Raw genomic sequence first — 576716 nt, 5'->3', positions numbered from 1 at the left:
GAGATGATAGAACTCAATTGAGCACATCTCACTGGGTCTCTCTAACATAGTTCCAGTCAGATGTCTGTTGTCTGGCCTGGAATCTCCGAAGACTTGAATGATTTGGATGTCCAAAATGAGTTCTTTGCTCACATGCCTGGAACCTCAGCTGGGATGGCTGGAACAGCTAGAGACTGACCAGGTGCTACTCTCTTCACACTGACTCTCCATATGGCTGGTTTGGCCCATCATAGCTTGGCAGTCTCGGAGAAACCGAAACTCTTCCAGGGAGGTTGGCTTCTTCTAAAGCAAGCATTCCAAGAGATCCAGGTGGAAGCTACAAAGAGTCTATGTCATAGAGTTGGAAGCTATGTACCATCACTTCTGCCACATTGTATTTTGGTCAGAAGACACTCACAAGGCCAGCACAGATTTAAGATGAGTGGAGCACACAAAAACGTGACCACCAGGAGATGTGGGTTCATTATGGGGCAGGGCCATTTTTGGAAACTCATTACTGCAAGGAAACACCAGGTACAGATGAGGACTGAAGAATTTATCTTTATTTTTTTTCAAGTGAAAGTAAGTTTATTAAGAAAGTAGACAGAACAGCTCCAAGGATTGCTGGTTGCCCATTTATATGGTTATTTCTTGGTTATATGCTAAGCAAGGGATGGATTATTCATGCCTCCCCTTTTTAGACCATATAGGGTAACTTCCTGACATCACCATGACATTTGTAAACTGTCATGGGGCTGGTAGGAGTGTAGAAGTGAGGACGACAAGAGGTCACTCTCATCGTGATTTTGGTTTGGGTGGGTTTTGGCTGGCTCCTTTACTGCAAACTGTTTTATCAGCAAGGTCTTTATGACCTGTATTATGTGCTGACTTCCTATCTCATCCTGTGATTTAGAGTGCCTTAACCGTCTGGGACTAAAGGATTTAAAACAGAGAAAATAAGTAAAATATTAAACCTTTTCTTCCTTTCTTCATTGGATGCCCAGAATTCAGGCCTCTAGGCCTTTGCCTTCAACATAGGAAATCTGAAGAATTTGCTGCAGAGCATAAATACACAGTCCTTGGAGGTTCATGGGAAAAAATGGTCCCACTGCACCCATCCAAACCATCCAAGATTAAAGTGCACTAATCGGCAAGCCCTAAATGCACACAAAGTGCGTCAGTTCAGCTAGTTATGCTCCACTTCTCAGTTACAAAAACAGATACCCAAACAGACACAAAACAAAAAGGAAGTGAGTAAACAATGGCAGGTGAAGAAAAAATCAAATAATATCACTAATGCCATTAGACGGAAAAGGCAATATAATATGATCTCGAAACAAAAGCACAATGGTATAAAAAGTAACATAGTAAGAGAATATAGAAGAGTCCTTAGATATACACATAGACCTAGATAGTGCATGAGTGGGGTATTGTGGGTTTGTAGACAATAGGAAATATAAAACATTAAATTAAAATATTGAAAGGTAAATGTTTTAAGAGAAAGAGATGAAAAGGAAGAAATAAGTTAATACACTTAAAAGTTTGTTTCACAAGTTCTATGATCAAAATAGCAAATGTTCCAGAGAGAACACAATAAACAAAAAACAGGAAAATTTTCAGAGTCAATTCAAAGAAATTCTCAGTATTAAATAATTAAATTTCTAATTCAAAGGTGCTATTATGTGTAAAAGTGCATTGAAGTCCTAACTCCCAGTAATTCAAAATATAATCTTGTTTGGAACTATCATCTTTCCAGATATAATCAAAATATGAAGTCATTAATCCTCACCAGTCCAATATGACTGGTGGTGTCATTTCAAAAAGGAGAAATCTGAACACAGCCCTAGAGGCACACAGTGAGAAGGCCATATGGAGATGCAGGCAGAGATGGGGTGAAGCATCGACATGCCAAGGAATGACCAACATTGCCAGCAAACATCCAGAAGTTAGGTGAGAGGCATGGAATAGATTCTTCCTCACAGTTCTCAGAAGCAACTGTCAAATGCAATCTCAGTCTTACAGCCTCTAGGGCTCGAAGACAATAAATTTCTGTTCTTTAAGCCACTCAGTTTGTGGTACTTTTTTGCAGCAGACCTAGGTAAATAATACTGGGTCCACCAAGTGTCCAATAATACAGATGAAAATAGATCCACAGGAAAGCACATGACAGTGCAATTGCAGGATCTGAGCGAGTGTAAAGAGAAGATTCTAAAAACGGGGGAAGAGAGTAGAAGAGAGCTGGTTTTATATGAAGGATCAATAATAAAAATCTATCAGATTTCTCAATAATAATGGAAGTAAGAAGGCAGTAGGGAAATGTCTTCAAATTTTGAGGGAAAAATAATAATTTCTAACCTAAAATTCTTAATCAGCTAAAACACCAATAAAACGTTAGGGTAAAACAAGGACATGAGATTGCAAACATTCATTTCTCAAGCATCTATAGAATGGCATGGTCCACCAAAAGGATGGCATAAGCAGAGAGAAGGAAGACATGGGATTGAAGGAACAAATCCAATGTAAGAGAGAATGGTAGAGTGGCCCAAGGCAATTGTTGAGGATTCTTCAGGATGGGAGCTGTGGAAGAGGCCCAGGGAGCACCCAGCTCCTTTTGGAACACGTCAGATGACAAACAAGAGGAGGAGGACAGGGAAGAAAAAAGGGAGGAGGAGGAGGACAGGGAAGAAAAAAGGTACAAGGGGGAGGAGAAGTTGTTAATGATACCTGATTTGTTTGAGAAATTTATACTTATGACAGGGGATAGTAGATGAATTAATAATCACTCATCAAGAAAGAAAATTTAAGAGGTTTAAAAAGTAAAGTAAAAGAAAAAAATGAAATCTCTAACTACAGTTGTAAATAGGATTTTTCATAGTCATATCAATGTAAACACTGAATATGGATTTAAACAAAAATTATAAATCAAATTAGGACAGCTAAGGGAAAATTTTGATTATATGGGGTGGGAAGTAGAGGGCAAAGAGTGCTAAATACTCATCTTTTATAGTGAAAACTTAGTAGAAATATGCTCAATATTAAAAACAGTAATGACAGAAATATAAAAATACTATCTATGAGTACAAAATAAGTACCCCACCAAAGATTGCCTTTGCAGAGCCAGAATGGAGGAACAGGTGGGATACTGTCATTTTTAATCACAAGCCTGTAAAGCTACTCTACCACTTACATATCATTTATATATAACTTTGAAGAAACTAAAAGTTACGAAGAGATAACTTCTTCTGAATAATTCTATATTTGACGTGTAGAGGTAAACCTTTGGTCATTTAATCTAGGCCAGTATAATGTAGCCAGGGATCACCTGGTATTTGGTTAAAATGCAGGGCTAGAGTAGGACCTGATATTGTACATTTATCTTAAGCTCCCAGGGAGTGTGAATCCTGCTGGTCCCTGAACTACAATTTGATAGCAAGGCTCTAGAACAGCATTTTTCAACTGATTTTCAACTATTGAAGTCACATGAGGACCTTTGTAAAAAGTGTAGATGGCTGGGAACTATTACATTCTTAACGGCTCCTATATTGCTTGTGGCCTGGAGTTCAAACTCTCAGAATGGCACACAAGGCTCCTCCACACAGAATCCTGTCCTGCTCTGCCGCAACTACCCCATTTCTTCTAGTAGCTCCAACTGGTCATCTCCCCCAAGCCCACCATTCTTCCTGTAGAGATGACTCAAAGATGACCTTGGTGTATTGGTCTCTAAATTGTTTACTTCTTCACAGCAGGTGGAGTTCTGTTAGCTCAAAGCCCAGTCCATACCAAACTCAAATTTTTGTACAGTCATTTCCTTCTTATCTGCCATTTTGCTTTCAGTGGCTTCAGTTACCCTTAGTCAACAAAAGTCTGAAAATATTGAATGAAAAACTCCAGAAATAAATAACTCACAAGTGTTAAATTACTGACTCTTCTGAGTAGCATGATGAAATCTAGCTCCATGCTCTGTCTCGCCCAGGACATGAGCCATCCCTGCGTCCATCAGATCCACACTGTGTATGTTCCCTGCCCGTGAATCACTTAGTAGCCGTCTGGGTTATCAGATTGACCCTGGTGGTATCACAGTGCTTGTGTTCAAGTAGCTCTTATTTTATTTAATAATGTCCCCAGAGAGAAGCAGTAGTGATGCTGGTAAATCAGATATGCCAAAGAGAAAGCATAAAGTGTTTCCTTTAAGTGAAAAGGTGAAAGTTCACAACTTACTAAGGAAAGGAAAAAAAAATTGTATACTGAGACTGCTAAGACCTACAGTAAGAACAAATCTGTCTGTGAAATTGTGAAGATGGAAAAAGAAATTCATATTCATTTTGCTGTCACACTTCAAACTGAAAAGTTATGACCACAGTGTGTGATAAGTCCTCTGTTAAACATTGTAGGTATGTACACACAGTGAAACCATAGTATATATGAGGTTTGGCCCTAACCAGTTTCAGGCATCCACTGGAGGTCTTGAACTGTTCCTCCCAGGTTAAAGGGGAACTATTCCATAGGAAGGCACTCAGAGGAGATTGTATATCCAATTATTTTTTTACATAGCCTAAACAAGCACATCTTTTAGCTGCTGTGAGCCTGCCTGACCCTTACCCACCCCAAACCTCACCTCACATCTGCTGGAGATAAACAAGAGAAGGCCTGGGGCATGAAGATCCCTACCTGCTGCTGACCTTCAGAGATCTCTGACCCAAAAATTCCTCACTGCGCTGCTGAGCTGACGTCACCAAACACGTTAATCTCCTTTCACACTCTCTCCTCTGACGGTCTCCTGGGAGTTTCTCTGCCCTTCTCTTCTGAGTAGCAACCTCTATGCCTTTGCCTGAGAACACACGCCTGCTGGAAGGGACTTCCCCTGCATCCAAACCTGTCCAAGTGTCACCAATAAAGCTTGTGTGTGCTACTGCCACATCATGGTCATATTTTTTCCATGATCGGCCTCCACATCTCAATCTCCCTATAAGGCTTTAAACACCCTGAAATTCACTCCACTTTAATTGGCTAACTTCTTCTCATCTTTTAAGACTATTTTTAGGTGGCAAGTGCCACAGGAAGTTTCCTTGGCCTATAACACAGAGAATTAATTAGTGTCCTGCCTTGTAGCATCTCTGCATGGAACATAATCACAAATCAGAAGTTTCAAGGCCTATTTTGACCTTTGCTGATCTAAAAATACCTTGGGGAAAACCGTTCTTTTCTTATAAATGGTTTTCTTTCAATCAAATGAATAAAATGTTTATTGAGCAGTATCTATGCAAATATATATACACAAATAAAGCCTTTGAATTGGATTTTCAATGATAAGAAATAAAATATTGGAGATTCTACTCCCGTGGAGTTTATAGTTTACTGAAGTAGGCAGGCATTAGTCATACAAATAAGTATAAGTGCAATTGAGATAACTTCTCTGGAGGAAGTCACTCAGAGGAGACTGTGGACCAAAAATTATTCCAGCAGTGCAGAGTACAACATAGACAAACATTTTTAATTTCATCCTGTCTTGAAGCTAGTAGTCTTCAGACTGTTCTCTTTCTGGACTATGCCTTTGGATGATCAAGCTAAAATCACTATGCCTGTGCATTACAATGAAGAACCCTGGGCCTTTGAGTTTATTTATTAATTGGGCTGAACCCAGATGGACTTTCAAAGAGAACTCCTGGCACAGCTGCAGGTGCTCTCTTGGCCAAACCCAGCATCAAAATGGGGTTGCCGTATATCAGGCACATATTCCAAGGAAGATGTTCTTTATTTCAACTATCTTCTGATTATATATGTCATACATCATAGAATACTTTGAAAATACAATTCAGTTTTAAGAAGGAAATAAAAATCACCTATAATCACAACCTAAATGAGCACGGTTGACATGTTGCTGTATTTCCTCTCCTTTGTTGCTATGCCCCTGTAACAGAAGAGGTATATTAGTTGCTGTATCTACCCAAATTCTCCTGCACATCATCTCCTCACTGGACATCTGATTTCCCTACCCATTTCCAGAACCATCAGTTAGTGAATCGCCTGTCGGAACCAGTTGGATGGAGGCAGATGATCTGGGGCACTAAGCTGGTAGTTGATAAAACTCTCTGACCAGCAACAACAGGACTCTTCGCATTGTGTCACTGTCTACACTTCCCTGGTACTTGCAAAGGAAGGTTCTGTTTTCTTCCCCAAGGATTGAGGTATCTCAGTTCCTTCCTCCCATCTGCTTGTTCTCTCAGCCTTCTTCTCTCTCTTCCACAGTTACACATCTTTCAGGGAGTAGAAAAAGCTGCTCCTCAAGCAAGCCTGTGAGTATTTTTATGCAGCACATCAGTAGCTTGCAACTTCTGTCTTTGAGATTTACAGTTGTTAGAGCTGTTTCTGAAGTGGGTGATCCATGCCTACAGTGTGAAATAGGCTTGGAAAAAGGCTCCTTGGAGTAGGAATGAGAGAATTCTATGATCTAGATAGAAAAGAAAGACTGAAAAGAATTACAGTCTAATAAAGATTAATAAACCCACCACACACGTATGTACCTTTATTTTACAAAATCATGAGCATACATAGCCACTTTTATGTCTTGATATATTTTTATTCATTATTGTCTTATAAACATTGTGTCAAAGTCTTACAATTTTGTTTGAGAATTGAATTTCAATGTTTGTAGAATATTCCATCCTCTGATCTGCAGCTGCTCACCTGGTTGCCAGTCAGCAATTTCATGTAGTGGTCAAGAACACAGGATCTGGATTCATGTGACCTAGACTGGAATCACAAGACTCTCACTCGCCACTTTCCTGTGACCTTGGAAAAGGTGCTTAACCCCTCAGTTGCCCTCTCTGTTAGATAGAAATATTAATATTATCTGTCTCATAAAAATGTTAGGAAATTTAAAAGTTAATATATGCATAAATAGCTAGATTGACAGTGAATAGTCAATATGTGTAGTTGTTGCTGTTGAATCTTAGTTTTGAGTTGTTTCTAATTATTATTTTTTATAAATAACTTGATTATGTATTTAAAATTTTATCTTCTTCTTTTTTACCTTTCTAGATAGAATTGTAGAACAGACCAAGGGCTATGAATTTTTAAAGGTTCTGGATATATTTTGCCAAATCGTTTATCAGAATGATTACATAATTTTACACCCACACAGCAGTTAAATGTTCTCCCTTCAATGAATTTTCCATCAGTAAGAAGATTAATCTTTGGGGAAAAAAAAAAAAAAAAAAAAAACCCAGACCAGATGGAGTCCCTCCTTAAATCTTTGGTATGGCTTTGTGGGACCTGAGTATGCTGTCCCACTCATCTCGCCCTCTCTTCTTGCACTTCTTTCCTATTGGCTCACTGTCCTCCAGCCATGCAGGTGTCCTTTCCATTCCTAAACAAGACCACTTTCATCCAGCCTTTGGACTACAGAGTCTGTAATCATCCTATTCCGTCTACCTGGGATATCTCCCCTTCCACATGTCACCTCCACTCCCCAACTTTGTTTAGTTCTTAGTCACACACACACACACGTGCATCAGAACTCGTTATTCTCCCTTTTTGTATCCTCTCATAGCACTGTCTTTTACTCCAAAGCACTTAGTGCAAGTGTAATTCATTAACTGATTATGTAATGATTTCTTTAATGTTCTTTGCTTAGTTTGTTTCTAAGCACATGACAATAGGAACTGTGACTAGTTTCTTGATGACCATAGTATTTGTGTTGTCTATTGCAGATGCAAAGTAAATACTAAATAAATACTTGTTGGGTGAATAAAAGAGGAAACGAAACAAGATACACATGACTTGATCTTGCTTTTCTGTAGGTTAAATTTGTCTTTCAAATGTCCATTCACCAACTGAGGTATACCTTTTATACCTTTCTCCTGTACGTATATACCCCATTAGAAAAATCAGGACTGTACCCGTAACTTCAAGCAATATATTACCCCACCCCACTCCCAACCCAGAATTTAGGCTACAGACAGAGCCCTCCTTTTTTGACAGGAAAGGCTGCACTGAGAGATTCTGGACATAGACCCAGAGGCAGGGCTGGAGTGAGGCAAGGTGCGATCATGAAACAGAGAGTTTAATCGAGCTCTCTCCCCAGCTCCTTTCCCCATTCAGCTCATTGATCACTGATATGGGCTTATAACCCAACAGAGTTCGAAGGATTTCTGTCTTAGCAAATTGGCTCACTCAGGATCCTGACCTTTGAGGGTCCCCACAGAAGGGCTACATTCACACCTAGTGATCCATCTAAGTATGGAGCTGCCAGTTAACAAATCCTATCAAAGTGTACAGAGCTTCCAATCAAATTCAAAGTACCTCACTCTTAAACCTGAATAGAGAACCAAGGACCACCAGATATTTGAAGGAGGTATCTAATGTGAAAAAAGCAAAACAAACAAACATAAAATGGAACTTGGAAGAAACAGGAACAATACAGATAAAAAAAATAAAACGTCTATGAAAATAAATTTGCCATGGTACAAGAGATAAGACAATTTAAAAAGAATAAAATCTTTTGAAGAATATTTGAAAAACAGGAAAGAACTACTGGAAATTAAACATGGAATACCAGAAATTAAAGATTCAATTGAAGGTTTGAAAGATATATTTGAGAAAATCATTATGAAAAGAAAAAATAAAGACAAAGAAAAAATATGGAAAGAAAGATAAGAAAAAAAGAGAATCAACATAAGATGGGCAATATCTAAATGACAAATGTTTCTGAAAAAATAAATAAAAATTTATTACATGGAGAATACAGATGAGGAAATTATCAAAACAATAATATCGATTATGAAGCTAGAGTAAAACATTTTTCAGAAATTCAAGATCTCAATGATGAGCTTTTCCAAATGAGAAAATAAAAGAAGAAGAAGACATGAGATCCTGGAGATAAGAGAATTCAAGACAGGAGAGAGAAGGTAGTTCCAGGAATAATGGCGGATAGAAGTTTTCTAACAGCTGAGCAGCAGATGTGGGGAATAGCCAGGTCAAACTGCAACCGGGTCATAGAAATGCCTTGATAGGATATGACATGCCTGGAAATACTGAAATGACTTCTACAGTCTTTCAGAGACTTTTAAAATAAATAAATGACAGGGTATTTTATCAAATCTAAGTGATTAGATTCTAAAATGTACCCTCATTTTATGTACTACTAAGAAAAAAGATGGTTTACCAATTAAACATGACTGATGTTTTATTTTATAATTATTGAAATTCAGACTTTTATAGACATAGATTTATATCACACTGGCTGTATATAAAGAGGATATAGAAACAAAATAAACTGATCAAGGCATTTCTAAACTCTTGTTTATGGAGTTAGGATTTCAGGTATGTTAACATGAAGAAAATGACGGAGAGAGCATGGCTGAGAATCCATAAATTGTAGTAGGAGAAAAAAAACAGAGCAAATAAAAAACAATGAAATATAAGATGTTTAAGACAGGAAATGTAATAATGGAAGAACATCATGTGGCTGCTCTGGTGGAGTAATATTTAGTCATGACAATGACATGTACAATGGCATTGTGACATGAGAAGTATACAAAATAAAATTGAATGCTATTCATATCTGTAGCTGTCTGGATCCTATCAAACTTAAAAAATATTAAAAGAATTCAGAATTTGATCAATGAAATAATCCAATCAAAGATGAAATAACTTGACCTTTGGATTACAGAGCTGGAGGGATTCAGACTCAAATCAAACTTGAACATTAAGTAATGAGTAATAACTTTTTTTAAGGCTTTACCTATAAAAAATATAATTCTACACTTTGGCCTGGGCCAGCACCATCTACTGAGGTGAGAATCCCAATTGTTTCAGAAAGAGGTAATTATTTCCTTAGTGTAACGGTCTTTAAAGTATGAAATAATAGATAAAATATAAAATAATACATTAAATATACCCCATAATGAATTCTTGAATATCTTTGTTATAATTAAATATTTAAGAATTTGGCATGCTACCTGATTAGTGAATTCAACAGATTAGTCCTAACATTCTGGAGTATTTGGTTTTGTCTTGTTGGAAATTATGAGAGAATTTTTGAAACTATATCAATCATGTTGGGATGTTTAAGGTAAAAGGAGAATCACCATAGTTACAAGTTTACTTTGCTGAATTTATTATGAATGCTTAAGTTCTTGGCTTGATTAGTCAGCAAAATAAAATACTTTTAAAATATTAAGTAGAAAACAAAGTTTAAAGTTATTTACAGAATTTTAATAAATTAAGTTTGTAAATGAGACCAAACATTAATATAAGGTCCCTTTACACGTGACTGTCAATACTAATAGATTACGGATAGAAAAATAAAATTTGTAAGCTGAAGTTAAAAACTTACAGTAACACATTTAAAAATCGTTAACACTAAGAAATTGAATCATGTTTGAAATCCAAAGTAAACACAAATATTGTTGTAAGTGTATGCAAATGACTATCTTGAACACACACATAAAATGCCTTCTCAGAGTCTCAATAATGTAAATAACTGTGATAACTGCAACAAATATTGTTGTAAGTGTATACAAATGACTACCTTGAACACAGACATAAAAGGTCCTCTCAGAGTTCCAATAATGTAAATAACTGCAATATTGACTTAACCCCAAATTGCAGAACAACTATATTTGGGAAATGGAAAAGAACGTAGCTGTATGGAAACGGAGGGTGTGGTGATAAGTGGATTAATTACTCCTCTTTCAGAGTAAGAGTCAATAAAATATGTCTGAGATTAAAAAATAGAGACAACAATATAAGTATATTATTTAGAAATATGGAAGGAAATAAAAGAAACAGTTTAAAGAGTTGACAGTGATTGCCTCCAGAGAGCCAGAATAGGGAGGGAGGAGGATCAAGGCAAATTGCGGTTTTTCTAAAATGCGCTTATTGAAACTAAAAAGCAAAACAAAACAAACATGAGTATGTATTATTTGATTAAAAATAAACATTAAATTTAAAAAAGAAATATTGCGAAAATTACTCAGTTTTGAATTATCCATACATTGAAATTTTAGTATATTTTTATTATCCTCTAAAACTTCAAATTATTATTTTCTTGATGTTTTCATCCCCTTTTTCTATTCTCTTGCCCAGGATTTTTTCTACCTTCTCTCCTTCTGCCAACTCTAACCATACCACTAAAGCACATGCAAGCATTTATCATCAGGGGTTAAATACAAAAAAAGTTCTTTGTTAAGAAAGAGTTAAACATTTGATGCATCTGGAAGTGGATATTTCCACCCATGGGTTTTCAGGATGAGATGTGCAGCCATTTGTGCAGTGGAGCCTTAAAACAATCAGAACTACATCCTCCTAGCTAAAGTTAGATTTTGATAAATTAATAGCAAATTGATTCTCATTTGTACTCAAATCAATACACCCTCAGAGATCAGCAGGCTTTATACCTTCTGCTTGGGCTACTTTCTCAAAAACCTATCCACCTGTTAATTCAAATAGAAGTTTTTGATTTTTTTTAAACGAGTATTATTTATATCCCCATATGAACATTTTTCTAATATAATTCCTAACCCATTCATTACAGTTAGTCTTTTTCCTTATCATCCTTTAAAAATATTTTATACTCTGACAAACCAAAGAGATTTAATTCATTATAGTCTATTATTTTTAAAGTCACTGTTAGCAAAATGAGCAGAATCATGATGTATTTACTCTCACTTATACTTGTGCCTAGAATTTTCTTCTGCTGTCTGCCTACCTGGTAAATCTGTCATTAATTTTCACAGTGCAACATAAAGGTAACCTGTAAGTTTTTCTTGATTCCACCAGGGAGAATTGGCACCTCTTTTCCATGTGTTTCTACTGCTTCACCTATTCTTCTCCCATTCAGACTTTCATCTTAGCACCTGAGTGTCTGGTGAGCTTTATCAGACTCTGGGTCCCTTGAAGGTAAAGACTACACCTTAGTCATCTCTATATCCCAAACACATAGCACAGTGCGTGATACAGAGCAAATACTCAATAAAAAATTGGCGACTGAGTGAATGACAGCAACTACAATAAATTACGGGGCAGAAGACAGAGAGTCTAATGCTAGTTTTGCAGCATATTAGCTATGGAACTCTCTAAAATTCAGTTACTACTTTTATAATGTGGAATACTAATACCATTTATTTTACAGTTACAGAGTGATCACGATCAAATGAAGGAATGAATATAAAAATACCTTACAAATTGTAAAGGAGTACACAAAGTATTGTTTCCTCACTGTAGTCATTCATTCAACAAGCACTTACTGAACACTTGTTTTGTGCTAGGCATTATTTTAGGCACTGCAATAGATCAGTGAATAAAATATAAAAAAATCCCTGTCCTTGAGAAACTCAATTTTGGGATGGTTGGGGAAGGGGGAACAAACAATAATCAAATCAGTAAAATATATAGTCTATTAGATGGCGATAACTGCTATCAATAAAAATAAAGTAGAAAGGGGTAACGGAAAGTATAGGTGAAAAAATTGAAGCTGCAGGAGAGAAGGAAGAATTGTTGAAAGACTGAGCTTGAAGAATCATGACAGAGCGGGATCTAGTAGAGGAGTAAGGACAGCTCATCCTTGGCAGCAGGAGAGAAGGTTGACCGTGTAAGTCTAAACATAAGAAGGTGGTTGGGGTGGTAGTATGGCCCTGTGTAAGTTTTCTTCTCAGTAAAATCAGAACAAGAATCTCAGTTGAAAGTGAGGGGAAGGGCAGCAGTGTTTGATGTTCAAATAAAAAGGAAAAATAGTCTTAGAAGAGTATGGGCAAATGGAGGAGACAACTATGGGTTTTTTCCAGCTGAGATGTTTATTTTACAAAATTTTTAATGATTTGATTATTATATGATATATTCATGTATCAAAACATCACATTGTACCCCATACATGTGTACAATTATTATGTATCAATAAAGAAACAAGCAAACAATAAAAAGAATTATGGTTTAATTGCCAGGCAGTACTAAGGAACCACTTAGAGATTACGGATTTAAGGTATTACCAGTTACCATGGTTGTGTTTTTCTTCACCATTGATTGACTCTGCAGGTGAAAGTACGGTAGAGGCAAAAGTTTGGATTTAACTGGATTTTGACTTAGATAAGGGAGTAGAATTCAGTGGGAAGCAAGAGGTTTGAGGCCATCTGCAAGGGACAGTGGCTTATCGTAGGCTAGACATCACTTTTCATCTTGGATCTATGTAAATAATATGTTTAGCACAATGTAATAAATACAGAATTTCAGAAAGAATAAAATATTTTCAAATCATTTTTGCAATCAAATTCCTTAGTCCTGTTCTATCATTTGAGATATAAAATTGCTTCTAATAAAAAAAAAGAAATGAAAGACAAATACAGTAAGACTAAGACTGCATTCATTAATTCCACAAAGGCTTATGAATTATCTATTGCTATGTGACAGGCACCATGGTAAGTCTACTGGTACAATGGGGAGCAAATAGTTGGCACAGTTTTTCTTTTTCATGAATGTTACAACCAGTGAAGACATACAACTTAACCAAATAATTATACAAATTAATTTCAAACTGAAATAAGGGCTACCAAGGAAAAGAGTACCATTTTATTACCTCAGTTAAAACAAAAAATGTAATTTAAAACTGAGGACAGGAAAGGACACAAAAGTCTCCTAAAGAAGTGATTCTTGTTCCAAGATCTACATTAGAAGGAGTTAATCAATAAAGAGATGGGACGAGAAAGGAGGAGAACATTTCAGGCAGTTTTCTAGAGGAATGTAACATCTCCTTCAATGGTCTTATAAGATGTCATTCTACCCCACTCTTCCACATTGCTAGCAATGTCTCATAGGCTGCATTATCCAAAGCAGTGTCACTAAAAGCCTGGCACATTGTCTGCTTTATGAGAATGGTGGGATTTTTTTTTTTTTTTAAGTTCTTAAAAGCAACATTATTTTGTGGTTAAGAGCGTAGCCAAAGCTAGACTACCTGGATTCAAATCTCAGATTGGTATTTATTTGTAATAAAGGGATCTTATCAATATATCATTGCTAATGGCTTAATAGAAATGTGGGATCTTGGGAACACCAATTAGCCTTATGTGACTTAATTTGTAAAATGATTATAAACATAGAACCCATTTCATTGGGCAGATTAAGTCAGTTAAAGTACACAAAGGCACTTAAAATAGTGCTAGGTGTATCAGAGATACAGTACGCACAACAGGAGTATTAGCTATTTTAGGAATAGTTCTCCTTCTGCTAAGAATTTAATCTGGTTTTACTTTATATATGCTATGAATTATGAATTATGTTACAGATCAGATGTAAACTAATGTATGTATCTTTCTTTGGATTTGATGATAGAGAGCTTGGAACCAGTTTGTTTTGACCCATTGGTATAACTGTGTGCACCCATATTTTGACTAATATTTAAATTTTGTTTGTTTGTTTCAGTTGAGTATACCTACTGTCACAGAAATGTTTACCAACTGGAATGTTATACTGAGCAAATTGTTCAACAGAGTATAAAGTGGGGTTAATCTTGCTGCAACAAGGTAAGAGAGTCCTAAAGAAAAATTAAGCTGGTACTAAAAGGAAGGTGTTTAAAGAGCATGCAAGACCTTTGTCCCATTATTTATAGAATGAGGCCTAAGCAATAAACATTTCTATTTAAGCAATGGCTGTGCTTGAGGACAATCAAGTGTTCTAACCATGATTGCTTTAATAAAAATGGAAGATAGAGTTACAATGGGGCAGTGATTGTTATATAATTATCGGTTACATAATTAGTCTTCTTTTGATTCTTTTAATCCCCTCAGAAATGCCACCAAAAATTATAGCATTTGAAAGTAAGATTTAGACCCAGAGTTTCAGAACTACTGATGTGGAAGTCAAAGGAGGTGTACAGGACCTCATTCATGTGCATTCTCGAGTTGATTAAATGTCCACATCCATTTTATATCTCTATCAGCTTATTTCTTTGTCATATCCTTTTCACTTAGTTTCAGTTTGTGTCGTTTTGCTATTTTTTTCTTTTTAAATAAATTATCTTGTAGTAGGCGTAATAATGATCCCCAAAGATGTTTACCTCCTAAACCCTGTAAACTGTGAATATGTTATGTTCTATGGAAAGGAGGCATTGAAGTTGTAGACAAAATTAAGATTGCTAATTAGCTGGCCTTGAGCTGGAGAGAATATCCTGCATTACCCAGGTGGACCCAGTGCAATTACAAGGGACCTTGTAACTGAAAGATGGAGGCAGGAGAGTCAGAGTCAGACTGATGGATCGATTGATGTGAAAACCCAACTCATCATTGCTGGCTTTGAAGATGGAGGAAGGGGACTGTGAATTAAAGGAATCTTGGCAACCCTCAGAAACTAGAAAAGGAAATGGATTCACCTCTATAGCCTCCAGAGGAACATAATCCTGCTGACACTTTGATTTTAGTCCAGTGAAATTCATTTTGAACTTCTAAACTCCAGAGCTATAAAATAATAAATTTATGTTTTTTAAGCCATGAAATTTTTGGTAATTTGTTACAGGAACAATAGGAGACTAATGAAACCTTAGAACTTTTTTGAAACATAGTGATTCTAAAATTTAAAAAGTTTTATTAAAATATGGTCACCAACTTAAAAAAATACTAATGAAATATGCCCACGTTCAAACACTAACTCAGAGTAGGCGATTTTTTTAAAAAAATATACAACACTTTTAAAATTCTTAGTTGCTATAAAGCTGAAGTTTTAGCCATTTGTTTACTTACTTTGGGGACAACTGACTATCCTGCAGATATGCCTATTGCCCCATCCAGCTATTCAGATTTTCACTTTCCACTATCCAAAATAGCAATGATCTCTGACTTGGAACACACAAAAAAGCATATTTTGCTTTCATCGCTTTGGCAAACTACCCTGTTTCTGAGTGTCTGAAGAACTCACTGTTGTTTCCTTCACTATTAACAGACACTTGCTCACTGCCTTTAACACATTCTGTCATCTGCACACTTGTCATTCATTATTTTAAGAAAAAAAGAGGAGGGAAAAATAATTATGAAAATAATCAGCCTAAGAAAGTTTTTCTTAGGTTTTCTTCCAGAATTTTTACGGTTTCAGTTAAGTCTTTATTCCATCTTGAGTTAATTTTTGTACTTGGTGAGAGACAGAAATCCAGTTTCATTCTTCTGCATGTGGCTATTTAACTTTCCCAGCACCATTTATTGTATAGGGTGTCATTTCCCCATTTGATGTCTTTGTTTACTTTGTTGAAGATCAGTTGGCTGTAAATTTTTGGCTTAATGTCTGGGTTGTCTATTCCTTTCCATTGGTCTATGTTTCTACTTTTATACCAGTACTATGCTGTTTTGGTTACTATAGCCTTGTAGTATAATGTGCAGTTGGGTAATGTGATGCCTCCAAATTTGTTTTCTTTGCTTAGAACTGCTTTGGCTGTTCAGGCTCTTTTATGGTTCCACATGAAATTTAGAATTGTTTCTTTCCTAATCCAGTGAAAAATGACATTGGTATGTTGATAAGAATTTTACTAAATCTGTAAATTGCCTTGGGCAATATAGTCATTTTCTCAATATTTATGAGGAAGACATCAAAAGCAAATGCAACAAAAAGCAAAAGTACATAAATGGGACCTAATTAAACTGTTACTAAAAAGCTTCTGCACAGAAAAAGAAATAAGCATCCATGTAACCAAAAAGTGCTTGTACCCATAATGCTATTGAAATAAACAAATAAATAAAATAAAAAAGGAAATAAGCAGTAAAAGATAAATCAGGAGATTTGGCCTTCAAATTGATACACTTTCAAAAATGTTTTTATTCAGGGAAGGTAAAGGCTGTGCATAGACATTTGCTCGGAGCCTATGTTCTGGCACAGTTCTCAAATGTGGGTGGTGTTGGCGCTTGTGTGCCAAACTTATTCTCTAGGAAACAGAGATCCTCTGATTTGAGAAGCCCTGAGCTGGCATATTCCATTGGCTTTAAATTCAGCATAAAAACTCAGAAAATTGTTAAAAGGACACCTCTATGGAAAACACTGGGACCAAACTCATGGGGTAGAACAATGTGTTTGAGCTGAGTCACTGGTAAGACACATATCCCCCTAGATCTCTCAAAAACTTTCAGGCATCAGGTAAGAGAGACAAGGTTTGCCATCAAGTGTAAGGTCTGCTTAATATTATTTGCCATATTGAAGACAGATACTGGAGACATTTCTCTCTAATTTCAAGGATATTTTAAAAAGGAAAGAAAAGAAAAACACAGTAAGGCATTGTTTTTGCATACTCTCACACGCACAAATTAATGCTGATCACATGCCTACATCTACAAAGCAATTGGGCCAAAAATAAAATTGGACAGATTGCAAAAATACAGAGAAAATCACAACCTCTTCAATCAGGATTTCAGAAACCAGTAATATGATTAACATTTTTCACAAAACTCCTTTCATGAGCCATCATGTTTAGATAAACATGTAACCTTTCTTCAGAGTTTGTTCATGTGTGGTGTACTGGCAGATATTTACAGGCACCCAATACATACAGTCTCCATGATGAACACTGAGACTTCAAAGTCACAGGTATGTGGTACTGGATCTTGTGGGCCTAACCAAGGGACAAGTTAGACAAATATTGTATCATGAAGAGATGTCTTTTTAAAGAAATATGCACGGAAATCTGCTATTAAAGCAGAGAAACAGATACTTATATCATGAGGAGGGGCAGACATGTGTTTTTTTTTTTCAGCTGCTCAGCATCTGTCTATTTGAGTTGCCCCAAAAGCTGACACTGAGAAAAATATTCCAATGCAAGGTAATTATTTGAGAAGTAAAAGAAACATTGCCAGGAGAGGGGAATTGGCTTAGGGAAGGGATGACAGCCAATTAAGCGTGTTATCAAGCCAGCTGACACAGTGAGAGATTAGAATTTAACCTCACTTGAGAATTCTGGGAAATGGTCTAAAACACATATCTCATAGTTATCCCACCCAAAGAGAGAGGGGAGAGGGAGCTCCCATCAGTCATTGGCTGGAGACTTCTTCTAGGGTGCTTAGTTCTCCCAGTGCATCTGGCCAGCCCTGTGACCGAGCAGAGTTTCTTCACTGACTTTCAAAATAGCCTTCAAGCAAAGACTCTGGAAGTTGGATGTTACAGTCATCCAGAGCCTGACAAAGTGGTAAGGTTAAAATAAGAGCAAGCCACCAACAGTTTCACCTTCAGCCTGTGAACTACTTCTTAGGCTTAGACAATTTCTAATTGTATAACCCTTAGTAGAAAAAAGAGATACCTAACACTATAGAAACAAAATGTGAGATGTATGCTTTCTCAGCCTCCCTTGCAGCTAGGGCACAGGCATATGAACTAGGTTCCACCAGTCAGACACATCTGATTGATTTAAGCAGGAGGCTCAGCAAAACTCTCTTCTTCCATCAGAGGTGATAGCTAATTTATCTATTAAATATTTATTTATCTTTAGCTATCAAAATTCAGTATATCAACAGATGGCTTTTTCCAGCTTTCTTCTGTCTCTAGCTTTTGTCTTTCTGCTGCTTTCTGAAACCATGTAAAATGTGCTTCACTCTTTCCCATAAATGTACACACACATGGCTGGCTACAAAACTTGCAGAGCCTAGTGAAAATTAAAATGCAGTGCTTTTGTTTAAAAAAAAATAGGAAGTGGCCTTAAAAGTACATGGACAGCATTTTTCCTGTCTTCCATGATCTCCCTCTCTCCACTTGTTACGCTGTTTTTTTTCTATTTAACGTAATTCTAAGTACTGCATAGTAAAGTTAAAATGTTAAATTTCTAGCGTAAGTTTTGCCATTCATGTTTACACTGTGCAATGCCAGTCATAAATGCAAATATCAGCACATTTAATTTTTATGTGTCGTCACCAAAATCATAAAAGTCATGTTTTGTAGTTCATCCCCAGAGAGTGCCTTAAGCTATTCAAGATAGACAAATACAACCCAGAAAAGTTGAAAAGAAGAGCAGATCCCTCCAGTCACATCCTGACAGCCTGTGAGTAAAGACACTGACAGGTACCCGGGGAGCTCCTGCATCACGTGGGGCATTTGCGCTGGCTACTGCCTTATGACAGCCAGGATCCCCTTTGCACCAGCCCCACCGATGCACCACAGGGGTGGGAGCTGGAAAAGGTAGTCAGGCATCGTCTCCCTTTTTCATAGGCTTGTGACTCCAAGTCACAGTAGATGGGTGAAATCTAAGAATCTTTAAACCTCCATGCCAGGAAGAAGTAAATACCTGCACAGTGGTGGGTCAAAGATGAGCTATCATATGGCCTCTGTCTAGCCACTCACCAAACACTCTGTGATACTGCCAGCTAGCAAGGGGACAGCTGTCACCACTCCCAGCCCTAAGATGCAGCAGGACTTCTACACCCAACCCTGACCCTTCTCATGCCTCATCCAGGTTCCTTCCATGGGCGAAGGCTATAGCAGCTGCAGATGGGGAGAAGGGAGGTGAAGGCCAGGTGGACCCGAAAGGCCAGAGGATTGGGAAGAGGACAGCAGAAAGCTTCTCCCATGGAAGCAGGAGGTAGCAGGGTGAGGGATAGCTCCAGTACATGTTTCATTATCTGATCAGACCTCACAAAACATAAATTAAATATGGAGTTGTTAAGAATCTCAAGATAGCATTGGAAGGGCATTAAACCCCAAGTGTGGGGCCCTTCCTAGCATAAACCACCATGTGACTGTACTGGACACACAACCCTACAGTGGGCTTAGTATATACATACACAACCCCCTTGACCACAGGCAAAGTTCCTTTACAAAATTGATACATAATAGTTGTACATACGTGTGGGGTACATGCGCTATTTTGGTACATGCACACAATGTGATATGGGCAAATCAGGGCAATTAGGAAATGCATCATCTCAAGCATTCATCATTTCTTTGTGCTAGGAATATTCAAAAAGAGACTACGCTGACCAGCTGTCGTCTCCTAGGCCATTCACATCTCAACTCCTATTGGGCTTCCATCACCAAAATCAGGAGTGACTTAGGTTTCATGGGACCTAAAGCTTACAGTTTTGAGGCCTGCTCAAAGAAATGAGTTACAAATTAGGAATCTGAAAGGGAATGTGCATTCGAGTGATCCTGATGCTTAAACTCCATTACCTACACAGTAAATCCTCCTCTGCCCGCAATTTGTCTCCAACTGCTCCCCTACTTTCCCTCCATTTTTGTGACAGATACGCAGAATTGGTTATTCTAACAGACGAATTTCAGTCTGAATCTGACTTGATTTCTCTCCTGTAATTGGTATGGATAATATTGATCATTCCCTCCTTGAAATCATCTATGTTGCCTTCTAAGACATCATCTATTTTGATTCATTCACGTCAGCATCTTTCATTTGCTTTCTCTTTTCTATCCCTTCTACCCTGGATAACTTTTAGTACACAGATTTAATTTAAGGGAAGATATTGGTTAAAGCCATGATGATATAATATGTAAGGAAGTACTTCATAAATTGTAGAACGTCATATAAATATGAAATATTATTATTACTAGATGATTGATTCTATAATTTGTTCAGCAAAGACTTTATCTTGATTTTCCAAATGATCTTTTCATGTCCTAAAAGAAATATGTATGTAAGGGATTCATGTAAGCTGTATAAATGACTTTATGATTTATACAGTCTTTTTATGTGTTTTACATATTTTGTATTACCCATTACAAAATAAATAATACTGAAAAATTAAGGGATTGACATTTATTGTGTGTATATCTCTGTTTCTCCAGTTATAAGAGAGAAATTTTTATTTTTATGGAAATTAGTTGCATGAAACTCAAGCAAATGTGCCTAAATGTGACAGATGTATTTCCTCAACCAAAAGTTAATCTGTCCAAAAGAAAAACAAACCAAAAGACAAGATTTCTTCCTCCTTGAGTTTGTTCATTTATGTCCCTCAAAATAATGATTTCATTTGGCTATAAATAATTTTTCTGCTGAATTTCTTGGAGTAGTTTTGTCTCTGCACTGATCAGGATCAATTTCTCTGAAAGCAGAGATAACTTACAAATTGTTATTATCTCCTTGCCTCAAAGTTAGCCACAGTTTCAAAGGGTGCCTTCACCATAAAAAATAAAATCTATTTTGGTTTATGAATTACTTCATATGGGGCAATAATACTAATAAAATAATGAATCTATGCCTTACAGCTAAAATATTAATTACCAAAAGAAAAATAATAGATTCCGATTTATAATGGTGATTTACTTTTTCTCTGAAGAGTAGAAACAGCATTCATGATCTTACTATTTGGGAATACAATTATTTTAATTGAGAAAGCCGGTTTTTGTGGCAAAACATTCTTTTTAAAATTATTGTTAACCTTCTGAAGAGTGGAAAAGAAAGTTTTTGTGGCAGAATATTTGTTTAATTGCCATTAAACCCATTGCTGTCTTCATTACAAGTTTTGTTCAGATTTTGGTGGTTTTTTTTTTTTTAACCTCAAAGGGAAAAATATCGATTGTCGTCCTATAACAATGTTTTACAGATATATATGGCTTCAATGCTGATCTTGTTCATCGTTTTCCCACAAAGTAATAAATCATCTTTCCTATGGTTACTTCCTTAATAAATTAAATGGGTTTGGAAGGTATCACAGAATTACAACAACTAGAATTTAACAACATTGGTAGCTATTGATTTTTTGTCTTAGTCAGTTTGGGATGCTATAATGCCATAGAATGGCTGGCTTATAAACAACAGAAATGTATTTCTCAGTTTTGAAGGCTGGAAATATGAGATCAGGGTGCCATCATGTCCAATTCTGCTGAGGGACCTTTTCTAAGTTTCCAACTGCCATTGTCAAATTGTCTCCTCACGTGGTGGAAACCGCCCCCAGAGAGCTCTCTGAACTCCCTTTCATAAAGGCACTAATCCCATCCATAAGCGCTCCACTCTTATGACCTAATTACATCTTGAAGGCTCCATTTCTAATGCCATCACAATGTGGGGTAGGAGTTCAACATACTCGTTTTGGGAGGACCCAAACATTCAGTCTATAACAGATTTTATAATTTGTTCCTGGACTTCTTTGACAAGCTTATTTTGGGTAAAGGCACCATGACAATAATATTGTACTGGATTCTGACAAAATTCAGATTTTCAGGCACTATTAATTCAACAAGTGTAAATCTGGTACTGTTTGATGGGCATAGACATCTTAAAAAACCTGCCTAGACATTACTTTTTTTCCCATAAGGCAGAGATAATCTACAGATTCTGACCAGAATAATTATGCACATTTATGGATCTTCCACTGTAAAGCTAACAGCAGAAATGAGATCAGACATACCTGTAGCTGTTATTAAGAGTCATAGCTCAAGGGGACTGTATGCAGTCCCTATCTTTCACGAGTTACAGAATACTATCTGACATCCACTTTTAAAATTAATTTTTATTTCTATTTCTGGGGTACAAGTGCAGGATGATGCACACATATTTTTACAAATAAGCTTTTATGTGACAATCTTCCTGACAGGCTACAAAATTCCACACATAATTACATATATTATACTCCAAATTACATGTTGAGAAACAAACATCTTCATTAAAAAGTTACACAGAGGCTAGGTGTGGTGGTTTATGCCTACAATCCCAGCTACTAGGGAGGCTGGCGCAGGAGGATCACTTAAGTACAGGAGTTCGAGATCGGCCTGGGCAACACAGTGAAACCCCATCTCTAAAAATATTTAAAAAGTAGCTGGGTGCAGTGTTGCATGCCTGTAGTCCCAGTTACTCAGGAGGCTGAGACTGGAAGATTGCTTGAGCCCAGGAGTTTGAGATTACAGTAGGCTATGATCATGCCACTGCACTGCACCCTACGTGACAGAGTAAGACCTTATCTCTAAAAATAAATAAATAAAAGTTACACAAAAAGTCTCTGGACCTTTGTCTCCCCTATCAACTTTACTTTGTAATTAACTCAATGTATTATATAGGAAATGACTTTTCCAACTTGGCGCTATGAAAATTTAACTCTAGACCCAAGCAATTGAATTTATTGTTTTATTTCTGTTACCTATTTAAGTTTCAAAAACTGTAAGTTTGTGTTGTTGTTGTTTGTTTTGCTTGCATTTTTCTGCACTTTAATGTTACTGCAATAATGACCAATCTCCCATCTCTAGTCTTCACATTAATCTTCACATGTTAAAATTTTTGTTGCATTTGGAATGGTGGATATGATTTCTTTCTTTCTTGTTTCAACTTCCCAATCCATCATTAGTAAGCCTTCGCATAAAAGAGAAGCCCTACTTCCTGTAAAATGTATATTAAATATAGGCAACTTTGCCCCTGGTATTGTAGATAGACAGACAGACAGACAGACAGACAGACAGACAGACAGACAGACAGATAGATAGATAGATAGATAGATAGATAGATAGATAGATAGATAGATAGATAGAGATACACAGACAATATATATATTTATATGCTCCTGACTTACATTCAAGTGATGTCTAAAATGAGGTGGTCCTAATCTTTTCTGTGGTTTATCTGTGCTTCTAACTCTTACTATCCAAAATTAGGGGATGGTAGTAAATTTGTTACAGATCCTTTGCTATTTTCTCTGTTTCTATACCCCTTAATTAAAAATAAAATTTGTGATCTTGCTTTTTGTGTAAAACTATTTCTCTCTACACTATATGTAAAGGAGGTTTCTCAGAATCTCTAAGGTTTAGAAGGCATCATGCTCTGGGTTAAGTGCTGATATAACTTTTCATGCTTTATATTTTTATTCCTTAATTTACTATAATTAGTTTTAGGATAACATAATTGATAGAAATCCTTCTATAATATTTTAATATTATGTTTACAAAAGAGAAGATGGAATATTACTCACAATTTAAGTTTTTCATGAAATATAAATTGCAAGAAAAGGTAAGACATAAGAGCTACACATTCTTTAATTTGTAGAAGTGAACTTTTGCGTTTAACTTCCAAATAAATTTTTTCTTGTAGTTTAAAAGAAATGTGTATTTTAATGTACATTGTAGTACATTTTATTTTAGATACCAATCATCCAGTCACTAATTTTATTTCTCATTTGGATTCTTTTTTACTACTATCCAAAATGCCTCTTTTATACTCACAAATAAGATATAATAAATGAGAAATTGCATGATTCTGTCCAGCTCTGTAATGTTAATGGAGCAAAAATATTTTAGTTTAGATATTTTAAAATATAACTTTTGTTAATAATTGGATTAATCCATAAAAACTGTATGATTCTTCAATGAGATATACAGTAAACAGTGCTACACAAATATTAGTTACATTACACTTTTTGCATTCGTTTTCTATATTAATAATAAAATAGACTCATTCTATCATCTTTTCCAATAATTTAACTATATTAGGCATTATATATTTTTATTTTGGAAATAGCAATAATAATTAATAGAAATAAATGTTGATTAAAGTCCTACCAAGTAATTCTATACTATTCTGTACTTGTAGTCAGCTTTGAAACTGATTTGTTATATTGGTTATTGGCAAAAAGCACTAGTGATATATTTAAGAATTGTTTAACTCAATGCCAGATTCTAAGTGAATTAGTTCTTCTTCTAATTTTCCCATTACTGTAATAATCAAATAGACTAGTTTTACAAAATCTGATCTTTCAAAGAGGCAAATAAGAGCCCAGTGATGGTCCATCTTCTCATACTTTGTTCTCCTCTATCATGGCCTACCCGCTCAAGGCTTTTCACGTTGCTGTGGTGGGTAGAGGGTCTTTCTGCCTTGGACAGACTAAACAGACTCTGCTGACAGTCTTACTATTAAATACAGGCCACTTCTTAGGCCCAGATTCAATCTTTATACTTGTTTACTCTCCCTGTTAAAAGGTCCCAGATACTCATTTAGTTTAATTTCTCTTCACAGTTGGTTCAGACACACAATATTGCCCAACTCCAGTGGGCACCATTCGCAGTTTTAGTTCGCAGCTCAGAAACCCATAAAGTTGCCACCACCCACTCTACATATTGAAATTTTTTTTCTCATGAGATGACTATCTACAAAGTAGAACTTAGTCTTCCCAGCTGTCCTTTTCCTTGGGGACTCTGTAAACCAAAAATGTTTGGTGGTTTTAGGTATCAAGGAGCCAGAAATTCAAAAATAGATCAGACATAATCCATACCCCGAATGAATGGTGGAGACACACAAATAAATAAATAGTGGCAAGATAGCATGAAAATTATTATGGCAGAAGTATCTACAAGAAAATTTGAAAACATACAAGAAGATGTGATAAATATCTCCTCAGTTTGAGTGAAATAATCAGAGAACACCCCTGGAGATGACACTAATGCTCAACTTCTCTTTAAGCCCCACTTAGGGAGGAGCTCTCTAGTCTAAACAACAGGGTCATATCAGACAAAGGAAACATGTGCCTGAAACCTCATGTCATGTTCAGAGGTCTTAGAATGGTTCAGAGCAAAGGTCAACAAAGTACAGCCCACAAGGCAAATCTAGCTCTCCACTGTCCTTACACAGCTTATGAACTAAGAATGCTTTTTGTATTTTTTAATGGTTGAAGGAAAAATGAAAAGAAGAAGAATATTTCATGGCACATGAACATTTTATGAAATTCAAATTTTAATGTTCATAAAGATTTATGGGAATACACCAATGCCCATTTTTTTCTGTATTGTCCACAGCTGCTTTTTTGCTACAACAGCAAACGTCTTTGTGGCAAAGACTTTGTGGCCACAAAACTTAAAATATTTATTATCTGGTCCTTTACAAAAAATGTTCCAAGTCTTGGTTTAGCAGGACCAGAAGAGAGAGCCTTGGGCTGGGGGGATGATGTGACATAAAGCAAACAAAGAAGAAATAACAAGGGACCTCCTTTCTTAATGCCAGATACGTAGACTGTAGGTGAGGGAGCTATTGAAATAGGAAAGTTCTAAATAGTGTAGCAATATACTGGGTTTAAAGTTTTGGTAGCTTGAAGGAGCAAAGCTAGAAAGAAAGAGAATTGTTTAATGATCAGTGCTATGCTTCTAGTAAATAATGGTGAAAGTCTGAACTGGAACAGTAACAGTAGGACTGAAGGGGGAACGGTTGGAAGACAGAATTACTAAAACATGATGAAAAAAAGGGAAGATAGTAGATTCTGATTTGATGTCAGGATTACTGGTGGTGTCATTAGCCAAGACAAGTGATAATGCTATCATTTAGAATGGATGGAGACAGAGAGAGAGAGACAGATGGAGAAAGAGAGACAGAGACAGAGACACAGAGAGAGAGAGACAGAGAGAGAGAAGATATATCCCAGACTTCATCCCAGGGCAGGAATAAATTATATATAAAAAAAATACCACCCTGGGTGTTCTTCATTAAATTATAAGATCCTTCTTGGATCTTATAGTTTCTATTCCTCTACAAGATCCCAGAGGGGTTCTTACAAGAACTACAAGATTCTCAAACAATACAGACAAACTGAGAATTGCAATTAATTGATAAAAACTAAAATGAAGGCATATAGAATGCCCAAAAAAGATGTATGGGAGATATCAAATGAGGCTGGAGGTGGAAGAATGCAGAGGTTCTTTCTAAGTGTGGGAAAGGTATCGCCAGGGGAATACTTCAGGTAATTTAAATAGCATGTGCAGAAAGCCAAGGTATTCTACAAATAAAAGATATTCAATATACTTGGAGCTTATAGTATGAGATGATAAATAGTGAGGTAAAGATGGAAAGTCCATTGGAATCCTATCACATAGACTTGTTTATCAAGCTAAAGAATTCTTTATGAGGAAAGGACCTCATGAAGGAGACAAAGGCACCACCAGCGGACTGAAGGGAAGTGTGGTGCCACAGTGTGGCATGGTAGTCTCTCTAGGGACTTTTTGCTATCACCTTCCCACTGGAATTTTAACAAGCTCAGAATCTCACATTAAGCACAATCTCCCTCCACAATAACAGCTGACACGAATAGAGTGTGAACCTGGGGTCAACTCACGTAATCCTCACAACTCCATGAGATAGGTTGTATTACTACACACACACACACACACATACACACACACACATACACACACACAAACACACTCCCTTTTGGTTTTTTAAATTTTTTATTGATACATAATAATTTCACATATTTATAAAATACCCTTTTTAAATAAGCAGAAACTGAGCCATAGAAAGGCTGAGAAACATGCTTTAGACCAAACATGCAGCTAGTAAGATTCAGAACCCAGGCTGTCTTACTCCAGAGTTTGTACTTTCTGACAACTACACTGACCTGCCTCAGCTTCATGGCCCTCTCTGGCTTGTTCCCTGTTTTTCTCTCCCACTTCATAGTCAAAGGTGGTATTACTACTAAATCCAGTGGGAAATTTCCATTTGTGTCTTCATTATTCTTTCCTCTGCTTCAGAAATGATTTTTTTTTTTTTTTTTTTTTTTGCTCTGCATCCTTTTCCTTCCTACCTTTTATTTTTTCTGCCACATTCCAGACAACACATACACACAGTCTCAGTGGGTGATCACAACCACTGACAAGGTTTTCATCATCATTTACAGACATAATTACAAAGTTCTATTTCTATTCCAGAATACTCACTTTGGCTCCTATAAAGGTTTCTCTTTATACACACCACAAGGACCTCAAAAAGCAATATTTCAAAATCCAATCTCATCAGAGTCTCTTCTGTTTCCTGGGTTCCAATGAAAGGTGTAATTATCAAGCAGTTGCCCAAGCATGACACCAGAGATACACCTTTGAAAATATGTCAGGAGAGGTATGAAGTATCACTGAACCCTCTTGATTCCCGATTTACACTCTGAAATTCTCTTGCCTGCCTCTGTCAATCTCTTCTGATTAAGCAATATTCTCCTGTGATAGCAGGGTTTTCTAGTGTCAACTCTCCCCAATATATTCTCCATACTACATTTAAACTGATCATGCCTTTAAAATAAACCTTATTATCATACATTTCTGCCTAAATCTATCAAAATTCCTCACTAAACAACTACTAAACTCTTTAACATGGTATAAATGTCTTCCCCAGTTGACGTTTCCACATCTGACCATTCCCTCCATCTATCTGTACTTCAATTTGCTTCCCTCACCAAACTCTCAAACTCTTTGCTTCATTGTCACAGAACAAGTTGCAGTTCTGTGAACAAACCTTCCTTGGAATTATGTCCATGGTGCTTATATTTGCAGGTGTAAGGTTTCTAATCACATGCTTGGAAAAATGTGTAAACTAAAAGTAAAATCCTAAGCCCTCCACCAAGTGAATGGACTTGCTCTTGGCAAATGAGACCCCGGAAAAAACTTAAAAACGGAGTTCCCATCCATAACAAGACAGGAGTTCACACACACTTCATTATACCCCTTTCTTTTTGCAATTTAGACACAACACTTGACCAGCATTAATGTTAAAATAGAGATCTCAAGACTGACAGAATGAACTCTTTGTGGCAATAAGATACCAAATTATAAACAAGGCCTAAGATCATGCCAGACAAGGATTAACTCATGCACTCCCACACTTAAGAGAATAAATGATGTTCTTCTCTGTAGACTTTACAGAGAATTTTACTGTAGACTTTACAAACACTGTCATAAAGTTTTTCTTTTTCTCTCTTAGCTAAACAAGCACTGGTCATAAAATAAGCAATATAAAAACAATTGCAACTCATCCAGCTCACAGATGCCAAGTAACCAAACACCTGTTTCACCAGCCTTAACTACAGCTTTTATTGAACAAGAGACTGATTTCAGTAACTTTTTACTGTTAAGAAAACCACCAACCATGGATTGGTTCTAGCCAGTTTACATAATCTGAGCCCTTGAATGTCTTTGTATCCTGAAAAGACATTTTGACATGTAGGACCTAATTGTAATACATGTAAATGTTAAGTCTCCACCCCAAGGTGAATGTGGGTCATATATCACATGCATGTTTGTTAACATGTATGTGTCAGCACAATCTTTATGAATATGCATAGCTCCTTCTGTAACCTGCTGAAAATGTATATTTAGCCGTTACATTCAACATAAAGCCCTTATCTCTTCTTCAAAATGCCTATCTCTGGTCTTTGCTGGAGCTTTCCAGCCTACAGCATGGCCACTGTGCAGGCTGCAGCCTTTTCTAAGAAATCAAGTTTCCTTTTCCAAATTCATAGATCTTGTGATTTTTAAGGTAACAAATGCAATGTTTGTAATTTCTCTCCAACTGAAATTAAGTTGGTTCATGAGTTCTGACACATCTCTATTAGCAGAAAACATAATCTTGCCAATTCAAAAAACATGTTTAAGAACAAGTCCTATAATTTCAACTATGGCCTTCCTCTTTCTCTTGCCACTAGAGAGATAATACGTCTTCCTCACATTTGGAAAGGGGTGTCCAGCCCCAATGCGGTCCTCTATTGGTGGGCTCTGCTGATAGATTTGTCTCTCCTTGTCATGGTGTTGCCCTTGGCTTTCTCTGCTGAGGACTGTTATAAGTACTTCTCTATTTTCTCTGCATGGACGAAGTAAGGTGGTCACTGGGGCAAGGCCAGCATGAGTGGCCCATTCTGCTAATTCATCCCCTATCTCATCTCTCATTAACAACCCTCTGAATGGAGAAGGGAATCCCCCAAGAAGCACGCTGGTTCTTCCCAGATCTCTTCTGCACCCTGCTTTTGCACACTGGAACTTTTTGGTCTATATTACGTCACACAGAGGCTGAAAGACTTGGGATGCCACATCATCTCTTACCTTCTCTACATTGCCCCACTACTCTGCTGGCATTCAGGCAGGCTGCAATACTGTCTCTCCTCAGAGTTCAGATCTCCAAACCCATACAGGACTTTCATTGCCCCTCCTTTTTCAAGGTCCTCACTCTGAAGAAGAGGCCAGAGGACAACGGCAGAACTCTACACTGACCTAAATGTTCTTTTTGCCCTTACCAATATTCTTCATGCTCCACCTCAGTTAAGAAGGATCTTAAGTCTTCTCACTGTATAACAGAAAAACTATTTTTTGCCATTATACATCTTTCTGTTCTCTGTGGTTTAAGAGGTGGAATTCAATGCCCTGATTCAACAAGACTTTACACTTGACATGTAAAGAAAAGTCCTTAGCATTCCAAAGCATTTTTCTCTCTCTCAAGTGTCTGCCTCTTGCAATTCAGAATTACTTTCAAGATACTGCCTGCTATGAACTTAGCAAAAAGTACATAATGAAACTCAAAATGAAGAAAAGAATTGACTCCATTCTCCTTGGGTTATTTTCTTCCCTTTCCTAAGCAATAAATCCAGTCTTCAAAAAAAAAAAAAATACATTTATTTACATTAATTCAAAATGTCTAAAGCACAATATATTAGAGTCCATTAACATATAATTTTAGGATTGACATATACACAAGCATATGAACAAATGCTACTTTGCTGGAACATAGGTTTTATAAATTATTCAGACACGTTGGCTTTCACAGCCAATACTTATGGCAACAAAACATTATGATTTTAGACTTTCAATAAGGACTTTAGTACAATGCCAGGAAATGTACAGAACGAAAAGAAAACCATAAAACAAATGTAACTTTCTTACATGGTAACACCATGAAAGGTATGGTACTACAGAGTAAATTTTATCAATATAGTCTGTTCAGTCTGGCCTGAAATGATGAAGTTAGCTGAATAAATCCTAAGCATTACTTCACTTTGTGCTTTATAAATAAAAATTGCTTTATTCTTTTTTCTACATTTCTAAGAAATAAAATAGAACACTGATTCTTTTCTTTAAAATAATTCAACTTTGGTTTTAATAAGTCAGCAAAGTCCATTTTTAAGAACATTAATACATGAAGATTTCTTCCTATTTTATTTTTATTTTTTGAAGTCTGATTTTAATGTTGGAAAGGTTTCAGGGAAAAAGGAGTCACAGAGAAAGAAACACACATTTTTCAAAGTAATAATATTAATATTTCAATTTATCAATCTTCTATACTCTTTCATATTGAAAATATTATTTCTCTCACACCTAACCTGGTTTATTTGAACTATTCCTTCAGCACTCAATCAAGAAAAAACTTTCTGAGGATACATACTTGTACCTTTCCACAGCTGTACTGATGGCAACAAGAGGCAGCCAAATTCCTACGCAGATAAGAGCAGGTCCCTGGTGAAACCCACCTCCAAGCCAAAGGCAATTTAAAGCCTGAAAGCCAAGCTGCAAGTTAAATCCTCCCACAGGATTGAGAACTTGGCTTCCTGTCTGGCACACTTACCTCTGATTGGTTCCTATCCTTCACCTGTTTTACATATACCGACCCTTTCCTAATTGGTTTTCTACACTGTCATGCCCACCTTTGAGTGGTGCCTTTAACCTTTTTTGCATACTCACAAACCAATCAGCATGCACTCCCCATTCTGAGCCCATGAAAGGACATGGACCCAGTCATAAGGGGAAACTTTCTAACCTTTGGGCACCAACCCCATGTACCCTGTCTGCCTAAAGCTGTTTTCATCATTCAATAAAATTATTCTCCACCCTCCTCACTGTTCAATGTCCAGTATATCCTCATTCTTCTTGGGCATGGTACAAGAGCTTGGGAATTGCCGATCGTGGGTACAAGCTATAACACAGGTGAGCTGGGGCATGCCAGCATGTTCGAGCCAGGCCCAGGCAGGGCACTGCTGGCTGGGGGTCCCCAGCTTGCAAAGTGAACAAGAAGAAAAATCCTACATCAGTACTATGTGCTTTTGTCATGCCTACTTGTACTTATGGCACCCAGCACCTACCCTCGTATGGCATGTATCATCCTACATTGTAATTGCTTGTTTAGCATTCTTTGTCTTCCCATCTAGAGTGCAATCTCCTTGAGATAGGAAGGATCTTATTTGTTGTTCTCTCTCCCATACCGGCGTATTTACCAGCATAGTAGAAACTGAATAAATAGTTGCTAAATAAGTAAAAGAGTGGATGTTGGTACCACCTTATAGACAAAGGAACTGATAGCAAAGAGATAAATTGTCTTACATGACATGCCAGCTATAAATCCAAAATCAGAACAATAACTATAGGCTATCTGCACAATTTTACAGAAATATTGAAACACTACAGTGGAAGCAAAAATTCACTTTTTCTTTACTTAAACATTCAACAATAACTATACCCCAAATCAGAAGCTCGTTTATTGACTATAAATTAGATAGTTAATTTAGACTTACAACAAATTTATTTAGTCATATAATTAAAAATTGTACTTTGGCAGAAATATACATTCAAATTCTAGCTGTTTGACTTACATGATTTAGTAGAATTCTCTGAGCCACAATTTCTTTACCTGTGAAATTTAAAAGAAGAAAATTGTGGGGATTAAATTGGCCCTTATAAAATAAAATTAAAATGTAAAGCAATCTTTACAAATAGAAAATAAAATGAAATAAATGAAACTAAATCTGTATCTAACTGGTGGTATAACCACATATAAAAGAACCACTCTAAGTGACCTTAAAGCAGAGTAATTTCACTGCCTGTTGGGGTATAATTTAAGGACAAAAATAACTGTAAAAACAAAAACAAAATCTTACTCTTTTTTCACTTATTATATTATTGGCAGTGGTGCTGGTAGTTGGCATGTTGGTATTGTTATTATGAAACAGTTATTTGTGAGTTGTGGAATAAAGTAATTGAGTAATTATGTGATATTCTAGTTCTATAATTCCCAGTGTGGTATTAAATCCTGATTCTTGATTTTTGGTGTAGGAGGATAAAGAAGTTTACACAAAAGATGTTAGGTTAAAAAACAACAACAACAAACTCATCAAAATTAACCCTGTAGTCCTGAATTCAAATTTGAAATAGATGTATCAATAGAATTCATATTGATATATACATATATTTATATTAATATTTATTTATACAGATTTTTTGTATTTTGGGCTATATATATTTTTTACTTTATCCTCTGAAAATAATTTGAAAACAATGATAAAACCGATAGAAAGGAGCCCCTTATTATGACCCAGGTTGTGGTCTCTAAATGCTACTTTCCACTAAAAGGAAACAAAGATCCTTAGAGAAATGGCTGATTCCAGATCTAGGGTTCACAATGTATAACTCTGAAACATCTTGTTATACCAGATAGCAAGGAAGTTCTCAATGACTGCTAACGTGATATCAATAGGACTTAGGGCTTAGTTAAACTGGTACACAGTGGCCACAAATGGGTTACTTTTAACTTTGGTAATAATTACCATAGATTGAAAAGTCAACTATGATTAAGTCCATAAGTTCATAATAGTAGTAAAAAAAATCTAATTAGTCACCTTCTAGACTATTTTGTAATAACACTTAGCTTAAAACACATTATACATCTATACAAAAATAGTTTCTACCTTTATGTCCTTATTCTATAAGCTTTTTCTGTTTTTAATTTTAAATTAAAAAAAATAAACTATTTTTGTTAAAAGCTAAGACATAACACACACATTAGCCCAGGCCTACACAGGATCATCAATATCACTGTCTTCCACCTCCACATTTTGGTCCCTGTAGAAGTTCTTAAGGGGCAATATCACACATGGAGCTTCATCTCCTATGATAGCAATGCCTTCTTCCGGAATACCTTCTGAAGGGCCTGCTTCAGGCTATTTTACAGTTAATTTTTTAATTTTATAAGTAGAAGGAGTACACTATAAATAGTGATAAAAGGTACATTATAGTAAATACATAAGCCAGTAACATAGTCATTTATTATCATTATCAAGTATCATGTAGTGTACATAATTGTATGTGCTAGGCTTTTATATGGCTGGCAGTGAGGTTAGTTTGTTTACACCAGCATCACTACAAACACATGAGCAATGCATTGCACTAGGACATTAAGACAGGTATGGTACCACTGAGATATAGAAATTTTTCAGCTCCATTATACTCTTACAAGACCCCCACTGTATAGGCAATCCATTCTTAACTGATACATTATTATGCCGCACAAGAATGTAATAGGTAAAGAGAACAAAAGAAACTTAATAAAAGTATCCCAAATAATAAATGACCAAAAAAAAATGGTAGTTAAGAATACCATTTTTATATAATCCCCAAGAACTACTGGATTTAGACAATGAGTAACTACCAATGGTTGCGGACATCACCAAATGAGAAACAGCCAGACCTTGAACACCTCCTGATGGAAGAATTTACTGTCTTGCCAAGGCAATCATACCTGAATCTGATCAAACCTCTGTAGCTAATTTTGATTGACAGAAAATACGTAACACAGAGCAACATGATGAACAATTTCACAAGGATATAATCTGCACAATCCAAACTGTGGAAAAGTCCAGAGAAGCATTACCAATCAATCAGAAAATATGACTTACTAAATCCTGACTCAAACAATTGGAGAAAAAATATATAAACTGTTATGATGGCTTAAAAAAAGAAAAAAAATACATAAACTATTATGATGGCTATGAATAATTAATGGGTTAAGTCAAAGAGTCAAAAATGTTGAAAATTTTGTTTTCTTCTGTTATAAAGTATATGCCTAAGGAAAACATAATTTTGATGAGATTAATAATTAGCATGGTCAGTATGAAACATGTGACCACAGCAATAGCTTTTTTCTCTTATATGGCCTATGGAAGCTTTTATTAGTTATGATAATTTGTGTTTTTAATCTCTTCAGTTAATATATCCAGAGGCAGCAGAATCTGAGCAGCCAAGAAGGCGTAAATAAATACAACATCCTGCATGAATTCAAAAACATTAAACAGCAACTCTATTCTTTGAATTTTGAAATTAAATAGGTCAAAGTGCTTAAAGAAAACTACAAAACTTTTATTTTCCTTTTTGATCACTAACCTTTCTTATCACACATACAAATTACAAATTTTAGTGAGTAAATCTAATGTCTGTAAAAATAGGAATATTAAACTCAGATTTACAGCATTCATTTCGAATGAAAACACTATTCCAGAGTGCTGATTGTCTTCTTGGAAGTACTGCTCTATTTGCTTATGTTTCTGGGAAATCATTTTCCTTATTATGGCACCCTCCCAAATCTCAGTGCTTTGAAATTTAAGAGTAGTTACACTTTTGTAATAATGTATTTCATTGTAAAAACTGTATTATTATGAATCACAGTCACCATGCTGTGTGCAATAGATCCACCAGAACCTCTCTCTCCTATCTAAATGAAATTTGTACCCTTTGACCAACATTTTCCTTTCCTGGCCCACACCTTCCGCAAGACCCTGGTAATCACCATTTTACTGCCTACATCTACAAGTTCTACTTTTTAAGATTCCATATGAAAGTGAGATCATGCAGTATTTATCTTTCCATGTCTGGTTTATTACACTTAGCATAATGTCTTCTAGATTCATCCATGTGTCACAAATGACAGAATTTTCTTCTGGTTTAAGAAAATTGGGTTGATGGGATTTTAAATGTTCTCACCACAAGCAAATGGTATGTGAGGTGATGCATATGTTAATTAGCCTGATTTGATCATTCCACAATATATACATGTATGTAAACATCACATTATACTCCATAAATATATACAAATGTCAACTTAAAACTATTTTTTAGATTAAAAAAATTAAATAAATATTGCACACAATGCGTGAGTTACTATGTTTTCTTTGTCTGTAATAGGGAATGCCATTAGATATCTCCCTTAGTTTTAAGCTCGGATGCCTCCAGCTTTACCAGAGTAGTTTCTCCTCTAATGCTTGCATTAGATATTTGAAGCTTCCAATTCTGAGTTCTGAATATTTCAGGTAAAGGCAGTTCTCTTTGATTCTGAGTTATCAAGCTAATTTTCACTTGTTTACTCTAAAGTTGCCTTTTCTCACTAGGAGAAAAAAAATAACCATTATTTTCCTACCAGGACACGCTTAATGGAAGAAATAAGTATACTCATCAAAAAGATACTAGTCTTCTTTTTATTTTTTTCTACAAGAAAATAATAGTTCATAGTCATACTCAGGCACCATCTTCTCCTTCTGATTTGAAGCCATCTTTAAGTCTTTTTGTATCACCTCAAATACTTTCACACTAAGGACATGGTAAACTATAATATTTAATGGTAAGTTCAGTAATATAAACATTTCTCCAAACACTAAGCTAACTAACTCTTCTGAAGTCCATTGCAATAATACATGTAGATCATTATTTTTCACATTTCAAAGAATATACTTAAAAACAAAATAATTTCTTTTTCTCTGACTCTTAGACAATACTATTGTCCCCATTTAGAAAGTAGAATTGAATAATTGCTCAAGGAGACCATTTTCTCCCTTATAGAGAAATAAGGAGATATTTTATCCTTATAAGGAGATAAAATTTATATTAATGAAGGATATCATGCATCTTTTAAACTCACTATTACTTATTTACTAAGACTTCATTTCAGTGAATTCTAAATTATTTTTGAAGCCATTCATAAAAAGAATGAAGAGGTTTAACAGAAGAGTAACAAATATTTAAAAACCATACAACTTCTAAGCACAGAAGTCATAATTCATTAATATTATGTGCCCACAACAGTTTATGGCTCATAGTATAGCCTCAAACAATATATTCTGAATGAATATGTGAATAAATGTTATAGCAATTTCAGCACAATAAAATATAATGACTTTTTAAAATATATGTACATTTAGCCAACCACATTGTGAACTCTTGGAGGACAAGAAAAGTGCTTCATTGCTTGAACAAATTCTAGAACATAAGAGATGAAAAGTAAAGACTAAAGGAACAAAAGACATGATGAAGCCTAACTTGAGAAAATTATATGTTAATGTTAGACACAATGTTATAGTCATTGCTATCTCTGACTGTGAAATTAGCTTTTACGTGATAAAGTGCAATTACTACTTTGCACAAACCATTAAATTCTTTATCACAAATATACTGTAGCTGTTATATTACCTTGGCTGTTTTTAAACTTAGTGCTAATATTTACTACCATTAGATTGAGATATAAGGAAAATCATATAATTTTACAGAGAACTCCCTTTTCAGATGATACATTATTAGTGTATACAAATGCAATAAATTTTTATGTTGATCTTTTTTATCCTGAAACTTTACCGAATCTGATTATTCATTCTAATACTTTTTTATAAAGTCTCCAGGGATTTCTACATAGAGGATCACGTCATCTGCAAACAGATATAAATTTACTTCTTCTTTTTCTGATTTGGATTCTTTGTATTTCTTTTTTCTTGCCTAATTGCTCTGGATGGAACTTCCAGTACTACATTAGATAGAAGTAGTGAGAGTGAACAAACTTGTCTTGTTCCTGATCATACAAAACAAGCCTTCAGTAGTCTCTGTATTCTCCAGGAGGATGTAGTCATAGATTTATTTGAGATTTCAGTAATGCCATCTAAACGACCAGATTCCTTAAGGCCATGATAACTGGAGCTATCCCGGGTCTGACAGAGCCTATCCTTCAGAAAACAGCGAGGCAGAATGCCATTTCAAGTGAGCCTTTATCACAGGCCTGTTAATAGGCAACGAATGCATACATTTTCAGTTAACTAAATGAATAATATGATAGCATAGAAAGTTATCTGTGATGAGCAAAGCAAAAGACAAGATATTCTAAAAGCATAGAATTAGTGGTTTGAAAACGTGTGTATGCATCCACAAAGCAAAGACAGAAGTTATGCTACAGGAATACAAGTATAAAACCTCACACTTCGAGGAGCTACTTGAATATGAGACGGAAAAAGACACATTGGAGGTGATGACATTAGAGAGGCAGGAAGTCAGTTCACATAACTCAACGTTCAACACATGTGACAAAATGTCAGGAACTGGGAACACAGGACCAATAAATAGTGGTCCAAATGATCAACTGCTTTGTGGTCCAGAAGCCAAATTTTGAAACATATAAATAAAAAAAATCTCCATATGTTACAGGTGCTATGATAAGATTTATAACTGGGGCAGAGGATAGGACAGAAAGTAGGGAGTGTGAATTATTTCCAGGTTGGGGGAAGATTGAGAGGAAAGCCTTGCTACCAAAAACTCAGTGGAATAAACAAATAAGTAAACAACTAAGACACAATGTACCTGGCAAGATTAGGTTATAAATCATGATGTTCGGATGCAACTGCTAAAGGCCATGAATATTTCATAGCCTAAACATTTTAAAATTAAATTTCAACTTTTCAAAATTATCAAACAGTATATAAAACAGGCTCCTTTACCATGTCTTTGAACTTCATTCCTTGTCTAAATGTTGTCCCATTCCTGAGCCCGGATCGGAGCTATGGAAATATGAGAATGGATTCAGTACAGCGACTGAGTGACTGATACAGATGAGATATAATGCTTTGGCTTTTAGGGTCACAAATAGCTGGAATGCTAAAATATCTACAAAATCCAAATGTCAGGTACTGCACAGAAAAGACTTTCAGTAGACATCAGCTGGGTTCTGAAGGATGACAGAGAGCTGCCCAGGTGAAGAGATCAGGGAAAGTAGAAGAAAGCTGTGACAGGCAGAAGGACCGGGTAGGTGGTGATGGAGAAATGTTAGAGAATGTGGCTCCTCTCACTTTGGATGGCTGGAGGTTGGGAAGCTAGGGCGGGAACCTACGAGAGATGAACCAAAATAATAATCAGGGTTAGAGCAGGGTTAGAGATGAGACCAAAATAATAATCAGGGCTTTGCGTTGTGTTCTCAGTAAAGCATGATTATCATTTTGAACACTCCTGGGAGATTGTAAGCAGGGGAGTGGAATGACTACATTTTTGTTTTATAAATATTAATACAAGATCAAAAATCCCTCCTTTCTTTGTCAAATCTATATTGCACACAATTATTTTACATCATTAGCTACTGTTGTCATAGGTTTCTCAAAGTTTGTGATACAGTTACTTAGGGGTCCCTAAAACCCTTTAAGAGAGCCCTCAAAGACAAAACTATTTTCAAAATATTACTAAAATCACATGTTTCCAAAATTTTGCAGAGGAAGCACTTCAAATGGAAACCCTCAGTTGTCATTTGAGGTCCCTGAAATATTTTGCAGATATCTCTAAGAAAACCAACATTTCTAACCTTGCCAGTATCAGAAATTTGCTGGTCTCTCTTATAGCAGATGCTGTGCTCTCTCCATATAGAACTTGGTTCACAAGTAAAAGGATGGATATACCCTTCTCTTGTTTTGGCTTTGGCCCCAGGAAAGCAAATCTGTATCAGACCCTCTTCTGGTTCAGAGATCTTGCTAAATATACTTGAATATGCCTAGCTTTTGCAGTTGATGTTTTGGAATGCATACATACTTAACTTAGTCTGACAAACAACCAGATATTCAAGATGGAAAGATCCCTGAGATTCTGAGTTACCAAATCCTTACAACCCTTATGAGCTTCTGTACTATCATCCTGCTAAGTTACCACAAGGCAGGATATTTACGAAGAGAATACCTTTACACAGCAGTTCTCTAAGTATGATGCATAGATAATTGAGTGTCCCTGAAACCCTTTCAGAGGGCCCTCAAGGTCAAAACCATTTTTACAATAACACTAAAATGTTGTTTGCCTTTTGCACTGTGTTGACATTAGCACCAATGATACAGAAGCAATGTTTTGTAAAACTACTGGTGAGTTAGAACAAATCAAGGCAGTGGCAAGAAAATTGTACCAGTAGTTGTAACTTTACCACCATTCATTTTTTCATTTCCAATGCAAAAGAAAAAAAAAGACCAAGTTCAATTAAGGATATCTTTGATTTCATAGTAAAAAAAAATTACAACATTATTAAACTCAACCTGTGAGTGCATGACTTTTGAATATTCTGTATGACTAAATGGGAAATACACATAAACAACTTTTGCTACATTCCGAAGTATGAGAGTTGTTCCAAGCAAAAGCTCCAGAGCTCAGCTGAGCTGAGAGTTGAGCCTTCATGTGACAAAGTAGCTAATTTAAGCAATAAGCCAAAAATGGACAAGTAAGGGTTGTAATCAGTTACTGTGATGATATAAGCAAGAAGCTAAAATAAGGAAAAAGCCAATTCCCCTTTTCCATTTCCCCCCACCAGAAAGGCACACCAGTGGAGGGTCGGGTAGATTAGCAGGGACATGGACGTTGGCTCACCATTGAGGGAGCCCCAAGCAGAAAGTTCTGACAATTTTATGGACCCTGAGTTGAGGTAGGAGAGGGTGAAGGAAAGGACTGGGAGTGGAAAAGTACTGGGTACTGAGTCAGATTGAGGAAAAGTATCTTCAAGTTTTCTATCACCTCCCTGCAGAAAGTGGCTCGTGAAGAAGACCACTACCAAAGTCTTAGATAAAGGGACCTAGAAATGAAAGTCCTGGAGCTAGTACTGTGAATATAGGAAGAGCAAGACAAACCAGGCAGCTGAGTCCATGACCACAATTGCTTTCAGAGACTGCAATATGCTGACCACGCACCAACCATGGTGTGGAAAGGGCAGCGCTCCCATTGAGGGGTGCCAGGTAAAGTTTTTATAGCTGCCTATGGTCAGGCTTGAAAAGTCACACATATGTTTTTAAACAAGAGACTGACTCCTCATTCACAATGTCACAGGGAAAAGTCACTGAGTTGCAAGCTGAACTAGCTCCTTTTTCATGAAGCACCATTTTTATTTGAAAGACCTACTGACAGACAAACTGGCTACTGAAACTTAAGTATTTGGCAGGTATTTTCTTAAAAATAAAGTGAGCCTGTTGCTTCAAGGAAAAAAACTAAATAAATAATAGTATTTATTGTCAAAGATAAATTGCAAACTGTCAAGCAAAAATTAGAATTTTGTAAAACTTGTAGCCATCACTGTGATCTTGATCTCTTCATAATAATTAAAGACTTCTTTGAATGAATTCAGTGGTGATATTAATGATTACAATTCCCATGGGTTGAATTTTGCTCCTTCCAAAAAGATACGTTGACGTTCCAATGCCTGTTCCTCAGAATGTGACCTTATTTGGAAATAGGGTCTTTACAGAAATAATCATGTTGAAATGAGATCGTTTAGATCATTAGGGTTGAATGATTTAGGCTCTAATACAATACAGCTGATGTTCTTTTAAAAAGGGAAAATTTGGACACAGAACAGATATAAATATAGGGAAGATTAAGTGAAGACACACAGCAAGGACACCATGTAAACACTAAGAATCAGAGTGATGCATCTCCAAGACAAAGAACATTAAAAATTGCCAGCAAACCACCAGAAGATAGGAAGAGGCAAGGAAGGATTCCTCTACAGGTTTCAAAGGGGAACATGGCCCACTGACATCTTGATTTCGACTTTCTAGCCTCCAGACCTGTAAGACAGTAAGTTCACTCAGTTTGTGATATTTTATGGCAGCCATAAGAAACTAATACAGCATTTATTTTTCATACTGTTAAACTGGGTCAACTTTTGGAAGATCTCTATGTTAAAGTGAACCAGTATTTTCCAAATAATGATGTGTGAAGTTATAAAATTATACGTGGATAACAGATCCATTCAAGGTTGTAATGGGTTTTAATGTAACAGTGCAAAAAGTTCATTAAAATGGTTTGTCACAATATATTACAATGAAGTTTTTAAAAACTAACACTTGTTAGCTTTTGGTACAGCATCAGAGAAGAAAATCTACAACTATCTGAAAAATCTATTAAAATATTTTTTTTTTTAACTACATGTCCATATGAGGCTACACTTTTTATGTGCTTCAAATAAAATAACACTTTTCAACAGATCAACTGCAAAAGAATATGTAAGAATTGTCTTACATTAAGCCAGACATTAAATGTATTTATAAAACCATAAAATATTTCTTCTCATAATTTATTTTATTTGGATAAATGTATTTTTTCAAATAAAAATATGCTAATTATGTTAATTTATAAATTTTTAAATCAATTAATCTTTTAAACTTCCGCAATTTTAATTTCTAATATGGTAAAAACCGATAAATTGAACATAAACAAAAGATACTCAGTAATTTTTAACAGTGTAAAGGAAGACTGAGATTTTAAACAAATTTGAAAATCATTGCTGTAGCAAACGTCCATTTTTATCACTAGCTGAAGTTTGGGTTCCTAAACTCTGTTCTATCTGCCACCCCTATGAACTGAGCTAGACCAGGTATGAGCCCTTCCTTTCTCTTTCTTAGGCTTAGTTGTGTTTTCTGATTCCTCTGCTAAAGAGTGAAGATGGAGACATCTGAATTCATTTACTGCATGTGTCACATGGGACATGCCTCTAAAGATGGAAAGCCAAGCCTACATGGAAACAGCATGGTGCTTGTCCTACAAAAATCCTACTCCCAGCACCGTGACACAGTAGGCTCCCAGTTGGTTTCTGAGTTCCTCTTGGCAGAAGAGGGAGGGAAGGATTCTAGGAGCCTTTCCATCATCATCACTAGCAATAGTGGATCTTATAAAGGTTCCCGGGACCCAACCCCAAAGAGTCTGCAGATCTGGAATAAACTCCAGCATCAATATTGTAACGAGCAGCCTAAATGATTCTGAAGCAGATAGTGCCTGGACCATTTGTGGAATACACTGTTATGGGTGAGAGTGCACCTCTGACCATGGTAAAATATGAGATAAAGGTTTTGTAGCTCAGAGCTAAACATTGAGTGATTATCAGGATTAACTGCTCAATTACATCCAGAAAGAACACCTTGCCTCCTGATTTCACATAGATCAAGGGAGACGTGTGCTGACTGCCAGCAGGACAGGAAGACTGATCTGGTTAAATCTGAGAGGAGTTAAAAATGGATTTGCCAGTCTGGGATCCTAGCTGGAAGAGTGAGCCCTTGAAATAGATTAACTCTGAAAATAAAACGTATGCAAAATAAATGTCAATTACCATGTTCCAGTGGGCCTGTCCATCTTTGCTTAGTTTTTGAAGTGTCATTTGCTGTGTTTCACTTCCGTAAACCATCCATGAGGGTAATATCTGAGTGCCCTTTAGACTCTTGAGAAATGCACAATTCATTTAACTATTGAGTGAAACACAACCTTTGCTTCTCTTCACACAGAGGCGTAATGACAGTGCAATAGTAGGTAGAGTTGGAAAATCATTAATACTATATTGTATCCCCATATATTTTGTGTGAATAATGATTTTTAGAAAGGGTAGAGGATATCAGTATCACATACGGTAGATGTCCATATTGTAGAGACCTTATCACAAGTCAGTAAATTAACATTTTGCCTTGGGAATCAGCCTTTTGCACTATGTTATTGTCCCAGACTTTCAGAGTTCAGTTTTGGGATTTACACCGAGCCCCCCAGCTCTCACTCTACTCTGTTTATCAAACATCTAAAATTAAAGTCTATGTCAGTTTACTCTGCTGACTGTTCATTTTGTCAGGCAAAAGCTCTTTAGTTTAATTAACTCCCACCTATTTATCTTTGTTTTTATTGCATTTGCTTTTAAGTTTTTGGTCACGAAATCCTTGCCTAAGCCAATACATAGAAGGAATATTCTGATGTTATCTTATAGAATTTTTATAGTTTTGGGTCTTAGATTTAAGTTCTTGATCCATCCCATCTTGAATTGATTTTTGTAAAGGTGAGTGATGAGGATCCAGTTTCATTCTCCTACATGAAGCTTGCAAATTATCCCAGCATCATGTATGTAATAGGATGTCCTTTCCCCGCTTTACATTTTTGTTTGCTTTGTCGAAGATCAGTTGGCTGTAAATATTTCGGTTTATTTCTGGGTTCCCTATTCTGTTCTATTGGTCTGCGTGCCTGTTTTTATGCCAGTATCATGCTGTTTTGGTGACTATGGCCTTATAGTATAGTTTGAAATCAAGTAGTGTGATGCCTCCAGATTTGTTCTTTTTGCTTAGTCTTCCTCTGGCTACGCAGGTCTTTTTTGGTTTCATATGAATTTTAGGATTTTTTTTCTAGTTCTGCAAAGAATGATGGTGGTCTATCAATGGGAATTGCATTGAATTTGTAGATTGCTTTTGGCAGTAGGGCCATTTTCACAATATTAATTCTACCCATCCATGGGCATGGGACGTGTTTCCATTTGTTTGTGTCGTCTATGATTTCTTTCAGCAGTGTTTTGTAGTTTTCCCTGTAGAGGTAACCAGACTACCTACAGAGTGGCAGAAAATCTTCACAACCTATACAGCTGACAAAGGACTAATATTTAGAATCTACAATGAACTCAAACAAATTAGCAAGAAAAGAAAAACAATCCCATCAAAGAGTGAGCTAAGGACATGAATAGACAATTCTCAAAAGAAAATATACAAATGGCCAATAAACATATGAAAAAATGCTCGACATCACTAATGATCAGGGAAATGCAAATCAAAACTACAGAGCAATAGCACCTAATTCCTGCAAGAATGGCCATAATCAAAAAATCAAAAAATAATAGATGTTGGCACTGATGCAGTGGAAAGGGAACACTTCTACAATGCTGGTGGGAAATGTAAACTAGTACAACCACTCTGGAAAACAGTGTGGAGATCCCTTAAAGAACTAAAAGTAGAACTCCCATTTGATTTAGCAATCCCACAACTGGGTATCTACCCAGAGGAAAAGTCATTATGTGAAAAAGATACTTGCACACACGTTTATAGCGGCACAATTTCCAATTGCCATAATGTGGAACCAACCCAAATGCCCATCAACCAACAAGTGGATAAGGAAACTGTGGGGGGGGGGGGTGTATGGAGAGAGAGAAATATATATGTGTGTGTGTGTGTATATATATATACACACACACTACTCATCCATAAAAAGGAAATAATTAATGGCATTCACAGCAACCTGGATGGAATCAGAGACTATTATTCTAAGTGAAGTAACTCAGGAACGGAAAACCAAACATCGTATGTTCTCTTGTAAGTGGGAACTAAGCTATGAGGATGCAAAGGCCTAAGAATGACACAATGGACTCTGGGGACTCAGGGGGAAAGGGTGGGAAAGGAGCGAGGGATAAAAGACTACAAATTTGGGTTCAGTGTATACTGCTCGAGTGATGGGTACACAAATTTCACAAATCACCAATAAAGCACTTATAATCAAATACCACCTGTTCCCCAAAAACCTACAGAAATAAACAAAATTTAAAAATATAAATAAAAAGTCAAAATAGGGTTTTAAAAAAGTCAATGTCAGGTCTTTTTATATTATGCCAATGCCACCACACTGCTCTCCTTTTCTGATTACCTTCTGTGTGTTAGCAGTTCAGTCAGGCGGTTCGCACCTACGATTACTTTTCATCACCACAGATCCATAGGGTTAGTCTTATTCTCCCCATTTTGCACTTGTAGAAGATGAGGCTCAAAGAGTAAAAGCAAATTCATCTAGACCAATAAGGCATTTGCTACCTGAGCGAGAAACTGCCCAGTTGGAAGCATCCGGTTTCTAAGCCCATATGTTATCACTTCCATTAGCCTGAATGTGCTTAGGTAAACTGACACTATGAGATTGCTAAGGAAAAAAAGAAAACAAAAAAATAAAACCTGAGATCAGTTTCCTTGACTTGTAACTCCTGAAGCCCGCAGTTGGCTTCACCTATTTTCCATAGTAGGAAAATGGAATTCCAGTGGAAAACAAAGTACATAGCAGGATTAGTTAATTTGGCTTCACTAAAGTCCCATCAAACCACTGAGTAGAGTCAGAACTCTTCCTGCATTGCCAAGGATAGTTTTGTGGCAAGCTATTCAATCACACAGCAGCACAATAAAAATAAGAATGACTAATACTTTCTGGCCTCTGTCACGTACTCTGCCAATTAGCAAAAAATAGAAAGATGTTCCCCAAATGTCACATTAGGAAGAGTTCAGGAATAGTTCCCACACTGTATGTGTAAATATTACTGCAGCCTGGGGACCACTGCTGATACATCGATGTGATGCGTAATCCTGCTGTTTTTTTAGTATTTCAGGTTCTAGACCTTTTTCAGTAATCTAATGTGCTATCTTTTTTAAATGAGCCCGAGCATCAAGCTTGAGAAATTAAAATTACTTAAGGAAAAGAAAATAGTTTTTCAATGTTACGGTTTCTAATGCTGTATTATGTTTTAAAAAATAAATTGGAAATGCCGGTACTTGCTATTGTACTTGTTTCTATTTTTGAAGAATGTCTGTGGTAAAAAGCAAACAACAAAATAGAACATACGTATCCTTTAAGTAACTCAAATCCCTCTGAAGTTTTCTTGTGGTATCATTTTTCAAGTCAGGACACTCAAGACTAATTAGTCTCTTTGTATCTATTACCTAATCAATAAGAAATAAAACCTCTCATTCTAACAAACTGCCATTTCAGCAAAAAAAAGATTTATTTTTCTTGGCCTGTACTTTCTCATTAATAACGTAAATGCAAGAAAGTCTGATTTATCTGGATTTTTTCCCCACTGAACAAAAGGTAATTTGGCCGACCTAGAGTTTTATTTTTCATTGTATTGTATTTGTATTGTAATTTTTTAATTAAAACTGGCCAATGGAACCTCTCTATCCTCAAATCACTGCATGTATTAAATTTCAAGGAATCTTTAAACAACCCAAGAGACTTTTATTTTTTGCAAACTGCAAGGCACTAAGATCAATAAATGATCTGAAGATGCAATTAATATGCTAGAAGCCTTTAATGGAAAAACAGAAGATTTAGTGTTAACAGCCATTACTTCTCTCAGTTTAAGAAATTTCTAAGCCTTTGCTTTACTAAGTGGACTATGTAATCAGGATCATTGAATAAGTAGTTGTATTTTCATGATAGTTAATATTAATTAGCATGTTTATTCTCAGTATGATTACTATTAATTTACAGATTTGGATGCCGTTCCCTGTACAGTTTCTGTATATAATTCTTAAGCAAGAATACACCCACTGTCAAGGTGAGGAACTCCAGGAAAGCATTTAATTCATGATATTATTCAGTAGCTGACACAGTATATTTAACCAGGATCTCTCTGGATCAGATTCCCCTGCAGTCATCTCCATTAACTCCTACATTGCTTTTCTGTAAAGATGATAAAAATAGTGACATTTAAACATGTTTTGACATTCATTTCGTCTTTTAAAGGTATCATATTATTTTAGTAATTACAAATCAAAATATAACAGGCTTAAGGCAACACATGAGACTGCAAAGCTGGTAATGGGTGCTGAGAAGACTTTAATTTGAACTCCGGCATGAGGAGTTTACAGACTAGTAGAGGTGATACATTTTCTACCTACATGCTGAGATCTCACAGTTATTCATAGATGAAACTCTATATCCTTTGGAATGGAGCAGGCCGGAATTGATGTCCCAAGTTGGAAACTCCCACTTACAGGAACTGAGGCAAATCACTCTGACTCTCTATTTTCCAGTTCACAGTCTATGAAATAAAAATACTGTCTAACATGCAACATTATTTTGACAATTATTTGGGATGATGTACATCAAATCTAGATGTAGTGCCTTATATATAAAACAGGTGTTGGGAGTGAACCTACTTTCCCCCTCCTTCATACTACTTTCACCTCATTCCAAACTTCAAGCATGTGCTATTAGAGAACACATTTTCAGGTCAGTTCCTTCATCCTCAAAGGAGGTCCGTGAACTTGGACAGCAATGAAAATACAATGCATTTTCATTAACTTCATCTGGAGAACTGAAATTTTGCATGTCTTTTAATGGTCACTGTAGGCAACAGACAACAAATATAGGTATTTGCAGTACCTATAACTTTGTTACTAATATAAATAATGCATATTTTTATACCATATTACCCTGTTTGCCAAGATATAAAAATATCATTTATATGTTGGGCTCAATGTTAGATCTTTTTATTTAATGCATTGATTAAAAAAACACATACATAACCATAACACAAATTTTAAAGATTGTTTGATAACTGTTTTTAGTATTATTGGTTCCCTTTATTCTAATCAGGCTACACCAGACTTCACAAAAGGGTGATGGAAAAACAGTTAAGAACTCCCAATCCCACTGCCACCATAGAGACAGCCTATATCTAGATGCTGCTAAGAACTGTTCTGGTAGAATCCCTGATAGAGAAGCCACAGTGTAAGTAATTGGGAAGCAACTCTTCAAATATAGGAACAGACATATCAAGTGACTATAAAATCTCTGGGCAGATCTGAAGGATAAGACCAGGGAGACAGGACTTTAAATACTTAACAGCATTCTTGGGTGAGTTTTAGGTGATACTCCAATTTGTAGGTGGCAACTCCATTCTTCCAGTAGCTCAGGTTAACAAAAATACATAAACGAGAATCTTTGTTACCACTCCCTTTCTCTCCACAACACCCAACCAATCTAAAATCAAATCCTGGCTGTTCAGTCTTCAAAATGCACCCAGGTTCTGATCATTTCACCCTCTCCCAACACTGCTACCTGGATCCAAGTTACCATTTTCTGACACTTGGATAATTAATTGACTCCTAACTGCTCTTGCTATTCCAGGCAAGGCCTGAAACATTCATACAGTTTGGGGATCACATGTTGGAGGCAAAGGATTAACAACGCCTCTTGCAAAAGTGTAGAGAGGAGGTTCTCTCATAATATATCCCTGGGGTTCAGAGGAGAAATGGAAATTAAAGGGATCCGAATGTGATGGATTAAAAATACAACTGAAAATAAAAAGTAAATTTCTGCCTGTGGCTGCTGCCAGCATTGCACCTTTTAAAAATTGCAAGAAGTCAGTCAAATCTCACCATGAGAGAAGGTAATAGGCATAGGTGAATGTTTGTTCCCCAGATACGATAATGAATTTCTCATGCAGGGAGAGTTCTCCCGACTGTTTATTTGCAGGTCATGCACTAAAGACAACTGGCTTAGATTGACTGGGATTCTGGAGAAGCAGATATCAAGGTTTTCCCTGTCTGGTCCTTCTTCCCTCAGGATTCACTATATCTCTATTATGCCAACATTAAGTAATGGGTTCTGGCAACATATATTTTCCTTAGAATACTTCATTAGGCATTGGCAATGTGTGCTTCATTTTTAAACATCGTGAGTGAAAGGGTGTGGACTTGTAAGTGCTATCACAGTGAAGCATGTCAGAGCCTAAAAGGAATTGTACCCACTCCAGTGAATTTTAACCCCAGATGTGGAACTGAAGAGTCTAACTCTACAGGAGGCAAAATGCCTGGACATAATCTGGGGTGGTAATAGAATAGGGAGTGAAGTTTTAGTCTTGAATACAGAATACAGAGTGGCCCTGGAATCTTTTAAAATAGCTCTCCATGCATATTCCCAAGTCTTCTGCTACAAAATAGTGACCCCGATAGGAAATCCACACAGGTGTGAGGTTTGAGAAGCAGGACCAGGAAGGTAGAAGCAGGACTTTCCAATAGTGTGCTGATCACCTCCCCAGAGGAAAATAGATACACCTGTGCACACCTCTGAGCGACCAGGGCTCAATGATTAAGTCCAATCAATTAAGAGACAAAAAAAAAAAAAGCTAAGTAGTGTTGTTGGGGAATGTTTGGGTTTTCATAAGGAAGGACTATCACTAAATACTATTGCCTTCTTCTCAAGTCTTTCCCACAAATGTGAAATACATTACCTGACAGTGAATTTGAGAGAGGAACTGGATATTCCAAGTCAAGTTCCTTTCTTCCTTTTCCACTTGGGAGTCAGTTGTATACAAAGTGCCGAATGGAGTCTCTTCTTGTACACCACAAATTGTACAAAGCCAGCATTGCTGATGACAAGGTGAGTAGTGTTAGAAATCACGTTTTTGCTTTATTAGTAATTAAAGGGCTATTTGATTCATCTGTTAGACTCTTATTTGTTACTTGGTTCAAAACGCAGGGAGAAAAGAGATAGCTGTGTGCACTGGGCCACTTTGAATCTGATGTATTAGCTGTTTGATACACAGTTCCTTAAAATAGTCAAAGACTAGAAGTAATGAGTGTCATAAGAAAAATCCACATGGGTACAGGGCTGTGACAGCTGAGAGAGAAATAGATTTTCCTGGTTGACTGGTGAAAGGAAAGTTTCATTGTGAGAGTAAACCATGAGGTGGGCCTAGAAAAGGGGAAGAATTTACACATGAGAAATCAAGAAAAAAATCCTAAGCAGTTTGACACAAGCATATGAACAAAAGCGTGAATGCACGAGAACATGGAGCAAACCATAAATATGGACCAGAGAACAGGCCAGTTTTGTTAACACAGAGCAGGGCCTTGAAAATCAGTTCTACTCAAGGACATTGAGTTGTATGCAGTGAAAAATAAGGAACCTCTGAGGTCACACAAAGACCCTAAATGTTGCAATCAAAATTAATCTTTAGATGTCTGTGAAACATTAAAGAAAATCCTTATGAGAGTACATTTATGGGACATACATTGTAAAACTGGAACAATATGAAGAAAAGTAATATGGCTCCTTTATAAAAATTTATGAAAATCTCTATTGGTTTAATGTAATATAATCCATTTTATACACTTCAATATTGTGCAGTCATTAAAATGATGTTTTTGAAAAGTACTTGCCAGGCTCAGTGGCTCACGCCTGTAATTCCAGCATTTTGGGAAGCCAACACAGGCGGATCACCTGAGGTCTGGAGTTCGAGACCAGCCTGACCAACATGGAAAAACCCCATCTCTACTAAAAATACAAAATTAGCCGGGCGTGGTGACACGTGCCTGTCATCCCAGCTACTCAGGAGGCTGAGGCAGGAGAATCTCTTGAACCCGGGAGGCACGGTTTGCAGTGAGCCAAACCATTGCACTCTAGCCTGGGCAACAAGAGCGAAACTCCGTCTCAAAAAAAAAAAGATCCTAATGACATAAGAAAATGCTAAAGATATGTAAAATATTTAAAAGGCAACTCAAAGCATTATAGTAGAATTCCAATTTTCTGAAAGAAAGAAAGAAAGAAAGAAAAATGTGTTTGGGTATGTAAAATACAAAAATTGAATATATCAAAATACAAAATGCAGTATGTGGAGTGTTAACATTAAGTTTGTTTTATTTTTCAGAAATTCCTTATGTTTGTAACTCTATAAAACTCTGTGTAATATCCTTCAAAGTACAGAGACCTCTGCCTTATGAACCATTCACATACATCTAATGTTGGATGCCAATTAATATAATACTTACTACTATATATTTCCAGAAACTTCTTCAGTGACAGTAGTAGAAAAATAATGTAGTACATTTATTTATGTAGTGCTTTATAATTAACATACCTTTTCAGATGGCTCCTGGGCCACTATGTACAGTTGGCACCATACTAATAAGCAGTAAGTAACTATGTGCTTGAAGAAAGTGTATTCCAGAGAAAAATCTGTTTCATATTCATACAGAATCCTCCTCCTAAATAACTGTGAAACTTAGACTTTCACAGATATCATGGCCAATTATTTAACTAGTATCAATATAAGTTAAGAATCTCATTAAAATTAGATTATCTCAGAGTTCTAGAATGTAATCTATCTGCTGGTATTGAGGAATATAGTAGGAAGAGAAAGGATTTGATACAGTATATGGTTTGAATACTTGTCCTCTCTAAAATTCATGTTGAAATTTAATCCCCAATGTGGCAGTTTTGAGGGGCGGAGTCTTTAGGACATGATTGAGTCATGAAGGTCCTGCCCTTGTGAATGGATTAACCCATTCATGGATTAATGGATTACTGGGTTAATGAATTAACATGTTATTGAGGAATGAGAATGGTAGATTTATAAGAAAGAGAGACCTGAGCCAGTACGTTATCCCTCTTGCCATGTGATCCAGTGTGCTGCCTTGGGACTCTGCAGAGTCCCCACCAGCACGAATGCTCTCAGCATATGCCACCCCTGGACCTTGGGCTTCTTAGCCTCCATAACTGTAGGAAGTAAATTCATTTTCTTTATTACCCAGTTTCAGCTATTGTGATAAACAACAGAAAAGGAATTAAGACATAGTGACATAATGGTTAAATATGAATCTACATATTTCTAAATTTTGAAGTCTATGACTTTGAACAGTTATTCTAAGCTTTATTTATCTCATCTATAAAATATGGAGAATAATTCCTACTTTATAGGATTTATGTGAAGACTGAATTAACTAATGTTAGCCAATAATTAGCACAATTTGCAAGGAGCTCAAAAAAAGCCACTTTTATTCCTTTGTTCTGCTGGATAGGTTAATGCCCTAATGTTTTCAAATGTTCTCGCCCATAGCCCCACTATTTCCCTATCTTATAGGCTAGGCATTTAGACTGTACCTGTTTCAATGAGTCCTATAAATAGCCATATTCTGTTCCAGAAGAACATCTTTTCTTGGCCATTGCAAATGGAAATGAAATTATTACTTTACCCAAGAAAGAATAATCTACAGATTCTACAATGGCTTGTAAGGTGGCTTGTATGAGAACTTTTCCCACCAATGGTTATGCTGATTACATCAATAACAATAATGTACAAAATTCTATCTTAGAAATTTGACAATGGAATAGATATTGAGAACACATTATGAGAAAGAGTGCACATATACTATACATCTGTAAAAAGCAACAGTAAGTAAAAGCCATGCAACTAAGAAGACAGTATTAGAAAAATTAGTTGATAATGGCTGAAGCAACAGAAAAAAAATTAGTCCCCTCCGTGATTTTTCTGTCATGTAGAATGTAATACTCCTCAAATTACAGATGAGATAAACAGTATTCTCCAATTACAGTCTTTTGACAAAAAAAAAAAAGACTGACTTTGTTATATGTTTCATGAGACGATTTTTGTTGTTGCTATTGTTGCTGCTGTTTTCTGTTGTTGTTTTGTTTTTTTTGTTTGTTTGTTTTTTTGTTTGTTTGTTTTTTGAGATGGAGTCTGGCTCTGTCGCCCGGGCTGGAGTGCAGTGGCGCGATCTCGGCTCACTGCGACCTCCACCTCCCAGGTTCAAGTAATTGTCCTGCCTCAGCCTCCCAAGTAGCTGGGACTACAGGCATGTGCCACTACGCCCAGCTTATTTTTGTATTTTTAGTAGAGATGGGGTTTCACCATGTTGGTTGGCCAGGATGGTCTTGATCTCTTGACCTTGTGATCCTCCCGCCTCGGCCTCCCAACATGCTGGGATTACAGGTATGAGCCACCGTGCCCGGCTGTTGTTTTTATTGTACTTTAAGTTCTGGGATACATATGCAGAACGTGCAGGTTTGTTACATAGGTATACACGTGCCATGGTGGTTTGCTGCACCCATCAACTCGTCATCTACATAAGGTATTTCCCTTAATGCTATCCCTTCCCTAGTCCCCAACCCCCAACAGGCCCCAGTGTGTGATGTTTCCCTCCCTGTGTCCACATGTTCTCATTGTTCAACTCCCACTTATGAGTGAGAACATGAGGTGTTTGGTTTTCTGTTCCTCTGTTAGTTTGCTGAGAATGATGATTTGCAGCTTCATCCATGTCCCTGCAAAGGACAGGAACTCCTCCTTTTTGATGGCTGCATAGTATTCCATGGTGTATATGTGCCACATTTTCTTTATCCAGTCTATCATTGATGAGCATTTGGGTTGGTTCCAAGTCTTTGCTATTGTGAATAATAAACATATATCTGCACTTGTCTTTATAGTAGAATGATTTATAGTCCTTTGGGTTATTGTTTGTTTTTTATTTTTAACTTTCCTACAAAACTGAAAAACATTATTTAGTGCTTAGAGTTAGGTGTTCTTTTCTCCCCTCATGGGGAAAGTTTAAATAAACTTTGTATAGAAGCATATTCCTCGATATTATTAAGGATGGTTACTAGTGGAGCTTTTCCTGCATTATCAGTTTTAAAAGCAAAAGGAAATTTACAACAAAGTAGATAAGAGTTGTCTTCCAGTGTTATATGTGTCTCCCCTCTGGTTAATTCAATGCAAAAGTCATTGTTCGATGTGTTTCTTTGTTTGTGGTTTGTAATAATCTAAACCAGTGATTCTCAGGTTTTTGTACTTTCATAGGCCAGAAAATATTTTCAAGAAAAATTGAGAACAAAATAAAGCTACTAAAAACAAAACAAACCTACCAAAAATTATCATTGTAATTTACTAAAGAAATTTATTTTAAAAGTACAATTTAGAATAAATAACTGAGTTAATTTTGTTTTAATTAGAAAAAATTTCTAAAATGCCCTTATTTATTTTATGCCATTATACACCAATAAAAATATTTGCAACTGCTTTTACTGGTCTGTTATAATATTTCAAATCAATAATGGTGGTCTTTATTTGGTGGGTGGGGTCCAGAGAGTAATTTTCAAAAAAAAAAATAACTTACAAGATTCAGCAACAACTCACCTATAATAAATAAATTATTTTTTAAAAATATTCAGAAATTTGGTAGATGACGTTTTGGTAAAACTTGTAAATGACTATTAGCCCAAACATGTATATCCTCTACTTAGTGGTTAAAAAGAAAAAAATCTAAATCTCTAACTCAAGCATTAAAACAACATGATTGAAAGAGCCAAATTAGTGATAACCTTTGGAATTCCCATATACATATTTTAAACAAATGTCACTGATGATGTATAATCATACAAAAAATATTGTGTGTGATGTTTCTCTAATTAGACTTTCTATCTCTGAGAAAAAGATTGTATTTTTTCCAAGCACCCTAATCTTTAGGGGTGATTACATCATGCCAAACACTGAACAAAAATTTTAAAATTCAGATATACTGATATTTGCAAATATTCATAGTTGTGTTATTTAAACATCTGAATGTGTGATTGAATTTTTTTTTTTTTTTTTCTGTTTTGTCTGAACTTTTGGTCCACATAGGACTATTACCAATAAAATTGAGTTAGGATTTGTTTTCATAGAGCTCTAACATGTTAAATTTTGTAGCTTAGAAAAAAAGAAAAAGTCTTCAATCAGGGCTTCAGGCTTAAATATTTAAATAAGATAATAGCTCACTAAAATCCAAGTGCTAATTAAAAATCAGAAGAGAGTTTTCAGTTTTATTTGTTGTCCTGTTGCAATAAAGCTTACCTTAAGAGTGTGTGATATGATTTAGAATGTAATAGTATATTAAAACAGTGCCTTATGGTTCAAAAGAGGCATTTTTTTAAATTTTACTTTAAGTTTTGGGGTACATCTGCAGAATGTGCAGTTTTGTTACACAGCTATATGCGTGCCATGGTGATCTGCTGCACCCATCAACCTGTCACCTGCATTAGGTATTTCACCTAATGCTTTATAATATAATTTCATTGTGTGAACTTCCTTACTTTCCCTAAGAAGGCAATGTCCTTCCATTTTACTTCCAAAGTAAACATTGGGAGCCTAAGAGTAACCAAATTTGTCTAAACCAAATGTGTTACATTAATATATTTCCTATAAGAGATTTTGGTGTTTCTTTAAAAATTATGGTATCTACTGGCCATTTTGTTTTCATTTGAGAAAAATAGTAATTAAAAATATAAAAATAGAATTAGTTTATTAATAAGTAGTAAAAATAAAAATATTAATGCATTCAGAAGATGTGACCATGAATACAACTTAAATTTAAATTGAAAATGTCTAAACCTAAATATTATTTTTTCCTTCTCCCTCACCCTCAACATCTTGTCACAGTCCCAATAGTTCCATTTTCAAATTCTTCCATTCCTTTCTCTGGCCCCAACATTTTCTGAGGAATAAGGAATGAGTATGGGAGAGTCAATATGGCGGTGAAAGTTTCAGGGTTACACCATGGACTCTTAGCTGACCGCCTGGATTCATGTTCTGTCTCCACTAAGCCACTGTGTGACCTATTCCTGTTCCTCATCCACTCTCTGTATCAGTGTCCATACCTGTAAGATGTGAGTAACAACAGAAGTCCGTTTTCAGTCAGATGTTGCTACTTTACAGGTGATGTTGTTTTTTAGCCCTATTTTAAAATTTTCCCTTTATTGGTTATCTTCTCTAGTTTTTACTATTCCATGCTGAGGTATAGATTTCTTTTCATTTATTTCTTTTTATATTTACTGGGCTTTCTTCTTTAGTTGGTGATATTTCTGTCTTTCTAGAAATGTTCCCATTTCATGCAAGTTATCTAATACTTTGGCATACAACTGTTCATAATATTTGTTGTAATCCTTTTTATTATTATAAATTTGGTAGCAATGTCCCATCTGTCATTCCTTATGTTAATAATTTGAGTCTTCTTTTTTTTTTTCGTAATAATTCAAGAAAAAGACTTGTCAATTTTGTTGGTATTCTCACAGAGCCAATTTCTGATTTTACTGATTTTCTCCATTTTTTTTCTAGTCTTTCATTTTTATCTGCTCTAATACTTCTTCTTTCTTTCTTCTTGCTTTAGATTAGCTTTTAGATTTCGTTTTCTCTTCTTTCTCGAGTTTCTTGAGGTGAAAACTTAAGTTGTTGACTTGAAATTTTTTTTGTTTTCCGCAAATATGAATTTCCCTCTAAATATTACTTTAACTGAATCTCCAAGTTTTCACATATGATGTTTTCTTTTTTATTCACTTCCAGATGCTTCTTCTCTTGTGATTTCAACATTTTAGTTATGAGTTTATTGTTTAATTTTCACATCTTTTTGAAGTTCTCAAATTTCCATCTGTCATTTGCTAGTAATTTCATTCTATTGTGATCAGAGAACATGCTTCATATATTTTATATTATTCAATTATTAAAATTTTATTAAGGCTTATTATGGCCCAGCATATAGTCTATTTTGGAGAATGTCTCATTTGTGCTTGAGAAGAATATGTATTCTGCTTCTATTGAGCAGCCTGTTCCAGAGATGTTTCTTAGGTTTAACTATAGATATGGTTATACATACACATGTATAGTGTTAATAATGTCTTCCATTTCCCCATCAATCTTTATTCTAGTTATTTTATTATTCATTATTGAAAGTGGATTATTAAAGTCTTCAACTATTTTTGAATTTTCTATTTCTTCCTTCGATTTTGTCAGTTTTTGCTTCATGTATCTTGGGATTCTGTAACTGAGTACATATATGTTTATAATTGTTGTATCTTTAATCACTAGGAAATGTTGCTATTTTTCTCTAGTAACATTTTTATTTGTTTATTTTAAATTACATTTTGAATAATAATATAGACATCCCACTTCTCTGGTGTTTGCTATTTATATCATAGGTCTTTCGTAGTACTTTCAAAATACTTGTATTTTTGAATGTAGAGAGTCCTACAGACAACATACAGATAAATCTTTTTAAAATTCAGTTTTATAATCTCTGCCTTTTGATTGTATTATTTAATCCATTCACATTTAATGTTATTATTGATATGGTTAGAATAAGTTTGTCGTTTTGCTTTTTGTTTTGAACATATCTCAATCTCTTTTCCTTTCTCTATTTCTCATTTTACTATATTTTAAAATTGAGTACATGTTTTCTAGTGTAACATTTTAATTTAATACATTTTAAATTGTATTTTAAAATTATTTTATTAGTGGTTGGTTTTGTCTTATACCTTTTAACTTATCAAATATCTAGTTCAAATGTTAACTAATTCCAGGAAAATATAGAAACATAATTCCTGTATAGTTCCATTCCTTTTTTCTCCTTCTGCTGCTGTTATTATATATACTGCATTTGTATATGTAACAAAATCAATAATGCATTGTTATAATTATAACCATACAATTTTATGTTTTTTAAAAGAAATTGAAAGATGAAAGGAGAGCATAGGTTTGTCATATTAACCTTTATGTTTACCATTTCTGATTCTCTTCATTTCTTTCTATAGAATTGTGTTACTATATGGTGTTATTTTCTTACTTGAATACAGCTTTGTTTCTACCTGTCTCCTCTATGCTGGTATTGTTTAATGAATTTCACTTGTATATGTTATTAACCCAACTATACAATCACACACACACAGTTATATACCTATATACACACATATATGTACACACATACACACCTATATAACTGTATAGTTGGGCTAATAACATATGCAACGTGTTTGTGTGTGTGTGTGCATACGTATAAAGAGTCTTACAGACAACATACAGATGAGTCTTTTTAAAATTCAGTTTCATTTTCTCTGCCTTTTGATTGTATATAGATAATTGATTTTTAAATAAGTCAGAAGAACAAATGAGAGTAAGTACAAAATTACATTATTGTTAATAGTAGTCTACAAATTACCTCTATCAATGCTTTTTGCGTTTCTGTGTAGATTCAAATTACTGTCTGGTGTCACTTGCTTTCAGCCTAAAAATTTTTCTTTATTTTTCCTTGTAAGGAAAGTTTACTAATAATTAATTTTATCCCCTTTTGTTTATCAGGAAAGATCTTTATTTTGTCCTCCTTTTTGCCTTAATTATTATGCATACTAGATTCTTGGTTCACATATGTAGTTTGACTTTCAATACTTTGACTATAGAATCCAATTTTCTTCTGGCTTTTATTGCTACTGAAGAGAAATCAGCTCTTGATGTTATCACATAGTGTGCAGCCTCTGAGGTTTCTCCTTACATTTTTTTTTTCTTTGCTTTTATCTTTTAGCTTGTCTACTTCTACATCACCCTGGGTCAGTATAGGTCACTTACTGGTTAAAGGCTGTATCTAAGCCCTCTTGGTTAGTTAGACTTCAATGTTTTGATTTGTATGTGATTTGGAGGCTGCAATCACAGTTTAAGGAGTTTATGTTTGTTTTTAGTTTCTGAGATGCTAGAGATAATGTTAATTAGCAGCATCAATGAGTAAAATACTATGGTGCTGTCACTTTTTGTTATTTTCCTTTTTTATGAGTTATAATGCACATGACATAATCCACTCATTCAGTAGTCTGTGGTACCCTCTCAAGATTGTACAACCAACCCCACTATTTAATTCCAGAACATTTCTTATCACCCCATAGTCGTGAGCAGGAACAGTCTACTCTGTCTTCCCCCCAGCTCCTGGCAACCACTAATAAGATTTTTTTTCTCTATGGCTTTGCCTACTTTGCACATTTCATATAAATGAAATTACGTAATATGCTGTTTTATTAATGTCTAGAATCCTGTTTCTACTACACAGGGCTGGGCTGTGGTGATGATAAATAGCTGTGGCCTGCCCCTCCCATAGCCCTAGATTTAGAGCTGGTGGGAGAGAGAGCACTATCTTCTTGTCTTCACTCTCCCACAGTAGTGGCCCAGAGAAAAGATTACATAGATGGGGACGGGGCAGAAGAGTAAGTTGTGGCTCAAGTGCTACAGATTCTTGCTGTTCTTTCAGTGACTTAATTGATTTTCCTAGATGATTGTTTCGCTATTTTCTTGATGCTCTTATGACGATGGCCGTTTCCAGCAACTTTAAATAATTGGTTTCTTTTTAATCATTTTATCCAGTTAGATGATTACTTTCTGGGTTGGTGGGGAGTCTGCCACACTCATCACTCTGTCATTCTGAAAGTCCTGACTTTCATGATATGGTCTTTTACTTGCAAAGCAAAACAAACACAGAAACAAAAAAAACGATAAACTATAACACATCATGCACTTAATTTTGCATGAATTTTTTTTTCATATTATGATGTATAATCTCATTAGGCTTTGGTTGATTTTAGGCCATGTTAATAACTCCCATTCTTGGCATTTTTTCTTTCAAGGTATATCCAAAATCTATCATTCTACTGTATAACTTTTCTTTTTCTTTCATCATCTCTATGCCTCCTGAGATGCCTACTGATAACCTGTTTCTAATAGATGTATTAGTTAAGCCTTCCTCAAAGAGTTTTAGAGCAGGGCTTAGTTACACTTCTGGTCTCCAAAACCCAACTTCACTGCATAAAAACGGTGTGGACTTTGCAAGTCACTTAGCTTCTCTAAAATAAATTTTTAAAAAATCACTTCTGAAAAATGTGGATATTAGTAACTATCTGCAAGAATTATTGTCAGGATTAAATGAGGTAAAATGTTTAGACCAATCAATATCTTGCACGCAGTAACTACCAATAAGTGTAAGCCCTCAGTAGGTCAGGCTTAAATAACCTAGATGGGCAAGAATATAATACACTATTCATTCTTTGAGGTTTTATTTTCTATAAAAATGAAGGATTTATTTGCAAAAGCACATATGCTTAAGTTATACCAATTTCTACTCATAATTATATATGATGAAAAAATATAAAACTAAAAAAACTGATTTAAAGAGTCATAATGGTAAAATGAGTAAGTGGTTTTTAGACTCATATACATAAAATGTTGCTATTTTTTCAAATTCACTCACCTTGAAATACTACATTAGTTTGTTCCCATCTGTTATCAGCCTATTCTCAGCTGGTGTTAATTAAGCAATCTTATCTGTTCTTCTCAACATATATCAGAAGAAGAAACTACTTCTGATTTCTTCAAGCATATATATATGAAGGAGGAAGAACAAAACAATGAATGATTCTCAGAGCCCACCAAATAAACACAGACAATTGTCCTCCCATGCATAAGAAGGTTAGCCCCAAATTAGTTTTCCTAAACAGACTTCTGACTCTTTATTCCATTCCCCAAACTTTCCCTAATAGAATACTGATGACTATAAGAAGGTACACAGAACCCAAGCAAGCATCATTCCTCCTCTTCCCTAATAAATGGTAACAGTTTTGACCGCCTAGAAAATACTTTCATTTCTTCCACAATAACTGAGTTAGAATATCCCTCCTACACACACAGACCTCCAGCCCCTGATTCATGGTTGCTGTCCCTGTGATCAAGGCTGCAGGAGCACAAACACACTGAGAACTTGAGGGTTTCAGCACAGAGCCTGATTCTCCAACATTGCTGGGTGTTACGTGGTCTTTATTCAGAAAACTTCTGAGGAGATCATGTGCTGCATCTGTGGCAGTCAATTTTAATCCACGCCCTCAGATTAAACTGGGTAGGATCCTAAACAGAAAAGCACACTCTAGGAGTGGTTACGTGGCACAGAAAAGCTGCTGTCCAGAACCCACCCTCCAGGAAGGAGTCACAGATACATCAACTCTTCATCCCCAATTAACACCATTTCCTCCTTCCTCCTTCATATATGCTTGAAGAAATCAGAAGTGTGTGTGTGTGTGTGTGTGTGTGTGTATATGTTGGGGTCCACGTGTTTCCTAAACAAAGGAATGAACACACAAGACAACACAAGACAAGACAAACATGGCGGCCACCTCAAATGGTGCACTCTGCTTTATTTTATACAGCCGTTTGTGGAATGTTGCCAAGTCACAAGACGCATTGTTGTTTTTCTGACCTTTCCCTGACTTTCTGGATTTTCAAGATGTTTACACATAAATAAGCCCCCAGGGTCTGCTGTTTGCAGCTGGCTCCTTTGTCCTCCCTGTTTACAGGGAAGGAACGCCCAGCTTCTTTTGCAAGAGCAGGACTTATCAGGAACGCCCTGCTTTGTTTGCAAGAGCAGGACTTATCGGGAACACCCTGCTTCGTTTGCAAGAGCAGGACTTATCAGAACGTCTCGTTTGCGAGCACATAGTCCTCTACATATATACACACACACACATACTTCTATATACATATATATATATATATATATATATATAACTTTACTGCCATCTTTTCAATGTCATTCTACAATATAATCATTGGCTCTATAATGCACGTGAAGTACTCATACATTTGCCTAATGAACGTTTTTACTCAATCTGAGTAGATAATGATTTCAAATAAATGTCAGGTTCCCATTTCCATCTATATGCTTAAGTTCCAGTTCTTATAATTAATGACATCTAATTCTCCCTTAGATGTCCATTAAAATTTGTAAATTGTGACTTTTGTCTGTTATTCTTAAGTACAGTAAAATCTTGAAGTCCATCTCCAGCAATTAGTTGGAAAACATATATATATATATTTGAAATATTATTGTGAAAAACCTCTGTCTAGAAATTACACTTCTTTTTTGATGTTTTTTGCAAAAAAATACACAAGAGTATGACTTAAGATCCCAGAAATTTTATCCTTCCACTTTTCCTCCCAAATTCTGAACCAATTATGCAAGAAGAAAAGTTAAAAAGCAGGTGGGAAAATAAAAGTATGACTTTTAGTTTTGGTAGAACGGTATTGAGAATGTGACATACTTCTGAACAAGGCAGATACGACACATGTGGGTCTTCAAATATCAAATCTGAGTATCGGACTGACAAAGTCAGTGTAGCACTGAAAACAAAAAGCTTCCTCACAGAGGAAACTACTCAGTAAAACTCATGGAGGAGCTGATCAGAAACAAGTCCTGTTGTACAAAACGGTGTTATGCTCGATTGTCTCTGAGTTCCTCAAACAAGCTCAGGTTCCTGTGGGTGAGACATCTATATCCACATTAGCTGAAATGACCCTGGTGACCAATGCAGAGTCAGTGACATTAGTAGCCCACTGGGTCACAGCCACCTGTTTCCCTTACAATCAAAGATCCTTTACTTCATTAATCTTTGAAGTAAAGATCAAAAAAGTGGTAACTTCTTTTTTTGTCACTCTCTGTATCCTTTTTTTTTTTTTTTTTTTGGAGACAAAGTCTCACTCTCTCACCCTGGCTGGAGTGCAGTGATGTGACCTCAGCTCACTGCACCCTCCGCCTCCCAGGTTCATGTAATTCTACTGCCTCAGCCTCCCAAGTAGCTGGGACTACAGGCAATGCCACACTACACCTGGCTACCTGGCTAATTTTTGTATTTTTAGTATAGATGGGGTTTTGCTATGTTGGCCAGGCTGGTCTCAAACTCCTGACCTCAAGTTATCCACCCACCTTGGCCTCTCAACATTCTGGGATTACAGGTGTGAGCCACTGCACCCGGAATGTATCCTTCTTGAAGATATTAGTGTTTTTTTTTTTTTTTCAGTGAATATTGTAGACCATATTTAAACAAATAATCATAGCAAAAACTTTTACATTGTTTACTATGTGCCAAGCACTTTTCTAAGCATGTTACATATATTAATATATTTTATCCCCAGAAAAAGAAATATTAGCCCATAGGTACTAATATTATTTCCATTCTACAGATGAGGAAAAAGGCTTAGATGAATAAGTAACTTCTACCAGGTTATACAGGTTGTGTGTGTCTCAGATTCAAATCACATGCTCCAAAGTTTATATTCTGAACCATCATCCAGTATCACCTCTCAAGGGGAAAAACTGATAGGCAGAAATAAATAGCTAATAGATGCCAGATGAAAAAATACCAACTTCTCCATAGCAACAAATCACAATACATATGTTTTTGTCATTTTAATTATTATGAGTATATCACTGCATTTGTAAAAGTTTCAAAATAAATTGTGAAATACAGAGACAGAGATGATTAAAATGGTAGGGAAGAGGACACATTACTTGATTGTTGTAAGAGTGAAATTTTCCAGGATAAGGTACTCATCTTTTCTGTGATTTTATTTTCTGACCTTGTAGACTGTTTCTGATTTTTACCTTACTACAAAATAAAACCAGGATTTATGTTTTATAATTTACATAGCTGCTTTATATAGTTTTGATAGTTGCCTTTTTGTTGTTGTTGTTGTTGTTAGCCTATGGTTTGTTGTTGTTGTTGTTGTTAGCCTATGGGAAGGAAGAGTTTGGAGGGCCTGGAGGAATTCTTGTGGGTGGTGAGTGACTCTTCTGTTTATATATGTTCTCATTCTGATTTTGCTTGTAAACCTAATGTCTTGGAACTTACATATAAATTTTAATAACATAGTTAGACAAGAGCTTAATAGTATTTACACAGTAGTCTTTGCTTCACTTTTTAAATCTAAAATGATAATGCAATTCAGCAGAAAAAAGATGTCTATTTGAAGTCAGGAATAAATTCCTTGACTACTCAGTGTAACAAATGTTAAAAAAAAAGTTGCATTTGTCCTTAAGTCCTTCAACTTTATCCTGTGAGATTTTTATTTAAATCATCAGTGATCTTCATTACATTTACTTTTCCAACTTTTATAATGTTAAAGAGGTTAGGTAGGCTTTTATCCCTTTGTTTTAAATGAATCTTGATAAATGCAACCATAAACAGCTTTGTAAAGTTCATATAGTTTTAGAACACCTATTAGAAACGAATAATAAACATATTTATTAGATGTTTTCAAAGTTACTATGGCTAATTACTCTAAATTGAGTCTTAAAAGTTTCTGGTGTATTATAGGACTTGATGAACTTAATTGACTCTAAAAACCTCCCACAGGCAATCCATGACTTTTCTGAAGAATAAATAAAATACAGAGAAATAATAATTTATCAGCTCTCTGTTTAGAAAAATAAGATCATGAAAAGTCTTTTCTAATACCTGAGAAGTAACAAGAATATTCTGTTAATAGGAAGCAGTTAAGTTTTTTTTATCAGCTCATATCCAATTCAGTTCTTCAGAGTTTCCCCACATATTGATCATTCCACTTAGATCTTTCTTTACCAATGTAGTGATAGCACACTTGTAACTAAATGAAGTTAGCCCTTAGAAATGATTATACCTTTTCAGTCAGCAAATATGGAATTTCATACTTATCTGCTTTAAAGTCAAAAAAGAAATAAAAATTCTAGATCCATACAAACTTTGGATAAATGAAGACAGATAAAATATGGCAAGTTGCCCTAGCCATTTGTGAAAAAGGTGTTCCTACCTGATTTGTAAACAAATAGAAATTCATTACTAGATAGCTTGAAAAAGACAAATTACCCAGAATTTATGGGAGAGTAATTTATTTCCTTTAAGTCATGATAATGACTCTCCATTATCCACCATTTTTACTTTACCCTCAGACCTCAGAAATTGGAACAATGATTATAGGCTTTAGTGAAAAATGTTTCCCATTTTCTTTCTTTGATTCTCTTAAATATTAGGAAATGGGATTCTCTTTGAGCTTATCTTTGCTGAGTAGAGGATTTTAGAGATGAATGTGCCATATGTTAACATTATTTCTAAAAGTTATTGTTATTATATTATTACTAAATTCTGGAGGAATAAATAAAAAAGGTTACCAATTCTCAATTTAAAAGCACATTATATTTCATTACATTGTCTTTTGATTTCATTTTCTTTAATATTTGAAATATATTTTCTTGTAGAAGGGATATTACAAATAGTTTATTATAGTAACTTGCTTCCCAGTTAAAACCAGAAAGGCTTGCTCCATAATGTAGCCAACCTATAAATATATAGATTTATATTATCAGTAACAGAGTAAATTCATCCTCTTATCCTTCCTTCCTCCCTCCCTCCCTTCCTTTCTTTTCTTTCTCTTTCTTTCTTTCTCTCTCTTTCTCTCTTTCTTTCTTTTATTCTTTTCCTCTTTTTTTTTTTTCCGAGACAGAGTCACCCAGGCTGGAGTGCAGTGGCACAATCTTGGCTCACTGCAAGCTCTACCTCCCAGGTTCACACCATTCTCCTGCATCAGCCTCCCATGTAGCTGGGACTACAGGTGCAGCCACCATGCCCGGCTAATTTTTTGTATTTTTAGTAGAGACGGGGTTTCATTGTGTTAGCCAGGATGGTCTCCGTCTCCTGACCTCGTGATCTGCCCGCCTCGGCCTCCCAAAGTGCTGGGATTACAGGCGTGAGCCAACGCGCCTGGCCTCTTTCTTTTTTTTTAACCAACCAGCATAGCCCAGTACCTCTTCTACATAAATACATATAAAGAAACTCTCATATCTATACATGTTGAGATATGTCTATGGGTGTTAAAACCAGCAGTGTTTGTGGTGCCAAAATCTTGGAAACTACCCAAGGGTCTATTCTATTGATAGGTGAAAAGAACTAGATCAATGTTACATATGTATTTATTTATACATAAAAAGTTGAATATTTATATAATGGAATGTTGTACAGCCTTTAAAATAAGTAAAGTTTATCTACATGTACCAACATGTATATTAGGGCATACTGGAGAGAGGAATAAAATGGTTTGCATAAAAAGATGTTTAACGTAATAAAATATATAAATATAATGTAGGTAATGTTTGAAACCACCTAAAGTGGTACATATTGTGGATCAATATGTACATATGCTGAAAAAGTTTACACGCACTATGGTAAGAATGCACACTCACTTAGGATAGTGTTCCTCTCTAGAAAGGAAGAGGGACAAGTAAGTTTTAGGTTGGAGGAGATAGGGTTTTAAATATATCTGCATTCTTCACTTTTTAAAAATCTCACCCTTTGAGGTAGTTTATGAGGTCAAAATTCAAAAATGTTAGTCTTTTTTATTGGGTTGACATTTGCACAGATGGTATAAAAACAAGGTAAGACTGCTGGCACCTTAGCATGATTCAAGGCAGTAACACCCAACTGTGCCAGTAATCACAGATATGCATCCATCTACAGTGAAATATAGATTCACTTCAAAATGCCATTTAAGTAGAATTAAAAAGTTCATTATATTACATTGCAAATCTCGAGTGCATATACTTTTAATATTATGTGCAACAAAATTGGAAGTTTGCATAAAGTATTCTGCTGTACTGTGGAATAGGACAGCTGTCTTGAGAAGCAGCACTTGTATAACTGAGTTGCAAGTCGAACAAACTTTACATTTTATGGAATGCTTTTTTTTACTTGTCAGAACAACTTGCAGACACACTGTGATTATCAGACTAGAGTATTATCGACATCTTTTTTAATATAAAGGTGAGCTTCTCATTTTAAGAAAAGTAAACATATATCAAGATGTTGTTTTTCTAAAATTGTTGTCAAGGACAAAATTTTGCTTTCGAGAGAAAATTTAAATTTTGGAAACCTTGTATCTGCCACAATGACATTTTCAGTTTTTCAATACTTAGCACATTTTGTGATGAATAAGTGATGACAGAAACAAAGGATTTTAAAAATATATTATGATGAAATGTGTCAACATTTAGAGCTCCATGATGTATAGATGTTACAAAACCCTGGTGGAGAAAAACATCCATTCAAAAGGCAAAACTGATCAATGGACTTTAATGTAATCAAGCACGTAACAAATTAAGCAAAGTTATTTGATATTTTTTCAGACAAGACATCACAACTAAACTTTAAGAAATTATTGTCAAGTTTTGGTGTAGTATCAAAGAATATTCACAACTATCTAAAAAGAAAGCTATTAAAATACTGCTGCTCCATTTTCCAAATACTTATCAAACATACCCCAATCAAAACGATAAATTGCAATAAATTGAACACAGATATGAGAATCTATTAAGCTAAATGTTAAAGAGATTTGCAAACATGTAAACCAATGGTGCTCTTCTAAAGCATTATTTTTTCATTTGGATAAACTACAGAAAATAAAGACTATTAAAAATTTTTAAATACGAAAAAAGAATAAGAGAAAAGATAGGAAAAGAAAAGAAAGACTGTCCAGGATCTCTTCCCATTTATAACCACAGGCAACAGCTTGATATATTTCATTTCAGACACTATGTTTCTTAGCTTGGACTTAAAAAATGTTTGTTCTCCATCCTGAAGGTGTCTCCAGTAGCTGCTATCAATTGATTAGGGGAACAGGCAGGGAATGATCCCGTTTTTCAAGCAAGCATGCCCACACATGTTATAACCTCAGGTTAGAATGATAGGTGATAACTATATATAGACCTGAGAAGCATGAATGTTGAGCATGGCAAATTCAATTTAACTAATTTGTGCTTGAGCACATTAGATGAATTTAAAGCTTTACTCTGTAAACTTGATACATAGTTTTGCTACTATTCTCTTGCTATATATACTCTCAACTTGCACAGAGTGTCCAGAGAGTATCCCACACGACTCCCTTCTGTCTTTTCATGCATTTTTCCATCTCTATAGCACATTGACTCTTCTTACTATCTCCTCCCCCGCCCTGCCTCACATATTCCTCACTTACACTTTCCACACACACATATTCTTTGTAGTCAGGGAAATCTTCATAGACTCTTTTCCTTCCATTCCTTCTAGGATTTTAGAGGCTGATTACGGGTGGGGGAAGAGGATTGGTGTTTTCCTTTGTTTCATATGCAAAAGGGGAAGGTAGGTAGAAAAGGAATCCAGGAGGGAGGGAGGCAGGGAAGGCAGGCAAGGCAGGGAAGGAGGGAGGGAGGGAGGGAGGGATGAAGAAGGGAAGGGAGGAAAACAGGAAAGGAAGGAAAGAAAAAAGAAGGCAAATAATTTTTAAAATCACAATTTAAAAAGGACAAAAATTCCTTTATTGATTCCTGAATGTGGAGAAGTAAGAATGGATGTTCAATCCTTTTGCACACTTTAAGTGGGACACTTTGCCACCTAGCAGAGGAGAGTAAAAGTTTTTTCCCCATTATCTCTTAGGTGAAGAGGAATTAGAAATTCCAATTTGATATTGCAGCCTGTGCACCAAGCAGTGTGAACTTAGCAGGAAGGTACCTTTCTCAAACATTTCCAATCTATCATTATTATCTAGATCCTAGTGAAGGGCAGGTTTCTACAGAGGGTTGACCACAGCTATTCTACTTCTGAACTAGTTCTTTCCTCCTCCATGGTCTAATGCATCATACAGCAAGCTTTTTCTTTTCCTCCACTCTACCCATTTTTTTTCCACCTCCATAGTGCCTTGATTTCTTCATTACTGCCCTTGCATTGAAGTCTGCCAAGAAAAGCATGCCAAGTTCCCCACCATTTTCATAGGTTGATGGGTGGCCAGCCTCAGGAAGCTCGTGGCACCCCTCCTCTTCACTGTCATTTTCTTTCTCACTGTGTGTTCCTAGCATAATGGGAGCCTCTTTATAGATCCATTTGAAAGCCTATTTGTTGACATTGTTTGAAGGTTAATATAAGAATTCTTGATGCGATAATTTCATGAAGTAAATCATTTATTTTAACTCTTTCTCCTATGGCATTATGTTGTGTATTCTTTGTCTTGCAATTAAATATTCTTAAAAGCAATAAACCATGTCTTCTTACCCAAAGTCCAAGAGGGTACAGATTCAACTATAGCCTCCTTAGCAATACGTAGTAATTTTCTTTTTAATCTTTCCTTATTTGATATATAAAAATAATATCTAGTTATCTATTTTCATTTTCATATTCTACTTGTAATTGGACTATTTGTTCATGTATTTATTAGTCATTGGATTTCTTTATCTATACATGATCTTTTCTTGGTATTTGTTCATTTTCTTTGAGATCATGAATTCTTCATGTATAAAAAGTATTGTAAACTTTTTGTCATATTTATCATAAATATTTTATCCGCGTCAGTTGTGTCTCAAAAACCATTTTGAAAGACTGAATAAATACCATGTAAATGGGCCAGGTGCGGTGGCTCACGCCTGTAATCCTGGCACTTTGGGAGGCCTAGGCAGGTGGACCACCTGAGGTCAGGAGTTCGAGACCAGCCTGACCAACATAGTGAAACCCCATCTCTACTAAAAATACAAAAATTAGCTGCACGTGGTGGTGGCCACCGGTAATCCCAGCTAGTCAGGAGGCTGAGGGAGGAGAATTGCTTGAACCGGGAAGCAGAGGTTGCAGTGAGCCGAGATTCCACCACTGTGCTGCAGCCTGAGTGACATAGTAAGTCTCCATCTCAAAAAAATATATATCATGTATATGGTTGTTGAGTGTTGAGCATATAAATCGTCCTAAGACTCTGGTATGTCATCCCAAAGCTTTGAGGTTTGCAGCAAGCAGGTCAATTTAAGAATGATTTACTTTCAAGCTACTTTTACTCACTTCCAAGCTAATTACAGTTCATCTACATTATATTGTTCTCTCTCGTTTAGGTTCCAATAAACTTTTCTGATGGAAAGAAAAAGAACTGAGTTAGTAGCCTTGATGGTAATTGAACATAACCTTGACTATTGCCAAACAGGTGGTATCTCACTGGAAATATCATCTATTTGGGGGTCTGTGGCAGAAAAGTAATTGAGAGTTGCTGCTTGAACTAATGGAACTAACTGATAGAAGTTCTATGTGGTACATCATGAGCCCTTATTATTCTTTATGGTAATTGGTTTTATAATTGTCTTTCTTCCCTACTAAATTATAAACTCTATGAGGACAAACTTGGATGTCTCGTTCATCATTATATCCTGGTACATAATCGTTGAATGCATGGATGAATGTACAGCAAAAATAAAACAGTCGTGTAGTATACTTCAAAATGTGCCATTTTAATAGTTAAAATCAGAGCAGTAGAACTGGCATTTCAGTTTTCCTGTAAGTGATTTGGCTGTGTAGCCTTGGCTGTTTCAGTGAATTAAATGTTACAGAAAAAAATCTTCCAAACCCTTAAAAATAATGTATTTATTTATCATATATTTATTTTTCCTTTTTTTTTCCATTTAAGTTGAAATACACATTGAGAAGAAAGTAAAAATATCTGAGAAACCTTACTAAAAATGGTGAGCTGTTTTCCTCCTTGAAATATAAATAAATGTTAATTTCTGAGAAATTAACACAAAACCTTGAGTTTAGACTAAAAATGAATTGCAATATGCAACAGGTACTCGAATAACATTTTGTTGTAACGTTGATGAGAAAAATAATCAATTCCTTCTGAGGTCACTGTCTGTTTGGAGTTTGCACATTCTCCTCATGACTACATGGGTTTTCTTCAGGTCCTCTGGTTTGTTCCCGTATCCTGAAGCCATGCACATTAGGTTAATTGGCATGTGTATATGGTGTCAGTTGGCATGAGGGTGTGTGTGTGTGAGCGTGCCCTGCAATGGAACAACTATGTGTGAGTGTGCCCTGCAATGGAATAACATCATCTTTTCGGGGACTGGATCCTGCGTTGCACCCTGAAGTGACCCTGAACTGGAAAAAGTGGGTTGGAAAATCAATGACTGAATACAGATGATTGTAAAATAATAATGTATAAAGTATAAGATAATCATACAAATGCATTGCAATAAATGATGCAGGAGAAAAGAGCTCAGCGAGCCTACCATTTTTTTAAATTATACTTTAAGTTCTGGGGTACATGTGCAGAATGTGCAGTTTTGTTACATAGGTATACATGTGCTATGGTGGTTTGCTGCACCCATCAACTCGTCACCTACATTAGGTATTTCTCCTAATGCTATCCCTCCCCTAGCCCCCCACCCGCCAACAGGCCCCAGTGTGTGATGTTCCCCTCCCTGTGTCCATGTGTTCTCCTTGTTCAATTCCCACTTATGACTGAGAACATGCAGTGTTTGGTTTTCTGTTCTTGTGATAGTTTGCTGAGAATGATGGTTTCCAGCTTCATCTATGTTCCTGCAAAGGACATGAATTCATCCATTTTTATGGCTGCATAGTATTCCATGGTAAATATGTGCTATATTTTCTTTATCCAGTCTATCGTTGATGGATATTTGGATTAGGTCCAAGTCTTTGCTATTGTGAATAGTGTTGCAATAAACATAAGTGTGCATGTATTTTTATAGTAGAATGGTTTAGAATCCTTTGGGTATATACCCAGCAATGGGATTGCTGGGTCAAATAATAGTTCTAGTTCTAGATCCTTGAGGAATCGCCACACTACCTTCCACAATGGTTGAACTAATTTACACTCCCACTAGCAGTGTAAAAGCATTCCTATTTCTCCACATCCTCTCCAGTATCTGTTGTTTCCTGACTTTTAATGATTGCCATTCTAACTGGCATGTGATAGTATCTCACTGTGGTTTTGATTTGCATTTCGCCAATGACCAGTGATGATGAGCATTTTTTCATGTTTGTTGGCAGAATAAAGGTCTTTTTTTGAGAATTGTCTGTTCATATCCTTTGCCCACTTTTTGATGGGGTTGTTTTTTTTTCTTGTAAACTTGTTTAAGTTCTTTGTAGATTATGGATATTAGCCCTCTGTCAGATCGATAGATTGCTAAAATTCTCTCCTATTATGTAGGGTGCCTGTTTACTCTGCTGATAGTTTCTTTTGCTGTGCAGAAGCTCTTGAGTTTAATTAGATCCCAGTTGTCAATCCTGGCTTTTATTGCCATTGGTTTTGTTTTTTAGATATGAAGTCTTTGCCCATGCCTATGTCCTGAAATGGTATTGCGCAGGTTTTCTTCTAGGATTCTTATGGTTTTAGGTCTTACATTTAAGTCTTTAATCCATCTTGAATTGATTTTTGTGTAAGGTATAGGGAGGGGTACAGTTTCAGTTTTCTGCATATGGCTAACCAGTTTTCCCAATACCATTTATTAAATAAGGAATCTTTCCCCCATTGCTTGTTTGTGTCAGGTTTGTCAAAGATTAGATGGTTGTAGATGTGTGGTGTTATTTCTGAGGCCTCTATTCTGTTCCATTGCTCTATATATCTGTTTTGGTACCAGTAATATGATTTTTTGGTTACTCTAGCCTTGTAGTATAGTTTGAAGTCAGGTAGGGTGATGCCTCCAGCTTTGTTCTTTTTGCTTAGGATTTTCTTGGCTATGTGGGCTCTTTTTTGGTTCCATATGAAGTTTAAAGTAGTTTCTTCCAATTCTGTGAAGAAAGTCAGTGGTAGCTTGGTGGGGATAGCACTGAATTTATAAATTACTTTGGGCAGTATGGCCATTTTCACAATACTGATTCTTCCTATCCATAAGCATGGAATATTTTTCCATGTTTGTGTCCTCTCTTATTTCCTTGACAGTAATTTGTAGTTCTCCTCAAAGAGGTCCTTCACATCCCTTGTAAGTTATATTTCTAGGTATTTTATTCCCTTTGTATAAATTGTGAATGGGAGTTCACTCATGATTTGGCTATTATTGGTTTATAGGAATACTTGTGATTTTTGCACATTCATTTTGTATCCTGAGACTTTGCTGAAGTTGTTTATAAGCTTACGGAGATTTTGGGCTGAGACGACGGGGTTTTCTAAATATACAATCATGTCATCTGCAAACACAGACAATTTGACTGCCTCTCTTCCTATCTGAATACCCTTCATTTCCTTCTCTTGCCTGACTGTCCTGGCCAAGAACTGCCAATACTATGTTGAACAGGAGTGGTGACAGAGGGCATCCTTGTCTTGTGCTGGTTTTCAAAGGGAATGCTTCCAGTTTTTGACCATTCAGTCTGATATTGGCTATGGGGTTGTCATAAATAGCTCTTATTATTTTGAGATATGTTCCATTGATACCTAGTTTATTGAGAGTTCTTAGCATGGAGAAGTGTTTAATTTTGTTGAAGGCCTTTTCTGCATCTATTGAGATAATCATGTGGTTTTTGCCATTGGTTCTGTTTATGTGATGGATTATGTTTATCGAGTTTTGTATTTTGCGTATATCCAGCCTTGCATTCCAGGTATGAAGCTGACTTGATCGTGGTGGATAAGCTTTTTGATGTACTCCTGGACTCGGTTTGAGTTGAAGATTATCACATCAATGTTCATCAGGGATACTGGCCTGAAATTTTCCTTTTTTGTTGTGTCTCTGCCAGGTTTTGGCATCAGGATGATGCTAGCTTCATAGAATGAGTTAGCGAGGATTCTTTCTTTTTCTATCGTTTGGAATACTTTCAGAAGAAATGGTACAAGCTCCTCTTTGTACTTCTGGTAGAATTTGGCTGTGAATCCATCTGGTCCTGCATGTTTTTTAGTTGGTAGGCTATTAATTATTGCCTCAATTTCAGAACTAATTATTGGTCTATTCAGGGATTCGACGACTTCTTTGTTTAGTCTTGGGAGGGTGTATGTGTCCAGGAATTTATCCGTTTCTTCTAGGTTTTCTAGTTTATTTGTGGTGTTTATAGTGCTCTCTGATGGTAGTTTGTATTTCTGTGGGATTATTGGTGATATCCCCTATATCACTTTTTACTGCATCTATTTGATTCTTCTCTCTTTTCTTCTTTATTAGTCTGGCTAGTGGTCTATTTTGTTGATCTTTCCAAAAAACCAGTTCCTGGATTCATTGATTGTTTTGAAGGGTTTTTCATGTCTCTACCTCCTTCTGCTCTGAGCTTACTTATTTCTTGTCTTCTGCTAGCTTTTGAATTTGTTTGCTGTTGCTTCTCTATTTCTTTTAATTGTAATATTAGGGTGTCAATTTTAGATCTTTCCTGCTGTCTCTTATAGGCATTTAGTGCTATAAATTCCCCTGTACACACTATTTTAAATGTATCCCAGAGATTTTGGTACCTGTGTCTTCGTTTTCATTGGTTTCAAAGAACATCTTTATTTCTGCCTTCATTTCTTTATTTACCCAGAAGTCATTCAGGAGAAGGTTGTTCAGTTTCCATGTAGTTGTGTGGTTTTGAGTGAGTTTCTTAGTCCTAAGCTCTAATTTGATTACACTGTGGTCTGAGAGACTGTTTGTTATGATTTTAGTTCTTTTGCATTTGCTGAGGAGTGTTTTTCTTCCAATTACGTGGTGAGTTTCAGAATAAATGCTATGTCGTGCTGAGAAGAATGTATATTCTGTTTATTTGGGGTGGTGAGTTCCGTAGGTGTCTATTAGGTCCACTTGGTGCAGTGCTGAGTTCAAGTGCTGAATATCCTTGTTAATTTTCTGTCTCGTTGATCTGTCTAATACTGACAGTGGGTGTTAAAGTCTCCCATTATTACTGTGTGGGAGTCTATGTCTCTTTGTAGGTTTCTAAGAACTTGCTTTATGAATCTGGGTGTTCCCATATTGGGATTGGGTGCACATATATTTAGGATAGTTTGCTCTTCTTGCTGCATTGATCCCATTACCACCATTATGTAATGCCCTTGTCTCTTTTGATCTTTGTTGGTTTAAAGTCTGTTTTATCAGAGATTAGGATTGGAACCCCTGCTTTTTTTTTTCTTTCCATTTGCTTGGTAGATTTTCCTCCATCCCTTTATTTTGAGCCTATGTGTGTCTTTGCCTGTGAGATGGGTCTCCTGAAATCAGCACACTGATGGGTCTTGACTCTTTATCCAGTTTGCCAGTCTGTGTCTTTTAGTTGGGGCATTTAGTCCATTTACATTTAAGGTTAATATTGTTATGTGTGAATTTGATCCTGTCATTATTATGTTAGCTCGTTGTTTTGTCCTTTAGTTGATGCAGTTTCCTCATAGTGTCAATGTTCTTTACAATTTGATATGTTTTTGCAGTGGCTGTACTGGTTGTTCCTTTCCATGTTTAGTGCTTCCTTCAGGAGCTCTTGTAAGACAGGCCAGGTGGTGACAAAATCTCTCAGCATTTTCTTGTCTGTCAAGGGTTTTATTTTTCTTTCACTTATGAAGCTTAGTTTGGCTGGATATAGAATTCTGGATTGAAAATTCTTTTCTTTAAGAATGTTGAATATTGGCCCCTACTCTCTTCTGGTTTGTAGGGTTTCTGTTGAGAGATCCCCTGTTAGTCTGATGGGCTTTCCTTTATGGGTATTAGTCTGATGGGCTTCCCTTTATGGGTAACTCACCTTTCTCTCTGGCTGCTCTTCTTTCCTTCATTTCAACCTTGGTGAATCTGATAATTATGTGTCTTGGGGTTGCTCTTCTTGAGGAGTATCTTTGTGGTGTTCTCTGTATTTCCTGAATTTGAATGTTGGCCTGTCTTGTTAGATTGCGGAAGTTCTCCTGAATAATACCCGGAAGAGTGTTTTCCAATTTGGTTCCATTCTCCCCATCACTTTCAGGTACACCAGTCAAACCTAGGTTTGGTCTTGTCTCATAGTCCCATATTTGTTGGAGGTTTTGTTCATTCCTTTTTATTCTTTTTTTCTCTATCTTGCCTTTTCTCTTTATATCAAGTTGATCTTCAATCACTGATATCCATTCTTCCACTTGATCAATTCAGCTATTGATACTTGTGTATTCTTCATGAAGTTCTTGTGCTGTGTTTTTCAGCTCCATCAGTTCATTTATGTTCTTCTCTACACTGGTTATTCTAGTTAGCAATTCGTCTAACATTTTTTCAATGTTCTTAGCTTCCTTGCATTGGGTTAGAACATGCTCCTATAGCTCAGAGGAGTCTGTTATTACCCACCTTCTGAAGCCTATATCTGTCAATTCATCAAACCAGTTCTCTGTCCAGTTTTGTTCCCTTCCTGGTGAGGAGAGGAGTTGTGATCCTTTGGAGGAGAAAAGGCATTCTGGTTTTAGAATTTTCAGCCTTTTTGCGCTGGTTTCTCCCCATCTTTGTGGATTTATCTACCTTTGATCTTTGATGTTGGTGACCTTCAGATGGGGTCTTTGAGTGGACGTACTATTTCTTTCTGTTTGTTAGTTTTCCTTCTAACAGTCAGATCCCTCTGCTGAAGGTCTGCTGGAGTTTACTGGAGGTTCACTCCCGACCGTGTTTGGCTGGGTATCACCAGCAGAGGCTGCAGAACAGCAAAGATTGCTGCCTGTTCTTTCCTCTGCAAGCTTCATCCCTGGGGGCACCTGCCAGATGCCAGCCAGAGCTCTCCTGTATGAGGTGTCTGTTGGCCCCTCCTGGGAGGTGTCTCCCTGTCAGGATACACGAGGGTCAGGGACCCATAGCAGAGCTCGAACACTGTGCTAGGAGGTCCACTGCTCTCTTCAGAACTCCAACACTGTGCTGGGAGGTCAGCTGCTCTCTTCAGAGCCATCACACAGGGACGTTTAAGTCTGCTGACGCTGTACCCACAGCCACCCCTTCCCCCAGGTGCTCTGTCCCAGGGATAAGGAGGATTTATCTGTAAGTCCCTGACTGGGAGCCCACCATTTTTATTACTGTTTTTGAACTGCATGGTGGTAAGGGGGTGCTGACAATTTTTGCTTGGCAAACATTTATTCCTTGACTTAACCCATCACCACTACAACTTCCTTCATTCCTGATTCACCAAAAATTAGGTAAATAATTATGTTACTCATTTTGATTAATCTTTCTTAAATGTATATATAGCTCACATTTATTTTAATGTTTAATATAAGTGCTTGGAATCTTTATTTAGAAGTGTAGTGAGGTTTTCTGTGACCAGAAATATGCAGTAGCAACTTAACTCTTTTGTCAATTAGCCTATGGTAAAATTGGTTTCATTAAACATCATTTTGCTTCAAGTTGTGGTTTCCAAGCACCTATGGACAATAGTGAAGATTTACTGTACATGTTTTCAGATAAGACCCATTACAGTTAATTCCCTCATAGATATGCTATAGTTACTCTGCTTTATTTATCTAGCTCTAGTAGAGTTTCTTGACTAGGAACTCTGAACACTTTCTGTTTAAGCTTATTTATAAAGTGTTATGTCCACTCTCATTTTCTTTATAAAATGACAATTATACTTCTTCTGTTACCCTTCCTTGCATTAATTATCCCAATACATGCAACTGAAGAAGGAAGCAAGGGATGATTAGGGGCCACACAGTGAAGCGGCCACCATGGTACCATGTTTTGTTCTATGTGGACTGCTCCAAGAGTTCAGTTTCATCAATTCTCCCTGAACTGATAAGACAAATTTGTCAAGCCCACAAGACACTGTTGAAACCAGAATGCCAGTTTACTAATTTAAATTAGAGTATACATCAACACCTCAGCCCATTGGCCAGGGCAAATCTTTTCCTATAAATCAGACATTCAGGAAGTGAATCAGAAAAATCTATTTAGTGAGCATAAAATAAAAGATCATTGGATGTTCTTGAAAAATATTTCACTCAGATTGTAGGAAACTCTATCAATTCCCCACCATAGAGAAACTCTCTTCAGAGACAGAGTACTTAAGCCTGCTAAATTAATATTCCTTTCTTTCTCCCCCTAAAATGTTGCACATATATATATATATTTTTTATATATATATATATATGTTCTGCCTGTCCACTTTTTAAAAGACATGCAGACAGTGATTCCATATAATAAAACATAAATTGATGAACATTTCTGAGTAGATTGCAACATTCTGTGTATCACTGTCACTCAAGCTGAATTTGTATTTTGTATATATTTATAAGTAGTCACCAAATGTTATCTATTATTATTATTGTTTTGTATATCAGTGCCTATCACGGGCCTAAGATAACTGTCTACTACAATCTTTGTATAAATCAAAATTTTCCCAGGTTCACATCTGGGTCAAATAATCTATTTTACAGACTAACTTTCCTACTAAAGTATTGTTGTTAAGCAATGCATTGTCATGTACATAAAGAAAATGTAGATTATGCTTTACTTCTCAGGTTTATTAACATTTTCTATATCACTTTAATGTCTGTAATATTTGTAAATTTAATTTAAATTATGGAATTATGTTTATGAGTCATTTGAAGAATGTGTACTAAATTTGAGTCTGAATTCTCTTATGACTATAATAACGATTTATCATCTGCTAGTTTCATGATTTTATTCTAAGCAGGCTAAGAGAGGTGAATAAATATTAGCAATAAAAATTACATCATTCTACTCTTAATACATATGTAAAATGTAATAAGAATGACAGTTTAAATTAATTCAGTTGGAATCCTAAAACCACATCTAGAAAACTGACTTGCCATTCGTTCATTGAAATATGGTCATACATTTTAAAACTAATTCATCTAGTTTATTGCACAAGATTCCTCATGAATAAGCCAAATATTTTCAACCTGAGGATATTTTATTGTAACCAATGTAGATATTCATTGGTTGTCACCTCAGGATCCACTCCTATTTCTCACCAACGTTACTCAGATTTTCCATAAGGAGTTTACTCTACTCAAGTCCTCAGCCTGTAGTTGGGTATAAGATGAATCCCATCTCCAGCCTTTGAATTAAGCCCTCTGATTTGTTCACGAATGCAGACTTGTCCAATTTTGGACTAATAAAGAGAAAAAAAGTCTATGATATGCATAGCCATGATCACTGATCTTTGTCCTTTTAGATAAGATGTAAGTGTGTGAGGCTTGGGGATGCCTTAGGAGTAGGGGTAGAACATATGATGTTTTGATATATGTCTACAATGTGAAATGGTTAAATAAAGCTAATTAAAATAGCCACCAGCTCACCTATCTTTTTTTATAGCGATACATTTGAAATTTACTCTTGGCTATTTTGAAATATACAATACAGTGTTATTGACTGTAGTCACCCTATCCCTCCTTCCTATCTGAAACATTGTACCCTTTCATCAGCAACTCTCATTCCCTTTCTTCCCACCACACTCCTCTACCCCAGCCTCCAGTAACCACTAGTCTACTCTATTTCTGTGGTTCAACTTTATTAGATTTCACATGTAAGTGAGATCATGTGGTATTTGTCTTTTTGTGACTGGCTTATTTACCTTAATACAGTGTCCTCCAGATTTACCCATATTTTCACAAATGACAGGATTTCCCCCCTTTTAAAGGCTGAGTAGTATTCCATTGTGTGTGTATGTGTGTATGTGTAGTATAGTATATAGTATATATACAGAATAGTATTCCATGTTTTTGTGTGTGTATATGTGTATATATAGTATATGTGTGTATATATAGTACTGTATATGTGTGTGTATATATAGTATTATATATATCATATTCCTTTGTGTGATATATATATATATATATATATATATATCTCGCATTTTCTTTATCCATTCATCTGTTGATGGGCACTTGCGTTGATTTCATATCTTGGCTATTGTGAATAGTGCTGCAATGAACATGGGAGTGCAGATATCCCCGACATAATTTATTTCAGTTCCTTTGGATAGATACCCAAAAGTGGAATTGCTGGATCATATGGTAGTACTGCTTTTAGTTTTTTCAGGAACCTCTATACCATTTTCCATCATGGCTATATTAATTCACATTCCCACCAACACTGTGCAGGAGTCCCCTTTTCTCCACATCCTCTCTAACACTTATCTCAGTGATATTTAATTGTGGTTTTATTTTGCATTTCCCTAATGATTAGTAATGCTGAACATGTTTTCATGTACTTCTTCACCATTTGTACGCCTTCTTTTGAGGAATACCTGTTTGAGCTTTTCTAATTTTTTAATTGAGTGGTTTTCTTGCTATTGAGTTTTTCAAGCTGTTCCTTTTATATTTTAGATATTAGTCCCTTATCATATGCATGGTTTGCAAGTATTTTCTCCCATGCTGTGGGCTGTTTCTTCATTTTGTTAATTGTTTCCTTCACTGTGCAGAAGATTTTTAGTTTGATGTCATCCAATTCATCTATTTTTGTTTTTGTTACCTGTCCTTTTGGGATCATATCTCAAAAATTATTGTTCAGGTCAATTCTGTGGAGCTTTTCCCCTAAGTTTTCTTCTAATAGTTTTACAACCTGAGGTCTTATACTTGAGTCTTTAACCCATATTGAGTTGATTTTCATATACAAGGGTCTAATTTTTTTTGCATGTCAATATTCAATTTTCCCAACACCATTTATTGAAGAAACTCTCTTTTTCCATTGTATGTTCTTGTGCTATTGTGAAAAATCAATAGACTAAGAATGCAGGGGCTTGTTTTTGGGTTTTCTTCCTGCTGCTTCAGTTGATGTGTCTGTTTGTATACAAATACTATGGTTTTTAAATAACAATTGCGTTAAGTTTTGATATCAGAAAATGTGATACCTCCAGTTTCGGGGTTTTTTGCTCAAGACTATTTTGTCGATTTGAGGTCTTTTGTGGTTCCATGTGAACTTAAGAATTTTTTTCTATTTCTTTGAAAAATAATATTGAAATTTTTATAGGGATTACATTCAATCTGTGAATTGCTTTGAATAGTATGGACATTTTCATATTGTGAATTCTTCCAATTCATGAACAAGGGTTATCTTTCCGTTTATTTGTATTTTCTTCAGTTTCTTTTGCCAGTGTTTTATAGTTTTCAGTGTACAGGTCTTTTACGTTCTTGGTCAAATTTATATCTAAATATTTAAATTTTTGTTATGATTGTAAATGGGATTGTTTTCTTAATATCTTTTTCAGATAGTTAATTATTTAAATATAGAAAAGTTACTGATTTTTGTATGTTGATATTGTATTCTTCAACTTTACTGAATTTGTTTATCAGTTCTAACAGTTTTTTTGGCAAAGACTTAGTTGTTTTTTGACCAGCAGGGGAATCACCATGTAGTTCCTAAGGATAAAGCTGGCATAAGTGAAGGCAGAACAGAGAGAGATAATCCAGATGTTAGTGATATTGTTTAAACAGCTGAGTAAAGTTTCATCCAGAGCTAGTTGTACCACTGGATTTTTAAGATGTAAAGCCAATGTATATTTAGTTCATTTGTTTATTTTAGCTTTTTGATTTTGTTTTCTATTCCATGCAACCAAAAGATTTCTTACTCACATAGGAACTGACAGATTTGATTTCAGTATTACATGGAGTTATTATGTATACGTATTTAAGAAGAAACAGAGTAGAAATTCATTTCCGCACTTAACAGATGTTTATTGAGTACCTATTTATTCCAGGGAATGTAGTAGTACTGAAGATACAGGGAGTAAACAAAACCTGTCTGGTACCTGTTCACAGAATATTCTTACATTCTAGCAAGTAAGAAGATACTTAAAACTAATTACACATTAATACATTCATCTTAATTCTGAAAGGGCTGTAAAGAAGAGGAAAAAAATCTCATGGAGGTTTATAAAAGTAAAATAGATCTAGTCTGGGGTAAATTAGCTTCCTAGGGCTGCCACAACAAACATCCACATACTGAAAACAGCAGAAATTTATTCTCTGACAGTTCTGGAAACTAAAAGTCTGAAATCCAGATGTTGGCAGGACCATACTCTCTGTGAAGGCTCTAAGGAGAGAAGTCCGTCTCTGCCTCTTTCTAGCTTCTGGTGGTTGCCAGCAATCCTTGACATTGCTGGGCTTGTAGCTCCATCACTCTGGTCTCTTCCTGAATTATCATATGGCCTTCCTCCTTGTGTATCATTATGTCTCCAAATATCTTTCAACTATCTTTTTGGGGGGACATAATTTAATCCACAACAGGGGTTTAGGGAAGACTTCTCTGAGGAGATCATCTTGAGCTGGTATCTAAGGATGAACCTGAATTTCTACGGCAGGAACAATGAGAATGTGTATTCCAGCTATATATTGCATTTGTAGCTTTTCCATTATTTCTGCCTTCATCCATCATTACTCCTATATTATCTTTTAGTCTTCCATCTGGAACCCCAACATTTTAAAGAGAAGAAATTGTGGAAGGGCATCTCCTACTAATGGTCATGATAGCATCTCTTGGACAGTTACAGAGTCAAATGATAAATGAAGCCTGTATGTGTTTGTATTCACTAAGAATATTTTTCTAAAGCTTTTGTTTAGAATAAGATAGGATTAGATTATGTTTTTTATGTAACTATGCATTGTAAGTGGTAGAGGAACTTGGAATATCTCTTTTTTCCTTAAGCATAAAACTGTATTTAATTGTTATTTTAATTTTGGAAGAAATACACCTATAATCTATTTTCTACCTTGATTTTCACTGATAATGTTAAAGTATTAGCACATAAAATTTGTTAATTGCAGGAAATAATTTAAAATTTTCTCTACTAAATGGTCTCAAAACAAAATTTCAACGCACTACTATTTTTCCAAAGGAACCCTGAGTTTAGCCACTTAAATCAGTGAGTTCTTTTACTGACTAAGAGCTTTTATTCAGAACAAAATCTTTCCACATAACCTTGTGTCCTTTTCCCTCATACCCTAGGAGCTGAATTCATTTTTTTTCTTCCATAGATTACTTGTACATTGGGTTTATTCAACACTTTACTACTTACTGACCATGAAAAAAATAAATTAACATCAACTTTTAGAAAAAAACTTATGAGTTAGGATTTCTCATTTGTAATAAAGATAACAGAATTTTTTCAATTATTTAAATAAATTTCACTGTGAGTGCAAAAACATTTTTTAGGTCACGAAACAGAAATATGTGTATGGAATCTCACTATTATTTATTAAATCAGGTATTTTATCACACTTATTTTGCTGTCTGATTTTTACAACTTGGCTTCATGGGTGGAAAACTGAGGCCCAAAGTTGCATAGCAAGTAGATACGCTGAAGTAGAGAATAAAAATTTAGGTTTGACTATGAAACCTGCTCAGTTTTCCCACAAAACTGATGTTCATGGTTCCTTTTGAATAAATATAAAAAGTGACCCTCCCAGTCTTCAAACTTGAGAAATTTACAACTGTTTTATCTGAGTTCCTTTCTCTGGAAACTAATCATCAGGCTGCCCAGATAGTATCAAGGAGCTGAAACTTACCAGACCATTGCATCTAAAAAATAAAGAGCCAAACCTCTTACCCATCATGATTGCTAATTCAATCACCTGCTTCCTGTTGACCAATTCCTCTTCCTTACCACTCCTTAATTCCTCTTTTCTGCATCTAGTTACATTTTTGCTACAAAACCCCTTAATTTTAGTCAGACAGGGAGAAGGAGTTGAGACTGATCTCCCATCTCCTTGGCTGTAGCACCCAAATAGGTATTCTTCCCGGGCAATACTGATTGTTTCAGTGATTCGCTTTCTGTGCACTTAATAGCAGGACCTACTCTGAACACCTGGTATTTTGGTAACAACCGTCTTTAATGAAAACTTAATTTTTCATTAATGGCATTTAAATTTTTCCCAGTGCTACATACAGAGAAACTTAACACTTAAATACTTAAACTTTATTTCATTTTTTTTTTTTTTTTTTGTAAGTCAAGGTCTCCCTCTGTTGCCCAGGCTGAACTGAAGTGCACTGCAGCCTCAAACTCCTGGGCTCAGGCAATCCTTCCACCTCAGCCTCTTGAGTAGCTAGGAGTACAGGCATGCACCACCATGCCCCGCTAAGACACATATTTTTTCTCTCACTATATTGCCCAGGCTGATTTCAACCCTCAGGCCTCAAGCAATCCTCCTGCCTCAGCCTCCCCAAGTGTTGGGATTCAAAGTGTAAACTACCACGCCCAGCCTACTTAAATGTTTTTAAAAGTATACATTATCACCTCTTTAACCTGATATTCAGTAGCTCTTAGGGGATTACTTTAAGTTATGTGCTCTCATAAAACTAATGTTCCAGGAACATGTCTTCCTTCTCATTGGTAATGAGCATATTTAGCCCCCTACTATGTATAAAACACTGGACTAAAAGTTTGTATCATTGAAAGCACAGGAAACTGAATTCTGCCACTAAGGGATTTATAATCTATAAAGGAAGTCAGGACACATAAGGTTATTATCTAACTTAAAATTCTTAATTTACTTACTATTGTCCCTAGGATCAGGTCTAAACTCCCTAAAAGACTGCATGATCTAGTCTCACTTCAGCCATTCAGCTTTACTCTTTTCCATGGATGACCCCTTTTCCTTACCCCAAATTCTAATATATAGCCATAATGAAATTCAGGCTCCTACACCCCTATTGCTACCCTCAGCAATGTCTTTGGGACCTCTAGCAATCATTTGATCCGGTTTGCTCCTACCATCCTTGACTAAATTGTGAGCTACATGGGTGTAGGTTCATGTCTTCTTTGTCCACTTTGGTAGTACTTCGAACATTGAATATGTTCAACTGTTTATAGACTGAAAAAGATCTAAAAGATCTGGTTGGTTGCTTGGTTGGCCAGTTTTCAAAATAAATTCATCCTTTGAGAAATATATTTTATATAAGTAAGTATAGTGTTTCTATAATCATGTCTACATTAGGGAAAAATTTGTAATGTCTTTTCATGTCAAAGAAGACTTTTTAACATTGTTATAATTTTTTAAACTAATTCTATGTAATAAAAGAGAGTTACTTTCTATCATTAAAACAGTTTTATGGACTGATCATACAATTTCAGACTCTGAATTAATTAAAGAAAGTCACATTTATCTGTTCTAATTCTTCATCCCATGCAAACATTAATTTATAAACACTAAGGTATTTAATCGATCTGTGAATTTTACTCTCTTATAACTATAAGTATAATAGTTAATAATGATGTGATAGCACAATACAATTCCAGCTTCAGAATTTTTTGGTGAAAGCAAATTGTAAAGTTTTAAATTACTCTTTAATGCTTTCTATATTTTCTAGATGTTAGCATTGTGTTTCTCTTATATAAAGAACTACTATATGCCCGGGCATGAGGCGACCAACTTTCAGTTGCAATATTCAATATTTCTAACAAATGTTTAAATGAAATTACTCTGCCTTATGCTGAGATCTCGAAGTCTAAGAACCATACAATTGACACCAAATACTTTTTAGATCTTAGAGTGAGAGATTACATGCAAAACGTACTACCCAACTGTGAAACTGGCTCTGCCAACTTTAGATCACTTCCCTCTTTGTTTAAGAGGAAAGAAGAGACCACCTTTGGAGAAAATCCTTGAAATGCTAAAATCTTTCCTCTCACTACAGGCTAAGGTAAGAAGAGCCTAGAAAATAAAGAGTCCAAGAGAAAGTGAGTTTGGGGATACTTGTTGGTGGGCTGCATGTATCTTCTACCCTCAACCATTCCCTACAGAGGTATCATAAACATTAACTGCCAGAGAGGCTTCAAGGAGATCACTCAGAGAACCTGATGAGTGTCCCATGGAATTTTGGCCTGAAGTCAGCAAGGAAAACAAAAAAGTAGAAGGAAACAGTACCTTAACAAAAAAAAAAAAATGGGGCAAGGAAGCATGAATTTTCTCTTGGGCCAAGCTAATCTTTGGGAAAGCACAAACCCGAGGGAGGCCGTTGTAAAATAAAAGGAATTCTGCTCAAGAGGGTTACTTTTCTGGAGAACAAAGGAATCCCAATAGAGATCATCTGTGTGGACTGGAAAGCCAGAACAGCAGCAGGTGGAGGGAGAGCAAAAAATGGCCATTATAGCAGAGACATTCCCCTGGACCAGGAACACCATTGAAAGATCTCCAAAAAATAAAAAGTTTTAAAAATGCACTCATGAGAACAAAGAGTCAGCAACTGTGCATCAGCCCCCAAAGAAACAGCCAAGGGCCATGCAATATGGTGCTTTCTCCCCTAATGCTTCTTTCCTTGAGCTTAATCCTAGTGGGATCAAAAATGCTGCCTAGTAGATAGAGGACATCTATGAAACTAGGATCAAAGAAGGAAAAAAAAGAAACAAGAAGAAACTCCTGCTCCCTGCCATCACTACAGGCCCCAAGGCCTGAGCAGGAAAAGAGGTGAAACTTCAAGTTGAGTGACTTTAATGTTTTGCTTATTATACGGGAGCACGCATTTAAACTGCTGAGATGAAATTTGTTCTTGTGACTAAAAATGGTAAGAAAAACTATGGGGCATGTCAGCAATCTTATGTAGGAAATATAAAAATGAATGTATGTAAGCTAGTGTAATAGGCAAGTAGCAAAACAAAAAAAATATATATACTGCCAATAATTACTAAGAAAAGAATTACGTATTTATCAGTCATTTACTATGTATCAAACAGTGCAAGGAAACATAGTTCTATGGATATCTATATCTATAGATATAGATATCTATCTATCTATATATCTATATTTATATATCTGACTATCTTCCCTTCAAACCCCTTGGAAGATGATATTATTATTATTATATGCTTTTACAGATACAGAAATAAAGGAGTTGACTTGTACAAGTTATTCAGATATTACCATGCAGAGGTAAAATTCCCACACATGCTGCCTCTATGAGGCAGAGTTCAGAGTGGTATGAAGTGATGATGTAGATATTTATCATTCCATTTCCAGCTCTGAAATGCCCTCCTGCAGTACATATGATCTAATAATAACTGCACCTACATTAAGCATATGCACTAGGTGTATTATATATTAACTCTAATACCCAAAACTCCACAAAAGGACATTGATTTTATTTTGTAAATTTACTTGACAAGTTTGAGTAACCTGCTTGAGATTTCACAGCTAGTAAGAATTCACAGTTCTTAGAACTGTGCTGTTTCTAATACTCTATCTATATTGTTAAATTTCCTGACATAGGACATAGAAGCTTACAGATGTTGTCAAACTACAAACATTGTCAATCAAGTTTAAATGACAAATTTCCCATTTAATGATATGTTTAAATAAATTAAATAATTTTCACATCCTTAATACCTGAGCAATATGGGCTATCATTATTTACAGTCTACTGATAACTGAGGCCCCCTGCAGACTGAAATATTCACAGACATAAAGTGAGTTAACAACACAGATGAAACTAGAAAATATCTTGATTTTCCTGTCTTGTTTATTTCACAATATTATGCATAATAATGGAGATTATTGGATAAATGTGCATAGGTACCCAGGCAGTGGTTGTCCCAACTAAAATGGTGAGAAAAAGAGAACTTTATTTAAACGTCCTTCCTCAAAATAGTAGGAAAGAACTGTGTAGTTGTAGTTAACTCACTCTCTCAAACATGGGCAGTGAAAGTCTGAATATGAAAATTATAGTAGGCTGGGCGCAGTGGCTCACGCCTGTAAACCCAGCACTTTGGGAGGCCAAGGTGGGTGGATCACTTGAGGTCAGGAGTTTGAGACCAGCCTGGCCAACATGGTAAAACCCTGTCTCTACTAAAAATACAAGAATTAGCCGGGCATGGTGGCATGTGCCTATAATCCCAGCTGCTAGGGAGGCTGAGGCATGAGAATCGCTTGAACCCAAGAGGCGGGGGTTGCAGTGAGCCGAGATCATGCCACTGCACTCCAGCCTGGGGTGACAGAGAGCTAGACTCCATTAAAGGAAAAAAAAGAGAGAGAGAGAGAGAAAAAAAAAATTATAGTAAAAAACTGCAGGCTATTTACTAGTTGTAAGGTAAGGATTAGGACAAAATTTCTTTACAATGCTTAGGATATGAAATATTTTCACAGGAATTTTACTGACCACTTTGTTAAGGCAACATTTTTTCTGGACCTTTCGTAATAAAGTTCCCAGACAGAAAATACTTGGTGTCAAAATACATAATTTTGTATTCAGGATTTTAACAGCTGCCTTATTTCTATTATAATTTTGTAGAACAGAACTTATAAACCGCAGTTATTATAAAGCCAGTCTGATAATTAAAGCTTCACAAGCCAGAATTACCTCTGTGATTTAAAAGTCATTATCTATATTTGCCCAGTATTTCATTGTAGTTTTACACAATCTACATTTAAAAGCTGAATTATGAACCAAACAGTCATGGCTATGTTTATATTTCCTTTCTTTTTTTATTTACAAAAATAAAATTTAAGAAATACACCATCATTCTTAGCAAACTATCACAAGAACAGAAAACCAAACACCGCATGTTCTCACTCATAGGTGGGAACTGAACAATGAGATCACTTGGACTCGGGAAGGGGAACATCACACACCGGGGCCTATCATGGGGAGGGGGGAGGGGGGAGGGATTGCATTGGGAGTTATACCTGATGTAAATGACGAGTTGATGGGTGCAGCACACCAACATGGCACAAGTATACATATGTAACAAACCTGCACGTTATGCACATGTACCCTACAACTTAAAGTATAATAATAATAAATAAATTAAAAAAAAAAAAAAAAGAAAGAAAGAAAGAATTAACTGAAATTCCCTGCCTAGAAGGACTGGCTCTACTTTAAAAATTAATTTGCATAATATATGTGAAATACATTATGTCCAAATCAAAGTTGCCAAAAACAAAAAAAAAAAACAAAAAAAAAAACAAAAAAAAAAGAAATACAGCAGTTACATTCTATTTCCGAGATTTAAAAAAAAAAAAAAAACGAACAAACTTATCTACCAAAACTAATGTTTAAATTATGTGGATAACTCTGAGGGAAGAAAATAGTACCACACTGGTTTATTTCATATTTTTATATGTAATTTCCTCCATGCTTAGTGATCAGGCTATTTTTCAAATTAATTGTAGTATTTTCATGACTGTTTGACTTTGCAGGATAATATGTGTTTTCATTTTCCATAACACTCACCTCCTGTACAAAGGATAATACGTTTTATATGTGCAGATAGCTTGATGTTGTCTGGTTTGAAAAGAACTCACATTTGTATTATTATCTTCAGTGAAATTAGTTCTATCTGCACTGTGGTTTGTCTTTAAAAATAGCCATTTCAAACTACCTGTCGACAGAAAACAAGATAGAGGCAGCAAAAATTTGGCATAGTTCAATTTTACCCACCACCCCCAAATTTTATTGGCATTTTAGGTTATAAAAATTAGAATGTCACTGAAAAAAAAAGTTTTTACTGTCAAAGACAGTTTTTACTTCTTCCTTTGCAATTATTTTCCTCATGTATTTTTCTTGCTTTATTGCACTGGCTAGAACCTCAGTAAAATGCTGAAAATAAGTGATGAGAACAGACAGCCATACTTTCTTCTTAATCTTTAAAAGAGACCAGTTTTTCACCACTAAGAATGTTATTAGATATAGATTTTCCATAGATACCCTTTATCAGTTTGAGTAAGTTCCCTTATATTCCTAGTTTTCTAAGAGTGTTCGTCAGGAACAGATGTTGAATTTTGTCAAATATATTTTATTTACCTATTGAGATGAACATGTGGTCTGTTGATATCATGAATTATGGTTGATTTTTGAATATTAAACCAACCTTACATTCCTGGGAAAAATCTCACTTGGTCATAATGTATTATCCTTGTTATGTATTGCTGGATTCAAGTAGCTAGATACACTTGTGTTAAGGAATTTTGCATCTATTCTCATGAAGGATAATGGTATGGAGTTTTCTCCTTCTACAATGTCTTTTTTTCTAATTTTGTATCAGGGCAATGCTGTCCTCATAAAATTAAGTAAAAATAGTTCACAGGTATTTTATTTCCTGAGGAAATCTGTATCAATTTGTATTACTTCTTCCTAAATGTTTGGTAGAATTCACAAGCAAAGGCATCTGGGCCATAAGGTTTTTTGTAGGAAAATTTTGAGTAAGTAATTAAGTTTCTTTACTAAATATACAGTTATTCAGATTAAAGTTTTTTATGTGTGAGCTTTAGTAGTTTGTGTATTTCAGTAATTGTTCTATCACATCTGATTTATTTTATTACCACGTATTGCTAAGATTATTTCCTTGTTATATTTAAGTGTTTTGTAGCATCTTAAACATCATTTGTATTGATGTTTCTTCTTTCATTCCATATGTTGGTAACTGTATCTTTTTTTTTTTTCCTGACTAGCAGCTTATCAATTTTATTGATTTTTTTTCAAAGCTTTTGGTTTAACTGATTTTCTTATATTGTTTTGTATATTTCCCAATCTATTAATTTTGGAGTTTTTATTATTTCTTTCCTTCTTCTTTGATAAGTCTGCTTTATTCTAGTTTCTTAAGGTAGAAGTTTAAATAACTGATTTTAGACTTTTTTATGACATAGGTGTACAATACTATGAGTTTTCCTCTAAGAATTGCTTTATCTGCATTCCACAATGTTTGATAAGTTGTATTATCTCAGGTTCTCCAAAAGCAGTTTTAAAAATAAGGTTACATGTTCAAGAAATTTATTGAGGGGCAGATATGTTTCGGAGGAAACATAAGGTCTAGCAAAACTTCAGACTAAAATGCCTATGTGGTACCTGTGAAAGGAGAGAAGGAAGGAAGATAAATTGGTTAGAAAGAACATAAAACTGCAATAGAGCTCTGTAGCTGGAATAGAGCTCTGTAGCAATCTCAGCAAGGCCACCGAAGAGCCTCAGTGAAAATACTGCCTATTAGAGGAACTTTCATTAAGCAAGATGGCCTAACTCTATATCCCCACCATGTTTGGTAATAGCCAAGAAACAGCACAAGAAGAGCAAGGCCTTCGAAATTTGTGCTGCCAGAGATTCCAAAGATGTTACCTAATCACACTCCTCAGTAAGTGTTCTCTTGTGGGAGAATCTAACCAGCATACTCCCATGGCTGCCACAGTTCATCTTTTCTGCCACAATGATCCATTTCTTCATTTATTTTCAGCAAGCAACTTCTCCACAATTTCTACGGTTCTTTCCCTCTGAGAGAAAACTTACGAAAGGGAAAGTGAGACAAATTCCAGTCCCCATCACTCCATTTGGTCTCTAGATCACAAGATGTTCACTGTCTTTCTCCACTATCTATTCATTAAAAGTGCCCTCACCCTTAGCTATCACTTCTGAAGATCTTAGTAGCTTATCCACCCCAACTTCTACAGATCTTTATAGCTTACTCACCAGGGCACTCCATCTACCTAACAGTAGCTTACCCTAACCCTCACTCCTGAGGGGTCTGATTTACAAGAAAATCATCAGCTTCTTAGGATGGAGTCACTGTATGTGTTTACTCACATTTACAACTGGACAAGGAATACCAAAAGGGACCTAAATGGATCACCTTGGTTCCACATGTAGCCCTTGTTCCCCACTGTAAAAGCAGCCTTACTCCTCCTGCTAATCAGGGTCAATTACCCCTGTCAACATGCTGACTTCTTGACATTTGGTTTCTGGAAACAAGGAGACAAAAGTGGCAAGGCAATATCTGTGGCTTATAATTCAGACATATCCATGCTATGTTCCCTATCAAGAGGACATCCTCTTTGCAGACCAGGACCTTTAACCAAGCAGATCCTAGAGTTGTGTCAATGTAAGACACAAAGCTTTCCAAATGGGTCATTGGAAGTGGTAAGTGAAGTTAATCTTGCTTCAATTCCTTGGTTTCTAGACCCATAAATTCTTCCTATTAGAAACACAGAGCCATAGGAGTCTCTGATGTAGTGCATGTATTGTGAAGCAAAGGATGACACCCCATCATTGCAGCATATTGCTTTGGAGCTTGTGCCTCATTCATGACTCCACAGACCATTTTAATGTCCATTGGACAAACTTCTTCTGGATAGTGTTGCATGTTATATTTTTAAAATTAATCTGAATCTTACACCTCCTTCACTATGAAATGAGTCATCTATTTACACCTTACAATATGTAGGATTCCTTACCTGTGGATCAGGCATTCCTACAAGCTCCCAGTTAGTGATGCTGGCTGAGGATATTTTCCATGGTCACCACCACTAAATTCTTAAGAATGAAGGCATCATCACCTCTTGTTAGAGATTATTTGTGCACCACATTGCAGCTAGAGAGTGGATGATCCAGTTGCAAAACTCAATCTTATTGCATATTTTCTCAGACCTTTACCAGTATTTGCCATCAGTTTAGATTCCTAAGAAGCAGATGTCAATACAGAATTCAATACCTAATAACTTCCTTGGGAAAAACACCTGTAAGCGATAAAAAGGAGACGCAAACAGGAACAGGTATGGAGAACCTTCAGAATATGATGGAGAAAAGTGAAAAGAGTGAGGGGAAAAATGATTGGATGGAAAAAGCTTCATACTGAACGAAAATTCTGAGAGTATCATAGCAAAGCTGATAGGGAGTCCCAGAGTAAACATTACTCATCAAAGTAATTAGAAGAGTTTCATATTGGGTAAGAATGATCCAGTCTATGTTCAGCAGTTATTGATACAGCAATTATTGATACACTCATGGGGCATGGGAACAAGGGGAACTGATGTAAATATGCTGATTCTCATGCTGTTTGTTAAGCCATGGGTAATAAAGTACTCTGTCTCTAATCTAGCATTTAAGAAACTGTGTTAGGTTTCTTAAATTTAACGCAACTTGTTAAATTAACAACTTATTTAACTTGTTAAGTTGAAAGCAAGGTAAAAACTCAGATTCTTCGCAGTTCTCAATAGTTTTCTTTTAAAAGCTGTCCCAAGAGAAACACTCCCATGGCTACCACAGTTACACTTCCAATCTCAATCACTTCAAAGTATCCTTTCCCCTGTGATTTCTTCTCTGATTTATTGATTCAGAAGTATGTTGTTTAATTTCCCAATACTGGAGGATTTGATGGACATCCTTTACGTTGTTGATTTTTTAATCTAATCCCATTGTCATCAGAGAACATATTTTGTTTTAAATCCTTTTAAATTTGTTCAGATTTGTTTTATGACCCAAACTATGGTCTATCATGTAGACCACATGGTATTCCATATGCATTTGAAATGAATGTATATTCTGCTACTATTGAGTAAACTGTTCCGTAAATATAAATTTGGTCCAGCTGTTTGAGTTGTTTAATAACTGTAGGGATTTTCTGTTTATTTGTGCTATAACTTACTGACAAAGAACTGTTGAAGCCTTTACTTATTACTACAGAATTTTCTATTTCTTGCTCAATTCAATGTATAAGACTTTTCTGTATGAATTTTGAAGATCTGTTAGTGGGTGAATACACACTTAAGCTTTTTATGTCTTATTGGTAAATTGAGGTCTTTATATAATGTCTCTTTTTATCCCTCATTTTGATTCCTTTCTCCAAAGTCTAGTTTGTCTAATATCAATATAAATATTTCAGCTTTCCTTTAATTAATATTGTTGTGGTAAATCTTTTCTATCTTTTTACTATTAACCTATGAATCTTTATATTTAAAATGGTGCTCTTATATATAGTTTAGAGTAAGGACTTGCTTATTTTCAACTCCATCCTCTCTGCCTTTTAATTAGACATTTTATACCTTTACATGTAATGTAATATACTTATGCAATTAAAATCTAATATCTTATGTGTTTTCTATTTCTACTATTTGTGTTTTTTTTCCTTTTTCCTATGTTTTTTGCATTTAGAATTTTTAAATTCCATTTATCTCCATTAATGTCTTATTAGGTATGACTTTTTGTTGTGCTTGTGTAGTTACTGATCTAGTCTTTAAACTATGCTTGAGAGGTAATATGATTTACCTTTGGCTGATTTTTAAAATGTTTACAATTTTTCTCTATCACTTGTTCTCAGCAGTTCAATTATTGTATATCATTGATTGTAGTGTGGTTCTCTCCAGTTTGTTACCTACAATTATCCTGATCTGTCTCTCTGTGCAGCTTCATCTTGGGGTGTTCTGGCACAGCAACCTTTGCCTCCCTAAACACCTATCTTTGTTTCCTCAGTTCAGTAAGTCTGCTGAACTCAGTCCAGGTTCCCCATTTTTAAACTGTCGTGTCAAAACTCTACCAGTAAGCCAGGGACAAGTGGTAGGCATAACCTCATTTGTTTCCCTTTGTTAAATAATCAGTCATTTGCTTTCTCTTTTCCAATGTTTAAAAACCATTGTGTCAGCATTCCATCTACTTCTCTTGTTTCTGGGAGGGCAAATCCTATACCCATTAATTCTCTGTGGCTGGAAGCATAGATTGCGCCTACTCAAATGTATTCAGTAATACAGAAATGCACAAAATAAAAGGTAGAAATATTCATCCTCCTTATTTGTGCTTAGGTGCATATTTAGAATATATTACTTGAAAATTTGTTCCTATGCAAAATAACTTTATGCGTACAGTTACTTTTTGTTTTTATAAAATTGGGACTATACCTGGTTTTCTTTTGAAATTTATCTTTCTTAACAAACATGGATAAAGTTCTGCTTCCATATATATAGCTCTACTGTCAAATTTTAGACTGTTGAGTCATATTTTGTTTTATCTCTCCCTCAATTTACATATCTAATTCTTTAATGAATTGTATTTTGATATTTTTCATTTTTTTCTCCATTACATATTATGATACAGTGTACATTCTTGCCTTACTATTTACTTTAGTCACATTACACCTGAATTTTTATAAGAGAATGTTTTAGATGTGCTGTATCAAAGACTATGTAAATTTATATTTTTAATGAATATCGCCACCCTCACACTTCTTCCAAATACATTGTCATAATACTTCATCTGAATGAAATGGGTTTCCAGAATTTTTAAAGCATTTTTGTTGCTCTTTATGTGCTTAGTTTAATTAAAACCAAATTAATTTAAATATTGTGATATAGCCACTAATTCTCTATCATCATATAATCATAATCCATGTTTCAAAAATACACATGCATAGGTTTAAATGCATCTAGGATCACTGATTCTCAACACGACTTTAGAAAGTCACTCCATTTGTGCTATTCAAAATCACAATTCAAAATAATTGTGAGTAAAAAAAGACTCAAGCATGTGATAGAGAAATTGATTCACATTCTTGAAAGTCTTGTTTCTATAATGGTATGTAACTGCTTTATATTTAGGTATGTGCTTCTTAATATATTTCATTCCTTTTGCAGAATGTATTATTTTACCAGAACAGCATGTCTTAATATATTCCTTTCATTCTAATAGTACCTCGTACTATAAGTTCAGTTTTTATTTTATCCTAGAGCAATATATATAAATTTGATCTTTCACCCTCCATGCATAACTAATTCCTTCATTAGGCCAACTAGACTTCAAGTCTAACCGAGTGAGCTGAATAAATGCCATGTTAAATCACTTCTTACTAGTGTCCTGGTGGTAGGCAGAGAGAGAGAAAGAGAAAGAGAGAGACAGAAAGCATGCCAACTTCTCTTGGATTTTCAAGGTCTAGAAAAATGATCAAAGAAGATAAAACGTGACACCAATATTCTATGAAAGCTACTCTGAATTGTTTCCTTGTCAGCTAGGGTTATCTCTGCTTCATGCTCAAGGTGACAAAAGGGGAGCATAAATAGAAACGACTACCACACAAAGAATTGATTAAGTAAATTAAAGATATAGTAAATTACAAAAATACATGAGTTTAACTCATATCCCCTTAGATATGAGAACTTCATTTCTGCATTTCAAAGATTTCCCAAAATACCTTCAAATTTTATGGCAAAAATTTGTATTTAGCCATCTGAGACATTCACTCATTCAAGAAATATTTATTAAGCATCTATGATAGTTCAGACACCATTTTAAGCACCACTGAAACACATCAGTGAACAAAACACATAAAAATCTCAGGTCTCATTAAGCTTTTATTCTAAAGAAGGGAGACTGACACAAAACAAAAATAAACAAGGGAATTGTATGGTATTTGTGTTAGAAAGAATTCTAAGATGTCACCTAGACCCTTTCCCTTATGTGATCCTCTGCCCTTGAGTTGGGATAGAACCTGTGAATGTGATGAAATATATCACTCCTGCGATTATTTCACCATATCTGGGAAAATATTTTTTTAATGTAATTAAGATCCTAAATGAGTTGAACTTAAGACAGGGAGATTATCTGAGTGAACCTGACCTAATCACATGAACTCTTTAAATCTGGATCTTAGAGTCGGAAACAGAGAAAGATTCAAAGTGTGACAAAGATTCCATGTGAGGAATATTATCTGACTCTGAAGATGGAGGAGGACTACATGGCAAGAATCTGAAGGGTCCTCTAGGAGCAATAAACAGTCCCAGGCTGATGGCCAGAAAGAAAAGGGGGACATCACTTCTGCAACTGCAAGAAACTGAGTTTTCCAACAACTCAATTGAGCCCCAAAACAGATTTTCCTTAGAGCCTCTGGTCGAAAATTCAGCCATGGCAATCCCTTGATTTTAGCTCTGTGAGACACTAAGCAAAACATTCAACCATACTATGCTGAACTTCAGAGCTTCAGAATGTATGCTAATAAATGGGTATTATTTTAACTTGCTAAAAGTGTGATAAATTGCTATGCAGCAACAGAAAATGAATACAGTATTTTAGGGGCTCATCAGTGCTATGTAAGAAAGAGAAGAAAGATGACAGGGCATGCTAGGAATGAGAGTGGAATGGGTAGCAATGCAAGTCTAAAAGTAGGCAAAATGTGAGTAAAATATAGAAAAAGGTGAAGGATATCCTTGGATATATAGCCTTGTGGATATCTGAAAGGAGAACTTTCCAGCATTGAGAACATCTACAAAGGCCTTAAGGCTGGAGTATGCCAGGGGTGTTATAAATCAATTAACAGAGTCTATGAGTGATACTTTGATGAAGTTCCTATGAGGCATATATCCTGCCTGCTGCAAAGGGTTCATAGTTTAGATGAAATGGGTAATCCCTTCTTTCCTACCTACCTTTCCCTTCTTCCACCTTGTTTTCTTTCCTTCCTTCTTTCCTTTCTTCCATCCTTTTTTCAATAAGTGCTTACTATATGTCTATTTTGTGCCTGGAATTGTGCTAGGCAATAGAAATACAATGAGATAGACGTAGCCATTGCTCTCGAGTTTACTCTCCAGAGACAGTAAACAGGCAATCAAGAGCAGTATGGTTGTGTGTCATACAATCATATGTTGCATGACAAAGAAAATACATATAGTATAGAAAAGCAAAGGAAGAATGGCTAGTTCAGAGTTAGTGACCTAGGGAAGGTGTCTATGAATGAGTGATGTCTAGGCTGAGACCAGAGAAAAGAGTGTTATCCAAGACAAGGGAACCAGAAAGGAGACCACATTTCCTGGCAGAGAGAAGACTAACAGACTCAAAGATCCTGGGGAGGAATAGAGCATGCTCACAAGAGGAGCTCCAAGGAGATCAGGTGTCTGAAGCATGCAGTACAAGGGACATGGGATGAAGACAGTGGGGAAATCTTAAAATAAGCCTGGGAACAGAATGTTGTACAGGTCTTGTAAGCCATGTTAATGAGTTTAGATTTTGCCCTAAGAGCGATAAGAAGCCATGGATGGATTTAAATGGGGGGAATTTGCCTTTTAGAAAGATCGCTTAGGTTGTCATATGGGGTATAGACGCATACGAGTCAAGACTTGGGAAAGGGCATCTAGTTAGAAGGGAAATCCAGCTAACAGCAAGAGAAATGTAGACGGCTTTGGTAGAAATAGTGCAAATAGGGAGAAACTGATGGATTCAGTAGAAAGGTGGGGAAAAATTGGAAAAAATTATGTGGAGGGATTGAAGATTCCAGAATTGCTTCCAGGTTTCCGATTTAGCCCACTCCGTGAATGTCAATAACTGAATTGTGTTCAAGATATATATTAATTTTCTACATAATCAAGTACGTTATCAAGGTAAGTGGTACTGCGTAAAAACTGTAAGCGTTGAGGAAAAAAAAGAGGATTTTGGACATGGGCAATGTTAGAGAAGGCTTCTGAAGAATACGAAAACAACTGAACCCAAATGAAAATACAATTTATGGCACAATCACACAGAGAGGCACAATTCCCAGTGGCTTCAAAGTATAATAATTTGACTCAGATATAACCTAATACAAAAAGAAGTGCAATGATAATACTCATAATTCAGCTATTTTAAATAAACATTGCTGGTGGTAGTGCTACTACAGGTATTCTTTTTTTTTTTTTTTTTTTTTTTTTGACAGTCTCGCTCTGTCACCCAGACTGGAGTGCAGTGGCATGATCATGGCTCACCGCAACCTCCACCTCCCAGGTTCAAGCGATTCTCCTGTCTCAGCCTCCCAGGTAGCTGGGATTACAGGCATGGGTCACCATGCCAGACTCATTTTTTTCATTTTTAGTAGAGACAGGGTTTCACCATATTGACCAGGTTGGTCTCGAACTCCTGATCTCAAGTGATTCGCCCGTCTCGGCTTCCCAAAGTGCTGAGATTACAGGCATGAACCACCACACCCAGCCTACTACTAGTATTCTTAAATTGTTACATACAAGTTTACCTTAGCGATATTTTGTGGTCTACTCCAGCACTGCAATAAAGCAGATATGCAATAAAGCTAGTCATGCAAATGTTTTGATTTCCCAGAGCATACAAAAGTTATAATTATACAATATTATATTAAGTGTGTTATAACATTATGTCTTAAAAATGTACATACCTTAATTTTAAAAGACTTCATTGCTAAAAAGATACTGACAATTATTTCAGCATTCAGCAAGTGATAATCTTTTTGCTAGTTTGGAATCTTGCCTCCATGTTGATAGTTGCTTACTGATCAAAGTGGTGGTTGCTGAAGGTTGGGTGGCTGTGGCAATTTCTTTGTCTTTTTAGACATGGTCTTGCTCTGTCTCTCAGGCTGGAGTACAGTGACATGATCATAGCTCACTACAGCGTTGAACTCCTGGGCTCAGGTGATCCTCCTGCCTCAGCCTCCCAGGTAGCTAGGACTACAGGCATGTGCCATGATGACTAGCTAATTTTTTATATTTTTTTTTTGTAGAGACCCAGTCTCATCATGTTGCCCAGGCCAGTCTCAAACTCCTGGCCTTGAGCAATCCTCATGCCTTGGCATATGTGTGTTCACTAGAGTAGCACTTTTATACAGGCATGAGCCACCACACCTGGCTGTGTGGCAATTTCTTAAAATAAGACAACAGTGAAGTCAGCCACATCAATTGACTTTCCTTCTCACAAAAGATTTCTCTGTAGCATGTGATGCTGTTTGATAACATTTTACTCACAGTAGAACTTCTTTCAAAATTCAGTCCTCTAAAACCCTGTTACTGCTTTATCAACCAAATTTATTTAATAATCTTAATCCTTTGCCATCATTTCAATAATGTTCACAGCATTTTCCCTAGGAGTAGATTCCATCTCAAGAAACCACTTTCTTCGTTCATCCATAAGAAGCAATAGCATGAATTAACTTCTCATCAATTAAAGTTTTATCATGAAATTTCAGTAATTCAGTCATATCATTAGGCTCCACATCCAATTCTACTTCTTTTGCTGTGTGTACTACATCTGCAGTTACTTCCTTCTCTGAGGGAGTGCATCAATTTACTTAGCCCAGATTTCTCAAATACATCCTTATATATGGCAGCTAGATACTTACAAAATGTATTTCTTAAATAATAATATTTTAAAGTCAAAATTACTCTTTGATCCAAGAACTACAGGATAGATATCATGTTGTCAGGCATGAAAACAACATTAATCTCTTTGTACATCTCCATCAGAGCTCTTTTGTGACTAACTGCATTGTCAATGAACAGTAATATTTTGAAAGAAATCTTTTGTATTCTGAGCAGGAGATCTCAACAGTGGGCTTTAAATATTCAATAAGCCATGCTATAAAGAAATGTGCTGTCATCCAGGCTTTGTTGTTTCATTTACAGAGCACAGACAGCAATTTAACATAATTCTTAAGAGCCCTAGGACTTTCAGAATGGTAAATGAGTATTGGTTTCAATTTAGAGTCACCTGATGCAGCTTTTGTAGCTTTTAAGCCAGGAACTGACTTCTCCTCTCTAAGATAGTCTTATGTTGCATCTTCTTTAACAGCAAACTGTTTTATCTATATTGAAAATCTGTTATTTAGTGAAGCCATCTTTCTCATTATCTTAGCTAGATCATCTGGATAACTTGCTGCAGCTTATACATTAGCACTTGCTACTTCACCTTTCATGTTCATATTACAGAGACAGCTTCTTTCCTTAAACCTCATGAACTAACCTCCAGTAGCTTCAGACTTTTCTTCTGCAACTTCCTCAACTCTCTTGGCCTTCATAGATTGGAGAAAGTTAGGGTCTTGATCTGGATTAAGCTTTGGATTAAGAGAATGTTGTGGCTGGTTTGATCTATCCAGAACACTAAAACTTTCTTCACATCAGCAATGAGGCTGTTTTACTTTCTTATCATATGTGTGTTCACTGGAGTAGCAGTTTTAATCTCCTTTGACAAATTTTTCTTGCATTAACAACGGGGCTAACTGGTGCAAGAGGCCTACCTTTTGGATTATCTCGGCTTTTGACACACCTTCCCCCTTAGCTTAACCATTTCCAGCTTTTCGTTTGAAGTGAGATATGTGCAATTCTTTCACTTGAAGACTTAGAACTCATTGTAGGGTTATTACTTGGCCTAATTTCAATATTATAGTGTCCTAGTGAATACAGAGGCCTGAAGAGAGGGAGAGAGATGGGGAAATGGCAAGATGGCTGTAATTAAAAAGTAAAAAAATAACAGATGATGGCGAGGATGTAGAGAAAAGGGAAAACTTATACACTGCTGGTGGGAATGTAAATTTGTTCAGCTACTTTGGAGAACAGCTTGGAAATTTCTCCAAGAACTTAAAACAGAACTACCATTTGGCCCAGCAATCCCATTATTGGGAATGTACCCAAAGAAATATAAAGTGTTCTACCATAAAGACATATGAATGCATATGTTCACTGAAGCACTATTCACAACAGCCAAGATATGAAATCAACTCAGATGCTCCATAATGGTAGACTAGATAAAGTAAATGTGATACATATACACCATGGAATACTGTGCAGCTATAAAATAGAATGAGATCATGTGCCTGCTTTTGGTTTTCTGACCTCATGGACTGAGCTACAGGGGATTATCCTAAGCAAACTATGGCAGGAACAGAAAACCAAATATTGCATGTTCTCATTTATAAGTGGGAGATAAACATTGAGTACACATGGACACAAGGAAGGCACAATAGACACTTGAGAGTGGAGAGTGGGAGGAGGTTGAGGATTGAAAAACTACCTATAGGGTACTACAATTTTTACGTGGGTGATGAAACAATAAACACCAAACCCCTGCAACATGTAATTTATTTATAGAACAAACCTCCACTTATTTCACTTAAACTAAAGTTTAAAAAAAAAAAGTTTGCCATGTTATATGAGTGCAGTTCTTTGCATCTCAAAACAATTACAGTAGTAACATCAAAGATCACTGATTACAGATCACCATGACCAATAAAATAATAATGAAAAAGTCTGAATTATAGTGAGAATTATCAAAATGGACACAGAGACACGAAGTGAGAACATGATATTGGGAAAACGGCACTGACAAACTTGGTAGACACAGGGTTGCCATGAATCTTCAATTTGTAAAATACAGTATCAGTGAAGCACAATAAAGCAAAGTGTAATATAATGTTGTATGTCTATACACATTTTTGGACCATAAAACAAATAAAATTACATGATGCTCTAATTTTTATTCCCAGTTAACTTGACACTTGCATTCAGTTCAGGAGAAAAGTAACTCAAAGGTTGACTTTGAGTTTGCATTTGCATTGAAAGTATAAACAAAAACTCATGATGTATTTCAAATCTTATTTTTCCCCTGAATTCTACTCATTGAAAGGCCTAGAAACACTGAGCAAAACAATGGTAATACCCTTAATGCCCAGATTCTGATCCTGAAAAACCATTTTTCAGATAGATAGATAGATAGATAGATAGATAGATAGATAGATAGATAGATAAAATAGGGATCCTTGGAGAAGGAACTGATTTCCAATCTAGGGCCAGGAATGTATAAGATGAGTTTAGAACATCCAATAGTGAGAAAGCTGTCAAAGGCTATTAGAATTATGTCAATCAGACATGTAACCAACTTGAAGAAACTCCCACTAGCCAAAGATATGTAATTTAACTGTCAATAAGAATAACTGAAGAACATCCATAGTTTAATACATGAATTCATAATAATATTAAAATACACTCATTAGTCACTACTGGAGGGTATAAGCCAACTGAATATTCTGAAAATAGTAATTGGGGCCAGGCTCGTGCTTGTAATCCCAGCACATTGGGAGGCTGAGGCAGGTGGATCACAAGGTCAAGAGATCGAGACCATCGTGGCCAACATGTTGAAACCCCGTTGCTACTAAAAATACAAAAATTAGCTAGACATGGTGACGTGTGCCTGTAGTCCCAGCTACATGGGAGGCCGAGGCAGGAAGATCGCTTGAACCCGGGAGGTAGAGGTTGCAGTGAGCCAAGATAACACCACTGCACTCCAGCCTGGTGACAGAGTGAGACTCCGTCTCAAAAAAAAAAAAAAAAAAAAAAGTAATTTAAAAATTCAGCTCTTCCAACATGTACTGTACCCCTGAACAACCAAATAGTAGATGAAAAGTTTTGCTTCTCAGTTTTCATTTTTTAACAGAAGTAGCCTGGTGATAGAGTGAGACTCTATCTTTAAAAAAAAAAAAAAAAGTAATTAAAAAATTCAGCTTTTCCAACATGTACTGTACCCCTGACAACCAAATAGTAGATGAAGAGTTTTGCTTCTGGGTTTGTTTTCATTTTTTAACAGAAGTATTCCAACCAATAAATGAAGTAGAAATAATAGAATACAGGTCTTACCATTTTGCAATAACAAATGGAACCACACTTGGAGAATCAATGGCTACTAACACCACTTAAAGAGAGGCAACTGGAGATTAGGTGTTTCCTGATGAAAGAATAAACCACCACCACCTGTGAAATGGTCCTAAAAAAAAAAAAAAAAGCAAAAACTAGCCTGAATCTGACAAAGTCCTACCACCTTCTAACTACCAGTTTAACAGGAAATACAGTTTAGAGAGACATATTGCATTAACACTATGGAGATGCAAACAGCAAATTTCAAATGGTGAGAAATTTTTCAAACAAATAAGTTGCAAGGGAAAAAAGAGACATGAGAGAGAAAACTATGAATGAAAACAGGATTAAAAGACACGATAATCAATTGAAATATAAGAACCTTATTAAAATCTTGGTTCAAACTATTAAAAATATAAGACAGTTGAAATTTTGAGCACTATACATTTTCATGACATTAAAGAATCATTCCTATTTTTATTTGTAACAATGGTTAGTGCTAGGTATGTTTAAAAGATTCCTGACCTTTTAGAAATACCTGACAAAATATATAAGATTTCTTCAAAATAATATGGAAGGCACAAGTGGATGGAGGTGTATATAAAATGAGATTGGCCATGTGTTGATAATTATTAAAACTGACTTATGGGTATATGTGGGTTCATTATATTTTTCTATGTACTTTTGTATATGTTCAAAATTTTCCAAAATAAAAAATAAATATAATATTTGGGCTATCAGCTTAAACTACACAAAACAATTGGTGAAATTATCTAAACATCAGCTTGAACTTCAAATTTTACTCTCACTAGAAAGAATCACAGCTATGAGATGAGCAAGTGCTCAATACAAAGCTGACTGGCATGAATCTGCTTGATGCAGAATAAATAAGGAGATTATGTACAATCTGATTTTCTAAAGAAGAGAGAGGATTTGGATCAAAATCAGGAAAGGCATTTTCCCAGCTACTCTTAGATTAGGATGTCATTAGTACTCTAATTAGAAGGTAGACCAGGCAGTGTCGAGGCAGGAAACAGATAAGATACCCCAACTCATTTAACTAAGGGTATTTCAATGAAAAGACTACTTGCAGAAGAGAGGGCAGAGTGATGGGACCAATAAGGGTTAGGAAACATTCAGGAGGTGGGACAGCGGGAAGCTGAATCCAGTAAGAGCTGTTGTCCTGCAAGAGATCTGCCCTACAGGAGCTGTGGCTGTGAAGTAGGTAACCACTGCCAGAACCACAGTGAGACAACACTGGAGAAATGACATAAATACCAAGCTTGTCTCTCCCACTGCCCTCTGATCTCCTGCAGTTTTTTCCATTGACAAAGACAACTAGAAGCCAAAGGGCAAAGCAGCCAGTGTGATGCAGTCCTCAGAGGTTGTTCTCTCAAGGCAGGACACAGAAAGATAGACAATGGACTCAGAAGGGACAAGCTGACAATAACCAGAACAAAATGTACTGTTCATCAGCACCAAGTCTGTACTGTACATTTCAAATTATTTTTTTGTATTAAATGTGTGCACATATTAACTGTACGTTTCATGTATTTTGTATATATTAACTTTATGCATATAGAAACACATGTCAGCTTCTGTGTGTGTATGTATATGTGTAGCGAAAGATAGATTCAGAGTATGGATTCAGTTCACCTTTACCTCTAATCTTCCATTTTAAGATATTAAAAATAATTTACAGCAAAAGGAAACACAAATGTCTGATAAACTATAAAACAATGTTCACCATTGCCAGAAATCTGTGAAACTGCAAATTAAAATAAAAAGACACTTTTTTGTTCATTGAATTGGCAAGTATTTAAACATTTTATAATATCAATTGGTATTGATAAAGCTGAGGGGTAATGGGAACTCACATACAGGGATAATGATGCAGGAAAATCTCAAAATTGGGGCTCAGCCAGACAGGGTTCTTGGCTTCAGGTACGAACAAATTCAAGAGTGAGCCAACAGAGTGAAGCGAAAGCAAAGCAAGTTTATTAGAGCAACAGAGTACAGGAAAATGGCTGCCCCAAGAGCAGGGCTATCTCATAGGCAGAGTAGCACTCATGGATTGCTAGCTAGCTATATTTATAACAACTCTTTAACAATATCCTAAATAAGGAGTGGGTTATTCACAAATTTTCTAGAAAAGGGATGAGAAGTTCCTGGAACTGAGGGTTCCTCCCCTTTGAAACCACATAAGGTAACTTCTGGGTATTGTCACGGGATTTGTAAACTGTCATGTCACTGGTGGGAGTGTCTTTTAGCATGCTAATACCTAATAATTAGCATATAATGAGCAGTGAGGGCAACTGGAGCTTGCTTTCACCATCTTGGTTTTAGCTGGCTTTGGTTGGTTTATTCAATGCATCCTATTTTGATCGGTGGAGTTGTGACCAATACTCAGAAAACAAGTCCTGCTGATTGCCTCCCTCACCTGGAAGGGTGCAAATCTGCTTAGGTTCTTGTTCAGTTTGGTAGTATGTATTATAGAGACAGCATAACAACATGGTGAAGCATACAGACATACTTTGGGTTCAAATTCTTGTTCTACTACTTAATCTCCATGTAATCTTCAGCAGGTTCCTTAATCTCTCATGCCTCGGTTTCCATATTTTTATTAAAAATACTTAACCTCCCTATGTCAGACAGTTTCCCTGTCTGTAAAATGGAGAAATAACAGCCTACCTCAATTCAGAAGACAGCTAAGTACATACATAAGTGCTCCATAAACGCAAATACACCAAGAGTTAACAATTTTACTACTACGTACAAAGAAAGTAACACAAGGATATTTATTTTGCTATTATTGTACTGATTCTTATAGCACATGAATGAAAACAAACTTTCATGTTCATTGCTAGCTATGGAAAAATTCTTGACACAGTGTTGAGTGAACAAAATATCAATGAAAAATATGTTTTCCATGGAACTCTATTTGTATATACTAACAGCTATAATATATTTATAGGGTGTATCTGTATAAAAGTTTAGAAAAACTCTGGGGTAGTATATCTAACTTGACAATGGTTATTTCTGTAAAGTGACTGGGATTGGTGGTGGGGAAAGATTTAGATTTCAATTCATCTACTTTATTTGAATTCTTATCACGAAAATGTATTCAGAAGGCACTTGTGTGATTAAAAATTAATACAGTTTTGAAAAACAGTTCAGGTACATCTCACTCCAAAACCAATGCATGCCATCATTAAACATCAGAAAAACATTTTTACTAACCAGGAAAGCTTTTTTTCTATGGTTGTTTCTTCATTCAATCCATAAAAATTGAAGCCATGTTTAAAATTGTTTTCACATGCTGGACTGCTGAAGTTTTGATGTTAATCATTTATTTCCTGCTAAATGTGAGTCCTATCAAGATGTATGAATAGTAGCAATGATCTGTATCACTTCCATTAGTCCATATTACTTCCATCTTTACTTTAAAACATTATTTTTTCTTGAAAAAATAAAAGAATGACAATAATACTAGTATACACTTATAGTTTATCATTACCCAACATTCTCATATAAATAATAGGAATATTAGAAAAGTGACTTAATTTTTTCTCTAAAGAGTCGTAAATAAGATTTAAAATGTGAGCTATGGAATTAAAAATCAGAGATGGAGACTGAATAATTTTGACTAATTCAAAGTTCAGAGTGAGTGAGATGAAATCTGAAATAAAAAGATAGGAAGCAGATGAAGTTTGGTCAGGGAAATACCCAATTATAGTCAGAAGTTTGAATTTGCTTTACAAGTTGCTGAATAATACGATGATTAAGATATGTCTGTAAGCATTAGAAAGTAAACAGGGACAGTTATTCTTTATTTTAATAAAAATATCCTATGTCATTAAAAGCAGAAAATGACTCAATTGTGTGTTTACATCTTTTTCTCTTTGGGATTTTTAATTCAAGGAAAGTGTGCTTTTTGTAAACAATTATAAGCTACTTTTTAAGGTTCATCTGAGAGCAACTACCCTGATACGGTTTGACTGTGTTGCCATCCAAATCTCATCTTGAATTGTAGCTCCCATAATCACATTTCATGGGAGAGACCCAGTGGGAGGTAGAGTCATGAGGGCAGGTTTTTCCCATGCTATTCTCGTGATAGTGAATGTCTCATGAGATCTGATGGTTTTATAAAGGGCAGTTCCCCTGCACATGCTCTCTTGCCTGTTGCCATGTGTAAGACATGACTTTGCTCCTCCTTTGCCTTCCACCATGATTGTGAGACCTCCCCAGCCATGTGGAACTGTGAGTCCATTAAGCCTCTTTTCTTTTATAAATTACCCAGTCTCGAGTATTTCTTATAGCAGTGTGAGAATGGACTAATACATACCTAAAATAGGGTCTTAAGGTTTGCAAGGAAATTGCCTCATACACAATCAAGAAGGCCAAGCGATAAACCCATAAATCAGCTGCCACCAATATTTCAGTCAGTTCAATTACTCTCTGGGATGCTGACATTCTCCTTGACTATTATTAATATAACCATTTGAGAACTATATACTGTATTATTTATTATTTGTTAACTTTGACATCAATTTTACTTTATTCTTAATAATACAGTAACACCTTTGTATTACAGAATTAATGATGTAGAGGAAAAATTTAAACTCTATATATTAAATATTTTATTTCTGTTTTTTTTTTATTCATTATAGTCATTTTACATTTGTTAACAACAATACCATAAAAATTAGAGTTCTCCTTTAGGTTGTCCCCAACCTCCAGATAATCTTTCCCTGTTTTAAAAAGTACTAATTTAAGGACTGAATAATTCAAATTGACTTTACTCTTAAAATATGGTGGCATTATTTAATGTTTTCAAAATGTAATTAATGAATTTCAGCAGTTCATTATCACCATATTGTGCAACAACTGGTTATATTGGGGTGAAATATATTAAAAATAGATATTTTATCTATTTTTACATGTTTAATCTGTTGAAAGACATGGAACAAATTCCAAAGAGCTGATTTAAGCAAATTTCAAAACACTTGATTTCACTTTGCTTTAAAACTTAAAAATCCAGTAAGTAGATTATGTGGTACTTTACTTGATAGACGCCAATGAGTACCGCTTTAGGCTAACTGATCATCTTCTCGTCTTTCTTTCTTCTACTCTCACCACTGGGATACAGCATTTTTTCCTTGCTGCTGCAACCTCAGGTACTCTCAAATTCCTCATATGTTAGGCAATGTTAATAAAGAGAAATTTTTAAGGAAGGAAAGGCAGCCTTCGCTTGGAACCTAATTATAACGTTTAAATATTTCTGGGAAGGTTCTTTTTTCCTAAATTCACTCTCATTTTCTGTGTCTCTTGCCAGCCATTCTTCCTCCCTGTAAGCCCCAGATACTGTTTAATATCATTGAATATTAGCAGCAGACGGTATTAAAATCACACGGCAAATTATTGAGAATACCCAGACTGTTTCATTTTGTTTTTTAAAATTTGATTTAGATTTATTTCATTTTTAAATATGCAACTTTTTAAAAAAGATACCAAGTTTAAAAATCCCCTTTGCCTCACTGCCTACAGGCATTTACAATTAACATTTTGTCTAGATCTTTCCAGAGAGTTTCCTATATATATGGCTATCTACATATTTACTTCTTCTAATAAACACAGAAGCCTTTTTTGTATAAACTACTTAATAACAACATATCGCAATTTTCTTTGCATATGAATATTGATTTACAAAAATTATTTTAATAGCATTATAGTATTTAGATTATTGTATTAGTCCATTCTCACACTGCTGGGAACAAATGCCTGAGACTGGGTAATATATAAAGAACAGAGATTTAATTGACTCACAGTTTCATTGGTTGGGGAGGGCTCAGGAAGTTTACAATCACAGTAGAAGGTAAAGGAGAAGCAGGCACCTTCTTCACAGGGTGGCAAGACAGAGTAGTGCAAGGAAGAGAAATGCCAGATGTTTACAAAACCCATCAGATCTCATGAGATTCACTCACTTTAAGAAGAATAGCATGTGAGAAACCACCGCCATGATTCCATTATCTCCACCTGTTCTGCCTTCAACACGTGGGGATTATAAGAGCTACAATTCAAGAGGAGATTTGGGTCGGGATATAAAGCCTAACAATATCATTCTTCCCCAGCCCTTCCCAAATCTCATCTTTTCATATTTCAAAACACAATCATGCATTCCTGACAGTCCCCCAAAGTCTTAACTCATTTCGGCATTAAATCAAAAGTCCACAGTCCAAAGTCTCACCTGAGACAGGCAAGTCCCATGAGTCTGTAAAATCAAAAGCAAGTTAGTTACTTCTAGATACAGAGGAGATACAGGCATTGTGTAGATACATCCTTTTCAAATGGGAGAAACTGGCCAAAACAAAAGGCTACAGGTGCCATGCAAGTTCAGAATCCAACAGGGTAGTCATTATACCTTAAGGTTCCAAAATGATCTCCTTTGACTCCATGTCTCACAGCCAGGTCATGCTGATGCAAGGGGTGAACTCTCTCAGCCTTGGGCAGCTCTGCTCCTATGGCTTTGCAGGGAACAGCCCCACTCCTGGCTGCTTTCATGGGCTGGCAATGAGTGCCTGTGGCTTTTCCAGGTGCATAGTGCAAGCCAATGATGGAACTATCATTTGGGGTCCAGAGGACAGTGGACCTCTCCTCACAACTCCATTAGGCAGTTCCCCAGTGAGGACATTGTGTGGGCCTCTGATCCCACATTTTCCTTCTGTTCTGCCCTAGTAGAAGTTCTCCATGAAGGCTCTGCCTTGCAGTGAACCTCTGCCTAGACATCCAGACATTTCCATACAGCCTCTGAAATCTAGGCAGGGATTCCCAAACCTCAGTTCTTGTTTGTTTTTTGCATATCTGCAGGACAAACATCACATGGAGGCTGCCAATGCTCGGGGCTTATACCCTCTGAAGCAATGGCCTAAGCTGTATCTTTGCTCCTTTTAGCCATGGCTGGAGTGGCTGGGATGCAAGGCACCAAGCCCTAAGGCTGCACACAGAGTGGGGGCCCTGGACCTAGCCCACAAAAGCATTTTTCTCTCCTAGGCCTCCAGGCTTGTGGTGGGAGGAGCTACCGTGAAGGCCTCTGACATGCCCTGGAGACATTTTCCCCACTGTGTTGACAATTAACATTTGCCTCCTCATTACTTATGGAAATTTATGCAGTGGGCTTGAATGTATCCCCCCAAAAATTAGTTTATCTTTTCTACTGCCATTGTGAGGCTGCAAATTTTCCAAACTTTTGTGCTCTGTCACCTCTCAAACACTTTGCTGCTTAGAAATTTCTTCCACCAGATACCTTAAAATATCTCTCTCAAGTTCAAAGTTCCACAGATCTCTAGGGCAAGGCAAAATGTTACCAGTCTCTTTGTGAAAGCATGCAAGATTCACCTTTATTCCTGTTCCAATAAGTTCCTCATATCCATCAAGGACCATCTCAGTCTGGACTTCATTGTCCATATCACTATCAGAATTTTGGTCAAAGCCATTCAACAATTCTCTAGGAAGTTCCAAACCTTCCCACATCTTTCTGTCTTCTTCTGAGCCCTCCAAGTCTCTAGGAAGTTCAAAACTTTCACATATCTTCTTGTCTTCTGAGCCCTCCAAAATGTTCCAATTTCTGCCTGTTACCCAGGTCCAAAGTTGCTTCCACATTTTGGGGTATCCTTATAGCAGCACCCCACTCCTGGTACCAATTTACTGAATTAGTTCATTGTCCCACTACTACGAAGAAATACCTAAGACTGGGAAATTTATTTTTTTTTAAAAAAATGGTTTAATTGACTCCATTTTGCATGGCCAGGGAAACTTACTCTCATGGCAGAAGGCACCTCTTCACAGAGTGGCAGGAGAGAGAATGAGTGCCAGCAGAGGAAATGCAAGAAGCTTATAAAACCATCAGATCTCAAGAGAACTCACTATCCCGAGAACAGCATGGGGGAAACTGCTCCCATGGTCCAAAGACCTTCTACTAGGTCCCTTCCAGGACACATGGGGATCATAGGATTACAATTTAAGATGAGATTTGGGTGAGGACCCAAAGCCAAACCATGTCAATTGTATAATATCTAACATGTTAAATAATATATAATATGCAATTTGTAATCTATAAATATAAAATTTTGATAAAAGTAAATAAATTTTAAACCCTATAAATAAAACTGTAATTTAAAAAAAATGTTTCCCAACTTAAATATTAACTATTAGAGGACTGTTTAAATTTTACTTGGTTTCTCAGTTACTCAGATCTGCAAATCAAGTCTTCAGATAATTATGCAATCTCTGGAAATAGTACCTTCTCTTTCTGCTTCATCTGTTGTTGGGGAACATTACTCACTTTGGACTCTGTACTTACCCATTTATCCTCATCATTAAGAATATTTAGTGTTTTCCCCTTTGTTCCTTCATTTAGCAAATATTTATTTATCCCCTAAAGTACTATAACATTGCCATTACATTTCTTTTTGAAAACTGATGAGGCTTAATTTGCAAATTACACTGGGGAATCTTCTGTTTCCCCCTCCTCTTGGCATTATATTTTACCTTCCTTCTCCAGTTACCCTGGAAATACCCTAGTAAGTAAAGAAGCATGTAAATGATGATGGTTTAGACAGAGGGTTAAAAAGGAACAGTGATAATGGCAGGCTAAACAGGGTGAAAATAAAAATCAAGTAACTGCAAAAGATTAACTAAAAGGAGGTAAAGCAATGCCCATTTACATGAATAGTCATTTTTTCACCCAATGATCTTCTTTGATTATCTGATATGTGCTGCACTGTGTGATGCATCAGAAAAAGAAACATCAAAAAAGAGATTTAAATTATCAAAAAGAATCAAGTGTAAATTACAGAGTTGAAAAGTCCAGTAACTGAAATAATAAATTCACTAATGGGGCCCAACAGTGGATTTAACTGGGCAGAAGAATTAATGAAGTTGAACCAACAAGACCTAACAGGCAATATAGAACACTCCACTCATAGCAACAGAATCTACATTCTTCTCAAGAGCACATAAAATATTCTCCAGGATAGACCACACGCTAGGTCATAAAAGAAACCTCAATACATTTCAAAGGAAAAACACAATACAAAGTATTTTCTCTAAATACAATGTAATAAAATTATAAATCAATAGCATAAAAAACTGAGAAATCACAAATGTGTATAAATTAAACAACACACACCCACATAATCAACGCATCAAAGGAGAAATGAAAAGCAAAATCAGAAAATCCTTTGAGATGAATGAAAACCAAGATAAAACATACAAAAATTTATGGAATGCACTAACACAGTGTTTAGAGGAAAATTTATAGCTGCAAATGTCTATGTTATGTTAAGAAAGAAGATCTCAAAAAATAAAAAGTCATCCAGATTGGAAAGAAAAACTATTCTATTTGCATATGACGTGTGCCACATAAAGAAAATCCTAAAAAATTCACTGAAAAATTATTAGAACAAATTAGCAAGTCCACCAAGTTAGCAAGGTGTAAGATCAGTATATGAATATTAATTGTATTTCTATACCCTTGCAAAGAACATTCTGAAAATGAAATTTGAAAGACAATCCCACTTCCAACAGCATCAAAAAGCACAAAATATTTAGGAATAAATTTAACAAGAGAAATGTAAAATGAATACTCAAAAAACTACGTAACATTGTTGAAAGAAATTAAGGAACATCTGAATAATTGGGAAAATGTCCTGTATTCATGGATTAGAAGACTATTTTAAGATTAGCAATACTCCCTGAACTGATCTACAGATTCAGTATAATCACCATCAGAATACCAGATGACTTCTTTGTAGAAATTGACAAACCGATTCTAAAACTTACATGGAATTGCAAAGGACTGAGAATAGCTGACAGAATTTTGAAACAAAAAACAGTAGAATGATTCACAATTTTTTTATATTTCAAAACTTACTAGAAAGCCACAGTAATCAACACTGTGGTAGCTGCATGAGGATAGACATATAGTTCAATGGAATAAAATTGAAGTCCAGAAATAAACCCAAACATCTATGGTCAACTGATTTTTGGCAAGATGCTAAGACCATCCAATGGTCTCTTTTCAACAAATGGTGCTGGGACAACTGGATAGCCACATACAAATAAATTAATTGGCACCCTTAACTCAAACCATATACAAAAATTAACTCAAAATGGATCAAGGAACTAGATGTAAGAACTAAACTGTAAAATTCTTAGAAGAAACCATAGTAGTAAATCTTGATGACTATGTACTCAGCAAAGGATTTCTGGATAGAACACAAAAACCAAAAGCAACAACAACAAAAAATAACTTGGACTTTATCAAAATTAAAAATTTTTGTGCTTCAAAGGACACAATTTAAAAACTACAAAGACAGCCCACAAAATGGGAGAAAATATTTGCAGATCATGTACCTGAAAAGGGACTAGTATCCAAAATTTATCATGAAATCTTCTATCTCAATAACAAAAAGACAAATAACTCAATTTCAAAATGGTCAAAAGACATGGTAGACATTTCTTCCAAAAAAGATATACAAGTGGCCCACAAGCACATGAAAAGATGGTTCATATCATTAGTCATCAGCAAAATGCAAATCAAAACCAGTGAGATATTACTCACACCTACTAGGATGGCTAGACTCCAAAAGTCGCATAACAACAAATGGTGGTAATGATGTAGAGAAATCAATACCTTTTTCGCTGCTGGTGGTAATATAAATGGTACAGCCACTTTGGAAAGCAGTCTGGTAGTTCCTCAGATGATTTAACATATAATCCAGCAATTCCACTCCTAGGTATATACCCTAGAAAAATAAAAAGATATGTCCATGCAAAAAACTTGTACACAAATGTTTATAGTAGCATTCTTCTTAATAGCCAAAAGGTTGAAACAATCCAAATGTCCATCAACAAACAAAATGTGATATAGATTTTAAATACAATATTGTTTGGCCATAAAAATGAAAGAAGTATTATACATGCTACAACATGGATGGACCTTGAAAATATTATGCTGTGTTAAAGAAGTCAGTCGCAAAAGACCACATATTATATGATTCCATTCATATAAAATGTCCAGAACAGAGAAATCTACAAAGACAGAAATTAATTTAGTGGTTACTTAGGGCTGGAGAGTGGAGGATAATTGGGTAATTAGAGGGATAACAGTTAAAGGCCAGGAGGTTTCTTTTTGAGGTTATGAAAATGTTCTAAGATCGACTGTGGGAATGATCACACATCATTGAATACTTAATGAGTGAATTATAAGGTATTTAAGTTAGATTTCAATAGAGCCTTTAAAAATATATATATACACATCATCTGAGTTATGGAAAATAGTTCTTTTCAGAACAAGCGAAGTTTTTTAATTCTGTGATTTATTTCTATTTTTAATATTTTTACTGAGGGAAAAATCAACTGCATTAGTGTATAGTTTGATACATGCTTATTAATGTAATATTCATGTATCTGCCACCCAGATAAGAAACAGATCAGTTCCATTACCCTACCATGCACATTTTTCCTTCTTCCCAGATATACTCCCTTCCAAAGGTAACCCCTATTTTGACTGTTATTCGAGATTAGTTGTGCCACCTTTTAAGTTTCACATAGATGTCCTCTCTTTTATCTGGCTTCTTTTGCTCAACATTAGTTCCCTAAGACTTGTTCATGTGTAACAGTCATTTATTCTTCTTTGTTTTTATTACCTGAAGCCCACACTTTACTCAGATTTTCTTAGTTTTTACCTAATGTCCTTTTTCAGTTCTAGGATCCCATCAAGGACACCACACTATGCTCGTTAGACCTCTTTAGGCTTGTTGTGGCTGTGTCAGCTTTCTAAACTTACCTTGTTTTTAATGACCTTAACAGTTTTAAGGAGTACTGGTCAGGCATTTTGTAGGATGCCTCTCTACTGAAATTTATCTGATGTTTGTCTCATAATTAGATAGCAATTATGAGGTTTCAGAAGGAAGGCCACAATGGTCAGGTGCAATTTTCATCTGATCTTATCAAGAATAAATATAATCACCTAATTTGTCACTCTTGATACTAACCTTGAGCACCTAGCTGAAGTAGTCTTTGTCAAATTTCTCCATTGTAAAGTTACTTTCCCCCATGTCCATACTATACTTTTTGTCAGGGAATGACTATATGTGCCCATACTAAAAGAATGGGAATTTATGCTCTGCCTCCTTGAGGGTGGGCTAGCTATATAAATTACTCGGAATTCTCCTCTACAGGAGCTGTTTCCCCTAATTAATCTATTTACTTATTTAATCATTTATATCAGCATGGAGTCTGTATATTTACTTTATACTCTGGACTTCAATCCAGTATTTTATTTATTTATTTATTTTTTGCTCAAACTGTTTCAACTCCTGTGTCTCTTTGACATTCTCCCATGAATTTTTATTTTGCTTTTTTCTTTTCTTTTTGAGCATTTTTTTTTTTAAATTTCAACTTTTATTTTAGGTATGGGGGTAAATGCGCAGGTTTGTTACGTTGCACCCAGGTAGTGAGCATTGTGCCCAATAGGTAGTCTTTCAATCCATGTCCCCTTTTCTCCATCCCCCCATAGTAATGTCCCCAGTGTCTACTGTTCTCATGTTAATGTCCATGTATGCTCAATGTTTAGCTCCCACTTGTAAGTGAGAACATTTATTATTTGGTTTTCTGTTCCTGAGTTAATTTGCCTAGGATTATTGGCCTCCAGCTCCATCCATTATGCTGCAGAGGACATGATTTCATTTGTTTATGACTAGGTAGTATTTCATGGTATACATGTACCACATTTTCTTTATCCAATCCATCATTGATAGATACCTAGGTTGATTCCATGTTGTGATGGTTGTCAACTTGATTGGACTGAAGGATGCAGAGTATTGTTCCTGTATGTATCTGTGAGGGTGTTACGAAAGGAGATTAACATTTGAGTTAGTGGACTGGGAGAGGCAGACCCACCCTCAGTCTGGGTAGCCAGCATCTAATGAGCTGCCAGTGTGGCTAGAATAAAGCAGGCAGAAGAAAGTGGAATCAGAAGACTTGCTGAGTCTTCCGGCCTTCATCTTTCTCCCTTGCTGGATGCTTCCTGCCCTCAAACATCAGACTCCAAGTTCTTCAGCTTTTGAACTCTTGGACTTGCACTAGCGATTTGCCAGGGGCTGTCAGGCCTTCGGCCAGACTGAAGGCTACACTGTCAGCTTCCCTGCTCTTGAGGTTTGGGGACTTGGACTGCTACCTTGCTCCTCAGCTTGCAGACGGCCTATTGTGGGACTTCACCATGTGATAGTGTGAGTCAATTCTCCTAATTTGTGTTGTCTCTGATTTCTTTCCTAATAAACTCCCCTTCATACATACATACATCCTAATAGTTCTGTCCCTTTAGAGAACCTTGACTAACACACGTGTTCGCTATTTGAATAGCATGGCAATGGCACATGAGTGCATGTGTCTTTTTGGTATAATTACCTACTTTCCTTTGGGTATATACCCAGTAATGGGATTGCTGGGTCAAGTTGTAGCTCTGTTTTAAGTTCTTTGAGAAATGTCCAACCTGCTTTCCACAGTAGCTGAACTAATTTACATTCCCACCTTTTCTATGCAGCCTAATCAGCATCTGTTGTTTTTTGACTTTTTAATAATAGTCATTCCAACTGGTGTGAGATGGTATCTCACTGTGGTTTTTATTTGCATTTCTGTAATGATTCGTGATGATGAGCATTTTTTCATGTTTGTTGGCCACTTTTTTATTTTCTTTTGAAAAGTGCCTGTTCATGTCTTTTGCCCACTTTTTAATTGGTTATTTGGTTTTTGCTGTTTTGGTTACTGTAGCCTGTAGTATAGTTTGAAGTAGGATAGTGTGATGTCTTTGGCTTTATTCTTTTTGCTTGGGATTGCTTTGGCTACTTAGGCTATTTTTTGGTTTGATATTAATTTTAAAATAGTTTTTCTTTCTAATTCTGTCAAGAATGACATTGGTAGTTTAAAAGGAATAGCATTAAATCTGTAAAGTGCTTTAAGTAGTATGACCATTTTAATTATATTGATTCTTCTGAACCATGAGCATGGAATATTTTCTCCATTTATTTCTGTTGTCTCCGATTTCTTTCAGCAATATTTTGTAGTTCTCCTTTTAGAGATATTTTACCAACTCGGTTAGCTGTATTCCTGGATATTTCATTTTCTTTGTGGCTATTGTAAATGGGTTGTGTTCTTGATTTGACTCTCAGCCTAGATGTTATTGGTGTATAGAAATGTTACTGATTTTTTACATTGATTTTGTATCCTTAAAAATTGCTAAATCATTAATCAGTTCTAGTAGCCGTTTGGTAGAGTCTTTAGCATTTTGTAAATATAGAATCATAACATCAGTGAAGAGACATAGTTTGACTTCTTTCCCTTACTTTTTGGCACAATAAGTTGTTCCAGGCTCATTTCATATATTTCCACCTCCAGTCCTAGAATCAGCCATTTCTCCAAGAATTTCTGGATCCTTTTATTGGAGAATGGTATTAAAAATGAAGATGTGAGTGCTACATATGTTCATTGTAACTCGGGTGCCATTAATTCTAGTCCCTGTTAGCTGACAAAGCAAGGAAATATATGATTGTATACTAATCCATGTGTACATACATATCTATAAATATTTCTGTATGTAAGCATCTGTATTAGTTTCTTGTTGCTTCTGTAACACACTGCCAAAAATCTAAATGCCAAACGTGTATTATCTTTTTAGTTCTGGAGGCTAGAATTCTAAAATGAGTTAGCTTGGCTGTCATCCTTCCAGATGCTCTAGGGCAGAATTGTTTTCTTGACATTTTATGTTATAGAGGCCGTAATTTCCTTGGCACATGTTTTTGGCTCATGGCTCCACATTGCACTTACCTCTGATTCCACTGTCACACCTCTTTCTCTGACTCTGACTCTCCTGTCTCCCTCTTATAAGAACTCATGTGATTACATTGGGTTTGCCTGAATAATCTGGGATAATGTTCTCAACTCAAAATTCTTAATCACATTTGCAAAATCCCTTTTTCATATAAAATAATGTATTTACAATCTGTGGGCATTAGGATGTAGATTTCTTTGAAATACCATTATTAAGCCTACAGTGGGCTAAATTATGCGCCTCCAAAATTCACATGCCTACGTCCTAACCCCCGATATCTCAGCATTTGACTATATTTGGATATACGGCCTTAAATGAGGTCATTAGGGTGGGCCCTAATACAATCTGACTAGTGTTCTTATAAGAGGAGGAGATACCAAAGGTTCACGCACACAGGGAGAAAGACCATGTGAGGACATAGCAAGAAGGCAGCCATCTGCAAGCCAAGGGATGGGGCCTCAGAAGACACCAAACGGGCAGAAACTGTGATCTTGAACTCTAGCCTCCAGAACCATTAGAAAATTAATTTCTAATATTTAAGCCACTCAGTCTGTGGCATCTTGTTATGGTAGCCCTAGCAAATGAATACACCTACAATACCATATGTATCTATATTAAGCTAAGTATCAGTTCATACTGATTTCTCACACTCTGATCTGTTATCCCTGTCTCATTCTAGCCTCCTCTGCTTACTCATCTACAATCTCACATTCCAAAAGTGGGAAATGTGGCTCCCAACATCCACCATCCATTTATATAATTGTTTAATTCCAATATATATGTGTGGTGGTATCAGAATTATTAACCCATACCCCTGTGGGAACAATTTTATCCATTAGAATACAATGCTTAGTACAGTTGTGCCATTAGTTTTACAGACTCCACACATTTTCAAAGCTACTTATCTCAGCACATTTTGCCCTTACCTCCATAATTAGATTGAGATTGTTTTGTCACGTTCTGTATTCCATCTCTTAACTTTTTAAATTACTTTTTAATGTGCATAGATTAAGTATTACTTTATAACTTAAGGCCCTATAGATTTTGACAAATGCAGTGTCATATATTTATTATTACAATATTATACAGAATAGATTCAGCACCCTGAAAAATTTCCTGTGCTTGAAGCACATTCCCTTGCTACCTCAAAAAAAATTCTAGCAAATACTGATCTTCCATTGTTTTGCTTTATTTCATAATGTCACATAATAAAATCATATATTATGTAGACTTTTTATGCTGATCTTTTTCACTTAGTAATATGCATTTAAGATTTATTCATGTCTTTTCATGGCTTCATAGCTCATTTCTTATTACTAAATAATATTACATTGTATGGATGTACATTGTTTATCCATTGGCTTATTGATGACATCTTGGCTTTTTCCAATTTGGGGTAATTATGTTTCTATAAGCATTCAAATGCAGGTTTTTACATGGACATAAATTTCAACTAGTTTTAGTATCGTTGTAATGCTAGCTTCACAGAATAAATTAGGAAGTGTTCCCTCTAGTTCTATTTTCTGAAAGATACTGTAAAGAATTGGTATTATTCTTTAAATGTTCAGTACAACTCACCCGTAACACCATCTGAGCCTGGTGCTTTCTTTTTCTGAAAAGTTACTAATTACTGATTTAATTTCTTTAGGAAATATAGGCCTATTTAGATTATCTAATTTTCTTTGCATGAGTTCTCATAGTTTGTATCTGTCGATGAATTGGTCCATTTTATTTTAGTTATTAAAGTTTTAGGTATATGTCTCTGTGCTGTGACCTTCATAAGTGCATCTCTAATATCGTAACATTTTTTCACCCTTAGGTAAGACGATAAGGCTCAAGAGAGCTGAAGTAACAGCAGTGTGCTTACCCCAGCTGAGATAATACTCTGTTAAAAGATATAGTCTTCCTTGGAGAGTAGAACTTTGTTATGGAGAATGCTCTGGGCTTTTTGCACAATTATTACCCTACTCCTTCTCTTTCTAGAGCCATAAGGAGATGTTTCTTAGCTCTTTATCATGAAAATTTGGAGGAGTTCCTGAAAGTAATACCCATAAAAGTGTGGGGCCCCCAAAATGCACCCCCAAGAATTTCTTACCCTCATACTAGTCCACATTCAGCTTCCAACAATTCATCAAAATTATCATTTAAATCTTCCCATAACCGCAGTTTTTTTCAAATTTTGTTTTATTTTTAATTGACAAATAATCATATATACTCATGGGTACAGTGTGATGTTTTGATGTATGTTTACATTGTGGAATGATTAAGTAAAGCTAATTAACATATTCATCACCTCACATGCTTGTCAATTTTTTGTGGGAATATTTAAAATCTAGTCTTTAAGCAATTTGGAAATCTAAAGTACATTATTATTAACTATAGTCACCATTCTATGCAATAAATCACTAAAGCTTATTCCTCCTGTCTAGCTAAAACTTTGTACCCTTTTACCATTGTCTCCCTTTTCCCTACCCATTTGCCTCCCACAGCACTATTCTACTTTCTACTTCTCTGAGTTCTACCTTTTAGATTCCGCATATCAGTGAGATCACATGTTATTTATCTGTCTGTGTCTGGCTTATTTCGCCTAGCATAATATCCTTGTTGTTCACAAATGACATAATTTCCTTCTTTTTAAAAAGTGATAATATTCCACTGTCTATGTCCCACATTTTCTTTATCCATCCGTTAATGGACACTTAGCTCCAACCTCAGTTTTTTGATGGATCCAAAGAGAGTCATTAATTTTCTATGTATTCAGCAAGAATAAATAGGAATAATGAGTTCCAAGCTCTTTACATGTTGGTGCTAAAACAAGAACAACAAGCAAGAAGTTTATTCTTTTTATTGCTGAGTAGCATTCCATTATATAAATATGGCAATTTTTTTATTCACTATCCTGCTGATGGATTTTTTTATCGTTTCAAGTTTTTGGCCATTATGTATAAAGCTGCTGTGAACCTTCTTTTAACTGGCTTATGATGGACATAAGTAATCATTAATTTTATAATTCCAGACTCAGACTAAACCACAGATCACAACAAGGCACCTGTATATAGTAAAATCTCTTTACAGAAAATGAATCACACACAACATAACAAGCTTTGTAACTCACTAGGCACTGGGGGACTGGACATTCTCTGCAGAAAACAGATTTGAATAGAACATCTAACTTACTGTTAATAGACTTCTTTCTGAGAATCATTAACTTTATGGCACAGGCCATGTACTCAGGTATGCATAGAAGTAACTTTATTTTCCTAAAACATATGTTTTTGTTGAGCCACCAATTGACCTGGTGACAGCATATGCAAGCTTAATCTTTTCTAAGTAAACCAATTGATTCAGGATTTCACTCAGCCAATAAAAATTTCGTATTCTTACTTGTTCTCTTCCCCTTCCTCTTCCCTCTCCCTGTCATTTCTCTCCCTGAATCTAAGCTCTGGAGTATAGAGAGTGCCATTATATTGGAGAAGAGGTGACACCTTGATCTTCCCTGTCTGGAACTTGCTGAAAAGAAATTATCTAGAGGACTCTTTATCTCATTGGTGTTCACTCTTTTTTGAGAATTTATATACTATTTCATTATATTAATACTTTGTCAACTGAAAATATTATTTTCATAAGTTATAATAAATTATCAAATATCTGCAATTATTTTGTGTGTAAAACTTAAATCGCAGTACAAACGTTGTCTGGAAATCATATCCCTTTTAACCTTAGGTTATATCAAATCATTCAGGTGTATCTGCAGCTGATTCACTTTATGGTAGTGCCAGCTGGCTAAGAAAATATTCTATAACCAATACAATCATCTGTAGTAGGTTATTTCAAAGTCAACATAGAATATATTTTAATTCTTACTTTTAAGAATGTTAATCTATAATGCGTGCAAAAATACACTTAGAAGGAATAAGTTCTAGTGTTCAATAGCACAGTAGGGTGACTGTAGATAGCAATAATTACTTTTTAAAATAGCTGGAAGAATTGTAATGTCCCCAACACAAAGAAAAGATAAATGTCTGAGATGATAAATAACCCGATTACCCTGATGTATCATTACACATTGTATGCATGTATCAAAATATGACATGTACCCCATAAAGATATACAATTATTATTATCTATAAAAACATACATTCTTCAATAATAAATGTTTAATGGGTACCCAGAATGAAAAAGAATGTTAAGTTGTATGTGGCAGGTTCTATTTATCCTTAGTATAAAGGAGAATAATTCTCCTCTATCACTATCATTTCTTATAAAAGGCTATTTTTAACCAAGTTTTAGTTGACCTACTTTTTAGTCATCTAATTTGTCCGCAAACCCCTAAACACACACACACACACACACACACACACTCTCTCTCTCTCTCTCTCTCTAATAAGGCTTGAGAGATTTTAACATGCTACTTAAAGCCCAGCTTCTGAACTCTTACTAGAACTGATCACGATATCCGCAAGATAAACTGAGCATTTCTTTATTGGAACCAGGAAAATTACTTAGAGTCAATGAAGTCAGTTCAGAACTTGCTGCTAGCCAGTCCACAGAACATCTAGGAAACTGAGCTTCATTTGGATTTTCTTGAGATAGTTTATGATAGCCAAATTGGGCAGATTTTTGGTCTTTAGAAAATTTTAACTTGACCTAAACTTATATAATATGGTAGATGTGAAATGAATCACCTAATTTTTAAATAACCATTAGTATAATTCTCATTAGATATTAGTAAATATAAACCTAAATTTTTCTGATTCTTAGTTTCTTCAATGTTAAAATGGTACAAGAGGTAAGAAGTTGAACTAAATTAACTCTAAAGATTCTTTCCAGTTAAAAATGTTGTACTTTTCACTTTCCACTTAAATTTACTTCTACCAGAAGAGAGGAGAAGGGAATGCCTATAAAACTAAGAAAATGGCAAAAGATATAAGGGACAGAGAGTACACGACATGTTTGGGAGATAGAATCAAGCAACTGGATTACAGTAGAGGGTTTATGTTGAGATTAGTACAAAGTATAGCTTGAACGGTAGTTTGGAGCAGAATTATAAATAGCCTTGAACAGTGGGCTAAAACATTTGTGTATCATTCTACAGATAATGGAAAGCTATTTCAGGAGTTCGAGTTAAAGTGAGCATAATAATGGTTTAAAAGGAATGATCTAGTGTTAACAATTACAAATGAATTAAAAGTGAGATAGGCTGGGAGAAGAAAAATCAATAGAGGGGATGTTTGTAAAAATAGGTGTGAGCTAATTATAGTTTCAGCAAGGTGATGTCATAGAATAGCAAAAATTCATAGATTAACAAAATCTTCTGGAAAAAGGAATCAGTGAAACTGGCTGATATACCAAGCTAATGAGAAGAAATTCAAAGACAATTCCAATTTTATGTTGGGAGAAATATATTTTTACTTTGTTCAATATGGAAAGCTCTTAGAGAAAACAGAAAATACGAGTTCGGTTTTAGAGGCTTTTAATTTGAAGCATAAATAGACAGAAAGGAAATATGCTGTTTGCAGTGAAAAATGCAAGCCTGGGTGAGAGGTCAGAGTTGTATCCATTTTAATTTTAAATAAAACTTCACTTAAAAAAACAGATAAAATAGTAAGGTTTCAATTTGAACATCGTATTGAAAAACTGAAGAGATTCAGTCATTTATATTACTTACCACGTTTTTAATTTATACTCAGACATATTATTTATCTTCTCAACTCAATCATGTCTCTTTTATACATGTGCTTTGCTGGAACATTGTAAGCAATATCTTCTGATTTGGCAGAGCTTAGCTCTGTAAACTGCATGTTTATTATCAAAGAATAATTTTTACCATTTAATTAAGTGTTCCCAATTAATACTTTGAACAGAAACGAGAAGTGCTAGTTTTCTTAGCAAAAGAGGTCTCTGAATATATTGTGCCTACTAGGGCCAAAGTAACTGGTTCAAAGCAGTGGGAAAATAATTCTGTTTTATGGAACTGATTGCTTAAGTCCCAATCAAAGCAGTTAATTTAATATATTTGGGGTAGCACCACACTACGATCTTCTTCCAAATCAATATAATTTCTTTTTGCATGTTAAAGAGCCTCAGAACACGTAAGTGGTCAAGTCCTGTAATTAAACTAGCCCCAGTCTCCTTATTTGTGAAATGAGAAATTGGAATGACAGCTAAGTTCCCTTTCAGTGAGTATATTTTATTACATATAAACACTACATCATTGAAAAAAAAGGGCTTATTATTGAATATTTCAGGCATACTAAAAATGTGTCCAAATTTAAAATTCCAAGAAATTCTAAAGTCATGGAGTCTCCTCACTAATATCGCCTGGAATTTATTTTATTAAGTTGGTACAAAAGTAATTGCAGTTTTTGCCATTGAAAGTAACAGTAAAAACCACAAAAACTTTTGCACCAACCTAATACGCAACGTATTCTATCTAGCAAATGTAAAGATTTCCAGGGTTGCATTAACTACCTTTTTAAAAGGGAGGAAATAACAGCAAATATCCTAAGCCCCATCTCAGTTGACATAGCAAGCAAGTCTGTAGTATAATCTAGCAACTGAAGTGTGGTCTTCAGATCAGCAGTACAGGCATCACCTGGGATCTTGTTAGAAATGCAGACCCAGATTCTATTCCAAACTTACTGAATCAGAATCTGCATTTTAACCAGATTTCCAGGTGATTCTTATCAGTACATTAAAGTTTGAGAGACAGTGATATATAATCCCACTAAATCTACACCCCAAAAATAGGGAAATTCATACCATGTATCTGTAGCGATCCCGTCTTATTTGTCTTCAGTTAATTAAATTTTACGATACCACCCACTCTAATGTCACACACTTAGTAAATGAAAATATATAAACCTGAGAGGTCCTTCATCAAGGAAATAGCTTGAAATAGACTTCTCTTAAGAATGATGCAGAACATTTATGAAGACCTCCTCCACTCTAGCCAAGAAATTAGCGCCTGGAGAAATTCAGCTTAAAATCTTATTCGAGGTCCTTTATTATTTGTACCTTCATTCACCAGGACAAAAGCAAAGTGAATCCAGAAAGCTACACAGAAGATCCATATGTTCTTATTCATTTTACAATAAATGTTCCACTCTTATCTACTCTACAGATTGCTTTAAGTAACAAACAAATGACAATTTCCATTTAAGCTTCATTAAGCTTTATTAACATAGAGGGTTGCATCTATACTTGAAAACTAGCAAACTGAGCTGTCTGAAAAGGGTACTTGTTTGATTTGTTATGAATACCAGCAGGATGAGGGAATAAAGAAATAAACTAATATTTCGTGAGTATGCTAAGTGCTACAGTAGCTGTCTTATATAAAGAGAGTCTCTAAACTGTTAAATTTGAGATCTGCTCTCTAATCATATAAATGTGGCAGTATTGTGATCTGTTAAAACTATACAAATACTGATTCCTAATCATTTGATGACACAAAAATCTATGTGTTTAAAACTATGCTTTATTATTGAATAGTAACATGTCAAGCCTTTCCCATCTCCCCAGTTAGGCATTATTCAGAAATATCTAAAAGTAGGACTGAAGTAGTCTTGTTATTATAATTTCCAAATAAAATGTCTATTTTAGCTCTTAAACAAGCATAGAGATCTGATGTGGACCCCTGTGATTATATTGTTTACCTGATTGCAGTCCCTGGAAGTATCTTTTGAGACTATAATTAAAACCATTTTGCTACCTAAGTTTTATCATCATGAAAGACATCATTTTAGTCATGCAATGTTTCACCCTTTCATTCCAGGCATATCTATTGATTGCTTCCAATTTGTCACAAAATTTTAACAAAACAGTCTGAAAATAAATAAGTACACAGACATAGCTATAACTATAAATAGTTACAAATTGTGAAAAGGGCTATGAAGTAAAAAAGCATGAGACCATTATAGAAAATGATCAGGAGAAAGAGTTCCTCTTCTGATGTGGACAAAAAAGATCCAACAAGAATAATCCTTCTGAAGACAATTATAGACTCTGGACAAAAATATAGGCAGCCCGCGTGTTACCTAAAACTATGTTAAAAGTCATGCGTATCAGAACCAAGTCATTGCTTTATATAGTTCTATAGTATCAGTTAATGTGCAAAGAGAAGACGCAGTTACAAAATTCACAGGTTTCCACTGACACAGTACTGTGCATAGCAAGGACTGTGCATAGCAAAGACTGCCTTTATAACAAAACAATAATCTGAAAGCACCATAGAGTGAACAAAAGCAAATGGATATCGGGGGTGGTCAACACTTTAAAATGGAATAACACAGAATATTTTACCTTTTTTACAGCTCTTAGGCTAAAAGAATGCTGCAGCAGGCACCATGCAGAGTGGATACAATTCCTATAGAAAATCTGCAAATTTCCTGACTCAAAGAAACAAAGGATAGAGTTCAAAGACACCACAACTTGTGAAAAGTAAAGGAATAATCCCTGGAAAGGAGAGACAGAGAAAAGAAACCCCAAGTTTTCTTAACAAGTTCTGCAGAACCCTAAAACATGCATGCATGAGGCAGACCACAGAAGCTAACTAAGAATGAAATAACTATACTGAGATTTAAGCTGCTGCAAAACACATTGTTTGCAGCTTGACTGCAACCAAGTTTATTACCTGCTAATACAATCAAATGAAAAAAATCAACACTCTTTGGAAGAATTTAAAATAGGTTATTTCCAACATTATATACACAGTGTTCAGATAAAATCCCAAATTACTCAAAAAGCAAAAACAAAACAAAAAAAAATGTGACCCATTCTCAAGGAAGAAAAACGTAGAAACCAACTCCAAGACATTCAAGGCACTGGCATGAGCAGACAAAAATTCTGAAGCAGCTATTGTAATTATGCTCAATGACATTTGGAGGCAGAGGCAGGAGAATCGCTTGAGCCTGGGAGGTGGAGGTCGAGGTTGCAATGAGCCGAGATCATGCCACTGCACTACAGCCTTTGCGACAGAGTGAGACTCCATCTCAAAAAAAAAAAAAAAAAAAAAAATGCTCAATGACATAAAAGAAAATATTCTGAGTAAAAAATGGAAATCTCAACAAGGAAGTAAAAAATATCAAAAATAACAAATTAAATACTAGTATTTAAAAATAAAATATATGAAATAAAAAGTCACAGCATAGGCTCAAAAGTAGAATGGAGATGACAATAAAATGAGACAGTAAACTTGGAAGATATATAACTATAAAGAATGCAGTCTGCACCTGGCATGGTGGCTCAAACCTGTAATCCCAGCACTTTGGGAAGCCAAGAGGGGTGGATGACTTGAGTCGATCAGCCTGTGAAAAATGGTGAAATCCATTTCTAAAAAAAAAATACAGAAATTAAATGGACATAGTGGTGCATGCCTGTATTTGCAGCTACTCTGGAGGCTAAGGTGGGAGAATCACTTAAGCCCAGGAGGTCAAGGCTGCAGTGAGCTGTGACCATGTCACTGCACTCCAGCCTCTACAACAGAGTAAAACCCTGTCTCAGGAAAAAAATAATAATAATAATAATCTAAGAATAGATTGAAAAAATTAACAGGGCCTCGGGTTCCTATGGAATAATGCCAAATGGTTTAATATATATGTAATTAAAGTTTTTTAGGACAAGAGTAAGAAAATGGGGCAGAAATAATATTCTAATATGTAGTGGTTGACCATATCCAAAATTTGGTAAAACATGTATTTACCAATTGCAGGTTATAGAATTACATCAGGATAAAAGGAAATGATACTAGAGAGAAACTCAGGTATTTAAAAAGAGATAAGAACATTAGAAACAGCACATATCTGGGTAAATATAAAACACTATTGATCCCTCTTTATTTTTTTAAAATGCATATTACTGTTTCAAAAAATTACAAATTCTGGGATGCTATTGTTTGGATGTGGTTTGTCCATGCCAAAACTCATGTTGAAATTTGATCCCCAATATGGCAGTGTTGGCAGGTGGTGACTAGTGGGAGGTGTTTGGGACATGGGGTGGATTCTTCATGAATAGCTTGGTGCTTTTTTCCAGGTAGCAAGTGTGTTCTCATTCTTGAGAGACTGGATTAATTCTCACAGGAATGGATTAGTTCCCCTGAGAATGGATTTGTATAAAGGGAGGTTCCTACTAATGTTTGGTCCCTCTTTATAGGTGTCTGCTTTTATATGACCTGCCATGTTTTTACCCAGTATAAAAGCCCTCACTAGAAGCTAAGTAGAAGCCAGTGCCATGTCCTTGAATTTCCTAGCCTGCAAAATCATGAGCTAAAGAAACCACTTTTCTTTATAAATTACCCAGCCTCAGGTATTCTGTTATAACAACAAAAATTGGATTAAGGCATGGGGCCTATACCATAAATAGAAAAAATATACACAAAAGTTTTATCATCAAAGTTAAGGTGGGGGAATACATTGACCTATATGTTTGAAAGATTTATATACTTTACACAAAGTGGTACAATAGAAACTCTAAGTAGATTGTAAAAAGGTAAGAATGTGTGTTGTAATTCCTATAGCAACCATTAAACAATAATTCAAAGAGCTATGCTAAAAGCCAATATATTTAAGATTCTAAAAATATTCTATGACTCACAACAAAGACAGAAAAGGAGGACAAAGGAGACAAGTTAAAATTAAATAACAATATAGGAAACCTAAATCCAACCATATTAGGAATTACGTTAACTGTTAATTAACATCCCATTCAAAATACAGTGATTTTCAGAAGACATTAAAAAGCAAGACCCAAATGTATGCTAAAAGTTGTTTCTTCGAGAGTATCAACAAAATGGATTAACCTAAAGCAAAACTGTTCAAGAAAAATAAGACAGAGAAAATCAGGAGAGAATACAAATGAGAGAGTGAAGAAAAAATTAAGGTCATTTGATAGTGAAAAGGGAGTCCGTTCTACAAGAGAGTGTAAGAATCCTACATGTTTATGCACCTAATAAACAGCTTCAAAATGCATTAACTAAAAACTGATAGAAATAAAAAGAGAATGCCACAAATCCACTATTGTAATAGGCAGCTTCTGATATGGCTCCCAATTATCCCATCTCCTAGTGTTCATGCCCCTGTGTTTGTGCTGAAACTCATGACTTGCTTCTAATCAATGGAATATCGTAAAAGTGATAGGATGTGACATTTGTGATTAGGATACAAGGTCTTGCTAGAACTCCCTATCTCCCTGGCACTCTCACTTCTTCTTTCAATTCCTCACTTTTTTGAAACCACTGCCAGGTTGTAAGATGCTCATGTGGAAAGGAACCAACTGGGCAACAGCTCTTAAAAATCTGAGGTCTCGGCCCAACAACCCAAGAGAAACTGAGTCCTGCCATGCAGCACATGTGTGAACCAGGAAGTGAGTCCTTCCCATCAAGCCTTGAGAAGACTGAAGACTTGTGAGAGATCCAGAGCCAGAGAACCCAGCTAAGCACATTCAGAGTCCTGACCCACAGAAATTCTGAAATAATAAATAGGTGCTTTATGTCACTACATTTTGTAGTAATCTGCTATGGGGCAATAGATAACTACCATAGCCATTACGGGTTAAAGGTTTCAACACCCCTTTTTCAATAATTGATAAAATAAATAGAAAACTCAGGATGTATTACAGAAGACTAAAAATACTACCAACCAACTTACCCTAAATGTAATTTATACACTTCATTCAATAAGAAAAGAAAATATTTTCTTTTCAAGTGAACACAGATTATTCATCAGAATAGATCATATTCTGGCCCATAAAATAGTCCTCAATAAATTAAACAGGAGTGAAATCATTCAGAGTAGGTTCTTTGTCCACAGTGGAAAGGGAAATCAATAGCAGAATAATGTCTAAAAACAACCACCCAATATACTGAAATTTAAATTACATTTCTAAATAAAATTGATCAAACAAAAGCCACTGGAAAAATCAGGAAAAAATAAAGTAAACATAAATGAGAAACAGCAAATCAAAATATGAGGGATGCAGCTGAAGCAGTGCTTAGAGAGAAAATTATCACATTAAACTCTAATATTAGAAAAGAAGCACTCAAATCAATTATCTACATTTCCACCATAAGAAACAACTAAAAGAAAAGTAAATTAAACCTCAAGTAAGCAGAAGGTAGGCATAAGGAGTGAAACCAATAAAAAAAAAAAAAGATAAAAAAGTCAAGTAAAACCAAAAGCTGAGTTTTTGAATAGGTAAATGAAATTAATAACCTCTGTAACACTCACCAAGTATTTATCAAAGAAAAGTGAAAACGAGAGGTGGCAACGTGCTAGCAGACCTCGCTCTCGGCCCCTCCTGGGCCTCGGCACCCACTCTGACCGTGCTTGAGGAGCCCTGCAGCCCGCCATGGCACTGTGGGAGCCCCTCTTTGGGCTGGCCGAGGCCGGAGCCGCCTCCCTCTGCTCGCAGGGAGGTGTGGAGGGAGAAGCGCGGGCGGGAACCGAGGCCAGAGTTCTGGCGGGCGCCAGCGCAGGCTCGGCGGGCCCCGCACACTGAGAGGCTGTCCGGCGCCCCGGCCAAGGGCAGTGAGGGGCTTAGGATCCAGGGCAGCAGCTGCAGAGGGTGCCGGCCGGTGAGCACTACGATCTAGTTCTCACCAGGCATCAGCTGCCTCCCCGTGGGGCAGGGCTCAGGACCTGCAGCCCGCCATGCCCAAGCCCCGCCTCCGCCGTGGGCTCCAGTGCGGCCCGAGCCTCCCCGACGAGCACCGCCCCCTGCTCCGTGGCTGTCAGTCTCTATCAACCGCCCAGGAGCTGAGCTGAGCAGTGCGGGTGCAGAGTGGAGGACTAGCAGGCAGCTCAGCCTGTGGCCACGGTGAGGAATCCACTCGCTGAAGCCAGCTGGACGCCTGAGTCTGGTGGGGACTTGGGGAACTTTTATGTCTAGCTAAGGGATCACAAACCCACCAATCAGCACTCTGTGTCTAGCTCAGGGTTTGTAAATACACCAATTGGTACTCTGTATCTAGCTAACCTAGTGGGGACTTGGAGAACTTCTCTGTCTAGCACTCTGTGTCTAGCTCAGGGTTTGTAAATACACCAATCAGTACTCTGTGTCTAGCTCAAGGTTTGTAAATACACCAATCAGCACCCTGTCAAAATGGCCCAATCAGCTCTCTGTAAAGTGGACCAATCAGTGCTCTGTAAAATGGACCAATCAGCAGGATGTGGGTGGGGCAAGATAAGGGAATAAAAGCAGGCTGCCCAAGCTAGCCGGTAACAACCTGCTCGACTCAGTTGTGGTGCTGGAAGGTTTGTGGTTTCTGTCTGCAATAAATCTTGCGGCTGCTCACTCATTGGGTCCACACTGCTTTTATGGGCAGTAACACTCACCGTGAATGTCTAGAGCTTCACTCCTGAAGCCAACGAGATCAGGAACCGACTGAGAAGAACGAACAACTGCAGATGTGCTGCCTTTAAGAGCTGTAACGCTCACCACGAAGGTCTGCAGTTTCACTCCTGACAGCGAGACCACGAACCCACCAGAAGAAAAAAGCTCCAGACACATGTGAAAGTCTGAAAGAACAAACTCTGAATACACCATTTTTAAGAACTGTTAACACTCACTGCAAGGGTCTGCAGCTTCATTCTGGAAGTCAGTGAGACCAAGAACCCACCAATTCTGGACACAAAAATATAGATCCAAAAAGATAAAACTGATCATCTGTTTACCCAAGAGTTAAAAATAGAAACTCTCAAAAATACTTATACAAAAATATTTGTAGCAGTTTTACTCATAAGTGTCAAATCTTGTAAACAAATGTCAATCTACATGGGAATGGATGATCCAATTGTGATATATTTACACAATGGATTAGAACTGAGGAAAGAAAAATAAAATCAACTATTGATACACGCAATGACACTGATGAATGTCACAGACATGATGCTGTGCTGAGACGCAAAAGCATGCAATACTGTATAATTCCTTTTACACAAAATTCTAGAACAGTCAAATCGAATCTCTAATGGCAGATATAAAACAGACATTACCTCTGGGTGGAGGAGGTAGGCAAGGATTTACCAGGAAAGGGCACAGGGAATTTTCTTGGTGATATCAGTGTCTGCATCTTGATCGGTTATTGGTTACATTTCTCAAAAAGTCAGATTGCACTGAAGATCAGAAAGAGCTAGAGAGGAAGGGAAAAGGAGGCAGAAAGTGGGGAAAGTGGGAGAGAAACAGGAGACAGAGAGAGAGACTATAAAGGGACAAAAAAAAAAAAAAAAAAGAAAAAGAAAAAACTGGCAGGTATTAGGGGAAAAATTTAACCTGGATCAGGGATAAAAGCATAGAATAGAAAAACATCAACTTTGAGAAAAATTCAAAAATAAACACTAAGATAAAAAGAAACAGCCTTTAGACAATGGATAGAAGCTTCCAGGAATGAGCAATCTAAGTTATTTACTGTATTTCTAAGCATATGTAATTGTGTTTGTGTAATGTCCACTTTAAGTATCACATTGGCTTTAAGCATGTACGTGTGCTGCAGTAGAAGACAAGATTTTTAGAACCTCTATGCACAGAAAATACAGTGTTCTGACTTACCTACTCACATAATGTAATTTTAAATTAAAATTGTAATAATGATATACTATAATATGGATGGATCTTCTTTCTAGTCTATGCTTCAAAATAATATGGATAGAGGGATGAACGGGTGTGTGGAAAGTTCGGCCATGCGTTAGTAATTGCTGCACCTGGATAATGGGTACTGTTATATATGTTTGAATTCTCTGTAAAGGAAAGCTAAAAAAAAAAAAAAAAAAGGCCAGACTTGGTGGCTCACGCCTGTAATCCCAGCACTTTGGAAAGCTGAGGTGGGTGGATCACCTGAGGTCAGGAGTTCAGGACCAACCTGGCCAATGTGGTGAAACTCTGTCTCTACTAAAACGACAAAAATTAGCCAGGCGTGGTGGGGCATGCCTGTAATCCCAGCTACTCAGGAGGCTGAGGCAGGAGAATAGCTTGCATTCCGGAGGCGGAGGTTGCGGTGGGTCGATATTGCGCCATTGCACTCCAGCCTGGGCGACAAGCATGAAACTCCATCTCAAAAAAAAAAAAAAAGCAAGCTTAAAAAAAATGTTGTGACCATAAGATCAGTGTGCTAATTCCAGAGAAGTTTTCATTTAAAAGAATCTTTTAAGTATTTTAGTACCCCTGTTGCTAATGTTAAAAGCCCATGCATAGTGCACCTACTGGATTATCCTGTTCCTGTTAGACTGAGGATTGCTGGTTTTGCTTGTTTTAAATCAGGAAAGTTTCACAGGTTAAAGGTGCCCCAGGTGGGCAGTAAAAATAAAAGTGAAGGGAATGAGTCAAATTCATCATCACTGCCCAGTAAGGATCATCCCAACTAACAGGAAAGTGACTGGAAATGTGTTCATGTCAGATGGGGTGAAGGTAGCGGTGGAGCAGGTCCTAGTGTATTTTTTTTTCTATCCAGGATGTGAAAAATACTACAATTTGGATTTTTATTTTAGAAAAGAAAACTCAGGTTGAATTTCCTGAAGACTAGATATTGTAGATAGCAACTCTTTGATATGACCTATTGTTAAACAAATGTGCTTATTATATATTGGGCATTCAATAAATATTTTTGATTGTTGAAATATTTGTTCATTTTTTGAACGAATATAAACCATTTTGTAATATGATTGACAAATAATTGAAAAAGTAAATCAGCTTAAAATTTTAAATTATCAAAAATTTGTAAGAATAAAGAAAAAATGGCAGAGAGAAAATTGTATTTAAGTCCAGATGCATTTTTAGAAGTTTCTTAATATAAGAAATAAAATTACATTACTCAACATGAATGGTAACTACAGTAATCCTGTCTGGTTAAGGTAGGAACTTAAAAGAACACATGTACAAATAAACAAATTTATTTTGGTTTAATTTTTATTTATTATGTATAAATACAGATACAAAACTTGTTATCAGTTTTATGACATTATTATAAACAACTTTAATGCTGTACTAGGAATATATTTAAATATTTGGAAACTCATAGAGATTAATAATAAACAGAAAGAGAAAAAATTACTCTTTCCTATTTGGGGCACTGTCATGTCAAAATAGCAGTCTGTTTTCAGTTAATCAACAAAGCTATCAGCAAGTATTTCTAGAATAACTGCAAGATGCTGTGAAATGTACAATTGGTATATTGGATTAGAAGTTTACAATCTTGATGTCTAATACACATGAAATGGTTAGATAACAATATAGCACATTATATGAATAGGTTTTAAGATAGCGTTTCCATGAGTAACTCTTTGATATGAGCTCAAAGAAAATAAATAACACTGGGCTGAAGGATGCACTTTGAATGATGGTAAGAAAATGAGAGAGAATATTTATTATGGAATACTTTCTGTACCATAATCCTTAAAGTATTCACTCCACTTCTACTATAAAACAAGTAAATTGTTTTATTTTCTTTGAAATAAAGAACAAAAGATCTTAAACTATCCACTATTTCTTTTATATATATCTTAGTGTAGAGTCTTGCTCTGTCACCCAGACTGGGTACAGTGGTGTAATCATAGCTCACTGTAACTTTGAACACCTAGGCTCAAGTGATTCCCCCGCCTCAGCTTCCCAGGCAGCCAGTACTACAGGTATGCACCACCATGCCTGGCTATATAAAATATTTTTTAAATGCTTACAGTCTTTTACTGTAATCATTTAAGACATAGATATAAATAAGGGAAGTTACAATTATTTTTCTTCATTAAACTAAAGAAGTGTCATTACAGTAAGAAGTAGACTGCTATGGTATTGATCACACAATTTAAATGAAAACCTTTCCATATACATAATTCTGCCATCCAAAATTTTTTTGATTTGTTTTAAACATACAAACCAAAAGGTACTCCAATGGCAAAAGCAAACCAAACAAGGTATCCAGTTCATCTTGTTCATATAAAACATAAAAACATGATCTGTCAAAGGAATTCACAAGCTCAAAAAATTATTTCCATATGCTGTGTAATGCCAGAGGTAATTTTTAAAAATATTCCCATCATCCTAATCTTAAACATTTTCCAAGCACCTTTTACATGATATAAACATGCTTGATTCTCTAGGGAAGAGAAAAGTAATAGAATGTTTTTCATTGTAGACACTGTCCTTGAGAATCTTAAAACGCTTTTTGAGATATGTGCAAATGAAAATAGCAACAATTTCAATATCAGGAAATTTTCAGATATGTCTACTGAGCAGCAAAGACAATGCTGACTGCAGACTAAGAATTGGGTACAAATTAAAGCTTTTGGTTTTTGGTTATGATAAAACACGTAAAATCCCTGCTAGCCCTGTTTCTTTCAGACTAGCTGACTGACATAAAAAAGGGGGAAGTTAAAGCAATATGTAAATGAAAAAGCACTGAAACAAGGTGGAATGTTCAGGCGATCTGGTGATGCAGGCCAGGGACAAAAAAAAGGAAAGATCAAGATAATCTTGTGTGATATTTGTGGCACATATAAAATACAAGCATCCTGATTAACAAAGAAAATTTGCATATTATTAGAAAAATCATTACACATATAAATACACTTTGAACTATCTCAGAATGTATCCCCTAAAGGCTAAAATATTCTATTTCCCAACAATAAGTTTTAATTATGGATCTACCCACATATTTACTACACAGTTTTAAAGATGACAAATTGTTTAGTTTAGCTTCATCCTCCCTCCTTTATTTTTCATTTAGTTTTTCATAACACATAAGGCTTCTCAGTATCAAATAAATTATATGGTATTTGCTGTAGGAATTATCTTTCAAATTAAAATGTGTGCTTGTTAACATAGTTCCTGATGGTCTACAAGATATTTGGGCTGTATCTACTTGATATGTAAAGAATCATTTCAGTGGGAAAAAATTAAATCAGGCAAACTGATTTTTCATAAATAAAATTGTTTTGACTAAGCTTTTCATTTGTAACAGCTTCTTCGGTATTTTTTAAAAACATGAGGTTTTCTTTAGAAATCATCAAAGAAAAATTTGACATTTTCCTGAAATAAGTAGATAGCAATTCAGATAATTAATGTACAATAAGTAGTAGGGGTTTTCTGGTCTTTAATTATTTGGGTGAGTCATCTACATTGATCACATTTATTTGCCAGTATTTGCCATTGATAGCTCTGATTTATTCAATATAATCCATGGTTACATGTATCAAGATATTCTGTATTCTTGGGCACACACACACCCACACACACACACACACACACACACACATTCAGCCAAAAAGCAATTTAAAGTAGAGTTAAAAACAGTTTTAGCAGTAAAGTGAGTAGATTATAAGCACCTTCTGAAAAGCTATTCTCCAGGTGACTTTTCCCTGCTGTGGCTTCACTGTGACAGTGCATTAAAGTTTCATCTAAAACATTTGTATTTTGTTTACGGTTCATTGAGAAAATAAATTCTCCCAGGAGTAAAGGACATGCTGGTGTGATGCCATTGAGAGATGTGAACACCATAATATGTATTTAATGAATTGCCATTATAAGGTGGACTTACAGCCATTTAGAATGTCAACAGATTTGTTCATTCTAATACTAGGAAACAAAATATACTTGACCGCTTATACCAGTTCTGAAGCTAGGTTCTCTCCTTCAGTTCGAGAAGACCGTGGAGAATGGAAACAACATTTCTCCTGAGGTTGTCAGCCAGACAGGAAGATCAACAGAGGAGACATCACAACAGAGCACCATAATAAGCACTGCTAGGGACTGCTGAGCTCGGAGGCCCTGCCCATGTGCAGGGGGCTTCAGTCTAGCTAAGGAAACAGAGCATAGGTGGGATGAAAGGAAGACCACCTCTGCTCTCTTAGACTTAGCAATTACCCCCTAACAGCTGACAGGGCCATGTCTTAATGCTGAGTTTCACAGGCGAATACATATTAAGCTTATATAAATATACACCTTGAAGTGATGCAGAAGGAGAGTGAATGGACAGACACCTTTGGTGTTTTTTTTTTTTTTTTTTTGAGATGGAGTCTCGCTCTGTCGCCCAGGCTAGAGTGCAGTAGCCGGATCTCAGCTCACTGCAAGCTCCGCCTCCCGGGTTTACGCCATTCTCCTGCCTCAGCCTCCCGAGTAACTGGGACTACAGGCGTCCGCCACCACGCCCAGCTAGTTTTTTGTATTTCTTTTAGTAGAGACGGGGTTTCACCGTGTTAGCCAGGATGGTCTCGATCTCCTGACCTCGTGATCCGCCCGTCTCGGCCTCCCAAAGTGCTGGGATTACAGGCTTGAGCCACCTTTGGTGTTTTTTAATACAAACACGTACTTACATCCCTTCGGGTTTCATGAATACTTAGGACACCATTTACACATTTCAGGGGAGGTCAGAACATGATATCTGTCTTATACTGCTGATGAGTTCCACAATGCGGGTATGCGGAAAAGCGAGAGAACAGCAAGTGGTTGCTGACTATCCCTGGGAGCTCAAGGACAGTCAGGGCTTCTGCAGGAAGAAGGAGACATTGGGGAAAAAAATGGAGAGAGACAAAATTCATCTCCTTCATAATTCTGCCTAGGGCCCACCTTAGCCTCAAAATTTGGTAGTGCTCACAAGGAAAAAAAACTAACCACGAATTAATTCCCCAAGCCACAGCTCAGTTGATCTATTTTCTTGACCTGTGTGGGACTGCTAACATACTTCTCATTCTTGAAAGCTAACCAGTTGGTTAGGGAAGCAAAATTTATGTATATTTTGTGTTTTTCAAGACCCCATTCTTCCCTGAAACAGTCTACTTCCAAGGGGTAAGAGTTTCTAATTGATAAAACATCAGTGTCTTTATTTTTTAACTCTTTTGAATTATTTAAATACTCCAAAATGGTTAATTCCTCATGCCCCCAAACTATTATCAGTTCATAGATAATAGTAAACATCCCCATTTGACCTAAAGCACATGTATACTCTATATGTCATTACATATTAAACCATAGGTACACACACAGAGTTTTACTATTAACATAATATAGTGAATATTCTGATTTTACCCATGGCCATTCTCATATCAATTATAATTTTAAAAAGCAAGAAATTATAAGAGCAAAACAAACATCAGGAATGTATTTTCATTGAATGATAGTTTAAATTAGTATAAACCATAAATGTTTGTGCATAACCACACTAAAAATATTTTTCCCTAAATGAAGGAATTCTGACACAAACTACCAGTAATTGTTGAGCCACTGAAGTTGTAATGCACTTCTGAAACACATGTAATAATCATCAAACCTAAATATATCTGTAATTAAAACAAATCCTGCTATGAGTATGCTGATCAAAAAGAAAGTGCTCTTGATGTATTGCTGTTCAATTTAGCCCTCCATCTCTTTTGCGGAAATCTCCCAGGATGATGCAAAGCCATTAGAGTCTGCTACGTACTAAAGCTTCTAGTTTAACTCCAATGGCATGTGTAAAATCCTGGATTATAAATCAGTGTTACAATCTATGCCCAGAAATCCATCTAGACTTATTGTTTAGGAGAAGTATTGGAAGAAGATACACTAAGCGACAGAGTTGACTTATCAGAAAATATAATAGTTTCAAAACAATGAGTGAAAATTTTCAGTACTTCTCCATTCAATATGTATTATAAAAAATTAGGAAGAATTATCACTCTTCAAAAATGAAGTCCATAAAGGGATCTACTTCTGATTATTATTAGACTCCATAAAAATGTATGAAAAGATCTGGAAAAATCTGAAAGTGCTTTAAAATATATTATTATTAATATTATTTTATTTAAATATTGCAAGCTTATCTCTTCATTGCCTACTTTATTATACCACTGTCTTTGCTTTCCCATCTATCTCCCTGAATTTCAGTGTTAATTTCTTCTTAAAAATGTATATACCATGGCTATTTGATCCCATTGTCACTTTTATTATTACATTATACTAATAAGTCTAGTTATTTCTTTTAGTGGATCCTATACTTTTTTAAAAATTGAGATCTTTCAGTACATCCTCTGCAGAACCGACACCTGGTGTCATTGCCATCAAATTCCTGTAAGTTTGTTTAAGAAAGAAAAAATTCAATAAGAAAGTCCACAATTTCCTGAATTTGTTTTCCATGCACCAAAATTTGGAAAATTTTAGCTTTCACATGAAAGTTGATCCTCTTTTTCTTCTCCTTTTGTTTCCTTCTCTTCTTTACTTTATCTTGTAACTTCATTCCCCCTCCTTTTCCCCCCTCTTGACTGCTTTCTCTTCTGCCTTTTCTCTGACCATTCTCTCTTTCATACTATTTGTTTTCTTTTTGGGTTATTAGAAGGCTAGTTAGCTGCTAGAGTTTCTTATCTACACTGAAAAGAAGCTACCCAAGAGTGTTCTTTCTGAGAACTTTTACAATATAAATCAATCCCCATTTACTGTTTATGTGAGTATGGTGAAAGTGTAAGAGAAGGGCAAGGTTACACATAATTACCTTGGCCATTTAGAAGGTAGGAGGGTTAATGACAGACTGAAATATAGGGCACATAGGCAAATGAGATGATTTTAACATGGAACAGAAATTAAGTAAAAAGAAAATAAGAGTATCTTGTGCTTTCTTTGTGATAACTCACAACACCAAAATAACAAAGATTTTTATCTGCAGTCATTCAGTATATGTATCTTGTCTCAACAACTAGATGTAAACTAAAAGGTACTTGTATTAAACTTCTTTATGTCCTTCAAAATGTAGCATAGCTCTTCATATACACCAGGTGAAAAGGGTTTCAATGACATATACAAATTATGAAATTGGTGACTACTTCAGAAACATTGGCTCAAATTGCTAGAAATTACTATCTAAGCATTTAAACAATGCAACTGGATATAAGTGTACGCATACACACAACACATTCCCCCAAAAAGAAATAAAATTATATGAAAACGTGAAATTGGACATACAATACTAGAGAAAATTATATGAAAACATACATATAGTAAGAAAAAATAATTTTCAATCTCGGTAACTTAAAAATAATCAACAATGTTTTCATTATTTTCAGTAACCTAAGTATCTGAGAATTGATTACAGTGAAAAAGCAACCTGTGAGTAGCTGTGCAATTAATATTTATAGTGAGATATTGACTTATTATGTGTACTTGGGTAGGTCATGTTATCTTACTTATGCTTCTGTGTCTCTGAAGTGACAATACTATTTGCCTTTTCATCCACCTCCTCTGCAAAGATGCTCTGCAAATAAATGAGGTAATGTTTGGGGAATGTTTGCAGCTTGGGAAAGAAACCCACTGCATACATCTAAGAATATTCCATATTCAAGCCTGGTATATTTTGCCTCTGTTTTAAATTGAAATTGTACTGTTTAAGTTCTTGGGTTCTGACCAAAATCTGGGTCAACATAAGAGAATAATTATTTTTAATTTTAATTCTGAGTCTCTGTTCCCATCTCCTGCACGTGTGAGGGAAAACTGTAGGAAATAAACAAAGCACATAAATCAAGCTTTGGAAGAGAAAAATCTCTATCTGGAAGGTTTTCTTTTTTTTCTTTTTCTTTTTCTTTTTTTTTTCAATGATGAGCGTGCCCACTATTTCCCTAGAGGAATATTTCGGTCCAGGAAGGAGGATAGTGCATTCAGTGTGAGAGTGTGTGTGTGTGTGTGCTGTGCGTGCGCGCCCGCGGAGAGAGGGGCGGGGGAGGCGGATGAGGAGGATGAGATCATAGTTTCAGGATCCTCAGGAAACCCTGGTACTGGCAGCAGCCAGCCTCTGCTGTGCCCACATGACCCACAACTCTGGCAGCGGACCCGGCACTTCCAACATTATTAAATAATAAGAAAGCGGCTCCTACTCCAGGCTCAAACCTCCCTGCAGACCAATGGACGCCTTCTAAGAGTTTGGCGAGTCGGTGACTGAAGCGCCCGTCCATTCCAAGGTGTGTGCAAGGCGTTTTCTTCCTTGACAGCTCCAGAGTGGGGGAGGGCGCGGGGGTGGAGGAGGTCCGTGTGCCGGGCGAGGAGTGGGCGCGAGGCCGGGCTGCCGCGCTGCCCACGGCCGCCCGGTGCAGCGGGGCCCGCCGCGGGGCGGGTGGTGCACATGACGCGCAGCCCCGAATGCGCAGGGACCGCAGCCGCCCACGGCGCCGGGGCGCGGGCAAAGGCGGCTCCGCGCTGGAGCAAGGGCAGGCGCCGCACACCGACCAAAGTCAAGAGTGGAAGCGGGCAGAGAGCGCCGGCGGGGGCAGGGATTCGCCTCAACGCCCACTCGCGGGGTTCCCACCTGTGCGCCGGCGCCGGCCGCGGCTAGCGCGAAGCATGTGCCGGGCGCCGCAGCCAGGACTGCGGCGCGGCGCCTCCCCGGGCGGCGGGCGGCGCCTGGGGCCCGCGGGGCGGCGGTAGCGGCTGCTGCAGGATGTCCGGCCTGGGGGCGCGGGGCCACGCAGGTAAATCTCCGCCGCCCTCGAAGGCCCCCGCAGCGCCGCAACCCCCGCTGCTGCCGCGGCGCCGCTCGGGGGGTGGCGATGGCAGCTGGCTCCCTCGCGTCGCGGGTTGAGTTGTTTTTGTTGTGGTCGCTGCCCTCTTGGTCATCCTCGCGTGCTGAGCTGGTGGAAGGTGGCGTGTCTACCTCCATTAGGGATGATACTCACGTCGGGGAACAGTCTGAGGGGTATTGACCGTGACATCCGCGATGGGTTCCTTTGCAGCCAGCGGCGTCCTCTCGTGTTGCAATGCACTGCGGTGCCCGGGCCGATGCCAGAGTGGGAGTGGGCTCTGGGCCCTGGGGACGGGGGGCGGCGGGGACGGGTGGGGACGGGGGTGAGTGTCTTCGGCGTTTATAGCCTTTTGCCCACTTAGAAGTTTTCTGCTGGACAGAGGGCAGGCGGGAGGTTCCTTCTGTTATCCAGAGTGGGAGGTGGAGAGAGGTGTCTGTCAAAAGACCAAAGCCAAAGAGAGAAGAGGGGTGGCGACCCCGGGGCTGGGACTCAGTGATACCACTCCTGGGACTTGATGGTAAAACTTTGCTCTTTGGCAGGCTTAGGGTATGACTTTGGGGAGATAACTGTAGAACTTGGCAGGGAGGGGGCAGAGGGAGGCGCAGATATTGGATGTACCTTGCAGTGAAGCTTACCATGCTTTAGGTTCTTACTCTAAAAATTGTCTTTTAAGTTGATGCTCATGTTTTCCTGTTACATGTCATCACTTGGCATTTAAGGTGCTTGTGTTTCCTTTCGAATCTAAGAGATACTTGTACTGTTGAAGTGTACAGTTACTGACTTCTTTAAAAAAATAATGTTTTTTTTTTCTTTTGCTTATTCCAAAGGTGGAAACTTTAGGAAAAAAGTGTTCCACATGTTCCACGGTTCTATATGGTTTAGATTGATTCACCGTCTTAATTCTTAGACCACCGGGGGGTAGATGATATTAATAAACAACTTTTGCAGGTGAGAAAATCCAGGCACAGAGAGGCAAAGTAACTTACCCAAGGTCATACATTTATTAAGTGTTAGAGTCTAGTTGGACTTTTCATGCGCCCCTAATCAACTCATTATACCTAAAGTCTTCTATATTGATCACATCTTTCTATGAAGATGAGCCTTAATAGGTATGTGCTGCATGTTCAGAATAATTAACTCTTTTTCTACTTTTTCTTCTTATTCTAACTTTCAATACTAAAATTATGGCAAATAATGTTTGAGTAGTTTCCTTTCACCACAATTAACCAAGTGTCCTACAATAATTAAAGTTGCATGTCCTATAGTGACTAAAGTTGCATTTCACAACAAAGTTGAGATTTTCAGCAGGTAAGATGTATCAACAAGGTAAATTATTATAAAGCAGATGGCTAAAGCTATGTGTTTGCAATTAATTTTAAATTTCCTAGGTTATTAATCTGTTCTTTGTTCAGATCATGGCCATCGTTTTCTTCAGAACACCACCATCTTGCAGATTTTTGAGCAAGTTTAGTTGTATTTAATCCACTCACTCTGGCGAGAGTTGGGCAGTTTTAAAAGAATTATGCAATTCTCTTTGGACTGTCAGTGATTAGAAGCAAGCTGTATTTTAAGGGCATTCGAGTTTGTCATGTCATTTAGCCAATTGTATGTACTTTATACAGAATTGTGTAGCAGTGAAGACTGAAATCAAATTTTCTCATTAGTTCTAAGTTGAAATACTTTTAAAATCTCCACTTGTTTTAAATGAACCATGATGTGAAGAAAGTTCTCAATGGGGTGAGCTCCAACTTACATGGAGAATTACTCTCACATATTTAGAGAATTACTCTTCATTTGAGCTTATCATAGAGCTTTCACAATATTCATTTTATTGGGCAGATGTCTCTTAAGTCTTCATCTGTTATTTTTTTTCAAGTAAACTTTAATTGCTTCTTCACATAACGAGTTTCAAAATTATTTTGACATTCATAGATTTCCTTTAATTCTCATGTTTCACTTTAATTAAATTCAATATATATAATTTCAAACTCACACTTACTCAACATTATAAGTAAAAAGAGACTAGAATCCAACTAAACGGCACGGAAACATGATCTGTGGATATGAGAAAAAATATTCAGCTCTTCAGTGGTTAACCATCCCCTCCCCGCAACACACACACACATACACACACACCCCAGAATTATGGCTACATCTTTATTTTGGGATGCCACAGTGCAGTCCTGTGGTCAGAGTGCTTGTATGCCATCAGTCACAAGTGTTTTTGATATTGAAATTGAATTGATTTTTCCAAGTCCATTTATATATAGTGTTGATTGTTATCAAGACAAATCCTGTGATACATACATATATCATTTCTTAACTCAGCGTTCCAATTTTCTAGCTTCTGTTACTTATTTTAGAGACAGCTTGCTACTTTTATCTCACTTGGTAGTTTTGACATGACCTTTTCCTTTCAAGTCCCACACCTCTAGTTTGAAAGAACTGTACTGTCTCTGCTTCTACAGAGCCTCTTTTCTCCAGGTGTGAGGTGCAAGAGTGGGGTTCAATAGTGAGCAGAAAGATCTGTGAGCCCTGACTGCACAGGGGGACAAGCTTTAATAAAATAATTATACCAATAAATTATCACTAATAAGTTGAGGTAGGTTTCCTGAATGAAAGAAGGAGTTCTATGAGAATATCTATTAAAGGATTCTGGACTAGACATGGAGGTCAGGACAAGATGCCTGAAAAGTCACATATTTGTGCCGGAATGACACGTGAGAAGGTGTGTACTAATTCCAGTAATCTTTTACTAAATGCTTGCATGTTAATTTTCTGAATTATGCTCTGAATCAGAGATGTGTGTCACTCTAGTTATCTCTTTACTTCTGTATTCACCAGGAGACATACTGTTTCACCTCATTATCCATCCGTGGACATGGGGGGAGAGTTTACAAAACTATCAGTACTTTTTTCAAAGCACATGGGGCATGTGCTAGCTTTATGTGGTTACTCACCTATTTGCAAAGAGTGATTTAGGTTTAATGTAATATAGTCATTTTCTTTCTTTTCCTTGGCAACTACTTTCAAACTAAAAGAAGTAGTTCTGTGTGGTTTGGGAGGTTTGTTGTTGTTGTTTTTGTTAAAGTGCCAGGATGTCTCAAAATAGAACTTTAATTGATTTATCACACAGTCACTGACATTCTCTCAACTACCCAAAAGAAGAGAGGAGGCTCCATAGTGATGGAGATGATATTGAGTGCTGAAGATGCTGGGGAAATTCATATTAATGTGTTCAAGCAAACATAGGAGTGACTAAATTTATTGAACACTTACTATGTACTGAGCGTCATTCTGTGGTCTCTACATAAATTATGTGATATATTCTTTATAAAAGCCATATGAGGCTTGCATATCATTATCTCAATTTTATAGAAGGGAAAACTGAAGCACAAGGAGGAGAGTAACCCTGACCACTGTCACATAGTTTGAGATGGTCTTTAAAACAAAGCATTCTGATTCTGTATTTCATACTATTAAATATTGATATATAATACCTGGCTCAGAATCTTACTGCTGAATTAAATTTCCATTGCTGTTGAAAATCATAACACTACCTAATCTGATATTTTGATTGTTTTTTTTTTTAAAAAGCAGTGGAAAAATAGAACTTCCTTTATATGAATATTTTTGCCCCATATTTTATAGGTGAAAAATATACAAAACATGAAGATATATAAATGCTAGACAAAAAAGATGACTAATAGATTATGAGAAATGTTTCATTATATTATGTATTTTTAATTCAAAAATGGTAAATTAAGCACCATTTGAAACTATTAAGGTTGTTAAAATGAAAAGTGTAAGAGTATCTATATTAGCATTTCAAATGATCAGGAAAATATCTTTAACAGCTAAAGATTCTGTGATCATTAATTAATGTAAGAATTTTAAGGCTGGGTGTGGTGGCTCAAGCCTGTAATCGCAGCACTTTGGGAGGCGTGGGAGTGGATCACCTGAGGTCAGGAGTTCGAGACCAGCCTGGCCAACATTGTGAAACCCTGTTTCTACGAAAAATTCAAAAATTGACCGGGCGCGGTGGCTCATGCTTGTAATCCCAGCACTTTGGGAGGCCGAGGCAGGCAGATCACGAGGTCAGGAGATCGAGACCATCCTGGCTAACACGGTAAAACCCCATCTCTACTAAAAATATGAAAACAAATTAGCTGGAGTGGTGGTGGGCACTTGTAGTCCTAGCTACTCAGGAGGCTGAGGCAGGAGAATGGTGTGAACCTGGGAGGTGGAGCTTGCAGTGAGCCGAGATCACACCACTGCGCTCCAGCCTGGGCAACAGAGCGAGACTCCATCTCAAAAAATTAAAATAATAATAATAATAATGTAACCATCTAAAAATGATTTATTCCTCAATTTAAAAGTAGATTCATCAATAACTGATGCTCTCATTCTTTTCCAGTGAGAGTTGTATTTAGTCAAGGAGTAATAAAAGCAATGGTTTATTTTTGAGTGAATGCATGTGGTAGCCTATTTGACAGCAAGTGAAAGCCAAGAACAGTGCCAATACCTGCCCACAGCAACCAAATTGGGTTTTCTGAACAGATTTGATAGTATCAACATGGTACAGAAATCAGAACAGCTATGTGTGTATCTTTTCTTGTCACCTACCCCAAAATAGACAAAAGTATAATTTCTGCTATCGCACATTGTTATAAAAAGTATGCAAACATATAAATCATACTATACATTTATTTTGCGTTGCCAAATGTAATCTGCATAATTGGAATATATTCAATCAGTACTTTTAATTAAACACTTTATTTGGAGATAATTCGAGGTCCATATGCAATTGTAAGGAGTAATACAGAGATCCCGTGGTCCCTTTACCCAGGTTTCCCCAATGGTAAATTCTTGCAAAATGATAATACAATATCACAACCAGGATGTTGACATTGACACAGTGGTGAACAAATTCCAGCACCAGAATGATAATTCCTATTGCTCTTCTATGGCCACACCAACTTGGCTCTAACCATCACCCACCTCCAACCCCTTAATCCCTTGCAATCATTAATATGTTCTCTATTTCTATAATTTTGTCATTGCAAGAATATTATATAAGTGGAATTATACATTATGTGAACTTTTGGGATTGGTTTTTCCACTCAGCATAGTTTTCTGGAAATTCATCTAGGTTGTTGCATGTCTCAATAGCTTATTCCTTTCTGTTGCTGAATAGTATTTTGTGGCATACATGAGCTATAGCTTGTTTAACCATTCACCTATTGAAAGACATCTGGTTTTTTTTTTTCCAATTTTTTTAACTACTACAACTAAAATGTTGTGTAGTACTATAGACATTCATGTAAATATTTTTGTATTAATGTATTATAAGTATTAATTTATTTGGGATAAATTCCCAGAAGTTGCATGTTTACTTTTATAAGAGATTACCAAACTTTTCCAGAGTGAATGTGCCGTTTTACATCCCCATCAACAGTATATGAGAAATTAGTTTCTCTGTATCTTCACCAGCATTTGGTGTTGTTGCTGTGTTGTATTTTAGCCATTCTGATAGGTGTGTAGCAATATTTCATTGTGATTTCAATTTGCATTTCCTTAAGACTGATGATGGTGAACATCTTTTAATGTGCCTATTTGTCATTTAAATATCTTCCTTGGTGAGATGTCTTTTCATTTTCTATTTGGATTGTTTGGGAATTTTTATGCTATGTTTTGAGAATTCTTTATATATTCTCAATAATGGTTCTTTGTAAGATATGTGGTTTGCATTGGGAATATTTGTTTGGATTTATTTTGGGGTTTCTTATTCTTTGGAAACCTATTACACAGATTTACATATAAGTAACTATTGAACTCATAATAGATTGATTCCTCCCACTTTTTTTTTTTTCAAAATTGTTTCAGCTATTCTGATTCCTTTGACTTTTCATATAAATTTTAGAATTCTCTTGTCTATATTAACAAAAAATCTTAATGGGATTTTGATAGGAATTATGTTAAAACTGCTTAGCAGTTTAAGGATAATTGATGTTTAATCCATACATGTGGCATGTTTCTCCATTTATGTGAACATCTTTGATACCTTTTATCAGTGATCTGTAGGTTTTGGGATTAAGTCTGGTACATATATTACTGGACTTACATATGAGTAACTTTTAAGCAATTTAAAATAATAATGTATTTTTAATTTCAGTGTTGAGGTATTCAGTGCAAATATGTTGAAATTTAATTGATTTTTATGTTTAGTAACCTGGGAACTTCCTGAACTCGCTTATTAGTTCTGTGTGTTTGTGTGTGTGTGTGTGTGTGTGTGTGTGTGTGTGTATAGTTGTTGTTGCTTGTTTTGATACTGAGTCTTGTTCTGTTGCCCAGGCTGGAGTGCAGTAGCATGATCTATGCCCACTGCAACCTCCGCCTCCCTGATTCAAGCAGTTCTCCTGTCTCAGCCTCCTGAGTAGCTGGGATTACAGGAACCCACCCCACGCCCACCTAATTTTTGTATTTTTCGTAGAGAGAGGGTTTCACCATGTGGGCCAGGCTGGTCACGAACTCCTGACCTCAGGTGATCCACCTGTGTCAGCCTCCCAAAGTTCTGGGATTACAGGCGTGAGCCACCGTGCCCAAGCAGTTCTGTACTTTTTTGGCACATCATAGTTGTACATGTTAATGAGGTACAATGTGATGTTTTTATATGTGTGTTCAATGTGATATGTTGAATCATGCTAATTAACAGATTAATTAGCAGATGGTAGACCACCATCATGTCATCTGAAAACAGAGACAATTGTATTTATTTCTAATCTATATGCCTTTTGTTTCATTTTCTTGTCCTATTGCACTGGCTAGAACTTCTGGCACTATATAGAATAAAAATAGAGAGTGCAAGCATCTTTGCCTTTTGCTAATCTTCAGTGGAAAGAATTCAGTCTTTCTGCATTAAGTATAATGTTATCTGTAAGTTTTATGTAAATGTTATTTATCAAATTGAAGAATTCCACTTTGATTTCCATTTTTTCCTGAGTTTTAAAAAAAATCACAAATAGGTATTGATTTTCGTCAAATGCTTTTCTTCACCACATAATGTGATCATATGATTTTTCTTCTTTAGCTTCTTAATATGTTGGAGTACATTGATCAATTTTTAACTATTGGACCAGCCTTGCATCCTTGCAATAAACTCCATTTATTCATTATGTATGATTAATTCTTTGTATGAATTACCGAATTGATTTGCCAATGTTTTGTTAAAGATTTTTACATCTATATTCAAATGAGGAATATTGACTTGTAGTTTTCTTTTTTTTTGGTACTGTTTTTGGTATTAGTATCAGGATAATACTAGCTTTATAAAATGAATAGGGATGTGTTCGCTGTTCTATTTTCTGAAAGAGATTACATAGGATTCGTGTTATTTTTTTAAAAAACCTTTGGTAGAATTCTCCAGTGAAATCACCTGGGCTGGGAGATTTCTTCTTTAGGGTGTTTTTGGTTTTAGTTATGGGACTTGATTTCCTTAATATCTATATGAGTGTGCTAGGGCTGACATAAAATACCACAGACTCTGTGGCTTAAACAACAGAAATTTATTTCCCCACAGTTCTGGAGGTTAGAAGTCTAAGGTCATGGTGTTGGCATATTTGGTTTCTTCTGAGGCCTCTCTCTTTGGCTTGCAGATAACTAAGTTCTCACTGTGTTTTCACATCATCTTTTCCTCAGTGCTCAAGCATCCCTGGTGTCTCTCCATGTGTTCAAATTTCCTCTTTGTGTAAGGACACCAGTCAGATTGGATTAGGCCCTAAACACACCCTAACAGCTACATTTTAATTTAAACTCTTTTTGATCTTAATCAGTTTCTTTAAAAGTCCTATCTCTAATAGAGTCACGTTTTGAGATCCTGGGGGTTAGGACTTTAACATATGAATTTGTGGGGTGACACAATAATGGTCTGTTTCATATTGTGTGAGTTACTGTGGTTTAAGTTGATTGAGGAATTGTTCATTTCATCTCAGTTGTCAAATTTATTTGTGTAGAATTACTCCTAATATTTCAAATTATTCTTTGGATGTCTGCATGATCTTTAGTGCTATTCCATGTTTCATTCCTGATGTTACTAATTTCTGTTTTCTCTCTTCTATCAGTTTTTCTAGAGGATTTCAATTTTATTCATCTGTTAAAAGAACATATTGTTTCATTAATTTTTCTCTATTATTTTTCTGTTCTCCATTTCATTGATTTCTGCTCTTATAATTGTTATTTTCTCCTATTTTTCTTGAAGAAAGATAATATCTTTTTCTATATTCTTGGCAGGGAGCTAAGATTATTGGTTTGAGATCTTTCCTCCTTTCTATTGTATGTATTTAGTGCTGTAGATTTCCCTCTCAGTTCTGCCGTCATGGTATCCCATACATTTTTGTATATTGTATTTTCATTTTAATTTAGTTGAATGTATTTTTAAATTTCCTTCAGATTTCCTCTTTGACTAATTGGATATTTAGAATTATAGTGTTCAATTTCTAAATGTTTGAAGATTTTTCCTGCTTTCTTTCCATTATTGACTTTTAGTTCGATTCTGTTGTATTCAGAGAACACATGCTGTATGATTTCAATTCTTTTAATTTGTTGAGGTTTATTTTAATGTGTTATACTTTGGTATATGTTCCATGGGCACTAGAAAAGAATGCAAATTTGGCTGTTTGGGGACAGAGTGTTCTATAAATGCTGATTAAATCACGTTGGTTGATGTTGCTGTCAAGTTCTTATGTCTTTGCTGATTTTCTGTCTAGTTTTCCTATTAATGAAAAAGTATATGCCATATCCAGTTATAATTGTGAGTTTGTCTATTTCTCCCTTCATGTCTACCACTTTGGCTTTACATATTTTATAGCTCTGTTATTTGGTGCATACATATTTAGAATTGTTATGTCTTCTTGGTGTATTGGCTTTATTATTAAATAATGCCCTTCTCTCTTTCTGGTAGTTTTATTTGCCCTGAAGTCTACTTTGTCTGATATTAATATAGATATTTTTAATGTCATTTTTCCTTTAATGGATGTTTGCATATCCCTTTTTCCATCCTTGTACTTTCCACTGGCCCATATTTTATATTTTATTTGAGTTCCTTGTAGACAAAATATAGTTGGCTCTTATTTTTAATGCACTCTGCTAATATCTGTCTTTTAATTGGTATATTTAAGCCATTTACATTTACTGTAAATATTAATACCATACTTTAGTGCTTACATCTGCCATTTTTTGTTTGTTATCTCTATTTTGGATTTCACTGGGTTTTTTTTCCTACCATCCTGTTATTGAGCATTTATAGAATTCCACTTTTATGTGTATAGTGTTTTTAAGTGTGTCAGTGTATAAAGATTGTTTGTTTGTTTTTTGAGATAGAGTCTCACTGTGTCGCCCAGGCTGGAGTGCAGTGGTGCAATCTTAGCTCACTGCAAACTCTACCTCCTGCATTTACACCATTCTCCTGCCTCAGCCTTCTGAGTAGCTAGGACTACAGGCACCTGCCACCATGCCTGGCTAATTTTCTTTTTTTCTTTTTTTTTCTTTTTTTTTTTTTTTTTATTTTTAGTAGAGACGGGGTTTCACTGTGTTAGCCAAGATGGTCTCGATCTCTTGACCTTGTGATATGCCTGCCTCGGCCTCCCAAAGTGCTGGGATTACAGGCGTGAGCCACCACACCCAGCCAGGTTTTTTGTTTTCTTTTTTTTTTATCATCACTCTAAGTGTTACATCATATACACATAATTTGTCACTGGCTACTGCTGTTGTCGTTTTATCAATTTGAATGAAGTATAGAAACTTTACCTCCCTTTACAACCTCCATTTATAATATGATTGTCTTAAATATTTCCTCTACATACGTTTGGAACCACATCAGACAGTGTTATCATTTTTGCTTCAGTAAGCAAAGACGGAAGGTCTGTTGCACTTGTTCATATGTTTTGCTTACCATGTTCTTTTTTCCTGAAGTTCTAACCTTTCTTGTTTTATTGTTTCCTTTTTGTTTTAAGAACTTTCTCTAGCCATCCTTTGTGAGCAGGTCAGATCTGCTGGTGACAAAATATTTTTGTTTTCCTTTAGCTGAGAATGTCTTGATTTTTCCTTTCTTCCTGAAAGATTTTCACTGGATATAATATTCTAGATTGACAGGCCTTTTCTTAAAGCAATTGAAAAATGTTGTGTTACTTCCTTTGTACTCCATGTATTCTGATGAAAATCCATTGTTGTTCTAATGGATTTTCTCCTTTGATAAAGTAACATTTATCTCTTGCTGTTTTGTCTTTAATTTTCGTAAATGTGACTATAATGTGTCTTGGCATGGATGTCTTTGGAGAGTTTTTTTTGGCATTCAGATTTACTCGATGTTTAGGTCTGTAAGTCTATGACTTCTGTCAAAATTGGGAAGTTTTCAGCCATTTTTAGCAATTTTTCAGCCTCGTCCAATTTTTCCTTTTCTTCAGGTCTCCAAGACATGAATGTTAGACCTTTTTATTTTATTGTCACACAGTATATTGATTTTTTTTATGGCTACTGTAACAAATTACCATACAGTTCGTGCTTTAGGGAAGTGCACATTTACTTTCTTGTGGTTCTGAAGGCCAGAAGTCAAAAATCAGTTTCATAGGGCTAACATCAAGGTGTTAGCAATGCTGCTTCCTTCTGGAGGTTCTAAGGAATAATCTGTTTCTTTGGTTTCTCTAGCTTCTAGAGGCACCTGTATTCTTTGACTTACAATCCCTTCCTTGATCACTCCAATTTCTTTCCGATGTCATCGTATCTCCTACTTGCTTTTCTGCGGCCAGATTTATCTCTGCTCTCTGCCTCCCTCTTTTAAGGACACTGTGATTACATTTAGGACCCACCTAGATAGTGCAAGTCACTCTCCCTATCTGAAGAGCTGTAGTATAATCACATCTACCAAATCTCTTTTTCCATTCACAGCTTCCAGGGATTGGAGCCATTCTGCTGAATATCTTTGGGAGCCATTATTCAGCTTACCACGCACAGGTTTCTGAGGCTCTCTTTCTCTCTCTTTTTATTCTCTAATCTGTTTTCTCTGTTACTCAAATTGAGTGATTTCTATTTTTCTATCTTGTAGCTCCCATGTTCTCTTCTGTCACTCACATTCTGCTATGGAACCCACCCACTGATTTTTATATTTTGGTTATTTTTTTCAATTCTAAAATTTCTACTTAGTTTTTCCTTATGTGTTCTATTTCTTGGCCAAAGGTTTCTGTTTTTTCCTTTGTTTGAAGCGTGTTTATAATCATTCAATTGAAATGTTTTTCTTATGACTGCTTTAGCAATTTTGTCAAATAATTCTAATATCTCTGGGATCTTGTTTTTGGCATCTGTTGATTGTCATCTTTCATTCAGTTTGAGATCTTCCTGGTTCTTGGTATGATGAATGATTTTCAATGGAAACTTGGCCATTTTCTTATATATTAAGAAACTCTGAATCTTATTTAAAGTTTCTGATTTAGCCAAGTTCCACTAACATCACCTCAGTGAGCATCAGTGCCAGGTGGGGAGTAGAAATCAGGTTCCTCACTCAGTCTCCCTTGACACCTGAAGGTACTTCACATTACTGTAGGGCAAAGTGGGAATCCGGGCTTCTCACCAGCTCTTCACTGATTCTTCAAGCTGTGAAGGGTAGAAGTGCCTCCTTTCTGTTCCCCATGTGGTCTCTCCACTGACACACTAGGGGGACAGAAGAAGTGGCCTAATGACTGCTGGGTCTTAATGACAGTCCTGACTCTCCATTAAGCCACCCGTGACACCATTCCAGCAGAGAAGGAGAAGGGAGACTCAGTACTGCGAGGTAGGTGTAGAACTCCAGGATCCTCCCATAGTTACTATTGACAACATAGTGGTGGGGAAGAATAGGGGAGTCTTTATTACCATTCGTGAAAATGAAAGTCCCAGCTTTTTACTTGGCCTTCTATGGCATCATCACAGTGGGGATGCGAGAAGTTGGGGTGTCTTGTTACAGCTTGGCAAGGGTGGAAGTATAGGTTTCCTACACAGCTTGTGTTGGCATCGGTGTGGTAGAGGCACAATTATTTCTGTCATCTGTGGCTATAATAGAGCAGTTATTGCCTAAATTGGTTTTTTATCTAGCTGTGCTGCTCCTTTCCTTTTCCTTAGGTCAGGGAGAGTATAGTTTTGTTGGCACCCTTTTAAAAGTTGTGCCTGATGGCATTTCTGGGTTTCCAGTTTCTTTAGCTCCAAGTATTAGATATGTGAGGCAACACACAATTTCAGGGAACTCACCATCTTGTCATTTCTTGAGCTCCGAGGTACCCTAGCTGATTTGTCTTCTTTTCTCCAGCTTTCAGTGTCTTTGTATGTTTATTTTATGTATAAAATACAGGGGTTTTAGTTGTGCTTAGTAAGAAGAGTAGGGAAGTGTTTTTCTCCTTCTTCACAGAAGCAAAAGCCCAATCTATATGTTTTATGCAAGCGTAATCTGAGAAAAATCACTCCCATTGATTCTCAGAGGATAAATCTCAGAGGGTTACTGCTTATCTGTTTCTGAATAATCAACACTTGACAGGTAACTGGGATGAGTGAGTCCTCAAGTGGTGATGCAGATAGATGTGTTCACAGTGCAGTCCATCAGTGTAGGATTCATGGACCTTAGGCAGGTACTCTTACTCCCCCAAATCAATTCTCTCTCCCCTCCTGGAAAGCCATTACTGTAGGCTGTGGCATAGTTGGAGATTTCCCCCACTCTCAGAGATGTCTTCTCTGGTGGGATTCTGGAACCACATCATCCCAGCTCTTGCACTACTCTCACTAAATGCTCTTTATTTGCAAGAATACCATCCACCTGAAATGTAGTTTTGAACCAGTAAGTGCATGAGAAAATGTTTGTAAACTAAGAAATAGTGAACACAAAATCCATATTTAAACTCTGAGGAGCACCTCCTAGAAAGCATTCTTATTAATTACTTTTGATGTAAAAATTATGCATTAAAAATAAATGTACTGATTTGTCAAGTTGTTTGATCACTACTTGGTAGGTTAAGTACAAAAGATGGAGCTAAGAATTCCCTGCTTGAAACCAATATGCTGAGGAATTACAGCTGACACAGAGGAGATCTTAAAGAACAACAGTCTAGAGAAATTCATAAAAAAGACAAATGAAGTTATTAACATTGTAGCCAACCTTGAAATTCTCACTCTACTAGAGCAGTGGTTCTCAAAGTGTTGGCCTCAGCAGCATCGGCACAACTTTGGAACTCTTTGTTAATGCAAATTCTAAGTGTCTATCCTGGACCCACTGAATCACAAACTATGGGGATAGATCCCACAATCTGTCTTGTAGCCAGCTCTCCAGGGGATTGTGCTACACACTAAAGTTGAGAACCACTGCACTAGAATAACCCCTCCAACCATTGTAAAATATGCTAAATTTATGCTTTCAGTGATCCTTGACTTATCAGTTTAGGTTTTTGGAAAATGTATTTATTGTGTTTAACATTTTGTGTGCTTGTATTATAAATGTTTTTTTTCAAGTAAATATAGTAAGGAAATTAAAAATGCATTACCTGAAACTATTCCTTGGTTGATACATATTAATGATTATGCAGTTATTTTCTGTCCTTAACGCAGATCTACTCCATGTCTGATTTTTGTGGTTGACATCAAAAAAATGAGCCAGGCCTATACTTCCCTCATGTTGTTTCTCATAGTTGCCGAGTCATACATTAATGGATTTTGTAGCTGTTTTTATGTTCTTTTCTAGAGTTGACACCTGTCATTAAGGTATTTGGAGGTGAGAGTGGGGGTGTCTCTGCATTATTTGAAGAAGATACTTTTTAGGAGATCTTGTCACACAGTATTGTTAGAGACAGATGTGTTATGTGGATGTCCAAATTAATCATTGTCATTACCACATCAGCTCCACCATGGGGATTCACTGTTTACTGTATGCTGGCATTTTTCTCTGGGGTCATGTGAGATTAAAGGAAATCTTGGCTAAAAGGCTGTCCTGAGGAAAGAAAAGCTGCATTTTTATATAGATATTTTATGAGTGAGATATAGTTCCAAACCCCAGGATAGGGTAAGACAAAATCAACAAGAAGTAAAAGGTTAAAAGGTTTTAAAATATTTTGTGATGGTACTGAAATATGGACAGATACAGATTTGAGAAGTAGTCTGTGGTTTCCAGCCCTGAATATGGTTGTTTCATTGTATTTTAAGGACAATATTTTATATAATTTTACACTTTCAGCTAGCAATTTGCTAAACTGAGAGGGCATAATTGGTATTCACATAGTATCCACCTCTTCTGATGAATAGTATTTTAGCTTTTGGATTAGGCATCACATTTTACTGTGTATAAGCTGAATTTTTTAGTTTCTATAAATCATATGTTTCAATTACATACACCATTTATACACTTTTTTGAAAATGTCTTGTTCTGTGTAAACTGAGGAAATCTGCTTTTCATTTAAGATGACATATTCTTGGTTTAGAAAAATATTATTTTCTATCCTTTCACTGTTCCTCACCACCAGTTATCCTAGGCTCTTTTTATTCCTTCTGTTTCATTTGTACATTCAATTTGATACTATTTATCATTTACTCATTTTGCTTGGGAGTTAAAATGGTTGAGCCTCTGCAATGTTTTGGGGATAAGACTTTTCCAAACCTTCATTATACAATGTTTGTTCAATAATACCATTTGGGCAGGTTGGAGGAACCACTCCTTTAAGAACAGATTTTTAAATGGTATAGCAGATGTTTCCTCTTACATAGAGTCATCCTCTCTAAAATAAAGGCCCCTAGCCATGGTAATACTAATCAGATGTCTTCTTTCTTATAATCATTACTTGGTTGACATTTTTTAAATGTGGTAATTAAATCACTACCAAAATGCTTTGATAGGAAGTGCACACTGTGCCTTCTGTGGGTAGTGGTCCAGATTTTCCCCTACTGTGTTCATTGCTATTTATAAACACAAAATGTGTCAGGTGATTTTTTTTCCACATGCAAATAAATTCTGCCTCCTCCTTTTAACCCAAACACTATAAAAATAATGTTTATCATAAAAGTGTGTACAAAATAATAATTTTTGCTCATGATGCTAAATACCCTTTAGGAAGCAATATATGAGTCAGATTGATTTTGAGAATTTTATCAAAATATGAATCATTTTCAAAACAGGAAAACATTTCAAAACATTTAGCTGTTCTTTTTTTTTGTTTGCCTTAGTGTCAACATAGTGCTTAAACCTTTTTTTGTTTCTGCTTTTTGTTTGCTTGTCTTGGGTTTAAGTTTTTGTTTCTGTTTGATGCCTTACTTTGCAAACATATGATGTAATAGCTAAAAACAAAAGTTCTCTAAATACCTTTAATATTTCAGATTGAGCTTAGATATGAGATTGAGAGTTGTCTCATGTTTCTACAATTTGAATCCTTGTATAGACAAGGAGGAAAAACAACTGAAGTGAACCCAAAGGAAATGGTATTCTATTACCAGTCTGCTATGGACTAGTTTTATAGTGGTTATAAAAGCAAAATAATCTAACTTCACTCAGCCAATAGTAGTTTAAGGGATAAAAGTAGTCCTGTGGTTTCATGTGAGTATGTGTAATTTTGTGTGTGTGTGTGTGTGCGCGCGCATGTGTGCATGTGTGTGGTTTTTTGGTTGGTTTTTTTTTTAAAGACTGAGCTTGGTCACAGGTGGGAGAAGGTGACAGATATCAGTGTTTCACTTCTTTCTTAGCTTTGACTGCTCCTGCCATTTATGAAGAGATGCTAATCTATGCCAGTTAGATTTTTTTTCCTACAAATTTATCTGTTCTCTCCATCTATTTTGTTTTTGTGTGTTTTCTGTTTTTCTCTGAGTTTTCATCCCTCAGTACCCCGACTAGCATCTAGCATCTTGGATGGTCATGAAAGGAGACATGCTTCTAGCATAGTGAAATTAAAAACATTTTGGTTCCTTGCTTGCGCTTCTCAAAGCTTTCACCAAGGCCCTGACAAGACTGCATATTTCAGCTTTCCTTCCTCCCTTTTCCATCAGTCAGTCATTCCATATTATTTACTAGGAGTCAGTATTTTATAATCAGTGACAGAACTAGTCTTTGGCATAGTTTATCCTTGCCACGCCTTTTGTTAGCTCCTGTGGCTCAATGTGACTAGGACACTGGCCTTTATTTTTAGGTGCTTCTCAAATATATTTCAAGGACCACCTGCATCAGAATCATCTGGGGGCTTTGCTAAAAGTACAGGTATCTAAAACCCATTCTGGAGCCGCACATTGAATCAGAACATGTCTTTATGAGTTTAGAATTTTAAGGCTAACAGTAATGATAGGGGCTGATCCAGATCTGCGAGTCACAATCCAGGCAACTTTTTAAAAATCGGAATGCATAGATCTCATCCCCAAGTTTCCCAGTTAAATGGCCTTGTGTGTTTTAATCATGTAGCTGATGGTATCAACCAGAAATGTGCTGTAGAAGTTGAAATGTAAGAATGGAGATTGGTATTGACAGAGAACCATTACTTTCAATGAATTCGTGAAAGTCCATGGATCTATCTTCATTTATAAATTCGGAACCCAGATCCTTCTCTGAAATACAAAGCCACATAAAGCTTATAGAGACTGATCTATAAATAAGAATTTGCTTAATCAAAATTAGAATTATCATTGTTACTAGGATCAGCATGAGTAAGGCAGTCTTACCTTACTGGCTGACCCCCATGGAAAGAAAAATTATTGTAAGTTTCCTCTTGAACCTGGAGTCAGACTAAAGAAAGTTATTTGAATAAAAATGGTGAATATATACTTAAGACTTATCTGTCATGAACAATTCTAAACATTTCATCTGTGTTATCTCAATCCTACTCAGTAACCCTTTGTGCTAGTAGTATTAGCTCTAATTTCTAGATGAGAAAAAGATAGGAAAAGGGATCCTATGTAATGTGTTGAATATGACAGAGCCACCAAAAAGGTAGAGCTGAAATTCCTGGGCTGTATGACTTAGTTATTTGTAAAAAAAGAAAGAAGCTACTATATAACTTAAGAGTTCGCTGGGCTTTAGCATCTAAGTAAGCAATCAGGTGGGGCCAGCATAGCTCCTAGTTGGTGAAGAAGAAAGAAATGTGCAAACTGCCATTCACATGGATAGGATGCTTTCAAGTCATGTGTAACTAGAATGAATAGCCCCTGGGTGGATCATGAGTGATATCGTGGTCAGAACCTTGTGGTTTGTCTAAATTACCTCTCCAGAACTGTGATTAAGCGAAAGATGTACAGAATCAGAGTCTGCTCTCAAAGTTGCTTTTGGAAAAATGAATCACAGTTTATAGAAACAGCTAGTATAAATATTAATATATAATAATAGGGGCATATCTAAATATATTAGGTGAGTATGCATATATCAGTTTCTTGCATGTCCCCAAGTCCTTAGGTCACTTTGACTCAGAAAATTTGAGTGAAATTGGCTTAAACTTCCACTAGCTCCAACTCAAGCATATTTTCTGTTATTTGGGGGATTTTTGTGGAGCTTACATTTCTCCTGTGACTCTGTTCTGAGTCTCTGCATCTATTGAATGCCCAATCATTACTCTGAGTTTTATTTCCTAAGCACAGTGCCAACTTAGGTCACCCTGCTGGTTATGCCCTTGATTCTTTTAATCCCAGAAGTCCCACTGGCTCTAGGCTGTGTTTTTAGGAGACTTTGCTGTAGGTTTAGGCAATGGAGTTGTGTTATGGGACAAAAATGTTAGATATCCCTAGTATTGAAACTCCCTCAATCATTTTTTTCTAAAAATATAGTTCTCCTTTTTAACTTAAGCTTCTGTACCTTACTGTATGAGAAATGGGGTTATTTATAAGTGTACAAATTCATCCCCCAACGGCAGGTACACACTAGTAAGTCATATTTCTGGCTTTCTGTTTTCCTCAGTTAGTCGGCTAGGAACTATTAGATTGTTAGCTACTATTGAAATGTAACCCTTACTCTCTCAGAAAGGAAAAGCGAATGGCCCACTCATCTATGAAATAAATGTCTGCCACCAGCAGTCCCTGAAAACCCCTCAGCATAAATAACCCTTACCTCTTTTATGGTGGTGAATCCAGCAGATGGATGGCACAGTGGCAGTGTGTGGTATTGCAGTTGATACTATGGAATTCTTTTAAGTAGGAGTGCAACCGTAACTCCACAATGGTGGTGGTGTTACTGTTCTCTGGAAGGTATATGTGAGAATTACCTAAATTGCTGAGCATGGGAAACTTTAGTCATAAAAACTTTAGCTCTAGTCATAAAAACATGGTATATCCTTGAGTTGATAGCTTTCAGAAAATAACCCTTTCCAATGCTTACATGAGCATTGTTTGCATCTTGCAGGTTATAGTTTACCAGATTTTGCGTATTTGGTCAAAAAATAAAAATAAAAATTTTCCCCTGTGATGAAAAGTAACCACTGCTTTATGGAATACAAATTAGCAAACCAGTATAGAAGAAAACTGGTTTCACATAAGATGTGACCACTGCTATAATCAAGATGACAACAGTGAATGAAGTTTGCTTGCATGAATCTAATAATCCATGGAAAATTTTAATAGTTGCCTAAGATTGATGGTAAACCTAACAGCAGCACTGTTTTAGATTGTCATGTGTTTTTAAAGACACAGCTATTAGAGCTCTTGTTTATTTTCCGAAAGCCTTTTGCCTCATATCCATTAACACTGCCAAGGTGCACATTACTGTGAGCTGGATTTGTTATGCTAATCCAGAAAACACTGGTTGAGATTGATAGAAATCTGTAACACAAGCAGAAAGCTTAATTAACAACACCTATATGCTAATAGTAAATTTGACATAGAATAGTTGCAAAACTAAATAGTTATGGTCATAACATGTACCAGTCTTTACCTAGTGATAGGCTAAGAGGAAAATATGGCAAATTTCAAATACAAAAGTAGTGTTTTATTGGTAACATCATTTTCTTTAGCAATACCTAAAGTGTTACTCTGACTCTGCCAGATACAAAGCTGACAATTGAATGATTTGCTCTGAATTCTCATTAGGTAAGCCATCATCTACTGCAAAGTGACATCTTAGCTATCTAGGTGATCCAGTGTGGGACTGGAGGAAGATGAAGGCATCTGCTCATCAGTGTCTATATATAGTTGGACCACACTGAACACCTGGAGACACCACTCCCTTGTCCTTAGGGAGCTTACATTCTACTTGGGAGATGCAATTAAGAAACAATGAAACAACATGAGATGAATAAAGAAAAAATTGTGTTGTATGAAACATGAGAAAATATCTAAACATTCTGAGAAGCAGGAAGGTTATGAGGAGATACGTGACAACATTTTAGTGGCTTTCTTGAATCAACAACTGCATGAACAAGTAGATTTTACCATTAACTATTACTTGCACCCTACCTCAAATCTCTTCAGTAGAAACCTAAATAGAACTTGAGTCCTACTTGGATACTTCCAAATTCTAAGTTCTTTGCCTGTGCGGGTAATGACTCCTAATAAGATAGATTTCCCCACCTGTAGGAAACTGGGAGAATGGACCAGAAAAAGATAAAATCTGGTTTAAATTGTGTGTAGAGGTTCTAGTGGTCAGAATTCACTCCACAGTGGCTTTTTAAGGACTCTAAAGTTTGCTCTTTGTTATCTGTTATTTTATTAGGCTGAAGGATCAATTTCTATCTTTAAGGAAATCTATGATTTTATTATCTTTGTCCTAATTTCACATCAACTCTGTGTGTGCGTGTGTTTTTTTTTGTGTGTGTGTATAAATGTGTGTATAAAACAGTAGTTCAAACCTTTAGCATGCATAGGAATTACCTGGTTGATGGGGGGAGCTTTTGAAAACAGCTTGCTGGGTCCCACTGCCAGGGTTTCTGATTTAATCGGTCTGGACTGGGAACCAAATATTTGCATTTCTAACAGGTTACCAGACAATGCTGACACTGCTGACCCAGGGACCACACTTTAAGAGTCATCGATATGACACATAAAGCCCATGGTGAATCACAGTGGCTTTATTAAAAAGTAAATCATTTAAATGCAGTATCTAAGGCAGTCTTAAAGAAGAAATGGGGTACTGAAATGTGGCCAAATGAGTGTGTCTTAGTCTGTTCAGACTGCTATAGCAAAATACCATAAGCTGGTTACTAAGAAAGAACAGGAATTTATTTCTCACAGTTCTAGAGGCTGGAAAGTCCAAGGTTAAGGCAGTTTTGGTGCCTGGTGAGGTCCTGTTTACTGGCTCATATATGGCACCCCTTGCCGTGTCCTCACATGGTGGAAAGGGCAAGGAGTCTCTCCTGGGACTTTTTTCATAAGGGAGTTAATACCATTGATGAAGGTTTTGTCCTCATGACCTAATTATGTCCCAAAGGCTTCACTCCTAACGCCATCAACTTGGGTGTTAGGATTTCCACATATGAGTTTCAGGGGGACACATATTGTGACCATAGCAAAATGTGTGTTTTAATAGCCCATGACACTCACCCTGTGCTGGCCTTGAAATTTTGCAGTGTCAGGTTGGGAGGGTAGACTGAGTTTATGGGTTGATAAAGCTTTGGGGGTTTGTTTAGTTCATCTACTAGCATAGACTCCCCATGCTTGATGCCTTTTAAAATTCTTGCTCAAAATATTGCAAAACAGCTGGCTCAACTCATTCCACCTGACTTTCTCTTTCACAAGCTCTGACCCATTCCAAACAGGATTTTTCACTTATCTCAGTAAGCTCACTGGCTTTGTTTGGCTTGTTAGATGGCAAACTCCCTTGAGTTTTCTTCCCTTGAAGAAAAAACTCCCTTAATTTTTGTTTGGACTGTTGGTCAGCTAATCCTTACAGTTTTAATTATTGCTCAGGAAATCTGGGTCCTCGTGCATCTCCAGTTTTAACTTCCTACAGAGACCTTTCCTTGCAAAATACTATTACAATGCAAAAGGATGTTAGTACTTTCATCAATTATTTTAAAAATACTTGCACTCACATGCACACAAACACAACAAAACCATTCTTAAAAACATGTTACTATTCCATAGTCATAGTTGTATTTGTGAAATAAGCCTTGTATTCAATTATATTGTGCAGCATCCTGATCACTATAATAGATGAAATGTGTTACCATTGTTCTCTACTACTTGTGTTTTAATAGGATGGTGCTGTGTTATGTTTCCAGTTTTCCTAAGACAGTGTTCTTAGGCACTGTTCATTGCTTACTGTATCTTGTTTCCAGAGATTAGAATGTCTTGTAACCAACAAATGCTGTCCCAAAACCACCTTGGTGACCTTATCAAAAGGAAAGATTCTGCCATTTTCTTCTAACCAGGTCCCAGTGATTTATTTCATATTCTTCTCTCGAACTCTTATCCTCTTACTTTTGTCTTAGGATCATGATGTGCTTGTGGAACATTAAAATTGAAAGAAGCAGAGGTATCATTTAGCCCCACCCTGTTATTTAAGAGAGAAATTAGACAAACTGCTCAAGGTCACACACTAAATTAGTCACACAGAAAATGACTAAGGGTCAAGACCTTTTAGCCAATCCTTTTCTATAACCAGTGTTAACTAACACAGTGAATCTCAGTCATCCCCATAACTGTTGGATAAGATTAACCAAAGCAGCTGCTGCTGCTCAAAAACTTGTTGGAACTTCTTAAGCTGAAGCTGTCCTAAATTTCTTCAATACTCTTAAATGCCTTCAGTGTTTAAAAATTTTTTATTTTCAGATAATTATAGATTCACATGCAGTTGCAGTAAATAATACAGAGGTCCCATGAACTTGTCATCCAATTTACCCAATGGTAACAGCTTGCAAAACTGTAATAAAATATTGTAATGAGAAAATTGAGATGGGCATAATTCACAGACCTTATTCAGATTTAACAAGTTTTATATACACGTGTGTGTGTGTGTGTGTGTGTGTGTGTGTACTTAGGTGCATGCAATTTTATCTCATATGTAGCTTTGCATAAGTATCACTAAAATCAAGATAGAGAACAGTTCCATAATTCTGCCCTTTTATAGCCATGCTCATTTCTCTTCCCCTCTCCATCCCTCCATCCCTAACCTCTGACAACCTGTAATCTCTTTATCTCTATAATTTTATCATTGCAAAAATGTTATATAAATGGAATTTTACTATATGTAAAACCTTTTGAGATTTTTTAAAAATTCAGGATAATTTCCTTGAGTTCCATCCACCTTGCCCCGTGTCCATAGTTCATTCCTTTTAATTTCTGAGTAGTATTCCAAGGTATGGATATACCACATTTTGTTTAACCATTCACCTGTTAAAGGACATCTCAGTTTGTTCCAGTTTTTGAATATTGTAAGTAAATATGCTATGAACATCTGTGGATAGGTTTGTGTGAAAGTAAACTTTCATTTCTCTGGGATAAATGCCCAACAGTGAGATTGCTGGATGTTTAGTTTTGTAAGAAACTGCAAGCTATATTTCAGAATGGATGTGCCAGTTTACATTCCCATAAACAATGCGTGAGAGATTAAGCTTCTCTGCGTTTGCCAGCGTTTAGCATTAACACTATGTTTTATGTTATAAATTCTGATACATGTGTAGTAGTATCTCCTTGTGGTTTTACTGTTTCCTTAATGACTAATGATGTTGAACATCTTTTCATGTGCTTATTTGCCATCCGTGTAACCCCTTTTTTGAAATGTCTCTTCATATCTTTTGCCCATTTTCTAATTGGATTATTTGTCTTTTTACTGGTAGGTTTTGAGAGTCCATTACATATTCTATATGTTGGATTTGTGGTTTGCAAATAGTTTCTTTCAGTATGTATCTTGTCTTTTATTCTTGTTATCTAAGTCTTTCACAGAGCAAATAGTTTTAATTTTGGTGAGGACCATTTGATAAGAATCCATTTTTATTTTAATGGCTTGTGCTTTTGGTATCAAGTTTAAGAATTCTTTCCCTAAATCTCTATCCTGAAGATTTTCTCTTTTTTTCCCTAAAAGTTTCATTATTTTACATTTAAGTCTATGATCTATTTGGAGTTAATTTTTGTATAAGGTCTGAGGTTTAGGTTGAGGCTTATTGTTTTGCCTATGAATGTCCAGTTGCTCCAACAAAAATGTTTTCAATTTTGACTTACTGTTTTTTTTTTAATTTGGCAAACTTTTTATTGTGTGTGAGAAGTGACTATGTGTGAGACACTGTTAGGTAGTAAAGATAGGAATATTAATACAATGCAGCACTGGAAATATCTCCTGGTATAGTTGGGGAGGTACATATAGAAATATTTTCAAAATTGCAGGTTAAATTATAATATAGAAGAATGCACAGAGGAAAAGGACTTGAATGATACAAGTGGATGCAGGCAGAGTAGGTGTAAGCCATTGCTGTAGCTTCATGAGAGATAATTAAAGCAGGAGCTTACAGACAGAAAGGAGTGAATAGATACGAGGAATATTTATCAGAGCCTTGCAGGGAATGGTTTAGTGAGAAGGAAGAGTCAAAGGTAAACAGAGTGGATGGTGATGTTATCCAAAAGGATAAAACAAGGAACAGGTTTGGATTGAAGATAATGATTTTGTTTTAAACTTCTTCAGTTTGAGAAAGCCATTAAACATCCAGGAGGAAGTGTCCTAGTAATAGTTTTCCAATATGAAGCTAAAGCTTGTGGGAGAATTTCATGGCAGACAATTTTTGAAAATTGCCAGAAATCGCTTAGAGCTAAGGAAAGATGTTACAAATTTAGGCTGTACTGTTTTAAGTCAAAAACAGAAATCATAAAACTCTAGAAGGAAACATTAAGGATTAATGTAAAAGTTGTGAGCTTTGGTGCACTTCAGGTATGAATCTGAAATAGAGTGATTCTGATTACAAACTTCATTAGATAAATAAATAAATAACTCTTCTGAGCCACAATTTCGTCATCTCTGAAGTGGGTGTATTCATGGCCCTAGAGCTTTTGGGATTGCATTGAGGATCAAATGAGATGACAAGCCTAAAATTCTTGGCCTGTAATGAAAGTTTAGCATGTGTTAGTTCCTTTGTTCCTACAAGATACTTTTGAGATTGTTTACTATAATGTTTTTCAAGCTACTTTTTTTAAAGGAAGGGAACTCTTTTTTCAAGTGAAGTCGCATACAGAACTGGAAAACAGTTAAAAGCAAAGCAGTCTCCTCTTTACCCAAGTTTTCAATTGAAGCAACAATGTGGCAACATAGGACTCTCGTAAATCACAAAGATAATAAGATCGTCCATTTAAAGTTAAGAATACTGTGATCTAAGAAGGTAAAGAAAGTTTTCTCAAGTCACATGATTTGCTGGAGGCACACCCGGGTTTAAGTCCTTGGTTATCTCATCCCTTTTTCATATTCTTTCTGAAATACCATAGTACCCATAACTCACATTATAATGTTTACTTGCATAGGTGACTGTAGTTACAGTTCTAGTAGAAGCTGATGTCTTAAATGTTCTTTGAGGTACAGTGGCATTTCTGTGATTTGTGGCCTCCAATGCATCCTTCTGAAAAAGCCTCTTTTTGATAGGTACTTTCTGATATATTTAAGAAATGAGCTTTGTGGGCCCACTTGATATAAAAGACAATCATGATACTTTTTGTGTCCTGCTCTCTTAACAGCCAGTGCTGACAAACATTTCCCATTTTAGTTTAGAAGACTGTGTCCTTGGGTGGCGGTTTCAAACATGCAGTTATCCAAGGAACACTTAAATAATAGATTCTGGGATGGATCCTTGAAGACTGAGTCAGTTGATCCAAAGTGGATCTTTACCATCTCATTTTAAAAATCTTCCCAGGGCCAGACACAGTGACTCATGCCTGTAATCCCAGCGCTTTGAGAGGCAGAAGTGGGTGGATCACCTGAGGTCAGGAGTTCGAGACAAGCCTGGCCAACATGGCGAAACCCTGTCTCTACTAAAAATAAAAAAATAATAAAAAAAATAAAAAGCTGGGCGTGGTAGCATGTACCTGTAATCCCAGCTACTAGGGAGACTGAGGCAGGAGAAGAACCCAGGAGGCAGAGGTTGCAGTGAGCCGAGATCTTGCCACTGCACTCCAGCCTGGGCAACAAGAGCAAAAACCCATCTCAAAAAAAAAAAAAAAAATCTTTCCAGGTGAGGCTGGAACATCTGAGAACTCTTTCTCTATTGTTTATCTCGGGCCTCTTGAAGTTTTCATTGTTGTTCTCCTGCCATTTCCTTCCTTGGTAACTACTGCTTTTGAACACTTCATAGTTTTCCTCAGATTTTCTCTCTAGTTCAGAACTAGAACATGTGCTGATAGGTGTTTTAAACAATTCCTACCCTATCTGAGTCCCGCTGCTCCCATATATCAAATTCCTTCATAAAGCAACATCTTAGAGGCAAAAGATGGTGTCAGTTTGGTAGTAACAATAACAACCACAACATAAAAGCCATCACTTATTGAGCATTCACTAGGTGACAGATGTGTCTTTAGTGTTTGGACTGTATTTTCTGGTGATAGAAGTCTCAACCATAGACTTTTATTTACAGCTGCTTACTCAATATTTCAAACAGATCTCTTGATTATTCCTTTTCCTGATATATGCTCCTCCTCCAGGCTTCCCTCATCTCAGTATGTTTCCAGCAGTCATCCAATGCTGAGTAGGTGTTATTCTTGTCTCCCATTTCCCCTGACACTTCATAACCAATCCATCAGTAAGTTCTGTCAGCTGTGCCCTCAAAATATATCCCAATCTAACCACTTCTTACTGACTCCACCAAGAGCCGTTCAATCCAAGTCACTATTATATTATTTTGGTAGCTGGATGACTGTATTCTTTGCTCCTACTGTGGTTTCCATGGCTAGTCCTTCAGAATGAACCAAGAATAATCATATAAAAGTATAAAGCAGAGATAATATCATTCATTGACCTAAAATCTTCGTCATGTCCCATCACACTTAGGTTAAACATCAGTTCCCTTGCAAAACATGACTTGTAAGTCCTAGATGACCTTGCTTGGACCTCCCTCCCTAGCCTCATCTCATATTACTCTATTCCTTGCCTTGCATCCCTCTGCTTCACTGCTGTTCTCTGAGTAAGCCAACCTTTTGCCTAGCTCAGGACCACTGCACTTGCTCTGACCCCTACCTGGAGCACTTACTGCAGATCTCCGTGGCTTTCTCTCTCACTTCACACAGGTCTCTGTTCACATATCCTCAGTGATGCCTTCTCTACCATTCTGCCTAATACAGCACCTTGTCTCTCTATATCCACTTTTCCTGCTTTGCTTTTCCTTACAGCCTTTTTTACTACCTGACATTGAAGCATACATGTATTGGGGCTGTTCATTGTCTTTCTCCCCCACTACAATGTAAGCTGCACAAGGGAAGGGATTTTTATCTGTTTCTTGTTCTCTTTTGTATCCCTAGCACCTGGCACAGAGCTGAGGCTCATTAAGTATTTGTTGAATGAATGAATTAGTAACTATAGCAGTTGTCACTCTCCTGGGTTCTTCTGCAGCAGTGCCTTTGATGCTTGTGCATGAAATTCCTAAAAATTTAGATGGCATGTCTTGATCTCTGTCAGTCACTTTATTCAGGATCTTGTTTGCCTTTTGTAGCTGCACTTTAATATTTATAAAGAACTGAGCCGTGCCTAGATCAATTTAGTCCTTAAAATATTTCACTGTTATCCCTTTATTATAAAGTCCTGGGCTTTGCATCCTGTCCTTGGCTTTGGGGCTTTCAGATTTAGGTTGAAAGAGGGCTATAAAGAGGGCATGCTATATTGGGTCGACAGTGACCCCAAAGACAGGGGAATACTCTGAGTACATGTATTGTCTCTTCTAGACCTTTATAGAACTGTATGAGAGAGGGAAATGCACTTTTATGTGGGATGATAAAATGCTCACACTGGGACTTTCAAGCTAACATTGCTTCTTACCTCTCACACTAATAATAGATAAATGGATCATTTTCCTCCTCTGTCCGTGGCCTCCTTGTCCACTCTGAGCCATTTCCTACAGGAAGTTTTGCATGTGTTCTATGTTCACTGATGCCTGAAATATTAGTGCAGCTCTTCTCTCTTTTTATTCATGCTAGGAGCATTTGTTTTATGACATATGAGAGCCAACAAGTGTGGTCAAGTGCAAATAGACCCATATGTATGTTGGGTGGAAGGGCTCCTTGCAGAAAGCTAGCTCTCACCACAGTATACCCACACACAGACCCTTAGAAGGCTGGCAGCTCTGCTGAAGTAAGATGGACCAGCTTGCCAATGGGCACTTTGCCATCAGAGCAGATGGGCCCAAGCAGGGGCAGGCAGCAGAGCACGCATGTCTGTTCTGGACACATGCACATATTTATCATTCGTGTCTTTCATTTACAGGAGACAAATTCTTGAACAGAAAGGCTGAGTTATAAACTAAGAGTCAGGAAAGATGAGCTTTCAGCCCCTAATTAAAACATTCAAGCAAAGAAATCAGTGTTTCAGTCCCACTTTAGAAAACTTGTGAAGTAACTTGTTAGAGACCCTCTTAACTCCCAGGTCACTCTTCACTAAAGGAGATGCTGTGTCTTGCTTAAGCAGGTTTTCACTTGTAAATCATGAGGTAACCTAATATTTTCCCCCAAAAAAAGACTAGAGATGTAGGAGAATCACAGTATGCAATGGAATTATTTTTACCAATATACTCCTTTTTATAAAATATTATTACAATTTTTTCCAAAACTATTCTATTTTTAATTTTCTTGTTTTAATAAAATGAGAACTAAATTTAATTTCTTTTCCTGCTAACTGCTGAAGGTGACTATATGGAGACAGGACTCAGCTTGTAGTACAGGCAAAAACATTTACACCTTGAAAATCTACTTTAATATCACCTGTGTAATGTTCCATTTGCCCGAGTGGAAAATCTGAAAAAGATTAGAAGAATAATAATTATTTAAAAATGTGCAGATTACCTTGGATAATTTATAAGCATCATGTCCGTCTAAATTATAAAAGAAAACCTCTCACAAACCCTACATAAGATTCACGGGTATTTTCTAATAATATTTCACATTTACATTTCACCTTGCACTTCCCACAGTTTTCATATATATTAACTCCTTTGAACCTCTCCATAACCTTGTGAGGTAAGTAAGGCAGGCCTGTTGGTCTCTCTGCAGTTGAGGAAACTAAAGATTGTGCAGGTAAAATGACTGGAGCTCAAACTTCAAGATCATTTGTCTTTTATTATATTAATTTTAATTTGAAGGCTATTTTATAATGAGACAATATCTAGTGGTGGCTTTTAATATCAAATGATCATAGTCTTACAATCATGCTTTCTGGTTTTGATTTTGCTAATTAAATCTGGCAATGAAGACTTAAGGGAAACTCTTAAAACGTTTCAAGTGTTTTGGACATTGATGGAAATTCAGCATTTGAGGGCTGCTGGTTGACTTCTCTTTATGTTTTTGACAACGGTAAAGTCCTCTAGGGACTTGAGTAGGTCACTGTGTTGCCTAGTGTGTGTTAAATTATTGAGTAAACATGAAGATGGTTGTCCCTGATCTTTGGTTTGCTGTATTCTCTATGGTTTCTCTTAGAGATCTTAAAACAGTATTACTGCTCTTATGAGTTGGACCATATTACACATAAACACAAATACGGACTTTTGTGTATTAATAAAATAACAGCAATAAATAGAACTCTATAGTAGTAAATTGCTGCGCTCTGTGCACCTTTGTATGAAAATATAATTGTAAAATTATAAAAGTATTTTATAATTTTGTACTACTTTGCATGTGATTTTTTTCCTAACTGGAAATGCTATGTTCTTATTTTGACATGCTACAAACAGTGTGTGATAATTACTATTTATATTTACCATTAAAAATTACAGATTTTTGCCTTTGGACATGAGGCTGATAATGAAATTTTCCAGTCTTAAGAACCAATCAAAAAATCTTTTGGAAGTCAGCTCCCTTAAAGAAACCCAGAAAACCACTCTCCTCATAAAGCTTGGTAGGACATCGTCTGACTTCTATTATAAATAGCCTGTTTGAAGAGATAAGAGTGAGTTAAATTACCAACTGTTTTCCAAGTAATTGATATCCATTACTGGATTTGGACAGAGCAAAATTATTTATTTTCTGGTGGCTAGTGCTGTGGTGTGCAAACACAGTATGTCTTTTCTGTTGTCAGAGACTTGCAGAGAAATTATAATTTTTAAAACTTTGTAGCGACATGAGATGGTTTTTTTAAAGGTTTATATGTTTCTGAATATCTAAAAGAAAAATATTCCTGGAAGCTGTGACAACCCAAACATTTGTGTCCGACTGATAGAGGACTAAATGTAATCACTTGTGCAGAAAACCAAGCACTTAAAAGCAAGTGAGTTTGGGGCATACTGGATCTGTACATAAAAGGTGAATTATTTAGCATGGATTGGACGAAAACTGAATTTCTAAAACCCACTAATTCCTTAATTCTGCTTTGAGATCATAAAAGGGGAACAATATTCAAAACAAATCTGAAAGAAATCAAATTTTTGAAAGAAATCAGAAGTATGTGTGTTCTTTAGAGTACATGTGGAAGTGATCATTCATATGGGGACTGAGATGAAGTTCTTTGTTGTTCAACCTTGGAAAGTCTCCATGACTCCCAAAGAATAATGAGCAAAGAGGGAGTGAATAAGTAGTCCACTCTCTAGGACATCAGGTGCCCCAGAGGTTCAGGGAGATCCACAGTAATTGTTTCTGGCCTGCAAAATCAGGAGAAAATATGCTGAACAACCAGGGCAGAGGTGCCACTCCTCTGCTACCATTCCTTTCTCCACTACCCTTCAGACTCTTCTATCTCTCACTGGACTTTCTCTCACACTGTCTTTCCTCCAGCTTTAATTCTTCCTTTGCCCTCTGCTGCCCTTTCAGCTCCTTCTATCTGAGCCCCACAGTTCATCAGTACCTGTCTTATACTATTGTGATTGTGATTTATCCCTGCTGGAGTATTTAGATCTTTGGTTCATAGGTTTTGAAAATGCATTGTAAGACCAGAGGTTTTAGTTTGTCCCTCAGGTTTTTCTCTTAAAGGAGGGCATATTCCACAATAGATTGTTTTATAGTGGGAAGTTCCACAATTCAAGTAAAACTACTCCTCTGACACTGAGTGGTAGAACTAGAAATAAATAATTCCTCAATTATTTTATTGACCCAGAAAGATTCAATAGGTTTTCCAGGAATCCAAAGAGAATGTGACCTATGTGGACATAATGAAAACACAGAAATTGATTGGCTACTCAGGGTGTCTTCTAGGAATTTTAAATTATCCACAAATCTGTCTTCTCATTCATATGTTTACCCTGGCTTTGAATAGATTGGTATCATTTCCACATCACAAAACCGAAACGGGGCTCAAGTCCCGGGGCACTGTTACCTAGCTCAGTGCTGTCTTGTAGGTTACTCAGTGTCCTAGAATTATAAGGGCAGGGTACATCCCTGAACTCATCAGTCTTTCGGAACACGAAGCTATGGTCTTTAGCAGAATATTTGACAGTAGAAAGGAGTGACTGGTGCTGCATGATAAAACAGCATGGCCACATGTGTTCTGGGTAGAATCAAAGATCCATTATTCACTTGGGCTTTTGCTATTAGGCTGTTGAAAAATTAGCAAAATTTCATAAAATGTTGTTTCACTCAAATGAAGTTGGAGACTTAAAGAGAAATAGTTGTGATTTAATGACTTTTTGTCTTCTGGAGTATGCTGTCCTTACACTTTTCAGGCTAAGATTAATTGATTTAAAAATAAAACACTCTTAGGAGTTCAGTATCATCATTAGGAGTAGGGATTCTAGACCCACATTGACTGATGTCAGATATTAGTCTCAATTGCATGCTTTTGGGCAATTAGCTTCAAACATTATTATTATGTGTGAAAATAGGGATAATGATGGTACCTCCATCAAGGGTTTTGAGAGTATATGTATACTAAATATAAAATAATGATAACAGTTCCTAGCACATATTACACTGTTACCTATTACTGTTATTAGAATTAATCAATAACAGAAAACAGCCTTATCCCTATACTTACATAATCAAATAAATATTAATTATAATAATAGGAATAAGTAAAATTATGATTTGGTGGAACTATATTTCATAGAGGGAGTCAGTTTTATGCAAATAAGATCTGACTATCCCCTGCGTAAGAAGTTGACCCTTCTATTGTTTAAGAATGTGTGATTTGTGTTTTTCGCTCATTCTCGAAATTTTGATGTTTTCTCAATGAGCAAGAGAGATGAGAAGCCATTTTTATGGAGGCTATTACTTTTTTTTAGTCTACGTTTTTATTTAAAGCTGGAACACATTTTGCAAGTGTATTTGGTTTTCATCTGTAAGAGGTGCGGGGAAGAATTTTCAATGCTGTGATTTTTTGGTTCCACTAGTAAGGAACATACACTGAAATCTTAGGCAGATCCTCATGAAAAACTCTCTTTGCTTTCCAGGCTATTTTTCTCAGGTTTGATATTTTTTAAGCATTTGACCATCATTTTCTTCCCACTCTGTTGTCTCTCTACAACTGTCCTTTCTGTAACACCTTAAACCTCCTTTACCTCATGTGCAAACACACAGGTATATGTGTGCATGGAAATGTGCAGTACGTGTGTTTCCATACTTGGATCTAGTAGGTAAGATCTCTCTGCTAAAGGAGTGCAACAGTAAAACACATTAGACTGGAGCTCAAAAGGTCATTTAGTCAAATCCTTTTATCTCAAGTCATACTTCCCACAAACCAAAGAGAATTGCCTGCTCATCAAGAAATAGATTTCCTATCTTCCCTTTGTCCCATACAAAAGCATATTTTAGTGGTTCACCAGATGCTGCCAAAAGTTAATAAAGAATGGCATTTTAATAGTAGACATTCCAGATATAGACAGAAACTTCAGCAAAACGAGACAATGTTTCGTTTTGTTTTTATTCAAGTCCCCGTGCTTCCTGCAGGGAAGGTGAAATTATTTAGGTTGCAAAACAAATCTGTATTTAGAGTTCCAAAATATGTTGAGATATCACTGAAGACATTGTTACTCGTTTAATGTTTCCAGTTTTGTTACTTGTATATTTGATCTATGATTTTTTTAGAGTTATTTGTATTCTACAGAACAAAACTGAAAGCTAGAGAAGCAGTTCTGTGGAGACGAGTGCCTGGTTCAAGGTCAGAGAAAATCATTTGTAAGACCAGTTTTCAGTTATTAAACTGTTACTTAAACCACTAAGCCATGATAAATGAGTCCAGATACTGCAGTTAGGTAAAATCCCAAGCATTGCTTGAACCTGTATCAAGCTCAATAAAGTCACCTATTTGGGGAAATTCTCTATGAATTCCTTCTTAAAGTGAAATTACTTACACCTCTATTGTCCATTGAAAGTGCTTTTATGCCCAGCGTTTAGCAAAGGACTGCAGCATCAGTTTTTTCTCTTTTTGGAGTACACAGGAATGTTAATATACCTGTTACTATGGTTGATTTATTATTTAATTCTATTTTTGTATCTTATTTTAATGAGTTAGAGTCTCCATGCTTCTGTTTTAAAAACTCCATCTGTTTCTAATACATGGCTGCTATGAAGGCGTGCCCTTGAAACCTGGATTTCCTGTACAACTATTATGCATTGTGAAAGACCTTGGAGTTAGACAGTTGACTGGACTCAAGGAACTTCTGCCAAATCTATTAGAATTAATTGTTAAAGTTACTTGGAACTGAAGAAGAGAATAACTTCATGGCTTAGGGCTTGTTCCATTAAAAATTCTAGAATTGTCACCTCAACTGGTAGTGCCTCCTACAGACAATCATGGGTTATTCCTATTAGCTCATGCAAGAGGGTATGGCTACAAAACAAAGCATAGGAATTGCAGTAAAAAGAAGCCAAAGAGGTAGTGACCTATGATTTTCACCTTCAGCAATGCATGTATATATATACAGACACACACACACACACACACACACACACATTTTTTTTCCGACTTAAATAAGGCTAAGCAAATGATGATATACTCTGAATAACTGTGAGTGTGTTAGGTTGAAATGCTTTCTAAAAAGGGGGAAAAAAACTATCCAGAACTAATGCACTAGTGGCATGTTTCACAATTGGCTCAAGCTTCTGGGGCACAGGGCCTGCTAAGTTGTCTAGAAAAAAAAAAAAAAAAAGCCTTTCCTTCATTGGGCTTTTTTTTAACCCCTAAATCAAATCACTAATTGTGTAAATGCTTCTGTTTTTTAAACACAGGCCTACGTTTTCCTAGAAAATTGGAAAATAGATAATTTGGCTTGAACTTAAACTTACAGTCGAAAATTTGCCATATTTACATAGTTGATACCAGTAGCATAATTTATGTTTTCACATCCAATACCTAATTCCAACCCAGCTGACTCACCTGACCCTGCTCTATAGGTTGTAAATGTTACAGATTATTTTTTCTGATCTCCCTTACAAGTATGGGTGACAGTGTGACTCAGGCATAGCCATTGAGATGTAGGTGGCTGTCCACTGGCCCTGCCTCTGCCCCTATTCCTTTCATTTTTTTCTAATAAACAGCAAAATTAGTGGAGCTGCACAGCCATTATGTTAACATGAGGAAAAGAAAGGATATAAGAGACATTAAGTCCAACTTGTTTGAGCAACGGAAACCATTCTAGTGACTGCTTACTTTTAGAATTCTTGTTATATTAGAACTCTATATATTTATATAGGCTGAGATATGCTCTGCCTTTTATCCTAGTACGTATCATGGTATAACTTCTTTATTAGAATAATTGATTAATTCATTCATTACGTTACAGTATATGATTGAAGTCAGCGTATAATATGGCAAGGTAAACTAAAATTTTAATAAAAAGAAATATAAGTTAAAGACAATATAATGGTAGAAGAGTAAAATAAAGCCAAAAGAACACAAAAAATATGTCTAAAAGATTTATATATATTCTTCAAGATCAAACAAAGATTTGCCTGAAGATTTCCAGCATCTAGTGCAAAGGGGAAGACAAAATGAATTAGGCAATTCGCAGTGTCCATAAGAGAATAACAAACAGATCAGTTGCTTAGCAGAAGGCCGACTGCTACTGACTAGGAAATGATAGAGACGTTTTCCCCATGGATGGTCACAAAGTGGTTATTGTGGACTGTAATGAGCAAAATCTGTGTAACCATTGTCAAACAGTTACATTTTTATACTTTTTTTATACTGTCTCTTCATATAAGCTGATATTACAGTGTCAAATTGCACGTTAGTAAAAGCAACTTTATAACTCACCAGTATGATGCAGTACACATTCATGCTTCTCTGAAAGTCTACTTTAATCCAGGGTAGAGCAAAGAGTATTTAGAAAAATGGAATGTGAGAATATGCTTCAGAAGTACCTCAGTTCTCTCAACCAAAGTTTTAGTAGTTATTAAGAAACATTGTCATAAAATATTTTCAATACATGTAACTACCGGGGGCTTTCCTAGCTTCTTGGAGTACATGGGTATGACAGTGTGTGCCTTTCATTCTATGAGATTATATACGAAAGCCAGAGCTGCGTAGTGCACTGTAAGCCACTTTATCCTTCAGAAAACACTTGGTGATGGCGTTTGTACTCCTGCTCACAGCTGATACAGATGAGCTGGTCAGGCAGCACTCTGTCTGCCCGGACAGAGCAACTCCCACAGTGGTCAGTCAAGGCTGATTCCCAAAATGAGGATGTGAACATCTTCATCAAGGCTAATTTATCCTAACTGGGGACTTTAATGAATGGTGACACTTTAATAAAAATGGTAAATCTTTTAAAGGGTCCTTTTACTCAGTCCTCTCTTTTCATAAATGCGCCGTCATTCTAGATCCCCCTGAAATTTACTATAGTTCTTTTTTCTTCTCCTTCAAGGAAAATAAAATCATTCTGAAATCATGAGCTTATGGTGTGTTCATCCCTTGTAAATCAGTCTCCAAATCACTTTTAGTCTCTTCTCACAAGTACTTGTCCTTTTCTTTAGTTATTCATCTCCATCCCCAAACCCCCGTTTCTCCTTTCTATCATATTATCATACATGGAAAAGCAAAATTAATAATTCTATACTACCACTAACAATAATAGCTAAATTAATGGGGAATTATCAAATGCCAAAATCCGTGCTGAGTACTTTCGCATTTATCATTTAACCCCTCTAACAACGCTTTAAAGAAGATAGCTATTTTTATCCCAATTTACTCATAGGGAAGACTGCTTGAAGTCACACTAAATAGTAGAGCCAGAATTCACACCAGTGCTATCTGATCCAGTTCCTACCATTCTTAACCATTCTGCTAATTTCTAGAAGTCCAGCTGATAAGGTGTAAAACAAAAGTTGTTTATTGCTGTCACCAAGAAAATATCAGGGAATGCTTCTACTAATACATCAGCAGCTTCTTTTCTTCTTCCCCTCTCTCCTCCTCTCTCCACCCAGTTACAATCTACAGGTGCTTCAAGCATCAAATTGGACATTTCTGTGCAGTCATAGAATAGTTGGAACTTAAGATATTTATTTTTCTGGAAAACCATTGATGTGAGGTAGAGATGATTACACACTCACTTGGGTCAAGAGATTTGTCTGAATGGAAACACAATATTAAAAGTGAAAATGGACACATGAGAAACATAGTTTTCCTGGAAATCTCTTACTTTAGTGTATACATTCTGTGTTGTAACCCTGAATATAATTCATGATGCTTTGTTGGAGGCATCATGACCTGACACTATTGAGACAGGTGGAGGACTGATGGTCAGGAGATGTGGATTCGAATCTCTCTCTCATTAGCTGGCTGTGTCATTGTTTCCTTATTTCTCTCATAGATACATTCATAACTCTGATAGGGCCTCCTGGTGCATTAATATTTTGAAGACATAATTACATAAGCTGTCTTTTTCCTTTGAAAATTTAAAACTATCTCATAAGTAAATGAAAGCAAAAGTATTTTACTCTTCTTTTATCTTGCATTTGCTCATCCATTACGTAGTTTATAACTTTCTGTTCTGTTTTTGTTTATTAACTATCACTTCATTCATTGGGCTACATTCTATGTAAATTATTTAACTCTGCAAAGTGGGAACACAAAATATTTAATAAGTAAGACTCTGTAGACAGCAAGCACAAGGCAGTGTGAACATCACAGTTAGTTTCTGTCCAGTTTTTTGAAGCCATCTTAAGTTCATTTATTATTCTCTGTCCACTCAGACAGGAATTTTAAACCCTTTCTGACTTTTGGTTTCAAAACAATTTTTAAAGCATCTGAGAAGCCCTGAAACAAAGAATGATAATACTTTATTTCTACCTAATTTTTAAGTGGCCAAACAGAGTTTTTTTTTTGGCTTTTATTTCTGTTAAAAAACCCCTTCCTCTGAGTTGAAAAAAAGAACATGAACATCTTCTGCCAAAAGGTTAAATCCTTTAAATAGAGGGCTTTTCAGGGAAGTGCCCAAAGATCATGAAGAATGAAAATGCCTTCTCAACCATTTTAATTTAATTTAATTCAAACAGCATTCACAGAGTACCTCCTAGGTGCTGCCCATTATTGTAAAAGCCCCTTTGGGAATTACAAAGATGAATGAGACATGGCACCCGCCTCCTTTTAGTGCACAGGGCAATGGGAGAGAAAGATGTATGTGTAGATTAGTTTAAAACGGCACACTGGTCAAGGGAGGAAAAATGACATAAATTAATTCTGATGAAGGCATTTTAGTAGACTTCACTGTAGAGGCAGGAGCATTTAACCTGTTTTTTGAAAAATAATAATGGGGAAGAAGGCTGCTCCAGGCTGAGAGAAGTAAATGTGCAAATAAGTGGGAAAAAAGTGCTGGTGCTTGGGCTCTTTTGTGAAACTGTAAAAAGACAAGTCGGCTAGATTATAGAGTGTGGAAAACTGCTCGAAGGCTCAATTGAGATCATTGTGTGAAGGGTTGGAATGCCAGATTGCAACTGCAGAATTCAGTATCCACCACTTGCAGTAAGAAGCAATTGAAGTTTGTTGTTTTGTTTTGTTTTGTTTTTAGCACTTAACACCTGGAAAGAAGTCTTTGTTCTTATACTCCTGTCCCTAGTTCATGCTACTGCCTCTTCTCTAGTCTCATACAATGTTGTGCATATCAACAAAAATAGCATGTATCACACCATGTTAAAATCACCAGCTCACTTGGCTACCTCCCTAGTGGGCTGTAAGACCTCTGAGAATGAGAACTCTCTCTATATATATAGAACTATATATATATAGAACTATATATAATATATTTTATATATTATATATGTTTTATATATTTATATATAATATATAAAGTAAAAACTATATATATAAAGTAAAACCTATGCATTTACATATATGCATAGAACGAATAGATTTTAAAAATTAGAAGCCATGTGGTCAAGGTTATGTTTTAGGAAGAGAAGCCTGGTGACCATATATAGGATGGAATTGAAGGTGGAGAGGTGAGGAATGGTTGGATACAGGGAAAGTTTTTGTAGCCCTCCCAGGAGAAAGGAAGAAGGACCTGAAGCACAATATTGAGGGTGCCATTTGGACAAGATTTGGTAATTTCTTGGGTTTGGGACCAAAGAAGAAGAGATAGGGAGAATGAAGATTTTTCTTTTTTTTTTTGAGTTTTCTAGTTTATAAAACTGGAACTGACTATGCTATCAGCTAGGTAGAAAATAGAATAAAAGGAGTATGTTTGAGAGAGACATATGGTAGAGGGAAAGGATGAATTCTGTTTTGGATATAGTGAATCTGGGGTAATCATTGTCAATGGCTACTACAGTATTAAGTATTTATCAGTTACAGAAAGTGAAATCAAAGATAAGCAATGGAATTAAACCATCCAAGTAATTGTTGTTTATTTACCTGTAACATTTGCTGGATGCTTTTCCAGATACTTTATACATGTATTGGCTCACTTGATCTTTAAATAATTCAATAAATTGATCATTATGATTATCTCTCTTTTATGATAAGAACATGGAGGCCAGCAGAGATTATATGATTTGCCCAGGTTCATGCAGTTGTCAAGTGCTGAAGCCAGGATTAAAACCCGCACAGACTAACCCAGGGGCTTGGCTCTTTACGATACCATTAGTGCCATAATGCAGGAATGCAGGACACTTATGCTGGCGAAATAATTTAGGAGACTTTGGGAGATATCAAAAGTAGACTCACTATTTCATTGATCAAAATGCACAGAGTGGGGCTGGGTGCAGTGACTCATGCCTGTAATCTCAGCATTTTGGGAGACCGAGGCGGGTGGACAACCTGAGGTCAGAAGTTCAACACCAGACTGACCAACATGGTAAAACCCTGTCTCTACTAAAAATAAAAAAAAATTAGCTGGGCATGCTGGCGGGTGCCTGTAATCCCAGCTACTTGGGAGGCTGAGGCAGGAGAATGGCTTGAAACTGGGAGGCGAGGTTGCAGTGAGCTGAGATCACGCCATTGCACTCCGTCCTGGGAGACAAGAGTGAAACTCCATCTCAAAAAAAAAAAAAATACACAGAGTGGGACATGAAGAAGCTTGCCAAGTGTAATGGCCCCAGTGTCTGGTGTCTTCCACCACGCTGGTTCAGGATCAGCAAGTAACTGCTGCTAAGTCTAGTTGGTAGCTCTCAAATATGTGTAACTGGGATTAGAGGCAACCATATGGCAAAAACTATATTTTAGTATGCCTCTGTAGATAATCAAAGACTTGAGTTGAAGTATTGTAATTGAGTAACTTATTTGCAGCACATGTTTTCTGAAAATGTAGTCTTTTTTCGCAATAAAAATATATATACACAGAAATCATGATAGTAAAGAAGGGAAAAATCTGAAAATGCATATAGTGTGTATATAAACCATACAAGAAACAAAATATATGTTCTGTATGTAAATATCTGATCCTGTTCTGGACATTATTACAAAATATCTTGATTGAAGCACTCTGTGGTACAGATGGAAATCATATGACAATCATTCTAAAAATAAACGACTTCAATTCTTGGATATCCTTGTTAACTTTCTGTCTCGTTGATCTGTCTAATGTTGACAGTGGGGTGTTAAAATCTCCCATTATTAATGTGTGGGAGTCTAAGTCTCTTTGTAAGTATCTAAGGACTTGCTTTCTGAATCTGGGTGCTCCTGTATTGGGGGCATATATATTTACGACAGTTAGCTCTTCTTGTTGAATTGCTCCCTTTACCATTATGTAATGGCCTTCTTTGTCTCTTGATCTTTGTTGGTTTAAAGTCTGTTTTATCAGAGACTAGGATTGCAACCCCTGCCTTTTTTTGTTTTCCATTTGCTTGGTAGATCTTCCTCCATCCCTCTATTTTGAGCCTATGTGTGTCAGTGCACGTGAGATGGGTCTCCTGGATACAGCAAACTTATGGGTCTTGACTCTTTATCCAACTTGCCAGTCTGTGTCTTTTAATTGGAGCATTTAGCCCATTTACATTTAAGGTTAATATTGTTATGTGTGAATTTGATCTTGTCATTATGATGTTAGCTCATTATTTTGCTAGTTAGTTGATGCGGTTTCTTCCTGGAATTGATGGTCTACATTTTGGCATGTTTTTGCAATGGCTGGTACTGGTTGTTCCTTTCCATGTTTAGTCGTTCAGGAGCTCTTGTAGGACAGGCCTGGTGGTGACAAAATCTCTCAGCATTTGCTTGTCTGTAAAGGATTTTATTTCTCCTTCACTTATGAAACTTAGTTTGACTGGATATGAAATTCTGGGTTGAAAATTCTTTAAGAATGTTGAATATTGGCCCCCACTCTCTTCTGGCTTCTAGAGTTTCTGCTGAGAGATCCACTGTTAGTCTGATGGACTTCCCTTTGTGGGTAACCTGACCTTTCTGTCCGGCTGGCCTTAACATTTTTTTCTTCATTTCAACTTTGGTGAATCTGACAGTTATGTGTCTTGGAGTTGCTCTTCTGGAGGAGTATCTTTGTGGCGTTCTGTATATTTCCTGAATTTGAATGTTGGCCTGCCTTGCTAGGTTGGGGAAGTTCTCCTGCATAATATCCTGCAGGGTGTTTTCCAACTTGGTTCCATTTTCCCCGTCACTTTCAGGTACACCCATCAGGCATAGATTTGGTCTTTTCACATAGTCCCATATTTCTTGGAGGCTTTGTTCATTTCTTTTTACTCTTTTTTCTCTAAACTTCTCTTCTCACTTCATTTCATTCATTTGATCTTCAATCACTGATACCCTTTCTTCTAGTTGATCGAATCGGTTACTGAAGCTTATGCATTTGTCATGTAGCTCTCGTGTCATGGTTTTCATCTCTATCAGGTTGTTTAAGTACTCCTCTGCATTGGTTACTCTAGTTAGCCATTCATCAAATCTTTTTTCAAGGTTTTTAGTTTCTTTGCACTGGGTTCGTAATTCCTCCTTTAGCTCGGAGAAGTTTGATTTTCTGAAGTCTTCTTCTCTCAACTCATCAAAGTCAAGGATATCCATGAATTGAACTGAACTCTGCACCATGCAGACCTAATAGATATCTACAGAACTCTCCACCCCAAATCAACAGAATATACATTCTTGTCGGCACCACATCACACTTATTCCAAAATTGACCACATAGTTGGAAGTAAAGCAATCATCAGCAAATGTAAAAGAACAGAAATCATAACAAACTGTCTCTCAGACCACAGTACAATCAAACTAGAACTCAGGATTAAGAAACCCAATCAAAACTGCTCAACTACATGGAAACTGAGCAACCTGCTCCTGAATGACTACTGGGTACATAAAGAAATGAAGGCAGAAATAAAGATGTTCTTTGAAATCAATGAGAACAAAGATACAGCATACCAGAATCTGTGGGACACATTTAAAGCAGTGTATCGAGGGAAATTTATAGCACGAAATGCCCCCAAGAGAAAGCAGGAAAGATCTAAAATTGACACCCTAACATCACAATTAAAAGAACTAGAGAAGCGAGAGCAAACACATTCAAAAGCTAGCAGAAGGCAAGAAATAACTAAGATCAGAGCAGAACTGAAGGCGATAGAGACACAAAAAACCTTCAAAAAATCAATGAATTCAGGAGCTGGTTTTTTGAAAAGATCAACAGAATTGATAGACCACTAACAAGAATAATAAAGAAGAAAAGAGAGAAGCATCAAATAGATGCAGTAAAAAATGATAAAGGGGATTATCACCACCAACCTCACAGAAATACAGACTACCATCAGAGAATACTATAAACACCTCTACACAAATAAACTAAAAAAACTAGAAGAAATGGGTAAATTCCTGGACACATACGCTCTCCCAAGACTAAACCAGGAGGAAGTTGAATCCCTGAATAGACCAATAACAGGCTGTGAAATTGAGACAATAATTAATAGCCTACCAGCCAAAAAAAGTCCAGGACCAGATGAATTCACAGCCGAATTCTACCAGAAGTACAAGGAGGAGCTGGTACCATTCCTTCTGAAATTATTCCAATCAATAGAAAAAGAGGGAATCCTCCCTAACCCATTTTATGAGGCCAACATCATCCTGATACCAAAGCCTGGCAGAGAGACAACAAAAAAAGAGAATTTTGGACCAATATCCCTGAGGAACATTGATGCAAAAATCCTCAATAAAATACTGGCAAACCAAATCCAGCAGCACATCAAAAAGCTTATCCACTATGATCAAGTGGGCTTCATCCCTGGGATGCAAGGCTGGTTCAACATATGCAAATCAATAAACGTAATCCAGCATATAAACAGAACCAAAGACAAAAAACACATGATTATCTCAATAGATACAGAAATGGCCTTTGACAAAATTCAACAGCCCTTCATGCTGAAAAATCTCAATAAATTCGGTATTGATGGAATGTGTCTCAAAATAATAAGAGCTATTTATGACAAACCCACAGCCAATATCATACTGAATGGGCAAAAACTGGAAGCATTCCCCTTGAAAACTGGCACAAGACAGGGATACCCGCTGTCACCACTCCTATTCAACATAGTGTTGGAAGTTGTGGCCAGGGCAATCAGGCAAGAGAAAGAAAGAAAGGGTATTCAATTAGGAAAAGAGGAAGTCAAATTGTCCCTCTTTGCAGATGACATGATTGTATATTTAGAAAACCCCATCGTCTCAGCCCAAAATCTCCTTAAGCTAATAAGCAACTTCAGCAAAATCTCAGGATACAAAATCAATGTGCAAAAGTCACTAGCATGCTTATACACCAATAACAGACAAATAGAGAGCCAAATCATGAATGAACTCCCATTCACAATTGCTTCAAAGAGAATAAAATACCTAGGAATCCAACTTACAAGGGATGTGAAGGACCTCTTCAAAAAGAACTACAAACCACTGCTCAGTGAAATAAAAGAGGACACAAACAAATGGAAGAACATTCCATGCTCATGGATAGGAAGAATCAACGTTGTGAAAATGGTCATACTGCCCAAGGTAATTTATAGATTCAATGCCATCTCCATTAAGCTACCAGTGACTTTCTTCACAGAATTGGAAAAACTACTTTAAAGTTCATATGGAACCAAAAAAAATCCTACATTGCCAAGACGGTACTAAACCAAAAGAACAAAGGTGGAGGCATAACGCTACCTGACTTCAAACTGTACTACAAGGCTACAATAACCAAAACAGCATGGTCCTGGTACCAAAACAGAGATGTAGACCAATGGAACAGAACAGAGCCCTCAGAAATAATACTACACATCTACAACCATATGATCTTTGACAAACCTGACAAAAACAGGAAATGGGGAAATGATTCTCTATTTAATAAATGCTGCTGGGAAAACTGACTAACCATAAGTAGAAAGCTGAAACTGCATCCCTTCCTTACACCTTATACAAAAATTAATTCAAGATGGATTAGAGACTTAAATGTTAGACCTAAAACCATAAAAACCCTAGAAGAAAACCTAGGCAATACCATTCAGGACATAGGCATGGGCAAGGACTTCATGTCTAAAACACCAAAAGCAATGGCAACAAAAGACAAAATTGACAAATGGGATCTAATTAAACTAAAGAGCTACTGCACAGCAAAAGAAACTACCATCAGAGTGAACAGGCAACCTAAAGAATGGGAGAAAATTTTTGCTAATATCCAGAACCTACAAAGAACTCAAACAAATTTACAAGAAAAAAACAACCCCATCAAAAAGTGGGCAAAGGATGTGAACAGACACGTCTCAAAAGAAGACATTTATGCAGCCAACAGACACATGAAAAAATGCTCATCATCACTAGCCATCAGAGAAATGCAAATCAAAACTGCAATGAGATACCATCTCACACCAGTTAGAATGGTGATCATTAAAAAGTCAAGAAACAACAGGTGCTGGAGAGGATGTGGAGAAATAGGAACACTTTTACACTGTTGGTGGGACTATAAACTAGTTCAACCATTGTGGAAGGCAGTGTGGCAATTCCTCAAGGAACTAGAAATACCATTTGACCCAGCCATCCCATTACTGGGTATATACCCAAAGGATTATATATCATGCTGCTATAAAGACACATGCACACGTTTATTGCAGCACTATTTACAACAGCAAAGACTTGGAACCAACCCAAATGTCCATCAATGAAAGACTAGATTAAGAAAATGTGGCACATATACACCATGGAATACTATGCAGCCATAAAAAAGGATGAGTTAATGTCCTTCGTAGGGACATGGATGCAGCTATAAACCATCATTCTCAGCAAACTATCGCCAGAACAGAAAACCAAATACTGTATGTTCTCACTCATAGGTGGGAATTGAACAATGAGAACACTTGGACACAGGAAGGGGAACATCACACACTGGGGCCTGTTGTGGGGTGTGGGGGAGGGAGGAGAGATAGCGTTAGAAGATACACCTAATGTAAATGACGAGTTAATGGGTGCAGCACACCAACATGGCACATGTGTACATATGTAACAAATCTGCACGTTGTGCAAGTGTACCCTAGAACTTAAAGTATAATAAAAAATAAATAAATAGATAAATAAATAAAATAAAATACAAATAAACAAGAGCTTTAGCTTTTCTGTGTTGCTTAAGTTTGGTGAGACATTTTTGTTTGGATTCTGTAGGAGCAATTTGAATGGCTTTGAGAAATGAATTAATTTTTAAGAGAATAAGGATTTGCTGGTTATTAGTCTTCTAAGACCTTAACTATGTTGAACCTCACTTTTTGTAGCTCAGAGTGGGAACAGATGGGACTTCAAAAATGCATTCTTGGCTGGGCATGGTGGTTCGTACCTGTAATCCCAGCACTTCGGGAGTCCGAGGCAGGTGGATAACTGAGGTCAGGAGTTTGAGACCAGCTTGGCTAGCATGGTGAAACCCCATCTCTAATTTAAAAAATATAAAAATTAGCCGGGCACGGTGGTGCACACCTGTAATCGCAGTTGCTTGGGAGGCTGAGGCAGGAGGACCTGTGTTTTCACCTACTGTTCTTATATTATTGAGGCTTATGTGCCACTCACTCAAAGTAGTATTTTTTAATAATGTTTTTACTGATTAAATTCACTCTGCTATTAAAATACTTTGAAAGGTTTAAAATAATATGATTGAGAGCATGAAACATCAGGACAGCCCTTAGTTGTGAGACATTATCCCATGCAGACAGGCAGGACATCAAGCTTCAAGTTTTTTTTTTTTTTTTTACTTTAAATTCTGGGATATATGCACAGAACATGCAGGTTTGTTAGATAGGTATACACGTGCCATGGTGGTTTGCTGCACCTATCAACCCATCATCTAGGTTTTAAGCCCCATATGCATTTGGTATTTGTCCTAATGCTCTCCGTCCTCTTCCCTCCAACTCCCCTACAGGCTCTGGTGTGTGATTTCCCCTCCCTGTGTTTATGTGTTCTCATTGTTCAACTCCCACTTATAAGTGAGACTATGTGTGTTTGGTTTACTGTTCCTGCGCTGGTTTGCTGAGAATGATGGTTTCCAGCTTCATCCATATCCCTGCAAAGGACATGAACTCATTCTTTTTTATGGTTGCATAGTATTCCATGGTATTTATGTGCTACATTTTCTTTATCCAGTCTATCATTGATGGGCATTTGGGTTGGTTCCTTTGCTATTGTAAATAGTGCTGCAGTAAACACATGTGTGCATGTGTCTTTATAGTAGAATGATTTATAATCTTTTGGGTATATACCCAGTAATGGGATTGCTGGGTCAAATGGTATTTCTGGTTCTCTAGATCCTTGAAGAATCTCCACACTGTCTTCCACAATGGTTGAACTAATTCACACTCCCACCAACAGTGTAAAAGCGTTCCTATTTCTCTACAGCCTCACCAGCATCTATTGTTTCCTGACTTTTTAATAATTGTCATTCTAACTGGCGTGAGATGGTATCTCATTGTGGTTTTGATTTGCATTTCTCTAATAACCAGTGATGATGAGGTTTTTTTGACGTTTCTTGACTGCATAAATGTCTTCTTTTGCAAAGTGTCTGTTCATATTGTTTGCCCACTTTTTGATGGGGTTGTTTTTTTCTTGTAAATTTAAGTTTCTTGTAGATTCTGGATTAATATCCAGAATGGATGTCAGATGGATAGACTGCACAAATTTTCTCCCATTCTGTAGGCTGCCTGTATGCTCTGATGATAGTTTATTTTGCTGTGCAGTAGCTCTTTAGTTTAATTAGATCCCATTTGTCAAATTTGGCTTTTGTTGCCATTGCTTTTGGTGTTTTAGTTATGAAGTCTTTGCCCATGTCCTGAGTGGTATTGCCTAGGTTTTCTTCTAGGGTTTGTATGGTTTTAGGATTTACATTTAAGTCTTTAATTCATCTTGAGTTAATTTTTGTATAAGGAAGGGGTTCAGTTTCAGTTTTCTGCATATGGCTAGCCAGTTTTCCCAACACATTTATTAAATAGGGAATCCTTTCCCCATTGCTGGTTTTTGTCATGTTTTTCAAAGATCAGATGGTTGTAGAGACATCAAGCAGTTTTTACATCTGCCCCATAAATACCAGAATTCAGTATTTTAATTTGACAAGTAGCACGTGAATGTGTTCTCATGATAAAGATTTAAACTACAGACATTTAGAGAGGAAAATTATCTTCTTTTATTCTAATAGTTTCTCTCGCTTCCTGAAAAATGAGTTTACCTCTGCTTCTTTCTGTTTTTGAAATTTTATGCTTCTTTTTCTAAGAATTTATAGATACACACACATACATAATTTTCTTTTTTTTTTTTTTTTTTTTTTTTTTTTTTTTTTTTTTTGAGACCGAGTCTGGCTCTGTCACCCAGGCTGGAGTGCAGTGGCGCGATCTCAGCTCACTGCAAGCTCCGCCTCCCGGGTTTATGTCATTCTCCTGCCTCAGTCTCTGGAGTAGCTGGGACTACAGGCGCCCACCACCGCGCCCGGCTAGTTTTTTGGTTTTTTTAGTAGAGACGGGGTTTCACCGTGTTAGCCAGGATGGTCTCGATCTCCTGACCTCGTGATCTGCCCGTCTCGGCACATACATAATTTTCTAACATAAAATAAGGTGTAAAGTACATTTTTCCATTTTTTAATTTAATTTATTGTGACAGTGTTTTTATACTTCAATATAAGGACCTTTCTCATTTTAAGTGGTTACCTGATAAATTATAAATAGATGCTTGTAATTTGTAAAATAATTTCCCTATTGATTGACGTGTCATTTGATTCTAATTAAGCAAACTGAATGTAAATTTGTCTTTTTTGAGGCAAACATCTTCCTGTTCATTGCCAACTTTTTTTTCGTGGATTCCTGGAAGTGGAATTTATCTGATATTACAAGCCTTTCCGCTAAATGGTTTTTCAAATAAACTTTTATTAGGCAATGAGTGTTCTAGGTTCTTATTCCTGGACCATCAAAACATGTTATTGATTCTTTTAAATACTTTCCCAGTCTGATCCGGGAAAAGTGAGAGCTCATTATTTTAAATTGCATTTACTCCTGACATTTAGCATGTTTTTATATTGGCCGTTTGTATTTCCTTTCATAAATTTCCTTTTTGTCCTATTGAGTTATTTTTCTGTCAGTGTGATATTAGTTTTACTATAATATAAACACATCCTCTATTTTCTTGTACCTAGAAAACAATTCACTTTTCTATCATAATAAAGTATGGCTATTATCTAATTTGCATCTAATTTGACTTTCTTTTTAAGTTGCACATGAGAAATATGTACTACCCATGTGTTAAATAAATAAAAACCCATATACCAAATTACTCTCTTTTATGTGCTATAACAATAATATTCCTAGTGCTTATGAAAAAGTGGCCAAATATATCAGAGCAAAAATATTGTCCTTTGTTGAATAGCAAATAATATGGGAGGAGAAGGAAGAAAGAGGATACAGGTATCTTTGTTGAGTTTCGGGCACAGAGATAATGTAAGTCAGCCAGCTGCTTTTATACTACCAGCATGATGTGGAAAAATGAAAATAAAAATTCAGGGACAATAAAAGATATTTTCTCCTTTGCTCTCTTGAAGTCAAACTGTGTTCTGTGAAGTATCAGTACAACTTGCTATTACTAGCTACACCTGTCTAAATCCCCATGACTATTAGGGTAAAGCTGTGTCCTTTTTAATTTTTGAAATGCTGGTTGTTAAACTCCTTCAGCTAATAGACTTAGATGAATTTTTACATCCTACTAAAGTTACTGTTAACTCAAAGCATGAGTACCTAATCTATTCTTAAGGCAACAGAGTCTATTTGTAATTTTCTATTAACTATCTTACTCTTTCTTGCTGACATAGCAAGCATAGCATTCTACAGAGAGAAAATTGCAGTGCTGAAAATAATATGAGTATCATAAGAAAAGTCATAGAAGCATGACTCAATAGCATTTTTAAAAAGGAAAATAATTAAGGAAATGGTATTGTATTAGTGCATTAAAATACAATGCTGATTAAAAACATAAATAACATGTTTTTAAAAGCAAAAAAAAAGCACATTTACAATCCCATATTCTCTACAAAGAAAGTTGTAATTATCAGAAATTCACCTCAATGCATTTAAATTCTGAAATTTTAGGCACCTCAAATGTGATAAATGCAGCAAAATATGAAGGCATGGCAATAGTACAAAACACAGAAGATAGGCCTGCTGTAAAATTAACAATAACCTGGAACTATAATTTCAGATGACTTTAGCACATAGTTGGGATCTAGTAAAGGGGATAAGATGGGGAAATGGAGGAAACGTGTGGTAATGCTTTTATAGGAAGGAGGAGAGAGAGGTAGATTATCTCTAGACTTTGACGAAAGATTATACACTTGAAAAAGTATGTTATAAATGTATGAGTACTTATTAGAAGATTACAAATAAGATGCATAACTTTAAAATCATTAGAGGGAAAAAACAAAGATAGTTTTCAAAATGATAGAAAAAGACAAAATGAAGCAACATGAAAGTATAATATATTTTTAAAATAAATGTAAGAAATAAATTCCAATTGTCAACATTCACGATACGCTTGAACACATCAAATAATCTGAATTTCTCAGTCTGATTAAGTAGCTCTATGCTGTTTAATAAGAGCTATGCTCAACAAAATGGTAAATAAAAGTTGAAAAAGAAGGAAAAATGAATAGACAAAGTTATACCAGGCAAATACTAACAAAAAGAGAGCAGTTTTCCTAATCTAAATATCGAATTGTTGGCACAGATTCTCAGGCCCCAACCCAGACCTACTGAAACAGACACTGTGGGGTTAGGGCCCAGCAATCCAGCTTGGAAACCACAATTTTATATATGTCCTGAGTCCCAAATTCCATTTCTCTTTAAGTTATTGTGGGATTAGAACAAAGACGATGCAATCGCAGATTTCTTAAAAATGGAAATTGATCCTTTATCCTAGTAAAATACTGTGAGAATTAAGAGCAACTTTTACCTAATGAGTCCTTAAATATTAACAATGGAGTGGGTTCTGACCAGTAGAATCTCTACACAGTGAGCTTGCTTGAGTTCAAATCATAGTTTTCTCATGGAGCTTTATGACCTTAAGGAAGTTAATAACCTGTTTGTTTTAATTTCCTCATATGAAGATAGTAAGAAAATAAAAAAGTCTTGTATAAATATTGGGAGGGTTAAATTTGGTAACCCATTAAAAATAAGTATCCCAATGCCTGATGTATGGTAAATACCCCATATATGTTCTTTGGTATTATTTAAACAATATTTACCTCATGCAAAAATGAATTCCACATGGTCTAAAGACCTAAACATAAATCAATTTAAGCATCACAAAATAATATATAATTGTATGTTTACAGTCTTTGGGTAGGAATGATCTTCCTAAGAACAAACAGCCAATGCCGAATCCACACAGGACAATTTTGTCCAATTTGCTTATTTATAAACTAAAATTTTCTCAACACAAGGGACACTAAAGAATAGTAAAACAAATACCACACTCAGAGAAAAATAGTTCAACAGAACAAAAGGGAAATTTTATTAAAAGAATATGCAAATGACCAATAATGAAAATATGTTAAATGTCACAAGTAAACGCAATGTAAAATAATGAATTATCACTGTTCACATATCAGATTGGCAAAATATTTAAAATGATCAAGAATATGCATTGATGATCCAGGAGTAAGACAGCACACTGATGTCTTAATGCAAGTTTTCTTGGGAAAACTGTTTTAGAGGAAAGGTTGGTAGAATCAGTGAAATTTTACTTCTAGGATTCCATTCAAAAAAAAAAAAAAATGTTGGCAATGAATATGAAGATGTTTGTCCAAGGAAGACAGATTTGCATTTTGAATTCAAAATTTGGATTCTAAATTTGATTCTAGTTTCTAGTTTCTTAAAGTTAAACTGAAAACAAAAAAGTACTCTTGGATGTCCACTGGAAATTTTATGAGCTATAAAGATAATGGTGGTTGGCTGACTTGCTAATTTAGAAAATGAGGGGCAATCTAAATTTCCAAGTTTCTTTCAAGTAATCTAATAAAGTGTCAGGAAGCAGAGGTTCCAGGCAGGCTAGTTCAGTGTGATTACTAAGGTCATTATGCTTAGGATTCCATCTCTGTTAACCTAGCTACTGTTCCTTTGGCCTGTGGAGGCAGTTATCTTGTTTCCGGCGTTGATCCTGACTTCTAAGTTACCAGCAGTAGTTGTATCATTGTCTATATGAATGTATCTTTTCCTTTTAGGGTAGGGTGTTTAAAGATATAAACTTTGGACTGAAGTGATTCAGGAATTCTGTTAAAGTCCATGAATTGGAATCTGTTGTCTTTATGTTTTTTTCAGTTGCAATATATAAGCACTAAAAAATGTTGCTTCTATTTTACATATTATTCAAAAAGATTTTTTTCTACTTAAATTTAAGTAGAAATTTTGACTGGTAAAATTAATTTATGCTATATGCTTTTAAGGCCATTTATCAATATAGTCATTATAATTAACAACAAAAAAGTAATTAAACATAATACTAAACCAAGTGACAAATCTGGAAAACATTAATCTGATTTTTGAATAATTCATTTTTATGAACTCTTGGATATTAAAATTAAATCTCTTTGAACTTTTTATTTAATAAATCACCTTCATTGAAAATAATATTACATAAAATTGAGGATGTCCAAAAAATGTGGACTAATACCTATATTTTCACTTACTTAATTTCTCCCTTTATTACAAAAATAATGTGACAGAGATCATATAATAAAAGGGATTTTAAAAAATTCAGGAACCAAAAATATTAAAGTTGAGGAAAGGAAAGAATAGAACACAAACATGCAAGCCGTAAGATTTTATGTAGCTCCTAATAGTGGATATTAACATTTATTTCTGGGCTTCTTCTTGTCCACAATAAAAAAAGAAACATATCATTTATATGATTTTCATTGTATGAAACATAGAAAATATACTGAACCTCCATGCAAAGAAAAGTTTATCTTGGAACATCACCTTACTGGGGACTTTCTGTAACAGACACTTATACAGTGGATGGACAGTGACCTTATTAACATCTCTTCAACATACACGTTATCATAGTCCATAAAACAACATCTAGTGTCATCTTCAACAGTAGTTAAGGTATGACACCAAAGTATACAACTAAATAGAAGAAGATCTGTGGGAAGTGAAGAATGTATGACCCAAGGTTACCCTTTATGACAGTCTACTCTAATCCACAGGGAAAATCTAGATTGTTTAGGCAAAACATAAACTATCCAGAATAAAAAATCAACTTCATATCATTAAAACTGTGCCCTATAAAAACTGCTTCTCTAAACCAGACATGTGCTGGACAAGCAAGAGTTTGAGATTTTATTGTAGTCGTTGCGCATGTTTAACACATTAAACATTTTCAGTATCCAGATTGCTCCTTGAAGGTAGGGTCTCCATCTTGCACAGATTCTCTGATTCTCTTCTGCATTTATAATTGACCCGAGAACCTGTTAAGCCAATTTAGGAATCCTTGCTGGATTCAATGATATTAACATTTTTATGGGTTGTAAAAATTGGGCTATGCAGTAAGACATAATATTCTTCAGCGGTGAGAACGAAATGGGACTTTAAAAGCACTGTAAAATGTTCATCCTTTTTCTCTCTCAAAACACCATAAAATTACCAATATAAAAAGTTTAGTTTTGAAAACAAAATTCTACATATGATAAACGCAACACCGTTTTACAAGTTGGGTAATGATACGAATGATACAAGTTGGATAGTTACAGGAGTCTGGGCCCACAGTTGAGATACATGTTCTTGAACGAGAACAATTTCAACTAGAGCAAGAATGTGATGGGAACTCATATAGTTTGGCTGTGTCCACACCCAGATCTCACCTTTAATTGTGATAATCCCCACGTGCCATGGCAGGGCCAGGTGGAGATAATTAAATGATAGGGGTGAGTTTTTCTCATGCTGTTCTCTGATTGTGAATAAGTCTTACGAGATGTGATGGTTTAATAAAGGGGAGTTCCCCCACAAGCTCTCTTGCCTGCCACCATGTAAGATGCTCCTCAATTGCCTTCAACCCTGATTATGAGGCCTCCCTAGCTGTGTGCAACTGTGAGTCAATTAAACCACTTTCCTTTATAAATTACCCAGTCTCCAGTATGTCTTTATTAGCAGTGTGAGAACAGACTAATACAGGAACATTCAGGAAATAGGTTAGAAAATAAAGGATTTTTTCTGATGATAGACACAGGGAAACGGTCTAGGGCTTATTAAATAGTGGGAGATAAAGTGAGATTAGAAGATATCCAGAGAAATGTGAAGAGAGTTGTCCTTGAGAAAATGTGAAGAGAGTTGTCCTTGAGAAAAAGGATGGTATAGGAGCTGTGGACTTCTGATTGTGACCAGAGTAAAAAAGCTGCAAGGTGTGATGGATCTAGTCCGGGTGACTGATTAGGAGTGAAGGTCAACAACCCTAATTAATGCCTCCTTCTTGGAAATAAGCAAATCATAGAAAGTTTGTGGCAGGGGGAACAGGGAGACTCCAGGGGTAGTGGGGAGGAGGCAGACAAGAGTGGTGTCATGGGAGCACGCAGAAATCTCTGGGCATCCCCTCAGTCTAGCTGTGAACAGTGCCTTCATTGGGCTGGGAGAGGTTGGGAGAGAGAGAGCTCACCAGGAACATGTAGTAAGTTGTTCCATTTTTACTGATGCTGATTTCTATTTATTCTTTTGCCTTATATTTTAGTGTCTACTAAATTTAGATTTAGTAAATAGTCTAAATCTAAAACTCTACAAATTCACTTTTATCATTGTAATTTGCCACTGAGAATCCACAATTCAGAACAACAGTCCAACTTTAAATTGCCTCAGGGATTATATTGTTCATATTTCCTAGCTTCCAGAATTGAATCTCATGAAATTCATGGAAGTTGGATCAATGTGTGTGGGTACTGTGGTGATCCATTCCCTCCTGTGGACTATGTCTCCTTTCTAAACTGAATGCTTCTTTGGTTTTATGTCTACTCATTAATGACTACATAGTAACTCACTTCTCACGAAGGCCAGTCTACACTGCCAAAGTGTTTCACTTAGCATGCCTCCCAGTGGAAGCAGAGGTGGAATTCAAAGTTTTCAGTTCATGTTCTGCTTCATTCAAGTTACTGAAGAAATGTTGTTTCAAGTTACTGAAGGAAGTTGTTTCTGTTCTGTGAAGAAAAAAAAAAGGGGGAAAAAATTAAGAATTAAGAGTGGAGACGTATTGTCGCTGGTGTTGCCAGACTTTGGGGTTTCATATACCTGTATAATTTTAAAAAATGGAAAAATGGGCACAGAATCAACAACCATTTAAACAACCACCACTACAACTAATACCTGCTTACAGCAGCATTTTATTAAAGAATTGCTATTTTCACACTTATAAAGCAACTACATTTCACATTATGAAAAACATGTATGTCCTCATTTTTTGTCTTATTTCTACATCATACTAATGAAAAGTCCAGCATGGATCTCCAACAAGCTGCAGACCTGAGTTAGAGAACCTGAACTAACTGACCTCTGAGCCTTTACAAATATGATATTCTGTAACAATCTTATTTAGTAGTATAATGCATAATTGTGTATTTGGTTCTGTACCAAATTCAGTCTGCTTTATTAATCTCACTTGTAGCTTTAATAAAATTTCCAGAAATGATATTAGAAGTTACATCTGGATGTTTCTCTATGTATTTACTTTGCTGCAGCGTTGTCAGTCATTGCAGAAGACCTGAAACTGCTGTTCAGACTGTTCAAGAAATATATAAAATAATGAAATTATTTATTAAATATAGTAATTATTTTAAACCATCATGTAGGCAATACATAATTTCCCCAAATACATAAACCATCATGTAAGCAATACATGATTTCCCCAAAAAATACTAACAAAAGAGGAATCTCTGAAAAAGCTGTCTTTCAGCACACAATAGATCAAATATGTGTAAAATAGCATGAAGTTCTAAACCCAGCTGAAAGTTCATACAGCAATGTTAACACAACGCATTTGTTCTTTGATAGGAAAGCTGTGCTGATGAAAGTACTCTATTTGCCTTATAGATTAATACACCTGCACCTGTTACAATTCTCATGGATATTGAATAGCATGTCATCCAAAACGAAAACCGAGAATACTGCCTGTTGCCCCATGCTGTAGCTACCTGCTAACCGCAGTAGAATAGAGTATATGAAAGGGCCTTGCACAATTTCTGAAATATAGCAAGCCCAAATAAGCATTTATTAATTCAGTCAGTGTACTGGATTTAAAAAGTGTGGACAATAGGTGACAACAGAAAAATCCCACCAAATGGAAGCATCATACAAATACTGCACACACACAAAGAAACAATTGGAATTTAATATTCGATTCACTGAAAGTGCTTTTCAACTTTGTAGCAGGGCCAGTAGACATCTGGGAACCCATAAAAATGAGAAAAATTAGCCTGAGCTATAGCAATCAGGATAGAAAGGTGTGAAGGAAGGGGGCTGTTTTTGCACATTTTAGAGCCAGCTGTTAACTTCAAGAGGGAGTTGCAAAGAGTGACAGCTGTGAAAGCAATAGATTCTCTTACATAAAAAGCCAGTTAGTAGGTGTGATACAGGAAAATATTGATTATGCAAAGTGGAAATGAGAGTACTTCCTTAGTGAGAAGATTGTGCAGATTAGTATTTTCTAGCCACTGACCTAATGGAAGCCATCATCTGTGGCATCATTAATAAGTACAAGGACTAGCAGAGGTTGGGCAAGCCTGGGGTTTTTCATGTAAATCCCACTACACTCCAGTATGTCTTAATTTAAAAATACCTAATGTATCACACTACAATGTTATATATTTCTTTCTTAAGTCTATGATTAAATAAATACATTTTTAAAAAAATAAGGATAGAAACTCTTGCTGTAGCTGAAGCCTACTGACATATTTACATGTCTTGTTTCAAAGAGCACTATCCCCTGAAAAGGGAAATAATGCAACGCTCAACAAACTCAGGAGAACGATACTTGGGAACTCTCCTTCAATCTTAAAAGGAGAACTAGAAAGGAAAATCAAGGAATTCCATCTCAATGGAATTTTCCATATAATTGTGGACCTTTTATGGAACATTCTAAACTTTAGTTGATAAATCAGAATTTTAAATTAAAGTATATGTATTTATAATTACATCGTATTGAGATTTTGAGAAATTATCTTTTCGAAAAAGCTATTTTTCATAATACCTTTAGAGTCTAGTGCGTAAAGTTTTAGATGTCTGTCTATGCATTCATAAGGAAGCAACTCATAGTGTGTGTTTGGCTATGGTAATTACTCAAGGTCAGGTAATTACTGGGCAGAAAAGAGTGCTGGTTTCTCGGTGTTGAGAAGGAAGCCTGGAGACTTCCAATGGGTAAAACTGACTGGGCAGTAAATGCCCATTACCAAAAGGGGCCCTTAGGATACTCTCAGAAGCAGTTGGTATTGACCGAGTTATCAACATTTGCAGTTGTGGCCTCAAGAAAAGATGATGTTGTTTAATACTGTGATTCCAGCAAGTGGTAGATAAAATTCAAGGGTAGCTATCCTTGTCTAGCAAGATCCCCTACAAAGTGAACGTGGAAAGCACAAGTGCAGAATCCTATCACTAGAGGGGGATTGATGTAAGTCCTTGGCAAGATACCGAATTTCAATTTAGAGCTTGTGGGGGCTAATGGGAAGGGGATATAGGGAAGTATGAGTCCAGGCAGCACTTGGAACAAGGGATCTGATAAGCAGCAGGGGTGATGGTAGTGATATGAGATGCCCTGCAGTCTGGCTAGCCAATGAATACTGGATCTGGAAGTTCCAATTAATCTTGAGTCCCTTTGGAGTAAAAGGGAAGAACCACTGCTGGGTGTTGCAGTCAGTGGAGGACAAAGATATGATGTAAACCCAAGTTTATATTCCTACTAGGATATGTACTCCGTGGAAAATTATTACATTTTTAAAATGTCTCACTTATATTTTTGTTGTATATTTTCTTTTTTTTTTTTTTTTTTTTTTTTTGAGACGGAGTCTCGCTCTGTAGCCCAGGCTGGAGTGCAGTGGCCGGATCTCAGCTCACTGCAAGCTCCGCCTCCCGGGCTTACGCCATTCTCCAGCCTCAGCCTCCCAAGTAGCTGGGACTACAGGCGCCCGCCACCGTGCCCGGCTAGGTTTTTTTTGTATTTTTTAGTAGAGACGGGGTTTCACCATATTATCCAGGATGGTCTCGATCTCTTGACCTCGTGATCCGCCCGTCTCGGCCTCCCAAAGTGCTGGGATTACAGGCTTGAGCCACCGAGCCCGGCCTATTTTTGTTGTATATTTTCTAATGTGTGATGAACTTAACCAGGCACCACAGTAGTTAACAACAACAAAGAAGCATTAGTTTAATTTTAATTATAGAATGCATAACTTAATAAATAGATCTAGCAATTTATTTTCATGGTAGCATGTAAAACATTGAAATGGTTAGTAATGTATCTTTATTCTACCCTCCTTGTTTAAGGAATATGAGTAACAAAATGTCACATATGCAAGTTTGTATTTCAGAGCCGCCCACTACCTTCAACTCAATCTTCTGCCTAACTCTAAGATTTTATAAATTATATTTAATTTCTTAAATATTTTTATTATAAATGCAATAGGTAGAGTTTAATGCAGTTTGTTCAGTTGTGTCCATTTCTTTTTCAGGTAAGAGAAAATTATTCTATTGGTTTCTCAGCAGGCTGTAGGAAACATTAATAATTCATGGGGTCAGTTTCTTCTGTGTCAACACTTTCTGAGCACAATACCAGGTCCCAAGCTTACACAGCTTTCTCAAAGCACAGTGTGCAGCACACTTATTCAGAGACCATTCATTAAGGATCTATGGGAGGCTTGGCTCTGTAGTACTCATATAATCATACTGTGGGAAGAACGTTTAAAATAGTTTCCTGTAAATTGGTACAAGAGCATAAGAAATGGCCAAGTGCTTCGAAAAATGAACTAATTGGTATAAGAGCATAAGAAATGGCCAGGTGCTTTGAAAAATGAACTTACTGACACACGATTAAAAAAAAACATGGGTCTCCCCTTCCCCCAGCAATGAGAACATATTTCTTCTCATGTTGTCATACTCCCTCCTTCTGACCTTTGTCTAACCAAAGGCATACATGTCAGTTCATCCTAACTGAACACTTTATGTTCGTTCTGCAACTCTGGGTCAGTAAAGCTGGCTAATGTACATGGAGATCTGCCCTATAAAGTGAGCCCAATCAGTATAGTACTGAAACTCTGAATCAATCATGCCTCTTTAATCAATGAGAAGGGAGAGTCTCAAAGATTAATTCAGATCAACGAAAGGATCTAGAATCATGCATGATTTCCTGCTTGACTGACTCTATGCTAGTAAATATGCCACTGAAAAATTAGTCACATAGGTTCAATATCCCAAGGAAACTCAAAAATGAAGGCATAATCAATACATCCAACAGTATCTCACAAACACCAAGTCATCAACCAAACCTTTAAACAAAGTTGAAGTGACATTTTGTGGGTAAGATGTGAGTAATTTGAGTAAGGTCCATGGGGGAGGGGAAGCCACTCAGTAATTACCTGCCCTTATTTTGTTGTAATTTTCTTTTTCTTTTTTTTTTTTTTTTTTTTGTTTTTTATCTCAACTCACTGCAACTTCTGCTTCCCAGGTTCAAGCGATTCTCATGCCTCAGCCTCCCAAGTAGCTGGGATTACAGGTGTGTGCCACCATGCCTGGCTAATTTTTGTACTTTTTAGTAGAGACAGGGTTTTGCTATGTTGGCCAGGCTGGTCTGGAACACCCAACCTCAAGTGATCCACCCACCTCGGCCTCCCAAAATGCTGGCATTACAGGTGTGAGCCACTACACCCCACTCCGTTGTAATTTTCATGATTATAAATTTGCTGTTATGATATTATCTAAAATGATATAGAAAGAATAAGCGTAACATAAGTTACCATATACTGGTGATTTACTGCAAATATAGACAATTTTCAAAAGATTGGAAATTTGTATAATAATTTTTTGAAAGATTTTTATTTTCTGCTTTTTATAAGTTTGATCAGGCCCTCTTGCTCACCAACAAAAGAAAAATATATACCTATTTCAACAGCATAGAGAGCTGCTTTTATATTATATGATACTTTTTAAAATTATTAAATTTCTAACTCTTTATGCCAGGGAGCCTCAGTCAACCTGTCAAGCTTCGTGCCATCATTTCCCCCCATGTTCATCACAAAGAAAGTTGTAAGTAGCAAAAATTGATCTTTCTACAGATTTGCTCTGAGCTGCAACCAGCCAAGGAATTACTCTATTGTATGTGTCACTGTGAGATGTCTTGGGAGAAGTCTACAGGGTGGGAATTACTCTGTGCTCTGACCTGTGTGCGTAAGACCTAACTCAATGAGAATTACACATTGCCCTTATACCGGACAAGTTTATGAAAGACATCCATTATTATTTTTTAAACTATATTGGGTTCCTGGAAATATACCTTACTGTTATCCTTGAGTGAGTTGGCTTCACTTTTTCTTTGTCACAAAACAAACCTGTTTACATAAACTGCTTCTTCATGTATAGATGAAGGACAAATTCAACATTTGAAAATCACTTCTAGGCCGGGCGCGGTGGCTCAAGCCTGTAATCCCAGCACTTTGGGAGGCCGAGACGGGCGGATCACGAGGTCAGGAGATCGAGACCATCCTGGCTAACACGGCGAAACCCCGTCTCTACTAAAAAATACAAAATACTAGCCGGGCGAGGTGGCGGGCGCCTGTAGTCCCAGCTACTCGGGAGGCTGAGGCAGGAGAAAGGCGTAAATCCGGGAAGGCGGAGCTTGCAGTGAGCTGAGGTCTGGCCACTGCACTCCAGCCCGGGCGACAGAGCCAGACTCCGTCTCAAAAAAAAAAAAAAAAAAAAGAAAATCACTTCTAAAAAGACATAGGACTGAGCTTAAATGACAGAAGTTGGAATAGATTGTTTAGGAGAAGACTATTGGGTATTAAGCCTTTGCTTTATGAATTTGAATTTCAATATATCCTGGGTGCAATCTGTCTCAGCATATTTCAGCTAAATTGTAATCACAGCAACCAAACTAAGTGTTAACCCAGCCAGAATCTTTCTTGGATGCTTTTGAGATAAATCTAAAATAAATGAGACAAAACAAGGATTAATGGAAGATTAAAAGACTCATATAAACATAGCTAAATGTTAATGATTGAAGACATTATTTTTGGAAGTTGGGGAAACCTTTTATGTCCTGTTTCTTGAGGCTTAAGAGATTTATTTTTAGGTAGTTAGAGACTTTGATTTTCCTCTTTTAACAAATGACTTCTTCCTCTTCCATGCTGCCTTATATGTATTTTTGTGCTATAAATTTTGTAGTAGCACATTTAATTGAAAAATTGTAGGCCTACCCTGTCTCAAAAGACAGGATTGTAGTCTTGCCTGAAGGTGTCCCTGTACTCTGGTGATTCACATAGGTTAGAGGTGTGTCCCAGACCAGAAAGCAAAACTGAGGGTAAAGGCCACTAGAAAGTCTAAAGATGGACAGCTCTATCTCTTTTAGGCTGAATTCTTTTCAATATTTTTCTTTCTCAGTAGAAACAATCTCATTTGAGGAAGACTTAATGATAATTAACATTATGTAAAGCATTTTATAATCGAAGCATTCCTTTCAGTGGTTAGAGTATTGAAAGGAAAATATCAAGTGATCAAAAAGGAAATCAAAGCATGTGCTTTGATTTAAAGGCGTTGAAAGAAATATCCATCCTTTTTAATGGTAATTAAAAAGCTTCCCTCTCCTTCACAAAGTCCCTGGACTGCATCCTAACTCTCTCACTTTTCTGACTCTCCTTTTAATCTAGTTTACAGGAGTGCCTGGATTACCACTGCTGTTTATGTTGCTTTGTTCCATAGTTACATCCTACTTGTAATTCAGACTCAACTCAGTCCTGACAAAAGACTTTCATTTTAGCTCTCTTATTTCACAATTGCAAGCTTTAATTGTAGTTTATTTCCTTTCCTTTTGCTGATTTTTTCTCCTTTGCTTCTCTGAGCATTATTTTAGGGCCATATCAGATAAAATTTTTTATTATTTGTAACGACTGTTGCCTTTTATTACTAACAATAATGACTGTAGTATTTGAAAAGTTAGTCATTAAATGGGGCCTCATAAAGGGTAACTTTGAAGCTGATCTGGTGATTTGTACATTTGGCAAGTGAATCAAAATTTGAAATTAAATGAATGAATTTGTCTTGATGAATTCTGGCCATTAAAAAAAGATTTAGAGTAACTATTATCTGAATTTAGATGTCATCTTTTGTTCCATGAGTACCTTATGAAAGAAATGTTTGAAATCATACTCTCTGCCTTAAAAATCCCAAAGTGTTGTCTGGGAAGATAGATAAACAACTCTAGAAAGCTTCTAACAGTGATACTTTATCCTTTTTCTTTTATCCTAGGGTACAGCCTCAGTTGAATTAGGCCAATTCCCTAAAATTTCATAAGAAGGAACTTGTTTTCATTGTTATTAACTAGAGAGTTTTAGGAATTGGCAGGACGAGAGTGGGATTTTCTCCGCAATCCTTCTGTCAGCATTTTTCATACACTATTTTCTAAGGGACTAGTGAGCAAAGAGTACTCCTGAGTCCACTGGAAGGTGCATGGAGTTGGTTGATTGATTTATTGATTTTTGGCTAGGAGATCTATATGCAGTGCTACACTGGACCTCCTTGCTCACCCAAAGCAAGTAAGAATGGATATTGGATTATCAGAAAAATATCCAGATATTAACTTAACAGTTGTGTCACATCAGGGTGGTGAGAAGGTGAATGGACACATTTTTAAATACATTTTCCAAAATTGCCTCGTTAAATTCTTAGATGCCTTTTGAGTCTGAGAATTGTCATTTTGGGCCTGTCTACATTTTAATAAATAAACCAAATTAAATGCATTGTCAAAAGAACAAGAAAATTAATCTAGTTTTGTTCTAGTGTTCTTACCTAAAATGAATTAAAACATCAAGTGATTTCAGCTCTTCAGGTACATTGCATTGTTATTCAGGGATCTTCAACTTTTTTCTATTACTTCTAAGAGCCAGTAGAACCCCAAATAGTCTGGGTGTTATATTTCCAATCAAAAATATCTTTAATAGATTATCTATCTCTTTAAAAGAAAAAAATGTCATTTTCCTATTATATTTTGCTTTGTCCTCACTTTTTCTGATCACTACATTTATTCCTATAACTATTCAGTTAATTGTACAGCTTTCATTGATGACATTGCATTCTGTATTGTTCAATAGAGCCCCTTCTTAAGTACTGCTTTTAGTCTCATATTAACTCCAATTTCTTTTAATCCAGATTGCCCTTATTTACTTTGATATGAAACATAAGGCCATCTGTTGAGCCTGAGCTTTTACTATTTTTATCATCACTATGAATAGACTGGCCTCCATTCATGCTCTCCTGATGGATCTGTCTTGTCAACCATGAAGACAAAAGAGTTTTGTTTTAGCTCGCCTATCTTATTTCACAAGAGATTGACAATTTCCCACTCAAGCTCTTACACTTTGTGTCTCATTCATATGAAGGCCTTTCTCTCCACCCTACCCATGTGTAGGCAAAAAACAAGTCACGTGGTTCTGCCTCCAAACTATATCCCACAGGTATTTGCCTCACCACAGCCAGCACTCAAACCAAGTTCCCAAAATCACTTACCTCGGCTATTGCAGCATCTTCTCCACGGGTTCTACCACTCAGCTAATGCACTCTCCATTCAGCAGCCAGAAAGCCTTTTTGTTTTAGTTTTTATTGGAGATTTTTTTTTTGTCAATGCTGTTGGCATTTCCAAAGTATTTGCCTCTCCAGTGCCCAATCTGGGATGTATAAGGTGAAAAGAAAACTCAGGGAACTCATTGCTGCATTGTTCCTCAGGAGCTGAGGTCCCTAGCAGCCTGTCTTCATCTCTCCAGCTTTCAGAATATACTTGTATTTGCTTTATATATAATGTCTAGAGTTTTAAGCTGAACATAGCAGGAGGGCTAGGAAAAAGTATATCTTTTGGTCTAGATCTGAAAGTCCTGAATGTCATTTAAAAATATATATCACATTACATCCTTGTACCAAGCTTAAAACCTTTCAGTGACTTTCTGTTGCTCTTAATATACAATGAAAATTTACCTCTGTGACGCATAAGACCCAAATAATGTGATCTTGGCCTGTCTCTGCAATATTTATATGACAGTGACTCTCATTCTATTCAGTTGGCCTTACATTTCCTTGAATAAACAAAGACTCTTTTTCCACTCAGAACCTTTCCCCGTGTTGTTCCCTTTGTCTCAGCCATTTGTCATCAATGCTGTCACTGCTTGGCTCCATCTCAGCCTCTGGTTTAAATGCTCCCTCCTTTGTAATGTCCTTCCCAAGCCACCTTATCTCATATTCTTCTCGTACTTTCCTATGTTTAAATTTTCTTCAGAAATTAATATTTTTCCACCATTACTTTTCATAATCTATATGAATAGGTTCCCAAATTAGCCTTTTAATCTTTTTGAAAGGAGCATTTAACGAACACCTCGATGGAAGATGTTAGTATGTTGTAATCAACCATTTCATAAACAAATATGAAAAAAGCCCTTGAGTTATAGATCACTATGTCATCACGGGCCCAGTTGCTAGTTTTAGTTTGCTTATTTTTAATTCATTGATTAATTCAATGAATGTTTACCAAGTGCCTGTTGTGTGTCAGACACTATTCTAGTTGTCAGTAATACAGCCACAAACAAAAATATGTTACTGCCTTTATGGAGTGTACATTCTACTGGAGAGAAAATAATACACAAATATGAAGTGAATGCATAATATATTATGTGATGTGAATACAAAACAAAGCAGGTTAAGACAAGAGAAAGTGATTGGAGTAGGCTGGGAATAGGAAAGTGAAGAATTTTTTACATACAATGATCCAGAAAGATCTCTTTGTCATACGGTGGTATTTGAGCAGGGATCTTAATGAAATTGAAAGCCAGCCCATGCAGATATCTAGGGGAAGCAAAGGGAAGACTAAGGACAAACTATTCTGAGACTGAAATCTGTGTGCTGTTATTGAGGAACAACAGGAGACTGATGTGGCTGGAGCTTAGGGAAGGAGGAAGCAATGCTAAGAGATGAGGCCAGTACTAAGATAGCCAGAATAAGACCATTGATGGAGATGGTTGACAGACGTTGCCTATAACAAACTGCATATGCTTGTTACACATGGCCACTCTTAATGTTGGTCCGTTGGAACATGGCAACAGTTTCATCAGTAGAAGCAAGCTGTGTGGTGAGATTTAACTCAAAACATTATTTGATAACTAAGTTCTAGTAACGATAATACATACATGATACCCATAATGCCTGATTTCCCTAATTGACTCCAGAAAGGTAGATAGGATGAAGAGAAAGTAAAGATAATTAGGGCATATTATAAAAAAGCAATTAGAAATAGTTCTAAAAGGAAATGAACTAATTGTTTCAAAGTTATTTAAAATTCAAAACTCACAGTAGTTTAATTGCTTTCTTATATTGCGGTGTCATCAGGGTAAGCAGCTGACTCAAGTACTGTGGATATATGGGGGAAAAATGAATAGAGAATTAAAGTATCCCAAAAATACTGAATGGGCATTTAAATGTGTGCAACCTTTTTTATTTCTTAATTGAAATATGAAAGCTGTGCTTAGTGCACAAATGAGTGTTATATCCTTATTTCGTAGATGCGGGATAAGGATTAAATGTTATGTCTAATACTATGAAGAGAACACGCTGCTGTTCTGGACAGGAAATTCAAAAGGAAATAAGTGCCCGGTTTCACTCTTTGGTATAATTATCAATTTCCTTCATTCACCAAGCCCCCTATAATGAAGACCTTTAAATCTGATGTTGTCTATGTTCAACTGAAACAGAAATAAAGGCTGCATCCTCTCTTTCCCTTACTGTAGTTCCTCCTGAAATCAGAACTAAGGAGAGCCAGTTTCCAGAGGTCTTTGGTAAACACAGTCTCACAACTAGACTTTTCCTCTTTTGCCATCCATTTCTTTACTAGTAAACTGGAATTAATGTTGCATCTCCTCTGTCATCCCGTACATTGTACCACAAAATATGTACAGGCAAATACAAATTATAAAGTACTTGAAATATATTACTTCCTGTTTTAGAATTATTATGATTGTAAACTAGGTTGTGCTGACCTTAGTAAACCACTAGAGATTCTGGAATTTCACCTTGTTCCTTTTCAGACATACCCTTTCCCATATAGACTTTTCCCTTTATTTGATATGCCTTCCTTTCCCATACTACTATGCTTGGCCTGACAAATTTTTATTTATTCTTTCTGGGCTGAGGTTTTAAGTGATCTCACCCTGTAGACTTTACCTAATCATCCTCTCTAGGTTAGATACCTCTTTACACCTCAGCTGTGTTGATTTTCATTTTAGATATGTCTTCTTTAGCAGACCACAAACTCCTTGAGAGCAGGAACTGTATTTTCATTTTCCTTATATTCACAATATGTACTATAATGCCAGGAACATAGGTGGGTGCTACAAATATTTGTTGAATAATTGAATGAACACAATTTCAAAACAAATATATTATTTAACCAAATAAGTAAGTAATGAGAAAGTTATAAATTCCAAGGTCATAAAGATACTTATAACTTAGAATGCCTTTTAAAGTAAATGCACTTCAGTGTTATCGTAAGTAATTGAAATAAGCCCACACATATTTTACTCAATTATTTTGATGTTCATTGAGATGAGTTTTGTTTCCACTAAATATTCTGAACATATCATACATCTTAGTTTTTCATGGTAGTTATAGAGAATCTATAGCAATGTAAAATTTGAATAAGAGGCTGGGTGCTATGGCTTACTCCTGTAATCCCATCACTTTGGGAGGCTGAGGAAGTTGGATAGCTTGAGCTCAGGAATTGGAGACCAGCCTGAGCAACATAGTGAAACCCCATCTCTACAAAAAATACACACACACGCGCACACACACACAATTAGCCAGGCGTTGTGGCATGTGTGTAGTAGTCCCAGCTACTTGAGAGGCTGAGGCATGAAAATCACTTGAGCCCCAAGATATGGAGGTTGCAGTGAGCCGAGATCATGCCACTTGCACTCCAGCTTGGGTGACAGAGGGAGACCCTGTCTCAAAAAATAAAATTTGAATAACATTTCTTGATTTCTTTCCATTAAACATTGACATTGAATCAAAAGAATCTGAAATTATTTGGTTTAACATATTAAGTTCTATATTTTCATTTTTGATCTATTTAAATTGAATGTTAATTATAATCTGCACAATAAATCTGATAGTTATGACATCTAATTTGATAGTGAAGAGGATAGCTTTACCAAAAAAGAAAAAAAGTCCTATTTTTTCAAGATGTAGCAAAACTTTACAAATATGTACTACAGCAAACATGACTATGACAACAGATTTTAGCATCACTTGCAAAGATAAAATAGGTTCCCCTAAAAATACTCCATCTTCCTAACATTTAAAAAAAGGAATCAGATGAAGTTTATAATGCTATCATTGGGAGCCTTAAGAACTTCACAGTACTGAAATCACTACTCTCTCAGGATATTTTTGCATGTGTCTTAAAACACATGCTGTAGTGAAAGATTATACTTTTAGAATTTTGAAGTACGGTAAAATAACTTGTTTAACTCTTCTAAATTATATATTTGATATTTGCTGCCTTCTCAACATCATAGTTGAGTTGAAAAAAGTAGTGGCTTACTTACAATGCTATTGAAATAGCATTATTTCAATAATAATGAGTAACAGGTTGGGCATGGTGGCTCGTTATTGTTTCAATAATAATGAAGTAATGCTATTTAATGGCATTATTTGCTTTGTCTTCTTTACAATCAATGATTGAACAGTATAGGAAATAATCGATTTTTATCATACCTCATCATTTATAGAAAAAGTATTAACATTTTGCTGCACATGTTTACTACGTTAGAGAAAAAGGTTATAAATGGATGCTATAGCAACATCCTGGCATAATCCTTCATTTATTGACAATTTTATTGAATATTGTGATTTTTATTGATTTAGTAATAATTTCATTTTTGAAACTACTTTTATGTACTTATACTTGTGCCGAGGGAAAGTGAGAATGTTGTATCATGACAATTATTAAATTAGAGAATACATTTTAATCCAGTTAAATGAATGCATTTTTTTCTTTCCACTCTCCAAGTTATCTTTATTTGTATTTAAGAGTATTAAACTAATTTCCTTTTTTTCCATATACTAGAGACTGTGGTAAAGTTATGTGGTGTTTTCTGTAAAACGAGTTTGGAGCCATTAACTATTGCTCTACTGTCAAAGGACATTTATGTATTAAAAAACTGTTTCTTATAATAAAACTTTCAACGACAATCAATTTAACAAAAAACTTCTTTAAAAGAATATATACACATAAATACACACACATACATCTTTAAATAAATTTTAAAATTTTAAAATAAGTTAAGAAAAACGAACCCTGACCCTAGTTTCACCACATTTATTACTCTCCATTGAAGTTGCTTTAAATCCACCAAAATTTAGAAACACAAAATATAGGAGATAAAGAACTTCCTGTTATTCGAGTATGAATTATAGTTCTGCAGGAACTTTAAACTAAGAAAAGGTTGGTGTAATCGTTCCACTTTGTTCTATTCTCAGACTTCGTCGTCAGTCAGAAGTTAATAATAGATAGATGATGCCACCGGAAGTGGCATCTCCTTCCTTTTCTTTCTTTACCATGCAGCATTCTACTTTTCTCTGCCATTCATAACGTTGGCAGAAGGGAACTTGATAATGAGGGAAAAGGTTTTTCTCCCTGCAAGTAATAGGGACTCTTACCTGATGATCACTTAGGGCAGTAGTTCTCAAAGTGTCATCCCCAGGGCATCCACATCAACATCACCAGGGGCTTGTTAGATACACAAGTGTCTGACTCAGAGGGTGAGGCCCAGCAAATCTGTATTTTAACAAGCCTCCTGGTGATTGTGAAGAACACTAAAGTTAGAGGACTACTGATTTAGGGAATAGTTACCATGACAATCATGTTAATCACCCATTAGAGAGTGCACAAATAATTCTATGCTATCCTTAAAGATCTTTTCCAAATTTATTGTTTAAGTGTGGGGGAAACGATATAATGAAGTACTGTACCTTTGGACAAATTGCAAATTAAGAAAAGTTGTCCCTGAAAACTTTTGACAATGAAGAATTTACCTAATGAGTTACGGCGTGAATTTGAGAACTTCAAAGACTGAGAACTTGTACTGGATTGACTAGCTTCCTCGAAAATGTTCCCAGTGGCAGTTTCACGTGGAACTACCAAATGTGACCTTATCTAGAAGGAGGGTTTTGCAGGTATAACAGTTAGGATGAGGTCATACTGGATTAGAGTGGGCCCTAAATTCAATCCCTGGTTTCCTACTGGGAAGGTCGTTTAGAGAGGCGCACATGGAAGAAGATTGTGTGACGATGAAGGCAGACATTGGAGTCAGGCTGCCACAAGCCAAGAAATGTCAAACATTGCTGCCACCCACCTTTGCTAGGAGAGAGACATTAATAGTTTCTCCCCCAGGGCTTCCAGAAGGAACCAACCCTGCTGACATCTTGATTTTGGATTTCTGACCTCCTAAACTATTATGGAATACATTTCTGTTATTTTAAGCCAACTTGTTTTTGCTTAATTGTTATGGAAGCCTGGGGAAACTAACAGAGGTTTTTGTTGGGTTTATATTTTAAGAGTATTCTTTACCTTGCTCTTAGTCTATAAAGACCTTCTCATTAAAATGTGCTTTGTAAAGAAATGTGCTCCATCCTTCCCACCTCATCAGTTCCTCCTTCCTCTTCTGCTGTATCCACCCCACACGTTTGTTGGTTTTAAGTTTCATTGGGTTCTAACTGACAAATTAAAAATGTATTATTCAAGGTGTGCCAAGTGATATTACTCTCCACTGAAGTTGCCTTAAATCCACCAAAATTTAGAGACACTAAACTACATTCAGAAAATGTGGGGCAGGGGAGAAATTCCCCTGTTTTTCAAATATAAATTATGTTTTTACTTCTGCAAGAACCCCCAACTAAGAAAAGGTCGTTGTAATAATTCCAGTTCATTCTATCCTTACAGTTCTTCATCAGTTTAAGGATATTCATATCCATCACTTCACACAGATGCTTTTGTGTGTGTGTGTGTGTGTGTGTGTGTGTGTGTGTATAGTGAGGATGGTTGAGATCTACTCTCTTAGCAAATTTCAAGTATATACTACATTATTATTAACTACAGCCACTATGCTGTACGTTAGGTCTCTGGAAGGCAGAAGGCATTGATCGTACAACTGCAAGTTTGTGCCCTTTGACCAACATGTCCATACTTTATTTATTTATTTATGTATTTATTTGAGATGGAGTCTCACTGTATAGCCTAGGCTGGAGTGCAGTGGCGCGATCTCAGCTCACTGAAACTTTCGCCTTCTAGGTTAAAGTGATTCTCCTGCCTCAGCCTCCCAAGTAGCTGGGATTATAGGCATATGCCACTACGTCCAGCTACTTTTTGTATTTTTAGTAGAGACGGGGTTTCACCATCTTGGCCAGGCTGGTCTCGAACTCCTGACCTCAAGTGATTCGCCCACCTCGGCCTCCCAAAGTTACAGGCGTGAGCCACAGTGCCCGGCCCACACACTTTTGAAGGATCTTTGAAGAGTCTAGGTTCAGCTGGGAAAGTCATAGTCTTATTTATGGTTGGGGAAAAAGAAACTCTACTGGGAGCATATTGAATACAAAGCCCTTTTCATTGTGGAGAAACAAAGCATTTGTGTATTTTTAGTTAGAAATTATACCTATTATCTGCCATTCATCTGTCTTTCAATAAAATTTTAAGTTGAGGTGTACTATGCTTCTTAAGCTGCTTTATACTCATTTGTTCAAATACATACCAAGCCTTTTAATTAGACCATTTGGCTATTTTATATGCAAATAAGTAATACTATTAAGTGTATCTGTGCCTCCTTCTGTTGCTGTTTTAGTTGTGTCATGAATGCGCTGACCCTCCACAAACAGGGTTAATTGGAGTGTGGGCGTGAGTGTATGCATGTGTGTGGCTGCCTGCTGTAGACTTAAGATAAAGAAGGGAGATTTACTAAGCAAAGTTTTTATGTCTTAAAAACAAAACATATGTAATTATGAGTGATATATTTAGGAATCCTGCCTTAATACAATTAATTTGCATGCAATCTACCTTATAGGAATAGTTCTGAGTGACTTTGCTATTTTGTCCCAGACAGCTTAGCAAAGCGTCTATATTGTAATATATAAGTAGACATTTTTAAAAGTCATACAAATGAAAATAAACATTTAATAAGAAGACAACTGCACTAAAATAATTTAAATGACTTAAGAGATCTACCTTTATTATATGTAGATTTATGCTATTTCTCTAACCAGTAAAACAAACATACAAACAAATCCCTGTTTCATTCTTTCAGCACTTCTACTATGTGCTAAGTATTAGTTATTAAAAATAGAGAAGAAATTCAGAGTCTTGCTTTCAAAGAGTGATAGTGTTAACAGGGAAGAGGAATAATAAACACACAGTTAATAATCTGCTTAAGGAGAAAATTGGGCCCTTGGGCTGGAGGAAATTTAGAAAGCGTGCTGTATTGGCTTCTTAGGGCTGCTGTAACAAATTAACAGAAACTTGATGACTTGAACAAACATTCATTCATTTTGCCACGGTCAGGAGGCTAGAAGTCCAAAATCAAAGCCCCAGCAAGGCCACACCTTCCTCTGCAGGCTAAGTGGGTGGTTCCTCCCTTGCCTCTTCTAGCTTCTGATGGCCCAGAGCATTCCGTGGCTTATGGCAAAATAATTCCAATCTCTGCCTTCCTCTACATGACTTTCTTCTCTGTGTCTCTCTGTCTTCCCTTTTGTCTCTCTTACTAAGAACCTGTATCCTTGGATTTAGAGCCCACCTTAATGCAGGATAATTTCATCCCAAGATCTAACTTAATTATGTCTATAAAGACCCTTTTCCCAAATAGTGTAATATCCACAGGTACTGGATGGACTTATCTTTTGGAGACCAGTATTCAACCTGCTACAGCTACCTAGGGTAGGTGACACCTCCATTGCAGACCGTATTTGAGGAGAGAGGGAAAACACATAGTGAGGTCTCTTGGGCGTAGACAATGTGAGATGTACGAGTCTTTCCCATTGACACCATAATGCCTGGCAAATAGCAAGCACCCAGTGACTGTGGGAATATTAATGAAATACACTCAATGAAAATGACCACTAGCAGGTGGACATAAGTCTAGTAATCAGGAGAAAGTCCTGGGTTGGACAGAAGAATGGACAAGATTACCAATGCAAGCTGTGTGAGAAGCGAAAAGAGAAAAGAGTAAAGCAATGACCAAGTAAAGTAATATCCATCCTTGAGAAACTCTGAAGATGAGGCCAAGAAGGAGTTTCTGCAAAAACAATAAGGAAACCAGCAGAGAAGGGTGGCATAGAGAGAAGAGAGAAATTAATCTTAAAAAAAAAAAAAATTGTGTCAGATTAGGTTAAGCTGATTAAGTAGTATAAAGGCTGCATTTGGGAACTTTAATGTACACAGTTTCAGAAGTTAAAAGTCCAGTTTTTCATGGATTAAACATGGTAGAAAGTTTGACAAATGTCTAGAATTTTTTTCCTAATGGACAAAGAAATTAAGCCAATACATGGCCTTCCCTTCATAACACTGAATGCACATGTTTCCGAGAAAGTTCTTTAAAAATTCTGTGTGAGGACACATGTCTGTGACCTGTCTCCTTTGAACTGTGAGACAGACTGTGCAAGTTGCCACAGATTGTTAGAGCCACTGTGTGGAAGTCGTCTACTTGTAACCTCTCTTCTCGTTGCAGGACATCTTATTATATTCACAGTGGGAGAATCCAGTTTCCAAACCGTAATTCTAACTCTGATCTTCCATGTAAAAGCATGTTCTCCAGGGATCCTACTGAATCCGCTATGAAAGATCAGTCAGGCCTACGTAAAGTAGATCAGAGACCTTCCTGATCAGCAGTGTGAAAGATCTTGAGAATAAAAGGAGCCTTAATGTTTATACACCATAGAGATTGAAAACTGCATTATACTTTGAAGCCACCATCACCTTTTTTCTCTGCAATGACATCTGTTGTTAAGTGCATTTAGTTTTTTTAAAGTTAATAACTAAAATACCCTGATCACTGTAATCTCAACTGTTGGAAAGACACTGAACAAATCATTCCATGGTATGTCATCAATGTACCGTAAATTTTGCCTTTTCAATTCCATGTTAAGGAATGGCTGAACCCTGAGGTTTCTTTTGACCACTTGATATTCTCCCACAAAATTTTTGAATTAGTCACAATGGTAACTATGTTCTAGCGTGCTTGTGTCAACTAACTTTTTTTTTTTAATTTAAGGAGGGTAAATTTGGGCATTTTAGGTGTCTTTATTTTAATGGTTAACAATCAATACATTTTTAATCCTTTTCTCGGCTTTATGAACTGAGATTATGGTATGTTTCTTTTAAAAACTTAAAGTGGATGTATTATTCGTTACCTTAAATAGTTGAGCTTTAAAATTAGGTGAAATAAATGATGTTATTTAAAAATCAGCTTTTGGGGGGGTGGAGCAAGATGGCCGAATAGGAACAGCTCCAGTCTCCAACTCCCAGCGCGAGCGACACAGAAGACCGGTGATTTCTGCATTTTCAGCTGAGGTACTGGGTTCATCTCACTGGGGAGTGCCAGACGATCGGTGCTGGTCAGCTGCTGCAGCCCGACCAGCGAGAGCTGAAGCAGGGCGAGGCATTGCCTCACCTGGAAAGCGCAAGGGGGAAGGGAATCCCTTTTCCTAGCCAGGGGAACTGAGACACACAACACCTGGAAAATTGGGTAACTCCCACCCCAATACTGCGCTTTAAGCAAACAGGCACACCAGGAGATCATATACCACACCTGGCCGGGAGGGTCCCACACCCAAGGAGCCTCCCTCATTGCTAGCACAGCAGTCTGTGATCTACCGGCAAGGCAGCAGCCAGGCTGGGGGAGGGGCGCCCGCCATTGCTGAGGCTTAAGTAGGTAAACAAAGCTGCTGGGAAGCTCGAACTGGGTGGAGCTCACAGCAGCTCAAGGAAACCTGCCTGTCTCTGTAGACTCCACCTCTGGGGACAGGGCACAGTAAACAATAACAAACCCAGCAGCTCTGCAGACGCAAACGACTCTGTCTGACAGCTTTGAAGAGAGCAGTGGATCTCCCAACATGGAGGTTGAGATCTGAGAAGGGACAGACTCCCTGCTCAAGTGGGTCCCTGACCCCTGAGTAGCCTAACTGGGAGACATCCCCCACTAGGGGCAGTCTGACACCCCACACCTCACAGGGTGGAGTACACCCCTGAGAGGAAGCTTCCAAAGCAAGAATCAGACAGGTACACTCGCTGTTCAGAAATATTCTATCTTCTGCAGCCTCTGCTGCTGATACCCAGGCAAACAGGGTCTGGAGTGGACCTCAAGCAATCTCCAACAGACCTACAGCTGAGGGTCCTGACTGTTAGAAGGAAAACTATCAAACAGGAAGGACACCTACACCAAAACCCCATCAGTACATCACCATCATCAAAGACCAGAGGCAGATAAAACCACAAAGATGGGGAAAAAGCGGCGCAGAAAAGCTGGAAATTCAAAAAATAAGAGCGCATCTCCCCCGGCAAAGGAGCGCAGCTCATCGCCAGCAACGGATCAAAGCTGGACGGAGAATGACTTCGACGAGATGAGAGAAGAAGGCTTCAGTCCATCAAATTTCTCAGAGCTAAAGGAGGAATTACGTACCCAGTGCAAAGAAACTAAAAATCTTGAAAAAAAAGTGGAAGAATTGATGGCTAGAGTAATTAATGCAGAGAAGCTCATAAACGAAATGAAAGAGACGAAAACCATGACACGAGAAATACGTGACAAATGCACAAGCTTCAGTAACCGACTCGATCAACTGGAAGAAAGAATGTCAGCGATTGAGGATCAAATGAATGAAATGAAGCGAGAAGAGAAACCAAAAGAAAAAAGAAGAAAAAGAAATGAACAAAGCCTGCAAGAAGTATGGGATTATGTAAAAAGACCAAATCTACGTCTGATTGGGGTGCCTGAAAGTGAGGGGGAAAATGGAACCAAGTTGGAAAACACTCTTCAGGATATCATCCAGGAGAACTTCCCCAATCTAGTAGGGCAGGCCAACATTCAAATCCAGGAAATACAGAGAACGCCACAAAGATACTCCTCGAGAAGAGCAACTCCAAGACACATAATTGCCAGATTCACCAAAGTTGAAATGAAGGAAAAAATCTTAAGGGCAGCCAGAGAGAAAGGTCGGGTTACCCACAAAGGGAAGCCCATCAGACTAACAGCAGATCTCTCGGCAGAAACTCTTCAAGCCAGAAGAGAGTGGGGGCCAATATTCAACATTCTTAAAGAAAAGAATTTTAAACCCAGAATTTTATATCCAGCCAAACTAAGTTTCATAAGTGAAGGAGAAATAAAATCCTTTACAGATAAGCAAATGCTTAGAGATTTTGTCACCACTAGGCCTGCCTTACAAGAGACCCTGAAGGAAGCACTAAACATGGAAAGGAACAACCAGTACCAGCCATTGCAAAAACATGCCAAAATGTAAAGACCATCAAGGCTAGGAAGAAACTGCATCAACTAACGAGCAAAATAACCAGTTAATATCATAATGGCAGGATCAAGTTCACACATAACAATCTTAACCTTAAATGTAAATGGACTAAATGCTCCAATTAAAAGACACAGACTGGCAAACTGGATAAAGAGTCAAGACCCATCAGTCTGCTGTATTCAGGAGACCCATCTCACACGCAGAGACATACATAAGCTCAAAATAAAGGGATGGAGGAAGATTTACCAAGCAAATGGAGAACAAAAAAAAGCGGGGGTTGCAATACTAGTGTCTGATAAAACAGACTTTAAACCATCAAAGATCAAAAGAGACAAAGAAGGCCATTACATAATGGTAAAGGGATCAATTCAACAGGAAGAGCTAACTATCCTAAATATATATGCACCCAATACAGGAGCACCCAGATTCATAAAGCAAGTCCTTAGAGACTTACAAAGAGACTTAGACTCCCATACAATAATCATGGGAGACTTCAACACTCCACTGTCAACATTAGACAGATCAATGAGACAGAAAGTTAACAAGGATATCCAGGAATTGAACTCATCTCTGCAGCAAGCAGACCTAATAGACATCTATAGAACTCTCCACCCCAAATCAACAGAATATACATTCTTCTCAGCACCACATCGTACTTACTCCAAAATTGACCACGTAATTGGAAGTAAAGCACTCCTCAGCAAATGTACAAGAACAGAAATTATAACAAACTGTCTCTCAGACCACAGTGCAATCAAACTAGAACTCAGGACTAAGAAACTCAATCAAAACCGCTCAACTACATGGAAACTGAACAACCTGCTCCTGAATGACTACTGGGTACATCACGAAATGAAGGCAGAAATAAAGATGTTCTTTGAAGCCAATGAGTACAAAGATACAACATACCAGAATCTCTGGGACACATTTAAAGCAGTGTGTAGAGGGAAATTTATAGCACTAAATGCCCCCAAGAGAAAGCAGGAAAGATCTAAAATTGACACTCTAACATCGCAATTAAAAGAACTAGAGAAGCAAGAGCAAACACATTCGAAAGCTAGCAAAAGGCAAGAAATAACTAAGATCAGAGCAGAACTGAAGGAGATAGAGACACAAAAAACCCTCCAAAAAATCAATGAATCCAGGAGTTGGTTTTTTGAAAAGATCAACAAAATTGACAGACCACTAGCAAGACTAATAAAGAAGAAAAGAGAGAAGAATCAAATCGACACAATTAAAAATGATAAAGGGGATATCACCACCGACCCCACAGAAATACAAACTACCATCAGAGAATACTATAAACACCTCTATGCAAATAAACTGGAAAATCTAGAAGAAATGGATAATTTCCTGGACACTTACACTCTTCCAAGACTAAACCAGGAAGAAGTTGAATCCCTGAATAGACCAATAGCAGGCTCTGAAATTGAGGCAATAATTAATAGCCTACCAACCAAAAAAAGTCCAGGACCAGATGGATTCACAGCTGAATTCTACCAGAGGTACAAGGAGGAGTTGGTACCATTCCTTCTGAAACTATTCCAAACAATAGAAAAAGAGGGAATCCTCCCTAACTCATTTTATGAGGCCAACATCATCCTGATACCAAAGCCTGGCAGAGACACAACAAAAAAAGAGAATTTTAGACCAATATCCCTGATGAACATCGATGCAAAAATCCTCAATAAAATACTGGCAAACCGGATTCAGCAACACATCAAAAAGCTTATCCACCATGATCAAGTGGGCTTCATCCCTGGGATGCAAGGCTGGTTCAACATTCGCAAATCAATAAACATAATCCAGCATATAAACAGAACCAAAGACAAGAACCACATCATTATCTCAATAGATGCAGAAAAGGCTTTTGACAAAATTCAACAGCCCTTCATGCTAAAAACGCTCAATAAATTCGGTATTGATGGAACGTACCTCAAAATAATAAGAGCTATTTATGACAAACCCACAGCCAATATCATACTGAATGGGCAAAAACTGGAAAAATTCCCTTTGAAAACTGGCACAAGACAGGGATGCCCTCTCTCACCACTCCTATTCAACATAGTGTTGGAAGTTCTGGCTAGGGCAATCAGGCAAGAGAAAGAAATCAAGGGGATTCAGTTAGGAAAAGAAGAAGTCAAATGGTCCCTGTTTGCAGATGACATGATTGTATATTTAGAAAACCCCATTGTCTCAGCCCAAAATCTCCTTAAGCTGATAAGCAACTTCAGCAAAGTCTCAGGATACAAAATTAATGTGCAAAAATCACAAGCATTCTTATACACCAGTAACAGACAAACAGAGAGCCAAATCAGGAATGAACTTCCATTCACAATTGCTTCAAAGAGAATAAAATACCTAGGAATCCAACTTACAAGGGATGTAAAGGACCTCTTCAAGGAGAACTACAAACCACTGCTCAGTGAAATCAAAGAGGACACAAACAAATGGAAGAACATACCATGCTCATGGATAGGAAGAATCAATATCGTGAAAATGGCCATACTGCCCAAGGTAATTTATAGATTCAATGCCATCCCCATCAAGCTACCAATGAGCTTCTTCACAGAATTGGAAAAAACTGCTTTAAAGTTCATATGGAACCAAAAAAGAGCCCGCATCTCCAAGACAATCCTAAGTCAAAAGAACAAAGCTGGAGGCATCACGCTACCTGCCTTCAAACTATACTACAAGGCTACAGTAACCAAAACAGCATGGTACTGGTACCAAAACAGAGATATAGACCAATGGAACAGAACAGAGTCCTCAGAAATAATACCACACATCTACAGTCATCTGATCTTTGACAAACCTGAGAGAAACAAGAAATGGGGAAAGGATTCCCTATTTAATAAATGGTGCTGGGAAAATTGGCTAGCCATAAGTAGAAAGCTGAAACTGGACCCTTTCCTTACTCCTTATACGAAAATTAATTCAAGATGGATTAGAGACTTAAATGTTAGACCTAATACCATAAAAATCCTAGAGGAAAACCTAGGTAGTACCATTCAGGACATAGGCATGGGCAAAGACTTCATGTCTAAAACACCAAAAGCAACGGCAACAAAAGCCAAAATTGACAAATGGGATCTCATTAAACTAAAGAGTTTCTGCACAGCAAAAGAAACTACCATCAGAGTGAACAGGCAACCTACAGAATGGGAGAAAATTTTTGCAATCTACTCATCTGACAAAGGGCTAATATCCAGAACCTACAAAGAACTCCAACAAATTTACAAGAAAAAAACAAACAACCCCATCCAAAAGTGGGCAAAGGATATGAACAGACATTTCTCAAAAGAAGACATTCATACAGCCAACAGACACATGAAAAAATGCTCATCATCACTGGCCATCAGAGAAATGCAAATCAAAACCACAATGAGATACCATCTCACACCAGTTAGAATGGCGATCATTAAAAAGTCAGGAAACAACAGGTGCTGGAGAGGATGTGGAGAAATAGGAACACTTTTACACTGTTGATGGGATTGTAAACTAGTTCAACCATTATGGAAAACAGTATGGCGATTCCTCAAGGATCTAGAACTAGATGTACCATATGACCCAGCCATCCCATTTCTGGGTATATACCCAAAGGATTATAAATTATGCTGCTATAAAGACACATGCACACGTATGTTTATTGCAGCACTATTCACAATAGCAAAGACTTGGAATCAACCCAAATGTCCATCAGTGACAGATTGGATTAAGAAAATGTGGCACATATACACCATGGAATACTATGCAGCCATAAAAAAGGATGAGTTTGTGTCCTTTGTAGGGACATGGATGCAGCTGGAAACCATCATTCTTAGCAAACTATCACAAGAACAGAAAACCAAACACCGCATGTTCTCACTCATAGGTGGGAACTGAACAATGAGATCACTTGGACTCGGGAAGGGGAACATCACACACCGGGGCCTATCATGGGGATGGGGGAGGGGGGAGGGATTGCATTGGGAGTTATACCTGATGTAAATGACGAGTTGATGGGTGCAGCACACCAACATGGCACAAGTATACATATGTAACAAACCTGCACGTTGTGCACATGTACCCTACAACTTAAAGTATAATAATAATAAATAAATTTAAAAAATAAAAAAAATAAATAAATAAATCAGCTTTTTAGCTGTTATGATATTTTTAGATTGGCAATTTAATAATTTAAATGGGATTATGAAGGAAGTCATTTAAAATTTTGTTTTATAAATACTTTGTGTTAGACTTAATAGACCAGAATTTAAAAGTATACAAATTGATAAGAAATTTTTAAGTTGAAGCATATACAAAATCTGATTATGGAATTGTATTATGTCACTTATAATAACTGATAACCTATAGACTTGGAACTAACATCAATCAACAGGTCAACAGCCTTTGTCTTAGGGTTAAACCATGCAGTGTTACAGATCTTTAAAAAAATTTTTTTACCTAACTGCTATTTTGACGTCAAATTCAATTAAGAAATTACTCCAAGACTTCAGCATGTCTTAGAAAAATTCAATAGTGTATGTTTTCTACTTTTATATTCACGAACACATATATGTAACTAATTAGAATTTAAGAAGCCTTTCACCCAAGAGAAAATTTTGGTCTCTGTAAAGCTTTTATCCTTGCCCTACTTTTAATGTCACTATCAAGTTTGTTATTCTGCAGGGTTTTTAAAAATACAATTATACGTTATTTTCCTGCATGTTGCAATTATGCAGTTTTCTTACATCAGTATTGCTTTATGGAGAGAATGCTCTTTGAATTTTCAGAAAAAAATGAATATCGTTTCTGGAGAAATAGGAATACTCTGAGCAGTAGATTGGGAAACGAGGCACATTTAGTATGAATCTGAGTCTTTGTTGTTCACCCTAGATGAAGAGTAATTTTATAAAAATAAGGCCAAGAAAAGAATGAAATATGGGATTTCATAGTTTATAAGTCCAGCCATTTTATTCTGCCAATAATTCAGCCCAATGTAGCCTCAAACCACTCTACACCACGTGTGTGTATATGTGTGTGTTTGTGCAGTGATACGATTTGTCAAGGCATTCTGGCATTAACAATTTGAGAGAGACTTAGATCTTTACTGGATTTTGGTTGTAAATCATGTTATTTCATAAAGAAAAAGATAAGGTCTTAGGTAACGTGAGTTCCTGGCGCCTCTGTTCAGGGTTTATCTCATTCCCTACAATTTCCCATCTGCCACTCATCTTCATTTTATCTCCAGATTTCCTATCCTCTATCCTCCTTCTCTTTTGTCCTTTTATTTTCCTACAGTTTCCCCTTGCATAATCATAAACATCTCAATTTATGATTACTCCTTTTAAAAGTTTATCCCTAAAGCATTTATAATTATTTTATTTTCATTTATTTAATTTTTTTGAGGCAGAGTTGCTGTCGCCCAGGCTGGAGTGCAGTGGCACGATCTTGGCTCATTGCAACCTCCGCCTCCCAGATTCAAGTGATTCTCTTGCCTCAGCCTCCTGAGTAGCTGGGACGACAGGCACGCACCACTATGCCTGGCTAATTTTTGTATTTAAATAGAGATGGGGTTTCACTATGTTGGCCAGGCTGGTCTCAACCTCAGGTGATCCGCCTGCCTTGGTCTCCCAAAGTGCTGGGATTACAGACATGAGCCACCACACGTGACCCATTTCTCATTTACTAAGTGATAATTAACTAATCAAATATATTCATTACTGTAAATCAAGACTCTTGAACAGCTGAGGTAACCCATGTTACTACGCTGAATCCTTGACATTTCCAGCACAAAACTTTGACCCTTAACAGGAGGCCATAAATGCGAAGTCAAGTAAATTGTGCCCCTACCTCTTGTGGAATGGCCTGGCAGGATCTGAGCTCGTTGGATCCAGCCTGTCTAGAGACTGAGTCATGTTCATGAATGCACACACCCAGACATCTGTGTGTGTAGAAATGTGTGTACAGGAGAAGGCTTGAGTGAATTGTAAGCAAAAGGAGAGGAGGAGAGGTTGCAGATGTGAGAGAGGAGATCGTTATTAGACCGAACTCCCAACAGAATGCTTGAGAAGGACCTGGAGCACAGGTGGAAGGTTAGCCCTAGGAAGGAAAGGGAGTACTTTTCCTCTTCAACAGAAAAGGAGGAGTGAACCAATAAAGAGAAGGGGAACCTTTGAGGTAAATGGCAACAGTTGAAAGAGATCGTGTTGGATGATATCTGTTTCTTGGTGATAGTGATAAAAAAAAGCAAGGGGTGGGACTGAGTCTTGAGAAGAACCAGGAAGGATTCATCTGACTCAAATGCATACTGCATTAGTCAGGATTCCACAGAGAAACAGCCAATAGGATGTGCACATATCGAGAGATTTATTTTAAGGAATTGGCTCATGTGATTATAGAGGTTGACAAGTCAAAAATCTACAGAGTGGGACAGCAGTCTGGAGACTCAGGAAGAATTGATATTGCAGTGCACATCTGAAGGTTGTCTCCTGCTGAATTCCTTCTTGGTTGGGGGAAGTCAATCTTTGTTCTATTAAGGCCTTTAACTGATGGGATGAGGCCCACTCACATTATGACATTATGGAGGCCAGTCTGCTTTACACAAAGGCTACTGATTTAAATGTTAATTTCATACACACACACACACACACACACACACACACACACACACACAGTCACAGAAACATTCAGACTAATGTTTGACCAAACATCTGGGCATCATGGCCCAGCCAAGTTGATACATAAAATTAACCATATAACACATGCATTCCATTAGCTGCCAGGCTAACTCCTTGTTCTTCAAAAATCAGTTGTCCTGTCTTCTCTCCAGGAGGCCTTCCTGTAAACTTATCCCCATGTGGGAGTTTGTCTTTTTGAACTAAATTGCCAAACTACCCTGTGTTTACTTCCGTCATAAAAACATCTTTCTTGAATTCCCCCCACCAAAATCTAAGCCACTAGTCATTTGGGGAGTTTTTTCATTCCTGCCTGTATCTCCAGCACCTAAAATGTCCCCAGCTGCATTGTAGGCACTCAATAAAAGTGATGGTTAAAGAGGTAATAAGTTGCATTTATTTTCTATCAGTTTTACTACATTGTGAACTCTTCGAAAGCAGGGACAGAGTCTTAATTACTTTTTTATACCTAACGTCTAGCACAAATGAAGAGCTCAGTAAATGCTTACTACAGAAATAATGGAAATGTGACCTACCAAATGTTTACTGTATCTTTTTCCTTGTCCCTGAATACTTCACTTTTATTCCAAAGATTTTTTAAAAACCACATTCTGAAGAATTTTCACAGATTTGCATTGCTGTATCTGGAGAAATAATACTAGCGATGAGGGTTATAAATCACAAAATACTGGTGGTAGGATCTTTTAATCAGCATGTTTTAAATACCTGCAGGTGATTCCAGAGGTCATAAATCCTTGCACTAGATACAGTGAAAGTGGAGAAGTTGTTTAGGAAGTGTAAAAATATTGGGTACCTCTATGTAAGGCAGAGCCACATGGGGATACCGGGTTGGAAGCTTTGAGTGGTTTCCAGGGGAGGAGTGAAGGATACCTAAAGAGAATAAAGAAGTGCTGAAAAGAAAGCTATGAGGTACTTTGTAAGCACCTCCGAGTATCTACCATGTATCAGGCACAGTACTAAGTGCTTTACATTCATTGCTACTTGTCTCCATAGTAGCCTTGTAAGGTATAGTGTTACATTCTTGTCACAGATAAGGACACTGAAGTTCGGGTAAGTTCCTCACATCAAGCCAACAGAACAGCAAAAAATTCAAGCCTATATTGACTGGCTACAAAGTTTATGTTCTTTCCGATACACCAGCTGTTCTCAACTCTAACTACAGAGCAACAGCAGCCAAGTCTGTACCCCACTTAAGATCAGTTATATGAAAAGCTCTGAGTAAGAGACATAGGCCTCCATATTTAAAAGTCTCATCAGTATTTCTAAAATGTTTCCAGGGTTGAAAACCACTATCAGAAACATCGTAGATACTCTTCCATTTTGCCAGCTCTCATACTGTGTGCTTACAGGTGTTCTCACCCAGAAAAGAGACTTGACTCAGTCAGTTTATGAATGGCCCACCCTAAATTCAGATGAAATATCCTGAACAGACTGGGTATGGTGGCTCATCCCTGTCATCCCAGCACTTTGGGAGGCTGAAGCAGGAGGATGGCTTGAGAGTCCAGGAGTTTGAGACCAGCCTGAGCAACATAGAGAGACTCCATCTTGACAAAAAAAAAAAAAGAAAAAGAAAAAAAGAAAATCTTGAATAGCCATGCCTTGGCCCTGTGATTTGAGATGCTCTTAATTGGTGGCTGCTTTGATGTTAGCAAGAGTTTTATCCTATTTACTTTAAATTAACGAAATGGATTACATCATGCCTAGTCTCTGACTCTCTGCAAAGGGTCCTGCTCAGTACCGTTCTCCTTTGTAAGCTTTCTAGCACACCTGATGCTTTTTCAACCTACCCCATTCCAAAAAGTAGATGCTACCTGGGCCACACACACATTCACCGTACAAATGAAATAGAATCGGTATCACGAAGCAATTAAGTTTCATATCAGATTTTCTTCCATTAATTTTGGCAACACAGGCTTCATTTTTCTTTGTATTATAAAAACTTGTAACTAATGTCCAGGGTCACCAACCACATGTGAAACAAAATGCATTAGTGCAAGCCCCTGACATCATACCAAAATTCAGTCAAGTATCTTAATACATAATATATATGTAAAAAATCAAGAGAGACTGGGGAAGAAAAACACAAAAATGTGAGTAGAACGGTAAAAGTTCTCTACCCTGGTTGCGCATTAGAATCTGGGAGGATGTTTTCGATAAACACAATCTCTAGGGCTAATCAGCCCTAGAGATTCTGATTCAGGCCCAGTCTGACTGGGCCCAATCATTGTTATCCCTAAGTGATTCAAATCTGCTGTTTTTCTTACCTTTCTCGGGCTTTCCACTGTTGTAGAAAATGTGTATTAAATGAGAATACTCTGATTCATATATTTTCTGTCAACCATGATCATGATGATAGTTACTCTAATTGAGCTTGCTATGTGCTAACCAATTTTCCTAAGTCTTTTACATATAGTAGCTCATTTAATATTCACCACAGCTACTGGGTGAGGCCAATATTATTATCTTTTTGCAGATAAGAAATACATTTACAGAGATTAAGTAACTCACTGTAAGGCACAGCGGAGGCGGAATGTGAGTTCAGGGATTCTAGCACTCCGTACTCTTAGAGACGCCAGTGAGTTTATGAAATAAACCATATTATGTCTCCCCAGCCCTCCCATCAGGTTCCCTTTTCCTCTTGACTTTTGCAGAGTCTAATCTAGGTATAGGCTCACCAGTTCTACTATTAGGTGCCTAGGAGGTTCTCCCCCACTTCCATCTAACTGCCATACCTGCTGTATTTACCTTGCAGTGGAACAGAACCAGGTCTTTGGGATTCAAGGAAATACAGCTAGGTGGTTCATCTGCTTTGGGAAAGTGGCCTCTTTATTCCTGAAAACAGTAGAAAGAATGTAAGGCTTAAGAATCACACAAATATAAGATCAAATTTATGTACTTTCTCATATGAATCCTGAGCCCAGTGCAAGTCACTTAATCTAACATTCCATTTCTTAATCCATAAAATAAAAAGAATGATTTCTAAATCACAGGATTTAGAAGGATGAAGTGTAATAACATATAGAAGGTTCCTTTGCACACAGTAGGTGCTCGGTAAACATGGGTTCCTTCCCTTTTGCTCTGCTGCCATGTCACATATACAATTAACTTTGCACTCGGCAACTCTTGTTTAGCTTCTACATTTCTGCTTTCCTTTATTCCTTTTTTCCTTTATTCCTCTGTGTTTAAAAGGCTGTGCTAAGTAGCCAAAGTTTTGTATGAGAAAGATCTGCTGGGCAAAGCAGAGAGCTACACACATAACACAACTTTAGGGCCCTAAATAAATATGAGAAACAAAAATGCCTCTCAAACCTTTACAACCTCTCCTGCTTCCCTCCTCTCCTGCCACTACTACCACCAATATATCCAAATGCCTAAAATCCCATTTTAAGATCTCTCCTAAGGAACTTATGAAGAATATGCATTAGTCTAAATAGGCACCTGTTACCTCATTTTGTTTACACGTGGCTACGTGTTGTCATACTCTATATGCTCTAACCATTAATTGGCATGAGAGTGGATAAAGGACTGGATAAAGGGTAGGTTCTTTTTTAATTCTTCTGATTGAAAAATTAAAATTGTATACATTTATCATGTACAACATGATGCATTACAGTATGTATATATTGTGGAATGGCTCAATTGAGGTAATTAACCTGTGCATTACCTCATGTAGGTATCATTTTTTTGTGGTGAGAACACTGAAAATCTGTTTTTGTGATTTTTGAAATATCATACATCGTTACTAACTGCAGCCACCATGTTGTACACTGGATCTTTTGAACTTATTCCTCCTGCCTAACTAAAATTGTGTATGCTTTGACCAACACCTCTCCAAACCCTGCCCATCCAGCCCCTAATAACTAATGACCATTCCACTCTCCACTCTCGAGTTCCACTCTTTTAGATTCTACATATAAGGGGAGGTTCTTTGCTTGTTTCTGTGTACATGGCACTGAAATGTATTAGAATGTGCTTTCACACAGGCGCTGGGGCTTGCCATGGTGCTCTTCATGTATAAAGTATGGACATTCTGCCAATTCTTCTAGAGTGATACCAGGAAGCTGACAGTGAAGTGGGTGTTACATACAAGCTCATCATCTGCCATCTTTAGGGGGCCAATGGCCATGGCCAGACATAGCCCCTTTTCATCTGGAGCTTGATTGTGGGCTCTACCTCATCAACTTTGGCCAACATATTTCTGTTGTGTGTCAGCAGGGAAGGGAACTTGCCAGCCTTATTTGGGCCTGGGCCAAGGATCTGTGGGATCTGCTTGATCTGAGACTCCAGGGCCTAATGGTACCATACCTCTTGGCCAGCCTTTTCTTCTTGTCGATTTTCTCCAGCACCTCCAGGTCCATATGGGGGATTCCATAGCCTTGGCCTGTCACAATGCTGCTGGACCCCAGGATGCGCACAGAGGAGTGGAAGTGGGGTATGGACTTTATCTCAATGATGCCCCAGAAGTGTTTTTTCTTCTTAGAGTCACAGTGAGCAATGGTCTGGGCCACACCCTGCAGGAGGTAGTGCTAGGGCCATCCAGGAACCTCACACGCCCACATGTTTTTGGAAAGGTGGAGCTGCAGAACAGCTTGAAGTCAACAGAAATATCTCTTCTTCTTCTTCTTATTATTATTATTATTATTATTATTATTATTTTATTTTTTTAACAGTCTCACTCTGTCATCCAGGCTGGAATGCAATAATTATTTGATCATAGCTCAAGGCATCTTCTAACTCTTGGGTTCAAGTGATCCTCCCACCTCTGCCTCCCAAGTAGCTGGGACTACAGGCATAAGCCACTATGCTCAGCTGATTTTTATTTTTATTACTATTTTTGTAGACATGGGTTCTCGCTATTTTGCCCAGACCTATTTCTATTTTCTGGCCTCAGTTGATCCTCCTGCCTAAGCCTAGAATTACCTCTTAAAGTTTCAGATATCTCTAGTTACTGTATTGTTCATGAGAAATGCCTGTTTTTCTTAATGTCATGGTAGTCTGGTTAAACAAGTCATAATATAATGCTTTTACTAAAATAGTACAACAACGTAGAAATAATTCTTTTCTATAGGTTTCCAGCTCCTCAGAGGCATAGTTGATCTTGTATCTGCTTTGGAACATTTCTTCTCTCTTTCTAGAGTCTCTTTCCTCTAAGGTGAACTTCTTGTGAGGTTTCATTTTGATAAAATTCCATCATTCATTTCTTGTCAAGCTTTTGAACTTCATTTTCCATCTTTGCATTTTCAGATGCACTCTTGCTTTGGAATGTTTTAATATAATGCATAAGCTTCTTTTAGTGAATTTACTATATATGTGATTACTTTTTCAAGAGTTTGTAAGGAAGTTTTTACGTGATGTTATGCATGATTCTTCAAAACTCCTCATCTAAGTTGTCTCTTATTTCTGACTCTCTTATTATATCCAACACCTAATGACCACTGTCCATTTCATCTCTAAGGACAGCAAACAAATCTGTCATCTTCAACAAACATTCAGTCAAATGCTAGATATGATGTTCCTTCTCACATGGAATTTTTTCCAAATATGGTTTTGAAATTTCAACCTCCTTTTTTTCTATGTAAATTGAGACCACTCAGTCTTCCTTTTCCTTTGTATAAAAGTTATTTTCCATTTTCCTAAAGATTGGATTTTTCATCAAAACTTTTCTTTAATACTATTTATAGCTGTGTTTTACTTTTCTGACATAAATTTCAAGATTATTCTGGTTTACCTACTTGGGATTGGATGGATTCTGATTTATCCTTCAGTGACTGTATTATAGCCTTTGTGTAACATCAACCGTCATGCCATCTTCTTCTGGATAGTTAGATTTTTCTTCCCCATTTTCCCCTAGAAAGTCTATTTTAACCTCAATAAAGAGTAGGACTAATCAGTTTTTAAATATCTGTCTCCAGACAGCATTTCAAACAACTTTATTTCAAGTCTGGCCTTCAACCAAAACTTCTCCAGTGCTTAATGACCTCTCTTAAAATGCCAGAACTTGTCAGAAATTTTAAGTTTTTCTTCATCTGGAGAGAAAACATTCCATGATGTTCTTTCTCCCTACATTTGTAAAGCAAGCTTTAGTTCTATGAAACCCAATGAGAGCTGCCCATAGAACCACCTTCTGGGGAAAATCCTAGAGTCCTGATCATGGGCTCACACCTGCAGGCACAGTGCTCACAGTGCTGTACAGAGCCTTCAGGGTAAGCCAGTGGTAAAGCTGTGTGCCTATTGCTTAGCCTCTGTCACACAAGTGACTGCCACAGAATTGCCGCTGATTCAGAATGTCCTATTGATCACCGTAGTCTTCCAGGAACCCAGAATGTCCCACTCAGATCCCAACTCAGCAAATGACAATCAAGACAAACTTGCAGGGAGGGAATCAAGGGTATGAACACATTTTTCTTCATCTTTGTTTCATCATGGAACACAAATAAATTGTTGATATGTTTTTGTTTTTGCTTTGTTTTATTTATTTATTTATTTAGAGATGGAGTCTCACTCTGTTACCCAGGCTGGAGAGTGCAGTGGTATGATCTCGGCTCACTCCAACCTCCTCCTCCCTGGTTCAAGTGATTCTCCTGACTTAGCCTTCCGATTAGCTGAGATTACAGGCACATGCCACTATGCCCAGCTAATTTTTGTATTTTTAGTAGGGATGGGGTTTCACCGTGTTGCCCGGGCTGGTCTTGAATTCCTGACCTCAGGTGATCTGCCTGCCTCAGCCTCCCAAAGTGCTGGAATTGCAGGGCGTGAGCAACCATGCCCAGCCGTAAGTTGGTGATATTTGTATGACAATCAAGGTAAATGGATGAGGTTGTTTATGACTCACTCCACCTAGAGGCTGCAAGGGACAAACAACCCATGTCTTGTCATACGTGTGAGCATTCTAACTTTGCTGGCTGTCAGAAAACTGTACGCTGAGTCTCCCACATTTTGCATGAGACTTCTAGGCTACAGTCTTAGAGATACAACTTGCCTTGAAAGGTCCCAGAAACTTCTCTCTCAAAACACATCCCACCCCAGTTTATTGTGGGTCAGTAATAGTGTTTGTGTATGTGTGTTGAAATAAAGGGCCTCCAAAGGATTTCTGCTTGCCTTTAAATAATGGTTATGGTTTGTCTATTCTCACTTTAATTTTGTTCATTTTAGCTTTATGTATTTGGAAGCCCTGTATGTATTTTTAGTTTTATATCTTCTTGATGAATTGACCCTTTATCACCATGAAATATCTCTCTTTATCTGATAATATATTAATAGTTTGTCTTGAAGTCTAACATATCTAATGTGTCTTACATAGGCACACAAATATTTTTATGGTATATCTTTTACTATTTTTAAACTTTCAATATGTGTTTTTATATTTAAAGCATTTTTTTAATGAACAGCATGTAGTTTGGTCTTGGTTTTTTATTCAGTCTGATAATGGAATATTGAGTCCATTTACAGAATTCATTTTTAATTTTTTATTTCCATAGGTTTTTGAGGAACAGATGGCATTTTGTTACATGAGTAAGTTCTTTAGTAGTGATTTTGGTGCACCCATCACCTGAACCCAATTTGTAGTCTTCTATCCCTCACCCTCTTGCCGCCCCTTTTCTGATGCGTCCCCAAAGTCCATCGTGTCATTCTTATGCCTTTGCATCCTCATAGCTTAGGACTCACTTATGAGTGAGAACATATGATGTTTGGTTTTCTATTCCAGAGTTACTTGACTTAGAATAGTAGTCTCTAATCCCATCCAGATTACTGTGAATGCCGTTAATTCATTCACTTTTATGGCTGAGTAGTATTCCATTGTGTGTATATGTATAAATACATACACACACACACACACATACAGATATACATACCACGGTTTCTTTATCCACTCGTTGATTGATGGACATTTGGATTGGTTCCACATTTTTGCAATTGTAAATTGTGCTGCTATAGTATTATTATTATTATTTTTTTTTTGTATAATGATTTTTTTCCTCTGGTTGGATACCTAGTAGTGGGATTGCTGGATCAAATGGTAGTTGTACTTTTAGTCCTTTAAGGAATGTCCACACTGTTTTCCACAGTGGTTGTACTAGTTTACATTCCCATCAGCAGTGTTCCCTCTTCACTGCATCCATACCATAATCTTCTTTTCTTTTTATTTTTTTATTATGGCCATTCTTGCAGAAGTAAGGTGGTATCACATTTTGGTTTTGATTTGCGTTTCTCTGATCATCAGTAATGTTGAGCATTTTTACATATGTTTGTTGACCATTTGTATATCTTCTTTTGATCATTTTCTATTCATGTCCTTAGCCCACGTTTTGATGGGATTTTTTGTTTTTTTCTTGTTGATTTGTTTGAGTTCATTGCAGATTCTGGATATTAGACCTTTGTCAGATGTATATATTGTGAAGTTTTTTTTCCCACTCTGTGGGCTGTCTGTTTACTCTGCTAACTGTTCCTTTTGCCATGCAAAAGCTTTTTAGTTTAATTAAGTCCCACTTATTTATCTTTGTTTTTATTGCATTTGCTTTTGGGTTCTTGGTTGTGAAATCCTTGCCTAAGACAATGTCTAGAAGGGTTTTTTCGATGTTATCTTCTAGCATTTGTATAGTTTAAGGTCTTATTTAAGACCTTGATCCATCTTGAGTTGATTTTTATATATGGTGAGAGATGAGGATCTAGTTTCCTTCTTCTACTTGTGGCTTGCCAATTATCCCAGCACCATTTGTTAAATAGGGTGTCCTTTTCCCACTTTATGTTTTTGTTTGCTTAGTCAACGATCAGTTGGCTATAAATATTTGGGTTTATTTCTGGGTTCTCTATTCTGTTCCATTGGTCTATGTGCCTATTTTTATACCACTACCATGCTGTTTTGGTGACCATGACCCGTACATTTAATGTAATGTTTACTCTCATTAGATTTAACTCTATCATCTTGGTATTTGTATTCTATTTGTCACATCTGTTTTTTGTTCCTATGTTCCTTATTTGTTTGCTTTCCTTTGAGTTAATTAAATATTTTATTATTTCGTTTTATCTCCTCCATGATGTTTTCCACTATACCTCAATGGAGTGTTTTTATTTTTCATTGTTGTGTCTTAAGATGGCACACGTGCCTTTATTATTGTTTACCTTTAAATAATATTTCAAAAGTAACCGTGTAAGAACCTTTAGAAAGTATAATTCTATTTGCTTGCTGTCCTTTGCTTTCTTGTTGTCATGTATTTTATTTACTTATAGGTAACAGATACAAAATGTGTTGTTATTTTTGCTTTAAATAGTCACAAGTTTTTAAAATGTGAATAGATAGGTAGATGACGATAGATATGTAGGTAGGTAGGTAGATGGTAATTTTTAAAAGGTCTTTTATACTTACCCATATATTTAGTCATTTATCCACTCTAATAATTTTCAGTTCTCCTTGTAGATTCAGGCTTCCAGCAAGAATTCACCTTGAAAAATTTCCTTGTCTCTTGTAGTACGTATTTGCTAAAAATAAACACTCTCAACCTTTCTCATCTTATTTCACCCTCATGTTGAAAGATATATTTGTTGAACATAGAATTCTAGATTAAGAGTTGCTTTCCTTCAATACTTTGCAGATATTGCATGTCTTAAGGTAGTCAGTATTTTAGTTGAAAACTCAGACATTGTTCCTAAGGTGGTTGTTGCCTGTGTGAAATGTCTTTTTCTTCTGGCAGCTTTTAAGATTTACCCTTTATCCTTGTTTTTCAATAGTTTAATCACAGAATGCCTCAGCATGGTGTTGGTGGTGGTGAAGTTTGTTTTGTTTGTTTAGTTGTTTGTTTTTGAATTTTCTTGCTTGGATTTTACTTAACTTTTTTCATACATGGGTTGATATCTTTTACCAGTTTTGGAAATTGTTCACCTACCACCTTTCCAGGTATTTCTTCTCCTTGATTTTCTCCCCGCTACCTTTCTGAGGCTCCAATTACAAATATCTTAGATCATTAGTTATTATGTTACAGTCACAAGATTTCTGTCCCATTTTCTTCACTCTTTTTTTCTCTAGTGTTTCAATTTGAATGATTTTATTGACATATCTTAAATACTACTGGCCCTTTCTTCTGCTGGGTCAGTCTGCTGTTCGACTCCCTAAATGAATCCTTCATTTATTATACATAATTTTTATCATTTCTATTTTGCACTTTTTGATAATGCCCATATATAGAAATTTCCCAGTGTTAATGCATGCTTCTCACTTTTTCATTGTATCTTTTAACATATCTATCATAATTTTTAAACAAATCTCCACCTGCTATATCCAACATTTGAGCCATCTGTGGGTCTGCTTCTCATGTTTATTTTTTATTTCATAGTCATATTTTTCAGCTTCTTCATGTGTTTTATAAATGTTTATTGTATGTTAGTGGGTAAAAGCACAGAAATAAATAAGATTTACTCCCATAAAAGGGCTCATCCCTTTCTCTATTGGACTGCTAACGTGTGTGGTGTCGGGGGGATGCAGGGCGACTGGATTAATCTAATGTGATTAGATATGAATGTAAGCTTTGCTATAGCATTAATGTGATTTGTCGTTGGCTTTAGATGTATTTGGGGAAGAAATAGAAATTTATCTTTAGGAAGACTGACAGTAGCATTGCCTCAGAGATGTCTTCATACTTAAAGCCTACCTGCTAATATTTGTGGACCATGGGGGTTCTCTTTCTTCTTTACACTCCAGCACCTAGCTTTCCAGGTGTATGGATATCTCTCTTCACTTCTGGAGAACTGCTACTGTGCACTGAATGAAGACCTGTGCACCTTGAGGGGATCTCCATCAACTCTCTTGCCCCCCCCCAGCCTGTATCAACCACCTCCAAATATTCAATTTCCAATCTGTGGAAAGGAATTAACAAAAAGGCTTGGATTCTTTCTGTGGTTGAGGGGCCTCAGTGTTCTAATCTGTGGTAACTGCCCACTTGCAACTGTTGAAACTGTGTTAAGGCCAGGCGCGGTGGCTCACGCCTGTAATCCCAGCACATTTGGAGGCCGAAGCGGGCAGATCACAAGATCAGGAGATCAAGACCATCCTGGCTAACACAGTGAAATCCCGTCTCTTCTAAAAATACAAAAAGAAATTAGCGGGGCGTGGCGGTGTGTGCCTGTAGTCCCAGCTGCTGGGAAGGCTGAGGCAGGAGAATGGCATGAACCTGGGAGGTGGAGCTTGCAGTGAGCTGAGATCGCGCCACTGCACTCCAGCCTGGGTGACAGAGCGAGACTTGGTCTCAAAAAAAAAAAAAAAAAAGAAAGTCTGTTAATAGCTGGGCTGGTTGTCCTTACCCAGCTCTGTGGCGAAGGTGCTCCACCTGTTGCTGTGTCCTCAGGAGTGACAATAACTATAGAATTCTTCTCTCCAAGAAAAGGTTAACCTCATTTTGAAAATTAATTTATTTGGATTTTTGTCTTCAGCTTTCTAATGTGTTTTTTTAAAATATGATTTTGAGACTTTTTGTTATTAAGGACAGATAAATTTGATAGAGTAGAGAAAGTGTGGGAAGGCACATAGTTACTTTTAGAAGACTGCACTATCAATGTGGCAGTCAGACATGCCCCTAGTATTTTTTTTTCTTTTTTCTTTTTTCTTTTTCTTTTTGAGATGGAGTCTTGCTCTGTCACCAGGCTAGTGTGCAGTGAGTGGCGTGATCTCAGCTCACTGCACCCTCCACCTCCTCCTGGCTTCAAGCGATGATTCTCCTGCCTAAGCCGCCCAAGTAGCTGGAACTACAGGTGCACACCAACATGCCCAGCTAACTTTTGTAATTTTAGTACAGACAGGGTTTCACCATGTTGGCCAGGATGGTCTTGATTTCTTGACCTCGTGACCCACCCGCCTCGGCCTCCCAAAGTGCTGGGATTACAGGCGTGAGCCACTATGCCCGGCCTGCCCCTAGTATTTTGTAGGACCTGAGGCACAAATACAAAGAGGGACATACAAGCAATATGTCTAAATATTTAAAAGCTATAAAGCAAACTTATAAATTGTTAAACCAAATATGTTTTCCTACCTTAATACATGTATCTTCATAATGATTTTTAAGGCCACTTTCATATTGAAATTCTCTTAAATATGGCCGCTCAGAGAGACAGAGAGAGAAAGAGAGAGAGCACCCACTCTGCCTTCTCTTCCCATCCCTAGTTCTGTCCTGTATCTGAAAGGGCCTTGCACTAAGGTGTGTATGAACACCATAGCTCATTCTTCCAAGATTGACTCCTATCCCCTACATCTACATCCCCAAAAACAACTACTCTTCAACTACCCTTAAGCATCTAAGGTGTATATACTAGAGGCAGGTTCACCTTGGGAAGACAGACCAGGATGCAGTCTCAAGGCCTTTTGAGCAGGAAGCTCCAGAGTCTCACATGCTCAGAGCTTGGTTAGAAGAGGGACACTTGTTTCTCTTCTAACTCATAGCTCTTTGGGGATGACATAGAACGCAGAGGAAGACGACAGCATCAAGGCCCTCTAATGTGTGAGGCCCAGGGCAACCCATCCCCACAACCTCTCAACCCCCTTGACTGTGTCTTCGGGCAGTACTGATGGCAACAGAATATTTTGGAGCTAGATGAGCAGACTGCATAGAAAGTGCAAATGTGGGAATAAAGTAAAGGATGCCAAGAATAACCTGTGATTCTTTCCTCAGGGCCAACTCTTGCAGTTGGATAAATAATTGAATGTGTATATCTCTCTAAGTGTAAAAGGTAGCTTCAATGTTGATGGGATACTCTTGAACAAATAGGGTACAATATTTCTAGAAGACTGATGTCTCTAGATTGACATATTATAAGGAGCAAAACTAGTATATAAAATGATTCAAGACAAACCTCACCTCAAATAACAAAATACACAAATGTGGTCCATATGCGAATCATCATGACAACCTGAAAGGGAAATTAGTTCACTATTAGATTTTACATTGTCTTCTAACAGAAAGCAAATATAAAATGACTGTTAAGTAATTTTACTTGTCTTGACGAGGTTATGACTTAATTAATAGTTTAGGGAGAACTTCAATCACAAAAGAAATGTATTTTTCACTTTTTAAGATAGATAGTTTTGCCTAGGAAGGAATTATTTATAATTATATATGTTCAGATATTTAATTCCACAGATAAATGATGGAAGTTTTAATATAGGGAACAACATGTAACTTCAGAATAAAAGGATCTCCTTATCCTAATTGAATGTTGTACTTCACTATGTCTGATAGGAATAATTACATGCCTTGCGGGGATTTAGCTTTTCATTTTAGCATTGGGTATACTTGTGGAGAAAAATGAAATATTGTGTTGCCCCCATTGGCCCCCACCCCCAAACACACAACTGCTGAATTTGGTGGGATCATTTTGGAGAGATGTTTGAGAATGTGTTCCCTTTATAAGGCAGTGGCTAAAGAGTGAAGGCAGAGAATTGCAATTAAAATGGTGGATGGGACACTTGCTTAAGTCTACCCTCTGCCTCTCAAAGGAACTCCTATAATGACAACTAAAAAAAAGAAAAGAAAAAGAAACTCACTTTCTAAAGAAAACAGGAGAGAACACAACGGCAGAGACCTATTGACTTTTCTTTTTAATGGAAATGGAATGAATAAGTGGTATGTGTTTTAGCTAAACAGAGATGTAGAAACCCAGGTGTCTGCAGGGGAGATGCCCAAAAGAAACAAATGGGAACTCCATTGAGAACCCTGGAAAGCCTCAAAGACTGGAGGCAAAAAGGATTGCTGACGCTAAGGGACAGACTTGAGGTTGAAAACAGGACTGTTTGAAATTCTTAACAAGAACTGGACTCCCAAATCCCCTTCTCAACTCTTTGCAGCCTGACAACTACCCCTCTTTCACCCTGTAAGAGAGATGGTGGGGTATTATTCTCTCGAGTAACTTAACTATAGAGGCTACAAGCTTAACATTACTGGGGACAGTGGCAGGAGAGATTGAGATACAATATAGAAATCTAGGAGACTAGAAATCTGCATGCCAAGTAGTAACAAACTCTCCTTTTCCTTCAAGCCTTCTTAGGTGGCTCAGCTCCCAGGACACTGGCAACCAGGCTGTAGTTCCCAGGTGGAACATTGGAGGGGGCACCTTCTACCCAAGGGGGAAGAAATCTTGCTATTCTTGAGGGCATTTCAGTGAAACAACTCAGTTTTGTCTAATGGTTTTATGGTAATGTCCTGAAGCCCATAATCCGTTGCTTGAGCAGACAGCTAAAGAATACCAGATACGGAGGAAAGTCTCCAACAAAAAGAGACCAAAGCAAACTAACCAACAGGAAGTTGAAGGAAACAAAGACTCTGGAGAGAACAGAAAGCTGTTACATGTAGCTTTAAAAAGCTGAAATGTGTATTATATAGATAGTAGAATAGAAATGGTGTTCATGAAACTAAACATGGTGCTATGAAAAAGGAGAAATTAGAGAAAATTAAATTCTTAAAAATTAAAAATGTTAGGTGAAATAATATAATCAACAGAACAAAGATGAGAGACTCTTGTAGAGATAGATGACAAAAAGAAGATAAATAGAAAATAACGTTAGAGTTTGAGTCTAAAAGTTAGTTTCAGAATGAAAGAACAGAAGAAATAGAGGTCAGAAATTGCTAAAAGTACATAACAAAATTTCCTGGAACTGAATGAATGAGTAAAAGTCCCTGAATTTCAAACACAATCAACTGGGGGAACTCGTGTATATCACACCAAATATACTGTTAAGAGACAATAGAACACTAGGGATAAAAAAGAAATCATAAGTGTTTTCAGAGAGAAGAAAGAGGGAGGGAAGAGGAGAAGGAAGAAATGAACAAGCAACAAAAGGAACAAAGAAAGAAAATCAAACAAAATGAATCGGGGAACAAAATAACTTCTTAATAACACTGGAAGCTAAAAGATGGTAAAGAAATCCCTTGAAATTTCTGAGGAAAAAGTATTTCTAAACAATGAATTATGTATAAAGTCAAAGAAACAATTAATGTAAGAAGAGAATAAAGAAATATTTTCAAACACCTAAGTTCTCCAAAAATGTATTTGTCCCAAACATCTTTCTCAGGAAGCTCCTGCATGCTCACCCACCCACCCGTGAAGGAGTCCATCAAGAAAGAAAAACAAAGAACTCAGGGAACGGGACCCAAACTACAGAGAGGCAAAGAGCGGTCCTAGGGTGACAGCTCAGTAGAATCTTGCCACAAAAAGCATGAGGGTACTTAAAAAAAAAAAAAGAAAAAAATAACTAACATATTTGACTGTATTAAGAGGAGTGTTGCATTTCTATTGGAGAATTTGAGAAAATATAAGATGGGCAGATGAAAAATTAAGAAAACAAAATATGACACAACTAATGTCAGGAAAAAGAAGAAAAAGAAAAATGTGTAAAAGAAATATAATCATAAATTCCCATGTGGCTTACATGTGGATGATATATACAAGTTAAAATAATGTAAACACTAATTAGTGCTTTATCTAAGATTGTTGTGTGGTTAAATTGGGAAGATTAAGCTAAGGGAAGCATATGTGTGCTCATGTGTGTGGTATGAGAATGAGAAAATGTGACAGGGAGGCAGGAAAGAAGACAGAGAGATAGGAAGAGAGGACAAACACACACTGGAGGAAGTATTATGTATAATATCCTATATAGAATCCTTATCTCTCATAGTAGGAGGCCAACAGATAATATCAACATATGAAAATCAGAAAGTACGTATATGAGTATTATGTGGGAATATGGAATTATCATCATAATGAACAGTTAGATGAAGATGGTTGCCTCTGGACTTCAAAGGTATAGAGAAGTGGATAGGAAATTCTTTTAAGCTCTACAGTTTTATGTGTGGTTTTTAAGAATATGTACATGAATTTTTATTAATATGAAAAAGCTAATTGTTTGTAAAGAATATGAATGCCATGAATACTAGAGCTCTGTGGTTTTCAAGCAGTGCTTCCCAGGTTCATGGAGGGCTCCTGGAGTCCCCACAGGGATTGTCTCGTGGAGGAGGGGGCTGAATAAATGGGGCCACAGGCTTTACACCTGTTACTGCTAAAGGAGCTATGCCTTGTCATTGTAATGTTTCAGTGAACTATTTCCTTTGAAGAAAAGGTTCCATGGAAAACAACAGCAAGTTTGAAAAACACTGATAGTAGTATACTTATTTGGAGAAAAACCATTCCCAAATTGCTGTGGTTCGAATATGATTTGTCCCCACCAAAACTCATGTTGAGGCTTGGTTACCAATGTGGTGGTGTTGGGACATGGGGCCTCCAAGGGTAGATTATTAGGTCATTAAGAGGGAGCAATGCCTTTCTTATGGGAGTGAATTCTTAGTTACTTCGAGGTTGTTACAAAGTAAAGCTGCCTCTCCTATTGGTTTATGTGTGTGTGTGTGTGTGTGTGTATGTGTGTGGGTGGGTCCACATTCCCCTCTCACCTTCCCACCCTGTTACGAAGCAGCATGAGTTCCTCACCAGATGCAGCCACCCGTCTTGGACTTTCCAGCCTCCAGAACACAAATGAATATGCTGACTCAAACTACCAAACTCCATCCAGTTTGGTTATCACCTGTCATGTTCAGAATTGTCCTATTTCTAACCCTGGATAGATCTTTTAAAAAACTTGAATTAGAACCAGTTTTCGCTTGGATTTCAAATATGGATTAGACATTTGATTATGAAAATTTGCATGTTTTAAATGATGACATTAAGTATATTTTCATTTTGCTCCAAAACCAAATTTTACCCTCACTTCTTAAGCAGTATCACATACAGTATATGCTGGCAGAGTTCAAATAAGTAACCCAATAGAGGTGGTCCTCTGTCCCTGGGATGAAGTTGAACATTCTGGTTTCACTGAGTGTTGGATATATTTATGATTGTGCTCCAATTAGAGCTGCCTTTGGTTCCACAAAGGAAAAGTATCCCCACCCCAAGGTATAGAAAAAAAAATACAACAAAATCTTTAGTTTTTATTTTAATTTTTTACTTTTTGGAGACAAGGTCTTTCTCTGTCACCTAGACCTGGAGTGACACCCAGACACCTGGAGTGGTGTAATCACAGCTCCCTGCAGCTTCAAACTCCTGGGCTCAAGTGATCCTTCCATCTCAGATTCCCTACTTGGGAGGGTCATGCCTGGCCAAATTTTTTTTTTTTTTTTTTTTTTTTTTGGTAGAGATGGGGTCTCACTATATTGCACAGGCTAAAAATCTTTATTTCTTTTATACTGAAGATAACCCATATGTTTTGCAAGCATGTTTTATTGGTTGTTACTGGGGCTTTATAACCACTTAAAGACAAAACATCCTTAACTTAGTGAGTTTAATCTAGGAGAAAATCAAATGCTAAAACAGACACTCCTGAAAAAATGTACGTCCTTAGTCAGTCAGTCTGTCTCATTCTCTTTGTTCTCCTCTGCACTCCACATAGTGTGAAATGCTGTGCCTGTTCTTTATGCTTCCATTATTTCTCAATATAAAGTAATTAAAATCTGCTTTGAAAAATATATGTAATCTAATACAAAGTTTATATAAAATATATTTGCTATAAAGGATAGATTTACACATTTTATGTATTCTGAACTTATATGCATATCTCATTTGAAGTTGACAACAACTCTTTGAAGTATTATTATTTCATTGTAGGGATGAAGAAATAGTGACCCTTGGTGGTGGACCTCTCCCAGGTTGTGCAGCTAACAAGGGATAAAGACCAAATGAAATTTTTATTTTCAGAGTTTTGGTCTACTTGGGCCAAACACTTTCTAATTAATAAAAAGGCTAATCTTTATCAAAAGCATACTTATAACTTTAAAACTTCCAGATCACATATATAGGATGACCAACTCTGGTTTGTCTGGGACTATCCTAGTTTCAGGGCTGAAAATCCTGTATCCCAGGAAATCCCTCAGGCTCGGACAAAACAGAATGGCTGGCCACTTTACATTCAGCAGTCAGTCCAAGAGACTGTAATAGATACCCATCATGGGAACTGAGAGAGACACAGGAAAGGAAATGCAAGTAGAAGAAAATGATCCAGAAAGTTTGTATAGACAAGAGTAAAACTGATTTCTTACCCTATTGAAGAAAACCAGTTGTAACAACCACCACAACCCAACAATTGGCACCAACTTTTCAAAAATGTTTAACCAAATATATCTATAGATTTAAGATTCATGTCTATATCATGAAGTGTCCCAAAGACACACAAGCTTGGTACTACCATATCTTAAAAGTAAAACCTCTCAAATGTTTTATGAGAAGAAATCACAAAACACTCAGACAGATATCCTAGGGTCAAATATCCTAAACCTCTTTTTGAGATCTTGATCTCCTCAAAGTCTGCCTCATTGAAGTAGCTACTCCCCAACCCGACTTACAGTCTGCCCCCAACCCCTACCTATAGTGTGCCAGATTCTGTTTCCTGCCTGCTCTTCTCTCATTCTCACTGTCTTAAGAGTGTTCTTTTTCTTGGGTATTTCCCTCCTTTCCCTTTCTTAAAACCAACATAAGTCCCATTAATCTTCTTCTGTGTCTCTTTAGACATTAAAGAGCACCTTCATCCCCTTATGCTCCTCTCCCCCATAAGCTCCTGCAATGAAGATCCAGAGAACTAGAAATGCCTCTTCAAAGATGAGGAAGAGGGTGAGGAATGAGAAAATGCTGCAATTATTTCTACTTGAATATTATAGTGTGTGTGTGTGTGTGTGTGTGTGTGTGTGTGTGTAGATTATGAAGGTAAAATAATGTCATTACAGAAAATTTACAAAAAGTGAATTAAGATTTTTCATAAAGGATCCACAATCATTTTGATAGGAATTTTTCAGACTTTATGTTCCTCTCCGGTGCCTACAGGTGTTCTAATAGAGTTGAAATCATGGTGCACGTACACATACAAGCTGATTTTTAACCTAAGTAAGCATTAGCCTATACCATTCTGTTTTTTATCAAAACTATCATTGTTAGGTCGGGCTCAGTGCCTCAGGCCTGTAATCCCAGCACTTTGGGAGGCCGAGGCAGGTGGATCACAAGATCAGGAGGTGGAGACCATCCTGGCTAACACGGTGAAACCCCATCTCTACTAAAAATACGAAAAATTAGCCGGGCGAGGTGGCGGGCACCTCTAGTCCCAGCTACTCAGGAGGCTGAGGCAGGAGAATGGTGTGAACCCAGGAGGCAGAGTTTACAGTGAGCCGAGATCACACCACTGCACTCCAGCCTGGGTGACAAAGCGAGACTCCGTCTCAAAAAAAAAAAAAAACAACAAAAAACCTATCATTGTTCCCCATTATTTGCTATCAAATATACTCATTATATTTTATATTAATACTATATGAATTATATTTATAATACTCTACTAACTATATATATAATACTAAGTATCTTTTGTAATTAGTATATTTGTACATACAGGCCTTTGCATGATTACAGTTATTTTCATGTGATAGGCATATATAACAGGTGTCCATTTCAACCAATGTTTAAGTTTATTGGCATTTAATAGGATTATATATAGCATGCTGCTGTGGTTTTCTTTGTTTTTAAAATGTATGTGTGTAAGGTATACATGATGTTTTGATATACTCATTTTGATATATATAGTGAGGTGATTACTACAGTTAAACAAATTAATATTCCGTTGTTTCCTATAGTTACTTTCATGCGTGTGTATGCGCACATGTGTGTGTGTTAAGAGTACCTAATAATCCACTTTGGGAGGCCAACGCGGGTGGATCACGAGGTCAGGAGATCAAGACCATCCTGGCTAACACGGTGAAACCCCGTCTCCACTAAAAAATACAAAAAATTAGCCGGGCATGGTGGCAGGTGCCTGTAGTTCCAGCTACCCAGGAGGCTGAGGCAGGAGAATGATGTGAACCCAGGAGGCGGAGCTTGCAGTGAGCCGAGATTGCGCCTTAGCATACTGTATGCTAAATCGCTACACTTATTCATACTATATAACTCTCTTTTTGTACCTTTTGATCTATATCTTCCCATTTCTGCCTGCTCCTGGTAAATATTGCTTTACTCTATTTCTATATATTTGATGTTTTTAAAAGATTACACATATAAGTGAGATCATGCAGGATTTGTCTTTCTATGCTTGGCTTATTTCACTTGGCATAATGTCCCCCAAGTTTATCCATGTTATGGCAAATGGCAGGATCTCTTTTTGGGGGGCTGGATAAGATTCTGCATGTGTGTATCACAGTTTCTTTTCTCTGTCAATGAACACTTTGGTTGTTCCCACATCTTGGTTATTGTGAATAATGCTGCGATGAGCATGGAAGTGCAGATACCTTTAGGAGTTGGTGTATTTCCTTTGGGTATATACCCATAAGAGAGATTGCTGGGTGTATTTTTAAGTTGATTGGCATTTAATAAGATAATAAATAGCATGCTGCTGCTTTGAATCTTCCATATTTGTTTGTAGAGCCCCCGTTTTCTAATGCAGTTTATGTATAGTTTTTCTACTTTTTCTTGGACAGTGTCTATTTTAATTACTTTTAAATGACTTGGATGTACTGATGTTTTCTCTTTTAACAAAAATCACAATTATACTCCAAATTATTTTTGCATAAAAAGTATATGCTTTTAAAAATAAGTGATATGACAAAAATATCAGCTATAAAACTATGGCCATGAGAATATTGCCTGTCCTAGTCTCTTAAGGATATTTATTACGGAGGAAAAAAATAACAGAGGTCATTTGCTTTTCAGTGACCATGTTCTTCATACACATGGATGTCTCACAGATCAGCTAAGACCTGTGTTTGAACACCTTGGTCACCCCTGCAAGGAGCCTGCTACCAGCATTTGCCATCCACAGAACTGTGCTAATAGAATCTATTTCTGGAGAATGGAGGAGAGATTAACTTCTTGTTCATGATAAATCAAGGGTATCTGATTTGCCTGTTACATGCCCAGTTTTCTTTGGAAGCAAGCCCTAGAAGCTGTTTTTCTGATCTAATCCTGACTCTCATGTTAGTGCTTATGAAAGAGAAAAACATTTACTCACGATAAAGACTGAGTTCTAGCCATTATAAATCTTATCAATGGCCTTGTGAAGGTTGGGGGAAAAAGGAAGGAAAAAATTGATTGTGCTCACTCACACTTGCATCTGGACTAATGCTCCTATTCCTGTTGCAGAGTGTTCTGAGATTTCTGGAAACAGCAGCAGAGATAAAGTTGGGAATCTTAGGAGATATTTGATTGATGAATGTTGCACTATAAGGAGTGGCCAGTAACAGTTCAATAAGGAAAATTGTTATAGTTTACTCATTACTGGGAAATATTAGCAAACCTAAACATTTCATTTTTTTCTCTATTTTTCTTATAAGCCACCAAGATTGGTAGAAGTGCTCTTAACAAATATTTGCCATGTTAATATTTAGAAGCACACACATGCATACATATATACATAAGATGTATAATGTTTTTTTGGCTTCAGTAAAGGTACTTGGTACATACTATACATTCTATATAATATTTTGGTTAATTGCTTGAAAAGAAGCATATTTTTCCCAAGACAAATACAAAACATATTTATCTAAGATGTGGGCCAACAAATAACCGTTTTCCATAGGTTAAGATGTACATTTGTACATGAGCAGTTCCTCAGTTTCAGCAACCATTTTTTGAGTATCAGTTTGTGCTAGTGCTCACTCTGAGATACAACAAAGGTGAACAGAGCAGCTGAATGTGAACCATCGATGGCCGCACCTCTGTCCACCCTTCTTAGTTCGTTTGTGTTTTGACACCATCTGTTAGCCTTGAGAAGGCGTGTTTTTGACAGAAGGATAAAGAAACACAGGGACAGAAATGTGTACTTTCTGGACTATTGGGTTATTTCTTTCCATTTATTTGTGAAGTCATCAGAATGCCTGTCTGTCAGCATTACATAGAGCCTGCAGTTTCCCTAAGAAACTGTCAACTTTGGGGACAAAATTAAGGAAAGTTTCTTACTCCTCGGTTTCTATCTTTTGATCTTTTTAAAAGACATCTAGTAACAAAGTCAGGCTAAAAGGCTAAAAGCTGGTTGGCCACCAATCTGTATGGGGCATGAAAATATCACTGAAATAGGCTAGTAATATGATGCCAATTCATCAAGTTTTCCCTCGTCATTTCTCAAAATGGTATTGCCCTAGATATGGTAAAATATAACCTAAAATAGAAGATTCAAAACCATCAGCAAACAAACAAAAACAGAAAGCTTGCTTTCTGGCATCACCGTTTTGCCATTGAATATTTTTGAGATGTCCACATAAGTTCCAAGGAGCAGCTGCAGCCACACCACCACCCTGAGCCCAGCCAGCTGACAGTTGCCTAGAGTTGGCAGCCACAGCTAGCTGAAATTTGGAAACCCCGAAATGCCTAGGGTTGAGATGTGTCCAATTACCAAAATTATAAAGCCTTCATTAGGCTTTTGAAGAAGTTGTGTGGTCTGTAGAATTGCATGTTTTGAACATAAAGTGGTTAGTTATTTTCAGAGGCAGGAGATCTTTTGGCCCCAGTTACCACTAAATATTAATAAATATTAAACACAAGTTAATTAATGGTGATTTAAAGGGACCCATTATTGTTAATTCGTGTCAGACTCTATTTGATGAAATGTATCTTTTTCCTTGTTTCCATTCACTCAATTTCTCTTCTTTCAGATATACACGTGTATAACACACACACACACACACATACACACACACACACACTCATTTCCTTTTCCATTCCGCACTCAAGTTTTGCAAGACAGTCCTGAAAAAGAAGTTTCAATAGGAAGGTAGAAGCGGTTTTGCACCCTCTCCCATTGAAATCAGTTTTTCCACAATTCTTACAGCAAGTTTTTCTCTAACAGAAAATGTACAGATTGAACAGTTGCCCTCCAAAACACTGGCAAGCAGGTGGCACGATGATTTCTTCCTCTTAACGGATCCCAACTCATTTACTAAGACTCATTCAACTTTTAACAAAAAATTTGCCATTTCCCTTTCTTACTACAGTCATAGCCATTCTCTGTAAAATTATATGTGGATATTAAAACTTAAATGCAGTCCTACAATAAAAATATTTTTAATACCCTAGAATATTTTTTGGGTTCTCCTCAAAGTTAAGAAAAAAAAAAAAAAAACTGATTTGTATTTTGTGTACCTGGGAAGTTGTTCATGCTGAGTAACAGTACAAAACTTGAGCTGCCTTGCTTTCTGCTTCCAGGAATGCCAATCAGAGAACATTCTTTTTCAGGCAGCCAAGTTTGGAAGTCAGTTGGTTTCTGGCAGTGAGTAGGGGGAGGGGATGGCAGGGGAAGCACAGTGAGTCCTCGGGCTGATGTTCAGCTTCCAAGTGTTTCCGTAATATCCATCAATGAAAGCATCTCCTTTTACCCACGCAGAGACAGGTAAAAAGACAGCTGAGTAAATCAGCATTAGAGGTAACAGCGGAAGCTCAGTCAGAGGGAGGGGGAAGGGAAGGCGCGTGAAAGCCTGCCATTGGCGAGCTTACCAAAGGCATCTGCCAGTGGGACTTCAATGGAATGTGAAACCAAATCATTTTCAAGTTAAAGATAGACACAGTATACACCAGGATCTAGAGGCTGGATTTCATACTCATAGCTCTCCCTAGAAGTTCAGGGAGTTCTGTTATGATCTCTGTTGTAATTAACAATTTGGTTCAAGTTTGTTCTTTAAATGAATATGCTAAGAATTCATGTATGTTCTGGATGTACTGGAATTAAAAGGATTTAAGAAATGGTGTGCATGCTGTAGGGTAAGTGAAAAGATTGGTTTTTAAGGTGCATCGCTTTTCTGGGATGGTTAATGTTGAATTTTTCTTTTTATCGGTGTGAATGAAAAGGTGATAGTAGAGATTTTTCACTGTTGTAACTTGCTTATCTTTCTTAAGATAGTTGGTATTTTACATTTTGTGCAGCAGAAAAAGGATTTTAGCTTAGTTTTGAAATTTACATTGCAGGTCTGTAACTTCAGTTTCGACTTTATCCTTATTTGTTTTTTCCTGTATTCTTCTCTATGCACTATGAGTTTACTGAGTTACAATCTCAGTAGTTTTATGTTACAACACAGACTGGGTGTTACTATGTCTATTATCCCATTGGATGAAAGTATATTATTGTGAGATGGAGTTCAGTTTCCCCTGCATGGTACTAAGTCACTTCCCAATTTGAGAAACAAAAAAAGAAGGAAAAAGGAGAGGAAAGGTGCTCTTAAAGGTGGCCTAAAACTGCATAAGGAGCCTTTAGAAGATATTCTACTTGTTAAAAAGCAACTGAGAAAAAATAGGCAGTTTTCAGAAAGAGAAGAATTAATAGAAGTTATTTTTTAGTGTTGTCTTATTAATTCCAAGCAGGTTCCCCTCCTTCAAAAGAAAAAGAAAAGCTGATATTTGCTAAGTGAATGGAGGCATTCTGATTTTACAGAGCTTGAGAGAAGACGAGGGAGAGGAAGGGTTGTCTGATATTGCTGTTGTTGCACTGTTCTAGGATTTCAAACTTCTTCTTGAAAAGAATGACAAACTTTAGTTCTCTTCATGTTTTGCCCATGTATAGGTTTTGTGTCTTGTTTTGTCAAATGACCTCTCCCTCTGCTCTTAGAGACAGCTTTTCCAAACTTGCACAGCATTCCTTCTGAATAAATACTGTCCATAATAGTCACAGAGTACATGGTGTGAATTGGAAATTCTACTTTATATGGGGAAAATAAATCTGCTGACGCTGTTATTACAGAGTGCACAGATGAACAGTTGTTAAATGTAACTGGCCAGTTTTTTGTCTTGTCAAATAGACCAGATTCTAATGAGCTAAGTTGGCTAAACTAGGTACAAACAATGAAGGGCTTATTATGGATTTTTCATTCAACTTGGATGAGAATAGTAATATACTGTGTTACTCTTCTAAAATGAAAACTGGTCATTATATTGATAAAGTCATTTGATTTTACAACTACTGAGTAATCTAGTAAGGCCAAACAAATGTGAAGTTGGCAGAGCTCCGTTTTGATGCCCCTTTCCTCCTTTCTCTGTCCAATTTTCCCTCCCTCTCAGTCCTCCTTCTCCCTCCAGACCTCTAATGAATATGACTACTCAGCCCCCACTTTTCTTGTCAAGCAAGACCTATACTCAAGAAAGAATCTGACTTAAGAGAGTTTTAAAGTCAGTGTACTAAGTCCACCAGTAATATTTGCTTTTCAGTATAAATATCTGACCTTGTGACAGTTTAGACAATTTGTTAAATGATAGTTAACCTTGGGTAATACAATTAACCCCTTTAGATTGCAAACAATTGCCAATTGTGGTTAATTTTCATTTCCCCATGACCAGGTGTTAACTTTGTAAATTTTCTGTGGTCACATTGGATGCCTTGTGACATTGCATTACCAATTGTGTACTGAATGGTTGACGATACGAATGAACCTGGCAGAAATCACACGTGCTTCCAAGAAGTTTGTGAATGCATGCACCTGGGTGCTTACCATACACTCGGGTACACACACAAACACATGTGGGCATGCCATTTATGTAACTAATATGTGTTTGATTGAATTATAAAATAAATGAAAATATGTTAGGTTTATCAGTGTGGGATTTGGGGTTTTTTTTCAGTGTGTCACAAACACACACACACACACACATACACACACACACAGAGAATACAAAATGTAAAAATGAAGAATTTTAAACTGTGTGGCCAAATAGTGTTGACAGATAAAGACACAAATATTTCTCTGCTACTGTTATATCACTTTTATAGTTTCTAATTCTTGTATAAAATTGTCAATCTTGGCTTTTATTCCTTTGAACATCCTAAGTGTAGTTTTATAATATATTTCTGATAATTATAATATCTCAAGTGTTACTGAATTTGTTTCTATTATTACTGTTCCTACTAGTTCTCATTCATGATGTCTTAATTTCTTGGTTGCTTGGATATCTTTGACTCTTTGCTGGAAATGTATTTTTAAAATTACATTATAATTAAAGATCGTAAGAGTTAACTTGAGACCTATGTGATAATGTTTTCCTCCAGAGAAGACTTTGGTTTGCTTCTGCCAGGCACCTGGGGGCGATATCAGACCAGAATCGTCTTAGACAAAGTACAGCTCCTGATGTTCCCTGAATCACCTCTGTGACAAGAAGGCTGCAAATCAGTGAGAGGAATGGCAGGTTCACTCCTCCCCTAAAGGAGAGTATGACCTTTCATGACACCAGCATAAAGCCCCACCTGAGGGCCAAGGACTTTGACTTTTCTATGAAGCACAGACAGCTACTTGAAATACAAAGCTGGATTCTCAGATCTTTTTTCCTGATAGTCATATGCCCAAGAGCTTTTAAAAGTGACCTCACCTCTCCGATTTCTGATCTTCTCCTAAGTTTTCATGTGCCAAATCTTCACCAACTTATTAAAGGCTCTTTGCTGTTTTTTGTTTGTAGTTGGTTTTTGGTTTTGTTTTGTTTTGTTTTTACTCTGTTGCCCAGGCTGGAGTGCAGTGACATGACGCAATTGATCTCCGCTCACTGCAACCTCTGCCTCTTGGGTTCAAGCGATTCTCGTGCCTTGGCCTCCCAAGTAGCTGGGATTACAGGCGCATGCCACCATGCTTGGCTAATTTTTGTAGTTTTAGTAGAGTCGGGTTTTCAACATGTTGGCCAGGCTCCTCTAGAACTCCTGGCCTCAAGTGATCCACCTGCCTCAGCTTCCCAAAGTTTTGGGATTACAGGCATGAGCCACCATGCCCAGTGTCTTTACTGTTTTTATATCTCAAATATCTTACTACATCGGGTATATCAATCTAAATTCTCTCATTACTGTTACCAGAAATGGAAATTCATCCTACTGCTATTATAGTTGTTGTTGTTGTTGTTTTTTACACTTTTCATTCTAGAGAAGATATCAAAGTTTGCCGATATCATTAATGATTTCAGATAATTTTTCTGATTTTATTTTTTAGTTGTGACCTGATATATTTAGACTTTTTGGAGAAAATTGCATATACATGCTGATTGAAAGATTCGTGTTTTCTGACTTTATTTGAGCTGTCAACACCACTTAAAAGTTCTTTTTTTATTATACCGAAGTTGTGGGATACATGTGCAGAACGTGCAGATGTGTTACATAGGTAAACGTGTGCCATGGTGGTTTACTGCACCCGTCAATCTGTCATCTACATTAGGTATTTCTCCTAATGCTATCCCTTCCCTAGCCCCAAACTTCCCGACAAGCTTCAGTGTGTGATGTTCCCCTCCCTGTGCCCATATATTCTTGTTGTTCAACTCCCACTTATGAATGAGAACATGTGGTGTTCGGTTTTCTGTTCCTGTGTTAGTTTGCTGAGAATGATGGTTTCCAGCTTCATCCATGTCCCTGCAAAGGACATGAACACATTCTTTTTGATGGCTGTGCAGTATTATTTGTCCCGAGCTGGCAATTTCTTTCCTTGGCAATTTCTTTAATCTCGAATCCACCCCACAAGCATCCTTCACTCTCAGAGGCTGATTTTGACTCTTTCTGCTTTCTCTTGGCCTATATCCAGTATTAAGACATTTTAAAAATCATCTTAAATCCCATGCTTTCCATTCTCTCTGCAGTTGCTCTACTTCAGGTCTTCATCATTTAACTTGGCTATTATATGGTATTCTAGTTGTTCTCCTGTCTCTAAGGTCCATCCACACCCTCACCCCACCACTACACACACATCTTGCTGAAACCAACATACCCATTTTCTAAAAACTATAGACTTCAATTAATTGCTCCCCTACTTAAAAATCTTTAGTGGTTCATGACTCCCTTCAAAATAAAACTTACTGTCCTTAGTATATCTTAAAAGGTCCATCACAAAGCCTCAACCTGTTTTTCAAACATTGACTCCAATACTTCCCTGGTTATCACCAATACTTCAATCACACACAATGGCTGCCTCCACAACATGCCATATACTGTCTTAGCTCTGTGCTAGTCTACCTCCTTTTCCCCCTCTCCCTCCCCCCCCCACCCCCCAGAATGCCTATTGCTTCTCTCCTTTGTGGGAAAACCCTACTTTTCCTTTAAGGTTGACCTCATAAGTCACCTTCACTGTACTTTCTGTACTTTCTTTTTAAGTATAAAACTCACTATTCTGGGAGTCCCTAATGCTGTGGCTTGTGTCTTACACACTTTTTTATTCTCAATAACTGACACATAGGAACCACTCAAAAAATGTTTAAGAAATGAACAGATGACTATTCCAAAGAAGTTTGTTTCTGAGGAGTTTCTTTTGTTAATATATTCTTTTCCATTCTAAACATCATTTTTTCTTTTGACCTTAGACTCTATCTAGAATAGTGATCATTAGTAATCCTGTATGTCAAGTGGAGTGATTAAAAACATGTTTATTTGTTTGATTGTTGTCACTGTCTTGGGGAAAGAGAGTTCTCTATTTCCTTTTTTTTTAAACCAAATATGATGTATAACTTGATTGTGATGACAAGAGAGTAGAAGTTTAAATATGGTGAATCAGCTGCATATTATCAGAGAGATTCATAATCAAAAGAGTCATAGAGTGGGAAAACTGACATATTTCAACAAATCTACTCCAGAATGTTAAATAGCACAATGGGAAAATGTCAATGAGGCACAACTAAATGAAAATTATCTCATTGCACACAACCTCAATTTCAACCATTAGAAAACACTGGGTTGTTTCAAATCACAGTGTGGTGCTACAAAGAAAGCAGTTGAGTGTTTATGTAATATAATATTGTGACCCTAATCTTGAAAGCTTGTGGAAAACTTTTGTTAAAATTTTTAAGGCCTTGGCCAGGAGCGGTGGCTCACACCTGTAATCAAGCACTTTGGGAGGCCGAGGCGGGTGGATCACGAGGTCAGGAGATGGAGACCATCCTGGTTAACACGGTGAAACCCTGTCTCTACTAAAAAATACGAAAAATTAGCGGGCGTGGTGGCAGGCACCTGTAGTCTCAGCTACTCGGGAGGCTGAGGCAGGAGAATGGCGTAAACCTGGGAGGCGGAGCTTGCAGTGAGCCGAGATCGCGCCACCGCATTCCAGCCTGGGTGACAGAGCAAGACTCTGTCTCAAAAAAAAAAAAAAAAGTAAGGCCTTGAGGTACAATTTGAATATCATCTTTCTAAAAGCCTATGCTAAGCAAAGAAAAACGGTATTTGTTTATTAAACATTGGATATAGTTGATGGGAACCAGAGGAAGAGGAAATATAAGTTATTAATTCCAAGGATGTTTAATTAATTTTATATTCTTTGGACCACTTATAAACTTTTTACACATTTATTGTGAATCTTTGATATGCCAACTTCTAAGATTTGGATAAATAAGAAACTTGGCTTATGTTATTTCTCATACAGGACACTCCTACCTTCACAAAGAGAAAAGCCCCAGTATGGGTGGGGCCAAAATGTATCTTCAGGAAACATCTTTGAATTTAACGAAATATTCAAACTCAGTGTTTGAGATCCCAAAATTCTTCATCACAAAATATGAAAACATGATATTGGCCTTTCTTTTTTGCCTCATCTATGAAAGCACTCTAAACTTGCTCTTGAATAATGGCTGATTTCTAAATCATAACTTGCGAATAGCTGAACTCATTTTTCTCATTAATTCAATAATTTGAGCTCCTACCTTTTGTTCCAACTGTGTAGGCAATGAAATTACTTATTCACCCCCTTCACAGGACACTGGTACTGAAGGATACCGTGTTAAAACAATGAATTTAATTAATAGTTTTTTTCTTTTTTGTTGTTGAAAAGGGAAAACAAAACCTTCAAACCTGAAAAATTCCATATCCCTTCATTTTACTTTTTCTTATTATAGAAGCAATGTAGGAAAATCATGACTTTACTTGTTTGGGATTGTCATTGTTTTGTGTTCTTGTTGTTGTTTCTTTTTTGAGACACAGTCTTGCTCTGTCGCCCAGGCTGGCGTACTGTGGTGCAATCTCAGCTCACTGCAGCCTCCACCTCCTGGGTTCAAGCGATTCTCCTGCCTCAGCCTCTCAAGTAGCTGGGATTACAGGCATGCACCATCACGCCTAGCTAAGTTTTTGTATTTTTAGTAGAGATGGGCTTTCATCATGTTGGACAGGCTGATCTCGAACTCCTGACCTCAAGTGATCTGCTCGCCTCAGCCTCCCAAAGTGCTGGGATTACAGGCGTGAGCCACCGTGTCCAGCCAACAAGTTTCTTTCTGTATCTTTCGTTGATATTTTAAGTGTATTTGTCCTAATCTCCACACATATTTAAAAAGTCATTTTGCCTTTCTCAACAGCTAGTATTTTCTTCTCAGAAAGTTAAGTTAGAGGATAGTCTTGAGATTCTTAAAAAATCTCTTGTTTAGGAGATACTTTTATTACAGAAGAGTTTAAAGATACCTGAATAAATTCTGAAAAAAAGTTAAGTCAAATGTGTATTTCTTATTACATATTGAATTAAATCTTAACATAAAATAAAAATACATTTATTTGTATAAATAAAGCTGGACTTGGCATTTTTACAAAATAAAAATGATGTAAAGATGACTCAGACACTCTGAATCATGAAAGTTTTGTAAACCTTTAAATATTTTAAAAAGAGCAATAGAGTTACTTTATTTTTCTAAGTCTGTTTATTTTTTATACTCATTCCTATGTAGTGTGATAGTTCATAGGTTTATAGATGCTGAAGCAATGAATTCACTGAATTAATCACAGTTCAGGAATACAGATGCCTTAATTAGTTTTTTAAAAGATATAATTTTGAATGAAATTTATCTTCCAACGCATATGAACTTCCAGGTCTTAGACTGTTCATTTCTACACATTTGTAGAATCATGTTTACTACGAAAAGATATTTAACACCTCAGATAAATGTAGCAATTCTTCCAAGATGCATCCAATGTTTGAAGTTATTTTGTAGGTGAGAGACATATATTTTATTTTATATATGATAAAACTAAGATGTAGACATACGAAGTGTTCCAGTTATACTATGGGTCATTTACTCAGGGAACAAACAACTCTCAATTTCAGTGACATATAGAAACCAGATTTCCGAATGATCGCCATTCTAACTGGTGTGAGATGGTATCTCATTGTGGTTTTGATTTGCATTTCTCTGATGGCCAGTGATGATGAGCATTTTTTCATGTGTCTGTTGGCTGTATGAATGTCTTCTTTTGAGAAATGTCTGTTCATATCCTTTGCCCACTTTTGGATGGGGTTGTTTGTTTTTTTCTTGTAAATTTGTTTGAGTTCTTTGTAGGTTCTGGATATTAGCCCTTTGTCAGATGAGTAGATTGCAAAAATTTTCTCCCATTCTGTAGGTTGCCTGCTCACTCTGATGGTAGTTTCTTTTGCTGTGCAGAAGCTCTTTAGTTTGATGAGATCCCATTTGTCAATTTTGGCTTTTGCTGCCGTTGCTTTTGGTGTTTTAGACATGAAGTCTTTGCCCATGCCTATGTCCTGAATGGTACTACCTAGGTTTTCCTCTAGGATTTTTATGGTATTAGGTCTAACATTTAAGTCTCTAATCCATCTTGAATTAATTTTCGTATAAGGAGTAAGGAAAGGATCCAGTTTCAGCTTTCTACTTATGGCTAGCCAATTTTCCCAGCACCATTTATTAAATAGGGAATCCTTTCCCCATTTCTTGTTTCTCTCAGGTTTGTCAAAGATCAGATGGCTGTAGATGTGTGGTATTATTTCTGAGGACTCTGTTCTGTTCCATTGGTCTATATCTCTGTTTTGGTACCAGTACCATGCTGTTTTGGTTACTGTAGCCTTGTAGTATAGTTTGAAGTCAGGTAGCGTGATGCCTCCAGCTTTGTTCTTTTGACTTAGGATTGTCTTGGAGATGCGGGCTCTTTTTTGGTTCCATATGAACTTTAAAGATCATTCAAAAGTCAGGAAACAACAGGTGCTGGAGAGGATGTGGAGAAATAGGAACACTTTTACACTGTTGGTGGGATTGTAAACTAGTTCAACCATTATGGAAAACAGTATGGCGATTCCTCAAGGATCTAGAACTAGATGTACCATATGACCCAGCCATCCCATTACTGGGTATATACCCAAAGGATTATAAATTATGCTGCTATAAGGACACATGCACACGTATGTTTATTGCAGCACTATTCACAATAGCAAAGACTTGGAATCAACCCAAATGTCCATCATTGACAGATTGGATTAAGAAAATGTGGCACATATACACCATGGAATACTATGCAGCCATAAAAAAGGATGAGTTTGTGTCCTTTGTAGGGACATGGATGCAGCTGGAAACCATCATTCTTAGCAAACTATCACAAGAACAGAAAACCAAACACCGCATGTTCTCACTCGTAGGTGGGAACTGAACAATGAGATCACTTGGACTCGGGAAGGGGAACATCACACACCGGGGCCTATCATGGGGAGGGGGGAGGGGGGAGGGATTGCATTGGGAGTTATACCTGATGTAAATGACGAGTTGATGGGTGTAGCACACCAACATGGCACAAGTATACATATGTAGCAAACCTGCACGTTGTGCACATGTACCCTACAACTTGAAGTTTAATAATAATAAATAAATTTAAAAAAAAAAAAAAAAAAAAAGAAACCAGATTTCCTTCTCACTTATACAATGTAGCCACCACAGACTGGCTGAAGGGTCTTCTCTACACAGCTATTTTCACCTGGAAATGACCCATTTTCCTTATGATCACATTCCCTTAGCCAAAGCATGCCATATGGCCACACCTAACTTCAGTTGGATGGGAAGTATAATATGATCCTACCATTGATCTAGAACAGGTGAGCCCCAGTACTGGGACTTAGCCCAGGAGGGTTTTTGGCTTTGCCTAGCGCAGGAAAGAATTCAAAGGCAAGCCAGTGGTGTTAGACAGCAACTTCTACTGGCAGTGTACATCAGCAGCAGAGGTACTGCTCCTTGCAGAGCAGGGCTACCCCAGAGTGTGTCCAGAGTAGCAGCTGAGACTCAGTTTTGTGGTCATATTTATATCTTTAATTATAAGCAAATTTAGGGGTGGTTTATGCAGAAACTTTTAGGAGACAGGTGGTAACTTCTAGATCATTGGTCATTGCCATGGAAAGGAGTGGTAACTTTGGGTGTTGCCAGGGCAATGGGGAACTGACATGGCATACTGCTAAGCATGTCTTATGGAAAGCTGTTTCCATACTGGCCCTGTTTTAGCCAGTCCTCAATTCCTTTCAGTCTCTGAGCCCAGCGTCTGGAGTCAAGTCCCTCCCGCTACCCCACCATGTGCTTAGAAAGAGAAAGGACTGGAATATTTATGTAGAGCTCTAAGGAATTTCTACACTATTGGATAACAGGCAGCCTAAAACTCTCTTAGTAACACAGACTTAGGCTTAAAGTTATATATGCCTGTGAACAGGTCCATACTTGGTAAATGTGCGCTACCTACAATGTGATACTAATGTCCATTGCCTGTTTACCTCTTTTGGCTCTCATCTCCACTGAGACTTTTCAGCTGTTTAAATCTTTACCATTTCCATGTCTGTGACCTTTTCTGTCAGCTTCTCCACCACTATGGAATTCTAGGATTTTACCACTCCTTATACTTAACCACTCAGGGAGTCCTGCCCATAAACAGTTTTGGGAAGTGAAAGGAGACTCCACTGGGGCAATTCCTACAGAATGTAGAGAGCAAATGTGAAATGTTAAGCTTTCCCATCTCTTGGAACTGCTCATGTGTAGTAGAGAAATGGAGAAAAAGGAAATTGAATGCAATTCTAATCTCCAGCCCCCACTTTTACCAGTAGACACAGTAAAAGGACTAGGCTCAGGGAATATAACACAGAGGAATGGTGATGTATATTATATATTAGAAATACATAGTCTTGAATAGCATTTATATTATTGGTACTCTACCCTTTGCTTAGCATTTAGTTTTAAGCACTAACTATAATAGATAAAACTCAGGAATGTAAAGATTGAAACATTTAAGAGTTGAAAATTTTTAAGCCATTATTTTAAGGCCCTTTGAATTGTCATTTAAATCAGCAAATCCAATTTGTGCCCTTGGAAGCCAGTAATTTTAGGAAATATTATGTGTATGTTGGGGGGAGGGCTGGGGTAAGAATCTTGTATCAAATGAATTTGGAACATGCTGTATACCATATCCCTTTCTTGGAGATTTAGGTGAACATTTGCATTAAGAATGCATAAAAGTTCTACATTAAAGGGATGTGTTTGACTTTCTTTGACCAAGTGTTTTCCAATGTAATTTGACCATGGAACTTTATAATTATAGATAGATACACAGATAGATAGAGATATATCACATTTCAACACCACAAAACACACTTTGGTAATTGTGGTTTCAACAACCTCTAAGGCTGAATGGTGCGGTGGCTCATGTCTGTAATCCCAGCACATGGAGGATCATCAAGCCAGGAGTTCAAGACCAGCCTGGGAAATGTAGTGAGAGCCTGTCTCTATGAAAAAAAAAAAAAAAAAAAAAAAAAAAAAAAAGATGTCTGGCGTAGTGTCTCGTGCCTGTAATCCCAGCACTTTAGCACTTTGGTAGGCCGGCAGATCATGAGATCAGGAGTTCGAGAACAGCCTGGCCACATAGTGAAACCCTGTCTCTACTAAAAATAAAAAAATCAGCCGGGCGTGGTGGCAGGTACCTGTAATCCCAGCTACTGAGGAGACTGAGGCAGGAGAATCACTTGAACCAGTGAGGCGGAGGTTGCAGTGAACCGAGATCGCACCATTGCACTCCAGCCCGGGTGACAGTGTGATACTCCATCTCAAAAATAAAAAAAAAAAAAATTTTTTAAAGTAATTTCAAAAAAGAAAGAAATTTAGCTGAGCATGGTGGTGTGTGCCTGTAAGTCCTACTCAGGAGACTGAGGAAGAAGGAACACCTGAACCCAAGAGTTTGAGGCAGTAGTGTTTGTGCCACTGCTCCCCAGCCTGGGCAACAGAGTGAGACCCTGTCTCTAAAAGAAAAAGAAAAGAAAGGAAAAAAAAAAAAATCCCATTTAAAAAATAAAAATAAAATAATTACCTCTAGTACATTGTATTAATAATTAAAAGTGCAATAATATTGCAGCTCATGTAGTACTTTTAGAACATAAAGCTAAGGATTTTAAAGGACTTTTTAAAGTATTCTTAGTATTTGATACTTTATTTTCATTCTCTTTTTTTTACAGTTTTTATTCACCTAAAATCTACATGTAAAATTTACCATCTTTACCATTTTTAAGTGTACAGTTCAATGCTAATACATTCGTATTATTTTTTTCACCTTTTTTGGTTTTCATTCTCTTGTTAAATGGCATTGATTTTCAACACCAACAGAAATCAAACTTTAAATTGACAGAGCTTGCAATAATATTTGTTTAATACTATTGAGGAATATTATATTTGATATACCACAGGTAAGGAGATTGGTTGTGTTCTTCAGAATGCACAACTCTAAAGTGATTTGCTCCATTTTACCTATTTCATTCAAAAATCTAAAACTATTATTTCATTTTAGAATATGATCACACATCGTTAAATTTATTAGACTTATTATTTCTTTATGAAGACCTTGTGAAGAGAAAGGTCATCTTCAACTTCAACTTCTCTTTTCTGGTCGTTTTTCTTGGTAGTTTCCTTTAAGTTCAGAAGTTTTAAAGCTTAAAAAGAAAAAAATTATTGGGTTTCAAAAAAAATTGCTCTACTGAAGTTATCATGTATGGGAATTTTTCTGTGCAAGAAGAAAAGCAATAGACTAACAAAAACAAAATATCCACATTTCTTTTTAGAATACGTGTTATATTTGTGAAGTGTTACGACCCTTTAAAATGAAGCAACTTGTTCCATGAACCGTTATACTACCAACAACTCCATTCAAAGAAAACCCTAGATATAAGGTTCACCCATAAATATTAAGGTGGCTTAGGTGTGACCAGGTGTGTGTCCTTTCATCACTTGTCCACTCTGAGAATATAATCCTGCTTTTCATTCATTAGTAATTTCAGTTCCTCTCCCATAATTTCAAAATAAGAGATAAATCAATACTTAAAAAAATCTTTGGGAAATATAACTTTGTTCTGTACCCAAAAAAAGAGAGATCATTCAATCAAAACTGGGGGTAGCATAAATTCTTAGCACACATTTTTTCCTCTAATTAATTTTTGCTTATATTTATTGATAGGGCCATAATGAGATTCAGAGGCTATAATGATGTCAGTAACTCCTCTAAAATTTTATTGCAAGAGGATCTGAAGATCTCTGTTCAGCATTGCAGGGCTGGTCCTCCTAACTCTTTGAATAGCCACACAGCAGAATTCTATTTTCTTGTTTGCCAAATTATGAAGTCAATTGTATTCATATTCTGAAACTGCATAGCACCTAAAACATTTGGAATGCTGAGAATTATCCTATGTAGCCATTTGCCAGACACCAGGACATAAATCTAAGTTACTTAGATTTACAGTATTACCGTTTCTCCTTTAAAAAGGACATGAGGGAAATGTTTAACTTAATGAGGCAGAGGATCCTGCTGTGCAAGTTACATTATATTTTTCATTGCACAAGAGTAAATTATTGCTCCGGTTTCCTATATGGTACCCCAGTGGCCTCAAAGACACAATGTAGCTTCCCGAAATGCCAACTTTTGTCTTAGGCCATAACTTACTCTCAGAGAATATGCTTTCTGAGAATTACCCATAACATTTCTTACAATAGGCTGAATTTCTTGAAGGTCATTCATAGATACGAACTTAACTTGATTTGTCTTTCTTTCTTTTTCTTTCTTTTTTTTTTTTTTTTACTTAGAAACATCCAAGTGGTAAGTCTGCATACATTACTTTACAAAAAGGAAAACCAATGGGCATTTTCTTTGTCTCAAACATTTAGAAAACCAGCAAAAAATATCTGGGTAAGAAATTAAATTATAGGGCATACAATTTTTTCTTGGCATTTTCCCACTGTTGCTGCAAACTTTTTAAAATAAATAAGCATGGGTCTTTTGGAGGTGGTCTTTGAGGATTTAGAACTATAATAATTAAATATATTGTTCTATATTTGAAAAAAAAAAAAAAAACTTATTTTGAATATCAAATGTATGGACCCAAATGTCCAAATGTGTGTTTGAACTTTTTAAACAAGTTTTACTTTCTAATCAGGTAATATAAGAATGTAATGAAAACAAAACAGAGTCCCCCCACCAGTCAGTGTTGCAACATTTGGGTAAATTTTAGAGCTTGACAATTTTCAAAGCAGAGACATTACTCCAGGCTTTCTGCCAAACCATTACTGGTAATCTGATGACAAGGGATGAAGCAAATGGAAGTGCTGCTGTCTGGCTTAGTTAGATATGCATTTTCTAGAAGAGAAGCCAACACATTTCTTATGCAAACCATCAAAATTGCAAGTCAGGCGCGCGCGCGCACACACACACACACACACACACACACACACACACACAGTGCTTTTACAAGTCTAGGAATATACACATTAAAATACAACTCCATGCTTAAGGGCAATGAAGAAGTAGCAGACACAGCTAGGGTTGACTGGATCCTTTCTTTACCTTGAGTGGTTTTAATAAATAGCAACATTTCTCTCAATGGCTGCAGTAGAAATAATTAAATTACTCATATCTGGACAGGATTTATTTAGCATTGCCTTCACGTGGTTAAATTCCAACTACTACCCAGAATCACTCATTGATAAGTGGGTGATTTGGGCTGCTATTGTCTGTGGTTTATTTAAATGATTTAAATAAACATCTATTCTCCTATAGTGCTAAAAAACAATTTATGTAATATTAGTGAAAAACATCCAGTTCAGTTAGTATCTATGAATGACCTTCAAGATAGGGATATAAGAAAGTAATCAAATCAGGCATGTTTTATAAAAGGAAGACTTTGGAGTTTTATAAGTTCTGTGGAGGGGAAAAATACTGAGTAAATAACTGTGGGTATTTGCATGCATTATTTTGACCACGGAAGGGTCTTTTTTTTTTTTTAAGCTATTTCTTTAGAAATCTACTTGATATAGCTGCAATTTCAGTATAACAAATTTAAATCTTACCATTATAAAGTCTATATTGTCTCTTAGCTCGTATGATGGTATATATTTTCAAAATACAAACAAAAGAGAACAGATTTAATTTACTATGTTCTTTGACTATGTCACAACGAAAATATTTCACAACAAAAAAATGATAAATTAGCAATGTGTCTATTTTTTTTATAGTCATTTCACAACCAACACTCATGTCAAAATTACACTATCAGTAACATGTATATTGGAGTAAGACATTCCTAAATCTCAGCATTATACTGTATATTAGAAGTCTTAAACAACCTTCACAGTGCCAAGTCCCTGCCTTTGAGGAATGCACTGTCCAGTGGGAAGACAGATACATATGGTGATGGTTTTGTTAAATTGTAGTAAGTTATAGACAGAGTATTAAGGTGCCCAGAGAAGACATCCGGAAGAAGGTGATGCTTATATTGGATCTTAATAGATGAGTAAGAGTTATTTAGATAAAGAAAGATGGGAAGGGCTTTCAGGATTGAAGGATTAGCATGAGCAAAGATATGAAAGGGCATGGCGTGCAGAGGAGATACCCAACAGTTTAGTGTTATAATAGGGTGAACTCTGAGGCTAAAATGAAAGGTGATGCATTTGGAGGGGTAAATAGGTATCCAGACATGGAAGGGTTTTCATGTCATTGTAAGGGCTTTGGTCTCTATTCCTTAGAGGTTTAGTGCTTCCGAAATCTAAAACCCTCCCCCAAAGTAAACAAAGCAAAAATAAAATGAATACATTCCCACACAAGGGACTGAAGCCACAGCTCAAAATGGCCTCCCATCTGTATCCAGTTCTTTGAATTCTCAAGTATTTGCATTTTACTTTGTAATGAATCTTTGTTTCATTCAGCATGAAAGTATTTTTCTCCACATTTCTAGTAAGAGGCACCATTTTTATCCAATAGCTCTCATCCCTTGAAATACTGTTTGTGTCCTTAGAATTCTCTCTGATTACGAATCTTTTTTGATTGAGAAGTGCAGTTGTAGGTAGCAAAGATTATTTAAACTCAGAGTTTCAAGAAATGTATTCCAGATAAATCGATCACTCTGGATGGTGAGTTTAAAGAAGGCAAGAATACAGACTGAGGAGAAAGAAAATATCGCAATACTCTGCTCATAAAATGTTAGATTTAACAGATTTCATGATGCCTAGTTAGATAGAGTATTATTTTGACCACTGAGGGGAGCTCCCCTATTTTTTCTACTTTGATTCTGTAGAAATCTAAGTGATATAGCTGAATATTTTCCAAACTTGTTCCAAAGCAGACATTCTAAATAAATATATAAAAAATGGACCACATTTTATCATTTTCTCACAGTTTCAGCCCTTCCACAATACTACAAATACTTACTAGGAGACATGGGAGAAATGTTTGTCACTGTTACCAGCATTTATAACACAGAGAGAGGTGTTTGTTCTGAAGGGTTCCTGATTTCTTCTCATGACCTCTTGACATCTTGTGACAGTCTTCCACAAACACTCAAAGTTCTGGGTTTTGCTGGAAATTGGGGTACTTTGTTTCCTCATGCATTCACACAATCCACTTTATCCAGTGTCAATAGATCAGAAGATAGAGAATTGCATACAACAACAAGAAAAAAGGCCAAGGAGGTAGCATTTCGATACTCAGTGAGGAAGGCTTTCTACAGATGGCTCTGTTTAATAGATACAGTAGTGAAATGCAAGACAGAGGATTATAACAGTACTTGATCTAGAAGTGGCAAGGATTCCAAATCCCTATGATTTGAATCTTAAATTGCTATGATGGATGCCAATTAAGGGAAGCCCAGAAGGTCTCTCCAGTCCCTGATGAGGCTACCCTACTCTTTTGACAGACTCAATTATAATTTTCAATCTTACAAAAAGAACTGTGCCATGTCCTCCTCGTTTTATAGATCTAAGTAACTGGGTTGGTATTTATATGAATTGGAAGCATGCTGATGTACCCAAGCCTACATAAAGATAGGCAGCCTGACCTGTGATGACATGGTTTTGCTATCACAATCAGGAGTAGTCTTAATAAGTAGCTGTCTGTTACTAACTCCTGCCAGGAAGAAAGATTTTAAATTAGCAGTGCTAAAAATAAAAGATATATCCTTTATTCAAATAAGCAATACTAAATAATCCTGTTAGGTCAATTTGTTCATCTACTTGAAATATTTAATACCCTGGAACAACCACAATATGTCTTTCTATTCAAATATTCAGAAATTTGACGAAAGTATTTGTTAGGTTTTCTTTGTTTGTTTGTTTGTTTTTGTTTTTTTTGTTTTTGTTTTTTTTAATGGATTCAGGCAGTGTAATGGTGAGAACTATTCATAAAAATTTCTAGGCCCAAATTGCTTCAATCACACCTTATGGGACTTACGAAATCACAAGAGCAGATTCAGAATTCTTTCTTTTTTTCCTTTTTGAGGAAAAAAAAAGTTTATCCATCTCTGTGTATTAGAGTGACCCATCTCTTTGTCAGAATAAAAGTCAGGTAGTTTTCCCATCAGAATGTCAACTCTGCTGCCTTCTCACCTGCTATTTAAACATATAGATCTTTCTTCAATCAGCCATGCAGAACATCGGCACTTCTAACAGCTATCCACAAATTTAACCTTGGATTGGCTGTGCTATAGCCAAGATACCTTCTCTAAGTGCTATTGTATACTGGATCTCAAACCTACAGCATATTCGCTTAACACTTTCTCTGCCTAATCATACACATATAATGTCATTACTGAGTAACTATTTAATTTTATGCCCTTGATTACTGGTGAAGTTTACCATAAGGCGTGAACAACTGCAGTAACATTGTGCTAAATGCTACTTGCTATCTTCAGAATAAGGAGCTAAGCCCACACAATTCTCATAGGAATTTTTTATTATTATTATACTTTATGTTCTAGGGTACGTGTGCACAACGTGCAGGTTTGTTATGTATGTATACATGTGCCATGTTGGTGTGCTGCACCCATTAACTCATCATTTATATTAGGTATATCTCCTAATGCTATCCCTTCCCCCTCCCTCCCCACCCCACAACAGGCCCCGGTGTGTGATGTTCCCCTTACTGTGTCCAAGTGCTCTCACTGTTCAATCCCCACCTATGAGTGAGAACATGCAGTGTTTGGTTTTCTGTTCTTGCGATAGTTTGCTGAGGGTGATGGTTTCCAGCTGCATCCATGTCCCTACAAAGGACACGATCTCATCCTTTTTTATGGCTGCATAGTATTCCATGGTGTATATGTGCCACATTTTCTTAATCCAGTCTGTCATTGATGGACATTTGTGTTGGTTCCAAGTCTTTGCTATTGTGAATAGTGCTGCAATAAACATATGTGTGCATGTGTCTTTGTAGCAGCACGATTTATAATCCTTTGGTTATATACCCAGTAATGGGGTGGCTGGGTCAAATGGTATTTCTAGTTCTAGATCCTTGAGGAATCGCCACACTGTCTTCCACAATGGTTGAACTAGTTTACAGTCCCACCAACAGTGTAAAAGTGTTCCTATTTCTCCACATCCTCTCCAGCACCTGTTGTTTCCTGACTTTTCGATGATTGCCATTCTAACTGGTATGAGATGGTAGCTCATTGCGGTTTTGATTTGCGTTTCTCTGATGGCTAGTTATGATGGGCATTTTTTCATGTGTCTGTTGGCTGCATAAATGTCTTCTTTTGAGAAGTGTCTGTTCACATCCTTTGCCCACTTTTTGATGGGGTTGTTTTTTTCTTGTAAATTTGTTTAAGTTCTTTGTAGGTTCTGGATCTTAGCCCTTTGTCAGATGAGTAGATTGCAAACATTTTCTCCCATTCTGTAGGTTGCCTGTTCACTCTGATGGTAGTTTCTTTTGCCGTACAGAAGCTCTTTAGTTTAATTAGATCCCATTTGTCAATTTTGTCTTTTGTTGCCATTGTTTTTGGTATTTTGGACATGAAGTCCTTGCCCATGCCTATGTCCTGAATAGTATTACCTAGGTTTTCTTCTAGGGTTTTTATGGTTTTAGGTCTAACATTTAAGTCTCTAATCCATCTTGAATTAATTTTTGTGTAAGGAGTAAGGAAGGGATGCAGTTTCAGCTTTCTACTTATGGCTAGCCAGTTTTCCCAGCAGCATTTATTAAATAGGGAATCCTTTCCCCATTTCTTGTTTTTGTCAGGTTTGTCAAAGATCAGATGGTTGTAGTTGTGAGGTATTATTTCCAAGGGCTCTGTTCTGTTCCATTGGTCTATATCTCTGTTTTGGTACCAGTACCATGCTGTTTTGGTTACTGTAGCCTTGTAGTGTAGTTTGAAGTCAGGTAGCGTGATGCCTCCAGTTTTGTTCTTTTGACTTAGGGTTGTCGTGACAATGCAGACTCTTTTTTGGTTCCATATGAACTTTAAAGTAGTTTTTTCCAGTTCTGTGATTCTCATAGGAATTGTGCCAAGAAAAAGTTTATCATTCAAGAAAAGCTTGTAAGCTTGCTTTATTGTACAAGAGAAACTATATAATCTATAAATTTCCCTTTTTGTTTTGACTGCTTTAATTCTTTTTTTTTTTTTTTTTTTTTTTTTTTTTGAGATGGAGTCTCACTCTGTCGTCCAGGCTGCAGTGCAATGGTGTGATATTGGCTCACTGCAAGTTCTGCCTCCCGGTTTCACACCATTTTACTGCCTCAGCCTCCCGAGTAGCTGGGACTACAGGCGCCCTCCACCCCACCCGGCTAATTTTTTGTATTTTTAGTGGAGATGGAGTTTCACCATGTTAGCCAGGATGGTCTTGATCTTCTCACCTCGTGAGCTGCCTGTCTTGGCCTCCCAAAGTGCTGGGATTATAGGTGTGAGCCACCGCGCCCGGCCACTGCTTCAATTCTTAAAGCTAAATTTGAATGCTCAGTTGTATTAATGATCCAATTTTGGGTGCCTGATATAGCTACTGTCTTCAAAATTTGTTTTGACTCATACCTTTGTAGAGTCCCCTTTATTTCTTCTTTTATAACCTTTATCTCATGAAGGTGGAATTCCTTCCTTGTCTACTTGCTTGTGATTTTGGACTGAGGTGATAACTGTCTAGTGTTCTACTGTTTGTCATCATCAAGCAAATAATGTTTAGTGAATTAATATTACTTTGCACTGTCTTGTATGTTTTAACAATGAAATACGCCATTTTGAAAATAGGAAGTAAAATTCTAAACCATCAGGAATGATTAACAAACTGATTAATTAACTGTTGAGAATAATAAATAAACACAATAGCAATTCTTAGGGACACTTTGAGACCAATTTTCTCCAAAGAGCTTAGCGATATCCTCTTATCCTCCCTCCATTTTTGCCCAGATCTATATATATTATTTTCAGTCAGGTCACATTTTACTGTATTGAGTTTTATTTTCAGCAAGTTTTAACTTTGTTGGAGTTTGCATCAGAGGAATCTAGACAGAATAGTTAAGGAATAAGGTCATGCTTGATTACAATGTGTTTATGTCATCAGTTTGTCCTATTCTTACAGCCAAGGCCACTAGTCAAGTACGTGAGGAGACTTCTATAGGCTAAGGAAGATTTCACCTGTGAGGCTGTATGTATGAGAACTGGGGTGTGTCAAACCAACCAAGAGCTGGTGTTTCTCTCATGGAAATCTTTTGACATCTAAGGAGGCTAAGGCAGGAGAGATTAAGTAATTATCCAAGACCAGAACAAATCAGTCTAAATGGAAGTATAAATCACAAATTTTCTGGTTTAAAGTCCAGAACTCTTTTTAAGATGCTTCTCAGATGTGTCTCATAAATTCTCTGAAACAGTGTATTGACAAAAAAAAAAAAAAAGTGAGCATATGGAGCATGATTTTGAAGTGTGGTATGTTGTCAACTTATCTTTTGTGCCAATAGCATATACAGTTTGTTTTCAGGTACATTTTAAAAATATATAAATCCAAAGGGATCTGGGAAGGGGTGCAGAGAACTATATAACAGTGCACACTTGAAAATGAAATAGTTAAGAAAACTGTGATAAATCCACTCAGTAAAATAATATGTGGCCTTTTATGCATTTAGGCTGTTGTCCATTTCTTTCATGATCTAGAACGAAAGTCTTGCTCTAAACTGTATGACTTCAGTATAACTTATTTAACTTTTTATTCTCATCTCTTAAATTGGGACAATAATAGAGCTACTGCCTGGGATTGTTAAAAAGATTCGATGAGATAATCCAGGTAAAGAATTGATGAGCTTATATTATTACATGTAGTAAAATAATGTCTATGAAACGTGTTAATTACATAGGGAAAGGCTGATGTCACAATGTAACAATACCGTAACCAGGAAACAAATTATGCAGTTAATTAGAATTATGTGGATATATTGATAGAAAAGGCTAAGATGGAAACATTAATTGCACTTACTTTAGATTTTGAGAAACAGGAGATTATTTTATTTCTTGTATTCACCTGTATTGTGCAAATTTTCTATAAAATATATACTACATATGCCCAGAAAAAATATAAAATTCAGAAATATAGATCTAAGTGCCCACAAAAAAAATTCTCTTGGATCTCAATAATTCTTGGATTTTTTGGAGGTAGCTGTGTGGTTTATTTACTTACAAGCCTTTACCTGTGAGTGTACATCTCTAATACACCAAGGAAACAGTACCATTCAACTGTAGTGCAAATCCCTTCTAGCTTTTTAGACAGGTTCATTCACCTGTAATGAAAATTTAGCAAGTAGAGAGTGATAAAATCCTGGTGCCAGAAGTTCCTCCAGTCTCAGATGCTGAGCTCTGTATAACTTTATTTATATGAACTCATTTCTTTCTTTAGAACTTGTGTCACTCTTAAGCAAGGAACAAGTTCAGAAGAATCGTGTATTCTTGAAGGACATGGGGGTGTGTAACTGTGAAAAGTGGCACCCGAGACTCCAGGCGTACTCTGTAGCACCTCTTTGCTAAAGAAAAGCACCAGGGGGAAGACCCAGGGTGGAATCAATCTCAGAAGGGGCACAGGGGGAAAACAAAACAAAACCATGTGGGCTCCGGAGACAGGAATCAGAGTATCTCGGTTTGGGAACCTGGTTCCCCGCTTAGTGGTGTGTGGCCATGGCGGAACTACTTCACCTCTCTGAAAAATAAGTGAGATGGCAGATATAGCAGGTGTGGAGATGCTGGGCACACACCTAGAGCAGTTTCCAGAAGACTCTGCTGGCAGAGGGGTCTTGGGCATCTCACTGGCAGGACGTGCCGCACATCACGTGCTACCTGGGCAGTCACGGAGCTGGGCTGGCGGCATGTGCTTCATGGGGACCGTGCTTCATGGGACTCACTGATGACTGTCCACCTGCCCAGCCCGGACTGACCATCTGGCCTCCTATGGCTGTATTCTGTGGACACCACCCGGCCTCACCCAGCTGCTGCTCAACGGCAACCAACTGACGCGGTAGCTCATCGAGGCTGTCAAGGACACCACAACGTTTCCCACGCTGGCCTGGGAGGACCTGGGCAACAACGGGGACCTGGCCTCCCTGGTCCCTGGCTCAACCCCTGTTGCTTGGCCTGCGCACCTTGCTCCCCACCCTCTACAAGGGCCTGGACCTCGAGCCTAGGACCCCTGGGACCCCACAGCTGCTGGCTGGAACCCGAGGCCCAAGCCTGCCATGCCAGGTGACCCACAGGCCACCTAACTCACCGCTACTGACTTGTGATGCTCTCATGCACATGGGACAGTGGGCGATGGTGGCCAAGGAGGTCTCACAGGCCCCCGGGGATCCAATGCCCAGCCTGAGATTAAGGGGACAGGAGGAGAATGGACTCATAGGAGGCCAGATGGTCAGCCCTGACTAGAGTCTCAGCCTACCCTCAGTGGAGGGGACCCTGGCATCCACAGTGTGGACCTTGTAATAAAGGGTGATGCCCACCTCCATCTTTCTGGAAAATAAAAAAGAAAAAACGGGAAGAGTATTTTCTGCCTATGCTGTGATTAGCTATATTGAAAAGCAATAAAGAAAGATGTTGTCATTAATTTTGCAGCACTTGCACTCATCAGTAAACGTTATTACACTTTGACATTTTCATGGTGCTGAGCTTACCTGTAAACATTTCCCCACCAATGCGCCTTGCTCTTGCCTTATAATTATGAAACACTATGCATATTAATCTAAATGAAGATACTGTACTCATTAGAATTAATCATGACTAGGAGAGTTTTCAGTGCATAAATCAATTATAATGAGTCCACCTTCATGCTATACTCATATTACTTTTAAAAACAAGTACAGGCATATTTCATTTTATTGCAGTTCACTTTATTTCCATTCACAGATACTGTAATTTTTACAAATTGAAGGTTTGTGGCAACCCTGCATCAAGCAAGTCTATCTGTGCCATTTTCCCAACAGCATGTGCTCTCTTTGTGTCTCTGTGTCACATTTTGGTAATTCCCACAATATTTCAAACTCTTTCATTATTATCCTATTGATTATGGTGATCTGCAACTAGTGATCTTTGATGTTGCTATTATAATGGTTTTGGGGTGCTATGAACTACACCCATATAAGACAGATAATTTTAATCAATCAATGTTTTCTGCATTCTAACTGCTCCACTGACCAGCCATTCCTCCATTTCTCTCCTTATCCTCCAACCTCCCTATTCTCTGAGACACAGTAATATTGAAATTAGGCCAAGTAATAACCCTACAATGGCTTCTAAGTGTTTAAGTGAAAGGAAGGATCCTGTGTCTCTCACTTTAAATCAATAATTAGACATGATTAAGTTAAGGAACACATGTTGAACGCCAAGATAGGCTGAAAGCTAGGCCTCTTGCACCAAACAGTCAGGCACATTGTAAATGCAAATTAAAAGTGCTACCCCAGTAAACCACACGAATGATAAGAAAGTGAAACAGCCTTATTGCTGATATGGAGAAAATTTTACCCATCTGGGAAGAAGATCAAATTAGCCACAACATTCCCTTAAGCCGGAGCCTAATCCAGATCAAGGCCCTAACTCTTAAATTCTGTGAAGGCTGACAGAGGTGAGGAGGCTACAGAACACGAGTTGGAAGTTAGGAGAGGTTGGTTCATGAGGTTTAAAGAAAGAAGCTGTCTCTATAACTAACATAGCAGAACAAGGTGAAGGACCAAGTACTGATGTGGAAGCTGAAGCAAGTTATCTATAAGATCTAGCTAAGAAGACTGAGGAAGATAATTCCAGTAAGCAACAGATTTTCAATTTAGACAAAACAGCTTTCTATTGGAAGAAGATGCCTTCTAGGATTATCATAGCTAGAGACGCAAAGCCAATGCCTGCCTTCAAAGCTTCAAAGGATAAGATGTCTTTTGTTAGGGTCTAATGAAACTGATAACTTTAAATTGAAGCCAATGCTTATTTGTCATTCAAAGACCCTAGGTCCCATCAGAATAATGCTAAATTTACTCTGCCTGTTCTCTATAAATGGAATAACAAAGCCTGGATGATAGTGCATCTGTTTATAGCATGGTTTACTGAATATTTTTTAAAATATTTTAAGCCCACTGTTGATACTTATTGCTAAAAAGAAAAAGATAGCGTTCAAAATATTACTTCTCATTGACAATGCACCTGTAGCATCCAGGAGCTCTGATGGAGATGTACAATGAGAGTCATATCGTTTTCATGCCTCCCAAGACAACAACCATTCTGTAGACCATAGATCAAGAGTAATTTCAACTTCCAAGTCTCATTATTTCAGAAATACATTTTCCAAGGCTGTAGCTGCAATAGATAGTGATTTCTCTGATGGATCTGGACAAGGTAAATCAAAAAGCTTCTGGAAAGGATTCTCCATCCTAGATGCTGTTAAGGATATTAGTGGTTCATGGGAGGAGGTCAAAATATCATTAACAGGAATTTGGAAGAAGTTGATTTCAACCATCATGAATGACTTCGAGGGGTCCAAAATTTCAGTGGAAGAAGGAACAGCAAATGTAGTGCAGATAGCAAAAGAAATAGAATTAGAAGTAGAGCCTGAAGATGTGACTGAACTGCTGCAATCTTTTGATAGAACTTGAACAGAAGAGGAGCTAGTTCTTACAGAGGAGCAAAGGAAGTGGTTTCATGCCTATTCCTGGTCAAGACTCTGTCAACAAGGTTGAAATGACAAAAAGTAATATACAATATTTCATAAACTTAGTTGATAAGGCAATGACAAGGTTTGAGAGGATTTGCTCAAATTTTGAAAGAAGTTCTACTTTGGGTAAAATGCTATAAAACAGCATTTCACAGTACAGAGAAGTCTTTCATGAAAGGAAGAGCCAATTGATGCAGCAAACATCATTGTTTCCTTACGTATTAGGTCATTCTTGTATTACTATAGAGAAATACCTGAAGCTGGGTAATTTATAAGAAAAGAGGTTTAATTGACTTATGGTTCTACAGGCTGTGCAAGCGTAGTGCTGACACCTGCTTAGCTTCTGGGGAGGCCTCAGGGAGCTTTTACTTACAGAAGAAGGCAAAGCAGGAGCAGGCACAACACATAGTGAAAGCAGAAGCAAGAGAAAAAGTGGAGGGGAGGGTCCCACACTCTTTTAAACAACCAAATCTCACAAGAACTCACTATTGCAAGGACAGCACCAAGCCATGAGGAATGCGCCGCCGTGACCCAAACACCTCCGACCAGGCCCCACCTCTAACTTTGGGGATTACATTTCAATGTGAGATTATGGGGGACAAACATCCAAACTATATCATCTTATTTTTAAAAATTGCGATAGCCACCCTAACCTTCAGCAACTATTACCCTGATCAGTCAGCTGATATCAGAAACAAGGCAAGACCCTCCATGGGCAAAAAGGGTATGACTCAGTAAAGGCTCAGATGATTGTTGGCATTTTTTGGAGGTAAACATTTTTTTAACTTTTATTTTAGTTTCAGAGGTAGATGTACAAGTTGGTTTTATAGATACATTGCATGTCACGGGGTTTGTTGTACAGATTATTTCATCACCCAAGTAATAAGCATAGTACTCAGTAAGCAACTTTTCAGTCCTCAGACTCCTCCCACCCTCCACTCTGAAGTAGGCCCTGGTATCTATTGTTCCCTTTTTTTGTGTCTATGTACTCTAATGTTTAGCTTCCACTTATTAGTGAGAACATGAAATGTTTGGTTCTCTTCTTGCGTTAGTTCACTTAGGATAATGGCCTCCATCTCCATCCATGTTGCTGCTAAAGGCATTATCTCATTATTTGTTATGGCTGCATAGTATTCCATAGAGTATATGTTCCACATTTTCTTTATTCAGTCCACTGTTGATGGAGACCTAGGTGTTCTACAACCTTTGTGGTAGAACAATTTATATTCCTTTGGGTATATACCCAATATTGGGATGGCCGGATCAAGTTGTAGTTCTGTTTTAAGTTATCTGAGAAATTGCCAAACTATTTTCCACATGACTGAATTAATTTACATTTACACTAGCAATATGTAAGTGCTCCCTTTTCCTCCACAGCCCAGCCAGCATCTGTTATTTTTTACAGTTTAGTAATAGCCATACTGACTGGTGTGAGATTGTATCTCATTGTGGTTTTGATTTGCAGTTCTCTGATGATTGGTGATGTTGAGCATTTTTTTATATGCTTGTTGGCTTCGTATATGTCTTCTTTTGAAAAGCATCTGTTCATGTCCTTTGCCCAGTTTTTTAAGGGGGTTGTTTGGTTTTTGCTTTTTAATTTAAGTTCCTCATAGATGCTGAATAGTAGATCTTTGTCATATGCATAGTTTGCAAATATTATATACCATTCTTTGGGTTGTCTACTTACTCTGCTGATAGTTTCTTTTGCTCTGCAGAAGCTCTTTGGTTTAACTAGATCCCATTTGTCAATTTTCTTTTTGTTGCAACTGTTTTTGCATCTTCTTCATAAAGTATTTACTGGGGCCTACCTCTAAAATGGTATTTCCTAGGTTTTCCTCAAGGGTTTTTAATAGTTTTAGGTTGTACATTTAAGTCTTTAATACATCTTGTGTTAATTTTTGTATATGGTACAAAGAAGAGGTCCAGTTTCAATCTTCTGTATATGGCTAGACAGCTGTCCCAGCACCACTGATTGAATAGGAAGTCCTTTCCCCATTGCTTGTTTTTGTAGACTTTGTTGAAAATCAGATGGTTATAGGTGTGCAACTTTATTTCTGGGCTTGTTATTCTGTTCCATTGGTCCATATTTGTATGTCTATTTCTGTACCAGTACCATGCTGTTTTGGTTACTGCAGCCTAGTAGTATGGTTTGAAGTTGGGTAATGTGATGCTTCCAGCTTTGTTCTTTTTGCTTAGGATTGCTTTCACTGTTTAGGCTCTTTCTGGTTCCATATGAATTTTAGATTTTTTTCAGTTATGTGAACAATGTCATTAGTAGTTTGATAGGAATAGCATTGAATCTGTAAATTGCTTTGAGCAATATGGTCATTTTCACAATGTTGATCCTTCCTATCAATGAGCATGGAATGTTTTTCCAATTGTTTGTGTCATCTATGATTTCTTTGAACAGTGTTTTGTAATTCTCATTGTAGAGATATTTCGCCTCCCTAACTAGCTGTATTCTAAGGTATTTTATCATTTTGGAGCTATTGTAAATGGGATTGAGTTCTTGATTTGTCACTCAACTTGAACACTATTGGTGTGAAGAAATGCTACTGATTTTTTTCGTTGATTTTGTATCCAGAAAGTTTGATGGTGTTGTTTAACAGATCTAAGATCTTTTGGGAAGAGTCTGTGGGGTTTTCTAGGTATAGGATCATATCTGCAAGCAGGGATAGTTTGACTTCCTCTCTTTCTATTTGGATGCCTTCAATGTTATTCTCTTGCCTGATTGCTTTGGCTAGGATTCCCAGTACTATGTTGAATATGTGTGGTGAGAATGGGCGTCCTTGTCTTCTTCTGGTTCTCAAGGGGAATGCTCCCAGTTTTTGCCCATTCAGTATGATGTTGCCTGTGGGTTTGTCATAAATGGCTCTTACTATTTTAAGGCATGTTCCTTCAAAGCCCAGCTTGTTGAGGGTTTTAAACATGAAAGGATGGTTTAAATTTTTATCAGAAGCCTTTTCTGCACCTATTGAGATGATCTTGTGGGCTTTGTTTTTAATTCTGTCTATGTGATTAATCACATTTATTGATTTGTGTATGTTGAACCAATCTTGCATCTCAGGGATAAAACCTACATGATTGTGGTGGATTCGCTTTTTGATGTGCTGCTGGATTCAGTTTGCTGGTATTTCCTTGAGGATTTTTGCATCTATTTTCATCAAGGATATCGGCATGATTTTTTCTTTTTTGTTACGTCTTTGCCAGGTTTTGTTATCACGATGACGCTGGTCTCATAGAGTGAATTAGGGAATAGTTCCTCCTCCTCAATATTCTGGAATAGTTTCAGTAATAATGGTACTGGCTCTTCTTTACATGTCTGGTAGAAGTCAGCTGTGACAATAAAGTATTTTTAATTAAGGTATCTACATTGTTTTATTAGACATAATGCTATTTCACACTTAAAAGACTACAGTATAATGTAAACATAACTTTTGTGTGCAGTGGGAAGCCAAAACCTTTGTGTGATCCTTTCATTGCGATAGTTGCTTTATTAGTGGTCTGCCACTTAACCCGTGATATCTCTGAGGTATACCTGTATGCACAGTTTTAGAGAACTAATTTATCTGCACATTTTCTTCATCTTTTTAGAATATAATTTTCCAATATTATACTGAATACAGAGAAGGTAATCTCTGGGCTGGGTCACCAAATGTTAAAGCTGGGAGCAGGTGTAGACATCATCTAGTGAGTAGTTCAGATTGTTAACTTTCCAGAAGAAGAAACCACAGTCCAGAGAGATTAGCTTTGTCCAAAAGTACAAGGGTCAAGAGTCGAACTCAATCTAGTTCTGTTGTGTTAGATCTTTGGGCCTTTAAAATATTCATGTCAACCATTTTTGACACATATGGTAATGATTTGCCAGCCTAAAGTATCTCATTTTATGGGGTTCATTCTGCTTCAATTATTTGTAGACAATACTATGAAATCATTTTGATGATGAAAATCCAGAGACAGAAGGATTAATAATTGTCAGCAAATAATTTTAAATCAGTGGTGACTATAAATTACTGCTCCATTCAAACATGGTGTCAGATAATTCTCTATACATAGAGCAGGCAAATGGAAGTATGTCCTTCACAGGCTGGAGTAGATAGGTCATAATTCTGTGACTCACTTTACAATCCTCTCAGTCTCTCAATCATGTGTTATTGTTCCTTTTTGCCTATGTCACTTTTGGGGGATTATGCCAAACTGTTCATTTTTAGGATGTAGAATTTTTGGTGTGTTTAAGGGCTTTGTGTTGCAGATGAAGAAAGAACTTCAAAACAATGTCATGTTGTGATAAAAGAAAACAATTACTTGCAATATTGACTTAGCATTTTTCATTTTCATAAAAATATTGCTCAAGTAAATGACCCTCAATAATGAGGAAAACCTGTATTTTTAAAATTTATTTTCATTCATTCATCATCTACTTTGATCACCAGCCATGTACCAATTACTTTATGAAGTCTGTGAATGCAATCTCTGCCCCAGGGAGCTCAAAGAATGTAGGGGAAAGATACATACAAGCAAATCATCAATATTTCATGTGACAGACACAATAGAAGCCCCAAAAGGCATTATAGAGGAGGCAGAGGATTAATTCAGGGAAAGATAAACGTGGTGAAGGTTGGAAGATGACTACAAGCATGTCAGGCAGATTTCCGTTTGTGTGTGCCTACAATATGAATGTAAAATAATATTCTGGAAAAAGTAAATATCATTTAAAAAGTATTGGAGGGGCAAGAGTATGATATCGTTAGTTAAATGCAAATGGTTTAGCATTGCTAAAGCCTAAGATGTGTTGTAATGAGTGGTACAGAATAAGACTGGGCAGACTGGGGGAAGCATCATAAAAGGTCTTTAACACTGTGTTAAACAGGTTAACACTTATACTGGGTCAGTGGAAAACCGTTTAAGAATTATGAACATGCAATGGCATAACCAATCTCAAAGTTAGAAAAACCACTGTTGCCACATTCTGAAAGAAAGGATGGAAGGCAGAGAACCTCAAACCAGGAAGAATAGCAAAGAATAAATATACCACAAATTCCAAGCAAGAAAAAATTAGAACCTAATGTTCTATGCGAATCACAGTGATCATGTCAATGAGATAGGAAAAGGAGGATAAATTTAAGAGATACTTCATAAATAGAATCAACGTGATTTAAAGATTGGATGGGAGGCCAGGAGGAAAAGATGTATCAAGGATGGTTCCCAGGGCTCTGACTACAGAATGGATGTTAATGTCATCCACTGTGATAGAGGATGTGGGAAAAGGTTCATGTATGGAAAGGATGAACACAATGGCTTTGGACATTTTGAGTTGGAGGCTTTAGTGGGATATCCAAACTAAAGTATCCAGTAGTCATTAGGATAAATGGGATGAAATATCTGGTGTGGAGATACTGATTTAAAAGTCATTTGTATATAAGTATTTAAAGCTATGAGCAGTATGAGTTATCCCAAGAAGCATGTGTATCAAAAAGAAAAGAAGGATGGGGAAGAACCCTAGAGTACACTTATGATTTTGGTTGAGAAAAAGGAAATGTATCATCAGGAGACACTGAGAATAATTAGCCAAAGAGATGGAGGGGTGAAAATAAGGACAGAATGGTTTTACCAAAACCAAGGGAAGAATTTTTTTAAGGGAGTACTGCAAGTGGTGTTATATGAAACAAACAAAATTGGTAAAGACAGAAGTGCCTGTTGGCTTCCCCAGTTCAGAGGTCAGAGACAGTCTTACTAGGAACAGGTTCAGTGTAGTGGTGGGAAAACGAGCTAGTTTTCACTGGGGTAAAGAGTGAAAGGGAGATGGACAAGTATAGACAGTCAACATAAGATTGCTATTTGGGAAATTTGATGATGTAGAAAGGAAAATGAGAGGCAGCTAAATGGGGAACCCAAATTGGAGAACTTTTTTTAAATGTCAATTTTAAATAAGGTAAGTTTGAAAATATTTGAATGCTTATATCAAAAAAGTTCATGGAAATTGATAATTTGAATACACAGAAAATAGAAAATGATTAAGTTACAGAGAATGAAGAGAAGAATCCATAGAACAGGTATTTGTGTGAAATACAGCTTACTTGTCGTATTAGTTTATTCTCACATTGCTATAAATAAATACCTGAGATTGGGTAATATATAAAGGAAATATCTTTAAATGCCTCACAGTTCTGCAGGCTACACAGGAAGCTTAGTGGCTTCTGCTTCTGGGGAGGCCTCAGGAAACTTACTATTATGTTGGAGGGTGATGAGGAAGCAGGAACATCTCACATGCCCTGAGAAGGAAGAAGAGAGAGAGCAGGGAGGTGCCCTACACTTTTAAAGAATCAGATCTCATGAGAACAGCACTAGGTGGATGCTGCTAAACCATTCATGAGAAACCGCCCCTATGAGACCCCCACCAGGCCTCACCTCCAGCATTGGAGATTACATTTCAACATGAGATTTGGGTGGGGACACAGATCCAAACCATACCACTTATTACAAACCAAAATGCACATTGCATAGTTAAAATTTTTTCTAATTAAAAACACGTATTTGGAGTAACAGAATTGCTTTGGGAGCTATTGCATAAAATACCATTTAAATAACCCCAGCTACTTATTACAAATTTCAAGTGCTATTTTTTCTTACCAAGGGAAAATTGGTAGATAAAATGTGAACCGTTGATCCAGAAAAATCTCCTTCTCTCAGTTCTACAAATGATTACATAGTATTCGAAACATGATTTCTTAAGGACCATCATATATTGCAAATATATATTATAAATAAAAATATATATAATATGTATATATGTAATATATGTACATATTTTATATTACATATATACTGTGAGTAATGTGTGTGTGTGTGTGTGTGTGTGTGTATATATATACTGGTAATGCTTTCTTAATAAATAGAGCTGGTCCACTCCCACGTTCATTGCAGCATTTATTATTCACAAAAGTCAAGATAGGGAATCAACCTAAGTGTCCATCAGTGGATGGATGAATGGATAAATGTGGTAGAGATCTGCAATATCTACTATGTAGCTTAAAAGAGAAGGAAATTCTGTCATATGTAACAATGTGGATGAACTTGAAGGACATCATGTTAAGGGAAATAAGCCAGGCTCAGAAAGGCAAACACTGCCTGATGGACTACAGAATGGATGTTAATGTAGTCCATCACTTACATATGGAATCTAAAAAAGTTGAATTCATAGAAATTGAGAGTAGAATGGTGGTTACAAAGGGCTGGAGAAGAGACTGGGGACATGTTAGTCAAAGGATATATTTCACTTAGAAAGGAGGAATAAGTTCAAGAACTCCATTGTACAACATAGTGACTATAGTTAACAACAATGTATTTTATTCTTGAAAATTGCTAAGAGAGTAGATATTAGGTGTTCATTATAAAAAATAAGTATATGAAGTAATGCATATGTTAATGAGCCTAATTTAACTATTCCACAATGTATACATATTTCAAAACAACATGTTGTACATAATATACAATTTATATTTGTCAAATAATAAAGACAAAGTTGAACTCATAGAAGCAGACAGTAGGACAGTGGTTGCAAAGGGTGGGCAGAGGGAAGGAATTGGGAGATATTGTCCAAAGGACACAAAATTTCAGTTAGGAAGAGTAAGTTTTGGAGAGCTATTGGTGACTGTAGTTAGTAATAATATGTACTTGAAAATTGCTAAGAGAGTAAATCTTAAATGTTCTCATCACAAAAACAAGTATGTGAGGCAATGGGTGTTAATTAGCTTGACTTAATCACAGCACAATGTATACATATATCAAAACGTCCCATTGTACACTATAAATATATGCAATTTTTATTTGTCAGTTAAACCCTAGTAAAGTAGGGAGGTGGAGGGATCAGAAGCCCCCTGTACATCTAACTCGTGTTTTAAATTAGTGTGCTTTACCATCAAAAGAACAACTTGAATTGTTATCCATAGACAACAGTGGCTTAGTAAAAAGTGCTATGGTTTGGTTTACGTGACAGTGAGATGGCTAATTCGAGGTGTCACCTTGACCTGATTAAGGAATACATAGAAACTTGATAAAGCATTATTTTGGAGTGTGTCTGTGAGGGTGCTTCCAGAGAAGATTAGCATGTGAGCCTAAGTGGGGAAGATCTGCCCTCAATGCGGGCAGGTACCGTGCAATCTACTGGCAGCCCAGAGAGAACCAAAACAGAGACAAGGTGAATATGTTTTGTACCTGCTGGAGCCAGAGTACACTCTTCTTCTCCTGTCCTCGGACAGCAACTCCAGGCTCCCTAGCTTTTTTACTTACATTATTCCTCTTCCCCCTCTCCACCCATCTTCTCAGGCCTTTGGCCACAGACAAGTTATACCATCGGCTCCCGTGTTTCTGAAGCCTTCAGATTGGGCTGAGCCATGTTACCAGCATCCCAAAGTCTCCAGCTTGCGGATGGCATGTCATGGAACTTCTCAGCCTCCATAATCATGTATGCCACTTTGTTTAATAAATCCTCTCCCATATATCTATATCTGTTTACATCCATATCTTTATATACCCTATTGGTTCTCTTTGAAGCACCTTGACTAATACAGATGGGTAACATCAGTCTCTCTTAAAAATAGGAAATATTTTTTCTTCTAAGAAATACCCTGGGATAATGAACATGATGTTGTGTTAAGGTACATGACACCCCCATGGGGCAGATCTCCCAGGGCACCATTCACATGGAATACATTTGGAGCTGCATAACTTGATAACCTTGCCAGTGTAGGGTCAAGGGCCAAAAAATGCAGGCTTCACCTAAACAAGGAACAAAAATCTGATTCAGGAACTGACATCTGAGCCTTGAGCAAGAAAAGACAGACTTTAGAAGACTTTTATTTTGGTTATTGAGAGGCTACAATAAACCTCAGAAGCAAATCAAGGGAAACTTCATTCATACTGTAGATTTTTGGTGTTGGAGTTTTATAGAATTTTCTAGCAGATAGAAGTGCTTTTCTAACAAAATGTATAGTACAAAAATTTTCTTTTCTTGTTTGTACAAAGTCACTTTATCTTTCTGGAACCTCTTCTGCTCTATTTAGTTTTCATCAATTAGTCTCAGGAGCTCAAGGGCATTTTTATATTCGGAGAACATTCTAGGCTAGAATCAGTAACTACAGTTAGAACACATAGAAGAAATAAATGAAAACAGGGCTTTCAGGGCTTTTATATCCTTAAACTCACTCATTCACTCATTCATTCAATCAATAAGTACTTTTGAGCAACTGTTGTGTGGCAGGCAGTGTGCTATGTCCTGGCCATGAGCCTAATGAAGAAACTAAGAGTAGGCTAATGGTTCAAGGAATTAAACACATGCTGAGAAAGAAGACATCATGTATAGCAAGAAATGCAGTCACACCATTGAGTGAGGCATCGGTGTTGTTCTCTGAAAGCTGCATTTTAAAAACTGTAATTTGGAAGATCCAAATGTGTTGAAAATTGTCCTTAGAAGCTATTTTAACTTTACACAGATGCGGCGCTTTTATAACAGGAAAATGCTCATATTTTCAGCTCAAGTTCTTAAGTGGGGAAAACATGGCAGATGCTTCTGGTAAGCATAAGAGATTGACTTGAAATGAATTTTTAATTAAAATTACCCAAAGGCCTAGTGAAATGATTTCCCATGACTGTCCAAGTCTATGAAAAGTTCTTCCCACCTCTGAAGAAAGAAATAGTGTCATATTTACATCAAAAAAGCAAGAAAAATACAAGGTAGTCAGTTATGGATGGATTGTGTCATGAAGTTTTCTTGAATGATACAATGAAAATTCAATTTTCAGTTCACTTTTGCCAGTTGCAGATCAATGAATCTCAAAATCTTAAGTGTCTCATAAAGACACTGAAGTAAATAAATTAACAATAATGTAAAATCTTATACTGAGAACTGGGTAACACATTGATATATTAACATTTCTATAGAAAGTACCTACTATGTTGAAGTATCTGTTATTGCATTTTTGATATGGCAGCTGCCCCTTAAGTAAAGATGATCTGACAGCACAACTCACTAACTTATATTTAAATCTAGACTTTAACATTATTTTTGAGTAAACAAATTAGGAAAGCATCAAACATTTTCTTCTCACATGCCAAATGCCAATATAATTTCAAGTATAATCAATGTTATCTGTGGAAATGTTTGTTCCGCAAAAAGATGGCTATTGAGAAGGCTGATATGTTAAATAAAGTTGAAATTTAATAGAAACATAATTAGCAAGAACTGTTAAATTCTTTTTATAAACAATGCTATCTTAGGTACTTTGAGAGAGAAAAAGATGAATTAGACAGGACTGTGACTCATCCAGAGCTCACAATACACAGTGGGAAACAGCTGTGAGGAGTGCTTTAATAGCTGAATAAACAACATCAAGGCTGAAAGTATTGCAGGGAATAGGGTAATTAATTCCAGTTGGAGACACTTTTTTTGTTGTTTGTTTTGTTTTTTGAGACAGAGTCTCTGTCACCGAGGTTTGAGTGGAATGCAGTGGCCTGATCTCGGCTCATGGCAACCTCTGCCTCCTGGATTCAGGCGATTCTCCTGCCTCCTGAGTAGCTGGGACTACAGGCAGATGCCACCACAGCCAGTTAATTTTTTTTTCTTTTTTTCTTTTTTTTTGAGACAGGGTCTCACTCTGTCACCCAGGCTGGAGTGCAGTGGCACGATCTTGGCTCAATGCAACCTCCACCTCCCTGGTTCAAGCAATTCCCCTGCCTCAGCCTCCTGAGTAGCTGGGATTACACCACCATGCCTGGCTAATTTTTTTGTATTTATAGTAGAGACGGGGTTTCACCATGTTGACAAGGATGGTCTCAAACTCCTGACCTCAGGCAGTCCGCCGGTCTCGGCCACCCAAAGTGCTGGGATTACAGGTGTGAGCCACCACGCCCGGCCCAGCCAGTTAATTTTTGTATTTTTAGTAGAAACGGGGTTTCACCATGTTGCCCAGGCTGGTCTTGAACTCCTGGCCTCGGGTGATCTGCCTGCCTCAGCTTCCCAAAGTGCTGGGATTATAGGCGTGAGCCACTGCGCCCAGCCAGGGACATCTTTTAAGTGATGTACATCAGGTGAAGCATTAGGTACCACAGAAGACAATAATACAAACATATGATGTGACCCTTTCCTTTGGGGAACTTACCTTCTTGGAAACATAAGACATACATAAAATATATGTCTACATTTATACACTTATATATACACAAAATATTATCAAATACACAATTGCATGCAAAAGAATAAAAAGTCTTCGATCAGAATGTAGAGTCTCTGAGAGTTCAGTAGAAGGAGAAGTTGGTATCAACGTGAGAAATGAAATAACATCTTGGAGAAGGCGGACCATGATATGGGAGAGGAAGTGCTGGAAGTACTTGCAGAAGCAGCAGAAGGTAAGACTTGAAATGATGAAAACAGTGAATGAAGGCATAACTGACTACAGCCTATTCCATGAACCTCAGAGACTGACCTGGCCAAAGCGTGAGATCTCCTTTGGGGAACCTTGGAAGAACTAATTGGTTGCATTAAGGGTAGGATGGAGGTGCTTTGTGAATGCCAAGACAAGGAATCTGGACTTGATCTGATAGGAACAGGAAATTCTTGTAGACTGTCAAGCAGCCTAGTGACACATGAAAGCAACTAGAAAGATTAGGCTTGTGATTATTGCTTTTTTGAGGAATTGTTTTATATAAAGTTCCTCTAAACAGTTTGGAATCTATAAAACTATAGACAGATGTACAATAAATGTTATTATTACATCAGACACATACCGAGAACTGAGTGTGTATACAACCCTAACACTCGTGAAAGTCTTCTGTAAAATCTTGTAAGTAAGACTTAGAAGAAATCATTTAGTTAACCTGCTCTACCATAAAGGAGTAGATGAAAAACAGAGATAATGGATTAACATTTGTTAAAACAATGTCAGAGAAACCAAAGTGGAAATGCTCCATGAAAAGATTTATGTCCAAAAAGGGCTTATCACAGATATTTTAAGAACCTTCAGAAAGTGTCCTGAAGTTAAAAAAAAAAAAAAAAAAAAAAAAAAAGGAAATTTCCTTTTGTAAGACTTTTTTTTTTTAAAGAGGGAAATATCTTTGAGAGTTACAAACTGGTCATTATATCTTTAATACCTGAGAAGAGGCAGACCCAACTGGTTGCCAGCAACCAGCAGAGCATTTAATGTAGGTAGCAATCTACATGACCTTATGAAGGGAAAGTCAGGGCAGATCAGTTCAATTTCCACCCAAAACAAAGTGATAGATCTTAGTGATAAGGAGGCCATAATGTGGCTGAAATTTTGTAAGGCTTTAGGGTCTGCTCCAGTTGGCATTCTTTTTAAGAAGCTACACAGATGCCGCCTGGGGCTGTCACACATGGACATAGATGATGAGGGTTTGTATCCAGATATTATTTGTCGTTTGAAGGTGTCTCACCATTAATATGGAAACATTTGTCTGTAGCTGATAAGCTCAGTGATCAAAGGTATGTGCTAATGGCATCAAAGTAATGGAAATCCCCTCCACGTGGACTCACATGCTCCTGCAGTCACATTACCAGCTGGGCTCACTCCTTCCCAGTGACTCATAATGCGTGTTTTTATAGCTAGAAGAACCTGACAAAAACGATAGAACAAGATAAATTTGTCATCACCACTAAAAGAAAAAAAATCCATAAATTCTGCTTAAGCAAAAGTCTATATCTACGGATGAGTCTGAGAGTAAAAAAAAAAAAGTTGACTCATTCAGAATATCTGCCACTTCAAGAAAGCTGATGATTTAACTGACTTGATCTTTTTTGTGTTCACTTGGTTGGTCAAAACAAACAAACACATTTACCCTTGGAGCCAAGAATATCTGTGTGAGAATGTGTGACAGTTGGGGAACCAACTATTATTCCAAATGGTACCTGTGTAAAGTGTGTTCACTTTTCTCTTACTCTACTACTGAAGTCTCCACTGCTCCCTTTAGCCAAGGACAAACTCTTCCCAAAACCCCATGGTTCCTTCCCAGTCCACTCTTCTCAGGGCCCCATCAGTTCCCGTAGCATCCTCCCAGTCAGTGCCCACATATCCATTCAAGATACTAAGTTTAATCAATAAGCCTTAGAGATCATAGAGGGACTTGCTATCTGAAAAGTCCCTTTCAATATCTGCAAATGAAATTATTCTCAGATCTCTGGCCCCATCATCTTTATAAAGCCCAGGCCAGTGTTCTTTGTCCTTTGCCTCTCTCGGAACATGGTGTTCAACCTTGAGTTCCTGAGTCAGGGAAGGATGATGCACGTGATCTGTGCCAGTGCAGCTGTGCTTATTGAGAATTGCACCCACAGCCCAGGCTGTCTTTTGAATGTGTGCTAAGTCAGGGCAAAATATGAAAGATTTTCTTTAAAAATCTTCATTCAATTTTTGACTTTCCAATGCTGCTTATATTTCTTCTAACATTAGTTACTTGTAGGAATTCCATGGTACACCCTTCTGTCTGACCGTATCCTAATTCTTTTTTGGTGGGGGGCGTGGGGGAGGCTATAGAGATGGGATCTCACTGTGTTGCCTAGGCTGGTCTCCATCTGCTGGCCTCAAGTGATACTTCTGCCTCAGCCTCCCAAAGTGCTAGGATTATAGGCATGAGCCACTGTGCCTGGCTCAAATTTATTAAAATATGAATTCTAATCCTTAAGAATACTCGAATTATTTACAATAGCTCTTAAACACCCAGAGGCTTCTTTAACTCATTTCTCTAGATTTCATGAAGGCCACTTAAAAATCCTTCTTATGCATTCCCTCTCTGCTAACCAACATCTATAACTCGTCTTATTTTTAATACAATAAGAAGTTAGAAGATACAAAATTGCTGTGTGCCAAATCAGTTCTACTGAAAGGTTTTCAAATGATTTGGTAAAGGATTCACATATTCATGTGACACAGTGATTTCTTTTGATCTTCTTTTGCCATAAGGATCTTTAGACGTGACATGCAATTTTATAAAGAAAGCTAGCCATCAGGTTAGGGATCCATTTGTGGAGAGAGACTCATGTCCCTTGGCCTCTACTTACACAATGTTCAAATTGCATTGTTTATTGAGATTTATTTCATTGATCCAGATAAATCTTGCTTGATGCCTTTTCAAAGAATTGCTTATCAGAGAATTTCTGGTAACCTTCTGGCATTTTAAAATTGCATATTCCCTGAATAACAACTTTATTTGTTGTAATTGTCAAGTTTCAATGTTTCTAAACATATAGCTAATGCAGAAAGACATATGTGTGAAGCATTATTGGATGCCTGGACTTCTTACAAACTCTGTACATTCTTTTTTTCATACTTGAACTTGTTTTTCACACTTGGTAAGCTTATATTTTCAAACTGGTTGACACACCTTATACCTACCATACTCATAGTTTAAATAATTTAAAATGCATACTATTCACTGGAAGCCTGGATAGACGCAGTAGCACAGGAGGTAAAGAGTGTCCGTTTCCTGAGACATGAGTGAGAGAAAATCCGGAGGATGTAGTAACCTTTTGAATTTAGAGAGGAGTGAGGAGTAGAGGCTGACTCCAAAGTGGCTAGCTTGGGAGACTAATTGGATTGTAGCTCTGTTAATGCAGCTGGAAGGTGAAGCAAATAAATGATACATTTCAGGTATCATTAAGTCGATCTGTCAAAAAAAAATGGTAGATGTATGTGTTTGGAATTCAGAAGAATAGCCAAAGTAAAAGATAAAGCTGTAAAATCATCTGCATATAAATGTTATTAAAGTTATGAGAGTAGATGAAACTACCCAGGGAGAGGGTGTAGAATTAGGAAAAGAAAGGATAAATTTCTGAAGGACCCCGACATCATAGGCATGGCTAGGAGACACAGAGTCAATCACAGGGCCAGAGAAGGAAGTAATGGTTACAAATGGAAATGATTTAAACAATAATACTAGCTAACATATATTGAGTGCTTATTATTACCAAGTAGTTTTGCTATGCATTTTATATGCATTATAGTAGAGGGATTCAAATTACAATTCTACCACTTAGTAGCTATAGCCATTACCAAATTACTTAAGGGCTCTCTGCTGCTATGGCTTGAGGGTAATAAAAGTGCCAAACTTACAGAGTTGGCATGAAGCCTAAAATGGTTAATGGATCTTTTAAGGCAGTGTCTGACTCATAGAAAGCCCTATATAAGGATTAACAGTTATTTTTATTATTCCAACTTTAATTTCACAATAACTCAATGAGGAGGCATGAATTTTATCCCTATTTTTAAATTGAGAAAACTGATATTCTAAAAGGTTACTTATAGCAAGTGTCAGCATTGATCTTTGAAAGAGATCTAACTAGAGAGTCCAAGTATTTAATGAGCAGGAAAGGATGTTGCAGAAAACAAAAAAGCAAATAGTTTTAAGAAGCAGAGTGACTAAAAGATCTAAATACAATGAAGTTGTCATGAAAATAATCCATAAAGCACATTCTTTTAATTCATCTGGTCTAATAGTAGCAATAGAGATTTGATGAAGATAACATGGTTTCAGAGTTGGTCAATAACAAGGAACTGTTACCACATGGAAATTGAGCTACAAAGAGTCTATTTACACTCCTACCCTGAGCTGTGTACCAAGGACTCCCATGTGCAGACTTGTTCATCACCCAGAGTCACTGTGCACAGAAGCACTTACAGATGTGATCTGCAGTTATGTCCATGCAGTGAAACCATTGGATTCTCCTCGAATTTAGTCAGCTATACTTCTATCAGGAGTTTCATGATTCTCCATTTGGCAGATAAGTTTTTTGCATACTACTTTGCACCATTCTCATGGACTTCATTTTTTAAAATTATTGTCTTGGTGCCTCATAACATTTTCAATTTAGTATGCTTTTAGATAAAGAAAGTATAATTTATTTCTATTTTTCTTTAATCCGTTTAAATTAATTCATTTCAATTAAATTAATAGAATTTAATCCATTTGTAATATAAACTTTCACAAAATGGATTTATAAATCCCTTGGCACCGGAAGCAGATTACAGGACATCATGCTTTTCCTTCTCCTTGTATGGTGCCACAGACATAAATGGCTCATACATATGGGACATTTTGTGTCAACTTTTCCTCACCAGTCCATGAAGCTTATGTTCCCTATGTTAATGGTGATTTAAAGGGAGGATCATTTAGCAAGCAAGCCAAGTGGTTCCCATTGCATTTCAGCTCTTTCAGATGTGGTGACTGCAAATGATGCTGCTATGCTTTGTTGTAGATTTCTATATAACGCTGGGCATGGTGCCTTATTTAACAGTTCCCTAGTGCTATTTTGGAAAAGCCCTCTGCAGAAAATGCCAGAACTCAGCTTGAACTCTTGTCCCCTGTCAGAGAGAATCTTTCTATCAGCAGGATTTCTCAGCTGTTTCAGAAATCATTCAGCCCTTTACTGGTAAATTTTGTTTCTGTAAAATATGCCAACTGTGGCTTATCCTAATTGTTCATCCTAAGAGCTTTAGAAGCAAAAAATTTCATCTGGGAACTTCAACATTTGCTACAAACTTTTATATAGACATCTTAATTTGAATTCACTGAAGATTTTCTCTTGTTTTTCCTCTCACTTTTAAAAATATATTAATGCTTATTTTTATTTTCATCAATAAAATGAGATTTTCTTTTTCTGTTCAGCTAGTCCACCTGCAATTAACAACAATAATATGCTAAATTAAGAATTAGTATATCCTTTGTTATATACCAGCTTATCATTCATTTTTATTCTTTGTGGTGCTGTTATTATCCCTATTTTACAGATAACAAAACTGAGACACAGAGAGGATTAAAAAAAAATTCTGAAAGTCAGTAAATGGTAAAACCAATATTTTAATCCAGGTAGTCTCATTCTAGAGCCATATTCAATGAATGAGGAAGATCTAGAACATTAAGTGAATGTATCTTCCTCGTGATGAAGCAATGGTAACTATTCTGGTATCTGGATTAAGACAATCCTTTACAACCTTTGGTGAGTTCCAGAAGTCCAGTGTGAGTTAATTATTTGGAACTCAGAATACAATGCTAGAGAGGTCAGGTGCTCTGCCCCGCCCACAAAATCTCATTTGAAATCTAAGGTCAGTGAAATGCAGTATATTTATAGTAATCAATGTCAAAGCTATGATGTTGCAATATCAGACATCAAGGAAAACATAAAACAGTAAGAAACTTTTAAAAAGTTTTAATGGTATTGCTTGAATAAATGTTAGGTTTAATTATACAATGTAGGGAAATATAAAGATCTATTATAGTAAGAAAGCCATAAGAAAAGAACTGAATAAGGTACATTACGAGACATGCTAATTTTCAATGAAGTGGAAAAATTGCAAGCTGAGAAACAGAAAAGCAGGCAGGTAGGGATGGCAGAGGGAGAGGTGATATGCAGAAAACTGTTTGAATACACACAGCACTAACAGGTCATGCACCCAAAGGGTTCCTCTCACTTTTAAGTATGATATGTTTTGTGGAACACACACACACAAACACATACACACTCACACACAGGTCATATTTTTACTACCCTGTCTGACCACGTAACATTAATTGCTCAGAATTGGGCCAGCCCAAGGATATCCATGCCTGAAGGACCATAGAGTAGTGAACAGTGTCCTGAGTTTCCAGCCTAAGAAAAAAAGAGAATAAATGGGAAAACAGAGCATACCTTTCTTAAAACTTCAATCAATTGTTTGGGCATCATCAAAATTGGTTTCTGTGGGCTTAAGTAGGAATAATATCAATTTAATGGATTAATGAGATAATATGGAAAATCTACAGTACGTTTTACAGCACATAGTAAATATCCAGTAGGTGGTAGTTAATAGTATTACAGGAGAAAGCAGATGTGCTTCCTCAAGCCCCCAACCAAAAAGAAAAGAAAACGTAGTGCATATCTATTTGGTGTATTTAAAGTCACTTTTTGGATTTGAGGTTGAGATTTGGAAGATAAAACCTCCAGAGACGTTTGGCTTTCATTCATTGTGGTTGCATTTTTCATCACGTTTTCTCTAAAGCATTTACTCCTTTGCCCAAAATGCATTTCTGTACATTAGCTATTCTCAAACTTTTTAGTCTCCGAGGCCGTCAAGTTTGTAAAAATTATTCAAAGGACTTTGTTTGTACGGGTTACATCTGTTGATATTTTTCAACTTAGAAATTAAAATTAAGAAATTTAAAAATTTTTTACTTACGTATTAAGTCAAGAATAACAAACCATTTACATATTACCATGACACTTTATTAAAAATAAACTATAATTTATAAACAAAAATTTAGTAAGACAGCATGTTTTAAAATTTTTGCAAATCTCTTCAATGTCTGGCTTAATAAAGAACGGTTGAATTCTCATAATTGCTTCTGCATTTGATCTGTTGCAATATGTTGTTTTGGTTGAAGTATATGAAGAAAATCCAGTCTCACACATATGTGTAGTTAGAAAAGGCAAGAGTATTTTCATAGCCTTTTCAGAAAATTGTGGATATTCTTTTATATAGCACCTAAACTAAAAAAGTGGTTGTTTCCTTAAAAAAAATTTTAATTAACAAATATAAATTGTATACTATGTACAAAATGTTGTTTTGAAATATATAGATATTGTGGAATGGCTAAATTGAGCTAATTAGCATATGTACTACCTCAATCCTTTTTTTATAGTGAAAACACTTAAAGTCTATTATCTTAGCAATTTTCAAGAATACAATACATTGTCATTAACTATAGTCACTGTGTTGTGCTGAAAGTTTTACTCACCATTATTCTTGCACCATCAGTGTAAACAGTAACACAGTGAATAAATCTGGTAACATGTTAGCATTATGATTTATTTCTCCTTTCTAACTGAAATGTATCCTTCAACCACTATCCCCCCACTCCCCATCCTAACCCCTGGTAACCACCATTCTATTCTCAATTTCTATGAATTAAACTTTTTTAGATTCCAGATTTAAGTGAGATCATGTGGTATTTGTCTTTCTGGGCCTGGCTTATTTCACTTAGTATAATGTCCCTCAGGTTCATCCATGATGTTGCAAATGACAGGATTTCCTTCTTTTTAAAGGCTTAATAGTATTCTATTGTACATATGACACATATTTAATCCCTTTATCTGTGGATGTACATTTAAGTTAATTCCATATCTTGACTATTTTAAATAATGCTGCAATTAATATGGGAATGCAGATATTTCTTTGACCTACAGATTTCATTTCTTTTGAATATATATCCACTAATGGGATTGCTGGATCACATAGCAGTTTTATGTTTAATAGGAACCTCCACACTGTTTTTCATAAGAGCTGTACTAGCTTACATGGAACATGTGATTGTTTCTTAAAGATGAGTTGCAGTGTGCAGAATCTTAAATCATATTAATAAACTTTGCATAATTTATTACATTAAAATCCATTATCTGTCTCATAGTTCATATATATTCTTAACTGAGGTATGATTTTATAACATCATGCATTGATCATTTGGAGAATGTTGGTTTATAGATCTTATGTAGGCCTTCCAAATATTGACCCATTTTACTTAACAGTAACAAAAACACAACTTTTGTTAATATAACCATTGATCTCATCAATCTTTCATCTCAATCAAAAGTACTTTAGGTACTGGGAAGCTGTCATGCTCATGGAGACAAAGGCAAGTTTTCCAAAATTCTAATTTTTGCTAGAAAGTTCCAATTTTATCACTGGCAACAAGTACTGTCGTTTGTTTTACTTGAAGTGACAGCTCAATTCTTTCATTTTTTCAATTTTCTTAAAAAAAAAAAAAAAAAAAAAAAAAAAAACCTGTGAAATAGCCAAGCTTGAATAACCTTAGTTTGTCTGTCAGTCTTCTTTCACTTAAAATGATGTTCCACAAAAACGCACCTAGCCTAGTTCGCAATCAGTTGCACAGCTGTTTCACGCGTGTGCACACATATACTCTTTGTTGTGTAGCAAGTCTTTATGTATACTTTCCATTTCATCACACAAAATGTTAAAAAGACATATATTTGAGGGTGATATTTAAGAAAATTAATTTTTTTGAGACAAAGTCTCACTCTGTCACCCAGGCTGGAGTGCAGTGGTATGATCTCAGCTCACTGCAGCCTCCACCTCCGGGGTTCAAGCAATTCTCCTGCCTCAGCCTCTGAGCAGCTGGGATTGCAGGCATCCGCCACCATGCCTGGTTTATTTTTGTATTTTTAGTAGAGATAGGGTTTCACCATGTTGATCAGGCTGGTCTCAAACTCCTGACCTCAAGTGATCCTCCTGCCTCGGCCTCCCAAGGTGCTGGGATTATAGGCATGAGCCGTAATCCCTCTGTGCCAGGCTGAAAATTAATAATTTTTAATGTTTCATCAAGGACATCCTGAAGTTAAAAAAAAAAAAACTGTAATTAAAAATTACTAGTGAAGTCTGAGGTAACCCTCTCAATTCTTGTGGAGGTGCTGAAAGTTTTACTCATCATTGTTCTTGCACTATCAGTACAAATGGTAACACAGTGAATAAAACTGGTAAGATGTTAGCATTATGATGAAGAGAGTATTGATTTTATGGATACCCCGAAAGAGTCTCAGGGTCTCCCAGAAGCCCATGGACCACACTTTGGGGAACAGAACCACACTGAATGCTTCTTTCTAAGTTTGCCTTGTTTTGTCTTATTTTAAAGCATCTCCCTCCTCACCTACAGCTTTTAAGTCATTAAGTTACAGAATCCAAAATCGTGACTATGCCATAAGAATATTCAGAATAAAATTCAGATAATAGGTGTTGGTTAAAATGAATTTAATAATATATTTGCTGACAGTTTTGAAATGCTGTAGGATACATTGATGCTCAATAGATACTTAATAGGAGACTCTGTCACTGATTGGAACTTCTAGGGCATTTCTTCTGAAAGGAGCCCAGAGAAGAGAGATTAAAATTGTTGGCACCTGCCAGTTGCCTAATATCCTCCAAAAAGACTGAGTTTCTAAAGAAATAAATGCCATACTTAACATAATACCTTACTTGCTTAATTGCTGATGATATTTGCTCCCTAATTGTTCCAAGAGAAAGGAAATGGATGGAATTATCTCCTAACGTTGTGCCAAGAGCAAAGAAACGAGGTATATCTTCAGCCCTACACATTATTTGTTTCAGGGCCAGTCTGTTGCTGTCAATGGTATACTCTGCTATTTACTTTTAGCAACCAGGATTTAATTAAATGCAGTTCATTGCCCCCTTCACAGTTCTTATCAGATCCTTCAGAAGTGTAAAGCCACTGTTGCTGCCTAAAACATGCTGCCCAAATGGGAAAATTGCAGGAAAAATATATCTATTTCTTCCGCAGAACTGGATGGGAAAGTACCCAAAAGGAGAATATATATAAATGAGTGAGTTTCTTACATGTGTAAATATGGCAAGTTAGTTAATTAAAGCCCTATTCCATTTTGGCTTTCAGATACTATTAGGCTAAAAATTTGCTTAGCTCTTAGTCCCCACTCCACAAAGCGCTCTCACCCTCACCACCACAGTCTGACATCTAGCAGCGTTTCCTCTGAGCGTTAGAGTGCAGGACCTGCACCTGTTGATTTGAGGCAGAGACAGACACAGTTCTTTCTCAGACATACATTTGTATTATCCCAGCTTATGAAACCCCAAAGCAGTTTGTTAAATTCTGTAGTGATAAATGCAAGTGTTACAAGGATACTCTCCATAGAAAGGGAAATAGAACCAGGGAGTCGCTTAATAAGATTCAATCAGAATAAGGCCAATTAGCTGGGTCACGCAAATATTTGAGAGCACTGAGCTAAGCATATATTTCAATAGCAAAGGCAAATTTGTCATTACAGTCTTTTCCATGTGAACTCGTCATTGTCATTTTTGCCTGGGCATCTCCTCTTCACACTGAAAAGAGTGAGGCTTGTCCATTGTCAGATAGGTCCCAGGCATCTCAGCACTACTTCTTATCGTTGTCTGTCCTTTGATTACTACTTAGCCTCCTTCAGCTAAAGAGTATTCCTAGAAATTAAATGAAGTAATGGATATGGAACACATAATAAAATGCCTGGAGAGGAAGTATTAATCCCCTTTCTGATGCTTGCCTTTTCTATGCTTCTGACGAACACTTTATTCTCTTAGGTATGCAAATACCCTACGTAGAGTTATTGTTCAGTCTTGTCAATAATGGTTAATATTTACTGAGTGCTCACTGTGCACTAGGCATTACATTTAAAAAATTTTTTAAATACATTATTTCCTTTACTCCTCACAGCAGTCTGTGACAAGTGCTATAATTATTTCCGTGTTATAGAAGAGGAAACTGAGACACAATGTTTAACTAATTTACCTGTCTGGAAAAGGGCAGAGCTGAGATTGGAATCTAGGCAGTCTAACTCCACCAACCATGTTTCTGGTTGGTACCCTACACTGACACTCAAGTGCGACCTGTCTAGGCATCATTCTTTATCTTCCCAAGGGGACTTTGCATACTATAGCTCATTTCATTATGTGTTGATTTACAGTTGATTTATGTGTTTATAATTCTCAGAGGACATCTTGATTCCTACATTTCTATATTCTATATGGGAACATGCTACCATCGCCTCAATTCATAAGCATTTCTGATTGCTTAATTCATAAATTAGAAAAACGTGGTACTCATGCCCACAATGAAAGAAATGTTCCACTATTCAGGATAATAGGTTTGAGCAATTATCCTGGCATACATTCACATTTTAAATCAGTATTTTCTGATCACCTACGGTTTTCCAGGCATTGTTTTCATTTGTTTGTTTTGGTTTTTGAGGTGGAGTTTCACTCTTGCTGCCTAGGCTGAAGTGTAATGGCATGATCTTGGCTCACTGCAACCTTTGCCTCTTGGGTTCAAGCGAATCCCTAGCCTCAGCCTCCCGAGTAGCTGAGATTACAGCTGTGCGCCACCACGTCTGGCTAATTTTGTATTTTTAGTAGAGACGGGGTTTCTTCATATTGGTCAGGCTGGTCTCAAACTCCTGACCTCAGGTGATCCGCCTGCTTCGGCCTCCCAGATTGCTGGGATTACAGGTGTGAGCCACCACTCCTGGCCCTAGGCATTGTTTTAGGTACCAGTGATACACTTTAGACTAGAGATTGTCAGCCTCTTCACATTGACATTTCAGGCAAATCATCCTTTGTTGTGGGCAGCTGTCCTGTGCTTTGTGACATGCTTAACAGCATCCCTGTCTTCTACCCATGAGATGCTAATAGCATCACCCCCTCTCCAGTTGTGACAACCAAAACTGTCCCCAGACATTGCCAAATGTCCTCTGGAGAGAAACAGCAAAACTGCTCCTGGTTGAGACCCTTTTGCCTGGGCCCTGCTTTCACGAAGCTTCTATATGAATGGACTGAAAAAAGAAGACAAGAATAAATAATAGAATTGCAGGTAATATTGATAGAGCATGAGGGAGGGACCTATTTAAGTATGATAGTCAGATACCTCATCTCCAAGCCTTCTTCACTCCCCAAAGCACCGCTCAGACTAAACTTCTCTGAATTAAGTGGCATAGTACTGCAAAATCTCCTTCAGCAAAAGGTTTTTATGGGCCTACTTCGATTATAGCTCATGTTCAAGCTATAAACACAGCTCTTCCTGACCTACTACAGGACTCAGAAGGAAAAGAAATACAAGTTAAATTAAACTCAGAATTGGTGGCAGTGTTTTTGTTTGTTTTCCTTGTTCCTATTCTGTTCCCGTGGAGTCTCAGTGATTCTCTCTATTTAGAAATGAAGAGGGACTGCAAGCTCAGCTGCCAGCCTGGCAAATAACAACAGCAGAAGTTGTGACATCACCTGGCTTCATTCTGTGCTGTTTTTATTTGGACACATTTCCCTAAGATTTACTGAGATGGGATTAGGATAATAGTTCAGAGATTACTTTCTGCCTAGCCCAGTGAATACTTGAAAAAAAAAAAAAAAAACAACTATCTTTTCAGGTATAAAAGATTGCACTTCAAAAGTTCTAATAAAAGCCTTTGATGCAAATTTCTCCTGAGCTAAGTTTCAAACTCTGTTAATCTACAATTGGATAATCAGAGATAATAATGCTTTTTATATTTTCATATGATTATCACCATTTTGTCAGCAGTTTCCTATTTGCACCTTGCAGACCGTTTCATGACCTCTCCCAATAGCAGCTGTGGGATGGTGTGACTGACTCCCTGCCTGCCTGTCCCTCCACTGAATTCTGTCTCCTTTTCCTCAACACTCTCAGGCTGAAAGACAGGCATCCATAGATTAACAATTCTCCCTCGTTGGTCTGTAGACAATTGTCCTTCTGGCCTTACTCTGTATTGATGCTCCAGGTCCAATAGCTGACCCTTGTTGTCCTTCCTACCCTCTATCTCTATTCTTATAGGAACTGAATTGTCAGCAAAAATACCAAATGCCCATGGCAAGGACCTCCCCTGCCAATCACAGATATTCATTCTTTCACTTATTTGCTCATTCATCCTATAGACATTTATGGAACGTGGCTGTAATTCAGACCACATGCTAGGTACAGATACCCCTTGATAGTCCTACCAATCTTTCTGGAACTCTTGCTGTTGGGCGCTATGCTTTGACCAACTGCCTAGAATGTCTCCCATGATTTGAACCTAAGCCCAGCTAAATTGTTTGCTTCATCTTCAAAAACCAGTTTGAAGTTTATATTCCTTCCAGCCTTGACCTAGCCTACCCCAGAACTGACTAGTCTCTATTTTCATATTAAAGTTTAAAAGTGTATTCTAAAAACAAAGGTTTTTTTTTTTCTTATGGATTTCTAGCTGCTTTTCATTGCATATGAAAGACTAATTGGCAGTGGTGGATGTTGTTGTTTGGTTTGTTTGCTGTTGTTTGCTTTTTGTGGGGGGAAGGCATTTGAATTTTACCAGGCACCATTGATTTACATATCTATAAACTTGGGGTAAAGACCTTATTATTAATCAAATAATGGATGTGCTAATTTATAATAAATGTTGCTACTAGTAAAAATAAATATTAAAATAAAAATCTATCTAGAATATTTCTAGAACAGAGTAGATACTTTGTGAATATAAGGGTAAGACAGATAATAAGTTTTTAGCTATATTGAATCATAGAATCTCAAAGATCTACAGGAACTTATTAGTGACTTATCAAATCCCATGCCTAAAAATAATTATAACTCTTAATAATGTGATAACTAGCACTTAATGAAGAATTTCTGTGTACTCTGTTATAAGTGAAGCATATGATTGATTTAACTAAATACTGGAAATTTATCCTCTCCAGCACTAGGAACTGGCCACTGACCACAGCAGCCCCAGAGTTTTCAGAGCAACTCTGAATATTACAGAGTTATTCAGTTTACCCAGGCTAAGCCTTCCCTCTCTAGAACCTGGCCGATTGGGCCTAGTCTCTCTTCCTGTGACAGCCCCTTAAATATTTGACAATAATCATGCTTTTCCTGAATCTTCTTTTCTCCAGGTGGAACAATATCAATAATTCATTTAGTCAATCTATCCACTTATAGGATGAGATTCTTTTCTGGAGGAATTCCCCCAATCCGGGAACTCAACCATATCCCTCCTATCAAACATCATTGCTTCTCAGATTGTGGCCCAGAAAACCAAGCATTGTGTTTCAGGCATAAACAGAGCTGGGGAATTCTCTCTTTGGTTGTTTATTTTATTTTAATGTAAATAAGCTGATATAAGGACTTCAGCTCGGAGTTGAGTGGTGGAGAGAGAGAGAGAGAACAAGGATAGAAAGCATTGTTTGCCAGAGAGCTGAGTTTCATAAATTAAGTTACATGTGTGCTGACTTTCATGTATGCCAAGAGTTTAAAAGTAATCCCTGAAAAACAGTCACATAGTACAAAGTTATGGCAAAGCACACCATAACCCACCAAATAGGCATTACTATCCTTCCCAGCACCATTATTATATAAGGATTGTTCTATATTCAGAACTCCTGTTTAACTATAGCTGCCTTTCAAGTCATATACATTGATTATTCACTGGATATGAGGTACTGCTACAGTAGGCAGAAGCTTTCTAATGAAGTCTCACCACATTCTTCCCAAAGCAGCAGAGAGTCTGTGAGGAGCCACTGAGGCATTCTAGGAACCTTCTAGGGCATCCTAGAGCCAAATTGAGTGTGGCATCAGGATGACAAAAATTCAGGCGCTTGGGAGCTGCACTGGGATCCCCCCTTAAAGGTTGTCCAACTGGAAGCTGGGTGTCTCTGAGAAACTCCCACCCTTCATGTTGGGGTTATGTGGGCTTTAGAAGGAGCCCACTGATTTGAGGAAGAGCACTTTTCTTTACTGCTTAAGACTCTTGAATGCCATCTTACTACCCAATATTACTACCTTGGTAGAGGGAACTCAGCTTCTGTCTACCAAGAGGAGAACAACTTTCACATTCCACTTTACTTCAGACTGGCTTGCTTTCTTTATTTTTTTCTTTTCTTTTTTTTCATTTTTCTTTCTTTCTTTTTATTTTTATTTATTTATTTTTTTTGAGGCAGAATCTCACTCTGTCGCCAGGCTGGAATGCAGTGGTGCAATCTCGGCTCACAGCAACCTCCGACTCCCTGGTTCAAGCAATTCTTCTGCCTCAGCCTCCCGAGTAGCTAGGATTACAGTCAGGCGCCGCCATACCCAGCTAATTTTTGTATTTTTTAGTAGAGATGGGTTTTCACCGTGTTGGCTAGGAGAGTCTCGATCTTCTGACCTCGTGATCTGCCCGCCTCAGCCTGCCAAAATGCTGGGATTACAGGCATGAGCCACTGCGCCTGGCCCAGACTGGCTTTCTCAGGGAATCATGCTGCCTTGGCTCCAGTGTGAAATCTCTCTGCTTACAGAACTTCAAACCCTCCCAGAAATGTCACAGCAGCACTGCCCTGTCCCAAACTTGTTGAACACTAACCTGGAATTCATGCAAGTAACTAGCATGCCATAACTAAGCAGTAGGCTATTGCAGACATCTCTGAGTATTAGGTATAACTAGAAACAAAACAAAAAGGAATTTGACAACTATTCCTGGTAACATTCTGGAGACATGGCCAGTCTTTAGTGGGTACAGTGACTATGTACCTAAGAGTGGCAAGATGTGTCATGGCACTTGGTTCCTCAGGGCCTCTCCTGTGTTAACCATTGCTGCTTTTAATTATAATTAGAGCCCATGGGTTCTTATTCATGGTGGTAAAGCACATGCCCAAATATTTTGAAATCTTAATAAAAGAAGAATGCATGATGTTAGTTTTAATTTTCAAAATTAACACTCATTAAAAAGTATGATTTGCATTAGCACATTCTTATTTTGTGATAAGAGTCTATAAGAATCACTCTTAAATTATGGCAGCAGCCTATCCCCAGTTCCTAGGCTTAAACACAATATGACAAAAGACCCACAAGCAATGTGCTAATTAGCCTGTTTCTGATTTTACCTTCCTTTCTACACGTTTCATGATTTTAAGGAAATCCATTTATTCTTTATTATTATTTGCAGATGTTTTGAGAATATATTCATTGGGCAAACCAGAAATGTTGCCAACAAAATCCCAAGATCCAGTTTCCCTGTCTGGGCTGTTGGTCAGAAGCAATTTTAACCTTAAACATATTTCAGATTATGTGACAGAAACTGTCTTTTTTAAAAGCTGAGATTATGTTTTCTGCTCCATATTTTGGGAGTAGATGCCAACATGAAATCTTAATAAAATTATCATTATGTAGTTCATAGCAATCAGATTGTATATTCCTTAATTACATGACTTGTTAAATATCCATACATCATTAAGCATCATCTTTTATAACTATAAAATTATAAGCTCCTGCTACATAATATAACCCAGGTATACCCGGCTAGAAAACAACTGTATAATTCATCAAAAATTACATTTTTCTTCAGCTATATATTATATTGTTCTCTCTAAATTATCTATCACTCTTATCATGGCCAGTGTAATTGGGGGGGTATTAGAAAATGGGAATAACATTGATATTTTAAATCAAAAAATAAGCTAAATCTCTTTTGAGTGAGTAGTTTCAAGCTTCCCTCACCAGATCATGGTCCATTTATATCCTTTTATTGTCCTGTTCACCCTCTAGTGGAATTCTTAGTAAGTAGTGGAAATACGTATATAGAGAGTGAAACTGCAGAAATAAAGGAGATAGCCAAAAAGCCACAAAACTGAATAATTCATAGAGCGTGTAGGAGTCAACTGTATTATCATCAAGAGGATGTTTTGTGAATGTTACTTATTTGTGACTACTTGTAATGTTTATGTTTATTAGTTGAGGAACATAGAGAATAAAATTGCATAGCAGCTAATAAAATAACTTTTAAAAGATTCCAGTTTAAACACACTCATTAGTTCGAAAGGCTTTCTGGGATTACAGACATTAAAACATTTAAATCTTACTGGGGAGCCAAAAGGCTCTCCAAGGATTTGTAGTCACTTAAACATCTCTAAGTCTATTTTTGAGTTACAAGTTTGGGTTAGTCACTGTTGATTTGTATATTTTTAATCATCAAAAATATCAGAAATACACAATTTGGCACCTCACTTTATAATCTGAAAAGAATATCAGTGAGGTTTAAAAAAATTTTTGAGCAAAAGAAGAACATATTTTTTAGTTCATTTCAACCAGTCTTTTTCCTTCAGCCTAATATGGATATAAAATGTAACTGGCATTAGTGTTTCCTAGTATTGCTGCAGCCTGCCAGAATGTTGAGACCTTTGCACAATGAATCCATTATTACAATAAATATGAAAAGACGACATAATATTCTAAACAGCTCATCACATTCTTTCTAATGTTCCCTGTACTGAAGAAAATATTTTAATGTATACTAAGTATTTGAATTTATTTTCAAAATAGTAAATTCATGCTTTCAATTGTTGCCCTTTAGGAGTCCTTAGTGCACATTTGTAAGGTTATGACAAACTGAATCTTTAATAATGATCATAATGATCACTTTCACACTGGAAGAAAACTCAATGTTTTCCTAAGTTTCTCAAGGTCATTTTTTTTTTTTTTAACTCCATAGCTTTTCAACATAATGTAGGAGTTGTCATCTTAGGAATAAGGATTTTCACAAAGTCAGGCTCCAGCCTGTCTATTCTGATTCTGGAAGACCTTTGGCAGTTTTCATGCTAGGTGGAGAACTTTGTTAAATAAATAGCGTGATTTTAAAGGTGCTCATTATCCTCAATATTAAACACGTACAGTGAACCCTGCATATACCCACTAGGGCAGTGTTATTTATTATTAATAAGACTTTTGTATGGGTTTTTAAGCCTGTTCATGAAGTTGGCAAAAGCTGAGAGTGTTATTTTTCCCACCCTGTAATGTGGGCAGGTAATGGAAAATTACTGTTGACTAAGGGAAGAGGAAAATTTAAGCTTTGTTGAAGGAATATTAACTTTAGTAGTATTCCTTTCCATTCTAGATATCCAGATTCATAGAGAAACCTACAGATATGTATAAATCCACATAGAGGATAGAGAATAAATCTCAAGAAGGGATCTGGTAACGCAGATGGTGTGTGTACACTACACTCACAGGTGGATTAAAGAGTTTCATCAACACCAGAAATGGTGAGGGGTTCCTTGATCAGAGCTTTGAACAAGCACACCCAATGAATATTATCGAAGTAAATAGGGAGTCTCTTCAGTTTCCTGCAACGTCTTTTCTAAAAGTCTGTAAGAGAAGAAAAAAAAAAGTAAGTCAGATGCTTTCTCAGCTGTATTGACTTTAGAAGCTGGCTTACATCATTTTCCACTCTTTAACTCGTTTTCTAGTATTTTAACCATTTTTAAAAAAAATTGGGTCTCATTTATTAATATTTTCCTTTTGGATTCTCCTAATCTAATCTAGAAATCAAGAAACAGAGACATACATCCTGGCCCCCTCCTATTTATGCTTCTAACTGCATGGGATGTGATCATCTGAAATGCATTGACTGCATATGTAGTCACTTAGCTGGTATTCTTTTTATGGTTCAGTATTTTAAGAAATGTCTTATTGTGCTTCCTGCCTTTTCAGTAACTTATACTCTTTAAATCAATATTTTAAAAGGTCATTTTGACAGTTACTTCAGAATAAACAAATGACAATACAACATCTCTCAATAGATGATGAAAATCACAGTGAAAAATTGGACACGTTACTTAAATTCCTATCTTTTGTTTATAATAAACTAAAAAAAATTCATGCTAAGAATAAATAATTAGCTTATTTTCTAGATGTAAGCATTTTAACTTGGTAGTTTTAAAATTAGGACGATACAGCTCATACAAATGATAAGAAACTATATGTGTTATATTTTACATTTTATTGTGAAAAAGGGCATATTTTACATCCGGTGCTGATTATATTTAATGTCTAAAAGTCATTTTGAGCTATTAGGTAAATGATATGAATTTACCAGAGTAATAATCACCACTTTTAACTTTACTTGATTTGCCACAATTCAATGCCTTGTATAAACTGTACATTACAGATTATTTTAGAAGCAATATAACATTGGAAGGACCAAATATAGTGCTACAATTTTTTTAAAGCACAGACCACGTGTTCAAATGATTTATTCTTGTTTACAAATCTCCATCTGAAGCTACTAGTTTTATTATTATTATTATTATTATTATTATTATTATTATTATTTGAGACGGAGTCTCGCCCTGTCACCAGGCTGGAGTACAGCGGGGTGATCCTGGCTCACTGCAACCTCCGCCTCCCGGGTTCAAGCAATTTTCCTGCCTCAGCCTCCCGAGTCACTGGGATTACAGGCGTGCGCCACCGTGCCCGGCTAATCTGTGTATTTTTCATACAGACGAGGTTTCTCCATGTTGACTAAGATGGTCTCGATCTCTTGACCTCATGATCCACCCGCCTCGGCCTCCCAAAGTGCCGGGATTACAGGCGTGAGCCACCGCGCCCGGCCAGTTTTATTATTCTTAAGAGGCTCGCAGACTTCTGAGAGGAAGTGAGATAGACCCATGTTTTCATTTGAATGAATGTGAATACAAGGGTAACTGTCCAATGGCCCCTCTTTAGGAAGCACTCTCAGGATTCAAAATGAGAATAACACACGGGTAGCCAATTTGGCTAAGATCCTTAAATTTTAACACTATTAGAAAAGCCACATGTATAATAAATTAGGTGGGATGACAAATCCTGAGATGTCTCCACCTACCAGTCCAGGATGGGTGGTCCTGATGAGCAGGTGGCTTTCCTCTATGTAATGATTAGGAGAACCAGGCCCATTTCATCTCAAAACTCAGCCAACCTCTTGGACCACGGAAGTCCTCAGATTATAGCCACCAGTACGGGGAAAAATGGCATAGAAGGGCACACAGGGCAGCTTTACAGGAGCAGGCCTAGAAGTACCTCATATCCTCACAACCCATTGGCTACAACTTAACCACATGACTTCACTGCAAAGTAGTCTGGGAAATGTAGTAGAACTGCATGCCAGGAAGAGGGGAATAGCCAGTGGTGTCTGCCACAGCTACTGTTCCATATGTTCCTAAAAATGAGGAAAGCACTCACCTGTTTTGGACTGGCTTCTGGGGCTAGTTCTGTCACTAAGGAATTATGAAAACTTTAGCAAGTTCTGACCTCTGCCTTTTGTATGATTTGGTCTCATAAAGCTGACAGTCTTAAAGAAAAACATTAAATCAACACACAAATAAATATATCATTACAATTTTTAGCTAATACAGGCTCCAAGAGAGCTTGGACCATGTTTCTCTGGCACTTACAACAGTGCTTGGTGCACAGTAGTTGCTCCGCAGTAGTTGTTGAATTAATGCATGCCTACCTCCATGCATGAATGAATGAAAATATATGAGGGGGAAAAAATAGGTTCTGTGAAAGAAAGCGGTAGGGGAATCTAAATTAGTTTGGCGAGACTGAGACGGGCGGATCACGAGGTCAGGAGATCGAGACCATCCTGGCTAACCCGGTGAAACCCTGTCTCTACTAAAAAAAAAAAAAACAAAAAAATAGCCGGGCGAGGTGGCGGGCGCCTGTAGTCCCAGCTACTCGGGAGGCTGAGGCAGGAGAATGGCGTAAACCCGGGAGGCAGAGCTTGCAGTGAGCTGAGATCCGGCCACTGCACTCCAGCCGGGGCTGCAGAGCGAGACTCCGTCTCAATAAATAAATAAATAAATAAATAAATAAATAAGTTTGACAATCAGGGAAGGTCTTTCTGAGGAAATAATATTGACATTATAACATAAAGGCTGACTAGGAGTTAGCAAAAAGAAGAGTTGGGTGGTGGACAAAAGTTTTTAGGAAGAGGGAACAGCGTGTTAAAGCATCTGAGTTGGGAAGAGATTAATACATTTGAGGAGCTGGAAAAATGCCAGAGTTACAAGACCCCAGAGGGGCTGAGTGGTAATGGCAGAAGTGAGGTTAGAAAAATAGGCAAGGGCTGTATCAGGCAAGGTTTATATGGTATGTCTAGCCTTTTGGTCTTTCCACTGTCATGATGAAAAGTATAAGGAAGGAAAGGGGGTGATGTGATTATATTTTAATTTTAAAAGATCGTGCCGGCTTTCTGTGAAGAGTAGGTTGAGGTGGGGTAAGAGTAGAAGCAGTAAGTTTGACTAGTTGGGAGACTATTGGAAATTATCCAAATAGGATACCTAAATCAGTGCGGTGGTTTAAAACAAGGTGGAAGCAGAGCAGATAGAGGGATTTGAAATACATTTTGTAGATAAAGGGAAATTGGAGTAGATGGGTAAATACAGCAATAAAGTCCTCTGGCTCTATTTGTCATTATTGTTCTCTTTAGAGATGCCATTAAAATGACTGTGCTGCCACTAAAAGTAGACCTTTTGAGACAGTTAGTGTTGCTTTCTTCAGATTATTTTAGAAGCTTTGTTCCAACTCTCAAGATTTTTCAAAAATCAGTCAAATAGCAAGCATTTAAACTTAAGCTGGATTACTGGGATTCTTCAAAACTTGTTCCAAATTATATTGTATTTCTGTTTCCCTTTGTCTTCAAGAAATAGATTAGGTAAGCCGCATAATCATAGTGAAGAATTTTGTGTGTGTGTTGTATGTGCAAATGTATTTTTAAGTGCCCACATATATTACCTTTAAAATATTTTTGTTAGAAGGTAAAATTTTGGACAATCTTTAATATTTTTCTAATGTGGTACTGTTGGTTCTCATTTTTCAATTTAATGTTTTAGCAAGTAATTCAAATATTCTGATAGTGTTAATTGAAGCCAGTGTTTTGCTCTTTCAGAGCCCATTCTAATGATTCAGGTGTTTATTAGAATTTTTTCTTTTTTGGAGATGAGAACACTGTGTACAGAAGGCTAGAAATTTGATATTCCTGGATTCCATTCTGCTCTCCTCTCTCTCCCCATTCATTCTTGGGTTACAAATTTATCTCTATCTGTATGTATCATCTTGAAATGGACATGTATTACAGTATTTCCCAGAGGTATTGAGAGAGCTATTTCAATGTTTATAAGTCAGCTTTTTTTTTTTTTTTTTTTTTTTTTTTTTTTGAGACGGAGTCTCGCTCTGTCGCCCAGGCTGGAGTGCAGTGGCCGGATCTCAGCTCACTGCAAGCTCCGCCTCCCAGGTTTACGCCATTCTCCTGCCTCAGCTTCCCGAGTAGCTGGGACTACAGGCGCCCGCCACCTCGCCCGGCTAGTTTTTTGTATTTTTTAGTCGAGACGGGGGAGACGGGCGGATCATGAGGTCAGGAGATAAGTCAGCTTTTAAGATGATGTGCACAAAAGAAGATTATGATCTTGGGATTGATATATCTGCAAAATGGCTGCTATTGCACAAGTAAGAATGCTGTGAGGGCCTGGTGGATTTCCTGTGGGGACGTTATACCCACAATCAGTGGCATACTTCTGGTAGGTTCCCTCCCTCATTCTAAAGATAGAGCCTCATTTCTGTGACTCTTCTGGCAATAGCATTTACATGTGTTAAATGTTGTTGCAATTTTAAATAATTTATTTGAATAATTTTCATCTAAAAGGCACTATTTTGAGCTACCAGTTGTTGGATTAAATTAAGCGCTTATTTGCATTCTGTAGAAAAAAATTGAGGGAATTACGATTTCTACAGAAAAAGACTTTTGGTTGTTTCTGCCAAACACATTAACGTTTATAACCTCATTTTTTCATTTCATGTCTATTGGGATATCCTTCACTTTCTTTTTGATATCTACTCCAGATTAACTTTTACCTACATTCTGCTTTTAGAATTTTTTCAAAGATCTTTTAAAATTATTTCTTTATTTTCCATTACTTTTTCCTGTCACATAGCCACCTCACTTCAAGATTATGCTATATGTGATCCAAAGCATAGGAAATTGAGGGAAACTTATAAATATACTTTGTTGCTCTGACTTCAGTTTGTATGTGATTGTGGGATAATAATATAAAAATGACATGTGTTTGCCTTCAAATTCCAAGCTGTGAATTGTAATTCCTGGCAGGTATTTCACTTATTCCAAAACTGGTAGTTCACAACCTAGTAAAAAACAAAACAAAACAAAACAAAACAAAAAACTGATGTCTTGGATAAAGTCCTTTACACAGGAGAACTTGAGAGTCAAAAGACTTACATTTGTTTCAAGTTTCTCCGTTGCGCAGATCAGCCAAGCAGATCTCTGATTACACTGCTTTCTGGCACCTGGCACCTAAAAATCCTCACTTCCTGAAAGCCAAGCGTTTGAAGACAAAATATTGACCTTCCAAGCATCTGGATTTACTGCCAAAACACTAAATAAGAACTATAAGCAGAAAGACCATGAGTCAGTTGAACTCTTCATTTTATTTCAAGGATGAATTTCCAGATACATGAATCAACTGTAAATAGTGAAGAAATGTGTGAGTGTGTGAGTGCATGTGCATGTTTGTGTGTTGTTTTTCCTACTTGTAAACACCTGCTTTGTTCCTACTTCTCCTTTTGAGACACAATCTTTTTATAGTAATGGTGGATATTAGATCCTTTCCTTTTTATACACTCTTAATCATCGTTTGAATTTGAAGCCAATATCTCTACCTCAAAATAGAATGAAAATTCAGTGTCTTAGCCTGTGGCACCTTCGGGCACTCTCTTAGCATTCAATAAACATTTATTGAGCTTAGAGACAGACACTATACTAGGCCCAGAAGGCAAAGCTGCTGCAATTGGATATTCTGTCCTAATATTAGTAAATAACATAAAATTAGTGCACTGAATCAGACCCTTTGTCCTGCTAAAACCACATTTTTTTCTATTATAGTAGTACTAAGATATGCGTTAATCCTGAATATAGTTATTCTTTTTACTGTCAGATTAAGAATTTACCTCTAATTCTTCATGTACATTAGTAATTTATTATAGTTCTACTACCCTGAATCATTTGAATGTTTAAAAATTATTTTCTATTTTCAACCCCATCCTACTAATATTAGTAGTACACCCTTTTATGGACCTTACACTTACCTCTTGAAACAACAATAGATTTCTAGTAGATAAGCTCATTGTCATCTTTTCCAGACTATTCAAAGCTTTCTAGACTTTACATCTTCTTTTTGCAAACAGAATGCCCCATATTTTTGTAGTCTGTCTTTATACAGCTACTTCCCTATTCTCCTTGGACACTTCATATATATCTTGTGAGCTGTGGCAACTAGAATTACAAGTAGTATTTAATATGTAGACACAATGTTTTTGTAAAAATGGCCAGGTTTTGTTCATGTATAATTGCATTTATGATATCATTTACTTATTAGCAATACCTTCCTAATAAGATTACTATGAGGATAAAATAAGTTAATACGTGGAAAGTATTAGCACAGTGCTTGACATGGTAAACAATAAATGTTAACAGTCATTACTATTTATTTTTGATTTTATAATATTTTAATGGACATACTCCATATGCTAGCCACTTTTATTTTTTAAATCCTAGGCTTTCCTCATTCAATAATAGAGGATATGCTTGAGTCAGATCAACATTGCTAAGACTCATTTCTGATCTCGTTTGTTTCATTCACTTAACAAATTAATTTAATTAATATTCCAGGCATTGACCTATGTACTGGAAATACAGCTGCCAGAAAGGCAAGGTCTCTGCATTCAAAGGGCCTACCATAAAATGGAAAACTAATAATAAAACTTCATTACGCTGCAATGAGAAGTGCGGAATCAATGAGAGAACACAGAAGGGGAGGCTAACCTAATACAGGGACCATTGTGGTTTCCTGGAAGAAGTGATATTAAAACTCCGACCTGAGCCGACCATGGTGACTCACACCTATAATCCCAGCACTTGGGAGGCCGAGGGAAGATTGCTTGAGCCCAGAAATTTGAGACCAGTCTGGGCAACACAGCGAGACCCTGTCTCTGCAAAAACTACAAAAATTAGCTGGGCATGGTAGCCCACACATATATAATCCCAGGTACTCAGGGGGCTGAGGTGACAGGATCAATCACTTGAGCCAGGGGGGTCAAGGCTACAGTGAGGCATGATCATGCCACTGCACTACAGTGTGGGTGATAGATTGTGACCCTGTCTCAAAAGAAAGAAAAGAAAAAGAAAGAAAAGGAAGGAATGAAGGGAGGGAGGGAAGAAGAAAAGAAAAAAGAAACCACAAAACAGCAACGACGAAAACTGAGACCTGAAGGTGAGTAGGAGTTAGCCAGACAGAGGGCCGGGGAGGGAGGACAAAAGTGGAAAGATCACCAGAAGAAATAGCATGTGTAACACTTGGAGGTGAAAGAAAATACTGTTTATTGAGGAACGGAAACAAATTCAGCATGAGCTCAGAAATCATCAATGAGTTCTCTTCATCCATCCAATAGCATTCAGTCTTCTTAGCTGGATTTTGTGAAATTTGGCCCTATCCACCTTTCCTATTACTTTCCTCACATACCCCACCCAGTGTTCGTTCCTACATGCCCAGTTGTTTACTTATTTCCTTGACTAGAATGTTCTTCCTCAAATTTTAGAATTCAATTCAGGGAGCATTTACTGAGTCACTGGTACATGCCAGGCATTGAGCTGTCACCCTTCCAGTGTCTTTTCTTTTATTCTTTCGATGAGAATGTATTAAGCACCAACATATACAGGGTGCCATGCTACTTTTCCACCATTAGTTTAAATGATACTTCTGTGAAGGTACCCAGATGCTTCAACTGACATAATCTCTTCTAGTTTTCTTCATTCTCTAAAGTCCTAATAACCTAAACGTGCCTCTCTTCTGTCTGTTGCCACTTTTTATACTGCATGACAGCTAAGCAGTTACATGAGTCTGAAATCTCCATGAGACCTCTGTTCTAGGTGACTTAAGTCCAGGGATCCAGTCTATCATCATGTAATGCTCATCACCCTGCATTAGCCTTGGAGCTGCAAAGTTCATAGTAAATATCCAATTGGGTGGATAACATATTCTGAAGCTGGCTAACGGTAACGTTGTTTTGGTACTTCCTAATGATCCACATTGCCAGAACAATGATTTATTTGTCTCAAAGTGATCATATCTGAATCTAGTATAATTTCTCTTAAATGTCACTATTTCCTGCAGGATTCCAAGATTTACATAAAAAACCTGATGGGAGAATAGTATGTTATTACACATTACACATCTAAAATACTTGAAACTGTATCACCACTGCTATCAGTTCCATACTACACATTTACTCATGCTTTTTATTTATTCTTATAATCATGGTAAATCAAAAAAGGGGAAAAAAGAATAGGCTTCTGCCTGTTGATTGCTAAAAATAAAATTCAGCCTCACATTTAGGATTTCAGTTTTATAGTCCTCTACCTGTATTTATAGCTAATATTTTTAGTGATTGCTTCTGCATTTCCTAGGCACACCAATCTAACTTCTAGCAGGTTCTGTGATTCACAGTGAATACTAAAATTGAATTCTGCTTGTCTCTACAGTGAATACTATAGTTAAGGCTTGATTCTTTCCAGTGTGTTATCTATGTGATTGAAAGAACAAGAAAAACACTTAACACTAAAGAGTTTTTAAAAAATATCGCTGAGGGTCAGGCACAGTGGGTCACGCCTGTAATCTCAGCACTTTGGGAGGCTGAGGTGGGTGGATCACTTGAGGTCAGGAGTTTGAGACCAGCCTGGTCAACATGGTGAAAACCTGTTTCTACTAAAAATGTAAAAATTAGCTGGGCGTGGTGGCACACACCTGTAGTCCCAGCTACTTGGAGGCTGAGGCATGAGAATCACTTGAACCCAGGAGGCAGAGGTTGCAGTGAGCCAAGATTGTGCCACTGCACTCCAGCTTGGGTGACAGAATAAGACTCCATCTCAAAATAAATAAATAATAAAAATTAAAAATACCACCGAGGACTCCATGCTAAAATATCAAACAGCTTTGAATTGGAGACTCACAAGACAGTAGATGTCGTCAGATACGTTGTCCCACTTCAGTCTCCTTGTATCTACCCAAAGGGTTTTGATGAGTTTTTCTTGTCAGCCATTTCAGATAATTTGCTAAAGCCAGTATTTAGTGTTTGTATGAGAGGAAGCCTTGGGACAGGGATGACTCCCCAAGGAACTGTGGATTTATTTATAGGGCGTGGGTGGTCTCAGCAATTCACCTGGTCACCTTACTCAGTTTTTTCTCCTGTCATTGGCCAACTATCTTCCAGCTGGATTAGTGACATTCTCCAATAGCTGATATGATAGAGCTGTTGCAAATTGGCAGGAAGATTTTCACCTTGGAAACGGCACTTTGGAAATGTCCCTGTAACCCCATTTCAATGTAGTTACTTCCCATGCCTTACCTTAATTAATAATCCTAGAGCTGGTAAAGTAACTGGTAACTACCAGTTACTGAGTGACAGTCGTGTGCTAGGTACAATACATTCATTATTTAAATGAAAACTCAACATTAAGTAAGCTCTATTATTACCCTTATATTAAAGATGAGGAAACACTTCTAGAGAAAATAAGTCACAGATGGAAGTTCATGCTGTTGGTCACTATGCTGTACTTGCCAGTGTATACTCAGAACACACCCAGTACCTTTAACACTAACTGCAACAGAGCTTAATTGTGAAAGTTAATCTCTTGGGAACATTCTAAAAACATGCTTCGTATGGGTACATTCTAAAAACATACCTCTGAATCCAAATGCAGATTTTATAATTTATCTTCCATGTGGGCTAATCTGTGTTCCACTATGTGTGTGTTTAGAAAGTGGACTGTAAAAGCTGTAAATAATTTTCTTTTTTTTTTTTTTTTGAGACGGAGTTTGCTCTGTCACCCAGGCTGGAGTGCAGTCGCGCAATCTTGGCTCACTGCAACCTCCGCCTCCTGGGTTCAAGTGATTCTCCTGCCTCAGCCTCCTGAGTAGCTGGGATTATAGGTGTGTGCCACCACACCCAGCTAATTTTTGTATTTTTCGTAGAGACGGGGTTTCACCATGTTGGCCAAGCTAGTCCTGAACGCCTGACCTCAGGTGATCTACCTGCCTCGGCCTCCCAAAATGTTGGGATTACAGGCGTGAGCCACTGTGCCCAGCCTAAGTTTTTTAATAGGGATAATAATATTAAGGATTTTTTTTTTCTGAAAAACATGTAGTTTTGTAGTTTTTCAGAACTCCATAACATGCAGGCAATATATGATATTCATTTATTAAATCAGGCAAAAATGTAAACCCCAGTTTAAGTAGACAGGTAAGTAAACTGCTAGGTTCAAGAGGTGACCTTCCCACGCTCTGCCTACCTACCCAAGCCCTTCTCTGAATCAGTTATTGGACATATTCACTGCCTCCTTCTCTCTTACATAATTGGTGGTACTTTAGAGTAAGGGGAAGATTAGCATCACCCAAACGTAACTCAGACCATTCCAGCCCACCAGGGCCTCCTGCCCCACCTCCCACCTCCACTTCCCTGCTCAAAGATGCTGAGAATCCTACTTGCTTAACTTTATCTGTTAAAGGAAATGGTGGCTAAAGGCACAACTAAGCAGAGGTTTCTGATATTATGTTCACCTGTATTAGCTATGATTAAATGAAAAAGAAAAGTTCTCAGATAGATAAGCAGACTATTGTGCATTTTACCCTTGTATCTTTCAATTTACTCATGTGTTTTCACTTTTTATCTCAGAAATTACATGGATATTAATTTCTAAAAATATCCAAAGGGTAACTGCTCATGTTAAATTGTGTCCTCTTTTCTATAGGTACATAGGTTTGCTATTAATAATTAATAAGATAGTAATATTCCTGGCAGCTGGATTGCCCAAGTATTGTTTTAACCAAATAACTCACTGTATTTGAGCACAATAAAACTCTTATTTTTGTTGGAGTGTGAATGGGCCAGTCCTGCCAGGAGACCTGTAACCTTGCTGTGGAATAGACAGACTTTGAGGAAAAAGTTAATTGTTCATATATACAAAGAAATTAAGTCTTCATTTTACCTATTCTCTAACTTGTCAACTTTCTCATTCTACCCTTTTAAATGAGCACAAAAGGGAAGCTTTACACACATAAACACATGTTTACACACACGTGCACATACCGAGTGATATTTTATTGTCAACTGATTCTCTTGCTGCAGATGAATGAATCAAATTATGTGAATATATTTTATGTTCTTGACAGTAATTCTGTGGTTTCCATTACAGGATGGTTTATATCATTATCAAATGTTAGCAGTTTATAGAACCCTTTTATCAAGTTATAGGTATAAGTTGCTTTTATCTCTTTAATTAAACATGTATCAGTTATGAATTTTATTTCCAATTTTAGTGTTGCTAAACAGTAAGCACAGATGTCAATCCTGGAAGAGTAAAGTAAGCCACTCATGAAAGTGGTTCATCTTCTTTAAGTCAGTGAAGCCTGGCTATACAGTTTAGATTTTATTTTCTGCACGTTTTCTTGCTAGGAATTGGAAAAACAGAATACCGTAAATGTCTGACAATTGTGTTGTTTTCCTTCTTCTCTTTAGGGGAACAGGGTGCTAAAAAGACTTGAAATGAGCTGCCAGTCACCATTAACCCCTTCCCTTCTGAACTTCCAGGTCAGGGAGCAGTCCCCAAATGCTTTTTACTCTCATATTGAAGTTCTCCTAGCCCGGCCATGTTTCCTAAACCACATTTCACAGATGTCACAAGCTTCAGTGGTGTAATTTTTCTTTGTTAGATTTCTCCAAAAGAGTTTCATTAACAACACATAACCTTTTAGAATATACAGGATTTGTTATTTAGAATTTCTTGGTTACAAAAACTGAAACAAAGAGAAGAGAAAATTATAGTTGTTAGATGTTGAGATGCTTTTTTAAAACATAGTAATACAGTTACCTAAAAATTTAGTGAAGTGATGTTAATAGTCCAATAGTCTATTTTACATAATCTTTTTATAGTTGCATAGCCTTTGTTTGTTTGAGACAGTGTCTTGTTCTGTCACCCAGGATGGGGTTCAGTGGCATGATCTTGGCTCACTGCAAGCTCCACCTCCTAGGCTCAAGCAGTTCTCATGCCTCAGCCTTCCAAGTAGCTGGGACTATCGGTGTACACCACTATGCATGGCTAATTTTTTGTATTTTCAGTAGAGACAAGGTTTCATCATGTTGCCCACGATGGTCTCAAGATCCTGAGCTCAGACAATCTATTTACTTCAGACTCCCAAAGTGCTAGGACTAGGCATGAGCCACTGCACCTGGTCATATTTGTAAAGCCTTCATCAACATTTTTTTAACCCCTACCTTTGGAATCAGATACTGTAAGGTTGTTATTGTAAAAACACTGGAAGCTTGTCATAGCTTTGCTTTCACTTTTCTTGCTTTTGTGTATTTACCAACTATGGTAATTTTTGGTATTGCTCAGGAACACTTGTCAAGAATTTGAATTTTTTTTTAAAAACGTGTCAAAAAGCAAAATGTGTTATAAATCAGTCAGTTTGCTTTCATTGTCCAAACTGAAAGAGTTCAAAAACAATTTCCTTAGAGTGGTAAAAGTAATCTATTTTTATTTATCATGTAAATACTTCTATTGTAATACAATGTCTTTTTTATTTTTTTTTTTATTTTTTTTTTTGAGGCGGAGTCTTGCTCTGTCGTCCAGGCTGGAGTGCAGTGGCCAGATCTCAGCTCACTGCAAGCTCCGCCTCCCGGGTTCACGCCATTCTCCCGCCTCAGCCTCCCGAGTAGCTGGGACTACAGGCGCCCGCCACCGCGCCCAGCTAGGTTTTTGTATTTTTTAGTAGAGACGGGGTTTCACTGTGTTAGCCAGGATGGTCTCGATCTCCTGACCTCGTGATCCGCCCGTCTCGGCCTCCCAAAGTGCTGGGATTACAGGCTTGAGCCACCGCGCCCGGCCACAATGTCTTTTTTAATGAGAAAGCAAAAATATATTTAAAAACATTAGAATACCAACCAGTGAATTTTTCTTTAAAATATTTTTATAACTTTAAATGGATACACTAGATTTTTCATACCTCACTCTCCATTTAGACAAGGAAGACTACTAAACAGAGATTTTAGGGGAAAACCATGAGCCAGCTGTTCTCTGATAGAAGTGTATCCAAATTTCAGTTTCTGAATTTGAGGGATGAAATTAGGTTATGCATTTGGGAAGGCGGGGAGACATCGCATAGTTCTGAATGAAAAATAATCTGAAGAATTTCACGCTTTCTTCCAAATAGTTCAGGAGCCACACACACTGCCATCTTCGTATTGCTAGAATACACCTTTGGACAATCATTCAGGAAGGCCCGGCCACTATTCAGGAAACCTCTACTCAACTACTTGCTTTCCAGCTTTGCTCATAAAAATTAAAGTCAATAGTTAAAGTTAAAATGGATGAAAGAGAAATTTTGGGAGAATTGGCTGACTTCAGAGTCTCAAATTGGCATCTGTTTGACTCCAAAACTCCAAAGTCTTCAAAGTAGATATTGGCTAAGAAGAAGATGAAAGAAGCTGACTGATGAAACTGATTCAAGCACTGAAACTAAAAAGGAGAGCGCATGCAGCAGGATACAGGAGAAAGGCTACTAGGAATCCCTGAACACTAGTCAGAATTTAGGGGGATAATTTACTAACAGTGACAAATCAGACTCAAAGCACAAAAACATAGGCAAATCTAGAAATTAGAATCTTTCAGTAGCTGATTAAACAGCCAAATTAGTATCCAAATTTTGCTTTTATCAAAATCCTTTTGTTTCTTTGTTTGTTTTTTGAGACAAGGTCTGGTTCTATCACCCAGGCTGGAGTACAGTGGCGTGATCTCGGCTCACTGCAACCTCTGCCCCTCAGGTTCAAGTGACTGTCATGCCTCAGCCTCCCGAGTAGCTGGGACAACAGGTGGTACCATCATATCTGGCTTATTTTTTGTAGTTTTGTAGAGATGGGGTTTTGCCATGTTGCCCAAGCTGGTCTCAAACTCCTGATCTCAAGCAGTCCACCTGCCTTGGTTTACCAAAGTGGCGGATTACAGGCTTGAGCTACTGCACGTGGCCTTTATCAAAACCCTTATTAAGTCAAAGTTTTAGCCCAATATGTTATAATACTGTCTTGATCACCACCACCAAAGCAGCCTTAAGAGCATTCAAGTCTAAAACAGAACAGGAAAGTCCAGAGAACAACACTAATTTATTTCTACAGAGCTCATTTTGTCCTTCTGTGAGAGTGTCATTTCTCAGCATCTTGAACAGTGCCCTTTCTTTCTTAATAAAATGGCCAGAATTAAATGCATATGGCTGACACTCTTTCTCCGCTGTACCCACAGCTGAGGCCTAATGACAATTCAGGGTAGAATATCTTTCAGTGCTATGGACTATGTTGCACTGTTCTTTAGCTTAGAGAATGGGGATCTTCAAATCAGCACCTTAAGTGGAATTTCGCAGCCTCCATTTTTAAAACACCTACTATCTTCCTATCCATTTACTGTACACACATGTGTGTGTGTGTTTGTGTGCATGCGTGTGTGTGTTATGACTGGAAGGAGATGATATCAAATATCTTCCTTTAAAGTAGTACTATCCAATAGAAACAGGATGCAAGCCACATATGTAATTATAAATTTTCTAGTAGCCACATTAAAAAAGGAAAAACAAACGGGTGAAATTAATCTAAATATATTTTACTTAGTCCAATATATCAAAAATATTATTTCAACCGGTAACTAATATAAAAAGTTATTAATGAGGTCGTTTTATTCCTTTTTTATACTGTATTCTTGAAATCCTGTATAGATTTTATACTTCCAACACATCTTGATTTGGGCTAGCCACATTTCAGCTGCTCAATAGCCACATGTAGCCAATGACTACTGGACTGGACAGCCCAGGTATAAGGCAGGCACTTCTTTGTACAACAATATCTTATTTGAAATGCCTAGCTTCAGATATTTCAGCTCTCAGTTTGAACATGTTTTTCCTTACAGAAGAAATCCATATGTATAAATATTTCAGTCTAGATTCTAACACGTACATACACACACACACACACACTCATTTAACATCTGGGTTTTAACAACCTATCCTGATCTTCTTCTAAATAAACCTGTAAAATAAAATGTTTCCTCTCACCAGCCCTTTCTGAAGGAGCATGTGAGCCTGTTATCTTGTGCATTAACCGGTGACCGTATTTAGTGTTGTCAGAGCTGCTGACTCATTGCCTGTGAATGGCCCTGCTGCCAGTGGTGATTGTTTGACAGAATGCCAGTAATGGCTGCCGAGGGCTGCTGAAAAGCTGACCTTGTAACAACATCCACATTCTTTTGGCTGCTTTTGCTGACATACTCTCAACTCAAAAACTGTTTTCAAAACAAAAGTATAATGAAGTATTGAGCCTTTAAAAGCAATTGTATTTTAGTTCTTTAAATTATCTGAGTGTATGAAGGAGGGCAGAAGGCAAAGAAATGAGTATGAAGGGAGGGAATCATCCTTGAAAGTCGACATTTGACCTACAGGCATATACTTGGGTGGTGTTCTAAGACAGCATGGGCATCCAAATAAAGCAAAGCTGTGTAAACTAAAAATAAAATTCTAAGTCCCCCAACCATCTGAATGGACCTCTCCTCTCAGTCAAGGGGATTCCAAAGTTAACCTGAAAAACTAGTTCAGGCCATGAGAGGAAGTGGGGGGTCAGACATGCCTCATTATACTCTCCTCCCTTTGGAATTCAGGCACAACTGACCAGCATTAACATTAAAACAGAGATCTTAAGACTTGTTGTAGCAATAGGTCACCAAATTCAAGCCTGATCTAGTATAGCATCCCCTGACAGACAGCAGGCCCTGAAAGATATCGAAGTATTTTACTCTAAGATATATTTATTTGACATATTTTGAAACAGCCCTGCATCACTATTGCTTATAGGGAAAATCTGCATTCTGTAGAGAATCCCCTTCCCTTTCCAGGTATTTTTTTTCTCATCCAGGAGAGAATCAACTAAGAGTCTGATAAGTCTGATAAGAAACGTTTATAATCTAATCTCTCTGAAGCCTGTTACCTGGAGACTTCTTCTGCATAATAAGAACCTTGATCTCTAAAACCCCTTATCTTAGCCCAGACATTCCCTTCTATTGATTCCAGGTCTTTAGACAATAACTTAAGTCTTCCAACCAATTGCCAATTAGAAATTGTTTGAATCTACCTATGACCTTTAAGCTCCCCACCCCTGCTTCGAGTTGTGCCACCTTTCCTGACCCAACCAATGTACATCTTACATGTATTGATTGATGTCTTATGTCTCCCTAAAATGTATAAAACTAAGCTGTAGCCTGACTACTTTGGGCACATGCTCTTAGGAGACGGGGCTGTGTCACTGACCATTGCCTACTCATATTTGGCTCAAAATTTATCTTTTCAAATGTTTTTCAAAGTTTGACTCTTTTTGTCAACAATTATTATGATATCTACTTTTTATCTTTCTCAGTATCATTTTTTAGCTCTGTGTTACTAACCTATTTGAAATTCTGTTTATTTGCAAAATGTATTCCATTCTCCACCCTGAAAACATTTTCCCCAAGTGAAGCTTCTAAACAAAGAATATGAGATGCTCACCATTAATTAATAAGAGCTAAGGTACTATTAAATACTTAAAACAGGGATCAAATTAGCAGTACTTACTAGATACTGCTCTAGCTAGTGGATACATTGATCATTCACACTATACTCAACTTTACCTATAAAATTTAACGTATGCCTTCCAGCTGCAGTATGTATTGATGGCCCTGCCTCCTGTTAGAGTACAAGTTTTCAAATTCTTCTCTTTTCCTGGTGACAAGGTCTGGAACGCTTAAGTCTTCTAAATTCCTACTTGGGCTGATATCCCTGCTCCCTCTTTCTGGCTTCTTTTACCCCAGAGTCTAATCTGCACTGGTAATAATATTTCCTTTCAGTTCACATCTCACACATAATAGCCAGAGCCTGTTTTGCTAATTTTAAACAGACAAAGGATGAGTTTCGCATAGATGAGTTTTCAACCAACAGGATGAAATGAGCATTCAGCTAGTTGTTTTGGCATATTTGGCATATTTTCACCACTAGAGGGAGATAAAGGCGCCTCTCCATCCACTATTCCCACTCTCTTTGCCCCAAGATAGGAGAGGTGACAGAGGTAAGTGCAGAGGATAATGGTGAGTGAGATCATGGAGGGAAATTAAGTTATATATTTGGAGAAATCAAAAATGTGGCACCTTGCAAACCCTGCCAGCATGTTTTATGTGGCCTACCCAGTTTGGGGCAACATTTATAAATTGGAAAATTTCACATAAATATCTGGATTTCCACCTTGAACTTGAAAATAGAAAGATGTGGCCACACTGTATATCTGCGCCTCTGTGTGGCAGTCAGAGGGAGCTTCTCTCTATAAACAAGGCACACACTCTTCATTTCAACTCCATCACTATCACTCTCTATTTTTCTAACACCAAGATTAAATGTAAGCTGTTACTTATTATCAAGCTTGCATCATTTTGTTGTTAGGGACTGTTGTGTTTTTTTTTTTTTCCCTTAATTTTTGTACTCAAGTCAAAGATGGTAAAAATAGCAAGCAAGCCTCTTGTAATTTCAAGGAAAATGAGGGAGAACACATTTCTTGGAGGCAGTAAAAAATATTCCTAAGAGTAAAATATGCAGGCACAATGTGACTGGTCTCCTTGACTTACACTTACCTGTTTCCATCATTTACATCAACTAGATGTCCCTATGAGCTTAGCATAACCCTTTGGAAATACCTGCTTCCCAAACATGCTATGGCAGGAAGAAGATCGGGGACTGGGCGATCCTAGGACCCAGTCAAATACCATCTCTCAGTTATCCCCACTAACCAATGACTGAGAAATGTCTCTCATGACTGATTACCCAAGGATTTGCAAAATTGACATGTGAGGGACAAAATCTCAGTCTTGCTCAAAATAGCAGGAAAAACATATCTGCATGTAGCTTGTACTCACAGAAGAATTGCAGAACTAAAATTTGGATTTAGGTAGGATAAGTTCCAATACACAGCTGATATTCTGATTTACTCATATCATTGCTTCTTGATCTGAAAAAGAAATACTATAAATAGTAGTAATCATAGCTAGCATCTGTTGGGTTGACAGTTGTGTCAGACTCTGTGCTAAGTGATATCCTTTAACCCTGAGGAACAACTGTGTTATTCAACCTCAGAGACTTGTCTCAGCCACCTTAATACATGCCCTTCCTTTTAGGACAATGGTTCTCAACATAAAGACATTTTCACAGGATTCTTGAGGTTAAAACTATTTTAATAACAACTAACATATTATTTGCCTTTTTCACTATGTGGACATTCACACAGATGTGCAAAAGTAATGGTAAATAAAACTGCTGGAACCTAATTACTAGAGGTTGAAGGCAATGGCACCAAGCTCTACTGGTAGTTATATTTCTTCACTCGCATGCACTTCCAGTGAAAAACAAAGCAAGCAACAGCAACAGCATGTTATTAAGTCTTGGAAGTGTAAATGATGTTATTTTTTATTTATTTTTACATTTTATCTTTTTGAGACAGGCTCTCACTCTATCATCCAAGCTGGAGTTCATTGGCACAATCATGGCTTACTGCAGCTGTGAACCCCTGGGCTCAAGCGATCCTCCTATCTCAGCCTCCTAAGGTGCTGGGACTACATACAGGGGCATGCCACCACGCCTAGCTAATTTTTTCTTTTTTTGTAGAAACAAGGTCTTGATATGTCTTGCTAGGCCCAGGCTGGTCTTGAACTCCCAGGCTCAAGCGATCTTCCTGCCTTGGCCTCCCAAAGTGTTGGGATTACAGGCATGAGCCACCATGCCTGGCCACATCTTTTTAATAGTGCAAGGAAATGGGAGGTATGCATAAAGCACTTTGGAAATATGTTGAAGTGCAACAGTTGCCTCCAAGTATTATTGTTCAAGGTACAAGTGGAACTAGTCACTTCTTTCATAGAACATTTTTATTTAAAAGAACAATGAGCAGACAACTATGATTATTTCAGCAAGGGTATTTGACAATTTTTTTTTGAAAATGAGTGAAGTAAGCTTGTCACTTCAGGAAAAACAACTGATAGGAATTTCTGACAATGATAAAATTCAAACTTTCAAGTAGAAACTAGAATTTTGAAAAGCCTACATCTGCCACTATAAGCTTGACAGCTTCTCAGTACCTTTCTGATGAGACTCGTGGTGATATTAACAAAAGTAATTTTTTGTTATTGAAAATAAAATGTAAACATTTGGAAGATCTGCTTTACTAAGTGAGCCAGAACAATTCATTCTGTCATAAACTCATATATAGATTTTTAAAAAAACTATACCAAGTATGAGACAGATAATTGAGTTTACTGTAATAGATATGATATGTTTCAGATTCCATATTCCATTTTTAAGGAAGAATCAGTTGTTGAATTTCACTGTTGTATCAAAGAAAACTGTCCATAATAATCTGAATGGCTATGAAAAGACTCTACCATTTCAAACTACATGTCTATGTGAGCCTGGAGTGTCTTCATATTTGTCAACCAAAACATATTCCAGTAGATTAAATGCAGAAGCAGAGATGTAAATCTAGCTATCCTCCACTAAGCCAGATATTAGGGGATTTCCAAAAAATGTAAAACCATGCTTATCACCAAAATTTTGTCTTGGAAAATATTTCTGTTTTATTAAAAATATATATTATTTATGTCACATGTAATGGGTTTATCATTGTCACATAAATGAATTTATACACCAATTATTTTAAGATGCTCCAATCACATGGCTTATTAAATCAATTTTAAACATATAATGAGAATCAAGGGAGGAAAGATGGGGTGGGTTAATGCACTTAGAATAGTATGCAAGTGGGATAAAATGAACTCCACAACCTGAATGCTGGGTTATACAATGTCCATATGTCTCGTTTCTGCTACACTAGCCTTCCAAACTGGTGGTGTGGTTATGGGGTGAGAATAGGGTTTGAGGAAGGGGTCTAAACAGACAGGTGGAAGGTGTCTGGGGGACAGACTAGGTCTATCACAGAGATGCAAGGGCAAGTGCACGTATCAATAGCTTTAACTTTACATTAGCTTGCCAAGTAGCTTTGGGTTTTATCTGCAGTTAATTTATAAATAAATATTTTTAAAGTTTGTAAGTTTTCATTTCTAATAGGGTAAATATTGATAGGTATAACAAACAAACAAAAGCTCTTGGGGTCTTCAGAACAAAAAGTTTAAAAACCTCTGATGTAGGATACGGGATCACTTTTTTTAACCCCAAAGTAGCAAGGCAATTTATTGATACCAAGTTAAATGATTTATCTTCTATCTTCTTCTTCTTCTTCTTTTGTTTTTTAAAGGTACTCATCTTCCCGCAGTCAGATGAAAATGCTAAGTCAAGCTCTCAGTAACCCTCAGGTGGCTGCTAAGGCATATGTCATATGCAAGGCCACCAGTTAAGGTAGAAATGCACCACTAATGGGCAAGACCTGAGCATTCGTTCCAAGAATTAGATGCTTCTGTCTTTTTATGATTTCCAGTAAAAGTATCTCTTTGTCTAAGAAAACAACCACCCATATTTTGCACACAAATATTTTTTTCCTTAGGGAAACAAGATATACATTACAAACAATGACAACAAAATATTAAGAATCTGATTTTCATGCCTAAGAGTTTGTCAGTGAAATTGTGTCCAAATAACTGCTACATTTGCATACACATTTTTTATGAAAGCAAGCTTTATGATTGGGGTTTAATGCATATTAGAGAAGAATGATGTTTAAAAATGTGGAATTACCTATGCTCAGTACAAACTTATTCATTATATTTGTGGGAAGTATGGTACTCTGCTTGCAAACGTTTTCTCTCCTCTCCACTCACCCTGTTTTTTGTGTTATTAATGTAACTGATAGAGTTCCTACAAAATCTTTTTTTATTTTGCCTTTTTTGTTCTATATCTAGTTTTATAAGGTTTTATACTTTCTTTATTTCTTCCTTACTTCCTTCTTTTCTAACTGAACTTTACATCATAGTATCAACAGACAGTTATACCAGATCACACTGTATCAGTCTCTTAGAAGTGTGCAGTGGACTTCTCCAACAAATGAATGCATGGAAATTATGAGCAAAATCATGATCACACAGTATCAGAGAGATTTCAGTAGACTCTATTGTATACCTGCTTGCAGGTAACTACAAATACGGCTTTTTAAATGCCAGTTAGACTAACCTTTGACACATTTTTACTTAACCTGCAAAATTCAATTTAATTCTTTTTTCGGCCAATTTGGTGAGTGTAATGAGATGCGGGAGACAAAAGACTGCACTTGGGAAAATGTTGTTTTTTTGTCCTGATCAGCAAAAATACATGAATCTTTCTGCCTTGGAATTAATTTCAACATGGAGAATGTAAAGCTTTAATGAGATTCATCACTGTGGGGTGGCATTTATCTATACTTGGTTTTAGTTGCATATTGCCCTACTTACATTAATAAAAGGAGATTTTCATCTAAGAAAACCTGAGATACTTACGTTTAGTGATTATTTGTGTAGGTAAATACACAATGAGACTCTCATTGGTTTCTCAATTGTATTTTTTAAAAAGATACAAAATGAGATAATCACTCCCTTTAAAAGTGTATTCTAAGAAAGTGACTCCTATTTTTCTGATATGTTGGGATGCCTGAGTTTTGTACAGTAGCAATTTCTATAACAAAATAAACCTTAATATAAAAATAAAATAGTGACTTACTGCCTTACCCTGAAATGTAGCTGACGTGTGTTCTGTGTGAATGTGTGTATAAAGTACGTGAATAAAATAAAGGATCATTCAGCCACTACTGATGTCTCAGATCTTCATATGTATCATATCCTTTAATGAGCAAGTTGAATAAAAATAATTTCATAGCCATAAACGGAGGAAGTATTCATGCTGAATATGTATAGATTGCTAATAGGACATAAAAGTTTCCAATATTAAAACAAAATTATATATAGTTTACAGTCCCTCAACTACTTTCTTAAAAATTATGATGTGTGTGTATATATGCACAAACATATGCCTGTGTGTGTGTGTGTGTGTGTAACTGGAAGTAAATGTATAAAATCTTCATAGGGGTTTCCTGTGAGGTGGAATGTGGGTGATACTAATTTTCTTCACAATTTATGGTATTTTCCACATTTCCTAAAAGGAAAGTTACTTTGATTAAAACACACACACACACACACGCACTTTAAAAACTCCATGTTTCTTGTTTCTTATCTATTTTTAATAAAACTTGATTTTTAATAAGTATTAGCATGTAAGCCAACTATTTTTACATTTTGTTTGTGCGTTTGTTTTTTGAGACAGGGTCTCACTCTGTCACCCAGGCTGAAATGCAGTGGCACAATCTTGGCTCACTGCAACCTTCGCCTCCTGGGCTCAGGTTATCTCCCACCTCAGCCTTCCGAGCAGCTGAGACCACAGGTATGCACCACCACGCCCAGCTAATTTTTGTATTATTATTATTTTTTTTTTATTTCTACAAAATTTCTGAGATACTTAAATAAAGTAAACTTAAGTAGATACTTAAGTAAAGTAAACTGGGGTTTTGTCATGTTGCCCAGGCTGGTCTCGAACTCCTGGGCTCAAGGGATCTGCTTGCCTTGGCCTCTGAAAGTGCTGGGATTACAGGCATGAGCCACCTTACCTTTTAAAAATGCAAGTATCATCTCGATAACCAACTGTCTTAACCTTACAATAAAATGCAACAGAAAGATACACAGAGCCAGTCTTTCAGAAAAAAAAAAAAAAAAAAAAAATGCTGTGCAAGAAACAGCTGGTAAATCCTTTATAAACCACCTTCATTTTTCTCAGCACCTTTAAAACAGTTGACTGGATACCCAGCTGAACTGATATTGACAGGCAGGCCATCATATTATTTCTTAAGTGTTCCTGAATGTCAGCAGGTCTTCGGCTTTGTGGCATGAAAAATTCTACATTCTTTGCTGAAGGTATATATTTTTTCCTGTTGACAGCTATTTTCTACAAATATTGTTCTCTCTGCCTTATCTTACTTTAACCTAAGTGATAAGGTACAACTTTTTATCCACTTCTATTGATGAAATATCAAGAATAAAACCGAATTCTCTGCTACTATCTTATACTTCTCAAATATCTTCTTGCTGTCTCATTAAATTCTATCAGAGATAAGTATTAAAGTAGGTATCTGAAAAGTGAGGCACAGTAGTGGCCTATATGGATACCCAGAATTGTGAAGTACACACATGTTTCTGCAATCATTGGGCTGTGATTTGATGGAAACAAATTATAGATGCACAACCTCTTCTGAGATTAGATTAATTTCCCTGATTATTTGTCCAAAGATTTAAAAACTTCACAGAAATGAGGTTGCCGCCCAGCATAGGAGCTGATGCAGCCAGTCTCAATGGCACTTTCCTTCGGGCCCAGAATCCCTAATGGGAGAGGCCTGCCTGACTGTGTGATCTTGCCCTTCCGCGAAGGTGCCACACTGGATGTGAACAACTAAACTGTCACAGCCACAGCCCCTTTATCCTAGGGGCTTGAAGAAATAAGCTATGCCCTTAATAGGAAGTAAAGACACCCAAGACATTTCTGCCTCTCATACTGAGCTCTGTGTCAACAAGAACAAGTCCTTAAAATAGAGAGGATGCCTAAGCATCCAATAGCACTAATTCTGTTTCCAGCTTTTAACTGTCCAAAAAGCCCATTTCTCAGCCGTCCTCTCCCTGACTCTGACTTAATATCCTTGTGTCTGGGGTGATTCTGGGTTTAGTCCAAGGGCCATGATTCCAAATCCATTTTACTACAACTTTCTAAGCCACTTTGACGTTCTTAGGCTGATAACTAATAATCTGGTGAAATTACTTCAGTAAGTTTATACTGCAACTCTGTACAGGAACCAGATGTGAAAACATGAGCTTCGTGTTTGTTAACTGTTCCACCATCAATCATTTATTCCAACAAGCATTTAGTGATGATGGCTATTCATCATTAAAAATTATGTGCTAGAGATGATGAAGAAACAAGCAATAAGTCTCTGCCCAGAGTTGCACATATTCTTATAAAGGATAAGAAAATTCACGGTAATTTAAAATGATAACAGGTGCTGCAATGAAAGACGTCCCAAGAGTGGTGTGGCAGCACTAAGGACTGGAATACAAAGAGGGTCTAAGAGCACAGCTGGGAGGTGCAGGAAGGAATTCACGTGGTATATAGAGTTGCAGGAAGCTTCAAAAGGGAATTTAGACTTACCTTGTTCAACTTCAGAGGTCTAGATGGGACCTATGGTAAAATTACAGAATAGTATTAGGACTCAAAGGAACTCGGACTACCTACCAGGGTATCTCAACCTGGGCACAATCAACATTTTGGACTGTTCATTATTTGGCTGGGGGTTGGGGGGTGGTAGTCCTGTGAATTTCCAGATGTTCAGCGGCATCCTGACCTGTACCTACTAGATGCCAGTTGCATGGACCCACCCTGCACAACCAAAAATGTCTCCAGACATTGTCATGTATCCCCTGGGGGCAAAATCACCCTGATTGAGAACCACTAAACAAAAGTCACACCCTCAAAAGAAGTCCTGGAGAGCACCTTTTTATTCCTCCTTTTAATATTTAGGCTACCCATTCTTGAATAATAATGAAAGTAGCTAAAATTTCTGCTTGGATTCCTTATATTTTTAGTGTGAATAAAATAATCATGAATTCTTCAGATTGTGATGAAATTATTTTTAATATGGTGCAAGTTCACAGGGGTAAGAGAAAGGAAATTGAACCAAATATTTATAAGAAAAAGAAGACAAATTTTAAAATAAGAAAGGGTAATAGGATTTTTCTTTTACTACATTCTTGCTAATCATATATTTCACCCTATCTTGTTTATTCTATGTAGAAATAAAATCATCATCTAGAAGCTTTAATCTGACTTGCAAATCTTTGTGCGAAAGAAAAATACAAACTTCTTAGATTTAAGTTTGGGGACAACCAAAAATATACGTTCATTCATACATTTATTTGTTCATGCAATAAATATTACTGCAGGCATACTATGTGCCAGCCATCATTCTAAGCATCAGGTGCACAACAATGAAAAAAGTTGCTGCCTTTGTGGAGCTATATTCTGGTGCGAAGAGACAATGAATAAATAATAATCAGGTAGTGGCAGTACAGGGGAATATACCAAAATAAACAATAGAGAGTGAGGACAGAGTGCTATTTATGGTAGGAACATCAGTCCAAGCATAAATAGGAATCATAACACAAAGGTTAACTCTTCTCCAGTCTAATACTTGGCTAGGTCCCACAGAATCTGGGTTGAGAGGACTACATATCCCAACTTGTGTATAATAAATGTGTGATAAACATGTATGCTTTACCAAATCCCACCATTACAAATGATTATTGAGGCTCTATTTAAATTTATATCATTGATATGGAGATCACTACCTTTTTAGGTGGCCCATTCTGGTTTTGCGTCCTCCAATTTGAGGGGGTCCTCTTATTAAGCAAAAATGTGACTCCTGCAACTTCCATCCAACCTATGTGCCTAAAATGCAGCACCCAAAATAAATGAAATACTTCTTTCTTTATGGTCCTCTGTGGTAAGACACTGGCTCCTAACTCCAATCTAGACCCTGGCTGAAAGCTTTTCTGGGGGCTTAGTAAAGAATACAATATTTTTATTTTATACCATGACACTAAAATTTAATTTCTAACCACAAGTCAGCCATCCTAGAATTTAAGTTAACTGACCTGTAATTTAAATAAGAATTTAAAGAGAGAAGGAGCCAGGCACGGTGGTTCATGCCTGTAATCCCACCACGTTGGGAGGCTGAGGCGGACGGATTGTTTGAGCTCAGATGTTCAAGACCATCCTGGGCAACATAGCAAAATCTCATCTCCAAAAAATACAAAAATTAACTGAGTGTGGTGCTGAGCACCTGCAGTCCCAGCTACTCAGGAGGCTGAGATGGGAAGATTGCTTGAGCCTGAGGAGTTTGAGGCTGCAGTGAGCCACAATCATGCCACTGCACTCAGTATGGGTGAGAGAGCAAGACCTTGTCTCAAAGAGAGAGAGAATGGAGAAAGGTATCATTTTTATTCCCACCCAATGTTCATGTGACAATTTTGCTTTGCAAGTGTCCAGTAGGCTGCAGGAAGAGTAGAGTAGGATTGATGCCTTTAATTCACTAGCCGCTTGGGAAGCTGCCACCCTCAGGTGAAAGAAAGAGTAGAAAGAATTGAGGGCATTTAACTCTGCATACTCTGGAGTTGCCATGCAGGATAGAAGCCAAGAATGGTAGGGATGGATCTGCCTCCAGATTAGACAGCTAACTTCTTTTAATCACTATCTGTGGTATATGGGGTGAAATGGGGCCACTTCTTGGTAGAAGAGGGACAGCAGAATCTAAAGCTGGCTTGTGATCCAGAGACCACCCAAGGTGCAACTTTTATGAATCATAGATCCTGGTTAAGATGTCAACCTGGACCACCCATGTGGTACTTTAACACAGTGTCTCTATCTGAGCATTGTTTAGGCTCCCTCCAAATCTACTGCAGTCTGGAGTAACCCATTGGACCTGCACAAAAAAAAAGAAAAAAGAAATATGCAAGTCATCCTTCCCAAAATTGTCAGGTGCAGGAGCAACAACCAGCAGCCAAATCCTAAGAGGTCCCTAGAACAATACCAGGTGATTTCTTAAGTGATTCTACATCACCAGATAGTGCTGGATATAAGTTTATCTCACTTTATTATATATAGAGATATAGCCTAAGGTGAAAATATAATACATTAGATTGTATGCGATTTTCATTTCTTTCCAGGTACTATGGCTTAGAGAGCTGTGTTCATGAGGAGAAATATTTTTAATATATAACTTATTCTCAGATACATAGGTCTAATCTACTCCAACTCCAATTTTAAAAGAAATAATAGCATGTACTTTAAGAAACAAAAAATATCTGAAAGTACTACTGTTGTAATAACACATTTAATTCAAAGAATGTCAAACAGATGTGTGTGCCTAGAATCATAGCACGGGGAAAGACTGTTGGGTCCGAATGTCACAGAACAGTGGTTAATTGTGTAGTGAAAGTCTCTTTATATCATATTAAATTGTATTAGGTCATTCTCACACTACTATAAAGAACTGCCCATGACTGGGTAATTTATAAAGGAAAGAAGTATAACTGACTCAGTTCCAGATGGCTGGTGAGGCCTCAGGAAACTTACAATCATGGTGGAAGTGGAAGCAAACACGTCCTTCTTCATGTGGCAGCAAGAGAGAGAATGCCGAGCAAAGAGGGAAAAACCCCTATACTATCACAAGAACAGCATGGGGATAATAGCCTCCATGAGTCAATTATCTCCTATTGGTCCCCTCCCATGATATGTGGGGATTATGAGAACTACAAGTCAAGATGAGATTTGGGTGGGGACACAGCAAAACCATATCATAAATAAACCTCACGTAATAATGGACATGTCTGATAACTTAGATAAGAGGAAGGGGAAGATTTTGTTATAGAATTTTCTTTATGTACCTCAAATCATAGGAAGCCTGAACCCAGTCATGAAAGCTAAAATAATTATTGTGTTCATTTTAGATAACCTGGGTTGGGAGAGGAAAGCATGGGGTGGGAGTCAGAAGCAGAAGGCACCCATCACTCAGCAAAGGTGCAGAGCTGGGTTCCTTCCATCCCTTCCCTTTCCATCCCCACTGCCACCAGATGCCTTGTCCCTTTTACTTTACTGTGTCCCTCCTCCCCACACTTTTCCTTCATCTTAACATGAGATTCCCTAAGCTTCAAATTTTTGCTGCTTCAAACCATCTGGCACCTGGGATAGTAACACCTAGCCTGTTTGTTCACAGGGAGAAGCAAGGAGGAAAGGGTGAGGAGGAAGAGAACACTGGGGAGGACTGGCTGAGGGGAGATGATGAGTGGGGTGCCTGGGTCACTCCCAGGCATAGGGTTGGGGATCTTGGGCATTGGGAAGGGCAGTCTAGAGCTGTGTCTTTCAGTTCTCATTTAGAAATTTTCTCAGAAGGCAAAAGCAAATAAAATCATTCAGCTTAGTTAAGAAAAATTAACAGCCAATCTTGTGAAATATTTACAATTTATATGTTATTACTATACAACATAATCATATGGATTATTAAGTAACATTAGGTTGCCTTTGTAGTCCACCTTGTTGTAGTCCACTCTTACAGGGTATCTACTTATGACTGCTCAAGCTCAATCCATCAGAGGAAATGTTAGTCCAAGGATTCTGATCTTAGTAGTACTTTACTTGGCTTTAGTAAAAATTATGGCAATAAAATATTCCAGAAAACTATCTGCTTGGAAAACAAAGAAGATTCCATGTTTTCCCATTTCTGGTTTTTCAATCAACTAAATCCATAGAGCTATATCAGGAACCCGAGGTTCCAGGTCACTCTCTATCTTTAACCAGCTTTTAAATCTTGGATGATCACTTCATCCCTCTGGGACTCACTGTCCTCATCAGTGAAATGACTTCTACCATAAATGTCTATTTTTATAAATATTTCTTATACCAAATGAAAAGCAAAGTTCCAAATTGCATACGTTATTAATAGAGGATATGGGGATTTATAAAATATCATATGTTCTAGATCTGCCAATTCTGGCTTCCTGTTTGTGTAATAAATATAGAAGTGTTAATTGCTCAGCTAAATAAAAGTCTACTTTCTCATTGCAGATAAATAGGATTTACCAATCCTTGGATGAAGTGCTTGGGAAGTCTTTAAGTGCCATAATCAACTGCCATTTCAAAGAATATAGATGGTTTTGAAAAGTTCATGCTGTCCCTTCATTGAATTTTAGGTGAGTGTGTTTAAGACAAAGAACTTAAGATGAATATTGAACTGTTTCTCTTTAAAGTGTTCCTCTCCTTTGCCTGAAAAGAAAATGTGTTTAAATGTTATCAATGCTGAGGTGGAGCAAGATGGCTAAATAAATATTATCAATGCCTTTCAGTTTCGCACCTTTAGTGAGGTTCCAGACAATGAAAGACTTACTCTCTTTATTTTTTGTTTATTTATTGTTAGTATTATTATCAGAAACCGTCTGAACTGTGAGCTCTATAACATGGAGGTTGTCTTGACCGTCACTTCCTGGTTTCTATTAAGCAAGTGCCAAAATGCTTCATTCTATTCTAAAGGTTATATGATTTGTAAAATATAAAATGTATTTAATATCAGAGTAATAAACCAGAATGAGACAAAATTTTTGATGGCATAAACTGAATGAAAATTTGATGGTGATAATAATGGTTTAATCACTAACAAATCTGTGTTTGAGATAGGGATAACATTTTAGATGCTGCTTATTGGGAGATTTTACTTAGAATTAAAAGTAGGGCATGGTTGAAGGCAGGTGTGCTAAATTTTTAAAGTGCTATGTACAATTAAGCACCCCCCCCACACACACACACATTAAGCTTTGTTTTGTCTGGCCATAAAATGGATGAATAAATATATTTTACGTCATCATATGTCATCACCTTTCCATGTTAGAAAACAAAAGATCCTAAAATTGGTGCTTTAATATTAGTCTGATATATGCCATCACCATTTTTCAGCAGAATAGAGGGGAATGGAGAAAGTGAGTGGTGGTCATATTGAGGATATTGTGTGGCTTTCTACCTCCTCCTAACTCTAGTTTTCAAAGTGTGGCTTTATTATGTACTTTGAAGAAAGGTGATCTTCAGAACACCAGCATATACCTATGTTTACAATTCCAATAAAATAATGCAGCTGACAGAGCATTGGCCACTGTCTAAATCTAATCTGAAAGGCAGAGATGCTTCCTTAATACTTTTGATTAGCTTCAAAATGATGGCAAATAATGCTTTCATAAACTTACGGGTGTATAAATTTGGTTTATGGAGATTGGATGTAGAACTAAAATGGTAATTCTATTTATTTACAAGATGTGTGTTGAACGCAGTTCCCAGAAGCTAAACTTGGTGCCCATCAAAAATACCAGTAAATCAGTTTGCCTAGTGTAACAGTTACTGTAGAAGAAGAAAATGAAAATGAAAAACTTATTTTCTGAATCCTTTATTTTCCATGTGTGCCCATCTGTGCCTGTTACCTTCAGGGCCATTCCTTGCCCTGCCCCACCTCTGTTCATTCCACAGGAACTGACCCTATGGGCTGTATTTTCCAGCCACAGCCTCCCCTCCACTCCTACACCTTACCTCCAGCTTCTTCCAGTGACCCTGAACCCTGAACCTCATTAACACCACCTCTTCCCTTTTATCCCTTGAGAATTATGAGTGATAGTGCCTTTGGCTTCCTGAGACTGCTCATCTTTAATTTGATTCACCATTCCCAATTTAGCTTCTCAGTTCTTTCATCTTTGTAACCATTTCCTTGTATTAAAGTTTATCATTTTAAATACTTAGAATGTTTACTTTTCTCTTGGTTGAATCCTAACTAATCCATCAATACTTCATTAATTTCTTCCAAAATTATTGGAAGAAAAATGAACACGGATTACTTGCTTCTTAAGAAAACAAATGCTTCCTAGGAAATTAAATTTAAATGTAAAGTTGGGCAGGGTGTTTTTTACTTTTAAAATACTTTATACTAAGACATTGAGATATACATACAAAGAGGTCACAAGTAAGCGTATATCTCGATGAATTTTCACAAAGTGTATACTTCCAATCAGATCAAGAAGTAAATTACCAATGCCCCCAGAAGTCCTGCTCATGTGACCTTCCAGTCATTCCTCCAACAGAGGAAACCATTGTCATGGCTTATATGACCACTAACTAATTTTGCCTATTCTAGAACTTTATCTAATGGAATCATACAGTGTGTCATTTATTTATTTAGTAAAATTTATTTGAGAGCAATTTAGGTCACCCAAAAATTGAGTGGAAAGTACAGTTTTTATATATTCGCCTACACACACACACACACACACACACACACACACCCCACACACACACTATGGGCATCCTCCACCAGAATGGTATATTTGTTACTACCAATGAACCTACATTAACCCATCATCACCTGAAGTCCACAGTTTACATTAGGGTACATTCTTGGTGTTGTGCATTCTATGGGCTTTGACAAATGCATAAATGACATGTTTCCATCACTGTGATATCATACAGAATAGTTTCACTGCTCTAAAACTCCTCTGTGCTCTGCCCATTCATCCCTCCCCCGCACCTCACTCTCATCTTTTTCCTGGCTCCATAGTTTTACCTTTTCCGAAATGTCATATCATTGAAATCATACAGTGTGTAGCCTTTTCAGGTTGGCCTCTTTCACTCAGTAATATGCATTTAAGTCTCCTTCATGGCTTTTCATGCTTGATAGTTCATTTTGTTTTAGTGTCGAGTAATATTCCACTGCCTGGATGTACCACATTTAATTGGTCTATTCACCTATTGGAGGACATTTTTGTTGCTTCCTTGTTTTGAAAATTATGAATAAAGCTGATATAAACATCCAGTGTAGGTTTTCGTGTGGACATAAATTTTCAACTCATTTGGGTAAATATTTTAGGTTGGTGCAAAAGTAATTGAGGTTTTGCCATTACTTCTTGATTTAACTACTTCTGCCCCAACCTGATAGCAAGGAGTGTCATTGCTGGATCATAGGGTAAAAATACGTTTACTTTTGTAGAAACTGCCGAACTGTCTTTCAAGGTAATTGTATCATTTTGCATTTCCACCAGCAACAAATAAGTGTCCTGTTGCTCCATATCCTCTCCAGCATTTGATGTCAGTGTTTTAGAATTTGGTCATTCTAATAGGTGTATACTTCTGATTTTAATTAGCAGTTCCCTAATGATGTTGAACATCTCTTCATATGCTTACTTTCTATCTTTGTATCTTCTTTGGTGAGGTGTCTGTTCAGATCTTTGGCCCATTTTTTAATTGGGTTGTTTTCTTATTGTTGAGAGTTAAAAGTTCTTTGTATATTATGGCTAATAATCCTTTATCACATGTGTCTTTTGAAAATAATTTCTCTTATCTCTGTCTTCTCTTATCATTCTCTTGAAGGTTTGTTTTTTTAAAAACTGAAAAAAAATTAAACTTAATATATTTAAAACCATATCCTCAGCTATTCAATATTGTAACATTAATTCATTGCTGTTAACACAATCACTGTCAAGTTTCCCATTTTGCATATCAAATTAATGGGAAGATTTTTAAATTTTCAGATATATCCCAAGTATTATTTTTATTTTTAAAATATCCTCATTTCACAAGTTTTACTATGTATAGTATAAGAACTTCTTAATCTCATTCCAGCATTCACATTTAAATCAGTTTCATTCCAGCATTCACATTTAAATCTAAAGCTTCTGATTTACTTCATTTTGGTTCTTTTCACCTACAGTTGAAAGATCTGACCTCTCTATTTTAGTAATGGTTGTTTGCTACTTGAAGATGCCTTATGATCTGAACATTTCAAATTTCCTATAATAAATACTGGATGTATTAGAAAGCAATGTGACCAGGATCCCAGTGTCTGTCTTTCTTGATAACTAATCAGTTCACTCTATCTCAACAATTCCATTCGTTCTAAAGAGATTCCTTGGTATTAAAGTCGCTTTTCACTTAATCATTTTGGTACTTCATTTAGTTATTTTAAATAGAAGGGCCTTGCTATTTTCATTTCCTTCTCATTTATTTATGTAGACGTGTTCCTTTTCAATCTTGTCTCAGAGGTCATCTCGACTGCTCGTCTGTCCATTTTAATGTACTGTGGTTGGACTCTAAAGGACATGGTGTTCCTTCTACCAACAATTTTCATCTATTCAACCAATGTTAATGTTGAACCTGCAATGCCTAATTTAGAATCCTTTCAGACAATGTGCAAATGCCATCATGAGCAGAATTTCTAAAACTCCTTTATCATCCTAAAGCTGGGAGACACAGGTATGAGGAGCTTCATGATACAGTTTAAGACAATGAATAACGGATATTGCCAATACAAGTCTTCCCCTTATTTGATACAGCTCTAAAAATTCTAATCATTAACATTTCTCTCTAGCTTATAGAAATGAGATTTTATAAAATTATAATTTTTAAAAAGTGCCCTTGGGAAGAAAAATGCACCCATTAATTATATATACTACGTAATATGTAAATCTAATGAATTAGCAAGGAAGAGACCCCTGAAACAATGGTACAAACATTCAGCTTTGGAAGTTTTGGTACACATATGTAGGAAATGATCACACCAACTTTATGATGTTGCCTGTTGGGTCAAGGGAAACACATGACATCAAAGATAACTCAGGCTGAACAGATCTTAATGTCACATTGGGAGAGAGGGGTGAGAAGAGTGGAGGTATTAGTCCTTACAATAATGAACAACATGGCAGATTTTTTAATACATATATACTTTAGGTTCTGGGATACATGTGCAGAACATACAAGTTTGCTACATAGGTATACAGGTGCCATGGTGGTTTGCTTTACCCATCAACCTATCATCTACATTAGGTATTTCTCCTAATGCTATCCCTCCCCTTGCCCCTCACCCCCCAACAGGCCCTGGTGTGTGATGTTCCCCTCCTTCTGCCCATATGTTCTCATTGTTCAACTCCCACTTATGAGTGAGAACATACAGTGTTTGGTTTTCTGTTCCTGTGTTAGTTTGCTGAGAATGATAATTTCCAGCTTCATCCATATCCCTGTAAAGGACGTGAACTCATTCTTTTTTTGTCTACATAGAATTCCATGGTGTATATGTGCCACATTTTCTTTATCCAGTCTAACATTGATGGGCATTTGGGTTTGTTCCAAATGTTTGCTTCTGTGAATAGTGCTGCAATAAACATATGTGTGCATGTGTCTTTATAGTAGAATGATTTATAATCCTTTGGATATATACCCAGGAATGGGACTGCTACGTTAAATGATATTTGTGGTTTTAGATCCTTGAGGAATCGCCACACTGTCTTCCACAATGATTGAATTAATTTACACTCCCACCAACAATGTAAAAGCATTCCTGTTTCTCCACATCCTTCCAGCATCTGTTGTTTCCTGACTTTTCAATTATTGCCATTCGAACTGGCGTGAGATGGTATCTCATTGTGGTTTTGATTTGCATTTTTCTAATGACCAGTGATGATGAGCTTTTTTTCATATGTTTTTTGGTGACATAAATGTCTCCTTTTGAAAAGTGTCTGTTCATATCATTTGTCCACTTTCTGATGGGGTTGTTTTTTTCTTGTAAGTTTAAGTTCCTTATAGATTCTGGATATTAGCCCTTGGTCAGATGAGTAGATTGCAAAAATTTTCTCCCATTCTGTAGATTTCCTCTTCACTCTAATGCTAGTTTCTTTTGCTGTGCAGAAGCTCTTTACTTTAATTAGATCCTATTTGTGAATTTTGGCTTTTGTTGCCATCCCTTTTGGTGTTTTAGTCATGAAGTCTTTGCCCATGCCTATCTCCTAAACGGTTTTGCCTAGGTTTTCTTCTAGGGTTTTTATGATTTTAGGCCTTACGTCTAAGTGTTTAATCCATTTTGAGTTAATTTCTGTATGAGGTGTAAGGAAGGGGTCCAGTTTCAGTTTTCTGCATATGGCTAGCCAGTTTTCCCAACACCATTTATTAAATAGGGAATGCTCTCCCCATTGCTTGTTTGTGTCAGGTTTGTCAAAGATCAGATGGTTGTAGATGTGTGGTGCTATTTCTGAGGCCTCTGTTGTGTTCTATTGGTCTATATATTTGTTTTGATACCAGGTCCATGCTGTTTTAGTTACTATAGCCTTGTAGTATAGTTTAAGTTAGGTAGCATGATGCCTCCAGCTTTGTTCTTTTTGCTTAGGATTGTCTTGGCTATGCAGGCTCTTTTTTGTTTCCATATGAAATTTAAAGTAGTCTTTTCTAATTCTGTGAAGAAAGTCAATGGTGCTTGATGGGAATGGCATTGAATCTATAAATTACTTTGGGCAGTATGGCCATTTTCACAATACTGATTCTTCCTACCCATGAGCATAGAATGTTTTTCCATTTGTTTGTGTCATCTCTTCTTTCCTTGAGCAGTGGTTTGTCCTTCATATCCCTAGTAAGTTGTATTCCTAGGTATTTTATTCTCTTTGTAACAATTGTGAATGGGAGTTTGCTCATGATTTGGCTCTCTGGTTGTCTATTACTGGTGTATAGGAATGCTTGTGATTTTTGCACGTTGGTTTTGTATCCTGACACTGCTGAATTTGCTTATTAGCTTAACGAGGTTTTGGGCTGAGACGATGGGGCTTTCTAAATATACAATCACGTCATCTGCAAACAGAGATAATTTGACTTCCTCTCTTCCTATTCGAATACACTTCGTTTCTTTCTCTTGCCTGACTGCCCTGGGCAGAACTTCCAATACTGTATTGAATAGGAGTGGTGAGAGGGCATCCTTGTCTTGTGCTGGTTTTCAAAGGGAATGTTTCCAGCTTTTGCCCATTCAGTATGATTTTGGCTGTGGGTTTGTCATAAATAGTTCTTATTATTTTGAGATATGTTCCATCAATACCTAGTTTATTGAGTGTTTTTAGCATGAAAGGGTCTTGAATTTTATTGAAGGCCTTTTCTGCATCTATTGAGATAATCATGTGGTTTTTGTCATTGGTTCTGTTTATGTGATGGATTACGTTTATTGATTTGTGTATGTTGAGCCAGCCTTGCATCCCAGGATGAAGCCGACTTGATCGTGGTAGATAACCATTTTGATATGCTGCTGGATTCAGTTTTCCAGTGTGTTATGAGGATTTTTGCATAAATGTTCATCAGGGATATTGGCCTAAAATGTTCTTTTTTTGTTGTGTCTCTGCCAGGTGTTGGTATCAGGATGATGCTGACCTCTTTAAATGATTTAGGGTGGAGTCCCTCTTTTTCTGTTGCTTGGAATTGTTTCAGAAGGAATGGTACCAGCTCCTCTTTGTACCTCTGGTAGAATTCGGCTATGAATCCATCTAGTCCCGGGATTTTTTCAGTTGTTGTTGTTGGTAGACTATTAATTACTGCCTCAATTTCCGAACTTGTTATTGGTCTATTCAGGGATTCAACTTCTACTTTGTTTCGTCTTGGGAGGGTGTATGTGTCCAAGAATTTATCCATTTCTCCTAGATTTTCTAGTTTATTTGCATAGGGATGTTTATAGTATTCTCTGATTGTAATTTGTATTTCTGTGAGATCAGTAGTGATCTTGCCTTTATCATTTTTATTGTGCCTATTTGATTCTTCTCTCTTTTCCTCTTTATTAGTCTGGCTAGCGGTCTATCTATTTTGTTTATCTTTTCAAAAAACCAGCTCCTGGATTCATTGATTTTTTGAAGGGTTTTTCATGTCTCTATCTCCTTCAGTTCTGCTCTGATCTTAGTTATTTCTTGTCTTTTGCTAACTTTTGGATTTGTTTGTTTTTGCTTCTCTAGTTCTTTCAATTGTGATGTTAGGGTGTTGATTTTAGCTCTTTCCTGCTTTCTTCTGTGGGCATTTGGTGTTATAAATTTCCCCTTAAACACTGCCATAGCTGTGTCCCAGAGATTCTGGTACATTCTGTCTTTCTCCTCATTGGTTTCAAAGAACATCTTTATTTCTGCCTTAATTTTGTTATTTACCCCGTAGTCACTCAGGAGCAGGTTGTTCAGTTTCCATGTAGTTGTGTGGTTTTGAGTGAGTTTCTTAATCCAGAGTTCTAATTTGATTGCATTGTGGTCTGAGAGACTGTTTGTTATGATTTCCATTCTTTTGCATTTGCTGAGGAGTGTTTTACTTCCAATTATGTGGTCAATTTTAGAATAAGTGCTATGTGGTGCTGAGAAGAATGTATATTCTGTTGATTTGGGGTGGAGAGTTCTGTAGATGTCTATTAGGTCTGCTTGGTCCAAAGCTGAGTTTAAGTTCTGAATATTCTTGTTAATTTTCTGTCTCATTGATCTAATATTGACAGTAGGGTGTTAAAGTCTCCCATTATTATTGTGTGGGAGTATAAGTCTCTTTGTAAGTCTCTAAGAACTTACTTTATGAATCTGGGTGCTCCTGTATTGGGTGCATATATATTTAGGCATGTTAGCTCTTCTTGTTGCATTGATCCCTTTACCATTATGTAATGCCCTTCTTTGTCTTTTTTGATATTTGTTGGTTTAAATATCAACGCTGTTTTATCAGAGACTAGGATTGCAACTTCTGCTTTTTTTTTTTTTTTTTTTTCACTTTCCATTTGCTTGGTAAGTCTTCCTCCATCATTTTATTTTGAGCTTATGTGTGTCTTTGCACATGAGATGGGTCTCCTGAATACAGCACACTGATGGGTCTTGACTCTTTATCCAATTTGCCAATCTGTGCATTTTCATTGGGGCGTTTAGCCCATTTACATTTAAGGTTAATATTGTTATGTGTGAATTGATCCTGTCATTATGATGCTAGCTGGTTATTTTGCCCATTAGTTAATGTAGTTTCTTCATAGTGTGGATGGTATATACAATTTGGTTTGTTTTTGCCATGGCTGGTACTGGTTTTTCCCTTCCATATTTAGTGCTTTCTTCAGGAGCTCTTGTAAGGCAGGCCTGATGGTGACAAAATCCCTTAGTATTTGCTTGTCTGTAAAGGATTTTATTTCTCCTTCACTTATGAAGCTTAGTTTGGCTGGGTAGGAAATTCTGGGTTGGAAATTCTTTTCTTTAAGAATGTTGAATATTGGCCTCCACTCTCTTCTGGTTTGTAGGATTTCTGCTAAGAGATCTACTGTTAGTCTGATGGGCTTCCCTTTGTGGGTAACCCGATCTTTCTCTCTGGCTGCCCTTAACATTTTTTCCTTCATTTCAACCTTGGTGAATCTGACAATTATGTGTCTTGGGGTTGCTGTTCTTGAGGAGTATCTTTGTGGTGTTGTCTGTATTTCCTGAATTTAAATGTTGGCCTGTCTTGCTAGATTAAGGAAGTTCTCCTGAATAATATCCTGAAGTGTGTTTTCTTAGTTCCATTCTCCCCGTCACTTTCAAGTATACCAATCAAACGTAGGTTTTGTATTTTCACCTAGTACCATATTTCTTGGAGGCTTTGTTTTTTCCTTTTCATTCTTTTTTCTCTTATCATGTCTTCATGCTTTATTTCATTAGGTTGATCTTCAATCTCTGATGTCCTTTATTCTGCTTGATCGATTCAGCTATTGATACTTGTGTATGCTTCACGAAGTTCTCGTGCTGTGTTTTTCACCTCCATCAGGTCATTTATGTTCTTCTCTAAACTGGTTATTCTAGTTAGCAATTCCTCTAACCTTTTATCAAGGTTCTTAGCTTCCTTGCATTGGGTTAGAACATGTTCCTTTACCTCAGAAGAGTTTGTTATTACCCACCTTCTGAAGGCTGTTCGTCAAACTCATTCTCTGTCCAGTTTTGTTCCCTTGCTGGCAAAGAATTGTGATCCTTTGGAGAAGAGGCGTTGTGGTTTTTGGAATTTTCAGCCTTTTTGCACTGCTTTTTCCTCATCTTCATGGATTTATCTACCTTTGGTCTTTGATGTTGGTGACCTTCAGATGGAGTTTTTGCGTGGTCATTTTTTTTGTTGTTTTTGATGTTGATGGGCTTTCTGATTGTTAGTTTTCCTTCTAATAGGCCCCTCTGCTGCAGGTCTGCTGGAGTTTGCTGGAGGTCCACTCCAGACCCTGTTTGCCTGGGTATCACCAGTGAAGGCTGCAGAACAGCAAAGATTGCTGCCTGCTCCTTCCTCCGGAAGCTTCATCCCGGAGGGGAACCCACCAGATGCCAGCCAGACCTCTTCTGTATGAGGTATCTATCGACCTCTGCTGGGAGGTATCTCCCCATCAGGAGGCATGGGGGTCAGGGACTCACTTGAGGAGGCATTCTGTCGCTTAGCAGAGCTGAAGTGCTATGCTGGGAGATCTGCTCTCTGCAGAGCTGGCAGGCAGAAATGTTTAAGTCTGGTGAAGCTGTGCCCACAGCTGCCCCTTCCCCCAGGTGCTCTGTTCCAGGGAGATGGGAGTTTTATCTATAAGCCCTTGACTGGGGCTGCCGCCTTTCTTTCAGAGATGCCCTGCCCAGAGAAGAGGAATCTAGAGAGGCAGTCTGGCTACAGTGGCTTTGCAGTGTTGTGGTGGGCACCACCCAGTGTTGTGGTGGGCACCGCCCAGTCTGAACTCCCTGTGGCTTTGTTTATACTGTAAGGGGAAGACCCCCGACTCAAGCCTCAGTAATGGTGGATGCCCCTCCCTCTATCAAACTTGAGCATCATAGGTTGACTTCAGACTGCTGTGCTGACAGTGAGAATTTCAAGCCAGTGGATCTTAGCTCGCTGGGTTCCTTTGGGGTGGGATCCGCTGAGCACTTGGCTTCCTGGCTTCAGCCCCCTTCCCAGGGGAGTAAACAGTTCTGTCTCACTGGCATTCCAGGCACCACTGGGTTACAAAGAGAAAACTCCCACAGCTGGCTTGGTGTCTGCCCAAACAGCTGCCTTGTTTTGTACTTGAAACCCAGGTCCCATGTGGTGTAGGCACCCAAGAGCATCTCCTGGTCCACAGGTTGTGAAGACCATGGGAAAAGTGTAGTAACTGGGCCAGATAGCACCCTTCCTCATGGCAAGGTCCTTCATGACTTCCCTTGGCTAGGGGAGGGAGTTCTCCGACCTCTTGCACTTCCCAGGTGAGGCAATGCCCCACCCTGCTTCGGCTGGCCCTCTGTGGGCTGCACCCACTGTCTAACCAGTCCCATTGAGATGAACTGGGTACCTCAGTTGGAAGTGCAGAAATCATCTGCCTATTGCGTTGGTTTCACTGGGAGCTGCAGACTGGAGCTCTTTCTATTCAGCCATCTTGCCGCGATGGGAGATTTTAAATAACTTATTCTCCAGTAATTCAGATAGGTGATTTTAATCATGATGTAATCTCAAGTACGTCTGCTGAACCACAGAGTATGATGTTAGAAAACACAAATGTGTTTAAATTCAGAAATAATCTTTTATCCATCTTTGTATCCCTGGAAACTAACACAGTGCTTGGCACACTATTAATGCTTTCTAAATAAATGGCTGGTGATTAAGGGCAAAGGCACAAAGCAATGCTGGCAAATGCTTACTGAGTTCTTATTTTATGCAAGAAAGTGTTCCATATTCTCTCTTTCATGCCTAAACAACCCTATGACATAGGCACTATTATTATCTCCTTTTTTAAGGATTAGGAAACTCAGGTCCACAGAAGTTAAATAACCTGCCTGAGGTTAAATAAGTTGAAGGTGAAAATTCAAATCCAGACAGCCTGGCTTTGGGGCCTGAGCTACTAATTATGATGCTCCACTGCCTCTGAGGTAAAATAATCACCGAGTAATTTTAAAACACAGAAGCAACATTTTATATTATTTAAAAACATTCTGTCATTTCAGAGTATGCCTGTATTAACAGACCTGCCCAAATCATGAACGCTCACTTTGAACAGAAATTCCGTCTTTTCTGTATTCTTCCTCCCCTTTCCTTTTAAAACATGACTGACTAAACTAACTTTCTAACTTATGTTCAGATCTCATCATTTTCTTTCTTCAGTGATTTGTTCTATCTCAAATATCCCATTGCTCCTTTTACAAGATTGCTTAAGGATGTGTAATCTTGAGCAAGTTACTTAACCTCTCTGAGTGTCAGTTGACCAAGCTGAAAAGATAAGTCTATTTCATTTCAAGGACTAGGAAATAATACCTATAAAACAAAGCACAGTGGAGTTCCTGATGCATTGCATGTGCGAAACGAGCAGTTGAAAATATCATCTAAGTACTCTCATCCACTTTGGTTTCAAAGCCAGCATTGACTGCCCCATCCGAAGAAAATCTGTGTCTTGTATTCCTTAGCATGTCGTAATACTGGTACAATGGACCTCTTGGGTCTCACTGCCTACCTTTGCTCCCCATCAGCTGATCTTTGCTAATACAAGGATATTTTGCCTTTCCTAAGCCATGCTCTTATTCCTTTACTTCTGCACACGCTGGTTCTTCTGCCTAGATGCTCCTCCCATCCACACTCCACCCCCAAATCCCCCTCATCTGCATACACTCATGTACTCTTTCATAACTTGCTATATGCTAGTCATCTTTCAATATCCAGCACAGCTGTTGCTGTTACCCTTTCACTAAAGTCACTGACGAACTTCTCATGGATTATAGTTATGTGTCCTGTCTTGGAATGCACATAGACTTTGGGGTATTTTTAGGAGATCAGCACCTAATGTAGACAGCAGAAAGAAAACCAACCTTCATTATCAATCACAGCACCATATTGTAATTTCTCATGTTATTTGTCTCTCTTTCTTCTGAATTTTTCATCAAAGACAAATGCCAAGTCTCCTCCTCTTTGAAGTTCCTATATCAAGTTCAGAAGTAGTCTTCCTTTCTGGTTTTGAATGAAGTATGGAGGGTCATATTTTGAGATAAATTTGAATGCTTTCAGTGTAGTTAAGATCATAATATTTTATCCAGCCATTAGAAGTAGAAGAAGAGCTCCGTTCTGGGGAAGGAAACCTCACAGAGGGGGTCTGTGGCACTCTGTGCCAAGCACCAAAGCAGACTTTTCATGAACATTATCTTATTTAATCTTCATAATAACCCCACAAATTAACTATTATTATCCCTGTTATTCAGAGAAAAAAACTGGGGTTCCAATAGCTTAGCTAACTTGCCAATGTTGTATTTCTGGTAAGTGGCAGAATGAGAATGTTAGATCTTTCCTGTGCAGCAAACTGCCACTCTAAAAGAGCTTTTCAATTTAATCCTATAAGAAGAATGTGTATGTTAGATAGTGTTAAAAATTTCCATTTAAAACATTTCCCGAGGAGTAAGCTATTTATAACTGCACAGATCTTTACTCATTGGCAAATAAGTTTATGTTTAGGTTGACACTAAAATTAGCATTATTTCTGTTCAACAAGAGTTAAAAAGATGTAGCACCTTGTGGTTCTGCAGCCTACTTATACAAAATCTTCTTTATTGATGTGCACATAAGCCTGGAAATGATGGTATCTAAAGCTGTAGAGTGATAGAATTTTAGTGCTAAATGTTATCTAGGATTACCACTGGAGGTGGAGTCTCTTTAAGGCAAGAGTTTCTGTCTCTCTTTCTTTTTTCTCCTTAAGAACATTTATGAAATAAATATTTATGACTAATTATAAAAGAATTTGTTTAGAATGCAAAAACATTTCCTAGATATAGTGATACTATTAGCACTTCTTAAAGAAATACATAAACACGTTCTGAAATTTTTATAGCACTATTCAAGGGCCATGCATAAGAATAATAACGTATATGAATAAGCTCAAAATTAAATTTAATTGCAAAAGTCAGCATCCATAGAGAAGGGTTCTTTCCTTTTGAGAAAAATCACAAGGATGCATAGGCAGCATTTATACCTATAAAGATCATTCATTCATTTTTTAAACATATATTGCACATCTTTTATGTTCTCTGGCTCTATGTTAGGCACCTGGGAACCCGAGATAAAGTATAATTATTTCAAGTAATATCCTAGTTATATTTGCCATAGATTATATCTTAGAGACATAAAATATCATAGAATTGAAGCATCAGAAAGGATATTTCAGATGATGTAGCCCAGACCTCCTAATTTTTGGCTTGAGGAAACTGAAGACTAGAGAGCTTAAGTACTACCCCAATAATTAGCAGCAAAGCCACAACTCGGACATGTCTGAGTCTCCTACTACCCACCTCCTCTCTACTGTACAATAAACTAGCTAATATTTATATATTCTTGAATTTATTTTCCCCCAAGAGAAGATTCCTGTTCTAAGGAGAGAAGACTGAGAAAATAAAGTTGATTTTTCTTTTAAATATAATGAATAGAAGTAGATTTATGATTCATCAAGCATTTATTGAGAATTAACTAAATATCAGGAACTTTCCTAGGAGCTGGTCATATGTATGAGAAAAACAGAAATGTCTTTCTGGACCACATCCTGCTTACCATCTTGTGTGCAGTGTGTGTGTGTGTGTGTGTGTGTGTGTGTGTGTGTGTGTGTGTAAAACCCTAGCCTAAAGGCACTAAACTGCCCTTTAATGGGAATATTAAAATAGCCCAGGCACTGGCAGATATACTGTAATGCTAAAAAATGGCAACTAAAGTGATTAAAACATATTTATATTTACTTTTTTAAAAAATGTAAAACAGTGCAATTCTTAAGCACCTTATGTATTAAATTGAAAAGATACATGTATATGTCTTTGGTCTCCTACTGTTATACGAATAACTTGTTTTATGACTATTTCCTGTTAAACATTTCAGAAGTGGAAAATAATTTTTTTAAATTTCAGTATCTATCTACACTGCTATATCTCTTTGAGTAAGATAAACATATGGTATTTTAGGAAAAAAATGAGAATTCTGTTCACATTCCCACGTTATGTTCCTGATTAGTTATCTTTTGTTTGTGAATTGCCCCTTTACTTCCCTAGAAGAGCTTTGCAGAATGCTATTTACCTTTTCATAAGTATGATTTTTAAAACTATATTATCACAAGAATGGATGGAGCAATGTTTTTTCATCAAAAACTAGAATTCTGCTGGGTTTACAAAAGTGAATAATAATGTGTTTAACGTTAGTACATTCTTAGTAATGACAATTTACTGTTTGAGCTTGTATTTTAGCCATCAAATGATTTTTGTCACTTTCAAAATGCAAATGTTAAGTCTGTACAGAGTTTATTTTAGTGAAATCTTAAGCTGTAAATCTGATAGTTTCAAATTAGCAAAGCAGATAAATAATGTAGCTCTCAATTTTGTCTATTTCTAACAATTCTCTAACCGTAGGCTAGAAATTTTACTGCACTTGTGTCTGTGTATAATATGCCTTCAGACTCAGAAAAAAACTTGCAGTATTTTTACTTCCAATCCTAGTTGGATAAGTAAGGTGGCTGTCTTTTTTTTATGAATGGGTTTTTATTATATCATGTCTCCCTAATGTATGTAAACAGCTCTAGTATCACATGACTTCCCTTCTGAAGTTGAATTTCTTCCCAGGGTAGTAGCATCCACAAAGCATATATTTGGCAGCAAAACAGCACTAGTACATTACAGATAAGGTTACATTCTTCCCATTCAGCCACAGCAAGTGAGCCTCTCATCCCCTCAGTTAAACACATTCTGGTTTTATACTGAAGCAGATTTAGCCTCTCTCAGTTCCTTTTCCTCCTGTGTGGTCAAGGGTGCCACCATGAGAAGGACGGAGCATCCCACCATCTGAATCCCTGACATATTCCCACAGCACTTGGAATTCTCTTTTGGCAAAAAACATTTGCAGACATTAAGTACAATGGTAAAATTACTCTACTATAACCGCCTTCCCATTCTCTCCTGGATTCTCCCTATAGTGCTAGAAGTGAAAAGACCTGTGTAGCGGGACTTGTAAATGCCCGCTAAACTCAGTTCTTAACAGGAATTCTTCCATCTGATAATTACACTTTGCGATTTCCCATATCATCCAACCCTGGGGCTGTTGTGTGTAAAGTTGTAACTGCAATCATGAAGGTTTTTCGTTAGAATATTATTAATCCACCTCCTGAATCCACCTTCTCCCTATTTTGTCTTACCTAATAACAAAGGTAATAGTCTAGCTCAGCTGATGATTGCCTTCTCATTAAAATATTCAGATCCTTTTCATACACATACCTGGGGTTCATATGTAACATATACAACCTTAATAAGCTGTGGTTGCCTAGTAACCAGTGGAGGCGCTAACCAGTGGAGACGGGTCAGAGAGCCTGAAGAACATAAATAACTGAAGCATTGACATTAGTTTCAGCTGGGTCACCCAAGCCTTAATTCTGCACTAGCCATCCCAGACATTTCTAATGGGCTGGTGAAACAGTAGCTTTCTCAGAAGTAGCTCATTAAATCATAAAAACAAGAATTAGTGTTTAACATAATATCCTTCTGTCTGGTCTGATAGGAGTTTGGGGAATGACCATGGAAATAACAGGACCAGATCCTAATGCCTTTGAAATACTTTTTACAGAATACAGAATGAAATGTTTGCAAGGACTCAACACTCTCAAACTGCTTTTTCCACATGCTCCTGATTCTGTTTGGTCAGTTTCATTAGGAAAAATTTTTTTAGCATTGACCCATTCTCTAATATTATTATCTGTTTCATGTTGAGTGGTTAAGGATTCTGAAACATTTTCCCTTGTTTTCAACGGCTCTTGCTTTAAAAAGCAATGTAGAAACAAAGAGAAAAATAGTTAGAATAAGCAGACTGATAGCAGGATGGTAAAATTAACCCATAACATAAATAACACCTGATAACTTCTGAAGAAAACACACACAGCTTGAAGTGCACACAGTGCTTTTCCTTATAACTGGGACATTTGGCCATATGCTGGGACTTTCAAAGCCTCAAGATAAGATACCACTGTCTTAAAGTGTGTTACATTTCAAAGGGAAAAGAGAACATTACATTTTTATGAAAACAATCTGAAATACACTATTGACTTGAAAGCAAAATTAGCATGAGTTTTAAGGGGAAAAATAAGATAGGCCGGGCATGGTGGCTCATGCCTGTAATTCCAGCACTTTGGGAGGCTGAGGCAGGCATATCACAAAGTCAAGAGATCGAGACCACCCTGACCAACATTGTGGAACCCCCATCTCTCCTAAAAATACAAAAATTAGCTGGACCTGGTGGCACACACTTGTAGTCCCAGCTACTCGGGAGGCTGAGGCAGGAGAATCACTTGAACCAGGGAGGCAGAGGTTGCAGTGAGCCAAGATCGAGCCACTGCACTTCAGCCTGGTGACACAGCGAGACTCCAGCTCAAAAAATAAAATAAAATAAAATAAAATAAGAATAAGATAAAGGAATGGCAGCATTGGAAAGTAATTCTGTCACCAGACCCACCTCATATACTGCCATTGCTTCACCTTCCCAGCCCATCGAGTGAGAAATTTGAAGAAGTACAGCTGTAAGAGATAGACATTTCACTGTTTGGAAAGAAAGATGATTTTTTTACTTAAATGAGAAAAAATGTCACTACTCCTAACAAAATAATTTGTTTGGACTCTGCCCTACATGTAGGCAGGACAGGAAATTATTAACCACTGTTTATTGAGAGCTGTTCAGAGGCCTGCCCACTTTACTCTAAAGCACTGGTTCTCAACCAGGGACAGCTTAGCTGTCCAGGGAACATCTAGCAATATCTGTAGGCATTTTTGATTGTCCTGCCTGGCAGTGGAAGTCATGCTAGCATCTGGTGGGTATAGTCCAGGGATGCTGCTAACAATCTACGATGCTCGGGGCAGTCCCTAAAAGTAAAGAATGATCTGGCCCAACGTATCAATAGTGCCAATGTTGAGAAATTCTTCCAAAAAGTACTAAGAGCTAAAGTAACTCTGTACCAGGCTCAATATGTGGTATTTTTCATTACCATTGAATCCCCACCACCATTCCATTAGGTGGGTATTACTGTTACCTCCATTTTCAGATGATGAAATGGAGGCTCAGAAGGTTAACTTGCTCAAAGCCATGCAGTAAGCAAGTAGTGGACCCTGAATTCAAAAGCAGATTAGTTTCCACAAGCCAACTCCTGTGAGGTCACGGTGCTTCTTTCCTCAAAAATACCTACATAATTGCCTTCTGTGCTTTCTGAAACTCTTTGTCTCCACAGGGCCCCTATTAAAACGCATGTGTGTCATTTTTGCTGGCTGACAAGATAGTTAATCAAGGCCCATGATTCCATTTGCAGAGTAAATTTACCGGGTTCTAGGGACCTGGACTGGAGAAGAGATGACATTGTTAGAAGGGGAGACAAAAGGTTCCTGAAAAGGGAGATTTCATTTCTTAAAGACCCTCTTTGATGGAGAAGATGGGATTCCAGGACAGGACTTAGAGTGCAGAAAAGGCCTAATTGTGCACCAGGGATTTGATTGTATGAAATAGAGTGAGGCTGTGGTAGTAAGTATTGCAGGAGGATGTGACAACTTCCTTGTTCTAAAGGAGAGGACAGGCAGATTCTTCCTGCTAGAGGAACCCATTGGCCCGCTTGTGGCATGCCCCTGAGGGAATCTGAGCTATTGGAAGACCAAAGAAGGCAGTCAGGCATGGGCACAGAAGAAGCCCAGGAAGTGTTGGTGATCCCAAAACAGGAAGCTGACAATCCACTTTAGCCAACACTGCAGTGAAAGAACCTCATCATCTTCAGCATGTGAAAAGGAAACAGTAATGTTATTTTCAGAGAATGTTTCTGTTTCTTGACTCATCATTCCCTTGACCCACTCCTTCACATGATGCGTCATCTGCTTGTCAATGCTCCTGCTGATGGCCAGCTGGGCTTTATTACCTTTTTGGGCTCTTGTTGGGTCTTGACTCTCCATTTGTTCTGTGCCCAGCCATACAGAACTATTCATCACCCCCCTGACGTGTCAACATTGTCCTCCCACCCTGTAGAGTCCCTTTTGTGAGTGAAGAGACCTTTCCCAGAAACTACCTGCATTAGTTTCCTAGAGTTGCTGTCACAAATTACCACAAAGGTTAGTGGCTTCAAACAATAGAAATTTATTCTGTCATAGCTTTGTAGGCAAAAGGTCTGAAATTGAGGTGCTGGCAGAGCCATTCTCCCTACAAAGGTTCTGCAGAAGGATCCCCCCTTGGCTCTTCCTAGCTTCTGTGGGTTTCAGCAGTCCTGGCCTTCCTTGGCTTGCAGCTGCATCACTGCAATCCCTGCTTCAGTCTTTACATGGCTTCCACCATTTGTATGTCTCTTTTTATGTTCTCTCCTCTTCTTATACAGATACTAGTTGTATTAGTCAGGGTTCTCCAAAGAGACACAACTAATAGGATAGATGTACATATAAAGGAGAGTTTATGAAGGAGTATTGACTCACACGATCACAAGGTGAGGTCCCACAATAGGCTGTCTGCAAGCTGAGGAACAAGGAACAAAGCTGAAGAACTTGGAGTCCGATATTTGAGGTCAGGAAGCATCTAGCATGGAAGAAAGATGTAGCCTAGAAAACTAAACCAGTCTAGTATTTCCACATTCTTCTGCCTGCTCTTATTCTGTCCATGCTGGCAGCTGATTAGATTGTGCACACCCAGATTGAGGGTGGGTCTGCCATTCCCAGTCCACTGGCTCAAATGTTAATCTCCTTTGGCAACACACTCACAGACACACCCAGGAACAATACTTTGCATCCTTCAATCCAATCACGTTGACACTCAGTACTAACCATCACAACAGTCATTGGATTTAGGGCTCACCATAACCCAGTATGATCTCATTGTGATCCTTAACTGATTGTACCTGAAAAGACTCTGTTTCTAAAAGAGATCATATTATGAGTTCGAGATATGAATTTTTGAGGGATACTCCTTGTATTAGTCAGGGTTGCCCAGAGAAACAGAACCAATATGTAACTCAAATGTGCGCGCGTGCGCGCGCGCGCACACACACACACACACACACATCTATAAAACTATGTATTATAAGGAATGGGTTCATGTGATTATGGAGACTGAGAAGTCCCCAGGTGTGCAGTTCAAAGGCCTGGAAACCAGGAATACTGACGGTGTAAGTTCCAGGCTGAATCCAAAAGCAGGAGAAGACCGGTGTCCCAGCTCAAAGACCATAATGCAGAAAAAGCACACACTCTCTTGCTCACCCTTTTGTTTTATTGAGACCTTTAACAGATTGGATGACCCACTCACACTGGGGATGGCAATCTGTTTTACTTAGTCTAGCAATTCAAATATTAATCTCATCCAGAAATACCCTTGCAAATACACCAGAATAATGTTTGACCAAATACCTGTGTACCTGGTGACCCAGTCAGGTTGACACATAAAACTCACTGTCACACAACTCAAATACATGACCCCCAGCAGACATTCCCTTGCTGCAAAGCCTGACAAGGGAACTCCTTTTGCAGTGATTGACTTAAACTCTTCCCTGAGACTTTGGTGGAGGCACAGACAACAAATAATTCAGCATTTTGCTAGCAAAGAAAAGGGAGAGAATGGTTATTAGGTAAGTAGCTAACAAATCTGTTGCATTTCTATATATTTCTTTTTGGTGAAACAGACCCATCCATATTAGTCTATGCTTTGTATTTTCAAGCAACGAAAAGGAAAACAAAACAAACAAAAAAAAAACTTGGCTAGCTTAACAAAAAAGGGACAGTTGCACTTTAGACATGGATAGATCCAAAGGTTCAAAGGTTATACTCAGGACCCTGTCTCTTTCCCCCTTTCTCAGCACCATTTCTCTTTGGCATTCAATTAATAGTTAAGGAGGTTCTATCTATGCAATGATGAAGAAAATCAGCAGACCTCAAAGCATAAATAATCTACCCAACTATAGATCGCAGAGAAAAGAGCTTAACTTTGACTCCCACAGAACTTTAATTGGCTCTCCTTAGGTCATATAAACATTCCTACTCCAACTCTTGTTTTCAATCTTGATTGCTACAGGATACCTATGATATGAATGACCCAATCAATACCCTCCTCATATCCAGAAAAATATTCCTCCATTTGACCTCAGTCATCCACTTGTTTGACCACTAGAGCTGGTTACCTTCAGGAAATTAACCACTTCCACAATCAAAATAACATGCTCCTGTCTCCAAATACCACATGCTCCACTTCCAGCTCTTTTGCTGTGATTCTTTGTGTTCATTCAAGGGTCTTTTGGGCCTCTTTCTTTCTTGCTATCAGACTCCTCCTGTCTTCACTTTCTTACTTACTTGTTTCTCTTCCATAGTTTATCCCTTATACAAGCTTTCCTTTTATTACCTTCAAGTCCCTACCTCCTGTCCTGCCATCACATTCACCAGGCCTTAGTGAACTCACTCACCTGATTTACCATTACTTGTGTTTATATGACTGAGCTTTGTTGCAGAAAACCACACAGCAGACCACGCCGAAATCCTACTAGGCTCATGATAAGCACTTCAGGTGTGCTTGCAGCACTCCATGGCTATCCTACTATTTCTATAGTCAGCTCACTCTCCTCCTCTGCATGGTGACTGGTTCATCACTTCCCCATTTGCATCACACTTCTCCCCACTCCATGTCTGAGCTACCAACCTTGCTTCTTACTTCATTGAAAACATAAAAGTCATTAGATAGAAACTCCCTCTTCCTTAGGATTCCAAACGTGCAAATATACCATCATCTGCAGCCTTCAACTCCTTTATCTCTGGTGCCGCAGGAAAGGCAGTTTCTTGCCACGTACACTCTGTATCCTATCCCCTTTCATCCTCTCAAGGACTGAGTGCATTCAACCAGCCATTTTCTCTCACACATGCTCCATCTCTCTGCCTTTAGTGGACCACTCAACAGGTAAGTATTTTTAAGAGTCTCCTATATTTAGAAATCTTTCCCTGACTTCATATTTCCTTTCAATTGCTGCCCTACATTTGCTCTCGTACAAATTAAAGTTTCTAAAGAAACAAAAAGTTGTCTACACAGGCTGACTCCACTTCCTTGTCCTCTATCCTTCTCCGCTTCCTCAACATTCCCTCCAAAAAAGGTTCTTACTAAGTCATCATAATCTCCATATTCCAAAGCCAATGGATGCTTTTTCCATTCTCATCTTACTCAACTTCTCAGTAACTTTCAACTCAAGAATCACCACTTTCTTCCTGAAAAATTCCCTTGTCTTAGAGTCCATAGAAGCACACTCACATGGTGTTTCTCCTACTTCCTAGGCCTCCCTGAGCTGGGGTGGCATCCTAGGCATGATTCTCTACATGTGCAATCTCTTCTTCTCCCAGGGCTTAAAAAAAATTCCTCTCTACCTACAGCTTCCACATGTGTATCTGCATCCAAGTCCTATTTTCAGGGCTTTAGGTTTATACATACACAGCCTATGTGACATCTCAAATTCAAAACTGTCCCTGGCACACACCTCTCCCCTCATTACATTCCCTCAGTGCATTCTTGCCCCAAGCCAGCTTCTGCATTAAAGTAAATGGCATCTCCATTTATCTCAGAATGCTGGGAGGTTTTTAAAATACTTTATTCTCACTCGTTTTCCCACATTCAATCTATGACTGATCCCTGTCCATTCTACCTTCAAAATATGTTTCAAATATGTCCGCTTGTCATTGTCCCCATCATCAGCATCCAGTCAGGCATCGTCCGTCAGCCTCCAAACTCGTTTCACTGTATCCGCCCTTTCCTCTGTCCCATCCACTCTCCACACCATAGACAGAGGGATATTTTAAAACTAAAAGTTGTGTTTTATCACTATTATCATTCAAATTCTTCAGAAGCTTTGTGCTGCCCTGGGGATAAATTTCAGAATCCCTAACACAGCCTTCAAAGTCCTGGTCCCTGTGTGACCCTGTCCCCCATCTGCACAGTGCTCCAGCCACACTGCTGTTCCTGCATTCCTCCATCACACCAGGCTTCCTCCCACTCATGGACTCAGGTCTCCCTTTGCCTGAAATCCCTCACCTCCTTTTTCACAGGTGTCATCTCAAATGTCCCTTTCTCAGAGAGGTCAGAGATACCACCAAATCACCTCAGAGGTGACATTCTATCCTCATACCCCATTCCAAGCATGGACACAGACTTAATTATCACTGTGAAGTTGCAGCCATCTCCCAAAGCTTTCCTAAAGTTTTCACAATAACAGAGACAATACAAGTCAGAATCATTAAAACTAGTCTTCAGCATAAGTATTAGTTGAACTGTAAGTCTTGCCCTTCATAAGACAACTACTAGATTGGCCTTTCTTATTCATCCTAGTAATATAATCCATTGACCGTTTCTTCCTGGGCCACCGTTTTTAGAACTTGCTTCCCCCACAGGTAGGCGTTTGCTTTGACCTGGCCCTTATCCCCACATCCAGCACCTCAGCACCTATTCTCTCCCTTGATCTATCCCCTAGTCCCTTCCCCATTCCAATTAATAACTTGTAATTTTCCACCTATATCACCCATGATAAACACAGCATTTTTTTTCTCTTTTACATAAAGTGGCTTAGTTTCTTTTCCCTCCACCTCTGTCTTCCAGACTAAGCTGTATATAAGCAATACACCTATTAAAATTTATTCCAAAAAAGAGCAATCATAAAGCCATGAACTCTGTAGCCTTCCTTAAAATCTGGGAAAATACACAGTTTTAAAGGTAACAATTCATTTTACCCAACCTGCATATTTACATAGAGACAGATAGGAAATGGTAACTATAAAGATGTTAACTGTGGTTGTAGGGATTATAAAGGATTAGAAAATATTTTTGCTAACTTTTATTTTTCATTGGTCTGCAGTGTATACTGAGGATGTCATAAAGTCTGAAACAGATAAAACAAATAGTCTGTATGTTCATTCTTTACATATGGTTGCTACAAGTATGACAGTATAGGTGGGAAAGCCCAACCACAGGATTGAATGTGTATTGTCGGCTCTCTCTATGCTCTGTATGTATGTATAGAAGAATTTAAATACAAAACTAGGTCATCACTGGGATGTAGAGCATTCTTACATGTACTACAAATATAAGTGGCTAATATCCTTTGAAAAATCGTCCTTCATGAATAATATAGAATGTTAATGTCTTCCTGACTTGTATACTTATAAGCTAGAATTTTGGTGCTATATTAGGAGGTTCTTCCTAATGTCTAGCCTGGCAAAAACATACTATGGTAGCTTCAGTCAAAAACGAAGAACATCTCTTCACCATTATTTTCACGGGGATATACTTGCAAATGGTCAAGTGCCTCCCTCACATGCTTCTCTTCCACTTTTCTTCCTGTTCATTGTTCACCATCGTACCTTCTCCAGTTTCTCCCTTTCACATGTCACTATGAGGCTCTAAACAGAATGCAGTGGCGTGATGGAGAACTGACCAGCGTGGAGCAAGGAGCATGCCTCCCAGATTGACTCCAGGGACCTCTGAAATACCAGATGCACAGTCCTTGCTGGCAGAGTATTTGCCACCACAGACACCCAGAAGGGTTCGAAGTGCCTGTTATCTTTATATTATGGGCCAATTTATATGAAATTTGTTCAATCACTAGATGGACCTTTTTTATTCATTCCACTAATGGAATTCAATTAAGTGTATAGAATGAAATTCCAAATATTCGTATATTGCTTGTCTCAGTTTTGTCAAACAATTTCCAGAATAGTGTGCATTTCTTCAGTATTTCCTTTTTTTGTATTCTCCCCTTCTTGGGAATTTTGCTATGTGTTTTCTCGAACCACATATGCTTCTCTTTTTCTTTCCCCCAAATCACCTTATATCCTTTTTTAACTGTTTCTTAATCTTTGTTTTACCATAATAATTTATTCTATGGTCTTCCCTTAATTTTTTCTAACTTGCTTTATTTTCTCATATTCTTTTTTTGTCATAATGTCATCAGTAATTAACTTTGTGTGTCTACAGTGTACATGACATCGCATTTGCTTCCCAGTTCTCTCCATCCCATTGTCTATGATGCATACACACATATTACTTGATATGTGGTTATAGTTCACCCTCTCCTTACCCACTGACTACATAATTACTTGTCCTTTCCCTAGGGAGCCTTACAAAGGAAGGAAGAGAGAAAGTCAGTAGCCTCTGTCACTCATACATCTCATCTTGGTCACTGAATATACTTTTAGAGTACATCAGGCATTTCTCCATGGAGCTTTAGAATGTGTACTGTGCTGATGTATTCCAAGTCCCTCAATACAAATTAAAAGAATCCGGGAAAATACACCTAATATCCCCCAAACAAATGCTTTCCAAGCTCAGGGGACGCTGACTGGGTAATTTTTCCCTCCTTAACATTCTGCCTAAGCTGACCTAATTAAATTCTCTGTCTACTCTCAAATCAGTTGGTCATATTCCTTCTCATATATTGTTATAGCTACAGTTAATATTTCCTTTTTCCATGTTCTTATCTCCCCATCTAGATTGGAGGCCATTTATATTTCTTTGACTACACCTAGTTCATTAAGTGATTTTAGAAAGTGCTTAATTAAAATGTACTGAATCAGAACATCTCATTTTAGAATAAGCCACATAGAAGAACCTAAGAAACAACAATCTCTAGTACTTTGTATCCAGACTAAGAAAATGAATTCTTTTCAAAGTGAGATCTCAGGAATCTGCCTGTTTCCTTGACTTCACAGGTAGACTTAATTTTCAGAAGTATCCTTCCCTTTTCCCTTTAGCTGAGAGAGGATATATCCATCAAATGGAGATGTCATGGCTGTGCAAACACACCTGGGTTTACAGGATATGGGACTGTCACAGAGAGTGACCAGACAGGTATTTATTGAGTTACCTGACAGTCTTCCACTCAAAGCACATGGATTTTCTGCTATCCCAACATGCTAAAGGCTGTAAAAGAACTCAGAGGCCATGAAAGAGCCCTAATAATTTTATATCAATCTCAGCTCACTAACTTGATGAGCACCCTGACCCTTCAACTCTCGTGGAATTTTTCCATTTTGTTTTCCACAGAACAGATTTTTATCTGGGAGAATATTTACTTCTCAGTATCCATTCTGTCTTGCCACCAATGGAAGGTGCCTTTAGATATACTGTCATGTGGGTTGTCCCTGATAAAAAAAAAAAAAAAAAAAAAAGCAAACGAACAAAACAGCATCACCCACCTCAAAGTAACTACCATTCCTGATTTGTACTCCGGAACACATCCATGGGGTTTCACAGATGACATCAAACTGGAACTGAGAGGGAGGCCCTCAGAGACGAATTGCCATTTAGAGTCAGCATGGTAAAATTACAAAAAGCAAAGTAGACTCACAAAGAAAGCTGTTTCTGTTCTAGCACTAGAGTAATTTCATGCTGGAACTTTAAGCAAGTTATTTCACCTCTTTAAGCCTCAGCTTCCTCATAAATAAAATCAATCAAGTGAAGTATAAGACTAAATTATGAGTATTGATTCTGCCAATTTTTAAATTTTATTCTTAGATTTTCTAACTTAAACTCAGCAATCTCCCTCCACTTCCAGGAATCTATTCTAAGGAAATAACCCAAGGTATAACCAAAAATTTATATACAAAGATATATTGCTTATAATTAGAAACCTGGAAAAGACTAAACATATATTAGCAATAAGGGATAGTTAAATAAATTCTGATATATAAAAATATTAAAATGTTATGCAACAATTAAAAGGTATTTTCAAAGAATGTATAATACCATAGCGTGCTTATTTTACATCTCTTTCATTCAGTGAAAAGGCAATATTCAAAATTATTCTGATTTTTTTTTTTTTTTTTTTTTTTTTTTTTTGAGACGGAGTTTTGCTCTTGTTTCCCAGACTGGAGTGCAGTGGCATGATCTCAGCTCACCGCAACCTCTGTGTCCCAGTACAAGTGATTCTCCTGCCTCAGTCTCCCAAGTAGCTGGGTTTACCGGCAATGCGCCACCATGCCCAGCTAATTTTGTATTATTAGTAGAGACGGGGTTTCTCCATGTTGGTCAGGCTGGTCTTGAACTCCCGACCTCAGGTGATCCACCCGCTTCGGCCTCCCAAAGTGCTAGGATTACAGGATGAGCCACCACGCCCGGCCGTGAAATTTTAACATGTAAAGAAATACATCAAAATGTTGATACTGGTTATTTCTGATAGTTGAAGTATAAGTGCTTTTAATATTATTTCATAAATGTTTTCTGTATTTTTCAACTTCTCCACAATGGACATGTAACATTATCTTTTCATGAGAACATGGAAAGGTACAACTTTTATTATTAAGTTTAAAAACCAACATATTTTTCACTAAGAATACATCCAGAATATAAGTATATAATTATGAATTTTAAAGACATGAAAAAATACAAAAACAGAGGCTTGAGAATAAATTTCCAAAAATGATATGGCAAAATGATTCAGAGTTCACAATAGGTTATCTGTAAGATATGGAGCCATCACTTTCATAGTGTTATTTAAAAACAGATATTTTCTGTGATGTACTCACAGAAGAAAAACATAAAGAAATCCTTATTATTTATAGCCCCATTGTTACAATTCAAAGGAAAAGTGCATGTTTGAAACATCTTAAGGGTAAAATAGAATATCTTGATATTAAATTGTATAAATTGAGATGGCTTGCAACACACTTGTTCTTTCATAAGAAATTTTTATGAACAGAATAGATACTAATCCGATTAATATTTTTTAGGTCAGCTGCTCAAAGTGGCCCAAGAAACAATGTGCTTGTAAAAATTGTTCAGTAGATCACAGTCTTTATTTTGATGCTGTCAATACACTTTCTTTTTTAATTTAAACCAGTACCCTAACAATAAAGCACTTTATGGTGTGAAAAAATAAATAATAGTTTTTAAATATGATGTGAAAATTGCATTTTCAGAGGTTCAAGTTGTTTTGCTTGTTTTAATTTCATTAACACTGGCCGTCGGCGTTTTTTGTAGCCATGTTGTTTAATTTAAGCGAGTGACCTCTGAGCGCATGTTGTTACCTCGAGTTTGTGGGAAATTAGGTGCTCTCACATCTGAAGAGAGAGCAGTGAAGCATATAACCTTGAAGCTCCCTCATCCTTCTATGGGACTAGGATTTGGCAAATTGACTTCCTGGGGAACCTTCTGAAACATCACCACCTATGTCTCAAAAACTGTTTCTAAGTGATTGAATTCTTCATGTGAAATTAAGTGAGTCACAACAGCACAGGTTATGTTGCATATTTTGTTCACATGAGGGGGAAGTTTAATTTTAACATTTGCAAAAGGGGGTTTAAAACTTTGTGAAACCAAATATACTGGCATCATATTCCCTAGGGGTTAAAGAATTAACAGTCACTTTAACATCTGACAAAGGATGTACCTTCTGTTTGCAATCAATCATATTAAATGCTCTAATAACAGTGTACCTTAACTAGATCAATGATAGGCTCTTACATTTACAAAATGAAAAACAATGAGATACACGTAATGGCCACATAACCAATCTGTAGGGGAAAAAAATGTACATGGTAAACACTCCTGATGAAATGAATACAGGCAGTGAGAGAGTCTCTATTCAGCCAGCCACACATGAGAATAGGTATGAATTATTCAAATTGAGGTTCGAATTATTCAAATAGTCTCTCCTTCATCAACTGTTTTGAAGAGGATTAGGGAGTGCTAATTTTCCGGTGTAGCTGCTCCCTGCCTTTTTGCCTGGTCGGCCTCACACATTTTATAGGATTGGATCATCATGAGTCACCACACTGAAGGATTTTTTCAAGGTTGGAGCAGTGCCAAAGCTATTTTAATCATCCCAACTGATTTGTTGTAGGGCTTTTCTTTCTTACTTACTTTTTAATGATAGAGAAATCTTGCAATGTGCAACATTCACTTTATTCTTTCTGGTAACTTCCTGCAATGAAAAAAAAAATTGTTTTTTTCTACCACAGGGTTTTTTAACCGCTGGCTGCTTCTTTGTACCATATTCTTCAAAGGGATTTTAATGCTGATTTTCCTATGCCATTGGCTTTGGTGTCAGGTAATTTCCTGAATTTGATGACTATGGAGAGAAGCAGCTAAAAGTCTACACTGGTGAGCAGTTTACAGTACTTGTTAGAGATCAAGGTGACCTTGTAAAGACTGCTGTTGACACAATATTGGTTAATTACTAAAAATGTAATCTATGTATGTAATTTATATTTTAAAGACCTTTATGATGAAGATTCTTTACAGTTCATCTTAATTTGAGAAAGTATCATTAACAAATAACATATAGACCATTTTTTAAGAATCCAAAATGAATACCACAATGAACTGCTTTACTTGTGTTTTACTTCCATATTTAAAGATGAAAAAAATTAACTACCATGTTTAACATTCTTCCCACAGTCCATTTCATACTAGAAATATGCATGATCTTTTGACTGATCGATTGCTCCTAGCTGGTTTGTAGGTTGGAGCAAGCAGCCCTTGCTCTTTGCCTGAAAAGGTCTCTATATTTATGCTGTGTTGTTATGTAAATCTATGTTAGGAAACATAGGATTGTTAATGCGTATCTTGTTGAAAATGATACTTTATTCAGCAAAGGGAAGTCACATGCCAGTCAGCTTTCTCATGGTCCCTCTTGTTCAAAAATCACATATTTACTAAATAATACTAGCCAAAATTTATTGAGTATTTAGTATTCTTCAATGCTTGGTGCTTTCCTTGGACTATCTCATTTAATCCATTTTCATTCCTCGTTAAAGTAGGAATTTTACAGAAGAGTAAACTGAGGGTTAGGGAGGTTAAGTAACCTGTCCAAGATCACAAAAGGAGTATGGGCGAGAGTCAGATTTCAAATCTGCATCTGCTTGATTCCACAGTTGCTCTTCTTAAGAGCTCCTCTGCCTTGCCTCACTTTGTGATGTGATGTACTAAGAAGAATTCTGTGCAGATCTCTGAAGGGTTTAAGCACAGCGAGACATGCTGTGAAGACAGTCCTGGAGGAGGTGAGGGAAAGCTTTCAGATGCCATCTTTATCCATTGAAGCAGTAGCCCTACCTACTGCCAAGTCTTTTGATGGTTACTTGGTAGAGAAAGATGAGTAAGACAATGTTCCCCTTCCTTGGGGAGTCCATCTCTAAAGAGAGAAGATAGATATGCAAACAAATTATTGTGAAATATGAGCTAAGTTTGGGAAATAAGGAAGGTTGTGCAAGAGCAGAGTGATGATGCGAGGCCTGAGGGATGAAGCAGCCAACCCTGGAGGACTGGGGCACCCACTGGCTGGTGAATGTATCATGGTGGGAGGAAGGATCGTGCTAACATGCTGGCATGCGCGGAAGTTCCAGTCACTTGGGACTCCCTCGGCCTTTCCCTAAAGGACTGGTAATGCACTGAAGGTGATTCCTTAAATCCTTACTACATAGCCATTGGTTTGGGGAGTCCCAGGATTGCTCAGAGTTCATATTGTTTCAAATCCAAGACCGCTGCTCTTAATATAGAGCCCCCCCCCCCCGCCCGTCACCGAAATATAGCGTGGTCGATTCCAACAGGCTGTGTTGCCTGCTTTAAATTTAAATGATAAATTTTAAAAGAACTGAAATCTGTTTAAATAACAGTTAAACACAGGGTTTTGATGAAAAGAAAATGAAGAATTTTACCTCCCACATCTAAGCTGTGATTAGAAGTTTGCTCTAGAAAAAAAGCGCTTTGAAACTAGCCCTTCATATACTGATGTAGTGTTTTCAGCATCTGTGTTTACTGAATACGTTACTGCATTTTTAAATGTTTTTAAAGGAGCTCTGGGATTATTGCTGCATTTCCTATCGAGTTAGTAACTGACATTTAAAAATATTTAGTTGGCTGATGTAGTAGTAGATAATGATCAGTATTTCAAAAGATTAGTGGTGACTTAAAATGCATAGGGTTCTTTCATTAGTTAGTTGGGAAACCTTTTATTCTTATACTTCTGTTATTTTTTTCTTGTTCATGAAGTTGAGTCAGCAAGAGAAGCATATTCAAATTAGACTTGTCATACAGAAAAAAATCTGACTTTGTCAGGGTGGGTGGAGGGGAAAAAAGCAACTTTTTGTCAGTCTTTTGTATTTCAGCAGCTGGATTCATTGCTACCATGGTAACGGACCACATGATGAGGTGTATTAGATTGCTGTGTGTTGAGCACAAGGGGAAGAATGAACACAGCTTTTTATTGAAGTTAAAGGTTACTTTGGAGTTTCTTCTCTGGAAATGTGTAAGGTCAAATACTATAGTTTCCAGCTTATGTAGTACTTCAGAGGAAGAATTAGGGGCATATTGGTGCATTTAACTACAAAACCAGGTAAGGTACAATTGAATCTATGAAACCGAACTCTCTGACTTCTGTCGCAGTGGCATAACTTGCTGGGTGGAATTTCACTGTCGCCCCCACACCCACCCCCACATAGGCACCCGATATATTTCTCCTGCCCACCTCCCCAGCTCGTCCACCTCCGGTTTTAGCTGTTTTTAATTTGAAAGTCTAAGATGTTGTGAAATGTTATAGTTTTATGGTAGTGTGTGTGTGGGGAGGGAGTGTGTGTGTGTGTGTAAGTCAAAGAAAGAAAACTGCAAAGAAAGTAATAAGAATGCAATAACTGGTATCTTCAAATCAATGTAGACCTGAACAAAGTGTTTTCTTGTTTTGTTTTGTGAAAATGGTCCGCTTTTCTTAGCGGACACCTTATTAGTGGCATTGGTCCAAAGCTACTTGTCTCTTCTACTAAATTAATCAGTAGGACAAACTTTTCCCGCATGTTATTTAGTGTGTTTATTGTATGTGAGCTTTTGTTTTTCTTCCTTTCATCATATTATTGCCAGCCTCATCTAACATGTATAGTCCAGTTTTATCTATATTTTTAAAAACATCTATTATTTCTATTAGCATTCTAATCTTTTAGGCATTGTGGCTGTATGTGTGTTACAGGGTTTAAAAATAGAAGTAAATGCAACATGGGTGAGTGTAAAATGAACTCTTTTGCTTAGAGGCTGGTAGAGACTGAATGTAAACAATTCAATGTGGCTGTGTGGAGCATCAGTTCCCAGAGCGCAGACGCCTTCTCATGCATTGTTTACATATCACCCTGGCAGCTTGTTTCAAAATGGGAGGCTTTGGTACGCACAGAGAAAGTTAAAAGAGAACAATTTCTTTAATAATAACTTATTTCAATTACTTGTTCATAGTCTCTACTGATGTTTGATGTTTGACTTCCTCATAAGATATTAGGATTTACTCTAATTATAGCCAGGGGTTTACTTATGCAACTTCTTTCCTTCCTCTTAGAACAAAGTTGTCTTAGCAGCTTTTAGAAATAAAACCTAACTAAATAGTAGCAAAGCCCTACTGTTATTCTAGTATATTGATTACCCACCTGAAAAAGTGCCGATATAGGAAAATCTTTTTGAAAAATACTTTCTTAGTGAACTAAAATCAATTATATGCCCTTAATTGGCACTAATTAGGATAAAAGCCAATAAATGATCCCAAGTTTGTTCATACAGCATGCTTTCTTACAAAAGGAAAACTTCGATTTTATTAAATGTATGTATGCTCTGTGATTTTCATTGCTATTTCCTTAGTCTCTCGAGTTTCCATGTGTCCAAGCCATTTTCTAAGTTTAAGCAAGGAGTTATAATCATTTTTCAAAAAACTTATTTGCCATGATTTCAAATAAAAACTGTTTCCATGATGACCGATATCAAAAGCATTATAATAGCACCTACCATTGTAAATGCTCATGCTTGTATCTGAATTTATTCTTTTCTTTTTTCCTTTGTGGTTTGAGTACAAATGAGCTATGACCATATAGCTTTCATAAGCATAAGTTATTACTAGAGAATAGGGAGTTTCTAAAACTTAGTGAAAGATGGTACCTGGCAAACTATTTTAAAGTATGAAATTATTGAAACTGACAATATCTGAGGTAGAAAGTGTTATGTTTTATTAAAAGAAAAATAAAAGAGGGAAAGAAGAAGCAAGACAGAGACACACAGAGAGAAAAAAAGAAATGAAAAGATAGACAAAAGGTAAAGATAAAAGTGTAAATGATCTCTTACCTAAGCGTTTTTCTTTCCCACCAGTACTGGAAAGGGTTAAATCTATATATGTCAGAGAAGAGAGTAGTATGGATGAGGGAAATTACTAAAAAATATTTTTATTTCACTATTCCATGTTTAAAATACATGATAAAGTATAGATAGTTTCTTTCTATTAATTAAAATGAAAAAAAATTTCTATAGTGAGTTTGTCTCAGTCTTTGTAGTTATGGGCTACCAGCCAGCTTAGATATTAGAGCTACAGGTGTGTAAAAACCAATATGTGCCCAAATTTCTGTGATTTCGTCTGACATTAGGCCATACGTACACAAAAACTTCTGAAGTAATTTCAACTGAGGGATCACGAGATGGAAGATTCTTTTATAGTTGTTCTGGTATTTACATTCTTAAGAAGCAAAATTGACTTTTGATGTACTTGCTTTAAACTGTAAATTTTGTCAAGATGTTTTAATTGCACAATGTTTGTTTCAACTCTTGTTTAAATTATGCTTTCTTGTTAATTTTGAATGATTTGTAGTGTTTGCTAACATTTAGCTTTAATCTCTAGAGCTGCCTAGAGTCATAGACCAAAAGATAATTATCTGCAAACATTTACCTCTACTAAGGAGAAAGATATTTAACAGTTTTTTAACATGTTAAAAAAGAACCATATTGAGTAAAACAGTATATAGCCTCTTCTAAAAAATTAATGATATTTAAACTCCAGGAAAATATTTCTAAAATTGGTGAAGATCAAGCCAATGAATGATGACTCGATATCATCTAGATACTCCATTTTTAGGAGTTAGTTTTTAACCTATGATTTTATTAAGGTGAATTTTATTATAGACCACTATGTAATTTTTGATATGAAAAGAATTGTACTTTTTTTTTTTAGAATTCTAAGACTTTTCAAATGAAAATGAAAGTAATGGTACCGTGATCATGATGATAATGATAATGACAATAGTGATTAATTTGGAGAATAAGATAGACTTAGAAAGCCCTTGCCTCTTTGTGTAGTAAAAGGCCAATGTTCTTAGAAGGAAAGTGGAAATTACTAATGGGTAGTATGATTCTCAGAAATCAACCCTCAAATTTAATTAATTATATTAATAGCATTTATAAGTCACTAGGAATAGAGGTGCTTGGTATGTTATTATCAGACTTTATTATAAAATATGTTGGCTTTGTTCAATAAGCAATAGAGGCTGTCATCAAAAATGATTAAACTTATCAAGAATTGTACAATGTGTGGGTCGGAATCTGACAGGAAAAATGTAAACTCATTTCTAGGAAAGAACAATTCATTATATTTTTAGTATATAAAGGGGCAATCAACTGGTCTTCACTTCATGGTATTATTAGCTGGATATTTTAGAGTGTTATTATTATAATAATTCCCCACTCTCAAACACACATATTATGAAATGTTCAGTAGACACCATTTCAATATTTTAATTGTTTTTAAATTTTAAATTATTTATTTTAAATAAACAACAATAGTTTATATCTGAAACCTGTTAATTTTGATTTGTTCGGTGGAACATTTATTCAGAAAAATTACTTAACTCTGCACACCCCTAACATGAAAGAAAATACTGGATGGATTGGCAATTCCAGTACAAAATGTGGATCCATGAAAGTAGTAAAAGAAAATATAGAATTTATGATAGAAACGGATGACCTCGAAGACAAAAATCATAAAGGAATGGTAATATGAAACCTTATTCCTTCTAGAATATGTTACATACAAAATTAAAAAGATAAATAGCAAATTAGAAGCAATATTTGCAACATATATGAAAGAGAAAAAGTGAATATCCATGTTATGTAATGAGGTCTCATATATCTGTAAGAAAAAGCACTTCCCTTATTATTTTAAAAATAGCTACAAATTAAACAAATGCCATTTTAATAATTAGCAACTATTTTTTAAAGGGGAAAGCAAAAGGAGGAAGGGGGAGATAATGTCTGGTTTAGGAAAAGTCTGGAAAATGGGAACACATATACACTGCTATATGTATATGTATAGTATATTCTCCATATACATATAGCAGTGTACCCTGGGTGCAGGTTGGGGGTTGATCAGGCTGGCAATGTGTAGCAAAGTCTTTAAAAATTTCATATCCTTGGACCCTACAGTTCTATTATGAGGAATATGTCCTAAAAAAATAGTCAAACATATTTACATGGTTTTTCATTGTTGTCATATTTATAAGTATAAACAATGGCAGTCTGAAAAAGAAAATCCAAAAACTGTGAAAAACACATGAGCTCATAGTTCCTCTCTAGAAGCTATAAAGCTGTACAAAGTCAGCCAGCCATCTTGGCTCACACCTGTAATCCCAGCACTTTGGGAGGCCAAGGCGGGTGGATCGCCTGAGATCAGGAGTTTGAGACCAGCCTGGCCAACATAGTAAAACCCCGTCTGTACTAAAAATACAAAAAATTAGCTGGGCATGGTGGCAGGCACCTGTAATCCCAGCTACTTGGGAGGCCGAGGCAGGAGAATCACTTGAACCCGGGAGGCGGAGGTTGCAGTGAGCCAAGACTGCGTCATTGCACTCTGGCCTGGGCAACAAGAGCGAAACTCCATCTCAACTAAAAAAAAAAAAAAAAATCCTGCACAAAGTCATAGACATGGCTATAGGCTATATGCTGGTCTAACTGTTGACTTCCCAACTCTTTAGATGGAACATGTATAGGCAACATGGTATAGAAAAAAGAGTCTTGGCTTAAGAATTGGAATGCCTGAATCACGATACTAACTAGCAGAGTTAATATAAGTATGCACATTTATGAAATTATTAAAATAATAATGTTAAAGAGTAGAAAAGTCTTGAGTCCCTTCACCCACCTATATGTGTTTGTCTTCACCACCGATTTGCAAATAAGAAGTCTCATATCAAGTGAGAGGTGTGCGTTTTTATAATTTCACTGAAATGCAATACCAAATGGTAAAATCTGGAATGCCTTGACTGTGAGAGAAAATAACAAAATATTTTAAATGCATATACATTCCAATTATTATTTTTTGAAATTTATTCTAAAGAACTTTCTACTCATATAAGGATGGGCAGAGGATAACTGGGCTTGAATAACTGGGCCATACCTACGTTTAGGTGTGGTGGAGAGGCAGAGCTCCAGAGCAGTGCTCTTCAAAATTCTGTGATGCTAGAAATGCTCTCTATCTGCATAGTCCAATATAGAAACTACTACTATATGTGGCTACATATGGCTATTAAGCACTTGAAAGGTAGCTAGTGCGACTGATGAAACAGATTTCAAGTTTTATTTAATGCTAAGTAATTGAAATAGCCATGTGTGTCTACTGCTATCTTATTAGACAGTGACACTCTAGAGTTAAGCACAACAAATAGGGTCTTTTATGTAATGTCGGAGGTTAATTTCAAGCACCTCTGATAAATTAGGATGATATAGATAGGACAAGAAGGTGAGTGTTCTTTGTGAAATTTCCCTTTTCTCTACAGAAATACAGATCAATGAAATCCTTTGATTCTAGTGACTGCAAGTCCACGATTTTCCAGAGAAGTGTTGGTCTCCAGTAGTCTGTAGTTTTGTTTGCTTAAGAATTTTAATGCTCATTCATTTTCTCATTTATTTTTTTAAAAATCCTTATATTGAATATATTTGTGTTGGACACTGACATTGAAAAGATAGTAGTAGTGCAGAGTTCCTTGATTCAGGAAATCCTTGGAATATCCTTAGGAGTAAATGGTGCAGAGCAGAGATTACAGAGGAGGGGAGAGAAAATGCTGTGTGGAGAAGGAAGTACTAAGATAAACCTTAAAGAAATAGCCAGCATTCAATAGGAGGCTGGGGAAAGGAGGATCTTGAGAAACAGAACAGTGTGGAAAAACCAGGGAGAGATGAGAATCAGAAATGTCTGGAAATGTAATAATGGCAGCAGCACAGAAAATAGACTAATGTGTAGACAGAAATGAGTCCAGAAGTAAATGTTACAATTCAGGACAAGAATGAGGGAGGTTCTGAGCTAAGGGGACGAAAGTAGAATTTAAAAACAGTAGACTTGAGAGGTATTTTGTCTGTTGTTTCCTCTTTACAATGAGTCAGGAAGAGAACATCTGATTTATCTTTTAAGCCCACTTAAAAATTATCAATTTGCATACAATGCTAGAGCAAGGTTTTTGTGGCCAAGGAAACCGAGTATATCTTACAGTATGCAAGTTTTTCAAACAGGACCAACTTACATAAATCATCCTCTTGGAAGCAGGTACAACTACATCATCTATGTAGTTGAAATGTATGGCATATGACAATATTGTTTAGGGATGAATGTAACTGAGGTGGATGGAAACTTAATATTTATGAGACTTCCTCTTTCGTTAAAATCTTAACATTCTTTGATTTTGACAAATAGTGTTTTTATTTCTTCCAAAAATACAAGAATTTTAAAAGTATAGAGTTAGGCACCATTTAGAAAGGTCAAAAAAGCAATCTTCTAGTTGAATTTATGATTTGGGTACATTATTATTCTCCAGTCTTTACCCCACTTTCATGGATGTTTTTTCTCTTGGCAGTATATCCAGGTTCATTTATAGGTTGAAAGACCATAGAAGCTGTTATTCCAGCATCAAAGTCCCCACTGTTTTCCAGTAAGAAGTTAGGTTTGATTTCTTCCAAAGCCTTATGATCACTGCAGTCAAAAAAAGAAGGGTGGAAAAATGCAGAACATGGTGGAAGAGGTGGAGTATGGTCTTGGTCATAAAGAACTGAAAGGAGAAAAGTATTAATGAAGAGTGTGGGCATTAGTCTGACTATAAGGAGGACTTTGGCAGTAACTACAAGCCAGAGTGAATGAGGAAAGAATAGCAGCCATTTGGGCAATGTGCTGACCATGTAGTTAGTTTCCATGTGTGGCGTGATGGTAGGAAACCCAAACATACAGCAGAACAGAGAGGAGCACATCATGTGAGAGCTCCATGAGTTCTCGGATTGAATAAAATAGAAGACTTTCTAAGTGCCAGATACTGTTATAAGTACTCTTTGTTTAACCTATTTAAGGTAATTAACCCTTTTTATTCAGAGAAAAGTCATAGCACATGGAAATCACTGAAGAAATACAAGTAGTGGTGGGATGCAGTGGCTCACGTCTGTAATCCCAGTACTTTTGGGAGGCAGAGGTGGGTGGATCACCTGAGGTCAGGAGTTCAAGACCAGTCTGGCGCCAACAGGCGAAACCCCGTCTCTACTAAAAATACAAAAACAAAACAAACAAAACCTAGCCAGGCATGGTGGCATCAGTCTGCAGTCCCAGCTACTCAGGAGGCTGAGGCAGGAAAATCACTTGAACCAGGGAGGTGAAGGTTGCAGTGACTTGATATCATGCCACTGCACTCCAGCCTGGGCAACAGAGTGAGACTCCGTCTCAAAAAATAAAAAAAATAAAAAATAAAAAAAAATAAGTAGTTATTATTTCTCTATTAATCCTCACAACAACCCCATGAGCAGGGTACTTTTACCATCTTTATTACACAGATGAGGAAATTAAGGCCCGAGAGGTTAAGTAATCCCCCAAAGAGCATATAGTTAATCAGAGAGAGAGCTACATTTAATGAGCTCAACTAATACACCATCCTGCCTACTCTTAATCTATGTTAATTTTATAATGTGTGCAGAGATGATACTTGTAACGTGCTCACAAAGTGCCTGACATATAGTAAACCTGCAAAAGTGTTAGCAATTATCATTATGTAATAAGATTTAGAAGACTTTCCGGTATTTATGTCATTCTACACCGACACTGCTCAGAAATAGTAACAAGATTTTTAGGGCAGCTCTGGATTTTTCTTATGTAAAGTGTGAAGAAAGCTTTGTTTAGGAGCATGCCCTTATAAATTGGATAAACTTTTCTTCTACCCAAATACTATCAATCAGTTTGACTGGCACAGTTGAAGTTTTTACCTCAAAGAATGGGCCTCATTGAAATGTTCTATATACTCATCTACATGGCTCTGACCTTCTAACAGAGAATGACTGCCGCTAATGGTACTAATAAGAGCAAATGAAATTCCCTTCCAAGCTTAGTATTTGAATAATATGTCAATTTGTTCATTGCCATCTTACTAGGAATTAAATGCCCTGACATTTTTATAACCTAAGGGAGCTAGTGCAAGGTTGGCAGCCAGAAAAGGGAATCAGGCCAGAGGCTGGCCAAGGCATAGTCATGAGGGGATGGAAGGGTAACAAAGTCAAAGTCAAGCAGGTGGATCCAGGCGGAACCCAACCAGACTCTAGAACAAAGTTAGGTTCAGAGTTGGATTCTTATCTCCTTTCCCTATAATGTGGGCTGGTAGGGGTGGGTTGGTTGTCATCCTCCGTACAAAAAGAATTTTATGGAAAATTGGCTAGCTCTGAAATCTAACTGAAATAAGAAAGTCAATAAAAGCAGAATTAAAGATACTTAAACATTATAGATACAGGCAATGGAAGAACAATGCCTCTGTTGTACTGGATTTCCAGCAGGGAATGATGCTGTTTGGGTTAAGACGCAGGTGAGGCAGAGGAGCTTTGAGGATACCATGGCTCAGGAAGGAAGAAATGTGAGAAAGCTAGACAGGTACAGGAGACTGCAGAGGAGAAGGGAAAGGCAAAATCTGGATTGTGAGTAATCAGAAGTTGTCATCTACTTTGTTGACTTCTATAGTTCCCTTCGTCTTCATCTGTGAATTGCACTGGGCAAGTGTGCCAGGCCAACCACCCAATAAGAGGACAAGGAAGAGAGAGTGGAAGGATCAGCAGAACTGTTACCACTCTGCGTCTGGGGTGTGGGAGCTGGGGATGCGGGGTGGGGAATCTCTCTCTAGAGGTTTGTTCTCTGCTATGCTACTCCCATCTGGGATGGCTTTTTCTCCATGAGCTTAAATGGTGATGGTTTTCTTCCAACTATTAGGGAATATGTTGATAATGTTAGTGATTCATAGAGTCTCTGAAATAATCTCTGCAAATGTTATGTGTAGTTGATTATCTGGAGAAGTAACCAGCTTTTATCAACCATAATAACTAAATTTGTATGGTGATTTACTGTTTGCAAAATATTCAATTATGTTATATTTGAATCTCCCACAATCCTAGGAGGTAGATGACACCATCAATTCCTTTATAAAGATGAAGGAAATCAAGCTCAATTACTTTACTAGAGGCACTGGGTTTGATAGCAAAGCACAAATTTTAATTTACTCGTTTACTGATGCATGCTGCTTCATTCAACACCTTTTCACCTTTAAAAGTAAAAATTGTCTCAGTGATAGCTATTTGCCTTTAGAAAATTGCTATTACAAATAAAGAACTCTTAAATTTACTCGAATGGTTCAGATTAAATCCTCCCTTTAAACATACTTTCAAGGTAGTTTATGTACACAGTAGGTATTTAATAAGTGTTAACTGCTTGATTATTGTCTCTTTGTACTCCTCCAAAGTAATCATTCACACGTTGAATTAAAAGGTTGTTTATTTGGAGTAGAAGGGAATACTCTGCAATTACAATTCCTAACATGGGAAACTAATTTAAAAAAACAAAAACAAAAAAACGTGACGCAGCTCTTTTTAACTTAAGAAAATTATCTAACCTCTAACGTATAAATGAGTAGCCTTAAAATAACTGGACAAAGCCAGAAGGCGACAAGGCAGACATCTTATACTTAGGCAAAACCTATCAAAGGAAATTATCATGAGCCCCAGTACTACTCTGCTTCTCATATCCATGCAACACCCAAACAATATACAATTTTATCTTGCCTATGAAATTCCCAGGTATATTCCTAGGTATGTGTTTATCTTTGTATCACACACTGTCTGTGTTCTTTAAAACCTTCCCTTACCCGACATTGCCCTTGAATGTAGCTATTTTCCTTGCCTATTGGAGACATCAAAAATGCTCTTCCCCTGGCTAATTCTCTGTGAGAACCAGTGATTAAAGTCTGGGCAGGAGAAAAGAAGGTGGGGAATATGATTGTCAGTAATAGGGTTTTCCGGTTTGGCTAAAGTGAAGCTCCTTCCTTCAGCTAGTATTGCAGCTATTTGGGCTCCCCTTTCCTTATACTCCTTCCTAAAATGTTAAAAACAAAAAAATCCAAATTGCAACATTTATTACCTTTCTCATTTAAAATTGTATTAAAATAATCCTTTGGGTTTAAATATTCTCTTCTGATAGTAATGCTAAGATCTGAGATTCTTTTGATTAGGGTTAAGGTTAGGCAGGAAAGGAATATTAAAGAAGAATGTCACTTACCAACTATTCAATATACTATAAGCTATAATCACAATTAAGTTGAACTATAATTTAAAAGGGTGTTAATACAGACAAACCCTGGAGTATAAACAAATACTTGCATAGGTATCAATATATGCTAGAGGAGGCTGTGCATAGCAACAGGACAGATTATTCTTATTATGCAGTAAAATACTATTGGGATGGAAAATATTTTCATTCATACTACAAAATGAATTCCAGGTAAATTAGAGTTAAATGCTTACAATAAATCAAATTATAAGGATTAATAGAAAATATACAGGGATTTTAAAAGAGCTTTAATGAACTAAACAATTTAAATTGTACAAATTAATAGGTTTTGACATATATATACACACACACACACACACACACACACACACACCCCCTAAGCCATCTTTAGAATCAAGATAGTGAACATATCCATCTTCACCAAAAATTTCCTCAAGTTCCTTGGTAATGACTCCCACCTGTCCCTCCCCCATCCCAAACAACCACAAATGAATTTCCAGTCACTGTAGATTAGTTTGCATTTTCTAGAGTTTATGTAAATTGAATCAAACAGTACATACTTTTTTGGTCTGGTTTCTTTCACTCAGTATATTTATTTTGTGACTCATCCACGTTGTGTGTATCAACAATATGTTCATCTTTATTTATTTGTTGTTTATCCATTCATCTTTGATAAACATTGAGGTTCTTTCTGGTTTTTGACTATTACAAATAAAACCACTATGGACATTCATGTGAAAATCTTTAAACAGATACATATTTTCTTTCCTTTTGAGTAAATGCCTATGGGAATTTTAAATGATCCATGAAAGAAAAAGGACTTTATAAATATAAGGATTAAAAGTTCACCATGGAAAATATTATATTTGACAACATTAACATTTTAAATTACTGCAACTCAAAAAAAAAAAAATGTTCTTAACCAAACTTCAGGTTAAATGATAGTCAAAGAAACTATGTAAGTAATAGCTAACAATGATAAGAACTTGCCGTAAGCAAAGCACCGGCAGCTCTGTCTTACCTATCAGTTGATCTTCACAACAGTCCTGAAAGGTTAAACACTGTAGTGCCACATCCTGTGTACTTAACCACTGCTCAGTGCTGCCCCCCTGTGTGGAGAAGGAGTATATATTATATATAGACGGTATATTTGTCAAAAAAAGTTTAATATCCAATCGTAGGAAATTATGGGAAACATAATAGAAATAATTTATATATTGTATATCTCTGAAATACATGTGTGAGATGATATGTCGATAACCTAAATATAATTTGTGCAAAATATGTAGGAGAATACAAAGGCAATAAAATGGGCAAGGGACATAAGATGTTCACAACTAAAAAAAGTAAAAATAGGGCCGGGCGCGGTGGCTCAGGCCTGTAATCCCAGCAATTTGGGAGACCGAGGCAGATAGATCACCTGATGTCAGGAGTTCGAGACCAGCCTGGCCAACATAGCAAAACCCCGTCTCTACGAAAAATACAAAAATTAGCCGCGTGGTGGCGGGTGCCTGTAATCCCAGCTACTCAAGAGGCTGAGACAGGAGAATTGCCTGAACCCGGGAGGAGGAGGCTGCAGTGAGCCGAGATCGTGCCACTCCACTCCAGCCTGGGCAACAAGAGTGAGACTCTGTCTCAAAAAAAAGAAAAGAAAAGAAAGAAAGAAAAAAAAATTAGATGAAAAATATTAAACTTCACTCTTAGTCAAATACATTAAAAATAAAATCAAACTGTGACACCTATCAAATGAATGAATATTTTTAGATATGTTATTATTGGTTTTTATTGCTTTATTTTAATAGTGGTAATATGTAATGTTAGTGAAGTTGAAAGCCATTCTCACACTTTATTGGTGGTGAAATATAAATTAATACAATCATTCCGGAAAGCAATTTGGCATATCAGTATGTATAAATGACTTGACAATAATTATGCCCTTTGATAAAAGATTTTATTTTTGGAATCACCTGAAGCAATAACCTTAAATAGATATAAAGAGTAATATACAGAATGTCTTTAGTGTGACATAATGTCTTATAAGAGAAAAATGAATAGCTAAAGTCATTTCATAGCTAAAAAATCCTCTGCACCTACTAAAGAGGTCTTTACTAAGCATTATCATAAACTATTGGTAGAAGTGAGAATTACTACAAATTTCTTGAAGAGCAGTGTGATAATTTTTAATTTTTTTTAATTTATAAAGAAAATAGGTTTATTTGGCTCACAGTTCTGCAGGTTGTACACAAAGCATAATGCCAGCATCTGCTCCTGGCAAGGGCCTCAGGAAGCTTGTAATCATGGTACAAGGTGAAAAGGAAATAGCATGTCACATGGCAAGAGAGGGGAGAGGTGGCAGGCTCTTTTAAACCAGCTCTTGGTATGAATTGATACAATGAGAACTCTCTCATTACAGTGAAGACAACACCACACCATTCATGAGAGATCTATCCCTAAACACTTCCCACTAGTCCCACCTCCAACATTGGAGGTCACATTTTAGCATAAGATTTAGAGGAGCCAGATCCTCGGCAAAAAGAACAAAGCTGGAGGCATCACGCTACCTGACTTCAAACTATACTACTAGGCTACAGTAGTATACAGTAGGTACAGTTGGCTGCAGACTTATTTAGATCCAGAGGCCCGAAGGACATCCCCAAGTTCTCTCTCTCTGTTTCTAGGCTCTGCTTGTTTCTGCTTAGCTTTCTTCACAGTGATTCCTACTCAAACAGCAAAACCAAATCTTGTGCCTCTCACTAGCTCCTGGAAGGCGGCTTCCCAAACAGCAGGTAAGATGGCTGCCAGTAGCCACCAAATCACACCCCACTAGCTTCACTTTCCCAGCAGCGGATTTTTCTTAATAATTGAAAGATCCCAGCAAGTAAGTGACAAAGCCTGGCTTGGGGTATGTGTACAGCCCTGAATGGTCACCATGGTCAAGTGGGAGGGGTATTTTGACACCCGGGGTCCTTTCAGTTGTGCATCTTTATGTCTGAAGGAAAACACAGGCAGCCCCACCACAATTACCTGGAAGAGAGTCCCACAGAGGTCACGAGAGAAAAAAAGAGGAAAGGGAATATGGAAAAGAGAGTATGATGCCAATGTCAAGGCAGAAACTCATAGGCATAATTCCAAATGTCTTACAAAATCATCTTAGTCGGTCCTCATGGAATTATATAAGGAAGATTATTATGTACACTTTCAAATAAGGACAAGGAGGGTAAGAAAAATTTAAGTTATTTGCTCAAGTATGTGCAGGTAGTACATGGCAGCAAGGAGATTTGAACTCAAATGTGTCTGATGTCATCGCCAAACCTCCCCTCTAAAATGTTTTGTCTTTCTTGAGTTCTTATGGCTGCTTTACTTGCAATCAAGGGGCAGAGAGAGGCATTCTGCGTTTCTGTGTGTGAGAAATGGCACCAGGGCAACTAGAAGTTTTAATACCTTCCTATATGTGATCGGTTGCTGCTCTCCCCTTTCAGAACCCTGCTCTGAGGAGAGCTAAGGAAGAGAACAGGATGTCACAGTGTGTGACTTAAGGTACAATGTTGTATATTTTTCATACGTTAAAATCAGATGTAGGATTCAAATATATTAAAACAATTTAACATTCAAATTTTTAAAACTTCTGAGGGAGGCTGGCCACATTCCATACTAGGCATTCAAAGAGTATTTTCCATGGCATATGAGGCACTCTCAAAGATACAAAAGTAAACACACTCTAAATTAGGACACAAAGAAAATACGGAAGATGGGAAATTCAAGGTGGAGAGACATAAATGGCAACCAGAAATAACAGTCATTGTAGATCTGGCAGTTCCCCAGCCAAAGCAGACAATCTAAAAGAAACCTAAGGTTATTTATACCTGCCGAGGATTTACTCTACCCAGTGATTAAACCTCCAGGACACACTAGATAAGTTGAGAAGAGCTTTAAGACTTCAAGGTTTGTGTTTCCTTAACCTTGCTGTTTCTTGTCCTTGGTTCTGCATGAAAAAACTCGTCTCTCCACAGTTCCAAGGAATAATTCCAAAAATAAATGTAGGCATTTGCTTGAACCAGGACATTGTGTCCCCAGTTTTCTTTCTGAAGCCTACAGGATGTACAAGTTGCTCTTGAAGCCTGTCTATAGCACAACAAATCCAAGTTCTGCATTTGCTTCCCAGCTGAGTGACTGCGCTGGGCAAAGCTGCACTTAACAGATAATACCCATGGAGGAACTGCTGGGTGAGGAATTTGTAGTGAAAAGCACTGACAACAGCTTGAGATTTATTTAGCACAATTTATTTAGTTCTTCATTCAGGAGAAGTAAAATTCCATGCATGAAGTAATGTATACAAAAGTGCTTTAAACTTGAAGTGTTAAAGCAGTACACAGTTGCTGGGGGGCTCTGATGTGAGAATGGCCAGCCTGTACTCTGGTTAGTCTGGAGCTAATTCCTTCAAGAATCACAGGTCAGAAGTGTTGCATTGTGGCCCCTTTTTCCTTCTTGACAAAAACTGAGGGAACATGGCAAAGTAGGAAGAATATAGACCTTGGAGTCAGATTTGGGTTCAAATATAGTAATTTCCATGGCTCTGGGACCTCTCTGTGTCTGTATGTCTTCATTTGGATAACCCAGTTGTCAGCTGGGACTTCCTAGCCCCTTGAGCACTCACGTAAAGTTGGCTCAAACCAATTCGAACCCTTTCCACCACCTTTGGGAATCTTAGGGTTACTGTCCCCTAATCTGTTATTCCTCTTACCCTAATATCTACGTACATTATGTTCTTTTTTCCCCCTTTATCAAATTGCAAGTGAAACTCTGTCCCTTCACTAGTGACCCCCAAAGAGCCCACTCATGTTGGTGTGTCCAATAACTTCACTGAAAGTTTGGGGTTGGCAAGGACTGGTGTGGGGAGGCTCACAGCCTTTGTTGTCTCTCCAGAAACCTCTATCTTCTTTTTTCACTCTTCACATATGCCTCTAGATTGTTTCCTAGGAACACAAATATTTTCCCTCTTACTATGCAGAGAAATTTAGCTCTCTTCCATGCTTGTTCCAAGTTTTCATACTCAAATGCTTCAAGATGCCCAGAACAAAGGGTCTTCCAATGGCCTCCTCTAAAAGCCTCCTCTCAAAGCTATAAATAGGAAAAAAAAGGGTTATCTGTTATCGTTTGAAAACGGTAATAATTTCTACCTTGCTATTTTTCAAGATTTTGCAAATTTTAGATAAAAGGGATATACAGTACTTTACACAATGTACAGCACATAGCAAGTGCATAATGAAGAAATGATGATGACGATGATTCTGTATTAGGTAGCCAGTGTTTGCAGTAACTGTACTTCTCTGAGTGTCACTTATCACAATTATACTTAATTATTTGTGTAATCATCTCTTAATGTATGTCTCCCTGAAGTTCCCTGATGGCAGAAACTGTTTCTATCTTGTTTACCTGGGTGTCACCAGTGCCTTGTACAGTGCCTGGCCCACATATTTAACTCTTTATTGTATTCATGAATAGATAAATGGACAAATGGAGAGTGTTAAATGTGGAGGGTTTTTCTTTCTTTAGAGGTTTAACTTTATAGGAGAAAGAAATGACGGCACGTGAGGGATGGTGAAAACACTTAAGATGTTGTTGGAACGTTGTCAGCTGTCTGTTTGGGAAAGATTAGCAGAGACTCCATTTCTTTATTCACTCATTATTTCTGTGCATTTTCTACTCTCACCGCCCGATCAGTCTCCTCCCTATTCACATTCTATTTATCAGTATCCCTGAAGCTGAAAAAAAAAAAAAAAAGAATATTTATTTGCCTGCTTCCACACTGTCTCACTAACACTATGATCAGTACATTTTCAGACTAGTCCAGTAAAACCTATCTTACCCATAATTTATTTGAAATAGTTTATTTTTCCCCCTTATATTTTTCATGGCGGGTATTTTGTTTTTCAGCTAACTTGTTGGATTGCCTAATAATCTAACTTTAGTGTTATAGCTTTTTTCTGAAGAGGACAATGTGCTCTGTGCTGTAATGAAGCTTGTAAATTAACTCTAAGAATATAACTCATTCTTATACAGCAGAGTCACCTGTATATGCCGAGACATCATGATCCAAAGCAAAGACATGGGATTTGCAGTCACCTTCCTCTGTGATCCTCCTTTCCTCATCTAAAATGAGAAGCCTGAGCTAAAGAAACAAATGTCATATAGTAGCAAGGGATGCAACCTGGACTGAGCTGGGTTCTGTTCTCCTTCCCTGTGAGAGCACCTCCCTGCTTACATTTTAGAAGCCTGACTCAGGTTATGGAATTTGTTTGAATTTTTAAAAAATCCATAGCAAAAATAAAAATCAGCAAGCTGGAAAAGACACTCTTCTATAATCCCAAGCAAAGAAAATTAAATCACCCAACAAATATTTTCTAAGTCTAAAGTGCTATGTTAGTAGGAATATTAGATAAAGCACAAGACGCCCAGTTAAATTGCAATTTCAGATAAATGGTGAATATTTTTTAGTATAAGTGAGTCCTATTCAATATTTGGGATATACCTGTTGTGGGGGTTCTGACAGCTGCTAAGTATGTCTCTGCCAATTATGCATTCTGGCACTGGGGAAATGACCACAGGATGAGTCCGGGGACCCACTGGACCCACTGCAAGTCAGACCTGTGATAAAACTCCATTAATTACCTGACCTCCATAAGTTCCTATTTTAACTGGAGGACCACAGTGACGTTTTGGGTCTCCTGGAATCAATGTCAGCTCAGAGCCAGTGTCCAGTAGTCCCTGAAATGTCTGATCATTTCCCTTTCCCCAGTGCACAGTTACCCTGGTAAAAGGCTGGAAGTCTCCTTGGGGGAAGAATGGGAGAAAGATTCACTGCATAAATTGTCAGTAATGTAGTGGGGTTCTTCCTCAAGAGGAGCCAGCCTCTCCTTCATTCAAGGGGTTCTGGGTCTGCAAACTGGCTCAAGTCTGGAAATTGATTGAGGGACTGTGATTCTCTGGTTTTATAATTTAGTCTTTTGTCCATTTGACCTAGAAGTTGTCTTCTTGTATAAATTAAGCAGGAATGCAGTAGGCTTCCTATCAGTTTCACTTCTAGGAGCACCGTGATTAATTAGCCAATGCCAGAGCGCTACACAAGTCAGACTATTCTGATTGCAGCTCTGCTTCTGCTGTCCATTATGGTAGCTATGCCCACCATGCCTTTGATGGTTGAGTGCCAACTTGGACCCTGCTACCTCAGGATCCAATTATGCCCATTGTATTTAAATTTTATAGTTGAGTGACTGCAGTTCCCACCATTAGATCTGACATACAGAGAAGAGCAATTATAGGGCTCTTCAAAGATGCAGGTGCTGCCCTCACAAATCTATTTCACAAGGCATTGGTCCAGGGTTTATCTTCTGGACCCTCCTAGCTGTGATGGGTAGGTCTAAAGTGACTAATCCACTCCACCATCCCAATCTCTCTAACCTTTGGATCACTTTCTTTATGTTAAACCTGGGAGATCAGGCATTTCCAGCTCACTCACAATGGGTCATCTTTTAATCCATATCTCAACTAACCAAGCAAATAAAGTATTAGAATCTTTCATAACTCTCTGAGCTGCAACATTAAAAGCAGAGTTTCTACTTAGTGGGCCCAAATTAATAAATTCATCCTGATCCAACTCTATGTTCCTTCCATCATTATCCCACACCCTTAAAATCCATTCCCATGCCTGTTCTCCAGATTTTTGTTTATATAGAGAACTCAAGCAGTTCTTTTCGAGTGTAGAGCACCTCCTCATGGGTCACACTCTCAACCTCACCTCTACGGGACTGCTGCGACTTTAGTTATAGGTCTAGAAGCAAACAGAGGTATTGAGGGTGGCTCCTGAGGAGAATCAACATTATCTTGCTTGACAGCTGTCTCAGGAGAGTCACTGTTGCCTCAGGCAGTGCAGAGTTTATCTCTTCAGACAAAGGTGGAAAGGCTGATGGCAGTATGGGTCAGAGATAGGATATTGCCTCTACTGAGGATGGGAAAGCTCTTCTGGCAAAAAAAAAGGTTCATCAGAGTTTCAAACTCAGTGTCCTCAGTTTCATCAGAGTCTTCCCACATGTCCCCATTCCAAGTTGCAGGGTCCCATTTCAATGCCCTCACTTTAACAGTAGTCACCTGGCGAGGCTATGCATGCATCTTTCATTGCAGGTCAGCCACTTGCGTGATAAGAGCTTGTGTCTGTTTTTCCACAATTTCAGCTCTTTCTCTACAAGAGATAAGACTCTCAGGGAAATCTTAGCAGATTTGAGGCTCAGTGTCTGCTTCTGAAGCTGGGAGACAGAATACCCGAGTTCATCATTTTCTTTCATCACTCTGTCCACTGAAGTTAGAAGTAACCAACCAGCTTCATTATGTTCCTTGGTTCTCCACATATGGCCAAAGGTATTATGTATAGAGTCTCTAAACTCCTTGCCTCTCAGGAGCGGTGAATCAGGAGTGTTAAATGCATTTATTTTGCATAACTCTCTAAACAGTTCACACCAAGGACTATCAGTGTTCTCCATACTATTAGAAGTAGAGTCCTTAGCATTTGTGGTCTAATCATATTAAGCAGCCAAGTCCAGAAACCTCAAAACCAATGAAAGAACTCCATTCTTAATATTCTTTTCCTCTGGAACCACTCCTGGTACCAAAATCTGTATTAGTCAGGGTTCTCTGGAAGGACAGAACTAATAGAATATATATAGACACACACATATATATACATGTGTAAGGAGAGCCAGTCCAAGTCCCAGAACTGAAGAACATGAAGTCTGATGTTTGAGAGCAGGAAGCATCCAGAACAGGAGAAAGATGTAGGCCAGGAGGCTAGGGAAGTCTCCTTTTCACGTTTTTCTGCCTGCTAGCAGCTGATTAGATTGTAGCTACCAGATTAAGGGTGGATCTGCCTTCCCCAGCCCACTGACTCAAATGTTAATCTCCTTTGGCAGCACCCTCACAGACACAATCAGGAACAATAGTTTGTATCCTTCAATCCAATCAAGTTGACACTCAGTATTAACCATTATACCTATACTAAAAAACTGTTTGCCAAGTGTGGCAACCTTATATGCTAGGCTCTTAGGGACTAAAGGATGTGTGTTATAGACCAAGAAGAGCACAAAGACATTTTTTAATGGATTTTTTTGCTGTTGATTTTCTTTTATTATTATTATTACTATTAATTCATGTGACACTTTGCAGTTCATTGCATTATTTCATTGCCTGGCCTCATGTTGCAACACGTTATCATTCTGTGGACCAGCCAGAAGAGGCAGCTCTCTCTGGACCTAACATTTTTATTTTCATTTTTAGTTCTGGAGTATATGTGCAGGATGTGCAGGTTTGTTACATAGGTAAACATGTGCCATTGTGGTTTACTACCCCTATCAACTCATTACCTAGCTATTAAGCCCAGCATGCATTAACTACTTTTCCTAATGCTGTCCCTCCCACAACCTAACTGTTAAGGTGCACTCTTCAAATAAGATGGCTAAAACAGTGCATGAGAAGCTAGCCATTTCTTCACCTTCATCTCCTTTTGTTATCTCACACAGGATCCTCACCCCAACTCACCCCCAGAGACACCACTTCTTTTGACTTTACTACCTTTGGAATTTATTTCTCATTCAAAAATTGCAGCCAATAGGAAAACAGTATCCAAAATACAGAAAATATACCTAGAGGACATCTATACCATGAAGTTGAAAATTCTGGTTCAATGCCCTGCATGTGAAGAGCTCTCACAAACACTAATGACTGAGTACTGTAGTTTGTAGCTGCACCTTCAGATTGGCTAACACTGATAAATGTTATAAAGGAGAGCAATACCACATTAAACTCTGAAATGTTACTTTCCCTAATGAGTATTCACACATTACGCATACGTATGCATGCACTATTTGTCATTTGTTTTCATTTTTTAGAGATTTCATTTCTAAAAGCTGTAGGAGAATCTTTTCAAATGAATTATATATGAGCCATAATTAATATGAATAAATCCGCTCATGCAAAACATTTCAGGATGTACATTTCCCATTTATATTATCACCAAAGAAGGAATTTCATTATTTTTCATAGCTATTTTGTCATGGATCTTAAAATGGAGTCACAGATAAGGGGAAAAAATGGAAGATTGTACAGGCAGAATTCCGGGTTCTAAAATCAGTAGGGTGGACAGAGAAGATAAAGTCAACTTTATAAAGGTAAAAATCTCAGTATTCTGAAATTGAAGGCCTCATTTAAATGCCTTGAACTTCTTTGCATTAAAATACATTTGCCCAGTATGTTCTTGGGATATTCAAAATTGTGCATTAAAATAAACATGATATTATGAACCTCCAAAAAGTGTTCATAGTACGTTTTGGCCAAAAACCGTGTGAATCAACCAAGTCATCTGAACATAGGTCCTGTTTAAAAGTAATGATGGAAAATTCAGTAATGGATTTAGAAAACCTAAAAATAGTCTGTCTGGTTCTAGAAATGACAAAATCTGGGGGATAAATTTGTTCCTGTTCTTCATGTAATTTGATCTTCCTCCTTTGCCATAGGGCGTCGGTTTTGTGAGAAGGGCATATAGTGCAGGCAGCATTTCTTACCTTGTATGGCTTGGGAAGAATGGGCTTCATTCAAAACCAGGGAGTAGTAAAAGTTCATTTGTGTTCATTTTTAAACAGGTGTATAGTGAAAGTATTAGTATTCTAAGGATATTTGAATTCTTCGAAAATATTCAGTTATCCAAAATTAATCATCTGGGGCTTAACTGAAACAGAACTGTATATGTTATACATAAAAGACTATCTTAATCATCAAAGGAAGCACTAGCTAATATATATTAAGGAAATTGAGGCAAGTTGTACCTATGAAGGCTGTTATCTAAGTTCATATCCACAAACAACATATAGTTTAAAATGTGAAATGATATATGTGTATAAAATTACTTGGTAAAGTGATTGTGAAGCCTCGCTTAAGTGAAATAGTAATTATTTCTTCTAAAGATGGTCTGCTCCTTACCACATTTTTCTGTTTCTTATAAATATATTTGAAGCCATAAGGATACAAATGAAAGATTTCTCTTGTTTTCTAAGGAGTTCCCTTAGCTCCAACTGAATCATCTGCTTAGTGTCCTCCCTCTTACAATGCATACAACCAAGGGATGCTTAGAGAAACGAAGCCTCCCAGTTCTTGGGAATAGGCCTCGATGTGTGAGTTCTCACTGCCGGCCCTTCCAGGTCAAATCTTCCAAGGCATTAGCCTCTCTCCCTCTCTGATTCATCCTGTGTGTATACCGTTGGATTCATATTCTGTAATTACTGCTTGCATTGTTTAAGTCCTGTTCGTAGGAGTCCTCGCAGAGCTCTTTCTTTCCTCCACTATGAAGTATAAGCCACCTGACCCGGCTGTAGTCAATGTAGTGCTCCCTAACTTCACTCATTTTAGGCACAAGTGGCACTAGTGAACATCATGGAGACACGCCTTCATGAAACCGACAGTCCTATGAATAAAACAGACACCAACAAAAAACAATTTCATAAAGATTTTATGACTACAATTGCTATAACTGTTAGACAATTACAGGGATGTTATAAAAAGGTATATTTGACTATATACTAGAGTATATTAGAGAAATTAGGAAAAGCTGCACTGTGGTAGACATGCCTATTGGAACTAGCTAGGTTTGGGGCTAAGAGTGGTTAGGATATGCACTGTGAAGAGAAAAGAGAATATTCCAAGCAATGGGATCAGCATAAGGAAAGGGCCTGAGGCACATATGAGTGAACACAGAGACATGGGCCTGGGAACCAGATGGCTCGGACATGCAAAGCCACTTTAAGGATTTGGGACTTCAAATTAAAGGCAGTAGGAAGTCCATCCTGCTTTTACTTGCCATTCTCTCAAAAAGCATCTTAGTTGACCCCAGAGGCCATCAGATACAACAAGCATGTCTACTAAATTAGCTCATGTAATATGAGCTGCAATAATAGAAGCATAATATCTAAACAGAGGAAGGTACACACAGTACAGGCCCAGCTAGTGAGGAGAATATTCCAGGAGTATGTTTACTTCATTTAAAACAAAGATGCCCATATTGGCTTTTTGCCATTTAAAACATATGATTTACTAAAACTCTAGATTACCAAGTAAACCAGGCTGAGTTCAGGCACTTTGTTGAAACTGGGCTGGAGGGCACTCTCCTTCTGCTCGTCTCTCTTCACCCTGTTCCCTCTTAGCTGCACCTTAGTCTCTTTATCCTCTCCTTCTATCTGCTGTCCCGATGGGACAAATCTCTCCCTGTGCTGTGTTCAGAGTTTAGTATGTCTGACAGAGGAGAGCGCGTGATGGTGAGGAATGCCAGTCTACTAGTCATGCCTTTTTGCACACCTCTAGCGTTTTGTGCATACATAGTTAACAGTCAGGAGCTGCACATTAATGAAGGATTAGTGCAGAATGCATGCCTAGAGAAAGTTTCCGAGATCATGTTACAAATCACTTCTGACAAGTTTTGCAGAGAAAAGCTGCATAATTCACTTGAACTTTTTTTGCAGCCTTTATTTTATATTCAGGGGGTATATGTGCAGGCTTGCTACCTGAGTATATTGTGTGATATGATGCTGAGATTTGGGGTATGAATGATCACCCAGGTACTGAGCATAGTACCCAGGTACTGAGCATAGTACCCAAGAGTTAGTTTTTCAACCCTTTCTCCCCTTCCTCCCTCCGCACTCTAGTAGTCCTGTTTCTATTGTTGCACACCATGGAATACTACACTTGGGCTTTTTAAACTAAAATATGCATGACTGATTCTCTGTGATTAGGATATAAGTAGGATTTATATTAAAAATAAACACATTGGTCCTTCTTTAAAAGTGACATATTTAAAAACTTAAAGTAATCATCATTGTCTTCTTGTTTGGAAGTGCAAGGTCTAGTTCGTTTTCTATTCTTAACTCTCACAAACAGTCTTCCCCTCACACACTTCCATAAAATACTGGTATAATCCTAAAGTTTGGACGAACAAAGGCACATCATACTTTTAAAAGCTTTGTCGAGAATGATGGTTGAGAATGATGGGAACCATTATTCTCAGCAAACTGTCGCAAGAACAGAAAACCAAACACCACATGTTCTCACTCCCAGGTGGGAATTAAACAATGAGATCACTTGGACACAGGAAGGGGAACATCACACACTGGGGCCTATTGTGGGGAGCGGGGAGGGGAGGGATGGCATTAGGGGATATATCTAATGTAAATGATGAGTTAATGGGTGCAGCACACCACATGGCACATGTATACATATGTAACAAACCTGCACATTGTGCATATGTACCCTAGAACTTAAAGTATAATTAAAAAAAAAAAAAAAGCTTTGTCATTCAAAAGTCTCATTTACTTGCCTGCTTTGCAGACTATTAATGGACCTTGGAGAATAAAAACCGAAGTTTAAAACATTTCCAGGCAGATGTGCAAGAGAGCAATGACTTGTTTCCTTGAAAGGACTTCTGGGACCCCTGTAATTATGACAATCACTTGCAAACTCCAAGTCTCTCATTCCTCACCTCCCCAATCCCTGACATCCCATATTCATTTCATGATAGGCATTCTGAAGTGTTTTTTACACTAGAAGGAGGAACTGGCTCAAAGAAATAGATCTCTAAATCAGAAAACAGAAAAACATCTCTAACCAGGACCCCAAAATGTTAAATTCTGGCTTTGGCTTTGCTGTTTCACTAGGCAGCCGTGGACCTATTGCTTGACTTCTGAGTTCCATTGTTCCTATCATGTGACAATGTCAAGTTGGGAACAGTAGTACAGATGCCTGTTACTAGAGGGGAAGTAATGGTGAGAAACTTCTTGGTGTGACTCCATTATTCACACACCATTCTTGTTTGCCCTGACATGTTATGCAGGTCTGGCTTTCATTTGAGATGTCCTGACCTTATATAAGAGATAGGACTGATTCATGTTTCAAGCCTAATGATGTAACAGCTCTCAGCTGGAAGGGAGCATCTCTGAGATTGATTCCTACACTGTGGGAGTTCCAAGTAGATATTCATCACATATAGTAAACTTTCTAAGTCCCAGAATCCTTTTCACCACCTTTTGGGAGCTTTTATATGACAGTTTTTTAGTAGTTATTTCTTTCAGCGTCTAATCATTTCCAGGTAGTAGTTTAGACTCATTAAGTCTTTGAAGTCACTGGTGCTATTAAGTGCATCATTGCCTCTGTGCATTGAAGGACAGTGAAGTGGTGGTTGCTTGTCTGTGTGCCCAGAACCATCAGGAAACGGCTTGAGTACCACTGGGAAAAAGGCTTTGTTAAAAAGGAACTGCTTGTTCACTCTGGGACACTTAGCCTCCTGCTTATTAGTCCTTTTGCTGTGTTCTCACCAGGTTCGGGGACATTTGTTTCCATAAATGCAGACACTGAAGCTGGAATCTGGAACATGTGCTTTCAGTATTTAGAGATTTGCTGAGTGGACACATATTGACACATCACAAGCATGATTGTTATGGTCTCAAAAGTGTGGGAGGATATCCTGAGCCCAGGAGTTTTGAGACCAGCATGGGTGACATAGTGAGACCTTGTCTCTATGAAAAAACTTTAAAAATTAAAAATTAGGGCATGACGGTGCACGCCTGTGGTCCCCACTACTCGGGAGGCTGAGGTGGGAGGATCATTTGAGCCCAGGAGGTCAAGGTTGCAGTGAGCTGTAATCACACCTCTGCACTGCAGCCTAGGTGACAGGGTGAGATCCTGTCTCAAAAACAAAAAAAAAAAAGAAAAGAAAAGAAAGAGTGTCCACAGTAGTGTTAATGCCTTTTGGCTACAAATATTTTGTTCATGTGCCACAGTCTTATTTTGTATCCTGGTGACTGTTTCTAGTAGTGTGTCTGTGGAGTGGAGGTGATTTGAGGCACAGGCATCATGAATCAGAGGAGCATGACGTATGTGTGGGTATTTTTACCTGTTCCATTTACAAACTCTAACTTGGTGGAATTATAATACAAAAATTAACTTTGTATTCTGGTTGTCTGCAAAAGTCCATTTTCTACATAATTGTATTGTATATAACTTTGTCCTTTATTTTATGGTAAGAATAACATAATGAAAGGATGTGATATTTTAATTAGGTTAATGTAATTCACTGAGGTACTGGCTTTTGGGGGTCATAAAGTTCCCAGGAGCATGCACTTCATTTTCGTACCCTTTGGCTAACTAGCTACTTTTATGTTTCATAATATTTGAGCTAGAATAAGCAGGGTATCCTCCCATTCAGGCAGTTCTTGATATGTGGTATTGGGGTTGCAATGATTCTTCTATCATGATAGCCAAATATGTGGGCTGATATTTTAATAACCTCAAAATAATCTTTGCTATATTTACCTCTATTAAATTTGTTCATATTAATTAAGCAATCAGAGCTAACTAAATATATTGACACGTAAATGGTTTCAGAGTGTAGCCTAGCTACTTCTTATCAGGCAACTCATGAGTTTGCAGAGCTTTTGTCAAGGTAACTTTATGTCCAAGGATTTCATCATCAACCCTTTGGAGCAGAATATTCCTGGAGCATAGTTGATACAGTGACTCCTCTGTGAGCCTTCTAGGTGCCTTCAAGAATTACTAAGGTCCAAAGTACTCAAATTTGAGTTTCTGTTTTATGCTGGCATTTATCAGATATGCAATAAATATTCACTAATATTCATGTCTGATATTATTAGTCTGTACTTTCCTGATATTAGTCAATTTATCAAATATTGAGTAATGTCTGATACATAATAAATATTAGTCAAATAGCAATATGATGAAGAGGCTAAAAGTTGGAACAAAGGTCAGTTAGACTGATGTGGGTTCAAATTTGAGTTCTTTACATTTGAGTTCTTTAAATTTCAGTTCTCTAAGCCTGAGTTTCCTCATCAACAAAATGAGGATAACAACACCAACTAACTTGAAGATAAAATTAAATCATTAAAATTAGGAATCACAGTAGGCCTCTCTAAAGGATATTTAGGAGCTAGTAGAGTCTAGGAAGGAATAGGGAGGTAGTACAGCCTGATGGCTAGGAAGCCTCAGGAGAGACTTCTTAAGTACAAATCCTGGTTCTGTGGCTACCTGCAATGTGATCTTGTGAAAATTTCTTCACCCTTCTCAGTTGTATTAGTTTCCTCTTGTTGCTCTAACAAATAACCACCAATGTAGTGGCTTAAAACAACACAAATATATTATCTTACTGTTCTGAGGTCCAGAAGTCTGAAGTGGGTCTTACTGTACTAAAATTAGAGTGTTGGCAGGGCTGCGTTCCTTCTGGAAGCTCTAGAGAAGAGCCCATTTCCTTGCCACTTCCAGCTTCTGGAGGCCACCCGCATTCCTTGGTGTGTGGGTTCTGCCTCCATCTTCAAATCCTCAACCTTTTATGAGGACTCCAAATAATTGCATTGGGCCCACCAGGATAATTCAGGCTAATTTCTCCATTTCAAGATCCTTAACCTAATCACATCCACAAAGTCCCTTTTGTCAAGATAACATATTCACAAATTCGGGGGGTTTAAGATGTGAACATCTCTGAGGGTCCATTATTCTGTCTACTTCGTCAGCCTTTGTTTTCTCTTCTTAAAAACAGGGTAATATAGTATGGCCTCTCTCAGAGTTAGGATAAGAAATAAATAAAATAATTCATATGAAATGCTTAGTACAGAGCCTACTCACATAGAGGAAACACTTAGTAAATGTTTATTATTATTGTTATGACATTCAGTGAATGAATCTCAGGGTCTCTTCCGGCTATATAACCCAGGCATTCATGCCTCTGCCTCACTGGGACAATGCAGGAGGCCTGGAAGGCTGAAAAAGAAGGCTCCTTCCCACCAGCTATTCTTCCTCACTCAAATTCTTGGCAATCACCAAATGAGAGCCATGGCACTCTTAAGAAACACATTTCTCCCAGTCTTCCCTTAATTTCAGAAAAAATTCTCTTCAATGGAAGGGACATAACTAAAAGCTTTATAATTTATAGGAACAGATCCAGAGGCAAGAAATAAGGGCTGCCTCTGTTTCTTCTCTTTCCATTCTGTATTCCTGTCATTGCCAGTCAACCCTGGTCTTAGGAAAAGGAACCGTGGTGTGCAAAATGCCGTTGTTTACTGCTGGAGATCTTGCAGCCATAACTTTTGGCTGCTCATACTCCCTGCCTGTTTCTTTTCCATGTGGCCTATTTAGTTTTGGCATCTATGTTCATTAACCCCATTGACTCGGCTGTGTTTTCATTGTATAACAATCATCAGAGTCCCTACAATGTTGTTTTCTAGGTTGTTGCTAAATATTGCTATTTTCTAAGTTGTTTTATATTATATCAGCCTAAGATATCCACTACAGAAAGAATTTAAGTGGTGGAAGAAAAAGATAGAATAATATTAATTAATTTAATATTTAGCTATGAATTTATCTCTATTCCACATGTTACTGATAGATAAGACTAGATTGTAAACTTGTTAAATGTAGGTTCTCTTGTGTCCTCATTGTAAATGCATGTTTATTAAAAATCAAAATAGCTCCTTCTGCAATCTAGAATTTTTGATACTTTTTAAAAATATTTTTGGTACAAATAAGTTTACAAAACATATAGTAGAATCAGTAGGGAGGAAAGGGATTTAAAAGAAATTTTTAATAGACATACTCTATCATCTTTTCCTACCCTTCTTATAGTGACTTTGGAACCCTGTGCTCTTAAGTTTTGCTATTGGTCTTGAATCTGTAGATATACAGTGATGGTCATATTGACATCCTCCCACCCACCCATCTTAGCCCTCATCTGCTGTTGACCCTCTCATCTTCCCTGTCTCAAAAGATGCTTTCATTCTGTGGCCACTGGAGAGTATCGTCCAGAGCTAGACTCCTCAGAAAGCAGGCAAGAGCCATTATTATTTCCTTTTCCCAGTGAATCAAAATTGCCACCTCTTCACTGTGTTTATCTCAAGCAGGTATGAAGAAGAAAGCAACCAAATTAAATATACGAATTCTGATTTTCCCAAGGAAATTTGCTTTATTAATGACATAAAATAAACTTCTCATGGTGAAATTTCAAGATACATCTCAGTGATACATAGTAAATGAGAGGTTTCATGTTAAAGAGAATTTTCTAGTTTCACTAAAAATCACCCCAAATAAATGGTAACCCCCTCCATCCTCACTGACTCATTCAAGAATCTTCATGGCTATGCAAAGGCACGTCTGTGCTCTGAGTACACAGTGATATAAAGCACCATGCCACTGTTGGATTCACACATCATGGATATCATGACTCTTAGGAACTCTCTTGGTATTTCTTTTCCCACTATACTTTCCTGGTCGAGCTTGTTGGTTTTAGTCACATTCCCTATAATACACATAGAAATGAGGAAGGTGAATAAAGGGACAGAGTTAAGGAAAGGAAAACAAAGAGCAGGGAGGGAAAGTTGGAGCAGAGAATGGGAGAATAAGATGGAAAGAAGAGGAGAGGTGGAAGAAAATGGGGGAATGCAGAGGAGATAGGCACTTATGGCTCACAAGTCTCTTTCCTTGGCAAAAATGGGCCATTGCACAAACCATGAACCCCATCCTGCCCAGCTCCCCTCTGGAATTCACTTACACATGTCTTCAGTTATGCTTTAGCCTATGTCCCTGTGTATCTGTGTGGGCAGTGCCCCACCACCAGTACCCTCGGGAAAAACAGGGCAGTTCCTTTGAGTCTTTTTTCATACAATTCCATTTTGGTCAGTGGGATCTGTAGTCAGACATGTCTAGTCTGAAACCTTAAATTGTCCACTTAAGCAACATCTTAATCTCTCTGAATCTTGGTTTTCACATTGGTAAAATGAGACTAACAATACCAACATGATGGTGTTCTTAGAAGAACACAGTGAGAAGGGGCCTGCATAGTACTCGGAACACAGTAAGCTTTTTAAAATCATAATTGTTTTAAATAATGTCGTGGCAATTACTATTATTATTCATTATTATTTCTTCTCCCAGAAATCTGATATTTTGTCCTATTGCAGAAAACAATATATTCTCCTGCCTCTCTGCTTCCCAACTCTCCAAACTCTGCACTAAAAAAAAGAAGAAAGAAAATGTTAAAGCATACAAGCCTCCCTAGCCTACATCTAGTTCAGTGCTACGCTTTTACTCTCTCTCTCTTCCCCAGTTCTCCTATGGAAATCATAATTTCAGAAGCCCAGATCACAATTAGCCCATGGCCAGTAGCAGCCCCAGTATTTTTGTTCAGCACATTAGAATTGGACGAGGAAGGATCTATTTCTTTCTACTATTCTTTCTAAGATCTTCAAAAACAAACAATGGTTTAGAATTCTATAAGCACCAAGAGTCATGCTAATACTGTCCTAAAACACTTGGGATTTTCAGGATGCAAGTTTCTGCCTGACCATCATATTGGGTTGTATATCCAGGCATTCTGATTCCTAGCGCATGAGAAGCACCTTCTCCCACCATCACTCTTCCACCTTAGCCTTTGCAGGTCGCCAGCAAACTTCTTGCCCTGTCCCATGGGCAGTTGCTCTGTAGATGTGTCCACTGTAATTGGCTGCTGCCATTTCACTAATAGTTGGCACTCCACATAAAATAAAACTGCCTTTGATTCTCACCAAATCCTGACTTTCTTCTCCTAAACCTGCCCATGCAAGAACTGTAATTCCTTTAGTTGTGTGTATATAGACATGAACATTTTGGTGGGATCCATACCTTCATCAGCTCATTAAAGGGTCTAAAATCTTTAAAATATAGACAAGGCAGCATTGTACCGCTTAGCCAGTTAAATACCTGCTTGTGCTGTTGCAGCCTCTTTGCTGGGATGCCAAGTTTAGCTCAGTCACTTGAAAAAGTTTTGGAATTACATTTTTAAAAGTACTCCAAAATATTTTACTTTTATAAATGTTTATGTATATATACAATATACTCCCCACTTTGATAAGTGGAGTTCAAAAATTCAATTACAAAATTCAAGGTTGTCTTTCAAGGTTGTCTTATTGCAAGGTTAATAAAAAACAGTCTTCTAATTTGGGGAGGGGAACTTTTCAATTATTTGGGTTTTTTTTTTTTTTTTTCCATTTATACCTAATCCTGCAGATTATTTGTTTTTATTTATTTAATATGTAGGAGAAAGAAACAGACATGTTTTATGAATAGTAATGTCCTACACTGAATTGAGAAAGTGCCAAGTGATCAGAAGGCAGTCATTTCCCAATACCCTTTCCCCAAGACAAGGACTTGGCTACCCCAGCAGGAGGACAAGAAAGCGTCTCTCTCCAGTGTGAGGCTCAGCCTTCATTCCCCTGTGACAAAGTGGGCCTATGTGTATAACATCATTGCTAGTGAGAAATACAGATGCACCCATGTACACAGTCATTCTCCCAAGATACATCATATTGAATAAAACATGATTATCTGAAAAAAAATCTGAGGTCCTGGTGCAGTTCTAAAGGCAGCAGTACAGCTGACCCCGCCTATGATAGTCTCCCCACAGGGACTCTGGAGGTCCTTCTGATCAAGCTCAACCTTTGCAGGGCTCCCCAGTCCTCTGAGACACTCTAATAACTTTGAACCTCACATGCATGACAGAGTCTGAATGTGGATTATCATCCTTCCAAAAAGTTCCTTTCTACCCTTGCCAATCTGCTCCCAGCCTGGCTCTGCAGTCTTTCCTCATAGTAAGGGGAGGTGTGGTGTGACACCAGCTGCTATTCAGCAGAAGTACCTAGCCTGTTACCAAGCGAAATGAATCAAATGAAACCAAATGTCCTTAAGCAACTTGTACACTCTTACCCAGAACAAGAGGTTTCTTCCTGACCTGAAAGAACCACGGAGAGTAGTTCTGTCGAGAATAAAAATGGTTCTGTCATTTTTTTAAATGGCATTTTTCTGTTTCTTAAAGTTTGCCTCATGACTTACCCATATCAATGTATGTATGTGTTTATGTATACTTATATTCCTCTAAAAGGAAAAAAATATCTTCTCCCTTGGCTCAAAGTAGATTTTAAAGTGGGTCTTGAGTCATAGAAACATATTGCAAAGCAGCATAAGAATTCCAACCTAACGTTGTACAAATAAGTTCATGTTCAAACTCAACTCGCATATTTCCATTCAACCCTAGCCATGTATTGGATGCACTTAGGGTGTTTTGTTTAAAAAAAAATTATTTCAATAGTTTTGGGGGGTATAGGTGGTTTTTGGTTACATGGATACGTTTTTTAGTGACGATTTCTGAGATTTGGTGTACCCGTCACCTGAGAAGCAAACACTGTACCCAATATGTAGTAATTTATCCTTCACATCCCTACCAGCCTTCTCCTCTGAGTCCCCAAAGTCCATTATGTCATTCTTATGGCTTTGCATCCTCATAGCTTAGCTCCCACTTGTAAGTGTGGATATACGATAATTGGTTTTTCATTCCCAAGTTACTTCACTAAGAATAATGGCCTCCAGCTCCATCCATGTTGCTCCAAAAGACATTATTTCATTTTGTTTTATGGCTGAGTAGTATTCCATGGTGTATATGTATACCACATTTTCTTTATCCACTCGTTGGTTGATGGACACTTAGGTTGGTTCTGTATCTTTGCAATTGCAAATTGTGCTGCAAATTGTGTCTTTTTCATATAATGACTTCTTTTCCTTTGGGGATTGTTAGATTAAATGATAATTCTACTTTTAGTTCTTTAAGGGATCTCCATAGTGTTTTCCATAGCAGTTGTACTAGTTTACATTCCCAGCAGCAGTGTAAAATTGTTCCCTTTCACCACATCCATACCAATGTCTATTATTGTTTGACATTTTAATTATGGCCATTCTTGCAGAAGTAAGGTGGTATCTCATTATGGTTTTCATTTGCATTTCCCTGATAATTAGTGATTGAGCATTCTTTCATATGTTTGTTGGCCATTTGTTTATCTTCTTGACTATTCATGTTCTTTGCCCACTTTTTGATGGGATTAGTTGTTATTTTCTTGCTGATTTGTTTGAGATCCTTATAGATTCTGGATATTAGTCCTTTGTCAGATGTATAGTTTGAGATTTTTCTCCCACTGTGTGGGTTTTCTGTTTATTCTGCTGAGTATTTCTTTTGCTGTGCAGAAGCTTTCTAGTTTAATTAGGCCTCATTTATTTATTTTTGTTTTTGTTGCATTTGCTTTTAGGCCTTAATTATACATTCTTTGCCTAGGTTAATGTCTAGAAGAGTTTTTCCAATGTTATCTTCTAGAATTTTTATGGTTTCAGATCTTAGAGATAAGTCTTTGATCCATGTTGAGTTGATTTCTTAATAAGGTGAGAGATGAGGATCCAGTTTCATTCTTCTACATGTGGTTTGCCAGATTTTCCAACACCACTTATTAAATAGGGTGTCCTTTCTCTAATTTACGTTTTGTATGCTTTGTTGAAGATCAGTTGGCTATAAGTATTTGGCTTCATTTCTGAGTTCTCTATTCTGTTCCACTAGGCTATGTGCTTATTTTTATACCAGTAACATACTGTTTTGGTAATGATAGTCTTGTAGTTTAATTTGAGGTTGGGTAATGTGATACCTCCATTTGTTCTTTTTGCTTAGTATTGCTTTTGCTATGTGGGCTCTTTTATGGTTCCATATGAATTTTAGGATTTATTTTCTAGTTATGCAAAGAACAATGATGGTATTTTGATGGAAACTGCATTGAATCTGTAGATTTCTTTGGGCACCGTGGTCATTTTCACAATATTGATTCTACCCCTCCATGAGCATGGGGTGTGTTTCTATTTGTTCGTGTCATCTGTGATTTCTTTCAGCAGTGTTTTGTAGTTTTCCTTGTAGATATTTTTTACTTCCTTGGTTTAGTATATTCATAAGTATTTTATTTTGTTTTATTTTATTTTATTTGCAGCTGTTGTAAGAGGGATTGAGTTCTGGATTTGGTTCTCAGCTTGGTCATTGTTGGTGTATATCAATGCTACTGATTTGGGTACATTGATTTTGTATCCTAAGACCTTACTGAATTTATTAATCAGATCTAGGAGCTTTTTGGACTAGTCTTTAGGGCCTCCTAGGTGTGCAATCACATCATTAGTGAAGAACAACAGTTTGATTTCCTCTTTTCCAATTTGTATGCTCTTTATTTGTTTCTCTTGTCTGATTGCTCTGGCCAGGTCTTTCAGTACTATGTTGAAAAGAAGTGGTGAATGTGGGCATCCTTTATTTAGTTTCAGTTCCCAGGGGGAACGCTTTTAACTTTCCCCCATTCAAGAAGCTCCTACTATAAACGCTCAGGTCCAACTCCAGATTCAGTAGCTCCAGGTACTTGCATTTTTTATTAGGTCTCCAGGCTAGTCTGAGGGGCAGTCATAGCTGAGAACTACTATGCTGGACACTTGATAAGGGAAACCAAATCCTGGATAACCCATCTAGCTGGTCGCTACACTAAAGTAGTGAGCTCATGCACCTTTCTCCAAAAAAAAAAAATAATAATAAATAAGACACCAGTTCCAAGAGTAGAAGATGACGTGCAAAGTAAAAGACAAAGTCAGAAAGTCATAACCTTGTATTTTAGTAACAGCATTTTTGTACTGTCACGGGCTCATCTAGATAAAGGACTAGGAAGTAAAATCAAATGCAATTATATTTTGCCTCAGGAAAGAGCTCTGAATACTTTTTTATTATATTGCCAAAGATTAGGACTAGAATGTAAATCTGAGAAAGTAATATCAAAGGCCTTCCTCATTAACAGAAATGGAAACAGGCATTTATATGCCACCAATAAATCAATTAAAGGAGGAAAGGAGCTTGAAATGGCCTTCATTGTGGTTATTAACTTCAGGGAGTGTAGCAGTTGGGGATTGCTGAATGCAGCATTTTCTTGTCATTCACCTGGAGCAAAATGTAGGAAAATAAAGCATGGTAATGCTGTCATCATATTAAACCCAAAGTCTGCTTAAGTGTTTGCTAAAGTGGAGCAAAACAAAGCAGAGCCAGACGTTTCCAAAAACATTGTCCCACTTTTGTGGATTTAAATCACGAGACTGTGAATCAGTGTGTGACTTGGTGTGTTTCTATGTGTCTGGTTTACATAAATACGGACACTGGGAATTCTTTTAATCTCCCTGATTATTTCCAGTATAACAATGTCTTAAAACAGGAAGATTCCATTAAGAAATAATACACAAAGGAACTTCCCAGTGAGGTTTGAGAGAGCTGTGACCCTTCTCCATCCACCTTTTGGCCTGTTAATCACCAAGTCCTATTTACTGTTTTCAGTTTACCAATTTCAGAACATCTTAATTTGCGTTGAACAGTAGCATCTGGAACAAGATTACTGGTAAATGGAATCTATACTATCTTAGGGATTTAATTGTTAACAGAAAAAAGAGAATTCAATGTCTTGTCATGCCAGAAAATACCTTATGGTTTTTAGGCAGCCACTTTACCTTCTTGAGTCTTAAGTTCCTTAGCTATAACTTGAGAATGTAATATCTTTTTGACTTCCTCACAAAGTTACAGGGAAAAGCATTTTATAATCTTTAATAAGTTATACAAATGTAAGGCACCATTAGTTTCAGCTTCTGCCTTTAAAATTTCTTATATGTCATGTGTAACAGTAATATGTATTTATTATGTATGGTGTTGGATGAAAGGTGTGCCATGAAGGAAGTAACTTGAGGATGTGATATTTCAATGTGAATTCATTTCACTATGCCAAAATATAGTTCACATTTATTCTAACACCCTGTGCCCTACCTTTGGATTTATTCTTTATTTCTTACTGGTTCCCGAATTGTTTTACTGTTATTTCATCCTTCCCCATACATGGGGGCAAAGAGTTGGAACCATCTCTGTCCAGCGGTGCAACTCTCTTTTATTGACCATTCTGAAGAAGGGTGACTTGGTGACTTCACCTCCTACAAATTCATTAATGCCATGGGGGCAAAAGATTATTTCCTAATATGGGACAGAAAAAGCTGAGGTCCTCTCGTCTGCCATTCTCTACGTTGTCTGGAAGTCACCAAGTCCTATCAAATGTGTCTTCTAAATCTCTCTCAAATCAATGCTTTAATGCAAGACATGAGTCTCACTCCTGAAGCACAGAAGTATCCAACTCACTGGACTCTTCCCTTAGTCATGTGCTCCCACCCCTACCCTCCTACCTACCCAGTCTTCCTTCCATTCACCATGCTGGAGTTGTTTCCTAAACCTGAATCTCTATACATCAATTTCCTACTTAAACCTTGGATGGCATCTAGCCTCAATTGGAAAGCCCTGTATTGTCTAAACATGACAAGGATGGCTTTCTAGATTTGATGCCTGTTAATCTCTGAAGTGTCTCCACTCACACTTGCACCCAGCAATATTGAGCAACTGCCTGTTCCCAAATGCACCATCCCTGTTTCAAAGCTCCCAGCTTTTCTTTGCGATTTTATTTGCCCTTCCTCCACTCTTTCTCATCTGAAAAAATTGCCATTTATCCTTTAAAATTCTGTTTCAGAGTCCCTCTTTCTTTGATCCTCTTTCAGATCATCAGAGAAATAAACTACTACATCTAACAGTACATATTTTCATTATGGTACATATTACTCCAAATTTTAATTATTTGTTAGAAAAATCTGTTCCCCCTTCAAAGTTACGAGCCTCTTGAAGGCAAGGATCATGTTGTATTAATCTTTGGGTCTCAAGAAACTACCAGTGTATTTGACAAAGTATAGCTACTTTATAAATATTTCTTAAGTAAATGAATGGATGGGTTCTTATAAGTGAAAACAACATATGTCCTGTATAATTTGTGGGACTGAGCTTTAGTAAAGGAAACATCTGACAGGGCTCATCACTTATTTATCACTGTTAGTTCTTTTCACCCTTTTTACATTTATATAATCTTCTTGTAAAATCTAAGGTTGCAAGCATCTTATGTGCATGAAGGAGCAACAGAAACTGACCAAATTGGGCTCATCGGTGAGCCACATGCCCTGTGGCACACATTAGTGTCATCACAAATGGGTTATCTTCCCCTTCACCTCCTCCATATGACTTTGGGCAGCTGTTGTTGTACTGAAATTCATGAAAAGCAGAGTTCCTTGTCAACTTCCCTCATTTCAGAAACAAAACTGCTCTCTGTAAAAGCACCTGGGCCTTTCCCTACAGAATGACATGCTCTTCTCTCTTTCCAAGGCAGTGAGAATGTAGTCAGGCATTGTGTGTCTCAGATCCCATTGATCAGAGTTAAATTGGAAACCAAGGAGCCCACAGTGGTGCTCCCTGCCTGTTGAACTCATAAGCTTACTTTGTCCCAGAGTCCCTCTACTGAATCAGTGTAAAGTGTAATCTAGCAGGCCTCCCGTTTTTACTATGATGACCATGATCAATGGGTAATAGGTGAGTATTCTCAATTTTATCTGACTGCACTACTTCCCAGAAAACTCTGGGGGTAAAATGAGGAGTGTGTTATTTTTCTTTTATATTTATAATTATATTCTGTGCCTTCTATTATTTCATACCACAGAGGCTTTTCCTGTCTCTTCCAAGGTACCCATTTGACCTAGAAGTGAGAATTAATACCTATTGTGTAACTAATGATGGTTCTTTTACGAGTTAATCAAAAAAATTAGGAATAAAACAAAAGTTGGCATCAATGTACTTTGCATCTTTTTCAACTTCTTCATAAGACTTGATTTTGCTTTCAAATGTATGGTCCTAGATTATAAGCAATGTAAATTAGTTTCTCTCATTTCAAATAATTAATCTCTGAAACTACTACAATTTGAATTTCACTGTTCTATAAGTCAGATTTGGGAAATATAACTGAAAGTTCATTTCATGGAAACCAAACTTAGCTTGTTTTGCTGTTTTCTCTCTTTCCTCTTTTTTTTTTTTTTTCTCTTTCATTATTTATTCAATAAATGCAAGCTGGCCATATCATTTGTTGGTTAGATTTTGCTGGGCACTGTGAAGAATTAAGATATGTGAGGTTAGTGCTCTCAAAACCTTACAGAGAAAGAGACAAAATGTTAAATAGGAATAGAGTTGTCACAACACCACGAAACAAGTAGTACAAGCAGCAAGGCCTGCAAGTTCAGATGCCTGTCTTTACCTCTGATATTTTCTATCAGAGCTCCCTGGACTGCCATCCTTTGTGATTTATTTTTAATCATTCTTTTCATCTCGTTCTAACACAGAGATCCAGGAACACATCACTCATTCTATCCTCTATCTTTCTTATTGCCTCAACTCTACTTCTGAGCCCATGAAATAAACTTTGGAAGCTATATTCATACTACTTTGTGAAAGTCAGTGTTATCTACCCACTTCTAAAATAAAGGAGATGAGGTTATATGAATTAGGAAGGGGGTGTTTTTTTCCAGATCTATATACCAACTTTACCTGCATATATGAAATCTTATAAAAAGCAAGTTTTTGACCATATTCAGCAACAAATTGTTACCAAATTGATGAAGCTTCATTAATAACTCTACTCCTTTTCAATAGTTATTTAGGATAGTCCTTGGTATATTATCTAACCCATTGTGAATGTGTGCACTCTCTTCCCTTGACTCCATAAACCAAAGCTATTCCACAGCCTTCCTTCCCTTCCTGGCAATGGGGTTCACCCATAAAAGCATCTGGTCAGGCTACTGAATCAATGTGATAAACATCACTTTTACCACCATTTTTTTTTTTAAATTTTACCCTCAGTTGAGTCATTCTGTACACAGCTCATTACCTTTTGAGCAGTCTTCTGCTGTAGTTTTGTTAAATTTATCCTCAGGAAATCAACCCCTCTCATGTTCACATCTTTCTTTCCACTTCTATGGCTGTAATTACTTCATTGTGTCTTAATTGCTTTTATGCTTCTGTATCTCTACCACTACAGTGTAAGCACCTTGAGGACAAGCACTGTGACTTGATCACTATAGTGCACTCAGAGGACAGCGGGTCCTGACTTGATCACTGTGATGTGGTCATAGGACAGTGTGATCCTGGCTTGATTGCTGTGGGGCACTCAAAGTGTAGTAGGGTTCCTGGAGTATGAAAGGCACTCAGTAAAGGCTTGTTTTATTTTCATTCATTTTTTTAATTGGCAGATAATTATTGTGTATATTTATGGGGTACAATGTAATGTGTTGATCCCTGTATACATTGTAGGAAAAGTCAGTCAAGCTAATTAACATATCCATCACCTCACCAACTTATTTTTTGTGGTGAACATGCTGTTTGTTGAGTGAGTGCTCAGAATTGAAAGGCAATGCATGCTGTGGAGATGCCAAGGACAGGCACCCAACCCAGGCAGTTGTAGAAAGTTGGGGGAGATTTCAGAGGAAGATAGACAAACTGAGATTTGACACCTCACCTTGCTGAGGGTGACAGCAAGTTAGCTTGGCATAGGGAGAGGACGATCCTGTCCGAAAAGAGCATAGACAAAGTCCTAGATTTGAGAAAGAGCAGAGGCAATAGGCACAGGCAAAAAAAACCCATGCAACTACACCTTTTGTTAACTATGCCTGAGAATCAAGGCAGAAGTCAGTGTGGTAGACATACATGTGCATCTATATATGTGCACATGAGAGGAAAGTTTGATTTTTAAAAGTTTAATTAGATGTAATAAAAAGTCAAATCCATCAACCTCTAAAACTCTTGATATTTAGCCCAAAGCCCTCTACATGACTAAACACATCCATTAACTTTCTCATTATTTAATTTTAATTTTTTCTATCATATTTTAATTCTGTGTTTTAACTGTTGGCATTTTAACAGTATATTTTATATAGTTCCACTGCAGACAATAGTATGGTTAAGGAAAGATATTTGAATTTAACCACCTTGCATGAAATTGTTATGTACAGGAACTGTTGCAAGTTCCAAACACTCAACTTAGAAATGAACATTTAGAAAACTACCTGTTTATAAATTGAGGTTTTGAGTGCATAAGGGACAACTGGCAACAGGATGAGATGGAAGCCATAATGATCTTGGAGTCCAAACATCTGCATCCTTCATTCACCAAGTTCATGAGACTCTTGGTTTCATCATCTGTTGAATGGGATCCACAATATCTGTTCTCCAGTCTTAGGTATTCTTAAAATTGAAAGAGAAACTGAATGTGAAACAAATCACCTAACAGATGGTAGATGGTTGTATTTAGTTATAGCACAAGGTCATTTGCTACAGTAGTTACTTTTATGTTAGACAATAAAAATTTTATACCCCCTCCAACAACTACAACAATAATATATATGGAAAAATATGTGCAGCAATTTAGGTTAGTAAAAGTAAAGCTGTACTTTTTAAAACAAATGGTTTTCAATAGGTTTTCTATATGTTTGTGCCACAAGTACAGCAAGTATGTTTACAGAGAAATGGCTTCTTGCCTCAATAGCGTGAGGATAATATGTGTTGTAACCATTTTGTCTCATAGAATGATTGAAGATAGTGGGAAAAGAGGAAATACCATGGCAGAAAGAAGACAGCTGTTTGCAGAGATGAGTAAGTATGGATCTTTTAAGGAACACCCTATAGTTTCCATTGAATACTCATGGAAAGGCTAGAAATAACCACTTATGTTCATGATACTTGTACTTTTCCTTGGATCCTAAGTCCCTTTCATGAAGTGTACATTTTGGCCTTTTTTACTTCTTACTTGGCAAGAGTTCAGTTAGTCAGTAATTCATCCTAATTTGTTATTAGACTGTATATTTTATATGGAAGAAAATGTTTATAGACCTCTATATTTACATTCACACATATGTGCACATACACAGACACTTGATAAACACTATTTAGTATTGACATTAATACAGTCCACTAAACTTTAAAGTCTGTGTTCATCCCCCTACACTGTCACAGCAGCTGGCATATTGTAGGCACTAGATAAAATTTGTGAAATGAATTATTGACTTTCTTCCCTGCGAAATGGTATCATATGTTTATGTGGAAAGGAGAAGTTAGGCACAATTACTGGACCAAACTATAAACTGTCATTCAGACTTCATGTTCTACATGAGGAGAATCTATTCTGCAAACTGGTTTTTTAAAAAATACTAAGGAAAATAAAAGATAAAGGGAGCGTAGAGGTGACCTGCTACACAAGGGAACCCAAACTAAGTTACTGACTCCAGTGAAGAATCTATTCAATAAAGGCCATTGGTTTATGTAAGTGCACAGTTGCTGTATAAGTAATTGGTTGGTAGCATCTCCCTTGTAGACCATTTTTCTTTTTCATAAAGAAAAAGAACTTGACATTAGGGGGAAAACCACACATCTCAAGTTGAATGTTGTAAAGGAAAAAGCGTGGTTCTCTTCATGTCTTTTTATCTCTTCTTCCTGCATATGGAATGAGGATGAGCAGGAGTGAGTGGAAGCCTTTTTCCCTAAGAAGGCAGTAACAAAATTAGGTTCCTACGAAAGATTGAAAGGGATTGGCAAGAATGAGGGTCAGAACAGAAAAAGTTAAGTCCCAGATAATAAGATTCATATTTTCCTTTATCATTCCCCAATAATCTGGTGGTACCAAGATAGCATTAGAACTAACAGAGAGGAAAGAAAATTAAAATTGATGTGGGGAATCTCAATCGTGTTCCTTGCTTTTTCCACTTTTAGAAATGTGCTTAGAGTGTTTGGGAGAGTTTCAGCCAGGCCTTCCAATTTCTTAGACCCCATGTGTGGTACTGTGTCTTCACCTGGAATTGTGGCCTTTGTGCAGTTACAAATCCAACAGAGCAAGGAGCCTAGTGAGTACCTGTCCATCTAAACAAAATCCAAAGCAGCACAGGTATCCTCCAACAGCACATTCTTGTATTAAAAAGGCAAGAGTACATCATGGGACAATATCTTCTCAGACACAGTAGAAAAAAATATTTACCCTAAAAAGGCAATAAAATCTTGGGGGAAATCTTTGAACTTACCATTATAACACTAAAGACAGTGTCAGACAGCACACTGTAAGAACTATAAAAGTATGCTTGTTTAATGATTTTGTAAATCCTTCTTTGAGTTTACGTATCCCAATGTTTTCTGAGCCTGATATAGTGCCTGGCTCAGACAGATACATACGTTACAAATGTTTATTGAATCAAAATTGCCCAACTCAAAGAAAGCTCGATATGGTTTTTAGAGACATAGAAAACAGAGACTTAGGAAAATCGTGCATTCAGTTCCCAAATTATAACTTTATCTCTTCATAGAAACATTACAGTGATGTCTTGCAGCTTTATTAGTTCTGTGAGTTCTTGTGATTAATGGTCAGAATAGATAAACAAGCCAAACACATATGTATCTTTCCTCCCTGGGTGTTCCAAATCAAATGTTGGCAAAAACAGCTAAACATGTCTGACCTTAACAATTCATTAGTTTGAGCAACATGTTTATATCAGCACTAAGTATGACACATCCACAATAAGTAGGATTCTGCTGGATAAAACAATCGCTGGTTTCAAAGGGAGCAATTGATTTTGACACGTAGACTGTCATACAAAAGAGAAAGGTAATATCATTGAGAACGTGTTAAATGGTTGAAAAATATATGGGTATTCCAGCTGTATCAGTAGCACACCAAAGAAAGGAAAGGAAACCCTTATCAGAGAAGACTGACATCAAGATTCGAAAAGTAACTTATAGGAACCTGTGCTTTCTAGACAAGGAGCAAAAAGGACTAGACTTGTAAATCTTCTCATCTAAGTATTATATAGAAATATTTAAAGAAAAAAAGACAACAAAAGAAAGTGCCAATGAGATTCTTTGCTTTAGAAATTGCAAATGTGAAAGAAAAGTTGTAATGGACAGAGTTAAACAGGCAGGGAAGACTTTTATCCAAGACAATTGCAACAGGGAAGAAAGACTGAACTCAACTTCCCTGGAACAAAAAGCAGGAAGGACTTTTAAGCACTGGGGAAAAATACTGGAGGACTTCAGGGAGGAGATTGGTCAATGTGATTAGGCCATCTGTTTGCTAATTGTCACATTTAACAGTTAGGCTTCTACCCTCCCGATAAGACTTGGAGATAGAGGTGATACCTCCTTCAACAATTATATTTCAAAGGGCTGGCACCCACATTCTTGAGAAAGACATTCCTGGGTTGTAAACTTGGCAAGATATTTACATCTCAAAGGAGCAGAGAAAGAATTTACAAGGAAAAGTTTTCTAAAGTAAATGCTGTAAGAAAACAGAGGTCAGAAGCCTAGAGGAAGGAAGAAGTCTATCTAAAGTCAGGCAAGTTGAGGAGGTCTTGGTCTTAGAAAAGGTAAAGAACAGCAATTGATAACAAAAATTGATAAGAAAGTTTGGCAAATTCAGGTGATTGCAGCACATATGTGTTAAACATTCACTCTTAGCTCATTACTATAAGCAGCAGAAGCAGGAAGAAACAGCAAAGAAATGAAATTAAGAGAAGCATAGACTAAAAAACAAACAGAAATAATAGCTTTATATAAAAAATTGGGTGATCACCTACTTTGATTTAAGAAATTCTGTGTAAGTTCTCCCTTAACCAAATATTGTCTTCACAATAATGCCCTAATTATCAGTTTGCTTACTACCTTGGATTACAGCTGAAAAAAAGAAAAAAGAAAAACCCTCTAGTTAAATATAAACATCATCAGCTGGGTGCAGTGGCTCACTCCTGTAATCCCAGCACTTTGGGAGGCCAAGGCGGGTGGATCACGAGGTCAGGAGATTGAGACCATCCTGGCTAACATGGTGAAACCCCATCTCTCTACTGAAAATACAAAAAAAAATTAGCCGGGCGTGGTGGCGAGCGCCTGTAGTCCCAGCTACCTGGGAGGCTGAGGCAGGAGAATGGCGTGAACCCGGGAGGCGGAGCTTGCAGTGAGCCGAGATCGCGCCACTGTATTCCAGCCTGGGTAACAGAGCAAGACTCCGTCTCAGAAAAAATATATATATAAACGTCATCCTCACCTTGGCTTTTTCAGCCATCAAATAAGTTTAGCAGCTCAAGTAAGTTTATCAGACTGACTTTTAACAGAATAAATTGTTTGTTCTTGGAATTAAACTCTCCTTTTCTGTTTTTCTACTCTCAGAGCACATTTACTTAGCCTTTTATGGTAGTTGTGAACATGTCCATACCACTCACTGCTATGAACTCCTTTTTAGGGACAGACCTAGGACATGTACCTTCAAATCATTCACCTTAGATGCTGAATCAATGCTCATTTAAAAGCCGATGGGGCACAGGATGGGTAGGTTTTAATGGAAGGGACGTGATTGGAAAACACTCTTTGAGAACATGGAATTCTGCCTAAAAAGGTCAGGAAGGTCTTGGGGAGAAATGAGAGTGATGCCACTGGCCTCTCAGCAGAGGCGGGACCTGAAATCAAAGGGAGGCAAATGAAACTACTCAACAAATACTGTTTTTGGCTTTTGTTTCTGTGTATGTTTTGAGATACAGTTTCACTGTGTCGCCCAGGCTGGCATGCAGTGACGTGATCTTGGCTCACTGCAACCTCCGCCTCCCGGGTTCAAGCAGTTCTTGTGCCTCGGCCTCCCGAATAGCTGGGACTACAGGTGCACCACCACGCCCGGCTACTTTTAGTATTTTTAGGAGAGACGCCCTGGATTTCACCATGCTTGGTCAGGCTGGTCTCAAACTTCTGACCTTAAGTGATCCACCCACCTCAGCCTTCCAAAGTGCTGGAATTACCGCGTGAGCCACTGTGCCCGGCCTAAGTACTGTTGAATTATTTGAAGGCAGGCCGTCCTTGAGAGTGTTGGCTGGAGTCAGCACATGCACGATTGGAAAGGAACCTAGGGCATGATTTTAAAATGCAAACTATGAATTTAAGAACACCAATCTCAAAAATTCAGAAAAATGACATGAATGACTCCGCCACCCTAGGTTATCATGGATATGGTGACTGTTTTCACCCACTTCTTCGTTTCTCGTGCTCCTCAGTCTCTTTAAGATATTAACATCATGGATCGCCACCCAAGAAATTCTCTCTATGTCACCACAACCTAGTCTCCTGCTTTTTCTGTCTCCTCTACTTCTCTCTTTCTGTCTCTTAGTACCCTCTAGACACTGAAGTTAGAGAATGTAAAGTTTTCTTCTTGACCAGTTTTCTCCATATACAATTTGTCTCTCTCTCAAGTCTTTACCTTTATTGCTATGACTCTTGAGTGTTCAGAGTCCCCCAAAACAACCTCCCATTTCTCATGAGCCAGCTTATCCAAAATAGCACATGAACTAAACTTCCCTTCCAGCCTTGCCTACTTGTTGTCAAGTCTTCTGCTAATGAAGCAGCTTGAGGAGGGCTCATTGTCACTCCACTAATAGTGCCCATCACAAAAATACCTATCATTCCCTGCCAAGATGGCTGCCTTCTAGTGTTCCCAAAGCCACGCGGTCTTTTAACAACTGCCAAGCAGCTGGGCACAGTTCAGAAACGAGGAGGACACTCCAATTCCCAAGTTTGTGCCTCATTTTGTCACTAGAAATATGGAATAGCCCTACTTGTGCAGAGTCTCCTGTTGGTAAAATATTTCAGTCTTGGCCCAGTCGAGCACACTACTACATTTTGTGTGCTTATTGATAATTTCTGGAATATACTAAAGCACTAATCCTTGTATCCAACTGTCCTGTGGATATCTCTACTTGGACATCTTACCAGCAACTCAAACTCTTTAGCCCAAAACTGTCTTCATCCATCAACAAACCTATTCCTCCCTGTTTTTACCTTACTTAGCTCAATGAGGGAGGCTCTATCCCATTCAGCCACCTAAGGTAGCAATTATTTTTCACCCCCAAACTCCTTAACCTTCCTCTCAGTATCTCTCTCTCTCTCTCTCTCTGTCTCTCTCTCTCTCTCTCTCTCTCTCTCAGTATCGCTCTCTCTCCCTCCCTCCTTCACACACACAGCCAGTGATAAAGTGTGGCAGAGTTCAGGCAGCAGGTTCATCATAGGCTTCATTTTTATTCTGTAAATATATGTTTAGCAAAACTTTTAAATCAATGTGATATTTAAGAATCAAATGGCTATATATTAATAGAAGGTTTTATAACAAGCTTTCAAAATATAGAAGGCAAAACATACAAAAACTGTGAAAATGTTCAGAGTGCGAAAGTTAAAACCAAAAATTAGGTAAGACTGGTTGATTTGTTGGTTGATTGGTTGGTTGAATGAACGAATGAATGGGTAGGGAAAAGGTGGAAGGAAAGAAGGGAGCGAGAGGGAGGGAGAGAGGGAAGCAGAGATAGGGGGAGAAGGGAAGAAAGAGAATCTTTTTAAAAGGGCTAAAGAAAGGGAAAAAATCACCCAATTTTTTATATAAGCTGCTGATAACAGTGCAAACAATCAGAGTTTAATGTGTCTTTGTTGTCATATTTATTACTTCCTTCCAACTATGACATGGGTACAAGAGGCTTGAGGAGATGGTGCAAGAGCACTAAGTTGCCTTAAATAAATGTGTTTTAGTTTTTCTTACTATGAAAAGTTTCAAATATATGTAGAAGTAGAGAAAATAGTATTTATCTCAACCCTTAATTATGTATGCCATCCCCCACTGTATTAGTATGAAGCAAAACTAAGAAATCACTTAAATGAGTGGAATCTCCAGATTTAAAGAATTATATCCCAGTGATACAATTCAGAAAACAACCACTATCCATTATTTTGAAAAATAATGACGAGTACATTGAAAAAAATGTGATGGGAAAATTCTGTACTTTATTAAAAAGTATAGATTCTTTGGAGTTTAGGGTATGAACTGCTTATAAGTTTTGTAATGAAATGGATGTTTTTCTAGATCTTGGCCAAGATATAGTAGTAATTCTAGACATGTCAACATGCTAAAAGCAAAGATTGCTCTGCTGATTTTATTTCTTTACTCATTTATTTAAATTCCATCTTTTTAATAAATAAATTAAGTCAGCTAATAATACTTTTTAATGAGATTACCAGACTGCTAGATCAGGAAAATACCATCTGATAAAAATTAACGTTAATTTCAGCAAGATATTGACAAAAACTCTTAGACTGTGCATGTGTTGGGAATTGTGGACTGGGTCACAATACAGTTAGGTAGATTTATAGGGAATGTCATGACCATGTCTAAAGCCGCAACTAATGGGTCTATCAGCTTGGAGGAAGGCTTCTAGTAGTATCCTGGAAGGCTCTGTTTGTGGCCCTGTTCTGGTCCTTCGTTTTAATCAATGACTCGAATGAAGACACAGAAGTCACACAACTAATCGCAAGTAGGTTTGGGGGTTTATAAACTTTCAAGAAAAGACCACATATGTAAAACTGGGTTAAGTTCATGGTTTGTTGGGGCAGAGAAAAAAAAATTTATTTTGACAAGGCAGATAAACAGAGTAAGAGGCTATGTATCATATCTCAGCCCAGCTTCTTCTGGTCCCTTTCTGGATGCATCCTGCAGTTAATATATACATTGATTGTGCATGGTTATGTGCTGCTATATCTGACATACTAAATTTTATTGTTCACCACATCCCTTTTAATATTCAGGGCTTACATCATCAACCAGGAAGAATTTATACAACATTTATAGACCTACAGACCTCTTCCTGATTCTTGAACAAAACACAGGGTCAGTTAAGTCCACTTAGTGATAGGACAGTAGAGAGCAGTCAGTGCACTTCAGGCCCAAAGCAGCATCTCCACATCCTTCTTTACTGCATCCTGGAGGAGTGCACCTTTGCCATATTTCCCCCAGGACTTCCATCAGAGGAAAGTGCAGAGGTGCCAGGGTTACTGTGCTCAGAGGGTAAGGTCTTGCGGAAACTGAGAAACTTAACTATGTACCACATCACAAACCTCTTTTCATCTGGAGCTTAAATCATTATGCTTGAAGAACTTACACAAATAATCTATGCCCCTAATGTTTTCTTTTAAGTGATTATTTACAGATACTGAGACTCTCCTGATTGCTGAGCCAAACTTAGCACCAATAAAAGTACATCCTCATCTGGGAGCAAAGGCAGATTTAGCATTCAGGTATTTCTGATAGTCTCTCTGTCTCTGGTTATCGGGCACCCTAGAGAGCTCATTCCCGACATAAGTCTCTCAGATTTACAGAGGGCATGAAACTGGGAAAGATTTTTGAAGTTCCAGTGACAACTGAAGAATTTTAAAAGATTCAGAAAAGTTCAAAGTATGAGCTAAATTTTAAAACTAACCAGATACATACGAAGTCCTACCCTTAGCTCCAAAATAGGCATTTAAATAGCAAATAGAAAAGATTTGACTGATACAGAAGTGCATATGATTTTTCAAAGTAGTTTTTTAAATTAACTTCAAACTTAATAAAAGTGGCATAATAAGCCATCTATTTTTTCAAAAAGATCACATTAGTTAGGAGTCCTTATCAAAGGTAGTAATAATTGCTTTCTATATATTCTATACAGGTAAAGCAATCGCTATTGGGATTAATTTTGGACACCTAATTTTACAGAGATTTTAGCCAGTCACAGAACAGGGTGACTAGAATGTTTAGGGGTCTCAAACCATGCTTGATCATAATGAAAATAATAATAACAACTGCCATGAATTGAAGCCCTACTGGGTGCCAGACAGATAAACACTATACCTGAAATGGCCGTGGAGTTGAACATCTTTTACCCTAAAAAAAGCCCAAGGAGAAGCTACCTGCCCAGCTAAATTTTAAAGTCCATGATGACAAGAACTTTTGCACATAATTTTCAGATGGTAATGAAGACACTAATAATGATAATGTAGCTGCTTTGCAATATTTGAGAAATGAATTCTCAAGTGGAAGGGGCAAAGAGTATGTGACTCCAGGGGAAACCAGCTCAAATAGGTTGAAGTTACAAGGAGGCAAATCAAAGCTCAAACATAAAAAAGACACTTCTATCACATATTTTTGTTCAGAAGTGGCCCATTTACTGTTAAGTGGTCATTATGTTCCCAGTGCAGAAGTCAAGACTTTATATCTGTCTATTACCAGCCAGTAAAGTTGATATTTTTATCTTGTTTTATCCATGAGGAAATTGAGATGCCATGGAAAAACTTGGTGAAACTCACACAACTGGGAAGTGACAGAATTAAAGTTTACGTACTTTAAAGTTCATTTATTTTCACAAGTAATAATCTTATCTATCATGAGAAATAATCCTACATGGCCATTGACTAAATGTTCATCTCTTGAGAACATTTCTAAGGGAATTCCTGCAGTGGGTGAGGAGAGTTCCCCATCTCTTTAATCCCTCAAGTGCTCAGTGTCGCTAAGCCTGTTTGTCAAATAATAAGCTTTATTAAGAGTGACCATTTAATTATCTTCTTTATAAAACCACAAAGTAATAGCACTATTGGAAACACTTTCAGTGAATCTGAAGATATCGGTTTGAGTTGAGGAAATGCTAAATCCTCTAGTGAGGGACACTTGCTAATTCATCCTGAGTTTCACTGGGAAAGCACTTAATTGGCCTTCTAATATCATTGCTTCTAGGATAGTTCATTTACTTGCTATTCTGTTTTACTGTAAAGGATTCACATAGCACATTTTATTAGTATACGACTGGTAAAGATAAAAGTTCAATACATGCCTTTATATCTGTTATGAACCACAAACATGGGCTTAGAAAAAACAAATATGTAGAAACTGAGAAAAGCAGACATTTATTGAAAGTCTAATGTGTTCTAGACACAGTCTAGAGATTAACTCATTCAAAGGAGGGTGGGCGGAATACTAGGAGCTCAGGTCTTGATGTAACAAGCAGCCCATATGCAGGGTATTGAGACGAGACTGACCAAGCCTACCTAGGAGAGATTCTGTGGTAGAAAGTAGTGGGCAATGTCCTTAGGTAGGTAAGCCAGAAAGAACCTGCAGACAAGCTTGGATTCTGAGCAGAGCTTTTAGACCTGATGTTCTGGGCATCAGGAGCCATGCTGGACTCCTAAGTGGAAGAGTGGAATAAAGAAAGTAGTGTAAGAATACAGTGAATATGCTCCAAGTTAGGAAGGAACTGGAAGCCACAATAAAAGAAAGGGTAGAGGTAGTTTTAGAAAGGCATCTCTTCCTCTGAGAGTGACAGGAAGGATCACAAGAAAGTTATTAGTAATAAAAATGAATACTTATGCAGCATTTACTGTATGCCAGACAGTGTTTAAGTGCCTTAGGTATATTCACTCATTTATCCTTACAACAGTCCTGTGAAATAAGTACTACTATTATCATCATCCCCATCTTCCAAGTGAGAAAATGGAAGCTCTAAAAGCAATTGGCCTAAGGGCACACAGAGAAGATGCTCAACAGTTAGTACATGGTCACCTAACAACCACGTTCTAATGACCAATAGCAATGCACTTTAAATGCTTATTTGATGATAGTATGTATATCATCTAGCTGTTTCACTGTAGGTCACAGCTTGAGCAGATTGTTCTCAGAAGTGGTGGACACAACAGGGATGACATTGTGTTTCTTGATCCATGAATATAGTTTACAACCTGATCTCCAATGTTGATTACATGTGTGTGCTCTTTTTCCCTAGAACCTGAGGAACCTGTCCTTGAATAGGACAGACCTGTTCAATTCTTAAAGTTATACTTATATTCTAATAAAAATAAAATTAGGTGTAAGGATCATATCTGCAGTTGTTTTATTTGTAAACATTGTAAATTTCTTTCTGCACACATGGCATACCATATGTGTCCTTTTTCCCCGCACTAGGGGCTCAAGATCTGGATCGCATCCGACTCTCCACCTACAGAACAGCATGCAAGCTTAGGTTTGTTCAGAAGAAATGCAATTGTAAGTATGCCAGTTGATTGGACTAATTACCATCAAGAATCCTAGAGTTTATATTTGGTACTAAGTTTATTAAACTAGTTTATCTTACAAATATTGATAATACTCATATATGTTTACACAACAATAAAAGGGGTATTATGCTGTACAAATGGTAGAGATGACTCCTAAGTAGCCTTGAAATCTGAATTATGCTTAAATACTAAAGCATATGAACTGTTTAGTTCATACTAAAAGGATGAACCTCTGGATACATATACAATATAATTCTGACCTTGGAAGGGTTTAAATCTGGATGGATGTTTTTCTTCTTTTCTCTAACCTTGGTATCATAAATGCAGTGCCATCAAAATGGTTTCCAAGAACTTTATAAAATATCAAACACTAAATCCCCCTTATATTTGTATTTTCTTTTACAAGGACAGGAAAATATTTTAAAGCTTTTGGAAAACATTTAAGTTTTTTTTCTGAAAGAGCAAAATTAGCCCTTTGTGTCACAGTTTTAACTACATTTGTGTACATCAGACAAAAATAAGAAAAGAGACAATACTTAAAGAAGCAAAGGAACTTGCTCCAGTTTTTTTTCAAATGTAAAAACGTAAGCAGTAAGCTAGATCACTAGTCACAACGAGCAGTCTTAGTCTCTGCTGGGCCAACACCTCCATTGTATTACCATATGCATTTTCTCTTGAAAAAAATATTGATTCATAGTTCATATGTAAGAACTTATTCTTTTCTTTTTAAAAAAATACTTATAAAAATTAGTCATGTCTCATTTTTTAATTAATACTGGATGAATTCTTAAAAATGAAAACCGTAATGTTCTCCTGATACATACACATAATTCTACTATAACTGGCATGGTCATTAGACTCACGGTAAAGGTAGAAACCAGGCGTCTCCACATGTCTACCCTCTCAGAGTCTCTAGCAGGTGTTTCCTAGGGCCCTGGGCAGGTCACCTCAGCCCCAGGCTTCTAGGCTTACAGCTAATCATGACTGTGAGGATGCAAAGTATGCATCTATTCCTCAAGTTCTCATCTACATCTTATTCCCCAGCCCCAATGGCTAAAAATGGGACTGAAATTTGGGGAAGGAGAGGTTAGAAGAAAAATATAAGTTGACTGTCTTACTTTCATTTTCTGTTGCTTATAACAGAATACTTGAAACTTTGCAATTTATAAAGAAAAGGAATTTATTTCTTACAATTATGGTGGCTCAGAAGTCCAAGGTCAAGGGGCTGCCTCTGGTGAGTCTTCTTACTACTGGGACTCTCTGCAGAGTCTCAAGATGGTGCAGGGCACACATAGCAAGGAGGCTGAGCATGCTAACTCAGGTCTCTCTTCCCCTTCTTATAAGGCCACCAGCCTCACTCCTGTGATTACCTATTAATCCATGAGTGGATAATACATTCATAAGGACAGAGCCCGCATGACCAATCATCTCTTAAAAGCCCCACCTCTCAACACTGCCTCATTGGGGATTAAGTTTCAACACGAGTTTCAGAAGGGACAAACATTCAAACCATAGCATTGGTCACACATCACATATGTGTTTTGACTCCTCACAGGAAGCTAAAGCAATCTAAAATGAGTAGTGAGAAAAGTATTACAGATGTTGAAAGAATTTCTTGCTGTATTTGTAGTCCTAACGAGTCAATAAAGCCATTTCCCGTGCTGGTGTTAGGGGCCAAGGAAAATGTTCCCACAGAAGAAGTTTCCTCTTCCCCCTCAAACACATCACCCAGATTAAAAACAAGAGGAAGAATCTCCGTGTTTTCAGCAATTAAAAGGGATGTGATTGTCCCACGTTCTTATCATGTGTTACCACTACAATGGCTTCAAAATTGGAGGGGAAGGCAGAGGGTAAGTGGTAGGAGTTCTGTCCTCCTTAGAGCTTTGCCAAGCAGAGCCTTCCTTAGGCTCCTTTCAGGAGAGCTAGAGATTTCCAATAAAAGACTACAAAATGGTACGAAGGAACCCCCAGAAAAAGCAAAAAAGGAAAACAAAGGAAAGAAAGGAAGTGAAAGGAAGAGAAGGGAAGGGCTCAGGGAATCAGGGACTTGGCAATACTGCACTCAACATTAAGGTAGACACACCGTGTTGTCCCCAGTTGTGGTCCACAGGCCTTATCCCATGCCTCCTGCTCTCTGAGAAAGACCCTTTCTCATTCTTGGCCATTTCCTTTTCCTCTTTCTATACTTTTCTGGTCCACATCCTTATCCTGCATCTAGAATTGTTTTGGAATTTCTTGAAAAACAGTAGGGAAGAAGTGAGGATGCTAATCTATCCCTGGGTGAAAATAGAAGCTTATACCTGTCCAGTGGCCCTTCAGTGTATCCATTCATTGACTTCTTAATTCAGTAAATGTATAATGAGCTCCTGCTATATGTTTGATATTGTGCTAGGTACCAAGGATAGTGTGATGATGAATGACATGTAATCCCTGCCTTCAAGTTGCTCAAAATCTAACTGAGCATGTGGACTTTTAAGCAGATGTATAAAACCATGTAGAAAGATAATGATAGAAATATGTACGTGGTATGTGAGAGCTTCAGGGAGTCAGTGCCCTGACTTGTTGGGGATGAGGGTCCATGGTAGGACTTTCCTAGAGAAGGAGATATCAGGAAAGTCTTATTTGTTTTACGATGTACCTTATAAAATTCCTGTATTTCAGGATAAGAAAATATATTACATTCTACAAAAGTTAGACAAAGTTAAGGTCCAAGGAAGAAAAATAAGCATATTGTGAATGCTTTGCTAAAGTAAGCTTTTAAAAATTGTTTCTACCTGATCAGAGGCATTAAATGCAAGTACTATATGTCCTTGCAGAGTTTTCCTTTCTAACAATAAATACAACAGTTGTGATATTCAGAGGTATTTGTAAAATGTTTACATAATTGATCTTGGCTCATCTTAATCAAAGTTGAAACCTTCCTTCTAGAAAGTTAACCAATCAGAAGCAGTGATGTTTACATGACATAACATTAGTCAACATTGAATATATGACCTGATTAGAGGAAAGTAATTTTAGTCTGCAGTAAACCTAACCCACAATAAATTATGATACCTTATAATGGAGTTTTACTCTACAATAAAAGAAATAAGAAATAAAATGTAGGTAGCATATTTGTAAGTGCTTTTTTTTTATTGGAAAGTATCTTATTATGTCTGGGCTGCTCTAACAAAAATACCATAAACTGGATGGCTTATAAACAAGATTTATTTCTCATAATTCTGGAGACTAGAAAATCCAAAATCAAGGCACTGACAGATTTGGTATCTAGGGAGAGGAGCCTTCTGGTTCATAGGTGGCCCCTTCTCACTGTGTCCTCCCATGGTGGAAGAAGCAAGGCAGCCCTCTGGGGCTTTGTTTTGTTTTGTTTTGTTTTGTTTTGTTTTGTTTTTTTGACAGAGTTTTGCTCTTGTTACCCAGGCTGGAGTGCAATGGTACAATCTCAACTCACTGCAACCTCCACCTCCCAGGTTCAAGTGATTCTCCTGCCTCAGCCTCCCGAGTAGCTGGAATTACAGGCATGCAGCACCACGCCTGGCTAATTTTGTATTTTTAGTAGAGACAGGGTTTCACCATGTTGGTGAGGCTGGTCTCGAACTCCTGACCTCAGGTGATCTGCCCATCTTGGCCTCCCAAAGTGCTGGGATTACAGGCGTGAGCCACCACGCCTGGCCTGGGGCCTCTTTTATGAGGGCACTAATCCCCATCATGAAAGCTCTGCCCTCAAATCCTGATCACCTGCTAAAAGGCCCCACCTGGTAATACCATCGCATTAAGGGATTAAGTTTCAACATGAGAATTTGGTGGGGAGACAAACATTCAAACAAGAGCAGAAACTTATTATAGTATTTACTTCATGGAAATCAATGGATCTTCAATGAAAATAGATTGTTTACTTTTAGGTCCATACCTTATTTAAAATTCATTGCATATACTAACAAAACTAAGTATTAAAACTACATAAAGGAGGAAAAAACAAAAACTGGCTCTTGTAAAGCTATCACCTAGAAAAAGATGAATATTGTCTGGATAAAGCACAGACTGTGTAGGTTTTCAGATTTCTTTTTTAATCTATTATCTAAATCCAGATTTCATCAATGTTGGTTAATTCCCTATAGTTCCTTCCCCACAGCCCTTGCCTACTTTGTTTATGATTTTCCATATGGACAACTGGTTCCTATCACTGACATTCACGTTTATTTTCTTCTATTCAATTCCTAATGTATGCCGAGAATAATCAGTTCCCAGGGTTCTAAAAGGACTCTGAACAAGAGGCCACTGTCACCCATGAACTAAATGAGGCCCAGGACCTACATTTTTATAGAGAATGAAATAATGGATTTTACAGATGAATATTTGTAATCGATTCGATAATGGAACACTAACTTGTAACCCCAATTTTTAAAAATGTATACTCCCAAGAAGAATTACATCCTTCTCATTGATAGGCCAGTATTTTCTTAATGTACTCAATTATTGGATATTTAACTTCAGCAAAAACGTTGTGTAAATTCTTTTTCTCTCGTTATATATGTACTGATATAATATCCCTGATTTTGTCTCTTGGTCCACAAAAATAATGTTGACCAATCCCTGCTGTAAAAGACACTTGTAAGGCTGTGTGTGGCGGCTCACGCCTGTAATCCCAGCACTTTGGGAGGCTGAGGCTGGTGGATCACGAGGTCAGGAGATTGAGACCATCCTGGCTAACACGGTGATACCCCGTCTGTACTAAAAATACAAAAAATTATCCAGGCATGCTGGCGGGTGCCTGTAGTCCCAGCTACTTGGGAGGCTGAGGCAGGAGAATGGCGTGAACCCGGGGAGGTGGAGCTTGCAGTGAGCCGAGATGGTGCCACTGCACTCCAGCCTGGGCGACAGAGCGAGACTCTGTCTCAAAAAAAAAAAAAAAAAGACACTTGTAAAAGCCCATCTTTTTTTTTAAGTCAAAGGGTTCTCCTTTCCAAATCGCTTCTTCCCCTTACCATTTATCTTTGTACCCTGCCATACCTTCCCTATGATGTAACTGGCACATTCTCTAACAGAATAAAATAATGAGTGCTTCTAAAAAATTAGGGACACCAAGTTGATTATTTTATATTCTAGAAGGAATAGAGCAGAACAAAGAATACAAATAATATTTTAAATAATCCTTTTTAATCAATAGTCTTCTCTTTAGCTTCCAGATTTTTTGTTAACTTTCCACAAAAATTAATACCCCATAAACTCTTATAAGGATATGTAAAATGGCATCATCTCAGCCTTTATTTTAGACAAATAGATGTTTCTACTAGAACATTATTTCCTTGGTCAGCATTGACGTGGTTAATGATCCAGATACCCTGTAATGTCAGCAGATCTTTTTTTTTTTTTCAGAAATTACTTTGGAGTCAATGAAAGGCAGCCCTAAATTCGTGAACAACAAAGGACAACAAGAGAAATAAATCAGAAATATGTAATCCCTCCTGCTTAATAGTAGGAACAAAATTCAGAAGGCAAGGGAACACTCTATCCTACACCCACAGCTAACATTGCTTTTAGCCCTATTGGTTACAGCCTGAATTTTCTTTCTGTTAGTCATATCAACTAAAATTTAATTAAAATTTTGTTTAAAAGGCAAAGAGGAGAAAAGGTCTATAATTGTATCTGGGCTGTCAGAGTTTCTCAGCATACTCTTTTTCTAGAAATTGAAATATTTTAAATGTATCCTTCATTCAGATATGTTATTAGAACACCTACTTTTTCTATGTTATTATCTCTGAGTTTATTTTCAAATTTCTTGTGAACCAAAAAAATGCAGTTACGTTTTTACCTAAATGTTTCTCTATCACCATAAAAGTAATCCAAGTGAGTCCCATATAACTAGTCGGTCCTGAATCAATATTCTGTGAATGAATGAATATGCTCCACTAGATTCATTTCTCAGCAGTCAGGTGAATAGAAGAACACTTGTCTTTTGTGGCAGGAGTAGCCTTGAGCTATGTTTTTCGTAGTAAATAGTAATATCCCACTCATTTTTCTTCCAGTTAGTGTATCAATATATTCCTCTTCCCTGCTTCATGTTTAAATATGTGGATTTGTAGCTGCCACTATGAATTTTCTATTCTTGGGTAACAAATTACCATAAATTTAGCAGCTTAAAGCAGCACACATTTATTATCTTACAGTTTTTGTAGGTCAGAAATCCAATGCAGCATGGCTGGATTTTCGGCTTAGCTTTACACACAACTAAAATCAAAGTACTGGTTGGGTCTGTGGTTCTCATGTTGGGGTCAGGGTTCTAAGTGCATTCGTTGTGAGAAAATGTTATTTTCTTGCGGTTGTAGGATTGGGGCCCTGTTTCCTTGCTGGCTGTCAGCTGGAGACTGCCTTCAGTTCCTAGAGCCTCCCTTATTCCTTGCCCCATGGCCCCTGTCGGCTGCTCAGGGCATGGGAGTTTGTGGCTTCTTCCAGCCCAGCTAGTGTGTCCTCTCTGACTTCCCCATTTATGACTAGCCACAGAATACTCTTTGCTTTTCAGTGATTCGCGTGTTTGTATCAGGCCCACTCAGATGATATCCATGTTTTAAGGTCAACTAATTTGGGATCGTAATATCATCTGCAAAATCCCTTCACAGCAGCCCCTGGATTCATGTTTGAATAAGTAGGAGAAAGTATGTGACACCACGCACCAGGAATCGACCACACCGCTCAAGAACATAGACTCTTGTGTTTCTCAGATAATGATGTATAAAATCTTGGATGTAAAAATAAAGTTGAATGTCGGAAACACAGGCAAGAGAAATCGAACCAGAGAAAGAAATGTATTTAAAGGAGAATGATCAGAGGATTCTCCCTAGTCAAGGAGGCCAGCAGGAAAAGCAGGAATATTCACAGTTGGGGAAATAAACTGCAGATGACTAACCTTTGGAGCACAATTATCTTTGTTTGTATTGTTGCAAATGTTTTTACTGCATATTTTCATTCCTGATGTTGAATCATTCTGGACACTTGTTTAGAATAAAGGAAGGTGCATTGTGCTAGACTGCAGTGTTCCCAAAAATTCCCTGTGGGAAAGTTGGTGGTGGCAGTGGAATATATAAACAAACCTATTAAAGATGCTTATGTAATAGGACAATGGAAAAACGGCTCCTCTCTGGCACCCTGGACCTATGGCAAAATTATTTCCCCTTAATCAGAGTAAACCTCTGGATGACAAAAGCAATGATTTTAAAGTCCTGATGATTATGATATGGGTTTAATTAAAGCTACTTCTTCCCTTTAATTGTTTTTAAGATCTTAAAAATACAGGGTTTTGTTTCCTTGTTAGTAGACTTTTGTTTTAGAGAATTCTGGAAGCTTTGCTTAAGCTGCTACCACTGCATAACCTGTGAACTAAGCCACAGCTGTAGTCTCGTTTCTAGGCATCTGGATGTAACACACAATGACTTCCTTCCCTTTCTTCTGCTTCTGCATTATACATGGAATCTGTGCCAACTAAACACTTTTACTTTCACAACTGAGGAAAAACCATCATCTTAAAATGCTCCTGTCAGTTGGGGAAGAGTGATGCATACAAAGGAACGTATTTCAAGCTTCCCAACCCTATCTAACAGGTGCCAAGGCAAGATTCAGTGACCTTCCCCTGGTTGTCTGCCAAGCCCTGTTTCTGGGAAACTGCCTGCTTGGCTTGGAGCCAGTCAGCAGAGCAATGAAGGGATACCCAGAAGGGGTTCTCCCAATGCCTGGCTCCTGGGATCTCAGGCCTCCAGCACACACTGAAATAAAACAGAGGTCAGTAGGGAGGACAGGGATGGGAGAGCAGCTTCTCCCAAGAAATCACAACTGAGATTCCATCAGAAAGTCACTCCTGATGTCACCTTGGTTCACTCTTCACTGAGGTTTTGTTAACATTCGTTGTTATTAGCAATCACTCATTTATTCACTCCACAAACAGAGACTGAGCATTTACTGCATGCCAAGCATTATTCTAGATTATGGGGAGAACAGTGTGAGTACAAAGTGGATCATTCGGAAATTCATCCCTATTTGTATATTCTCTTACCAAAACTTTATGTAAATGCATGTTTGTTTTAGTATACTTCTTCGGCAATAAAAATGTCTTTTTCAGTATATTGTTCTCACTTGTTGAAGAGTAAAGAAAAAGAGAGATAGAAGTTGATAATAGAAAAGTGCAAGATTTATTCAGAGAATCCTTTTAAAAGAGAGGTTGCTCCCACAAGGTACCAAGACTCATCAAATTTCTCAAGCCATAAATCTGGGCATCGTCTTTGACCTCTTATCTCAACCCAAATTGAATCAATTATAAAAATCTCATCAGTTATCCTTTCACATATCTCTCAAATCTATGCACATCTTTCTGTGCTGACTACAAATGCCTGGTCCAAAACATCTTTACCTGAATTACAATCTAAAATGGCTCCTAAAATTTCCTATCCCCTGAGCAATCCCAGGAATAATCCCCAGAACTGGGAATTTAGTGGAATTTACTCCTATGATTAGATTATGTTACATTGCACAGTTGCAACAAACCTTAAAATAGGGAGATCACCTGGGTAGGCCTGAACTAAACACATGAGCCCTTTAAAAGCAGAGAGTTTTCTCTGGCAGCCGCAGAAGAGAAAATCAGACGTTTGAAGGGACAGATGAATTTGTCATGCCATTGCTGGCTTGAAGATGGAAAGTACCACATGCTCAATCACTAGATGTTGGGAGACGCCTGGCTCACAGCCAGCAAGGAACAGGGACCTCAGTCCTATGATCAAAAGGAACTGAATTGTGCTAACAAATGTCTTGAAAGTATTTGTTTCTTAGAGTTTCTCAAAGAAAACTCAGTTCAGCCAACATCTCGATTTAATCTTGCGATACCCTGAGCAGGGAACCAGTCATGCCGTACTTAACTTCTTAACTACAGAACTGTGAGTTAATAAGATTCTTGTTTTAAGATGATGACTTTGTGGTTATTTGCCACACAGCCATAAAAACCTATACACAGTAAAGCATGGACCTGCACTTTCTGCTATACACAGTAAAGCATGGACCTGCACTCCAGTGACATCTGTGAGAAAGAAGACTGCTCAGATGTGTAAGAGCCACTGGGACATATGCTTTGTATAAAACTCAAAGCAGGACTGAGACTGAATAACCCTGTAGGTTTACAAGGGGAGTGGACACTTTGTTTAACACAGCTGATGAGGTTCAGCACTGTTTACCGAAAGCTTTTCCCATGTCAAGTTCCAAGTCCCTTATCATCATAGAGGGAGAAAAAGGAACCAAAGGCAGGATCTGGACAAGGAGCAGAATAACAAAGGTGGGAGAGAGAAGTCAAAAGTCAACCATTCTGAATAACAACACCCCCAAAACATCCTCCAAACATGGAGAAGCTGCACAGGGAAATAACACATGAGCATTTTCTTTGCGAGACAGTCTTGCTCTGTCACCCAGACTGGAGTGCATTGGAGCGATCTCAGCTCACTGCAACCTCCACCTCCCAGGTTCAAGCGATTCACCTGCGTCAGCCTCCTGAGTAGCTGAGACGACAGGCACATGCCACTGCGCCCTACTAATCTTTTGTATTTTTATTAGAGACAGGGTTTCTCCAAGTTAGCCAGGGTGGTCTCAATCTCCTGACCTCGTGATCCTCCCGCCTCAGCCTCCCAAAGTGCTGGGATTACAGGCATGAGTCACTGCCTGGCCCACATGAATATTTTCTACCACAAAATGAAGTCAATCTCCATGGGACATCTAAACCCGAATTAGGTCTTGTCACTTCTCTGCTCAGATTCCGGCAGTGGCTCCCCGCTTCCCTCATGGTAAAAGCATAGTCCGGAAAATGGCCCAGTTGGCTCCACAGGCTCAAGTCATTTTTCTGTTCTGCCCTCATCTCCTCCCACTCTCCTGTCTGGTTACTCTGCTTCATCCACTGTTGGCCTCCTTACTTCACTGGAAACATACCAGGCATGTGCCCACATAGGGCCTTAGCACTGGCTGTTCCCTTCACCTGGAACTCTCTTCCTGTAGAGAACTCAATGGTGGACCTCCTCATCTTTCTCAAGTCTTTGCTCACTTGTCATCTTCTCAGTGAGCTCTCTACCTTGGCAACATCATTTAACACTCCAGTTCCCCTATCCGTCTTGTCCTACTGCTTGTGTTTTTCCTAAAGTATTTATTACATTCTAATAGATGCTATGCTATGTAATTTACTTAGTTGTTATGCTTATCACACCTTCCCAACTTGAGTGTAGGCTTCTTAAGGGCAAAGATCAGTGTATGTCTTATGTACTGACGTATCCCCCATACCTAGAACATTATAAGTGTTCAAAAAAATACTTACTGAATAAGTAAATTAACCTTTTGGGACTACTGAGGAGAAGCTCTTGAATAAGAAAATGATGTCAAAGAAAGTGTATGGTTCAGTACCTATTAATTTTTTTTTTTTGAGACGGAGTCTCGCTCTGTCGCCCGGGCTGGAGTGCAGTGGCTGGATCTCAGCTCACTGCAAGCTCCGCCTCCTGGGTTTACGCCATTCTCCTGCCTCAGCCTCCCGAGTAGCTGGGACTACAGGCGCCCGCCACCTTGCCCGGCTAGTTTTTTGTATTTTTTAGTAGAGATGGGGTTTCACCGTGTTAGCCAGGATGGTCTCGATCTCCTGACCTCGTGATCTGCCTGTCTCAGCCTCCCAAAGTGCTGGGATTACAGGCGTACCTATTAATTTTAAATGAATAAATTACCACTGGTGGTCTGCCTAGTGTGTTGGCATTAAGTTGTATTTCAGAAATGAAAAATATTTATAGATCTCTTCTAGGTTTACCCCAATGCTCAGTATTAGTCCATTTTCACACAGTATTAGTTCGTTTTCACACTGCTATAAAGAACTTCCCTGAGACTGGGTAATTTAGAAAGGAAAGAGGTTTAATTGACTCACAGTTTCACATGGCTGGGGAGGCCTCAGGAAACTTACAATCATGGCAGAAGGTGAAGGGGAAGCAAGAACCTTCTTCACAAGGCAGCAGGAAAGAGAAGACAGCAAGAGAAGAACTACCAAACACTTACAAAACCATCAGCTCTCGTGAAAACTCACTCACTATTATGAGAACAGCGTGGGGGAAACTCCCCCATGATCCAGTCACCTCCGTCCCTTGGCACATAGGTATTACAGATCCCTCCCTCCACATGTGGGAATTACAATTAAAGATGAGACTTGGGTGGGGACACAGAACCAAACCACATCAACCCCTAGGTCTGTTTTCCTCTTAAATGATCTGAACTTTGACTTTTCTTGCCATAAGGCTTCTAAAACACTTAACCCTCATCATTGTGTTAGTGAGGGAACCACAGTAGCTTTAAGAAGCTAGCTATTGAACCTATGACTAGAAGGCCATGTGACAAAAATCCTCACAGAGAAAGCCCTGTGGATTTGTGAGGTTTCACAGGGGCAGAAGGGTCTTGCAGCAGATTGAGGTTTTCTTTTCCTAAGTTATTTGGGAGACTTCAGAATCGACTGGAACTTAAGAGGATCATTCTAAAGCTTGATACATAGAAGCTCCTACAGGAGATGAGGAGGGATGCTTACATTAAGCCTTAAAAATACAAATATAAAAAAAAAACCCAAGCCAATTTACCATCCAAACAGCAACAGCTAATGTATTCAGGCAAAAGACTTTTTAAAAGACAATTGCATTTTTTATTACATTAAGTGCAATGTAGAGTGGCACCAATTGTCTCTACTCTTTTTATAGCATATTTTATCTTTTTCTAGTTAAATGTATTCAATGCTTTTTAAAAAGGTTAAAATGTATGTAACATTTTAACCATTTTAGTGTACAGTTCAGTGGCATTGAATACATTCACAATGTTGTTCAAGCATCATCACTATCAATTTCCAAAATTTTTTCATCATCCCAAACAAAAATTCTGTACTCATTAATTTTTTTAATATCCTGCAAATGTTGTCTCAGCCATTGTTTTCAGTGATGGCCACCAAATAGACTGACCTCTGGGGTATAGACTAAAATGGCTAAAAGTCAAGCACGTGGTTAAGTGACCTTCATAGTACCCCTAAAAAATGTTTGTGAAAATAAAATTACTTTACAAAACAATCCTATTTGTCAGTGACTTGTAACATAAAAGCTATATTCTATAGGGAAGGTTTTTTTTTGTTGTTTTTTTTTTTGTTTTTTTTTTTTTTTGTCCGTTTGTTTGTTTGAGACAGAGTCTTGCTCTGTCGCCCAGGCTGGAGTGCAGTAGCATGATCTCGGCTCACTGCAAGCTCCGCCTCCCGGGTTCATGCCGTTCTCTTGCCTCAACCTCCCGAGTAGCTGGGACTACAGGTGCCCACCACCATGCCCGGCTAATTTTTTTTTTTTTTTTTTTTTTTTGTATTTTCATAGAGATGGGGTTTCACCATGTTAGTGGGAAAGTATTTTTAAAAATCGTTCTGCAACTATGTATGGATCACCTTCCATGTGCCAGGTGCTCTGTAGACAGAACAGTAAACAAAACAGAAAAAACATTCATGTTGCTTGCATTCTAGCAAACAACAATTTCAGATAGGACCAAGTAATCTGAGGAAAACAAGACAGGATGATAAGAATTGGTTTGTGTCTTATCACTGTTTACATCCTCCACAGTGTCTAGCACACAGAATGCATTTGACCCATATGTGCAGATGGGCTCATAAAATTACTATTGAGTAATGACTCTATGCATGACACTTACTGAGTACCTTGAGGGACATGGAGATTATTCAGATTTGGAGTGTCACTTCAAGCTCCTTGTAAATGATCACAAGAAACCTGATATACACATTCTAGAGGTAGCTATCTGATAACTTACTTAGCTTTTTCCTTGGCCTAAACCCAGTTTTTATTTAATTTTTCTTTCCCTTACTCTAATTTCCCAGGCCCTTTCCAAAATCTTTGCTTAGCATGGTCTGTACAACGTACTTTAGCATCTTCAAAATGTTCGGCAGTAGCAAGAAATCTAAAAGCCTGAATTGTCCAATAAAGGATTCTCCCTTTCTTCCCTTTTCAAAGCTCCCTCCCCCGATAATAACAACAACAGTCCATCCTCAGGAACAGTTAGAAGTGTGTCAATCAGATAATGTTGGTTCTTGGCACTGTCTTTGCATTTAAAAGGGAAAAAATTTAACTGGGGTAGCATAAGCAGAAAAGTGCAATGAGATTTTTCCATTAGTTTAAATTATTCTAGATAGTAATATTCCTTAGTATACAAATTTAGTAATAGAATAACCTCAAGTTTACAATCTAACAAATGTGTTCTATTTATTATAATGCTTCTGATTTTGTAGATTGGTAGTATCAAACAGTGGATAGTGGATCTACTATCAAATAGTAATTCCACTCTCATACTTTGCTGCATAAACTGATATCTGCCCTATCAATCTCAAGAGCCAAATGTCATTTTCTGAAGGAAAAAGGGGTTACTTGTAATTATGGTAGTTACAAAATCAAGTATATCTATAACATATTTAAATAAATTGTCTGTAGCTATTTTTAACCATTGATGGTGTTGGGCTAGGACTTCTGCTTTATCTCCTTGTCTATCAGAAATTATAAAGTTCTATTTGTTCAAGGTGAGGAGAGCATAGTACAAGAGATATTAAGTGGCTTCCCTTGGGTAAATACCAGATAAAATCATGTAATTACAGAGCCTTCTAACTTCCCAATATTATCCAAGTGTTATAGTAGACAGTTAGTGTCCTACAATGTCTGTCAAGCTTTGTCACCGAAAAACACTGGAACGTTGAGAAAAGCATGTGGACCAGCAAACCTGCTGTAAAACTGATAGTAATGGCACCATTCCTAAGCAGCTTACTTTCTCAGAAAAATAATCAACCTTTTTGATACAATCAAATATGATGCATTTTATCTTTCAATTTAAACAGTGCTAAATAAAAAACAGTGATATTATATTGCAGTGAAAAACAAACTGAGAAAAATTTATGTAACTAAACAAGAATCAGAATCTGCCTCCAACATGGTCACAATCATCATTTTCTTCTCATTTACTGTTCTGGGAGGATTCAACCAGGAATAGACAAGAGACTTTATCAGGACCAGTGTTTAGTCTGTTTCCCCAGGAAGCAGACCTCCAGACAAAGCTTGCATGGAAGCAGCTCACTGGGATAGTGAACACAGAACACACTGAAACTAGGAAGGGAGGAAAGCTGATAGACAGTACAGGAATTTCCAAGAAACCTTGTCCAGTGCACTCCAGAACTGCCCATTCAGGAGACAAAAGGAGGGAGTTCTAATCTCGCTGCTCTGTCTTGCATTGGTCAATGGTTACCTACAGAAGTTAATGTCCTCATGCTTCTAGGTTGCATATGTGTGAGTGGTAGCTAGGTTCCAGGTGTTTGTACTGAGACATCAGAGGTATGCAGAAAGAGCCTGAGGCCAGCCATTGTCCGGTTGCAGCTGCATCAACCTGGTTGAAATCTATATGGTACCAGTCACATGTGCAGGGGCAGGAGAAAGAGGCAGGGCCAAGAGGATTTCGAAAGGTACACGAGAGGAATCTGAAATATCACCCCCTTGATTTTCATTATTCAAGGTTCTTCATCACTATTTTTCACTGGCTTTTTAAAAAAATTTGTTTTAATTGAAAAAGAATAGTATACATTAATATGTATGGAGTACAATATGATGTTATGATAAGGTAGACATGTGTAATTATTAAAACAGGCTAATTGACATATACATCTACCTTACATACTTATCATTTCTTTGTGATTAGAGCATTTAAAATCTAATCTTTTAGCAATTTTGAAACATACATTATTAACTTTAGTCACCATGCTGTGCAATAGATCACTAAAATTTATCCCGTTGGCTTTTAAAGTTTTTTTTAACAAAAGATACACTCGTCATATTCTTTATGTTATATTGATTTATGGATGATCTCACTCACGATAACTAATGACCTGTACTGCTGATTAACCACCTAGAGATCTCTTCATCCCAAATTCTAGTCCTATTTCCCAAGCAATTTTCTGTGCACTAGGGAGCTGGGCCACAGCTATTTTCTGAATGAATTAATAAATAAAATAGATTTTCTGTTATTTATTTGTATTTATTCTCATTGTACAGAGAATTGTATAGACATAGATATATGTACAGAATGAATGCAGAAAAAGTAATACAGTTGCTGCTTACTCACGTTTTTCAATGGCCAGGTGTACTTTGTCTATTTGAGTTTATGTTGGCCAGGTGGGCACGTAATTCAGGGTCGGTGAGTTCAAAAATTCTAAAGGACAAGTAGGAGACAATTCCTCATGGCTGCTAGCCCTATTGATGCTCTTTCAGAATGTGGCCTCTGGCTTCTAGGATTCTGGCCACAGCTCAAGTTGCTACATAAGAAATAAGAAAGGTTCTGTGGAAAACTATGTCCAGTAAAGCCTTGTGGAGCTTTCTTAGAACACTGAGGTAAAGGGAAAGCTTCTAAGGATTATGTATAATGCCGGGCATCCAGTAGGTGCCCTACTCTATTCCATTCACTAAGCATTATTGAGAACCCAGTTTGAACAAGGTATTATGCAAAGAGTTGAGAGGAATGCAAAGATGAACAAGACATAGCCCATGTCCTCAAGACGCTAGCATATAGTGCTGTGGTTTTTAAGTTTACCCCACGTATCTTTTGGAGAAACTGATGAAAGCTGTAGACCTATGTTTCAACACATACATGACCCTAAGCATAAAATTTAGCTCATAATTTTATATTTAGCTCATGATTTTATATGAATTGGAATTTATAATTCAAATTATGGAATATATAAAAAATTCAGGAAAAAACTTGTCTATTAATAACTATGGAAAATGTGTAGTGTCATAAATGGTCCAATAGATATGTGAAGGGCCCTGGGAGCAACAAAGGGGAGAAAGTAATCCTACCTGAGGGTATCGGAATGAGCATCCTCAGGGACATGGCATGTGTGTGCTACCTTGAGGGATGGTGATTGTAGGGAACACCTGGTGGAGGGAGCAGGCTGAGTAAAGGCACACACAAGAAAGCCAAGGGAATGTTCTGGAATTGAAGAAATCCGGTGTGGCTAGAGCATAGGACTGTTGCAAGAAGCTGGAGAATAGTGGAAGATGGGACTACAGACTAGTAAACTGAGGTCCAAACACTGATTTTCATGCTTACCCTGTTGGGTTTTACTCAATAGGCGATGGAGAATGGCATGACCAGAGTAGAACCTTACAATATTTCTTAGGAGAGATAGAAAGAGACAGAAAGTGGAGGTGAGTAGGAGGCTTGCTTCTAAGTAGAAGGCTTTTACAAGCCTGGATTAGGGCACTGGAATGTAGGGAATGGTAAGACCACATTAAAGATGTGAGGTCTAAAAGCCCTTTATAAAATGACTATCCACAGGAGAAATAAGATGCAAGATTTTCTTGCTTCTAAAGTGATTAATATTCTGAATAAAGTTAAACACTGGCAATAAGAAATTAGTTATCATTCAGATCTGTCTTTTCATTTACCTTCTCTTATTATTTTTATAATCCTTGGTATAATACTTGGAAAATAATGGGCTTGATAAATGCTTGTTCAATTGAATGTTTTTAGATTTAATTTATAGTTGACAGTTATTGAGTCAACAATTTTTATACCTCATTTTGAATAATGATACTGGTCTACAGACACAGTTTAAGGAATACTGAATACCTTTTCCGAATAGGCAATGGATGTACTACCAGGGCCTGTGAAGACTGGCATGATATTCAATTTGATTTTACACCAAAAATATGTGGTAGACCTTTTCATTAAGGTTTATTACATCACCTTAACCAGGAAATTAAAGTGAAACTAAAATGTTATCTCTGTAAGATATGATGCTTCTCTGTAAGGATCCTTAGCAAAGAGAATTGCCTTGGAGATACAAGCATGCTTTCAGAGTCAGAAAGACATTGAGTTTGGAAGCATAAAAATGCTTGGTGAGCTACTCAGCTGTTGTTTGGGTTCACATTTTATAAAGGTGTAGCTCATGCTCACTAATGGAAAACAAATCTGAAGACTGTGCCTTTAGTAACATTTTCTTTCCGATTTCAATGTTTGGTTAATGTGGGTGATGGCTAATAGCTTCAGTGTAATCACATCAAAATATATCTATTGATCCTGGCAAAGCATACCATTTAACTGAGTCCTTCTTCCCCAAAAGATTTTTAAATACTATTTTCTCATGATAAGAGGCCTGAATAAGGGCATAAAAATAAATTATTTATTTTAGAACTCTTAACAACTAGGTAATTTGCACCTGGCTTTCTTGGCCACAATGCTCCCAGGAAATTCCTCTGAATCAAAGGAGCATCAGTTTTCTGTTCTTCCTGTCTCTTGTCTAACTCTACTCTTTAAGTTGTGCTCCGTAGCAGTGGTTCTCAAACTTTATTGTCTAACAAAATCACCTAAGGAGCTGATTATACTTAGGGATGCTCTGGCCACACTCAAGACCTATGGAATCAGACTCGATAGTTTGAGACCCACTCTTGGCTCTAAAGTACAGCCCTGATTTCCACCACCATACTTCTTAGCTTCAGATGGGGCTCTGAATTAGCTCACATAGTAGTCTGAAAATGAAATTAAACATTTAACTTTATGAGATTTAAATCTTTAATAAAATATAAAAACAAAGATATTCACTCATTGAAAAATTAAGAGCGTTATATACTGGGCAATAGAAACGAATAGTTACAGACCCTGCTTTCCTCTAAGCCCCAACACAAATTTCTCTGACTCTATCAAGTCAATAGAAAATCTAAATTCACCGTCATCGTTCTTTGCTCTGTGCCATTGTTCACTGAATCCACTTCTTCCTGGAGTATCCTTCCCTCCTTATCTCCATCTATGCACTTTCTGCTGTGTTTTAGGAATCAACTTGAGCCTTACCTCCTCTTGCAAATCTTTACATAGTTTCCAGCCCACAGTAGCATTCCTGTATTTTGAGCTCCTGTGGCACTTTTCTTTTTAATCTGCACTATGGATGTGGGCTTTGGATAACAGAGTGTCTGGTGGTGATCTTCAGTTAGGTCATCTGAGTGTGTCTCCTCCCATGAGACTTACAATCTTTTTTATAGTCAGACTCTCATATTTTGTTAAATCATCAATAACATCAATCACAATGCATTGTAGAGCCTTAAAAATGCTGGTTGGATTTAATTTCTTTGAAACTATTATGGAATCTAGCCGTTTCCCAGCTCTGTGTGTAAATGCATATGGCAGTCTTTCTCCATATGTTACAGCCTGCATGTCTGATTGATGCATAGCAACTAGTGATACGCTGAAATATTCTTTTTCTTTCTTTCTTTCTTTCTTTTTGAGACAGTCTTGCTCTGTTGCCCAGGCTCTGGTGCAGTGGCGTGATCTAGGCTCACGGCAAGCTCCGCCTCCCGGGTTCACACTATTCTCCTGCCTCAGCCTCCCCAGTAGCTGGGACTATAGGCGCCCACCACCATGCCGGCTAATTTTTGTATTTTTAGTAGAGACGAAGTTTCACCGTGTTGACCAGGATGGTCTTGATCTCCTGACCTCGTGATCCGCCCTCCTTGGCCTCCCAAAGTGCTGGGATTACAGGCGTGAGCCATCGCTCCCGGCCCCTGAAATATTTAATTTGAAATTGTACTAAACTAGTAATCACTGTGATACAGTCTCTCATGGATTTATAACATCATTTCATCCGTTAAAGGGAAAACAAACTTCAAGTTATAGAAGAAAGTTCATATTAAGGGATAAATATCTTTATAACTGACAGAGTGAGGCAAAGAATTGAAAGAATTTTTGTGGGTGGAAAATGTTTATAATTCTATCTGAATATGACAGTAAATTTTAATGCCTCTGTTTGCTCTCAAAAATAAGAATAATGCCTAAAATTTATATAGTACTTTATATTTTACTGTTTTCCCATGTACATATTCATTGTTCCTCAGAACACTATCAGAAAGGATGTTATTATTCCCATTGTACAAATGAAGAAACACGTGAATCCCAGTCTATCTCTCAGTTCATGTTTCTCTATAAGAGAAAATAAATAATATGTATATATAAATATCAAATCCCATTGTGTACCTTTGAATATGTACAATTTTTATAGGCCAGTTGAACATTTTGAAATCTAAAGTGAGAGAAAATAGATTTTTATTCCATGCTCAATGCACTTATTTAATATCTCTATCGCCTCCCTCTCCAACACACATATAAGTTCTGTGTGATCAGGGTCCTGCCTGTCTTGTACACTCCAGTTCTAGAAGCCAGAACAGCACCGCAACACAATAAGGACTGAATAAATACTTATTTTATAAAAGAAGTTATAAGACTAAGATGGAAGGCTATAAAATGCACCAGTGAGCAGCTTAGGGTAATGAGTCTGAGGAACCTAGTGTCACTGCTGACATTCTCAAGGGGCTGAGTTCCTCTCCCCACCTCCTCACACCCCAGTTCTGTGAAGCCTGGCCCACATGTGAGCTCTTTAAAAGCATTTTTACTTAAAGTCTACTTGGTGCTTAGAATACTGAATGAAACTTTGCATTTGAGAGTTGTTGTAGGAACAAGACAATGCTTATGTGCGTGTTCATCTGTTCGTTCTAAAGACATCGGAACTTTGTTGGATAGCTAAAAGAATGAATCTCCATAATTAACTTTTCTACAATCTAGCAAACGTATTTTAAGAATCTGCTATATGAAAGAACCCAAATTGGCACTTCAAACCTGCTGTGTAAACTAATCAGAAATATTACCTCAACTTTGTTATTGTACTCTGAAGAGTGTAGTTGCAATGGAAAATTCATGCTGGGAATATTGCACTGAAGGTCAGGAAATTTATATCTAGGGAGGGGAGAACTGGATGCATTTTCAGGAGAAACAATTTATCTTTGTTGCTATGGGGATTCCTGCATATACCTGCATATCTCAAAGAGGGGAAAACAAGTCATAACAGAAACCTCAGACACCAGTCGCCCTCACTTTAAGCACTGAAGGCAGGGTAGAGATTGAGGGAGCATGTGCATGGATGCACACACACACACACACGCACAAACACAACACTATCTACATGCAAGAGGATATATGTATTCTCAATAACAGATCAACAGATTATATCCAATTTCCAGCATAACTATAATTTCCTTTTCTCCTAACTAAAGCATATCATAATGCAATGAGTGACCTTCTTATGGATGTAAGCCTCAAACCGCTCTAAAATAATATGTATATACATAATTATACAAATCACTCTTAAACTGCATAAATTAATTGATGGTAATCAGCTTCTTGCAATACACCTCACAACCTATGAAGACATATCAGGCTGTCTTGATGCCAAAGGACTGAGAACTACTGACTTCAAGAAGTGCTTCTTATACTTAAATGTGAATACAAACTGCCTAGATATGTTGCTAAAATGCTGATTATGATTTTCTAGGTCTGTGTGGGAGCCTAAGATGCAGCATTTCTAAATAGCCTGTGCTTTGTTACTACAAATGTGATGTCGGACCAGCAGTATCACCAGGAATCCATTTTACAACCTTGTAGGTGATTCCATTCTGCAGCCACAGTTGAGAATCACTATTCCATAATGACTAAAGCCAAGTCACTATAAGATAATTGTCTACTGACCTTTCTCTCAGCTGCAAGCTCTTTGAAAACCTTCTAAAAGTTTATAATCAGTGGTTGTCAGAATCACCCAGAGAGTTTTGTCAAAACCCTTTTCCACTCTCTTATATTTTGGAATCAGGAGGTGGTAGAGTCTGGGTTTGAGAATTTTGAGATCACCAAATGCTTTACAAAAAGAATATCATGCTTAGATTCAGAGACTCGGACCCAACCTCAGGGGTTCAAGAAAGGCTGGCCCTGGACTAAATCATAAAATAGACTAAATCTTGAAGTTGTCTTTTTGATATTTTTCTCCCCCATATTTTATCCAACTTATATGATTCTATTATGTCTAATAAAATTTATGACATCAGCCATCTCTATCTAGGTATAACTAGCTTTGTCATTTTAGCACTTTTCCCAGGGACACTTGGATTTAAGTCATCTCTGTGAATGAAGGACTTCATCTCCCATTAAAATAGCACAGGATGTCAGAAAACACATTAAAAATATCTCTTGAGATCGACAAACTCTCCTTTACCCATCTGCAACTCTCCCCCCAAACACCCAAACCTAGCCCTTTTCTACCTGAGATTGCCTGGATTTATAGAAAACCATTCAAGCTTTGTCTATTTCCATTTATGTATATAAAGACAAACTCTTAGGTCTTAATAATTACTGCCTGAAATCAACACTAATGTCGTTACTTTTAAGATTCCACAAATAACTAAATATTAGGTTAAGAATGCATTTTGTCTATTCTTGATGTGGTTATTAACTAAGGAATTTCATTATGTAAAATGTTGCCTTTCCCATATATTAATATAAAATATACGCAATTGTATAGATGAGGGAATTCCTCCTATTTCCTGTGCCTAATAACAGGTGCTCTATTATGGACGACTGAAGTTTGATAGCTATTTAGTAAAATATGAACAGTGCCATCTAGTGGTTCATAATCATTATTGCACAACCTAAATATCTAAAATGATTTAAGGAGCACGACAGTAAGCAACATATTTATACAACTGCCAGACTTTTAAAACAGACTTCTTAATAACTTCCTAATGAATCTCAACTTAGCATTTCTCAGTGTCCCTATTTAAATAACCAAAAGGCCTATGAAACTTAAATTTCTCTATAACTAATGTATACTGAATGCTTATTATACGATGCTTATTATAAGCACTATGTGAAGTGCTTTATGTGAAGTATCTCATTTGATCCCCCAAAACCACCACGTAGTGGAGAAAATAGTATTGTCCTCATTTTACAGGTGAGGAAACTGAAACCTAAGTAAGTTAAGTGACTTGGCCAAGGTCATAGGGACAGTCAGTAGGGGAACTCAGCCACTGATCCGGTTCCTGCACCTTCTGCACTATGATTACACCTCCCAAGGTAGTCGCCAATGAAATAAAGTTTCCATGAAACCTTTATGAAAGATAGCCTCCTCACCAGGTTTCTAATGACCCAATATGGTAAAATCAACTTAAACTCCGCTAGCTCAAAATTTATGACAACTAAACTGAATTAAGTGTCTGCTTTTGTGGCTGCAATGCACTTTGTGATTCTTTTACTTCACCCACATAATACGTCATCAAGACTATGGGTTGATTAACTTATTGAAATTGGGATACTTGGCTAAAATTTAGTTTTGGACTTAGAGATCTTATCAATTAATAATAGAATAGTATGGCTTTAGATCAGAGTGTATTTAGTTATTTTAACACAAATAGCTCATTTCTTGAGCACCTATTATGTGAATACATGTTCTCTTTTAATCTCACTATAACTGCCTCTGGATGGCATTCGTTTCCTCATTTATAAAAAAGGAATAATACAATGTATAAACAAAATATTATTACATTTTATTTTTCTTAATAAAATTTGCCCAGTTTTGCAGTTATTTCTGGAGCCAGGAATGAAACCTTAATCTTTGTGGCTGCAAAATCTGAATTCTTTCCACTATGCCACCGCTGGAACATATGGGTACAGTGTGCATGACAACAGTATTTTCTGCATAGTACCACCTTGTATACAAAAATACTGCCAACCCTTATTGGAACTAAAACAATATGCTCCAACTACTTCCCACTGTGTGCCTCTCCGTCTCCACTCCTTTCTTACCTTAAAGTCAGAAATGACATTTGTAAGCTGCATTCCGTATCATGTCGCTGTCCTACTTAAAACCCATGTCTTCATACTCAGCATAAAGAGCCACATCCTTATCACAGTTATGGTGCTCCTGCAACCTGATCTTGTTCTCCTGGCCCCATCATGACCATATCATAATCCCATTTTATACCTAGCATACTATATGTCACAGTATGTCACCATTTCTGATCATCCGTTTGTGTGATTATGTGAGTCATGTCTGTATTCCCCCCAGACACTTAGCTCCCATAGGCAGGAACCACATCTGTATTGTTTGTATTGAGTCCTCACGATCTACCATAGTGTTTGCACATAATTATGAAAACTAGTTTTACTTAAATCATTTTTTAATTATCTATTCTCACAGTTAGCCAGAATTATTTTATTTTTAACAAAATATTTTTCTTTTACGTTTCCTTATATTAGGACCTTGAATATGTAAGCATGTAAATGCAGCATATTTATGTTTAATAACTTTCATATGATTTCTAGTATTTGTTCATAATAATAGTTATTATCTCCTACATGACATGCCCTATTCCAAGTTTTTACAGGCATTATTTTATTCAGTTCTCATAGTAATCATCTGAAAGTAGATGCTATTTTCAGCTCCACTTTTCTAACATGAAGCTTCAGAGAAGTTAAGTAATTAGACTGACGGGATACCTAGGATTCAAACCAGTGTGTCTATGATTCTTCATGACTATGCCTTATTGCTTTTTCGAAAGCAAATGCATCCTTAGAAAACCCTGTTTCACTGTTGAGTCATTTCTTTGTCATTCTGTCATTTAGTCAAAAGACATTTACCAAGTTCCTATGTGTAAGGATGTGTAAGGCAGTGTGAGGGGCACTAGGGGTGTGGACAGTTATCACGATAGACACAGTCTCGTCCTGTGCCACATGCAACACAGAACGGGAAACAGACAACCTGTTGGTCCACCCAAGAGTGCGCACTACATGCTGTGATGGGGAAGGACAGAGCTCTAAGGTGGTGCATGTGAAGGGTATAAAACCTGGAGACAGGTTTCTGATCCAGCCCAGAAAGATATCCTTGAGGAAGTGATGTTGACAGATATCCTTGAGGAAGTGATGTTGACACCAAGGTAGAGTAGATGAGATGTAGATAACAATACACAGAGGCTAGATGAAAAAAGAAAAGAAAGGAAAAAAAAAACTGTAATCCTTGTTTAGATTTCAGATTAATGGGAAGTTATTAAAGGACTTTAAGCAGCATACAATTTTTTTGCGTGTGTGTGATAGAGTCTCGCTCTGTCACCTAGGCTGGAGTGCAGTGGCACAATCTTGGCTCACTGCAAGCTCCGCCTCCCGAGTTCATGCCATTCTCCAAGCAAAGCATACGATTTTAAGCAGCATATAAGTGACATGTCAAATTACAGTTTAGAAATCACACTCTGGCTGCAGTGAGTAGAAAGGGAGTACAGAAAGAATGAAGAACTGACTCAGCCAACCAGTAAGCATGATAGCATTGGGTAATGAAATTGGGTGGTGGCAATAAAGGCTCATGGAAATGGCAGGATTACAGTGATGTTTAGGAGATATACAGTCCATAGGACTTGGTCATTGCTAGAAGCCAGAAATTAAATCTCCCTGGAGGGAGAATAGGGAGCGGGAGGATGGTGGCATTCACCAAGGAAGGGAATCCCAGGGCCAGCAAGGGGAGAGATGAGTACAGGCTGCTCACGCTGAGGCTGAAGTACCTAAAGAACCCTTATGTGGGCATGCATATGTGGGAAACTTTATGTAGGCCACTCCTGCGGTCACTCCCATGGGCCTGGATAATTCCACCCCTGGGAATTCTAAAAGGGTTTCCTGTTCCTTACAATGGCTCATTGAGAGAAACTTAAGCATCCAGATTCCCTCCCTCTGCCAATAGCCATTTAGCTTTCTTAACATATACCCATCTCCCTCCCATGCCCAAGTTCCCAGTCCATGCTCCTCTCCCCAGATGCCTGTTCCCCAGGTGCCTCTCCCCAGATGATCCACAACCAGGAACTGGGTGAGAATGGGTCACAGGGACCAAGCAGGACGACAGGCTGGATGTCATCAGCACTGCTGTCCTTGCATCCCGCACCCAGACACGTCCTGATGACTAGATTCAGAAAATTCACAGATCAAATCTATAGGGAGTAATTAGAGGAATCCCAGCTCTTTCTCACTAGAATTTTAATTAATTAATTAATTAATTTTGTTTATGAATGCCATTTCCCTGGGAGTGTTTTGCTTGCTAGATTGAAGAGTTGGATAAATAACACCAAGAAATACAAATAATTTCCTTGTTGATTAATTATTGATACACAGAGAAGGTTGCAAATTTGAAATCACTTAAATCTGAATTTTTCCAAAACTAATAAATATTTAAGTATTTTAGTTAGTATGTGATTAGTACTTATCTGCTCCAAATCAGAGATATATTGCAATATATTTTTCTTTTGACATGACTCACATTATTCACTTGTTCATCTATAATGCATTGTCTGCTAGGTACTAGGAACTACCACTTTTTACTCTATGCATTTTTCCCTTTTAGGAATGCCAGCCCCATTGTATAGATGAAGGAAGTGAGACTCTAAGTCTTAGAGGCTAAGAGGTCATGCACTTGTCATAGAAGAGGCAGATTTGCAACCTAGGTCTTTGGACTCCAAGTCCAGTGCTCCTTGAGTGCAGGTATCTTCCCTTCATAACATAAAACATTATTTTGAGTAATTGTTAAAAGTAACAGCAAAAATACAAGTAAAGGACACAGTAACAGTTCTATGTAACCTGTGTGGTTTTTTTTTTTTTTTTTTTTTAGTTCAGGGATTTGCATAATCCACTCATCTCTTAGATCTCAATATGCACACAAAGTTAGTTATGAGAGCCACACTTTAGGATTTTTTTTCATCATGCCTATTTTAAAATCAGAATTATCTGCACAGATTGCTGTCTCTCTTAGGGTCCTGTGATTAGAGATCCTGCAATTAAACTTAGCCTGGGAAAAGGATCTGACTTCAAAAGACTGTTGGCTAGTTGGCCCATTTGTTATTATAATGGAAGAAATTGGTGATAAGACTCTCTTATACAAAAAGTCAGAAACCATAGATCTGTTCTGAAAAGCAAAAGTAAAGAGAAAAGCCAAGTAAACAGTCACATAGCTCAGTTCATAATAGAAGCTGATGCTAGTTTTGCTTATTAGGTGTAGAGCCAGGAGTGAGCAATGAGGTAGAAGACAGAAAATAGGGAGCTGTTAGTGAAAAAGTACATATACAGTCCATATTTCTTAAGAACGGAAACTAATTGTTATATTTCATTGAGAATAAACAAAATATTTATTTGCAAATGCAAAAGTGTAATGAAAAGTCAACCTTAAATGGTGAAGATGTGGATAAACTGGAACTCTTGTATACTGCTGATGGGAATGTAAGATAGTTCAACTACTTTTGGAAAATGCCTTCGAACTCTCTTTAAAAATTAAACATACACCTACCATGAAACCCAGCCTTTTCATTTCTAAGTATTTACTTAAATTTTTAATGATTTTAATATTTTAAATCCCTCATTATCTAAGAGAAATGGAAGCCATGTATCTATGCAAAGACTTGCATGTGATTGTTCATAGCAACTTTATTCATAAACAAAAACTGACAAATGACCCAAATGTTCATCAACAAGTGAGTTGATAACCAAATTTTGATCTATCCATATAATGGAATACTACTCAGCAATAAAAAGAGGAAACTATTGATACTTTCAGCAACACATGTATAAATTTCAAAACAGTTAACACTAAATAAAAAAATCCAGCCCCCAAAAAAGAGTGTTTACTATATAATGACAGTTATTAAGAATTGAAATTTGCAACAGAAAGCAAATCAGTGGTTGCCTGGAACAGGGAATGAGGATAGATTACAGAGGAGCATGAGAAAACTTTTGAGGGTGAGGACATGTTCTGTATCTTGGTCATGGTCATAGTTTCCGGGATCTCATAACAAGACCTCAGGTCAAGTAGGGAAGAAAATAGAAACCGTTTTCTGGACTACCCTAGTGAAAGTAACCGTGACTTAAATCAGTTGGTAATAATGTAGCCAAGAAACTTCTTGTTCTTGACTAGCCTAGTTCAGTGATCTGTAACTTAGTTCTGCTGCTGGGGCAGTGTGTACATAACTTTTCCTTTTTACCTTGTCTTCCTGCCTACCTTAACTTCCTTTTTTTTTCTTATTTCCAAAAGCATACTACTAAAAAACACATAAATAAATGAAAACATTTTAAATACTCAAATGTAATTTGGACATCCTTTCAAACACTAGAATTTCAGTGTTGGTCTTTTCTTTTTGAGGGGGCAGGGTGCGCAATGGAGAAATAACTTTTAAACCGATAGACTTGGATCTGAATGCCAGTTTTGCCATTGACTTCTCTTCTACGTTTGCATTTGTCAGTTCAGCTTCCAGATCCTCAGTTCTCTTACTTGTAACATAGGGATAATAGCTGTATTTCAAGGGTGACTGTGAAGATTGGAAATAACTATCTATTGTAGTGGTCAGTAAATCATTTGCTTGCTATTATATAATGCACATCAAGTCTTGGAGATAATGCACAGCCTATGTTCATTTACTTATGTTGACCCCCCCCCCCAACAGCTGCACACATGTGAGATACCTAGAAAAAAACAGGACAGAGGGACAAGTAAACTAATGTATTTGCCTTCCATTACTTTGGGCTGATGTGTTAACTCTGCTTTAATTGTAGTGCACCTGGTGGACATATGGAATGTCATAGAAGCATTGCGGGAAAATGCTCTGAACAACCTGGACCCAAACATTGAACTCAATGTGTCCCGCTTAGAGGCTGTGCTCTCCACCATTTTTTACCAGCTCAACAAACGGATGCCAACCACTCACCAAATCCATGTGGAGCAGTCCATCAGCCTCCTCCTTAACTTCCTGCTTGCAGCGTTTGATCCGTAAGCACCCTCTGAATATCTGTTCCTCTCTACATGTTTGGCTTCCACTTCCTCTCTTACTTGGTCTTTTTCCCAAATACTTTTCTATCTCTCTCTTTTTTTAAACTCTCTTTTTTCTTACAGTGGATGCTTATGTCAGTAAAGCCTCCATGTGTTTAATATAAATTTGAAATGCTGTGAAAAAGACTAGAGAGTAAAATGGTGCCAGAGGAACTTGAGGACAGTTGTATTTTATGTACTGACCTTTAGTTAACTCATCCCATGCTTCCTGGAAGCTGTGGATGCTGGAGAGGATTGCCTGTGGAGCGATTTAATGAAGCGGGAAGTGGGAGGATGTTTTTAACTCTCTTCTTTGCAAATTGTTTCAGACAATGTTTCTGAGGTGTCCTAACAAGGCCCTACAGCAAACAAGAAAGAAATTGAAAAGGGTTTCTTAACTATGGTAGTCAAAGTAACTATGACTTGCGTTAAATGAACTGGTCAATTTAAGTGTTTCAATCATAAAATAATGGGATGCTGTCCACAGACCACAACTGAAGCTCAGCTTCATTTTTGTATAATTTGCCCTTTTAGAATCATAGAATTTCAGGGCTGCCTGAGATCTTAAAGACTGTTCGTCCAAATATCTCATTTTACAGATGAAGGAATTGAAGCACAAAGAAATTGTCACTTGTTTGGTGCCTCGCAGCATGTTAGTGGCCGAGTGGGGACTTAGGTGTTCAACAAAGGTTTCTTTACCAAGGTATATGTAGATTACCCTGAATTACGTTCTCAGCCTACAATTTCAAGAGGGCTTTTTGCCAGTAGCCTCCAACCTGGACTTAGTACCACCCCATCCACTTCCACTGCTTGTTTTTAATATTAAAAAGGAAAACTGCTAACCTGACCTTTCAGTGATCGCATTTTAAGATTCTCAGAAGGTGTTACTTAGTCTCATTTTCTGTCCAATGCTTGGAAGTATTTATCCCCGCAGTGGAGACGTTCCAGCCAGGCTCATGTTATTTTGCAATTCACAAAAGCTACCAGCTGTCACTTTGCAACTTAGAGTGTTAACAGAATCGTTCCTGCTCAGTTTTTCCAGTGTGCATTATTGTGTTCGTGATGTTTATATTTTGAGAAATTCCTCAGTTAAAATCAGCAATTTTACAACTAGCATTCCAGGTTGGTAGATTCTTTGCTTTGGCTGTGCACACTTCAGAAAGAGATGTACTGCTCTGGCTTAATCACTATGGTAACTGGATGGTGGCGCAGGTAAAGAGGACTGTGGTTCCACATGACAGGCAGCAGAAGCAGCAGAATGGAACCTGGCCATGGCATTTCTGTAGTGGCATTTCTAACCTGGCCCTGTGACAAGAGTGTGACAGCTTTCAGATTTGCCCCTAAAGATGTCAGGGGAATTATTTGTTAGAAATGTAACAATGGAAACTGCAAAAAGAGAAATACAATATCTCACTAAATCCTGGAGTATTGCTAGAGAACTCATAAAGAATCAAAGCCGAAGAATCATTTGCACCCACTCCACAAATATAGACCAGAAACCAGACTAACAATAAGGAAGGGGGTATTTTGTGAAATATATAGGATTCACACTAATATAGTTAGATTTTTCACTTTTGGTCAGAAATACTGGCTAGATCACTTCTAAATACAGATCTACGAATGGTCTCTAAATAGCTGCTGAAAATATAGCTGAGTCATTTCAAGACTGATGAAAAGCTAAGTTTGACATCTATCCCAAGGTCAGGAACAATTCACAAAAAAAAGTTCAGAAGAAATATTTATGTGGTGCCTATTCTTCTTACATATAGGAAGCCTCCTGATGTATACTTTCAATAATCTCATTGTAGTAGATTTGTAAACTCATCCACATAGACAAATTTCACTGCAAAGATTTATAAACATATCCATGTAGAGATCCTACTCTGCGTTTGTTCCTTTAGCGTAGCAAGTGAGCATCGGCAGTTCTACTGACACTCAAATTTTCCATCTGATGGCATGGAATTTTGGATGTGAGACGTAAGCCATCAGGAAGTACCGCTAACTGGATATGTAACTTAGAAGTGAATATAAGAAGATAAACCTAAGAATAAAATAAATGTTCAAATTCTATTTCTTATAATAGTGAACTCCTATTTATCCAAATGAGACCCAGCGTGGAAATCTGATGCCACTTCCTACCACCTGTCCCACGACAGAGTCCAAGTGTTTAAGGGAACCGTCTGTATTTTGGCAGGCATGAATGATCCTGATACTAGTAAAATAAAGATGTGCTGTTGCTATTACAGAATCACTGAGACATTTAAGGGATTTTCTCCCATTTGCCATATTTTAAATTGACCTATAAATAAACAGGGAAAAAATCCAAAATAAAAATTAGAGATGCCTTAAGAACCTAGACTCTGAAGAAATAATACTAAAGATAAATAAATAAAAAGGAAAGGCAGTATAGTGGTTTAAACTCATGAACAGTAAGAACTTGGATTCAAAGAAACCTGGCCATTTTGGGGGGAAGGGGATGGTGCCTTAAGATTCTCTAGACTCCCAGGCAGTTGAACTCTGTGAAGAAAGTGGTAACCTGAGATGAGGATTGATGCCTCCTTTACTGGGATGTACTTCTGAGAATCAGACTTACCTTCCACAGCCATAGCTCCCCAAGTATAACATTCCCTCTCCCACCAAAAAAAAAATCTGGATCTCAATTTTCATACCAGGATGCTCACTGCAGACTGTAATCAGTTTCCTGGTTACAAGGTTTCTCTCTGCTCATCGGCAAGTCAGCCTCTCAGAAGCTATAACTACATCTGTAGATGATTTGTACAATGTTGGGGGTGGGCAGTGAACCCCAATGTTTTATGCTCCTTCTTGCCATTCTGTCCCTGAAGACACAGTTCCTTGAGTCAGAAGATTTTTGTTCTTTGTGACATTCCTTTTAAAAATGGCTGTATTTCTAGGAGGGGGGTCACCCAGAGAGCAGTTACCAACCAAGTTCTAAGCAAATCTCTCCACGGCCAGATGTTATTTTTTTAAGGTGTCTAGGGGAATGGATGATTGTGCCTGAGAAGTATGGGAAAAGAGATACCAGAAATAAGACCAGGGGCTGAGAGGGAAGAACATATGTGAGGGAGCAGCCAGAGTTTGAGCCAGTCTCTTCCTCTTGTCCCTTTCCTCCAATCACCCCAGGAACTGGCCTCCCACCTCCCCTTCTTTGCTGCCAGGAGCCTTCCACTCCTCCGTCTCCTCCAGAATCCCCCCAGCAAACTGGCAGCAGCTTCTTCTGTCAATATTCTGTTGAGGAGTGGGAAATCTCTTTGAAGTCTTCAAAGGAACTTTAACATTGTTCTTATTATTTTGTAGGAAATAGTAACTCAAAAGAAAGTTAGAAGATGAAAATAATTCTTAAAAGTCTATAATGTGCAGCCTTTTTGAGAGGTGCAGTCACAAACTCTGAGACTCTGTGGAGCCCTTCGCCTGCCATGGCCAAGTTGATCACCTTTCCACAGGTCTGCCTCTCCTTGCACCTGATTCTCTGTTGTCTTATAGTGCATGTCTGACTGTTTATATGACTGCCTCCCACAGACTTCTTTAGGAAAGGACCATATTTTATTCTACTTCTAATGAACAGCACCTGAGACCATAGCCAACACAAGAATGAATCAATGAATGAAAAATCCAAGGTTGATCTTTCTTAGCTCTTGTCATACTAATTTATTTTAACTAATTTTTTTTTTTTTTTTTTTTTTTTTTGAGACCGAGTCTCTGCCACCAGGCTGGAGTGCAGTGGCAAAATCTCGGCTCACTGCAGCCTTCGCCTCCCGGGTTCGAGCAATTCTTGTGCCTCAGCCTCCCAAGTAGCTGGGGCTACAAGCATGCACTACCACACCTGGCTAGTAATTGTGTTTTCAGTAGAGACGGATTCACCATATTGTCCAGGCTGGTCTCGAACTCCTGGGCTCAAGCGATCCACCTGCCTCGGCCTCCCAAAGTGCTGGGATTTACAGGTGTGAGCCACCATGTCTGGCCAGTTTTCTTTTAATTCCTTTTCTGAGATTAAGTGTTCCTTGATCTCTAGTATATTACAAAGACTAGCAAGTCCCAGTCACCTAGCTTCAGACCCTCTATTTTTACTTCTGCTCCACAGAGAAAAAAACACAAGTGTTCATGGTTACCATTGTGGGTGATCCTATTTTTACAAAAGAATTATATGTACTTCTCTCACCTTCTCCCTACTTCCCCAGGAAACGCTAAAAACAAGTTGTCTTGACTCAATCTCATTTCAATTCAGTAGTATCTTCTTTCTTAAGACAGCTCTTCATAAAGTAGATTATGTGACTGTAGCCTTGTTTCTAGCAAATAACATTATCATATATACTCACTCAAAAATCATAGTATGACCATAATAAATATTAAAAGGAACAGTGATTTTCCTATTTTCAGAGGTCAAGCTATAGTCTTCCATGATAATGATAATAATTTTATTAATAAATAAGATGTACTCAGTATTTACTATATGTCAACAGTCTTGCTGACTTGGCATTATATTATCATGATTTTCTAGTAGAGGAGATAGAAAGAGATTAAATAATTTGCAGGTCATACAGCATCATAGTAAATGAGGTAAATGGGGGAAAACTCATTTTGTTTCAGGAACTGTTTTCAGCTCAGCTCTATTCATGCGTTCTGTTTCATTTTTTTTAATGAAAATTAATTAACATTTTTTCTCCCAGACTTCTTGTGCTAATTACAGGATATTATTCTTATGCTCACATTCCTAATCTTTCCAGTTTCTGGTATTTAGACACATTTGAAAGAGTATATGTGGAAGAAATATTTGGACTTAACATGTTTTACATTGTAACATTAGGATCAGTTTTATGACAGCTGCCCAGAACTACAAATCCATCATATAATAGTCTTACGTAGAGAATACAAAATCCTGGTATTCTCCTCCCTGTTTGCCATATTGCACCTTACTGGGCCATTTGAACACCCATGCCCACTGCTGAGCCTTCCAGTGCTACAAAAAAGATCACAGAACTATTTCAAATGCATGGATATGAAATGCCTGGAACTCTGCCAAAATCCTTCTGCCCTTTGAATTTTAAAAATGATTATGATATTTAATGCAAAATGTACTACAAAGTAACAACCATTTCTCTGTGCACCAAAAAAAGTATTGTTCATGTTTGAGACTATGTAGATTTGTGAGAGCAAAGAAGAAAGAAGAGTTATAAAAAACCAAATGTTCTTCTCTTTTATTATCTATACAGCCAAGACTAGATATTTAAAACAGTGTTTACTTGGCTTAGTGACTTTTTTCTTTGCACGTCTTAAATTTCAAGATGTCCATAGAACATTCTCCTCTACTAACTAAAATCTTGTTCTAGTGAAAAATACTTCGTTCAAAATTTCTACGTGCTGCTAAAATGGAATCACTTTCCAAAGAATTTTCACAGCTGTAGATACATTAAATATCCTAATGTCACTCATCATTTATCTGACATACTTTGAATGAGTAGCAGGTAGAATTTCAAGAGGGATGAGGAATTTCAAGGGATAGGGGGGCATTCCAACAGCATTGGCCCTTCTGTTCTGGAGAAACCGCTAGCAAACTCACCTAGCCCGGGGCAATAGGAGTTCTTTTCCCAGATGTTTTGCTAACATTGTGGCCCAGAAAGATGCCAGGTCCAAATAAAGGGTTTCTGTCTGTTCACAGGTTAACTTCACTAACCCCCAAAACAAGAGTTAATTATGCATGTGATCACTTATAAATTCAAGGCATCACATAACTGCACAATCTAAAAAAAATAGCCATAAAGCCAATCATTATCATCACATTCAAACACGTTATATTTCTCAATATAAATCTTAAGTGGTAAATCAGAAAGTTGCTTCTCACTTGTGCATTCATTAATTGAACTGACATATGTAAAGAGCTTGCTGTGTGGTAGGTGTTATGATAGACTGGGAATAAATAATAAGTAAGACAAGATGAAATGAGATGAGACACCCTTTGAAAAATGTGTTGTATTAAAATTAACTGTTTCTGACCCTTTATCTCCAATATGTTATGAGCAAATGAAGGGTAGGGACCACACCTTTTTCGTCTGTATATTCCCAACCTCTAGGGCAATGCTAATCAATATTTATTGAGCGACTAAATGAGTGATCCATATGAGCAAAATAATTTTCAGATAAAAAATGTGTTATAGTAGAGGCGTGTTGTGGAAGCAGAGGGAGGAAGCAATTCGCTCCGTTAATTAAGCCACCAAAATGTGTGAGAAAGAGCAGTTTGAGTGCTGTGCCTCTGCTTGTCAAAAATGCTTACCAAATGTTTTTGTAAAATATGTTGGTAAAAGAAGAGCTTCTGATTTTAGTACTCTTAAATAGAGAAATAATTCCTTCTGCCTGTTCAAGAAAGAATCAGTCAGAATTCAAATCTTACTTAAAAGAACTTCGAATTTCTCATGGGATTTTGTAACTTCAAACAGGAAACTCTGTTGGCAATTTGGAGAAAATTTACCTTCTGTACATAGCATCCACACCTATCGATCAATATCTATTTGTTGTTTTTCCTTCCTGTCAATAACAAATATTCTCTTCCCTGCAACTTTTCCATATAAATAATATATTCTTAGTTGAAAGAAATCAATTTGTCTCTTTATAAGATTATGGGAAACCCAGGCCAGACGAAAGCAGTTTCTCACGTCTTATTATGACAAGTCAAATTTCCAAGTAATCCAAATTTTTAACATAAAACACTCTACAAATCACTATACATATTTTAGCCAAAGAGTAAGTGCCTTCCTCTTTCCATTTTCAATCAGTTGTCCCCTAGAATAACTTGAAAAGTCTCAGAGTGAGAAAACAAAATGTAAAAGAAGATAAAAGATTTAAAGAAACATTGATTTATGAAGCCATTTCAGTTTGTGCTTTTGATAATTTGGTTCTCTTAAATACATTGTTACATGTTAATTATATGCCAATACACAATTTTATTGAGATTTTTTGAATGTCAATCTAGAACAAGAAAGTAAAGTTTGTATAGGCAAAATTTCCAGGGTAATTGGCTTAGAAACAGAACAGATTCCACTATGCCAAAAGAATAATGGAGAAAATGAATAAAGTGTGTATTATGCACTGTGTTTTCTCTCTACATTGAAATGGAAAACATTATAAGTAAAATATTACTATTTTATTTTAAAAATAAAATAACTTTTTTTTTTGAGACGGAGTCTCGTTCTGTCGCCAGGCTGAAGTGCAGTGGTGGGATCTTGGCTCACTGCAATCTCCACCTCCTGGGTTTAAGTGATTTCCCTGCCTCAGCCTCCCAAGTAGCTGGGATTACAAGAGTGCACCACCATGCCCGGCTAATTTTTTGTATTTTAGTAGAGACGGGGTTTCACCATGGTGACCAGGATGGTCTTGGTCCCCTGACCTCTTGATCTGCCCACCTCAGCCTCCCAAATAGGCGTGAACCATCACACCCGGCCAATTATTATTTTAATAATAAAATGGTATGCTAATATTAATTCTTTAAGCCTTTACTGTGCTTTTTATATTACTGAAGAATTAACTGTACTAGCAGCCTTCATTCACAAAGAAAGACTTAGGTGGCCATGTGATCGAACCACATCACAGACTCCTAAGACTGACCCCGCCCCTAAAAGTCTGTGATTCATCCAGACTTGTGCCCTGTGATGCATCCAGTCTCAAACACGTCTGGCTCTTTGATGTCTTGAGATAGCAGTCAGAATTGCACATGAAGTTGAAGGCATACTGCCATGGCTTTTCATAAAAGCGAGAGAAGTATAGAGACTTTTTCTGTGCACCTCCTGATGCCACCCCACTCCCAGGCCGTTTGGCCTGAAGTTTTAGGGAAAATCTATGTTTTTCAACCTCAGCACAGACTGGTGGGTTGGCTTCCTGGGTTGCAGCTAACAGCCAGCGTTCCATGGGTGCAGTTTTACTACCTTACTGCAAAGGCATTGCCATAGACATTGTCACTTTGGAGCAATATGCTGCTTTCCTGCTTGTTTGCACAGGACTCTGAGGAACTTCCCATTGTCCATCCTCATGCACTTGTCCTTCTGCTTCCTAGACACTTAACAGATTTTATTGGCTGTTTGTAAATCAAACTGGTCCCAACTAATGACAATTCCTGATGAGCATAGCTCTTAAATTTTTCCATTTGGGATGTATCAGCTTTTCTCTATCCTTGCTTCCTATGTTAATGCCAATGCCTTTTTTCACAATGAAATAGGGGCCCTGGTCCCATGTTTTGCTCAAAATATGGGCTGATAACCAGAGGAATATATGCCACCTAACTGTACTTGGCTAAGTAGCCAACAGAAGACACTTTTCTCTTTGAATTTCATAAAATAATTTCGTGCAGAATAATCTCACAGCCTCTAGAATTTATTTAAACAAATCTTCAGAAACATAATTTTTTTGTTAGAGAATTCCTGAATTTGAAATTAGGGTAACTAACTATAGGGACTTTTTCATCACCAATTTTTTTCAACCATTATTTCCTACTCATAATACAACTGTGCTTATGTGATATATTTACTTTTCCAAAAAAGTTGATATTTTTTAAAGGCCCCCTCTTTAAAATTGGACACTCTCCTCTTCACCCTATTATATTTACAAAAAATGTTCTTCTTAAAAAGATCCATTTGTATTTAAGTCTTTAGTGCTCCCATTCTCTGTGGTAGAGTCAGTCATCTCTGCTCACTCCTCAAACCCCATAAATATTTATCCAGTGCCTGGGGTAAGCAAAGTAGGAACTCACCCAGTCTTGGTGTGCTTACCATGGCCTAAATCCCTGCATACCCCCAGAATCCTTCTTCATGACAGAGTCACATTTGCAATCTGGCACAGTAGCTTGCATAACAATAGATTCCAGTGGCCTAATTTCACCCTTGAGTTCCTGCACAACTCTCATTCAGCTGCCCTCCACTTGGTGATTTATCTAGATTTATTGTGTCAATTTGGCAGAATAGCTCTGATATAACCACTGTTGGATCTAATATCATCAATCTTCCATTTCCAGGAATAATACAGGACTGGCAATCTCCCCATGATCTTCTTCATTAAAAGCGAAGGTCTAAGAGTACACCTATGAGCTATCATTGTTTCATCCTTTGGAGAACTCTCTGTTCCAAAATCATCGGTGGTCCATCCTCTCCTTTTAAATAAATTATTCTCTCTCGGATTCATTGAAAGGAACTGTATTGCTCTTGAAGCCTCACATATAATACTCCTCAATTTCTTTGCATTTTGAGGACCACGTTATTGCTGTGTGATTGCTCATTTTCCATACCTTGTAGACTTGCTCATTATTTGAACCATGTTACAGTTTAGGAAAAAAGCTAATTACTTCCTGAAGTCAGATGTTTGATACTTCCAGTTATCCATGTAATGGGAGGACAGGAATAATTTTGAATAGGATGGTTTTTACAAAATCATTGCATTTCTGTTACAGCTACCTGCACTAAAATTAATAAACAACTCACTGAGTGGTTGGACACTCAAAATTCTAGGTGTAACTTTTATCATGATTACTAATCATTCCTTAATATAAGAAATGTATTAATCACTAACTCTGTGTAAGACCAAGTGCTAGGCGCTAGGAATTCAAGCAATTCAGAAAACATCATCTCTGCACTGAAGGATCTCACAATGTAGAATCCAGTCACATTGCAGACATGTAAAAAAACACATCAAGGTCATTCAGTGTGACAGATGACACATAATAGGTAAAAAGTGAAGGGCAGAGTGATTTCCTAGACATCTAGGAGAAAAGCTATTTTCAGAGCAGGGTGAATAATGATATTGAGTGGCATCTTGACAAATGGATCAGAGGGTTGTGGGCAGACCATGTTAGGAAGGGGAGGGGCCAGGAGGCATTGAACAGTTTGGCCATGGTGTGCAGTACAACAACAGAAATGGTAGCAGAGGAGACTAGACGAGACTGCTGGGTGTGCCAAGAGCAAACGTTAGAACTTCATCCTGAGGGCAAAAGGTGGCCAGGGGATTTTAAGCAATGAAATAATATGGTCAAATTTGTGATATGAGTGTGCAAGCAGAGAGATCATTTCGGAGGTTATGACCGTGTTAAAGCAAGAGCTGATGGAAGCAGTGACAGTGGGAATGAAAAGAAGGGAATTGATTCAACATGCAGGTAACAGGTCTAGCTGAGTCCTTCAAACATTTGTTCGGGGTGGTAGTAATTAAGGAAGAGCAAGAAATCAAAGGCGACCCCAACTCAGGATTCATTTCAGGTAACTAGGTACATGGTGCTTCTAATAACCAGCAGAAGGACTGCGGGAAGAACAGCAGGTTAGCACTAAGGTTAGTCTGAGTATTATGGAAGAGCTCTGTAAAGATAATGAGTTCTCCTTTGAATGTACTTAGTTTGGCATGAGGTATCTAAATGAAGGTTTCCGATAAATGATTACATAAATCTGGTGCTCAGGCTTAGAAATAAATATGAAAGGGTCACTAGCATAGGGTTCAGTCAATTTTGCATTCTGGCTGGTTGTACTTGAGGTATTACACTAAGAATGACAGCAATAATGATAAATAACACATGATCCCTCTCTGAAACATAGTAAGGAACAAAACCACAATTATTTGTATCTTATTCCTCTCATATATAAGGTATATGAATCTTATTCATGTATTTATTCCATGTCCTAAAATAAGGCTTTGCCAATACAAACTTTACTTACCTTTCAGACACATTATTATGTTAAATAACTCTTATGATCATTCTTAAGATTAGCAACTATCAAATAAATGAATTACTAATATGGTATAGTTTCTGATTCCAAAGTATGAGAATAAACAGTTGATTCCAGCTGGAAAATCATTTAGCTGAAACATTATACTTTTTATCATATCCCCTTTATATCACATTTGTGAAGGACAGATTTGTTATACTTCCTGAATCAATGAAGATTTGGCAGCACTTATGTCATTTGGGTAGAAAGAAAGTGTTCAAACAGAGCTTTTACTTTTTTTTTTAAGACAGAGTCTCCTTCTGTCGCCCAGGCTGGAGTGCAGTCGCATGATGTTGGCTCACTGCAACCTCCACCTCCTGGGTTCAAGCGATTCTTGTGTCTCAGCCACCTAAGTAGCTGGTATTACAGACGTGCACCATCACACCTGGCTAATTTTTGTATTTCTGATAGAGACAGGATTTCACCATGTTGGCCAAGCTAGTCTCAAACTCTTGACCTCAGGTGATCTGCCCACCTCAGCCTCCCAAAGTGCTAGGATTACAGACGTAAGCCACCATGCTCGGCCAGAGCTTTTACTTTTGCCCCTTTAAAATAGCAGCTCTCTTTGAAAAGTAAATATATCACATAAGCACAGTTGGCTTGTGGGTAGGAAATGATGGTTGAGAAAAATGTGTGATGAAAAAGTCCCCATAGTTACCCTAACCTCAAATTCAGAAATTCTCTGACAAAAAAAAAAAAAAAAAATGATGTTTCTGAAGCTTTGTTTAAGTAAATTATAGAAACTCTGGAATTACTGTGTGCAAAAGTCATTTTATGAAACTCCAAGTGAAAAGCTTGTTCTGTTATTTAAATCCATAGTTAGCTAGTAGATATTCCTCTGGCTATCAGCCCATATTTTGAGCAAGTGGCATATACAAAGAATAAGCTAAGAGATTCTAATGTCTCTTAAGAAAAGGAAATATTGAATAGACAGTTTTTCAGATATGTGCATTGAATTGTTTTTACAACCTTTTATAAAATGGATGTGCTCACATAAGGCATGCAGCTATGGATCCTGTGATTTCCACAGAATGGAAAATGTCAAACCTTGTTGCTGGAAGTGCTCCAAATTACATCATGTTTTTTTTTGTTTTTGTTTTTGTTTTTTCTATTACTATTAAACAGGGAAGGCCATGGTAAAATTTCAGTATTTGCTGTCAAAATGGCTTTAGCCACGTTGTGTGGAGGGAAGATCATGGACAAATTAAGATGTAAGTTATTATTCCTTGTGTCTCTCTTTGCTTTTCCCTGCTAGGTACTACCCTTTTCGCTCCCTCATTCCATGTCCCCTGCCCATTTGTGTCTCTCCTCATTCTATGAGAGTTGTTTGAAATACATTTTTCACTGATGTTTGGATTTTGTCATAGCGATATTTTCATATTAGATAAATGCTAATGAAATGAATGTTTTCCTCTACTTAAAACCTGTTGAGTATCACCAACTGGCCTCTTTCTGAAATTAAAGTAAAATAAGCGCTCTTTGCAGTTAATTGTGCTATACTGCCTTACAGGTGGTACAGGATGATAGGGACATGAAGGCTTAGTGGGAAACCTTCCCCTTTAAGTCATCTAAAAGCAAGGCTCCTGGCACATTTCCTCATTCTTCTCAGCCAGCACTACTCAAATCACTAGGAACTCCAAAGGTTTCAAAGCCAACAATGTCAGGAAAGAAGAATAGGAATTACACAGAGACAGCACTGACAGAGTCAACTAGATGCCAATAAAAGCATGGTAGCTAAAGTACATTGAATAATTGTGGGCCTTGATGAATATTTTGTCTCTAAATATGGTAGAGTTCCTTAACCAACAACACATTGGGGATTGTTTGTTTGTTTGCTTTGGGTAAAGAAACTGAGACTCGTTTAACCATATGGCTAAGATGACATCAGATTTGAACCCTGGCTTTTTTTTTCTACACCAGTGGTTCACCAATTTTAGCGTGCATCAGAATCACCTGGAGGGCTTTGATAAAACGTAGATTTCTGGGTCCTACCCCAAGAATTTCTGACTCAGTAGGCCTAGGATGAGGGTGGGTGACAACAATATTTATTTCTAACTGGTTTAAAATGATGTTGATGCTGCTGTTTAAATTTAAAATTTCCATTTAACCCTATCCTTTCCCCTAAATAGTATGAGTTGGGGCTATAATACTGTGTTAAAAACGGCACTGTTCTGGGAGTTGGGAGTTCCAGGTTGCAAGCCCAACTGTGTGACTAATTTTCTGAGTTATCCTTTGGCAGTTACTTCACTTCTTTAGTCCTCAGCCTCCTTCTGTATCCTAAATTTTGGGATTTTGTGAGATACCCATAGAGTCACACCTGGCTGCATGCAGCCATCTGTGTGGTTCACAGCACAAGGCTCACCTGCTGCCTGTCCTCTTCTGAATGAGATCTCTTGCTTCTTGATCCACCCAAAAGGAAAGAAGAAAGAAAGACACAGAAAAAAACCTTTTGTTCCTTTGAAATTTCCCCGGAGATGCTCCAGGGATGAATCCTCTCAGTGGACCAGTGAGTAAGTGAAAGGAACAACAAAGCCTCAGGGAGCCTCAGGTAGCCACACAGCTTCCCTCACTTCTGGGACTTCCCTCTATGGAGAGCCAAATGCAGCCAGGATTCAGAGAAGCCTAGCCAGACCTTAGGAGGAGCCATGGAGCTTCCCTTTTGTTAGCCTGAAAGATATAGAAAATTAAAAACTATCTACCTCAGTGCTTATTTGAGAGATAAGGTGCTGACACCAAGGACTTTTAAAAAAAAAAAAAAAAAAAAAAAAAAAAAAAAAAAAAACAAGCTTCAGAGTAATCCTCGCGCATTTCCTTCAGGGTTAAGCCAGAAAGAGAAAGTTTAGCAAAATGAACCAAGGCTGAGGAAGGGAGTTCTGAGAACCTTGTCTGCCAACCCCAACTGGCCATTTACAAAGAGGACATTAGATAAATGTAAAAAACAAAACAAAAGCTAAACAAAAAAAAAAAAAAACACTTGGGAGATATCTAAAAATACCTATTTAATATTATATTAATAGGTACCTGGATAGAAGGGTCCCATATTAAAATAAGTTAGAGGAAAACTAAGAAAACCAGTTTTCTGCATCTCAGAACATCTGTCAACCTTTAACATACCAGGTTAATTCTGAGCCCTCGAGGTCCTGGTGTTTGCTATCTTTCCACTCAGCTTTGCTCAGTGTAAGATTTCATCCTCCTCTGACAAGTAAGGGTGGAGGGTGGAGGAGGGGGGCTGGTGGGGGTGACAGTCACAGGAGTCACATCTCACTACAGAGGTCCCCCAGCCCTTACAGCTCATCACCTAGGGTGGCATCTCAGACCAATTACTAAACTAGTTACTGGTTAGAGAAAAAGTATGACAGCAATGGTCATTGTATGGTCCACTTTTACCTCTTGGGCTCAGAAGGGCCGTCCCTTTCCCTCAACCCATGAGTAACCCACAAACAAATGTGGGACAAATAAAGATGAAGGGAATGGTTGGTAGGTAAGGGACTAGCAATGTCAGCACTGTTACAAATCTCAAGATATAACTAAGTTATTGATCAGATCTTTACAATTGTGAAAACCCTTCCAGTTCTCTCTTGGGTCCAGGAGTTCAAAGGAAACAGTATAACTGCTACAATGCTTTCTCCTCACCACATTCCATCAACCTCCAAAAAGCACTCTTTAGTGGCCAAAGTCTATCCTCTTTAGGGCAGCGAAAGAAGCAACAAATGCATGTGTCCCCTTGGAGGTAAACTAAGTTTTCTAGTCTGCAGAAACAAGTTCCACAATATCACAGACTCTGTAAAGCTACAGATAGTGTGACCCCAATAAATCGCATTCCCCACTTTGAGAGCAGCTGCACCTGAATCACACCCTTAAGTGTCCCTGGTTCTCTGACTGAGGAGTCACTCTTTGTATAGTTAATCCTAGGAAGATGGTTTTAGCGGTTTCCAGGTAATTTGGTTAAAATCAATTTGACCAAAAACAATTTAATTAAAGGTAATTTGGTCACAAAAATCTCTTCAGAATGTTAGCTGGTCAAAAATGAATATCCTGAGTCATGAATATTTCTAGTTTCAGTGATAATTATTAATTGAATGAGCGAATGTGGGCAAATTTACCCACAAAATCTACCCACAGACACCATGGCTGCCCCTTGGTGAGTGGGCTAGTGAGTGTTCCTATTGTATTCTTTTGCTGGCTTGCATTTTAATGATAAAACAGGTAAGTTAGCCAGGCATGGTGGCACATGCCTTTAGTCCCAGCTACCCAGAAGGCTGAGGCAGGATGATCACTTGAACCCAGGAGGCAGAGGTTGCATGAGTTGAGATCACACCACTACAGTGGGCGACAGAGCGAAACTCCATCTCAAAAAACCAAATCAAAACAAAACAAAACAAAAAAAAACAGGTAAGGTCATGATTTTCTACATTGCTTCTGTAATAAGAAAAAAGTAAAATGAAGGGATATGGAATGTTTCAGCCTTGAGGGTTTTGATTTCCCTTCTGTAAAGTTTTTCTAATTCACGTTAAGCCAAAATGCCAGCTGTGCTTGTTTGGCAATTTTTCTATTTTTGTGCATAGGGATGAGAGATATTTAGCTTGTTCCAGCTACTCCCTTATTGTTGGGGAACACAAAGCAAGAATAATTGAGAATGTCAGAAATTTTAAAAAACAAAGAGAAAGCAACAGAAAATTTGAAGTTGATTTTCTTAATGCTTTAAAATGCATTAAAAGAGAAAACAACACTATGTTGCAACATAATTTCCATTAATTATGGCTACCATTCACTGGCAGTGTGTTCCCTGTGTAATTTCAGGGAGCATCATTGACACAGCCTAGGAGATGAAGGGCGCCCCCTGCAGTCATGTGCCATGGCAACCTAAACATAAACTTACCTAATAATACTGCTTTTTTGTCAGATTGTTCTTGGCCCAATTATAAACTGTTTTAATGGGTTGGAACATTTGTTTATACTTCTGCCTTAGGGATCCTGGATAGTTCTAGGGATCTTAAGGTATTCTAAATTCAATGCTGTAAGCCTAGTATGTCATGTGCTGTTCTAAAGCTTTGGGGAGGACTTGTTTTTAAAATACTAGTATTATGGAAAATACTGCATATTTATTGAGTTTCTATTACTAAACTGGTTGTTTTGCCTCTATGCCTACCCCTAGGGTTTCTAACGCACTGACCTACTTTAAATTCTTCAGTGTCTCCCTCAACATCTTCTGAACACAACCTAAACTCCTCAGTAGAATTCAGCCATAAAAAAGAATGAAATCCTGTCATTTGAGGCAACAGGGATGAGCCTGGAGGACATTATGTTAAGTAAAATAAATCAGGCATGGAAAGATAAATACTGCATCTTCTCACTCATATGTGGGATCTAAAAAAAAATTTTAAAAAAGCTGAACTCATGGAAGTAGAATTGTGCTTATTCGAGGCTGGGAAGGGTACGGGGCTGCAGGGGGTTGAGGGGGATAGGGAGAGGTTAGCTAATGGCTACAAAATTACAGCTACATAGGAGGAATACGTTCCAGTGTTCTATAGCACCGTAGGGTGACTATAGTTAACAAAAATTGATTGTATATTTCCAAAAAGCTGGAAGACAAGATGTTGAATGTTCCCAACACAAAGAAATGATAAATGTTTGAAATGAGGGTAATGCTCATTATCCTGATGTGATCATTACACACTGAACACATGTATCAAGATATCACTCTGTAGCCCATAAATATGTACATTAATTTTTTTACTCAGAATCTCTAGAGTCTTATGGTTAATAAACTATTTGAAACAGCAGAAACCCTTTATAAATGGAGTATTTAATGAAAATGAGAGTCAATTCATGTTCTCAAAACCATAATCCAATAAAAGCCTGTGATATGCTTAACATCTGACTTTGGTGTAAAAACAATGTCCCCAGATTACATTTTGACCTTGAAAAATTAAACCTAAAGTGAATAGAGGTAACACATTCACAGCAGTTTATTCCAGCAGCTGTGCTGGCTTGGTGACAAGCTAGTTAGCATGGTGACAAACTATATAATAGCAAACCCTTTCATTCTAATAGTGATTTGCACAGAGGAATTATAAAGCACCTTGGGAAATTATGTCATTAATATTCATTAAGTACACATACTGGCAGAAATTGAAGAACAGTGGTTCAGTGAAGCCACAGGCCCTTCAGAGAAAGATCCAGGACCCTGACTTTACCTCATTGATCATCCACAAGGCCAGGCTTCCTCTTCACTACATGAGTCAGAAAACCCTTCCCTGTAAATCAAGTGCCTTCCACCCAGAAAACTGTAATTTACAGAAAGTTTTCTGCTTCTGTAGGAAGTTAATCAGGTGTTTGTCATTACATCTTTATCCTCACCGTGTCTTTGTTTTTTCAAATATCTTACACCAAAATCTGAAAGTTTTAGTGATAATATAAATTGGTAAATTTCTAGCTAGATAAATGAATGTACACACACCCCAAATTTACAGTAAAACTCTCATTGTGTTTCAAATGAAGTCAGCATCTCTCTCATATATACAAAAATTTCTCCTGTTGAACTCCATGAGAGTCAAACAAAAAGATAAGTGTCTTATTAAAGACATTTAATAAGTGTCTCTCTCTTATTAAAATGTTAGTCTTACCCAAATTACTTGTGATTGCTATGTGCCAGAATCATCTACAAAAAGAAACCAGAGAAAACATTATGCCAGGAATATTTAAGCATAAAAATTAGCTTTTATATCATTCTTTCATAAAAAAAATCTGTTTTGCTACTTTGTCATTTATAGCAGATGTATTGAACAAAAACAGTGGAGAATGTTCATGTGATGAATAAATATCTTTCCTTTTCCTTTCATCAGATATTTTCTCAATGATTTCTGACTCCAGTGGGGTGATGGTTTATGGACGATATGATCAATTCCTTCGGGAAGTTCTCAAACTACCCACAGCAGTTTTTGAAGGTCCTTCATTTGGTTACACAGAACAGTCAGCCAGATCCTGTTTCTCCCAACAGGTAGGAGAAAAGTATGTTTAAGGAAGTATCTCTTTCAAACAGTGGTTGCTCTCCTTCTAGATGTCATTCCAGGTCACAAATACTCGGACAAATTCTTCTATGTGATAGCAACCTGTAGTGTATTTTTCAGCCTCTGACAAGACCTCTGAACCAGTAACTAAACCTAGCACCCCTGGATCACAATAATAGACAGTGTTTACTGACCATGAGGCAGGCCCTGCGCTAAATTTGTTCCTTTCATTGTCTAATTTAATCCTTACAACAACCCTTCTGTATTAGTCTCTTTTCACACTGCTATGAAGACATACCGGAGACTGGGTAATTTATAAACAAAAGGGGTTTAACAGACTCACAGTTCCGCCTCAGGAAACTTACGATCCTGGTGGAAGGTGAAGGAGAAGCGAAGACCACCTTCTAAACATGGCGGCAGGAAAGAGAAAGAATGAAAAGCCCAGGGGAATCTGCCATTTATAAAACCATCAGATCTCCTGAGAACTCCCTCACTATCGCGAAAACAGCACGGGGGAAACCACCCCCATGATCCAATCACCTCCCACTAGGTCTCTCCCTCAACACCTGGGAATTACAGTTGAAGATGTAATTGGATGGGGACACAAAGCCTAACCACATCACCACACCCTCAGGGTCATCATTTTCACTATCACTGCACTTTCAAAAGGGCTTAATTGTCTCATTCAGCCTCATGTGAAATACATGCTTGACCCAGCAACAAGCTTTAACATTGGTTTAACAAAGGATACCAGCAAGGAATCCCAACATCTGCCACATCATGACCTGAGAGGCCCAAAATATGGCAAACACAGCTGCCTAAATCTTCTACACCATGATATATTTGGGGTTCCAAGTGATGTGTTTTAACTGGGTATGGCTAAAACTACCCTGGGAAGCTGCATAGTTTAGGGGGCTATCTATGTGTGTACCTCTCCGGTCATGTAGAAGAGACTCCAGGCCCATTCTCCAGCATAGAAATCCATACATCAAAGGTTAGTTTACCATTTTTTGGAAATCCAAACTAACTTTTTTGTCCACTGAAAAGGCCTCTTGACTGAGTGTGGTGGCTCACCCCTATAATCCCAGGACTTTGGGAGGCCGAGGGTCAGGAGCTCGGGAGTTCAAAACCAGTGTGAGCAACACAGGGAGACCCCATCTCTACAAAAAATTTTAAAAACTTAGCCAGGCATGGTGGTACATGCTTGTAGTCCCAGCTTCTCAGGAGGCTGAGGCAGGAGGATAGCTTGAGCCCAGATGGCACCACTGCACTCCAGCCCAGGCGACAGAGCAAGGCCCTGTCTCAAAAAACAACAACAAAAAAAAAAACAGGTATATCCCTGCCCCATAAAATGCATACAAACAAATGCTCACTACACTGTACTTTACTGATTAAGAGTCAGGAAGTCTTTTCTTTTTACTGAAATTAACTTTTAAAAGCATCAATCGGCCAGGTGAGGTGGCTCACGCCTGTAATCCCAACACTTTGGGAGGCCACGGCAGACAGATCACAAGGTCAGGAGTTTGAGACCAGCCTGTCCAATATGGTGAAACCCCGTCTTTACTAAAAATACAAAAATTAGCCGGGCATGGTGGTGGGCACCTGTAGTCCCAGCTAGAAGCAGGAGAATCGCTTGAACCGGTGAGGTGGAGGTTGCAGTGAGCTGAGATTGTGCTATTGCACTCCAGTCTGGGAGACAGAGCAAGACTCCATCTCAAAAAAAAAAAGGTCAATCACTTCAAAACACAAATCTATTTTTTCATTCAATTTTACTGCTTTCCAAATTTTCTCATGGCATGCTAAATGTATGGCTCCTTTTATTTTTATAGTGCTTTATGCCTCACAAAGTGAATTATCTGATTTATGGCTTGCAACAACCCTGTGACCTAACAAAGAAAATATGATTCATTTTTAACAACATAAAGTTCATAGCTAGTGAGGGCAGGGGGCTGTTTTTAACTCTGGTCTTCTGATTCCATCTGTTAATATTACTCTTGTGTTCTTGTTGTTGTTGCTTTTGTTTTGTGCACTTTCAGTTCATATTTACAAATATGCAGATGATCTGACTCAAGGAAATGTAACTACCTGTTGTATCACTTCACCCAATCATGGAAACAAGAATAATTTCATTTATATCTGAATTCTTGAATTTTAGGTAGTATATTATAGAAGAATTGGTAAATGTGCTAATGCCTCAGAATACATCTCATTCAAAATCAGCTGGAGTAATAGGACTGGGTTTTTTAAAAAAAAAAAAAAAAAAAAAAAAAAAGTCTTAAAATGACCTGTGCTGGGTGTGGGGCTCACACAGTAATCCTAGCACTTTGAGAGGCTGAGGCAGGAGGAGAGCTTGAGTCCAACAGTTCAAGACCAGCCTGGAAAACATAGTAAGATCTCATCTCTGAAAAAACAATTAAAGAATTAGCCAGGTGTAGTGGCACATACTTATAGTCCCAGCTACTTGGGAGGCTGAGATGAGATAATCCCTTTAGCCCAGGTGTTCAAGGTTTCAGTGAACTATGATTGTGCCACTGTACTCCAGCCTGGGCCACAGAGTGAGATCCTGTCTCTAAAAAAAAAAAAAAGAAAAAAAAGGATCTATGTGTTCAAGAATTATATGTGATATTGCCATGTTCAAAATTCCTTTTGAAATATCCTCTAGACTGTTCTATGATTTGTACATATCCTTGATGATAAGCAACTTATACATGTTGAAATCATAACAACATTGTTGGAAACTTCCAGGAGTGATTTTTAGCCAGTATGACAAATAGTCAAAATGAATAAGATCATTTCAAGTATGAAAAGAGGTAACATAAAAATAATAACACCAGTTTATTTTTGTACTTAATGAATTGGCTATAACAGCTACTCAAGAGTCTGAGGTAGGTAAGAGGAGATAGGAGGATGGTTGAGACCAGGAGTTTGAGTCCAGCCTGGGCAACATAGTGAGACCCCCATCTTTAAAGTAAGTAAATAAATAAATATTTTTTAAAAATAAATATTATCCCATCCCCTTTGATATTCTAGTTCAAAATTTCAAGTAGTGATTTTTGCATATAAATATGTATTTTGTTATTTATACTATTACAGTACATGTATTAATATAGCTTTCTTACTTTTATCATTTTGAAAGGAACTTATAGATACAATGCATTCCTTTTGTGCATCCAAAAGGACCTGGATATTGAGAAAGAAACAGACTGAATTGAGAGGAATTATATATAAAGTAATAAAAGGAACGAGTTTTTAAAAATTTAGATGGTTCTGTCCTAACAGGATTCCCTCCTGCTCCTGTATAACAGAACCATTGACATTAACCACTAAATATTTAGTACTTAAGGAAGTTGAGGAAGCTCGAAAGGGAAGTTGTTCTATAAATTTAGAAGACTGACTGATAGGTAAATTATAAAGTGAGCTATGATGCAGTCTTGAGTAAAATTCCATGGAGAATTTCAATTGTTTTTCTTCATTATTTTTATACTGTCTTTCATATATACAAATGATGCTCTCAGAATTGTTTTTCTCCTGGTGCTACTATTGACTCAGCCTCAGTGGAGAGAATTCAGTCCTGTGTAGGCTTAGGTATAAAAAGCAAGCAATGTTTTCAGTTCTGAACTAGTTGAATAACACATTTGGCAAGTTCTGTTTCTTCAGATATTAGAGGTTTATTGAGTGCTCTTTTGTTTCAGTCTCAAGTGATATGATATTTACATAGCAGGTAAATTGAGATGATTCTCTGTCCTAAATTTATGTTTTTGGGGGTTTTTTTAATGCAGAAAAAAGTCACGTTAAATGGTTTCTTGGACACGCTTATGTCGGATCCTCCCCCGCAGTGTCTGGTCTGGTTGCCTCTTCTGCATCGACTAGCGAATGTGGAAAATGGTGAGTAGTTACTACCGAGCAAAGGTGATTTTTTAAATTATTGAAATTAGGCCATTAGTTCTACAGTTAGTAAGCCCAGGTCGTTGTTTTAGGGAAGCCTATTTAGTGCCTCTTAGTTTTGTTTAGGAGAGAACTAACCCAGTACCCTGTTCGGGAAGGCCTTAAAGGACCACTGAAAAATTAGGACTATCAGTTCTAAACACTTAGTAAATCTCATGGTGTTCTTCTTAATTACAAGTCAGGTGTGGTTAAAAGACTTGGCACACATCCCATTACTGGGTATATACCCAAAGGATTATAAATCATGCTACTATAAAGACACATGCACACGTATGTTTATTGTGGCACTATTCACAATAGCAAAGACTTGGAATCAACCCAGATGTCCAGACTGGATTAAGAAAATGTGGCACATATACACCATGGAATACTATGCAGCCATAAAAAAAGGATGAGTTTGTGTCCTTTGTAGGGACATGGATGCAGCTGGAAACCATCATTCTTAGCAAACTATCACAAGAACAGAAAACCAAACACCGCATGTTCTCACTCATAGGTGGGAACTGAACAATGAGATCACTTGGACTCGGGAAGGGGAACATCACACACAGGGGCCTATCATGGGGAGGGGGAAGGGGGGCGGGACTGCATTGGGAGTTATACCTGATGTAAATGACGAGTTGATGGGTGCCGACGAGTTGATGGGTGCAGCACACCAACATGGCACAAGTATACATATGTAACAAACCTGCACGTTATGCACATGTACCCTAGAACTTAAAGTATAATAATTAAAAAAAAAAAAAAAAGACTTGGCACAATAGAAGGCAAACTTCAACAAGGAGTGTGACATTATTTTGTATTTGTTTTAGATCTGAATTTCTCATATTTGCATACATGGCACTGATTATTTCTTCCCAGTCACTCAACCAGAAATAGGTGGGAGAAATGAGAAAAAAAAAAAATAGATGATAGCACCCTGTTAATCTTCAGTCATATGTTCCAGATTGTGAGCTTTCAATAGTTGTACTAACGTTAAAGATAAGAGTAAAATAACTTTCGTATCATGTCTTTTTTTAAAGCAAGTATTTCTAGGATAAAAGGAACTGCTGTTGGCATATCCAGATTTAAGTATGAAATACAGTTTGGGGCAAATTTTATAGAAATTTAAACATGGAACTGTTCAGTGCCTCCATCTAATCTTTAGGTGTTCCTACTTACTGTTCAATGTAACTCTGAAATTTCTCCAGACTTGACGAGGAAATAATTTAGTCTATATCTCTTACTAGAGATTTAACTTAAGTCTCTATATATTACTCAACTTCTGTGTATTTCTTTAATATACATTGAAGCTAAAGTTAGATTAATTTTAAATTATCATTCAGAATTTTGAGCATCTGCCCTTATTTATCTCAGTTAGTTAAAAGTTATGAATTTATCCTGTTTTTCTAATGGAGAAAATTTAAAGAATGAATTTACTTTTTTTTTTTTTGCAATCACTAACAATCATAGTTTTTTTGTTTATCCATATACAGAAGTGAAGAGCAATCAAGGTCCATGTTAGTATGCAAAATGAGTTCATGTTACTGTTTACAGTTCTAGAACTAGTCATTGTCCAATCATAAAGCTATAATTTCATTCCTTCTCTCTCAGCATTTCCTGCTACAGGAGATCAGTTTCTCAGGCACTGTCCCAGAACAGTTGTCCCTAGATTCAAGTCCCACTCTAGTCTTTCTCAAGAGCCAGAAAGGAAGGTTATGACACTTGTTTAGAAGACAGTGCGTCCAGAGCTAGTTGTCTTTGTTTTTACACTTTGCTTTTTATCTTCATTTATTATTATTTGTAGTGTTTTTCCTGACTGGTTAGGCCAGAGAATAGCTTTACCAAAGGCAAGAATTGTTATTGTTGTTTTAGTATCTAGCTCATAGCATGTAGATAATTACTTGGATTTTGATCACTTAAATCTAATATTTTACTTCACTTCAAATCTAGTAGTTTGCTTTGCTTGCTTTATAATTCAAATTTCCTACCTAAAAAAGTTAACTGTCTCTTGAGGTATCTGAATTATTTAGAACTGTTTTCAGATAACTTACACATCTTTTTTAGGGCCCTATACTCCTGCTTCAGGAAAGAAAAAAAAAAAATCTGTTTGTCAGATGTAGGCAACACCAGTCGTTAAGTAAGCCATTAGTCACTCCATTTTTTAAAAAGTAACTTAATTCTCACATCCACATCCAGTTTTCTACTCTCTGCCCGTCTTCCTTTCTTTTTTCTTCCTCTCATTCTCCATGTTTCTGATATTTGCTCTCTTCCCACTGGACAATCGGCATTCACCCCTTGTGTTTCCGAGTCTTCCAGTGAGCTGTGCTGGTCTCCTGGAGACAGAGGGCAGTTTGGGGTAAAGGCAAGTCTGTTTGGGCAATTTAAATTCTTGTTATGTGAGAGATGGGAATAGAAAGAGCAAATGGCATTACAGAGATTTTTGTTGTTAAAAGGACACCTCTTCTCCATCCCATTTCATTTCATTTCCCCACAGGCATGATTGAAAAGGGTTGTGGGAGAATCCAGGAATGAACTAAATGTTTTTCTGAGCCCAAATCAACTATCATCTGAAATCGTGGTGCAGAGAAGAAAGGTACAATTCCTCTAAGGCTGTATTTTTCCTTCTTCTGGTTCATACTTTTGTTTTCTTGTTTTTTCTTCACTTACTTCCCCCTTAGTCTTCCATCCGGTGGAGTGTTCCTACTGCCACAGTGAGAGTATGATGGGATTTCGCTACCGATGCCAACAGTGTCACAATTACCAGCTCTGTCAGGACTGCTTCTGGAGGGGACATGCCGGTGGTTCTCATAGCAACCAGCACCAAATGAAAGAGTACACGTCATGGGTAAGGCAAGGTCCAGGCAATACTTGGAGTTGGATGTGTGAGTGTTGCCCAGAATTAAAGGGAATATCAAGGATGGTGGCAGAATTAAAGGGCAAACTTACCTTCTATCCCAGGTCTAGTATTCAGTCCCCCTTCCTCCCACCCTCCACCCCACTGGGTGCTCTTACTTATTCTGTTGGAACCCAGTGTAGCTTCCTGAGACTTAAAATATAGGAAGACTCAAAACTATGTTACTTCTTGGAATACAGATAATTCAGTACCGATTTAAATAACAACTGAACAGCAAGGACCTTCTGGAACATAGTCTTACATTCACAGTAAGTTAAAATCTTTTCCAAGTTTTGTTTTGTGGAAACGGCTTAAAAATTATTGTTAGTTTTATTTTTCTTAGATTCTGGAGTTCTTTTAAGTGCATGACTAGAATATTAAAGAAACAAGTATGAGAGGAGAGTGTGGACTTAATAATACTGTTCCATTTTACTTTTCTGCAGAGGGTGGGGAGGGGAGATTGTGGTTATATTAGCAAACCATCTTTTCATGAAGAGTCTGAGTGACCAACCTGGTGGTGGCATGTGAGTGTCTGTGTGATAGAGTATTCTCAGGAGCAAGTGGCACCAGGTCTGTGGGAGGAAATGTGACTCTGAGGTCATTGTTCAAGTGGATTATGATTTACGGACATTTATCTTAGTGAAACTCAAAGATCAGTTCCGGCAGCGTTGCCCTTGTGCATCTCTTCAAGGATGGGTTTTTGTAGGGTGTGTAGATTGGTTCTTGTGGGGTATACCATCAGCCCTTCCAGCAGCTCTTGGAAAAGTTCTGTCACAAGAAAATCCAACCTATTTATGAGTTTTTCTATATTTTAATGTATTTCAATTCAACCTGTAGTCTTTACTTAAAGAAGTCTTCAGAATATACCTCTTAAATCAAAATACTCTTCCTAGGAATTATTATTGGGAACTAATATTCAGTGTAAATATACTAGTACTTCATCACCAGTCAGATTCTGAATTCAAGTAACAGTTCTTCACCAAGGCAGAGTATACTGAGAACTTGCCAATTCCAGTGCAACTCCTGTTGTTTATGTCATGCTGAGGATAAATAGATACATTAACACGGATCATGAACTACAATTTAGTTTAGAAGATAGGAGCTAAAACTTTCTATTTTCTTATTGTTAGCATATTACCAGTTTTCAAACTTCAACCCCATATCCTAAAAGATTTGTTGTTTGAAAACTAATCAGATTTAGTTGTTTTACGTAAATGCTAAATCCACATAAGGAGCCTCTTTCTTAGGGGTTGTAGACTCTAAAATTATATTCCAGGGCACTATCTGTACAAAGAAGGATCAGACTTCTTGAGAAGACAGAAGGCCCTATGGTTTGTGGTGCAAAGAGCTGCTGTTGCTGCTATCTTAACTGTTCTAAGAATTACATCTCCTAACAAAAGCCAGAGGGATTTCTTGAGCAATGCTCTTATTACTTCGCTTTTAAAAAATGAGGATAATAGTCACTTCATTATATTACCAATTAAGGACTCTAGATGTAAAAGAAAGTGACAAAATTTGAAATGGTTCCTTATGGAAAGGAAAAATATGGTTAAAGTTTTATTATTATGTTGGTGCAAAAGCAATTGCGGTTTTTGCCATTACTTTCAAATGGCAAAAACCACAGTTGCTTTTGCACCAACCTAATATATGTGGTAGGCTGCTTTTTATATAATTTTGACTGCATAATGTCAAGATAAACATCCCAACAATGTAAACAAAAAAGAGGCTGCATGATTCTCTGGAAATAACCTGAATTTCAAATTCTGAAGACTCAGCTTGAAGATTCATTTTCACTTCTAACTGGATGTGTTCAGCCACACCTGAAACATCTTTCTTGCACCTGGATTCCTGCAAAACCTTCTGCTCATCTTCCCTCCATACCTATTTTCTCACAAACCATTTTCTGTTCTTAAGTGAGAGCAGTCCTTCTAGAATCAGGTCTGATGCTGTCATACCTGTGATTTAAACTCTTCAGGGTCTCCCTCTGTCCTGGGGATAAAGGGACAGTTCTTAACGAGCCATATAAAGATTTTGATGATCTGCCTCCTGCTTTCCTCCCCAGAAGGGCTCCCTTCACTGTTGCTGCTTCCTCCATCTCGAATGACCTTCCTAGTCTGCTGAGTTTTTGTCAGAAGGACTCCTGCAGGCCCATTAGGTCCCAGCGAAGGTGCCCCATGCACAATGCCTGCTTCCATTTATTGTAGCATTTGCTGATACTGAGCAGCAGGAGGCAGCTTGTTCAGAAACTCTCTTCCTAGCATTGAGCAAACTTGCGGACTCAAAGTCAGCACTGAAAAGGATTTCTTCCATGAATGAATATCTATTATGAAAAGCAAATCATTTGATAAAATATTACATAAATATTAGCTGTTGTCACTTCTACCTTCCTTCTTCTTTCCAGAAATCACCTGCTAAGAAGCTGACTAATGCATTAAGCAAGTCCCTGAGCTGTGCTTCCAGCCGTGAACCTTTGCACCCCATGTTCCCAGATCAGCCTGAGAAGCCACTCAACTTGGCTCACATCGTGTGAGTATCTCTACCCTCCCAGTAAAGAGAAAATTTTCTTCTAGGGCACATGTCTGGAGCCACACAAAGGCAATTCCCTATCAGTGGTCAGCAACCAAGATTTTTCATTTAATTATTTAAAAAAGTTAGAGTAATGCCCTTACAGTTTTTTGTTGTTGTTGAGGTATACAGTACTTCCATCAGGCTGGACAAGTGAAATATGCAACACTAGCATAATTCGCCTGGAGGTGGAAAATATTTCAGAAAGCTTAGTTACAAAATATGGATGTTAGTGGTGCCTGCACATTGGAAGTTAACAATCAATGGGATCACTGTGGTAAAAAATGATTTACAGCATATTGTTCCTTAATTTCGTATGTGCCTTGAGTTCCAAATATAAAAGCTCTTTATTGCTCTGCAGACCCAGTTTAAGATGCCAGCAAATCTAGAAATTACTTTTGTTTTTCATCCCAAGCTATATAACTTTAGAAGAATCATAGCCTGTGCAGGGGAAGGGGGAGTGGTGGGAAAATTTATCAGAATATTCAAAGATTCTTTTCTTCAAAGTATGTGTGAGTTTCATGGCAGAAGGTGTTGGACCAGCAAACGGTCCTTCCAGCCATCCCTGCTACCTCCCAGAAGTTTCATGCCTTTGAACCTCTCTCAGGCCTGGGTGGCCAAGATAACAAGGGGGCTTAGGTAGAAGAAACAGTTTTTTTCCTTGGTGTTACCTTGGGCTCATAAGAAGAAAGAGTCTCATTACCTGCTTCTATGCACAATTAGATACCATGTAGTCACAGATGCCTCCTTATGAACTGCCTGTTGTTTTCCACAGTTCAGTGGAACCTGTCACACCACTGGGCCTGTGTTTGCATGTTGACATCAAGAGGTGGGCTGATGGGACCTACCAGTATAGAAATTCAACAATGCAAAGTTCATGCTTCAGGCAGTTCAGCATATAATCCAGAAGGGGCACTGTGGTGGGTATGAGACCTTCATGGAGGCAGCACCTACGTTCTCCGATGGACCTTAGCAAATACCACCAAACAATTTGTGCTGCGTCACATCTGTGAGCTTTGTATAAATACTTTGGGGCCTTGTTTTGCTTATTCCTGGGGGTGCTTTGAGACGTCTCTGACCTCAGCAGTATACACAGCCTGAACGCTCCTGTTTCTCAGCTTACAAGCTGGCATGGGCTCAGCCTCCAGAAGCTAATGTAAACTAATTCTGTAGAATGTGGTTAACTTATTTTTGGAAATTATGCTTCTATAAATAAACCTTAAGATAAGCCAGGGATAAATAAATCTGGGGAATGTCCCAAAGGGCCAACCACTTGCAGCAATCTACCTCACAGGAGCTTATGAAGGATCTTATTAAGGTCTAGACTTTCCTTCCCATAGCCAATTAGACACAATCACTAAGTTGCTAATAAATGACCACAACAAACTGAGAGCAGCTGGTGCTCCCTGAGCTATGCTGAGAGTAATTTCCTACCCCCCCCCCCCCGCTAGGAGTTTCACCCCAAGAAAGCAGCCTTCAACGGAACTGCTGGGTGTCATGAAGATAGGGGGTGTGGGTGTGAATAGCCTGACTCTAAGAGCTTTGCTGCTTCACACTCCTCCAAAGAATTAGGAAGTGATGTACTGCAGTGTAAAAGTCTGTTTCACAGTGAGTCACTTTGGAGTATTATCTAGCTCAGGGCCTTGTATCCAGTGGGTGCTAGGATTGGGTGGTGTGTGTGTGTGTGTCTGTGTGTCTGTGTGTGTGTATGAGAGAGAGAGAGAGAGGTATTTAATTGGCTGAGTAATAATTTTTAAATTTTGACTTATGGGGCAATATAATCTGTTTTGTCATTTATTGACGTAACTGAGGGCTAAGCTACACAATACATTCTTAGTTTATGTTCCATGGAGAAATTTTAAAATTCTGTACAAAATGTGTCTTCTTTTGAGAAAACCTCTATCTATTTTACCAGATCCTCAAGAGTCCTTGAATCAGAATACTGATCTGTACTCACTGATAACATATTTTCCCAGGGTGAAAGTTTTAATTTTAAAATTCAAATTGTACAGGATATTTAATTGTTGAAATAACATACAAGACATTCTGGATGTAGAATGTCAAGTCTATTTTAGAACAGAATATTTTTGTTCTATTTTTAGCCATAGAAATTTTTTCCATATTTGTTTCTTTATTCAAATGCTATTGTCATTAGTAGATATCCACGTCTTTTTTCTGAGACTTCTAATTTTAAAATGCATTGCTCATTTAACTATTCTAAATTATCATAGGCACATCAAGGACATTTAAATAAAAAAATAAATGGTATTAAGCCTTAATCATTTATAAAAAAGAATGCTCTCTTAATCTGCTATAATGAACATGGACATGGAATTAATGAATATTCACACTTCTTCCAAATGTATGTAAATAATATTTTGATAAATTAGACCAAAATATATGACATTCCATACCATGTCATTTATAATAAGCCATCCCACTACTTTTATACAGTGCTGTACAGTGAAAATAAGTGAAATTTAAGAAATAAAACACACCAATACTCCCACCTCCACTTAATGCCCTTAATTACTCCCAAATATGACTTAAATTATAAAGATCTTATGCAGAAGGAATATTGTCATAGTGCAGAAATATGTGAAGTCAGCTTTATCATTGAGTCTCTAGCAAAAATCACCCTAAAAGTATGTTCCTTAGAACTATACATAGCAATAAAAATATATTTTCTAGCTGTAGCTCTGTCTTGGTCATCCTCATTCCCTCTCCAGCCTTTCCCTGTGCTTTCCTAAATAATTTATTAAGCAACCTTTAATTGTAGTACAAACCACACCTTTGTCATTCTTTGGGTGTAGTGTCACAAAAATATCCCAGTCCGTATCAGTTGCACCCATGGATAAGCTTACAGACAGAGGTAAGAAGGGAGCAGTGAGTGGGCTGCAAGCATTGGCAATATTGATGGGCATACTCTGTCCTGTGTTGATGACCTGAGGTTCTGGGCATTGGGAATTATAGCACAGACTCAAAATAAAACATTTTTTTTTTGCCACTGTGAAAAAGTGTGTTGATTTTGTAAATTAATACAAATTCTTCAAAGACATATTCAGAAAAAAAGTCCATGATGTAAATGTTTAAGTGAAGGATAATGGTATGTCCTTACATAGTGCTGAAATATGTAGAACATTATAGAGCTCATGGACATAAAATTTGATGTTGAACATTATACAGTCTTCTTAAATGCACATCTTGCTGTTTAATTATTGTGTTAAAAAATGCTGGCCGGGCACAGTGACTCACGCCTGTAATCCCAGTACTTGGGGAGGCAGAGGCAGGCCGATCAAGAGGTCAGGAGATCAAGACCATCCTGGTTAACACGATGAAACCCCGTCTCTATTAAAAATACAAAAAATTAGCTGAGCGCGGTGGCAGGCAGCTGTAGTCCCAGCTACTAGGGATGCTGAGGCAAGAGAATGACGTGAACCCAGGAGACGGAGTTTGCAGTGAGCCAAGATCACGCCACTGTATTCCAGCCTGGGCAACAGAACAAGACTCCGACTGAAAAAATAAAAAAGATTGCTACTACATGGCGCATGTATACCTGTGTAACAAACCTGCAGGTTCTGCACATGTACCCCAGAACTTAAAATAAAAAAATAAATTGCTACTAGTCCTCTAATACATACTGCATCCAAAGTTGAGCAGCAAAAGCATTATAAGATATAAATGAAATTGAGAAAATAATAAATGGAAAATGCTTTATCAATACCTAATGAAAACATTAGAAAATATTTTTATTACTCATTTAAAACTCAAGTTCCAATTTTTTCTTTTTTTCTTTTTCTTTTTTTATTTTTTGTAGAAATAGGGTCTCTCTATATTACCCAGGCTGGTCTGGAACTCCTAGGCTGAGATTATAAGTGTGAGCCACCACACCTAGCCACAACTTAAATGTGAAAAAAGTGGCAAAAATATGGCACAGTCTGACTATGTAACAGATTAACATTTTACAGGTAGACTTAGATATGGTAAAAAATAAATTTTAAAAAGAGAGATTGAATCAATAGGATTTTAAAACAGGTTATAGTACTAATATCTCTGTCACACACAAACACACACGTATATTTGCATATGGAAATGAAGCATGTGACACACAGAAAATGCCATTTTTTTTTACTATAGCCGAGGGATTTTCTACCCATCTTGTAGAGAGGTGCTGCTAGTCATGAATTAGTGCTTAAATAGAAATGAGCAGGTGGTGACGTTTTGGTACTTTGACATTTGTTCTTAGCTATTGTATTGCTTGTAAATGTTACCATGATTAACGGTCTGTATTCTGTTCAATTTTTCGCTGCCAAAAGTGATACTTGGTAAGTAGTGCAGTAGTTTCCAGTCTACTTATGAAGATGTATAATCATGATCATAAGTGGGGATGAGACACAAAACAAGTGAGCAATATGAGGCTAGTTTAGAAATAAGTCTTCTTGTGCTGTACACTCAGTTTACAAGGATGACACTTACATAAAATTGTCCTCTGTGAAGATCTTGTCCAGAAGGCCCCTGTGACTTACTCTATTTTGTGGAGCTGTTTCTTTTACATAAAACCAAATATGTTCAGAATTCCCAGTGTGGGCCATTTGTTAGATAAGGTAACTTGCCATTTGATTGTGGAAGAAATAGGAATTTCAGTTCCTCTGAAAACCACCATTTGGTGCCAGGGCTAGCCATTCTTTGTCCCAAGTTCAACATTTCAATGGTAGACCTTAAACAAAGCCATTTGCTGAGAAACCTTGATTTCAGCTTTGTAGTGACTGGATTCAATAGAATACATTTATCAAGCTAGTTAAAAAGCATTCTAAATCCACTTGTTTTCTCATTTTTAGACATGGAGGAAGATGGAAAAGTTAAAAAAAAAAAAAAAGACAAAATCAGAAGTGTCAGGTCAAGTATTTTTTTCAACTCTTTGCAAAGCTACGATGAAGATGTTATACTCTGTTCACTGTTTTAAAATCTAGCAGATCAAACTTTTCATAATTCAGAGGACATTTGTTATAAAATTAGCATCCTTCTTCTAAATTGCTAGTGTTCAACTCAAAGCAGAGTTAGTTTTAAACTAGCCTTGTGTTGCTCCCTTATATATCAAAGATGCATCTTAGATAAGTAATGCAAAACACTAAGATTGTTTTCAGAACTTCAGTTTTGTCTAGAGTAGATGAAATAGTGAATCTGTTGTTTTGGCTTCGTCCAACAGATGATACGTCTTACAAAATCTCAGAGTATAGGTTAGCACCAGCTACCATGAAAAAAGTTTCGGTGAATTTATGTTATTTTTTATTTTTCCCTAAGTTATTGGGGTACAGGTGGTATTTGGTTACATGAGTAAGTTCTTTAGTGGTGATTTGTGAGACTTTGGTGCACCCATCACCCGAGCAGTATACACTGCACCATATTTGTAATCTTTTATCCCTAACCCCAGAGACTGTTATTCTAAGTCTCAATGAATTTTTGCATGTAGTGCTGACATTTTAAAACCTGCAGAGCTTCATGTCCATTCCAGTCAATACATTGGGATATACAAGTCTATCTTTTTCCCAGAATGTCTTCGTTGTAGAAGCCAAAGCTGTTCTCTAAAGTAAAAATTAAACCATTTACAAATTTGGCTCTTAATCAAGCCAACATAAATTGATTATTTAGGCTGCTATAATTAATGTCACATCTTCAAAATGTTCTATACCATCAAACTCAAATACAGAATTATAGTGAAACTGAAATTTCCTGTGATTCAGAAAATGCCCCACCTCATTTTCCATCTTTTGAACTCTAAATCCCATCTCATATTACCATTCATTATCCTATATTGAACCTAAAAAAGACTAAAAATACCTTGGAGATGAGATAGGGATCTTAGTCCTATCATTTTACCTGACCTAAAACATTCATGATAGGAAAAGAATGACAGAATGAAATGAAAATCAGACCAAGGAAGATGGACTCCATGCAGTTGGTGTTTAGAACCATGAACAATTCTGAGGAAAATTGAACTCTGTTTTCCTTCTCTTATCATAAGAAAACAAGTAAAGCTTATGGGATGCCGTACACCATATACTCTATCATATGGATCACCCAAACAACAGAAACTAACTTCATAAATCCTTGTGGAGCTTACTTGCCTCTTCACTTAGAGCAAAGGCAAATAAGGTATGATATGATTGTACAGCCTGTGTCCTTTCAGACCAGGCATGTTGGAGAGGCCCGTCATCATGGAGAACACAGAAGGAACCTTCCAAAGCCTCAGGAAACTTCCTCTTTCCAAGAGAACGTAGATTCAATGATCAGGTCTTCAAGGCTTCTTGAGAAGGCAGTAGAAGTAAAACCACTGCCTTCTTCAAAATCCTTGTTTCATTCCAGAATATTATACAATGAAACATCAAGGCTCAAAGCTCACATCAACATTCACATCCTTGCTTCATTCCAGAATATTGTACAATTAAACATCAAGGCTCAAAGTTCATGCATCAACATTCACATGGTGTCTGGAGATCTGCCTCCCAGTGTTTACCTGAGATTATATATTCTCAAGGAAATGTTACTTTAAAACACTTAAGGAATTTAATTGGAAAATGTAAGATTTCTTGTTGATCCTGGGAAAGATAGAACTCAGATCTTCCCATCCCCTTTCCTGGAAGGATGAGGGAGAGTTTTAAATGTGTGACTTTTATTTGTTTTAACTTTCTATTCACACTGTCTTTTGTTTTAGGCCTCCCAGACCTGTAACCAGCATGAATGACACCCTGTTCTCCCACTCTGTTCCCTCCTCAGGAAGTCCTTTTATTACCAGGAGGTAAGTTCCAACCCTATTATAAAATAAGCCCTTTCTTTGGTAATGAGCCTTGATTTTGTGGTAACAAAAATATTCTCATGCAAGCCAAGGGCAGAATATTGTTACTGGAAACTAGCTTGCAAATATCCATTATAAGTTTTCAATTTCATTCATTTGCATGCATTTAAAGAGGGGTATGGTGGCTTTGGGGATTAATGTCATGTCTGGAAACCTGCATTTATAATGTATCCACAGTAAGAATGTGGGGTATGTTTCAGTTTTACTGCTGACACACATGCTTCCCATCTTATTAAGGAAGTCACTTTCATAGTCCTCAGAGTGGTCTGTTGAAGTCAAGAAACTGGAATTTCAAGATGCAATGGTGTGTTATTATATAAATGGTGAAGCGTGTCATTATTTAAAGCTAAGATACAAAAGAATCCTTTGTTGGTGAACCCTGGAGTTCCTGAGGCTAGAGGCTAAAGACCAAACTTGGAAATGTAGTTTCCATATAAGCAATGTCATCGATAATAACTTTTTTAAAAGGTGGATCTGCATCTCATTTCTTTGCACAAGATCCATTCCCATGTGAGCAAGAAACAGGAGAAGCAAATATTTCTCTAAGAGTTAGCATCAGACATATGCAGGGTCAAGAGGTGCTCTGAGTCATTTGATCAAATAATTGCGAATCAAGCACCAGATAATTATTTTATAAATACATGAACGAAGGCTCACGAGAAAGCAAAAACAAAGGTAAGGAAAATTGGAGTGAGTAATTGAACATAAGATTTCAAATGCCTTTCAGCAGAAAAAAAGGACAGCCTCATATTTCACAAAATGCACATAATTCATCTTTTCCCTGAAGAGGTTTATAAGGTGCCAGTTTCACTCTAATATCCCGGTACATTCAACTGAGGATTTGAAGACAATGCGACTAAGAACACAGCTGATTTTTTCTTCTGAGTTCCTGTATGTGCCCATCAACAGGAACCTGAGATGAAGATGTTCCCCATAATTGTAATTAGCAGAATAAACAGAATATGGTGTTTCTGATGTATAAATAAGTTCTGTAACAAGTGGAAACGAGGAGACAGTTTTCTACAGCAGAACATCCACAGTAGAATAATATGGTTTAGGCCCTCAGTAACTTCCTTTTAGCACTCTTTTTTAGAATCACCAGCAAATTCAACCTTTTTTTTTTTTTCTGGAATGAAATCATAAACTGTAAAGTCTGTAAAAAGACACAGGTGTGCATCTGTGTAGGGAAGACCTGACATGATGTTTAGAAATATGTATTTTTATTAGGAAGCTCTGCATTCTGCAAATGTCAAGCAGAGGTAGACCCTATCCTTACTGAAGGTCATTTTATATCATTTCAGCTCGGACGGTGCTTTTGGTGGATGCGTCTAGATGGATAACATGACTTCTTCTACCCTAAAATATTCCTATAATACTTTGAGCTGTTCTGGTTCCTCCAGGGTGCGTGGTACCCATTAACCCAGAATATGATTATTTCCCTTTTTTCCCATTTTCAGTCCTTTTGGAATGTTCTCTGTGAACCACAGATATGTTGTTTAAAGCTCACATTTCTTTCTATCACCACAGAGATTGGCCTACGGTTTCTGTTTTGAGGGTGCTATTCAATAAAGCTGTGTACACTCAATGTCTTTCCTCTCTGAGTGGGCCTTGCTCTGTCCCTGGGAAGTTTTAATGAGGTCTCATTGTTTGAATCCCTCAGGTTACCTGAGGGGATAAGTGCATCCAGCCCTGTGGCTGAAGAGCATTCCCTCATAAAGCAGTACGTAAATCAGCTTGATCACGGTGCACGGTCAGTATCCCAGCCCTGAATTGCTAATCATAGTAGTAGTTCCATAGCTAGACTCATAGTCATTCTACTCTAGCACTAAAATCCTCTCGTAGTATGTCTTATTGGAGATAGAGGTCTTCTGGGGTTTAATGAAATTGTGTTGAGACTTTTCAACTTGAGCTGGACTTTGCAGCTCTTTCCTCTCCTTTCCACATATTTTATGGATTTCATAGCTTCATACCAGTATATAAGAGATGTGTATATGTGAAGTGTATCAAGCTGGATCTTGTTTGGACAAGTCTCTGCTTTTGTACAATTTGCAAAAACCCCAGATGGTAATTTCTAAGACTCTTGAATTAAGGAGTCTATTGGAAAGATCATTAACTAGGTGAGGCTAGGACAATGTCATATAGCTGGACCTCATTGCAGTTAAAGACTTGAGGACTTGTACCTTTCTGTACCATTGGACCTGATCCATTTTCCCCCTAGGGAGGACAGTCTGATTCCTAATGAAGTAACAATTTCAAAAACAGTTGCTTGCTCTCAGTGCTTATTCTCTATCACTTGATAATGCTGGTGGTAAATCACTTTTGATTTCTTCATCATGTTGATAAACTCAGATGGATAGAAATCCATCATGCCAGATGTAGGCAAAAGTTAAAAGTCCTGTACTTCTATCATTGAAACAGAACCAAAGAAATATGACCTACGGCTCTGCCCTCACCCTAGCCCATCCCAACAATGAAATAAAACCTAAGCAAGCCAAATATAGTGCCGGTCAGTATAGGGCAGCACCAAGAAAGTAGGTAAGTTCTCCATATTTTCTTTAGCCTAAGTTCAGTCTTTTGTATCATGACAGATCCTAGAAAGATAAAGCCGAATGAGGATGAACTGAAATCCCCACTCCAGAATCCTCCCCAAAAACTCCAGGCATTACTCACCTAAGGCTCTTTACAAGCCTACCACTTTGATCTTCAAAAGACACAAGGATAAAACTTTGAAATCTTTCGACATCCTAGTAATCTACTTCATACAGATGTATGAGTGTGTACCTCTGGTTACCAGCATCATCTGTCTCATTCCCTGTTCTTACATCTTTTTTAGCTATGTACTTGATTCACTTTTCCTTTACTTAAAAGAAAAAAAAAAGGGATTCTCAAAGGCACTCTCCCTTGGTCCTTTGAAGTCTTCTTACATGTGTGTATGTCTATGTGTGTGTGCACATGTGTACATTCAGTGCTGGTTAGAAGTTAGGTAGAATGTGGGTCATATAACATAATCAATGGACCGATTCACTTCATTCATTTTCTTGATTGTAAACTGTATGCCTAAATCTATTATGTTTTCTTATAAATTTATAGGAAAGAATGGCTGATTTGAGGGAAATCTATTATCACCACTAGGGAAAGAGCTCTAAGAGCTATGTATGGTGAGCCAGCAACATTATCTAAGCTTATGAAAGATAGATTATTATTATTGCAGATATTATTGCAAGGACTGACCACAAAGCCAGGCCCCAAAGGCTCTTTCTCCCCTTCACTGCCCACAGCTCTGTGCCTCTTAGGATCTGCTATCTTTTTTGGCATCATGCCTCCTTTTTAAAATCTTAATTATCTTGCCATAATCCTTACTTAGTTTAGATGAGAAAGTTAACCAATACTTTTTAACGTCAAGTAAGCTTCTTTCACTATGACCAAACTTCTTCATTAGTCACAGTAAAGACTAATAAAAAAAATTAGTCACACCCCTTTTACCTCCAATTTTAGAAACATCATTTAAAGTCTTCACAGGTATTTTCATAGTTGCAGCCTCTAAAGTGGTAAAGCACTCACAAAAGGAATCACGTTGACTACACTATATAACATCTAGCCAGGTCTTATCACTCCACCAAATATTAGGAAATTGCTTATAATTCATATTGCATGTTGAACACAATCTAATATGCTAGTTTTTGGTTTACTGCAATAACAAGTAGTTAATTAATCATACTGTATTCGATGTCCGGGCATGGTTATTCACGCCTGTAATCCCAGCAATTTGGGAGGCTGAGGCGAGTGGATCACGTGAGGTCAGGAGTTCAAGACTAGCCGGGCCAAAGTGGTGAAACTCCATCTCTACTAAAAATACAAAACTTGGCCAGGCACGGTGGCGGGCATCTATAATCCCAGCTACTCGGGAAGCTGAGGCAGGAGAATAGCTTGAACCTAGGAGGCAGAGGTTGTGGTGAGCCAAGATCGTGCCATTGCACTCCAACCTGGGCAACAAAAGTGAAACTCCATCTCAAAAATAAATAAAATAAAATAAATTTTAAAATGATACTGTATTAGGCTCTGTAGTTCCTATGAGGAGAGTGCACCCACCCCAGATACTTCCCAAATCCTGATCCCTCCAAGAGGAGCAGCAGTTGTGAGTTATTTTTTGAGTTGACTTGTTGATCAGTTGATTGATAGGTTTGGGTTTTCAACCCAAGAAATGCTAATTCAATGTGCCTTTTTCATTTTTAAAAAATGTTTTTGCTTACCCAGAGATTCTTTACTTCACAACCCTGGCTTTTAATCTGACTCAAAAAGTTCGAGCTACATTTTAAATAGTTGTGATTTGGTCATCAAAAGTGGCTAAAAATAAATTTGAGACACTGAATGTAGCCTTTCCTTTTGAAAATCAAAGTTTTCTTCATATCTATTTTTTTCTAAGATTAATGCCCATCCATTTTCAGTCATAAAACAGATAAATTTTTAAATCAACATCTGGCACCACCCTGAAGATTTCTCACTCTTTTCAAACTTTCTGGGCATGTTGTATGAAATTTTATGAATTTGAAATAATCACTGTCTGCAGATAATTCTTTACTTCATGTAGCCCCAGAGCTCCACTAATATGTTAGATTTTTCCAAACCGGAATTACACCAGTCTACACATCAACCCTAACAATTTTCTATACTAAAATGTTAGTGCATGATTAAAACCACAGTCACCTATCTTATTCAGTTCAGTAACTTTTATTCTCCTACTAGAGTTGCTTTGGCTATTGTCTCTGCATGCCCTGTACCAACAAGCAAACTTTCCTAGAGGCTCTCTTGACTAAAGTGTAATTGGTGTGACTTGATAATACCTGGATACAATGTAGTAAATTAAATATGACCTAATAATTCTCATTTTTTCCATGGTACCTGTTTGAGATGGTTCAGCTTCTATGCCAGCCTGAATTGATGACAGCTAATTTTCCCACTGAGACACTAACCTATTTTTTAATACTGGTCTATGAATTTTCAGGTAATAGATATTTTATATTTCAGATGTAAGCTATTGAAATCTAGAAAAAAAGAAACAGAATGTTTCAAAACATTATTTCTTGACCAAACAGATTTGTGGTTTCTTTTTTATTGTATTTAAATTAGTGTGATGGCCTTACTACTAAACTATGTAATTCTAGTGAGAAGGAAAATTTTATACACTATAGATAGTTACTTAAGGAGACAGCCAACTTTGTGATTCTTCACAAATCCAAATGTCACACAAGCTTATTAATAATTTAAGAATAGAAATGAAAATATCTGTTCTTAATTTGCTATATTTCAAATATTGTTTTTCTTTTAACCATTGTGATAATTATTCTATATTAATATAATTTGTTTCTATAATATTTGTTCTCTGTGAGACTGCAGCCAGGCCTTTAGTATCATGTTCAATAAAAGAAAAAATAATCTTTGTCAAGGGCTAATATAGTAACTCAACATTAGCAGAAGTGGTTTTTAAAAATATATTTCATGTATCCAGGAAGCATCTGTGTGTGATTTTGTTACCTTTGGACCAACCCCCAAATATTTTCACTGAAGTAAAACTATTGGCATCAGTCATCACCCTTCAAAGCTAAGGGGATAATTTTTTTAATAAGTATGAAACATTTTGAGATTGTTCTACTTTTCCAGAACCCATTGTGTCATTGTGTGTGTGTGTATGTGTGTGTGTGTGTGAAAAATTTTGGAAGAAGGTTTTTTATGTTCATCTTTAGATATGCTACTTTCCAAAGGTCTAAAAAGGAAATGATGAGAAGCTAGAGGATTTTTGTTAGGAAAAAGAGTCTAAAGGAATATTTCCTACCTTTTTTCTTTCAGCAGATACATGAACTTCAAAATTTACCATGCCATGCCCTCCAAGGTATGGCTGTTCCCACAACCATTGGTGATAATATGTGTGTGAAAGGATATGCTCATACAGTGGCAAGGGATTAGTGAAAAGATGATAAGAAGAAGAGATTTGTGTGCATATAATTTTAGAAATGATAGTCTTGCTTCTCTTTGAAACTCAGATTAGAAAAGGTGTATCCCATGGTCAAGTTGAACCCCAAATAGTTCCCAGTTTCAGACCTTAAAAGGAGGAATACATTCTGATTTGAAGACAAGGCATGTAGAACAGAAGAAGCTTTTGAAGCTCAGGCTGGGTTGTATGAAAGCCATTGTCACATTCTGACACAATGATATGCTGGAAGCACTCTTTCCTTAGTCAGGAAGTAGGTTCCATTGTGCCTGATCCTAAATCCCACAAAGAATTAGAAACTTAACTTCTCCATGCAAACGCCAAGCTACAAAATGAAAGTTTAGAATCGAAATTAGTCTATAAAATACTGTGATAATATAGAGCCTTGAGGGATCATTGTAAGCCCCACATCATTACTGTTTTAGTCCTTTGTGTTGCTATAAAGGAGTGCCTGAGGCTGGGTAATCCTCGAAGAAAAAAGGTTTAGGCGGGGCACAGTGGCTCATGCCTGTAATCCCAGCACTTTGGGAGGCCACAGCAGGTGGATCACCTGAGGTCAGGAGTTTGAGACCAGCCTGGCCAACATGGTGAAACCCCATCTCTATTAAAAATACAAAAAAAAAAAAAAGCTGGGTGTGGTGGCGGGTTCCTGTAATCCCAGCTATTCGGGAGGCTGAGGCAGAAGAATTGTTTGAACCCAGGAGGTGGAGGTTGCAGTGAGCCGAGATTGCGCCATTGCACTCCAGCCTGGGCAACAAGAGCAAAACTCTGTCTCAAAAAAAAAAAAAAGAAAAAGAAAAGAAAAGAGGTTTATTTGGGTCATGGTTCTGCAGACTGTACATGAAGTGTGGCATCAGCATCTGCTTCTGGTGAGACTTCAGGCTGCTTCCACTTACAGCAGAAGGCAAAGGGAAGCTGGTTTGTGCCAAGACACAGGAGAAGAGAGGAAGCAAGCCACAGAGAAGAGGTGCCAGGCTACTTGTAACAACCAGCCCTCAAGGGAACTAATAGAGTGAGACCTCACTCATTGCTGTGAGAATGGCACCAAGCCATTCATGAGGGATCTGCCCCCATAACCCAAACACCTCCCATTAGGCCCTATTTCCAACATTGAGGATCAAATTTCAACATGAAGTTTGGAGGGGTCAAATATTCAAACCATAGCAATCTCTGTTTTCACAGCAACTCAAGAGAAAAACTTTCACTTTGCTGGAAGAGGTTCTGGTGGAAAGTACTTCAAGTGAAAAGACTTTAAAGACCCAAGTTTTAAGTGAAACCTGTCTCCCAGTCAACTCTCAAGGTTCTTGATTCATTTCATTTTGAAAGAGTGGCCATTTTTGTCTTGTTTTCATCATGCATTTGGCTTCCGCTATACGTGGTCATATTTTTCGCTTCCTAGAAACAGATGATGAGAAGAATTTGAAGCTAACTCTAGAAATTACAGAAACTATGTGAACAGTGAGTATCAAAAAGTTAGAAGTTCTTCTGGCACTAGAAATTAAGAGCTATAGCAAAACAAAATAGTTTATTTCCAGAAACTCATAAATGTTCATGGTGTAACTCCCCTATTTTCCAAGAATTGTTTTTTCTAAGAATCCGCATGGGAAAGGAAAGGAAGATAAAAGGTTTTAAACTATTTCTTTAAACCAACACTGGCAAGGGCCAACACAAAGAAAATGACAGCAAAAGTTAAGAGATGTATATACATAGAATATGTCTCATTCCTTTGAGGGAGGAAGGGACCTGGTTAGAAGAAGGAAGAAAAGGAAGAGGAGAGGGGAGACAGGCAAGTGGAGTAGGGGAAGGAGGAGAGGAGCCCAAAGATTTGAAGAAAAAAAAAAAGGAGAAGGCCACCAAAGGAAAGTCCGGCGTATTGCCCACTTCTCTCAGCCCTACCCCTACACAATACTGAGGCTAGGGCTCCTTCATGCTTGGGCTTTGTCAGTGGTGGGTGGTGGAACCACATTTCTAGGCCTTCACTGACACATCTTCTTCCTCCCATAGAACTTCACCAGAATAATTTGTGGCAAACACATCTTCGTGGTTGACCTTCCTGTGTTTCTTTTCTCTACTGATTCTTACTTGTTATCTTGCACATTCAGTGTGAGAGGTTGTCCCTGTGCAATTATTCGGCTATTTGCTTAAGAAATTATTGCCACAATTTCTGAGATTCAAGGAATAAAGAAGCATAAGAAGGCAGGGAGATAGTTTAGTTTGGAAGGAAGACTTATGGATGTTTCACACAGTGTTTTGAATGGTTTTGCAAGCATCTGAAATAAATTATGTAATAGATTCATCTATCTTTAGTTACAAAAAATAATTGGGGGGATATTGGGCAGCAGGGGTACTGTAGGTACTGCATAATGAATGTATGGAGATCTGCTTCAGTAGACATAGTTTGGAATGCAGTTTTGGTGGGGTAATAGTATATCACAGAAAACAGAAAGTGTTTTGGTGGGATAATGGTACATCACAGAAAATGATGGCTGAAGGTGGTTATTTGGCCCTGATGGGCAGGTTTTGCAGTTTTAAAAGGAAAACATCAATATGCTGGATAAAGATAACTATTAAGGTCATCAGGAAAGTAAATTCTCCTAAAACACAATCTAATTTATTTTTAAAGCCAATTTTGGGCCAGGCATGGTGACTCACGCCTGTAATCCCAGCACTTTGGGAGGCCAAGGGGGGAAGATCACTTGAGGTTGGGAGTTCGAGACCAGCCTGGCCAACATGGTGAAATCCCATCTGTACTAAAAATACAAAAATTAGCCAGGCATGGTGGTGTGTTCCTGTAATCCCAAGTACTCAGCAGGATGAGGCAGGAGAATCATTTGAACCCGGAAGGTAGAGGTTGCAGTGAGCCGAGATCGTGCCACTGCACTCCAGCCTGTGTGACAGAGTGAGACTCCATCTCAAAAAAGAAAGTCAATTTTGTTTGGATACAGTTGAACTTTTTAAGTACAGCAATAATTTGTATAACAGATGCCTTTCTGAAGAGCTGAGTGAAAATGTCATTCATCTGCCAAACATGCATGTCTACTCTTTGCTAGTCATTTTCTTTACAAATCAAATTTAATATTAAATTTATCAGAGACCTCACTATTCAAGGAATCTTTTAATATACACTATTATAAAGCAAGAATTCCAACTATAATGTACATAGTTCTAATGTGATATATATTTATATTTTTTAGTACTTTGTGGCCTGAAAGAATAGTGCTTTATAATAGAGACTTAAAACTTGTAGTATAAAGTTTTTAAGATTTTAACTAATTTATAAACCATTATATATTTAGTAGATTTAGAGTTTCTTGAAAATTTTTGGCAGAACCTCATAATTTATATCCAAGTAGTTAAATATTTGGTATTCAAAGAAAGACAGACAATTCATTTTTCTATTTTCCATGAAGAAGGAGTAGGATAATTTTAGGTTTACCAGTGTGCAGGGCAAATTCTTACTTAACCTATAGAGGAGCAAACTTTCTTTAAACACATTACCAAGCAATACAACTGTAAGACTAAGAATTAATACCATATTTCTCAATGTAGTATGACTACAAATTGTCACAGATTTTGGATGACTTTACTGTAGCCACACTTAATGATTTATTATTTATATTTCTATTTGTACTTTGATAAAACTGTATTTTAAACTTTAAAATTGCCATTTAAATTACTAAAAAAAATGAGTAGTTCCCATAATGAATCTATAATGTTAAGAATTTGCTTTAGCAATGAGACTATATTCACTAGCTTTGTATTAATATAAACATAAGAAATAACAACATATATGTATAAGACTCAAAGGTATATTTCTCTGTTTCTCTGAAAATTTTCTTTGTAGCTCCACAGCCAAGATCATGTGGCTTTTGCTTGGAGTAGTAAAACACTTCCAATATGAAGCAATCTCTAGCTAGGTAATTTTCAAGTCTTTCTATTCAGCACAGAAAGTTGGAGGATGTAGGGAAGGCTAAAGTTCTTGAGTGGGATCTAAAGGCTGGCAGGACTTAGTGAACTGCTGGACTGTTTACATGCTAAGCCATGATAAATGTTGAATGAATTTTCATTATGTCTAGACATACCCAGTATAAATGCTTTCTTGTTAAGCAAATAGCAGAGGTCAAATCTGGGATCATGGTGATTGCGGTTGTGTTCTCAGGCTGGGTTTCTACTCCTACTTGAACTCTGTGGATATCTGAAAACATCTTGAACATTTCAAAATAATAAGAGATCTGTCCAAATGGAACTTGGATCTAGACTTGGGAGTGTCTGTTGCCAGTTTCTATTCTTGAATGCATTGCGGTGTTTACGCTCTTCTTGGCTTTCCCATCTTATTAACTAGCTCTCCTCCCAAGGACAGTGAAGTAGAGCAGAACAAACTGCTGGCTAGGGCTGCTCCAGCTTTTCTGAAGGGCAAAGGGTAAGTTTCAGCCAGAGTGTACTGGAACCCTGCATTAACTAAACTAAAAATGGAGATTTCTTTTGTCAAAAATGCTTTGTGTGTGAAAGACCATCTTTGATTCAGTAAAAGCAGCTCTGCTCTAACCCAATTAACAGCACTAAGTAGTTATTTCCAGTAGACACATCTGTGTTGTTATTCACTTTCCCAGATTTGTGTCTTTTTCTTTTTTGAAATGACTAAGCTGAAGATTCAATTTTCTGAAGGATATTTAATCTTTGCTTGCAACCCATTTCAATGTATTTACTGTACAGATGAATACCTTGGCCTCAGTGGTTGAAAAATGTAAATCTGTTTTCTAAAACTTTATTTGACCTAAATGGAAGTCTTTATTTTTAAAGTTAGTGAAATAGAATTGTGGGTTTTACTGCCTGGATTTCGCTTGTGTTTTTCATAGCACATCACTTACTACCCTTCCTTTACTTGCTTGGTTTTCTAAATGTCTTTTCTACCAAAAACTCACTCCTACCTTCTCTGCTTATTTCTGTCCACCTCTCTTAACAACACCCTTTCTTTCCCCCTGCCCTGTTTCAGGATACAGTACAGCCTGAATGTGGCAGACAGGCTAGCTGATGAACATGTTCTCATCGGGTTGTATGTCAACATGCTCCGGAACAACCCCTCATGGTTAGTGCAGGTTTGGCTGCTTGACTGTCCTTAGAGAGGGATGCAGTCTGAGCTGGTGACAAGCAGTCTCAGCAAGGAGCAAGGTCACTGGATGCCAGTGGTGACCCTGAGCACTGTTAACTGATTCAATTAAGAAGTCTTTTGTGATGTTAGTTTGTATACTTCCCATGAAGAAACCATAAGATTCATATCCTTGTTTATCTATTAGCTAAAGCGAAAACTTGCATAAAGGGATGCCTTGCTAAATGTTAGCCTTCAGGTAGATTCAGGACTCCGGGCCCCACCATTCAGTTCTGTGCTACATATCATGCCAAATTACCACAGGATGGTGATACAAGAATTTGTCTTATTCCAAGGACATGGATGTCTCTGCTGATTTGGAAAACAATGCTTCATTTTACTCAAGATAAAAGTGAAAAAGAAAAAATGTGATGTAATTGAATCACAAAATGGAAATCATTTCTTTAACAATGATAACAGTGGGAACAATTGTCTTTCAGCAATTCTATTATACATGTCTCTGATGATCATCCTGCTAAAGCCTGCTTTTACATCTTGGAATACACAAAACTTAGTTTCAGAAATGTTAAATTCAGAAAATAAGATAGCCCTGTGTGCTTGGATAAAGCCATTCAAAAGGCTTTTCTCCATTTTAATTGTGACATAGGAGACTCCTTCCACTGGTTAAAGTTACTTGATGTTAATAATAAATGTAGATTTGCAACTTGAATTAAAGGAAAAGGACAAACTATGTATTTATCATGTGTATGTTTCAATCCAGTTCAGACGACTGTTTTATAAACATATTTAGCAAACCAGTTCCTTGAAAATATGTCAATTTTTCTCAACCACTTCAATTTTCTCTGAACTAAGGACCCATGGATTTTCCATAGTTATAATTATTAAGAGAGCCAATGGGTTCAATTTCCATTAAAATGTTTCAAACCTTTAGCATCGCAAGTCCTCTTTCCTCTACTATTAGAGGAAAAGTAATTGGCAAAATTAATGACAATTACATTAAAAGTAATGGCAAAAACTGCAATTACTTTTGCACCAAGCTAGTATTTCACCAACGCATCCCTCAGATGCTAGGCCATTGCTCTGTGCTCCTTGCCCTCACCATTTGATGTTATTAGCCACTTCGTTTCTGGACCTCTCTCCTCCTCACTTGAATATTTTCAAAATTTTCTTCCTATTACTGCTTCTTAGACCTATTTTTGCAAGATTAGTACATGAGATAATTTTTAGTTCTCATGAACTGATGAACATTTATGTGCTTTAGTACATACATGTATCTAAATTTGTTTTTAATAATGTATAACCCGTATACTAGTTTAATTTTACCTTAGATCCTGCTGTTTAAGGTGATAAAAATGCACTCTTCGGCTGACCTAAATCCATCCCTTTCTTCAAATTTTGTGAGCTTCTAGATTAAATAGTATCCACTTTTTTACAACTCAGCCTCTCAAAACTACAAAATTGCTTTATTCCCAAGGAGTTTGGTACTCCAGTGTTACATGGTAGCTGAAACAGTAGAACTAAGCACTGAATTTTTTTTGTTAATGGTATTGTTCATCTTTGAAGAAGAATACAGTCAGTATAGATTCAATTGTAAGGCAATGATGCAGTCTCACCCTGTGTCCTCTTCCCATCATTCTAAGCACACTCCAGTTATTTCTACTGCTCTTTCTTGACCTTTTCTTAATTAAGGTTGTAACAGATAAATCTCCAAAGAGAAAAGCTCAGAGTTTGTCACTACCAGCCATTTTCTCTACTCAAGTGATTCATCATATTGACTTGATGGTTACTTAAGACCATAAATCTGTCTCAGCAGAGACACCTTACATCTGCTTGATGAAAACTAAATGTGATTTGTATTTTGAAAACAAAGCAGAATTTAAGACCAACCAATCAATGAAGGAGGCTTTGTTTTAATAGCTTCACCCTCCGTATTTCTCAGTTTTTTTCTATCCTTAAAAAATTCCAACTTTTTCAAATTTCTTATGTTTTCTTCCCTTTTCTTTATGTTTAATTAGATCCTAACAATTCCTCACAGCTGTCATGATTCTATAAGTAACGTAATGACCTCTTACTTCCTTTAACATCATTGTAGCTACAATGCTTTACCATCAAGTCACAGTGAGACATATAATAGGAATAATAATAGTGTTTTTAAAACACTTACCTCATGCCAAGCTCTATGTTCAGAGCCTTGTATACATAATTTCTCCTTAAAGTAGTCCTTAAATTAGTTCTTAAAGTAAGCCCATGGAGTAAATAAGATCATCCCCCTTTTATAGATAAGTAAAGGTATCATTTTAGAGAGCTTACCTGACTCTCCCATAGTCCCACAGCTATAAAAAGTGGGACAGAGATTTTAACCGTTATCCATCCAAGTTCATAGCCACTGTGTTTCATCACCTTTTTTAAAGTCTGCACCAACACATGCCTTTCAGGATCTTTTGTGGATACCTCCTTCACACTGCATCCTCCACGTATTTACTGAAACTGCCTATCTTATTCTAGTGTTTTTATTTGATTTTAGCAAACATTTTGAGCACATACTAGTAACAGGAATGGTGATTCTTAAAAGTTACCTTTTATGTATGCAGTTCCTTGAGTTGTGACTTCTCACGTTAATTGTAAGCTTCAAAAAGGGCAAGAGTTTTGTCTTCAGTTTCTTTTATCTCAACAGCTGGAGTATGAATACTAAATTTTGTATTTATAAAATGCTTCAAAAATTACAGAGCCTTTTTCCACAAATTATTTAATTTACTTCTCATAGTCCTAGAAGGTTGGATATGATTATTTCCATCTCACTGTTTAAAAAAATATGAGCTTTGAGACATTAAGTGACTTATCTAAAGTCACATGCTAGTAAGTGCTTGCAAACAGGTCCTATGACACTGGGTCCCATCTATTTTCCACCCTATTCCTTAGCCTCCTTGTCTGTGCACCCTTCATGAGATGCTCCGCAAACAGGAACCTTATAGCCATTCTCCATCAAAAGCTTTGTTTTTGCCGTTATTCAGACATAATCCTGATTAACTCTATGCAGGGGTCTTCTACCCTATATTAACTACTTAACACAATGGGAAACTGACTTATTTGTAATAGTTGGCTACTAAAGAAACACTTATGTCATTGCTGGTTCTGATGTCAGATAAGTAAAATAAATAAACTGCAGCTCAAGGGAGAATTTCTGCTTCCTTCCTAATTCAATGAAGTTTCAAAAGCCTTAATAATTTGTATGCATCTTCTTCATTGCAGGAGAAGGAGTCTGAAAATGTGATACAGTAGGCTTTTATTACCCGCCCCCAAAGCTTGTCAAGTGCCTGGGCTTTCTAGTTTATAGCCAGGGTCTGTAGTGGACCAACCAAATGATTTGAAACCAGCCCAGAACTTCTATCTCTAACCATTGTCACTTGATTAGACACCTGATATCATATGACTAGGTTAAAATTGTTCTGCTTATATTTTCCTCAAGTACAAGAAAGTGTACATTTGTGTTGCCAATAGATTTCTTATTAAGTGGATTGATAATCCATCTAGTTTAAAATTCTTCCATAATATTTTATGCTTTGGGGAAAAAAGATGTCTAAGAATGCCTATTTCAGAATTTCATTTACAAGGTCTAAATTTTAATTAACTTGCATGCTTAAAACTCTTTAATAGATTCCTATTGGACCTAGTTTACAACCCAGACCACTCACCATGGTGTACAAATCTGCATGTAACTTAGTCCTTGCCTATTCTTTTCTCAGCCTCACATCTCTTGGGGTTCTCCCATTCAATCACTACATTTATTCATGTCAGTTTTTGATCAATTCCTCCAACAAACCAAGTTCTTTCCTGCCTCAAGACCTCAATACTAGTTCTCCCCTCTGTCTAGAACATTCTTTCTCATTTCACCCCTACTATATGCACGTGAACTTGCTTGTCTAGCTTCCAGTCTTAGATTAAAGACACCTCCCCCAGTAGGTCTCCTATATTGGTCTCTATGATAGCATACTATTTTTATTTTCTTCTTATCAGCTGCAATCATGGTTTGGTTGGTTGGCTGGCTAGCCGGTTGGCTGGTTGGCTCGTTGGTGGGTTGGTTGGTTGGTTGGTTGGCTGGCTGGTTAGTTGACTCACTACTTACTGTATCTTCAGTGGGGCAGGGACCCCCTCCAACTTGTTCACCACCTTATCTCTGACATCTAGCACAGTGCCAGGCACATAGTAGGTGCTCTATAAACATCTGTTGATATTGTAGAATATCAGTAGTGCTGTAGCTAAAAAATTCCATCTTACCCCAAACAAAATTGTTAGGAGTAGTCAGAAACTTTACTAGCAAAATTAGAATTTTTACTATTTAAAAAAAAATCACTGTTATAGAGTAGCACTTAAATTGAACATTTCGTATAGGAGTATAAAATAGATGAAAAATTGAAGTATTAAGCTTCGTGTAGAGGGTAGACATGGGCAAAGATAAGCACCAGCAATTCACTGATATCGACAGAGCAACTAATAGGGTGTTCCAAATTTTTTTTTTTTTAACTTAAAGTGATAATTGGGCAAGAATTTTTTTTAATTTTAATGCCCCCTCGATTCTTCATCTTTGTATTAGTTTGCTAAGAATGCCAAAACAAAATGCCATACTTGATGGCTTGAACAGCAGAAATTTATTTTCTCACTGTTCTGGAGGCTGGAAGTCCAAGGCTAAGGTGCCAGCAGGGTTGGTTTCTCCTGTCCTTGATTTGCAGAGGGACACCTTCTTGCTATGCCCTTAAATAACCTTTTCTTCCTCTTCTTCCTCTTCTTAAAAGAACATCAGTCCTATGAGATTAGGGCCCCACACTATGAACTCATTTAACTGTAATTAAAGGCCCTATCTCCAAACATAGTCACATTCTAAGGTACTGGGGGTATTCATATGCTTTAGCATATAAATCTTGGGGGAGACACAATTGAATCCATAACCCATTTCACTACTGAATCCACTGAATTGTATGCCTTTAATATTTTTAATGTGTAGGTCAAGATTTAACTGACTGTCTTTGGTACATTTTGTTGATTTTGAAAAATGTGAGTTTACTGCAATCTTTTGAAAAAGAAATTATAATCTGTTGAAAGAAAAAAAGAAGAGTTGTCTACACTTACTGACAGTGTCTCTTTTATATGAGTTTTCATTTCCTGTTAACACAACTCCTTTTCTTTAGTAAAATTTTTAGGAACTTCAATTATAGAACTGGACTTCTGAGAAAGGTATTTCCTTAGAATCCTGGAAATAAAAATCTAAAGACTGTCACATCAGGAACAGTTGGCGTAGAAGGAAATGGGGGAGTCTGAGAGTTTTTAGAAGGTAGAATGCATGACCTTGACTGTAACATAGAGGGTTATTGAAGTCAGGGTCTCAATAAAGGAGTTTAAAGGTCTCCCTTAAGGAAGCCATTATTGTGGTAAGCTCTTATTGTTATCCATGAAGATTGCCATTTCATGATTTCCTGTCTTTTTTTGTTGTTCGAAACCACTCACAAAGGGCCACTACACTAAGCTTTGAGAGTTAGTTTCTTTCCCCATTCTTCAGTCCCATAAAACCACTTCTCGATCCCCATTGTCACTTTGTTCCTTTCTACCCTGACTCTCTTGAGCTCGCTGACTCCTAAATGCCAAAAACAAGTGCTCTATTCCCTTAGCATTTTGCTCTAAACCAACTGCCAAAGATAGGAAATAATTAATAAAGCAATCTTCCATTTAAGTTAACTAATAATGCTTTCTCAGGCACTAATCCTTTTAATAGAAGAGTAGTATATGAAACTCGATGGCCTTCTAAATTAATTTCTAGTGATAAAATTCCCATCACTATCCAGAGTAGTAGAAAAAATATGAAAAAAATATAGAAACATTTATATATGCTTTTGCTTTTACATTTATATATGCTATATGCTTTGGATCACAGTATTTTCTGGTTGACTACCCTAAACTGGAAAGCAGAAAAGGCCCAGAAAAAAAATCAAAGGAATGTGAACAAACCCTGAGTTCCAAGAAATCTTTGCCAAATCACACTTTCACAAGCCCTAGTTCAGCTGGGGCCACTTGAGTTTCCTAGAATGCCATGTTGAAATCACTGGCAACAGACACTGGCCATGCATTTCAGGTAGAAAGTGGAGTGTTTTCAAAATAATGGATTTTCCTGCTCTGAAATGCAGTCAACACTGCAATCACTTTTTAATTCATCATAGTCTCATAGCAAGATTACTGATTATAAAGTCCTGAAATGAATAGCTAGGGCTGGAGAAAGTTTTGGAATTGGTATTTATTTTAATGATTTAGGGATTATTGACCATTCATTTTCAACTATTTGTAATTGAAGTCTTGAAATAGAGAAATTTATCAGAGGAATGCCTCCTTCACCCTTGTGTAATTTGAACATGCTAAAATGGCACAGGTGGACCCATAAATTGTTCATGTGCACAAAGCGGTAATATATCACACAGGCCCTCATTCACTCAGTGTTGGGGGAGGAAAGGTGTGGAAGTATGAGTTATTGCTTGCTATACAGAATCCCATATTTTCACGTCTTACATTTCTAGGAGGCTTTTTAAAAACATAACCTTCATATTACTTACACTAGCTAGTCATTCATTTTGAAAGATACTTTTATCAGAAGTTTTTATCAAAGTTTTTAAAATTATTTATCAAAATACAAATGTTTCTGACAAAGTCACTTTCAAGGTGTCAAAGAGATCATGTTCCTGGGCCTGGAGCAATGGGCATTGTAATCCACACACACTGTGTTGAATTAGATGTATAGTCCCTAATACATGAGCCAGAAATGATAAACATGTTAAAATCAAATTCAGTTGTCTCTTTGTGGGGTAGTTTGATGTCTAAAGAAAAGACAGTGTAACTTTCTCTTTTTCATTGAAGCTGTAATAAGGAACTTAGTTATTATTGTTAACCATTGCAGAATGCAGACATTGTTTTATAAAGGCAGACATCTGCTTTAAAGCATCAGTTTTCCAGAGTTAACTCTGCCTTTGCTCTTAAAATTATTCTTACTCCAAATCTAAACTTGTGTACTGAATAAAATCTCAATCCACTGGGATTGATACTATACATTATGTAAGCCCAATATCCGACAATTTTCTGTCTTAAGGGAATGTTTGTATCTGTTAAATACTCATGAAAAACGCTCTCTTTTATATCATTTATATTTCGGCTTCATTTCACGTATTTGTGTTTTCCATTTTGTTTTCAAGATCTTCGAGATCCTTGATACTCAGTGTTGAACCAGTACACTGGACCAATATTGTCGACATTTCTTGGAAGCCTGTTAGAAATGCATTTTCTCAGGTCCCACCCTCCCAACTTCCCCTACTATACCACCACAGAACCAGAAACTGCATTTTCACAAGATCCCTCGGTGATATGCTTACACTTTAAAATTCGAAAAGCACTGCTCTAGATAATTGTCAGATGGCAGATGATATTTTGAAGATGAGGATTACTAATGGATATGAGCATGTTACTTAAAAGGCAAAATAATAATATTGTATTAACTAATATTTTTGAGCACCTCACGTGTTCCAGGCATCACACTCTTTTGATGCTTTTTGCATATATTATCTCATTTGAGCAAAAGGAAAGAGAAGCCTCTTTTTCTGAGGAAGGAGAAATCAGTTGTTAGATAGGGAAATCCAGGAATGTTCTAGTTATTTATTATAGCTCAGAGAAAAGGGCTAAGTCTAGAGTGGAAGTATGCACATGAAGACAGCTATAGCTTATATATGTAAGGAATATAGGCTAGAGCAGAGATAATGAAGACAGGAATGTCTTATGAATGACCAGGGGGGGAAAAAAAAAAAAACCCTGTTATATAGTGGATTCAGCCAACCAGAGAATAGCTATTTGGAAGTGACATAGCCAAAATGCTGGAAGAACATAATTACTCACTCATCTTCTCACTTCAGAACAAAGGTTAAAACACTATGTTTCACGTTTACTCTATTTGTAAATGTACATATAAATGATATAATAGTATGTTACTTGATATGGATCTAAGTGATTACAATGAATAATTCTTACAACCTTAATATTGGCATAAGAGGGTGTGTTTACAATATGTATTTATGAGTTAATTTCTTTAAGGAAGAGCCGTAAGTATAAGAACGGATGCAGAAGACTATGTTTATAAATGAGAGGAACTAGTTTCTGATCTTGATTCTGAACTGAAACATACCACAATAACCGATAAGCCAAACTACAACCAACTAGTCTGTTAACAAGATTAGTGCTATTGGTATGTTTCGTAGAATTATTTTTAATGGCACCCAAAACTTAGTCTTGAATGGAGGATTTCAGAGAATGAAGTTTTCTGAAATACAGAAGAATTAATAATGCTTCTATTTGCATTAGTTTTTAGGAACTCAGATCATCCTTATTCTAGTATGAACAGTTTCTGTAAATTTATAGGAGGCACTAAAAAATTCCATTAATGTCATTAGGAGTCACTACTATAATTCTGTTTCTCTGGAAGTAAATATAAAAGGCAGGTTATAAATAGGTAGTAATAGTAAGATGAGACTTGTATTATTAGTTACCTTATGCTGCATAACAAATTATCCCAAAAGTTAGTAGTTTAAAACAACAAACATTTATCATATCAGAATTTCTGTAGGTTGAGAATCCAGGTTTGGCTTAGCTAGGTCCTTCTGGTTCAAGGGCTTCCATGAGGTTGCAATCAAGATGTCACTTCAGGCTGTGATCTCATCTGAAGGCTCTACCAGTGGGGATTCATTCACGTGGTAACTGGCTTGCTTGGGTTTCTCATCGCCTACATCTTTCCGTAAAGGCTGCTTTATGACCTGACAGCTATTTTCCCACCAGACAGACCAAGAGAGCTAAAGAGAAAGCAAGCAAGCCCAAGATGGAAGCCATATAATCTCATGTTGGAAGTGACATTCCATTCCTTCTGCCATATGCTATTCATTAGAAGCAGATTAGTAAGTCCAGCCCATCCTAAAGGGGAGGAAATTACATGAGAATGTAATACCAGCCGGTAGGGATCACTGGACATTGACCACAATGATTTTTTTTCTTTCTTCTTGCTTTCATATTTTCTAACATGTTAATTTTGGACATGTGTTACTTGTGTAATAAGGAAAGAAAAAACATTAAAGGCAATAAAAGTAAGGAGAAATTCTTCTTACATCAGATGTATTGATCAGAATAGTCACCTCTCTATGAGGCTTTCTTAGTAAGACAATTGAATTGACTGAAGACAGGATTTATTAATGACCTTCCTGACTACATACTAGATCATGTTACAAATTTAAGCCGAGATTGTTAATCTAACAGGGTTTTGTGTCACTTGCAAATTTTTTGCACTGAAACATTGAAATAGTAAAAACTCCTGGTGGTAATATGACTGCAGCAATCTTTCTCAGTTTCCTAACAGTCTCCTTCTTGCTCTGTTCTTAATAGCATGCTTGAGAGTTCAAACCGGCTTGATGAAGAACACAGGCTAATCGCCAGGTATGCGGCAAGGCTGGCAGCAGAGTCCTCTTCATCTGTAAGTAGTTGGAGTAAAAGGATTCATCTGTTGGCATCTGGGATCCTTGAATTTTATATGTTATGTTTATTGTTATTATAGCTGGTGCTGATTACCAGGACAATTTGTGCTAATTTATTGCGCATGTGTTTGTTGCTATGTTTGTGGTGTCTTGGTGGTGAATTTACAGTTTAAAAATGGAAGACTTGAGAAACAAAACCATCCACAGTAGTGTGACCCTGGAGTCAAGCTGGAATCCTCGCATCCCCCTTCACTCAGTGTCAACTCCATATGAAGGCCCGAGGAAGGGGGCAAGGACTGGTTGTGACTCCTTTAATGTATTTAAAGCAGGTGTGGTTAGTGAAAGCACTAAATTTAAGGTAGAGTAGTTGCAAGTGACGCTTAAAATATACCAGTAGAGATAATAAAGCTTTCTCCATTTGTGTCTGTCTCTGAGACAAAAGCAACTGTCAGCTCGACACATTGATTCAGAATTCATCTGTGCTGACTGAGGGTGAGTTGCAATTAGTGCGTCAAAAGGACAAAGGGTGGCGGGGAGCAAGTGAGGAAGCTGTGGCCTGCACCTCTCACATCAGATGTTGCAGTTATCAGAGCCCTTCCTGCTGAGCATTTAACCTAATGATCCCAGATGGGAGCTGCATAATGACCCATTGCATTAGCCCTGGCACGTGCTCTCTGTGACATCCATGACTGTAACACTGTTAGAAACTACCATGAGCAAGATGGAAGGGATCCAGGGCAGGCTAAAAGTGTGCTATGTGCCCCCAAAATCAGATGTGGTGAAACAGAGATGTAATTGGAGTATATGAAATTTTAAGGGACATAAGTAAGAAGCAAACGTGTTAAAATCGAAATATAAAATCAGCTGAGAATATGGGAGAACTAGATTTTAGGACAAGCAGCGCCTCCAGGAGTCACTTGAAAGTAAAAGCAAAACAAGGTTTCTTGCCTTTATCCATGCATATACCTCTATAAACAGAGGCTATGGTATACCAAGATATGGGATTAGCAATGTGTGTCCCAGCTCTCTATGACCTCATGCAAAGCACTACTTCTTTGAGTTCAGTCTCCTCATCTGTACATAGGCATAAATATGCTCATTATATATGCCAGTGCTGCCTGTTATTAGCATCCACTGAGACAGTAAAATGTATGAAAGTACTGCATAAACCAGCAATTACAAAATGGCAGCCTGCAGACCAAATTTGTCCCCCAGAAATGTTTTGTTGAGCCCTACAGTGTTTTCAATTCTTTATTAGATGTCAGGACTTACAAATCAGATGGGTTTTCCTTGAAAGTCTGGATTTTCATCTTATTTTAAAAGACTGACCAGATCAGATGCATATTCCTTCTGACAGCAGGCAGCTGGAGTGGAGGCGTTCCTCTGCTGCTTCGGACAGGGCAAGCGTGTGGCACTTTGCCACAACCCTTACCCTGGCCCACCTCCCTCCCTTGGGTTACTTCCCTGCCCCTTTCAGCCTTTGAGTTAGTGATCCCTGGCAGACTGCTAAATCTCCATGCACATGTTATTATTTATATGTGCACTAATTTCTCCAGTCTTGTTCCATTTCTTTCTAGAGAACATTAGTAACTTGGGTTCCTTGCCTACATACACCATATATAACCTTTGTGGATCCATCATAGGAAAGATACCGTCCACACATTAATTCTAGTTCCTTTGTAAATCTCTTCATAACCACATATTAAGAATAGTATGATTAGCTGAATAAATCATGATTAGTAAAATGACACTTTGTTAGAAATGAGATAGAAAGGTCATTTACTTGGGTCAATGTTTTTCTGTATAATTCCTGATCAATTAATATACATAGCAAAGCAATAACTGAAATTCACTACTGGCTCAGATAAGTTTCTACCATTTATCAATACATAAAGTATATGCCAGAAAAGGAAGTCTTATGTAATGAAATCAGAAGAAAATCTCGAACCACAAGTCAGTGCTGCCATATGCCAGAATTAGCTATCGAAAGTCATTTAGAGTCTAAAATGTAGGACCTCAAAATTTCTTGTTAGCTACACAAGTCATTCCTTTGCTGAAAAGAGGTGTGAATTAAAATGCATAGACAGCTTTATAAAAGCAAAACCTTTACAAAAGTTAATCTTTCCTACAGTTGGGTTTATGGACATTAAAAAGCAGGACAAGATTCTCTGCATCTGGCTCAGGCAACAGTTCCCATTTTTAAAAGCTTTGCATTCTTCGGTAGAAAGATTAGCTGTGATTTTTAAAAATTTGTTTTTAAAACAATAAAAATTGGTGTGGAGGGCCAGGTGTAGTGGCTCATGCCTGTAATCCCAGCACTTTGGGAGGCCAGGGTGGGCGGATCACGAGGTCAGGAGATTGAGACCGTCCTGGCTAACACGGTGAAACCCCGTCTGTACTAAAAATACAAAAAATTAGCCGGGTGTGGTGGTGGGCGCCTGTAGTCCCAGCTACTTGGGAGGCTGAGGCAGGAGAATGGCGTGAACCCAGGAGGCGAAGCTTGCAGTGAGCTGAGCTTGCACCACTGCACTCCAGCCTGGGCGACAGAGTGAGACTCCACCTCAAAAAAATAAAATAAAATAAAATAAAATTGGTCTGGAGGAATTTCCAAAATGGACTGTAAGGCAAAGAAAGCAAGACACAGACAAGTGTACATAATCTGACCCCATTTTTGTAAAACAACACCAAATAAATCCTTGACTAAATATACATAAACACACACAGATATTTATATATATATATATGGTATGATATGATTAATGATATCTATATTTATCTGAGAATGGAGGAAGCTATGACTGCTTGTATACCAGTTGTTAAAGCTGATTGCATTACTGAAAATGATGGGCTGGAGTGGTTTGAAGGTAGAAGAAGCAAATCAAAGGATATACATGAATATGTGAATTCATCAATCTAAAATTACATGTGTGAATAAAGAAATACATTAAAGTTTGCTGATTAGAAGAATCAGAAAAGTAAGTCTTACTATGACTTTAAAACTGTATTTTTATTTATTTTTGTGAGATGGAATCTCGCTCTGTCACCCGGGCTGGAATGCAGTGGCATGACCTCAGCTCACTGCATCCTCCACCTCAGGCTCAAGCGATTCTCTTGCCTCAGCCCCTCTAGTAGCTAGGATTACAGGTGTGTGCCATCAGGCCCAATGAATTTTTGAATTTTCAGTAGAGATGGGGTTTCCCCATGTTGGCCAGACTGGTCTCGAACTCCTGATCACAAGTGATCCGCCCACTTCAGCCTCCCAAATTGCTGGTATTACAGGCGTGAGCCACCACGTCTGGCCTAAAACTATATTTTTAATTGTATATTACAGTAATTGAACAGTAACTCTAGAGAAAGCACCCTCTCAACAGTGCAACATCTTTTAAAGCCACCTATAATGAAAGAATAGGTACAATGGGGATAGTGTGGCAAAAATAAAATCACTTCCCAAAGATAGTCAGTCAGAAAACTGAAAAATCATTTTTCCTACCTTTTGTGTATTTGCTTGCCAGAGAATTCTGTTCTGTCTTCCACCTCACAGATGTGCTTCGGATCCACAGAAAAGTTGGTCCGTAGGAGAAGAATGGCAATTGAATTTTATGTATTTGCTTTCTTTGTTTTGATAGAAATAGTCCCCTCCTCCTTGTCTGCGTATCTCATGACTCCTGCCTTCCCAAATACATAGGTTCACATTCTCAATATGAAATCTTCCAAACTACTTATTTTACAGCAGCCAACTCAGCAGAGAAGTGCTCCTGACATCTCTTTCACCATCGATGCGAATAAGCAGCAAAGGCAGCTGATTGCTGAGCTAGAAAACAAGAACAGGTGAGGCTTTGTAGACGTGCTGGCTTGTTTGATCCACGTGCGCATTCATTAATAACCTATGGTCGTGCTTTAAAGTTTCAGGGCTTTACACCCTGTATGCATACTCAAGGGAAGACATCTACAGTCAGTGATGCTCACTTCCGAAAAGCTAGTCTTTAGATCTTTAGAACTTCAGAAGCTTCATGAGAAAACTGCGTGTGCGTGTGTGTGTGTGTAGTTCTGAGATGTCGTTGCAATTAATGTTGCCCCTCTAGATAGTCTCACTTCCCTTTTGCTGACATACTTAATTTTGTTCAAGAGCTCCTAGTGCAGGAGGAGCCTCCTGCGTACTTGGTAGAAGGTGTCTCTACCACCCAGAAACAGGTAGGAAGCTCACCAGAGAGACGCCCTGGAGGGACCCTGCGCTAAAGAGGCATCTGGAGAGACACCACCATCACCCAGTTACTCTATCCAAACATGCAAAGATCTCCACCTGCAGCCCATCAGCAGGTTCTTCCTCTATTCAACACAGATTGACTCACAGTCTGCCTCCACGGCATACACCCCAAACATTGCCCAGCTCATCTCCACCACCACCCAGTTCAGCCTGTCCTTTTCAAAAACACCAATCTTATGTTAGTTATTCCAGGTTTAAACCCTCTAATGTGTTCCCATCACACTTCAGTTAAATCCCACTCCTCTTACCGTGACCTGCAAGGTCCTACCTGACCTGATTCCCTCCTGCCATTCCAGCCTCAGCTCACCTTGCCCAGCACACTCCTGCCTCCCGTGTCTTCCTCCTGTCTTACAGCCTTTGAATTTGTCGTTCCCTCAGCCTAGAAAGCTCTTCCTCCGGGTCTCTGTGTGAATGGCTCCTTCTCATCACTGAGGTCTCAGCTCATATATCACCTCCTAAAAGACCACCTGTCTCATCCCGCCCACTCGCCCCAGCCCAGAAACTAGTCTCAATTACATCCTCCTGTGTGTGGGGGGAGGGCGGCAGGGGGTGTCACTTATCACCGTCTGAAATAACCGTGTGTGTTTCTTTGTTTATTGTCTGTCTTCCCTGACTGAAATGGAAGTTCTTTGAGAACAGAGTCCATGGCTAAATGGTCCCTGGAGCCCAGAACCAGGCCTGGCAATTGTAGAAGCTCAGTAGACATACATTGAGTGAGAAAACGATGAATAGCTGAGTTAAATCTCAAACTTGGTGCTGAGGAAACCTAACGTGGAACAATTTGTACTAGGTTGGTGCAAACGTAATTGTGGTTTTTGCCTTTATGTTTAATTACTTTTAATGGCAAAAAGCACAATTATGTTTGCACCAACCTAACACATTCTAGTAACATGTTTCTTGAAACGGCACTAAAACATTTCCACGCTTAATCCCATTCTTAAAACACTGATGTGACATTTGAGGTCAAACTGGTGGAGTAAAGGAGGAGGTTGTGATAATTATTTCATGCCTGTAAAGTTTAACCTGAGAATTTGGGGATAAATGATCAAAGTATTCTTTAAAGTTCTCAAGAAAGAATAAAAAGGAAGGTGCAAACTCTGGTTGGCACATTTTCATATTTTTTTCTAGTAAGGAAAGCTTTTGGCTTAGTTGTCTTGAGACCTGGTTGTCATCATTAGGAAACCGCAAATTAGGATAGAAATAGCTTCATAAATGTGACACCATGACTCCATCACCTTTGAAACTACTGCTCTACTCTGACCCCCGGGGAGATGTGCTCACATCAGAGCTGGAATTTAAAAAATTAAAAAATTAAATTTAAAAAAAGTGTGTCCCAGCCGGACGCGGTGGCTCAAGCCTGTAATCCCATCACTTTGGGAGGCCGAGACGGGCGGATCACAAGGTCAGGAGATCGAGACCATCCTGACTAACCCAGTGAAACCCCGTCTCTACTAAAAAAAATACAAAAAACTAGCCGGGCGAGGTGGCGGGCGCCTGTAGTCCCAGCTACTCGGGAGGCTGAGGCAGGAGAATGGCGTAAATCCGGGAGGCGGAGGTTGCAGTGAGCTGAGATCCAGCCACTGCACTCCAGCCTGGGCGACACAGCGAGACTCCGTCTCAAAAAAAAAAAAAAAAAAAAAGTGTGTCACATGTGATCCCTCTCAATGTAGCAAATAATAGGAGGAAAGAATTAAGAAGGGAAAGAGTAGATGCATAGTGAAGAATTAGAAAAAAATAGCCATACAAATTGGAAGTTGTTCAGGATAGTCACAAGTCTGTAAAATTACGTATTCTATTTTATATAACATTTATTATATCTACTATGTGCAAGTAATTGTGCCAAGTCAGAAACAAGCAGTGAGAGTGGGAGCCAAGGCTTCAAATGAGCAAAGGCACTTAAAATAAGGTAGGAAAAAGAACCCACAAAAAGGAAAAGGGTAGTTGGGGGATGCAAGTAAAAGTGGGGACAGGCAGGCACTGGAGAAAGTGTACGAGCTGAGCTGGCAGGCAGAGGGCTCAAGGCAAACAATGTAAAAGAACCATTGGACTTTGTGGTTCATGGAAAGCTTGTGTGAGCATTGATGACATTGATGGCAATGGGGAGTAGGAGAATGGAGGGGCCGTCCTCAAAGGTACTGATACTTTACATCAATTCGGGCACTGGAAATATCATGGCAAGAAAAAGAAGCAAAATAAACCAGTTTTAAATTATTGACGATTAGACTTAATCCAAAGTTTCAGCTTTTTTGGAACAAAATATTATGGTTGATAACCTCAGCAAATGTTAGAATTGGAATGTAAAACAGTTTTGTTTTATTTTGGGTTTTTTTTTTTTTTCAGTCCACAAAGTAAACCAATAATATATGGTGGGAAAGGTTTATTTAAAATGACTCAGAATTAACAGATGTCAGTAAGTCAGTCAGTGTCCCATAATAAGGCAACAGAAAGAGCTAAAGAAGAGAGGAGGAAAGAAGTGATAAAAACAACCATTGTATCTGCTATTGGAAGGCTATGCCAGCTTGGAAGGCTATGCCAGCTTGAGGCCTGAATGAACACCAGAATTGAGGCCATCTTCTGAAGAAGGACCTAACTTTCTATGTAGTCCATTCATTTGGAGTTTCTACTAGACATCATTCCATAGTCCCTTCTCCATCCCTTAGTCCCTTTTCTCTAAGACATATTATGATTGCTAACGAGCATGGAGCTATCCAATGGGGAAGGGACCACAGCTGATATTAATAACATATGCTCACAGCTTCCAGGTGGCAGCAGTAAGAAACCTGGGTCTTTGTTTTGGGGTGTTGAAGCGAGAATAAGGACAACTTTAAAATACATTTAAAGTACATGTGTACAAATATAGCTTCGTTTCGTCCTCAGAACAACTATTTAATATAGGCAGATTGACTATTATCATCCCCATTCTACAGATAAAAATTTAAATGTGAGGTGTTATTTCTACTCTTTTTCCCCAACATGACCCACTTCACCATCATTGTGGTCTAGGTTGTGTAGGGCAAACTTCATGGGGAAGGTGAGTTTTTAGGACATTTCAGGACAGTGAAATTTTGCAGTGAAAGTTCAGAGATAGAATTCCAGGTAAAAATACACATAGACTTTGAGAAAAGCAGCAAGACACTTGCCAGGCTAGCACTGAGGAAGCGAATAAAGAATAAAACGAAAACATCAGTATATGAAGCTTGTACACCAGACCAAAGAATTTTAATTCTATCCTGTCTTGATGGACAGCAGTGGTCAGGCAAGTGACAGAATGTCCGCATGTTTATGGCAAAGTAATCAGCTCACTAAATATGCAGGTTGCATTTACAAGGGGTTGACCAGAAGCTGGTGGGAAGTGATGAGGAACTAAGATAGATGGTCCCAGAAATAAAAATAAAGGAACCCAAAAAGGAGATGATTAGACAAAAGGCAAAATAGTGCTGAAATGTTAATTTACAAGATTCTATTACTCATTTCTAAACTTCCCACTAGGGATTCCAGATTTTCCAACGACAACCTTCACACAACTCAGATTTTACTAGCAATCCTCTTTTCTTTCCCTCTCTTGTTGTTTCCTTCCTCCTATTCATCTGTCCCAATACAAAGAGAAGAGATAAAACGTCAAGGTCAAAAGGGGCGTTGTGGAATATCAAAAGGAGGTTAACCCTGACCAGAGTTTTCACCAGCTGCAGCATCAGGCCTACATCCCTTCTTAGAAAGAAAAGACTAACAGAAATTCACAAGCTCAAGAATATCTTATCTCGGTTGCGGTGTTAATTAACCTACTCTGCCACTTCTTCAGAGCACTTTGTTTTCCCCTCCAATACTCTGCTTCCACTCAGGCATGGGGATAACACATTTGAGGGGAAAGCAGGACTTCTTTTGAGGAAATACCCCAGGGATATCTGCCTCCATATGGGTCTATTTCTGATACCAGAATCAGCAGGAAGCACCATGAAGGCCCCCACAACCCTGGTCATGCCTTAATATCACTCTTGTTGCTTGTTTCCTGAACACTTTTGGATCACACTCTCTAAATCCATGTCTTTAAGAACTAGAGAGAGAAAAAAGAAACAGGAGTGAGAAGCAGAAAGAGAGATACGTTCTGTCCCTGAGTTCTTTTGTGGGTTCCAGAGCTCCCCCAACCCATCTCTGATGAGCAGCAAGTGCATCCTGAGCTCATCTCTCTGAGTCAGCAGCCTGGTGCTCTCTAGACATCCCAGAGCCAAAAGCTCCTTCAGGTAATACTACTGCACCGTGGAAACCCACCCAGAGAACCCATGTCTCTAAGGTGACAACCCAATAATCAGATCTGTGAATTTAAGGGGAGGATGGAGTTCCTCACTTCATTTAATGACTTTGTGTACCCCAGGTAATCACAGACATTTCAGCAATGATCTTTAGAAGATAATGGTCCCTTATAGCACCTTTGGTGGAGTCAATCAGTTAGTATTAGGAGTACCAGGAATCTTCAAATTATATTGTATAAGTCACAGCCTGTCTTGGCTAGACCTGGCAAAGCAGGTACCAGAAGACTGAGGCAGGCTGATATACGTGGGCTTTCGGGCTAGCCAGCCTGGATTCACATCACCTCTACCATCTCCTTGTTATTGAACTTGGGGAAATCTTTTAACTGGTCTGTGCCTGGATTCTCTCATTCATTAAACAGAGATAATAATGGTACCTATATATAATAGAACTGTTATAGAATGAAATAAAATAATATTAAAGCAGACAGCAGAGTTCCCAGGTACAGACTAACTACTTGATGCATGTTACATATCTCTTCTTATTTTTTCTTACCAGAGCTGCTGCTCTCTTTTCCTTCCTTGGACTAAATGGCTCTGTCATGTTTCTGTCTTTAGCATCAACAAAGAGAATAGCAGGAGTCATAGAATATCAGGGTGTTAGCCCTGGAGGAAATCTTGGAAATCCCACTTCGCTGATTTTCAGGCTGAGCTCTATGGTATCCTGAGGGCTCTGCAGGGGCACCTGGGAGGGCAGAGCAGGTCCCAGCAACACAGGGACTTGTCATCATTTCTTTAACCCCAGCAGCACCCCTCCCCTTAAACTGTCTGACATATTGGGTATCCATGGCATATTTCTTTTAAAGAAAGGATTCCTCCATGGAATCCCAAAGAGGAGGAAAAAAAAAGATGGAAAACCACTGAATTACAGTTCCATCTTCTCACCACACCCACGAAAGGTATAATGACTCACTAGTCATTAGCCTCCTGATTCTGGGGGTTTTGTGAAGCAAGTAGTTTTAAATCAGCCTTCCAAAATGGAAAGCCACTTCCTTGTCCACCAAATTCACTTTCCATTTGCAGTACTTTCCTCTATCTTACTGGCTCCTATGCCTTTGGTTGAGTAGGAAACTGACACCCCCAGCTCCCAAGAATACATGACTTAGAACACTGCTTAATGGCTTCTGACTCGCTCAGGGATAATTTGCCTTGCCAGGTCACATATCCTTTATGGCTAGCCTAATGCTCACCCAAATGCAGGGAAGCCCAGGCTCTGACATCAATAGTAGACTGACACATCTCACCTCTGACAGAGGTCACACCAATAGGACTCTATGTCACAGACTCAATTACAGTGAATCTTTTTAAAAGCACTTTCCTTCTAAGGTGGACTTCCCTGAGATCCATTGTTAAGGCTGAGAGATTTAAGAAAAAAAAAAAGAGAAAGAATTTTGTCTAACTCAGGTCTTCTCAGATAAATTCAATATGAGAAGTCCCTTGGTGAGAGAATGAGGTTACTTAGTTTTGTAAAATGAGCCCCATTTATCCTTATTTTCCCTTCAGGCTCCTCTTACTTCGTAGCTACAGGTACTTCATGGTGGCAGAGTGTGATCGTAAATAACAGGAAGATGCACTTTTGTCTGTTAAGCAGCACACTCTTCAAAGTTGGACGCATTACCACTGCATTAGATTACTTGCTAGAGAGATGACTGGGTCCTGGTGATTTAACTCAACGACATGCTGCAGAAGCTTCAAGGTTTGGATGTACTGGAAATGAAGTCAATCTTCCCGTCACCCACAGCACCCACCTAGCTGTAGTCAAAGCCTCTTAAATACACTGGAATCTGTTGGTTAGGGAAGGTCGGTTCTGCTCCTAAACATAGGATGATCCCTTCTCCCTTTGTTCTGGTGGCCTTGATCTGCTCCAACGTGAGTATCCTGAAAGCTAACTAACCTTGGTTTCTCACCTTCCTCCTCTCTCCCAAGAGAAATCTTACAGGAGATCCAGAGACTTCGGCTAGAGCATGAACAAGCTTCTCAGCCCACGCCAGAGAAGGCACAGCAAAACCCCACCCTGCTGGCAGAACTCCGGCTCCTCAGGTAAGAGAGCACCCACCTCATCTCAGGGAATATATATGCGTGAGATCTTTGAGAAAGTCTAGCAGTGTCTAGCCAGAAAACAGTCCTCAGCTACCTTAGCTGCTGACGTTTGTTGTTGTTGTTGTTTTTGTTTTTTGTTGTTGTTGTTGTTGCTGCTTTCATAGCATACACCTAATTGCTGATATCTGGGGGATTTAGAGGGAAGCTGCTTCTATTTTGTTCTTTCATTTGGTACAGGGAAAAGCAGCGTTTGTTTTGTTGTTGTTTTTTTGAGACGGAGTTTCGCTGTTGTTGCCCAGGCTGGAGTGCAACGGCGCAATCTCAGCTCACTGCAACCTCCGCCTTCCAGGTACAAGCAATTCTCCTGTCTCAGCCTCCCAAGTAGCTAGGATTACAGGCATGCGCCACCACACCCAGCTAATTTTTTTGTATTTAGTAGAGATGGGGTTTCACCATATTAGTCAGGCTGGTCTCGAACTCCTGACCTCAGGTGATCCACCCGCCTCAGCCTCCCCAAGTGCTAAGATTAAAGGCATGTGCCACCACCCCCGGCCAGCAGTGTTCTTTAGATCAAAAACAGCGTGTCTCACTAGGAACAATTTGAACTCAGCACTTTTTAGAAATAACCAGTTAAATAAACATCACAAGTTTTTAAATGTAAACATTTACTCCAACTCTAAAAGGAGTCTGATTTTTTCTCAGTCTTGGTCTCTAATATCTTTATATTCAGATCTTTAGTGTTAGGCATCATACCTTCTTGTACTGTAAATGAACGTAAAAGCCTAGTCTTGTTTAGCCTGTCATCATAAAATACTTGAGTTAGAAGGGACTGTAGAAGTCATCTTGTTACCTCTGAAGGGTCTTGACTACGAAGTTGTCCAGGGTCTTGGCATTTTGAATAAAGAACTGGACAGAACGCACAAACGAAGCAAAAAAAGAATGAAGCAACGAAAGCACAGATTTATTGAAACGAAAGTACACTCCACAGAGTAGGAGCCAGCTCCTGTAAGCGGTTCAAGAGCCCTGGTTACAGAGTTTTCTGGGGTTTAAATACCCCATAGAGGTTTCCCATTAGTTACTTGGGTACACCCTGTGTAAATGAGGACTTGGCCCAGGACCACTCTGATTGCTAGCAGGAGGCGACCCAATCGGAGGCTGAAGTGAAGTTGAAAAGTTACATCCTATGCAAACATTTGATTGGTTGCAGGAGGGGACCAATCAGAGGTACTTGCCATTATTCATCTGCCTCACCGTACACAGGGAGTAGCCTCTGATCCTTTTGTTACTTGGGTGTGTAAAGGTGAGGTTTTCCTTTTCATTCAGTTCTAGGAAGTCAGTACAAATCGGCCTTAGTTTCGCTGCCTCCAGACCCTATTCTTCTGCCTCAATCAGATTCTGCCGCTGCATTTCAGTGCACTTCTCAGAGTCAGAAGCTAGGGAGTAGCAGGCCTTCGAAAAGAAATGTGGTTTCTCCTACTGCACCCACGCTGCAAAATGAAAATCTTGCTGTGGGCTCCATTTCAGACTAGCTTCATACCATGCCTTGAATAAGGCTGGTATTCCAGTGTATTTATGTGGCAAACAACACGAAACTAAATTCAAAGACATTCCCTCATGTAAGTATCATACTGATCTTTCACAAGGCACCTGTAGTTGGAAAGTATTGATTACATTTTTTTTTTTTTTTTCTTGAGACGGAGTCTCGCTCTGTCGCCCAGGTTGGAGTGCAGTGGTGCGATCTCGGCTCACTGCAACCTCCGCCCCTCCAGGTTTAAGCAATTATCTGCCTCAGCCTCCGGAGTAGCTGAGTAGCTGGGATTACAGGCGCGTGCCACCACGCCCGCCTAATTTTTTGTAATTTTTTTTTTCTTTTTTTTTTTTTAGTAGAGACTGGGTTTCACCATCTTGGCCAGGCTGGTCTTGAACTCCTGACCTCGTGATCCACCTGCCTTGTCCTCCAAAAGTGCTGGGATTACAGGCGTGAGCCACTGCGCCCGGCCCATTCTTTTAATCTTTCAGTTTGGGTGCCAAGTATGTTCCAGGTGTATCTATAACTCTGAGTCACACTTTTTATAGTAAGTACAGATGCCTCTTCGCAGAAATCCGTGTCAGAATTAGTCCCGTTTTCTTCCGCCATACAAAAAGACGAAATGAAGCAGGTTCTTTATGACTATGTATTTTACCAAGTTCCTGTTGGTTGCATGGATGTTTCCGGGGGCTCTATCTTTGCTCTGCTCTTCAGACTCTGTAACACCTGAGCACAGCAGAGCTTTGTTTTTCGTTAATGGATACTTTCATTTTTGTCTTAAAACCACAATGAACTTTGTAAACGATCATGTTTCCGTTTCCCTTTTCACTTTCACCACAAGAAAACTGAAAGCTGAGTCACAGCCAGAACTGACAATGAATAGGAATGACAGGCATTTCTATGCGCTCATCTGACACTTTGCTGCATACTAACTCTACATACACTGTCTCATATAATTGCTACAACAAACCTAGGAGATAGGCAGTATTATGCTACTCCTTTAATAGATAAGGAAACTGAGATTCACAGAAGTCACATAGAAGTTGCAGATATCATACCTTTCACTTAGTGTATATATTTATGTATTTATATATGATATATAACGAGAAATTTTTTCTTAAAAATTTTGTGTAATTGTATGTAATTTATGTATATATTTTCTAAGAAAAAAATTATCTTGTATGACCGTGATACCATCTTCAATTCAGGAAAGTTAATGTTGATATATTGTATTCAATATTAAACCCATATTAAAATTTTGACAATTATTCTAACACTGTTCTAAAAGAAAGTAGGTTTTAACGGCCGGGCGCGGTGGCTCACACCTGTAATCCCAGCACTTCGGGAGGCCGAGGCGGGCGGATCACACCTACAATTTTAGAAGGTTGCTTTAACCCTCTTCCCAAAGTGCTTCTGTGGCCAAAGGGCCAAAATTACAGAACATTATCAAGAAGAGAACTGGAAAGAAATCAGAAACATTATCTGCTCTTGTGCCAAGGACTACTGTGGATGTACCTGGAACACCATACACAGATAAGGTCAAAAAAAAAGAGAGAGAGAAAGAACACCTCCTGGATTTGTCACTGAGGAATATTCTTGAATGGGGCAAGACTTGAAATTCGAATGCTTCAACCCAGGAAGACAAAGACTCAAATAAGATACCATTAAAGCATATAAAATTACAATGTTTCTCATCCTCTGGATTCAGAAAAGAAGCAATTTTAAAGGAAATTTAAAGAAGGATTGCTTCAAGAGTAAGCAGTTCTTACTCTTGTAAGGATTGCTTGTAAGTGGCAATAATAGTTAAAAATATAAACTTAAATATTTATATTTTATAATTATAAAGTTAAACATATAAATTTATTCAAAAAGAATTGAGAAATGTTTATAACTTTTAAATTTGTAATTCATTATAGAAGAAGCCTGTAAGAAAGTAAATTAGAAATGACCCCCACTGCTTTGGGAGGCAGAGGCAGGAGGAGCTCTTGAAGCCAGGAGTTCAAGACAAGCCTGGGCAACATAGTGAGAAACTACCTCTAAAAAAAAAAAAAAAAAAAAAAAATTAGTCAGGCATGGTGGCACATGCCTGTAGTATCAGCTACTCATGAGGCCGATGGCAGAAGATTGCTTGAACGCAGGAGACTGAGGTTACAATCAGCTATGATTATGCCACTGCACTCCAGCATAGGCAACAGAGTGAGACCTTGTCTCTAAAAAAAAAAAAGAAAAAAATAGAAAAGTATCATTTATATCACTAACCTGTCTTCCCACAAAATATCTTTCCATTGAATGAGTCATTGACCTAGCTCACGGTGACATTTTTATATCATCAGTTTTTCATTGCAGAGTTTTGTCATAGTTTCATTTAATATGATATCTATCATTGGGACTAGCCATGTCCATTTATACATTAATACATACATGTTTAAAGCTTCTATGCAGTTTTAGTATATAAGTATGAATATTTCAAACTCAAACAGAAATCTTTGGGGCAATGGGAAAATTATATGTATTACTTATTCAGTAATAATCATTCAGTAATAGATTTGGAATTTATTTGAAAAGTATACATATATTTCAGAAGTGTGAACCATTAACATTCCTCATCATACTGTTTCATTTCTTTCCCCCTTTAAAGATATTTTTGGTACCTCTTAGTGTCAGTATAAATGATAGTATAGATTGTCCTTAGTTGTTTTCATTCTTGCTGACAGTTTAATAAAAGGTCTGTAAAACAAAACAAAAGTAAGCATGAACCTTATATATCATCTTCACTTGCTGAACAAGTATGTAGAAATGCCTTTATTTTGACTTCACTTTATGAAATCAAACTCAAACCCAAAAATTTTAATGGATTGTATCTGTGTGCTATTAATATCTCACCTCTGAGAGACACCTCAATGTGTGCTGAAGATTTCAAATGTACTTTTCTAAATCATATTTCCAAATACTAAGGTAATCAATATTTTCTGTGAATTTGCAAAAGGGTTCTTAGATTTGGAGAATCTAGAGGATTTGCCTTTTTCAGTGACAATTTGGCTTTTGTTTGTTTCAAGGGACCCCATGGCACATCACAGGGCCCACTACATAGTAAGCATTCAGAAAATATTTCATTCAATGGTTGATTAATTCAGGCTAGAAAGGTCTAAAGGAAGCGAAATGTCTAAAAGGACTTTAATTCTGATGTAGTATGACTGCTAACAAATAAAAGAAACACCTCCAGCTATAATTGTTCATTCATTTGATAACAGTTCCCTGCCTGGTAACTGTGTCAGAGACCCAGAGATGCCCTTTCTCTGATAGTCCACAAGTCCCTCAAGAATGGGAATGTGATTAGCTCAGAGAGTTGCATGCCGCTTCTGATGTCAGCTGCTTCTTTCTTAGACAGCGCAAAGATGAGCTGGAACAGAGAATGTCTGCTCTCCAGGAGAGCCGGAGAGAGCTCATGGTCCAGTTGGAGGGTCTCATGAAGCTGCTAAAGGTAAGACCTGCCAAATAAATTTTTCCTAAGCTTATTTTCCGTGTCATCTGTGAACATTTTTGCACATAATGTGCAATGGTTTTTCCAATTGCTGTATGTGATTTCCCTCAACATGTTGTTTCAAACTCAGATGTGAAACAATTTCTTAGACCAGTGTAGTAGTAGCTGTCAGTAATAGAACACATTCTTATCCATTTCCTGAAACCAGACTGCTGAGGGCCTTCATGGGGCAACTTCTTCTTGGCTTATTTCCAGTTTCTTTATGTCTGCAAGTAATAGAACTGGATTTATTTAGAAATATTTTATATTTAGTAGCTTTCAGCAATTCTGATTAAATTAAGAGGAGTGGCTGTTAATATCAGTAAAATATTTTATTCCATTAGTGTGCTTTATCAGTAAGTCACATGATTTCTAGTGATCTCAAATACAAACTCTATGAGAGAATATCTCCTTTCTCTTCTGCAAGTAAAGTGTTTAATAAGATGATTTATAGAAGTCTTCTGTAGAGTGCTGTAATCTATTTTTCCCATTGGGAAGTGGCATTCTTCTTTTAGTAAAGCCTTATTCCCTTCTTTAGTATACACTAAATTGCATTTCAAGTCAAAGGCAGGCAAATTATGGCCACATGTCTATAGTCAGCCCATGTGATCAGTGCCACATGATCATCCTGCCTGACATAAACAAGCAAGAACCAGTATGGATTGGAACTGTGACATGCCAAAGGCAGGAAATGAAACTTCTGATAGGAGAATGACGAAGGGAAGACCCTGGGGCAGCTCATTTGCGAGACAGGGTCTCCCAGCTTTCAGTCCGTGGATGTCCCACAGCCCCAACACACCAACATTTGTTGTTTTTATTTTGTCTGCCCTTTCTTTCTCTTTTTTTTTTTTTTTTTTTTTTTGTTTGTCTACCTTTCTCTTTTCTTCCCCCTTTTTCTTCATTTTTTTTTTTATTTCTTTCTTGGTTTCTCCCTCTTTCCTTCTTTCTTTTATTGTTTAACAAATATTTTTTGAAAGCTACTTTGTCCCAGCCACTGTTCTTGTAACCTTTCTTTCGTTTTCCTTATTCTATTTTATTCCTTAGTCAACTTTTCCCTCCATCAGTATCCTCTTTAGCAATTGGTATTGGGAATACTTTATCTTTACTCAACAAAATTGACTTTTCAGTAAATTAGATTTTTGTTGATCTATCTTGGGCAAAACAAGACTAGATAATTCATAACCTGCTGCTGCTTCTGGCCTGTTAATCTTATTTGATAACCCCCCAAAAAAAACTCTCTCTGAATCCCTTTCCAAATATACCAAATGAAAAGGACTGAACCCATCTCTCCCCTCAGTGAATGACAGGAAGCTTTGAAAACTGCCCCCTATGTTCCTCCTGCTTCTGTCACCATAGCTATGACTCTTTCCCTATGAGTTAGAAGTCTATTCCCTACCAGCCATCTTGGTATCAACCTAGCCTAACAGAGCACCGCCTTTTATCAAGATGTACACATATCAGGATAGAGAGATGGATTGTGTTGAAAAATAGTTGTACATGCAGAGAAAAGAGATGGGCCTGTAGTCTCAAGTAACCAAGTAAACTTGGAGTGATAGTCACTGAGGTGGCAGAGGCCTGGACCTGCCATCAAAGCTGTGTTGATGTTTCCCCATCTTGCATTCCTTCACACTGTATACATGCTCTTATTGGAACCCTGGGTAATCTAACTGTTATTGATTCAATCTTTCTGTAGGAAGAAGAACTGAAGCAGGGAGTAAGTTATGTCCCCTACTGCAGGTCTTAACTAACAGTGGAGGGGCCTGCCGACCTGCGGTTTTCTCATTGCTTTTGCTCTAATGTATGTTCATGCTTCAGTTTGGAAAGAGAAAAAAGTCATACTAATTTGCTTCTTTTTAATGTAGTGCTTGAATTGAGATATATAAATTTAGCATTTTTATAACTATCACTACTATCAGCATCAAAAGAAGAACTATGACATCTTTTAGAAAAGGGACCGAATCGTCATTTCTTGGAAACATTTTAGATCCCCAGAGGTATAAGTTTCAAACCAGTCTTATGCTTTTCAAGTTGTTGATCGGACCCTTCTCTTAATAGAGAGACACTCAACACAGTCACTAGAGATACACTGAGGTTCATGTCATTCCAAAACCTGCAGCACTCAGAAGCTAACCTCTACACCCCCTCACGCTTTGAGTATTCAGTTCGGTTTCATTTTACTGAAAACCTGTGAAACCTCTTTTTATAAAAATCAGGCAATCAAATCCCTTTTCACCACACAATTATTGAGCCTTGATCCCCATGGCTCACCAAAATGTGCTCAATCTTGTGAGGGAAAGACTGTACTCCATAACTGACTGTTCACTACCCATCTTTTTGGCTCTTCCTCAAAACAGAATGCTTACTGTTGGTTGACAATAATCTCTTTTTAAAAGGAACTCCCAGCTTTTTCCTTAGCACCAAGAGCCTTTCTGCTCGGGGAGATGAGAGGGTCATTACATACTTTGTTGTTGTTGTTGTTGTTTTTCCTGGAAATAGGGGCATTCACATTTCCAGTTTTTCTAAACTGGAGCTGTCTGAACCTGTGGTCAGGCTCAAGAGCCAGCAGGGGGAGCAGCATACTCAAGGGAAAAAAATCAAATCAAATTAAATTAAATCAAAGCAAAATAAAAGCAGCTTTAATTTCAAGTGCATGTACTATGCTGTGTATGACAATATATCCCACTCACTAGCATTATTTAAAAGTTTCACATTATTTCCATGGATCAATTAGAACCACAGCCTGTCCAATTTCAACGTATCTTTTATTTCTTCTGTATGCTCTTTTCTATTATTCATTATGTGTGTTTGTGTGTAACAAAGAATGTTTGGAAAATGCTGGACACATTTTTACGCTTCATTCCCATGGTCTGTAAAAAAGGAAAGTGTAAAATCAATCTGTAATGTCAGACAATAAAGATAATGTATTACATTATTTTGTATTTTGTGAAAAGAATTACTTTACTAAATTAAAGTCAAATTTTAACAGAAGACAGTCCCCCTGGGTGAAGGGCACATAACACTTACAGCCTGTATAATTGCCCATGAATGTATACATGGGGTATTGCTATTGTATTTCCAATACACTTAGATCATGGTAAAGAAAAATGCCTTCTTCATGATACTTCTTTGCAAATGGCTTCTTTCCTTTCCTGTCTCTTAGCATGTGCATAGAAAAAGGAAATAAGGTTCAATTATAACCTCCCTCCTCCTAGCAGAGAGAGAGGGCAATCATCCTGTCCTCATCAGCCTTGCTTTAGCCATTTCCCTTGGGGATACCTTCCCAGCCATTTCCCAGGCAGCACGATCTTGAAAGGCTCCTGTGGACCAGGAAGTTCCTAAACAGATGGATGCACAGAGCCAAACTGCGGCAGTGACCCCAAGGTGGCACCACTGCCCCCTCACCTTCCAGCTTCTCTCCACCAAGCCCCTCAGCAGCTTCTGCATCTCGGGGGGCCAACGGCGGGTACTGCGGTGTAGGTACCTAAGGACCAGGGGCCCACATCACCCAGATGTCAGCAATATATTGTCTGGGTGGTGACAGTTTGCCTATTTCACTCATTTATCTTTTTGCTTTTATACACAAGCCTCTTTTCAAAAAGGAGCTGAGGCAGCTTATGCCAAAAGATATAAACAGTGACTTCATAAAATTGAAATAGAAAAATCAAAAACTAAAGAAAAGAAAATGTGAATATGCTAATCTTAAGGGACAAGGATGTTACTCTGCACGTTCAGGCAATGAAGCAAACAAAAGAAAATATCGGTGGTTTTATCAGTACAGAAATACCACTTCTCAGGGGAACAAAATTTCTGTTGGCATAAAATATGAAAGAAAGTCTTCACTGGGAGCTTTATAGGAGTACTGGACAATAAAAAAGGAAAGAAAGCAGTCATAGATTTCATGTGGCTGTTTCTTATACTGACCTCAGTCAAAATTAAAAGCAGAGCCTTATCGATCCTAGCCCTAGAGAGGCGGTTCTGCAAAGAAATAAACAAATGCGGTCCAAATATAGACTTCTCATGGTAAAACATGATCTAAGGAGAGAATTTAGAGGTTTTAGACTGGCATCTGCTTCTAAATTCTGTTTTTATTTATGAGTGTTTCTCCCCTTTGGGGACATTATCTTTGTAAAACCAAACTTAGAACACCCCCACACAACAAATTGTACTTGATTTAATAACCTCTACTTGCTTTATCATAAGTCTGTGGTTCAATGTAGTGTTTTATTATACTGGCATATATAATTTCTACTTCATTCTTTCTTGTTAGAGGTAATGCATGAATTTATCCCTCTCGAGGATAGAACATGAATTTAAAAAAATAGTGCCTGTAATATAATGTGATGATTATGATATCACAAGCAATAAATTTTTTTTTATAAAACTTGAATTGAAGTTATCCTACCCTCTTTCTTCTTTGTGTATCTTTAAGATTTATTGAAGGAACCATAAAAAGAACACTCATAAAACGCTTAATAATGAAGGCAGCTGGGGTATAATTGCAGTACCAATATGTTCCAGAGTTTCTGGTACACTTCCAGTTCCAAATATTATGTACCAGTCTAAAACTGAGTAGCCTGACTTTGACTCCACAAAATAAGGTCTCAATATTCATTTTCTTAGCAAAGTTACCAGAATTAGACCTGAATTACAGTGGTCCCAGAGTTTTGCTCACAGCTATAAGCTTAACTTACATGGTCATTAATTTCAAACTATTGATAATCCATGGCTAATAGGATTATTGTATAGATTTTAATAGATACTGGATGTGAAAGCACTTTGTAAAATATATGTCAACTCTAAGTATGAATGTATGTATATAAGTATACATACGCACAGGTATATACAAACTTTTCAAATTTGATCCATATTTTACACATACCCACATACACATACACACACCCACACACACATTCACTTCTGTTCCTTACAGTTCATTAACAGTGTCTCCATCAGGGAAAGAAATTCGAAAATGACTTTTAATTTGTTCAGATCTCATGTAATTGCTTTTAACAGTAGAAAAAAAAGAGTCATTTTTATGTTAGACAAAGAGACAAGTTCAGTAAGTTTATATTTTCCTATTTCTGGTAACATCAGATATGATCCTAGATATATTAATATCTACAGAGTGTGGCTTTCACCAAAATTTGAGTAGGTATATTAAACAGCTAATACAGTGAAGGGCTGCCAGTTAACAGATATTCTATATGAGTGTAGTGAAACATCTGATATTTTTTCTGAAAGTTTTATCTATAATAAACATTTTTGTTTGAGAGAGGTGATTAGTGCAGGGTGCATATTTTAGTCAAGGATAAAACTAAGTTTATGTTAATTTGCAGAACATTTTTTCAGACTTACAATAAGGATTCATTTTTTTAAACTACATTTTAAACTTTGGGATCAAACTGTTTCTTATTTGGGAAGATAATATCTATACATTGGTATTATGTTAAGTAATACAATTGTTCTAATTTGGTGGGGGAAAAAAGTCAAGCATCATTCCAAATTCCATCTCCTACCCTTATTCTCTTCTCTGTTTATAACTGGATGGTCTAATTAAGTCAGGAAATTGTAGTCATCAGGTTTCTACTCCTTCCAAACACTTTATGGAATACTAGCAGGCCAGCAATAACCAGCTTGGGCCCCACTTTCCTGGCTTTTCCTCGCTCATCCTCTCTGGTGGGTATTCAATGCAGGCATGAACCAGTCAAAAGCAAGGGAGAGGGATAATTCACCTCATAAATGATCAACTGCAATATAAAGATGGTCATCTAGTGTTCAAAAACATGCCATCCCAGACTCACTCTTTTTAAAATTAAGTATTGATGATTATAATTAATTCTAAATAAGTAAATATTATTTCTCTGCTTAAAAGCCTCGGAAGATGACTCTCTGGTTCACAATAAAGTCTACCCTGCAAGTCCCCAGACCTGCCCGTCTCCCTTTTCTAGCCTCATTTCTCTCTACACCCAGCAGCCAGCCTGACACCAGAGCCACAATGGCCTTCCCACCCTCTCCACAATACATCTCAGATTTCCCATGCCTTGCTCCTGCTATTCCAAGGCCCAGGTTGCTCTGCTCTTTTCTTCTCCCCACACTTTCTCATTTCTGCCTGGAAATCTTCACTGTTAAAACCCAAGTCAAATGATGCCTCCTGCCTGAACAGTCAGAATTAATCACCTGTGTACCCCCACAACACTCTATTCACAATGACCACTTTAAAAAGGCTGATTATAAAAATTATCATCAATGTGAGGATAGTCAGTGCATTTATATTGGAAGAATAAGGATGAAAACAGGGTTGAAGGCTGCTAAACACTGCTTTGCTGCACCTTCCCAGGATGCTAGGTGCAGCCAGGCATGACCAGACTGCACTCTCAGCCAAACTGAGAGGCAGACTCTTCAGGTCTAGCGGGGAGGGGGACATATAATTCTCTGCTCTTTCACCAGGGGGTCCTGATTCAACAATTAGACATTTACTCCTTTTCATGAAGCATCCTTCATTTCTGATGGTGAATAGAAACCAAAACACTTCCTGGAAAATATCAAAAAATGTATGAATCTTGTCAGACTTTTAAAAATTTGATACAACAGCAAGTTGAGTAGACTTGGAGGATGGTGCATAGAAATTAATTTTTCATTTATTCTCCAGGAAATGAGCTATTTTAAATTTGCCAAGTGTGATATATGTTTTCCTTCTTCCATAAATCAACTCTCTCCTTGGGAATTTTATATCTATATATTGATCTGCATGGACCGTTGTCCCTTAAGTCTTTGCTCCATTAATCATTGAGTAATTTCCAGGAAAGGATATTCACAGAGATTATTCACTCTAACTCTTCTACAGTTGTTAGCAGACAACTATGCCTCATGACCAGGCTGGAAGCCACCATTCCACCAAGGCCACTTCCTGTGAAAATGAAACTCAGTGACATCATCACTGATCTGCCCCAATGCCAAGAGGCCACTGCCTTTTCCTAGTGTTCCTACAAGAACAGAACAGAAAGGAAGGCCAGAGATGGCATTCCTCACAGTGGGTAGGCACTAGGAAGATGCTATGCATCAAACTGGACAGTGTCCTCACATGGAGAGATGGAGCCGTGATCACCCAGGGTGTCAGTGTCCTACCCCCAAAAGTCTGGGTAAAGGCTGGATGTGACATGGGAGTTGCCAGTTGTGGGAAAGATGCAACTGATTATTCTCTTCAGCACAGGATCTTCCACCTAAATTCACATAATCATACTGCACAAAATTGCACCAATTAGAGATTCCCTTGGGAAATGGTGGCTATTCATCATTCACACATTGGTGTAATTTAGATTCAGTCAACTGTTTTTCCCTTAACACACAACGAGAGCCAATTATTTTCTTCTTAATGTAGAACCACTAATGGGAGTTTTGAAAAAGAATGCCCACAGAAAGGAGTAGCAAAAGTTGCCTTTGAGACCAGGCACTGAGCAGAGAGAGGTAGGGTGGGGCATGCCTCAGACCCACAGGAATTAGCAGAGGAGCCCAGTGAACTAAGAGATGGGGAGAGGCTCACAGAAAAGGAGGTGGAAGAGCCAGACATATGAGTCTACTTACAAATGCTGCCTAGAAGGAGGAGCCCCCAGCTCCCTGGAGAACCAGGTATAAGAGGTATAATCAAGGCTGGTGCGCACTACAGCCCTGGAACAGACATTAAAGTAGTGAAATAAGGTCCATAGCCCCATATCTCAAATCACTAGATCCAGATATGTTCCAGAATTCAGAATTTATCTAGTTTTGAAAAGCAATATGATGCAGATATCATCAGTTGCCTCACATCCATTAAGACCAAATTCATTATGGAATGACTAGTGTTTGTCAGAGCTTTTTTGGCTTTCAAAATTGCAAATAAGAGATTGTAGGCCTGTACTTCTGTACCAATTGATAAACAGTCCAAAGGCCCTCCCACCACCCTGAGCACCCACACACATTTTCTGTGATCCAGCAACTAAAAGATAACTGCCTGGCCCAGTAGCAGGAACCCCTAGGACACTGCTCCAGCACCACAAGGTGGTCGTGCTGGGTCTGTGCCCTGCGCCTGTTCCCTCTTCAGGCTGCTGAACCTTTCTACACTAGTGAAGCATAGATGGAAGCATATGATGGCTGGCCAAAGTGCCCACAGTCCTTAGAATCAGCATGGCGAAGCCCGGGCTTGGAGTCTAAAGACTAGGGATAATCTCTGCCATTCTCTTGCTCAGAAACCTTGGGTAATCCAGTTATCTCCTCTGAGCCTCAGTTTGCTAATATATAAAGTGGGAATAATAATACCTCATATGGTTGTTAAGAGGATTACATGAAGTATGAGGGGCTAAAGTGCTTTACAGACTGCAAATTGCTATTCAAATATAGGATAGTACCACTCCTACCATTGTACTAGGAAAATGAAACAAAACAGTGTATGTAAAAGTGCTTAATACACTGTGAATTACTTACAAAGGTGGAGTTGTATTATTATTGTGAACTTCCCACCATGGAAGACGATCTGGGTTCCCAGGGATGACAATGTAACCCACACTGATAGCCAAGAGAATCCTACCTCTTTTTTTTTTTTTTTTGAGACAGAGTCTCGCTCTGTCGCCCAGGCTGGAGTGCAGTGGCCGGATCTCAGCTCACTGCAAGCTCCACCTCCCAGGTTCACGCCATTCTCCTGCCTCAGCCTCCCGAGTAGCTGGGACTACAGGCGCCCGCCACCTCGCCCAGCTAGTTTTTTGTATTTTTTTAGTAGAGACAGGATTTCACCGTGTTAGCCAGGATGGTCTTGATCTCCTGACCTCGTGATCCGCCCGTCTCGGCCTCCCAAAGTGATGGGATTACAGGCTTGAGCCACCGCGCCCGGCCAAGAATCCTACTTCTTAATAACCACTCCGTCCAACTTCCCTTCTCTAGTCCCCACTCCCGGCTGTGATTATTGGTCCCCTGATAAAGACGACAGAGACAAAAGGCTCAGGAGCCCTGCTAAGGACCCTGCCTGGAAAAGGATGTACAAGAGGAATTGCCAAAGTAGGAAGAGCTCAGGGCACTTCATCAGCATCTGTCTCCATTGAGGGACTTTTTGCCAGCCATGGCCATCAAGGCTCCCGCAGCCCAGGGCACTCAGAGCCCCTGGGCTCAGCCCCAGCCCTACTGCTCTGGTTCTGTCTCCTGATGAAGCAATTATTTTCACCTCTCTGAGTACTGGGCTCCACAACTTCACATTCAGAGTGAGAATGCATGGAGAGAAATCAGTGAGAGTGTATGTGAAAACCCTTTGAACATCATAAAGCTTAACGCAAATGTGAAATTATTTATTATTGGCATGGGAAGGTCAAGGATGTAGTGGTAGCTCAGAAGCAGAAGGTTTCAAGGTAATGGGGCTGAGCTGCCAGAGTTTTCTGGGGAAAACTAGACCCCTCCTTGAGCAGGCCGAGGGAACCAGGCTGCAAAAGCATCACAACTGGGCAAAGTTCTCTTCCTTGGGCCTGGACAGACCATTACAAGGTACTGTTGAGAGTGAAAGAATGGGACCCTCAGCCCATTGGGCACCCCATGAGATATTTTCTGTGCTCTGTTCTGTTTTGCTCCATTTTTAATTCTGGGTTTTTCTCAGTTGATGGCTTTAACAATTATGTGTGATGCTGAGCCCTGGAGCTAACAGCATGGCATTTTTTCAGGATTGATGTGGTGTGTTTTAACCACAAGCCACTGAACCCAAAGCAAATATCTAAATGGAATATTCCAGAGCATTGCTCTGGTCTGGGAGTTTGAATGGGTTAATGATGACTCTGGGCCTTGCTGGAGAAGAATTCTCACTCTAGCAACCATAGCAAACAGATTGGGATGGAATTGATGTGAACACCTAATCTGTTGTGTATGCACTCAAGGGTCTCTTTGCATTTTCTTATGCATGTGACTGACTTCTTTTGTCAACTAATTATTAAAATAGGGAGAATATTTACAAGGCACCTCATTTAGAGACAAATCCTTAAGATTCGAGGTGTGACAGTCTCAGAATAGTTTCATGCCAAAAACTATAGTGCAAAGATAAGTTCCTTTAGTTGTTTTCTACTTTTTTCTTTACTTGTCTTTAAATCCTACTATTCTTATTGTCCTGATAGAATACTGCTTTTTCAAAAGTAGGAGAAGAGAAGGACATTTCCTGCAGGAAATAATACCAAAAAATTAGAAAACAAGGTTTCTTCTTCTTCTTCCCCATTGGAATCCCTGAGTCACTAATTTGATAAAATCAGCTTTTACTGTAAAATAGAGATAAAACAATTTACACTTCATTTGATTGTTAATTTGAGACTTAATATGCACAATATTGTACGACATGATTTGAACTCTTATCCTCTAAAGATGATGCTAGTATAGTCAGGTTGAAAATTTAGAAAGCATCCATTGCAAATAGTCTTCTAGTTTGTATTTTAAACTTTCTCCTTAATGTCTTCTTATTCCTGGGAGACCTTCCTTCAAGGAGAAAGTATCCACACATTGTAATTATCTGCATTTAACAGTACCTTCATTTTATGGGCACACGTCTCATATACTGTAGAGCAATGCTGTACTAATATTTTTGGCTTCCAATATTTAACCCAAACTTCGGATTACATAGAAGATCCTAAATTATCTGCACCTGCAAATGAGCTTTAGGATTACCAACTCAATTACCTAGGATTTCCTCCCGCTTTGAAATTTCATTGTCACTGTTTTCAACCATCAACTGAGGCAGTGGGCATGATATATGACATTTTCTTGGAAAAGCAAATTAATGACTCGCATTGTTTCTCCAGACTCAGGGGGCTGGCTCTCCCCGCTCCTCCCCCAGCCACACCATCAGCAGGCCAATTCCTATGCCCGTCCGGTCAGCGTCAGCCTGCTCCACCCCGACACACACGCCGCAGGACTCCCTCACAGGGGTAGGGGGAGATGTACAGGAGGCATTTGCACAAAGTAAGTGGCTTCATTTTTTGTTGTGGTCTGCTTTTATGTGACAAATAGGTCACCAAGGTCTGTTGAGTGGTCAGGAGTTGTCAGAGCAACATGTGACTTCATATTGAAGAGTCTTTCACGGCTGGTGTCAGAACCGGGCCTGCCAGCCGTTTTGGGAACTCCCTACACCAATTTGTTCTCACTTCACCATTTTACCTTCCTTCGGCTTTTGTTACCCTGTCTTATTTTTCAGTAAGTCTTTGTTCATCAAAAGACAGGAAATCTTTTCACCAGGACCCCCAGAAAACTTCATAAATGTAATCCATTTTTTTTTTAATTCTTAGAGATTTTATCTCATATTGTCTTTTCTTTATATTAAAGTCAAGACTGAGATAAGTAATCACAGCTCTTTAGCAATGAGGTAAGCAAGAAGGACATGTAGTCATTTGACAGATCCCTTGTTCAGATTCCCCAAAGAGTTGAGCCATTGCCTCTGTAAGGTAGGGCCACAGGGTTAGGCCTCTGCAGTTAGAGGAGTACAAAGAAGGATGGGGATGCCAGCCAGCACTTTCCCACGACAGGGAGAGTGACTGTATTAATTTAGAAATCTTTTTAACACTTTTTAAAACCTCTTCTTACTATCCCTTTTTACATTTATAGAGAATAAGAAAAAAAAATCATTCTGTAGACCTTCACCCGGCAGCTTTCATTCCCAGAGTAACCACTACTAACAGTTTGATCCTTCCCAAAGTTTTGCTTATGTGTAAATAGATATGTTTAAGGATGTAATTATAGGCACATACTCTTTTCTGGTTTTTTTCACACAAATAGAATCATGCATTGCATTTCGGGGTCTGCAATTTGCATTTTCTTTAAATTAGCAATCTATCATGCACATTCTTCAAAGTCTTCACATAGAGATCTAAGGAAAAGAGAGACATGTTTGCCTATGGGTTTTAAGGCAAAGGAGATCATAAACAAAGTTAAAAGACAGAAACAGTCTTGAGGAAACTATTTCCAGCATATGTGTCAATCAAGTTTCATAATTTCAGTTATGCAAAAATCACGTACACATCAGAAAGACAGACACCATCAAAACAAAAACAGGTGAAAGATATGGACAGACAGAAGAACAAAGAGAAATTGCCAGTAAATATATGAAAAGATGTTCAACCTCTGATATAATTGCAGAAATATAAATTTTAATAAGTATCGCTTTTTGCCTAGAAGATTAAAAAAGTGTTTTGAAACATCATAATATCCAGGGATAGCAAGAGTGCAAGGAAACAGGTACTCTCATCCATGTGGAGGGGTGATAAAATCTTAACACACTTCAGTGAGAGAGAATGATGAACTCTCTACTCTCTTATGAGGGAAAAGGAAGGATCTATGTTAGAACTTTTTCTTCTAGGCACTGAACGTAACTCAAGAGTTTTTAAAAATGTAATTCACAAAATACCTTTTTTATTTTAATTTTTAGAAAGAAAAATATCCCTTCTCTAAATCATATTTTAAAGAAATTTACTATATTTTAAATCAATTTGTGATTTATATTATAATAAATGTTTTACTTAACTACTGTGATTTTTTAAGTTTAAACATATTTATTATTTTATGTAGTTAGTATTACTTTCTGAAAAATGACAGAATGAAATGTGGCCTGTAGGCAGCCTTTAACTTATAAAGAGTTCATGCCACCTAAGTTCATTTGTAAGTTAGGTATTTGGAATCTTGAACCATTTTTTTCTCAAAGATGGTATGGTAATTATCTCTCTTTACTTTCCCTACTCCCAGGCTGGATCAAAAGCATCCACTTAAGCCTTAGTGTGCGTGAAACAAAATAATAATCATTCTCTGCCATTAAGAAACATAGTCTAAGTTCCAATTCGTAGTATCAGACATGCATCTGCCCATGTCTTGGCAGAAGAAACAAGAATCCTCACCCCTTTCTCACACTCTGGGGGCATTCAGTGCATGTGGGTTTTCCATTCCCAAGTGGTACTTATACTGGCAGGAAGAGCTCCAGGAGCCCTGATAGGAGACAGTGCATGTCCTAGTAGAGACCAGAATCAAAAGTGCTCAGCCATCAGGTAAGGGCAAGAACAATAACAGCAGCTAGGAAGGCACAGCTCTCCTGGCAAACCTGACTTTTCATCTGTGTGGATTATCCTTTCTTTTTTTTTTTTTTTTTTTTTTTTTTTTTTTTGAGATGAAGTCTTGCTCTGTTGCCCAGGCTGGAGTGCAGTGGCACAATCTCAGCTCACTGCAAGTGCTGCCTCCCAGGGTTCACACCATTCTCCTGCCTCAGCCTCCCGAGTAGCTGGGACTACAGGCACCGCCACCACGCCCAGCTAATTTTTTTGTATTTTTAGTAGAGTCAGGGTTTCACCATGTTAGCCAGGATGGTCTCGATCTCCTGACCTCATGATCCGCCCGCCTCGGCCTCCCAAAGTGCTGGGATTACAGGCGTGAGCCACCACGCCCGGCCAGGATTACTCTTAAGAAGGGTGACCACACACACTGGTTTACCTGGGACCATCCCAGTTTTGCCAGGTCAGCCAGTCTGATTCATACTGCTCTCTTTCACTTTCAAAATTGTCCCCACTTGGACAAATAATATATGAAGCTCCATCATTAGCCATGTCTTCTTACCGCAGGACCCACTGCCCTACGTGGTGTTTTGTTGCTGCTGTTGTTTTTTCAGGAAATGAACCAAAGCCCTTCTGAAAAGGAGAAATCTTAGAAGTTTTCTTGCTTTAGGTTATTAATGGGAAAGATAAACAAACAACATAAAAATGTAGGATAAAAGGAAGGCTTTGGTTTTTTACATTATTTCTTCTTCCCTGAAGGTTCAAGAAGAAATTTAAGGAATGACTTGCTAGTGGCTGCGGATTCCATCACTAACACTATGTCCTCTCTTGTGAAAGAGCTGAATTCTGGTGAGCTCCTGATTCCTTTTCATTTGTCTGCTCATCATGGAGGGGTCCGTAAGTGCTAGCGGCCTCTCCAAGAGATCTGCTCATTGTCTAATATCAAAAGATTGTTTAAAGCTCTACATGGTATTTTGTTGGTCCATTCAGATTTGAGGGTTTGTTTTTTTTTTTTTTTTAATTTTTGTTTTGTTTTTTGAGACGGCGTCTCTCTGTGTTGCCAGGCTGAAGTGCAGTGGCACCATCATAGCTCACTGGCATGTCAAACACTTGGGCTCAAGCAATCCTCCCACCTGAGCCTCCCTAGTAGCTGGGACTACAAGCACATACCAGCACACCTGGCTAATGTTGTTTGTGTTTTCATAGAGACAGAGTCTTTGCTATGTTTCCCAGGCTGGTCTCAAACTCCTGGCCTCAAGTGATCCTCCTGCCTTTTCCTCCCAAAGTGCGTGAGCCACTATGCCTGGCCTATTCCGATTTTTTAAGTAATGTTTATAGTTTGCTTATTAAAAGGCTATTAATACATACTCAATGTAGAAAGTTTGAAAAAGGCAGAAAAGAACAACGAAAAATATTCAAACTGACCTACAATTCTGGAAGCCAAAGATAGCCACTGTTCACATCTATGGTGACCTAAAACAACGTGATGCTAAAGTTATTTTATAGGGTCAAATGTTTATTTATTTATTTATTTTTTGAGATGGGGTCTTGCTGGTCTTGAATTCCTGGGCTCAAATGATCATCCTGCTTCAGCCTCCCAAAGTGCTGGGATTTCCAGCCCTTATCTATTTAGGTTTCATTAATTTAGAACGCCTGATCATTTGAATTTGAATTTCAAATTGAAATTTACCTTTGCAGTATCTCTGAAGATAGATCTGCCCAGAAATAAATGCATAAGATTTAAGGAGACTTTTTATCCTCCTAATACTACAAAGAGTGTTCAAAACTTTAGCAGTATGAATATGCAGATAAATATCCTACCAGTTACTAATGCATCTCCATCTATTCCTTAAGGCCGACCTAGCAAGAGATTTGTCTGGCAAGACTATGGTCTTATAGTTGAGATTACAACAGCTATAAGAAATAAAACTTCAGAATTAAAAAAATCCTGGACTTAACTTTCTTAAAGCCTCTCAATTGAAAATTGTTGCTACTAATTTAAATTAAGATTACCAAACAGAATTAAATGATAGTAGTTAATACATCATGATTAATGGCAGGTAGTCACGCCCCTAGCAAATGATGAGTACGAAGTTATCCTTGGTGTAGAAGTCTTAAGCACTGTTAGTTTATACTCATAATTCTTTGAAGTATTAAGTGATAGGGTTCACTTCATATTTTAAGTTCATATTTTAGGCATTTTAGGTGAATACTTTATGGTTAGGTTTAGGTTTTAACTCATATTTCTTAAATTAGTGTAATATTAAGCAAAAGTAACAATTTTAGTTAAGACTCTTACAGAAGGGAAAAACCAGAAGTTTTAAAAAGTTAAGTCAGTTACTAAGATGGCAAAAATTCCTCATAACATTTCTGAGATTTAAAAAATGCTGTATACCAACTGATTTTATAGTAATTCATGTCAATATCAATTCTTATTTTGAAAAAATTAAAATGTACTTGATTAAAATATGATAACTGGTTAACATTTTACACAGCACAGGTTGATTTGTTAAGCCTACTCCCTTATTTGCAGGTCATAAAAAAATCTAACAAGTCACTCTTTATTTCTTCAATTGTATCTGCCAGAGGTTGGGAGTGAAACAGAGAGTAATGTGGATTCTGAATTTGCACGGACTCAGTTTGAGGATCTTGTTCCCTCACCAACCTCTGAAAAGGCTTTTCTAGCGCAAATCCATGCTCGAAAACCTGGGTATATTCACAGTGGAGCTACCACAAGTACCATGCGTGGCGACATGTGAGTATCTTCCGCTTGGAGGCATTTTCTCAGTAACAAAACAATCCGTAGGAGGCAATAAGAAAGTAAAAGCATAATTGTTTAGGGTTTTTTTTTTAACCTTCAAAAGGGGTGACATAGTTTTCTTTTCTGCCAGAGATACAGAATGGTGCTACATTTAAATTCAGCATTGTAATATCTCCCCTCTTACAACTTCCAGAGAGTTATCAATAACCTAAACCAACCAGTGCCTATCAAGAGCCTGCCTTGCCCAAGGCACAGTGCTAGTTCTATACAAAATAGTATTAAAAAACTGCTGCCACCCTTTTAGGACTCAGACTACTTCAGGAGATAAATCATCCTATCTTTTGAACTTATTGTATTTGCACTTAGAGGATACCATGACATTGGAGAGGTCTCTGTTCAGAATTGGTGTAAACAACATCATATAAGTATTTGGAATTGAAATAAGTACATGTATAAAATCTCATTATAAAGAAATCAAGTTTGGTTGACTTGTTGAATATGTATACATCTGACCCTCTAAAGACTTATTTGTGAAAGTTTCCACCCAGTTCTGGAGCTTGTCAGAAACCAGCAGCATCAGTGACGTCCCCACTAGACTTTCTGTGACCCTGGATCAGCTCAAAGTAGTCAGCAGAGAAAACCAAAGCTGAGAAACAAAGGCAAAGCTGGGACAGAGCTGCAGAGCCCAACTTGGGAGGGAAAGGAGGAAAACAAAAGAAGGGAAGAAAGTGGCCCATTAAGAGACCATGGTTCATGGAGTTACGGGAAACGTGGGCAAAGGCTGACCCAAAAGCTGGGGTAGGGAGTGTCTGAACGCTAAAAATACTACAGAAGGGTGGTGTTGCTTAATACGAAAAGTACTTCAGACTAGTGTATAAAAATAAACTGGCCATATTAAAGACTCAGAGAAGAAACTAACCAGAGGCCTTTCTGGTGTTTGGCTCCCAATCCAAGCAGTGAATAAACGATCAGTAATCATGGAGAATTATCAAGAGCTGTGGTCTAAGAGTCAGCTGTGAAGCAGCAGAGAATAGGATCAAAACAAAACCATTATAATGGGACTTAACATGGCAGTACGCTGCTGCTTAATAGAGTTTGCTTTCTTGTCCTTTCTTCTGTATTCTAGAATTGTTGGATTTGTTATTCAAAATAGTGAATTAGTTGTCATCTGTTTTGTCTGATAAATGCATATCTACTTGACTTTTTATTATTAAGCATTTATATGGCAGTTAGCTAGAATTTCCTTGTCCCAATTCTGAAGTCCAAGACTGTTGAGGCCACCCTAATCTGCTAGCCCTGGTACGCTGAGTGCCAGTACCAGCTACCAACATGTGACTCAGGAGTTAGGGAAGGAAAGTTAACAGAGGCCTAGGCAGACCCATTTAGGCTGGCCCCAAACCTCCAAAAATAACCAGAACATGTTGTACAGCTATAAATAAACATGAACAACGACGTTCAAGTTCCAGCCTAGAAACTTCTTCTTGACCACTTATTTCATTTTAGGGAATAATTTAATATCTCTATTGTCTAAACATGTCCTTGTGTTTTACCCTGAGAATCTTTTAGTCCTCTGATTTAGGTAGCAAGCTTACGTCCAGTCCCATGAAGAGCTTTGCATAGTCTAGGATGAATAGATGGAGACAGAGTCCCACGTCAGGGAATGAAGTCATTTTTAACTATTTATTTCAGAGTGGAATTGGATAATTAAAATGCTTTTTTTTTTTCAGATTTAGAGCTAATATCAAGAGTTATGGGTTAGTAGCCCTCCTGGCATCGACTAGCTGATATTCTTAGACTTAATTCTGTAAAAATAAGGCATGAATGTGGTGTGCATTCATATGTGTATGTGCATGTGTGGGTAACACAAAAGAGATTAAATTAAAACCAAATGTCCTTAAGCATTACTTCACTAGAGGGCTCACTCTCCATACAGAAAGTGATCTTGGGTTCTATTTTGAAGAAGAATAAAAAGAGCCCTCAGATTGGGAAAACTTTGTATCCCCTCAAAAGATGTTTGCCATTTTTAAAAATATAGAACATTTAAAGGACCAACCCATTTCAGTAAACCCTAGGAAAAGAGAGATGACCTATGACCACAACTGCCATAAAAAAATTGTGTATGAAAATACCTTGATCATATATTGCTTCCAACCTCCAAAATGTTTCCAAGTTTTTCTTTAGGTATTACTAAAGAAGACATGAAAGTGACTTGGAGAACTAAGGAGAAATAAAGGTGCCATTAAACTACAGCTCACACACAAATCCCACTTGTAATTCTCTTTTAAGATTCACTCTAAAATGTCATCTGTGGTTTATTCTCAGGGTTACGGAGGATGCAGATCCCTATGTGCGGCCTGATGATGAAAACTATGAAAATGACTCTGTCCGGCAGCTGGAGAATGAGCTCAAGATGGAGGAATACCTGAAACAGAAGCTGCAGGATGAAGCCTATCAGGTACCGGGATCCAGGCCCACCCACCCCACCTCTTCTGCCTCAACCCCTTGGTAGCTGGGTCTTTGACATGACTTGCAGAATCAGGGCCTTCTCCTTCCTTCCACCCTCCCTTTCCAAAATATGCTGATTTTACTCCTTAATCCATGTCTTCTAGACAGTACAAATATTAAATGCTTCTTTTTTTTTTTTTTTTTTTTTTTTTTGAGACAGAGTTTCACTCTGTCACCCAGGCTGGAGTGCAGTGGTGTGATCTTGGCTCACTGCAACCTCTGCCTCCCTGGGTTTAAGCAATTCTCCTGCCTCAGCCTCCCCAGTTGCTGGGACTACAGGTGCGCATCACTACGCCCAGCTAATTTCTGTATTTTTTTAGTAGAGACGAGGTTTCACCATATTGGCCAGGCCGGTCTCAAACTCCTGACCTCGTGATCCGCCCACCTCAGCCTCCCAAAGTGCTGGGATTACAAGTGTGAGCCACTGCACCCACTTCTTATAACTGTCACTCACCATGTATTCTTTTAAATTCTGCCATAGAAAGTGATAAGTGGCCTTCTTTTATATTGGAAAAAAACATGGTCACTAACAGTCCAAACTCTTTCAGGCCCATTAAGAAAGATGCTTTTTCTCATAATTATTTTTAATGGATGCAAAGAGCAGGGCACAAGAAAATTGAATAATCATAAACCCATCACCTACCTCAAATTATTTGCCCTCAGCCTTCCTCATTGCCCACCTCATGCCAAGTGTAAGTAGGAGAATGGCAAACCTCATGGAGAAATGTTGGGGGAACTGCAGGCCTGTGTTCAGCAAGGTGTGGACAGACAGATTTTCAGATGTACTGGAGTGTGTCAGCCACCTGGAAATTCACTGAACATGACATATACAATTGGGAATAAATGTAACCAGCGACTCATCCTAAAGGCCACGCATTTTGCCGTGGAGAACGTTCTATTGCCTTGTTTGTCTTCCTCATGTGTTCCTTTTCCCTTTAATTCACAGGTGTTTGCTTGGGGTTCTAGTATTTCAGGGATGTTTGCCTGGTTGAGACCAGCATTTTCCTGGGCCTCATTGGTTATTTTATCCTGTCAGACTTTCTGTCGAATGGCCAGACAAGTTTTCTGCACATTCTTTTGGTTTTTTGTTTTGTTTTTGTTTTTGTTTTTGTTTTTTTCTTTTTGAGACAGGGTCATTCTGTTGCCCAGGCTGGAGTGCAGTCGCATGATCATAGCTTACTGCAGCCTCGAACTCCTGAGCACAAGTGGTCCTCCCACCTCAGCCTCCTGTAGCTGGGACTACAGGTGCACACTACCACACCTGGCTAATGTTTTTATTTGTTGTGGAGACAGGGTCCACCATGTTGTTCAAGCTGGTATTGAACTTCTGGTCTCAAGCAGTCCTCCCACCCCGGCCTCCCAAAGTGTTGGGATTACACGCATAAGCCACCATACCCAGCCTTTCTGCATATTATTAGGGCAGCAGTGCCCTCTCTTACTTTGTTATTGGAAAAAAAAAAAAAAAGAGAGAGAAGCAGAAAGAATAAATTATCTCCTATTTTTCATATGTCTATAGATAAAGCCTTGAAATATTTTTCCAAGAAGATTGTAGCAGGAGAGAAACGGAAGCCCACCAATTCCATCCCAGAAATATAAAAACAAAGTTTTGCCTCTTTGGAATGTTCCATTTGCCTTTTCAGTTTAACAACCACATTTCAGAAGCAACTAAAATGTTGGTCTAGCCATACCAAGGAAAGAGGGAAAAAGAAAAACATAAGTGACTATATATGTAGAGCCATGCTCCCACGCTTCAGAAACAAAGTTGTCTGATTGCAAACCCGTGGAGAGTGCAGTTTTCCTTGCGCCTTCTGTGGCTCCTCCACAGAAGGAAACCAGCCTGGAATAAAACTGCCAGGGCATCTCTGGGAACTCTGAGGGATGGCATTCCTACACATATCTCATTAGGCTCTGCTGTGTAGAAAGAAAGAAAGAAAAATGTGACTAAATAACCAGTGTTCTGGTTCATGCTATCAGAAGTGTCTATTAGGCCTCCCTCTTTGAGCTCATGTCACTTTCTGTATTTCAGTGGCAGCAGTAGCTGAAATTCTAGGGTTTTTTTTTTTTTTCTTTAAGGGAGGCAGGCTTACACTGTTCCATATAAAATATTAGATTTTTATTCATTTGAATGAATTAAAAATGTAACCTTCTATGTGTAAAATGAAGGGAATTTCTACTAATGACTTAAGATTCAACTGGAGGTTTTACCATCGCTCGTAAATATTAAGCTCCCTCTCCTTCTCCTTTCTTTTCCATGCCTCATGACTTCTAAGAAAAGGACAGGGAAGAGGCTGGGAGAATATAACAAGCCTGTGTATCTCCACTCAAAACATATGCCCTGGAGGATGTCAAAGTGGTTTTCCTTGAATGCTCCGTGAGCATATGGTTGCTGGATGGATTGGAATGCTACTCTCATTCAATAGACTCTCTCTCTGTGTCTTTGTGCATGGCTTCCTGCCAAATAATTCACCAGCTTGACTGCATCACAGACTTGACGTGTCACCTTTCTCGTTTATGTCCTTTGTCACCCACAGGTCAGCTTGCAAGGTTGAATGCAATATCCTTTTATCACACTCCTCTCAAGTAAGTACCGTCTTATTTAGGAGGAAATACGGCCACTGTACACTCAATTCTGATAACTTGTAATGTAAATTCACAATCACTTCTCTTAGTCATTTCTTTCTATGTGATAAAATATCCTCCTTCCCTGCTGATATCAAAGAATCATCTCAGTCTATGGAGTGTTTCATTATAAACTAGTGGAGATTTGCCAGACATCCTTGGAGTTGACTTCTTACTCTATTAGCTAGGGAAATTGGCACAAAACTTCTAAACCTAGAGATGTTCCAGTAATCTTCTGTGGCTATGAAACTTACCAATAAGTTTGTCACATCACCAATCCATGACAATATCAGAGTTTGTAGCCGCTCTAGCACTTGAAAAGGAAAAGTCAGTACCTCTAGAGATGGGCCAGCTTACTAGTCATACTATACCTAGGGCTCAAGAGATCAAATGTGTGTGTCTCAATGAGTGAAAGAAGAACCATGCATTATTAAGAACAAAAGAGCCTAAACGGAGGAAAAATTCTGCAGCCGTATGTTTTTGGAATACCTGATTCAAATCCATTGTGGAATTCAGCAGTATATAAATTAATTTAAAATACGATTTTCACGGCATGTGAAACCACTCCAAAGCCCTACCTAAATATGTGGAGAATCCGCAGTAATTTTTTAATGCAGAGAGATTAGCACTGGACTGGCAGAATCACTTGACTGTAGTGGTCTGAACCTTAGGCGCCAGACTCTAATAGACCCATTTCAAATATGGATTTCACCAAATCCTAGCAGCAAAACTTTGGGCAAATTATTAAATCTGTATTAGCCTCAGTTTCCTCTATACAACATATTGCATAATAGCCTCACAGAAGAGGCTGGTATTATGTATCACCACAGAAGAGGCCCGTATTAAAAACCATATCCTACTCACTGGGATATAGTTTTTAAAGAGCTTGGCATAGTGCAAGGCACATTATCATTTATTATGAACATTCACATGTATGCCTGCCCCTATGTTCAGTGCTTTATAGCACTTCAACACCTGGCAGCTGCCATAGTGTTTACCTAAGTGTACGGGAAACACTGGGACCCAGAACTGGCTTTCTCTCTCTTCTACTTTTATAAACAAGGCTAGGACGCAGCTACGTGTGATGACTTGGCACACTGTGGGCCACACTGTTCCATAAGTCTAGATTTTTTTCTCTGGCTCCAGTTAATAGCCAATTAGATACCCCCATGATAGTTCAAAGCAAATATACCTCTCAAAGGATTCTGACTGCACTGGCCCAAACATTTGAGCTTTCCCAACCATGGAATCTATGTAAGTCTATGGTGCAGTGGACAGTAATGCTATCAATGCTGGTTGCTATTAATAATTTGAAAAAGGAACAAAGATCTGTTAAATGACATACTAATTAAGAAAGAATACATGCTAGTGCAAATGCTACTGACATCCTGTCTCAGTCCTCAGGTTAAAATTAAGCAAGTGACAATCGCGGAGTAATTGCTATGATCATATTATATACTTTATGAGCAGTGAGGAAGGAGCTCACTGACCACTCTCTATTCTTCCTCTCTTGGATTTGAGAGTGCCACACCACATGCTCTCCTGACTCATGACAACTAGAACGAAAAAATTCCCAGGAGCTGTTTCTGAAAATATTCACTCCAGTTATAACAAACTTAGTCCCAAGGGGCAGGCCTTTTCCTTTAATAGCATTTTCTTTCTCTTAGCTTCAGCAATTTGATCATTGTTGTTCTGCACATTATTTAAACATCAGTAGCTAGTTCTTAGAAAAATATTTTTGAAAGTCTAATAAAATGTGCTTGCCTTAAACTCAGATAAAAAGTAGCATTTTGTACCTAAAAGCCAAAAATGTCAGTACGCTAGAAGTTCCTAGGCCATTTTTTAAATCTTTTGTTGCAAATTTAGCAGTGAAAAATTAGACAGTTGTAGTCTTTGCCATTTACTGCATCCTGTAGTCTACCTAGCTGGAATTCCACAGAACTCTGAACAACAACCAGCCTGTCATTCAATCAGCCACATAGGCAAATTCATTTAAAACCTGATAGAATGTTATAAAAACTAGTGGCTTTTCATTTTTGCAGCTGGCTCTATCCTATTGTACTCTTTCTTAATGTAACCAAGAAGTACAGGTACATTTTAGACCAGTTTATTTTATTAAAATATTTCTGTTTAGACTTCCTGACTATACTGCAAGACCAGAAATTATCCCAAAGTATATGTGTCTCTTATCCAAGGGTCTGAAGCCAGTTCATCAGCTTGACATTAGCCATCCGCGAAGGCAGAGGGAGCCTTGCATGGGGAAGGGGCAGAAGGTGGATGCCAGAGACAGAGAAGATGCAACATCTGCTCAAAAAGAGCTTTAGACCTATTTGAAAATAAGTACGCCCTTATCAACATACAATACTAAAAAGAGTGAATAGTTTAAAACCTGGCTTATTGGTTTTCAACTAGCTAGTTCTGAAGAAACAGTATACATAATGGCACTCAGCTTAGCGTCCTCCAGGACTCAATTTTGGCCCACTTAGGTATTGAATTTGTCCCTCTTACATCCTCTGGCCACATGGTACACCACTCTCCTTGGCCACTCACATCCTAATGGAAAATAGAGGATTGGACCATCCACAGTAGATTTTTTAAAAACCAACATGGCATCCTAATGATGGGTCACTGGTTTTATCTCTTTGTCCAAAGGACAGCACAAATACTTCCGTTTGTGTGGCTTTTCCCCTCCAGACGCCTCCGGTACCCACTAAGAAAGAGATCCACATAGAGGACTTCCTGTCCTCTCTTCCAGAAGATGCAATAGCACACAGTGTCCTAGGACATTAATTCCTGATTGTCATAGGAAAGGAGTGTGTGTGTGCCTGTGTGTGTGTGTGTGTGCGCGCATGTGTGCTTTCGTCTGTATTGGGGAAAGGGGGGGGATCCTAAGCTTCATAACCCTAATTTAGAAACAATTTGCATCTTTAAAAAAAATTACACATTCCTTATTCCCAGGCAAGCTATAGTCAGACAGATGATGAAAGTAACATGAAAACTGGTGATGATGGAGAGCCCTGTGGCCACACAGAGGAGGAAGACAGCAGCCTGGCAGCAGCCTCACCGAAGAGAGGAGCCACCACACCCAGCAGCTCCCGACAAACCCCCCACCCCTAAAGATGTGTTCTGATGACTATAGTGCAGCTAACTTTTTGTTCTAAGATTTTTAGTGCATAGGTGTGTGTTTCGAGAAGGAAAAAAAAAAAAGACTTTTGTTCAAAGTTAACTTATCAGCTACATCCTCTGTAACATGGTTCATCTCTGGTTAAAAAGCAAACAAACACAGGCTGAAAACCCATGCTGCTGTTATACACAATGGCAGTATTAACAAGCATTTTAAACCTTTGCACATGATATTGAACCTGTTCAGTTTACAATGACAATATTAATACTGTTTATAGCTAGACGTTTGATTTCTGAATTGTTTGGATTTTAGCAAAACAGTTTATTATACACTGTACATTTTTTTTCACAGCAATTGGAAAAAAACAACCACTTGCAATCATTCACTAACCCTGAAGAATTTGGTTCCTGAGTGTACAAACTCAGAGCCTGGAAGCCAAGAAGGGTCCTTGGCCTGCACGGTCTGTAGTTGACTCCAAGTCTCTGTGAGCAGTGACTTGAACCAAACACACCAGGAATAATCTATTCTTTGGGGCCTCTTTCCAACTTGGGGTTGTTTTCTTTCAAGATACTCTAACAAATCAGCCATAGAATTTAGTGTAAATATTTTTTTCCAAATAGATACCATATTCAAAAAAGGCAACATTCAAATTATATAGAATCTAGTTTTTAAAAATCAGCACAGATCTTCTTAAAAAACTGTGAACTATGTTTTGAAATACTCGTTACTAAAGCTGTTTATAAACCACAGGTGCCATAAGATCCCCAAACGGACTAAAGTTATCTCTGCTCTTCCATGGTCTTGTTCCTCTCGTTTTGGCTTTAGGAAGCATGTCTTTAACAGCACTGCTCGTTCACAAGTTCCCCTATCAAGTTGTTTGGAGGCCTTCAGCTTTAAATGTACAGGCTTAAAGTGCGCTTGCAAACGTTCTCTCTCCTTTTATTTCTGAATGTTGATTGCCTTAGCTGGCCACCTGGTGTTCTGCATGTAGCCTTCTGTGGTCATGTGAAAGGAGACAGGCTCATCTAAGTTGAGTTGGGATTTTGCACTCAGTGAAAAGCTGAAGTGCAACAGAACTATCAAAGACAAGAGGATAAAAGACTGGGATAGTCTTTTCTAAGGACCCTCTATAGAGGGCTCTAAAGACCTCCTTTGGGAATTCTGGGGAAAATGAAAAAGTAATCTTCTAATTGCTTCAAGATTTGATTTTTTAAAAAAAGCCTGCGACATATTCAACACATTAGGCTTAACTTAGCAGTTTCTCTGGAATTCCTGTCTCTCCTTTAAAAGAAAGGAGAGAACATTTTAGAATAATTCTCAAAGTGTGTCCCCTGGACCAGCAGCATCTGCAACACTTAGGAAGGTCTCCAAAATACTAATTCTAAAGTCCCACCTCAGGCCTACTGAATCAGAAGCTCTGGGGTGGGTCCAGAAATCTGTTTTAATCAACCCTCTAGGTGATTCTGATGCTCGCTAAAGGTTGAGAACTACTGCTTTAGAATGAAGTTCGTATAATAAAGTCTCTGAAAAGGCCTTATTCAGAATAAGCAGGAAAGGTTCTGTGATTCACTTTTGCTTCTGGGACTGGCAAAAACCTTCTCCAAACCTACACAAAAAGTTCGTAGTTGGTGGATGCCCAGCCGAGTCCTGACATCTTCATGCCCCCTCTGCAGAGGGCGGCTGTACGATGTTCACATGTCTGCATTTGGTCAGACATCATCTCCTTGGCTGCCCTTTGAAACCAAATCGCTTGCCTTGGGGATAAAGCGCTCGATTGGCATTAGTGAGAGGCCCATCCTGTCCCTTGACGTACTTAATCATACATCTCTCCAGAGAACCCGCCTGAAAAATGTCCCTGAGCACAGGCTGACACCAAAGTGGCACAACTGCACAGTTCTCAGATTTCTTTGCACAGATTGATTTTTATTGCGGGTTTTGTTGGGGTGTCTTAATGTTCATCTCTTTTCCACTGCCCATCCTCTGTGAACCCATACCTCTCTAGATGGAGCAGGTGGCCACTGGTGCCTCATACTCAGTACTGAAAACCACTACATCCCAGCTACCTATAATGCTGTCAGCTCAAAATCATAGCCAGGTAGTTCTTGAACTCAGAACTTAAATCCTGCACGTGGCACTCCACCACTGACTGGACCGAGCTGGCATATGTTGTTTTTTTGTGTTTCTACATCAAAATGTTCGTCTAAGATTTGAACTGTTCTGCTGATAACCTTCCCCGTTGTCATAGCTATTTCATTGCCAACCAACTCCATCACATGGTTGTTGATACCATCATATAAAGCCATTGCAAGGACTCTGGAAACTGCCGCCAATGACCAATTTCTGACTAACCAGCCACCTTTTCTTTCTCTTAGCTCCACGTCAGCACTGAGACCAGACTCAAGCACCCCTGTCCTGTAACCGAGACAAAATGGCGTGTGTTATTTTGGGGTTTTGTGTTTTTTGGTGGGTTTCTTTCCTTGGCTCTCCAGATTTACTTTTGGGGCCTGTTCTAAGTGCAAACCCAGCAGGTTTCACTTGTCGTGTCCCTTAGATCCAGCTACATCTTGTGGGGGTTGTTTCTTTCTTGTTCCACAATGAATTGCACATCCATCTCCATCAGAGCTGGTAGCCTATTAATAAGCACTGGTCTAACACAGCCAACCCTCCCCCACAGCGCCATGTTAATGGAGGAGGGGAGGAAGGTGAAATCTACTGCATGGGATTCAGGAAACAGTTGTGGTTGGTCAGGACGGAAGTCGGGGTAAGTTTGGTTGGTCAGAGGGAGTTGTGCTGGAGATTATGAAAAATGGATTCTCGAATGATCTACTATAAGGCAGGGAAGGTTCATTTGTAAGTAGTAATGTGAACTGAATTGCATTAAGAGTGTGTGGCCTTTGTTGTGATATACTATGTATTTTCTTATATGCATGAGCCAAACTGTTGCATCATAATTTAGCACTGATGTCTGCTTTTATTTTGATCATCTTTGTCCACCCTTATTAGTTCTTGGCTGTTAACTATAGATAGATCTTGTAAATCCAGCAACCTTTGGTTGCTGCATTCACCTTGGTTCGATTCCACACCAGGAGCCACAAGTGAGAACTCCACTGTCCTTAGAAGAAAGGGCATTTTTACTTTTGAACCAAAAAGAGAAAAAAAAAATCCGAAGTGTCACATCTTGAGGCGAATTAACTGTAAGACATTTTTAATTGTGACTACTGCAATTTGACACCATTTGAAATAATTCAGAGACACTAAAGATTTCACAATATTCATTGGTATTGTAAAAAAAAAACTACTATTGTATGGATTTTTGTATTGCTGTTAAGTATTGTTTTGTGTGTATGTGTGTGTGTGTTGGAACCTCCTGGGGACATGTTATATTTTGAAGTGATTAAACTATTTAATTGTGTGTCTATATTTTGGAGTGGAATTATTTCTTCATTAAAAAATGTTTTTAAAAACACTATATCTTGGGTGTTTTATTCCTTTGTTTCAATGAATCTTTCCTAAAGCAACCTGGAGTCAGTCTGTTGAAAGAAGGAAGGCAGGTAAGTACTTACAGTTTAAAGCAGGACCCATTGATGGAATATTGAGCCACTGAGGCAAAATAGCTCACCTTCTCTTGCCTTGGGGGACACATGGTTTTTAACCATTCTACTGTTTTATTAGCATCTGCGAGTATCTGATAAAAATACTATTCTGCTGTTTATGGAAATCCTTATTATAATTGATATGGAAGTGAGTTTGAAATTCTAACAGCTAACATATTTCATGTTTGTATCGCACACTGTTCTTAACACTTTATGTGACTTCACTCAATTCTTTGAATCCTCTGCATCTAGCCACGTATTCTGCAAATATTAAGTGCTCAATGGTTTTATGTTGAATTACTGAATAAATGAATTTGTGGTGTTTGGTTTGTTTTTTTTCTAGAGTTAGTGATAAAAGAGGATCAGCAGGCCTAGGAGGTCAATGTGGTGACAGCAACAGCAATCAAATTAAGAGATCCAAGGAGAGTGTCAAGAGTCCACATGTTAAGTATTCTTATCTCAGAAACAAACCACAAAGGGACACAAAGAAACTTTTGGAGGTGATGGCTATGTCTATTACCTTGATTGTGGTGATGGTTTCCCAGGTATATGTATGTCCAAACTCATCCAATTGTATATATTAAATAGGTACAGATTATTGTTTATCAATTATACCTCAGTAAAACTTTAAAACAAACACATACAGATATAAATCTTGCATGCAGAGATGGAAGAAATAGAGTCCACAATGATAATCACTCCTTCCATTCACATCTCTCCCTCAGAACCTCTGTGAGTCCCATGCAATGGAAGATTGGGTGTTTCACTTGCTCAAAGGTCTGTTTTCTTTACAGGACCTGTGAGTCTGGCTCTACACTTCAAGAATAGCATTTTTGGGGAATCTGACTCTGGTGCTGAAAGTCTGTGCTCACAGGGCTGAGTTGATTTGAAGTCCATGGAAACAGCTGTCAACACTCTAGAGGCACTAGAAAGAGAAATTAAGAAGTTCTCCATCCTTTGGGAGGCCGAGACGGGTGGATCACGAGGTCAGGAGATTGAGACCATCCTGGCTAACACGGTGAAACCCCGTCTCTACTAAAAAATACAAAAAACTAGCCGGGCGAGGTGGCGGGCATCTGTAGTCCCAGCTACTGGGGAGGGTGAGGCAGGAGAATGGCGTAAACCTGGGAGGCGGAGCTTGCAGTGAGCTGAGATCCAGCCACTGCACTCCAGCCTGGGCGACAGAGCGAGACTCCGTCTCAAAAAAAAAAAAAAAGAAGTTCTCCATCAATTACAAAGGCAAATACTGACCTGAGATAATCACGAGAGGGAACTCACCCAGTCCACTCACTTCCCTTTGAAGGTGAGAGCCAAGGGCATGCCCAGCAGCTCCTGTCCACACCCCTTTGGGCTGTATTTCAATGACTCACCACTTCATCTCTTAGGCGCCACATTTAGCTCTGCCCTACCTCAGCATTTCCCAAATTTATTGAATTATGAAAGCCTCCTGAGAAGTTGATTAATTCTGATTTGGCAGATGTAGAGTAGGGTCAGGTAATCTGGACAGTATTTTTAATAAGCGCTTCAGGTGATATGGTCTGACCAGTTTTAACAAATGTTATTTCTTTGCTGCTCAAAATACAGTCCAGTGACCAACAGAACTAGCATCACCTGGACTTTGAGGATTCCTGTATATAAAACATAAAGATACCCTTCCCAGATGTTGCTATCATCTAATCATGTGGTTGATCTTTCCAGTGACCAGTCCCCATTCTGAAGCTATCTAGGAGCCTACAGAGATTCACCTCATTAGCATAAAAGATATACTCTTGTCACTCAGGTAATTCCAACGGCTTTTGAAGCTCTGTGCCAGGAGCCAGGTACAAAGACCAGAGAGACCACATATATTCTCCATTATACTACACAATAATACTTGCTTTTATATTTGCCCATGTAGTTACCTTTACTGTAGATCTTTATTTCTTCATACAGCTGCAAGTTACCATTTAGTGTCCTTTCATTTCAACTTGAGGACACCTTATAGCATTTCTTTCAGGGCAGGTCTACTTGCAGTGAACTCCCCCAGCTTTTGTTTGTTTGGGAATATCTTAATTTCTCCCTCACTTTTGAAAGACAATTTTGCCAGATGTAGAATTCTTGGTTGATAGATTTTTTCTTTCAGCAATTTAAATATGTCCACTGTTTTCTGGCTTCCATAGTTCCTGATAAATAGCCAACTGTTCATCTTACTAAGATTCCCTTGTACATGATAGTTGCTACTTTCCTGTTGCTTTCAAGATTGTCTGTCTTTGACATTCAACAGTTTGATTACAATGTGTCTTGATGTGGACCTCACTGAATTTATTCTACCTAGAGTTCATTGTGCCTGTTGGATGTATAGAAATAAATTTCACAGATAATTTTTCAGGGAGATTGGTTAGGACATCATCACAATAATCCAAACCGAAAGAAATAATGATAGTTTAGACTAAGGGTAGAGTAAAAATGGTTATATTCTAAATATGTTTTGAGGGTCAAACCAACAGATTTTGTGGGTAGATTGGATGTCTGTGAGAGAAAGAGAAGAAATAAGGATAATAAAGTAGTCTGAGAGCCCAAATAACTGGGAGAATTAAGTTAAACTACTAAGACCAAGAACACTGGAAAGAGCAGAATTTGGGTGGGTATAATTTCAGGAGCTAATTTCTGGACATAATACCTTCGAGATGCCTATTAAACATTCAAGTGAAAAGAGGGAGGAGTGCTGGAAATACAGGCTTGAAATTCAGGAGGAAAGTCTGAACTGGTGCTACAAATCTTGACATCATCACTACAGAGATAATAAAAGAGACTGAAACGGAATGGTCAGAAATGTAAGAATAAAATCAGGAGCTGTGGTGGTGATCAACTGTGTTGATGCAGCGGATAAGTCAAGTAAGATAAGAACAGGGAATTAACCTGTCACATGAGTATTGAATTGAATTGATTTAATCATATTCAAAGAATCTCTTTGCTATTTTAAAGCTTGAAGAACTCCTATGTTCTTAATGAAATCTTCAGGAACACTGAGTGAAAAGTCATGTTTGCTGTTCCTCTAAAAGCCTCAAGGGAGTTGAGTACTATAATAAATCCACAGAGTTGATTCTGATTTCCATCTCCACACACCCTCGCAAGCCTGCTCCTTTTCCTAGTTTCCATTTGGTGAGATCAATCCACAAAGATGGTGCTGACAATCTACATATTGTTGATAGGCTTATAACAACCAAGTTGATATAGAAAATATTTCCCTATTGACTCTCTAAATAGCTTCTTAGTGAAAAGGATATATGTAATCATTATTTTTGGAAGAGGAGCCTTTCTTTTATGACTTCTGCAATTTCATCTGCCTCCATTATTTTCAGAGGAAGAAAAGCTAAGTTATAAAACCCTCCCTCCTCTTTGATGTGTAAAAATAAACTTTAAAAAATGACTCTGCCACTTTATGGCAATGTGTGTTTGTTTAATCTTACCTATTGGTTACTTTCAGAGATAAATTAAGTGAAAAGGTACATGCAAAGCACCTAGCAAGGTTCCAGAACATGATGGAAGATCAACAACTTCATTTCCTTTCCCTTTTTCCCTTCTGAAGCTTGTGACCCTTATTTATAAAATGAAGGTCATAGTTTTTTGTTTTCAGAAAATTCACACAAAAGTAAATTACCTCAAAGATAAATATGAAAAGATATATTCAGCCTATTTAGGAATAAAATGACTGGAATTTAAAACTGTGTTATACCTGTTTAAAAACCTATTCAATGAGCAAAGTCAGTCAATGCTAGGGAAAGTGGAATATCTGCTACTAAAAATATGCACCTGTGAAAGATTGTGTATGGTGGGGTAGTCAGGCAGAGGGGTTGGGCAATGAAGAAGGTAGAAGAGAGATTCAAAAACGTTCATGCTTTACAACTCAATAGCACCACATCATGGACTTTCAAAGACATTAAACTTGTTAGACACAAATACAAATACTTAAAAATCTGACAACAGAAAATAGTTAACTGAATCATGGTGTATCTAAACAATGCAATACTTTGCAGCAAATAAATATGTATGCATAGACATTAAAATGGTTGTGAACTGGTGAGAATGTATAATGATGGAACCACTTTGGAAAATAGTCTGACGATTCCGAAAAATGTTAAGCATAGAGTTACCATATGACCCAACAATTCTATGACCCAACAATTCTACTCCTATGAAAATGAAAACATGTATACACAGAAACATGTACATAAATATTTATACCAGCATTTATTCATAATAATGAAAAGAGTGAAAACAATTCAAATGTCCATCAACTGATGAATGGATAAACAGAATTTGGTATAAACATGCAATGAAATAATTATTTGATGATAAAAAGGAATGAAATGGGCAGGGTGCAGTAGCTCATACCTGTAATCCCAGCACTTTGAGAGGCAAAGGCAGTCAGATCACTTGAGGTCAGGAGTTTGAGACCAGCCTGGCCAACATGGCAAAATCCTGTCTCTACAAAAATACAAAAAATTAGCTGGGTGTGGTGGCACACATCTGTAATCCCAGCTACTTAAGATGAAACATGAGAATCATTTAAACCCAGGAGGCAGAAATTGCAGTAAGCGAGGTCACACCACCGCACTCCAGCCTGGGTGACAGAGTGAGACTCCATATTAAAAAAAAAAAAAAAAAAAAGGAATGAAATACTGATACATGAAACAACATGGATGAGCCTTTAAAAGACTATGCTAGGTGAAATAAATCAGTCAAAACAGACCACATATTGTATCATTCCATTTACATGAAGTGTCCAGAACATGCATATTCATATCCACAGAGGCAAGTAGATTAGTGTCTGCTTAGTGCTGTGGAGAAAGGAAGAATGACTGCTGGTGAATATGGGGTTTCTTTCTGGGGAAGGATGAAAATATTTTTAAATTGATTATGTTAACGGTTGCACAACTGTGAATATGCTAAAAAAAATCACTAATTTATACACTTTAAATAGATGAATTGTATGATGTGTGAATTGAATCTTGATAAAGCTGCTCTATAAATGACTGAAGAACTTAATAACAGGATCAAACACTTGTGTCTGCTATGAACAATCATTAAAGTGGGATTTTAAAAATTTATATGAAACATACAACTATGTAGAAATATGCACAGAAAAAAGAGTAGGAGCTTCTGGATAATATATTTAAAAGGCACACATTTGGAGAAAATGGAAGAGGAAATAACATTTTGGAAACTGGAAAGCAAATGAGCTCATGATCACTAACCTAGCAAATCAGAGCAGGCCGACTCCTGTGCTGAGAACCAACCAGAATCCTCAAGTCTCAGGAATTGGCACCAGGTACCTCTGAAAATGGGACACACAACAGAGTTTGTTGAAAGCTCCTGAGGAAGCAAATCCTAGATCCTCTTCTCTTCTTCACCCCACTGGGTGACAGTCCTTCTCCCACTCTGGTGAAAACAGGAGGTTCATACTACAGAGACGGCAAGATAGAGGGGTCTGGTCTACTCTAGAGGATACCAGGCCTAACTGAAGGATGAGTATCGTACAAACACATGGGAATTTTGTAATCCTATACATTGTAAATTCTGAGACCCTCCAGCCACCTTTCTCAACACACAGAACACTGGCAGTCAGGCCTTTACCTTCAGATCAGAGATGAAAGAGCCTTCTTTGGGGCATCTGACCAATCCAAAAGAAAAGCCCTAGACATACTGACATGGGCCCAAGCAAAGCACCCCAAAGCAAAGCTCGTGTTCAATCAGCTCCACTCATATGCTAAGACTACAAATCAGCTATTTAGACCCCCACTCTTAAACAGGAGCAGACAATCAAGTATAACCAGATATTTGAGTAGATCCTTTCACATAAATGTTAGAGACCGAGACAAAGAGACAAATTTAAAAAAAAAAGAAAAAACCCTAGAAGAAAAGTGGTCTATAGTGCAGAAATTAAATAAGATAATCTCAGCTGTTACAAAATTAAACCCACATAGAACAATGGCTTAAACCCCAAAATGGGAGTTCCTGATTAGTAGGCAGCTCTCCTCCAAGTATTGATTTAGGGATCCAAGTTCCTTCACTTTTTGAAAATTTGCAATTGCATTTCTTAGCAGATTCCCAAAATTGTATGATGGTCATGCTGAGAAAAACCTGCATTAACCCTTATTTACATTTAGAAAATAACTAAAAAAGAAAAACTAGGTAATTATTCATCTCCAAATTGTTCAAGAAAATTAATAAGGCCCAGTGCAGTGGCTCACGTCTGTAATCTCAACACTTTGGGAGGCCAAGGTGGGCAGATCACCTGAGGCCAGGAATTCCAGACTAGCCTGGGCAACATGGCGAAACCCTGTCTCTACTAAAAATACAAAAAATTAGCCTGGCATGGTGGCAGGCACCTGTAATCCCAGCTACTTGGGAGGCTGAGGCAGGAGAATCGCTTGAACCTGGGAGGCGGAGGTTAAAGTGAACCAAGATCACCATTGCAATCCAGCCTGGGCAACAAGAGCGAAACTCCATCTCAAAAAAAAAGAGAAAGAAAAAAGACTAATCATAGTAAGCCATATATCTCAGCTTTGAATCTCATCTCCAAATAGCATATGCAATAGAATAATGTAAGCATGGCATGTTAATCAACCAAAATCTCTGTGGAGAAGATGGGAGATGATACACATACATGGTAGAGGGGCAGAGCTAACTTCTCTGCCATTTTCCATAATGGGAAGTCCATAGACAATGCCTAAAACTTATAAAACAAGAAGAAACACAAATATGTTATTTAGAGATGAGGTAAATACAAAAAGAAAAAGCTTTAAAAAGAGGTGGAATTAGTTGTTTCTGAGAAAGGAAATTTGGGGAGAATGAAAACATTTTATGCCATGTGAATATAATTTTGATTTATAAATAGAAAAAAATGGTGGAAAATATTTTAAGGTATTAACAGTGATTGTCCCTGGGTAAAGGACTTTGGATAAATTTTTAAAACATTCTTTCTTCGTCTATATTTTCTGCATGTTCTAAAGTAAACATGAACTATTTTTGCAACTGAAGTATTAAAGTGTAAAACTAACATGTTTGTCTCAAAAATTGTAAGAGTTAAATGTGAAATGTTTTTAAACAAACTGGCATTTTTAAATTTTAGCTATTCAAATTAAATAAAAAGGAGATGATTTTTTTTTTGAGGTGAAATTGCTATTCCATATGATAGAAAATTTGGGTATATTAGATCCTTTTGTAAAACATACCAGATTGCCACTCTTATTTTCTGAACTATTTTGCCTCTTTTTTTCTTCATAACAAAATAAATGTCCTTCCAGGGTGTACCATAATTTTTAGGGTTATTTTGAGGCAAACACTTGACTGGTGTATTAGTCTATTCTCATGCATATCTGAGACTGGGTAATTTACAAAGGAAAGAGGTTTAATTGACTCACAGCTCAGTATGACTGGAGAGGCCTCGGGAAACTTCCAACCATGATGGAAGGGGAAGCAAACACTTCTTTCTTCACATGGCAGCAGGCAAGAGAAAAATGAAAACCAAGTGTTAGGGAAGCCCCTTATAAAACCATCAGATCTCCTGAGAACTCACTCACTATCACAAGAATAGCATGGGGGAAATCACCCCCATGATTCAATTACCTCCTACCAGATCCCTCCCATGACATGTGGGAATTATGGGAACTATAATTCAAGATGAGATTTGGGTGGGGACACAGCCAAACCATATCATTCTGCCCTTGGCCCCTCCCAAATCTCATGTCCTCACAATTCAAAACATAATCATGTCCTTCCAATAGTCCCCCAAAGTCTTAACTCATTCCAGTATGGTCTCAAAAGTCCAAGTCCAAAGTCTCATCTGAGATAAGGCAAGTCCCTTCTGCCTATGAGCCTGTAAAATCAAAAGCAAGTTAGTTACTTCCTAGATACAATGGGGGTACAGGCATTGGGTAAATATGCCCATTCCAAATGGGAGAAATTGGACAAAACAAAGGGGCTACAGGCCCCATGCAAGTCCAAAATCGAATAGGGCAGTCATTAAAACCTAAAATTCCAATATGATCTCCTATGACTCCATATCTCACATACAAGTCACAGTGATGCAAGAGGTGGGCTCCCACAGCCCCAGGCAGCTCCACCACTGTGGCTTTGCAGGGTATAGTCCCATCCCAGCTAGCATAGAGTGTCTGCAGCTTTTCCAGGTGCACAGTGCAAGCTGTCAGTGGGTCTACCATTCTGGGGTCTGGAGGACTGTGGCCCTCTTCTCACAGCTCCACTAGGTGGTGCTCCAGTACAGACTCTGTGTAGGGCTCCAATCCTGCATTTCCCTTCAGCACCGCCCTAGCAGAGGGTCTCCACGAAGGCTCCACCCCTGCAGCAAACTTCTGCCTAGACATCCAGGTATTTCCATACATCCTCTGAAATCTAGGCGGAGGTTCCCAAACCTCAATTCTTGACTTATGTGTGCCCACAGGCTCAACACCACGTGGAAACTGCGAAGGCCTGGGGCTTGTACCTTATGAAGCAATGGCCTGAGATGTACATTGGCTCCTGTTAGCCATAGCTACAGTAGCTAAGATGCAAGACACCAAGTCCCAAAGTTGCACACAGCAGGAAGGCCCTGGACCTGGACTAGGAAACCACTTTTCCTTCCTAGGCCTCCAGGCCTGTGATGGGAGAGGCTGCTGTGAAGGTGTCTGACATGCCTTGGAGACATTTTCCCTATTGTCTTGGTGATTAACATTAGGCTCCTTGTTATCTTTCCAAATATCTGCATCCTGCTTGAATTTCTCCCCAGAAAATGGGGTTTTCTTTTCTATCACAATAGTCAGGCTGCAAATTTTCAAACGTTTATGCTCTTCTTCCTCTTGAATGCTTTGCCACTTACAAATGTTTTTTGCCAGATACCCTAAATCACCTCTCTCACGTTCAGAGTTCCACAGATTTCTGAGGCGGGGCAAAATGCCACCAGTCTCTTTGCACGGCAAGAGTGACCTTTATTCCAGTTCCCAAGAAGTTTCCCATCTCCATCGAGACCACCTCAGTCAACTTCATTTTCCATATCACTATAAGCATTTTGGTCAAAGCTGTTCAACAAGTCTCTAGGAAGTTCCAAACTTCCCCACCATCTTCCTGTCTTCTGAGCCCTTCAGTCTCTATGAATTCCAAATTTTCCCACGTACTTCTAAGCCCTCCAAACTGTTCCAACCTTTGCCTGTTACCAAATTCCAAAGTTGTGTTCCACATTCAGGTATCCTTATAGCAGCACTCCACTCTCAGTACCAATTAACTGTATTAGTTCATTCTCACACTGCTAATAAAGACATACCCAAGACTAGGCAATTTATAAAGGAAAGAAGTTTAATTGACTCACAGATCAGGATGGCTGGGGAGGCCTCAGGAAACTTCCAGCCATGGCAGAAGGAAAAGCAAACATGTCCTTCTTCACATAGCAAAAGGAGAGAAAAGAATGAGAACTGAGCGAAGTGGGAAGCCCCTTATAAAACCACCAGATATTGTGAGAACTTACTCATTATCATGAGAATAGCATCAGGGAAACCAATTCCATGATTCAATTATCTCCTACTGGGTCCCTCCCATGACACGTGGGGATTATGGGAACTACAATTCAGGATGAGATTTGAGTAGGTATGCAGCCAAACCATATGAACTGGTAATCAGAACAATCAGCAGAGCCAACTAATGTATAAAATTTCCCAACTTACAGCATCATTTCATGTCATTTGTTTTTGTTTCTCTGCCACGCATGTATAAGCATCTCAAGGTAAAAAATCCACACACCCTCTCTTCTTCCTTCTCTTCCTCTTGTTCATTTCTCTCTTTTATTCTTTCCTCCCAAATTTCAGATACTGAGAAAAAATAACTAACATTGGTGTAGTGTTAAGGTAACATTTACAATTTCCACAAAACCTATTTTCTTTCCATATAATCCTCACAATACCCATTTTAGGAAGGTGGTAATATTCTCTTCTTTTAATGATACAGAAAACAGAATCACAGAGCAATTTGCCTGGAACACTCCGTGGGGAAACCACAACTGGAACCTACATGGCTTCATCTTCATGATGGTTATTTACAACAGGTGTTCAATAAGTGTAGCTCAGCCAACCATAACCTGAGAAGAACCTGGGATACTCAACCTCTAGTTAGTCCAGATTATGCTTCCTTTTGTTCACTAGGCAGAAGAGTGGATAATTATCTGGGAACTCTCTTTGTGGTGGAAAAATCTGCAGACAAGGTAAAAATAGGAAAGAAGACCAGGCATGCCATCAAACAAGAAACAGAAGGCAAAACACAAGACATTTTCCACTTATGAAAAGATGGTATGCTTCTGGAAGGAGTTTCAAAAGCAGGTTTCTCTCTCTATGCACAGGGAAGTAGACTTCAGCTCGCCCCCACCAGATATGGCATCAGCCAAGATTAAGATTTGCCCGAGGAACTGTGCTCAGTTTCTTGGCTTCGGTTTAATTCCTGCTGCTGTCTTCTGGTCGCCCTAGCAACACATATTAAATATGAAAATTTTTGTTTTAAACACTATTTGTGCTAGTAAAAGAGAACTGGAAGACTAGAGAAAGGTGAAGAGATATTTTCAGTACCAAATGTTTTTCTAAGACATCAGACACTGCAGCAATGCTGTGATGTACACTAAGAACCACACAGTCTCAGAACCTTCCCCTAAGATTTCATTGGCAAAAGTCAGGAGTAAGAGGGCGGTCCTGGTTGTAGAACACTAGAGAAGCTTAGGGCAAGAACTTTTTTCTGATTCATAGTCAATTTCAGAACAATGGTCCTCTGAAAACCAAAATCCTTTATAGTCTTTTTTCTTATTTTTTAATTTTATTTTATTTTTTTTTTTTTTTTGAGATAGGTTCTCACTCTCTCACCTAGGCTGGAGTGCAGTGGTGCAATCATAGCTCATTGCAGCTTCTATCTTCTGGGCTCAAGCGATCCTCCCACCTCAGCTTCCCAAGTAGGTGGGACTACAGGCATGTGCCACCATGCCCAGCTAGTATTTATTTATTTATTTATTTACCGAGAGAGGGTCTCATTCTGTCGCACAGTGGAGTACAGTGGCACAATCTCAGCTCACTGCAGCCTTGACCTCCAAGTCTCAGGTGATCCTCCTGCCTCAGCCTCCCAAGTAGCTAGGACCACAAGTGTGTGCCACCACACCTGACTAATTTTTGTATTTTTTGTAGAGATAGGGTTTCACTATGTTGCCCAGGCTGGTCTCAAACTCCTGGGCTCAAGCAATCCACCCACATTGGCCTCCTAAAGTGCTGGGATTACAGGTGTTAGCTACCATGCTTGACCCCTTTATAGCCTTATATAGAAAAAGAATGCTGTCTTTGAAAGGGTTAGTATACAGAAGAAAAGAAATATTCTCCCTCTGTTGCAAAGAGAGCCCTTGACGGAGAGAGATTAAAATATTTTAACACTATAAAAATGAGAATATCATTTTACCGGAAAACTAAATCAAGGCTAAGAAAAGATACTGAAAACTGCGTGTCAAACTTATCTTCATTTCCTGGCTCTCACTGTCCACTACAAGGAAGAATATTTGTTCAACTGCAGAGATAGATGATTTTCCAGCCACGAACTCTCTCAATTGTCCCTCAGTATCCACCAAGGATAGATTGCAGGAACCACCCCACCAACTGATACCAAAATCCCTGGGTGCTCAAGTCTCTGATGTAAAATAATGTAGTATTTGCATAGAACTTATGCACATCCTCCTATACAGTTTAAATCATCTCTAGATTACTTGTAACACTCATACAATGTAAATGCTATACAAATAGTTGTTTTATCATATTTCTTAAATTTTGTATTTTTTTATTTTTTTTTCTGAATATTTGTTATCTGTGGCTGGTTGAATCTGTGGATGCAGAACCCACAGATACGAAGAGCTGATTGTGTTATACAGATCTCTGTTTAATGAATATTGAACTGTGTAAGGGAGAGTTCTCAATTTTTTTTCTGAAAAAGCACAAAGTCATTCTTCTTCATATGACCACTTAGCAGAATGCTAAATTGCAAATCTGTGAAGGTGAGCTGTACAGAGCTGACAGAATTTATCCTAGGACCATAGCTTTCGCCTGATCTGACCAGGCCTAATGAAGGGACAAAGCTTTATTAATAGTGCTTGTTCACTCATTTGCCTTATCAGATTCTAACCCTGTGGTAGGCAGTGTCTGCACTCATTGGAAACATCACATAACCCAATGCCTGATGCAAAGTGATTGAGCAAAAATTATAGAAGAAATGAAGAAAATAAGGAGGACAAAGTATTCCTCGGGCTACATTTCTAAATATCAGTGGTCACAGTCAGGATCTTTTATGAAAGCTTTGGAATAGAGGAAAGTCTATTTGGAATAGACCCTGATAAGCACTAGAAACAGGAGGTTGATGCGGCAACCCATGTGCTCTAAAATTAGGTGGAAGTGATGCTTGTTCTAAGAAGTGGAGACGCTGATTTGTATTCTCACCCCTGAGCTACAAAAATACCTGACAACAGAGCCAGAACTTTCTCAGAAAGTGACTCAGCAGCTTGCCTCACACTGACCCAGTTTAGCACTGAAAGCCCCAAGTCCTGAGAAATCCTCAGTTCCCGTCAGATCAAAACATTGGTCACCCTAGAAAACAGAGATGTTCGAGCACTCCAGCACGTAACAATTCTCAGCTGAATTCTGCATCATACAGCATGTAAGTTGTTAATCTAGAGTGGGACATTTTGAGGATAAAATAAATTTTTTTTTATTCTACCACGAACATATCTTTTTTTATCAAAAGCTTAATTTTTAGAAGGATTTCATTCTGATGTCTTGCTGGAATGCATTAGCTGCAGAATTCACTTGAAAGTATCTAAAATGAGAACACCTGTGGATTTACTTTGGTGTTTCTAAAATGAGATAACCTAAGGATTCGAGTTTTTTACACATCTAGATAGTAGAGTCCATTAAAATGAAGCTGAATCTCAGTAACTGATATTGAGATTTTTTTTAAAGACAGTGATTGCCTATGAGAATCAATTTACTCTTGAGACTACCTCCAAAATTTTGACTAGATCATTAATTTGCCCTCCCATTCTCTTGAAGGGAAGACATCATTTAGTTCATGTAAGAACAGAATCAAATTATTCAGACATGAGTTTAGACAGAAGGGCTGAGATGCAGCCCTGTTTTCACCACTGCGTTGTTCTGTCTACTGCCCACCCCACCCCCTGGAAACTCAGTGGGGCATTGAAACTGACTCTGGAAAAACACATGTGAGCTTGGACTCTGCAGAGGGAATATGCAGTCTGATCCTTAGAGACTTTTCTATATTGAATCAAAGACTAATAAATGCTGTAAAGACTTCTGTTCACAATAAGAGTAACACCCTGACATTTCTGGAAAAAGTTACTAACATAGAGTGGGATTCATATATTACATTATTGAATGCCCCTATCCTGCAATTTCTGGAGGAAACTTGTCTTAACATAATTTATTTTTAGTTTTTTAATAATTCAGGGTTTGAAATACATAATAAGCAAATTCTGATGATCCAGAAACTACAGAACCAACAAATTACATAAAAGTTCTCCAAGACTTCCTGGTAAGATGCTTCAGTAGTTACTAAAGAGTTCACCTCTGAATGAACTTTCATCTTACCAGTAGCTGATTCTTCATTCAGATGAAAATTCAACTGAAAATACTTTCAGTTCAATGGTAACTACCAATAAAGAAAGAATTTTTGCATAGAGATTTAGGCAAGCACAAATCAGTCTTACATCAGTTTCACTCAGCTTTATGTTCCATACAGCATGTATTCCTTGAATACAAAAATAAAAAAACTAAATCCTTGATATTTTTATATCAGAGGCAGTATTTTTCTGATACGCATATCAATATACATCCATTCATTATAGTGGCCCAAGGACCTTGTGATCACAGTAATGATATGAGACCCAGAGTTTTCCTTATTTATAATTCAGTCATCACAAAAATGATCCTTTTTGGAGTTTTATGTTATCATTCCACTTTTTTGGATGAAAGAGATAATCTACAAATCACAAGGAGGAGGGCTTAAAGTTTATATTGTATGCTAGGCTAGTGATTAGAAAATACTACCAGGATATATAAATTACTCACCTACAGCTTGATACTGGAGCCACTTCAGGTGGAGCATGGGAAAGCATATATGTGACTGTTCCTGACTGTAAGTAGACGGGAAAGCCTGAATTCAAGCATGAGAAATGCTGTGAAAGAAGAGAAAATGTTTTGGAATAATAATGGTTATTCTACCTGAAAAGGTATATGCTTAGTGAATTGTTCCTAACCATAACCTAAATCCTTGTATTTTCCACAAATCAGCATTTACTGAACAAATGTAAGAGGATAAATGATTACCATTCCCCCTCTAGGAACATCTGTTTCCAAAGGAATTTTGGCAGAGATTACAAGTGATGTCAGACTGCTAGGCACAAAGATTACAATCTGGCTAATTCTTGCCTTGGCATTCCTAGCTCCAGGGGAGCCTTCACTACAAAAAATGCAAGCCAGAGTTTGAAACGGGTTACTATACATTCTCCCTGGAAAACAAACAAAAGGCTGGAGGCAGGAAGTGCTCATAGCTGGAGTTTTACTGAATGCCTCGAATGTTTACATTCAACATTCCTCAAAACATCTATTTGGGAAGATGAATAAAGAGAAACATTTCCCATTATGATGTTTAGCATCAACAAATATTTATTGAGATAACTCCTTTGAGGTAGAAGGAGACTTTAGGTTCTTTCTTTTTTTTTCTTTTTCTTTTCTTTTCTTTTTTTTTTTTCTTTTCTTTTCTTTTTTTTCTGAGACAGAATCTTGCTCTGTCACCCAGGCTGCAGTGCAGTGGCACAATCTCAGCTCACTGCAACCTCTGCTGCCTGGGTTCAAGCAATTCTCCTGCCTCAGCCTCTTGAGTAGCTGGGATGACAGGTGCATGCCAACATTCCTGGTTAGTTTTTTGGTATTTTTAGTAGAGATGGGGCTTCACCATGTTGGTCAGGCTGGTCTCCAACTCCTGACCTCAGGTGGTCCGCCTGCCTTGGCCTCCCAAAGTGCTGGGATTACAGGCGTGAGCCACTCCAGGTTCTTCCTTTATGGACCAATGTGGTTCACAACACTCATAGAATAGTTACACTTCAGAGGGGTAGTTGGCTCACTGGGATTTCATAGGATTCTATAATTACTTTTTGTTCATCAGCTTTCACTGGGTCTTTAGAAATGTGGTCAAGAAAGGATTTGGAGTGGATTACTTAGACCAGGGACTCCAGCAACCACTTTAGACTGGGAAGACTCATTATTGCGAACACATATTGTGAGCATTTTAAATATGGATGGAAAGAGGTGACATTTGGGTTTAGTTGTAACCTGCAAAATATTGGTCTAAAGAAATGAAACTCCTTCAAAGTTAAGGTTTGGTGGACAAGAGAGACTTTACCCTAAGCTAATACAAAAGATAATTAAAGAAAAGACCACTGAAATCAAGTAAAAAGTCTGTTTTGATGCAGAAAAGAAAATGGAATAGAAACGAATGTGTCATGTGCCATCACTTGGACCCACAGAAAGCAGCAATGATGTTTCCATGGCATTTTGTTTTTCCAGGTTAAAACTGGGTATATTAAAGAACAGGGAGTGCTTCACTGGATGACATGTAGTCGTTTGATTGTATCACAACTGTCGAATCATTAAGTTTGGCTAGGGGACTAACATTCCATAAAGTTAAATGATACATTGAAAAATCAAGGGGCACCAAGCATCAAGTAGGAGACTGGCTTACTTGACCCAAGGCAAATCACGTAACTTCTTATTTTCAATAAACTTCTCATTGAGGGTATGGATGCTTGCTCTAAATTCTTTACAGATTTATGGTGATGACCAAAATATAAATATACAGTAATTTATGATCATATAAATGAAAAGCACTATGAAGAAATATAATTCACCCTTCCAATATAATGCACTGTTATTACACACACATCTGTTCCAGCACTATAAACTTAGTTAATTTTTATGTTCAGAGAACTTACTGTGATCAATTCCCTTCACCTCTTTTAAGAAGTCAAGGGCATTTGTTCATTTAATGAATGACATTGTTTTTAAATTATTCACCATAGAAAAATGGGTCTGATCTACAGACACCAATTAACATTGTAGTGACCCTTACCCCCTCCTAGGTTACCAGTCCCACTCCGTCACCTTCTCCTCCCCTTCAGCTGTCATTCTTCAGGCAGTTAGGGTAAAGGTTATGTAATTGCAGCAGTTCCTCCACCATTCATGATTAGAGGCCAATGTAACTGCCAGCCAAGACGCTGAAATAAACTCCACAATGATTACACTCCACTGTTCCTGAGATTTAACAGAAATTGTCCAACTAGAACCAGAAAAACATATATATATATACACATATGTAAGAAGACAAGAAAATCTGACCCAATGCCAAAGGAATGTTGTCCCCCTCCTCCAAGTAAATACAAATGTGTATCTGGTTATGAAAGAATTGTCTGGGAGAGTTCTCAGGCTCTGGTGTGAAGAATCCTGCTGATCTGTCACTCACCACCATCTCCCCAGCCCCAAAGGTTCAGACAGGAAGTCAAAGGACGCATGAGTAGAAACGATAGAGGGATTTTTTGTTTTTGTTTTTAGGAGTGAGATATTGAAAGCTGGCTCCCATTCCATGGCTGCAGGCCTCCTTTAAATATAAACAGCAGCAGGAGCGGAGAGTGGCTGCCATATTTCAATGCCAAAGAAACACAAAATGATGAGCGCAGATTTTTGGCTTTATATTAAAGCTTGGTTTTTTCAACAACCCCTTTTGTTGCCTCTAAAGACAATGGTCTCGGCGTTCCTGAGCCAGATTCCTGGGACTCTGAGCAGAGCCTTCCTTGCCACACCCCAGCGGAGTTCACTCCACAGGCAGGGCTCGTGTCCCTTTTGGGTTGAAAGCAAGCGTCTTTCCCCTCCTGGCCCACTGCTGTAGAGGCATTTGTTTATTGAAGGTAAAGAGCAGTGGTATATGACACTCGGAATCTGCAGACCAAGCCCCAGGGTAGTTTGGTGAGGGATGTGTTCAGTGGTTTCTGCTTGGTTGGGAAACGGTAATTTCATCATGAGTTCTGCAATGGATTCATGTGGATGGAGTTGAGGATTTATCCACTTCATTAATTCATTGTAGGTTTAATTTTTTTAATGAATGTTTAGCATTTTAGGTTTATGTCACATAAGGTAGCAATAATCAACTTCACTAGATAGAACTACCAAGCTTTTTACTCTCCTTCCAGTCTAGCAGTTAAAACAAAACAAAAATTCTCCTAAATGCTTAAGTATCTCAGGTATTTTACATAGTTAAGTGTCTCAGTGCAGATATTTGAGCCACTCAAATACGAAGAGGTATGGTCATGCATATTCCCTTATCCCCAGGAACTGCCTTTTTTAAATCACTACATTAGGATTTCAAAGTTCTATTGCAAAAGCACTTAAATACTGTATGAGGGTACTGGCCCTTATACTTTCCTTGTAACTCACAAAGGGTTCCCCCCTGCTGATTTTTAACCTCACAGATAAGAATGGAATTCAAAATTGTACACTAATATTTTAATTATTATTACTTATATAACATAACCAATTAACAATTAATATCTAATAATTACATATTAAATTTTTAATAATTATATATTTAATAATTCTTATTCTTTAATAATTACATATTTCATATATTATCATATATTTTATAATATATTATATATAATATAAAAAATAGTTATAGAGTGGTTATAATTATATATAATTATAAATTTAAGTATTTAAATAATTTAATTACTTATATAAATTAAAATAAATTTATTTAATAACATGTTTAATTATCAGATTATGTAATACATTTAATATGTTATTAAGGGAAATTATTTAAACATAAACACAGTTAACATTCATTTACCAGGTTTCTATTGTCTTCAAATTTGGAACAATAATAACCTAATGGGCTCAAGGCCCACCCAGTGGCACCTTCACATTTTGTCCGTGTGAAAAAAGTGATAGTTGTAATACCTGATAATTCTCACCATTTCTATAGCTCTTTCCAGTTTACAACACACCTTGATAACCATTATCAGGTTTGATCTTCAAAACCATCCTTGTGAGAGGATTATTATCATGTCCATTTTATACAAGAGAAGACTGAGTCTTAGAAAAATTAGGTGATTTACTGATAGTCATGCAAATAACATGGCAAACTAGAATTCAAATCCAGGTCTCCTTATTATGAATTTAGTTTTCATTTGGGTAGAGCATGCTACATGAATACCTGGAAATATAAATAATACAGAGTTTGTAAACCACCTGGTGGAGCTGGACATAGCATTGTTCTTATTGATGCTGTTAAAAAAATACAGAATACATTTATTTTTCTTCAAGTATAAACAGCCATTTTGTCAAAAAATAACAGATGCTGGCAAGGTTGTGGACAAACAGGAGCGCTTTCACACTGTATTTGGGAGTGTAAATTAGTTCAACCATTGTGGAAGACAGTGTGACAATTCCTCAAACACTTAAAGACAGAAATGTCATTCAACCCAGCAATCCCATTACTGGGTATATGCCCAAAAGAATATAAATCATTCTATTGTAAACACACATGCAGATGTATGTTCATTGCAGCACGATTTACAATAGCAAAGACATGGAATCAACCTAAATGCTCATCAATGATAGTCTGGATAAAGAAACTGTATTATATATACACCATGGAATACTATGCAACCATATAAAAGAATAAGATCATGTCCTTTGCAGGGACACGGGTAGGGCTAGAGGCCATTATCCTCAGCAAACTAATGCAGGGACAGAAAACCAAATACTGCATGTTTTCAATTACATGTGAGAGATAAATGATGAGAATGCATGGACACATAGAGGGGAACAAGAGACACTGGGGCCTACTGGAGGGCAGAGGGTGGGAGCAGGGAAAGGATCAGGAAGAATAACTAGTGGATACTAGGTTTAATACCTGAGTGATGACATAATCTGTACAACAAACCCCCATGACACGCGTTTACCTATGTAACACACTGGCACATCCTGCACATGTCCCCCTGAAGTTAAAATAAAAGTTAAAAAAAAAATAACCATTTTGTACCAAATGATAGTTCCTCAGCTATTCACAGTATAATAGTTGGGTCACTATGAGAATTATCTGAAGAGGTCATTCCCAACAGACTTTCTATTTACTTATTTATTCATTCATTTATTCATTTATTCACCTTTTTTTTTTTTTTACTTATTTGCTTTTTTATTCATTTACTTATTTATATTAGGAATTTTTTTCTCTCTTACTTGTACTGTCAGCCCTGGTATCAGCCCTGATGAACTAGATTCTAACAATTAAAGCACAAAAAATAATAATGCAGCCCCCGAGAAGTCTGTTGTGAAGAATAACTAACAAAAATTAATAAACACTTAGCAATCACCGGGTTCTGGGCAGTTTTACAAACACTCATAGTGGGTTTCAATGGAACATTTGTCCTTCTCATATCAATCTATTTTCAACTCAAATTTCACTCTAAAGAACACATTATCATTCTATCATTTCTTTCAGCATTTGTAGTAGAACCATAACTCATCTCAAAAATGCAAAGAATTCTTTGCAGCTAAATTACATTAAATTTCAAAACCAGCATTTGGCATGACAAAACTGAGTTCACTACATCCTCAAATGAAAGATTTTGTTATGGCGATCATTTCCTATCCAAAGTTTTTAATATCCATGCATGAAATTCATAAAGAGAAAGCAAGAAAACAGAAGGTGATGTTCCTAAAAGGCATACATTCTCTGCCTATGTGCTCTCTATTTGTGACAAAAAAGCCCAAACTAAACTCTAGATCTGGTGGAATTAAAATGAAGCTGAATTTCTACATAAACTCAATGAACTGTGGACCAAAATCTTCATCAACAGCCAAGTTCTTCTTCCATGTATGCTTAAAAAGTACTCTATGTAATTTTGTTACCCTAGACAATATTTTCTGAACAAAGAAAACAGCAACACTTAACCCACATCCATGAGCTAGGATTCTTCAGATTCAGTTGTGTTCAAAGACCTGAGCAGGGGCAAGTGAGCACGTGTAGATAAACTTCACATTGGATAAAACTTCAATTTTCAAAACAAACTATTAGGAGAGAATGATAGAAGAAGTCTGGATTTTTGCTAGACTTTTTATCATTGGTGATGTGGGCTTAATATATCTTTGGGCCTAGAAAACTTTAATAAGCCAATAAAATTTTCCTTAGGCATGGCCTATAATTAACAAACCAAGGTGACAACTCAGAATTCAAGAAATGACATCCATATTCTAAAGAAGAAAAGAATTGAGACCATCGTTTTTTTTCTAATAATAAAAATTTTTTATTAGAAAAAAATGATGGTGTTATTAGTGTTTCTTAAACACTTTCTTTCAGAATCAGCCTAATTTCTGTTTGCTTCTGGGGCTATGACCATTGTCCTTACCAAAGAAAATATGAAACTGTAAGGAAAGAGTAAAGGATAATTTTGAGAACAACATTCACTTAGGAGATGATAAAAAATATCACTTAAATATCATTTTGAGGTGAAAAGCTGTCCTAGAAAGTTAATGTGTGTGTCTTCCAAAATTGTTCTTACAGACCAATGTATAAATCTAGGCTGTTGATATTGTTTGTATTAATGATGATGACTCAAAAATAAAATAAAATCAGGGCCCTATGCAACCAACATCCTTTTTTTTTTTTTTTCACAATAACGTAAGTCCTAGTACAATTGAATTAAACTTGGCTGTGAATAGTTTCAAAACCTAAGGGAGGGGAAAGTGGTCAGATAGGAATGCAAACTTCCCAATATTTCCTACTGGGCACTTGTATTTAATTCTTCTGCCTTCAGCAGCTTTCTATTACCTCTCTCTCTCTCTCTCTCTTTTTTTTCCCCCCTCAGAGATCTCTGTATCACCCTCCCTCCCCAGCTGCCTTTTGGCCTTTCAGTCTAACCTGTCAGTACTACGGCCTTTGAAGCTGGCCCCTGCCTATCCTCTGAGCTGCTCTATCAAGTACTGTCAGTTAATGAACTTTTAAGGGAAAGGACTAGGAGAATCTGATAGCGGTCTTGTGGGTTTTTCTCTCTCTAGTTAAATAAAACTAAAGAAAACTTTCTCTTCCGGAAGCCACATAGGGACAGGAGAGTTACATTGATTAAGACTATGATCTTTTAATTGCATTTCCTTCCCCAGATAACACCTCCAGCAAAGCAGAGGTGTTTGCTTTTTAATTCTGATTTCAAAATCTCTCGTGCTACCAGACCTAGTGCTCTGTAGTCTCTCTGTCAGGGAAGGCTTTTCCACCCGGGTTTCCTAGGGCTTCTTCAACACAGAAAGCATTCTTTTGATCAAAATTTGGCTTTCAGTTCATCTACCAGCTGAATCCACACTCCCAAATTCAGTGCTTGACTTTACAGCTACCCAAGCTGATACCACTGCCCAGAGAAGGAATGCAAAGATGTCAGAGAAAATCCTGGTCAAGTGTGCAGCAGAAAGAGTACTTTCTGGCATCTTACCCCAGAACTCTGAAAGTATTTCCCCATAGGGAAACATATCTACACACACACACACACACACACACACACACACACACACACACACAGAGTAAATGGACAAAGACCAGAAAGGTTTAAAGAGAATTAGCAACGCTAGGGAAATTTTATTTTATTTTATTTTATTTTTTTTGAGACAGAGTCTTGCTCTTGTCGCCCAGGCTGGAGTGCCCTGGTGCAATTTCAGCTCACTGCAATTTCCACCTCCCGGGTTCAAGCGATTCTCCCGCCTCAGCTTCCAGAGTAGTTGATATTACAGGCGCCTGCCAGCAGACCTGGCTAATTTTTGTATTTTTAGTAGAGATGGGGTTTCATCATGTTGGCCAGGCTGGTCTTGAACTCCTGACCTCAGGTGATCCACCTGTCTCGGCCTCCCAGAGTGTTGGGATTACAGGCGTGAACCACCGCAACTGGCCAGATAATTTCTTTTCTTTTTTTCTATGATTATTATTATATCTGAGATTGAGTCTCACTCTGTCGCCAGGCTGGAGTGCAGTGGTGTGATCTCGGCTCACTGCAACCTCTGCCTCCCAAGTTCAAGCAATTCTCCTGCCTCAGCCTCCAGAGTAGCTGGGACTACAGGCACAAGCCTCCACATCCAGCTAATTTTTGTATGTTCAGTAGAGACAAAGTTTCACCATGTTGGCCAGGATGGTCTAGATCTCATGACCTCGTCATCCGCCCACCTCAGCCTCCCAAAGTGCTGGGATTACAGGCGTGAGCCACCACGCCCTGCTGAGAATTTCTTAAACAGTCCTTAAAAAAAATACCATTCCAAAAAAAAAAGTGGTGGGAGAGGCTAAGTTAACTTTAGTCGTTAAGCAGGGACCAAAGACTCAATTATGTCTTGATCCTACTCTGCTTATACTGGTATCTTCCTTCGGAGCACTTGACTTCATAGAGTTAACTTCAATTCCTATCTTTGATCTTTGCTTCATTCCGTCTTCCCAGGTTTTGAGCCCGAACTTTCCTGTACCCTCTCTGACTTGGCCTGACCCTTCAGTCGCAACAAATCCTATTGCACTCGTGCTTCCATTTCTAACCTTAAAGACACCCATTCGTACCAGGGCCCAGTAGACACCGCCTCAGTCTTCCCTGCCTGTCAGATGGGGTAAGGTATACTTGCCCATCACACGGGACTCTTCTGAATGCAAAGGGTAGACTTTGTCTCATACAGCAAAGAGAAGATGGGACTTTTGCACTTAAAGAAACTATAACCACAGAGCAGTAAGGAGTTAAGGAGGAACCAGCAGCATGTCTCCATGTAGGACTGAATCAGAGCCTGTCTCAAAGTTGCTACAGGGCTGTGTGTTTGCTTTTCTGTCACACTCTGTGCACCCACCCATCCTGTATGCTATAGAGAACTCCCCAACTCTCCAAATTTACCATGGAGAACCCAGTGAGAGATTTTTCAAGTTAAAAAAAAGTCTCCAAATGCATTTACTGGAGTCAGGTTTAAGGTAGCAAAAGGTCCCTGCTGTGTACAAGACAGAGCTGCAACCTGCAGAAATGGACAGAGAGTAACAAACAAGGAAAGCATTAAAAAAAAAAAAATTGTGGAAGTTTTGACATCATTTCCTCCAGTGACCGATAACTATTTAAAAAGAAAATATTGGAAAGAGTACTAACCAAAATAGTACTAACCAAAAACCTGGTAACAATAAATTCTTGACCATTATCCATAAATGAGATCATCAGTCCCTGGATAATATAATGTAATACTTTTGTTAGAATTGAATTTTTTTCAGAACAGACTATACTTTAGCATGATCCTAGCCTTCCTAGAAGCTCTTTTCTCAGAGAAAAACACATGAGTGTATTGTTATGTGAGGACAACTTTGACCTGAAAGGGTATTTAGGCATTTTCCCAGACAAGCTGTTGCTTTCCACATAAAATTGGCAAAAGAGAGAGCCATCTGGGATAAAATGTTATGCACACTGTTGGTGCCTCACTGTTAAGAAGTGCATTTCATTTTGTACCACAAAAAAAACGGATATTATCCTACTAATAGTTGTTATTTCCCAATAATCTCTAAAATCAGTTGCACAGACTTATAAGGAATCCAGGATGGATGTATTCATTTTACCTATTTCAAAATCTAAAACATAATTTTTTAATTGAGCATTTAATGCAACTATCTACTTACCTACTTTCAGAGTTTTCTATAAAAAGTAAGCTCAGTTCCCAGATCCCATGGTATCTAAGCAATAGAGACCCATCAAAACATTTAACAAAGAGATAAGAGATCTGGGCCTTAGCCATCATTCTACCATTCACTAACTATGAGATATTGTGTAAGACATCCAATATTGCCAGATATACAAGTTAAGATAACACCAGCTGTGGAACAAATACCAAAATTTCATTGGTAATAGAAAATCATTTCTTGTTCATATGACAGTTCAATGCAAATATTCAATGCAGGCAACTTTCCTTCATTCAGGGATTCAGGCTCATCCAGTTTTAAAAATTTCTCCATCCACTAGGGCTTTAGAGTTATCTGCTTTTAGCTAGTGGAAAAGAAAACTGAGTGTGGAGAAGTCTGACTTGCTTCTTAGGAGTCTGGTCTACAAGTGACACATTTCGCTTTCACTCACATTCCAATGTCTAGAACTAGCCAAATGGCTATGCTTGATTGTAAGGTTGGAGCCAGGGTCTGAGAAATGTGGTCCAGCCAGGGAGAGCATGCATTTATAATGCATTTATAAATGTTTCTGTCACACCAGACCTGTACTTATTCATCTGTGAAATCATAATTTCAATACCTGACCTGCCACCCCAATAGGAACATTGTGAGAAAAACAAGTATTAATGTGCTTTGTAAATAGTAGCAGAGAAACACACCTCCACAAGATATGTACATCAGAAAGCGCATGCCATTTAGACTACGACATAATGCTTTCTTATTACATAACTGTAAGATACATCTTGATTTCAGAAATTTAAAATTTTTAAAAATGGCCAGACACAGTGGCTCATGCCTGTAATTCCAGCACTTTAGGAGGCCAAGGTAGGCAGATCACTTGAGCCCAGGAGTTCAAGACCAGCCTGGGTAACATGGCGAAACCCGATCTCTAAAAAAAATAAAATACAAAAATTAGCCAGGCATGGTGGCATTCACTTACAGTCCCAGCTACTCAGGAGGCTCAGGTGGAAGGATCACTTGAGCCTGGGAGGCGAAGGTTGCAGTGAGCCATGATTGTGCCACTACACTCCAGCCTGGGTGACACAGCAAGATCCTGTCTCAAAAAAAAAAAAATTATTTTTGAAGAAATGGTTCGTGGTGACCGCCTAATTTTGAATCTACCATTTACCCTCCACCCCCTGAAAAAAAAACATAAAACCAACAAAGAGGTCGGGCGCGGTGGCTCACGCCTGTAATCCCAGCACTTTGGGAGGCCAAGGTGGGTGAATCACGAGGTCAGGAGATCGAGACCATCCTGGCTAACACGGTGAAACCCCGTCTCTACTAAAAATATAAAAAAATTAGCTGGGAGAGGTGGCGGGCACCTGTAGTTCCAGCTACTTGGGAGGCTGAGGCAGGAGAATGGGGTGAATCCGGGAGGCAGAGCTTGCAGTGAGCAGAGATGTGCCACTGCACTACAGCCTGGGGTCTCAAAGAAAAAAAAAACAAAGAGAGCAAATAAAATCATACATAATCCACCCCTTCAGCAGTATTATGAGAGAGAATATCAAGACACTCAAATTCTCTGTAAGTAGAACAAATAAAACAACTCCAGCTGAGCTCCTGATGCCTACCTACCACTACAAGCCTGTGGGTGAAAAGAGTTGGGGAGGCAATCCTTAAGAGACTATAAAAAGATCAAAGGGGTATAGATAACTGAAACATGGTACAAACAAAAGCATCCCCAGAAAGAGAAAAATCCAGCAGTAAACACTAATCACAGGGGAGAACTTGATGATTAAAAACACCTGCTAAAGGCGAAGGGGTTTGAGGATGATGGCACCAGAAGCAACAGTCTCTGAGAAGCATTACTCAGGGGAAGAATTAGCTGTACAGGAAAGGAGCTGTAACCCTTGGAAACATAAGCAGTAAAAGAAAAGTAGAATGTGAGAAAAGAAAATTAAAGATATTTACTAAATTAAATAAAATAATTAAAGAAAAAAAAAAAAACAAAGCACACTAATTTTTTGTCTTCCTGACACACTACCAAACATCACCATCCATAAAAGCAACACAGATGGTAGAAACATCAGAATAGAGAATTGTCAAACTGGGAGCATTGACTACAAAATGAATAGGAATACGAATAGCAGACCACATCCATACAAAAACTGGAGAAAAATTCAGAAAATGTGAGTCGAGACATTTTAGTTAATAAACCCCTCCCCCCAAAAATCAACCACAAAGCTGAAGAAATTGTAATACAATACTCCAAACAGAATTAAACATTTTTACACAAATATTTGTAAATATGAAAAAGTCTTGAATTCCAAACACAAAAATCAAGAATGGAAACAGAGGGGAATGAGAAAGAAGAAATAAAATGAAAGTTGACAGAATTCAAGAAAGAGAGAAAAAGATAAAATTATATCAGAAATCAAAAGGTACCCAAAATTAGATTCAAATGAGAATTATAAAAAAAAAACATAAAAATGAAATAAAGAAAGAAGTAAAAATGAACTCTCAATAGTATAAACACAGAGATGCATACCCTGACTTTTTTTGAAAGACAAATAGAAAAGAAAATCTTGAAAGCAGCAATATAAAAATGAATTGGCCTCTACAAGAGAATCCAACTAGATTAACAACTGTCTTTTCATCAGAAAAGATGGAGGCTAAAACAGGTGGGATGAAATATCCAAAGTGCTAAGAGAATCTGTCAACCAATAATCTTGTATCTAGCAAAACTGTCTTTCAAAAATGAAGAGAAAATAAAGTTGTTCCCAGATAAACAAAAGCTGAAAGAAGTCATTACTAGAAGATCCACCTTATGGTGGAGAAATAAACTGGCATCAGCCTTCTCAAAAGCAACATACAAAACAAGGCACCAACTGACCCACTGTTTTAGTACATTTTGTGTCACTATAACAGGATATCTGAGACTGGGTAATTTATAAACAAGAGAAGTTTATTTGACTCACAGTTCTGGAGACTGGGATGTTGAAGAGCACAGCACCAGCATTTGATGGGGACGTTCATGCTGCATCATCCCATGATGGAAGGTGGGAGGGCAAGAGAGGACAAAAGCGAGAGAGCAAGAAAAGGCCAAACTTGTTTTTATACTAAGCCCACTCTTGAGATAAATAACCCACTCCCATGATAATGACACTAAACTGTTCATGAGGTTAAAGCCCTCATGACCTAGTCACCTCTTATTAGTCCCCACCTTCCAACACCGTTGCATTGGGGATTAAGTTTCCAACACATGACCTTTCAGGGACATATTCAAAACATAGTAACAACATTTTCAAACAAAACTAAAAATGTGTAAATTAAGAATATTATATTCATCCAAGCTGTTCTTCAACAATCAATGCTGTAAATAAATGTTTTGAGCATGCAAGAACTCAAGAAATTATTTCCTAATGTACTCATGTGCCCTTCCCAAAAAATCTCCTGAAAAATGAACTTGATCCAAATAAGAAATGATGGCAAAAAGTTTGGCAAAGAACAATACATTGTCTTGTAAGGTAGTAGAGATTTCATTCCCTCAAATGGATTGCAGGAGGGACAGAAGAAATAGCACAGTCTCTATGGAGGGGAGTTTTTCAATAACTAATAAAAGTAAATATGCATTTAGTTGTTTATCTAGTAACTCCATGTCTAGAAATTTACTATGAAGATAGCTCTCCAACATATGGAAATACACGTGTGGAAGAGGCTTTTATTGTGGCATTATCTATCATGGCAAAATATTGGAAGCTATCTAAATGTTGGGGCGTAGGTGATTGAAAAACAACTATGATACACACACATATGGAGTATTACATAGCTATGAAAAAGAAAAAGAACAATATTTGTGAACTTTTATGGAGAATTTTCAGGAGATATTGTTAACTGAAAGAAGCAAAGTACAAAACAACACATAGAACATGTGCCTTTTCTGTAAGAAAGAAAGAGGAAAACAAGAAAGCATGAATTTACCTGCTTATCCTTAAAAAAGAAGTTCAAGGAAGATTCATTAGAAAGCAATGAAGTTGGTTACCTCCAAGGGATTGGGAGCAGAGTGAACAGGGTGGAAGGGATGTGAGAGGGAGTGACACTTCTCCGAGGATAACTTCCCATTTAATTTTTCTTTCAGAAGGTTGTTAATGTCCTGACAAGATTAAATCAACAAGGTTGGGAAAGAGGAAAAACTGTAGCTGAAATAAAACTAAATCAAGTGAACCCAATTGTAGTTCAAATAAATAATCACATGGAAGGAGAAAAAGAGAGAGAGGGTGAATCTAAGTCACGTGTGAACACAATATTTTATTATATACCCTCAGGCTTGGGGAGGCCAGGGGAGAAGGAGAAAAACAAACAAACCCTGAACTTTTTTTTTTTTTTTTTGGAGATGGAGTCTCGCTCTGTCCTACAGGCTGGAGTGTAGTGACACGATCACGGCTCGCTGCAACCTCTGCCTTCCAGATTCAAGCAATTCTCCTGCCTCAGCCTCCTGAGTAGCTGGGACTACAGGCGCCTGCCACCACTCCTGGCTAATTTTTTTTATTTTAGTAGAGACGGGGTTTCACCGTGTTGCCCAGGCTGGTCTCGAACCCCTGAGCTCAGGCAATCCGCCTGCCTCGGCCTCCCAAAGTGCTAGGATTACGGCATGAGTCACTGTGCCTGGCCCAAACCCTGAACTTTTAAAATACGTTTGGGCCTTGTGCGGTGGCTCATGCCTGTAATCCCAGCACTTTGGGAGGTCAACACGGGCAGATCATGAGGTGAAGAGATCAAGACTATCCTGGCCAATGTGATGAAATCCCGTCTCTACTAAAAATACAAAAACTAGCTGGGCATGGTGGCACGCACCTGTAATACCAGCTACTCGGGAGACTGAGGCAGGAAAATTGCTTGAACCCAGGAGGAGGAGGTTGCGGTGAGCCGAGATTGCACCACTGCACTCCAGCCTGGCGAAAGAGCAAGACTCTGTCTCAAAAAAAAAAAAAAAAATACAATTGGATATGTTTAGTGACAAAGAGAAGCAATTGTGTGAAATTATTTCAGATGCATTACAGGATTGAGCAAATGAGTAAGTATGCTGATGTTGTTGACAGTCAAATTCTAACTGTAAAAGCAATAAGGATGAACAACCCTGTGGAGTGGATTACAATTGGAGGTATAAGCGTCAATACACAATTTCTAAACTAGAAATAGAATATGTAGGTGTTTGTGTATATGCATGTATATGTGTACATTAATGTATATATGTGTGTATACATGTACATGTAGGTATCCATATCTACATGTGTGTATATATTTTCTGCCTCTGCCTCTGGAGCCATGCCAATAGCATTTTGTATGCCTAGCACCCAAATATTAGTCTCCATGCCCATTCCCCCTAACAAATACCAGGGATTCTCAGAAAAACAGCTGATTCTGAGGTTGGGTCAAGGAAAGTACAGGTAATCATGAAACATCTTGTTTTTCCGGATAGCAAAAATGTGCTTTTAAAAATTTCATGGGGACATGTCACAAGATTCAGATTTCAGTTGGAAAAGTCTATCACTGGCCAAATCTGGAACAATTTCATGACTAAAACAGGAATAGTAAAAAAGTATAGACGATTAGAAAAACTATGTCAGTGAGTCCACACCAATAACAAATAAAGAAATAAGACAGGGGAGTATTCTTGCTTACAGAACTGACTGATAAAATGTGGAAGGAGTGCAGTTTTGGAAAAATCACATTTTTTAATCATCATAGCAAAGATTGATTCCAGTAAATTATCAGTGGATGCCAAATCCTGGGGAAATTTTTCATGAGAAACAGGATATTTGCATGGTCTTAGGTAACTCCTGACAGATTGTTTATGTGCTTCAAAATAATATAATAATGAGGAGGAGAAGCAGGAGAAATTGGACAACACCTACACCAGGGGAGCAAAATTAGTGTTGCCAGTGGTGGGCAGATGGACTTGATGTGCCTCTAGATGTGAAACCGTGAGAAAGATTCAACATCACTTATGTAGTATTTCAGTCTGGCACATATATCTCAAATCTGACCATGTGGAATCATCAGAGGAACCCCAAATGGGGAACATTCTGTATTCTTCAAAGAAGTCAATGCTATAAAAGACAAAGAGAGGCTACAGAAATGTTCCAGATTAAAAGAGACTAAAGAGACATGAAAACCAAATACAACACGTGATCTTATACTATACTCTGTACAGGAGAGGGGAAGAATCTGTAAATGGTATTACTGGGTCAACTGACAACACCTGAATACGGATGTTAGATTTCATTAACATCTTGTATTACAATTAAATGTACTGAGGTGGCTAACTGTACTGAGGTTTTATCGTAGAATATTCTTAGTAATAAAAACATCCTGAAGGTTTTAGGGGTAGAACGCTATGATGACAAAATGCAACTTACTCTAAAATGGCTCAAAAATATTATATGTGCATGTTTTATGTGTGTGATTTTTCTTGTGTGTAGAGAGAGAGAGAGGAGATAGAGGGAGAGAGAAACAGATAGAGGAGGCAAATAATAAAATTAATGAGACTAAATGTTAACACTAGGTGAATCTGAACAAAGGGTACATGAGTATCCCACATAGTATTCTTATTATTGCAACTTGTCCATAAATTTGAAATTAGTTTCAAATAGAGAATAATTTTAAACGTTTGAAAAAAACATATAAATTAGATGAATCAAATTATATCACTCCCATTTAAAACCCTTTAACAGCTTTCCAGTGCTCTTAGGATCCAATCCAAGCTGCTCTTCCTAACACCTAGAGGATGCATCCCTCACTAACAGCCCCACCCAATCTTGGCGGCTCTCCTCCCACAACCTGCCACACTCGTCCTCCATCTGTTTGGAACTCTTTCAGGCTTCAAGGGTTTTCAAATTGGGGATGGGGGAGGGGGAGGTTGTTTTTACCTACCCAGAATCCATTTTCCCTCTGGTAAAATCCTCCCACCGTGTGTTCCTCTACTCTCGGCCCCAAGCAGGACATGGGGCCTTGGCCATGAGCATGGTGAGGGCATGACTCAGAATGAAACTACTACACAGGAAAGCAGAGCTGTGAGGTGAAGAGCAGGACCAAATCCTGACCACATCATTTGAATCTTTGACTCCAGCCCTGGTGGGAATGAAATCTACCCTTTAACTTTTTGCTGCCGTTCCCTCTGCCTGGAAGGCCTTTCCCCTCTCTCTTCATAGGACTAACTCTTTTCATCCCTAGGTCCCAGGTTCAATGAAGCCCACCAAATGCTTTCATGAGCGTCCTACCTAAAGGAGGTCCCCTCTTCAAATGTGTTTTTCTTAGCCCTTTGATTTTTTATTTTATTATTATTTTTGGCCTCATTACACATAACACAATTTGGACCATTTCATTTAGTTTTTATGTCTATTTCTTTTCAAACTATTCCCCCGATTTGAGTTAAGGCAGGGGTTTATAAGGTGGTTTCAGGCTGCTTTGGTTCCCCAGGGCCTGGGATGTTACCTGATCACATAGCAGATACTCACTCTGTATTAAATAAATGAGTATATCTTTTTTCCTCGTTACACTAGGTCTTTTAATACTGAAGAATCTACGTTGTTTAAGAGAGGAAAAAATATGAATTGGCACATAATATGTAGGCCTAGATACTATTTTGCTAAATTATAGGATCTCTAAGGAATATGTTTTATTGCATTTTGTTTTCTGCACATCCCAAATATCTTGCATGATGTCTTATACATAGCATGTGTACCATAATGGGAATTTTTGCTCCCAATTACTATGCCATTTAAGTCCCTAAGGAGCCAGGCAATACTGAACCGATAACAGTATGCCAAAACTTAGATCCTCTTTTCAGAACTTACTGTTCGAATCCAGTGGGGCCAGGTTGACATTCAGAGAAGAACATTTGCCAGGCAAGGATTAGGGCTTTGTAAATATTTGTTGAATGAGTCATAAGTCACTTTAGCTAAACAAATTCTGGAAAGAGAAGAAGGGAGGGAGGGAAGGAGAGAATCTAAAAGCCTTAGTCATTGAGCCCAGATAAGTTGAACTCATCTGCAACCCCATAATTAGCTGTGATGATAGCTGTGCTTTCAACATTTGAATTTCCAGGTCCTGTGAATCAATTTTCAATATCTATGAAAAAATTACTTAGGCCTCTTCCTCCCCTTTTCCTTAATCCCCTCATGAGGCTGGCCACAGAGCTGAGTCTTGGGTTGGGTAGAAAGGTCAGGTGCTGCAAAGCTGAAACTATGAGATGTAAGGCAGAGCATATGATGTGAGTCCTCATTAGTTGTGGTCAAGTCATGTAACCTAACAAACATCTGTTTCCTCATCTATAAATTAAGAATTCATAAGAACACCCAAGCTATATACCTCAAAAACTATTTCTATAAATCTAATCATATAATACACTAGTAAAAGTACTCTGAGTTGTACAAATATCAAAATTCAGTTGTGAAACATAATCTGCTATTTTTATTATTACTGATACAAAACTATGCTCAGATAGTTTTAAAATTCCCTAGTTACTTCCATTTACCACAAAGATGAAATCTTTCTAATTATATAATTTGTATAGGCACCTATGAGCTGTTCAAAAAATAAATGTGCTCCAACCACCTGTGATAAAAATGTCTGCAGAAAAGAGTTCCAGATATTCATTAATCCTAAATTAAAATTCAGATTGTTTGGCTTTCTTTTTTATAATATTTTCTTAAAACATGTGGTCTCTTCAAATTTTTATCATGCAGAGAATCATGAAAAAAATCACGTATGAGATATCTGGACAACACAGCATAGATTGTCCCTTTGAATGGCAGAGAGAGTCGGCAGTTTCTTTTAAGTCCCCATTGTCCAATCTTAGGCACAACCCAGATTAGAGTTGTCGGTTGCAAAGGATTCTCAGAAAAGAGTATGTTCCCCAGCCTCCTGACCAACCATAGTAGACCCAGGAGGAAAGTACTTTTTGGTGGGAAGGTGCTAAAAGGAATGAGCCTCGTACTAGTCCAGCTTGTTCCCTAACCTCAGGAACATGGAAAAGAGCCACAGGAGTGATACACAATAAGCACATACACTCACACAAATATTATTTAGCCTTGAAAAAGAAGGAAATCCTACCATTTACAACAATATGGATGAACTTGGAGGATAATATGCTAAGTGAAATAAGACAGACACAGAAAGACAAATGTATGATCTCACCTATATGAGGAATCTAAAATAGCTAAACTCATAGAAACACAGAGTAGAACAGCAGTTGCCAGGAGTTGGGGGCTGGGAGAAATGGGGAGTGGTGATCAAAGGATACAAAGCTTCCGTTATACAAGATGAATAAGTGCTGGCGATCTACTGTACAGTATAGAGACTATGGTAAATAATCCTGTATTGTATATTTGAAATCTGCTAAGAGGGTTGATCTTAAGTGTTCTGACCATATCAAAAGAAAAGCAGCTTTGGGAGATGATGGATATGTTAATTAGTTTGATTGTGGTTTGGTGATCACTTCACAATGTATGGGTATATCAAAGCATCAAGTTGTATACCTTAAATATAGATGAATTTATTTGTCAATTATACCCCAATTAAGATGGGGAAAAGAAGAAAAAGAAGAACCCCATTCCCATCCATAGGGAGCCTGTACAGTGTTAGATTAAGAATTGAGCTTTAGGGCTGCTTATTAACTATGTGAGATTGTGACAAGGGCAATTTACTTAACCTCTCTGTGCCTTAGTTTCCTTATCAGTAAAATGGAAATAATGACACAACTCTCAAAAAGATTCTTGGAAGATTTAATAAGGTAAAATGCATACAGAATTAGCAGCATGCCTGAAACATGGTAAGAGTTCAATAAACGTCTGTTACTACTAATGTTACTAATCATAGCAATAGAATTTTTTTATTTTCCTTTCAGATTTGAAGATTGCAGAGCCTTAATATTTCCCAAATTGACAATACAGTAAGGAATGTTCAACAGTTCTTCCTGAGACATCCTTTTTTGCCTGGAAGTCCACATACCCATCAATGACCTTGACTTTAACCAATTGGAATAGAAATTATGTCAAAGTTCCAATAGAATCATTTATCAGAATGCTTTAATTCTGAAAGAAAACCTTCAGTTGCATTATTTCTCTTGTATTAAATAGCAAATAATAACAATTTGAACCATGAATCCTAGTGAAGGCCAATGAACACTGTTGCTTTGCTACTAGATTTTAAGCTTTTGCAGTTTTGCCTTTAAGTTACTTAAAAGGTCTCATATCTGATTATAGAGAACCACTCCATTAAGTCCTAGACCCTAGCTAGGAGCACTAGGCCATTTTCTACCCATGTCCCAAAGGGTATAAAATACCAACTTCTAGGCACGAAAAGAGACTCCTTACAAATCCGTCTTTCTAATGCTCTTGTGTTATTTTCCCCCCTGAGGTCACATCTGATTATTCAGGCCAAAGAATATACCTGATTAAAAGCTGCTTTGAAGGTGAAGTCTAAAATTATTTTTATAAATTTTCACGGTTACTCTAAAGCTGTAAAAATCTTTTGTTTTCATTGTAAAAAGACTATTTTCCCAGTTTTTTATTTGTCAGTACTCTCTTGGCCATAACAAATAGAAAAACTCATATAATTTCAATTCTTTGTTCACTCATTTATTAAATTTATTTTCTCAATCATTCATCTTATGTTGATTGGTGTTCTAGACAATGTGTAAGTTTGGGGAATATAAAATTGAACAAGAAGCAGCCCTTGTGGATTATATGATGGTCGAGACACATCAACAAATAATTACAATATAATCTTACACATGCTTAACAAAAATATGTACCAAGTGGTAAGGAAGCTCAGAAGTGATCATTGTTTCTGGAGGAGTTGGAAGAAATTTCACTGAGCAGTGAAATGAAGTTAGTATTCACAGCGAGTAGAATTAGAATTGGGGAACACCATTAATTATAAATTAAATGAGTTAATATATAGAAAAGAATTTAAACTCATGATTGGTACATACCAAAGTGCCATAGAAGTGTTAGCTGACATTAGCATTACTATCACCATCATCATTATGCAGACAACGGGAGTCATTAGAGTGCTTATCAGCATCAATCTCTCTTAAGTAGTGACTGTCTGTGCCGACTTGTTATTGTTACCTTCAGCAGGTTCAAGTTCCAAAGATCCTGTTTAACAAAAATCCAGCAACATCAAGGTTAGGCATGAATAGGAATCACCTAGCCTACTCGAGTATAGCACATTTTCTTTGTCCAACTAAAAGACTGGGCCAAAAGTGAAAAGTTTGTAGTAAGGGAAAAGGGTAGGTGAGATTAAGGTTAAGCTATCATATGTTTAAACTATAAGTTAAAGAATTAAAGAATTAGTCCCTTAAATTTTCCGAGAACACTGTTAATGTGCTTGGAAGTTTCATTTCTGGATTACTGATGGCAGCAGCAGGGGAATATCAGATATTGGCAAACCATTAGTCAGCACAAGAGGTTATGCTGCAAGATCAACAATCATGATCTATCAATGGATTAACACATAGCAAGTCTACCTTGAGTCTAGAGGCTCTTAAGCATAGCTCCCTTCAAAATGATGACTCAAGGACCCAGTCTAATTCCTTGTTATAGCTATACCATCTAGAACACATGGCTTCCGGGTCACCACAGTGAAGGAGAGAGAACTGGAGCATCACATACCTGTTAATAATGCTTTCTCCTGGAAGTGAACTATAGCAATTCTACTTCTACTTCCAACTCACTGACCATAACTAGTCACATGATCCTATTTCATGATATGGGTATTAGGAAATGTGTGTGGGTATTTTCTGAGTAGTGTTTCTGCACAATCAGTCATAATGACTAAGCTAGGTCTTATATGTATAGGCAGAAGGGGAGATGGGGGAGAACGCAGCTGCTGTTTTTTCCCTTGTGAATGTCTTATACTTGTTGCATTCACTCTTCTCAGTAAACTGAAAAATCATGGATTTAAAAAAAAAATTATACTCCCACCACTTAGACCACTGCTGACATAAAGGTGTTAAATAAATAAGAGAGCCGGTACAGCTTACCCACATTGCTGCAAGATGACTGAGAAGTCTGCTACCAGGATCCCATTCCAGCGAGGAAGCTGATTTCATTATTAGAAATGTAGATACATTCATTTCGTCATTTGAGAAATTACCTGAGGGAACAGCAATCAAAATGACACAATCTTTTCACTGTTTACAGAAATGAGCCAATACTACATGTCTCTACACTGTACATTAAACTACCTAACAGTTCACTTAGCATTTCATCGGCACCAGGGTTTTCCTTGTCTTTTTTAGTGTCCTGCTCGAAAGTCTTCGGTTTGCCCTATAAATAATTTATAAGGAAAAAAAGAAAAAGTTCTTATGTTATTTCCTTCAAAAAATTGTAATTGATATTAAAGGAAAATATTTAATTCAGTTATTCTTATAAAAAAATAACATTCTTTCACCTTAAATGTTTCCTGTGTCATGTTCTTTTTGTTGTTTAATTTCTTATCTCTCCACTGAAGAAAAACTTGAGAGCCACTGTTCTCCACATCTTAACCTTTTCCATTTTCCAGGTCTTAGAATGACATCATTGTGGGTAACTACATCTTTAGATCTTTTAAACAACACCTTAATTGCCAAAGGAAAACAATGCTTTTATTTTTAACAAGGACATACATCCTTCCCAAGCACAATGCCTGGAACATAATATTTATTCAAATGTGTCCAAGTCCTAATTCTCAAAAATCTCTAGAAATGGCACCCGACTGGAGATCCCCCCAAAAAATCAAAAACTGATATAAAGTCCAATCATTATTTTTATCTATAATTCATCAAATTGTATTCCCAGATGGCTCACCATCACATCCATTTAAAATAACAAATGATTTAAAGTCATAATGCAAATAGATTTATTGATTTCAAGATTTCATCAAAGCATTTATCTTAGCATTTAATCAATAGTGCTACTTGGTGAACAGCTCAATCCAATAAAATCTGTATGTTGCAATTAATTCAGGTCTTGTAATGCCACTTTCCACTGATAATAAAGAAATCTTGATCACTTATAATGCATGGGTGTTCTCCATAGCCAGAGTCCTCTAGGCCAGCAGTTTTTCAATGTGCTATTGGAACAGACTGGTGTACAATGATCAAAGGCATGGCTTGCCTTAGTGAAGTATCAACATTTTAAAATGATTTGCTTCCTTTCAGATATATATATAGAATGACTTCATGCATGTCCTTGTATCTTTCTCACTCACTTGCTTTAGTTATGTGAGAACTGTGTATAAGCACAGCTTAACCTGAATAGCAGTCCACAATTTGCTATGATACAGTATGAAGTTAATAGTTGTAACAACTGTCCACTATAATGTATGAAAAAAGACTGAGAATTTCTTCAGCATCTGGATATTCACATGGAAATCTATCATGCGTATATCATAGATATCGCAAGAGGGACTATTCCTGGTTCTCATTTACTGCTACATTTAGTCTAAAGCAAATATGATTTTCCCCTTGGTTATACCTCTGTGATATAAAGTTTTCATATTCAGTAACTTAATAATTCATATCTAAAATGTCGAGTTAATAACTTAGTTTTTCTCTCTCCTCTACTGAAACTATTTTTAAAATAATTTCATTTCTGTCATTAATAGTACATCCCATTTACTTGCATGAAACTACTAACCCAAAGCCCTCCATCAATAATGCAAACATTCTGCATCTACTTCCAACAGCAAACAGAAAAATGGACAGCATTTCAGTTCAAATATATCAATTCAATGACTTTTAAAATATCCCAAATGCCCATTCATGACTCTATGTTATGTCAATATAAAATTGAAACCACAGCAGCATCATGGAAATAGACTGACATAAATAACACATTTCTTACGAAGTACAACACTCACTCTTACGCAGAAAAAGTTATAGGAATTCAAATGACTTATTTAGGGAAGAAAAAAAAAAGCCCACAGTGGTATTCCTTAAACCAATAATACACTTTCAAATACATCTAATATTATGCAAGATCCCTTAGCAAGCTCTGATAACTGCCAAATGCAGTTTAACCATGTATTTTAAATACTGTTCTCCATATTTTCACAGCAACATTCTTCCAATTGACAGGTCGGAGAAAATGGCTAATATGCAATATATGGCCACATAGCTCACATGAATTTCTCTAATTAGTGCCAAACTGTTTTCAATGAGTCTGTGTGTGAAAAAAAGAAATATTTATGTGATTTTAAATTGTCCTAAAGCAAAAAGCACTCTAGTTGCAAGGAAGTATTATACAGATAGTGTTTTAATAAAAGCCAATTGAAGAATAAAAATAACTCCCAACAGATCTGAAATCACTTATATCTCCTATTCCATATACAAAAGACAGACAAATCAATGTAAAATTTATTATATTTGAAATACAAACCACTTCCAAGTAGAGTATTCATCCAGATGAACATTTATAAAAAGTATCTATTCTTCAAAAAATATATGTGTTTATAATGTCAAACTTTGCCAGAATCCTTAACTTTAAGGCTTGTTACTTGAACATTTTCTCACAACTTTGCTTGGGAGAAAAATATTGGCTTATAAAAAATGCTTGAGGGTTATTAAAAACTACTTTAGAAAACCTAGTTAATAAAGATATTAAATAAAAAATTCACCCCAAATCCTTTCCATGTGACAAAATGTGTTCTTAAACCATCTTTGTGGAGTTTCTAAAATAGTTTAATGATAGACATATAAATGTCTCTTTTTATTTCTGCCTAATGTGTTTATAAATTGATAACAATTTATTTTATGGCCATTCAAAGTTTAAATATATTCTGATTATAATCAAAGTGGCAGAACAAGTAATAGTTTAAAAGAATAAATAATAAATGCAAGTTATAGAAATATTGACATTAAAATTTTGATGATGATTATGATAATTGTCCCATAAAACTTTACACAGAAAAATTATGAGAGCACTCATGCCAACCACTGGTTTTGACAATGTAATACAAACATCGAATAGAAGAGATACTTTGATATTAATTCTGGTATGCAATTTTATGTGGTTTGTATCTGTGGGTCTTTGTACCACCTAGAATTCCTCCCAGCCAGCTGTTTGTAGCCCAGTTATCTCAGTCCAGTTCTCTCGTTCATGAAACCTCCAGGACTGGGTCTGAGGCTTCCCAACTGTTCCCACGTATCCCATGTCTATCCCATTGCAGCACTCACCACACCGAAACACAACTGCCTCTTCATTTGGGAGTATATACCGTTAGCTAAGATTCTTGATGACTGAGGCTAGGTTTAATTTCTTATGTATTTCTGGCTTCTGTCATCTAGTAGATATTCAATAAATAATTGCCCATTACTACTAAGTGGATGTCTGCAAACATACAACATAAAGACTAGCACCTGAAAATCACGTAAACAATTTATTTTAGTATCAAGAACATATACATTTTGCCTGAAAATGATAATTCTGCCTCCACACATCCAATATAGAAGCCTGGCCAAGGGCTTAGGGAAAACAATATTATTTTGTGAGTATTCTGCCAGTTTAAACAATCTGTACAATAGATTCCATACTATCTGCTTATAAACCTCATTTTTCTATGTATCTTAATAAAAAAAAGTCATAAATTATAATTGTGTTGCTTGTTCTTTCATTTTAAGTACAATTTCATTTTTTAGCCTTAGTACCTCTCAGTGACTCTTCCAAAATGCTGACATCCTTTCTGAGTCCTTGATTAACCCCCCACATCATCTTTGGTAGGTGACCTTAATTCCTTAAATTTGGTCTTCAACTCTGCCATGCCCTTCCATCCCCTCAAATTTTCTTCCTCTGATTACTCCCTTATCTCTTTCCCTCAAGCCTAAAATGGAAAGGTACCTGGCTTCTGGATCTTGGACCCCACATCCTTTTACAATTTCTGGCCTTCCTCCATCAGTTAGAATAATTAATGTTAATCTTACTGGTTCATATGCATTCTAGTCGTATTTTTTGTTAGATCTTCGTTTTCCCTCTTAAAATACAGTCAATTCTCATTATTCATGACAGTTGTGTTCTATAAAGCCACCATGAACACTGGATTAGTAGATCCTGAACCATTGCTCCTAGGGGAAATACAGAGTTAGGTCCCAGCAAGCTTCTAATCACAACGTTTTCATCAACTGATCAATACATAACCTTGTTTTTCTGTGTTTCTGTTTAAAAACACCTTATTTAATATATATTGCTGATTCATGAGCACTGAGCTCACAGCCAATAGTTCTGTAACTAATGCCTGAAGCAAAACTGACACATATGTTTTCTCTGTAAAGCATATTAAAGCTTTCTTGCACTTAAGAACTCCAAACAGCACTTTAGCACTATGCTTTGGGGCCACTTCAAATAGCACAATTATTAACAAAAGCACAAAAGTGTAAAAAACATGGCACTAAATAGACCACTAGAAGGACACTTGTTTACAGCATGAGAGCTGAAGCAAGAAGGCAGACATCACCTTGCTCACTCAGCTGGTAACATTGTGGTGGCTCCTTTTTTTTTTTTTTTTCACTCTGCACATGTCCATGAGTGACCAGAAAAATTGCAAGCATTAATTTGGGGTTATAAATAAATGTGAAAATATAGAATCTGAGAATAATGAAGACATTGTAATACATGCTAATGATAAAAAATATATATCGCTAAGGTTCCTACTTGAATCTAGGATACTCCTAGTTTCTAATTCAGATCATTAATGTTTGGGAATTCCTTATGTTGGAAAAGGAGGTGGGTTTATAAGGAGCCAAGTTCTGAGTAAACAGGCAGGGAATTATGCCAGAGATATTTGGGTTACTACACTTAATATCTTTATATACAGGCAAGGGAGGTCTAAAGAAATCCGGTTTCAGCAAGAAAAATACAAACAAGGAAATGAAAGTTATGTATAATCCCATATACTTCTTTTCAATTATTTTCTACATGTTTTTGCCATGGAATCACACAATATACACATAAAATTGGGTCTTCTGTTTTTGTTCTATCACTAAAATTTTTCCCATTTGGTTCTCAGGAGTAGTTGATCAGAGGCTTGCTTTGTAACATCAAGTATGAAGAAGAGTGAATGGTAAAGTTACTCATGCAAAGAAAAGGCAAACACAGTAACATGTCCAGGCCCTGTGGAAACGCAAGATCAGCCATACAACCAGGCTCTACCAAGATGAGAACCTAATTACAAACTACGATGTCTTCTAGCAACCAAGGCAGTGCTAACAACTACTTTGCTGTCCCTTCAGTGGCAGAAATGCATTACTTAATTAATGGGCACCATTATTTGACTCAAATACTCACTATTCTACTCTCACAACTAAACTTTCACTCTGTTGTTTGCTCTCAACCTCTTGACAGAAACAATACAATTATCCATTAATCACTTCAATGATTTTGAAAAGAATTTTTACTCCATAACGTCTTACAGGCCACTGGCAAATCAATACACAGCATCAGCTGCTCACTGAGGTCCATCATCTCTCAGTGTGCTGGGGCCATATGGTACCAGTCTGGTGACCCCAGGCACAGTATGCAGAAGCCACACCATAAAAGGAGTTATGGACCCTAAGAAGCTAAAGAAAAAGTCAAATTAAAACAAAGTAAGTAGGAGAAATAAAATAAAAAAGATGAAAGCAAAAATCAATAAAGTAAAAAAGAGAGAGTAGAGTCAAATAATTAAACCAAAACCTAACCTTTGAAAAAATAAATCATATTGATAAACTTCCACCTAGAATGATCAAAAACAAATTAAAAACAGAAGATACAGATTACCAATATCAGAAATAGCAAATGGATATCAGTACATATCCTACAGACACTGGAAAAATAGGGAAATGTTATGAACAACTTTATTCCAATAAATGTGATAAAGAAATAGGCAAAATTCTTAAAAGATGAAAATTAACAAAAGTGAGTTCAAAGAAATAGATCTTAATAGCCCTATATTCTGTTAAATGAATTAAGTTTATTTGTAATTAAAGTCTTACCACATATTAATAGAAAGCTTTAGGCTCAGATGGTTTCATCACTGAACTCTATAAAATACTTAAGCAAAAAATAATACCAATTCTGCAGAAACTGTTTCAGAATTTCTCCAAATCAAATTAAATTAAGATGGCAATTTTTCTCCAAATTGATCTATAGAATCAACACATCCCCAATCAAAATTTCAGTAAGCTTTTAAAAATTAAATTAACATAGTGATTTTCAATCTTATATGAAAATTCAAAGGATATAGAATAGCCAAAACAATTTTGAATAAGAACACAGTTGGAGCACTTACCCTACCTAATGTCAAGACTTATTATAAAGTTAGTTACTAGGACAGTAACATAGTAGTGAAAGATAAATTGAACAAAGCAGAAAACCCAAAAATAGACCTGTAGGTATGTGATCAATTGACTTTTAACAAAGGTGCCAACATAATCCAATGGGAAAATGCTAATCTTTTTGATAAATGGTGCTGAAATAATTAGATATCCTATATATATTTTAAAAAAAACCCAACATCTTTACTTTATATCCTACATGAAAATTACCTCAAAATGGATCATTGTTCTAAATGTAAAGCTAAACCTATATAACTTCTTTTTTCTTTTTCTTTTTCCTTTTTATTTTTTTGAGATGCAGTCTCACTCTTGTTGCCCAGTCTGGAGTGCAGTGATGCAATCTCAACTCACCGCAACCTCTGCCTCCCAGGTTCAAGCGATTCTCCTGCCTCAGCCTCCCAGGTAGCTGGGACTACAGGTGTGCGCCACCACACCTGGCTAATTTTGTATTTTTAGTAGAGACGGGGTTTCTCCATGTTGTTTGGGCTGGTCTCGAACTCCTGACCTCGGGTGATCTGCCCACCTCAGCCTCCCAACTATATAACCTGAGAGATTTTTTTCACAACCTTGGAATAGAAAAAGATTCCTAAGTTATAAAAAAACATGATTTTTTTTTAAAGTAGTCAGACTTAAAATTTAAAATGTCTGCCCTTGGAAAGACATCATTAATAATATCATTTAAAAAGCCAAGGACTGGAAGAAAATGTGCATAATACCTCTATGTGACAAAGGGCTTGAATCTGGAATATGTGAAGACTTGCAACTCAGGAAGATGAAGGCAAACAATTTAATCTTAAAAT

At 37.5% G+C, this 576716-nt stretch overlaps 1 protein-coding gene and 1 long non-coding RNA gene across 34 annotated transcripts; one reads left to right on the top strand and one right to left on the bottom strand.

Moving 5' to 3' along the window:
* Positions 1 to 139246: 139246 nt before the first annotated feature.
* Positions 139247 to 533683, top strand: DTNA (dystrobrevin alpha). 32 transcript variants are annotated; one of them, XM_073006396.1, is made up of 23 exons: positions 139259 to 140152; positions 327348 to 327472; positions 397821 to 397888; positions 408060 to 408140; positions 435650 to 435863; positions 447773 to 447858; positions 453493 to 453647; positions 457437 to 457542; positions 460263 to 460429; positions 462879 to 463003; positions 469755 to 469838; positions 471556 to 471645; positions 480224 to 480301; positions 480875 to 480967; positions 490439 to 490526; positions 494258 to 494355; positions 501022 to 501135; positions 506048 to 506144; positions 516977 to 517136; positions 519965 to 520054; positions 521792 to 521960; positions 524289 to 524421; positions 532587 to 533683. In XM_073006396.1, exons 3-23 carry the CDS (start codon positions 397822 to 397824, stop codon positions 532725 to 532727), a joined length of 2436 nt encoding a protein of 811 aa, XP_072862497.1. In that variant the 5' UTR covers positions 139259 to 140152; positions 327348 to 327472; position 397821; the 3' UTR covers positions 532728 to 533683. The 32 variants fall into 32 exon arrangements, with proteins under 32 accessions (XP_072862505.1, XP_072862497.1, XP_007972499.1 ...); XM_073006398.1 differs by lacking the exon at positions 139259 to 140152 and adding an exon at positions 140349 to 140659; XM_037982385.2 differs by lacking the exons at positions 139259 to 140152; positions 327348 to 327472 and adding exons at positions 358179 to 358371; positions 527003 to 527051.
* A 4424-nt stretch (positions 533684 to 538107) lies between these two features.
* On the bottom strand, positions 538108 to 545914 carry LOC140708997 (uncharacterized). Of its 2 annotated transcripts, none has more exons than XR_012089310.1 (3): positions 541214 to 545914; positions 539045 to 539124; positions 538108 to 538627 (listed from the first exon to the last, which is right to left on the bottom strand). It is a non-coding gene; the product is annotated as an uncharacterized lncRNA (long non-coding RNA). The 2 variants fall into 2 exon arrangements; XR_012089311.1 differs by having other exon boundaries at positions 538108 to 539124; positions 541214 to 541282; positions 543151 to 545914.
* Between the last annotated feature and the right edge of the window lie 30802 nt (positions 545915 to 576716).

This window comes from Chlorocebus sabaeus, chromosome 18 (genome assembly GCF_047675955.1).
Source record: "Chlorocebus sabaeus isolate Y175 chromosome 18, mChlSab1.0.hap1, whole genome shotgun sequence".
Classification (NCBI taxonomy): Eukaryota; Metazoa; Chordata; class Mammalia; order Primates; family Cercopithecidae; genus Chlorocebus; species Chlorocebus sabaeus.
The sequence above is the reverse complement of the archived record's forward strand: the minus strand, read 5'-3'. Positions and strand labels throughout refer to the sequence as shown.

Excerpts from the sequence above, each read along its gene's own strand:
- DTNA (XM_073006396.1), top strand. The coding sequence starts at position 397,822 with ATGATTGAAGATAGTGGGAAAAGAGGAAATACCATGGCAGAAAGAAGA. Across the intron at positions 397,889-408,059 it reads ACAGCTGTTTGCAGAGATGA|GGGCTCAAGATCTGGATCGC; the intron begins GTAAGTATGGAT and ends TCCCCGCACTAG. Across the intron at positions 463,004-469,754 it reads CTCAACTTGGCTCACATCGT|GCCTCCCAGACCTGTAACCA; the intron begins GTGAGTATCTCT and ends CTTTTGTTTTAG.